At 42.1% G+C, this 459,535-nt stretch overlaps 7 protein-coding genes and 1 long non-coding RNA gene across 18 annotated transcripts; 2 read left to right on the forward strand and 6 right to left on the reverse strand.

The window, feature by feature from the left end:
* Positions 1–1,064: 1,064 nt before the first annotated feature.
* Positions 1,065–82,887, reverse strand: XYLB (xylulokinase). Its single transcript, XM_033082844.1, has 19 exons — positions 82,843–82,887; positions 80,239–80,321; positions 79,368–79,437; positions 77,880–77,960; positions 76,579–76,665; positions 75,311–75,439; positions 74,008–74,073; positions 70,120–70,192; positions 64,817–64,935; positions 63,612–63,693; positions 62,547–62,587; positions 62,021–62,136; positions 59,903–60,018; positions 57,580–57,653; positions 56,130–56,226; positions 16,204–16,262; positions 11,877–11,964; positions 9,611–9,705; positions 1,065–1,332 (listed from the first exon to the last, which is right to left on the reverse strand). The coding sequence occupies exons 1-19, from the start codon at positions 82,885–82,887 to the stop codon at positions 1,249–1,251; spliced, it is 1,605 nt and encodes a 534-aa protein (XP_032938735.1). The 3' UTR covers positions 1,065–1,248.
* Positions 82,888–97,651: 14,764 nt separating this feature from the next.
* Positions 97,652–103,034, forward strand: C1H9orf152 (chromosome 1 C9orf152 homolog). The gene is made up of 2 exons (XM_033086550.1): positions 97,652–97,880; positions 102,463–103,034. Exons 1-2 carry the CDS (start codon positions 97,652–97,654, stop codon positions 103,032–103,034), a joined length of 801 nt encoding a protein of 266 aa, XP_032942441.1.
* A 4,427-nt stretch (positions 103,035–107,461) lies between these two features.
* NUB1 (negative regulator of ubiquitin like proteins 1) lies at positions 107,462–121,267 on the forward strand. The gene is made up of 15 exons (XM_033080064.2): positions 107,462–107,638; positions 109,751–109,868; positions 109,953–110,114; positions 111,350–111,408; positions 111,926–111,996; positions 112,722–112,904; positions 114,347–114,435; positions 115,790–115,896; positions 116,739–116,925; positions 117,279–117,386; positions 117,534–117,686; positions 118,539–118,685; positions 118,962–119,057; positions 119,792–119,984; positions 120,596–121,267. The coding sequence occupies exons 2-15, from the start codon at positions 109,752–109,754 to the stop codon at positions 120,757–120,759; spliced, it is 1,836 nt and encodes a 611-aa protein (XP_032935955.1). The 5' UTR covers positions 107,462–107,638; position 109,751; the 3' UTR covers positions 120,760–121,267.
* A 2,078-nt stretch (positions 121,268–123,345) lies between these two features.
* Positions 123,346–144,507, reverse strand: WDR86 (WD repeat domain 86). 3 transcript variants are annotated; one of them, XM_033070915.1, is made up of 8 exons: positions 144,239–144,330; positions 143,566–143,840; positions 140,777–140,918; positions 139,098–139,337; positions 138,905–139,013; positions 130,485–130,620; positions 126,362–126,465; positions 123,346–124,475 (listed from the first exon to the last, which is right to left on the reverse strand). In XM_033070915.1, exons 2-8 carry the CDS (start codon positions 143,726–143,728, stop codon positions 124,257–124,259), a joined length of 1,113 nt encoding a protein of 370 aa, XP_032926806.1. In that variant the 5' UTR covers positions 143,729–143,840; positions 144,239–144,330; the 3' UTR covers positions 123,346–124,256. The 3 variants fall into 3 exon arrangements, with proteins under 3 accessions (XP_032926806.1, XP_032926795.1, XP_032926785.1); XM_033070904.1 differs by lacking the exon at positions 144,239–144,330 and adding an exon at positions 144,448–144,507 and having other exon boundaries at positions 138,905–139,337; XM_033070894.1 differs by having other exon boundaries at positions 138,905–139,337.
* Positions 144,508–160,292: 15,785 nt separating this feature from the next.
* CRYGN (crystallin gamma N) lies at positions 160,293–168,028 on the reverse strand. The gene is made up of 4 exons (XM_033070870.1): positions 168,008–168,028; positions 167,315–167,563; positions 165,443–165,588; positions 160,293–160,503 (listed from the first exon to the last, which is right to left on the reverse strand). Exons 1-4 carry the CDS (start codon positions 168,026–168,028, stop codon positions 160,368–160,370), a joined length of 552 nt encoding a protein of 183 aa, XP_032926761.1. The 3' UTR covers positions 160,293–160,367.
* Positions 168,029–175,128: 7,100 nt separating this feature from the next.
* Positions 175,129–213,637, reverse strand: RHEB (Ras homolog, mTORC1 binding). Of its 2 annotated transcripts, XM_033072896.1 has the most exons (8): positions 213,396–213,637; positions 195,585–195,656; positions 189,263–189,330; positions 186,165–186,247; positions 181,954–182,010; positions 181,806–181,853; positions 181,200–181,281; positions 175,129–176,131 (listed from the first exon to the last, which is right to left on the reverse strand). In XM_033072896.1, the coding sequence occupies exons 1-8, from the start codon at positions 213,445–213,447 to the stop codon at positions 176,039–176,041; spliced, it is 555 nt and encodes a 184-aa protein (XP_032928787.1). In that variant the 5' UTR covers positions 213,448–213,637; the 3' UTR covers positions 175,129–176,038. The 2 variants fall into 2 exon arrangements, with proteins under 2 accessions (XP_032928787.1, XP_032928796.1); XM_033072905.1 differs by lacking the exon at positions 181,954–182,010 and having other exon boundaries at positions 213,396–213,524.
* A 6,686-nt stretch (positions 213,638–220,323) lies between these two features.
* Positions 220,324–429,075, reverse strand: PRKAG2 (protein kinase AMP-activated non-catalytic subunit gamma 2). 8 transcript variants are annotated; one of them, XM_033057249.2, is made up of 17 exons: positions 428,836–429,075; positions 380,549–380,645; positions 362,089–362,160; positions 350,806–351,085; positions 284,847–285,061; positions 265,052–265,133; positions 247,573–247,682; positions 235,574–235,655; positions 234,010–234,068; positions 232,534–232,579; positions 231,808–231,862; positions 229,801–229,927; positions 228,951–229,116; positions 228,631–228,668; positions 226,026–226,172; positions 223,947–224,040; positions 220,324–221,439 (listed from the first exon to the last, which is right to left on the reverse strand). In XM_033057249.2, exons 1-17 carry the CDS (start codon positions 428,904–428,906, stop codon positions 221,408–221,410), a joined length of 1,773 nt encoding a protein of 590 aa, XP_032913140.1. In that variant the 5' UTR covers positions 428,907–429,075; the 3' UTR covers positions 220,324–221,407. The 8 variants fall into 8 exon arrangements, with proteins under 8 accessions (XP_032913140.1, XP_032913151.1, XP_032913160.1 ...); XM_033057260.2 differs by lacking the exon at positions 380,549–380,645 and having other exon boundaries at positions 428,836–429,074; XM_033057269.2 differs by lacking the exons at positions 380,549–380,645; positions 428,836–429,075 and adding an exon at positions 375,351–375,695.
* Positions 429,076–434,731: 5,656 nt separating this feature from the next.
* LOC117005050 lies at positions 434,732–437,578 on the reverse strand. The gene is made up of 2 exons (XR_004419755.1): positions 437,334–437,578; positions 434,732–435,301 (listed from the first exon to the last, which is right to left on the reverse strand). It is a non-coding gene; the product is annotated as an uncharacterized LOC117005050 (long non-coding RNA).
* Between the last annotated feature and the right edge of the window lie 21,957 nt (positions 437,579–459,535).

Below are 459,535 nucleotides of genomic sequence, written 5' to 3' on the forward strand. Positions count from 1 at the left end.
AGAGATCCTCTACTCTCTACAATTCCCTGCCTTATTCCCAAGATAGATTGCAGCTTCTACAGGAAGGGAAGAAAGGCTTCAGTCACTTTCATTAAACAATCGGCTTTATTCCCAGGAGAAATTTTATCCTAAGGAAAAAGATGCCAGCTCCACAGAATGCAGTAAAGTGTTCCCACTTGCACAGGGATGTTCATTCCAATTCTGCAACTTCCACACATCTTTGCAGAAGGATCTCCTGGCTCACATTTTCTAAGATTTTCTCAGCTAGAGGTTACTTGATCTGGACTAAAACACTTGAAATGAAATAATGGCAGCAGAGCAAGACAATCAAGCTGTTCTATTCAAGATCTTTAAGAAAGAAATTGGATATTGGGGGTGTACGAAAAAATTTACCTTCCTGCCCTATTGAGAGCAGAGCATGGCACAATTTCACAGCCATGACAAGGAGGAAGGAGAAAGAGTAACCCCAAGCTGGTGTGCAGATGAGCTAACTGCTTTTTGAGGCAGAAAGATGTTCCCATGTTTGGTGTCTTATTTTCTTTTTGATCATCTTGCTGATGTCAAGTAAAACTTTGTGCAGTGGTGTCTGTACCACGTAAGCTCTCTGTGCTTTCCACAATCTATAAATCCCTGCCATATCATGTTTTATCACACAACTGGCTTTCCATTGTGTCATGTGATAAGAATTTCCCTTCTCAGAGGATCCCAGGGAGTCTTTCAATCAGCCTTTTAATCAGCCTCCTCCACATATTAAAGAAAGATGGGACAAGTCAGTGTGCTTATGCGTTCTGTGTAGACAAAGATATAAACATCACCAAATTACAGATGAACAGAAAGTCTCAAAACATTTAAGCAAGAGAAATTGAGGAATGAAGACACTTTGCTAGACAGGTATGCAGAGGCTGGCATGCCAAACACATGGAATCAAAGCTGACAGAGATGGGTTGAGTGACTCACACAAGGAACTTGACTTTGTCACCCAGCTCTTCCAAAACAGCAAACAGTCTGAAAAGTACCTAAGAAAAATTGAGGCCACAAACACACAGAGCAATATGATGCTTTTTTAATCAGGTTTTCAATCACAATGTAATTTTTTCCCCACCAACACACTCAAACACAGACATTTAAAAATTATTTGTCTACGAAGAGAAACAAAATGATTTAAACAGCTCCAGTAAATTCTGAGCAAATCTCTTCTGATCTTCTCCTTGGGAGCCCACTCAGCCAACATATAAATTTTGTTTGCTTCTATTTCACAAGACAAGAAGAGGCTGGGTTGTAGATAATCTTCTGTTCAAGCTCAGCATATCTTTTCAGAAGTGGACGATAGAGCTAAAAAGAAAAAAGAAATAAATATGTCTCATTGAAAAATTAGATTTTTAAATTACTCTACAGTTAAAAAGCATCTTCAGACATGAAAAATGTGGCATCTTCGCAGGTACCTGAAGGTTTGGGCTGGTTTTTCCCCAATTTGCTCATGAAAGTGCTGCAGAGTTTTTCCTCTTTAAATGTCACAGTCCTTTTTACCATCGCCTTTACAGCTTAATTTTATGACACGCACAGGTTGTTCTTATTGTGACTGCGTTCTTGCTATGAGCAGAAGTCATTACTTCCAGCAGAAGCAGCTCAGCTAAAGTCACCTCTCCCAGTGTGACATGCCCCCTCAGTAATAGCTGTGCTAATCACCCAGGCAGAACTCCTGTCCTTGCCTCCCTCCACTGCCCCAGGATGGATCACTGCCTCTGTCCCCTCCTCCTCTGCCTCAGTGACCACCCCCTGCCCCTCCAGCACAGCCAGGTAGCTCCTCCTCGCCCAATGTGCTGACCAGGACCTTCTAAAATGCTTTTCACACTCCCTCTCAGACTCCTGTGCCTGTCTGAGCTGCTTCTCCAGCACACATCTTCCACAGCCACAGCTTCCCATCCATGCTCCATGGCCACGTTCCTCCCCAGCCCCACAGGGACAAATGCAGACCCACCCTCTACCCACAACTACACCCAGTATCTGAGTAGCTTTTTTGTGTTTTCCTAGCTAGAATTTTCCAGGAGTATTGCTGCAACATCAAAAGAAGAATCAACACTCAAATACATTCAAAGCCCCCCACTCAGACGTGTTGGGAAGGGTCAGGATTTGACAGGAAGGTCTCACAAATATGTATGTATAACACAAAGATTTTTGAATGTAGAATCTGAAGAAAGAATAAAAACAATAGTAAGTTTTAATAGAGAAGAAAAGAACTGCTGAGCCAGTCTTACTGGGTAACTAAGGCGGCAAAGGGCAAGTGAGTTGGAAGGAGCTTTTATAACTCTAAGCAAAGGATAAATCCACCTCAAACAAAAGATGTTTTCACCAAGCAAAAAAATTTTCACAGACAAACAAAAAAACCAATGTTACAAGTAAAGATCTCAGAATTTTCCACTGCAAGAAAACTGAAAAACAACTTCTAGCTTAAATTATAACATACTGACCTTTCGTGATTAGAACATGGTAACAGGAATATGGTAATGTTGGTAATTAAGATAGGCTATAGGTAATAGTAAAGGTATTGATTGGTTGTTATGTAATAAGATGCACAGCAAAAAAAAAAAAAATAATGCTTTGTAACATGAATGGAACAGAGCTTCAGGACGCACAGCTTGCCCACAGCCATCAGCTCTAGGCTCCCCCACGACCCACAACTATTGCAAACCTCATCTATGCAATAAACAGCATCTTGAGAGCCATCTGAAGTCTCCATCCAGCTCTTACACAGACACATCCTGCACTTTTGGATCCATGACATGAGAAACCCTGAATAAAACTCTGCTCTGACTCCAACCAAAAACTGTACTTCATCTAGATCTTGGAGATGCACCTTTCTCCTTATCCTCTCCCTCTGGAGTTAATTGTCCCTCTAATAAAATCAGGACTGTGACAAACCATACAGGACACTTTTGCACATTTGCTGGCTCAAGCACAAAGAAGGAACTGCCAGGAGCCAGTGCAGGGTCTGGAACAGGCTTGAGCAGTCCTTAGGAGGATGCCATAAAGTCATATCCCTGCCACAGTGAATCCTAGAGGCTGCCAGTCTGGTCTACAAGCCCTCTGCACTGACTCATAATCAGGGCAGCCTCGCTCCTGGCTCCAGGTTCAGAGAGGTTATAGAGCCATAATGAATCATCCCCAGCAAACTGAATTACTGCTCTCATCAGTAAGCAAGATCAAGCATTTCAATGCATTTTATCCTTTTCAGGACAGCCAACAACTGTGTGTACATAAATGAAAAATTCAGGAGGAAAATGTTTCAGGTGTAAGCTATGGAGATGTAGTAGGAGACTGGCTTGTTCTTGTGCAGGTCTCTGTACATTCCTGCAGCAGTCTCAGTGTCTGTAACAGCCACACTTTCCCAGATTAAAAAAAAAAAAACAAAGAGTTCTCATCTAGGAAATAAAAGATAGTGGGTTTTTGTTTTGTCTTTCAACTGATGGCAGAATACCCAGTTTTGATGTTTCCCTTCTCCTGAATGATAGTTTAAGCCTGACCAGTGAAAACTGCATTTCTCTCTTCATTTTCATTTCCACCTTCCACAACAGCAGGTAGAAGTGACTTCATGGGCACGTTGTGCAGATGGGTCTAATTTTGACCAACTCCTCCCTTTTTACAAACCAGATGTTATAGAAATTAAAGTTTCATTTCTACATTTCTGTGACAGATTAAGTATATGTAGGGGTAGAAGAGAAGGAGCATCCACAGCAAGTGGAAAAAGCCAGGACACCATAAAATTTTAAAGCCATCTCACAGTGACTGAGTCTTACAGTGTCTTCCATTGACTAAAGCAGAGAATTCTACTCACTCCTGCCTCTGAACAGACTCATTGAGTGACCCCAGGCCAGGCATTTAGCATGTGTGTGCCCCAGCTCCTCTTCTCCACAGGACAGTGATACTGAGATCCTGGAGGTTTATGCAGATTTATGGGATGAGAAAATAAAATGCACCACTATTATGAAATGTCACATTACTCAGCATGGTATTTTTAACTAACTGCATGAGGGCCTGGAGGGCTCAGAGAAGTATATATATATGTGTATGTATATATATCCTTTTCATGTTCCCAAAGAATATTATTGCTCCCATTTCTGGTAAATTTGCACATCAGAGTAAACAAAACATTGAGCAGGCAACTATGGCTATACTGGGAGTATCAGTATTTCAAGCAAAAGCAGCTCTTCTATTCACTGAAGCATCTGTAATGAAGACTGGCTATTTCTTACTTCACTATTCTGTAAATTTGATAAACCCTAAGTGCTTCTCAGCAAAGATTCAGCACAGCAAAGCTGTATTGGTAAGTGAGCTCAGGCACTGAGAAAGCAGGCTCCATATTACTTGCCCATCAGTATTTTTGCAAAACACAACACATTTACCAGAAGGCTGGGAAGTATTATTGTTCATACATCACTCTAAATTAAAATGTGTCAAAATAAATGAACAACCACATTTACTGACACAGTTTCTTTTCCTGTTTATTGGACTTAAGCACTTAGCTTGCTAATTGAGAAAATTCAGGCATTTGCAATAAGCTTCTCAGCCATTAGTGTAAATGAATCCTGCATTATGGACCATATGAAAAAAAAATTGCAAACAAATAATTAAGAATATTTCCTTACTCTATTCCTGTTCTTTGGGGTAGAAAGCAGCACAGCTCAGAGGGATAAGAAAAGCCTTAAATTCCTCCTCCTCAGGGAATTTGGCTGTAATACCACCAGTACATCATAGCTGATAAGTGCAGCAGCACCACAGGCTTTTCACAAGCAGTATTTCTCCTGCCAGCTGAGGTCTGGGGCTGGAGCAGTGCAGCTCCCACGAAACACAGAGAGGAAAAATCAAAGAGCACCAACTCAGAGCATGGCCTGAATGTGCACTCAGGTGTGTCTGGGCAAGGTGATTCTCCACATCTGAAGTGTCTCCACAGAACCTTGGGCAGCTCCTCCTGTGCAATTCCAGGAGTATCTTCCCTGAGGTAATTATATAGATGCATTTTTATAATTGAGGTCCAAAGGGAATAAAGGACTCTCAATAATGCATAAAAACCCAAGGACATAAAATCCCTCTCTGCCATAGCCTCGCACCTAATCTATCAAACCATGATACTTAACAAAAGTAATTACATGTATCACAACACAAACCTTGTTATTGTCCATAATTTAATTGTCCTTGCTTAATTATGGCCCTTTCTCCAGCTTATCTTTATGCCCTACTCCACAACACTGATAGTACTCTGACTGCTTCATTTACAAACCCTAAACTTCTCTCCTGGGACAATTTGGTCACATTCTGACAATCCCACAACTAAAGAAAATGCTAATGATAAATAATACATTATAACAGGGAATAATTTAACCTGCCCTCTCTGAAAAATGCATTCCTACAATGCTACCTTGGTCTCTAGAACAAATCAAATGTGTCATCCTGTTCCTACATCTCACCACATTACCAGCCCATGTACTCAATAGGGCTTTTACTGTTCACATTGTCCCTGCCACCTTCTAAGAGCAAAAGCAGCTACAAATTATTACCACAAGTGACAATCCACATGGATCCTCCTATCTCCTGCAATGCTCCATTAGCCAATCACTGGAGCAATTCAAAATCCACAAATTACAAAGATGATGCTGATGATCATCTAATTTTAATCTACCCGAGTACATTTAATCTACCCTGAATAGATTAAAATTAATCAGTCTCTCACAAAGACTTGCTGCTTCTGATAGGATCCTTTTTTTAAGCCAAAGGCAAATTACTCATAGAGATTTGCCTAAGAAATCAAGATTTGCTTTATTTTTCCAATCATAGCAGTTGTTCACCTTTCTTAACAGGGAAAGAATACTCATAAAGCAGAAACAATAAAATAGTGTTCTGAAACACTCTGAAGACTTCTCCAAGGAGCCACACCTGAAACAATCACATTCTTTACTTCAGATATCCATTCTGCAAGCCTATCTTAATCAGTTTAACAGGTTAAAAAATTATTGGCTACACAAATCACTTTAATCAAACTTCTATCAATACCTATTATAATTTTGTGGTTGTGTTATTATTACGTACTTTGCACTAAATTACCAACCTAAACTAATTCTAGAAAACAACCTCCCCCCTCCAAAAGCTAACTCAACAAAATATAATTATTTTAAATCAATAAACAGGTCATTATAACCTTCCTGGGTAATAGGGTCACTTCTATAAATCCACCCACTTTCAAGGCAATTCACCAAAGTCAAGAAAATCTGTTAGGTTTACATTTTCCCTTCCTGAACTTTTGCAAGATTAATACATCTCAGCAAAGTCAATAATGCAATCAAAAATCACACATCCAGAGGTACTGAGCTGCTCTATGCCTTCCCCCTACAAAACCCCACAGGACAATATCACAACCAATCTGGCACTCTGTCACAGGCTCAGGGCTTGTAGAAACACAAGTGACCAACTCCCAGACAATCATGTTCTCTCTCACGTTTTATTTTTGCTTAATTAACCAACTAGCCAACCATCCCTGTTTTAATAGATTACTAAAATAGATCTGAATTCTAATGCTGAAATAACAGATTATTTCTGTCTGTTAACATATATTTATTGCTCTAGAATCTCCTGGTTATTTTTGTCATGCTTAGTGGTTCTGATTAATCTTTTTCCTCAGGGAAGAGAGGAGGCCCCAAAGAGGTGAGATGACTCTAATTTTTGCTACTCTGAAAAAAAAAGGAAGAAGGATTTATTAGATTAACCCACAGATGACTGACTTGAGCTAGTCTGGTGGAGTGAGTGACCAAGGACTATCACCACAGTGGTTCCACCACAACACCTCATGACCCATTTGGGCATTGACAGAATTAGAAACAAGCTCAGATTTATACCCATATCCTACAAAAATACTGGGAAATCAGGTTCAGCTAAGAGACTTGGGGTCATACCCACAGGGAGGGATTCATCCTCTTTGAAATGCTCTCTGCAAGGCAGGATGGTCTGCTGCAGGATAAAGTCACATTGTTGTCAGGCAAGTTGGAACTTTTGAGACTTCAGTTTCCACTAAGGTCTGATTCATCGCCCACCACAAGCTCTATGTTCCCCTTCTTGTCACTTTATTCTGTTTTACCTGCCCATCAGTTTAATTGAACCAGAAGAGCTGCTTTGTGCGCCCTGCCCTTGCTTTTTTAAATCACATTCATTATTACAAATGATCCCTCAGAAATCAAAGAAACGCTTTTTGCATTTTTGGTTCCTGGAAACCCCTGCTGCGAGCATAGGCCTTGGCAATGGAGGAGAAGCTACATCAAACTGTCCCATTTGACCTCTGCCTATAGGAGGTTTTCCTCCCTCCAATGATCTAACACGTTGTCTCCAACCTATACCAGGAAGAAAGGATGAAGCCAGAGCAGATTGCTGTGTTATGACCTGTTTTCTCTCCACCCTGCCAAGATCTAGCTGCAGCCGTCCAAAAAATGTAAAGAAGTGGTTGGGGGAATTTCACATTGGTGAGCCAGACTCTTTCAGAAGAGCTCCTCAGCAAGACAGGACTTAACCTCAGGATGACTTTGAAGTTTATAAAAAGAACTATCATTTAAGTGAAAGGCTCTAACCTCAACAGAATGAAATTGGATGGACAGGGAGCTGCAGCTCTGTATAAAACAGAATCAAACTGACTCATTGCATTATGAATTTTTACTGCACTGCTCATGCTAACACACTGGATTACTGACAGGCCCTCTGGCTTTCTGCAGTTTCACAGCCATGAAACTAGCCAGGGAATCCACCATCAACTGCAAAATTATAAGGCAGGAAGAAAAAAGAAATGGTGTGGAATATGTAACTGTGAGAAGCTGATTTTAATGGAATTAAGCTGGAAAGCTGAGTTAGAGAGCAGGAATGGTTATTCCTTCCCATGCTGTTTGGCCACTGCCTCTCTGTCATTCATTCCTATCTGCTGGGGCAACAACTCACTGCTGTAGATCATTTAAAACCAATAACAAAGATGTGCAAGGAGAGCCAGGTCTAGCCATGTGGAAAAGGAAAGTATTGAGAAGGAGATAATTAACTCTTTTAGCTTCCAGGCCATTTTATGTAGACAACAAAACAGAAAGAGGTGGCTGAATTCTCCAGTGCTCTCCCCAGTCAGGTTTGCTCGGCCCCTGCAGGGGCACAAGGTGCTTGCGAGGCCCCTGTGAGTGACAGCTGTATTCTCTGCCCTTGAGTTTATAGCTGAAGCAGCACCAGGGGGTCAGGAGCAGGTCTCTGAGCACTCCCCACCTCCAGCCCAGCCAGGCTGGCAGCTTTTCAGCACACAGCATTTTGGGGGGGAGCAGGGCAGCGACGTGAGGTTGAATCGGGCACCAGGGAGCTGCTCCTGCACTGTGCTCCCTGCAGGGAGCTGCAGCTGCACCACACGTGGCACAGGCCACTGCTGTTAATTATTTTATCTTTTAAAATGAGGGGGGAAGGTTGAGTAAATGAGATCAGATCAATCAAGTTTAAATTATTCAATGTCTTAATATTTCTGAAGGGGACTTCTATTCGATTACTGAGATCCTCCACCTCAGTTAATAATTAAATAATACCCTGGCAGGCACAATGCAGCATGATCATTTCTATTATTACTCATGATGATATCTGGTGCTCCTCTACACATGTAGCTGGGAGTTAGTAGTTTTGGCAGATCATTAATTTCCCAGTTTAAATAAAAGCTTTAAAACCTTGTTGCCTGTAGTTAGGCCACTTCCAAATCTCATAAATGGTGGAGTGTGTAAGGCTGTGCTGATGTAAAAAGTTTTTGCACAGCTGAAGACCTTGGTGAGATTCACCTCTGTTATTTAAACATGTTCTCCAGGAATCTTGCTATATTGTATTGTTCATTTATTACTGGGCATTATATTTCAAAAGCTGTTGTAAACTAAAGCCTCTGGCTGAGAGTGAGACGTGCAGGGCTGCACTGGAGAGCCTGAGACAATGATTCCTTCCTTGGTTTTACAAGGGCTGGAATCACATAGTCACCAACAATGGTTATCTCTTCTGCTTTGTCTTTGTGGCCATAAAGCACAAGCCTCACCTTCAGACGTGCCGAAATTCACAGGATGGGCACAGAACCAAAGACCTGTGCCTGCTGAATCCTCCTGCTGCTTTCCAAATGGAGCTGCCAGTGATTATATACAATTGCTGACCACTGTTTACAGACAGGAAGGATTTTTGGAGATGTTTTCCAAGAAGCCAGAAAGCACAGTCACCACCCTTTTTTCCATGATGCTTGCTGCAAATAAGTCTAGATTATTTTGTCAAGATTATCAGCTGACTGAACTGCATCCAAATTCAACCTATTTTATAACTTTTTCTGTCCCTTAATGAAGAGATTTTGCTCTCTGATCATGCCTTGTTAAGAAAATTCATTCTCACAGATCTGGGTGGTGGGATCAGTTCATTACATCATTACAACACCAAATATCTCTCAGAATCAAATCTCTCTTTATAACAAGGAACAAGAACTGTGTAACCAAGTGTTTTCTAAATTAATCTGTTTTACCAGCAGAATTAGCAAACCCCTACGTTTTGAAGCAGACCTGAAAAGAAAAATGGTGTTCCCAAAGTTGCTCACCTCCTCAGCCCCTGGGGTGGGTGTAACAGCCAGGCTGGGCTCCGGTGCTAATTTCACAACATCAGCCAAGGACACATTCCTCTCAGCTACAAGTCCTGCAATGAGAATCACAATCCTGATCAATGCAAAAAAGCACCATGAGGGATGTGCCTTGACTCCCTGGCAAATTAATACATTATATTGATCTTCCCTGGTCAGGTCAGCATTCAGGATTGAAGGATAAATGGCAGAACATCTTACATTCCTATGAGCTAGCCTGGGAAGTGGGGACTCTGTGATTGAGTTTTTGCCAATCACTCAATTCTTACCCTGGGGAACAGGTAAGCAGCAGAAATGCTACTCAACAATATCAGTAAATATTTATGGTTACAACAATACAGTAAACAGCAGTGAAAATATGTGGAAGCAAGGGATTCAAGGACAAAATGTGACTAAACATAAAAATGAAGAGAAATGAAAAGAAAATGTGCTACAAATTATTAAATATATTTACATGTAAGAAAGGAGAATAACAGGGGAGTTCTGCTCTGACAGCATTTTGCTTTGTGAGCAAATCACAGCATTCAGGAGCTGCCTGCACACCTTCTAAGAACCCCAGGCTAACTGTGAAACACCCCAAATTCACCCTGTAATACTATTAAAGAGCCCTTGCCATCAGTATTTCATTTATATTAGCAAGTCCTCCCTTTTCCTCAATTCCTTTGGCCGAGAGAGGCAGCTGAAAGCATCAATCAAAAATGCCATTTAGGAACACACACAGCAAAGCCCCTGGGGCTTGGCTGGCAGAGGATGTGAGCCAAGGAGTCCCTCCATCAGCACAGCATCCGAAATCCTCGCTCAAACGCTCTGTCAGCCAAGCCTCCACATCTCATATGCCAAACTGGCAGAGGCAATACACATCTCACACACACACAGAATATCCACACAAACTTTCGTGATGGCTCCACATTTCACATGCACTCAAGGACAAGGAATTTGCCTGAAGAATTAGGTGCTGGGAGGTTTCTGAAGCAGAGGGAAAGTTTGAGCATAATGAAAAACAGTTTGGAACTCGACCCACAAGGGGCAAAATGATCCCATTGTGGCTTCAAATATACAGATAATCCAAGAGTTTCCATTGTCCTGCAAAAGCCTGCCTGGCCTGACAGAACCCTTGTGCCTTTTCTGGAGATAAAGATACCATGCTGTGCGCATTAAACACACCAATTCAGGTTTTGGTCGTGCAATTTTCTGTGCTGTTTTCAAATGCAAGAGATCATGCAGTCTTTAGATGCTATAATGTGACAGCAGAATTTGTTTCTAAAATTAAAACTTGGCTGATTTCTTCTGATGGCTGATGCTATCTTTTCCATGTTTGTTGCAATCCCATGGTCTTACATGAATTTGCAGAAAAGTTACCCATGTCTTAAGGCCCAAATCCTAAAGAGTCAAATCAAAAAAAACTGAGGCTTAGTGAAGTTGACCTAAACTTCCACAGTCCTTGAATTGTTTCGTTGTAAGATTTTAGAAACCATTTTAAAATACATGGATAAAATTCATGGTTGGGATTCAAGTCTTAAATAGCTGATGGCCCACCCTTAACACACACCCACATGCATTAATAGATATAAGTTAATTAACATGGAAATCCTGGCACTTGGACTGTTGTATTACAGGGAGTGATGCAGTACAGCAAGCAAGATGACTGGTCAGCCTAAGAGTATCCCAGGATTCATGTTTTTACAGGAGAAAGTGCATAGAGCCCAGGACACCTTGCACATCTTTCAATGTGATGCTTAAAAGCTGGAATTAAAATATAGGTTTTATACTGGCCAACAGTATTATAGGTTTTATTGTCCCTGCCCTCACTGATCTTCCTTTCTGGGATCAGCCTTTTATTTGGTTTGGCCATTTCAGCACCCCACTTTACAGCCCAGATCACAAACTGGGCCAGGAGGCTGCACCAGCACCTTGGCTCCATTCTTCCATGGATGCAGCAACTCAACATGTGAAGGTGCCCAACCTTCCCTGGACAGAACCAACACTTTGCACACCCCATCTCTTGGTTGAGAAGCAGCCACCAGGTTTGGAATTACAATGTAAATTATATTCTCTGGCCTAATCCAAGTGTACTGAGAGCAAAAATCCCTCTTTGACCTGTGTGACCCCCCAGTCAGACGTGCACAGCTTTACCCACCCCCCTCGTGCCCAGTAACGTTAATCCCAAGTATAAACCAAGTGAAATTAAATTCCCTGACTGCTCACAGGAGGCTCCTGGCAGCCTTACCATGGATTGCTCTGTAAGCACTTCCCAGACAAGCAGAGTTGGCCGTGTCGATGGTGAACACGGGCGCGTTGAACACGTCAGACAGGACCTGAGGAGCATCAAAACATCCATGAAACACAAAGAAAAAATAAATTAATCCTTCCTCACTGCTCAGCAAAGCAAGCAGCTGTCCCAAGTCTCAGCCAAGCACTCAGGAACCCATGGAAAGAAGCACTGCAGGCAAGAATGAGGCATGAACTTGTCACACAACAGGGTGTGGGTAATTCTGAGCTGCAGATGGAACTCTAGCCAGGAAATAAAGTCCCATTTCTCTCCAGATCTCTTGGTTACAGGTTCAGAGGAGCCCTGGTTCAAGAGCCATCCCTCAAAAACTCACACAATCAGCCCATACTAAAGGTTATGTCAGGGCAGGGAGACCTGCTCAGGAACTGGAGCCTGTTTTCTTCCATCGTGTTGAGGCTTCAAGTGGGAAGGAAAGAGAGAAGAACCAGTCACGGCTCCTCAGCTCTAAACTTGGGTAAAAACAAACCTCCAGCAATATGAAGGCCTGCTAAGCTTTCTTCTTCATCTCCATCATTCCCATCCTTTAGGATCAGCAGGTGGAATGACACAGGAGCTGATTACATAGTCTCTAAATTTACCAGTTTTCCTGTTTTTAAGGGAACCTTAGCTATGAAGATATATTGAGACACTTGGCTTGAGTAATGCAAAAAAAATTTTACAGGCAGAGGATTTATTATGGGATCCAACAGATACTAAAGTTATTGGACCACACATCATTCTGCATTGAAATCAACACCATCAGCACCTCACATCCACAGAGTAAATGTGTTCTTCCCCACAGTTTAGGTTTTAGGTTTAGAAAAACTATACAAAAGGGGAAAAATGAAGGGCTATTTGTATAGGGACATAGAAGGTTCAATAACTCCTTTCCAAAAACATTGTCAACAAATGCTTTCCATTTTGGTTTCATCAGTTCTAGGGCTGCAGGTGCCCCTCAGGCTGAGCAACCCAAGAAGCAGGAAACAATTCAGATATAACCTGTGCTGAGTTTATTACTTTTGCCAAAGGGAAAAGTGTCTCACCTGACTTAAATCCATGCAATTGAGTCTAAAATAAAGCCAGAATGTCCAGCATTCCAAACCATTTGAAATAGTGCAAGGCAACCCTGATCCTGGAATTTATAACCCTGCTGTGGATGGACCCCAGGGCTTCATAAAAAATGACTAAGAAATTCAATCCATATCACCTATAGAAATATATAGTACATGAAATTTCTCAAGGATTTTTCTTTCTCTGAAATTTTGTGGAGAATCTTCAAATCAAAACCTTTGAAAATCATTGATTTCCACAATTTAAATGGAAGTGGTTCTTTGCTAACTAGAACCCAATGGAAGCCTGAGCTTATACACTTAAAGCAAAGTCAGGAATGGCTAATTTCATTTGCAAGCAAGCACTGAGCAACATATGAGCTTTGATGCTAAAGAACAAATGAAAAATTAATCATGGTTATCTATTAAAAAGTCCTCTGGAAATTATAAATTCACAGAGCTCTAGTCCCACTGCCCATCCCAGCCAATGCTACCACTTTGTTTCAACACATTCCCCATCTGCATCTTCACCTGTAGTAAACATTTCTTGTCTTAAGTTTCAATTGTACAATCTTTTGGACAGCATTTTTTTTTTTTTTGCATCTCTGAAGAGCCTCATACAATGCAGCTGTAATCTGATTGCTGATAAGTGCTGTAGTACTACAAATAACATTTTAACAATGTCACAAATAACTTTTTGTACCACAATTATAAAATAAAAATTATTCAATGTTCATATATTTAGTAAGCCATTTGGAACAGCAGTATCTCTCACAAATAATTTTAAAATAAACTGTTAGAAGTCCTACTAGTTAAGATAATTCACTGTGTTCCATGTGGTCATTAATCAAGGTACATATGTTATAAAAAGCTTCCTGGAACTGTGGAGAAAGCTGCCCTACTAATTTTTTTTTAAAAAAGATTTTCCTAGGTTGTCTCCTTTGCAGTGTAAAATATAGGAGTTCCTGAATGTTGATTAATTAAATGATAGTCTTTTGTAGCCCTGGAACAAATTATCCAAAATTGACCATGATAAGGGTGGAAGCTGTTATTCTTTATGCAACTGATACGGTTTCTGAGGTTTTGATTAAATTAAAAAGCAAGATCCAATTAACCAGTGATTGAATTAAGTGAATGACACTGTATTGATCATATTATTTAAAGGCACTTCTAATGAGTTTTAAAACCAGCCCAACTGTTACACGTGAAGAGCAGGCACCCCAGCCACCACTCTCCCAATCTCATGATTTTTCAGCTGTGTATGTTACCAAATTACATATTTTAGGAACATTTGTTTCTGTGCCTTCATTCCACAGCAAGGAGATCCTCCTGGCAGCCAAACTGGAAATACAGCTTTAAAAACAAACTCATCTGTGAATCCAGCCTTTCCTGATGTACCCTTAGCAGAATTACTTCTGTAAGGACCAATGTTTTAAGCAATTAACCAATCAGTTAATTTTCCAATGTCACATTCTTAGGCAAAGTAACCAAAGCAGATGAGGAGAAGTGACATCTGCAGGCAAAACATGCCAAATTTGCTGCTCCCGCATCAGCTGTACAACCAGCAGTTACACACACACACGATTTAGATGCCTTAGGAGAAAACAGCTCTTTGTTTTTTTGCTCTTCAACCTCCATTTAATCCAGCTCAGGTTTTGTGGAGCAGAGAATTGACTGCAATTGTCAAAGAGAATGGTGTGCAGCTGAGGCTGGCCTGGAGCTGGCAGGAAGGGATTGGAATCCCCAAAAAACATTTCACCCAGTGTTCATTACCACCAGTGACAAGACCTGGCCCAAGATTAGGACTTGTGGTGTGGGAACCCAGGACATCCCTCTGGCTGCCCTGGATGGCTTGGCACCCTGGCAGGGGGCTCAGGAGCCTTGGCACAGAGCCCAAAACCCCTGTGCCTTGGATTTCTTTCCCTGGGAAAAACTATCACCCTTACATGAAGAAGTCACAAAAAATAAGTAGAGTATAAGTTAGATTATTATAAGGTGAAAAGGTAGATTTTTAAGATTGTTTATAATAAGGGTCTGGGGTCAAGATGGAAGAATCTGGGCGTGTTCTGTTCCTTCTTTCTCCTTCTTCCCAGCATCCATCTTTTGGGTGATGTTGGCACTTTTAGATTGGTTTAGAATAGAACCAGACTGTACAATATAAGTGATAGGTACTGGAAGATAATTGTAAATAATGTTTACGTAGTTTATAGTATAAAAAGATAATCCCACCCAGGTGTGGGCAGTGTGCCTGGGACTGAGCTGCTGAACAGACCTCAGCTGGTCAGGGAAAGAACTTTTAGATTAGATAAAATAAACACCTCTGGAAACCACAGCAGACGTCAGCTGACTCTCACTCTGGTGCTCAGGCTGGAACACAGAGACCCTAAAACAACACAGGGGGTTATCTCAGGCTCCAGAGACACCACTGACCATACATGTGTACCTCCAGGTTAAAGAGGGGCTGGTCAAGGCAGCCCTTGGAGCCCAGAAAACTCCTGGGATGACCCAGAAGGAGACATTTACCTTGGTTAAGTACAAACACCATCAGTTTTCCTCTGCACTGAACAGACAGGATCTCCCCCTCTCACCATTTGTGAGCCAGGCTTTGCCAAGCCTCAGTGGGCAGGAACAGAGAGCAGCACATCTCTGCTCTCCAGAGATGGATGCAGGATCTCAACCAGGATGGATGTGCAGCAGCAGCAAAAGAGGAGGTTGGGAAGAGAAAGGAGCAATCCCACAAAAGTGCAGCCTCCTCCCAGCAAATGATATAATGCTAATAAGTAACTCAAAGGCAGGGGTTTGAGTTTGTATTGAAGGTGTTTGTTCATTTGTTTGTTTATTGCTGGGTTTTCTCAATGTTTAACACCACTTTAAAGAAACCAGTGGTTCAACTTTGATCTGAATGAAAACCAAAAAAGTCTCAGGTATTATATAAGAAATTTCTTTGTGATTTCTTTGCTGATTGATTTAAGTAATGAGACCTGGAAATCACCAGTGCTCAGATACACATTCATAAAACCAGTCAAGTACGAAAAAACCTCTAAGTTCAATGTAAAATTAGCACTGGGCTAAAGGTTTTCACACTAAATCTAAAGAAAAACCCTGAAGACCTGAAGCAGATCCACAATTCCATATCCACACCTTCCTGTGGAGCTGCAGTGATTTGGATTCAGTACAGCAAAATAAAAATGGAGATGGAACAGCAAGTTTGGTTCAGGATTTCATTTTCTACTTACCTGTAAGATCTTTTTATTGTGGGATGCGCCACCAGTGGCCAAAATCCTTGTTCTGGGCACTGCAATGCAATAAAAAGTACAAATCAGACTGATAGTGCAAGATTTGTGCTGCTGAACCAAGTACAGTGAGAACAAGAAGGTGGGAGTCAGGGTTCTCCCTCTGTACCTCTAATTTACCTTCTGTAAAAAAGGAGATAATACTAATTACCCACTTTTCCAAGGCACAATAGAACACTTCCTTAGAAGAGGCAACATAAATATTGCAGATCTATTATTATTGTAGTGCTATCAATGTCAGGGAGATTTGCAAAGGAGATACAGAGTGAGAAAGGCAGTGTTATTATATTACAGCTCTGGTTTGAGGTCAGATTGGTTTGGCTCATAGCTGTATATATACAAACTGACAGATAACCTTTAAAATCAGCAGTATTTTCCAAACTTATCTCCTCATGACGTTCACAGTCAGAGTTCACTGAAACCTGGGCAATCCCCATGCGCTTGGATGACAAGGAAGTGTGTCAAAAGGCAATTAGAGATGGCCTAAATCACTTCACTAAAATAAAATTTAAAAATCTGGATCTTCATCCAGTGCAAACACACAGCTTTGGGGGAGTTTAAAAAAATATATGGTGTGTTCTTTAGGCTTAAAGAACAAATTTTTTCTTCTACATTCCTGAATGTCTGCCTCATCATTTATTTGTGTGCATGCTCCTCTGGAGCACAGCGTGCAACAAGGCACACATCTATCCATAATCACAATTCAGCAAGGCATTACCAACATAAATAGTCCAAATGGTCTCACTGTCGTTCTTCAAAGGCTTAAAACAAAATAAATGCATAAACACTTTGATATCATACATTTTAAAAAATATCTAAACACTTAATTACCCTGATTTATGACAATAATAAGTGATACCATCATGTATACCCTCCCAAAGGGAAATTTCACTGTGGCTATTGTTTTGTTATCTTAACTTCCTTTTTAATAAAAGCTAATTTATTTCTCACAAGGCAAAGTTGGGCAACTTACACTGATACCCTAAATAACTTATTGTCTTTTATCCTTTCAAGTATCTTAATGGCCTGAAGACAGAAATAATCAGAAGATGCAGCACCCCACACCATTTCCAGACCCCCATCTGGGTGCTCAGGTGGAGCCCAAGACCCAGACAAAGCATTGCATGGGAGACCCTATTTTACTGATAAATTTAATTTTATTTTCCTCTTTGGAGGATATTCAGTGATGCACAAATTGGGTTTTAAAAGCCATTAGGATCTCTGTCAATGTCAGTAAACAAATAAAACAAACAGCAGAGTGATTCCTCAGGGAAAACAAGTTTCAATTATACCAACACAGAGTGACAGATTCCTGCCAAGATTATCACAACAACATAATAGCACAGAAACCAGTGAAAAATAACTAGTAAGCCTCTGTTCCTAGAAACTAAACCAAACTCTAAATTATTTGCCTGGTAGTCACAATTCTGTCTTGCTAAACCTTGTTGTGAATATAAATTCTTGCAGAACTACCACATCCAACAGGAAAACACCACATTTCAGAGACAGAAATTTTCAGCAAGATAGGATGAGAAACAAACACACTGGCTGCATTTCCCAGCAGTTCAGACCAAAGAATAAGTCAGGCTTGCTCCCCAGTGCCTTTGGAAGGGGCTGCACCACTGCTGGGCTCAGGAAACAGCAGTGGGCAACATAAAAGTGCCAAAGCCAAGCAGCAACACCCCTGTGAGAACAGCAAACTCATCCTGGCTCAGCTCCTTCCTGCACTGCCAGCTCTGTCTCAGGGCTTCTGCTCCACAACTTCCCAGAGGTTTGTGTTTGGAATCCAGGAATGGGTGGGGGATTGACTCCTTGCTAGGTCAGAACTTTCAGGTTTTGGCTATGTTATAAATTCATGCTGTCACTGTAACTCAAGCTACTTCTATAGCAATAAGTTATCAGAAACATAAGGGCAAATTTAGAGTGCATTTGCTATTTAATACAGACCACACACAAATAAGCATTTACCCCACCATCTGCTGAGTTAGGCGTCTTCCAAGAGGCCAGACCAGATCTCCTGAAATTGTTTAACATGCTGCTATCTGCACACTCACCTTAATCCAGACTAATTCTTTTGTAGCAAAATACTAAGAATTATTTCAGAATATACCTAACCTACTTGACAAAAGAAACTAAGTTCATTCACACTGTGAAGTTTCTAACATTGGTTAGACAACTCATGTTCTAAATTAGATCCACTCATCAGTGCAAACACACACAGACACACAGTGAGAGCACCAAAAAACCTATGCTGAAGCTGCTGGAAGGGCAAAACCATTCATTCTCCTCCTCTTTGGGGAAATAAGATGGGTCACTCCACTGAAACACATCCCAGCAGGTTCCAGCCCAGTCAGCTTTAGCCATCCCTGTGGGAGGACAGACTCTGAGCTGCTCTACAGCTGGGTCTGATCCATCCAGGCCACATGGAAGCAAAATTCCAGGTGAATGTGGTGCTCTGCAGGTGGCCAGAGCATAGACAACATCATCCCTCGTTGAGTTCAGTCACTTCTTACAGGCAAGGGTTAGGTCCCTAAAGAACTACTTGAATTTGCTGAATTTTAGGTTTACTTCTTATTTCAGTCTCTCTCCAGCAAATGAGGAAAATACATTGATCACTGATTTCAGGGATTGTCTTTTTAATGCCAATATTGTGTGCTTTACTGAACAGTGGACATTTGCTCTGAGATGTGTAATTGGATACATCTTATAAATAAATAAAGCAAGCCCATCATTTATGTATAAAAGGCATTAACAGAGACATTGCTCATCCATCACCAGCAGTGTTCTCAGCCAGCTGTGTTTGAATCTGTCAGGAGCTACCATCCATCCCCTACAGCACTGCACAAAGAGAACTTCACAGTGTTATTAAAAAAACCCCAACAACAACAACTGCAGCAAACATAATTCATTAATTCAATTCTTTGACAGTTGAGAGAAACATATTTAAAAACATTTAAACATCTTTTAAATAAAAGCTCCCTGCATAGTACCTAACCAACCAGTTTATTTCTTTCTTATTGAAAAACTGATTATTTTCTAGAGAGCTGATGCTGGATTTTAACCCTACCCAGGAAGTGCAGCTGCACATGGCACAGTGTTGTTCTCTATTTGCACATCATCTGGAGATCTATTGGAACATGGTGATTCACCTAACAAAATAGAGTTAAAATAATGATTTCCACTGGACAGGAGGAGGGAGGAAGACCCAAGGAAAGAGGTTTGTTTATGTTTCCCACACCAGGCTGAGAAGGCAGCACACTCTGCACATTGCTATGCACACAAAATACTCATTGTGCCTTCCACAGGGATCCAACAAGAACTGAGTGATGTTAAAGTTCATCTCCTGTCTCTTACTTTCAGCCAACATACTGCTTTTATTGAAAGGTACATAGGGAAAAGAAAAAAGTCTGTCACTGAGAATTGAGGGAAATTACAATGGTAAATGTTCAGCATTGTCAGTGGTCCTAAAAAACTGCAGTCCTGCATCATTGTATGTTTACAAACACAGAGCAGGGGCAGGCAATGATCTCTGCCCTCTGGTGACAGTGACAGAACCTGAGGGAATGGCCTGAAGTAGTGTCAGGGGAGGTTTGGGTTGGATATCAGAGAAAGGTTTTTCACCCAGAGGGTGGTTGGGCACTGAAGAGGCTCCCCAGGGAAGAGGCCACAGCACCAAACCTGACAGAGTTCAAGAAGTGTTTGGACAAAGCTCTCAGGCACAGGGTGTGGCTCTTGGGGATGTCCTTTATAGGGCCAGGAGTTGGTCTCAATGATCTTGTGGGTCCCTTCCAGCTAAGAGCATTCTATGAGTCTGTGATGATAAATGTAGATATTAAAAAACAATGATGTCAGCAAACTGGCAGCAGTCAGAAGGGTAACACTAATAATAATTATCCCCCAAATATTCTGCATCATTCGTGCAAGGAGACTGGAGGCAGGAATTCCACCAGGAGGGGTCAGGTCAGGCTGGTGACAGATCCAGGTGCTGGAATGGGTGGGATGACTCCTGAGCTCAGGGCTTGTGGATCTTGCTGTGTTTCCACTGGACAGAAACAGTGTCTGTGTCACCATACCACTGCAGGATTCTGCAGGTTCATGCACCTCAAAGTCCAAAACCAGAATTTGACCTTCCATTTTGAGGCTGAAAACCCTTCAACTTTCTCATCTGAATTTTCAGTGCTGCCCACAGTCCTGGTTTGCACCCCAAACTCCAGACACTCACTGACTTTCAAAACTCCTAAAAGACAATTCCAAAAATTCATCCAAACAGCTTCACAGCATCTCTCTCATCACAACTGAATCCATAAATAAAACAGAACAATGGAACATGTATTCAAAAAGCAGCTGATTATGCACATGGACCCATGCCAGTTATAAGCATGATTGCAAATAACTGCAATTTACAATTTGCAAGCAACAAGGAAAGCCCCTCCTTTATTTCTCTGATTAACTCCAAACACTATAATTTTTTTAAAAAAAAGTATTTTCTAGTTTTCCATTCAACAAAACAAAACAAAAAATGTGGTTATTTTGTCCCATTTATCAAACAAATATTCCAAAATCATCCTCCTTGCTTATTAACTCTTTCAAAATTCATGCTAATTTTCTTTATTCATATAAAGACATTGAAATTTAATTCCTGCTATGGTAAAAGATTTCTCTTAGATACACCCTTTAAAATATGGCCTTTTATGTCCCTGAGACTTCTGGGACTGGGTCCTAAACATCTACATAAATGAGGCAAAAGTAATGCAAACTGGAATATACCCTTTTTGTCCTTTCCTCTTTTTTTTTTTTTTATTTAGACAAATTCAATTATTGAAGTAAAAGCCATTCAAAAATTATTTTTTAGAAGTGTTTCTGACTTTGGAGCATCAGCTAATTTATTACTGACAAAAACAAGCCAGGTTTGCCATAGAGGATGGCTGCTCTCTAACTGGCAAGTGAAGAAGTTTTGATATGTTTTGTAACATACTTGAATTTCACTGAGGGCTTCTCAAATGTTTGTCAGGAATTTTCCAGACACAAAATTTAGTCTTACTTTTTAAATGCAGTGCCTGGGGAAGAAAAACAACTTTTACAGATAGAATTGATCATCAGCCTCTAAGGCCACTGTAGTAGAGCCACCATTAAATCAGCTGTAATTCAACAGAGGGGGAAAAAAACCCTGGATTTTCTCAGCAGCAATGACAAATATGCCTAATATTCTCAACATTTATGCTACTTCCATAGATAAAGTCTCTACAATGATTAGATGTTAGGGGAGACCAGGCATGATTCTTCTTGCTCACAGTGCTCAAGGCAAGAAAACGAGCAGAGGAGGAACAGAGTTGAAACAGAGCAGGAACAGTTCAGTAACCAAGGCTCATGAACCACTGACAGTCACAGCCCACCTAATGTTCTCAAGAAATTGTTCTTCATGAAGATGTCAAAGTTGGCTTTCCTGAGACCTTCTTTCAATCCAGATAAAACTTAGGATTTTAGAACCTGAAGCTTGAAGACACCAAATCACCTTTTTGACCCTCCTAGTCTAGCTCAGCTCAGATATTAATTTAAAATTTGATGTTGACTCAAAGCCTTCTCCGTCTTGATGGATTTCAGGAAGAAATAAACAAAGAAAAACATGCACATAAAATATCTCTTAACAGCAATTTAATTCCTGCAGACCACCTCCCCTCCTCAAATAAAATAAAAAAAAAAACAACACACAGCCCAAGAGGTACTACAGAGGAAACAAAATCTACTCAAGATAAATTCAACTTCATTGACTGCAGCAGAATTGTACTGCAGGGAAAACTTTGGTACCTGAGTGGTAAAGACTTCTTTGGGAACGAGCAGATCAATAGTCATAACATTGTTATAACATATACATTGACATGCTCACAACAAGGCCTCTGAAATATTTGCAATTCTTGTAGAAATACTGTAGAGCTGCAATTGCTTATCAATTCTCAGTGATTTTTTAATTTATTTTTTTTAGACACAGATCTCTGCTTGACAGAATGTTATGATGAAGCCTGGGATAAATTGTAAAGGAAAGGTATTAAAAAAATATCCACAACTCGGCACTAGAGCTTGTAGCAGGGGGGAAAAAAGCAGCAGATTCAGACAATTTTTGTAGATAAAGGTTGAATATTGTGGGGGGAAAAAGCTCTGAAAAGCTCTTTCCTTAAAAGCTCTGAAGCAGAAGGGTTGGAACTAGATGATCTTTAAGGTCACTTCCAACTCAAACCTTTGTGATTCTATGAACATTTAAAATCTGTTTAGTCAACACTTAAAATTTACTGGGGGAAGTCCTGCCCTGAAGACATTATTACTAGAAACAATTTAATGAATGAACTTTGCTATCTCTTGCTCATCTAATTTCTTGGTTCTGAATCAATTCATTAAAGAAAAATAAGCAGCATTTCATGAAGTAGTAAGATAAAAAGGATTAATGTACCAATGTAACTGCTTACATCAAGTTTATTTTTTCTTATTTTTCAGCCACTCAGTTTTTCTCTTTTGCTACCCAAAGTTTGGATATTATAAGAATTTCCTGCGTGCTGGGGAAAAATCCTAATAACCTCAAAAACTATTCAGCAGTTGTTCAAACATCTATAAAGCAGCCAAGCCTCCAATTAAAGGCTTAACCTAACAAAGAAAAACCTGCTTTGATTTACCCTGTGTTGCCACAATTATTCCTAAGACTCTTGGCAACACCTCTACCTTCATCTTCCACTTCAGAATTCCTGTCATGCAGCAAATAAAGGAGAGATCTGGGACCAATGTGACAAATTAACTGATTCTAAAAACATGCTCTGAAGCAGGTGGTACTAGTCTGAAAACAAAACCTAGAGGAGATGCAAACCAGGCATTTCAAATCTGGCCATCACATCCATTTTTGTAATAACACACCTGCAGACAACCCCAAAACAGTAAAAGATCAGAGTGGACCATTTCCCTAGAGATCACCCAACTTCCACACAGAGTCCAGATCTGTAATCACTGAACTGCAGTGACCTTAGAAAGACATGGAACCTCAGCTAAAGTGACTGAGAATTTACTGTGTACTGACTGTTTTCATGTCTAATACCTTTAAATAGTGTCACTCTTCCCATAATTTATAGTTTTATTCTTTAAACTTTTAGTCACTTGATCTTTGTGGCTTTAGCCTTCCAGTTAAAATGTTATTATTAAAATTAGGTTTCCCCTTCACATGTTGGCACTTTACAGACCACAATTAAATTACATCTTGTATTTCTTTTTAGTAAGCTAAGGATTTTATGTTCTGCCACTCATTAAAAGGCATAATTTCAAGACCACAAACCACTGATGCTTAGTGCTGCTGGCCTAATACCATTGCCTTGCAGAAATGTCTTCACCTCAAACCACTACCAAAAAAAAGGGCAGAGTTGGTAAGAGCACTAAAAATGTCTGTTCTAGAAGTGTCTGTGTGTTGTCAGTTTGCCTATATAGGTATTTACCAACTTATAAAAACTCCTGATAAATCACAGAGGATCTTGCACTGGAAAACTGCATGGGAGAACTTTTTTGGAGAGGATGTTCTGGCTCTGAATTTGGCTCCAACAGGCACATGCCCTGCAGAGCCAGGTGAGAGGAGGTGAGGTGTCCTGAGGTCCCATCCCAGTGAGCCCAGAGTTTTGGGGAGCTCTGCACTGAGCTTCATTCCAGTGCCTCTGGCAGCCCTGACAATTCCTGCTGCTCAGGTCCCAGGCTAAGGGGAGACATCCACCCAGAGACAGGCACACATAGGATGTGCTCCAAAATTAGCTTTAACAAAAAGGTCACTGCTACCTTTGGCATTCTCCACTGGCTAAAACCAATTTTTTTCAATGTGCTCTGTAGGCAGCATTGCAGCACAGTTCAGTATCTCCTCAAAGTATTGACACATGATTAACTTGTGCTTAAACTCAGCAAAATCCACACCCTTCCATCTCTCCATACCTATCACTATTCTGATGTGTATAAGTACCACATGTTTGTTACTGAGTTGTTTAGGGAGACAAAAACCACAGTTTTTTACAAAGAATTGCCCTTGTACACCAATATTCAGCCTTGCAAATCTTCTAAGAAAACTACAGTGGCAAATCAACATAAGGCACCATCCATGGAAGGTTAAAATGAGAAAAGCAAGCCAGGAGATAAATGAGCCACCCAAGGTCACACAAAATCAGAAGAACAACCAAGAATAGAACAAAGGCCTCTTCATTACTTAGATCACAAATGCATTCGATTCTGCATTAGTTAATCTGCAGAGTACGAGCATCAGTAGCAAGACATGTCCACAGGAGAAAATATAATAATAATGAGCTGCAAGTTCAGCATTACCTAAAGCCACAGGATATAATTAAAAGGCACAGGGTGCAATGATCTGACCTTGAATGCCACTCAAATGATGAGAAAAAAGAACATGCTATCAAGTATTTTGATTCTAGAGAAACCCAAAGCACAGCAAACCTGGGGGGAAAATCAGTTTGGGATCTAGATTTACAAAGCAGATCTCTACCAGAGCTCAGGTCTGCTCTGCTGCCCTCCACACCAGCCTTTGTGTATTATCAACAACAGCAATAAAAGCCTCTGGAAATGCAACAGAAAAGAGTCAAGCCCAAGCAGTATTTCATTTTTCAAAGGATAAACCTGATAAAAAACAGAAAAGAACTCCCAAAACAAGGCAATTTGGGTGTGTTCTTTAAACATTTTTTTCAAAAGAATTATTACAAGTGTTTTGTCATCCACAAACACTGCCTGTAGCTTTTCATCTCCTAGTCCAGGAAGACTGGTTTGTGTTCATTCAGTGCCTCATGAAGAATTTTTCTTCTTGATTTTTGTCTTTCATACCTCCTACTCCTCTCAATAGAAATAACCCACAGGTTGAAAAGCACTTCACAAGAATAAAATTAATTGATAGGAGGATGAAACTGCTCACCAAACACTAGTGGAGGTAGCAGAAAATCTGTTTATTTTGTTTGTTCAGCAAGTTCCATATATCAAAGAAGAAAATAAATCGAGGCAGTAACATTTTTCTCCCTAAAAACTCTAGCAGACCTACTCAGAGAAAAAAATCACACTGACCTGCTCTGTGTGACTGTGCTGAGTTACTTCACTCCCCTGAACTCATTCTTTCTGTACCTAAAGAACACAGCACTGGGGACCACTTGTACCAGCTGGGTCTCTGAGCAGCACTAAAGCCTCCTGTTATTAATAAACCTCCTCCTTTCCAAGTGGATTATTTATAAATGAATTGTGTGACCTCTGGCAGGCTAGAACTAAACAGAGAATATAGTTTGTTCCCCTGTAACTGAAAAACAAAGGCTATGGAAAGATGAATAGAGAGAAGCAATTAATATTTCCTAATAATTGTCACAGTGAATGGGAGAACTGCTAGGTTTCTCAGGGTTTCTGCACAGAAAGGTTCCAGGTAACTATTCATTCATGGGGCTGGGTTCATGTAAATCAGATGTTGTTGCCAAGCAACTATAGGTGCTAAGGAATGAAATACAGTCTGCAGAAACCTAATAGCCTGGAGAGAAAAAGGACTACAATCAGAGATTTATGGCATATATAAAAGGAAAAGAGTCATTCTCCCACACACAAAGAACACAGACATTTTATTATAAATGTCCTTAGCATGTTTTTCTAAGGCATAATTAAGCAATAAAATTCCCACTACACCCCAAATCAAACAGGTAATTTTTTTTTTAATGTTTTGCTAATTAAGCTTTCTAGAAATAGATCTTGAGAAATCAGCTACCAAGACAAAAGGTAAAATTTAACCCAAAGATCTTTCTTTTGCCCAAGAAAAGTGTTAGGTATACAGACAGCACTGTGACTGCCAATCAGCTTTACACTTTACCTTCTCATGTTTTTATACCATGCTCATTAACATTGCATCTGATCATCAGAAATTCTCTTTAAGCTTATTAAGATTTTAAAATATTTTTAGCAAGTTAATTAGAATACATTAACAGAGCTCATCTGTGTTCACCCATCATGCATATTTTATTTCATTCAGGCAAATTGCTTTTAAATGAAATATTAGATCTAGGAAGGGTACAGTGCTGGGTACTGAACAATACAACCTCTCAGTACAAACACACTCTCTCACACACCCTAACAGCTTCATGCCACTGAAAAGTGGGGACTTCCTGATGACAAAGGCCTTTTAAAATTTCTATTCTCACCAGAATTCCTGCAGTTTTGTTGAGCATGCATGGACCTGGTGAATCATCCTGGTACTTGCACCATCCTCTCTTGCTCTCATGTTCCCATACAATCAATAGAAGTTAAGACTAAGAGCTCATTGCAATGAGAGCCAAAGGTGCAGCTGAGGAGAAGGAAAGAACATTTTCAGCCCCTCACACTGTAACCCAAAGGCTTTTACAAATTCCTGTTTGGTGGGTTTGTTGTTCTCCTGCTGATGGTGTCAGGATGCCACCTGACCTAAGGCAGGAGCCCAGTTAGCAGCTCTGGCACGGTGTGGGACAGGTTCTGACAGGAAGAGATGCACATGGCTTTGGCAGAACAGCAAGAACAGCTCACAAAGGATGAACCTGAAATACCCTCTGCTTTAGCAATCATTGTAAATGCCTCCCTCTAATGTGCACTCAATGTCAGCAAGTATAATTAAATAATCTTTCTGAGGAAAGAGGAGACAACAAAAATTACCTTGGCATGTTTTTGGCATGCCACTTGCAGAATTTTACTCAAGTCAGATGAAGTCCATCACTGGCCACAAAAACTTAACTACAATTCTACCAAAAATAATATGTTCCTCAAGCCCCTGATACACCTTCACTGAATCCAGCCAAATAAGACATCTTTGAAATTATTCTTTTACGACCCAAATATTTCCTATCCAAGGAAGGATGGAAAATCACACTAATTTCACCAATAGTTCTCAAGTTAAGTGGTTACTTTTAGAGATCTGCAAAAATAAAAGGATAAACAAAGTTTGCCAACCTCATGCTTGATTCAGATTTTGTGCTCTCACTGCATTTCAATTAACCTGCCACAGATTGCAGAGCTGACATATTTGATTCAGATAGTAAAGAAAACACTCTTAAAAAAACAACAGGTCTGAATCCTTTGATGAGTGATCATACAATCCACATCAAAATACACATTTAAGTCTCAGTCACCACACATTTCATGATCTGCATCATTAACACTGCCTGGTTTGAGGGATTTTGATAATCTCTTTGACAATCTATAGCAGTTCTTTATCTCCAAGGCACTGATGCCTTTTAACCAATGATCATTATTTAGGTATGCTTTGTGCCTGTAGCCTTCCCTGAGATGTTCACCTCCACAATTCAAGAGGGTGCTCTTTTATAAACTGCTGCCATATTCCCCATGTCCTCTCCCACTGGTGAACCCCAAAATCAGGCATGTTTCATTTAGCATTTGGTTGAACACACCAGCCACACTGACATGGGGATATTTTAAACACAGCTGAGCAATTCTATGGAAAGTTCTTCCAAAGGCCTAGAGAAGAGAATTGTACCAATGGATGGAATCCCTTTTCTCTGGATAAGTCACTGTTGATTGCACTGAACCCAAACCCACCCTGTCATAACCTTTTCCTCCTATTTCTACATTTATTAATCAACTCACACATCAAAAGCCTAAGCTGCAGTCTGCACTTTATTCTCAAGCTTGACCAGACAGAAGTGTTACATTTTAAGGGAATTCTCAGCCTTTGACAGCAGGAGAAAAGATTTTACCTTCCTGCCACAGAGCTGGAGTCCAGCAGCTGCCTTGGCTGCAGGGATCTGCTGGGATCTCTCCCCAGATCTCTCTGCATGCTGAGCAATAAGCCACACAATCCCAAAAACCTATTTGCTGGCATTAAAAAAAACAAAAACTGCCTTGGTTTATTTTGTAGCATTTGAGCAGAGACATGTCCTATCCTAAGGGAAAAAACACAAACAAACCCACATAGAAATCAATATAAATTTCTAGTAGCACCCTAATTGCAAAGAGTAGGGCTTGAATGAGCAATGAAGGCAAACCAACATTTAAATGTCATTTAGAGTGACCAAAGACACTGAAATATGTTTACAATTAAGAGTATTCTCTAGATAAAGGAGGGAGTAAAGTAAAGCATGACTACCAGACAATAGTAAAATAAAATGCAATTTAGCAAAGCACATTTTGTCACTGGACTGCCCTGGAGCACGCTCCTTGCTCCTACAACAGAAACAGTGACTCATTTATCCAAGCCAGCACAATTTTAACAAATCCCTATAATATCACTACTAGAGCTGCCTCTGCAGCACAGTTGTGCTCAAGCACACCTGGCTCAGGATTTTAATGACAACCTGGAGCTCTCCACTGCTTTCAGGAGCTTCCCTGCAAGCCCAGCCCTCCCCAGTACAGCTCAGAGTGTGTAATCCACCCCAATCCCCACCTGCCTCTGTCATCCCTCCTGAGAAGTCTCAGCTATCTCCATTAAAAAGCTGAAAAACTCCTCCTGCCCTTTCCCTCCCTCTCCCCTTCTCCCAAAAAACACAGCAAGGGCCAATTCTTTTTGAATTTTCTTCTGCAAAGACCAAAATCTTCCACTACCTAAAACCCAGCCCCAGCTAAGTATGGGACATCACTGAATAGCCACTGAATCCATCAATCAAATTTAAATTTTTAATTATTCTTTTTAAATTATCATTATTGTTGTTATTATTTTAAAGTAAGAGAGTGCTCACATTTTCCTTTCAAATGCAAAAGGATAAGGTTTTTCATTCTGGGTACATCCTCTGAGTACCTGAGATGTGGTTCACCAAAATCCAGCATGCTCTGAGTCCCTTTCACAACACCACACCCAATCCTCAAATAAAACAGCAGTCAACAAAAACATCTTTTCCCAATTCCTCACAGTTAACACATTAAGTGGCAATAAAGGGTGCAATGACTTTCCAAGGGCATGTACCTGTTTAATTATTCAAAAGAAAATTGACTCAGGCACCATGGTATGAAACACTAAAATATGCAAAAGAAGTAAATTATGGGAGAAAGCAACAAAAGGGGGGAAAAAAGGATCATGGTGAGAGGAAAATATGGGGGCAGATTCTGATCATCTTGTATTTCTGAGTTTCTATATATATGTGTGTATAAGAAGGAAAGCTTGTGAAGTGACAGAGAAATTATTATTTACTCATCTCAGTACTCTGACCAGGGTCTTGAAACAATCTAACCATGCCTAGAATTTCCTAAGAGAGTGTTATTTTCACCTATATATACGAAGCAATTTCAGAAAAAGGAATGTTTACACCTTTCTAGACAATCAAATCTTACTGCTGGGAAAATATTTGTTTCAACACAGGCTGTATAGAACAGAAGAAAAGATGCAGGACTTGATCCATGGGTAGATCTCATTTATTATAAATTAAGGGTCTGAAATAACTTGCTAAAGTTATAAGACCAGGCTAACAGAAAGGTATCATAACACCAATTTTAGCTATTTGTCCATAAAACATGAATATCCCATTAAAACAAAGAGCATTTGATTTTACCTTGGACCAGAGCAAATGTCTTTCCAATCAAGACATCCAGTGAATTGAATGTCTCTTGTAAGCAGGTGCTACTGTGTTATATTTTCATCCAAACTGCTGAGAATAAGCTAGAAGAAAATGACAAAGTAAATTGAACAAGAAAGTGTCTGATCCTGATGAATAATTCAATGATGCAATGCAACAAATACTGATTTTTTTTTCCCTGGTAAAGGCAGTTTACAACTGTCCTTTGCTTAGAAAAATGACCTTCTGATGGTGATTATACTTTTGTCTTTAGGCACTGGATGACAGTCTCAGTAATGCTCATGATTCCAGTTCACAGCTCTGCTGCTGATCTCAAAGCACTCCATTCCTGCTCCACCATCTAATCCCTTTTTAATAACATAATCTGACTGCTGAAGAACTTAATATCAGGCACACTGGTCACTGACTGTTCTTTAACTATTCTGGTCACTTTTCTGAAATCCTAAAGGACACCAGAGAGCCACAACCACCATTCCCACTGCCTGAGGAGCTGCTGGACTGCATGGATAACAACAGCCAGAGAAAACCATCACTGCCACAGCCAGCACAGACAAAAGGGAGCCTGGCAGGATCAACCTGTGACACACCAAAGTTGGACTTGTTGCAAGAAAAGGGTTTGATAAAGACATAGGAATAGGTTAAGCACCATCCCCATTCCCTGAGGAACTCGTTGACTGTGTGGATGACAATGGTGCAGACACAGAAAACCTTCACTGCCACAACAGAAAAATCACAGGTCCAGAACAACCATGACCATACAATCTAATGAAAACAGAATTCATCAGGAAAGGGCTGAGCTGGATGCCAATCTCTGCTCCCAGAAGTATGATTTTTATTACCAACAATTTTAAAAAGGCAAATAAGAATCCACCTGTGGCATCCAGAATAAAGACTATGTTGGAAGCTCATCTCACTGGGGAGATGAGCTCAGCCTGGTGATAACCAGAGAAATCTTCCCTGGAGCTGTGGTACAGCACAGTGTATCCAGGACTTTCTGTAAGCCATTCCTCACATATCAATACTAAAAAGGGATTTACTCACTAGAAGATGGTGCCTGACAAAGGCTCTTCTTGCCTTTTCTCATTTATTCTTCACTCATTGGGCTCTACATGTCTTCCTTGGTGCACAGTCTTATTATGACAGAAACATACAGCAAATAATACAGCCCACAGTAGGTTATCAATACAGCCAGAAAAACAACAACATTTTAAAAATTAACCCTACTAAAATCTGTCATGATCTTGACACAACCAGGACTGTCTTAAATACAAGTAAGGACACAGGCACTCAGGTGCCTCTTTTCTGTCCCCTGCAATATTTCAGCATTTCTTGCTCATGAATACTCAGATTACATTTGGCAAGTTGGCAGCACTTCTTAACACCTAACAATCTAATAAAAATATTTTTTTCTCTGTGCTAGACAAATCTGCCCACCTTCAACCTCTGCTACCCATAAAACAATTTATTCAAGTACCTTTACTCTGAGCACAGTTAACCTTTGCAATGCACAAAAGCTTCTGTGCCTCATAAATGAACAAAGAGCTCCTAATGAACAAAAATACATTCCTGACTAGAAGTTTAATACTAATTCTGGGAATACAAAGTGTAATATTACTACCTATATATGGTACATAGTACAGTATATGGCTCATACATCTTTTAAAAGGTTTCTGTTTTCAAATTACCATTGTGTAAGATTTCTATATACTACCAGGATACTTTAGGTTACTGCAGATTTACACTGGGAAACAGAAAAAAAAAAAAAAAAAAAAAAAGAAAAAGCCTGCTTGCACTAGTTAAAAAGCCAAGGGATGAATGTAAGAGGAAAACAAGATTTTGTTTTCTTCATTTCAAGGTTAAACCTCAAGGAACTTTAACATCTCACACATGAGTGTAAGTTTTCAGTGCATGGTCCATGAACTCCTGCAGCCCATCATGTAAGAGAAACACACTGGTTGCCAAGGAGACTTGAACTTACCATGCAAGAAGTCCAGTCCCATACTGAAAAATTTAGGGATCCTAGAAATGTTAAAGCTTGAAAATCAATGATCAAGAGGAAAGAAAGTGGCATGTGAGCAGTTTTCATCTTCCTTTCCCCAGTTTCTCACAGGGATGAGGAATCAGAACTGGACTGAAAGGTTTGAATTCACCAGTGCCACACTTCTCTGGGGAGACATTTTACATTAAAGCAAATACTGGCTTTAGTTCTGTATTTTTAGCTGTATTTTAAATGAAAAACTGCACTGAATTTTACAGTAACAACTGTTGATCACACTCTGTTTTGTAACAGAAGTCCTGTCAGATATTTAGCCTTAGTTACTAAAAACTATCTTCAGGGAGAACAAACATTTCCCCTCTGGCATCCTGTCAGTCACAGCAAATCTGTAAATAAACTGTCAAACTCCATTCCAATCATTCCTGAATCTGCAAGGGAAAAAAAGTAGTAAGATTGGTGCAGCTGGTTGTAGTCCCTGTAGAGCAGGGCTGATTTCACAGCTTTAATATGGTTCACTACTTCACAGCCAGTCCAATCTGATATACAGCATGCTGAAATGAGTGACACCTTTGCTAATCATTTTCTTAAACTTATCACATGTGGAGGTAATAACAGATGCAATGACTTTTCAAGGGCATGGACTGGTTAATTTTTCAACAGCAAATCGACTCAAGTTCTGCAAAATTAAAAATCCACTAAGACACACTGTCAAGCTATCTAAATTATGGAAAATTACACAAAAAGGGGAAAAGCAAAGGTCTGGTCATGAGAAAGACAGTGTTAGACCCTCTCTTTACACAGTCTTGTGCAAAGTAGGAATATAGAAGCAGCAAACAAGCCAAAAATCTAAAGAGAGTCTCTGACTTCAGCAAAGACTGACTAAACAAAATGGGAAACCCTATGTGCTATTATCTGGAACATATTAGCACCTTTGCTCTGTAATTCATAACTTAAGTAATCCTGAGGGAGCTGGTGAAGACAGATATGTTTTGTTGGACCAGAACAGCTAAATGAAGAGTTTTTGAAGGCCACATTGGAAAATGTGCAGCTGAAGAAAGATCAGAAAGACAGTAAATAAACATTATCACCTTGCTGCCTATGGAATCAATTAAGACATAAACCCCCTGATTTAGAGCAGGGCAGAACCTGAATTGGGATCTGCTTTATCCTGCACATTTTCCTTCACCATCAGGTTATACAAAGTCACACTGTCTCTCTGGATTGGTGAATATTTTATAAGAGGCAGAATAGCCCCAAGCAGAAGACAGACTGACTCAAAACCCAATAGCAAAGAGACTAGCTTTATTTATGTTAAATTTTGGTTCAAGACTCACTTCTGTTATCACTCAAAAAAGGGATCTCAGTCTCCATCCTTCATCTTTCCTCACAAAAGCCCCCTAAAATGTGACTTCACCTATGAGACAGTTTGAACAGAAATTTTGAAAGCACATCATTTCTGATGAAACAAAACCACAAGCATGTGATTGCAAATGCTCCCCCAGTGTCCCTGCTCAGGAAAGCAAACTTTTCATGCTGAAATGCACCACAGGAAAGCAAAGAGCACTGAGGTCACCATGAATGCACTAAGTTGGAAGGTGGAAAAAACTAACATCACCCCCTTAATTAGGGTTGCCATATGGTCAGATTTCTGCTTTCATGTTTCCTTTCTCAAGCTCAGATTTTGACTGGCTGGAAAGGGAGGAATACAAAATGCATCAAGGTTTACCATATGGGCCCTGGTCTCCTGTGCACTGCATGTGTCAGAGATCTGACATATCAAAGACATCATGCTCACCATGCAAAGGCCACATGGCCTATCAGCTACTATTTCCTTCCACAAATTCCCAGAAGAAACCATGGGAGCCCTACCAAACATCTTCCATTTTCCTACCACACAGAAATCCAAACCATATGCTTCAAAGTTTGCAGAAGCAACAACTGCTGCTCTGAGAACTGAGTGTCAACCTGGTTTATTCTCCTCTGCTTGTACACAAACACCCAACCAAGCTGCAAATAACCCTCTGTGAACCTGAAAACTCCAGTCACCCAAGTCTGGACCCTTGTTCATGTTGGTGTTCAGGGTCCTTAGCAGAGTTTTCATCTGAGAATTAAGCACCAAAAAAAGAAATTGCAGGGTCTGAATCTCATTTCCCATTTAACAACTGAGGGAGTTGATAATCTCAGTCTAAAAATAGCCAATTCGTGCTCAGAACACCCTTGACAGATAGGAATTATCAGCATCCTGATTTCAGATGTGAGAAAAATAGAAGATACTCATCTAGAACTAAGACTGCAGGCCAAGTCTCCTGAGGGTCAAACAGCACTGAAATCACCCCATGTTTTCACTGTGAGCTGCAGCCATGGCTCTGCTTGACAATCAATGAGACAAAAACCAGCCTATATGCTTCTTTCCATGAAAAAAAAAGCAACATTATTTCAATTTCCAATAAGAAAGAAAATGGTTTATTGGATTGTCCCTTCCAGTATTTTAAAAAAATAAATAAAAATTACTTTTCATGCTGAAGTTTCAGCCCTAGAAAAGTCCAGAGTGGAATACATCCCTCTCTGGCAGACAGCACAGCACAACACAGCAAGTGCTGACATTAAATGAACCCTGAGATAACACCTGACAAAAAGGGGACTTTAAGTGAAAAGAATGCAAATTATCCCGATGGGAGTTGCTCCAGGGCACCTGTGTTAACCCCCCTGCCAAAAGAATTTTGAACTCTTTAATGGCTACAGATGATAAGAAAAGTTATGATGAGAGAAAGTCTGTGAGGCAACACCTGCAAAGTGAATATTTTTAAGAAAAATGCTTCAGATACAGAGACGGAAGTAATTAAAAACCCAAAGAAAAACGTGTGCTGCTGTCTTTGTTTTCACCCAAGCTGAACTTCCCCTGGAATTGAATTGCTGGCTCACTGGGGCAGCTGGCTGACATCCTGAGCCACCAACAGGAAAAGCTTGTCTGGGAAATCAGCACAAAACTCAGCCTTGTTTGTTTGGACAGCAGCCCACGAGTAAACACACACAGACACAGACAGCCAGGGAACAGGACTGGGTGAGAAAGGACCAAAATCCTCTGACTCTGCCTCTGATTTGCTTTCAGGAATGGCAGGTCCATGATGCAAATCCAAAGCATGGAACAGAGCAGGTTAGGGAACATTTATATGAACTGAATGCACAGAAACCCATGGGACCTCGTGGGATGCACCCCTGAATGCTGAGGCTGTTGGCTGATATGATTGTGAGACCATTGAAAGGTCATGGCAATTCAGGGGGGCTCCTCTGGACTGGAGGAAAGCAAATGTCACTTCTGTCTTCAATAATGGCAAAGAGGAGGACAGAGGAATAACAGGTCAGTCAGGCTCACCTTGATCCTTGGGAAGATGGAGTAAAACCTCCTGGAAACCATTCCCAAACATATGAAGCATAGAAACATGACTGGCACTAGTCAGCACAGCCTTCTAAGATGAGATGGCTGGTTTGGTGGATGAGGAGAAAGCAGGGGATGTTGTTTATTTTAGCAAGCCTTTTGACACTGTCTCCCACAAGATCCTCACTGACAAGCTGATGAAGTAGAGACCAGATACATGGACAGTGAGGTGGACTGAAAATTGGCTGAACTGTTGGACTTGGGGGTTGGGAACAGTGGCACAAAGTCCAGCTGGAGGCAGCTCACGAGTTGTGTATCCCAAGGGTCAGCACTGGTCTGATGCTGTTCAATATTAACAACCCAGGTGATGGGACAAAGTGCATCCTCAGCAGTGTGCAGGTGCCACAGCTGAGGGGAGGGCTGATACACAGCAGGGTTGTGCTGCCATCAGCAGGACCCCAGCAGGCTGGAGGAACACACCAGGAACCTCAACAGCAATCTCATCCAGCTCAATAAATGGAAGTGAAAAGTCCTGCAGCCAGGAAGGGAACACCCCCTGCACCCACTGGCTGAGGTCAGCTGGGATGCAGCTCTGCAGAAAAAGATCTGGGGATCCTGCAGTACAAGGAAAACAAGATCCAGCCACGTGTCCTTGCAGCAAAGACAGCCAGCATGGGGGCACTGGAAGGAACAGCAGGAGGAGGAGCTGCCCAGCACATGGGACACACACCAGCAGTGCTGGGTCCAGCCTGGGCAAGAGAGCAAGGACAGGGGCACACCAGAGTGAGCCCAGGGGAGGAAGGTACAGGTGATTAAGGGACTTGGACATCTGGCATCCAAGGAAAGGCTGAGAGAGCTGGGACTGCTCAGCATGGAGAGAAGGGAATCTCACAGGGAATCTTATCAACAACTATAAATACTTGAATATACTTGAATATAAATACTGAAACCTCCACCCTTTGAGACAAGGTTTAGATTAGCTATGAAAAAAAGATTCTTTACTGTGAGGGTGTTGAGACACCCTTTGCCCAGAAAACTTGTGAGTGCTCCATCCCTGGAAGTGTTCAAGGCCAGGTTGTCTGGGGCTTGGAGCAACCTGGGACAGTGGAAAGTGGCCCTGGCCAGGGCAGGGGGGTGGGATGAGATGACCTTTAAGATCCCTTCCAACCCAAACCATTCTGTGATTCAAACCCAAACTGGACACAGTCCTGGGCCGTCTCCTCCAGCTGGCCCTGCCTTGCCTAGGTGAGCTCTAGAGATCATTTCCATCCTCTTCCACACTGTGATTTGAATTATTCTTAGTATAACACTACATGTAACTCCAAACAGTGCAAAATATCCTGAAAGACTACTTTGCAAAATCAGTCTGGGTGAGACATTAATGTACAAAGATCCATTTTTCATCTGTACAGACAAAAATACTAAACTGCATGTAAGGATCTACTTTGAAATATACAGAAACTAAATAGCTGTGGAGCAAGGAGTTAGAGCAAAACAGAAATGTGGTCATATGCCTCTAATTTAATGCATCTTCTGTAGACTTAATGAAATCAGGACAGAACATGCTCAAGATGACAAAATTACTTAAGAAAGCACCATTATGAAGGTAATTTTTTTTACTAGTAAGTAATGACACTCTTGAGGACATCACAGCTATTTTGGAGAGCAAAAGTTTGTGAAAGTAGCCATCTCTGCTTTGCAGAGAGCCTTTGACTCCAACCAAGCCAACTGATTTCAGTGGGAATTGGGTGGGACCACAGCAGCACAGTGCAACTCTGCAAGCTGTGATGATTGAGTCCTAAAGACTTCAACAAGAAAACCAAACATGTTTAGAACTGAAGACCTTGAAAACAGCTAATTTACATTTTGAGATAATACAGTGGAGATAATTTTCTGTTCCCTATTGTAAGCAGGGAACTCTTCATCGTTTTCAAGGTCCTCATACATTTCATCAGAAAAACAAGTGGTACATCCCAGCATGCATAATACTGAGGTTTTTAAGTGAGTAAAAAGGACAGAATTTGTATAAAGGACATGACTAAATTAATTTTCAGGACCTCCTGACTTCAAAGTGCCTGGTATTTAACACTGTGATAACTCCAGAGGGGAGAGTGGTCCATAACTTTGTAAGGAGGAAACAAAAGGAAGCCCTTGGGTGCTGCAGGGAAGCAGACAGACAGACACATTTACTTGACACACTCCCTAGAAGCCCTGCAGACTTCATCAGCTGTGCTTGTAAGGCCTTTGAAGTGTGGCTGTTGCACAGCTTGTAAGTCCCTTCCTCTGGAGCTTGTGGTGTTATAAGCTACTTAAGCTCCTTAGTCCAGATCTAAGCAAACAGCTTGATGCACTTACAAGCTTCACTCCCTCTTATTCTGAAGATGTTAAGCTGCTTAACTTACTGTCTTCAACTTTCAAATTCCTACAACCAAATCCTACCCATATACCATGAATCTGCCTTTATTAGCCTGATTCTCCCCTCTGCTGAGGGTTCTGAATGCCTTTTGCCATGTCACCAGTAGAACAAAATGTCCTTTTGTAGATTAGTTCTTCCAAAGTCATAGCCAACACCTGAATGCCCATTGCTTTGGTAACTACCACTCTGCATTTCCAGCATCCACAGATCACTGTCCACCAAACATATTCGCCTGTTCTAACAAATCTTTTTCCATTAATAAAATCTTCAAATATTTCAGTCAGTATTTTTTTAAAAACCAAACTCCATACTGGTATAATTCTCTTCTCACTTTTACTATTAAGTTTTGTTCCAGTAAGAACTGCGGAAACTTTTGAAAGAAATTCCACTTAGACTTAAAGATGGTTTTCATCCAAATCAAACTGGCACCAAACATTTACAATTAATAATCTTACAAGAGAATCCTTAAACTTAGAAGTACAGTAGGCTGGCACAAATGGATATGACACATTTTCTAGGGCTGAAATCATTAAAACTTTGTACCTATAAATAAAAGATAGGACAGACATTAATAAATCTTAACAAGTAACCACAAAAAAGACACAATTCCATTTTAATCATAGCACAAAAATAAGCCACTGAGCTAAGTGTGGAAGTGCTGTTATATTGACACTAGAAACGTAAAAAATAAGATAGAAAGGCTTAAAATGCCTGATTTTCACTGAGGATATTGATAGAAGCAGCACACTGGTGAAAGGCAGGCAATCATTACATGCTGTAAAATAAAAGAACAAATTATATTGCAAAGATATAGGAAAACCACAGCGGTGAGTGTTGCTATACACTAATGAAAACCTGAAGCCAGAGCAGACAAACCACTTATTTGTACCAACTTGTAACATAATCCATATGGTCTGAATATCACATCAATACCAGACCATACAACAGCCCCCTTGCCCAGGATAACAGCAATGATCAGAACACCCACAAAGAGATCTCACAGACTGCCTGGACAGGCAATACAGGAGCCATGACACACTGCAGTTATCCCAGTATTAGGATAAACAAATAAACCAATAAATGTTAGGCTAAACATCATGTTCACATCTGCTTTATGCTACAACTTCTCAAGAACCCCAGGAAAAAACCCCAAGCAACTTAAGCACAAAATCCATGGGTTCAGGATGTCAACAAGGGATGTTTAGAACAAAGTATATGCTACCCATGCAAAAGTTGTGTACAAATAGAGTGCCTAATTATTATAACCTAATTATTAACCTGTGGAAAATATAAATGCTTTACACAAGCATAAACATAGATTTCCAACAGGTATTTACATGAAGCCTTTCACCAAAGTTTCTTGTAGAAAGAAGGCTGCCACAGGACAAGAATGGAAGTGGTCTCACAAATTAATTATCATCTTTTAAAAAGACATGACACAAAGAATAGAAGTAAATTATTGGTTTTCACAGCTGCTAATGAAAGGTAATACAGGAAAATGCAGAGAATTAAACAGCAGACCCAACACTGAAGAGACCTAAATTTGCACACCCAACAGGCTCTTCAGTATTATCTTTGAGTAAAGCACAGTAAATTTTAAAATTTCGTGAAGATATCAGATCAATACTCAAAAAACGGAAAAGGCAAGTACATTGAAAACTTTTATAAAAGGAATAAACCCAGAAACAGCAGTATGCCACCAGTTAAATAAAAGTTGAGTCTCTGTTTGAATACTCAGTGCAGCACCACTCCTACATCTCAAAAAGAACAGAGAAGAAATGGAAACAATATAGAGAGACACAACAAGGCTGATCAAAGGTGGGACAGCTTCCAACAAGATGTGAGTAACTCCTGACTACAATTATTCAGCCAAGAAAAGAAATGGCTATGGGGATACCAGGAGGAGGCCAGCAGAGCACAGGAAGTCAGAGATGATAAATACAGAATAACTGTTCTCTGTTTCTCATAGTGCAAATCCTAACCAGGTGCAAATGAAGTTAGCAGGTGACATGCTTAATGGAAAAAAAAAAAGAAATAGGGACATCTCACACAATGCACAGCTCAGGTGAAGGTCTCAGGTGACAAAAATCTCCATGCTTTTAAAAAGCAATTAAAGAAATCATGGGGGAAAGTCCATCAACAAATGTTGCCAAAAAAACCTGAGGTTTGGGTAGTTGCTAATCTGCAGACCAGGAGAATATTCAAGACTTGATTGTTGTTAGAGACTGGCCACTGCCAGAGGAAGACTTTGTCTTTGCTGGGCCTTCAGCCTGACTCAGGATAACCATTTTTTCCTTCAGCCTTGAGCACTCTTAAAAGAACCTCCCCTTAATTCTCTCTTGAACAAAAGCCTGCAAATCAGGTCAAACCAGAGGTGATCCAAAAAACTTTTCAGCTGGGAAGACACACCTTGCACAATTTTTCTTTCCCTGTCACAAAATATATGAAAGTATTTTACATTGAGAGTTTTAAAAAAATCACTATCAAGCCAAAAAATATGCCACATTCAAATCTCGCAGAGATATTTTTGATTCTACCAGCCTCAAATGTTCAGGTGCAGCCATTCCCACCCCCCCACAATATGTTTGTTTCAAAAGTTATAAAAAAAGTCATAAAACCTCAATTACATTTACCATAATTCTGGAGACTGCAACAATCTTGACCTTTTTACCCACGTGCTAATGCAGCTTCACATTAATCTTCTCTGTTTAGCAGGAGTTATCAAATGCCATGTAGCATGTAAACTACACCTTGATTGCTGAGAAAACATCTCTTTGCCGAGCATTATTTTGGCAGGCACTGAAGTTTCATTGACTGGAGAGGTACCTAAGCACCTCCTTGCATCAGAAATATCTAATCCTGACAGCACTGAGCCAACTGGAGCCAAAAATCTGGACTTCAACCCCAAAACTTCAGTCCATAATATCCCAGCCAAAGGGTGGCTGTCAGGATGCTGCTTTGCCTTCTTCCACATGAAGGGTGTAACACAATGCAGATAGAAGAGAAAGCATTCTCTGTCAGAAATAATTAAACTTGTCACTGACTGTCTGTAAAACTCAAGAGCCATCTGGGAAAAGAGCAGTACATCTCCACATCCTTGTGAGTGACAAGGTCAGAGCACCCCTCACTTCCTTGGTTGCATCTCCATCACTGGCTCTGTTCATCATGCTGTAAATTAAACCATAAAAATTTGGATGGAGTACCTCCTGCAATTAGCTCTATCTGTCCAAGGAAGGCAAAAGAAGATGGGGTGGCAGCTGAGGGATCCAGTTGGCTCTTTGCTGCAGAGTGACAGAACTAGGTCAATGCACCAACTTTATTCAGAAGGTGGACGACATAAAATTAGCCTTGTCGTGTTACATTTCCCAGACAAGGTTGAGACCTTCAGTTAGCAAGAACTCACTAATAAAATGTTTTATATTTATACTCCTCCCTGTGATCCTTTTTTATATATCCCATTAGGAACTCTCCTCTATCAATTCATGGACACTGTCTCACCTTTTTCTGCTGTGTACCTCAGCCAAGAGCACCTCAACAAGCTGCCATTAGACCTCCCTGAAGCCTCCTGTTCTTCAGGCTGAGCAAGCCCAGCTCCTCCAGCCTCTCTGCCCAGAACAGATCCTCCAGCCCCAAGGCATTTTGGTGGCTCCCCACAGCACTTGGTCCAGTTTGTCAATAAATTTCTTACATTAAGGGGTCCCAAACCAGGCACAGCACTCCAGATATCATCTGCTGGGCTGCTCAATAAAGGACAATAATTCTCCTTCCTCTCAGCCTTCCTTGCTACAAGAACACACTGCTAGCACAATTTTTTGCCAGACCCACATCCTTTTCAGCTTTCCCCCAGATTCCTATCAAGGCAGGAACTCTTTGTGTCCCTGGTGCAAGACTTGACATTTTTCCTTGTTGAATTTGATGAGTCTCCCAACCAGACCATTCCTCTGTTTAACATGCAACTTCCATGATTTATTCAAGTCACAAGCATGAGCTTCTCATCATCACAGCAGAGGATAAGCCTGGAGACAGAGCTGAATGTGTAAGACAGGATTAGGTGTACGCTGGATGGAGAAGTGTGTTGCACAGCTCACCTCTTTGGCCTTTTCTCATTTTACCACAGGACCTCTCTCAATGTTTGTACTCACAGTGACTGACACACTGGGGGTCTCACTGCTGAAATTTCTCTGTTCTGAGAGACTCACATCCCTATTTGAGGGATTTCTGCCAGGAATTGTTAAGCACACACTGGTTCACAAATGACACAACTCAGTTTTCTCGGTGGCTTTCAGGAGGAAGTGAAAAATTAAAGTTTGTAACTTAGGAAACTGCTTCAGAACCTGCTTAAACACAAGTAGCATCATTAGTATCAACAAGTCAATGAGATGATAATGTTTGTATTTAAATCTAAGTTCACAACAAAAACAAAAATTGGCTACACTACAGGTAAAGTCCAATTTTATAAAAATATCTACATTTTCTTCTAAAGGTGCTTCCTTAAGTCACAGCTGCAATTGAAGGGTAGGGAAGCTTTCACTGCTGTTGGCTCCACAGAACCTATTCTGCAACTCAAGAAGCAGCTGAATTTCCACCAACAATCCTGCAGAAAGTGTGTTGACTCTTGGTTTTGCTTGCCTTCTACATTTTCTATGAATGTTTGAAAACATCCCAGCAGTGGCTGTCTGAACTTGTAATGGCAAGAGACCCACACAATTAAGTGTTAGGGAGAAGCTGCCACTACACTGACAAGTCAAGAAAGTCATGTATTTGTGTTTATGTAAGCCCATGGATAATTATGGGTATCAACCAAATGTGTCTCAAGGTAAAATAATTTCCTGCCACTAAGATCAGAATAGCAGGACACCTGTGTAATTTTAAAAACAGATTCAGAAGACTTAAATACTGCCTTTTCACCAAAATACACATCTCTAAATAGCTCCCAGGGACTGTTTACTAAAATTATTGGTAACATTCATACACCTGGGCATTTCCTTTGCATCATTGTCAAGACTAACACATCAGATAACTGCTGTGCTTGCAACCTGGAAGCACTTGGGCATTTCATGCATGAGCAGCACCAGGTCAGGAAGAGGTTAATGTGTGGAAACACAAAATGGATTTGGCAAGAAGGAAGAGGAGGAAACAGTGCACTTCAGCAGAAGAATATGACATTTCAGCACATGAGGATATTAAAACATCAGCTATTTTCTTTCAAGGCAACAAGGGAACGTGCACCACTATGTGTTCCATATCTGGGCAAACTGCGTGAGTATTGCAATTGTCAGAGAACATGGAAGGGAATAACAGAATAATTTCTCAATACAATGTGGGATTTGGATGAGCTGGTATCCACTAAAGATCTAGAAGTGTCCTTTTTATCTCAGTCAAAAAAGAATTCGAAGCATGGCAGGGAGGAAACAGTTATTCCCTTCCTGTTCTGTAGCTGAACCTAAATCAAGACCTGAAGTGTCAATTTACCCTCTAGAATCTTTTGTTGCAGTTTAATTTACTTTTCCTCCAATGTAATCCTGGTGTCACCTTACTGTTTAATATTGAAAGCTATTGACAAAGGAAATGCTGATTCATGAAAGTGAGATTTTGCTCTAACGTATTCATGTGAAAACAAATGAGCCTCTACTGCTACATGGTTCTTCCTCTTGCTCACATTTCATTTCAGCCCTGATAGAATTTCAGATGGGGTGAGTGAATCCTTCACAAATGCTGCAGCAAGTTTTTCTCAGCTGTGGGCCAACAAACAGAGCAGAGCACAGGAACAGCTGCCCATGGAGGTCGTGGAGTCTCCCTGGAGACATTCCAAACCCACCTGGACACATTCCTGTGTCACCTGCTCCAGGTGACCCTGCCTTGGCTGGGTGATCTCCAGAGGTCCCTTCCAGCCCAAACAGTTCTGTGATTCTGTGAAGAAATTTGATTTCAAAGAAAAGCCTCACATCCAGTGCAAAAAGAATTCTCCTTGGAGTGTAAAAGGGCATGACCACTTACAGACTGAAGCAGAGCTGTCTCTGAACTGACAGAATCTGTTCATCTAGCTTGTTCCTATTCATAGAGCACGTTCTGCTTCATAGATATATATTTTCTGAGGCTTAATCCTGATTAAGATTTATATTCTAATCCAGCACTACTTATCCTCACTATTCACAGCAGCTGCACTATTCATAACCCAGTGCTTTCATTGACACTGCTTTGCAGGAGGAAGCAGCACAAGCTCCTGTTGTGCAGCATGGTCAAACCTTAAAGGTCAACACCAACCACTCTTCCTCTCTGCCAGTGCTTCCAGGGCTTCTCCATAACTGATTCCCTTTTAACAGCATGCATTTAAAATAACCAGTTTGCTCTGCCTGGGGCTGAGATCCTCATTCTTTGCAGGTTGCTGGTGCCTCACTATTTCATTCAGTACAAGATGATGCCATTGCAGCATGGTCTTAGAAGGCCAGAGGATCATTCTGGAAGTCTGGTTATCCTAAGCCTGGAAGCAGTACCTGAAGACATCTGTATAAGGGTATATTCAAAAGATCTTCAAGAGGAATAGGCCAAGCAATGACAGCCTCAAAACCACAAGACATCTCCTGGAAGGTAAAGATCTCTATCTTCAGCCCAGAAACTCCTCTCCACACACCACCACTCTGAGGAGACCCTCACTAGGTGCCACCACCCTCAACAGCAAAGCCACATAACATCCTGAAGTTCTTCAGCCAGGATGTCTCATTTCTATTCAGGGATGACCATGGGAATGAAGTGTGATGAATAGACTACACTGACAGACAAAAACATTTCAAAGACTCATTCTGCAGCCACACTCCAAGGATTTGTACAATGAGGAGCATTGGAGGAAACCAAGAAAGGGAAGTATTTTGCTAATTGTATGGTAGCAGTTATTGAGCATTCAAATGGATGAAACAAAGCAATATGGAAAATATCCTTAGGGTCCTCATCATGATGCAGAAAACAGGGGATTTTTAATTCTTTCCAGTAATACAACATTATGGTGTCTTTCAGTGCCTTCACAGAACCATTTTGAATGGCTCTGGATGCAGGATGATTCAGAATTCTGAGAAACTGAAACAAGAGGAGGAAGGCAAACAGTATGGGAAAAGGATTGGGTTTCAATATTTGAAGTACAATGGGCAAACATTCTCTGGTAACTGGGAAGGTTTGAGCTCACAAAACAAGCTCAATGTCTTGTCCTACTCTGCCACATGCTCCTGGTGTAGACATGAATATTGCAAACAACTAAATTCCAGCATTGGAGCCCCACTTCCCAAAGCCAACAAGGTTGCACTAGCCATGCCCATCACATCAGGCTAAAATAGAGCAGCAACCACCTGACAAGCCTCTACCACATCAATTCCAACAGTTATTCTGCCAGGAAAAGGTTAACCACAGACTGAAGCTGAATCAGTTGTACTCTCATGATTATGGAGCTACTTGCACTGCTTACCTCATATCATACACTGGGAGAAAAAAAGAGATTTATGTGCAGTGAAACCAGAGCAACTGCTGCAAACATCAGCTGTCACCACTGCTCTGCCAGCATCCTGCCTGCATGGATTCCCAAATGCAACAGTGCTTTCCAGAAAGCTGGAAAACAGTGACAAGGTGTCATGGTTTTTGTCCCTATGCCCTGCTGTCAGTGCAGAGCAGCCAGAGCACAGGTAGCTCCTCCACTTGGGCTGGACACACCTTGATACCACCAGAATAAATTGAACTGAGGAGCACGCTGAGCTGGAAGTATTTTTTGTCACTATACTGACTAGCTAAGAACACTCCTGCATGGAGGCTGAACAAGACAGGCAAGCTCTTACACAGTGCATAGTAATGATTCCTCTAGCAGCTCAAAGAGGATCTCTGGAGAACACCTGAAGCCCCACCACCTGATCAGAGCCATGCAGCACCAGGATGGATGCAGAGAAACAGCCCAGGAGTGTTGGTCCCACCACGTGTGCCCAGCTTGCCCAGCCATGCAGCCAGACCCACCCCTGGTTATGGTGTCCCCTCTCTGCATGGGACTGTCACAGGGCAGCCACAGGGAGGTTTGGCAGCTGCTGTGCTCCATTTCACCTTCCTGAGCAGCTTCCAAGGAAAACAGCAGCTTAAAAATGAAAAATGAGCTTTTACACAGGCGAGTACCCTGCTGTGCACAGAGCAGGCAAGCCCAAAATGGCACACACATTTTCCTCTGTCCTCCCTGGATTTCTACTGATTCCAGTTTTACAAATACAAAAACTATAAAAAAATATAAACCAGAGGATAAAGAACAACTTGGATCAATCCAGTTCTGCTACGTGGAGGCACGCTTCATTTATTTTGGATGTTTTAATCACAGAGAGAGATATCATGTGAAACGAGCATTTTCCTCGCTAGCTACCAGTATTTAAAGTTAGCAAAACAGAAGGCACTGAGCATTTATTCAGGTGTACTCATGTATGTAATGGAGTTGCCTTCAGCAACTCTCCCTCGCTCCTGGGCCTCCTGTGACTGTGCCACCTACATTTATCTTCCTCTGATGATCACAGCTGGGCAGCAATCTCAAACTTTAAACCAGAAAGCCTTGAAGCCTGCATTATACACAGTGCTAACAGCCCAAACAAAGAGGCAAGAGCAGCAAGAGGTTTGTTGTAATACTGGTATTTTCCAAGCTCGTATCGAACAAAGCATTTAATCTAATGTATTACACTTAATGAAGAGTCAGGAACTTGTAGTGCAAATAACAGATCAGATAGAATTGGAATTTGCTCCGCACCACTAGCCTGCATATATCAATAAAAACAATAACCACATTGGATTTTGGGCTCACTTCATTTGCATTTCTTAATTTAGTGTTTAACTAATTAAACAATAGTAATGATTTAATTCAAATTACAATCTAAGGAAAATAATTTTAAAAAGCCATTAAAGATTTCATTAAGTTCCATCTAAATTAATATTAGCTTTCTTAATATTTTCAGTAAATTATTTTTTTCTCTCACCACTGAAACAAACATGAAGTTTCCTCTGTGCAGTGAAGCTTTAGACAAACCTTGTTAGATTTATTGGTATTATTTCAAGCAATTAATTAATATACATTAGAGTTATTTAGAGGAAAAGCACAAAAAAGGGCAGGAAAATGGATGAAGCTGTTTTTAAAACACTGCATTCAACTTAGGTAATTGTTCCTTGAGCCTTTTATGTGAAGCTCTTGGGTACACATCATCCATTAGATCACTTTTTTTCATATTTTTGTGGCATTGCTCCAAAGCACATGATTATTAAAGGAGCTATTACTTGCAGTTTACTTATAAAGAGAGTTCCACATTTTCAAATAGATGCACCAGCAATTTCTTATTCTAATGTGTCATACTTAAAAAACAATGGTTTCAGATGTTCACCTTCATTTCAGTGGGTACCAGGCCTTTGTGTTCACAAAATTAAGTACCCAATATGAGCTCTGTATCACTTTCTCTGCAGCACAACTGTTCATTCACAGGTAACCTTAAGTCATTTAACTAGAAGTGCACTTAATTTGAAGAGATTAGTCAAGCAGCTCTTCACTTGAACATTTGTATTGCCATTATAATTAGCCCTACTTCAAAATAACAAAAAGTTCATTTTTGACCAGAATAAACACAGGGGGAAAAAAAAGAAAGATAAGAGCACCTTAAGTGAAGGGAATGGATGTTTTTGAAAATATCCTTTAAAATTGCTCTGTGACCAGTGACCACCTTCACTCCAGTGCTACTCCCAGGGCTGCTGCCACACAGGATAAAATACACATTTCTGTGTGTTTCAAGCTGGCCACCAAGAAAGTGGCTGTGTGCAGGCAAATTCTGACATCTACCCTGCTCAGCAACAGATATTGGCAATGGAGAGGGAAGCTGAGCTGAGTGACTCAATCCTGGAAACACAAAGAAGGCAGCCAGGGATGAGCTGAACGGAGCCCCCAGGAGCCTTCCCTCAGCACGTGGATACCTCCAGGATACAAAGCCCATATTTGAAATGCAACAAAAGTGATACTAAACTGGTTGAAATAAAACATAAGAATGCCCTGAGGGAAGCTGCTAAATGATGGAGTGCCTTGGCAACATAGACAAGCACCCTGAAACTTTGGCTCCCAACTTTAGAAACTGAACGTGTTTACAAGTCAGCTCCTTTGTTAGTGCTACTGCAAAAGTGGAAATAGAAAAGATTTATATTTGAGAGAGATGCAGCCAATTCCTACAACCAAGAGGTAATTGAACTTTCATCCACCAGAACTTCTGAAAATGTCTAATAAATATGCATTGCAGAAGAATTCATGGAAATAGGCACAGCCAGAGGTGAAACATTAAGTGCTAAGCCACAGTTTAGGAACATTTTAGATAAAAATTGATAAGTGCAGTTACCTGCATTAGAGACATCCTCTAAAGAACTAATTCACTTTGAGACACTATGAAAAATAAAACCATCACAAACCCACCCCTTTGCTTGTATGTACATACATACTTCTATTTTTAATTTCAAATTTCCAGCTTTCAGAGATTTCTTGACATTTCTTATTAATCCTCAGATATTGTCAAATGGAACACAAATACTTTAAAACCAGCAGAAGTGGTAGAGAAGTGGCCATTTTTAAACTCACTTTCTACTTGAGTAGTAATTGATGTACAGTGCTCAGCAGGTACTCCTGAGTTTAGTTTTACTTTGTCTGATGCAGTACAATCACTCTAACTGCAGTCAGAAAAAGACAATTTCAGATTCAAGCAAACTTTCTTTGTGTCCTTTTATCCCTTTTTTGGATTTTCCAGCTAGGAAAATGATAGCACTGACAAGCTGGAGGTCACTGCAAGACACTGTCAAGTCCAGCCTTTTGAACATCAGAGACAAAAATTGTATCACTGTCCAGAAGCTGGGATCAGGAATTTCATGTCACCCACCATGTCATCAAGGGACTTAATTCTGTGCATGTTCTAATCTCACTCTTCCACACACCCAGTTTTCTTCCTTGGGTCGGTCCTGTCACTAATCCTGAATTCCAGCCCCCAAGTGCAAAGGTAACACATTTCTGCTCTTACCTCAGAGACACAACTGGAGAAGCACACACTGCAATTGAAGGTTGTTTTTCTCTAACTTTCCACTTTGTGCCACCTTTTAGACCTGGACTGAACTGAGGTTGTGAAAGCCTTGGGGCTGAGACCTGTCATTTTACATGCCCCATACATCCTGTGCTAGTGCATGAGTTAGACACATCACATACAGATTAAATAACATCACAGTCTAAAGAACACCCTTCATGTGTGTTCTTGAAAATCACAGGCCAGAAATAAGCAAAAAAAAATGTTTCCCAAATTAATTCCTCATGTCTGAAGAGAATTGAAGTTATGCAAGTAGAAAGCAAAATAACTCTTGTCCACAACTGTGTGAACTTTACTCAGGTCTTACTTAAACAAGAAATGTGGGAGGTGGTTGGATTTTTTTTTTCCTTGAAATTATCTGGGTAAGCACTGAGTAGCTGTTCTCTGGAAATCAATGTCTTGGATGGAAACAAAGCTTTAGATATCCAAAATTGTTTTTAACATTTAGGCGGTAATGTCTTTTTAAGTAAGGGAAAATTGCCTTGCCTAATTTCATGCAGCAAACAATCACAGCTAAAAATCACTGTATGTGCAGGCAAATAGAGGAAGCAGGGAAAGGATGACTTGTCTAGTAGAGACCCCTGTTAACACTGAAAAACTCAAGTGTGGGTTGATGCAGCTGAAAGCAGTGAGACACTCAGTGCTCAGGAGTGATGCATAACCTGAGATGTGTAAAAGAAACTGAATAACATTAAACGAGAAAAAAAAAAGGACAAACAGCTGAAAGGACTAAGGAAGTCTTGGGAGAGCTGATTAGAGTTCACTAACAGGACTGCCACATTTGAGCAACAAAAATGAAAATATAGGAACACGCCAGGAGAAGGATTTTAAAGTAATAAATATGCAGCATTTTACTAAGTGTAAACTAAAGTAAAACACAGTATTTTACAAACAGAATGATTGTGAAAACAGGGCTCCATTTGTAGTGATACCAGAAGCTGCTATGGGTATAAATGATTACTACACAGCAATGTTATATAGCTGTGAATCAGATAACTTCCTAGCAATGGCATTTCTTACAGATTCCCATGTGTCCAAGATGGAATGGACAACTCTCATCTTTTAAATTCACTCTTCTACAGCATAAATGATCTCTTTAGACCAGAGCACCTAGTTTTAGGGAGGAAAAAAAATCTTGTTCTTAAAGCTGCCAGTGCTAAAGAATTCACTACACTACTATCAATTGCTGCAGTTTGATTTCAGTTTCTGTTAAAAATCTGCACCTTCCTTGTCATTTGAGGTTTGCCTGCTTTCAGCTTCCAGTTATTGAACCATAATGTTTCTGTCTGTAAGGCTCAAGAGTCCTATACTATCAAGTTTCCTTTTCCCAAGAAGGTACTTATAGACTGCAGTCATGTCATTCCCTTGCTAATCTAATTGGATTTAAAACTGTAGATGAGTCGCAAAAAACAAGCAATAAAAGGAGATTTAGTAGATAACCCAAGTGATCTCCAGGTCCCCAGCTTCCAGAGATCCACAAAACTCTAACAAACCCAGCAAAATGACAGCTTGACTATTTTTCTGAGTACTGCCTGAACAGTACATCCACTGACAGAGCCATAAACAATCTCTCCTAACATCAGAGCACAGGAATTGAACCATTTACATACTTGGTCTTTTGCTGACCAAACATTAAAAGCAATTGTTCAAACAATGACAACATTTTATCATTGTGTCAGAAAAGAAAGACAGATAGTACCCTTTCCAATCTTTTTATTAACTCTTCAGGTTTTCTGTCTTCATTGTGTTTCCTGTATATGTATGACAACAATAAAGCAAAATAAAAGCAAGACAATAGCCACTGCATGAAAAATTCTAGAGCACGTAAGCAGCTTCCTTATAGCACATGAGGTCATTTCCTTCAGAGACATTTTATCTAACCCTTAAAAAAATTAGTTAAACTAATACTTTACTCTCCTGAGCCAAGTAATAATAAAAAGCCATTTTTTGTGAAATACTTGGTCAGGGAATTGGTAATGAGCTAACCAACCTTTCCAGATCACTGGCTTAAAACCAAGCCTTGCTTGATCGTGCCTTGAAGGCTCAGCTACGTGATAAAAGTCTGATGCTCTGTGGAAAATAAAAGGGGATAGAGTCAAGTTCCTGGCAAGCTATTGCCCATCTCACACTGGCACTCTTATCAGCCAGAAGTTTCATCAAAAAATACAAATCTCCTCTGCAGCAGAATGACTGGCTCATCTGGGAAGAAGATCCTGCCTGTGATGAATTTCAAAGTACTTCTTGTGCCAACACTCCTCTCTCAAAAATAAAGGTTTAAAATGCACTGGCAGGGCATTTCTGAGGTCTGTTTGTACTGCATGCCAAGCAGCACACTCTGCCCCACCTCTGTTCCACATGTTCCTATCTGGCTGTTACTGATATTCAGTATTGTTTCAAAAAGAAAACTTCAACCTGTCACCATCCTCTAATAATTTTTAAACTGTTTTCACAAGCTTGCTGAAGCAAAAGGCTCCTAACAAAGCCAGCACCCTCGTGCTGCTGAAACACCATCAGCACTCTCAGCAGCAAACAGCAAGAGACAAAGCACGAAGCCAACACAACATTTTAGTATTGATTTCTCTAAGAAATTTAAATCCCGCAGGGCATCAACATCAATTTAATCTGTATGCAACTACAAAATGGCCTCAGTCCCAGTGTTCCTTATTTCAGCCAAAACACTGCTACAACTGGAGTAAACACACACTCAGCAGTGCAGACAAAGGCTGACAGAACAAGTATCCCCACGATCCCAGTAATTCACAGGAGTTTTGGAGAGCACGGTTACAAATGCCAGACAGTCAAGGACAACCACCAGCAGCAAAATCTGTCTCACAGTCAGACACAAAGGCATCCCTGGAGCATCCTGAGGAGCTGTGGCATCCAGCCCTGCTCAGCAGGAAAGCCACTTCATCCTCCAATGAACCCAACACTGCTGTGGAGTAACACTCACATCTCACCTTTGGGTGTCTGAGCCTCCATGTGACAACAGGAACAATGAAACTGCTCCATCTTGTACTAACTGATAGTTTGGAACAAGCTCCCCAGGGAAATGGTGGAGTCACCATCCCTGGAAGTGTTCAAAAAACACGTGGGTGTGGCATTTCATGGCATGTCTTAGTGGGCACAGTGGTGTTAGGTCAAATGTCGGATGTGATGATCTCAGAGGTCTCTTTTCTGAGCATTCCTGACTCCATCACACTGCCTTCCCTGCAGACAAAGAGCCACAGGTTACTGCTACCTCTAGCCTGCATCAGAATAAAATACCATCTGAAGAAAAAGAAAATTTGTCACCTTGGAGTTTGCCCTCATGTAATCTTGAGCTGAGTTCTTCAGAAATGTAAGTCCTCCCTCAAATCACTGAGAAATCAGGCCCAGCATACTCTGACATTCCTCTTTTTCTTCTTAGCACTGCAAGACTGCTATTTTTTTCCAAGAATGCACCCCACTGAAAAAAATCAGCTCATTCTTAGAGCAGTGCAAAGCCCCAGGCACGTCAGTGTCACCCCAGCCAGCACCTAAGCACCAAGACAGTCACCAGAATTCAAGGCACCAACATTATTTGTGAGTGATGGATTTATGTATGTAAGAAACTATAAATTACACAATAATCACAGACACTGGGTTTTATGGACAAAGCCTGCACTTGTAAAATGTGGCACCTCCTATCCACCTATCCCTGCTGATGACAGTTAGGAGGCAGAATCAGATTCCTGAAGGTACAAAGGTGACAGAACAGCACACTGGGCAATTGGAGTAGGGTGAACTCACTGATAGGCACAAAAACATCAAGACAAAGCCCTGTCCAAGCACAGCTCAGCTTCAACACAGACTCCACCCCAGATAATCAGCCTTCCTACATGGTAGGATTTATTAATTGCTGCTGCAGTCCCACAAAATCTTACTTAACACACCTGACTCAACATGTATTGACTCAGGGCTCAAAACATGAAAGTTCCTACACTCTAGAGCAGAATTAATTTAAATATCTACTGGCTACATGTATGATCAATACAGAACCCCTACCTGTGTGCTGTTTCCCTTCAGCATATGTAACATACATCATATTTATTTTTACATTTTACATACAGCAGATTTACTTCACCTATCACTAAGGTGAGGGATAAATTTTGCTCCCCAAATTAACCAGTTTTGTGTGTCTTCACCAGGGCAGCTTCACTAGGTCGAAGAAAGGACCATGGCAACATTCTCCAGTCAGTGTCAAATTTAGGATGAACTTTGGGATTGCTTGGTCAGGAATAGAAGCAGCTCTGAAGTGATCATCAAGATTATTGAGGTATATACTGGCAGATCAGTCTGTAGCACTGACAGCTTTACAGCTGCTGTGATCAGCTGTGTCACTGAGCTGCAGACACTGCCATTTCTCCACAAAGTTACCATGGTTTTGACTTCAGAGAGTCCCCTAATCATGCAGCAAGGATGGCTCTAAGTCCAGCCTCTGAACGCCAGTTGTGAGTTTGGTTTTCCAAGGGGGATGGCTGCAAGCAGTAAAAGGAAGTGAAAAAATAGATGTTTATGATACAATCAAAATTCAGGAAAATAAAGGCAGAACAGCAAACCTTCACCTTATCTTCATGAATCTCTGAATGGGAGGATGTAAACAACAGGGACAGACCAAACTTCACTTGTTTGTTTCTAGATTCAACACTCAGTCCACCCCTTAAGCACATAAGCAAAACAGGATACAGGGTGTTACTGAATGATTTCCTCTGAAACCTGATTGAGAAAGATTAGAGCAATTAGAACAGAGTGACACACACTTTGAAAGCCCTTAAATCACAATTAATATAAGGTTTAACCTTTCTCCTAAGGATCATCTGGCCATTTTCAGAACAAGGCTGACACGTCCCAGCCTCGGAGACAAAATTCATGAGACAGAATCCCCTGCCCTCTACTGGCACCAAAGCTGCACTGAAATCTGAGCTCATCTCACAGGCAGCACAAACAGCACCTGAGGAGCTGTTTGAAGGGGCATTTTAAACTATTATTTGTAATTTATATCAGATCTATAATGGCTGGACACATCCAGCTGGGAACAACTAAAAAGCTCTTTCAGCATCATCGCACCCTTTCCCACAGCACCAGCTAAGACTGAGGATTCAAAATACTGCTCCTTGCAAGATAATATATTCATTAACTGGAAGCTAATTCTGAGGGATTATCTAATGTTTGTCATGTTCACAGTGCATAACCAAGAACTCTACACAGCAGGTTTTTATTTGTTTATTTTTACAAAATTCTTTCTCACGTACGCTGTTGCTTTTTCTGATTACAGCCATCCAAACTGCATTTGGCCCAAGAACAGAGAGGCAGGTTCAGAGCTGCCAAAATCATTTTCCAGCACCTTGGTGCCAGAGCTAGGGAAATACTTAGCCAGGTTTCTGACTCATGTGCACCCTGTGACAGCACCACACAAACCTCAGGGCACCCCAGCAAGGCATTTGTTGTGGCTGACCATGTCACATACATTTCTCTTACACATTGATTTAATAGGTGTCATCATAGAACCTTCCAGATCTTGTGAGCACTTCTTACTATATTCTTCCATTGGTGCAAACAACAGAAAAAAAAAAAAAAGCCAAGATTTACCCTGCTGTGATTATATTTCTGAATGTAAATCAGCTTGATTCCTGGAAATATCAAAGTAAATCCCCATGTAGGCAAGGCCTGAAAGGAATTGAATAAACACAAGGGTCCTGACTGCATATTTAATCCAAAAAATAAATAAGCTTTTAAATCACATTAAAAGGATGGGGGGGAAAGCAGCCTGAAAAACAGCAGCTATTAAACAAGAGAAAGTCTGGCAATGCTGGAGTAATTCCCACAATGCTCATTCGTACCCTGAAACACATTGAGAACACACCCTGTTTTCAGAGCTGTCACACAAAAAATGCAGATGTGAGCCTGCCATCACTACACAAACAACAGAGTATGACATTTAAATAATACCACTGAGGAGAAGTGGGAGATGCACACAGCCTACACTATGTACTGCAGTTCTTTTTTAAAGCAACTCATCTGTTAAGTTACCAAATAGCTAAAAGGCCCTAGGGATGCAACAAAACAAAAGTATGTAATATTCCAAGGAATCCATAAGAATATAATCCAATCTCACCTGTCTCCTTTTCATTGTAGGCATCTACAGCATTTAAAAAAACACTAATGAAGAATTCTTAATGCTTATTAAGCCACATCCTAAAACTATTTGGATTTTTGGCTGTCTTACTCAGCCTAAGTGTACTTATAGATAATTTATCCCCATTTGTTCCTGTGTCAGGATTGTCTGATATCTCAAACAGTTCTTCTCACACTCTGGTGCTTGTCTAACCCCTGACATTTACAGAGTGCAGAAGTGTCCTCAGCCATGAGCTTTCTAGGCTATATAAGCCAAGATTTTGGGGCAGCAGAATCTGAGAATGAAGGATAAACAGGTATTTTAAACAGTCTATTTGAAACTCTGCCTGTCTCCATAAATAACCCCCACAAATAAATACTGTTTCAACTATATAGGAAAATATATAACACAAAAACCTTTACAGCGTAAATTTATGAGGTGCTGCTGTCAAGCCTTGTGATTTGTTCCAGAATCTCTGCATTTTCTCAACTTTCAGTTCCTGGAGTTCTCTCTTAAAAATAAACAACACAAATATTCTGTTCTTCATGATTATTGATAAAAGCCTGGGGTAGGAGTCAAGCAATTACTTGTGAAGAAGGAGGTGAGGATGTAAATAAAAATAATATGACTTTTAAAAATAAAATATTTATTAAAAATCCTCCAGATGAGTTAATTCAGTATGTTTAAGATACCACTGGCTGATACACTGACAGCAAACATCAATAAAAATCTTACAGGCTTGCCTGTATTATTTTTGTAGAATTGTACACCTAGTAATGATCTGAACCCACTTCTCTAGGTAAAATATTGGCTGGCTTTGCTGTTCTAATGTGCAAAACCTACTCATATCATAAATTCTAGGAAGCCAGATCACAGGATGGAGAAAGAGCTTCTGCCTTATTAACAGAAAAATGAGATAAAGAGGTATGTGACCAGCTTATGGCAGATCCAAGAACTGAACATAGATTTCAGATTTTCTGAGTTACAGTCTTGTGCTTCAGGCAGAAAGTTGGTCTTCTTTTCACTTAACAAGATATCAAAGGCCAAAGTCTTATTTAAAAATGGACAATGCAGCTCAGAAACAATGAAACAGCAAGAATACTTGAAAAAGAAGTCTTCTTAAAGTTAAACCTACTTGGTCCTTCTGATGTTAACATCTGCAAAAACTTGCACCCAACACCATCAATAGTTTTTCCACGAGTCCAAATACAGAATTCATACCAGTTTGTGTATCCATCAGGCAGGACAGGAATCACAGCACTGACATTACTGCCTTTGGCCTCTGGTGCCATTGGTTCTCATCATACTTACAGACTTTGTAACCCAGCTTTTCAGCATGAATCCTCTTGGCCATGAACTGCCCTTCAATCAGTGCTCGTATTTCTACTTCCTTTGGGAATCTTGAAACCTGCACCAAAGAGGGAATGAGTTAGCACCACCTTACCCAGCACACAGTGCCGAGCTGCAGGGTGGTTAAAGGCACAAAACAGGATTATAGTTGATTATCTTTACCTTCACCCTGAAGTCTGCTCTCACCTAGGCCCAGCTTTTTACTCATACACACAAGATGGACCTAAAGACTCATGAGAGAGAGCACAGCCCATATCCTCAATGTTGTTGGCAAATACATCAAACTTGAAGTTGATGCATAATGTGAAGAAGTTTAGGGCAAGTTGCAAACTTCTCCCTAAGCATTTCCCATCACCAAGAGCTGCTTAGGAATCAATACCTCAAAAATATAAAATTAAAGCAACTATATGAAATTCAGATGAATTAAGCAATGTCACAGGAGTTTAAATCTGTCTGCCCAAAAGTGAAACCATGTAATCTTTTCATTAATTTATTTCATTTCTATAACATTTTTCTGTCCTTTCATCAATGAGACAGGCAACAGAAGCAGGAGAATATTGAACTGCAAACAAATAGAGGGAATCCTTCACATGAAGTTGAGTTTCTCCATGCACTGCAGTAAGTGCCTACATTTGTGTAACAGCTAGAAGTGATTAAGCATTCATTTAGCAGCCAACACTTAAGAGAGTAGAGCTGCACTGCAAACACCAGATAGCATCAATCTCTGTTCACCTACGTGAGGTCTAATCGACTGGGAGTCATGATTGATCAAAGACATCTCCTGAGTTTCAGTACCACCCAGAAAGCCAGGCATTTAAATAACACCTATTCCACACAAAAAAAAAAAAAAAGAAAAAAAAAAAAAAGATATAAAGAACTTCCCATAACTTAATTTCTATTTTATTCCATTTTATTCCACTCAGACTTGAGCCCACACCACTTTGTGGCTCGTAGGTTACTCCAAGTGATACAGGACAGCAAAATGAGGTCTTTAGTTCACACACATATGGACAAAATATTACAGCCCAAAGTTTCAACACACCCTCATCTATGTGTCTAAAACTTAAAAAACAGGGACTAAGTCACGTACACGTACTAAGTGCCCAGAAAGCTTAAAGTTAATCCTGTCTCAAAGATAGTGTTGGTTTCAGTAAATCCACATGTTCCAGTAAAGAAAGTATATCATTAAAAAATTACCATATAAGTTCTAGTTCAGACATTGCTCTGTAGATGCTTTCAAGCTACAGACCAAATACTTCCTCATGAAAATCATTCCAGGGACTTGCATCAATAAATGAAACTGGAAAGCAAATATTTCAGATAGAAAGAAAATATATATATATAATGGCAAAGATTTGAAGCCTTGACAGCACTCCTTCAAAGTCTGAGACATTACCCAGGTTATTACTACCTTTTGGTTGTCTCTGTTGAATCTGTGAATCCCAACTGCTTCAGGAGTAATTTCCATCACATCAAAATAGAAACCTGCACCAAGGAACAGTAAAGAGAATCATGTTTGCTCCCAGGCCCAAAGTTGGAATCTTATTTCTGCACACAGCTAAAATGATATTACATGTTTATCATGTATTTGGACATATGAGTAATCATAGAGCTGTTTCTTTACTAATTTCAGTCCACACATCAACTTCTTGATGTTCTGAGCCATGTGGTGGGATTCTTGGGGCTCTCCTGGGCAGAGCCAGGGGTTGGACATTAATGATCCTTTTAGTGGGTCCCTTCCAACTCAGGATATTCTATAATTCTAGAATTCTCTCATTTCACAAAATCTGGATCTTAAACATGCCAAACAAAGTAATAAACACCAAGCCTACAAAAGAGGATTCAGTCACCACAATAATACATTTTTGTGAGTAACACAGATAATACATAACATACTAGAAATAGTTTGAGTAGGCCATATGCAAGGGTGAAAGAAGAAAAACACACAAAAATGGCAAGTTGGAAAGAAGAGTGCAGGAATATTGGAACATTTCATACCCTGGATTAGATTTCATGAGCTTATTAGAGAACATCAGATATTTTAAGTCACGAAGCAGAGCTGGTCTCTGAATAGTTTTGATGAGATCTGAGGAAATGCTGTAATGCTTTGTAGGCAGCTAGACAAAGATTTCTTTGGGTTGGTCAGAAAAGATATTCAAGAGAGGAGACCAGAAAAAATGAGGACAGAAAAACTGAACAGAATAGCTAAGAAACTAAGGAGAGTTTCTGAGGTTCTAACTTAGAACAAAACTGTGCTGCCCTATCAGACCTGTGATTACTGGCAAAGTAAAACCCCAAATAACAGAGTGCTCTGGCACACATAACCTTGCTGGTTAAACATTCTGCAGAGCTGGCAGTCAGCAGCTCTGTGTGTCAGGTCTGCAGGCCCTGTCAGGGGAAGCACATCCCAACATTCCAATTCTGACCTCCAAACCTCCCCACACAACAGGGAGCACAGGGAACAAGGAATAAAAGAGGGGGTATTTAACCAGCTATGCCTGTGCTTTGCTTCTCCCAGGCACTCAAATTATGGAGATTACTGCATTTTTACAGATACACCCAGAGGTTTTTCGAGTATATAGGTTATTGAGGATGAATTCCATGAAACACCCATTTTATAGAGGAGATATTCAAGTGAATATACTACAATACAAACTTCAAGGCACTGTCCTGGTTCAGTAACAATATTTTCATCAACTTCCAATCTTTTTAGTATTGTCTAAACTGGCTGACTTTGGGGTTTTAGAATAATTTCTTCCCATTTTCTAAAACACTAGAATTGATTTGTCTTCTAGTGAAAAGAGATTCCCAGTCATTTTAATACCCCACAGAGACTGGATTTGACAGACAACATAACAGAGCTTCTAAAAATGAAAAATCTAATCTCAGAGTGTCAAGAGGCTCTACCTTAAATTCACTTTGCTAAGGAGTGAAGTCTTCTATAGCTTAAATATCTACATTTAAAAACTTTGTTGCCTATAATTTTTACATTCATTTTACCCGTATCAACTCACACCTGAGATGATGGTGATGATTTCAAACCCTGCTCTGCAACTGGTCCATTTTAATCTTGATTAGACATGTGCTCACTTTTCAACAGCTTATTTCAGAGCTACATATTAGACTTGTAAAATGTTAAACTGTGGGAAAGAAAATAATGTAACACGTCAAATCCATGGGTTTAATAGCACGTTTTAAATATTTTCATCATTTTAATTTTGTTACATTTCATTCACTAACCATAACATGGGGGAAAAACAGGGATAAAATGATTCTGTGACACGGATTGGGGGAAATCTGGGCATCCCTTGACATCATTGCTTTGTACAAATGCATGAGCAAGATTCTAGAGTGGTGACTGAGAAGGAAATGATATGGAGCTACTTAATTCACTTGGTTTGAGTCTTCAGGAAAAGAAATAAACTTTAATGATAGCTTCCTTCAGAAATTACTAGTTTTAAACATTCTACAGCTAAGATGCTACTAACACCCTTCCAACAACCAAAGGGGATCCATAAATACAATTTTCTTAGTCAGTGAATATTGAAGGAAAACACTGTGATGACACTTAGGCTGTCAACAGAGCATTTCCAAGCACACATCAGGAATTTCTCTTGCTCTAGTTAACTTAATTCTTGACCTTTATGATGACCCAAGTAAAAAGCAGGTACAACACCTACTGCAGTGTGTGTCTAAGCAAACCCTCAAAGTCCCAGCACTACTAAAATTCATACCCAAGTTTCCACTGTTCCCAGCAGCAGTTGATGATAAGGCTTTGGAGAATTCATCCCAGGAGCCTGAGGCACAGTCATCTCTGATCCTCTCCCTCATCAGAGAGCCATTCTTAAAACTGAAACACACAAACACAACCTTGTGAATTTTCCAAAACCTTTAGCTGTAGATTTTTTAAGCATTTTGTTCCTTTACTTGATATTGTTGTTAATTTATCAGCTGAATAAAGCTGGGCAAGTTAAAAGATATGATCACTTCATTATGGAAAGAGATAGAGAGGGAAGAACAAGATAAGAGAAAACAATTTTTACAGGAGGTGCTGGGAACACAGAGCAGAGATGGGGCTGTACATCTCTGCAGGGAGTGAGGTCAGATCCAGGCTGGCCATGCCAAACCCAGGCTAGCTCTGAACAGCTGAGACATCTCAGAGGAGTGCCCTGCCACCACTCACTGAGATCACTCTGCAAGGAGCAGCAGGAGTGTCTCCACATTGCATTTATGATTTCAGAACATGGTACCTGTATTGGAACCAGCTTGGGTACAGCAAGACTTACAATGAGGTCTAGCTCTGTGCCAGGATCTGGCAAAGGAAAGCACCACAGCCAGTAAACAAACCATGCAGTAAAATATGCATCTCTCTTTTTTTATTGTCTCTGCACACCTCATGTTGTCACCTTTGTGATATCACACTGCTGCAAAATCCTGCAGCATGGACTGGTATCCAGGGGAAAGAAGTTTGAGCACTCTCCAGCACAGAGTTATCAGCAGGAGAGGCACAGAAATATCAAAAATGAGGGCAAGGAAATCACTGAACTTGCTCAGTAGCATCAGCTGAAGTTATTTGAGTTTTCTATACAAATACTCTGTCTGGTAGCTCAGACATTCTTTTTCTGCTGAGAGTCCCCTATTAACTCTAATATTCTAGAAATAAAGAGGCCTTGATGCCAAAGTGGCAGTGTCAGCTCAGCAATGACTGCACAGGAGGAACAGGAAAGATTAACTCAGCACTGCCAAGGCCACCAGCAAATCACATGATAAGCTGCTGTGAAAGAAAAGCAGCGTAACATTTATTCAGAAAAATGCCTCAGTATCTGCTTTCCTATTATGAACAGGTTGTTGATACAGCTCTTTTACACAGCAAAAGTAAAGAAAACATTGGGTAGAAGAAAAAGTCAGATGTAAATTAAAAACAAAGCAAACAAACAAACAAGAAACCACACAAAACAAAACAAAACCTGCAGGGAAATCACAAAACAAAACTCACTAACTTGCAATTGGCATCATGTTTTTGAACTCAACTTCCTGAACACTGTTCGCACTGTCATCTCCTACTGTACAAGTGGGATTCAACCCTACAGCTCCAAGGCAGACTTGAACTTTGCTGGTTCTGAGTTCCAAGCATCTACAATCCAAGGGATTTTGACACAAAATTTATCTGCATATTGCTTGCAAATATTTGCCAAAACACTATGACCTAGATTGGAAATTTTAATCCAGAATACAATGGTTCAGTGAGAGCAAACAGCTCCAGACCACCTTTCCACCTGCTTGGCTGACAAGGGGCCAAACAGTTCCCAAATCACAGCAGCCCAAAGTTACCATGAGGATCATCTCAGCTGGGTTTCTTGAGATCTCAATATTTTCCTCAAGAACATACAATTCCTCAATACATCCCTGAACAGCACTGATTGTGCTCCTCTCTGCAAAGGGAATCTTCACCTGCTCCATCATGACCTTGCTGGACCACCAGATCAGCACAGAAGTTCCAGAGCCTGGCCATTTCAAATTTCACATTCTATCTCAGCAGATTTGTTATTCCTGTGCATTAAGTGTATTACCTGAGATACACAGGGAACTGGCTCTATCTGTACACTGAAATAATTTCAGCTTTTATTGCCATGAGAATTCATCCTGCACAACTCTGCAGTTTCAGTTCCTCAAATTAAACAATAGGAATGCTATAACGCTGATGGAAATGTTTCAGCAGTAGATTGCCACATACCGTAGAGAATGCTGAATGTTCTATTCATTATCATTTCACAAAAGAAATAAAAAGCGCTAACACAGAGAAAGAAATATATGTTATTGATCCTAGATGTAAAAAAAATAAATGATATTACCATAAAAGTGCCATGTATGTTTGAGAATCAACAGGATTGCAGAGGATATGACCTTCTAAGGCAGGAGTTGGCTCTTGGATCCACAAGAACAATGTGTCACTTGTGCCAAGGCTAATCTGGAGAGGGAAAAAAATAATTGAAGCCTTATCACAATGTGCATGGAAAGCAATACAGAAATTAAATTAAAACCATTTGTTATTACCACTAATTGTTTTTAAATTACGCATTAAGTCAATTGGATTCGTGTTGAAGCTAGCTCTGACTTAGGCTGTCATGCCAGTGCAATACTTACTAGATGGAGATTTAGGTTTTAATGTCTGGAGTATTAGTTAAAAATAGTCACAAGAGTTTACTTAAAATCTTTCAGGCAGCTTACAGATTGATAGAAATAGAACAAACATAAATCCAATAAGCAGCAAATCAACATCAGCAGGTATGTTTAACTGGCAACCTGCAGCTATTTACATTTCAAGTGTTTCAAGCACCCAAGGACGTGGGCAGTTTCCAGGAGAGTGTTTTGACTTACTGCAATGTCTCCTTCTTGGAGTCTCATCCCTGCCAGTGATGCTGAAAGCAAAAAGAATACCAGGTACAAAGGTAGTTCTTTGACTCAATTACAGCCTGCTGTCTGAGACATCACAGGACATTATAAACATCATCTCAAAGTACAACATAAATTACAAATGTTCTCCTGATGGCCTTGGGCTATCCACCATAAAAGTTGGGCAAACATTTTGGGTGTGGGAGTGACTTTTAATGAAATCAAAATGCTCAAGACAAAACACTATAGAACAGCATGATTTTTCTAATGGTTTATGTATCCAGGTTTTATGTACAGTGGACCCTTGATTAACAACACACTTTAAAGGAGGAACATTCCCACTTCCATCAGATTAATCACATTTATTGGACTACGTTGAATTTGCATCTCTAGAAGAAAAAATTTTCAGAAATGTAGAGTTTACCCAACTCCCAGAATAAGATTATAAAATATATCATGATGAAGCTTCTATCATGATTCAAACCTGCAAAAGCTGCTGTAATATAGCAAGTATTTCACTCTCACAGTCTTGAGAAACAGAAATATTTGCTTTACACTGGAACTCCAGGGTTCAAAAAACTGTCCCTAAATTAACACCTTCCCTTGTACTGAGATCTATCAATCTGACAAAAGGACAGCTCTAATTCTTTGAGAAAGTCAACAAGATCCATCTCCAACTTTTTGCTTGAAAAGATACAAGAGCATTTTTTAAATTCATATTTTTTTCTAAGCTAAAATGTTAGGAGTTCATAGTAGGGATAGTTTCTAAAAGGCAGGCAAACAAAAACTGAAGTTATCAAGAGGAAAATTAATTCACCTCTGATTACTTGGCAAAAGAAAATTAATTTGTCATACACAGCCTACTCAAGATATCTCTGTCTCAGAAGAACTGGTGATGGAAGGGTGTTGGAAAGAGGAATTATTGCTTGGTAATTGAAGAACAATATTCTTTCATTTTATAGGCAGCATGTGAGAACCAGTAAGATAGATTTAAAATTTCAGTACATACATAATCATATCCACTGAATCTTGCACAGTTAATCATCTCACCTGGATTGTCTCCTGTAAATGCTACTACCTTACAGTCTGGGCTAAACCCATAACGCTGACTATAATATGGAGAAATGGGCCCCTAAGGAAAGAAAGAAAAAGAAAAAAGCTCAAAAAAAAAATGGAATTAAATGCTTCAGTATATGACAATGTATTGTAACATAGAGCTGAAAAACCCTAGAGCAGCTACAAGAATAATTTCTGAACATTTAAGGTATAAATGAATATTTTAAAAATTTTTAATGCACTTTTTTCATTGTAGTTGCTGAGAACCTCACAGCAATACCCTCAGATTAGATTTGAAAACAGGCTAGTAAATAGCAGCATTTTAGCTTTGGGTCTTTTTTCAGTTATTCACATCAAGTAACATAAACACATCTATCTGCTTTGCACACATACATGAATATTAATAGCTAGAAATTAAAAATTCAATGCAAACATAAGAGGAAACACAGCATTAATATACATCACAGCATCAAATGCTGGAATATGACTCTCTATTATTTTAGAGGTCAAGAACTGCATTGTTTTAAGCCACATTTTATAGCCATAGAGAAAAAAAACCAGAAGAAAACTACCATTAAAAACACAAGGAGATCTATAAGGATTTTTTTCTATGTTCCTCTCCATTACAGAGGATTCAGAGGGCTCAGGTGATGGGTATCTCCACTGCCTCACACGTGCACAGTTAAAGAATAGCTGCTTTTGTGCTGGGTAGTAAGACTAAACTCATTTACTCAGGAGATGTGAGGCTTGATTTGATTTCACCATTATGCTACGTGAACTGAGGAGCTTTAAATATCCCAAATTATTCACAAAGATTACCTCATTAACTATACAAACAGCTTAAAACAAGATCTCTGTTGAGAAATGCAAATGTTGGGTTCTGTTTCTGCAGCAATAAATTCTGTGCACAGCTCTGCAGTGACCAGGTGTTCTGGGGCATGGGAGAGGCCCCCCAAAATTCTTATCATTGGGCTAAAAAGTCTCTCACACAACCCAGGGCATGCAAGAATCTAAGGAGAGCAAAGCTATGACAGGTGCCAGTTTCCAAATATGTATTTGCTTTTAGCAAAAACCTTCAGAACACAGCTGAAAATCCCAAACCAGCAGCATTGCACACACAAACACACTCCAGGTACCATCAGCAGAGCTCCCAGCAAAGCCCCAGGTGCTGCTCACAGCTCTTCTGGCCAGGCACATACCAGCACTGAGTGGGATGGGACAGGGCAGCCCAGTCTCTCCTCTAATCCAGGGGCACAAGCATCAAGGCAGGACTTTGACCATGTCTTTTCCCAAATCTGTAACAAGTTCATACCAGAACCTACAAGACAGATCAAAAAGGAAGTGCATAGGACTGAGCAAAGACCAGAAAATTTACAGATGTATGTTTTACATTTAGGGAGAATGGTTTCAGCTCTTATATGAGTAAAGGATACTGATTAGCCTCTGGAGAGCTTTCACCTGCAAAAGTAGCAGAAAATGTTTCTCTGATGTACAATGCACTAGGCAGTTCAGTCATTCACAAATTATGAGTAAAGACAAGAATATCAATGCCTCCCCATCAACTCTCCCACCTTAAACAAGGAATTCATGTAACTAACTAAAAGGGATGAAGTAATGTCCCTTGAAGATGTGTCATGCTCAGCAGAGACCTAAAAGTGAAGAAATTCCCCCCTTGGTGGGATGGTTTTACATTACTCCTACCTTTGAGCAGAGAATCCTGTAAGCATCTAAATCTACATTGACTAATCTTCTCCCTATCAATGTTTCCCTTTTCAATTTCTCAAATAAAGCCTCTAATTTTGAGGATAATTTGGTATCCAGTTTTGATTACCAAAGCCATGACTTTCAGGAATGGTGAGCAGCCCGACTGAAACCTGCAACACCTGCAAGGTGTGCAAACCTCCTAAGGCCAGATTCTGTGAAATGATTTCCAGCATGCAAAAACCTAAATAACTGATTTGGTCACCTCTTTTCTCACCAGAACTCTCACTAGATCTGAGAAGGGCCTTTGCAGTTTTGGTTTGGTTTCTCACTGCTCTTTTCTCACTGTTTTATTGCTGGTTTAAAAGTTAATTGAAGTTGGTTGGTGGCCAGCTCTTTATAACATACTGAGCACTCCACACCACTGGCCTATGATTCTAAGATGCCTTTAATTGCACATTTCATTAGCCTTGAAAATCTGTATGTATTTCTGCTTAGTGCTGCTCAGGGACATAGTAGTCTTATTCTAGATGAATATCAATTTAATGTCAAAGACTCTTTAGCCCACAGCTTATTTATCTCAGAAACACAGCCACATGCTCAGCTGAGCAGTGGAAAACCTGGTATTTCCATGCTTTCAGTATATTTTTAAGATTTTAGAACATAAAGATGGTGAGGTTGATGCCACATGCAGTGCCTGTGGAACAAGACTTTGCTTGCAGTGCTGAAATGCAGAGGAAGAAAAGGATTCAAGCCCCATCTCAGAACATCACAGGCTCCAGCAGTGCTTCTACTCTGAGAAAGAGCCTTCAACACACTCCACACCCACAGTGCTGCTGGTTACACGAGCACAGAGGAGCCCACCCTACCAACTCCCAGCAGGCTTTTTAATACAGTCTTAAAAATGGGTTTAATAGCATTTAAAAACAAACTTTCTATTTATCAGTACAATCCTGAGCACTACCAGCGTGGTCTGGACCTAGTGCTCCACACGGTGTCACAAACAGAAAATGCTGCACACTCGAGCTGCGACACTGGAATAACCCAAGCCAAACAGCAGGGCATTTGGATTATACTTAATTACAAAAATAGAATTAATTTTATCCAAAATCAATCAATCAATCAATCCCATTTTAGGTAAATTAAGCTGATTGGAAATATTTGGCCTGTGATGAAACAGCAGGAATTTGACAGAGCACAAAGTGCAACAACCCTCCCGCAGGTAAAGGATCCCTTTTCTGCCATCAAAATCACTACTACACACCCAGAAAAGGAAAGATGGCAAGATTTACTCCAGCCTATCTCAGTTCCCTGTGAGAGATCACTCCTAAATCCAGCCATCCCCTCCTTCCCAGGGTAAACTGTGTCCTGACAAGGTAAACTCAGCCCAGAGTCACCACCTGCACTTTTCAGAGGTAGAGGGTGTGAGCAGCCACATGTTCCATGCTCTCAGACATAACAGGGCTTTCCACAAGAAAATACAAAATCTATAAATTTTCCTGGAAAAGTCCATGATTTAAAAGGCCAAGAACCTCTTCACTAAACTAAACCAGTGAGGAACAGAATCTTTAAATAGATAGGAATTTTCCACAGAAAGGTTAAATTTTTTTCTGCTTATGTTTGGTTTTTTTTTATCCTTCTTGGTCCACACCCCACAATCCTAGAGAAACATTTCACCAGAGCCCTTCAATGCAATTTTACAAGAAACTAGGGCAGCCTTCAATCTTTCCTGCATAAAGCCTCTAATCTTTCCAACTGAATGTTTACATTATACAGAAACAACACTTCAGTTTATTGATTGGTAAATGCAGTAAATGGCACAAAGACTTTCACATGCCCTGAGAAAAGAGAGGTGAAGCAATTTGCCACAATCTCAGAAACTCATTTTAAAAATGTGGAACAACTCTTTTAGAGGAACTGTTGGACTGTTGGGCTGGATTCATCCTATCCAGCTGTGGGCATGGGAGTCTCTAATCAGTGGAAAATAAAAAACAGAGCTGGATGTTCCTCTGATTATATGAGGAGCTCCTAACTCTAGCATCTCTGCTCATGATCTACAGCACAAAGTTTAACATACAAAATCAGTAATAATCTGAGGAGTAAGAGGAGAAAACAAACAAAAATCAAAGGCAGCCCTTTGGATCTTCATCCCATCATCAATGAAGGTCAACAGCCAAGGCCAGGGCACAGTAAGAGCTCAGGAAAGGGTTTCCATATTTCACTCCAAACATCCCTGACTTTTATCACAGAATGACCAGGAGCACCACCAGGACTTGCTAATGTTTACTACAAATACAAAAGTGTAAGTGCTTGAACACTTGGGGGAAGGGGGAGAGTACAAACACTTTCATGGCAATGACCCAACAATGCAGACTAACTGGTTTTATCAATCAAGTAAGTAAAGATCAATATTTGCCTGTGTTCATAAGCAGTGAAGTGCATCTGTTTCTGCATTACAGCCCCTCTGGTTGCCTTTTCAGTGAGCCAAAGACATGAGAAGTGAAACTGCTGACACCACACAAGCTACAGGAGGAGTAAATTCAGCCCACCACACTCCTTTTGAAAAGGCTTCAGTCCAACACATCCTTTTTAGACAGAACAACAAAAAAAAAGTATGCTAAGCTACAATTTGCCTAAGGCTCTTAGAAAAGCATTTCAAAAGATAAAGCTCCTCTAGGTCAAGAACTGAAATGATGTTCTTTAAGGTGTCTTCTGAAAGAAACAATGCCCCAAGTGTTCAACTTCTTTTGGTCTCAGATGTATCTTACTTTTAACATCTGCACAATATAAATAAAAATCATTCTTCATTCCACTAGAAGGTAATTTCATTTTCTTAAAATCAATCACTCAGGGTGCTCAGCCATTCACAAGTGATTTGAACTTTAAAAGATTGGACCTTCAAGAAGAAAAGGAAAAAAATCCTGGAACTGAATAGCACATTTCCCACAATAACCTGCAAATTTAGAGAGCTAAGTTATTGTGTAGAGCTAAACAATTTGACAAGGTCTTTTAAAGACGATATGACCTGAAGTTAAACCTACAGAAATGAAGAATAGATCTATTATCTGAATACTATTTTGAGAGATGCATTTTAAACTACAATACACAGGTGCTAAGTAAAAAGATCAAGTGAATTGCAAGAAATTGTAAATGACAAGAAAACAAGTTTTTCAGCTGCATCCAAATAACTACTGCATCCACTATACTTATATTTTATTACTGGAATTAGAATTCTCTCGTTATATTAAGAAAGGAATGAATGAGGCAAAATACAGCTTACAATGCCAAAAAATCTTTTGTGTTGTAAAGAGAAGAGAACTAAGCAGGATGTTACAGTTATCTCTTTTCACACAAAGATTCAATAATCTTACATGCTCTGAACAGCACATAACATTTATTCAGGTTTTGTAAATATCCATAGCTATAACAGAACAGGCTCTCCTGGAGCTGTTTGAAAAATGGAACTCATTTTCTAAGAAAATTTTCCAATTAAGGAAAATTTAGTTTTCTTTACTTTAAAATATTTTGCTTTCCAACAATTTTTCATGTTCTGAAATTGGAGAAGTATGGCTTTCCTCCACTTGCTTCCAAGTAGAAAAGGTAAAGTAACAAAAAAAAAACAAACCCAAACTGGAGATATTTTTAGTGCTTACAATTTTAAGCATTTCAAATTCAAATTAACACTTCATTCTTGTTGAAAAATAAATCAATATGTTTATCAGAAAAAGCACCTAAAGATCTCCCTCTTTCTTTGAAATGCAGTAGGTGGCTGAGCAGCTCAAGTGCTCAGTATTTGGACCTGCTGAGGAGAAAAGTGCAAATCTCCAAAGAGTTATTGTTGCCAATAATACACAAAAAAATAAAATTCAGCTGTGAAATACTTGGCTAAAAGGACAGGACCAGAAAACAAATATCATAATCTCACAAGTGTTATGAAATAAGCCTGGATTGCCTTGCAATTTTTGAGGTCTCAAGTACAACTGGAAGCTCTGATAGCATGTAAGGTGTCCATTAGCTAAAATTGAGGTGTCTGGTCTTTTCCTGTAAGATTTGATGGAATAACAAAGGAGAAAATATGAATTGGTCTTAACACATGGGTGTCAACCACGTCTCTATAATGCAAAAATTCCATGGAGAGCCCAGTTATCTAACCTTTCAGCTCTGAAATATATCTTCTCTTAGTTTCAGAGCAGAAATCAGAAATGCTTTTTAGAAATAACAGCAGAGCTCCCAGGAAAATACTTTCCTTTGTAATTGCCATTTAAAATTGCCATTTAAAAGCTGGATAACTGAGATAATACACAACAGAAAAGAGACAGTAGTCCTGTCACTTTTTTGTATTTGTTATGATGAACAGAGAGATATGGAAGATTTCTTTTTTTAACTGGATTTAGTCCATTTTGTTTTATTTATGCTTTTTATCCTGGTTCATTTTGAAAATACACCAAAGAACAAATATCAGAATTCTGAAGTTTAGTTTAAGATTCCACAACTTTCTGATGCCTCCAAAAGATCTTCCACCACTCCTTTACACATCACAAAATAATGCAAAAAGCGATAATTGCATTTAAGAATTTTTTCTGTGGATCCATTTTATAGAAGTGGCAATTGGATGGGGATAGATAAGCATAGCAAACAACAAACTGAAAGGAGTAACTTAGCTTAAAATCTAATATACTTGTCATTAAAATGTAAAGATTGAAAACAAATACCAAAGACCCTGTCCCCATCTATGTAATGTGGGGATGGGAAGGAAAATTTCCTTTTTAAACTGTTACTATGAAAAAAAACCCACGCTTACCATCACTGTAATCGATGGGTGCATAAGTTCCTAGGAAAAGGGAAGCTGCAAAGCTACTGACCAAAGAGATTCTCTGAAAAAAAAAAATAGAGAGAGAAATAGTGAGTCCCATCAGTATTCACTTCAAAGAAAGTAAGTGGAAAGCAAATAAAGTAATTGGAAGCAGCAAATGTTAATGGATGCCTAAGGTTATGTCCAGAAAGCACACAAAAATACACCTAGAAGGATTACTCAGTTCTGACCATCTCAGTAATACAGCACATATCAATCTAAAAGTAATTCCATTATAAAAGCTGTTAAAAGCTGAAACATGCAAAAACACACCTGGTATGTTAGCATACTCTGTGTTAGCATGAATCCACAACTTCACCCTAACCCAGAACCTCATTTAAAAAAAAAAAAAAAAAAAACTTTCTAAGGTAAAAAAAAAACACCCACACAAAAGAAAAAAAAAAACGCCACAAAACCACCTGTGTCCTGATGACAGGGGAAATGCTCAGAACCATGCTCTGCCCCACCCACAGCTTTTAGAAGCTCTGGCAAAGCTCTGCAGGCACCTTTAGCACCTCTGCAGGACCCCTTGCCTTCCTTCCAGCTGAGCCCCCAGATCTGCCAGGAGTTACTCCCAGGAACTGGTGATAATCAGTCTGAACTGAGCCACTGTCTGCAGCTCTGCCTCTGCAGGGCATGCTCCAGCTGCATGAAACCCAGCTGAGGGTTGGCCAAATAATAAATAATGCCCCATATGACACAAGACACTGATCCACCATGAACCTGCTTCCTCTTCACATCTGCTGTATGAACTACCAAGTTAACCACCAGGCTCTCTGCATGATCCAGTATTGTCTGTTCCCAAGAAACTGCCACAAAAACAGACAAATTCCTCACTCTGTGCTGTGATTCACAGAAGAAATATGGTTGTCACCCAATAACTGAACAGAATCAAACCTCTACAGGTGGAGTGAGCCAGAAATGACAGGTTTTTTATTAATGTTCACAAAACCACTGCTTCACACAGCATTCAAGGGCAGCCTATAGCCAGAGCTCTAAGAGGTGGTTGTAATAGCCAGGAAATTTAATGATGCACTTGCTCTTCGTGCATCTCTCCCCAAGAATATATCACATTGTGCTCAGATAACAAAGGCCTACCTTCCACGGTGCCCCAGTGGGCACTAGCTGCCTGAAATGGAAGGAAAAAAGGATGAAGTTAAACTGTGAATCAGCCAGCCAGCCAGTTTAGCAAGCTGACCTACAGAAGCAAAAACATCCACCTTCCACGTGTCACTGAGACTGCCAAGCTGTCAAGTGCTCCTTGAGGGTCCCCAAGAGCAGCTCTAGCAGAGAGAGATTTTGTGTTTGAACACCTTTTGCATAAGCTTCATTGCTAAAAGTTGCCATCAGCCCTCAAAGTCTGAAATTGGTCAGACTAGTTCATGGTTCCACAGACCCACTTCTCCCCATTAACATATCTTGCTCTAAATTTATTCTTGAGCTTATGATCAGACTGCATTCATGTTCTGTTTCATCTCATACCTTACTTGTTGCAATGAGAATACAAAAGAAAAGAAGGGGAACAAATTTAAAATTAAGCATTCTCCAACAAAATACAGAATTAACTTTGCAACTCACTTTCTCATTAAATGAACTGCTTCATAGAGGAGTGAGATTTAAAAAAAAAAAAAAAAAAAAAAAAAAAAATTAGTGCTATCAAGAACTGAAGTAGTGGAAAACCAGGTCTTCCTGGCTTCCCTTTGTAAAAATGGGGTCTATGTTTCTCCTTTTCCAGTCACTGGGACCTTTACCAGACTGTCACAACTTCTCAAACGTGATGGATAGTGGCTTAGCCACTTCATCCACCAGTTCTCTCAGAACCCATGGAAGTATCACATCAGGTGCCAGCTTCAGGCTCCTTAAGATGGTCATGAACTTCATCTCCTACACTGGGGGTTCTTCATTGTCCCAGTCCCTGTCTCTGCCTGCTGTGACTCAGGTGATGTGGCTGCAACTCTCACCACTCAAGGCCAAGGCAAAAAAGTCCTTGAGTACCCGGTCTTCTTCACAACCTGGGTAACCAGGTCTCCTATTTTCTTTTGGAGAGGGCCTACCTACATTTTTCAAAGTCTTCCTTTTATCACCAAATTACCTATGAACACTTTTCTCATTGCCCTTGATATTCCTGGCCAGATTTAATTCTGTCAGGGTTTTAGTTTCCCCAGCCTGATTCCTGACTGCTCAGACAACCTCTCTGTATTCCTGCCAGGCTACTGCCTTTATTTCCGCCTTCTGTAGGCTTCCTTTTTATGTTTGAGTTTGTCCAGGAGCAATTTGTTCATTCACACAGGCCCCCTGATGTTTTTGCCTTGTTTAATCTTAGTTGGGATGCATCACTTCAGAGCTTGGAGGAGGTGATCCCTGAATATTAACCAGCTTAGGAGAGCCTGCATCCTTCCATCCCTGCACTCCAGGAGGGATCCCATGTCTCCATGGTGCCAAAAGGATCATGACCCCCTAACTCCTGTTTATTCCCTGTGCCATGTGTGTTAGCCCAGACATGTACAGTAATTTCATGGTTATAAGCCGCACTGAGTATAAGCTGCACTTCTGGGCGTCGGCAACTTTTCATTCTTTGTCCATACATAAGCCGCACCTGATGATAAGCCGCACGTTACAATACAGAGTGTGACAAAAGGTATCTGTTCTATCACCATCTGTTGAGGGTGGGGGCAGTGATCCTTATCTCAATGGCAGATATTCTGCTAATGGGCCATCCATTGAAACCAGGCAGGGCATTGTTCTTTATCTTTTCACAACCCATCCTTCCTCCAGCCAGTCATTTTCTGCTCATGGCCATTGAGTCCCACTGTGGGACCGATAAAATTACTGCATCCCATTGGGAGTTGCTCCAGACAGGGGGAAGAGCCCAACATTTCTTACCAAAATAAAAACAGAGGTTTTGGGACACTAAGGGAGCCCCTTTCTCTACTGGACTCCAGAGGAAAACCAGATTCCTCCACATCACCACTGGACCTTTAGAGGGAAACTGCACCTTGTACAGGAGCACTGCTCCAACTGAGCCACATCTGTCACTGCAGGAGGATGCAGCCACCATGGAATGGGACTGCTGCCAACACCCTGCCTGACGGGTGTCAGGTTGTACTCTGACTTTGTCAGGGTTTGCAGTTTGTTTCTTTGCAGTACTGTATTTCTAATTTAATTTCCCTAGTAAAGAACTGTTATTCCTAATTCCCATATCTTTGCCTGAAAGCCCCTTGACTTCAAAATTATAATAATTTGGAGGGAGGGGGTTTACATTCTCCATTTCAAAGAGAAGCTCCTGCCTTTCTCAGCAGACACCTCTCCTCCAAACTAAAACAGCAACTTTTCGTTCTTTGTCCATATATAAGCTGCACCTGATTATAAGCCGCACTTTGGGTTCGGACCAAAATTTTAGACAAAATGGTGCGGCTTATAATCATGAAATTACTGTAATCTGGTCCTCCAGTGAAGGTGACTGTGCTGGCTGCTGCTGTCCTTCAGGTGCTCTCCTGCTGTCCTGCCCCACCTCTCCAGGCTCTGGGTATGTCTCTGATTCTGGCACCAAACTGGCAGGAGTGGGATGAACTGAAGTTCTCCTCCCCCAACAACTTCAGCTTAAAGCTCTGTTCAGCAGCTTAACAAATGTAGCACTCAAAGGAGAAACCAATGTCTGATCTTTATGTGCCTAACTACTAATAATTTAATAAAATTTTAAAATAAAAAAATTCAACTTTCATTTTAAATTCAAACACAATAATCAGAATAATCTTTAGCAAAAAGGTCTGTAAAAACATCTGCACAAGATGAATTTTCAAAGATGTTTTCAAATAAGAGAATTGAAGTTAAGCCAACCTCAGTTTGCTGGTAGACTTCAGGATTCTGGCTGTAAATCTTTGCTATCTGGTTTCCTGTAAAACGCTGGAAAAGAAATGCAAATGCTTAGAAAGACAAACCCTAAATGGAGTCAATAATCATTAACTCTGTGTAATGAGTTCAGAACATTGCACTTTGGATATTTAATTTGCCTGATGCATGATGAAAGTCAGTGCACAGCAGGCAATCTGCACTAAACAGGGTATAACACATAGTCTCATTATGAGAATTTTGTTCACCTTTTGAAAAAAAGGCATGTGGAAAAGCACTACTATCCATAATTTACATTTCAGAAATGACAGTTCAATGGAATGAATCACACTTATTCTCTGCACAGGAACCAGCACAATTCAAATGCTGCCTTCAAATCCTTGAAAAGGTTTAAGCTACACAATCTATGTACCTGCCTGTGAGGCAGGTGAATTGAAATTAAAGCAGGAAGCCTCATACACAAGAGCAGAAACTCTAATATAGACTAAAAACCTCTGTAAGAATATTTACTTTTCATCCAGTATTATGTCAAATAATCAAAAAACCTTCTAGTACTGAAACCTTAACACTTAACAAGTGAAAAATAAACTGTTAGTGGTACATAAAGTCTGACTTCAACCTTGAATGATGATTCAAAACCAGAAACATCAGTTTGGGAGGTTAAAGCCTAATTTGACTGAACCAAGACATGAGCAGCCGGGTGCTGAGATGCCTGGAGGGCAGCCCTGCTCCCACCCCATAACTCATTGTACAGTTACAAGGAGGGAAGAGTCAGGAAAAGGAGACAACGCACCTCTGACAGTGTCCCAAACTTCTGAAACACTTTTCTGAGGCCAACAGATGCTTGTTAGCCCCCAGGGGATATTAAAAGGCCAATCTTTTATTTGCAGAAGTAACCTAGAGCACGATCCACAAATGGGTGGATGGATTTACCCAAAATAAACCTGCATCACAGAGTTTCCATCCCAATAGAAATGTGGTTGCACAAGATACTCCCAGGGAAAAAATGCCCTGAGACTTCAAGCATGGCCTCCAAACACTGTATTTAGGGACCACTGACCAAATGCTCACTCCAGTTGCCTCCTGCTGCAAAATTCCCAGTGTTTGGTTCATTCCACTGCAAAATTTCCATACCTTCCTTTGTGACACGAATGCACAGCACAGTATGGTTGGAGTTTCTCCAAAAGCTCTTTCCTTCATAGTCAATGGCTACCTGCTGCAGGTCCCTGTGATGACAGAATTGTTTCCATCACAGCATTCTGCTGGGAACTTCCTCCCCATCCATCCTTACCTCATAGGCTCGGGAGCCAGTGACACTGGCCAGGTGCTGGGCTCCCCCCACGGCTTTCTCCAGCTCTCTGCACTGGGAGGTTGTGCTGGAATCCATCCAGATGGGGCTGTCACTGACTGAGAAACAGCCCTGTCATGAGGAACACCCTTTATTAAGAAGTCTGATATGAGAAATCCCTGCTAGAGTGATAAAAATACAGTAGCCATTCGTATCAGCTCACAGCTCAGTTCTCTGATTTGCCTTCTGCCCTTCTCTCATCAATACAGAAAATAGATTTTGGGTAGAATGTTGGCCAGTGATGAAACCCAAATTTTGCATCAATATTCTTCTTCTGCTGTCACTTCACAGACCCCACAGCATGATGTCTCAGTACACCCTCTGATACCCAACACCCCAACTCCTTTCAGAACTCCTCTGCAAACCATCAGATTATCTTCCCACAGCTCTACTAACACATTTCTCCTCAATGCATGGCATAACCACCTGGAAATACAACTGAGGCTTAATACACCATTTATTCCAGCATTTTAATGCCATTTCCATGAGTTTTGCACAGATGAGAGTTACAAAAGTAATGATTTAACACATTAGTTACACAAAAATCTCAATTTCAACATGTATCTATCTGTTCTTTCTGACAGATACTAAAGAGAGAAGGGTCTTCCAGAGGAAAGTTGAGTTGTCTCAGTTTTTCTTTTTAAATAAAATCTTGTCAAGTCTGTGTTCAATGCTTGCCAATCACACACAAATAAAATACATACAAATCACACACAAAATGCAGAGGTTCAGCAAGGTCCTTGCTTTGGATTTTAAGTGCACACAACATTACATTTATATCCTTTCAGAGGTAAGTGAAAACTGGCCTTTTTTAAAAAGATATATTTTCTTATGAAATCACTTACACATCTAGCAAGGAGGCTTAGGTACAGCAATCTTTTTCACCACAATTTTTTGTTAATACAAATATGTTTAAAATGTAAAACACTTGCAGATTTTTTACAAAATCATTACATTTTCTAGAAGAACAAAGAGACTGTTACTCTGACACAGAAGGATTCTGGGGCACCCACTAGCACCTGTAAGCTTTTAAAGCAGAACACACTGTCATTCAGGAGAAAATGAAAAGCCCTCCAACTGAAGGAATAACTACAACATTTCATTTATGCTGGAGGGCTTGCAGCTCAGCCAAACAAGAGGAAGAAAAGCAAAGTGTAAGGATCAGAAAAAGGACAGTGTAGCCCTCCCTTCAGGGCTTTTGTGCACCTTACCTTTAGTGATTGATGTAAAGGCAGTTCAGATGATGCATTCTTTAAAATCTGGCTGCTTCCTTTTTTCCAGTACACACTCCCATGTTGCTGTAGGAAATACAGAAACAGGAGTTGGAGATGCCCTCCCAAGCTTCAAAGTTCCTGTCCTGATCTTATACTCTAAGGAACAAAAGAACTCTCTCCAAACTAGGACCAAACCATTACAAATCAAGGGCCTCATTAAAAACTCTTTTTTAAGACTGAGTAAAGCAGACACTAAACCAGAATGTTATTTTGAACTACAGAATTTTCTAGTGGGAACAATAACTGTACTGCTAATCGCATTAGATACTTATTTGAGGGCTCTTTGAGCTGTACCCAGAGCTCCACAGTCAAGTTTTAGTTCTGTGCTATTTCAGCACAGCCCCCTGATCCATCAGTTACAACCCTGACCACTTGCTGGAGGGGGAAAAATAAAGGGAATATGGGCAGTCTGGAAATGCATTCCCTTTTTCATTTGAGCAAGGTGGGGTTACTTGGCAGTGCCCAACCTGTGCTCCACTGGAGAATTCACAACAGAGCCTTGATACCAGCTCTGATTTTCAGACACTTTGCTCAGACTTTCAACTGCAATCAATGAAACATGGAGATAAAAGCAAGGGTTTTGATTAATTAATCCCAGATACATCAAGATGAATAACCTAAGCCTCACATGTCAGAATTAGCTACTGCTTTGGTGCTGTCCTCACCCTGAATATCATCTGTGAAAGTTATAAATTCATTGGAGTACTAGGAGGAGACTGGCTAACTGACTAAATGTCAGGGTGGGTTTTATAAATCTCAAAAAGAAGGCATTATGCACTACAGGCTAAATCACAGCAGCATTTTTGTCATTTCTGCATCATTTGGGTTTTGTTGTTTCTGTGCAGATCCCTGTCCTAGCCAACAAACACTGCTCAGGGGATGTCACTGTGCTTTCAGCAAACTGCTCCCGGCTCCTATCCCATTTTCCACAAGCACCTGGATCTACTGAAATTCAAAATGAACAAAGAATTAAAACAGTGTGAAGCCAATCAGTTCTGCACTATGTTGATCTAAACAATTGCACTGCAAACCTCAACCTCCCCTCCCAGTATCTTCTAGTGATTGTTGTGTCCTTCAAGTGCCCAGTTCCCCTGAGGAACATCTGTGGATGCTTATGCAGAATTTTAGATCTTATTTCATGCCATTACACTCTTCTGCCATGCAACTGTTAAAATGTATCACTACCTTATACTCTATCAAATAAATACAGTAAAATGAACTTTTCTGTACAAACTAACCTGGCCAGCACCAGACAAAGCTCTAATTTGAGAGAAGTTAAAGCCTGAAGACTTCATCTTTTCCAAGATCATATCCAGAGCCTACAACAACAAACAGAATCAAGAATGACAGTAACGAGCTATCAAATTATGCATACTCACAATCTGGAATTAAACAGTAAATTCATGTCATCACTGATAAGAATTCATTGGCAGAAAATGAAAAATTAGCTAATGACTATGGACGTCTCAAAAATCTGCATAAATTAATTTATTAAGTGAGAGTCCACGAAAGAAAAGTTGAGTCACACAGCAGAAAAATAGGATCTTTAAAGGAGCTGAATCACAAAGATCTGTTCTTTGAATCCTAAATAAGAGCCAAAAATTAAAGAATTCCAATTCATTAAAAAGCACTTGAAGAGTGCTAGAAACAAAGCAAGATTATCTTTCTGTTCTTACTCTTGAAAATCTATGAAATCTTAATAGGTACACCCAGCACCCCATCCTACAAAACATTAGGTAACCTCAATAGCAGTGGCCCCAGTGTCAACAAATTCACAGATTCTTCAACAGAAGGATAACTCAAGTGATTTTAGCACTTCAAGCACTGTAGTGGTTTTGGTAACCTAGATAAATTTTATTCTTGACACATTTTTCTGAAGTTTAAAACCAAAAATTAATCTATCTTTAAATAGTTTAATTTAGATCAGCATTTCCCAGGCTCTCTAGAAAAAAGGATCACTACAAGACTTCCTAAGAAACATCATATATATATATATCATATTATTATTTTAATAATTACAACAGTTCCTCTTCATTATGGTTCAAAAAACCAACTGCAAGCAAATTTAACAAGCCTTTGTCAGCTACTGTGGATCACCAACTGGAGGCTCTGTGACCTTTCAAATACTTTAACTATCCAAATCCCTCTAGTAGGACAAATTTACATAATACCATGTAAGTGCTGTAGAATATGCACAGAAGTAAGGGAGGCCTTCTTTTAAAATAGAAAAAAATGCCGTACTTCAAAATAATCAGTCAAAGTTACTGGGAACCAGCGAATAAATTGCCCTTTCACCACTTACCAGTTGCAACATCAGTTGGTAAGCAAAGCTTATTCTAAACAAAACTGTTTAATTAACCTGGATGCTACAAAAACAGATTCAAGCAAGGCAAAGTGACAGCTGCCCCATTTGTGTATGAGGGGGAAAAAAACAATCTTTTTTTCAAATGAAGGAGAGTCAGGAAAGAATTTCTCACACATAGAATGCTGTAATAGTGGAGAGTGAAGAAACAAACAAAAAACCCATCAAAATGTAGCATTTTCTACTATGTTTGTTGATAGCATTACTATTTGCATACCAAAGACACAGAATAACACTTCAAAGAAACAGAATGTAAGCAAAAGTACTGCGTTGATTTGAGTGATGAGTTTTGCTATTGCTCACAATAAACTTTCATTTCTGTAACAGCAAGAAAAAAGTTGTTCCATATAAAGTTTGTTCATACCTTGACCCACATAAGCACTGGTGAAGTGACTGTCAGTCTGTCACTGTGAATGTAGACTCCACCTTGAGTCCTACAGAAAAACAGGATTTTTATCTTGGTAAATTCAGCATTTTATTTCCATACCAAGCAGAGTTCTTCAAGTTTATTAATAACCAAGAAGAATTTGCAATGCTTTTATGTTAAGTGCAAGGATCAATGTTTGAAACACAAAAAAGTGAAAGCCAGCTCCTAGGAGGTGACACATTTGTCCCAAGTGCAAGGTAAGTGATTTTCAAGGAAAGGCCCTGATCCTGAAGATCCATGATAGAATCCTTGCTGATATTGGCTCCATGTAATTCATGGCTATTTCTGTCACAGGTAGTGACTTGAACCTCAAAGATGAGGTTCAGTTTTTGCTGTTAAACCATCAAGAAAAAAAATGTTTTGTTAAAACTTGTGGCTGAAGGATGACATTTGTCAATTCTATTGTTTAAGTAAGCAAATACTGTCATCCTACATCTTAATAACTGAATTTATCTCCAAATGCCTTTTAGATGTTCCCCTCATGCGTCTACATTCTGAGAGCATCCCATCCAGTCATGTCCACAAGTCTAAAGTTCCAAAAAAAACAGAATGGTGTATTTCTATGTCATATTTTGAGGTATATTTTCCAAATTTATTTCCTGTTGGGGGCTCTTGTTATAATTACATGCAAGGAAGGAAGAGCATTTAATACCCTTGCAGAGTGGGAAACATGAACATGGCATGGCATTTTCTATGCCTCCATAGATATCAGATTGAGACCAAATAGGGCAACAGTCCCCTCACCCCAATCTCCAAAGCTTTAAATTACATTATCCAAGTAAAATAAAAAAAAAATTAAAAGCCTTACTTAAATTCCGGAAGGTCCTTATCAAAATGAACATTATCCTCATAAATGACCCTCAGCTGTTCATCAATAGCAATGACTTTCAACTAGAAGATATAAAACAGGAAGTTAACAGAATCCAGCAATAATTGAATAGCACTGATGACTCATTTATAATAATTTAATTGCCACGGACAATTTTTTTTAAAAAAATCACCCCAATCCATACAACTTACTGAAAGTAGGGCATAATTTTACATCAAGCAAGTTATAATGTAAATTTCTAGCATGTTACCTATTCAGCAACATGTGGGTTTGTTTGTATTTTCTTTCTCCTGCAATGCACAAGATCGGGCTGCAGGGATGTGCTAAAGAACAGCAAATACATTATTACATTATTACCAGGTTCACAGCTTGCATCACAGTTGCCAGTTTTTGCAATTCCTCCAAAGAATACAGTATCTTAAAGATGTCATACACCTTCTCTTTTTGCCTCATCTTACCAAGGAACCTTACAGACCCTCTAGGGTACCTTGAACACCTTTCCTGCTCCCCAGATGGTGAGCAAATCAAAAGCACAACCCCAGCCCCATAAAGCTGAGCCTTCTTGTAAGCACGAATTAGAAGGGTACCACAACCTTTCCTCATCTATCTTCACTGAACTTCACCTAGTTCTGAAGAAAGAAAGCAAGAGCTGAGAAGAAAAGCAAGAAGGAAGCTCACATTCTGTGCCTATTTCAACCAGGGGGAGAGAGCAAACTGCTGCTAAAGGAACTGATAAAAAAGAAAAAAATAAACCCTACAAAGACTGTAATCTCAAGAAGCTGCACTCAAATAACAAGGCCATCCCCATTTTTACCATAGTAGCATAGAGCCATTATCTATGCCCTGGCACAACTCATTACCACCCTGCACTAGCTTAAAAATGGCTCTGACCCACTGCAGCCTAATTGGCTCTGTGCTTGCAGCATGTCCCTGTAAAAACACTTGATCAACCTAACCTGGATGTGTCTGTTCAAGCTCCCAAACTTCAGCACAACCATAATGGTGATTTATGCTCCAACACCTATTTTTAACATATTCAGGCCTCTGCACAATTTGGGCAGAGTTTCTAAGAGCAGTGCAGCAATACCTGGCTGTGCTGACAAATCAGAATTTCAAAACCTGAGCACCCAGGTTCACAGTCTTGATTCACACAAGGGAAGCTGGTTTTGGGTGCAAATCCAAGCTCCTAGAGCAGCAGGAAGAAGGGTCTTTATGCAGCCTGCATACAGAGAAGGGTCACAGCATTCCTCTGTTGTCAGAGCTTTCTCCTCACACGGGGCACCAACTGATGGTGAACTCACAACTGACACAAACATCAGTCCTTTTTTATCCTACAGCAAAACTTTCATTCCTTCTCTCTGTAAACTTCCTATTGGCAGCTCCACACAGCATTGACTCCTTGTCTCCCTCAACCAGCTCTCACATATCACCCAAACTCTTCCTCCTTACAGCAAACTCCAACTGACTAACTCACTCTTTTATCACACCCATCCTTCTTGGGCATAGCTGGACCTGTTAAGGGCAAGGCTGTTTCCAGTCTTTAGTAATTCATAGCTGTAACTCATCAGGGGTGGGATTGCCTACAGCACTATCTCTATTCTCTTGCAATCCATTCTTCCACTCTCTTCCCCAGGATTTAGTCCATCCCTAGCAGGATGTGGAAGCAGGACACATTCGGACATACAACCCTCTGCTTTAGAAGGGGCAAACAGAAAGGGATGAAGGCGAAGGGGATGTGAGAACAACCAGGTACATGCACTGTGTGCAGGCCGTGAACTTTTTAAAACACACAAATTGCTCAGAATTATGACAGCCATAAACTAAAACACAGGAAGTTCCACTATCAAATGAGGAAGAACTTTTGTTACATTGACTGCGGCAGAGCACTGGAACAGGATGCCCCGGGAGGACATGGAGTCTGCCTATCTGGAGACATTCCAAACCCTCCTGGACATACTCCTGTGTCACCTGCCCCCGGTTTGAACTGGATGATCTCCAGAGGTCCCTTCCACAGACTGACAGATCCGTCAGGTTGGAGGGACCATAGCAGATCATCCTCCCTGCTGTAGGAGGTTCCTGCACAGGGCACATGACTCTGTGCAGACATCTATCGATTATCTCCAGTGACGGAGACTCCACAACCTCTCTGGGCAGCCAAGGACTGTGTGATTCCGTGGATAATTTGGCATCAGCCAAAATCAGCGGGTGCGAGTCCGGGCAGCGAGCACCGCCCCGCTCCGAGCAGCCCCGCACGGCGAACGCGCGGCGGAGGGAGGAGAGGAGGGAGGAGAGCGGGGAGAAGAGGAGGGAGGAGAGCGGGGAGGAAGGCGCGGGGAGGGGACGGAAGCGGCCGGGAGAAGGAAGGCCTGGCCCCGATCTGGCCCGGCAGCCGCGGTGGCGGCGGGGAGCGCCGAGCTCATCCCCGCATCCCCCCGGGGCAGCTCCCGCTCCCCGCACGCCGGGCCCGGCTCGGAGCCCCCCGGGCAGCGCAGGGCCGGGAGCAGCGGGGCGGCCCCGACAGGGACAGGAGGGGAAGGAAAGGGAAGGGAAGGGAGGGGAGGGGCGGCGGAGGCGGTGCGGTACCTGCTGCGTGCTGAAATCCCAGCCCAGGTAGCAGGGAGCGGCCATGGCACGGCACGGCACGGCACGGCCCGGCACGGCACGGCACGGCCCGGCCCGGCACGGCACGGCCCGGCCCGGCACGGCACGGCCGGGGCAGGCACCGGGAAGGGGGTGGCTCTGCTGGCCCGGCCTCCCCGGGCAGGAGCCACCGGCCCGGCCCAGCGTTAATAAATGCTCAGGGAGCGCTCCATCCCTCGCACGGAGGGGCCGGGACAGCTCGGGGGTGATGTGCTGCTGGAGCCAGGGGTGTTTTCTGGGCTGATGTGCTGCTGGAGCCAGCGGTGTTTTCTGGGCTGATGCTGTGCTGGGATTGCCCCGTTCCCCATGCGCAGCCCCGATTCGCACACCGGCTCAGGTGTGATGCTGTCTGTGCCTTCATCCCGGTTTGTGCAAGGAAGGGAGCAGGGTAACCCACAAAAAGCAGCAACATTTTACACTGTGTATACATTTTAACAGAGGCGTCAGCTTTCATTGGTTTCAAATTACGAGACTTTTCCCTGCATTTGAGCCTGGGGTCCGTTTTGAGTAGGCGGTCCATGAGTTGATGGTCGCAATTACCCACTGCTATAATCACTTTTCCCCCAATTACTGCTCAGTTCTGCTGAATTCACTCTTGGTGGCTCTTGTCCAGCCCATTCATCTTGGGACTGTCTTCCCTTTTCCTTAAAACAACAAATTAGCCAAGCATACAGAATTCACAATGTAGCTGCTTAATCATAACCGTCCAGCCACAGCTACTGGTTAACAACTAAAAAAAAATCCAAAACCTAAACACCTGCAAAGTTTGATACAAACCCTTGTTCAAATCTTTAGGGCCTTGGGATCAGGATGGTGGGATTTTGGGATGGTGGGATGGGGATGGTGGGATGGTGGATGACGGGATGATGGGATGGTGTCTCACTCTGTGCCAGGGTGGTGCAGGGGCAGCTGAGCACGGACAACCAGCACCCACACACAGGGATCCCCAGCAGCAGCACCCAGACCAGAGAGACAACACCAGAGCTGTCATGCAGGAACCACCCAGGAACCAGAACCAAATAAAAACCAGCAGCCTCAAGCCAGAGTCCCAAGGAATTAATTAAATTTTAATATCCCATTACTACAATTAATATCCCACAGCCCTGTCGTGGTATCACACTCTTATCAGTACAAACACACACAGCATTCCATTAAAAAAAACCACAGTGTTGTTACTTTGGCTGAAGTATTGTTTTCTGGTTTGCCTTTTTTCATTTGGGAGGGTTGGGGAGGTGTTAGGTTTTTGCACTATCTGCCATGGCATGTGACAAGCAAAGTGGTATTCCTTAATCAAAAGAAGTCTCATATGAAATACACTTCCATCCTGCAATCAAGGCAGCATCTCAGCAGAGCCTTAATGAAGTCAAATAGGTTTTGCATGCCCAGGATCTTAAACTATTTTTACAGTATAAACACTTAATTTGAGATAGCTCAGTTGGTCAGAGCATGGTGCTAATAATGCCAGGGTTGTGACTTTGATCCCTGTATAGGCCATTCACTTAATGGTAGAACTTGATGATCCATGTGGGTCTCTTCCAACTCAGAACATTCTGTCAGTCTAATTATAAAATACTACAAAATTTTGTCATAGACTGAACATTTAAAAATATGGCCAGTGATTTCTCAAAGCCCTAACACTCATAGGTTTATACTTTCAAGACCTCTAGTTATTGTTGAGAACAACAACCTTTAGAACAATGGCCACCATGTAGTGGTGGAATTTGCCTGCTCCTGAAGAGCTCCTGCTGGATGAACTTGTCCTGAGCAAAGGTCTCACCTAACCAGAGGCTGTGAAGGAAATAATGTTTCTGAAATGTTACCAAGAACTGTTTCCTCGGTGTAATTGATACCAGAAAACAAAGGATCAAATGACACACAGACTCTGGGTTTTTTATTAATGCAGAATGTGGCTGGTGAGCCAGAGAGGAGAGGTTTGCTCAGCCCTTTCATTGGCTGCACAGTCCCTGTAAACAATAACATTCAAACGCTGAGGCTTGAAGTGCTGCAATTTTCAAAAGATTTGAAAAAACCAAAAGAAGCTGAAGTTTGCAAGTCTGAATGTAAGAACTGTGAATGACTTCTGAAAAAGAGAAAATAGTGGATTTTAATTTTTTTAAAGGAGATATTGACTAGTAGAAAGGGAACTAGAGTTTATAAACAAAAAAAAACAATCTTGTGAGGATGTAAGAATCAGTTATATTCTTCAACAATAGGGTCAGAATACTCTCAAAAAACAAGAAATTGCTTGACTTAAAGGCACAGAAAAGCTGGGGCTGGAATAACCCCCCCTTGTATTATCAATCTACTTAATTAGGAACAAGAGTCCAAGACAGGTCAGGAGGAGAATGCACTGAAGGACAAAGTGGGAATGTTATTGTTGCTGCTTTCACTGCTCATGTTTCCCAAAAGAAAGTAAGGAAGTTTAGAGAATCAGTGCTTTACCCAGTCATTCTGTTGCCCATCTTTTCATCAAGGCAGCACTGTCTCAAATTTATTGTTTGAGTATGGAAAATGTGCATTGCTGCTGTTCTTTCTGTACTCAAATTCATGCTTACAGGTACTGCCATAGCCTCCTGAATGTTTCCTGAAAGCAAAGAAGGTTTAGCTGTGCATTTATCAGTGAAGTTGCATTCATGTACTGGTGATGTTTTAGCACTGACAAATCCAGAATTTCCAGAGGGGATGGACAAAATGCCGTTTATAATTGAAATGTCACCACTGCAGATTAACAGCTTGAGGCAAAGCACAGATTAATCACTCAAGACACATGGAGCAGAGTAAAGGGAAAAGCAAGTTTATTCCCTTTTTCCTATTAACTAGTTTCTGACCTGATGGAGAAGCAACATTTCCATTCTTTCCTAGGCCCCTGGCTGTTTAGATAAGTTACAACTAGGATGCCAATTAAAGCTATTTTTCCTTACCCCACTGTCAAGTTAACTGCAGCTGCACATTTATATCAATTCACTGTAAAACATAAATTAACTGTATTCCACATTCCTACATACTGAGATTTTTCACTTTTTATTCTCACTTCCAGTATCAAAACCTGCCTCTGATCTCAGCTGCTCTCTGATATGAACTTAGATTTAACTGCACTCTTCAGCTTTGCACAGGGGAACTCCTTGGAAAACAGTGATAGCCTAAATTCAAGGCTTCATTATCATCACATCATCTGAGACATGCCAAGATGGAGAGCAGATAGACCAGACCTTTGCTATAAATTAGGGTGACTGTATTGACAGTAGTCCAGCTAACCTGATTTGTACCAGCTACATAATTTAATGGGATGTGGAAGGACTCACACCTTCACAGGAAGCCCATGGGCAACCACAAAGCTAACAATTCTCCTGCTTCCTGAAGCAGATTTTGGGCACCTAACTAGTTATTTTAAGTAGCAGGGCAGCCAAGTGGGTATTCCACACTGGTGGATCCATAGGACAGGCAAGAGTCACTGCAAATAGAATCTTAAATTATGAACATGCAATAAACTACAGCAGCCCGTGTTAGCACAAGCATTGTTCAGTCTGCTGGCATAATTACCCTCTTTCCAAAAAGAAATCTTGTGGCTCTTTAATTAGCCTCAGAAACATTAAACATAGCAAACTGGGTCAGAGGCAAGCCAACCTTTTTGCCAAGTAACCTGAGTCATGTGCACTGCTGCTAATGAGGTGGGAGATGTTTACAATGTTCAACTCCAAGTAACACAACGGTAACACATTAACACATCACGTTTAAAAAAGAAAAAAATCTCATCCTGAGCACTAGACCTACCTGCTAGAATTATGTCTGAACAATGGCAATGCTCTAAAGGTCATTCCCTTCCTACTTGGCATTGCAAGTACTCTTATCACAAAATCTCCGGCAATGTTTAACCAAGTACTGAGAATATAAAATACCACAGTACCATAAAATAAAAGATGAAGTTTCTGTTCTTTTTATTGAGATGGCATTATAACACCAAAAGTGTTTTTTTTCCCCTAAATATGTGCTTATCTGTTGAAATTATTTTTGCACATGATCTTGTGGTAACCAGTATGTTTGTCCCTACCTCCAAATGCAGTGGAAAGTCTCATTATTCACTCCGTAAGAATAACAGCTTGATGTTTAAAAGCAATGGATTGAGGAGGCTAGTTTTTTACTGACTGCACTGTGAACACCTGAGTGTGAGGAAGAACTTTGCTGCCATGAACACAATTCTGTGCAAAGTGCCCTAGGACAACCCTTGGCCAGGGATGCTGGCCCAGATGCCCCCTGTGGTCCCTTCCAACCTGACCCACTCTGGGATTCTCTGAAGACATGTACAAAGATTCAGCAAAATCCCTGTGAATGAGTTCCACAAGAGGAAGCCCCGAGCACAGCTGTTGCATAGAGACTAAAAATGTAGATAATTTAAGTGTAGTAATTACTCCACAAACTTACAGGCTGATTTAATTTTTTGACGTGCATATTCAATATGCCAGGTGTGATACTGCATTAACCAGTTAAGGCCCTTTACAGAGAACTCATCAGGAAATGGTGCAGAATTCCACATAAAAGCACACAAATAATGGGTACAAGAAAAGAACTTAAATGATGGTTCAACTACACAATCTCAACTACACCATCAGTTTCATGGGTACTGGTCAATTTGCAGCTTTTATTTGATCATGTACATAAAATCCTCCAAATTCACTTCTAGTGAATTCAGCAGAAGATGTTTTGATTTCAGTGGGTACTGCATCAGGCATTGAGGAATTGTATCTAGTTTTATGTACTCTAGTTTTATATACTCTAGTTTTACAGATGTAATTTCCTTAACTCAATTAGGCTACCAGTGATTATGAAGTGCAGTACAAAGTCCTCATGAGATTTCTGCATGGAAGTGAAGGATGCTTCTGAATAACAAATTATTTTTAGGATACCTTCCTCCTCTGCACAGACCTCAAGACCACGTTCATTCTCACAATAGTAACAATACTTTACCTTTGGAGGACTATCCTAACTACAGCCATTTGTAAGATTTATTAAAGTTAGCTTATGCACCCAGCAGAGCTTCTTGAAGATGAATACCAAAGCGATTTGTGTTCTAGTGCTCAAAAGCAAATATCTCAGAAGCAGGATGGTGTCATCCAGATAAAACTTTTCATTAACAACAGATCAACCAGTTCTTCCACGGTGTACTTGATTCTTATCAAACTTCACTTACAGATAAGTGCATCTTATTGATTAAAAGCAATCAAAGATAAACTCATTCCTACTCAAACAATGCCTGAATTCGAAATTAATAAGGGACAAACCTTGCTCTTTTCAGCACCATCCTGCAAGGACCAAAAGTCTTCTTGCAATCAAGAGTGAGTGAAAATCCTGTAGTTTTTAGGTGGAAAAATCAAGGCAGAAAAGTTATATAGCTTATACAATTTGTTTTGTACCCTGCATGAAATTCTCACATAATTCCTATATGCCTATTACGGATCTTGGGAGAATAAATAAGCACGGGGTGTTGTCACCTCCCAGAACTGTACCCTTCATAACTCCACAGAGAGGAAACAGTCAGAAAAGCAGTTTTTATAGAAGATAAGGAGGCCAGGGGAACTGTGAGGGAAGATGTCAAAAGCTGACTTGTTTAAAATCTCTAACTGGTAAACACGTTCAGTTTCTTCTTAGACTTGCCTCTGCACATTGTCACTTCTAAAAGGGAATTCCAGAAGTTCTTGATGGGCAAGGATAGCAGAATTGTAAAATGAACAATTCCTGACCCTCACTTTTGGAGGCTGGTTGTTTACTCAGGAGAGATTCCAGTCCTATCAACGAGACAACCAACAGAGGGAGCAGCCTTCTAACAAAGCAAATTTCAGCATTTTACTTTACTTTTTGTAGCAACTAGCACTCCAAAGGAATATGATTTAATCCTCAGCAAGTCAGGACAGAAGAACAGAGGTTTTTAAATGCTGTTTATGTCAGGCACAAAAAACACATACAGAACATCTGCAGCATTTAACTCCTCATGAGCAGCACAACTGAATTTGACATGCAGGAACAGTCACTTCTCTTTGACCACATTTACCATCCACAAAAAGAAAAAAAAAACACAAAAAAATGTGTAGACTGGATAGCACCAAGCTCCTGACACCTGCAAAGCCAGATGAGTACTAAACCATAAAATCACAGGTTGGAAGAGACCTTAAGGATCAGCTGCTCCAACCTTTCCTGGCAAAAGCATGTAAAGCACAAGATATTTGGTATGAAACCCTCAGTGCTAACTTGGTGTGCTTGATTTAGAACTTTAGAGACATCCAGGCAGAGAGCAGGATCAGAGATATTTGGTAGGCATATATATATGCCTACCTACACACACTAATTATATTTACCTTAAGACACAATGAATAAAATGGATATTTAGAATCCTATCAAGGAAATGTGAAGATGGATTACATGCAACCCAATCTCTCCAAACCCTCAGAGGGACCTGAAGGAGAGCTGGTCCCTTCCTTTGACATAGTTGAACCCTTTAGGTCTGAAAGCACAGGAAAGATAAGATCAGAGGAAACATCTCAAGATCATTTTGAAAACTTCCATCATAGGATCCTTCACCCCATTAGCAAGGACAGGCAGAGAGCACCAGAAATAATCTTGCACCATCAGAAAGTCCTGTGCTCTACTCACAACACACTGTAACAGGCATGCTTTAAGGTTGTGATTTCAAACAATAGAAATGTGTGTGCTCTTATCAAAAATCTCACTAAAAAGTAAACAGTTACTATTGATTCTACTAATACTGTCTGGAATCCAAATAATAGCAGCCACCTTGCTTCTATCTTTCTTTGTGTTATTACATTTTCTAACAATAAAAGTCACTTTCTTCCACTTGAAGACTGCACTTAAAATTTAAAAAGCACTATAGAAAGATAGAGAAAAGGGCATTATCACAGTAACTTTGATTTTCCTTCTCAGTGCCAGTTAAAATCTACAGACATTTGCATTCTGTCTTTTTAACCTCCATGAGCAGTGCTGAACAAGTCTATAATTCAGCACACGAATACCATGAATAATATACCTCTGGTCTCAGGTGTGCAGTAAAACCCAGTGTTACAGGAAGTGCATTCAGTCAGTTAACCATTATGAGCATTTTTAATTATCTTTAAATCAACAATTATTCCTAAAAGGTCCTCCAAACAATTTTTAATAAAAAAGTAATTTACTACACGCAAATTAATTACTATGAGATAAAATTAGTTGCATCTTTTTAAATGAGATTTTGCAATCAAGGTCAAGGGCAGTAAACATCTACTTCAGGTTTTAAAAGCCACAGCTTTTGGACAATGAAGTATTCTCAGGGTTTTTTGCCTCGAGGAAATGAAGAATTGGTTCCATTGTGATGGAAGAAAAGACTTAAGGGAAATAGGGCACTTCAGTGGATAATCAAGTGAAAACCACTCAGATGATGTTTTGATCAGGAATTTGTTCAATTAAAAAAGAACAATTTTTGACACAAAACTAATCATGGCAATAAATTTTCAGAACCTATAGTGCTGTTCAGAGATACATGTGCCAGTGCTAGAAAATGGCTTGGCTGCTTGTACTCCTCAGCAACTTAGAGCAACCCAAATGGAGATCGCTAATGTTTCAGTCTCAGGCAAGCACAGCCACTCCACTCCAATAGCGCCACCTGCTGCATACTGGGAAAGTGTACAGGGCTCTGGAGCTCCAGAAAACTCAATTTAAAGATTTATTGACTGATTTAAAAACAAATCCCATGGTGTGCATGTACGACAATAGGAATTTATTTTTATTTATTAGTAATACCTAAGCAGGTAATACCTAAAAGGAAGTTGTTCCACTGTAATGTAAGAACAGAACCTGTGGGCAATCTGTTTTCAAGTTTATCCCAGTGGCATAAAAAGGATTAGCTACATCATCTCACTACACATCAAAGTCAAAATTAACCTCATGTACTTTCTGATGTTGTGCAGATTAGAGCTGCAATTCATTTTATTAATCATACCCTGGTTGCAAATATATATATATGTATGTGTGTGTGTGTATGCAGACACAGAGAATTGCCTTGATGGCAAAGTGTACCTGCACAAACACACATACACACCCCCAGAGACTGATTCAATCACATCTCAAATCCTGTGTGCAGTTTTGGGCCTGTCATGACAAGAAAGACATTGCTGGAGTGTGTTCAGAGAGGAGCAACTGAGCTGGGAATGGGCCTGGAGCACAAGTCTGATGAGGAGCAGCTGATGGAGCTGTGGAGGATCAGTCTGGAGAAAAAGAGGCTCAGGGGGAACCTTCTAATTCTCTACAACTCCCTGACAGGAGGTCATGGTGAGGTAGGGGTCAGTCTCTTCTCCTGGGTGACAAGTGGCAGGATGAGAGGAAATAGCCTCACATTGCACCAGGAGAGGTTCAGATTGGATTTTAGGAATTTTTGTTCGTGGAAAGGGTTATAAAGCATGGAAATAGGCTGCTCAGGGAAGTGGTGGAGTCACCATCCCCAGAAGTATTCAAAAAACACTTGGGGAATGTCATCTGAGAGTGTGGTTTAATCTTGAACATGGTGGTGCTGGGTTCACTTGCTGATCATAAAGGTTTCTTCCTGCCTTAACAATTTTATGAAGACTCTGTTCACAAATTTTCCCTGAAGAGCAAACAGTGATGCATAGGGGGTTGGCTGAGCTAATCCTGTTTGCAGTTCCTCCACTCTGCTGTACCACCTGGACTCATTCCCTTTGTTTCACCAGCCATCTGGCACCTTTACCTGGTTTGTGGTTTTGTTACTTTTCTGTGCAACTGCTTGGGAGGGGACTGACTTGTGTAAACCATTCACATGACTTTGTGTGATGGCTTTTCCGTGATCCTGAGGGAATGGCACAGCACAAATAATTAATAATAATTTCTGATCAGATACAAACTCATTAATGTTGAATGCTCTTCTAATGAGAAGTGAATCTCACATCTCTGAAGACAGAGCCTGTGTTTCAGGTTTAAGGATGCTATCCCAGTAATTCCTCCTGCACACACAGACAGGCTGCACAAGTCACTTTTACAGGAGGTCAGAGAGCCAAATAGTGTGACTGGAATTTTAAAAAGGTTGGGTAACTTTTATGACCATTAATAATGTTTGTATTGAATGCCAGCTCAAACTGTAATGAGGTTAATTAAATATCCTGTCCCAATGTATAAGCCAGCTGCCTGAAGGTCCAGAGTGTCTCCATGTGACAACAGCTCAGAACAGCAGACAAACAAGGCAATTGAGGCACTGCTTGCTAGAGAGCACCAGGTGTTTGTCACTGCTGAAGGCTGAGAATCAAAGTGGATCTAACAAAGCCATGATACACCAGAACAATTCTAACATGATGTGCTTTTTCTGAGGTAGAGAGAAGCCAACTTCAAGAGTATCCACAGTGTCTGACAGTATTGTGTTTCCTGGCTAAAGCAGGAAAGGACTGCAGCTGAGGTGGGTAACACAGCTGTAAGACACAAGCATATTGGGAAGGCAGGAGTAATTATTAACAAGTCAGCTACAACAGATTTGCACATGTGAGCCTGCTGAGCCTTCCCAGAGCTCTGTGCACTGCATATCTAGAGTCTTGTCACCTGCACACACAGAACTTCAGAGGGGATTCCCAAGATGTGTAGGATTTCAGCCTGATTCAGTCAATCATTCATGATGCAACCCAAGGCACATGAAGGAACAACTGAACTGTCTGAGCTCAGGTAGCTGGGAAGCTCGAGCCTGTTGAACAGTCTCAGCAAAGAGAATGGCTGCAACATTTCAAGCTCCTGCCAAAAGCCTCCTCTGAAATCAGCCACTGCAGCACTTTGGGCACATCAGCAGATTTCTGCTACAAAATGCATGCCAGCCTGCAACGAACTGAACTTTTCCCTTTCCCCAATAGGAAGGGCCCCAGAATTTCTGAAGCAGCAAGGAGGCTTGGGTTATATGTGTCACAATGAAGATATTCATTTTAGTCAAAAACTTGACTAAAACCTAAAATGGCAAAGTAGTCTTTCATGTTTTATGGGTCAATGTGCTGAGGGTTACTACTTTTATTAGCTACAGAAGATCGTGACAACATAATCTTTAAAATCTTTATAACTTTCAAAATCAATGAACACAACCTCTGCTCATTTCTGTTGTTTTTCATGGGTCTTAGTAAACAGCATCTTTTTCTTATATATACATTTTATAACAACATATTGTTGTTTCCCAACTACCCCCAGTATTTTGTCAGAAAACAAAATTTGGAAGTTATTACTTGTTCCCTGATACCATCTAACAACATACCTTCCTTACCAGAGTGTAACACATCTTTCTGTCCTTACCATGTGTGCTCAAAGGGAATGTAACCACTTCAACTACACTGATGTAACTGTAGTAGCACAACTGATTTTTAGAGAGAGGATTTAAGATTTGCCTGGTGAAGAGAAGGTTGTGTGGAGACCTCATTGCAACCCTCCAGTATCTGAAGGCACCCTACAGGGAAGCTGGAGAGTGACTCCTCATTAGGATTTGTAGTGACAGGACAAGGAGTAATAGGTACAAATTGATAGAGGGGGAGTTTAGGCTGGATATTAGGAAGAAATTCTTTACTTTTAGGGTGGTGAGATATTGGAACAGGTTGCCCAGGGAAGCTGTGCATTCCCCAACCCTCGGAGTGTTAAAGGTCAGGTTGGACAATTCCTGGAGCAACCTGATCTAGTGGGAAGTGTCCCAACCCATGGCAGGGGGAGTTGGGACAAGATGGTCTTTTAGGACCCTTTCAACCCTTAACATTCCGCGATTCAATGAACTTCTCTTGTGGCACAACAGCACCACAAATCTGTGCAAGTTTCTTTAAGAGATTGGTTATTACCAGTCTAACAGCTGTGGTTTGTGTCCTTCTGGACACAAATTCTTCTCAACCAGAAAATTACAACATCCCCTCACAAGGTGTCTTGGAAAGAGTATAATGGATAAATAAAAGCCTATTGCCAAAGCAATAGGAGTGTTATCCATTTCTAAGAGAAATACCATTTTTTTTCACTCAAGGCAACTTCAAACCATTAATCTTCCCTACAATTCCACTGACTTCAACTCAGTGGGTCAGAGCATGGTGCTAATAACATCAAGGTTGTGGGTTTGGTCCCTGTATGGACATTCACTCCAGATTTTGAGGGTCCCTCACAACACAGGATATTCTGTGATTTCTGTTGTGCTTGCTGGAGGATTCTACACCTGGAGATGTTTGCACAGATCATCTGAACCAGCACAGGAGATTTACATTTCTAAGTGTATCACAGCACTTGAAGCCCACAAAACTGGAAAGAAACCATGGTGGAAGGCGCTGTATGGAATCCAGCCATACGTGACACTGTCCATTGTGACAGTGACAGTGACAGTGACAGTGACAATGACAGGGACAGTGACAGTGACAGTTCCATCGAACTCGCTGCTCTGCCGTGCCCCGGCTGCTCCAGACCCTTCGCCCCAAGGCCAGTGGTTCTCTCCTCGCTCCAGGGAAGGAGCTCAGGGATCTGGATCCCCGAGGCTGTGCCGATGCTGTGGGGTGCAGGTGGGTACCCGGGACAGCTGTGGGATGATCCCAGCTCAGGGGGATGCACAGGACACTGCCTTGGAGCCTCTGCTCACCCAGCCACGGGGATGTGTCAGAGCTGTGCTCAGTGCCTTTCCTCCTTGTCTTTAGAAAATAATTAATTCTGCTTTATAAACCTGCATTTGTTAGCCGACCATTCTGACAAAGCCTTATTTCTCTATTTGGTTTATGCCACACAAAAGGTAAATTGTCTGGAGAGGATGACATTTTAGTTACAAAAACCTCAGTCTTGCATTCCAAGTGGCTCTTAGGAAATACCCCTGACTGTTTACTCAAGTTAGTTTTGAGATAGTCCTTTTAAAGCCTTACCAAAAATGTGTCACTGCATGAAAAGGAGCAGATGCACAATTGTATTAAAACTACAGTTTAACAGCTTTTTTGTTTTTATATAGTACTATCTTGGGCCCTTCACGGACCTATTTCAGGGACAAAACGTTCAAGTACCTAGCCCAGGAAAAGCTTTACACTTTACCTGATATGATCAAAAGCCATATGTTTTTTAAATTTTTGCCTCATTATAAGATAATACTGTTAACATTAAGTTTTGAAACGTAGCTTATCAGGCATTTTAAGAGTTTGCTCAGCTCTTGTTAACAAAACTATTATTTCTGTAGTTTACAGTAGTTTCACGAATACAAGCCGCACGGATTATAAGCCGCACCCCCGGTGCCTCGACAATGTTGCTGTCTTTGTCAATAGATAAGCCGCACCCGGAATATTAGCCGCACTTTCGTTCGTCGCGAGAATCCGTGCGCAGCTTTCACAAATTGGCCAATTAGTAACAGGATCGCGGCATAGCGGGCTTTACTGGCTCGGGGTGGGGCCAGGCAGGCTCGGCCCGCTCATGGTTGCCGACGGGGCCGGGTGGCCCAGCTCAGTGCCACGGCTCGGCGGGGCTGGCCGGGTGGTGCTGCCGCCGCCGCCGGGCTCGCTGGCCCCCCTCTCCCGTCAGCACCGCCCCGCTGCCGCTTTCGCTCGCCCCGCGCCGCGCCTCGCGAGCGCCGCGCCCGCCCCGCGGCGCTTTCGCGGCTCGCGGTTCGCGGCTCGCGGTTCGCGGTTCGCGGCTCGCGGCTCGCGGTTCGCGGCTCGCGGTTCGCGGCTCGCGGCTCGCGGCTCGCGGCTCGCGGTTCGCGGCTCGCGGTGGCGCTTTCGCGGCTCGCGGTTCGCGGTTCGCGGTTCGCGGCTCGCGGTTCGCGGCGGCGCTTTCGCGGTTCGCGGCTCGCGGTTCGCGGCTCGCGGCTCGCGGCGGCGCTTTCGCGGCTCGCGGCTCGCGGTTCGCGGCTCGCGGCTCGCGGCTCGCGGCTCGCGGCGGCGCTTTCGCGGCTCGCGGTGGCGCTTTCGCGGCTCGCGGTTCGCGGTTCGCGGCTCGCGGCGGCGCTTTCGCGGCTCGCGGTTCGCGGTTCGCGGCTCGCGGTTCGCGGCTCGCAGCTCGCGGCTCGCGGTTCGCGGCGGCGCTTTCGCGGTTCGCGGCTCGCGGTTCGCGGCTCGCGGTTCGCGGCTCGCGGCTCGCGGCGGCGCTTTCGCGGCTCGCGGCTCGCGGCTCGCGGCTCGCGGCTCGCGGTTCGCGGCTCGCGGTTCGCGGCTCGCGGCTCGCGGCTGCGCTTTCGCGGCTCGCGGTGGCGCTTTCGCGGCTCGCGGTTCGCGGTTCGCGGTTCGCGGCTCGCGGCTCGCGGCGGCGCTTTCGCGGCTCGCGGTTCGCGGCTCGCGGCTCGCGGTTCGCGGCTCGCGGCTCGCGGCTCGCGGTTCGCGGCTCGCGGCTCGCGGCTCGCGGCTCGCGGCTCGCGGCTCGCGGCTCGCGGCTCGCGGCTCGCGGCTCGCGGCTCGCGGCGGCGCTTTCGCGGCTCGCGGTTCGCGGTTCGCGGCTCGCGGCTCGCGGCGGCGCTTTCGCGGCTCGCGGCGGCGCTTTCGCGGCTCGCGGCTCGCGGCTCGCGGCTCGCGGCGGCGCTTTCGCGAGCGCCGCTTTCGCTCGCCCCGCCGGCAGGGCTGTCGCCGCCGCCACCAGGCTCGCCGGCCGCCCCCTCCCGTCTGCACCGCCGCCGCGTTTCCTCGCCCTGGCCGGCACTGCAGGCCCCCGCACCGCCGGGCTCCCCCACGCTGCTGGCCCCGATTATGCTGGGCTTCCCCCGCTGCCAGGCAGCCCCACCCGCCCGGCTTCCTGCTTCTGCCATGCTCCCCTGCACTGCTAGCCCCAGTTCTCCCGGGCTCCCCCGCCCTGCTGGCTCAGGCTCTGCCGCCCTCCCTGCCCCGCCCTGCTGGCTCAGGCTCTGCCGCCCGCCCCCACACTGCTGGCCCCGCCTCTGCCAGGCTTTCCCACCTCTGCCGGGGCCGGCCGGGCTCCAGCTTGGCTTGGGGCTGCCACGGGCTCTCACTTCCGTGTTGGCAGCTTTTAGAATTTTGTTAATAGATTAGCCGCCCCGGAATATTAGCCGCACTTCCGGGTTTCCACCAAAATTTTGGTCAAATTGGTGCGGCTTGTATTCGTGAAATTACTGTATTTCATTTCATAGAACAGCAGAATCCTGAATGAGTCAGAGTAAGGCGTTCCTGTCTCCAGCCTCCCAATTCCAAGTGTTGTTTGCCCATATTTTTTTGACTCTGCACTCAGGCCTGAATACTTTTAACTATTATTTGAAAGGCAACAATAAGCACAAAAGTATGAAAGCTTAATAAATCCTTCTCTCCCCACTGTACTAAGAAGTATCAGTGAGAATGTAACTGAAAGTTAAGGAAGGGAGAGTTGGGGAGAGGAAGATACAAAATACTCTGGAAAAAATAAAAATAGATATCCCAAGTGGAACTTCTGGCCTGGGGATGCCTCCACAACAGCATGCCTTTAAAAACTAGCACTGCTACATAAACCAGTACTACCCAGCCTTTTCTGCACTTGGCTGTGCTCAACAAGGGTTTGTAGCTCGCTGTTTTTTTTGGCAAAGGTTCACATGCTCACAACCTTAAGTAAACATTAAATCCAGTTATGCAGTCCTGATCGTGAACTCTTGTATGCAGGAGCTCCAGGCACTGGGCATGAAAACAACCTGAGTGATATCCACAGCTTCAGGGCAGACCAGGCAGCTCCCAACGCAAGGCACTGGGCTTGGAAGAAAGTTACTCCTTCATTTAGGAAGAGTTCAGATGCTTCGTACTTGACTTGACTTTTTTTTGCCAGCACAATGAAGGAAATGTCCTGCTTCTGCTTGACTTTTTCTTCCTTGTTGGAACAGATGGTGAAGGCTTACAAATACGTGACTGGTATTTTTTCAGTGACTCATAGCTCAGAGCCACAGGTTTCAGAGGGTGATAAGAAGCTCACCAAGATGGATGTAAGCGTACTTGAGGAGCAGTATGACCATATAAAACAGAAGCAAAAACTGCAACCACACATTATTGTATATAAAACAGGTACGCTTATATTTGTAGGAAAAAAAATGCATATGTAATGTAAAGATTATTTCTTTAAATCTTTAATAACACCTAGTTCGTTCTTTTTGTGTTCAGCTTCAATAGAGGTAGAAGTAAATTCCTTTTCTGTCATTTTGGGGTTTTAGTCATTTTGCTGGAAGGTTGTTTTATATTTATATCAATAAGCTTCGTGTCAGTGAGATATTATTATGTATTTGAAACAGATGAACATATTTAAGGTAAGGTTTTACAGGGTTTATATCAGTAAAATAAAGTTCTAACATAAATAGTAACCGTTACAGTAACCATGTTCTTCATGTCTGTGATAAGTGTATTTGTGCAATGTATTCTGTAAAATTTCTGCTCTCTTGAATGCTTCCATCAGAACCAGCAACTCTGGGTCACCTTTCTCTCTTTCTCCTCTCTTCTCCATTTGCGGAAAGCAACGACGAGTATCAAGTAACAAGCACAAGCTGGGGGTTTTGTTAAAAAATAACTTTAATTAAAAGTCACAGTGGGTAACCAAGATACAAGCTTTGAACAAAAGTTCCTTTGAAAGTATTTTCAGTGCATATTGCTTGGAAAGTACATACTAGAGAAACAAGTTAGAATATGTGTCACTCATGTACTTGCCATGTCAAACAAATTTTATATAAAAAACTTGCAATTATTTTGAAGTTTTTACTTAGACTATTGCTGACAATACCATACTGATACATTAGCATTCCAAGTTAAAGTGATATTGAGAATACTAAAACAACTAATGAAGTTGTCTTCTGAATTTAATTTTAATATAAAACTCCTCCATCACTTACCTCTCACATTAGTATTTAGCTCAACAAGTGCAGAATTTAGGTTATTTCATTCTTTACACTTTCCTCTATGTTTTTCAGCAGTTCTAGCATTTATCTGTCAGACTTCATGATCAGAAACAAACATGTAATGATGAACCATGCAACAGATTTGCTTATTCAATATTCTTTCATCCAAATGTTTTGGAATTCTCATATTAAAATAATTTAAATTGCTGTAAGGAAGAAAAAATATATATACAAGCTTATTTTATCAGGTATCAGAAAGCAGCTAGCTTGAAGACAAAACAGCCCATCTAATCAGTTATAGTAAAAAAATGTTAGTTAAAGAAAGGGAGCAGAAGCCTTTATTCAGATTGATTCAAATGAAGTTTCAGATATAATAAATGCAATCAGAACAGATTTTTTGCAAGGTCATTTGAAGATTAAAATATGTAAGAAAGTAGAACTACACAGTTTCTGGCAAGTTTAAAATGTGCTATGGCTCAAAATCCACATACAAATATTTTTATACACATGCACATTCCCCAAAACATTCACAAAACCACATAACCTGCTGCTCTGAACTTCTGTCTCCAAACAACCTGTGTGGAAAGAATTCATGTCACTGTTAGCAGTCAGAATTTGGACATTTTTTGTTATGCTGAGTTGTCCAGGTCCTAAAAGTTTATCTTACACATTTCTGTGGAAGATGGGAAAACCCATTACATGGCTCAGTATTTTGCACCTGTTACATGCATCAGTTTTAGGAATATATGGAACAGAAAAGAACATTGTCATATCAGGACTGTTCTACACCATCCCAGTACCCCAGGTAGTTCCATGTATGTGTCGATGATTTGTGCTGACAGAAAATGATTTCCCTACCTAGAGGGTAAAATTTTGGCTGTGCTGGGAAAGGGGTGACAACAACAGCACCACCATAAACCCCACAAACCTCAAAGGCCAGACACACAAACCCTCATGGAAGGAGAACACCTTCAGTCCCTCGTGGTCCTAAAAATCCCTGCCAGAGGTCTTTGTTCTTACCAGTAAAACCCTGCTTTGCTCCTGCCTGGCAGAGAAGCTGTCCTTCCATGTAACCACAGGGATTTTGAGCACTGTAGGTTTGTTGCACCACAGCCGGAACAGTAATTCCAAGTTTTCCAGAGGACTTTTAGCTTTGTGTCTGCAGGAGTTGTATAATTGTGGACCTTTAAACAGAACTTATGACCCTCTAGCTTCTCTATTATTTTTGACAGACAGGTTAGTAACCAAGAAGTCACCTAAAAATGACTTTGTTCTGTTTCTTCCCCAATACACACAGCCACATTCTTTTGCCCACTCCTGATTATTTGAGAACAAAGACCATGAGAAGATTTGTAAGGCACCAGTTAGCAGTGTATTCATTATTTATTGGCTAAGAAGCTGAAAAACAGTATTTACTTTAGGAAATAAGTGGGAGTATTCAGCACATGCAGTCACAACAGAATAAATACTGGGACTCTGACTGCAGAAAACTCTTCCAAGTATTTCCCAAGCTAACTTGAGATAAGATTAACTTTTGCCACACCAGAAACTTAGAAGTATCTATTAATGATGACAGCATATGGCCAGATGGTAAGCAACTCCACAACAAGGCTATAATGTACAATTTACATAGAGAAAAAAAAAAAGGCAGAAAAACAGAAAGAAAGGTCTGTATAATTGCAGCTTTCTTTAAAATTTGGACCGTGCTGGAGGTGTGTTAATTCAACACCCAGTGGTTCAGGACTATCACATTTCTATCCAAGGTCATTGCTCAATTTTGTGTGCTGCACCTGCAGCCAAGCAAGGAATCAAATCAACCTTGAACTCAAAACCAGTGCACACTATTAAAATTGGACTAGATTTGTCACTCTGAACTTTCTGATCAGTTCAAGACAGATCATAATCATTCTGATGACCAGTTCATAAAGTTCTAGATGTTCTGATGTTGCCTATCAATGTCAGTACAGCAAAGGGCACAGTTAGCACCACAAGAACATGCAGAGGTGCTTCACATCAGTCTCTCAGTTCCCTTCTCTCCTGTTTTTTCTCTCACATACAGAGAACAAGCCCTGATTTTCACAGCTTGGTGCTACACTGTGCTGCTGTACAGAACACACAGGGCTCTGATTTGCACGTGGATCTTTTTTGTAGCCAGCCAAGCTCAGCTTTATTTCTTGGATGAGGTCCAGTCATAACTTTGATTCTCACTGTTGCATGGTAGAGAACTGTGTGCTCTTATCTCTCTGAGTGGTCACCTTAAGAAATTCTGTTAACACACCTCACTGGACAGATGGATGCACAAACACACCTGTATCTCAAAGCTCTGCACGTGCCTCAGTCTCCTTTCTCTCAGTAATGCAGCACAAGAACCAACGTGGCCTGACATGGTTCTCCCTCCCAGCCATGCTGCAAAACAGCTCTTATCAGATCAACCCCTCGTGGTCAAGGAGCAGAAAAAGTTCTGTGATATTATGCTGGGGTTGTTGTTTCAGCCATGGGAGCCCAAGGCAGTAGTGAAAGCCCTTGCTTAGCAAAATCCCTTTTGTACAGGTTCATTTACTGCCAGTAAATCAGCAGGGTCTGACATCTCCTGACATATTCATAAAGATGACACTAAAGGCAGCTATGAAGCAGAGGTGCTGTTGGGTTTTTGTGCAGGCAGCATCCTACTCAAACTAGCTTCTTTTCAAATTCAGGGTTACAATCCTTTCAAAACAGTTGTTCAGAGGCACTCAAAATATAATCAGCACTCTTCTGTGTCTACTTTTCTCCCTTTAATGTGCTTCAGAATTCATACTGCAAGAGACACAGACACTGTAAGTCAACCCTGTAAATAAGGCCAACATTCTGCACAACTCCTACTTTAAACTGTATTTATACCTACTGAAGTATATTTCATTAGTGTCAACAGATTATCTTTAGTTTCTGTTCATTTTCAAGACACAGAAAACCGTCATGTCCAGCAATATGATGACTGTTACATCTAATTAAAGTAGCATTATTATTTCTAATATCACAAACATTTTTAACAGTAACTTTCATACTGTTTTAACAATGAAGCTATGGGGTAGAAGAATTAAAAAAAAGGAGACCAGAATCTCTCCAACTGTTATAGCTACTCCATACCTTTCACAAAGGAAGCAAATTCCTCTAAGTTATCATTTAGGCAACACTAGTGTGATAAGCTATTTACACAATTTATACTGACAATAGTAAAATTGCAGTAAAATATTAAAATACAAGGTTATAATGTTAATGATCCCTCATTAAGGAAAAGAAGACATACACAACTTGTTTCTTCTGAAAATAGTCACAATATTATTAAGCTGTGAATACAAACTTCAAACAGCATCAAACAGAAAATTTCTGTCTCAAATTACAGCACTTGCCAACACACAGAGCAAGTCCCTACTCACCTTAAGAAGTTTGGCTTACAAGCAATTAATTACTGAAAGTCAATTCTCAATCTGTGCTGTTAATGAGTCTTAGAGTACCAGTTAGATCAATATTGCCTTGATAAATTTCCATTTTCATTTCACTAAAACTAGGATATCATTTATGCCCTCAGAACTGCAAAAGCAAGCATGAAGTAGTTCTACTCCTTAACCTGGCATCAAAAGAACTTGCACTACTCTCAGCCACTGAAAGAAAGAGCACAGTTAAAAGTCATGTTAAAGCTTTTCACACAAGTTTATGCTGCAGAAATCATACCCCTGATTTTTACCACCATAGTAACGTGCACAAATGCATTTCTCCTGCAGGTGGGCATGAATCTGTTCTGCCAGAATCAATGGTCAACCCTGTTCTAATTAATAAGAAAGTTAAAAGATCAAAGTCATGTAGAGGAGACGTCCCTGTCAGAAAGGTCACACTGGAGACAATCAACGGTGGCAACTCAGAAGACAACTTGCTCTGGCACATCCACCTGGGAACTCACCGCCTGGGGCAGGCCCCTGCACAAGGAGATTCCTGCGATCTTTCCCAGTGCAACAGCTCACCGTGGAGTTTTGACAACAAGAGACTGATTTCAAAGGGAAATGGCACACCACAGACCGAGGAATCAGCAGGAGCGGGTGAACTCTCTGAGCTCAGGCAGCTGGGAAGCTCGAGCCTGTTGAACAGTCTCAGCAAAGAGAACGGCTGCAACATTTCAAGCTCCTGCCAAAAGCCTCCTCTGAAATCAGCCACTGCAGCACTTTGGGCACATCAGCAGATTTCTGCTACAAAATGCATGCCAGCCTGCAACAAACTGAACTTTTACCCTTTTCCGAATAGGAAAGGGCCCAGAATTTCTGAAGCAGCAAGAAGGCTCGGGTTATATGTGTCACAATGAGGACATTCAGTAATACCTGAAACATTGTCAAAAACTTGACTAAAACTTAAAGTAGCAAAGTAGTCTTTCTAGTTACACAGATCAACTTGCTGAAGTCTACTACTTTTATTAGCCACAGAAGATTCTGATTATATAATGTTTAATATCTTTATAATTCTTAACATATTATTTCATCATTCACTTTCAAGATATCCAAGATAATTTCTGATGTATTTTTTAAATCAATTAATAAAACATCTGCTCATTTCTCTTGTTGTAATGAGACTTAGTAAATATAATTCTTTTCTCATACATAAACTTTATAATAATATATTTTTGGTCCATCCCTAGTGTTTCATTAGAAAACTAATGAGGTGTCCCCTTCTGCAAGATCTTTAGAGGGAGGAGACCCTCTCTTTCAGGGGCTTTTCAATGGCACAGCTAGGATCTATGTATCACCCACTTCTGGCTGCAAGTGTTCACACAGGTCTCTTTTTCAAAAGTAGGCTTTACAAAAATTGGAGATGGGGAATGTCTCCCCATTTCATAATGGTAGCCATGGGATGTCACAGTAACCATGTTTTTTTCTTCACAGTAGTTCAGTATTTAAAGAATGATTAAGAAGAAGAAGAAAAAAAAAAGAAAAAAAAGTGCACAGATATGCCTAATAGTTATAACAGGGAAAAACACTAGATAACAATTAGTCCACATGAAACAAGAAATTACCTAGAATGAAGTACCTCAAAAACTTCATTGTCCTTTGATTGATTTAGTTATCTTAATTAAACACGGACCTTGAAAACCTTGGTTTTAAACTCAGTGCAGGTTTATGCATGGACTAAGTAACTAACTCCTTTGTAAAGTCTTTCATGCAAACACTTTGTCCTTTCCTCAGGCTTCTCTGGCATATTACTGTGCCTTGTACTGACTGGAACTAATTTAGAAAAGGTATTTTTCCTTTGGAGAATCTTTCAGTTTAATTTCCAAGGACATTATGAAAGAGCATTTTCATTAGTTCATAAGTTTTCATTTGTTAGTGGAGTAGTTTCGGTTATGAGAAAAGTTGCTACACTAACATTTCAAGAGACTGCAATATTGCACACACACAATTGTCTAATGAGAAAATGATGGGTTTTTTCCTAAAGCACCTGTAGTGAAAATTAAACAGAAAAATAAGAAAAAAGCCTAAAACTTCAAATACTATAAAGTCCTGCTTCTGAAGGGCACCTGATCTGCCAAACCTTTCCTGTTAACCTCTTCATGTTTGGCCATCATGGGCAGCAGCTTCCATCACTATTACCACAGATGTAGCAAAGTTTCAAGCACTGAACTCAAGACTGTCATAAAGCAAGTTTACTCTGAGTTTATCAATAGGCAACTGACTGATTTATGCACATGGAGGAACGTGGAATCTTGAAATTCTAGTCCAGTGTCCTGTTCACAAGCCCATGATCCCTTTGAGTTCCCCTTTCCAAAGCTGGAAATGAGACCCTCATGGTAGTTTGCCTGACTTCCTAAGGAAAATGTTAGGACAGTCCTGCATTCTAGAATAAATCACACTGCTGAGCAATTATTTCAGTCACACATAAATGAAATAGAGTGAAATAAAATGAAATCCCTTTGCTGCTGGGCAGCATGCTGCTGGTCACATGAAAAAATTACTACTTGTTACCCATTAAAAGAAAAGTTAATGGCTTTTACAAGCACCAAAAACATTCCAGGAACAAGACTCAGCTCCTGAGGACCTCAAATACAAAACACAGTATTGAGCAGCCCATGTTGCACAGCCAAATCCCTGAAGCCTCACACCCTGCTCCCACTCCAGGACATTTTGGGGAGCACAAGTGACACTGGAGCACTGCCTCAACCTGAGCTGGTGTTTAGCACCAGCTTTACCACACCCCTCATGTATTTCTCCAGCCCAGTCTCTGAATCCAGGTTAATTTTTACAGCCCTACAAGCAGGCAAGACCCTGTTCACTCCCACTGATGGGGAGATACAAACTCCCACACTAAATCTCACCAGCAGCACTGCTGCGTTCAATAATTACACACTTGAGAGAGACACTGTTTATTTCAGAGTTGTACAAATGTGGGTGTTGGTGGTCTTCCACAAATCAAGTGCACCTACTGTCAAAACTTCTTACTATTTATGCATTTTAGCAAACAAAGCCATTATTGTTCATCTGCTGCAAGTTAGATAGTTCTTTTCTTCATTAATATTCTATCTTCTACTGGTTAATTATTCTCTCACTTCTTATGCTAATAAGCACTTTCTCATCTTTTGAGTCTTGGTTTCCTGGGTCAGGAGTTGTGATGTGTCCCTACCAGAATCACCTTTCACCCAGTTGGAGCTGATTTCAGCAGTTAAGAGTTTGTTTTATTTGTTTCTTCCTTATCTTGGGAGTTCTGTCAAATGTCCTTGTGGCCTGTAAATTCTGCATTCTTTGTGTCCACTATCAGTAGTACAGTAATTTCACGAATACAAGCCGCACCAATTTGACCAAAATTTTTGTGGAAACCCGCAAGTGCGGCCAATATTCCGGGGCGGCTAATACATTAACAAAATTCTAAAAGCTGCCAACACGGAAGTGAGAGCCCGCGGCAGCCCCAAGCCAAGCTGGAGCCCGGCCGGCCCCGGCAGAGGTGGGAAAGCCTGGCAGAGGCAGGGCCTGCAGTGCGGGGGGCGGGCGGCAGAGCCTGAGCCAGCAGGGCGGGGGAGCCCGGGAGAACTGGGGCTACCAGTGCAGGGGAGCATGGCAGAAGCAGGAAGGCCGGCGGGTGGGGCTGCCTGGCAGCGGGGGAAGCCCAGCAGAATCGGGGCCAGCAGCGTGGGGGAGCCCGGCGGTGCGGGGGCCTGCAGTGCCGGCCAGGGCGAGGAAACGCGGCGGCGGTGCAGACGGGAGGGGGCGGCCGGCGAGCCTGGCAGCGGCGGCAGCAGCCCTGCCGGCGGGGCGAGCGAAAGCGGCGCAGGGCGGGCACGGCGCGAGCGAAAGCGGCGCGAGCGAAAGCGGCGCGGGGCGGGCGCGGCGCGGGGCGAGCGGCGAGCCCGGCGGCGGCGGCGGTGGCAGCCCGCCGGCCGGGCGAGCGAACGCGGCGCGGGGCGGCCGGCGAGCCCGGCGGCGGCAGCCCTGCCAGCCGGGCGAGCGAACGCGGCAGCGGGGCGGTGCTGACGGGAGAGGGGGGCCAGCGAGCCCGGTGGCGGCGGCAACACCACCCGGCCAGCCCCGCCGAGCCGTGGCGCTGAGCTGGGCCACCCGGCCCCGTCGGCAACCATGAGCGGGCCGAGCCTGCCTGGCCCTGGCCCCGGCCCCAGCCAGTAAAGCCCGCTATGCCGCGATCCTGTTACTAATTGGCCAATTTGTGAAAGCTGCGCACGGATTCTCGCGACGAACGAAAGTGCGGCTAATATTCGGGGTGTGGCTTATCTATTGACAAAGACAGCAACATTGTCGAGGCACCAGGGGTGCGGCTTATAATCCGTGCGGCTTGTATTCGTGAAACTACTGTAACTCTTTATTCCCAAGCTTTGCTAACCTTCCCCAAGGTCTGAGATCACTGAAACATGTCAAGCCCTAAACCTTAACAACAGCAATTCTACCAACAATTAATTTATTTTTCTAACATCTGGACGTCGCTTGGTTGTTGTAAGTTGCTGTTTCATGGGTTATGTCTCACAGAACCGCAGAATGGGTCGGGTTGGAAGGGTCACAGTGGTCATCTGGACCCACCTCCCTGCTCCAGCAGGACCATCCTAGAGCACAGGATTGTGTGCAGATGGCTCTGGAATATCCCCAGCAAAAGAAACTCCTCAGCCCCTCTGGACAACCTGCTCCTGTGCTGGGTCACTGCTCAGGGAGGAAGTTTTTCCTCATGTTCAGATGGAATTTCCTGCACATCCGTTTCTTGTCCTGTTGCTGGGCACCACCAAGAGCCTGCTCCATGCTCTTGGCACCCCTCTTTGGGTACTGACACACATTGATGAGGTAAATAAACTTCCTCGGGGACAGGAGAGCACACGGCCTTAGGCTGTGCCAGGGGAGCTTTTGGTTGGATATTTGGAGAAATTTCTCCACGGAAAGGAAGATTAGACACCAGAATGGGCAGCACAGGGAGGTGATGGAGTCAGCATCCCTGGAGATGTTTAAGGAAAGACGGGACATGTGTGATTGACACTGGAGATGTTTAAGGAAAGACGGGACATGTGTGGTTGACACGGCGCTGTTCCGTCATGTCGCACTCGATGCCCTCAGAGCTGTTTTCCAGCCTAACCGACGCTGTGATTCTGCCATTTCTTTCCTTCTCACTCGGCTTGAAAGCACGCAGGGACCAAACCCCAGAGCACACCGGGCTGAGGGCAGCCCCGAGCGTCGGGCAGCGCACAGGGCCCGGCCCTCAGCGTGAGGGCAGGCGCGGCCATGGCGGGCGGGGCGCGGCTTCACCCACGTCACGCCCGTCTCCCCGGGCCTTCCGGGCCGCCGTAGGAGCCGCTCCCGAGCCTCGCCCTCAGGGACCGCGGCCTCGCCTCCCTCCCTCCCGGGAAGCAGCTCAGGCAGCAGCTCCGGCAGCAGCTGCGTCGGCCCCCGAGCTTCCCCCGGCTGCCTGTGCCGAGCCCGCGGGGCGCAGGTGGGTGCCGGGGCCGGGGCCGTGCTGGCAGCGATGACAGCGGGGTTTGGCGGTGCCCTGGCTCGGGAGGCGCTGGATGTGCTCCCGGGGAGGGGTGAGGATGCTCGGGCAGCCCGGGATGGGCTGCGGGGATGGGGCTGCTGTCCCTGTGGGTTTGCTCATGGCGCTGCATCCCCTCCGTCAGCTGCGCAGAGACGTGTCAGGGCTGTGCTTGCCTCCTTTTTAAGGAAAATTGCTGTGTCCGGCTTTATTATCCAACCATTCTGGCAGTCCCCTGTTCCTTCCGTCAACAAGTTGAACTTGGTTGCATCTTATGTCAAGCATCTTACTTCTCCGCTTGTTTTATTTCACGTATAAGCCAAACTGGCCTTAGAGGATGACATTTTATTTACAAAAGCTGAGTCTTGCATTCAGGGTATTTCTGGGGAAAATAACCCCGTTGTTTACTGAAATGAGTTTTGAGAAAGTCCCTCTAAACTCATATCGAAAGTGAAATTGCGTCAGGAGCACTGGTGGCGTTTGATGGCTGATGGAGAGTAAGTCACGAATGTTTTTGCTGAGGATTCCAATGCAATTTAGTAATGGCGTGATGGAATTTATTACAAGTGTTAGGAATGTTACATATAAAATCATAGGGTTTGTGAAAGCAGAAGTTTCTTTTTTAAATTTTGTAAGAGTGAGTTTAATTGGAGACTACAGTGGTGTTTTCTGTTTCGATAGCTTAATTAGAAAGCACAAACTTAGCAAGCTGTAGTATTGATAAACTGATGAATGACCAGTTTATAAATGTCACCTATACTTACAGTTCTTAGTCTTAAGAATAGATTGGAATTTAAAATTTTATCGAAGTGGCCCAAAACCATGAGTAACTTTTTTTTTGTAAATGTTAAGTAGAATTAAGGTTATAAAATGGGTCTTCAGCATAACTTAAAAGTGGGGAAATGGTGATTACAGGCTGCTCATGAGAATTTCCTGGTGTGTTTTGGGAGAGAGGGAAAGCTGCATTAATAGCTACAGTACAATGCTTTGAAAATTAAGTGTTTTTGTCACTTTTAGCATTGTAAATGCCATTGTTTGCCTTGGCTCTAAAATAATAGCAGTGGCATCCCAGCAGGAAAAAGAATGTGTGTTTGTCTCTGCTAGTTTTCACAGACACTGTGCAAATTATAACAATCCAGCTGGGAGGGTTGTTAAACCATCAGCTTGCCCAGTTCATCCCTGTGACTCCTGTTTAGAGGAGATTTGTCAGTGCAGGAAATTCTTTGTAGGTCGATAAAGCTGGGCTTAAATTAAGGCTGACCAGTTAACTTAGCACATATTAGATATCTGCCTACTTTCTTTTCCCCCTCAAACAGTGTTTTCCTGAGCCAGAAGCAGTTTTTGAAACTGAGGGAACTTTTCCTTTTCTCCTGAGAGCTGTGTGCCAATAAAGGGGAATGAAAGATGGAAACCACTCTGAAAGAAAAGTGAAACTGTTTAATCGAATTTTATGTCCACCTTTGTGTGTGTATGCCAACATTTTAAATGCTTTTCTGTACAATTTAAAGGACATTTTCCATATGATTCCCAGTGTCCAAGAGCCACAACTCTCCCATGCTTTATCATGCACCTGGAGTTTGTTTTTTTTTTCTATTGAGATTTCTACTCCCACCTTTCCTTGCCTTCTGTGGTGTTTGGAGTCTTTGTTTTTTTTTCCCCAGGGACATGCTGGTTAACTCAGAGTTTTCCTGGTGGATTGTGCAGCTGCATCCAGAGCAGGGCAGAAGAACTGAATTGTCAATTTTGATGTATTGGCACTTTTTGTAATCCCAGTTCATGTGAGGGGATAGGAAGAGGTTTAATTTGTCTTGAAATGGCAGGGCCCTTGTACTCCAATCCAGATTTCACCCTCTTTTCAATAATTTTTCCCCCCATTTTTTCTCATAGTTTGGCCTCAGTTTCCCCTCCCCACCTAAGTGCAGGGAATGCATTTAATACTCATCATTTTTTGCAAAATTCCAAAATGTCACTTAGACTTCTTGAAAAGCAGAATATCTTACTGCAGGAAAGCTATATTAAAGGATTGTTTATTTTTCTCTCTTTTCCCTTTCAACCATGCTTTTATTTTAAAAGAATGGCGCAAAAGAAGTATTTGATAGCAAAATTGACAAGCTGCTTAAGAGAGGACAAAATTCAGCTGTGGAAACCACCATATACAAATGAAAAAAAGGAAGCTGGTGAAGAGATGAAGGTAAATATTTCTCTGAGTTGATGTCCTGTATCTTCCATGTCATACTGCTGGTGCATTTTCCCAATTTTTCTCTCATTTTCTCAGGAGCTTGTACAGAAATACTCATCCAAGCTGAATATAAATGAGAATGATGCAGAGAATATGCTTGAAGAAATACGGTGTAAAGCAATTGAGCGTGGGACAGGAAATGAGAATTTCAAAGTGACTGGGATTGCAAGGCTTGATATCTACCTGCCTCGTAGAAAAGTGAGTGACACTGCAAGAAAGTCTGCATAATAGCTTTACTTTGAGGTTTGAGGTCTAGATCTGTGTCTATGCAGATATTTTCACTACAACTTTCTCAGGTGTTTTGTCGAGTGATGTGTGTCAGGTATATGAAAAATGGGGAGGGAGGAATTACATATTTTACTTTCCCAGGGATATGGGAATATCCTAGCAAAGAAATACAATATTGAGGAGTTGAGTAATTTTTCCCTTTAGGATTTAATGGTAAATAATCTTTCAATTAAGAAAGGTAAATTAGATTCAAGTGTCTATTTCAATTTGATTCCTTCTGATGTAACTGCTTACATTAGCAATAAAAAAACAGATGTATTTTTTCAACTGTAGAATACCTTAAGTTGATTCACCATAGTTATGACACTTGAACTTGGAAATGAGAAGCAGGATTTTTGTTGTGATGGCACTCACCTGTTCATAGAATCAGAGTCATAGAATCACAGAGCCAGAGTCATTAAAGTTGGAAAAGACCTCCAAGATCATCGAGTTCAGTCTTTACCAACAACCACTTTGTCACCTGAACCATGGCACTCAGTGCCTCTTCCAGTTGCTTCTTGAACACTGGATTGAGATTCCACCACCTCCCTGTGCAGCCCATTCCTCTGCTCAGCCTTCTAGAGCAGGCTCCTAAAAACTTCTCCAACAGAGAACTGGATTAAGTTTTGCCCTTTTAAAGTCAGGTTTCAACTTCTATTTTCACACATGAAATGCTACTGCAGAGAAAAATAATTACCTGGGCTAAAGGGTAGAGAGTTTTAAGTGATTGCCAGGCAGTTAAAACAACCAAATAGTTTCATAATTCTACTTTATAATGCTGCTGGGCAAATATGGGAATGAATTAATTTAAAATTCCAGTTTATCAAATCTAGGACCAGAGACACTAATAGGAATTAATCATAACTTAGCCAGTCACAGGTGAATGGCTTAATTGCAAAACACAGTTAAGATTGCAGGTGCATAATTAAATTAATTTAAATTGTTTGGTTCTGAATATTCTGCTGTTATAATGCTTATTTTTAGCACTATAGCAAGTACAGAACTGGAAATCACTACTGTGTATGTCCAGCCATAACCCTCTAAATGTGATTGTTATTTGGAAAAGAAATGTCATTGTAGAACAGGAAATTAAGAATGTCCAAAGTATCTTGGTATAATTCTTTTTCTTCCCTCTTTATTTTCCCCGTCCAATATAATTTCTACAGAGCAGGAAAATCCCACTGGAAACCAGTCTGTTCATCACAGGAAAAGAGCTCAGATCCCAGTAAGTGCAATCACCCTTTGTGCTTCTCTCATGAGACACCACCCTGCATTTTTAAAAAATGCAAACAAACCCATTTTTTGTTTGATTTAAACTTTTTCTTAGTATGTATTCTCTGAACAGGATGGCCTGTGTCCCTGTAGGGCAGTTCTTCATGGGAACAGCTGTGGTTCAACATATGGAAAACAGGAAAAAGACAGTTCTGTGTAAATCCCCAGCAAGTACCAGTGTTCCAAATCTGTAACTAGGCAGATCCTCTGAACAGTGAACATTACCTTCTCTTTCTTTTGTGTGTTTAAGCCTGAAAAAATCAGATTCTCTTCTGTTTTACTTTTTCTGTTTTTGTATCCCAGGTTTTCTCTGTAGAGCACATAAAGCTCTCTGATGATGTTATTTTACTTCTAGCAACCTTTTGTAGCAAAATTTATAAGCACTAGCTTTTAGGTTTTATTGCCATCTTAATAACAATATTGTGTAACCTTACAAATTTATGTTCATGATGAAATTCTTTATTTCACAGGATAGCACAGGAATATGCATTGCAAGAAAATGCCATCAAAATAATCATAAATAAGAAGCAACTCGATCTGGGTATGTATCTTTAGTTAAAGATACTTTTATGATAGTTTTCTAGTTTTTTGATTCTCAGAAAAAAAATTGCCTTGCAACTCTATTAATTTCAGAAATTTCCAAAAAGCAGCTGTTACATTTGTCATGTTCTGCTTTACAAGAAATACATTAAATTATAGTAACCCAAATTCTTAAACAGAATTAGGTCACTTGAAGGAATACTGTAATTAATACAGAAAATCCCCTTTTATAGTGTTGAAACATTGAAAATGCACATTTATGAGAAACTCAAAAACCTTACTGCATAGTAGCGGTTTCAAAGACTTTTTGTAATGCTTTGCCCATGCTCAACCTGTCAGATATGTGGGAAGTGATGATACAGATTTTTCTTTGCTGATGGCCCTGGAATGTATCAGAATTAGAACCATGGGACTGATAGAAGGAATTTGGATTCAGTTCCTCTGTGGTGTATGATCCTGGATGTTCTTATTGCAGTTTTTGCCTGAAGTTCAATAAACTGAGATAGAAATAATGGTATTTTTCTAATGTTAAAAAAAAAAAAAAAAAAAAAAAAAAACAAGGAAAAGAACATACCAGTCACTTCAAAAGCACTTTTAAGGTGCAAGTCTGATACTAAATTGTGCTGACTGTGTCAGTAGTTTTTAGGAGCTTTGGCTGAGTTCTCAAATCTTGCAATTTCAGTAGTTCCAGTAGTTGAGTTGTATTGATCACACTCTATTTTGCAGGTAAAACCCTTGAAGACCAGGGTGTCACACACAATGCAAAAGTGATGGTGCTTCAACTGGAACAGAGTGATGAGGAAACCAAAAGGAAAGTTCAGGAGGAAGAGCTTCAGTGCAAGAAAGAAAAAGAAATAAATGACAAGATGCAAAGAACTAAGAAGGGTTTGGAAATTCTAGCAGAGAGAGGTAAGTGGGCTTGTTGGGTTGGGGGGAGGTGGGTGTTCATTAATTTTTGTGCATCAAAAGTTACATTTTCAGAGGCCTTTTTGACATGGAAGATTGCCTATACCATGGCTGAATTTCAGTTTACACTTTTCTAGGTTTCTACCTACTTGAAAACTGGATTTTAAGTTGGGTGAAACTTTTTTTTCCCATCCTTTTTACACAACTAGTATGCTACAAAAAAACCTTTGGTACTTTGGGAAGGATATAATATGAATCATTTGTTTAACTGGCACTTGGCAGTTAAAGGACTGATGGCTTGTGAGAAGCTTTAGATTTATTGTGGACAAAAGCACAGTGGCATAATGTGTTTTAAGTCATTAAACATTTTTTTTTGTAGTTTAGCTATGGCTATGTGTAACCATGGTTTCATTGTGCAGAGCAGCTCATTTGTCACTGTCATCTGCAACAGGGCTGTGGTGTTCTCATTCCCTTGGATGTTGATTCCTGGCAACTGTGAATTAAGTTAATTTAAGGGATAAAGTTAATTTAACAGTAATAATTCTTCAAAATTAGGTTATGTTTGTGAACTGCAGTGCTTGATGGTAAGTTTAAATCATTTCTCCATTCCATTGTTTCACAAATCCACAAGTAAGGAACTCTGAAGTTTAGCAGGTAATGAATTCCTGCCAAATGCAGAAAAACTCAAACAAAGCTTCAAAACTGGTACCACAATATCAGATTTTGAACACATGACAGAAGTGTTTGCTTTTTTGGACTTAAAGGGTGGTTTAGACCCCAAGTTTTGAATCCTGAGTTGAGTCTCTTTATGGTTTTTGCCCCTCTCAGTTACAGGCAATGGCTGAGTAAAGAGCAGAGTCTGTAAGGGGCTCCCAGGCTGAAGGTTCTGTGAGAAGTGTAGTGAGGGTTTAACAATCCTTTTGTTTCACTTGGCAGAAACCACAGGGCAGAAGCTTTTAGTCTCAACTCTTCTTTAACTGTCTTTTGTCTACAAAAAATCATCTTTTCATTGTAAATCGAGTGGAAGTGAAAACACAATGGATAGTTTGATAGCAAGCATTAAATGTGTGAGGAAGGAAAATACTGAACTGTATTGTTTCCATCTTTATCAACTGTGCTCAGTTGTATTTTGTAAATACTCTGTGCTTTTGTTGATAAATCTTTTCAAATGCTATGTTGTGTAAAATGTAGGTGTTTTGTCTTCTGCAAAAAAAAAAAACCCTTATTTATAATTCATGGAACTTCTAATATTGTGTCTAAATTTCTGCATGCTCAAGGCCTTTTCCACAGTGGTCTTTCTAGAAGTTCCTCATGTTTAGCTGTTCTGACTTTTTCTGTTATTTACTGTTTTTGTTTAAAAACATACTTACTAAAATAATCTTATGGCAGTAGAGTTGCTCTGTTGAAGGTGGTGTTTAAATTTTAAACTTTTTTATATCTTTCAGAGGAGTACTTGGATCCAGACTCTGTCCCATACCTAGATATAGCTAATCAGACTGGAAGGTCAATTCAGATTCCTCCTCAAGCTAAAAAAGTAGGTGAAAGCATCTCACAGTGCCACTAAGATGACTCTTTAAAGCTTGATCTGTGAAATATGTAAAATACGGGTTTGAAATACAACCAGACTTTCTGGGGATGTAACCCTGGGCCCACCAGATGTTTGCTTAATACAAATAATTTTGAAATGCAATTGAAATTGAACTCTACAGTGGGGAATATTTCAGTCATCTGGAGACAACCTGTGATTCCTGATCTCATTGCAGATCAGATCTTGCACTGAGCCCTGTGTGGTCCATATCTTACTTTGGGATTTAAGACAAGCTTTAATTCTGTTGATCTTAGTGTCTATTATAAATTTTGAGTGTCCTAGAAAGGCATGAAAGTAATTTGTTCCTTATTTCCATTTGGAAATTTGATGAGTCTCTCTAAATTTGACTCTGTTAAAACAGTTTTTCGATCTTCTCCACTGTGTCCCCTTTCAAACTTAAATTTGTTGATAATTCAAGAAATTTCCACATTCTCAACTGAAAATACCTTTGGTTGGGTATTACAGCAGGAGTAACACATCTGATGTTGGCCACTGAAGCAGAATAATGATAGGTGCTGCCTTTCAGGATTACTAGATTTTCTGAAGATAAAAAAAAAATTTTTACAAATACTTGGAGTTATACTCAATAACAAAAATGTGAAGAAATGAGCCAGTGTGTTCCAACTGCTGCTCCAGCCTCTCCTGAGGCTTGCTGTGATTTCTGGAGTCTCTGGGAGGTGGGGATGACACTGTCCACTCTCACAGTACATGCTGTTCTGATGAAGTGCTGAACATAATAATTCACCTGAAGAGTTAAAGTATCCAGTGTTCAAGTGAATGAGATTTCATCAGTATTTATTGAGGATCAAAGGAAATATTGCAGGTTGTTTCTATCCAGAATTATTATTATATTTTCATTTGTTGTACTATAGGACTGCTTTCCTGACACATTCAAAATTTAATTTTCAGTTTGGAGGTTTTTCAGGAGGTGAATTTTTAGGTTTTGCAAGATAATTGTGATAGCAAAGCCAAACAAGTTTGGTGCTGTTAGGAAGTGAAGCACCGAGAATAATGCTGAGCTTTGTATCACTCACCATTGAAATTTTCTCTGGGGTTGCAGACTTAAAGTAAGCTGGGTGCAGCTGGGTGCCAGTAACATCCACTGCTTGTAACTAGGCAATATGTGACATTATCAGATGGGAGAAAAGTGTGAAGCAGTGTGAAATAGCACTGGTTTTACAGAACAGGTACAGTGGTATTTTTCTGGGAAGAACAAGGACTCTGCTGGGTTACCTGGATATTTCCTTTCAGCTGTTTGATTTGAGGAGGTGCATCTAAAAGCCTCAATCTGTTTTTCTAGGCACTTGTGCTGGCAATGGGTTACCATGAGAAGGGAAGAGCATTGATGAAGAAGAAAGAATATGAAATAGCACTGCCATATTTGTTGGATGCTGATAAGCACTTCTGGTAAGAACATTTTGAGTCCTTGTGCCTGTCTTCACTGTCAGCCCATAAAGGAACAGCACAGCCTCTACCTGTGCTTATAAATCAGGGCCAGTTTTGCCTGGGGTTGCTTCACACTCCCTCTTGCAGATGGGAAACAGCAGATAAAACTCTGACTTGCAGTGACAGGTGGCTTCATGTAGAACAGCTGAAACAGATACTGCCACTGGGCAAGTTAATCTTTCATAACAACATAAACAGAAACTGTCAATATTCGTGTACCAGGTTATAAATTGCATTAGCTTGAGAGACAGTTACGGATGTTCATTTGCAGTTGCTCCTGTAAAGTAATAATTTCTTGTAAAAGGTGGAGCAGATAGCTGAGGTCAGTAACCATACCTGGGCCTCTGCAAGTCAATTAGTTTCCTATCAGCTGTCAGAGCCCTAAATTGCTCTTTTGAAATCCCAAAAGTAATACTGTCCCTGTCTGTTTCTCATTTGTGTGGGTGTGCAAGGAGACTGGCACAGTACTCAGCACCTTCCTGTGCACTGAGGCAGTTTCTCAGTCCTCCCAATGATTACACAGGGTTTAATTCCATTATGCTTTTAGAGATGCCATATTAAACAGTAGCCACAGCTCATTTTGTCCCTGTAATGCTTTAAGATGTGGAGCTGGCATCAGTCCTGTATCAGTGAATGGATTGGGGGATCAGCATTTGATTTCCATTCCCCTGCCATCAGTTTGCTGCCTCAGATACGAAGGGTGTGTTTTCTCCAACATGAGTGTGCACACTTCTAATGTTGTTTTATCAATGTTAAAAAGTGGTGGGGGGGATGTGACAAAAAATAATTGGTTTTTTTTCCAGTGAGTGTAGCACAGAGCTGCTGAACACGGTTGATAATTACGCAGTGTTGCAGCTGGACATAGTGTGGTGCTACTTCCGTCTGGAGCAGCTGGACTGCCTGGATGATGCAGAGAAAAAGCTGTCCACAGCACAGAGATGCTTCCAGAGGTGCTATGGGGAGAACCACGAAAGGCTTATTGACATCAAAGTATGCTGGGTTTGACTTAAATAGGGTGGGATTTTTTTCTACATGTATTCAGTTACTGTTCAAGTATTGCAAGGCTGGCTTTTAGAAGCTTAAAGTTTTCCTGTGTATCATTAGCCTGTCATCTGGTTCTGTAATTGTCAGCACATGGAAAACGTTGGGCCTGGCAAAAAGGTCATGGCAAACCTGTGTTTATATACACAGACATCAGCAGGGGTTTGGGTGTGGTGCTTTATCTGCACACTGAGTGTCACAAAACCCTGACTGTGTCTCCTGTAAATGTGTAGGGTGTTCTGTTGATAATGAGCTGATGTTCTACTACATGGTTCCCCCTCCTTCTTTAAACAATTCCTTAGGGAAGCTATGGTCGTGAGAAGGTTTTGTTTCTACGGCTTTACCTCCTCCAAGGGATTGGGCACTACCACAGTGGCAGAGAAAAGGAGGCTGCAGAGTACATTCAGAAGGTAAGACACCTCTAGAGTCCTTCACTCCAGCCCCTCAGTTTGGGTTCTGTCTTGCACCTGTTCTTTGCTTACTTAGAGCAAGAGGGAGGCATTTTTTGTTTGTATTTTAACAGTGTGATGGTGTTATTTTGTTCTTCCCATACCCAGGCGTCGTCCTTGTACGGAGAGCTGTCCATAGATCCAGACAAAGTGGATCGCCTGTCACTGCTGGGGTTCTCGGAACAGGAAGCTCGCCTTGCCCTGCGAGCATGCCATGGGAATGTGGAGCATGCTGCCAATCTCATCACCAACAGGAGAGAGGTAAGGGCAGTGAAAGCATTAAATCACAGATCACCTGAGCTGGGGTGTCCATGAGATGTGTGTTGTGTGGTGCTGAGTTAAGGGCCTGGATTATCCCACTCCAGCACTGTTGGTCTAGCTGACAGTTGGACATGTTGGCACAAGTTTGAAACCAAAACTTAATGCACTAACAAGGGGAGCTCTGTCTCAAAACAGATGGGACAAGAGTGCCAAAGACTTGTGGTTGTACTGTAGAGGCACCAGTGTTTGCTGCTCAGCAGTGATATGGGAGTAAACCACCATGACCAAGCTGTCACTCGCAGGCTTGGCTGCCCCCTATTGTGGCTTTGTACTTGGAAGATTCAGGAGGGAATAAGGATTTTTTTTTTTTGTGCTAGAGTGAGTGAAGACAGTGCTGTCCAGATCTGAAGGGATGTCTGGTGAGCTGAGGAGGCACTTCTAGACTTGAGACAGTGAAGTGTGGACAGAAAAGCCAACTGGCTGAGGGAAGACTGAACAGAACTCCCTGGCTCCCTGCCCAGTTCTGACTGTCTGTCCTTGGCAAGTCTTGTCTGTGGGCCCATCTGCCAAACGGGTTTGTCACTTACCACACAGGGCCTGGAATAGCTGTGATGGCACCAGAGCCGATCTGCAGAGCGGAAGTGGGGCGACAGGGCTGCCTCATGGAAATGCAGCTTTATTTAGGAATGAGTGTCTGGCAGCACAGTCTGTATTTACAAAAAAAAAATAAAAAGCCTCTTCCTCAAGAGATTCAAACTTGAAGCAAAAAAAATCCAAGAAACCCTACATGCACAGGCTGTGTGTTAAAGCTTTCCCATGCACAGTGAGCTTTGCATGTCTGTGCTCTTGCAGGAAAAGGCGCAGATCAGGAGGGAGGAGAGAGCTAAAAGGAGGCGGCGGCTGGAAGACATCAATACCCTGAAAAGTATGGGCTACTCAGAGAGAGCTGCTCAGGTGGCTCTTCAAAAGACACGAGGAAACCTCGACCTAGCCTTTAAGGTGAGGGATTTTTCAGTAGAAATAGTATTGTACAGAAGAAATTTGGTTGAGGCTTTATTGTTTAGCAGATTCTTATTTTCTGTAATCTGTTTTTTAGTTCATAGCAACCTTTTCTGAACTGTAATGAGTGAACTTGCACTTCCTGACCCAGTAAATCAGTTATCACTTAAGCTGATTGAGGTTTGCTTGTATCTACACTTGGACTGCATACACAGCTGTGTTGAGGACTGTTGTAGCTCTGTTGCTCTATTCTCATCTCTCTCTGTTTTCTTGTAGTTTATTCTTGACAATCCTGAGTTACTCTTGGAAGATGATGATGATGATTCTGTGGCCATGGACCAGTTTCAGGTTTCCCAAGAAAGTATAGAGCAGGTAAGCTACAGCACTTGCTTTCTTGTGAGTTGTCTTGTTTGAGTTGTGCTTGCAAAGACAGCAGATTTTCCTTAAGTAAAACTGTACAAGTATTGTTTAACCCATGTCACTCAGACTGTCACATTCCAGGTTCTGGCGTCCACTCACTCTTCACGGTGAAGTCATTTAGGCAAACATGTAATTTGTGTGCACTTCCTGCCCATTGCACCAACCTGCCATGGAGGGGAAATGTGTGCACTGTAATGCTCTATCCCAAAAAAGCAAATGAGAAATTTATTCAAGTGTCTAAACTCTGCAGTGCACAAGGGAAAGACTTGGAATGTGTGTTTCTCATGACAGGCTGTCTGACAAGCTCATCAGTAGTTAGAGTGGCTGTGTAATTGATGTCAGGCAAGAAAACTGTATTGCCTAGGAAAAGTAAACAGCACATGCACCCCTCTGATACACTAGAGTGCTTTGAAGTTGCCTTTTGAAAACAGAAAAATAATTGGCCTGGTACTAGACAAGAGGCTCTTGATCCTGCTCAACATCCCCATGTCTTTAATAGGTCACTGCCCTGTTGTTAACTGTTCCAGTAAGCCAGAGTCAGAGTCCTGGAATTCCTGGCATGCAGTGCTTTTCTCTGTGTGAGAGGATGACTGTCAGATGCAGAGTCAGATTCCTGTCAGACTCTGGTGTCAGATGAGTTGGATTTCCCCAGATTTTCTGTATTATTCCTCTTTCCCCTCCTGCAGCTGACGTACATGGGTTTCAGCCGTGAGTCGGCAGAGCAAGCTTTAAAGGTCTTTAAAGGGAACATCCACGTGGCTTCCCAAACCCTTGCTCATTATGGGGGAGTTCTTCCCCCTTCACTGCTGCTGTCCTCAGAAGGGTCCAGTCCATCAGAGGAATCTGCTTCTTCCAAGGAGCTGCTCACAGAGTCTGCAGGTGAGAATGTTGCATCCAGCAGGGTGGGAAGGGAAGGCAAGGCTGTTCTGGTTTTATAGGAAATAGTTAAGCAATTTCTGGTGAAATAGTGGCACAGGGCTCCAGTAATGCCCCAGGCTGTTTTTATTGGGAACACAGTTACAGGAAGGCAGCTGTTGTTCCCTGCAGTGACAGCCACAAAGGGAGCAGAGGAGACAGGTACCAGCTGCAGGCAGGTGCAGCCCAGGAGAAAAGGTGACACTCAGAATGTCCTGGGCAGTTTGTTCAGATCTGTGCTCTGCAGGTGGCTGACCTGCCTCCATACTCCTTCATCATGTCCCTTAGGATAGAACCATAATCTATAACTTTCCACTTAACAAAGAAGAAACTTGCAGATATTTTTTTCTCTCATTATTTGTCAGAGCTGTAGTGATCCCTGCTGTATAATTAAAGGCTTTCCTACACCATGTTTAAATAATAAGGCAAAATGGCCATCCTGCCCTGTCCTTTGCAGAGTAATTGTAAGAGGTGGTTGTGCAGGAAGGGGCTGGCAGAGCAGCCATGCTGGTGAAACAGGGAGAGCACCAACTTCTTTCAGTGGGGAATTCACTGCTGCTGCTTTTTATTGGAAGGTTCCTCTAGTTCACCAACAGATGAAGACATGGATACTGATGTAGTCAATGAAATCCTAGAGGATATCCCTGAACATGAAGAGGATTATCTGGATTTAACACTCGAGGAAGAAGAACAGATAATTCATGAATACTTATCCTATATACAAGTACCACAGCACTAAATCCCATTAAATCTACTTCAGTTATATGTATTTACCTTGTCAAATTGAGTTTGGATTATAAATGCACCTTCAGCTTATCTCTTACTAAGGGCCTTGAATTTCGTTAAACTATAGTTGAAATTCTTAATTCCTGCTTATTTGTAACTCTGCTTAAAGCCTACATTTGTGATACATTGTAATTTATTGTCATAGAAAAATAGAAACATTTATTTTCAGAAGAAAATTTAATAGAACTAAACTATATTTTTATTGTGAAATGTTAGCTCACTCAGAAAAGAAGCATTTCTATACCATTTTAAAATACCAGCTTTAAAAGGAAAACATGAGTTTGTAAATGAGAAACCTTAGCTCATGAGGCTGTAGAGGTATATCAGCTTTCCAACTTTTCTTCTGAAAGATTTCTAACAGATGTCAATGTATCTGTTGTGCATGGGTTTATACCGTGTTCTGCTTGTCCCTTGCTGCAGATGTTACACAGGCAATAAAGGTAACTCTTTGCTGCTTCTGCCTTCGGTGAGAGACCTCTGTGCTTTGTTAAAAAAGTGGGAACTGCCTGGCAGGGCCCTGTCCTGGGCCTGGGGGAAGTGATGTACTGAAATTTGCTTTTGTAACTAAGTAGCCCCTTTGCCCGAGCAGCTCCGTTTAACCTCTGCAGGTGTGTGGTTTAAGCTTGATGGATTTCCAGGGGATTACAGGATTTTCTGCACTCAGCTGTTGAACAGAGCTTGGTTCAGGCGCTGTCTCAGTAGTTGTGTCCAGCTCCAGCATTCTGAAGAAGCGTTTGGGGATTTCTGTGGTTTTATAACATCCCATTTCCTGCCGTGTAAGCGCTGCTCTGCGCCGGGAGCAGACATTCCTCTCCTGGCAGCTTCCCTCGGACCTGCTTTATTCCTTTCCTATGACTGCACGCTCTCGGCAGAGGGAGCCCAGGCCCCGTCTGCAGCCGCTGGGAGAGGGAAACGAACATCAGAACATCAGAACATCCACCCTGCGTGTGGTGCCAGCGTCTGCTTAGCCGGCACTCACCGGCCGGGAAATGAGGGCGTGAACTGCGGAGCCTGCGGGGAGCGGGGCTGTGGCTGCGGGGTGACTGCTCAGCTCCAGCTCCAGCACAGCGCTGAGTTCTACACCCTTTCCCTCAGCCAAACACACAGCAAAAAGCAGGCACTGATTACACTGGTAAGGAATTATTTGTATTTCGTTCTTCCCTATCAAGGCAAGTGCTGTAAAAATTGAATGGCTTTGTATCTCTGCCCTGAAAGCTGAAGGATTTCCAAAGCCAGCAGTATGAATTTCTGAGGGAAAACCAGCCCCAGCACCCATTATATCCTGTTCCTTAACAGGCCAGCACTGAGGAACCCCTGGACAAAATGCAGAGCAAAAACAGAATAAAAAATAGAATTTAGAATTGAAAATATAGAAGTCACGGATGTAATTTTAACGAGAAGGAGGTAGAAACACAAATTTACTCCTCCCTTCCCAAACCTGGCATTGGCTGCCAGCCCCTGGGCATGCACTGAAGGCAGCACTGAGCTGCACATGCAGCAATTCTCTTTGAAGTGGCTTGCACAGCAAACTGGCAGCGACAACTTCAGAAGGGAAGGTTTGTCCTTGGGGAATTTAAAATTAGCATCATAACATGCAGTGCTTGTCAGAGCGGCCATTCATCAATGATGTAACTCTGCCAGCACAGTTGTAAGTGATCAGTGGAGCAGGAGCCATTGGCTGAAAGCTGTAAGTTAATTTTGTAAGTGCATTTGGAGGCACTGAGATATGTTTAGCAACAGGAGAAGTGGTAATGACTCATTAATTCCACTTTCTGAGATCTCTCTCTGCTGACTGTATGTGCAGCTGCTGTGTGCCCAGTTAGGCTCTTGTGTCTCATGTACTGTGTGTGAAGTTTTGAACACAAAATACAGCCCAGGTGGTCTGGGGAGCTCCATCCAGCTCCTAAAGGCCTCCTACCTAGTGTTGTCCTCAGAAGCAAAATACAAACAGCTGCATGGCAGCCAGCACCAGCTCAGTGCCATGTGCCACTGAGCCACAATGACCAGCCTGAGAGGTTTACAGTGGAATTAAGTGCACCATGCAGATGGCCTCCCAAATTAGTCTCTTAGTAGGCATTTCACATAATTTAAATGCTGTTTTCTACTAGATGTGGAAACCTGCCAGGTAAGAACTACCAAAGCTGCTCAGCAGGAGAGGAGAGCAGGGTCTGTGACGGGCCTGACCCACTGACACAGTGCTAAGGTGTCAGAACAGGAGGCTTTGGGGCCACCAGGGCAATGCTGAGTCAGGGCTGGTAGCTCTTTGTCATCCCTGCTTCCCCTTAAGTCTGTGCTTTTGTGTCTGGACCCTCCTTCTTCTAGGGGAATGGACTTTGGCACTTTGGTGCTAGGTGAGAGGCAGGACAGCTCCACACACCCCCGACTCTGACCCCAGCATTGAGGGAAAGGTAAAAAATGTTTCCAAAAGTGTATATGGGGCTTTTTCCCCCTATTCCATCCATTCTTCATTCCTGTGTTTCTGCAGCCAGGTCACACCCCCCCATATATGAGACAAAAATAAGAACTAGAACGTCAGTTGTCTGGAGATGCCACATGTTTATTAATCCATTCTAAAAAAGGATTACAGCATTTTTATCTTGCTGTAGTACAGAATAAATAAAGCCATAAAAATAAAAACATGTGCTTAGATAGTTTTGTACTGGTTCTACAAAGAGCTATATCTGCAAATAGAAAAATATAAGAACCCTTGTTAATTCATGGCTCAGTGGTTATCAGAGAAGGATGAACCTGGAAAAAGACTGGGAAAGCTCTTGAGTTTGACTGCTTATCCAATGCTACTGGCAACCTAGCACAACTTTGGGAGGGAAAAGACAACACAATGTCAGCAAATAGCTGACCCATGGCACAAAAGGCCTGAGGTTTAGCTTGCTCTGTGGCTTATGTTTTGTAAAAAACAAGTAAATTAATTTCTGTCCTATTACTCCCAGCATCCCAGAGAGATGTTCAGTCTGCTTTAAACTCCTGCTGCAGAGCTAAACCCTCCTGCATTGGCCTTGTCAGCCAGCGACTGACCCTAAGGTCAGCTGTGCAGATGGAATTCAAGGCCACCTTTCACTGCCACACTGGGCTGAACAGGGGTCATGGGAGTGGGCAACAGGAACAGGAAAACATCTCATTAGACACTGGGCAGCCAGAGGTGAAACACCTCTGGGCCCCAGGGCCCTGATGCCAGCAGTGGTAAGGAAAGTTCCTAACTGCAGCACACACAGTGCTCCCTCACCTGGACCACACTGCCTCCCTCCTGACTCCAGAGCTGCTCAGCTGAGTCATCACAGCCACAGGATCTGACCTGAGCCCCTCTGGCTCCTCACACAGAGCTACAGGCAAAGCCCCTTCCCATCTCTTTCCAAGTTCTGTTTACATGGACACAGTGGTGCAGAAAATAAAAGGTTCAGCTTTGGTCGCTGACATAAAGCCTGCTCTGGACAGTCACATCAGTTCAACAGCCTCGTGTTCCCCATTCTCCTGCTGCACCATGCAGCCAACTTTATTGTTGAAGAGACGAGACAGACTCCCCTTCTGGGAGCTCCTGCCCTGCACAGACCTCTCCTTCTTCAAGCGCCGCTTGTTCCTCTTGCATATCCCCCGGATGTCCCAGATGCGCAGCGTGCCGTCGTGGGAAGCTGTGTACAGCAGCTCGTTGTGGATCTGCAACAACAGGGTCACACTTAATACCAAGCCATGGGGCTCAGAATCAGCACAATCAAACTGTCAAAAATCAGAGCAAACACAGCTTGATCCTGACACTTAAGGCCTGAGCTCCTTGCAAGAGCCAGTGTAAATTATCACAAAAGCTGCTGAAGTGGGATGAGACATTACCAAGTCAGGACTAATTTCTCACCCACTTCACAGACATAAACAGCAAGAGTTATTAATAAAATAACAGACCCTCTAGAAAAGCAATGGAGAGCTAAACCCAGTCAGAGCAGGCTGTGGCTGGGAATTTCTGCACTGTTCTCAGACTGCTGGTTTTGATGTGGAGCTTAAGGAGGCACCAAACTCCTCATCAGTGGGCAGTGGAGCATTCAGGAATGCTTCCTTTCTCACTCCCCTTCTTCCTTTGCACTAAGCTATAGGTACAATTCCTCCTTCAAACTGCACTGTTCTTCAAAACCTGCAGTAATTTAACCTGGATTCACTGCTGTGGTTTCATTTCCTTTATGAACCATTTGCTGCTATTGGTAATGTTTCCAATTGTCCTTGTCGTGCCCTGGAAGCCAGACATCACTCTTGGTGACCTTCCTGTTCCTGTACCAGTCTGTCCACCCGTGGGTGCCCCGTGGCTGCTGCCCTGTGCTGTGACAGTGAGCATCTCCCTGGCTTACATCAAGCATTACACCCCTCATCCAGCCCCTGTTATTATACTTAAGATCATCTTAAGGTTGCCATTTCTCAGTCCTCTCTCTTCCCAGGTTTTTCTGCCCCTGTACAGCTGGAAATTAAGTTACAAAGAATAATACAAAGCCAAGCTTTGGACTTGTCAATACTCAGGGCTGCCCTGGGTGATTCTATCAGGTACTCCCCAAACAAATCCAGGTGCCCACCTGCTACATAGCAGCTGCCCAGTACCAGGGGTTTACAGTTTAAGATCATTCAGACTTGCTAATTCAGAAGAATATACAAGAGAAAACAGCATTTACAATTTCATATGCTTGGGATCAACTCCAAAAGGAATTTTATCTTCTCTCTTTCTTTGGACTGTCAGCCTGCCAGAATTACCAACAATGTCTCACATTGTGAATGAAAATCTTCATCCTGCATTGAGATCCCAGTGCAGGAAGATGCAGATTGTTAGAGTGGCTGCCCCATCCATGGAAGAGCTCGAGGCCAGGTTGGAAGGGGTATTGAGAAACCTGGTCTAGTGGAAGGTGTCACTTCCCATGGCAGGGGGGTTGGAATGAGGTCCCTTGCCATGCAAACCCCTCTATGATTCCATGGTCTTTTCATAGCCACCAAGGATTACTAATTCCTCCTGTTTTAACTATTAAATGCCAGTCTCACTGGAGCCTAAACAATACGCAAACAACATTAACTTCCAGTTTTAAGCCAGTGGCAGAAACTCCTCCACTTGCCTGGCAGGATGTGGGTCAGATATCACCACTGAGCTGCTTCAGACTGTTTAGGGAGGCCATGCCCCTGCAGGGTTTGGGGGACAATACTGTAATTATTCTGCCTGCATAAGGCAGGGACTTCTTTTCCCCTTAGAGCATTGCAAAGACTTATCATTGGCCTCATGAGACTGGAGTCCATTCTGTGCCCCACACAGCATCAGTTCATCTGTCTCAGTTCTCATGGCTGCTTATCCAACCTGACCTGAAAAAACCCCAATTCCAGACATGGGGCTGTCCCCAGGGACTCGTTCTGTGGTTTCACTTATCCTTATTATTATTAAAAAGCTTTCAGAAAACTACAGAATATTCAAGTCTTATGCTAGAACAACATCCAATCCAAGACACACAGAGCAGTCAGTTCCCACAAAACAAATGAGGGAGCAATCAAAAGGAAGAAACCCCACCAAGAAACCCCTTCCTGACCTGGATACAGTTGATGATGAACTTGTGTCCTCGGAAGATCTTCTGCAGGACTCCACTCCTGGAATTGAAAGCTCTTGCACAGGCATCACCACTTCCTGTGAACACTGACACACAACCACACAGCACAGCCAGATGTGAGCAGCCACATGAGGACAGTTCATGCAAGTTCAAAAATGTACCTAAAACCAGCTCCCAGGGGGGCATGACATATTTGATTCTCTCCTCACACAAACCAGATCATTTTCATTTTGCTGACCCCAGCATGCCTGTTTTCAGTTGTATTTTTTTAAGCACTGATTTAAACCTGCATTCCTACACACACCAGCATTTCACCCTACACATGCTTCAAGTATCTATTTCTGCTCTTCTCTTCCACAGCTATTTCCCTGCCTAACGTGCCTCAATAATTCTAAGCAGGCAATTTATCTCAAGGCTGGTTTTAAGGATTTCTACTCAACCTTTCATTTGTTTACCAGAGTTAATTACATCTTTCCATTCAATATTTCCATCAGTGCTGCTGCTGCAAGAGGAGCAGGGCTGGGGTAACTAAATTGAGCATGACCAGGAATTTTGATTATTTATCAGGTTTCTTTAGAGTACCTTCCTCACATGTTCAAAGAACAATTTCTCAACACTTCAGGATCTTCACATCAGATCCCCAGACTGCATACAGAAACTGTAAGGCACTGTTAATATTTAGATTTTGTACTTAGCAATATGCCCAAAAAAGAGCCCATTCGTGTGCTTTAAAGGCTACAAACTTTCTTGATAAACACTTTCCTTCAGTTAACCCAAACTCCTCAAATTTATCTAGAGATAAATATTTCAGAACTGCAAAAAGCAATGTATTCACTGCTCCCTGCATTTCATGTCTTTGTAAAAGCCACTAACATGGAAAGATTTTTACAAAACGGGAGTGCCTGAAGCCAACAGATTCCTTATCTTTTGGGAGAAGTCAGGAACTGAATCTCTAAAGAGAGGTGAAAAAACTATCATGGTTGTAAATTCAGAACCACAATAACAGATGAGAGAACAGACCATGTACTGCCATGAGCTTTTTAAATTCAAATGAAACAGCAGGGAACTGGGCACCTCCTGGGTGCATCTCCAAGAAACATCTGGATGTGGAAAATCAATGTCACTTTATATGGCCCACTGTAATTCAATTTCCAGCAGAGCCCTGAAAAAGCATCATGTCCCACTCTGCAAATGAGCAGCAGTAAAGTAAAGCAGGGAACAGGTACTGATTTTTTCCCCAGTGAATGGAAATCACTTAATTCTGTTACAGACATGCAGAGAGCAGGAACCAATTAAGAGCTGTTTTCACCATGCAGCTGCCAATTTACTTCAGCTGTTGCTATCAGAACTTTGCTTTTGACAGACATCCTTTATGTCTTTTGAACTGTCACTCTGGATTTAGGAAGTCTCTCTCCACCTCTGAATTTCAAAGAAGAGCTGTGATCAAACTCAGATTTAGCATTTAAATATATACTTATATATACCACCTGTGAAATAAACAACAACAAAATAAAATTAATTTTCTTTTTTTACTTAATTTTCATAGACCCTTGGGAGAACAGTTTTGAAACGTACCCCTGGAGCTTTTGCAACATGAAAAAATATAAACCACATTAAATTTTAAATGCCTGTGCACATGCTTTAAGAGAAAAATAATCAACATATCATTAAATAAATTAGATTGAGAACCAGCTGTAATACTCCCAATGCTATTAATTACACAAGCAGAGTGAGGAAAGCCACTGGAAACACATTCTGATGATTTAATGCTTAGTTTTCACATCTTTCTGGACTCCCTGTATACTATAAAGTGATTTTGGAAACAGCCATGTATTTTTCCTCTCTTTCTTCTACTTTATTTTCTTATTTAGACCACAAACTCTTTGAGGCAATGAGCCTTTGGGCACTGATCAGAGAGAAAGCAGCAGAATTAAGATCTTCTAAAAGAAAATTACCATTTCTTGGCTGAGATGTTTTTTTCATGTTGTTGTGCTGGTGCAAATGAGACATAAACCATAACAAACATAATTTAAATAATTTTCTCCACATTTTGGAGGGACAGTTCTGATCTGCCCCAGGTGAACAGATAGAATTTTAAGCTACACTACTTCCAACACTGGTATCCAGTTAACATGTCTTTGTAATTCTAACAAAACTATTAGATACTGTGGAAATTATTGATGAATGCACCAGAATAATGCAAGCAATCACAGTATACAAATTAATTCTTAAGGGGAAATTTCCTCTTTCATTAATTAAAGTGCATATAATGCATTCAAATTAGTTCCTAATATTTTTCCAGAACTTTTTTCTACCCTTCAAGTGGAACAATTCAATACACCCTATTTGACACTTTTAGTATTTTTGCATTTGATTTAAAACAAGATCTCAGCTCTGTGAACTCTTCTATCACACTATCAGGATGTTCTTCACAGGTCTGACTAAATGCAGCAATATTGTCTGCATTTTAATTCAAAAAAAGAATGCTGTGGAAAATTAATGTATGTGCATGGCAGGGCCAGGGTGGTAGAATGAGGGGGAAGAGAGAGAAAGTTGCAGAGCTGATGGGGGTGGCATCAGATAATGAAACTTTTGTTTGAGCTGAAACTTTGTTTTCTTTTCAGTTTAGTCAAGTCTCTACAGGCTGCTTGAAGAGCAGGACCAACACTGAAAAAATTCAGCTCTGGAGGTCTCATTAATGAAGGAGAAAATCTCTGTCTCCCACCCAGACCCCAACGTTCATCACAGGATCAGTTTAGCACAGATAGCTCACCTTTGGCTAGTCTTGACAATATCAATGTTTTGGTTTGTGTCTTTGTAATTAAAAAAGGAAAACACACACACAAAATCTTCAGTACTACCAGTGAACATCCTGGATTACAATTTCTGGTTCATTTCCCTTGCTCTCCCTGCCTGCATCTTGGAGCAATAATAACTTGAAGGTGCAGTGTAGTTTCAGACCCTTTCCCCTTCCATTTCAGCCTTCTAGCCAACTGTGGAAGCTGAAATCAGCAGAAATTTATATACTGCAGGTAGGGGAGAGTGGGGTAATTCTGCCATGTAGGTGAGGAGAGCTGAAATAACCATAAATTATAAATAAATATTTTACTGGAGAAAAGCAGTGATGTGGAAGGAAGGAAAAAACAAGATTTCCTGACTAAGATTCTACCTCTGGGCCTGGTTACACGCTAAGTTTCCAAACACAATCAAGAAATCAGTTCAGTTTGTAAATGTAGTCAGGCAAGCATGGTGCCAGACAACTGCCACTAAACTGTGCAGGTACAACTCTGCTAACGTGCACCATCTTGCATCTGTCAGCCATTTATCACCATCACACTGAGGAGCTGCCAAAAGAGAGATCGAGGCCCAGATAGCAACCACTAATCTAGTGTGATGTGTTCATTTTAAAGCTGAAGTGCAGAAATCAAAATCAGGAAAGCACTTTGAATGTCTAAAGCAGCTTAAGACAGCCATGGCCATCTTCAGGGTAGGAGAGGAGAGAAGGAGAGAAGAAGGAGAGAGAGAAGAAGGAGAGAGAGAAGAAGGAGAGAGAGAAGAAGGAGAGAAGAAGGAGAGAGAGAAGAAGGAGAGAAGAAGGAGAGAGAGAAGAAGGAGAGAAGTTCTTTATTGGGAAGCAAAAAACAGTTAGAAAGGAGCAGTGAGCATCTGAGGTGTGATTCTGGTTTAGGACAGGCTGTTACACAGAGCCTACAAGGCAGCAGAGAGAGGCACAGGGCTGTGTCCAGCAGCAGCACTTGCTGTCCCCAGCACGCAGCAGAAGCAGGTGACAGACACCAGACTAGTGAGGTTAAACCACAGCTACACAACCCCCAGACAGCTCAGGATTTAAGCCACTTCCCTTGGTAACAGAAACAAAACAACTGCCTCTTCATTTGTGAGAAGAGGAAGGTGGAAAATGGAGGGGAGGCCTAAGCTTCCCACATGGAGTGGTGCAGCAGTTTGGCACTGAACATAAACAGGCTGGAGATGGAAAAAAGTGACAACTTCACAAGTTGCAATTATTCTCCATTAACAACCTTCAGTCAAAGACTAACTTTGAAAAGGAGATTGGAGGGGGCTGGAGGACATAGGAAAGGCAACTTACAGATGCCAGCATGGTATTTCAAAGTGCTAACGCTGTGTTTGTGAGCCTTGTAGGTCTGGATCCGCTCCCCAGTGTCTACAAACCAGCACTTCACTGTCCTGTCCGCGCTCCCCGAGTACAGGTGACGATTCACCAGCTGAGGGGAGAGAAAAACACATCAGCAATGGCCTCAGCTGAGGGGAGAGGAAAACACATCAGCAATGGCCTCTCAGGCACCTTTGTGAAAGAACTGCACTGAAGGGACCCATCCCAAGTCACATTTTCCCACTCAGAGAGCAACAAGCTGTGCCTTGAAACAGAGGAGCAGTGAGCAAATCAGCCTTGAGTTCTTCATGGTTGCATCTCCCATTGACTTCTGGGTCTTAAAAACAGCCCCCAGCTTTCAGAACATAAAAGCTTAGCCCATCTGCTTGTGCCAGCAGGCAGGATTCCAGGGATCTTAACAATGCTAACCCTACATCCATAATCAGTTATATTACTAAAGGCTCAAAAAAAAAACCCCCACAGTGTTGTTTCTGCAAAGCATATTTGACAAAAACTCTTACCAGATTGTTGCATTTTAATTACAAAAAAAAAAAAAAACTTCAAAACAATTCTGAGTATCAAATTTTTTTTAAATGTGAATTAAAATTAAAATCCTACACACCATAAACCAGAGTTTATGTTTAGTATGATCACTCTGTACAAGGTCAGTATTCAGAAACACTGACTCTTCCTTGAAATAGTTCTGTATCTGCATTTTCACAAGTCTTTTTAGACTCTTATTGAATGATTAAGTAATTATCCTGACACAGGTTTTTAAACATCTTCAGGCAGATTGTCTTCTGCTGTGTGTTACCCCTCACTGCACCAGTGAGAAATCACCGGTGGGGAGGAAGGGGTTTGTTCCACATAGACAGGACAGAGAATGACGAAAGGAAGGATTGCAGCTGGGGAACAGAGACAGAGAGAAAATAACTGACCTATGCAAGACTAGAAAACCAACCAGTTCACAGTAAACAAACTACACAAAGACTATAAGCTCAGCAAGAAAAAATTCCATAGTGCATAGAAAAATCTGGCATTCTCTGTCTGTGTAAAGACATCAAACCGAAGGTTTTCACAGTCATTGTTATGCAGAGCCCAACTCCTGCTGAAAGCAGCCAGTCACTCCAGCTCCCAGCTGTGGCTGGAGGGTTTATGGACTTGCAGCAACCTCTGTATCAGAGGGATGGAGAGACAGGAGGGAAGACCCTGATCCCCCACCAAGAAGTGGAATTTGCCCAAGAAGTAGTGAATGGTACCTTGTTTGTCCACTAGACACACATTTCAGAAGGTTTGAGTGACCAGCAGTGCACAAACCCCTGCTGCTTCTTTGGTATCTCCAGGAAACCAGCAAATGACAAATCAACTTCTTGTGGAAGAAGAGCACTTTTAAAGGTTGGTTTTCCTGCCACCTTAGATTTGGTCCCCACTCTTTGCACACTCTGTTATCTGTAAGTTTGGAATGCTGTTTGTGCTCTTCCATCTCTGCTCTCAATCCATGAAGGAACGGCCCCATTCCCAAAAGGCATCAGAAGTGAGCTTTGTACAAAACAACATTGTTCTGTGTTACAGCATGAAACAAAAGGCATTTTAAGATACAAAGCACTGCAGTGATGGGATGTGATAACCCACACAAGAAATGTGTGCAGGCAGGGCAAGAGGCTCCCTGGCCACAGCTCCCAGCAGCTCAGCTGGAGCAGGACATGCCACACTTCCTCCCAGCAGAACCTGGCCCGTGGGAGAGATTTCATAGCTGAAAGCCAGGAGCTTGTAAAGCATAAACCACTGCAAAAAGCCAGCAGTACTTTGAAATGTCACTTCCTATTACTTTTAAGCTGTTTTAGCAACAGCATTAATGCTACATCTCCATGAGGAGAGAGAAGGAATGGCCGGCAGCACTAACAAATCCAGGAACCACAAGTTAGCCTGAGGAAGGATTTTTAAATTTCAGTCTCTCCCTAAATAGGCATGAAGAGCATTGTCATGTGCACCTGCTAAATGGAAGAGGATGCTTTGAGTTGTGATCCTGCTGCGTGGTTCATGGCTGAGTTGTTGCGTTTCTTTTTTAGATGTCTTGCTAGCAGCATCAACCCGCCCACTGAGCAAGGAAAAACACTAAATTATAACCTCCTGCAGGTAACTGCCACTCTGCATTAATGGTACATTAGGTTAAGCTGCTTCATTTCTACATTTAAGTGGGTGTATCAATGAGCAGGAGAGCTGCAGCTTGCCTAGATTTGTGAATTTGTTAGATACAAAAATGTTTCAAGTTGTGTAGAATTACTCAGGTAATTTATAGCATCAGGATTTTAAGAGCCTTAGAATCACAGAATGGTTTGGGTTGGAAGGGACCTTAAAGATCTCATTCAAAACCCCCCTGCCATGGGCAGGAACACCTTCCACCATCCCAGGCTGCTCCAAGCCCCATCCCACCTGGGTTTGGACACTGCCAGGGATGGGGTAGCCACAGCTTCTCTGGACAACCTGTGCCAGTGCCTCCCCACCCTCACAGGAAATAACTTCTTCCTAACCTAAATCTACCCTCTAAGTTTAAAGCCTTTTCCCTTGTCCCATCACTCCTCGCCCTTGTCCCAAGTCCCTCTCCAGCTCTCTTGGAGCCCCTTTAAGCACTGGAAGGGGCTCTGAGGTCTTCCTGGAGCCTTCTCTTCTCTGGGATGAACAACCCCAACTCTCTGTGCTCACTCCATAGCAGAGGTGCTCCATCCCTCTTCATCTTCACAACCTCCTCTGGACATGCTCCAACAAATCCACATCTTTCCTGTGTTGAAGACTCCAGAGCTGGATGCAGCACTGCAAGTGGGGTCTCACAAGAGAAGAACAGAGAAGAACAATCACCTCCCTTGATCTGCTGCCCACCCTGGTTTTCCTGCAGCCTTGGACAGGGTTGGCTTTCCAATGCCTGAGATCTGGTGAGGTGGTCAGCACACCAATCATCTCAATTAAATTCAAAGCTTCTGTGCTGCCCCATGAAACACTTCCATGCACCTTCCTTCCCCTCAAAAACCCAGGGCAGGCCCTGTCATACAGCCCCTCATTCCCATGGCACTTTTATAAAACAGCATGAAATGGCTGTTAGTGAAAAAAGCCTTCAAGAGCTCTGAGCTCAGGCTGAAGCTGCAAATCAGATCTGCCTTTAGTGATACGATTGCATTAATCTCATCTAAATTGGTTCACATCTCCATAGCTAAGGGCAGCCCCCTTACAGTCACTGTGTTTAGGGCACAATTCCTCTCATCCTGAGGCAATCTGAAACAGACCATGCCTTAAAACTCGCTATTTCTCCTACCCAACAAGGACAACCTTCTCAGATGTGGCCAAAACAATTTAGGTGAGATCACTCCTTCACTTGACTAAAGATATGTCTAGCTTACAACTCCAGCCTAAGCTGCAACACTTCAGATATCTGCATGTAATCTGTATTTAAAATAATCATCATCATCATCTCTTACTGTTCCCCTAGCAAAAGTAGGTTACAAGCTGACCCCACTCTGTGGCTGCAAAATGTTTAGCAGACACAGTTGCATATTCCAATCTGCATATGCCCAGAGAAGAGGTGACATTTCTAAAGCTCTATTTTCATTGGCTGGCTTTTGAGGTTCACTTTGGCCAGCTGCCCAACAAAGCTCCTGACCACAGAAAACCATGGCCAGGTAAGGACACCTGCAGCAGAGTGGATGACACAGAACAGGTTAGCAGCTCAGACACCAATGGGCTGAGTGGACATTTCAAACCCATGTAGCTTCAAAAACACCAAAAATCTGACAACAGCTCAAACCTGATGGCCAGTTCTAAAACCTCACCCAGACAGCAGAAGAAAAATCACCACATTTTGATATTTGCAATTCTGGATTGTTAATTTTTCTCATGGCTCTAAGAGATTTTACTTCACACTGACATGTGAGTGGAGCAAATTTGTCTTAATCCTCAAGCCAAAGTACTGGAGATGTAACTATTCCTTGAAAAAGTTCAGTCAAACTGCTTGTGAGTTGCAGAATAATGGCAGTAGCAAAAGACAAGTTGTAAATGCTTTAGTAGTTACAGGTCTCATTAATAAGAAAAAACCTTGGTTGTAGCCCCACAAAGACACCAGAATTTTAATAAAGAACAAATTATCACATCCAGGGTTGGTGTCTCAAGACAATCACAACCCTATTGCTTCACAAGCTTGGCTGAACTGCATAAATGCAGCTTAAGATAATTTCTACCTGTAAGAATGCCAAAAAATATCTGCAAAAGAGCTGTTTAGCAGATATTTCAACCTTATAGGAATGGACTCTGCCCTCCCAGAGAAACAATTTTTGGAGAGTCAATGAGGGGCAATTGATTCTCCAAAGAGATTTGGACACATCCTTTTGCTGAGGGTCACTGCACTGAGACTGGCCCTCATGAACTTCAGGATGAGTTCACATGAGCAACCACATACCCCATCACCAGTTTATTCTTCTCGTGGGGACCAGTGTTCTTACAATCTGGAATTTAGGTCTTCTGTTCACAGCCACTTCTAAGTCAAAAATCACCAAGCTGGACCAATCTCGAGTTACAACTATGTAAGCCTTGGGCCAGTTAAGAGTTTCAGGATCCCATTCAAACCACATCCATTTTAACGAGCTAACAAACTCCCTGTGGGCAAGAAATTGTTGGTTTGTTGGTCTTTATTTTTTCCTGAGAATCCATCTAGAATGAGCTCTCTGGGCTGGCTGTTAAGAGAATGTTTTTCAACTTTTTTACTGCAGTGCACAGTGATGGCCCCATGTTTCTTTCTTACAGGTGTTGTACACCTTCACATTCCTGTCATTCACATCTTCATCCTCTGATGCAACAAATACAAACATAAATTACAAAAAATACGTGCACTTAATTTAACTACATGGCAAGAAAACATTTCTTGATCACAACAGTTAAGCACATAAACAGAATTCAGGCAATGGCTTTGTTCAAAGCATTCTTTTCTTCTAGTCAGCTTTAAAAGGCAACTGAAGGGAATGTCCAAACAAAGGAACTTTTGCAGGAAAACCAGAAGCAAGTCCTTCCCTACTCATGTTCATGGTCTTCAAAAGGGAGTTTTCTTGCAAGAATGTTTGCTGTAGGATCCAAGCTAAATTCCAAGCTGGATCATTTCTCTCTGCCAGCTTTTGGCAGCACAGTTTTGATAAATACTCAGAGGCAGAACAATCAGCAAAGGACAAAGTGATCCTTGTGAACAGTTTGCAAAGCTACTTAGGAGAGACATTTAGAAAAACACACAGAAGTAAATATTTAAATCAGGGTTATTCAGCCTATTGCAGGCAGTCATATTAATGAAAATGCATATTTGATCATTAATTACAAATATTGGTCTCTAGCCAGGCCTGTAATTTTAAGTGGAAGAATGAGCATGAGCTATGTTATTACACTCAGCCCACCCCGGCTTTTTCCCATCACTTCCTATAAAATCTCATTATTGGCTCTTATATGAAGAGGGAGCTCCCAACACAGCTGCTGTACTTTGTCTGCCAAGCTATCAACACACTGCAGGAGGAGGAGAGTGAAGAATTCTGGCTGCTCCACTGTGAGTTACCTTGCCTGACTGGGAAAGTCAAGTAATCAATGCTGCCAAAGCACCTAACACAGACACAATTCCCACAGCACACAGAAAGTCTCTCAGCAAAACCTCTCTCAGCCCAGTTTAAATAGTGGAAGGAGGAAAGAGGCATTATCACAAAGCTGCAGAACTCTTAGAGCAACTGGGGAACATTCAAAATTTGAACGTGTCTGTGGCATCAACCCTCTGCTTTCCACACACCAGCACTGCAGGAAGCAGGGTGGAAAACATGGGTGTGCTTCATGGCTATCTACCCAGACAACTCCTTCAAGAAGCTCCAGGAATTTCCATTCACTGCTACAGTAACACTGTTGGTGTTTACTGGAAAGTAATGGGAGATGACTGGAACTGGCCAGACCTAATTAGCAGCAGTTCAGAATATCCCGGGGCATTCCCGTTAATAACAGCTTTTAAAGCTGGGGAAAATATGGTCTCAATATCCAAATTTTTCCTGATCTGTGTCCAGGATGAGAAATCACACTGAGCATTTCTTGAACTTTTTGAAAGGTCATCCTCCCTTAGGGATCTTTATTGGAATAAATAAAATGAAAAGCAGTCTTTTTCTTTCCCCTTTTTTCTCCCCACACAAGCATTGTACCACCCAGAGAACAGGTAACTTGCCTTCAGTTGCTGGTACCAGCTTAGCTCCTCCAGGACAGCAGAGTAAAAATCTGATGCAATTAGCAGCTCACTGCTGCACTGTGAATTACTGTCAACAATTAAAACTTCTGGCTACTGTGAGCAACTCACAATTACCTCCCAGTCCTTTCTGACCCAGGGTTTGAAAAATACCATCCTAACTCACAGATTCCAATACTGTCACTAGGAAGCCTGAAGCAAAAAAAGGTTTTTTGAGAACAAAACAAAAATAATAATAAAAAACCCACCTCTATTCAGGAAATTTCCTTTTTGTTGAAACATCTTTGTATGGATTCTGGTGATTGACCCCTTTCTAAAAGAATGAAAATACCATGTGGGCTGTGCTGAGTGGCAGCCAAGTGGAACAGAAGGGATAGTGTTGAACCCAGAAAGGCAGAGGGAGGAATTAGGAAAGATCGACAGCCTAAAGCTATTCAACAGCAGTGACTGCTTAAGCTGGGATAAGTTTGAGAGGCCTGGACACTAAATGCTCTCTGTGAGGGCTGTTTGTACCTCAGCTGGATCCTCCCAGCCCCAAACATTAACTGGTGATGAGAGAAGTGAGGGGCTACCAGTCACTCAAGATTTGGCCAGGACTGTTGCCAACACAGTCTTGGCAGCAGCAGTAGTCTTGTGTACTCTGAATTGTTCAAGTTTTCCAAATAGATGTATTGGTTTTGCTTTTCTTCTCCCCTACAAGAAGTTCTGTTTGTTTAAAGCCATTGCTTAACTCTGTGCTCACAGGCATTGCTCATTCCTGAGCATTCAAAGGGCATAATTGAATTTCCCAGGCTTCTGGGAGAGGGTCAAGCCAGCTTTGTGTAACAATTTTAGCAAGAACCCAATTAAATTAAGGCAAGCTCTGCTGTTGCTAATCTGTGCCTTGGAGAAGGGTTACAATTAAACAACAAAACCTAGCGTGACACTAAGGACAGCAACAGATTTACTTCAGCATCCTCAGAGTGCATTACCACAATATCATAAAAACAAGATTTAACACTGAGAATTTACCCAAGCAAGACAAACATTACTCCAGGGCAATATGATCTTGTGTGGGTTTTGTTATTTTTTTCTTCCTAAAAGTGAAGGAAAACAGAATTCCTTCAGTATTCCCAGGTTTTTAGTCTACTAGTGTCAACTGTGACCACCTTATCTAGAAACAAAGGCAACTTTTATTAAACATTTATTAAAGATATATCCTGTAGCATCTGCAAGGGAAAAACACGTATGAACAGCAAACACAAACAGGGAGAACAGGGAGAAAAACTACTGTCAATAACTCCAGTCAGACACATCCATGTATAAACATTTCTGCTGACCTGAAACTGAGTGACAGACCATCATGTACTCTCTTTAAATACACTATTAGCACTTTCTGGTGAATAATGAGAGTACAGGATAAGTGCTTGTGCTATAGTTCCCCTCTTGCTTCATCTGCCTGACCTCCTCCTCTCCCCTGCAACGTTAACAAAGCTGGCTGCATTCAACAGAAAAACACTGCAAACAGAAAAACAGAGTATAGTTTTTCAGATCATGTTACATGTTTTTTGTCTCTCCTCCATAATATCCTCATGCTCTGCTTCTCTTTTCCATTTTCCTTGCCTGTTTTCTTGTCTTGGCCATCTGTTTCTCCCTTTCTTTTCTCACATCTTGTCTGTGTGGTCTTTAACGTAGGATTTCTTTCAGCTTTATGCTTTCGTATAATCTTTTGCCCAGTTTTGGGTTGGGCTTTGGGTTGGGTTTTTTGAAGTTACATGATTTACTGAGTGTTTTTCCCCTCCCCTTTTTAAATTACCTGACCCAGTGTTATCTGCTCAGGTTATTTTCTTCAAAGTCTGGTGAGCCTGACTACACAATCCCACTTAGATGAACAGTGCTCTCAGCACACCTACTCATGAGTTCCATGACCAAGTGGAATTTCAATAGATACTGAGCTAGAAGTTAGACCACTAGAAGCTAAGAGGAGACCACAAAGTGTTTTAGAGAAAGAGGGTTTGTCTCAAGACCAGAGAGCACTATTGTTTTGTTATTACATTAATATTTAAGCTCACTATTTACAACCTGTCTCAGAGGAGCTTCTTTATGAAAAGACAACGGAGACCCACGAGTTAAGACACAGACATCCAAAGGCTCTCAAGGAAGTTTCTGCCCTTACCTCTAGGCAAATTACTGATCCTTGGTGCTCTTTGAAGACTTTCAGCTGCTCTCCAGTGACAATGTTCCAGGTCCTGATGGTGTAATCCGTGCTGCCAGAGAACAGCTCCCTGTTTGGTGCATCAAGTATAAGGCATAAGACGGCCCCAGTGTGTCCCAGCAGGGTCTGGTAGCAGCGCCCGCTGGACACCCACCAGACCTTCACAGAGCAGTCTGTGCTCCCTGTCACCAGCAGGTCCCTGCTCACTTTCTCCTCCTCCTCCTCTTCCTCCTCCTGTTCTTCCAGCACATCCCTGGAGGAATAGTGAGCTAGAGTCAGGACACAGTTGCGATGGCCCCGGAATTCCTGGATTTGTTTCTCCTTGTCCACGCTCCAGCAGCGGGCTGTCCTGTCATAGGAGCCACTGAAGAGATAGTCTTTAGCAACCAGGATTCTGCAAAAAATAAAGTTTGTGTATATGAACAGTATTGCTCTTTTTACATAACCATCTTTTGTCACAATTTCTGTGCCAAGTACCCCAAAGTATGAAACAGCAGAATGAACATAACATCTCTGGCATTTTTAAAAATCAAACATTTCCCTGTTTCTACTTTTAAAATTGAGATCACTCATTCAGGTACATTGATGCAGATATTTTTACACTATAGCATTGTAACTTTGTGCATTTTGTTTTGCTAAAATCCCTTCCAGCAACGAATATGAACTTTCATAAGTTATATATAATACCTAAAAGTTTGTTTTGTTGTTTGGTTGCATTTCTTGGGTTTTTTTTTAATTACTTAATTCTTGGTAACCATTAATATTTCTTTATTAAAAATAATTTAAAAACAGACCTGTGATAATTACATGGCATCAAAACAACAACAAAGCAACAAAAGAACATTCCAGGAATCTGAGCTGTAACTGACAGTGTACAAAACAACCCTCTTTCCATCAGCAAGTAAGGAGAGTGCAAGAAAAAAATACACTTAATTTCACTTAGCTCAGGATCTCAAAGAAGGTAAAGCAAGAGCATCCCACTTATCACATAAGCAAAGAGCAAACCAAAGATTACATCTCAGGAATTCAACTTCCTGGGCCTTCAAAATAATGAGTTGTAGCTGCACATACATACAAGAACAGAAAAAACTCTACAGTTCATATTTCCAAACCAGAGATAGGAAACATCCATAACCTGCCTTCTTTGTCAGCTGAGTTTGGTCCTCTGGAACCTTTCAAACAGGCAACAAAGCCATATGAATGGGGAACACATTTCCCATTTGCTGACTCAAGCAAAAATCAGGCCTGTGCCAAAACACAGAACCAGCCTTCCTAACTATTTACAGAATCTCACTACACATCATATGTGTTTTGAGTTTAGAAAGGAACTAAAAAGCCCACACGCCCACCAGAAAAGAAATGTTAAAAAAATACCAATCTTTGACTGCTCTCTTTGCCATTAATTAAATCCAGTCCAACTATTAATAGGCACTTTAAATGGAAAGGCCAATCAGCCACGCACAGTAAGTTTATTATTAAACTTCATTTGCTCAAACAGGGATAATAATTACAGAAAAATCCCTGACTTTATCCCTCTTGCTGACACAAAAGCTCGACAAGATGTTTTTAAACCTATTTATCAGAAGCATCTGTTATCAATTGGATAATTTCTTCTGGAATTTCATTCCTAGCCCTGGATTCCATTCCCCTGCTGTGTGCCTTTCATTTCTCTCCTATCTGTGTCAGCAGTGTTGCTAGAAAAACTAATCATTGCAGCACAGAACACGAACTCAGCTTTACACAGCTCCTTTTATGAGTGTAGTAATGGGGAGCTGCAGTGAAATGATGAAGTGTGTGATAGCAGATGACAGGAACACGAGGGGACAACCCCACCTGTTGACAATTGATGTGTGGCCTCTGTAAATGGCCAAGCACTGCCCGGTCACCACGTCCCACTTGCGAATGGTGTGGTCAGCACTGCACGTGAAGGCAGCCTCGTTCTCCAAGTGGCAAAAGGTGATGTAGCTTTCATGTCCTAGGAATGACAAAGGAAATCAGTCACTGTGCATGCAGAAGGGACACACTAGTCGACCTTTTCACTTTAAAAGAAAAATGCAAGCAGATGTAACAAAACTCCAGTTTTAAATGCACCACCGTGCTTTTCATGTTTAAAGATTTGTGTAAAACACAACCATTTCAAGTCACAGCTGAGAACTTCACTGATATCAGGATTAAGTGGAAGAGTAAAATAGTACAGTTCCACCAATCAGGTAAATCAAACAGTATTACAAAAATATAATGACATAGATTAATATCAATATAATAAAACTCAGACTAATGAAGTTTTAAACCATTAAAAACTAGCTTATTTTTTCAACTACAAAATGCTTTCATTTCCTTCTTCTGAAGCTCCATTTCAACCCAGCCCATTAATTGTCAGGACACAAGCAGTCATAAATCACAGCATGAAACTCTGAAAAAATGACCTAAGACTTACCAGCAAGTTTGATTTCATTGTCCAGGCAGAATGAAAAGCAAACAAAAAAACATACCAAGTAAATAGCCAGTCAGTACTTTCCCCCACATGACTAAACTCCACAATTTTCTAAGTATCACTATACCTTTAAGAAAAATAATGGGAGGGAGGGAGGATTGGAGCACAATTGTTTACACAATATTCAGAGTACACAGGGATTCTACAGTTACAATAAAAACAGACACAACCACTGCTCTAAAAACGTCACACTGACAAACAAGGCAATACCAAAAAAGAGGAATCAATATTACCACCTCAAGCTTTTGCCGCTGCTTAGCAAGATGTGTCATTTTTCTATTGCAACATTGAATGCACCACATGTAAAAATCATCTTAGGATTCAAGTCCCAGCTTTATCCACCATCTCTTGTATGAAATTGCTGTCATTTATCTAATCATTGGACTACTACTACCTTGCAATCTTCTCTTTTAACATTTAGACTGTGAGCTTTCAGAAGCAGAACTGTTTCCACTTAAATCACTATTACAAGAGTGACAGCTATGGTTGAAGTTGGTGGGCCCTAATGTGACTTAAATACTATTCTTTGAGGAAAAAAAAGAAAAAAAATAAATCAAAGAAGGACAATTGTTATTAAAGAGAGATAGATGGACAAATGTATTAGAAAAACAGAATGTTGTAAAACAAAGAGATGGTAAAAAAACTGAGGGAAAGCAGATAACCCAGTAAAACACTGTTTCACTGACTGCAAAAAACAGATTTCACTACAATTCCTGAAGTTCAAAAGCAAACCAGAATCCATGTTACAAACATATCGCTCATTTCCTCTAAAACAAATTCACCAGATGCCAAAATTTAAATAGATAAGCAGGGCTATAAGCAAAACTACACTCATTCTCCCATATTTGTGAAACTTTTTGCAAAGCAGCCTGAATGGATCAGGTTTCAATCACTGGGATCTTTCTCACAGCATCATGTAATCCAGCTCTGAGATCAAAACAGCATCTTGGTAACTGCACCAAAGTCTGCCAGGCAGATTTTAACCATCAGTAATACTTGACCCACACACAGGGTGCCAAAACCCCCTGTGGCAGACAAGGGCTGGTGCTGGGCTGGCCAAAAGCAGCCACCACACAAGTCTGCTGGTTGTGCTGTGGTGGAGCTTGAAACTGCATTAGAGATACAGGTTTATCAGTAATTACAGCTTGTAAAATTAAAATTGACATGACAGCTGTGTGTGTGCGTAAGTATAAAATACACACAATTATCTGATTCGACTGACAGTTCACAAACCACCCGAGTTTACCCCAAACACTGGCAGCACTGGCAGATTCCATAATGAATGCTATCCAATACATTTTTCTTTCTAGTTAAAAGTTAATTAGTGGTTTAAAGGGATTTCTAAGCCTAAAGCAAATGCAGTGAGTTTTCCAGAAGCTAGAACCGTGGCAGGATGTGGGGGAAAAAAGACAATACTCCATAGTGAAGAACAAGCAAGCAAGCAAACAAGGAAATCACAGCAATGTGATTTCTTCTTTGGAAGAAAAATAGCATTAGAAATTCCAAATTTAACAGTTTTATTTTTTTCTGTATGAAAAGAACATGAGTGGGAATACAAACATTTTTAGCCCATATCTAGACTCTTGCATGACTGCACTGTCTATAGGTTTTCTTTTTAATTACTGACATGCCAGTCTAAGGATACTTGTTTTTTAAGATATAAAACTGATTTAAATTGAAAAAGCCCAGCAATTAACATTCCTGTGCATCAAATGAGGAGGGAAAACAAAAGTAACCTATTTAGCAAGGTTCCTTTCCAGACTTCTGGGTCAAGAGGTTCTAAATAAAGACCACAAAGACCACCTGGAAAGGAGATGATTAAAAGGACTAAAAGAAAAAAAAAAGAAAAAAAAAAAAAAAAAGAAGGAATAACAAAATAACAAAAGGTCAGTATTTTTTTTAAGGTGTAAAACAGGGCTTCCAGAAAGTAACAAAAGTTAATTTCGCACACCCTGAGATAAAAGGATCCGTGCGTTCAGTAGTTTGGGTTGAAACAGCTCCTGCTTAGCGCTGCTGTAATACACATCAAAACAAAGTGAGCGTGACTTTGGCTCCGGCAGGGACTGAAGGAGACCCGAGCACGCTGTGTGGCCCCTGCCCCGCTCAGAGCCAAGAGCAGCGGCCGTACCTTGGAAGTGCCCGTGGCACTGGCTGTCGGCCGTGCTCCAGAGCCGCGCCGTGCCGTCCTCGCTGCCCGTCAGCAGCCGCTGCCCGTCGGGGCTCAGGCTCAGCCAGTTGATGCCTCCTTGGTGATCCGTGCAGACCTTCACGGCCGAGCCGCTGTTCCCCATCCCGGCGCAGATCACGGGCGCTTTGCAGCCCCCAGACCGCGCTCCGGACCTGCGGCCGTGCCCCGCGGACCGACTTCTGCCATTACCTCAGCTCCGAACCATCGGCAGGCTCCTGCACAGAGACACAAAGGGGAAACGGGAGAGCGCGTTAAATCATTTCATCTCCCCGCGGCTGCATCCCTTCCCCAGGCAGGGCGAGCTGAAGGCACTGAGCGCTCGCTGCCCGCAGGATCCGAAGCCCCACGGCGGTGGATGGGCGCACACGCTGCCCGCTCTGCCCTCTCCACGGGCACCGGGGCACATCCAGCCCCCTGTGGGGACAGAGCCCAGGCGGCAGCACCGCTACCTGGTGCCCTCGCTGAGGCTGCTGCTTTCTAAGCAGCCTTAGGGCTGACTTCGGGCACGCCGAAGAGGCGACGCCTCCGAGAGGGGAGTCCGGGCTCAGGCGGCCCCCACCGCCCCGGGCTGCCGCCATCCCTCCCTGCCGCCCCCCAGCATCTCGGCACTCACCGCCCCGGGCACGGCTCCGCCGGAGCCATCCCGCACTCAGGAGAAGTCTCCTCCCGCCGGGGCACCGGAGCCGCCGCCGGGCCGAGCGCGGGGTCCCCCCGGCCGCTGCCGCCTCCGCCCTGCGGGGAGGCGGGAAGGGCTCCCGCCGAGCCCCCTCAGCCCACCCCGGGGCGGGCCCTCACCCCCCGCCCCGGCCCTGCCTCCATTACCTCCCGCTCCACGTTCGAGCTGCTTCCCCCGCCGCAGCCGCCTCGCCCCGCCCGCGCAGCACCCCCGGTGTTGCCGCTCTTCGCCTCGTCCTGCGCTCCAGGGGTGCCCGGCTGCGCCGCTCCCCCGGGACGGCCTCCGGGGCCGGGCCTCCCCGGGGCTGCAGCAGCTCAGTCTCCCCGCAGGCCGGGAGGGTCTCTCCCGGCCGGGGTCCGGTTCAGAACCGCACCGCGGGCGCAGCAGCCCGACAGCAGCCCCGCATCCGCGGCGGAGCGCCCGGGCTCGTCCCGGGGGAGGCAGCGCTCCCCACGGCACCTTCGCCTCTCGGGACGCCCGGGGGGCACCGGCATTTCCTCCGCGGCTTCTCCGGTGTCTCCCGGCTTGTGCTGGGAGCTGGGTTGAGGGAAGCCATCGCCTTTTGTTCCTCTTCTCGCCCCTCTCCCTGGCCGAGCTCCTGCCACGTCTCGCCTCAGAAGCCCCCCTCAGGAGCCCCAGACTCGCTGTCCGGCTTTGCCCCGACACGAAGCTTTCGGGGCTCTTTACCGGTGCAGCCCCTTGGCCATCCACCCCCTGCAAGCCCACGGCTCTAACAGCGTGGGCTGAAGGGTTCTGTCCCACCGTGCTGTAATTAAATGTAGGAAAGGTAAATCCCCTGGGCAAAGCAATGTGGAGAGGCCGAGAGCTCCCAGCAAGGCAGCAGCAGGGATTCCTCCAACAAGAAAAGGCAGCCGCTGCTAATTTGCAGCTAAAAACATGTTGGCAGGGGTAGGATAAAACACAAAACTTATTCTCCTAACTTCTGCCCCATTTGATCAGAAAAGCACCTTTTTGTGCCAAATCCCCAGCCCCCAGCTCCATTTCACATTGCTGGTGCAGTATCGGGGTTCAGCAGGCGCTCGCTGACATTTAATGAGGCTCAGCCCCGCTCTGTGGAGAATTCCCGGGATGTGTTATTTTGCACAGCGCGTTCTGGCAGAGGCCAAACAGGACTAATATGTCACACCCAATGTAAACAACGAGGTGATCCCGATTCAGCTGCCAGTTGTAGCCATGCAGCCACGGAGAAACTTTGCCAGACGGAGCTGTCAAGCTGCAAATTTGGGTTTTGCGAGGGTCAGGTTGAGCCCTGTGGCTTGTGGTCCCCAGCCAGCTCTTTTCTGAAGACAAACGTTTCCACACAACCCTTGTGTGTTCATGAAATGACCGAGAAGTTCTGGTGTGAGATGGGAATTCTGTATTTCTTCCCTCTGAAAATCACATTATCCGTGAAAAGATATTTTTTTGGACGTGGAGGCCTGGGAATCGGCTGCTCTCAGGGAGTGTCCCTCACCATCTGCTCGTACATCTGTCAAATCCACTCACAAACCCCTGCCCAGAGTTCCTGCTTGGGAAACTGTAGGATAGATTAGCACTCCTTTTTATTTTCCTGTGTTTCTACGGTGTGAATAGAAGGCAAAACTCAGAGAGAAGGGATATTTTGTTAGGTTTGAAGCAGGTCTGCACGTTTGAAACCCACACAGTTTAAATCTCAAGGGGAGGCTGAGCTAGAGGGGAAACCCTTGGCCACAGCTCAGCCGTGCATCAGCTGTGGGAGCAAAGCGTGTGCTGTTCCTCCCCTTGCTCTTTTTAAAGCCTTTTCAAGGTTTCTTATTATTATTTCAAATTAATATTTCCCTCCTGTGGTGACTAATGAAAACATCTGAGCTTTTGAATATTTCCATGAATATTTATTCATTTTCTTGAGGGTTTTTTTGAATCTTTTTTCATTTGGTTTTATCTACCTGAATTTTAGGAAAGTTTTCTTTATTGTATCTGTACTCTTGTGGTGGGTTTTTAATTGTAGGACAATGAAGAAAGTTAAAGAAAATTACCTGCTCCTTGATTTTGCTCCTCAGGGCCCAAATTTTGCAGTAAATCATCCCTCATCCGGACAGATGTGTACATACACAGATGCATGAGCTGCTCCTATAACATCCAGATAGTGAAAAAACCTAAAGAAAGCTTCTAGATGTTTATGGCTGGATTCATAATACATGGTTTGCAGGATCCTGTGGCTATTGCTATGTTTGGAGCCAAGTTTAGAGTCTTCATCAGAAGTGAAGGAAGGGTGCAGGGCGTACATCAGAGTTTAGACAGCTACACTGTGTTTTGGAAGGGGGGATGGATGCCTCTGCCCTTCACCATGGACTATGACAGAGGTCCAACAACAGGAGGTTCCAAGTTATCTGCAATTAAGTAGAACAAATTGAGACTTTTATCTTTAAATCATACCTTCATTCTACCAAAGGTTCAAGCTGTTCTCACATCTCTGACCCAATAACAGCACAGTACAGGATGACACTTCAGTTCCCACACACAAGACAGCAATGATCAGGTGCAAAATCCTCTGTGAACAACTTCATCCCAAATTATCTGTGCTTAGACTCACTTGCCAGACCTTCAGAAACACAAGTAGGCTCCCAAGCCTTAGAAATTACTAAGTCAGTATTTACATCACTATCTGCACTGATATAAATGCTGAAGAACATTTCACTTGAAAATATTTCAGTAATGCTGCAAATGCTTCCAATAATGTTATTGCTGTTGTTTGTGGAGGAAGGAACACAGGCAGCTCCTCCACGTCCACCTCCCCCTCCTGGGGCCCTGGGTATCTGGATGGGTTGCAATGGTCTTTGATGGACAACAAAGGCTCTTTGTTCTGGCAAAGAAGCAGAGCCAATAACGCCCCGAAGAAGTCAGCACAGAGAGCTCACCAAAAACAAAAGAATAAAGTGTGCAGCAATGCAAATTATCTTTCTTAGAGAATTAACCCCTTCCACCATCCCAGCCTCTCCTCCTTCTCTAAAGAAAGGTCTTTCCAGCTGCCAGCTGTCTTTTCTCTTTCATCCATTGCTCTGCTTCAGCCTGTCAACCTCAATCACTTTCAAAATTGCTGATAATTAAGTATTACCTCTTCTTTCACTTCAGAAAATTGCAAAATCCAACTAACTCTTTAAAACTACTGTCAGGGGCCTGAAAGATTTATAGTGGTGCATCCTGCATGGACATCCTACCTTGGTTGGTTTTTTTTGATTCAACCACCTCATTGCAGTCAATGAGAACTACAAACAAAAGCTTGTTACATGGTGTCTCCAGAGGCAAGCTCCTTCACTGAGCAAACTACTCTAAGAAAATTTCCCTGGTAAAGTTAAATTTGATTTAAAAATCAATCCAGTTACACTGGTACAATGTAAATAAAATTTAACCTTAAATAGATTTAAATGTAGCTTCTACTGGTTTGATTTAATCCAAAATATTATCAACATCTAAGTGGCTTCACTTTGCAGTAGAAGTTGACATTGGTGAAGGCAAATTAAGTTTACATGGGTTAAATTATCACCATGGAGCAGATGTAGCCCTACTCTGAAGAGAGGATGGAGGAACAGTCTGCAGATTTTCAGACTGTAGACCAAAGATGCATGGCTGAACTCAGCTCCTTCTGACCCCTCTGCAACTGGCCTCTTTTACAGGCAATACAGTTCTTTCCCTCCCTCTCTGAGTGTGAATTCTTTGCAGCTTAAAATGCCCCAGGGTGCTCAGAAATCTAGTTCGAGTATAAACATTTAGCTAATTCCCTGTACAGGACAAAATGTTTGGAAACTGTCACTTAAACTAGATTTTCCTGCAATTATATGTAGCATTCTTTTGTTTTTTAACCAGATCTGAAACTGTATTTCCAAAACATTTATTTCTGAAAACACGTGGTTTTAAGAGTTTCCTAACAAGAGCACCCATCTGCAAAACTCATGTACATTCCTGCTCCCCTCTGCTGCTTCACCTGAGTGCCCCTAATCAATACCAGGAATCTGAAGGACTGGGATCTGGAGAATCAACTGGTACCCAATGACCTAATGGATGGTTGGGTGACAGTAATGTTGCACAAATGGGCTCTTAGTAGCTGACGCCAATGTCAGACCCTGGTAGCAATGGGAATTTAGCTGTGAACTTGGAGTATGTGGAGAGAGGATTGCATTAACTTTCTGCTGTGATGAAGCAATGGCTTAAAAGCACTGCTGCAAAGGCATCTTATCTCCCTGGCTAAGAAAGCAGCTGCAATTTCCTAGAAATTTTTAAGCTGTGGCATGCCAGGAAGTGTAAGATCTCATGGCAGCTGTTTCAAAGACCTCTGGAAATAGGTTTCTCCCCACAAAGTCTATAGAGGACAAGGCCCTTCCATCATATCACAGCGTAGTGGGAACTTTACTGACTAATTCAAAATCACAAATATTTACAAAATTACAAAATAATAGTCAAAAGCTCATTTTACTCTGTTCCCTACTTCGATGGGAGCCCTGCTGTTTCTTCCAGACGGTAACTTGGCCTCTTGCCCAGACCATATATCTCTTATGACAGGCTCCTTAAGGACCAAATCTAAATGGAAGCCAAAAGAAATATATCTTGCTAAGTGACACAAGGGTAACTTTCTGAGTCTGATTCTGAGCCCATTTTAACTGCTTTTGCACGGATACAACTCTACTGGCTTTAACTGCATTAATCCAGATTTGTACTGATGCAAGCAAAGAGCCCCAGTGCCTTTGACATTGGTACAAAAACAAATTTCCAAAAATGCTGAAGCTGCAGCCAGTGACCCAGGCAGTATTTTAACAATTGCATTCACATCTGGCCTCTGGAAGATTTCTCAGTTGTTTGTCTGCCTCGTTATTAGCAGAGCCAAACCTTGGGCAAGGGGGGAGCAGTCCCGATCTCTTACACCTCGTTGTTGCTGAGAAAGTTATAGGAACAACTGATACCAAACCCACTGACCACAGAATAATCTTCTGCAGCTTTGTCTGAGCTTTGTATGAGGCTTTCATGGCCAGGCTGCCCCTGCTTCTGACACAGCTGCCACAAGAAGTGCACAGCTCTTCCAGGAGCCTGGGAAAGGCAGGGAATGTTGTAGATGGTTGTAGTTGGTGGTGGGAGTAAATAGTACCATTCCAAGGGATGTCAAAGCTTCTGCCCCACTCTGTGCCTCTGCCAGAGCATGTTTGGAGCCAATGCTGTTCTTCATTTTCTCCACCAAATATGACAGTGGTCCTTGGTAAAGAGAGGGACACCAGGGTGAACGTTCAGCCCACCATGAGGTTTACAAGCACTTTCAAAGCTTGAACTGCTCAGCTTAATATCTCAAGTTGGATTCTTACAGAAAATATTCTCAGGATACACTATTCTTTTTTGGAACTTCATGTTCTTTTGTGCATTTTTCACCTCACAAGAGACATGGCCTTTCCTTCTCAAATACTCTCACCCTTAGGACTGGATTTTAATTCTGCCTGATCTAACATAGTTTTGCTCAGGGAAACTGTGCTGTAACAACCTCCACCTCTGTGTGAGTTTGGGCTCACCAGTGGGCTCAGTCTGTCTCTCATATTCCTCTTGGGCTGAACAGAACTAGGGCAGCAGCAGCAGCATTGGGCCCACAGTGCCAGTGCCCGGCAAAATCCTGTGGAAATCAACGGCACAATCCAAGTCCAAAACACAGATAGTGACTGATGTTGTATTGAGGGGGGACATAAAGGAAGCCTGATGCCATGCACTGATGCCCAGCACTATAAATCAGATGTGAGGATGTCACCTCACTCCTTGATAATAGCCCACATATCTCCTGGTGAATAAATCTTTCTTTGTGTCTGCTGACCTTTTTATGTCTCCCCTGAGTTCCCAGTAATGTTTATCCCATTCTTGTTTTGGAAGGCACCCTAACTGGACTCCTCTCGTGCTGGGAGGAGAGATTGCAATTTAGCTGGTCTGTAACCGTCTGTTTCCATTCATTCCTGAGGTTTTCCAGCTGCCCACGAAAACAATGCACTGATACACTCTGTGCAAACTTGAACCACGTCCAGAACAAAGGGTTAGGTGGGGCTGGGAGATTTGGGGAGTGTTCTTTGTCCTGCAAAATGGAGCAGATACTGGCATGACATGGTCAGAAAGATGATGGTGGAGGAGCAATCTGCTGATTCCCCAACCCACACATGGCCCAGCACCAGACTTTGGGCTCAAGCATCCAGCTCCTCGCTGAGCAATGTCAGGAGTACCAAACTAAGGCATCTAAGCACTGGGAGGAAAAACTGAATTCCAAGGGGGACTGATGTTGCACTTTCACAGATGTAGAGTAGACAGATTTCATCAGAAAGGTTGTTATAGTTGATTTTTTCAGTTAAACTCGCTCCCCCTCCTTTTATCTTCCATTCCTTTTCACAAAGAGGCATAAAGTGAGTAATAAAAATTGCTAACAGCAGAACTTCATGATTTATACCACCAGATCTCAGGCAGAACTCCCTGTTGAGTTTGAGGGAATGGTCTGATTAAACATTGATGCCACAATATGGTCTGTCTTAGCAACAACGCTCACAAGTGAAATTCATCGAGGATATAAACCGTGACATTTAAAATGCCTGTTGGGTTAAACTTGACCAAAAAAAAAAATACTGGTTGTGCGTGACTCTGGAAAATAAAGGCAATTACTGTGCCACTTTATGGAATACTGTGTGTGAATCACTGAAGCTATTAAGTCTTCTGCTGCCTTTTTCCTGGCCCCAAGAGGTTAACTTCTTCCCAAAGCCATTCTCTGGGGGGGAAATAAGAACCACGTGCGTGTGCCACAGAGCTGTGTCTGGTCTGGGGATGCGGGTGATCCGGATTTTGTGTTGTTTGCCTGAGAGACCCACTGGAGAGAATAATGAGGGGGTTCAAAAGAGAAATATTCTTCCTGCCAGAAGTGGTCGTTTAAGTAGGCCTTCACTTATTTGTTGGGGGAGATTACTCACAGGGTCACCTGGCAAAAATGACTGGAAGTTAGGAAAGAAAGGGCCTCCTGCCAACTATTTAAGAGAAAGAGAAATGGAGAAGAAACAGGAGAAAGAGTAGTGAGTTGGCTGCAGGGAAAGGGACATTTTGTGACTCAGAGAAGAAGCCAAGAACAAAGGCTGTAAAGGGAGAGAGAGAGAGGGCCCTGGGCTCCTTAGAGGGCTTGGTGCTGTATTCTGGTGGCATTCAAGAATAAATTGACACAGAGAAAAGTCACAGGCACTTACAGCTTGTGAAGTCCTTGCAGCAGAGGTGGAGATCTGGGAAAGGGTGAGCAAAAAGTACCAGGGTGCCCTGGGGCTCAGCCCTGGCTCTGGAGGTGTAGGGCAGCTGGGCTCCCCATTCCACCTCCAAAGAGGGACAAAGAGAGCCTGTGCAAGGAAACCAAGGCCAGGAGGCTCAGCCAAGTCACTCAGGGGTTGTTAGCTGTCCACTGCTCCCAAAGGGGTGCTTTGGGAAGCTGCTTCTGAGATACCCCCATAAATCTCAGCCTGGACTGTTGTCACACCAGCAGGGACCTTCTGGGGGTCTGAGGCAGGGTGGACACACAGAATTTGCCCTTGGTCATGCCAAACTAAAGAAGCTGCATCAAGGCAGCAGCAATGCACCCACTGAGATCCAGGGACAAAGGAAATACACAGACCCAGCACAGTTCCCTGCTGCTTACACCACTTCAACAAAACATCTGCTCACCCAGAATAAAACCCTTTCCGTGTTCTAAGTAGATCAGTTCCCCCTGAAATAGCAATAGGAGCTGCTGCATCTGCTCACACCATGGCCAGGCTTCAGCCCCAGGAGGATGAGGCCTTGGTTCAATCAGGCTGAGCTGCCTGCTTTATCTTACACTCTCCTGTGAGTAACTTTTCTTATTACACCTCTTTACACAAGCACCAAACCCCAAGCAGGCAGAAAAGCTGTCCAAAATGCAGAAGAATTATGAGAGAGGCTCCAGCATCACAGGGTTTTGGAAAGGTTATTCATTTAGCAAAGAAGTAACTGTGCAAATCGAACTCTCTGGCAGCATTTGTGTGATGATAATCATGCTGGTAAGTGTTCAAGCCTCGGGATAGGCTGGGAAAGGCACTAGGACCTAGGAAATAACCACCCCCTGCTTTTGGAAGGCAGCTGAGAGCTCTTCCTGTTCTGCTCTGAGTGATCCATCTCCTCTCACAGATATGTTCATTTTGGATGCAATTGCTCAAAATATGCATTACTTATGGTCATGCAGATATATACAAAGGGGACCAGCAGTTGTGCTGTTAACCCTTGGGTTCCCTGTCAGGCTGAGCCATGCAATGAGGAAAGGATTCAGAGCCCAGTTCTACAACTGACTTCAATTAAGCCAAATCAGTTGCATTAGCTAAGGTTATTAACTCAGGGAATATACTTTTCCTCTCTCCACTCTAAATTTGCTTTGGTGTCCATTGCTATTTGTTAATGAGGAAGGTGCTTTCTACTCTGATTTTTGTGTTGATGAAGGAAAAGAGAAGCTGATTAGACAAATGTCCTTGATTAACTTGAGCCTTAAATCTGACATATTATTTTCATCTAATCAGCACTCTACAAGGGTGTCAGCAAATATCTGATGTTTAAGGCATGGAGATGGATTCTCAGGGAGTTGCAAAGGCACAGAAGTGACAGAAGAAAAGAATTAGGAAGAGGAAATGCTATTTACCTCGGTTGGCTGTTCTGGGACTTTCCTCCACCCCTTCTCCAAGCATGAATTTCACAACTAAACCACTGAAAAGATAAAAACAATAGCTACTTTCCAGAGGCTCTACTGAAATATGCAGCCTTGGAGCGCTTGAACAGGAAGGGAAATGTGAAGAGTGACTTTTAACCATCTAGGAACATGTGCACACTGTGGGCCAGCTATTCAGCTGCAGTAAATTGGTGCAGTCATGCTAAATAAATGTGATTGAACTATCTGGCTTGCTTGATGAGCCAGTTCTGCAGCAGGCTCCTAAAGCAGCCAGTGTCCCTCTGGGACAGGCTGCAGGAGCCAAGGCACAGCTCTGGGCCTGCCCTAATTCGCACTAATTGCACCACTGCCTTCGGTGCTGGGTGATCTCCCTGTGCTGCCGGGAAATCAGAGCGTCCCCATCACTGCTGCACCCAGCAGAAGGCAAGAACAGCAAAGGACTGGGACTGACAACTCCTGACACAATTTGGGGTCTTTTCTATACAAGCTGAAATGATCTGCTGTGTTTTTCAAGAGGTGATTTGAACCTAAATGGAAAAATCATTTATTTGAGTGGTTTTATTATTGTTGGTGTAACTGTAACTCATACTGTTGTTATACTGCCTTGTTTGGGAGATGTTGGGGAAAGAACCACTCCTGAAATAAACTAGTGCAAGCTTTGAGAAGCTGGTAACCTCTGTCTTTCCCTGGAGCTTCCATCATCTTGACAGCAAGTTCGTGCTGAGGAGTCAAATACCAAATTAAAAGAAAAAGGAAAAAAAAAAAAGAAACAAAGAACTAGAACAAGGAAAACTCTGTCTGGTACTTTTTTACAGCCAAAGAACCCTTTAATAGCAAACTATTAGACAAATCCCAGGCCTGGGGGCTTGTTACAGAGATTTTGGATTCCTACCAGAATTTTTTTTGTGTTTTCCAAACCCGTATTTTCTGAATGCAGCTGAAAAGAAGAATCATTCAATATAAGCAGAAGTATTTCCAGTGTAATGGAAGCCCCTGGCTCTGAAGGGATGTGCAATGTTTAATTATCAAGGGAGCTGACTATTAAATACCCATTAAAAATTATTTATTAATAAATTTTAAGAAGAGAAGTCTGAAACCTTTGAAATGCTGATTGTCAACCCTACAGAGAGACCTGAACACAAATTATAAATTCCAGAAGTCAAAATGGTGTTTGCCTGGGTTTTTTTCCTCTCTTTTTAGAAGGGATATGACAAATGAATCTAGCCCCAACCCTCAGTGAAAAAAAAAAAAGAGGCTCTATTATTTTCAGAAGAATAATTTCGAAGGGCAAGTCAATAATAGCAGGACTCACACAAAATAAAACCTTTGAAATCCTATTATTATTAGTGTTATTATTATTACTATTATTACTACTATTATTATTGGTTCATATGACTCAAATGTTATTGTTTTCTTCTTGCACTACCAGCCAAGAAAACCAAAGACAACCATATAAAGTTTTGCAAATCTCAGCAGTTTGGATTCCCACTTGCATTGCTGGAGCAGCTGCTGCACTCACGGGGTTTAGCAGGTCAGCTCTGTGTGTGGAGTGGCCCACACTGTGCTTTGTCTTCCTGAAAACTTGATTTAAGAGCAGGATTTCTGCACAGCCTGCCCTGCAGAACTAAAGGAAGCTCATAGTGTTAGGCATTTTTCTGTGTTGGAGAGGGCTCAGTTGTGTGCTGGTTCCTTATGGCTCGTGCAGCACTGGTTTGTGTGGCTGTAAGGGACTCCTTTTTGTCCCTTTAGGTTTTTCCTTTCAGCAAAGCATGCAAGGAAGGGGTCTGTCCCATGAACAGTCTTAAGCTGTTGGTTTCCAACAGCACAAAAAACCCCAAGGGTAAGGTCAGCAGAAACCACAGAGTTTTGCCCATCTGTGAGTCAGGATCATTCACCCAGCTCCTCACCACCACGATCACAGGGCAGCAACGTCAAAGCTTAAAAGCACCTCCCCCAAAACATGAACAGACCTGTGCTGACCACGAGCCTTGCCTTGTGGTGTCCTGCAGGGAAGGAGTTGCACAGATGATGAGCAGCACTGCTAGCCACCAAGAAATACATGAGAAAAGAGCTTAGTTTATCTCAGGCTAAACAAACTCAATGGCAGCATACCAGAACTGCTGCAACAAGTTAACCAAATATTTTTTAAATTGCATTTTTTCCCATGGAATAGCAAGGACTGATCCTTCAGCATCCCAAACTCCCTAGCAGGAGCACATGAAGCCATTCTGGCTGGGAGGCAGCATTCAGTGCTTTTTGGACTGTGTGAGTGCAGGTGTGAATGGCAACAGGACACGTGGATTTACTGCAATCCACTAGAGACATCATATTTAAAGAAGGAATTTACATTAGCAATTTCTGTATGATTTCATGTTTACTTCACGGACAATTTGACTGAACACACTGGTACATTCCTCCATATGTTGGCATGCTTAAGCCAGGACAGCTTGACTGGATTACAAACTGTCTCATTCTGAATCATGTAAAAATGGTCAGCTGTCCATGGAAAATGTGGTACACCCACTTGCTCGTCCTTCAGTGCTCCCATTGCTCCATGGAAAATTAATAGTTGGGGTTTTTTGTGTCCTTTTCCACTCTTTTCCATGTGTGTTTGGTTTCTGTCAGAGCTACCAGTAAATATGGGAACATCTCAAATTGTGTGGGATGTTATTGCACCTCCTCTGTTGACTGAAGGGTGACTCTTGGAAGAAAAAAAAGGACACCAAGCTGCATGAGCCTCAATTGCTGAAGGTTGATTTATCTGAGTTCAACCTCTCCAATAAACCAGATTATTTAAAATTAAAACCCCAAACAAATCACCGTTTGCAGTGCTGATGGTGCTGATGATGCTGACCACATTACGCAGATATTATCTGGTTCAGGACTGGTTAACTATATCAGATTTAAGAATCTGATACCATGGATAGTAAAAATTTCAAGACCAAATGTGTTTTCACCCAAGTTAATTTTCTTTTACAGCATTGAAGAAAATATGTAAAGAAAAGAAAGTGAAAGCCAAACTGGATGAAGCATGGGAGCCAGAATATCTGTCAACAGTGCTGAGTATCACAGAATCACAGAATGAGTGAGGCTGGAAGGAATCACTGGAGGTCATCTGGTCCAACTTTCCTGCTTAAGCAGAGTCCCCTGGAGCACATTATTCAGGACTGTGTCCAAAGAGTTTTTTAACATCTCCAGGGAAGGAGGCTCCACAACCTCTCTGGGCAGCCTCTTCCAGAGCCCAGTCCCTGTGTTCTCTCTGTATTTTTAACCTGCCATTGCTTAGGCTTTAAAAATGACCAGGACTCTCCTCCTGGTGCCAGACTTCGGAGAGACCTTTCAAAGATCTTCATTTCCTTTCTGCACACAGTCAAAGAGGTCACTGCTGAGCCAGACTTTCTACTTAAAGAGGTAAGAAAACAGCTCTGGCAGACACCAAGGAGTGAATTCATTTCTACCAGGTCCAGAGAGGTGTCTCTGGAGGAGGAGAGAAAAAAAGCACAGGAAGGTGTGAGCGTGGGACAGCCCTGATAGCAGGATAACACCTCTTGGATTCCCCAGGGAAGAGGGGTTGCTGTGCAGACCTTTTTGCCTCTGTAAGCAGTGAGGAAAGATTCATTTGAACATGACAACGTCACACATGCCAGCAGTGGATCAGTAGGCAGTTCCCTCCTTACCTACACAATATGTACATGTACCAAGTAGTATAGCAAGTAAAAGCACTGCAGTTCCTCAGATATCTTCCAAGGATTCATTTGAAATAGATATTCCATCAAATTTGCACATTATCCAGCTACAAAGAAAGGACATTTGTGTGTGCAGGCATTCTGGCAGGAGCTATTTGCTTCGGGGCCAGATGTAATTCAAAGTTATTCTGAATATTACACTGCAGCAGCTTAGCCAAGCACAGTAATGCTGATTATTAGGGTTTTCCTGGTTTTCCAAATGGAGCTGCTTTCATTTAGTTCTCTCTCTTATAATTAATAACTTGTCCCTTTTGTTCATTTTGAATCTTTGTTTCATCTTTGGCATTTTGTGGAATAGTTTCCAATTTCCTTAATCCATTGCTTGCCTCCTCGGTTCACGTAGCAGAGCTCATTCAGCCATACAGTTTAACGATGTGCAGCTCAAACCTCTGCTGCACAATCTCACATCCACTTCACATCGAGCTGGCATTTTTGTCATTTATATTTTATATGCTATAAACTCACAAATCATACCATTTCATACTAGAGCAATGTCAATAATATTTTTTTTTTTTTTAGGGGAAAAAACCACCAACGAGCCACTAGCAAGCATATGGGATCTGTACGTTCTGTCCTTTAAACAAGTGCAGATTTAGCAAGGAGGGGGAGGGAAAAGGAAGAGAACGAGAGCCACGTCCCCCACTGCCAACGCAATGCATGTTCCTGCAGCATCACTGTTTGGATTGGGCCCATGGCCACCCTACTTAGGTTTCAAATAAGCAAAAAATAGATGGAATTCAATTCCCTGCTGCCAGTTTTTAGCGAGATTAGGCTTGTGCACACAGAGGGATTTTTGAAATAGCCTTCACATGGGACCAGCTCTTTGCATTGAGAATGTGCTCATAAATGGGATATCAGATGTCAATAAATGATGAGTGTTTACTCTGTAGGCATATTACAGACTTGTGTAAAATGTGCTATAGGTAGCTAAACACTCGCTGGTTACAAACAGGGTTCCACACAGCAGCACAGATTAACCAGGCTGTGTTTTCTGTACTTTTAACTCCTAGCACAAGGCATGGCTCAGTCCAGGACTGGGATCCTAAGTACACTTCCACAATTTAAGCAGAAAATATTAATCTACTAGAGCATATAAACAAATAATTAGTTTGAAGTGTGTAGATGAAGTGGGCCTGCACACAGTGGCTGGATGCTGGAGTCAGCCTGTACAGCTGTGTGTACGTGCACAGTCCCACGCTTCCACTGAGGACGGGCAGGGATGTCAGTGGGTCCCTCTAAAGCTGCTCTGCACAGAAGGGAGCTGCACTGACCACTGGGAGCCATACAGCAGAATATCTGTGCTGTTACAGATATTGTAATGTATCACAGATACCACAGCTCTGACCCCAGCATCGGTGGGACAGTCACCTCCCCTGGCTGTGTGCACCGAGAGTTGAGAAACCCAGATGTGGGGATGTCTGGGCTTATGCTGTTGGTCCCAGGGGAGTGTGGGTGGATGGTTGTTCTCTACGTTTTTTTTCTTTTGTCCTCCAAATACTTGGAGCATCTGGAACTGCAGTTATTGTATATTTTAAAGCCTTTGTTTCTTTATCCTTCATGCTGCACCGTGACATTGAATGCATTTCAAATGAATGAAAAGCTCATCACAATTCAATGCTTGTCTTTCTCTGGGACCACTTTGGGGTTTTCTTAACAGATTAATGTCCAGGAGGTCACAACAGAGAGCACTGCATGTGACTGAATATTAACTTTTAATAGAGTGCATTTTGCTCAGGAGCTGGTTACAGCCTTCATGAGACAAGAGCAACGTTAATCCTGGAAGGACTCCTAAAATCTTTCATAAGCTGCATCTAATTAAAAGAAAATGAAATACGCAAGAGTTGATGCACGAGTTGTACATTTGTGCATCCCACTCAATGAATGAATCATTTCCCTGCCTTCTCTGACATAGAAATACCTTGCAACCCATTAAAGATCTTAAAAATTCTTACAGCTCTAATGGACCACGTCACCACAAGCCACCCAGGACATGGCCACTGAAGTCCAGAGCTGAGCTGGTGTAAGTGCTTCTGTGATGATTTGCATGGAGGATACATCCAGACAACAGACAAGAGGACATGATTGTCTGCTAAGGCAGACATCACCCAAACTGCTGTTAAATTCACAAGGTGGAATTTTTTTGCATTTCCATATCCTCTCACGACACATACACAGCGTATGTCCAACTGGGGCAAATCTCAACTGATGCAACTCTACCAACAGTGTCACTTCATCACAGGAGCAGCACATGTCCTCACACAGGCCCAGCTGGTACCAGTAACTCCAGCCACAGGGAGCCAAGATCCAAGTGGAAGATGAATGACAAGGTGGATGAGTGTGAGTTGGAGGAATGGCAAGCAGATCCAGTGTCAGACTGGGATGCAGCACAGGACCAACCAGTCCCTGGCACAGAGCACAGTCCTGCTCCTCTCCATCACTCAAATTCCCATTGCAGGCCTGCAGAGCAGCCCCAAAGGCACACATGCCTCTGCTCCAGTGTGCTGGGGACCTGTCAGCCTCACTCATGTCCCTTCAGAGGGCTGGGGCTGGGGTTAGATCAGCAGCCTTCCCACTGGATTAACACAGAGCTTTGCAGCTCTGCCGGCACCATGCCTGCGCCTGTCAGGATCTATCAGACAGCCAAGGCTTAACAGCTAATACAGTACAGAGTGAAGAGAATAAAATCACCCCTTTCTTAAACAGCCAGAAACACCCTGGCTAATGCTGAACACAGGTTATGATTTTACAGAAGGGAGGCTACTGCAGTATTGGGGGCTGCATGCCAGGGGACGTGCCTAGGCTGCAGTGGATGGTCCACAGAGTGGTTCCCATCCCAACTGGCAGCCGTAGAATGGGGTTCAGGGGCACCAAAGCAACTGGGATGGACCAGGAACACTGGAAGGGGCAGAAAGATGGGAAGAGGGTTGTGAAATAAATTGCAGTGCAGTGGCAGTTTTCCTTTGCTGCTGATCCCTCAAAATGTCATTGTCACCTGAAGGGTTGAGGGAACACAGAGGAGCTTGCTCAGGTTTTGTGCCTTCAGGTTTGGAGGTTTTTTTAATATATATTTTTAATGTGTACTGATCTAAAGTTGAAGTTACTCAGGATGAATGGTTGCTTCGACCTTTTTATCAAGACCAGCATGTCATGCTCAGACCCCACAAACTGCTCAGCTCCTGCTGTGATCCTCACGTGTGTCCTCACATGGCCTCCAACAGCGCTGCGCCTGCGCTCCCCACCCATGTGTGCGTCAATGTGACCCCTCCAGGCATCAGGAGTCAGCTGGGGCCATCACATGCTGGCCCTGGTCGGGGCAGAGGGAACATGTGTCAGACCACAAGCACAATGGCAGGCACGTTCCTAGATCGGCTTGTCACCACCAGTTCTGGCCCATCTTCTTGTGTCCTCCTTATAAACCACTGCAGAATAAGAAAGCAAATTCACAGCATGTAAATCAAGCTCAGAGTGATTACGAGCCTCTTCTCTCTTGAACTCATTAGTTATGGAAAAAAAAAAAGGTGCTTAGAGCCAAGAGGAGGTGTTTAACAATTTATTCCAGGGGTCAGTGAGTGGGGAGGAGGGTGATGCTCAGTCTCAGCAGGCCATGGCTGGCAGGGTGGAAGCTCAGCTAGAAGTAGTTGACGACTCTCCGGATGGACTGGACGCTGGCGCTGCGCGCCTGCCACTCGTTGAAGTTGCTGAACTCTCCGCGCTCCACCACGTACATGCGGCCTCGGTAGTTGGGCTCCTCGTACAGCACCCACCTGGGCACAGAGGGAGGGTTTGGGTCCCAGCACTGCACAGGGGCTGTGTTTAGGCACTGCTGTGCTGCAAACCACCAGGGCCTGATTCCCAGTCCCATCCCCGCACAGAAATGCTCCTGGTGCATCTCACTGCGGGCGCTTCTCCCTGCTCCCCCCAGCATGGCCTGGCAAAAACCCACAGCCAGGTTGGACCTTGCCTTTGGAAGATGTTTTGGGTTTCACCAGCAATAAAGCCTGGGCCCAAGGGCACTCTGCTTCACATTACTGTAGGAATGGATCTCTCTGAGCTTCACCGTATACAACAGAAACAGTTTAATAGCGTTTGATAGTGCTAAAGAAGGACATGAGCCCCCTCAGCCTCTGCATAAACCCCTTTTTTAGGGACTGTAAAGAGAAACATGCAATGCTTGATGGATGTTCTGCCTCTTTGAACTGATTCATTAGCTGTGATGGGAACCATATTTAGTAATTTCTCTCCTTGTTAGTAATTCTTAATGGCCTCTTTGATATTTCCAACAGAAAGCAGGGCTTGGCTTGGTTATCTTTACTGTATCTCTGCATGCAGAGTTAATGACAACTTTCCCTTGGAATGCAGTCAAATGGACACAGCATTCAATAACCTTGGCCACTTTGGCATGCCTGACCTCTTCATCTGGCTTGGCTACATTTTTCTGCATCACCCTGGCTTGTTACAAGTCTTTCTCCATTTGAAGGTCAAGTCAGGAGCAATTCTGATGCTCAAGGAGGACAATTTTGATGCTTTTCTCTCCCTTCACTTCACATGACCTTACTGTGGCCACAAGTGTCACTCCTGTCCTCTATTTCAGTCCCCCATGCTTCTTAACCTAATTTTGCCATTGCTCTGACAGTTTTACAGCCAGGTCTCCACCCTGTCCTTGCTGAGCTGCCCATCTCTGCCTCTTTCCTCTCACCCCCATATTTTTAAAGGTTTTATTATGATCTCTGTTGCTTTTCCCATCTATTTGCCTAGCAATGACAGCAAAGCAGAAATGCAATCCTCCAAGTAATTCGGTTTCTGTGGTCTGTCTTCGCAGGAGTTCAGCTGGGACATTGGGGTTGGGACCTCCTGTGTGTGGGATTTCCAGGGAGAAACTTCTTCAAATACTGGAGGGGTCAGAGACTGCTGGGCCTTAAGGGTCAGACAACAGCTGGTGAACTCAGATCAGTCTAACCCAAAGCAAAAAGCTGGAGGTTTAGGAAAAAAAGTTGTTTATAAAATCAGCTACCCATGGGCATTATTTTAAAAACAAAACATGAAAAGTTTGGGGTATTTTTGCAAGGCACCTTACAGATTCCTTGACATATTTTGTGTTTCTGAGAGGACACGAGGTGAGTAGTGGTCCCTTCTCCCAGATCCCTGTGCAGGAGCAGGACCAGCACATGGATTCCAGCATGGAATTCTGTGCCTTGGTTTTGTGGAAGAGCATCCTGTGTTATCAGAGCCCTGTGCATGGCATCGCTGACATATGGTTCCTACAAACAACCAACCTCATTCTCTGACTTGCTGCAGCCAGTTTATATCCAAACTGGAATTTCATCCTCAGCCTTTTCCTTTGGTGTTCACTTTGCAGCACGTGGGGAAGGCTGCCCACTGCTCACCTGTGAGTGCAGTGTACCCCCACCACATATCCCAGTGTGCAGTGACAGAGTGTCCTCAGCTCAGTTTACAACCATTTATAAAATTCTCCTCCTCTTTCTTTTCAGCTCTTCTGCTCTAGGACATCTTTCAACAACAGGTGGACCCTGAGGAATAGAGCAGGGGGAAGGGCAGTCCCTCACAGTCACTGTCTTTCCCAAGATTTCTTTCTGGACACATGGCTGATGTGTCTGCACCATTGCATGGAGGGAATGGTACAGGCTTTGGTGTAGATGGAAACAGAGTGAGTGACCTGGTGTGGTAAGAACCCCCACTGGCTTGTCCCTCTGCTTAGAGAAAGGCTGGAGAAAAAACAACAACAAAGGAATAGCAGAAAGATGGGAGTGAAGTGTGTTGGCAGTGCAAGGTGATGAGTGAAGGACTGTATGGCTCACTTAGCTGTTCCTTTATTGCCTAAAATTTACGTTCTCTGAGACCATCAGTGAGAGGGGAAATCAAGTCAGTCAGGAGCCCAGAAAACAACAAAAAAAAAGATGATCCTATCCTCAAGCCCAGCATGGGAGAGCTGATCCAGGCACATAGCACACAGCCCTCAAACATCTCAGTGCTGTGTTTCATTAGCACATAATCCCAAAGGACATGGGAATAAAATGCTCATGGAACCAACTCAAACTCTATAAGCCAAAACCAGCTGCTCAAACTGAAAAATGAGGAGGGGAATGCTGTAGCATCAGCCTGAAGCAAGTAGGAGTCTTTCAGTGGAGCTCAAAGTCCCTTATTCTCCATGCAGGACTTGAGCAGTGTCATGGGCAGGTATCACCTTTGCTGAGAAATTTGTGATGTTCATTGGGCAGCAGCATTTGGGTACCTGTTCTGCTTTGTTTTCACAACCTGACTGCAGAACAGCTACCAAACACTCATGAATGCTTCAGCAGAATAAACGGTGGGTCTGGTTCCTTCAAGTTATTCCACTGTAGTGTAGAAAAGCTCTTTTTGGGATATTCTCTCCTGGACCGCAAAACAAAAGCAGCTTTTTAAAATTGTCATTCCTCTGTGGAGTGGCTGAGGCACAAAGGAGGACAAGAACCACACATCTTCATCTAAAATCAGATGATGCCATATGTGATACTGGAGCTGGCTCTGCCCGTGGGACGGGCGCAGCCACTCACCACAAACCTGCAACAGCTTCCGAGGAGGCGGTGACACCTCAGAACTGCTCTGAAATAGCAGCTCATTGCCAGCATGGTTTAAACAGCTTTACCATCACCCATTCTGGCTGTGTGGGATAGCCCACCCCAGAAGGGCAGCAGGGAAGGTGCTGGACCCTCTCAGGCTCACCGTGCACTGTGCCAAAGGCAGATGCTTGTGTCCATTCCCGTGTTTCCAGATGATCCATCATCACTTCCCGCGGGCACTGCCACCTCCACAAAGCTCAGGCAGCAACTTTTTATCAGCACATGACACCATCCATGGATTTTGAAATGGAAACAAATATTTCTGTATCCAACAGATGTCGTGTTGTGGGAATTGAGGGTGAAAATCACAGAGAGAGGCTGTGGCTGAAACTCCTTTGTCTCCACTGACCCCATCTCCTCTGCTTCCCAAAGAGCCAAGGATGAGTCCTGGGACAGCTTTGCCAGGTTATGCCCAGCACCACCCACACCTCTGGAGGCACCTGGGTTTAGGTGGTCCATCCAAAGCAGAAAAGTGGTTCTTTCTCTCTCTGCATTGGCATCTCATCTTTCCCTCCTTCCTCTTGCAGCCTGGGACAGCAGATCTCTCTGCATTGTCCTGCCTTTTAATTGCCTTTACAGACCTTCCCAAGCATGTCCAACACTGATCTTTCCAGGATCTGAATGTAATGCTACAAACCTCAGTGATTTTCCTCATCATATTCCTCTCTGTGCTTTATTTTTTTCCAATTTGTTCTCACTATTCATCGACCTTGAGAAGTCCTGTAATGTCAACACACAAAATCCAGACTCCCATCTGAGGCAGAGCGAGCTTTGTGCCCTTTATATATTTTGTAGGGGAGGGGGAAAATCAAACTGAAAAATTCAAGTGCTTGAAAGTTTCTGGGCAGCTTTCCAGTTTCACAAGCTCTGCTATAGGGACTCAAGCAGTAAATTTGCCCTAAAACTCTTGCCAGAGTACTCACAGGCTCCCTCTTAGCTTTGTAGTGTTGGTGCTCAAATGCTCAGCACTCACAGGGTCCCTGGTGGGGTCCAGCCATTTCTTCTCATCAGGAGTGGGTAGCTCTGCTCCTTAATGAACTGCCATTGCCTACTCATAAGCCTGGAATTTTGGAAGAGGATTTTTGGATCTGAAAGGGTCCTGCAAGGCACTTGCTGCTGTCAGGATGCTTTGAGCTTGGATGGCAACAACCTGTCCCTATTCTTAGAAAAAAATGGGCACAAAGGGTCCAGCATCTCACACCAGATGTCTGTGAGGTGCACAATATCCAGTCCAGGACAGATGAAGAACAAGGTCTCTGTGATTCTTCCTCTGCAGGGGCTTCTCTGCCCCAAGGGCTCTCCCCAGCCACCCTCTGCCTGGCTCTGGGAAAGTGTTGTGGCATTCCCCAGCTCCCAGCATGCTTGCAGTGAAAACAAAATTGTCAGACAGAGAAAAGGGGAGACAGACAGATAACAACCTGTCTGACAATAAGAGAAAAAAAAAACCAACACAAAAAGGACCAACACCATTGAGAAAATACAAACTGCCACCAAACATCAAGGAAAAGGTAAAACCGACATCCTGCCCAGGCCTCCAGGAGCATCTGCAGGAACAGGAGGTGGGGCTGAGCCTCAGCCTGAGTGTCACCACCGCTGTCAGCCCCATCTTTCAGAGGCAGGATTTAATGTAAAGGAGAGGTGCTGCTGCCTCAATTTTGCCATCATAGGAACAAATGTGGTGAAGTCAGTTGCAAAGCAGAAGCCCTGACCTGCATCACCTGGAGCCATCCCTCTGACCTCCCTGAGAGCTCCAGCATGGATTTGAAAGAGGTGTGGAAGGCAGGCAGGCAGGCAGACAGGCAGGAAGGAGATGGTTTTAGGCTTCTTGTTTCATGCACCTTAAAAAGGTGTCTCAGAATTCTTGTAGCTGCCACTCTCCAAAACTCACACCCCTTTGAAGCAGCTCTCAGTGGGCAGGCACCAACATTTAACAACAGGCATAACAAACACTTCTAGGATTTCTCCAAGTGCCCCCAACACTGTCAGGGTTTTCCATGAGGGAGGAGTGTCTGCAGCCCCCTGTCCCCTGCATTTCCCAGGCAGGGAGCAGGGAATGGCTGGTGCCAGGACACGTGGAATTACTTACGCGCCGTCGCCGTACACTTTGAGGGCATTGATGCAGGTCTTGTCCCAGCCTTGTCCCTGCAGGAAGGAGCAATCTTCTGTCAGCTCCAGGCTGGGACCCCTGAAATGGCTCCCCTCGAATATTTCAATCCTGTAATGCTCGCCGTGCTGGGGACAAAGGGATTGCAGTCAACAGCAACACCAAAAAAAGTGCAACAGAGTATTTCTCCAGCTTTTATAAGACAAAGAGGGAGACAGAAGGGTGCTTTGGAAGGGGAATGTGAGGAGCAGTCCAAGACCACCAGTGCCAGCACGAACAGAGCACGCACAAACTTGTGCTGCCTCCCAGAACACCAACCATGAAAGCAGCCAAAAGTCCCTCATCCCTGTGCTCAGCTGCACCTTCCTGCGCTGCTGTCCACATGCAAACACATTCTGGGGTACCAGTGCTCAGGCACACGCAGCCCCTCGTCCACCTGCACATCCCCCCCACAAGACCACAAGCCCTCTGTGACCCAAATGCAGCATCAGCTGCAGCCCACTCAAACAGGAAAAAAGAAACATATCCTGAGTGTAAAAAGATGTTGGACTATTCCCCTAAACTAATTTGTATTGCCTCCCGTTTCGTGCATAGCTGTTGCTCCTGGTGAGAGATGCTGTGCCTTTCTTTTAGGAAAATAAAAACAGCGGGGAGAAAAGGAAACTTTCCCAGCATCATCACTGCTGCATGAGCCCTTGACAGTCACACGACACAAATTACTCTGGGGAGATCTCTGCAGGCTGTGGCAGAGCTATGTGGGACAGAGTGAGCTCAAAGGATATTTTTAAGCCAAATTCAAAGAATACCTAAACGCATTTTTCAAATAAACAACGTCAGCACACAAGAAGGCTGGGCTGCAATGCCAAACCCCACAGCAGGCAGCCACCGGCAGCAGCCAAGCGGATACCGTGCCTGAGCAAACATTCCTCCGGGAATCTGCGCTGCACAAACGCCTCAAAGCCCTTGCTGGCATCTCACAGGGAAAATCTTGGGCCAGGAAAGGAGGAGCACATCCTTGTGCTGGCCAGAGTCCAGAGCCTGGGCCAGAGCATCCCTCCACGTACAGATCATGGAGGTGCTTTGGGAGTGACGTTACAGACCTGCTGCTGTGCCAAAAGCAGTTTCAGGGCCAGTGAGAAATGCCACCAGCTCCAGCTGGGCTCATCATTGCCCCGAGGCCTTCAGTGATAGGAGAGTTAATGGAAAGACCCAACCCATATTTGTTACTTTTTAACCTTCCCATTTAAACCTTCCTCTCGACAGTGCTTTTAAAAGTTTGATAAGGGAAAGGGAAAGTAATGGGTTTAGTTTAGGATTACTGGGGTCAGAGGGTGGTTTGCAACTGCAGAGAATTCAACTAAAATTTGCTAGGAGCAGCCCTATGGTCTGGTTGGAAAGCCCTCAGGCTGCTCTCTGAGCAGCATGGGGAGATGGAATTGCTGCAGCTCAAAATTGCCTTGGGCAATGAACCTCCTTCTGAATTCCCCTGTGAATATCTCACAGCAGCTTACATTAAGAGGAAAAGCACATGGTACCAGCAGTACCTTGCCATCTTATCTGGAAAAACATGGGAATATCTCATCCTGTTAAAGGCACTGTGTTTCATGGTGTGAGGAAGAAGATGTATCTTCCTCCTGTCTGGGGACACAGGAAAATGTCTCTTGTTTGTGGCCTGCACAGACCACTCTGAATGGGGACAAACCCACCCAGGAAACTCTTCCCTGCTCAATGGGACACCCTACTTCTAAAGAACACAAATTTTTATGGCACTTACTTGTGGGGCTCCTGTGACTAGACAAACTAAACCCAGCAGTGCTCTGGTGGGACAGCCAACACCAGCAGCATGGCACTCACCATCCCGATGGGCCGGCAGGAGCCCAGGTGGTCGCTGCGCCCATTCCAGCGGTAGAAATCGGGATACTCGCCGTGCTCCAGGATGTACTGCTGCCCTCGGAAGTCAGGGTGGTCGAAGCAGACCCAAGCTCCACTCTGGACGCAGATGGAGTTGACCCGGTTGAGGAAACCTTGGTCCTGGAAGCTGTTGCAGCTGCCACAGACATCCAGCTTCCTGCCTGTGAAGCATTTGCCTTCGTAGAAAGTGATCTGGGGGGAGGGAGGAGGAAGGGCCTGCGGTGAAGAGCAGGGACATGGCCGCACTCCCATTCCAAGCAGATGGGAATCTCTTGCAGATGCATCATTTCAGGGTGGTTTGGGTTATTTTAGCTGCTTTCCAGCAAAAGGAGCACGGCATCACTGGCATTTTTTCCTAAGAAGCGTATTTGTTTTTCTGGGAACACAGCGTGTCCCGCATTTATGACACTTCTCGCCGCCTCGTGCTCACTCACACATATTTCCAGTGGGAATGTTCAAACAGGAAATTCAGCTCCTTCTGCCGCACCCTCCCCATCCCTGCTACCAAATGCGCTGCCGGGATCACCACTCACGCCACATCTGCTGGCTCTATTATCCTCATCAACTCCTTCCACCCGAGGATGCTCGGGCTCTGCGGCCCCAGGCTGAAAGGGAAGCAGTTGGGTCGTTACTTACTTTTCCTGAGTATTGAGACATTTTCTGCTGGCTGTTATCCAAGACCTAGAGCGGGAGCCAGAGCAAAACGGCGATGGACAGATCATTGGACACCCCACTATATAGGGGCTGTCGGGGGGGGGCCGGGCCGGGGCTGGTGTCGCGAGGGCTTTTTAACAAAGCCGCGGGAACCGGGGGCTTTGCGCTTTCCTGCTTCGTAGGCAGAACCGCCGGTAACGGGGCCTGCTGAGTCCGGGCTTTTGATTTTGGGCAGATGATCTGACAAAAGATTTGCTTGGCAGGGCTTTGGTCGATTAGCAGTGCACATTTACTGCTCCTTTTTGGAGGACTTCTTTTTTTTTTTAACTTTTTCGACCTTTTTTTGGTCTTTATTTCTATTTCTTGTTTCTATCCTCCCCATCCCTCCCCCCTATTTTCCCCAATTTTTCTTTTTTCTCCATCCTTTTTCCTTTTCTTCAGAACAGATAACAAGTAAATGGGAAAACAGCAGCATCTCTAAGCATGGCACTTAATTTCTCTATGTCAGGCTTGCTTTTTCCCAGCTTCTTTCCACCTATTGCCGTGTGACAGCCAAGAGAGGATGTCCTTGAAGACTCCTCACCAATAAACCTTGCACTCCATCTGTCAAACCAATGGTTTCTCATTCAATCTAGTCTCTAAATGGCACCTCCAAAAGCCAAGGACCCTCCAAAACGCAAAGGTTGGGCTCACAAACCCACTGATGTTACTCATGAGCATTGTTCTCAGGAATGTTTTGATCTTCCAGCATTGAAGCCCTGAAAAGAGCAAGAAAACTTGAAGCCATGCTGGGGCTGGGCTAGGACTGTAAGGGCCCAGACAGAAAGCTGTGATGAGTTTTCTGGCTCTGTGGCTGTTTTCATCAAGTTCCAGCCATGGCCTGGTCTTCCCTTCCCCCTGCCTGGCAGGTGAAAAGTTCATGAAATCTTTACAAACCACTACATCATATTAAAGTAACTTACATTGCAGCTATATGGGACCATAAAGTCCTATCCTTATAACTAAGGATAGCCAGAGATTTTAACTGTCATATTTCCAGGGTAAATAGCAAAGGAAGCTCCCTGCCCATAAACTCCATCAGTTTATACCAAAGAGCCAGGCTAAGAAGAGGTAAAGGCAGATATATAGAGGTTGCCCATGGACCAGCATGCAGAGACATACCAAGGGGCCACATTAAAGGGAGATTTGTCTTTTATAATTTTTAATAGCTCTGGAAGGGACTTCACACACAGCTCCTGCTCATTGAATCCTCCTCCTCACTCTCTGGGCCCCCATCACCTTCCCTTGCTGCCGCCTCTCTCCCTGGACCGTCAGGCACACGCTTCAAATCCAAACCCTAAAACCTTTCTTGGCAGGGTGTTCCCATCCTCACTCGTGCCAGCAGCCTGGCTGGGCAGCCCTGCTCTGCTGCCTCAGCTCACTGCATCACCTCGAGATTAAAGACTGCTTCAGGAGAAAGGATGTCATCATTAGGGCTCAAACATGCGCCACCCTTTCAATTAAGATGTAAAAGTTAATAAGCGTGTGTGCAGACACACGTAGGCTGAGCTGGAGGATGTTTCTGACTGGGATGCACTGGAGGAGGAAGGAGGGAGGTGGCACTTTGTGCTGGGAGAGGAAACACATCCTCCAGCTGATGCAGGCAAACCTGCCCTGGCATCGCAGGAACACGGTTCACACGTATGTGTTGTGCTGTGAGGCAGGAAACAATGAAAAAACCCTCTGATTGAAAAAAAACCCACCCTGCCCAAAACCTGTTTGAAATGCTGGTGCTAATTTTAAGGTGTTAAATTAATCACCAGATGGTGCAGGGGATAGAAACAGCATGCAGAAAAGTCCCACTTGGAAGAGCTGCAGCCAAAATGAGGGGCATTAGCAGTGTTCCCCAGAACCAGCCATTCCCTCTGGCCCTGCAGTCAGTGCCCTGGGAGGGAAGGAGAAGTGTCCCTCTTCTGGGTCATGGCTGGGAGCATGAGGACAGTGGGGTGGCACTGTCACTGGTGTTGGACCCAACTATCCATCCACTGGGGTCATAGCTCCTGTTCTCTTTGCACTGGTTGAAGTTGGGTGCCTGGAGAGGAAGACCCGAAGAGATTTTTACAGAACCACAAAAACCTGATTTCCTCTGGTTCTGTCTCGTGAGGGAATATTCCTGTTTCTCTTAAGGTGTGACATTTCATCCAATGTGCAAGAGCTTGATGAATCCGAGACTTCTGCCCAGCTGTCAGATTTCTTAGAAATTGTCCAACAGGTTCAAAAGCTGTATCAGGAGAGATGGAAAGAGGTTGTGGCAATTTCATCCTCATTTCTTTGAGAAATCACATTAAAGTTATAAAATAAGAAAGGACTCATCTCTAGAAAAAAGGTAAATGATGGAGAAAAAAGAATATGGAAGAATGACAGATCATAATTCCTGGACAAACCCCCTATAACCCCTTGCCAAAGATGGAAAGGCTGCCAAAGGAAGAGAGAAAAGAGCAGCCTAAGGAGGCTGTGGCCACTAACAGCATCTCAGGCAAGTAATGTTGGAGCTGCTGGGGCTGACCTCTCCTCCTGCTCATGCCCAGGTGCATCTGTTCATGAGACCCACAGCAAAGGGTTGTAGGCAGCTTTCTTCCACTGTGGCTGCTTAAAGGATGAAACATTGGAAATAAACTTGTAAGTTTAAGTATTTGGCTTTAACAGTCAAAACCCAAAACTCTGAGATTCTTTTGTGGGTTTGGTTTAGAGAGAGTAACTGGGTTTGATGCCCAAAAAGGCAGCCCCAGGCTGTGCTATTCCTGCTGGCCTTTGCTGCCACAAGGCTGAGAAGTGGTGAGAGACAATTTGCTCTCCAAATTGTCCAGGCCAGAGCCAGGGGAGCTGAGCAGGGTGTGACTCCTATAGGTGAACCTTTAGGAGTGACCTCACTTAAATGAACAGGAGTATTCATGTCAGAGGCTTAGCAGGATTAGCATTCTGCTCAGGGGTACCTCCTAGAGCTGATACAGCCCCATAAAAATAACCATTAATGGAGCAGCAGCCAAGGAGTTGTTCCACATCCTCTGAGAGGGCCACACTTCAGCTTCTGGAGGAGCCTGTAATATTTGCAAAGCAGTGTCAGACCTGGCACGGAAAATCCCTAGCTCAGGGCTTTCAAAACACCACCTTGCTTTGAAAAGCTCATGGATTTTTCACATACCTCAGGATGAGATACTTTGAGCTCATTAAATATGAAACAACCATGGGTCTTGCTCCTTCCCACGGAAAAATTTTTGGCTTGCTGCTGGGAATGATGAGCACATCCTATGGGCCTCCCCACAGCAGCAACAGACCTGAGTGAGAAACCATCTCATGACTCAAGGGAGAGTTTCTGTGTGAAATACAGACCTGGCCCACCTCAGACCAGCTGCCAAAAGCACCAATTTCTGCTGGTCATTTACCCACTCTCTGTACCTGAGTGCACCATGTGCTGCCTCCCAGAGCTGCCAGGGGCACTGAGTGCAGAACATCTCTGCAAAAATTCAACCCACACCCTCATTGGCAGAACACATCACTTGTTGGTGGAAATGGCAATCAGCTGCCAGGCAATGTTTTTGGGTTTGATGTGTTGCCTTCAGAATGGATGCACCAGGACATAAAAATCTCTGGGATATCTTTACCAAGGGTGGCCATCCCACACCCTGACCCATCACTCATCCCATGTCAGCAACACCTCGTGTCGTTCATGTGAGTTAAGGACTCCAAAAAACTTCCTCACATTCAGCAAACCCTGCCACAAAATGATGGATCTGGCCAGGTTCCTGCTAGGAAAAACAGCTCCTCACCTTGGAGAGGGGACCTGCTGGTCAGGTTTAGCCAATTACAGTCTTGTTTTCAGTAATATTCTGTCCAGGGATCATCACACACCTCAGCATCTGACTGAGATGGGTCTTGGACTTCATTTTGGAAAGAGTCAGAAAGCCTGGGGGGTGAAATCCTTTCAGTTTTTATTGTATTTCAAAAAGTAAAAGTTACTGTAGGGAAACAGGATATCCAAGCAAAAGCTGGATGCTAAGGACACCCATCACCCAGAGCAGTTTAGCCACATTTCTAAATACTCATAATAGTTGAAGGGATCTGTGCAAAGGTTTTCACTCCCCCTCCCCAGTTATCAAAGGGGAGCAATTTTGACCTTATTAGATGAAGCTGTGAAGATGACTCAGTATTAGCAAAATGCTCCGAAGATGAGCAGTCCTGATTACATAAGGGCTAATTAGAAGCTGTTGATTTCTCCTTCTGGAGAGGCTCAGCAGTGTTAATTGGCAGGGCAAGCCCTGCAAGCCCGGGCACATCATCAACACCTGCCCTGTGCTCACACAGCACCTGGGACATCTGCACCTTGTGCAGATATGACAGCACAGCTACTGCAGACACACAGGGACAATGAAAACACTTTTCCAGCTTTTTCCTTCTCCAGCATGGACTCACCAACCACTTAAGGCCCCACAGCCCCAGAGCTGACTCTCCAAACTCCCTGTTACGGAGTTAACCAGGCAGGGACAAACTTTGTTAGGCACGGAAACAACAGGGAAAAAAGTATCCGTGTATCCATTTAGCACCTGCAGTCCATCCTCCCCTGCCGAGCTCACCTGCCCCACTGCGTTACTCATCCTCAGCAATTCCAGGCATGGCAGGCTGGGAGTTGGGCAGCCCCAGCCCTGGAGACCAGGATTATTCACACAGCAAAGCAAGGAGCAGGACAGGGGCACAAGCAAGGCAGGAGTCACTTCCAAACCAGGCATTGTAAACCCTCCAAGTCAATGAGAATAACATGATTTAGGAGTAGTTAACCTTCCCATAGCCACAGAATGGCTGGGATCAGCAGGGATCCCTAGAGGACACCTGGCCCAACCCCTGTTCAAGCAGGGTCACCCAGAGCTGGTAGCTTAGGACCACGTCCAAGTGGCTTTTGAGTGTGTCCAAGGTGGGAAACTGGTGGACTGTGCTCAACCTCACAGTGAAAAAATGTTGCTTATTTCCTCAACAGGAAAAGGCTCTTTGCACTTTCACCTTTGCAAATGATCATCCCTTAAGAATAAGGTTATTAAGTCTACATAATTCTTTCCTACCAGATTATACAATGCTGTATAAAGTCATCAACTCCAGGAAAACAGCAGTTTGCTACAAACCAGTATTTAGTTTCTGTACATAACAAGACTTCCAAAATTGCCCAACTCTCCCTTCAGGGCTCTCAGAGGGAAGAACTCAGCCTGTGCCAGCTCAGTACAAGGAAGCACAAAGCTGTCCCAGCCTCTGTCAGACTCCAGCTGCTGAAGGTGCCATCCTGAGAAGCCAAATGGAATCTCTGCACAGCCAAGGATGAGGAGGAATTCACCGAACACACTTGACTACACTTTTCAGCAGAACTGCAAGACTACTGCACGTGGCTGGTCCTGAGATCTTATTAGCAGAGAAAGGCTTGGATGAGTGCAGTAATTTCCATTTTTTACTGGATGAAGCAGAAAGAGAAAGAAGGGAACAACATATGTGGATGAGCTCAATTCTTCAGCTATTATGGAAAATGCAAGAGCAGTACACATCTCTCAGTGCTTGGAATTGTTTGGGCAGGAAGGGACCCAAAAGCCCATCCAGTTCCAACCCCCCTACCACAGGCAGATTTACCTTCTGCTAGACCAGGTTGCTCCATCCAGCCTGGATCTGTGGAGCATCCATAAACTCTGGGCAGCCTGTTCCAGTGTATCAGTGCCCTTAAGAATTTCTTCCTATTAATTATTCTAAATCTACTCTCTTGCAGTTTGAAGCCATTGTCCCTTGTCCTATCAATACATGTCCTTGTGAAATGTCCCTTTCAAGTCTCAGAAATTCCCACCACAAATCATTCAGAGGATCTGCACTTGCCTTTAAGTCCTCTGGAAAGCCTCACCCCTGGAAGGCAGGACCTCAGTTATCCCAGACTGTTAAATTGCACAGGCCCTCGTGTATCTTCTTTAAAACTCCTAGCACTAGCACACCTCAAGAAGCAATGTAGCAGCTATTATGGGGGTTAGACTGATGCCAGTACACCTGCAGCCAGAATTTGACATAAAAACAGGAGCAGATGTGGTCACTGAGGTTTGTGTTACTCCAGAATTTCCACCCCCGTGACGCAGAACATGACGTTGTGTCTGTGATGCAACGCCGCAGCCTTGGGTCGTGCAACAGCTCATCAACCGCAGGGCTGGGGCACTGAAGGATCACCCTGAAGTGACACACCCAGTGCTGTGCTGCTCAGGCCATGCTCTGCATCCTCAGCCATTCCACTGCCAGCCAAGTGACCCTGGCTCCAATGCTGCAGGTTCTTGGGCAGACAACAGGCCTGGCGCAGTCTGGTTCTTAAATCAAAGCATGGACTCATTTCCCTGAATGAGCTCTCCGCTGAACTCCAGCAATCCATCATGCAAAACAAGCACCCAGCTACCAAACCTGTGCTTGGCACAAGGTGTGAGAATTCATGGAAAACGAGTTTTCAGAAACATTAGGAAATATCCAAAGTGGAGAAAAAGGCAGTAAATTTTTTACCAGTTACTCTCATGATGACCAAAGAAAGTACCAAGCTTTCCTATGTGCACTGTTGAGAGGTTTAGAACATTTTGTACATCCTACGAGGTAAGAACTGCACAAAGAAAATAAAGGAACAAAAACACTTCATTTGTATCTTTTAGCACAGACAGAAGGTAAAAGCTAATTCTGGTTGCAAAAACACTTCAACTTTCCCTTCCTATGTACTCCTGTAAGAAATTAAGTTTCCAAATGAACACAAAAATGCAGGCAAAACACTTCATTCGCTTGTTCCCCAAGTCAGCTTTGCTTGTTTATACTGTTTTGGGTTTTGTTCTGCTTTTCAATAGAAAGTAGGTCAACTGCAAATTTTTAAAACACATAGTTGTAAGTAGTTTGATTCCAGACTTGAGAGATTATGACTTGCTAAGCCTTCAGTCCAAAAGCCAAGGAAAAGCTTGGAGCTGGTCAGGGAAAGCTCTGCAGGCACCCTGAACCGTGCATGGCCAGCGGGCAGGAGGCCACTCACCTCTACCAGCGCTACCCAGAATCACCAGAATTCAACAACAAACAGCCCACACTGATTTGTTCAGGACGTGCAATTTATTTTAAATGACATTTTTGTTCTCTTAACAAGTCTACGCTTGTGACCTGGATAAATCCACTCCATCCTGACAGCACTCCCAGTCACAAGTCCGCGTGAACAGTCCGTAGCGCAGGAACTCGGGGCGGCTCTGCGCACCCTTTACTCAACGGTTACAGAGGAAAAACACAGAGCAGGTTCTGACTGGAACCCAGGACTTCCCTTCCAAATAAAGCTGGCACTTGTCTCTCCTTCCCGTGACCGGGCACAAAGCAAAGCAGAGCTGCTTGGCCAGCCTGGAGTTCCAGTAGCAAAAAACGTTTGGGATCACTCGCAAACAACTTCCCGAGCAATAGTCAAACAATCCATTGGCTCCAAGGATCTCACGCCTCCTCTTAAGGTCAGCAGGTGAACATTTTTCACAAAAAAAAAAGAAAAAAAGTTGATATGGAGTAATCAACGAAAAATTATAAACAGAACATTTAAGGTTTGCAGCTATTTTATTTACAAGTATACATTTAACACAAAGAAACACTGATATCCAAGCCTAGTTAATAGTAGTGTAACAATATGCATCATTTTGATGATTATTCTAACCAACAAACTACACTGAAAAATTAATGCCAGTAAAATTCTTGGTCATAATATTAAGAAATACAATATATAAATTGAAAATATGATTGCTTAAAATTTGAAAATGGAAGTGAAGCCATTTGCACAGGAGTCAGAGTTTAACATAATCTGAAGGGAAAGGCTCCAAACCAACTGTTTATCTTTCAGGTTAACAGAAAAAAAAATTGAAAAAAAAAGGAAAAAAAAAAAAAGAAGCATAGTTTATCCTTAAAGATAATGGGCAGTTTTGCTTCTTCAGGTAGAATGTATTCCCAGTGTTTTCAGGTTCTGCAGTGGAATTACATTACTGAGCATGAAGACTTCCCTTGTGAAGCTGCCCCATCGATTTTTTCTGCCTCCAAAATTATCCTCTTAAAAACATCAACGGCAGTCTGCAAAGAGAGAGCACACCATTAGGAGGGAAGCCAGGACTGCCCACTTACTGAAAGAATAACTAAAAAAACGTTAGCAGTTTTACCAACCACATCAGCAGATAAAACACACATCCAGTGCTTATTCCGAAAGTGAGGAGGGCAAACACAGTAATTTTAGTTTCAAAGGGAAATGCAAACCTCCATCCACAGCAATCCTCAGCAGGGAGGGCAGGCACAAACTGAGCCAGATTCATAACAGAGCTAATAACTGTGATCACCTTACTGTGCATGGGGAGCCTGCCCTGGGGGACTGACTGAAGGTTTGGATGCTGTGCTGCTCTGGAGAATAAATCAATCTTTTTGCTCTCAGAAATCTTTAAGAAAATGAAGAATTACAGAAGACAGCATATTTTTCAGCTCTCAACACTGACTTTGCATTGCTCAGTATGAGGGGTGACTTTATTACTCTTGATTATCTCACTGTCCCTATCAGTAAGGCCAGTATCAGACACTGACCTGTCACTAACAATAAGGAAAATCCTTTGATAAAGCCCTCCTGAGAAAAAGGGGGTTACATTTTAAACAGCCTGAACTGCATGACTAGAGCTTCAGTGTGTGAATCTTCAGCTTGGAAATGGTCTCTTGACCATTTCACACTGCAATTTGATCCAACCTCTCTGGCCATCCACTTCAGGAATCCCAAGCACAGGGAAGTATATTCATTATATAAAAACAGTCATGCTAGAAAGAGGATATAAAGGGGGTTTTGTTGGTTTTAATCAGCAGGCTGAAGAGCACCCTGTGATTTATGACTACATATTCTGATTTAACAGATGTTTTTCCACCTCCACAAGATGTAATTCTTAACTGGATCACTTCCAAATTAATCTCATTGACTGAAGCCCCACAGCAATCTCAACAAGATTAGACTTAATGTTAAAGTTTCCCACATTTACAGTGTTTGTGCACAGTATGATCCCTGGAACTATTTAAAGTACTTCACCAGCTGGAAAACAGGGTATTCCTCCATATAATGGAGTTTTCTGCAATCCCAGCAGAACCTGACAGAAGTGGCTCATTAGTTCAGTAATGATACAACACATTTCCTGTGCAAATTAAGACTTTAGGAGAACCATGGCCAGGACTGCAGTTGCTATCAACTGCTTCCACTAATGAAGAGTTTCCCTTAATCAAAACCTGGTGATGCACTGATTTGCAAATATACTGCACCACCATTTCCTTAGAGTCAAAATTTTCAATGGTTTCATTTTAATACACAAATTCTATTTGCCCACGTTTCACAGCTCCCATTAAAAAAAACCTCCACAACTTACTCTGTCAACGAAAAAGCTGCACATTCCCTGTCACAGACATGCTGTTTGAAGCACTAAGATGTAGGAGTTCACAGAGTTTGTTAATTCATTTCACAGAAAACATGCATTCACTGTGAAGGTTTAGTTACTGTCCTACAGTGAATGCCTTGGAATTTGTAATTCAGCTCAAACATGCTGAAGAGTCTTAGACTGAGCCTTTAAACAGCACAGGAAGATGTTTTGTGACAAGGAATAAAGGATGCAGCCAGACTTTATATGCATCTGCCTCCATATGGTCCAATTATGGGATGTGGGTCACACCTAGCCCACAGGAAGCCATCTGGCTTTTCCCTCTGCCTTTCCCCCTGAGCAAATAAAAGAGAAGGCAGCCTGGGCAACACCTGCTGCCCAAGAGCCCAGCAGTGAGCAGGGGACACCAGAGGCTCAGCTGCTGCTGCAGATGTGTGAGCAGGACAGGCAGATCCCTGCAGGGGCAGGGAGTTGGGAATGTGCTGCCAGCAGGCAGCAGGAAGGTGCAACCACCCCCATCCAGCCCACAGTGCCAGAGTCACCCTTTGGCAATTGTTTTATTATTTCAAAGAGGAAACTCTCAGCTGCTCACACTGCTGGTTTATCCTAGCACAGAACTGGGCACAGGAATTTGAACAATAAAGAGGTAAGAGAGGGCTTTTTTCCCCCCCATCCTCTGCCAGTCCAAACATGTCAGATCCCTGGATTCCAAAATACTCTGATGCATTTTCTAAGCAATGCACCTTCTGAGCTCCAAGATGAAGCTCCCTTCAAAAAAGAAGCACAACCAAGCAACTGCTTTTTAAGAGAGTTCCATTTTGGTAAGAAACAAATTTTCTTTTTGCTAATTCCTTCCTCCTTTTGCAATTTATCAAATGCATAACTGGATGAACAATTTAGTTGCTTGTTACTTCCTAAATTCTTCCAGTAGAAGTTGGCTTCCAGCTTCACCTGTGTTTAAGACCATTTTGGATTCTTGCTGTATTTCCAAGAGTGACTTTATTGCATTGGGACTAAGATGAAGCACTCTACTGCTCTGCCTAGGTGACACTGCACAGGGAATTCCACAAGAAAGGACTTGAAGTTCCTGAAGGTAGCCAAAGCAGTTCAACATGTCTGGTAATAATTAAGCAGCTTGAGAAGACATGACAGTAACAGCCCAGCAGTCATCTCAGAGAGGTCTTTTCCAGTAAGTGTCAGGATTGCCTTCCCAAAGCCCAGGGATTTCCCTTGATGACTGATGTGCTGGTGATATGCAGGCTCCTCCCAAAGTCCTACCAGGTCACCCATGTCTGGAAGAGCTGGCACATACCTAAGTCTATCTGACCTTGGGAACTCCTGCCAGCCACTATCATTTATCACCACTGCAGCTTTAATCTTTGCCTCTCTCACTTTCCATCTACTCCAAGTCATGTTATCTTCTGATAACTCTTGGCAGAATAGGCATAGTTTGTTTAAGTTAATCTATAGAAGTATTTTAATTGCCCAGTATAACTGGGTTATGCACTCCTTGGACTCTCATAGTTGCTCCAAGAAGGATTTTTTGGGGGGCTGGGGCAGGTGAAGCAGGGAGGTGGAAAAGCAGGAGGAAAGAGCTTTTGCTATCAGGGACACCCCCTCCCCTCACCACTGGGAGGAACATCATGTACACAACCAATCTCAGACCACCACTCCAGAAATTGCCACAATTCTGCTCCAAATCCTCCAAATACAGATGGGCTTGGTTTCAGAGAGAATTAACAGATATACCCTCAGTCAAGAAGCTTTGAACTCTCTGCTCAAGTTCCAAATCCCTCATCCAGTTTAGCTCATGCCTTAAGCACAAACTAGCTTTCTGTTAACCAAACAGCTGAAACATTTTTGGAAGGAGTTTGTAATTAATCTGGATAGTCAAGTTACATTTGCAGTACCAAGCCAGTACAGGTGATTATTTGGATAAACTTCAATGTAAAAAAGTGCCAACAGACTTCTTTTCCCAATAACCTTGGCTTACATAAAGTAAACACTCAGTACCAGGAAAATGACAACACAGCTTGTTACAAAGTTCAAAACAAACCCTTTTTCCGCCCCCCAGACCAGATACAGTTTCAGAATAAGAGAAGATGCCCTGTCCTGACAGAAATCTATGTATCAGCTTTTTGATGCTGGCAGATTAGGATTTGGAGGAGAAAACCCAAATGAACTCAGAAGTGCTCCTGGTCCAATTCACAGGGAGGGATGTTACAATGCCTGGTGTCTCCTCTTCCCACAGCACCAGACTCCACACTTGGCTCTCAAAACTCAATCTTCCACCTCTTCAGAGCTGGAGATGTGTGAGAACACTGAGGCAGCTGTGCCAGTGTTGGGCTCCTCCACACTTTATTCCACACATCCCAAGCCTCCCAAGGAAACATGCCAGAGCCCCTGAAGGATGGTCACATGCTGCAGGCACCCATCTCAGATGGGACATTTGATCTGCCACACTTCTGAAGATGGACAAATTTACCAAGTGTGTTGTATAGCAGGTTGCATAATTGTGTCCCTCTGGATTTAGCAGCAGGAAGTGTGTTCAGGCTCCTGCCTCTAACAACCTGCTGCTAAAGCCAGAGGAACAGAATTTACAGTGACCTGTGATCACTATTCTGAAGGATCCTGCAGAAAGACAGCCAGAATGCACAAGATTTCTGAATTCTTTTGGCAGGATTTGTACAGGACTGTCCAGGATTTTGAATATCTGACATACAATTGCCATTTTGATCTCCCTGAAGGGTACATTTGATATATGAACTCCAGCTGGAAGCTTAACTTAATACAGGAGCACAAATACATGGCAGCACAGGGGACTTTGGCAGTGCAGCAAGTTAACACACAGGACATACCAAGCATCCTACAAAGCTTGTAGCTTCTTTACATAAATAAACACGACCTTTTTCTTCTTGGTTGAAGAACAATAAAAACTCCAGAAAAGTTATCAGTAACATGTTCTTCTGTTGGATATGAGTTGCTGTGGTGTTTCACATTGTGAACATATGGCACATGAAAAAGAGCACAGGCAACAGCTTTGCCTAATCCAGAAGTATTAAGTTATTTAAAATAAAGGGGTGGAGGGGAAAGATCAGACATTTTTAACGTGTTTATTTTTACACTGTCAATTTAATTTCCTTTGGTAGGCATTTGAAGCTTTCCAGCATACAGAGAAGATATTGAAAAATTTCATGCTTCCATCATGGCCCGTTTTGACAAGGTTAATGCAAGTCTTAGCTAGAAACAGAAATACTGATAAACTAACTCCAAGTGTTCCATATCTGGTGGCAAGAAAAAATGCAACTTTAATCAAGCAACTTGTAGAATTGTTGACCATAAACATCAGACAAAATTATTATTCCCCTATTAGAGAGACTGAGCCTGCCCAGCACCTTAAAATGGATGGTTTGTCCTCTTAGATCAACTCAGTGCTCTGCCAGCAGTGACTCCTGTTTAAGGTAACAGAGCCTGTTCCACTCACCCCATGGATGTGAGTTTTAATTTGTCACTAAGTGTTCTGATATGTTCAGTGAAGCTGAACTTTCAGTTCTTCACTTCTTCCTCCCATTGACAGTTGCAGGGAAAAACTTGTGTGCATAAACCTGAGTGCAGACAGCCATTCTGCTTCCATCTACACTAAATATCTCTACAGTGCAAGCAAATATTTCAGCTTCCTTTACTCTAACTCTGAGTCATCCATTACACTGCTATTTGAATAAAGTGACTCTTAAATCCATTACCTGATTTTCTTTAGCAGAAGATTCCAAGAAAGCTGCATTCCAGGATTCTGCTAAAGCTTTCCCTTCTTCATAGCTGATCACCCTGATCAGAGAAAGAAAAATATGTTTCTTATAACTTGCAGAAGAATTGGAATCTGATATGTCAAGAAATACCTCAGAGTACTGAAGCACTTAAGTGCATTGTAATAGGAATGTCTTGTGAAGTCTGATCCAAAGCATTTGCTTTTGGTTGCTGTCAAATGCTCTTCTGGGCCAGGTAAAATTGCTCTGTGACCCAGAAGAGCAGTTGTCCCAAAGTATTGCTTTGTTTTCATAATCTGTAATATCATCTGCTATTGCTGCTGTGACAAATACACTTCAGTTACTTACTTTGAAAAAAACCCAGAGTGTTAAATGACTGTCCCTGGAACCTCTCAGCAAAAATCAACATTACAACAGAAGTTCATAGTTCATAGTTCACGTTATGGACACAACTCCTTTGTCAGTAACTTATTTTAACCTACAATTTGGTTTTAGCTCTGAAAAGCCAAGAACAAACCCAGTGCATTGCAGCCACAGGAATGTGAGCTGCTGCCTTGCATTTCCCACATTCTGGAGTTCACATACCGTTCCATATGCAGGTCTTTTTTATTTCCAACCAGCATAATGGGTATTCTGTGAAAGAAAGTTCAGAACTTCAGAACAGTTACAGTATACTGAACAAAGCACTAGCAACATGCCTGCAATGAAATGAGATGAAAGTGTCACTACTTACTGGACTTTTCCCACCATATCCAATAACTTGCCATGGATAACTTTTATCACTTCAAAACTGCAAAATAAAGGGATGAAGTCACACATGCACTCTGATGTTTATCCTCAATACCCAATACACAAGCAATTAAATGCATATGTAGGTTGTGTTTAAAACTTACTCTATGTATGCACAACTACAGAGATGCTGGAAGCCTTACCCATTTGTGTAACAACAGCAAACTGGTCCCAGCAGCAGCAGAGACCAGCATGAGTCTACCCTCACAGCCTCCCCAGTTATGGTATTTGCAGAAATAAATTACATTACCCAGGACTGATGCATCTAACACAGAATCACCCCAAGTCCCTCCCACCTCTCATCTGGTTTGTATCTGCAGTGAGAAATTTAAGTGCTGCAGTCCAACAATTCTGGATGAGTATGTCAAATTAAAGCAAATTGGAAGAAAAAGTAATTAGTTAGGCAAGCTCCATCTTAAAAGAACACATTGTTTTTAACAAACATTTAGTTCATATATAATTATTAAGTTTCACTTATGTAAGCGCCAAAATGAGGCAAAATTCTAATTTTCTATGGAAAGGGAGCAAACTGACTTGCAAAATGGCACTGAAACAATGATTACTGAAATACTCTTTGTCTGTTCCCCTACCACATAGGTGAAGTTTGGATGACAGGAGGTAAGAAGCAGTACTGTAGAATATCAAGTCAAAAATCTTACTAACAAAATGCACTGTATTTGACATTCAGTACTTTTGAGAACAAGTTACAAAGGAGGTTGAAGAGCAGATGTTGCACTCCTCTGGTTACACTATGGAAAAAATGCTGGTACATGAAGTGAACAACTTGGATTTAAGAGAGGCATAGGCTCAGGGATGAGACATGCAACTAGACAACAGAAAAGGGACCAAAACTTTTCCAGTTTCCAAGGTTGTCAGCTACAGGCAGTGTCTTGACTTGCACTGCATTTCAATTAGAATTGAAACTCTTAAAAATAGCACAGCACTGAAACACACTTCCAGCCCAGAGCAATCAAAGACCTGGTGCCTAAAAACACCATTCAAAGCAGTAAAACCTCTCACTTCTAGAACAATAAACTCTACCACATTCAAGATGGATTTTCTGTCAAGTAGGTCAATTTGTCTGACTCCAGCAATAATATTTGAGACTGTGTAGAACACAATGCTTCTCCATGCTCAGCTAACAGTTTTAGTGTATCCTATCAAGAAAATGAGTTCTTTGTAAATAGAAGTGTGACTTAGTCTGGCACAAATTGCTACTGGTAACTCAGTAGGATACTACAGATTACACTGTGGATAATGTGGAATCAATGAAAAATGTGCAACCAGAAAAAGACTTTAGGGACAGGACACAAGGAGCTTATGCTGAAAGAGTATTAGTGAAATTCTACTCTTGAGAACTTGTCTTGGATGTTCATAATTATTAAGAAGAGTTGAATGGAGCTTGGCTGTGACAGTTGAGAGGCATCGCTACACACAGAACTACGTGACCCTGCAAACTGAAAGAATAAAAATGCTACCAAAAAAACCCATCTGCTACAGACCACAAAACTGTTTCTCAGTATGAAGCAAGGGGAAAGCTCTTAGCATCCTATCCACAGGCTGACTGAATTCTTAGGACAGTACAATCACTGTTTCTTTTCCCCTTAGGTGTGTTGTCTCCAGCAGAGGCAGGAAAACACCACACGGCAGCACAGCACCCTGGGGAGTCCTTGCCTGAGGCTCCTGTGTGCAACGCTGCCAGGGGATCTTCAACCTGGGCTCTCCACTGCCACACTTAGGGTACCTATCTGCTTGTCTAAGACTGCTCACAAGCTTCCTTTTTAGTGAAAATACTACATATAAAAAGCTGATCTTTGTTAACAGACCGAGCTGGAAACCACAGAAGTGCTATTTAAACTCCAACACAATTCTGACACAGAAACAAGTTGCTAAGAACTGCCAGGAATGAAACTGGCTTGACCAATTAATGTTCTAGAAAGCTTTCCAATTAATAATGTTGAAAGGAGCAAGGACAAAAAGGAGCAAGGACTGACCAATCCAAAAATAGTACCATCACATCAAGCTGTGAAACTGAGATTTGGAGACCGAAAGAAGTCCCTTCTAGTTCTGTCAAGCAAATGGGTTGCAGCAAACAGCTCAATGTATGAAACACAAAAAAAAAACCCATTACTAGCTGTCAGATAAATGTGTTACACAAAATCATGGAACCTAGCAAGATACAAAATTGGAATTTAATTAAGATGAACTAGAGCAAAAAGCCTTCCAGTAACCTTGCTGCTGAGAGCCTGGGAATATGAAAATACAGGGCATTAACTTTCATTCAAGTCCTATTTAAACTTCCCACTGGAGGCTAGCAGGGAAGCTGATAACTTTAAAAAGAACATTTCTATTAAGTCTGCTGTCAAAGCTCTTGCCCAGCTGGATCAATATTTGGATCAATATACACACTATGACTGACAGAAGTCAGGATGGAATGGATGATGACTGATCTCATTGTCTGGGCAGGTCACTGAAGCTACCAGAATACTGTGGAAGATCTGTCCTATCACCCATACACTGTCTTGATACAGAACATAAGGAATTGAACAAAATAGGATCATGGACAACACTGATATTTAAGGAAGAAACAAAAACAACAATAAAAACTTGGAATAAACTGATCAAGATTAAATAGTGATGAAAAGACTTTTGACCTGCAGCCTTAACCTAATCTGTCCAGTTTGTATTTTTACCATAACTTGGTTTAACTGACTGAATGCTACCACAGCAAACCATGTTCATTTCTTCACCTGGTGAGCTCAATACATCATGAGGTAACAAGTGGAATGGCTGATAAAGAACACTTCCTTTAGCTGCCAAACAGGGAACAGCACAGGTTGCAGAATCCTCTGAGTGATGTACATTGGTTTCAGCCAAAGGCACTTCTGTCCTCACAGCACCCATTTATCACTGAACATTTTTGTATTTGCTTTAGGAGTGGAGCATTGTCTACTTAAGGCAGAGAATACTGACTCCTACTTCATACAAGCTACTCAGACCCACAGAGTTTGGTAGTTTAGTATCTCTAGACACACATAAAAGCCTAACATGTGCTTGCCCTTCTCTACTTCAGAACTGAAGATGAAAGCCAAGAATGAAGAACCGTGAAATCTGTTCAACATTAAAGACCTTGCAAGCAGCAAAGTTTATAACCAGACTGTATCCTCCCTTTTAGAAGGAAAAGGAGCCAATGGGAAAGCAACAGGGAAGTTACTTTACCTGTATTTTATGCTAGTCTATCAAAGAGCTTGAAATGACCAGTTTTATTTGATTCAGAGGAAAGCACATGAAACACTTCAGCACTCGCAAAAAGCCCATCAGCTGTCTTGAAAGTAGAAGAGAAGCATCAACTTCTCCTGTACTTGATGAGACTGAAAGCTCTAAGGTCTTAACCACTTTCTTCAAACAAAAATTTCAGAAAATATTCAGCTGACCTAATAAAGATGCTGTATAAGATTAGAAAACCAACACCTGTTCAAGAATAAGCAATATTTAAACAAAGCAAGATGAGCAGAGCAAGGGAGGAAATAACAGAAGATGACAAAGCCACACAAAGGCTGATGCATCTTGCAAGACTCCAGGTATGATGGACTCTGCACAGGGAACACCAGGACAAGAGGGATACTCTGGGACAACCTTCAGGGAGATTATTTGCTGCAGCATGCCAAGAGAGGGTCTACAGTCCAAAAGTCACCTATTGCTGTTTATACGAATATTTCTATGGTTAATCAGGACAATTCAATACAAGAAGTCAAAGGAATCTCAGCACTGTAATAAGGTTAAAGGAATGATCTAGCCACTAACTGGGTACTTCACATAAATGTTCAGTTTCCTATTTACATCTGCCTTTGTATCTGATGCAAGAGCAATGAACTCTACTTATTTCTGAAATGATCCTTTGTACTTTTACATACACCTCAAAACAAGTTGGTTTAACACTGTCTCATTTCTTACGTGGTACCTGGCACATTAGTCTGCAAAGTCTCTGTGACATTTGGGTCTGAGGGGACATTTCTGAAAAAAACATTAATATTCACTCCTACTATGCTTCTAAGGGAGAGAGATTAACTGAAATAATCACACATAAAATATAGCAGAGGCAGGAGCTAAACCCAGAAAATATTTAAAGAGAAGAATACAAATACATTTTATTACCTTTTTATTGACGTGACTGAATAAACAAGAATGTAGCCATTGATGTCTATGGAGTACGTCTGAGGAAATATGGAGTATTCATCCTGTGGAAGGAATATTGCATTGAAAATTAAGGGTGCCACAGTTCAGACCTTGATGCCATCAGATCACCATCAGGTAAGTTGGTCACATCTCTAAGACATTTTGTATAGGTAGTACTTCCAGATTTTTTTCATCATAATATCACATGCAGCATCTTTACCAAACCAAGAGAAAGCTAAAAGTCCATCTGTATACTCCACAATTTAATCTACAGCTTTTATGGTACATTCCCTCTAAGACTATGGATGAGCTGAAGCTCTCCCAATCCTTTTATCCTGCTAATTATCTGTTTGTATTAGTATAAAACATCCACTCTGTCCCACCACTAATTAGCAATTATGCCTCTTATCTTGCTGGTGATACATTTCAAAATCTTGATTTCAACAGCTGACGACAGGATCTAGCAGTTTGTAATTTCAAGTGACACTGATCACATCTAAATTACCTAAGGAATCTGGTAGGAAGTGAATAATTGTGGCTTACTAACTAATGCTTATCAAATGGAAAAAATACAGTTATTAGCTGCTTTATGACAACTATAAGTTTACATTATAGGACAAGTGTTTACATAAATAAAAAGCCAGACAAAACCACCAGAAACATACTCAGTGAATTTATCACTCCTCTGGAAAAGGGACTGACCAAATAGGCAAACAAAACATACTGACCTATTGCAGGCAATGCAACACAAATACTATGAATCCAATGTTAAAAACCTTTTCAACAGATATTTCCAGGAAACATTTCCATTTTGACAAGAGCCATACTTCCTAATGTATGAGCTCTCAAATTGTTAAACCTATGCTTTTGAAGATGTTAATTTTAGCTGAAGATCAAATAACCTCTCTGTTATTGTCATGGCTGAACAGATGGAACAGTGCAATCACACAGCTTAAATCCAGACACCCAAAAGGAATCAAACTTCCCTCACTGACAGAAAAGGAAAAACTCTTTATAAATCAACTTCACAGGTCCAGCCAAAAAATGTTTGAAAGAATAACACTGGGCAAAAGCTGCCCTCATCTGCCTTTATTGCTACACACTGAGGGCAGCCCTCCTCATCCTCTCTGAAATGCCAAAGTGCCACTCCAGTTGGATATGAAATCCCAAAGTCAATACAGAGGGGATCTGAGCTAAGTCTGTGTAAAAAAGGTGAAAGTGCAGCTCTGTAGTGGCTTGACTTTAACTGGAATTTTCCAGGCCTGCCCCAGCTGGAATTTGGTGCAGGTAAGATTTCCTTTTACACCCCTCTTTGTGACCCTGTATCAAGACCCCTGTTGAACTGAACTGCACAAAGCTCAGTAAATAACCAGGAAAGTAAAGAGGCACAGGAGAGAGGAGGAATACCAAGAAAAATAAGTGCTATAATCTCCACTGTTCCTAATTCACTACTTTATTTTTAGCTTGTTAGGAGATGGAGGAAAGCTGCCATGCTCACTGCAATTTATAGGTCAAATTAAGAAATCTGTCAAGTGATAAAACAACATTGCTACAACTTTTCAAGCCATAGGCAGATTTTCAAAAGTAACAGATCTGCAATACAATTCTTGCTGTGCTGTATACACATGAGGACTCCCTATGGGCCATTAAGCAAGACAGACTTGAGAAAGAAATCTGTCCAAGCCACACCTTCCACCACCCAACATCATCTCTCCCCTCCAACCCTGTGCGTCAGAAATCAAAGTTCACATCGTTCCATGAAGAATTAAATCTGAAAATAACCACAGCCAGGGAAAGAAGCTATTTAGGCTCCACAATACTGTAAAACATTAAATCAATCCTCAGCAATAGAGGTATGTTGCTGGTGAGTCACACTGCCTTCCCAGAAGGCAATTTCCTCCTCAAAGAATTTTTCTTTAATCACTACACTACACAATCGGAGCTGTAACGCAAGTGCACTTACAATGGCACTGAGTGACACCCATGGAGCTCATTCTGCTGCTCACACTCCTCAGCCTCACCTCCCCATCCAGCAATCCTGCCCCAGGATGTGTGGTCAGTGTTGTGCTCAGACACCTCTGAGTGATTACACAAGTTCTGATGACACCATATAAATACAGGACAGCTATTCCCCAGTCACACCGTTCCCTTCCAAGAAAGCAATCAAACATACCTAGAAAGTTCCAACCCCTCTGAACACTCTCCCAGCTATGAACAGTCACCCTGCAGCTTTAAAGCTGTAAGTACTGGCAGTGATTTTACAACACTAACATTGTTTAACACTACTCATAGTTTGGAAAAACCCAAAGGCATAGTATAAAAAAAAATCAGGACAAAAATAAGGGGGGGTTTAGTGGTCCCTGATGAGTTTTTTTTTTCTAATACAGAATGTCTCAAAAGACACAGCTCTCTCGTGCATGGGTTCAGCCAAGCAGCACTGTGTAATGAACACCTGTACCTGGAAATAATGAACACCTGCACTTCCCAAAGCTCCCCAGCACGCTGCAGGACACGTGCTCCTCTCTCCTCACTCCCTGGCATTACGTGGCGCTCACGCACACACGTGAACCATCACGTTAAAATGCAGACAAACTGCAGCAGTTTATTGGTACCACCTACATGAATCTGTCTGCTTCCCATGACTGCTCCATGGATACAAGTCATGGTCATAGTGCTGTAGTTGGAGCAGACAAATACAAAAAAGCCATGAAAAATTTCCCCACGGTTTACTGAAGTGCCATTTTTCATCTAAAGCAAGACTGTTCATTTACTCTGTAAATATCACACAAGCTTATGACAAACTTTTGGGACATCAGAGTTAAGGCAGTTTCCTCTTCCTTTTTTTAGGCACTCATTCAACAACCAAAAAGTAACCCAGGGCAAAAAAAAACAACCCAATAACAAAACACAAACCAAAACCTTCAAATAAACACTAAAGAAAAATTTCTTTAGTGACTAAACAACAAGCCAGTATTTTTAAGTTAACTTTCACCTCAGAATGTACAGTCAGTACCAACTCAACAGGAATATGAATATCTGTTGTCATAACTTGAAAGAAAGATTCAAAGATAACTCACCTGGCCAGCAGTGTCAACCAACTGAAGATGATATTCTTGGCCATTTACTGTGATCAGTTTTGTAAAAGCTAGAACAAACAAATACATAAACAGGTGAGAATGGAAGAGATCAGAAGTCATTTATCTGTGCTATCACCAGCTAAGGCATGAAGAAAAATAACTCCAGATAAATAACTACAGATTTTTAAGCAGCAATAAAAGGCTAATCAGGTACTGTACTTTTAACTTGTCTATTGCAGCTAGCAAAACTCAGAAATTTAATTCATCAAATTTCAGATGATTCTCACACTGGATGAGTCAGCTGCTTCTTAACTTTCTTAAAAGGAAAGAGGGAATAAGAGGAATAAAAAGGGGGATTTACATGCATTTCTACAAGATCCAGACAACCATAATTTGTGGTAACACAAGACACTTAAATTCAACTGGGATCAAAGCTAAGTTTGAACTTATTATAGGATCTTTTCCTTGGTTTCCAAGCAGTTTAGCAAGATCAATTCCCTAAATGTAAATATCATGAAGTAAGTGATCTGGACTGAAAAAAGGAAAAAATATTTAGGGGCTAAAACACACAGAACTTACAATTATATTAAACCTAAATGATGACAATTAGCTAAGTTCACCATGTTGCTTTCACATTTGTTGTAGCTACCAGCCCATGCAGTCCCCAGCCACAAAGTACATTGAGTCCCTAGAAGTGATGAGAATTGCTGCTCTTCCTTGGATTCATGAAATGCCAATGCGCTGTGAGCCGAGAAATCTGTGTTCCAGTTATGCAACTGCAAAAGCAAACGGTGTCACAGCTCTTGCAGGAATGATGTCCCAGTCAGAGCACTCAAACCTGGCTCTGGAGATCTCATGGGGCCTTTGAGACACACTCCAGAGACCACTGTTGGACAGTACTGATACACTGAGTGAAGTCTGTGTTATCCTCTAGTTAGGGTGGTTTTCCCAACTAGTAACAGTCCTCAAAAACCTCCTCTGCACTGCAGTGATGGGCAAGGAATCAGAGTCAGATGAACAGGTCACTTAGGTGAGCTGAGCTGGTCAACAGCTTCCCAAAGCTGCACAGCTGAACGTTCCTGACCCTGCTGTGCAGTCCCTGCCCACGCCTGAACTAGATGGAGTTGGCCAACTTTCCTCCTCCCAGCCAAAGCTGTCCCTCTGTCAAATCCCCACAATATGAGCATTATCTTGAATAAGTGGGTTGAAATAGCTGAAACTGGAGGTTTCAACCCACCTCATGAATCCAGTCCTCGAAAAAACGAAGCAATTCAAACAGTAAAGCCAAGCTAACAGTGTCTAAATCAACAGTGTAAAATGCACCTATAGTTTCCACTACAAAAATCAGTAAATTACATTTCAAATGAAGCCCAAAGAGAGCTCCTGCATCACCCTAAGGAAGCTGCTTTAGCACATGTGCTGCCCTCAAATCAGTCTGGATGCTGTTGTTATTGCTGCACAAAAGTTTTAGGTTATGAAACACGGATCCATAACAGCTCTTTGCCTTGGATGAATGTTGTGACGGGGACAAACTGTTTGAACAGATGTTAGCAGGTAGTGTTGCTATATACAATATCACTGCTTGGAGTGAGGGAAAACAGACTCCACTGCATTTACAGGTATGTGCAAGATACAGCCTCTCCAGTCTCTTGACACTTCACATACACATCAAAGCACTCTGCAGTCACAGTAGCTTCAAGGGCATCATGAAGTTAATATTTAAAAAGGGACAGACAGCAGTTTTTTCAGACTATTCTAGAAGCCTAGAAGAGACACAGCAACAATGTTATCATCATTACTGAAAGCAGAGTATGACAGAGGCAGGAGAAGGGAAGCAGTGAAGGAGTCACCACAGCCTGGTGAGGAGAGCTGTTAGAGCAGTGCAGAGCCTTGCAGCACCAAGCACAGCCCACTGTGTGAAGACAATGAAGGCATAACTAATGACTTCCATTTCTTTGCTGAAGCTGTATAAAAACACTCCTGGTTTAGAATTTAAGTTTGTGAAAAGCCTGGTCCCCTTGATCCAGACAAAGTGTTCACTTCCAGTTCCATCACCCATCACCCTGGGACTTCTGCTGTGCTTGCACACATGACAAACAACAATACGACCTCTGCACAATTTGGCTCTTCCTGGCAGGCCAAGGACACTTTTCAGCAGACCTGGCCTGACATTAAATCATAATGTGAGTATCTACAAAACACTGTTCATCAACTGGAACACGGATTTTGGAACAGGACATTCTTACACCTTGCAACATGTAACTCCAGTGATCATTGCTACCTGAAGATTCAGTACACTGCAATTAGACCAGCATGAATGAAATCATTTGCATATGCAATTCAATGACAGCTGCTGTGGAAACAAGCCATTATGATAAAAAATCCCCCAAACAGTAACAGGCAAAGAGGGACAGGGCTTTAGAGCAATAGTGATACTGAAGAAAGGTACCAGAGTGCTATAACATCATTGCCATAATATGGCTGCTAGCTAAATACAACCACCTCACAAGGGCTCCTTGCTTACCACCTCCTGCATCCCCTTCCACCCACCTGCATTCCAAAGTCAATGCCTGCCACTAATCTAGCAGGACATCTTTCACAACACTGAGATGTGTAATGCAACAGAGCTATTTTTAGTTCTCCTCAGAAGCCTCACTTGCACCCCTTAGAAGGCTGCTCACCAGCAGCTCCTGAGAAGCACAGTTCACCCTTCCAGTGCAGCTGTCAAGGCACGTGTAAAAGTTTAGCCTTCAAGATTTTCTTCAAGATTCTCACCTAAACCTACAGGTGCCCCCTCCACGACTAGTAGGAGTCCTCCAGACCCTAATATGCTTCTACTCACATTTGTATTAAAAACCATGGGATGGAGGTGAAAGCACAGGGGAGGATGTTCCTTTCCTTAGGGAGCTAGTGAGGCCATTTTAGGGGAGAAAGGAAGACCAGAGAGCTGTGAAACAGTGATAGAAGGCCCTCTAAAACTGCAACAAAACTCAAAAAGCAGCCAGGCAGGCTTTGGAGGACACATTTGAGACCTGGGCAGTCAAATCATCTTACTTGCAACACAAGACATCCCTGCAAAGATGACGTGGGTGGAGTTCAGTGCACATCTTCATTACCTGTTCCTTCTGACCTATTTGAGTTTCAAATACAGGTTCCAGTTTTCATGACTGTAAAATTGTTTCATTTTAACTTGCACTGGTTTGCTGATTTTTCTGATCTGCCTGCAGAGCCCCATCCAGCCCAGTGTCCACACAGACTCCCTGCACACACTCCTGTTCTCCAAGGATCTTTCTTCTCTTTCCAACATTCCTGCTCCACTCGTTTCTCAACCTGGCTGTCTCAAGAATAGCCACCCATTGAGATGTCACTCCTGTTCGGACATTCAGACAGGGAAATCTCTTTCCCGAAGCAATTATCTGTCACCTCCACTACTGCCACAAAAGGATACAAGTTACTCTTCCTGATACACGAGTTTAGCAGAAGCAACTGAATTCAACATGCTCCTTAACTGAAATAAATTAACTTTTCTGCTGCTAATGTAATATAAGCCAAGGAAAATGTAGCAGTGAAGCTGTCCTAACGTCACAAACACTAAGAAAAGTCAGATGTGCCTTATTTTCCTTTCATCACTTCCAAAAAGGATATTTTCACACTTAAAACCTGAAATTTCTACAGTATTAGGTGTTACTCCTATTGCTCAAGGCTTATAAACTACACAAACCTGCTCCTGTAAGGGTTTGACTACAGCTTGCCTTATATACAATTTAGCTTTGCAGTCAACATTTTGTGCAAATTTTATTATTTGAAGACAAAAAATGATAAAGATTGCATGACCAGCAGTACTGCAGCTTTCTACCCTTTCTTAACTGAAAGAAGAATATTACTAAAACTGGTAGAATACTGCAACAGATTATCAACAACAATTTCCTGGAGAAAAAACAGAAATCACATAGGCTGGACTACCCTTTCCCATGTATTTATTTTATTTTATTTCCAAGTTTTGTTACATGTGTAGACCCAACTACCAGATGAAACTGAAAAGGTTTTACAACTTATTATAATGCCCTGGAAAAATTAAACGTTCTCCAACACTGCCCCTAGTATAAGAACCTGGACTTTTCAACCCTTTTTGCCAATATTGTACACAAAATGAGAAATCACAAGCTAGGAAAAGTCAGAGTTGATCACATACTTTTCATCTTATGACTCTATACAGAATCAAAAACACAGTTGGGAGTGTCCAAAGATTTCACTGAACATAGATTTATGTTTAGGAAAAAAGAAAACCTAATGTATTAGATTCTTAAGTCAAAAGAATTATTTTATACCTAATCCATCAAAACTGGTTTCACATATGTCTTAAAACAATTTTCACTAAGTTTTAAATTTTAGTGTTAAATTAGAATGTATTCTCTTGTCTGTTTTTCACAGAAACATCTCTAAAACATTATCAGCCCTTCTGGGCCTTAAAGATTTCCCACTGTTTTGAGCCCCAGGGCATAACTTTTATCTTTTCGATCTTTATTTCTCAGCAACATTTTCTGATGTAAGAAGGATCCTTCAATTCTCTACCTTCCAGAAAGCAAATTCTTCCAGCCATGCCACAGTTCACAAGACTTACACCAAATGAATAATGTTGTTTGTTTTGCAAACAAGAAAGAAACCAAGTGAAAAGTTAAGGCTTTTCAAGATGCCTTCTCCCAACAAGTCTTCATGGCCAGGACATGCTCAATGCTTAGAACTCAGATCAAGCAAACAGTGCAGACTAGGAAAGTCAGATAAGAGTAAAATTCATCTACAGTTTATTTTTGTATAGCTCAGAAATGCTGAAGTTGTGAGACATACAACTATAGTTATAAACACAGTTACAGACAAGAGGTAAAGGATGAAACGAGACAAATCTTGTACCAACGTGTCAAAATCCTAAAACAAGGCACAGACTTGGTATTTTGTAGACTTTGACTCAGTGTCTCTCAGTCTTTATTCATTCACATGTAGCTGCATAAAACTAAAAGATTAAATAATTTGCATTTATATGGCACAGACAGTGAGAAGTAACCTGCCTCAAGTGACATTAAGATTTAAAACACAGAAGCTTAAACCCCAGTATTTTGCTAGCAGCTTTAATTCAAGACATACCTGACTTATGATTCAAACCAAGTAAAAAAGGATGATGGAAAGTGTTAGTATTAATGACATCTGAATAACACTCAGACCAAGGGTCAAATTATCCACTCTGACTTGCTAAAGCAAATTCAGTTTCTCAAAAAGCAGCATTTGAACTTTAGTTATAAGCAATAAAATAATCCCAAGTAAAATATCCTCATAGCTACTGATTTGCAATTATATACCATATATATATATATATTTTCAAAAAAAACTCCTTGTTGTGCTGATTGCTTCATTCAAGCTTCCAGAGTATCACACAGGCTTAACATCCTAGTGCAGAAGTTCAAAACACTAAAAATGTGTGCTACAGGACTGCATTTCAGAAGTCATTAAAATACAAGAACCCCAGGGCTACGATCATGAAACCACTTTTATTTGCCACATGACTAAAGTAAGCCAACATGATCAAGTTACTCAGCCCAGCACTGCAGTTGTTCAAGTACTTTATGGCCACTGCTAGCACAGAAAGAGGTGGCTGGATTGTAATGAATGCCAGGTAACCTCTGAAATGACTTTTTGCTCTTGGCAGCATTTGTAGCATCAGTGTCTTTACTCACCTGCTATGCCAGCTACTCACAAAGGTACTAAAATTATTAAAAAAAAAAAAAAAAGCACTTGAAAACTCAAATACCCAGAATTTGCAGCAAGCTGATTGTGTTCCAGCCTTGTTATTCAGCTGCTGAAAAGGAGTAATTGAAAAGATTATCATGTTATCACAGCCACATAGTCTTCTAAAGCAGTGGTTTCATCCTGAAGGGTATTGCTGGTTTTCTGTTCATCTGGATATACTGATCCTATGTGAGACTCTGGAATACTTGTATACTTTGTATTTTCACAATGTGTGATGTAAGGAACTTGAAGTGCCCCAAGTAAATTAGGGGAAGCAGATGCTCAACACATATAAAACACAAGGAGATGCATTTTATCCAGATTCATTAGGTGTCCCTTCATTCAGTGTTAAAAGTTCAGTTTGGAGAAATATGCACACAGTGATTTCCATGTTGCAACACTGTAGATAATAAAAAACATCTGTGATAATTATTGGACTTGAATGTTAATATGTAAATACCCACACAAGTATATGTATAACCTCAATGGTTTCTGATACAAGTTAGTTTGGTAGGCAAGAGGAAGTTGGCAGTTTTTTACTTACTGTTCTCTATGGTTGGATCATATGAATCAACAAACTGTCCTTCCACAAACTGGATCGTCAGTGAAGATTTTCCTGTAAAGCAAAGGAAAGAAAAATCTGGAATGAAACAAAGTCTTCAGGTTGTTATCACTTCACTGCTTGCTAGCAGATACACCAATTTTCTGTCTATCCAATATGAGCTCCATGTGGCTCATTTAAGCTATCTATACCTGACAACTGACCTATTTTTAATTTAAGTGCCTATTTCTAGTAACTGGGTCTCCTGAACATATAAAAAGCCACGTAAAAACTACTCAGCATGTGTTCTGCTTTTGTTTTAGCAGGGCATAACTTAAATTACTCCTCCAGTTTAAAACAAATCTAAAAGTAGCAGTGCACAATCCTCATAGAACTAAATTTAACACTGATATACTTGGAACATTTTTCTGTCAAGAAGCAAGTAAAAGTCAAAATAATTTTCAGTAACCACAGAGAAAACTTGAATAGAATTAGCCAAATTTGGTTTTACTAGGAGACTGGACATGACAAAAAGTATGATCTCAAAATTCCTGAGACCAGTACACTCTCCTATTAATCCTTCTACTGCCACACCACAACAGGCTGGTGGATGCTGTATTTTAAGCAGTGACTGAGGCGGCATAATTGGATTTTTCTTTAAAGCAATTTAACTGCTACTTTAGCAGAAAACATTCCCCATTTCACCTAAAGAGTAATGCAAAGCACTAAACTTAGCAGCAGACTGAAAAAATGAGAATTTATTTATTCTTAAAAGATTTCACAAGATGGTCAACCACATACATTGACCATGAAAAGCACCTTTAAAACTCTGCAATTGAAGACTTCTCAAAGCATTATTGAAGCCTTAACACAATTTCCATTACAGCACATCATCCACATCTGGGAATCTCCTAGATGGTATTACATTATGTTTACTGGACAAATACCCTCTTACAAAGATTGCCAAGTGCATTAGCTGCTTTTGGACATGAGCATATTCTTCATGCTCCTTTATACTCTTTTCATTGTCAAGAAGTGCAGATAAAATACAACCTCAAGTTAAAATGTTGACTCAAAACCACCCAGCTCAGTGGAAACCTCTCAATGACCTCTTAAGTAACCAACATTGTGGTGGAAATATACAGTACCATTGTTGTCAAGAATAAATTGCTTTGGGTAAAAACTGCCCACTTCCAGTACTCAGAAAATGTCTTTCCTAAGCATTCCTTCAGGAGATATTAAAAAACTGTTTTCCATTTCATTCTGTCATGCTTACCCCTTTGTTACCTCCTATCAATCATAACAGTTTATTCAAAAAACAATGCTAAAAAAATTTTCCAGAGAAACTCCACAAAGACCAACCATAATCCAAATTTTATCGAGTTGCTTTTTCTAAAATCAAGTTCTTAAGACACCATTTTCTGGTCTTATCTGACCCCACAACTGAAAGAGTCATGCTCACAGTGCTAAAGTTGACAGAGGACATTTCACTTTAAACTGTTGCTCCAACAAGGCACACACACCCCACCACCAAATCATCCTAATAAAGTCAGATTAAGAATTGAAATGGTGCTTCCCAGGAACTTTCTGAAATTGTGTATTTTGGACACCATTTAGAGAGTGAGCAAACTTACAAGCTATTTCTCCTTTAGCTATAAACTCATGAAGTTGCTACCCAGAGTTCATGCTCCCAGATTCTTTGCCAATACCAGCACATTAAGCACTCCATTTAAAAAAAAAAAAAAAAAAAAAAAAATCAGGATAAGACAGCTAAGTTCAGTAAAGATCATCACTGAACTTTTTTGCTCCTGAGAAGGATTCTGAACTAACTGAAAGACTTGACTGCTGCCGTCTGTCTGCTAAGCCTGGAAACTGAATAGCAGAAAGTCAGAGCCAACAGAAAATGCTGCATTTCACACCCAGCTGTATTAATTACTGCTTTCCTCCTAACAGTGAAAGAGGAGGAAACACACAAAACCAGTGTTCCAACACTCTCCTCCTAAATTCTTCCAAGCTTTATAACAAGCCTTCCAGTGTGTTTGTGATCACAAGAGGAAGCCTGCTGTCTTCCACGAGGCACAGGGAAACTCTCCAGTCCGGGATTCAGCACCCACCCCTTCGGGGAAATGCAGGCAACTGTATCCCAGTAAAGCAAGGGAAGCTTGGACGGACATGAGAAATCCAAACCCTGAGTCATTAACACCCTGCCCTGTGGCTCAGCCCATGAGCAAGCAGCAGGCAGAACCCTGTGACCAACAGCTCAGCTTTGAACTTTGTCCCACAGGTTTTACTCCAGGTCTTTGACCTATGCTCATGGACAGAGCAGAAAATCAAGTTGACAATTTAGCTCCTATCTGCTCTTGCCCCAGAAAGATCAGGCGAGGCTTTCAGGGAGGATTGCAACACCAAGGGACCCCAGGCAGCCGCGCCTGCCCGTGTGCGAGCCCCAAATCGGAGCATGGCAGGGGTGACACGGCTGGCTGGGTGTGCAGGCACCACGGGCACCTTTCAGCCTCAACAGCATGAGACAGTCTGACAGCAGCAGCAAAGGCTTGGTTAGCTGATCACTCAAGGGTGCACACCTCAAAGAGGCTCAGCTCCAATGTGCCTGGTTTGGAACATAGACACACATTTCTGCAGTTTGCCAAGCTTCTCCTTGTAGCATCCTCCATGCTGGTAAATTCAACATATCCACTGTATTTGAGTTTTAGGAAAATAAACACCCACTGAGACCAAAAGGAGAAGTGATACGAGCTGAAACAAGGTTGGAAGCTGGGTGCAGAGTCTTACTATGGTAATTCAAAGCACCAGATACTCCTTGGCAGAGTTGTAAGCAAAATCCTCCAAGTTCACTGACTTTCCCTCTCCATGAAGGATGAGGCAGAAGGGAAGGGCTGCAAGAAATGAGTTTCATGAGTGTTTAGAATACAAGTCCCAGGTGGCTGAAAACTCAGTTCAAGTTGTCCAGAAGTACCCAAAGTGTATTTGCATACACAATTCATTATTTATGGTATTATGTGAGAGTGGTAAAGAAAAGAGTTTTCCACTGTCAAAACAGAAAAGGAGCAGATTTTCAGACAGAAAGCCAGTTTAAAAACTAAAGCTGTCGTGTTTCTGTTCATACACTAGACCACTTGCACCATAAAGCAGAACATCCATAAACACTCCGACTAGTGCAATCATAGCACATCAGTTTCAAAGGCCGTTGCAATTGTCAAGGCAAAACAATTGCCAAATTGTGTTTTACTCATCCTTTTACTACTTGGACGAGAACTGTGGTATTTATAATCTAGTCTTAAAATTCAAGCTTTACAACACTAGGCAGTTTACCAAGCAGATGAGTAATGGAGCCTGGGTGGGCTCAGGTTCAGCTGGCCTCCCCAAAGAGGTCGTGCCCCTCTTCTGTGCATCACCACCTGCCTGCTGTCCCCATCTCACACCCTGCTCCCCTTGGAACAGGCACGGGGAAAACCCAGATTAAACTCTCATCGGCAGCCAACTTCTCCCCAAAACCCAGGAGACAAAAATGATGCAACCAGGCAGCGAGCAAGTCAAACAACAGCTCCACAAGCAGGGCATTGTGCAAGCGGGGCTGCACAGCTGCCCTCGGACGTGGCACCGCCACGCTGACAGCCACGGGCAGCACAGGGCAGCTTATCTCAACAGGAAGGGTTTCTCAATCCCTCAAACTGCCCACACAAGCCATCAGTAAACAGTTTGTCCTGCTCAAGAACAACAGCTACTGAAGAGCAGTTCTGCTGGCAGTGTAGATGAAGTTTCTTTAACCCATCTTTTGCTATTAAAATGCACAATTATGTAGTTTGCATCATCATTAAACATTTAACAGCTGTCAGTATCTCATTTATTCCTACCACAAGTCCAGCACCTTACCTTAGTCTCTAGACTAACTTAGTAACTAGACTTACCTAGTTAGTATCCTTAGACTCTCCTTAGGTCTACCCAGTTTTGTCTACAGAACAAACTACTTTAGGCTTTGTAACAAAAAGCACAACAAATTTCATAATGAAGTGTTGTCAGTCACATCAAATTAGTAAGTCTGGCTGTACCCTCAACTTACTACATTACACGGAAATTATGTTTTCCTACCAAAAGATACAGTTAATTTAACTTGGATGTTGGGATCTTTAATTCACAATTCCAAGATGCACAAAATGGAGACACTGGCATTTCCAGAGTGCAGATTATCTATTCATCCTCAGAGCAGGACTGAACGACTTCCTGGAGTGACGGAGGTTGACTGGGCAGCAAAGAGGATTACAGCATCCCTCTCCAACAAAGATCTTCTCACAAGATCGAAGACTATCTCAGAACCCATCACTAGCTTATCATTCATCTCAGGCCACATGGTTAGCAACTTTCTATGGTTAATTAAGATACCCCCTCCAGGTACTAATTATGGCTGTGTAGTTGCTGTTTTGCTGATCATTGCTTTGTATTTGGTGAATTAGTCTAATGACTACAGAAATTATACATCTGGGTCAATAAAGAATTCTGTTTCCAAACCTCTGGAGACAGCAATACAATGAGTAGTTTATGTTTTACTCAGATGCAACTTAATTCTACTATTAGACTTCTAATTGAGAGGAATTACATAAACATCTACGTTGAGCTGTATTTTTATATGTTTTTGTAGTGATTGTGTTGTGATGTCAGCATTACAGTAACAGGATTAAAAAATTGTTTTCTGATGCTTAGAGACAAAACTCCTCAATTCCTGCAAAAAGCTCAATTCCTGCTCATGGTATTTGTGCTTGATTTGCAACACGGAGTGGTGGCACTCCTCTCCACATGCTCTCTGAGCTTTCTGCAGAACAGACTAAAGGTTGCAATTCCATAAGACTGAAGGTTGGAGAACCTCAATGACACATCCTTTGGTAACATGATAAAGAGCCTCAAACACTGCAGAACCCTTTATGACAAACCAAAGAACAAATCAGCTTTTCAGGACAACAAAAGTCCTTTAACTTCTTTGACACTGACTCTCATTGCTACAACTGTTCCCTGCCGTCTCCTGTTCTACTTTTTTTTTTCCAATTAGCATATAAGGAAATACGTTTGAAGTCCAAAGTTTTGTAGCAAGAACTATTTCTGCTGTAGAAGAGGAGTTTCACATGATGGTCTGTAACACCAAGAGCATGAGCCTGCTGGGAGATGCTTGTTTCCCTTCCTTCTGCATTGCACAATCTTCTTGAGGTTTATCAAAGGTATTCCTCTGCAAGTCAGAGGAAATCTGAGAGCAGTCGTTTAGAAACAAAGCCACATGGCTTCCTTTATTTTCTTCAGATTTCAAAGCAATCAGTCACACTCTCAGGAGTACTTGCAGATCCTTGCTAGGTCGGCAGCAATGAGCCACCTGAACACAAGCCAAGAGCCCTAATGCTATCTAGATCATATTTCCTGTAAAGAAAGCACCAAGAAAGCACGTGCTTTATTCCCTGATATTTAGCAGCAGGCTTGTTCCATCCTACAGCAGTGCTCATCCCTCAACGCTCACTTAAACTATGTTGCAATGTATTACATGTCCAAGCAAGTATGTAGAGAAAAATTCCACTGCATTCCTGCAACAACTTCCAGGCAGTCCATTTTGTCTCCAATAAAGTCAGTAACCACAGCAAAGGATTGCCAAAAGAAATCTTTTAGTTATTTTAGCACACAGTCCAGTTCCTCTGCTTGTTACCCTTCCTAGCAGAAATGCAGAGGGTTGCAGCTTTCCTCCTGTTTTCCTTTTAATAAATTAAATGAAATTTAATTCCATGTGTTTACTGTCAGTTGTCAAAGATGGGAAAAGTTGTTACAAAGCTTAAAAAAACCCAAAATAAAACCAAAAACAACCTCTGTGGCATATACCTCACCTGGTCATGGAATGCATGCATACCTGGCTGCATCCAAGATACTTTAAATAGGTCAGGGGAACTGCATCCTGGTGTTCCTGAACTGCAAAGGAAATTCAGACATTCATACCCCAGACAGTCAATTCTCAGATAAATGCCATCCTCTGTACTCCTTTCAGACTTCCTGCAGAAACTGTGCATCCCTGCAGCACCTTCCCACAGCACAAGGCCTAAAATATTTCAGGTGGCAGCAGAAATTCAATGGCATCAGTAGGTGGGTGGTGAGCAACTGAGTTGTGCATCACTTGTATATTCTTTTACCATTACTATCATTTACCTTTCTTTTCCTGTCCTATTTTTATCCCAATTCCATTTCATCTTTTTCCCCCATCTCACTCTGAGGAGTGAATGAATGGCTGTGTGGTGTTCAGCCATCCAGTGGGTTAAACCATAACAATTTCTAAAGGGAAATCTATTAAGCTTAAAGATCAGACCCTAACATTCCAGTTTATGACACACCTAAAGGTAAAGAGTCTGAAATTTGTACTGACTTCCTCTCCAAAGGGGCAAAATTCAACTTCTACTGCTGGGTAGAATCCAAGTCCTTTCTTCCTATACACACACTTCAAGCAGTTCATTAGGGGTTTGAGTAAACTTGACCTTTCCTTGGATCATTGGGTATGTACTACATGAAATGAAATTACTTTGAAAGATCCTTTTAGGAACTGCCATTGTTTCATCATTAAACCAGTTCTAAATTCTATGTCATTAGAAGTAACACATCCCTCTTGCTTTAATGCATTCTGTGCATTCCCCTTTTCTATCTTCAAGGTTTTAGTTTCCACACAAGGGATCAAACTCTCAAATTCCAGTCACTACTTTCTTGCAGCTAAAGATTTCTGGGATGTACAGACTAAATTGCCTTTCTTTCTTCAAGCTGATCCAGCTGCAGTCACAGCACCAGCTCTTACCCTCTGCACAGATGCTGCCTGTGAAACTTTCAAGTTCTACTAGGAAACAGTATAAACTTGCCTGTTCAGACCAGTAAGAGAGAAAGAGAAGCCTTACCAAGATGCAAGACCTCAGTTCCACTGACATGCAGGTCTTCCCTAAAAAGGACCTGAGGACTGGAGCCATAGTTGCCAACTATACACCATTTATCAATCACTGCTTACAGCCACCACCAAGCAGAGGGCCAAATCTCTGAAAATATCACTAAACCTTTCCTGGCATCATTTAAAAACAAAACCTAGGAACATGACCCTGCATATTGTAATAACCAAGTAATACCAAAAGCAGCTGAAATGGGTGAGGAATATAGACCATCTTGGCAGCACTACTGAAATGCATATAACTAGAGGGCCTGAAGATCTTCCTGGAATTGCAAGAACAATAGTGAGATGCATTTCTCTTTTCCTTGTTGTAGGATGGCAGAAGGCAAGTACCTGACAAAACCCTGACAGGACAGTAATGGTAATATTCCCTCTCTTGGTAATATCATCCAATCAAATCATGTGGTACAGAACATTCTGTAAGTACTGCTAAGAAGTTTCAGCCTTATTCTGAAGGGGAGTCCACTGAGCTCTCCACCAACCGTAGCAAGATACAACTGGAAGATACAACTGATTAGTGCCAACACTTGTACAACAAATTATAAAAATACAGAAATCAAACTGCATAGTAACCACTAGAAGATCCTGGCAACAAGAGACAGCTCCACTCTGCAGCAGTGTGTAACAGGGTGGTCAGTCAATGTTTCAGGCTCTTTGTGCCACCACTGATGGTCCAAGGTCTGATGAACCCAATGCATGAGGCCAATAAAGCCAGACACTCATGGACAGCTGCTACCAGCACCCAATATCAGCACACAGCACCATTCCCCTGCTATTCCTACACTGGGGGAAGTCCCCAAGGCTGCATGAAGCACCAGGAACTGCAGTCCCAACCCCAATAACACCAAAATCTCTTAGCACAGACCAGGGAAGGTGACCTTTGGGAATACTGACAAAGAGTTGTGTTAACTCCTCCTTCCTCCAGCACAGCAAGACATGGTCAAGTCCATCACGTCCACAACTGGTAGACACTGAGAGTTTTGAGTAATGTTTATATTGTTGAGCCTTGACCATTTCTCCTGTGCTAACCCAGCAGATCCACACATACCCACACCAACATAAAACCAGTGTGTGCCTCAACTGTTCATTCCTCTCCCCAACCCTCTCCCCACCACCAGGTTCTTAATGTTTCTTGTTGTTACTGTTGTCTCCTCTCCATTTTAGCTCTAGAACTGTGAAATAACTGCATGGGCACCTTCCATGTCACTTCTGCTGATCACGGGAAGCTCCTCCTCTCTATTTATCAGGGTTGAAGAAAGCCACAATCTGTTAAATGCCATCCTCAGAGCCTTGCACTTTACCCAGCTGGAGTTAGTCATCAACCCCTCCCCACCAATGCTGGCTGCAAGCCTCCTGCATTTACACACTTACCCATCTACCCAGGAGTAGCTGCTGAACACAGAGGACAATCTGTCAACAGTAAGGAAGGTTTAAAATAATTATATACCAAAATCTCTGTCTGACGCACACAGGTAAAACAGCAGGGCAAAAACAAGACTCTGGGGTAAGAATAACACCATGCAGAATACCAGAAAAATCTTTAGAGCCCCCAACCTTGGAAATGTTCAGGGAATTTCAGCCAAAGATCTGTCAGATATGACACGACATAATTGATTTTGCCACAGGGCAGAAAAGAATAGGTAACCCTTGTTTGCTGTGTTTTACTATCAAGTTCTTGCCTGCCATGACAGCCAGCAGGCTTTCTTACCTTCCTAACCAGCACATACCCATCTGTTGGCTCAAAAGGTACTTCAAATTAAGTGGTTTTGGATAAGAATCACACTTTCCATACTCAGTTTTCATATTATGTAGTACTAAAATGCCACAATACCAAACTCTGACCTTTGCAGGGAAGAAGAAAAACACGGAACAAATAAAGAAAACACCAGCGCTGCCATCTCATTCCCACCCTCCCTCAACCACCTGAAAGTAGCCCAAGAGGATAAATGAGGATGACACCTGCAACCTGAAAATAAATAAATTATCTTTCCATTTTTTCACAAGTCAAGCATCTTCCAGCAAGTCCAGCTCCAGCACCTGAGGAAGCCCTTGGTAATACAAACTGGATTCTTCAATTCCCAGTGCTCCACTAGCACAGCCACACAGCTTGGACAAGCAACTGAGCACTGAACTACAGCTTAAAACAACCTAAAGTCAGCTCAGGCTTCAGGAGACACAGCAGAACGTTCTATTTGTCTGCTGCACAGGTTTCTGCCTGCACATCAACCCATCAGTTCTGCAAGTTTCACATTAGAGCCTCCTCTGTCCTATCACCACACTGGGGATAAAAGTGTGATAAAAATGTGCAGTTGTAGAAGGACAAGCAGAAAAAAGATTTAGGTGTCCTAAGACTCCTCTACACTCTGTGTAAGGAACAAGATTTTGACACATTCAGACAACTTATTCTTCCTACATTCACTGCTCAGAAAAACTTGTACTACCTTCCAACTGAACCATTTTTATACTTAAGTTTAGCAACCTCAAAAAGTTTATGAAGAGTTTTGATGTTTTTTCTCAAAATATGAAGGTTGAAACAGCACAACCAATACCTTTCTTTAGAATTTATTCACCAGGGTCAAACCATACAAAAGAAGCAAACACCATTTCCAAAAAAGCAATGAGGAACAAGGTACTTCAGCACACTAAGAAACATGGTGCTTGTTTATATGCACATTTCAAAGCAGAAACTTCCAGTTCTAATTAAAAAATGTTAATTTTGAAACAGATTTCAGAAGACCAAAAATTTGTTATTGATGGAATAACAAGCCTCGAGGCAAAATACACTTTACTGCATTAATGTCAAGTGCTTGATTGTTTTGACAGTTTGTAGGACAGATTTAATAGAGTTTTCCTACATATTATGCATCCCAGCTCTTTTGCATACAGCAAGAGTACCTTTAAAGGAGGTCATACATATTGAATGAAGTTTTGGCAATACAATCTGACAAGTTGTTGAAGCTAGACAGATGTATCCCACTAACTCTGGAGACAATGTTGTCAAGAGACACTTTCACATCCTAATTTTGTGTTACACTTGCACATATTTACATCCACACACTGAGGACCACTTATATATTCCATCTTTTTCTAAATTAAAATTAATTTAACTCCATACCCTACAGAACACAAATAATAAGGTTTGGCACACATGATGTTCTGGGTCCTGTGATGTAAAACACCCAAGAACACTGACAACCATCCTAGAAACACTGACTCCTCAATCTTTGAGATTTTAGTGTCATATTAAAAAAGAGTGTTGAAAGAAAAATTGACTGTTTAAAGCATAATCTATCAGGGAATTGTGATTTCTGCAGCTGATACCTATTTAACATAGAAAAACCATAACTTTTCTGAATTAATCCTCCAAGTGTCACACAGGGTCTTTCATTCCTTAAAAGCCCTTCAGAAATCATGCACTTAAGCCTTATGCCTCATATCCTTTGGCCATTACCCACAAACTCCTGATGATTCCACCCAAATCAAACTGCTGTACATTTCCTCCTTGTGCCCTAGCCTCAAGTTCTCTAATTCCCATAAGAAGTCCCATAAGAAATTCTACTAGACTTCCCTTTTGCAGGAGCCCCTAAGGTTCAAGCTGGTCTTCTGCTTCTCCTAACCCATCTTGTGGAATATTTTGCTTGATAATCCAAAATTTGCATTTTCAGAACCTGTATCACCTTTTTGCACCAATGCCTCATTCACCACTGTCCCATTCAGCATCCTTCATACAGCTCTTCTTAAAATGTACATGCCCAGCAATCAACCTGTGAATGGTGAACTGAGGAAGAACCAAAACATTTCAAAAATTCAGTAGCTGTGATTCATCCCTATGCTCCAAGCGTTGATAAATGCAAACCAAAGGAGGAGTCAAAAGGCATTTGTAAGAAACAGATACTTTGTAGGGTACCATATCAAAGACAGAAGACCAAAAAGCAACACAGTTTAGATTTGTTTCCACTGGCTTTCCAGGCAGGAAGGAAATCAATGATCCCAAATCCTTTCACTTCCTTGGACAGGCTGCAGTGAAGTGGGAGTCAGCCTCATCTCCCAGATAACAATCAATAGGACAAGAGAAGACAGTTGTGCCAGAAGAGGTTTAGATTAGATTAGACAGCAGGAAAAAATTTCTTCACAGAAAGTGTTGTCAACCATTGGAACAGGCTGTCCAGGGAACCAGCTGAGTCACCAGCCCTGGAGGTATTTAAAAGATGTGTGGATATGGTTTAGTGGTGGACCTGGTAGTGTTGGCTTAAGGGTTGGATTCCATCTTCTTAGAGGTCTTTTCCTGAAGCTTTGGTTTTGATCCATTGCAACACCTTTATTAACAGTGTTTCCAGAAAATTCCAGATTGTATCACTTGAGGTATCTGAATTCATAGACTTTTGGAACAAGGTTCAGGTTTACCTCCGGTCAAACACCTTTTTCCTCAATTCCACATGAATTGATTAGATTTGACTACAGAAGGTTATTTAAACAAGAACTCGATTTCTCCATGGTTCCCTAGCACACATCTCACCACCTGCACAAGGCCACCTTTTTCCATCAAGAGAATGAGTCCAGCTCAGAAGTTCCACTGCTGAAAGTTGACCAAAAGGCACCCATGCCTATCTCAGGTGGTGGAGGAAAACCCTGAGGGATGTGGTTCCATAAGCCTGACTGGAGAAAAGCCTGCACAGTCAGAGAGCCTACACCACTGTGCTTCTGACCCCACTCCCCCTGTCAGGGCTGCACTCACTGAGCCCACCAGCTGAAGGATACAAAAAACTTTCCCTTCTGGTTGCTTTACTTTTCAAATAAATCAATTCCCTGAGCAGGTGAACAGCCTTCCATCACACCAGTGCCAGCAGCTGGGTGGGGGTAGCAAGGTCCAACTTCCAGCCACAGTGCAGGGTTAGCTCAACTTGGGCCAAGATGTGCCCCACCCCAAGAGTTCATTTGCATCTGCCTTCATTACATGGCAATTAAAAAAGAAAGTGGCTTGGATGTTTCTTGAGAAAAGCTGCACCTGAAAGCCTGTTTCAGCACTTTGTTCAAAAATTGCCTCAGTTTACTTCCTTGTGATAAGTTCAATACAAGCAACCACAAAAGATCCAGTTCAGTGTCCACTGTACTTTGTATTTCTCAAAAAGGAAATGCGACCCGTAATGGTGCATATTAATATGCTATCAGCAAACTTAATATATCTGAAATCTTGTTAAAAGGTCTGCTGGGCAACATGAAACATGGATTTTGTCCATACTTCCCATTTTCCCCATCCCATATATCCTCATTTACAGGAGAGCTGCCCTCAATGTGCAGGAACCACACTGGAATGCCAATGTCCTGATCAGGATTGGAAGAGAGAAATTTTAAGGAACAACCATCCCTCAAACTCAGCAAGCAGATTTTCCTTTCTCACATTATCAAATTCACAACAAATCTGCCATTCACTTCAAATACAGACCTTGGAAAACAAAACTGAACCTCTCAAATCCTTAAGGAGACCAATTCATGACTGACAAGGGCCGCTTCGTGTTTTTACGCACCGCGCTTCACGTCTGCAGCTTCTGATTTAGGAAAATTTGAGATGACACCAACCAATTGACTCATGCAGGATTCGCAGAGCCTGAGTGCATTATGAACATCCCACAGAGAAGCTGTTTCGATTTTGGATGGAATACACAATTAAGCTGAGCAGTTTTTAAAGCACGCCCTTGGATGTCACCTTCAGGAGAGCCACAGGAAGTTAATCATAATGGCATTTATCACTTTTTAGCCTGCTCTTCTAATCCCGGCTGCGTGGTCACGCCGAGTTTCCGCAGCAGCCTGTACTGCAGAGGTGGCTGCCTGAGCCAGAGCCTACACTTCAGGCATTGTAGTATATATAAATGAAGAGTTCCAACTTTATTTAGCTTATAAATTACAGGATCTACATTTCACTTGGCTTTTCCTGTCGATGTTAACTTCAAGTTGTGTAATCAAACACCAAAACACCCCCATATATACAAGCAAAACGTGCAAGTGTTACCATTGACAGATCAGAGTAGGCAATTTAAGAGTTAATCCTGGAGCAGTGTCCTCAAATAACCCTACAGTGGCTTGATATTACAGCTGAACATGCTGCCTCTAGTGCTTCCAGCTACTGCTATCAAATGCTCTGTAGCAACTTTCCCTGCTGTAGCCACTATCGCAGCCACCAACACCGAAATGCAATTAAAGCTGGCATTTCCAGCCTTATCCCGGTCCCCTGGGAGCTGCAACCTTTCCTCCCCGCAGCACTGCCGCACCCTGGCAGAGCCAACTGCGGCCCTGGCGAGGGAAGGGCTCTGGAAGTCATCTTGGCACTTTGCAGGGGACTCGGGAAAATGTTAACCTTCCGTATCAGCTGGCTCCCGAACCGCTCAATTTTCCTGTTAAATCTCAGGCTTCCCCATGTTGCGGACACAGCCGATTGTGTAAACCAAATTACAGCACACGACAGCGGTAATTTCTCCATTCCTCCTCTGTTGACATTTACACGGGCAATTTATCGCCTGCTAAAATTACCACTTCCCCCGTCCAATCCCCGGGGATCCCTGCTCGGGGCGGAACGCTGCTGTGCGAGCAGATGCCATCTTTCAGACACGAACAGCAAAGCCTCAGCTCCATTTTACACTGCAAACCTCCTAATACTCAACAACCCGCCTTTTCAAACTACGTTTTGCCATAATTATTTTCACTATTTACAGGTCCACACTGAAGCGACTGCATTTTCTGCTCTTCCTGCTTTTCAAGAAAGGTGGAGAGGGGAGAGGCAATTTTTTAGCTTAATACAATCATCTGGAAACCTCTCCATCCAAATCTAACCCTGACAGAGCATTTTGTTCCATCACAGGTTTTTTTGATACCTACATGCCACAGTCAGACCATGACTACTTCTGCCTGCAGCATGGTCTGCTCTACACCTACACACACAAAACAAATTGATTTATTTATCTGGGAAAGAAAATAAGTAAGTCGGCTATTATTGAGTGGATATTCTCCTCAGAGCCACAAACTGCCCAGGAGAGCATTTTCAGATGATCAGTCCAAACATGTAAAATTCAGAAAGAACTCCTGTTTCTGCAAGTACATCTGTAAAACCAGCAGCACAACTTAAACAGCAGAAAAGAAATAAAGACTACAACTGAAGCAGCTGATCCAAACAACACCTTCGCGCTTATCTTAAATTCATCTGTTCAATATAATACAGAGAATCCCAGTAATAAGGCACTTTACAAGATGATCTAAGAAATCTCTTCTTTCATACAGGCATTTGTGGTCTGAATTTGCATATCTGTTCTATAAACAGAAAGAGAATGAAACTGAGCACAAAGCGTTTTTGGTGACTCTGTGCTGCTTTTTAGAGTGGTTGTTACTGTGAAAAGATTCAGAAAATCTTAGTCCTGCTTGATTTATTTCCAAGCAAATCCATCATTTCTAATTATATTTGGGATATTAAATTATGACCAAAATACAAGTATGAAGATTCCTTTTAGTGAAGGCAGTAACGTTATAAACTTTTATGCCTCATCATGCATAAGACAGATTTCTTCCAGAATCAAGTCTCAAGTAGCTGGTTCACTCTGGTCACTTCCCAGCTAACAGTAATGGAAGTCAAGTTCCTCTGCTGTGAAACTTGGATCTTGGGATGAAATCCATCTGATTTCTACTCAGAACCTTGCTGAGACAAGCACACTTACATAATGGAATTTAACCTTCTTAGACCAATGTAAGCCTGAGCAAAAGCCAACAGAGACGTTCTTGCACGATTTTGTCTCACCTCATGCCACAACCTGCATGCTATATCCCCAGATAATCTGTCTTCCTCCCCAAAAAACAACTCCTGAAGCTCCTGGCATATGTCTGCATCTCAAAGTATGACTGCCTGGGAATTCACAAGGCTTCCACTGTGATATCTCCCATCAGAAAAGAATAAGAGTTTCACATATGAAAGGCTTGATGGTGGTGTTGAAAGATAGAGGGAGTGTATTCAAACAAGCAGGCTCCTGAATTTTCTATTTTGAGAACTATTACACCAGAATACCACTTCCAACCTCTAGTTTACCTGACAACAGCACTGGGAGAAGATTAAAATTTAATGTAAGTAAAATAAACAAGGCCTTAGCACGAATCCAGCACAATTTTCAGACCATTTCATAAATCCTCATGGACAGCGTGCCCACCCTTCACTGTACACATTTGTAACCTGAGAGACCCACAGTGGTGTTGAACCAACAGCTGTAGGGAAAAGCTCACTTGAAATACATCATCAAAACCTGGTTATTTCAGCACCTGAGAGAGCCATGGGAAAAAGAGCTCCTCATTTTATGACAGCTTCATCTCACACACTGTAGTTACAGGAGGACCACCCAACTTCTCAGAGCAGGTCACCTAAGCATTCAGGCCAACCTATAAAACTGCAAGCATTTTACAACTCACCAGAGTTAGCCTCCCTAATTCCAGGATCAAGATTAATGTTCATGGCAAAACAATGCCATTTCCTAATTACAAAAGGAAATGTAGAAAGCATTTCCTTCCAGTCCTTCAGATTCTGGAATTATCCCCCACTTTAATGAGCATTACCTCTATACAATGCAGCATTTCCTTCCAAAGAAACATACTTCCTTTTCTACCACCCAAACACTTGTCCTAAAACAAGATTATATCCTTTTTACCCAGGGCTTAAGTGATATTCTTGTCGCCATAACACAAAGCAAGACTTAACCAAAAGTTTCCCTGAAGCCAAACTCAGTTCCCATCCTCCTATACTTTAGGAGGCACATTTTGAGAAGTAGAGGACAGTCAAAATCTCACAGGTTAACACTCCTGCTTCTCTAACAGCTTTACAAGATGGAAGTAAGACCTCAATGGCTCATTTCTGCTGTTTGAATTTTTACCTAAGTATTTGCCTAGAAGTTTAATGACAATGAAAGGAAGATCCCAGTAAACCAGATTCCCACTCCCCTCAATTCTATGTTCATACAACTTGTAGCTCTCCTAATAAAAGGTCTTGTCCTATCAAGTCCAATTCCACACTAGAGTCTCAGAGAACTTTAATAGAAGAAGTTCAACAGTAAGTCTTAACAGTTAGGTAACATTTTGCACAAGTACTATCGCCCACATCACCAACCAAACAACATTATACTACTTCTCTATTTCTCCTCAACCGGTCCTACACCCTACCAGTATCTGACTTTTTTGCCTGCTGCTTGTCAGTGCCAACACACGAAGGAGCAAAGCTCAACAGTACACACAGTCCCCACCACAGACTTCCAAAGGACAGAATTTCAAACATTTCCCCCTTCCCACTTACACTGCCCATTGCTTTGCTCCCACCAGTGCTCAAAGAAGAAAGAGAACATAACACACAGGACAATGAACAAACTGCAACAAGTGTTGTCATACAGACTGTGCAAACTGATCAATCTACTACTCACTGTTCTGTTTAAGGACTGGACAAATTCATCATTCTTTCAACCCCAACCTGGCTGCAGCTATGCACAAAATGTAAGAAAAAGCTCCCCTTATTTAGCTTCTTTCTTTTTTTTTTCATATTTAAAAAAGCATTTTTTAAAGGGTTCTTTATGCTGTGTGCCATGTAAGACAAATTACTGACAGAGTCAATACTTTCAATATAAAAATCCCTTTTATATCAGAGTAGTACGTCTCCGTAGTATCTTTTTTTTTCCCCAACCACACATTATATTCCACACTGATCTGTGCTTTTAAGTTTGATCGATTAGCACCGGCTGCACTACAGCTCTTTCCCCTCAGCTTCAAGAACCCGAACGCTGAAACATCTGAAACCCTTCTCCATCAACGACAGGGAATGCAGGAGAAAGGATCACACCTTCTGTATGGAACAAAACCCTCTGTCAGCTGCTACAGACTCGTGCTGGACGCTTCCAGGAAGTTCGTCCCGGTGGATGAGCCCGTGCTGGATTGTGGCAGCAGCGCCGTGCTGGGGACAGCCCGGAGCCGAGGCGGCCCCTCGGGATCAGCGGCTGCTGCTGCCGCACGAACGGGGCACAGCCGGGCCAGGCACGGCGAACAGACCCGCCCGGCCCCACCAGCGCTTCACACGGGCTCTAAACCACGCCACCACCGAGGCTGCAGAAGCGCTCTGAGGTCGATCCAACATCACCGTGTCAACCAGGGCACTGAGTGCCACGTCCAGTCTTTGCTTAAACAGCTCCAGGGACAGTGACTCCGCCACCTTCCCGGGCTGCCCGTTCCAGTGTCTAATCACTCTTTCTGACAATAAATTCTTCCTGGTGTCCAACCCAAACCGCCCCTGGCGCAGTTTTAGACCACGTCCTCTTGTCCTATCGCTGGTTGCTGAGAGAGCTCGACCCACACCCGGCTGCACCCTCCTGTCAGGGACTTGCGGAGAGCGATGAGGCCTCTCCCGAGCCTCCCTTCCCCCGGGCTGAGCTCCCCCAGCCGCTCCTCACAGGACCCGCTCCAGACCCTTCCCCAGCTGCGCTCCCTTCTCCGCATACGGAGCGCTGGATGGAGCCGGACCCCAGCATCCCTGAGCCCTAAGGCGGGGCAGGACCCCTCTCCCCAGCTCCCCCGATCCCGCCTTTCCATGCTGCGCTCGGGGCGTGTGTGGGGGGGTGAAACTTCCTATTAAGGGCACGGCGGCCGCGGGCCCGCAGCTCTGCGGCGCCGCCATGGCGGGGCCCTCCCTCGCTCCCTCCCTCGGGCCGCGGCTGCGCGCTCGGGGCGGCGGGAAGCGCCGCTGCCTCCGCTGCACCTGCCGCCGCCGCCACCGCGGGGGAGGGCGATGCGGCGGCACGCGGGACACCCCGCCCGCACCCCCGCCGCGACACCCGCGCCGCGCTCACCCACGCTCCGGTAGCCCAGGATCGCGATCTTGCGGGACTTGGACGGCGGCATCTTCTCCCCCGCCCGGCCCCGAACCACATCAAGGGCGGCGACGGCGGCGGCTGCGGCGGAGGGCGGCGGCGGGCGGCTGTGGGGGCGCGGGGCGCGGCGCCAGCGACATGCGGGGAGCGCGGGGGGAGCGGCGGCGGCCGGAGCGCGCTCGGGACGCGCGGCGCTGGCAGCGGCGGGGCCGCACCACGTGACCGCCGCCGCCGCGCGCCGGCCCCGCGTACGCACCTGCGCGTCACAGGAAAAAACTCCCTGCGTCACCCCCGCCCGGCGCGCGCGCCCCCCCCGCCGCCCGCCCATTGGCCGGCGGGGCGGCGGCGGCGGGCGGGGATTGGCCGGGGAGCGGCAACGGCGGCGTTCGAAGGGGAGGGGGCGGGGCCGGGCGGGCAAGGGCGAGCGGGGACGCGGGGAGGGGAAGAGGTGGGGGGGGGAGAGGCGCGCGCCGGGGCCCCGCGCGCGTGCGCGCGCAGCGTGAGGCGGTTGGTGCGTCCCGCGCGCGCTGCCCCGGCCCGGCCCCGGCCCCAATCTCCGTCACCTTGGCCATCCCCATCCCTGTCCTGGTCCCTGTCCATGTCCTTATCCCGTCCCTATCCATATCCCGGTTCCCATCCCCTTTCCTATCCCAGTCCCTTCCCCAATCTCCGTCACCTTGGTCATCCCCGTCCCTGTCCCCGTCCCTCTCCTGGTCCCTGTCCCTGTCCCTATCCCCACCCCAGTCCCGTTCCCAGCCCCTTTCCCAGTCTCCGTCACCTTGGCCATCCCCGTCCCTGTCCCGGTCCCGGCCCCAGCCCAATCTCGTCCCTGTCTCCATCCCTTTTCCCGTCCCCTTCCTCATCTCCTTCCCTGTCCCCTCTCAGTCCGTATCCCCGTGCACATCCCTGTTCCTCTCCCTATTCCCGTCCCTATCTCCATCCCTGTCCCCATCTCCTTACTCATCCCTTGCCCATCCCTGTCCCGTCCCCACCCGCTGGGATCTGCGCTGCCCCTCCCGTGTCCCTCGGCCCTCAGGTTCAGGGTCCCGGCCCGGGAAGGGCCGCTCGTTCGGGTTTGTTTGAATTTGTTTGAATTTGTCTGAATTTGTTTCAATTTTGATCTCGGTGCCTCTTCAGAGCGTTGCCCGTGCGCGCAGATGAATTGTGGAGAAATGCCGGGTCCTAGCGTGGATAAAGTGCTGGGGATTGCACGGGAGGGAGGAGGCGAGGGAATGGTGACTGTGAGATCCAAGCAGGGGGAGTTTTCCGCTGTGAAAAGAGGGCAGCGTGTGCTGGTGGTGACTGCAACATTTAATGGATGCAGAATTTAAGGGAGAAACACAGGGAAATTACATTCCCCCCTCTACTACTGATTTTGATATTTTTGGGTTTAATATCTATCTTTACACATTTTCATGAAAAACGGATGTTTGTTAGAATTAATTTTTTTTAGAGCACATCTTGTCTTTTCAGGGAACGCTGATACCTAACATGCAATTATGCCACGGTATAACAAACCAGCCTAACAGCTGGGTGATGTTTAGGGACATCCATTTAGAGTTGGCTTCTCCCTGATCTCACCCATCCACTCCCACGTATTCACCTAGCCTGGTGAGAGGGTGGGGAACTAAAAGAAAAGAAAGCCATTTGTACACAAAAGTGATTCGCTTCTGGAGGAGAAGACAGGCTTTTAGGAGATACCTGCATTTTTTTGGGATAGTCTAATTATACCCTTCATCTTCTGGATTATGGGGTTTTACAGGACTAGTGCTGGTAGCCTGTTAAACAGCAGGAATAACAGCTTTCAGTGAATAGGTGCATGATGGAAGGATAGTTATTTTGAGAGGAAACACGGGGGTTTGTACTTTCTCAGTGATGGTTGTGGTGATATAACTCTGCATGCTCATTCTCTGTGTCCAGCCTGCCTTTTCCACTCACTACAGCACAGATTTCCACCTCATCACAGCCCTCGAGCATCATCCCATAGGCATTGGTGGGATTTGGGGGGCCTGAAAAAGGCAGCAGCCTGTGGAAATCCAGTGATTGTGAACAGGGATCCTGTTCAAAGCTCCCCAAGAGGTGCAGAGGGAAAGCACTGCCTGATGTACAGCACCATATCCCTCTTTGTCCTGTGTCTTGTAAAAGACACAATTGTTTATGAAGGACATGAGGATTGCAGTAGCCATGGTCCCTGCAGGACCAGCCCTTGGAGCTGTGCCTACATCTTGACATTCATTCCCTCTGGAACCATGCCATGGTCCAAAATTTGGACTTTTTACTGAGCCAGAAGACTGAGAGGACTGAGACAAGAATTACCTTCCAATGACATACGTGGATTTGGAAAAATAGCTGAAGTCTGTGGTAGTTATGCTTTCAGTTTCCATCTCCTTACTGTACTTATTACTTGCCTGTCATATTTTGGCACTGGGCATTTTACTGTGGTGAAACCTAATTTGTATTTTCAGGATATATATCCATTCTCCTTCAAATGCTCAGAGTGGTGAGCATCAGCATTTTTTTCATTTGTGGGAGTTTCTGGTTTTGTTCCTTCTACTTCTTTTGATTGGGTCTTTTCCCTTACTCTCTTTTTCTTATCCCACTCTCATTTTGGAGCTGTGTCTATTTATCTGTTTTTTGTTAACTTGCCCCTGGCTCACTTTGTGCTTGTTCAGGGGAGTTCACTACTGCACGTTTTCTGTTCCTCCCCTTTTATTTGCTTTATTGCCTCAAATTGCAATGGAGTTGTCTCACCTTAGGATTCCTGTCAGCAGCAACACAGAGCTCATCCTTCCATGGCAGGAATTTATTTAGAAGAAAAACCTTTAACTTCCTTTTCTTCCACTGTTCCTTTGGAGGGAATTGGCTGATAATCCTCCCTCCAGCAGGATCCTGTAAGTGCTTCATTTTGTCTTGGCTGGGACACTGGGAATACAAGGAAATACAGAGCTTTCAGGGAAGTTTGTTGTTTTTCCATGCTCTAGGGCTGGGTGATACTGCTGATGGCCTTTGGCAGCACTCTGGGACGTTGCTACTCAAGTGGCAGCAGCTTAAGCAGAGATGAGAGGATCTGGACTGTGGTAAGGCATTTCTTAGATGTGTTTTGAGCAGAGGGACAGCACATCTGTGGCTGTGAATGTCTAATCCAGGCATTGTACATTACCTGAACTCCTGTTGTTTATTTATTTAGGGCTGGACAGCCTCACATAACAAGCACCCTTTGCTGAAATCCTCTCCCCCCATAACAATCCAGGTGTGATGCTCAGGTTGTGTTTTCCCAGGGCAGCATTCCATAGCATTGTTGCATTAGGAATTAGGGCCCTGCCTGTCCATTCCCTGCTCCTGCTGCAGCCTCTCACATCCATGGTGTTTGCAAACTCTGAGCTCCAAAGGAGTTTGGAGAACTGGGGGACAAGTGATGTACCCCATGTGCCTCTGCACTGGCTGTGCTCCTGTTCCCTGCCTCCTTCTGCCAGGTACTCCCTCAAATCAAACACAAGCCTTGGGATCAGTTCAGATGATAAATGACATTAATGTTATTGTAAATGAGATAACATGCTCCAAGAATGCAACACATCAGATGTGGTTCTGAAAGACAAGACACCAAAGGGGAGAACAGCAAGCAGGGCTGGAGTGAGCGTCTGAGGGGAGATCAGGATGTCGAGGGAGGCTGGACAAAGAGAGCATGACTTTCTTTTGTTGCCTGTATCTACTTTTTCCTGATGGAGAAAGAACCACAACAGATTTCATGTAGTAAAGGTAATTTAACAGCCAAGTATTTTTATGCTAATCCAGTATGTGCAAACACACCTGGCTACTCAGCTCCCAAACGCAGAACAGCTCTGACTCGTACCTTCAATTCCTGCAGCACAATTACCAGAACAATTACCTGCTCTGTCCTTCAGCAAAGCAAGACCTTCCCAAAGGAGTGTTTTGAAGTGTGTCCAGTGTTTGCACTGGGCGTGCTTCCACAGGCACAGCACAGCCCTTGCTGCCCGCAGAGGTTACAGAGTACGTTCAGTTCAGCCTTGCACTTGTTTCTGCTCCCTCCTGCCTTTTCACAGTGATTGCATTTTGCAGTATTCAGATAAAAACGCTGGTAAAATGTTAGTAGAAATAAATTAAGGGACTAATTCAGTTCAGAGGGGCTGCTGACACCACGGGTCGATGCCCTACAGGTCCTGGTGTGCAGCTGGCAGGGACACACGTTCCATAGGAGTTTTTCCAAAGGAATGAGTTTGATGTGTGAGTACAGGTCACCTCCTGCCCGTTCACTTCAGCAGGAACAGGTCTGACTGCAACCACCAGAAAACAAATGAGTACCAAGAAAGTGACTTTCAAAACCACATTTAAATTAAGTCCTGAAGTGAAGAGTAAAGAGCAGTGTCTGCAGAACATTCTTTTTGCATAAATGCATTATGTGGGTACAAGGGTAGCATTAAATTATCCGGAACAGCATTTTCCTCTGGAAATTACCCTTAATAAGTGTTCAATATGGGTGAAAGTTCACAGAAACTTTAGAACTAAACTGGTTACTTCTAAAGCTGCCTGGAGAGCACAGTGGGAGCAGTTACAGGGCCTGCCATGAGACAGGATTAAGCACGTGTGGTTTCACTTCTAGTTGGACTAAAACTGAAAAACTCCAACTTACCCTATGCTCCCTCTAAAAATGCAAGAAGTGTTCTCCATGTGGAGTCTTGGAACTGCTTCAGTCAGATTTCTCCTGTCTGCCACGAGGACAAGAGCTCAGGCCTTGGAAATCAAGGCTCGTTCTTTCTACTTTATTCCAACATTCCCAGCACAACAGTATCCCTTAATAAAATACGAATGTGTCTCAGATACACAAAAATTGGAATTAACTTCCTAGCGAACAGCAAATACTGTCTGATCTCAGACCTTTTACCTAAAGGATTCCAGAAGTAAAACAGGAAAATATTTTTCATCAATGTCAGCAAAGGGTGATTTTTCCTCAGTTCAAGAGCATCTCTAGGTACTGAAAAATACTGAGGGCTGAGGTCTACTAAGAAACATTTTCTTACAGCTAAGCAGTTAAAAATATCCAGAGTAACTAAAAGCCCTTCCAAGACAAGCCCTTCAGAATAATTATCTTTCACAGACATCTCTTGCTAGGCAAGGAAATGCACAGGAAAGCAAAGGCATCAATCACAGTTATTACAGTCCTGCTGGTTAAAATAGAACCCATTTCTTCACCTGCACTACTGAACAGGCTTTCAGGAGTCACTGGGGACATTCACTGACACCTCCATCTGCAGCACGGTCCTGTCTGTGACAAGGAAAGGAGCTTCTGGAGCTGTTGCTGTGGTCTCAGATCTATAGGAACTGCTTGCTGCCTGTCCAGAGGGGAGAATGCACAAGAACTGGAGTCTAATGACAATTTATTAATTCTTTTCCATGGCTGAGACCCCTAATGAGCTACATGAAGAGCCCTAGACTGAAGCTTTAGTTACACTGTCCCTTTAATCTGGAACATGCAGCAGTGCTGCTGAGTCACCCCTCCTCTCTCTACCCTCATTTACTTACTCCTGTCCCTCCCTTATGCTGGAACAAGCATTTTTCTAGCTCTGTAGAAGGCTGATCTGTATTAAAAGTGACATGATTTCTTTAGCTTTGTTTACTGCATCAGCACTGGCACTTGTGCAGGCACAAGCAGAGTGTGTTTTGATGGCACTGCTGTTTATTCCTGCTCGTAGGGTCACATCGAGGTTCTGCCACTCACTAATGCAGACTTTAGAGCTGAATTCCAGAAAGAAAGGGTGGAAATTCTCTAAACACAGTTTTGTACCACTGAGGAGGCTGTTCTCCATGATTTTGCTAGTCCTGTGTCCACAACATGTCAACAGTAGTTGTAACAATGTGAAAATGGGAAGCTTGTACATGGTTGTCTGAAAACTGCAAATTCATTCTTGGCTTTCTGCACAGTGCATCATGCAGGCAGGCCCACAGCACCTGCAAGAACAGGGACAGAAGAATTTGTACTATAAAACATACATTAAAAAATTACCAGTGGTTCTTCCCTTATCTTTAAAAATACCTTGACCAGAGGGCTGAAGAATGTGCTCATGCAGACAAATGATAGAGAGAGCTCACGGTGCTTTTGGGCACCTCCCTGCCACCCCCTGTCTCAGAGGAGGCTGCAGTGCCTGTGCTGGTGCAGAACCCTGGCTTTCACAAAGCTGCATTACATGGTTTGTGTGGCATCTGCAGGTAAGACAAATTCTCCCCTCCACACACCTTATGAAGAATGAGAGCCACTATTTTTAGTTTGAATCACTCAATCTCCCACGAGGATAATCAGAGCTGGGTTGGTGTCAGCTCTGATGGCAGCAACCAGCACGAGACTGTTGCTCTTAGGACAAAGCAGCTGCTCCAGTTCCATACCACCAGGAATTGCAGGGAACAGAGTCAATATTTACCCAGTCAGAAAAGGTGCTGGAGAAGACTTGACAATGTTTTTCACAAGGTAAGAAAGTGGAAGAAAGCCTAAGTGAACAGTGTACTACAGGAATATTTTTAGTCATGAAAGATACCTGTAGGAAGGAAGTTATCACACATTTAGTTCAAAATTTAAATTCTTGTAGAAGGGGGAAAAGTTCTGAAGAAAGTTTTTCATTACTATTATTACTATTATACTTACATTTTATAAGCAAACTGAAAACTGTTCACCTTTTACCTCCATGTTTATAAATGAAAAAATAATGTATCCCATTCCTGCATATTCCAGTGCAGTATTCAGGCTGAAAACACAGTAAGAAGTCCTACTGCAATATTCCATCAGCATAAACCACCTTTAAATTCAAAGGAAAAGAAGAATGCTCCTGGTTTGCTCTAATCCCAATGCATGTACATCCATACATGCGAAAGAACTTGGCACAAACTGCTAAAACCAAACTGATGTTGTAGGGTTTAATTTCTTGCATCTACAAGAATCTACAATTATAAAAGTCTCATCTTCAAACTTTACAGTACATTTACATTAGCAAATACCCCACGGCTTTCCTCACTCCTCCACTTCTGTACAAATCATATACAATAAAAAGTTTTGGGTTTTCATTGTACAAACATCATTTTACACTTTAATACAGGTGAAAATATTGTCCTCTGGCACCTCATTTCCTCCATGGTGCCTGTGTATGACAGCACAGAGCACTTTCAATCCATGCTTCTGAAATCTTCAGCTCAAGTAACACAGACTGGTGAACAGGGCACAGCTTCTGCAACTCCAAAGTTTTAAATAATGAGAAAAATCTCCCACTTGTTTGTATAACAATCAACAGTTTATTAATGGATATGGTGAAATTTTAGCTATCCACCAAAGATGTGTAAAAAATTGTCATGAAAGTAAAAATAAATAAAGCTGTTTTTAAATCAGTCTTGTTTTACATTTCAGTTCAGAATGCAACATTGAACACAAAACTGTCATTGAAATTTTAAAGAAGTCTACTGATACCCAAATTACAGCTTTTATGACAAATCTAATGAGAACTGAAACTGATTTGGTTTTAGGTTTAAAGACTTTCACATTCAAATACAGTGTCTCGTTTAGCACAACACTTCCTTTGACAGTGATGGGCAACAGTGATGACATATTGCTGTATTTTGACATAAGGCACTATGATATGAATATGCCATACACTTGCCTTATGTCACATATATCCATTGCTGACCAGTGACTTCTGTCAAATACAAAATGAAAAAGTTTCAGAATACAGTGCATTTTAATGAAGGACATCATGTGAAGTCTTCCAGCAAATGTTTTGAAGACATTTTGAAATATGAGCCTACATTTTAACATAAGCTTTTGTCATGCTGCTTTTTTTGCGACATCACTGGGGGGAAGAGACTCATCATCCATCACTAAGTCCCAAAACACATTCTCAACCATCCTGCTCTGTTCCATTGCAGTCACTGCTCTTGAGACAAACGACCCAGAAACTCTGTTCAAGTTCTCCTACAAACGTGTACATTCACAGCAGTCATTCGCTCTCGTTCTCCTTTTGTTTGGCACCTGGGAACAGAAGAGGAAAGCAGCTGTCATTTCCTTGGGCACACAGAACTGGAGAAGCTCACTCCAGCTGCTGCAGCTTTCCCTGATCACACTACCACAATCAGAGCACTGAATACAACATTTATAAAGAATAAACTGCAAGATTGCTAAATGCCAAGGTGAGACAGAGCGAGGGAGGCTCGAGACCATCACTGCTTTAATTTCATTGCCAAGTCTAAGTAACCCTTCTGGGAAGTTACTCCAAGTGCCTTTGAAGATTCTCCCTAGCACAAAAAAAAAAAAAGTTTAAAAACTCCCAACTAAAAACCCACAGCCCAAACCTGTCCCTCAGCTTAGAGCCAAGCTTAATCATCATAACAGCCCCCCAAAAATGAGTCCTGCTTGAGCACAGACTATGTAAGAATTTACTTTAAACTACATTGTGTGGATGGACCATTTTTCCTGGCTCAGAGGCAGATTTTGCTTACAGCAGGGATCTGAGAGACCTGTCCAGCAGGACTGTGCAGCATCTCACCTCTCCCTCCTCCAGGTACTCAGACATGCTGGGCAATGACTGAACCCTATGGCGAGCTTGGACTCAGCAGAGTAAGAATCTCTTGCCAGAAACCTGGAGTTGCTACTTGTAATGTATAATCAAACACTGAAAGATTCATTAAACACATCCAGTTTTCACATCACAGCTTTTATTTTTTTCGCCAAACACAGGCTGATCTTAATTCCTGACAGTCAATAAATTTTCCTTCCCAGTCTGTGAAGAGAACTGGACACATGATTTATCTGGTGTTCCTAGAAGCCAAGTTACACTTCATACTCCACAAATCAGATTAACATCGCAGACATCCTCCCTGCATGAGACATTCTAGTCTAAAATTGGGCAGTTGCCTGTGGAAATGCAATCTGATGCTTGACTGCTCCCCAAAACCACCTTCCCTCACCTCCTCTCTTCCAGGGGCATAATCCTGCCCTCTCTGTTGCTCTAACCCCTGTCCTCAGTACCAGACTGTTCTGTGGGCAGGTTCAGTGTGCCAGGCTGACTGAACTGCAGCTTTTTTGCTGGCTCAGTTTCCTGTTAGCTCAATGAGTTACAGCAGCTCAGGGATCTCAGAACATGCTGCTGGCCCAGAGTGGGAGCAGGAACTGCTCTCTGCAATAATTCCAGAGCACTTTCAGCTCAGCTCAGAGTTCCAAAGTAGGTGTCCATGTAACTCCAGCAGAACAAAGCTTTTGGTTTGTTAGCATCCAAATGCATCTTTTCTGTCTGAACTTTGCACCATTAGCACTCAAATCTGCTCTCCTGGAATCCTTCTACCCTCCAGTCATGGATGAAACTCCCTCCTCTGCCTGGAGAGGCACTGGCTGCCTGTCTTTACACCTCCCTCTTCTTTCTGCAGGCAAGGATTCCATTTGACCCAGACCTCTGGGCTGATTTCTCTCCCAAGCTTTCACAGAGAGCTGGGTTCCTTGCTCTGCTCTTGCTCTTCCAGGTCATTAAAAGGAACCAGATGAACTGACACAACACCTCCAGCAGTATTGCTGATTACTCCCCTTCAGAACAGAAATATTTCTATTTAAACAGGGTACATTACCTTTTATTTTTTAAAGTCTACAGAGGAAAAAATACTTTTACATAATTATGTTATCTATCAGGGCAGATTTCAGTTAAGAGATTTCTGTTAAGCTCACACATAGACTTTTTTTTTTTAAGGATGTGTCTGGCTCTATTTGTCTGGGTTTTTTTTTTTTGGTCTAATTGTTTTTGAGACAAAATGGTAATAATCCTTAAGACATTATGCCTTCCTCACAGAGCCAAAACAGGGCTTTGCTTTAGCTCTTGTGACATTGAAATAATATACTGAGGTCAAAGTGAAGTTACAATTGAGAACATAAAGCAGGTTAAGAGCTTGGGCAAAAATTAAAACCATAACCAACCAAAACCCAGCCAAACCAACCCCCCACAACCAATATAAAAGTAGCAAAAATAAACCTTATTGCTGGATGCTCTTGTTAAAAAGAACCTGATCATGTTTAGATTGATCACTAGAGTTTTAATCTGATCAAAAGAGTTTTATACAGGAAGAATTCTGGTGGGCTGAGGTGCCATCTCTGATTTAAGTTGTGCCAGCCAAGTGTAGCTGGACAACAGGAAGGCTCCAAGAAGTGGTTTTTTTTTAGTGGAAAACACAGCTGTGACCACACTTGGCCAGAATACAGAAACTCAGAAGGTGGGGAAGGTGCCCATGTTGTCTATACATTCAGCTTCATCCACTTAAAACCTTAATCACGACCTTTTTTTCCCCTAGAAAAGATATATGAACAGCAGAGGCATTCATGGAGCTTCTGCTCAGTGAACAGGAGACTGCCAGTTCATATTCTGTCAGCTTTTTCCTGAAGTGACTTGTGTATTTAAGAACTATAATCAGTTACAAAGCTGCAAAGCAGACATTTATCACTGTGAAACAACTGAAAGGCAGCAGGGTGTGCACCCCAGCAGTGCCTCAGGTCCTTACCTGCAGGTGTGAGTACCAGAGCTTGTAGGATGTCAGACAGGGAGATGATACCCACAATGCTATCAGCTTCATTCACTACCACCAAACGATGAACCTGCCAGCAGGGAGAAGAGTCTGAGATATATTTACCTGATTTAAAGCAGACAAAGCAAAGAAAAACAAACAAACAAAGAAACAAACAAAACCCCTAAAGTAAGGCAGTATGAAGACAAGTAGGAAAAAACAACCCAAAATGGTTCAAAGTGTCAGGAATAACAATTCTCTCACAGCACACAAAAACGCTTGCCCTACATAAATGAAAATAGTGCATGTTTAAAAAGCACACAGCTATCTGAAAAGGCAACAGAATCTGATGTGAAATGACAGATAAGCTGAGATCTAGGCCTTGAAAATACTTCTGCTCTCAAAATGTGGCACTCACATCAAACACTTTTCCTCATGTTACAGCCTCTGCCCAGCTCAGCCTGTAGTCTCCAAAAAATTAGATACAGTAATAAAATGAGGATTCCTTCTGAAAAATACTTCCTAAATTCCTCAGCAGAGAGGCACAACACTAAAACCTACTGTATTTTGACATGTCTGAGTTGGTTTTAACTTTTCTCACAGGGCTACACAATGGAAAGTGAGTGCCAGATTTGTTTTAAACCAATTTGTTTCAAACAGACTGTTTAAGACAGAAAAAGGATTCAATTTATCTATGCAAATAAACACAAGGACATAACTTGGAAGAAAGATTTATCAACAGTAATACCATATGTTCAAATAATGATCTTATCCTTAAAAAATTCTTCTATGGAACATTTCAACACCACAAAACTTTTAACTGTAGGGAAATTAGGTGGGTACTCCAGTATCCTGAGGCTTACTGGCCAGAGCACTCTGTGAAAAGCCACTGCAGAACCAGGGAAGTGTCTGTCCAAATTTCAGAGCCTACTACATGTTTACTTTTACCCAGGTGAATTATCTCTCTTCACTATTAAGTTGAGAGAAAATATTTTATTTTTGATAAAACTAAGCTGGTGATATTTTAAACAGGTTTACTAGCTTCTGCATATGCACATATTTAATAATTTTATTCCTCTCTCATTATAATGAATTCAAGAAAAATGGACAATATTTCATTTGTTTAATTGCTTGTAAGATCAAGCAGTTGTCTGGCAGCTAAAAATAGCTTTGTAGTAGTTTTGACTGACTCATTTTTACATGTAATCTCACTGTGTTTTGACTGAACGAGAGGGTAGGAGTTGTTCTTAAAACCCAAATGCCTAAAGCTTCTTAAGATAGCAATAAAATAATCCAAGTTTGAAATCTGTGTACCAGGAATGCTAAAATTATTGAGTTCAGGAGGAAGCTCAAGCAAATGCAGGAAGTTATAAGTAGAAGTTGCCTAATGAGGCTCTAAGGGCTTGTTAACAAAGTAGAAGTTTTCCTCATATCAAGTATATGCATGGTTACAACCCTAAAACATAAATAAATCCTGTAATTGATGAAGTTAAAGCATCTAAATGGAGCTGATTACACTTCAGAGACAACTGAAACTGGGAATATTGATTTTCTTCTGCAGAGAAGCCTTACAGGGGAGGAAAACCTACAAACTCATTCACTTCTGGATGTAAGGAAGTTCCCAGTACTAACAAACAAAATAAACAGCAACAAAAGAATGGACAGCACAAAGATTAAAAATTTACAAGTGCAGTTAGTGAAGGCTTCTTCACAAGAATTTACTTCATGGCCCTGTTTCACTGCATTTCTATGAGAGCAGTGCAGGATTCCATCATCCATCAAAATGAGTCGCACCCAATAAATTTCCTGAGCCAAGTTATAAACTCGAGTTTAACAAAAGATTTGTATGCAAAACTTGTGACAGGCTTGGAAGAAACTTGGGAAAGCTTTGCATTCAGTTTAGTTAATGTCATAAACCAGAAATGCAAATAACTGAATATTATTACAGGTATTCTGTAAAATATTTTGCACAGAACTATTAAAAAATACTTTCACCAAGTAATCAAAACAACTTCAAGAGGATAAATTTGTACTGTTTATCAGTTTCATAACACAAATTATAATGCAAGGACTCACCTCAGCCTTCACTATTCTATCCACAATGGTCTCCAGTGTTTCCAGCATACTACACTTTACAACACCTTCAAAATACTGAGAGCGGTGCTGTAGGGCTTGTGTCACCGTGATATCTAAGTTATTATATGTTTTTTCAGCAGCAAGATTCTGCAAAAAAACAAACCCAGGCCACATCAGACAGCTCAGTACTTAGTAACAAAGTACTCAATAAAGTAAATATTTTGGCATGCAACAGATAGGCATTTCTGGTCTGAGTCCATTCCAAGTAACATATTAAACAAAGCAGATGCTCTTCAGCCTCAGATTCTGGGAACTGTCAAGCACAAAGATGCTAAACACCATCTGACACCCTGGGTTAATTGGTAACAGTGGTGATATTTCACTGGCCAGTGAAAATTTTACTTTGTGTCTTATCTTTGGCTTGGTGTCACTCACTCTGCTTTTGCCACCAGCAGCAAATGTGAAGATGAAACTTCAGACTGCACACCACACAGAATTTTTTTATTGTTTGTTTTTCATAGGGCTGGGGAAGACACCAACTGTTCTGAACACCACCCACAGAGTAGATGTCAGTGGCTGAGAGCTAAGTGGAGAGCAAATTCATTCTTCACCTTTCTAATTTGTGGGCTCAAACTCCCTCTCCTGGACTCAGCTGGTGCTGTCATTTGATGACAACTTGTGTGTCTGGGTGTATTTTAATAAGTACTGTAAGAATAATAACAATGAAATCCCATCCCCACCACTAAAAGGAAGAGATTAAAAGAATTTGAAAGCTGACATTTTAAACTTTCATTCTAAGAACAGGATCATGCCTGCAGTGAGAGGACTCTGTCCAGACCTGCAAAAGCTTTCTGTAGTGAGACCATAGCGGTATTTTAGTAGTTCTGGCACACCCTGGCCTGACTTTGCTGCTGAGGCACTGAAGGAAGAACAAAGACAGAGCTTTTAAATGAAAGCACTGGACCAAGCAATAAAATTAAATTAATTTTTGGCTGGAAGATAGTCAGGTCAAGTTTTCTGATTGAATTGCACCAAACGTGACAAGACAGGTTCGAGATCATGAAGATAAAAACAATTTTAGTTAATTAATTTAACCAGGTTCTAATGAAGCACATTGAGAGAACATAAAAAACCTCTGCAAGCTGAAGTCACCCTACACACAGTAACTGGTGCAATATAAAGCTATTACTATACATCACTCCATTCCCAGGTTTCCCCAACCAAGAACCTGAAAATTAATTCACAACTCTTAAAATGGAAGAAATCTATCAACTTAGCCAGCTGCATACACAGGTATAGCTTCAACCACCAAGCAAGGGTATTAGCCTCATGGTTAAAAGTTAAAAATCACCATCTTGGAAATTGTATGTTCATTGGAAGATTAGATCATACACTTCAGATTACATTTTTTTCTTCTTTTAAAGCTGGAGTCTGATGAAACCTGGAAGTTCAGAGGTAATTATCTTTTAAGAATAGGTTTTTTTCCCCCTCAACTTAACAAGCAAACTAGGACATGGGAGGAAAATCCCAAGTAATCAATAGATGCCCTAACTCTTTCCTATGTTACTAGCTGGGTGCAAACAATTATATCCTAAAAATTATATCTTTGTGGTGTGGTGTTTTTATGCAATTTCTAATACTTTTTTTTTCCCAGATAAATGGTCCAACATCTCTAAAAATCCTATTTGTTGCCTCATCACTTAAAATGAGAAAAGAAGTGGAGAACATAAGGAGCCCTCTTCCTTTTGGTGTCTTTCTGAAGAAGGATGGGGAATGAAGGAAACATGTCCTGCCTCAAAATCTAACAGTTACAAAACAAACTGAAACATGAATCCACCAACTGTGAAATTTCATTGTCTTTGATACATCAGGTCATTCTCTCTACAGCTACTGCCTATTCCCTGACAAACCTTTATGGCAGAAGGATCTTACACAGTAGAGAATCCCAAATAACGAAGACAAATGCCTAGAAACTACAGGAAAGGGCAGTGACATCACAGAATCTACAGCAATAAAAACAATGTTTGCAGCCAGAGATATTTAAAAGCCTAAAGTATTTCCATTTCTATTGATATAGATATACAGAGATATAGATATATAGATATATAGATATATTTCAAGTTTCTGAAAGCCATGAGAATAGAAGAGGCCTTGCTCTCAGAGGCTGGTAAATCATGGCAGAAATCTGAGTATGCAGCTGGAATCCTGAGGGAAATTCAGGAAAAGTGTCCTGGATTAGATCTAAACCAGAAGGAATACAGATGCAAGACTCTGGAGTCAGAGACACAAAAGAATGGGCCAAGTAGTTTCACGATTATGAGCTGCACAGGATATTCCTTCCAGCATTTTCACCAGCTTTGATCCCCTCCTCTGGATTATGCCCAGCCAGATTTTATTCTGAGCAACATCCAGAGCAGCAAAAGCCTGTGTGCAAATAGTACTGCTAAGGGTAACTTAAATAAAAGTAGCAATAAAAAAAATGTGCAGGGTGAATTGGATCTCTTTCATTTAGTTAATTAACAAATAAAACTGTCATATTAACAGATTAATTTGCAAATGTTTACTACATATAAAATATTCAATAGAATTTAAGAGACATACTTACTATTACATCAAATTTGGAATAAATATCTACAACTTTTCCTAAAAAGAAAAGAAAAACAAAAGTTAACAAAGTGCTTAAAATACAATATCAATTTTCTTGTTTCCTGCTCTCATCTGTTATAATTACACAGAAAGAAATGACAGGTCAGGAAGGAAAGACTGAAAAAAAAACCTTATCAAATAATGAAATTCTTCTTATTTTGCATAAGTGTTGCTTTAAATTCACTTTCTTCCCCTATACCTTTTTAGTGATTTTTTTTAAAACTCTTTCTTGTTTTCCCCTGTGCCCCAGCATTTCTCTTCCCACACTCCTGTACCCACCTGACTCATCCACAACAGGTAACGCCGATATCCTTCGCTCTACAAATATATTCAAGGCTTTAATGATAGGAGTGTCTGGATGTATGAAGGCAATGTTGTGATAAGTTCCTATTCCAAGTTCATCCAGATTCTTCTTCATAAAGGCAGGCTTTGGCATCTCTGACATCTAGGGGAGTCAGAGGGAAAAGGATTTACATTGACATTCATTCATCCATCTGCAGACTCCAAGTGATGATTACAGGTCACTGCAGCTTCCTGATACCTGATTAATACAAAACCCAAACAACCTAAGGGGTTTCTGTTCAAAGCAGCTCTAAATTAAGACAATGTAACTAGGATTTTTGCTCCTTTTTTTTGGGAGTAACACATCACTAAAAGCTGTACATCCTAAGCTATGTCATTCCCACTAAAACTGGAGGGAGAAGATAGAAAACATTAATCTGAATATTTATTCTGAACTCTCATTGCTTTGCTTGGCCTCCTGTTCATTTCTGTGACTAACACTACTACAGAGAGTAATGGCAATCTCATCTCTGGGAGACAATTCATTTTTCTTTTCATGTAAACAAACTCCTGTAGCTGAGGAGATGCTCCAGAAACAGCAGCAAATTACTCCAACAGCCAAGTCTTGGGAGTTTAGGTTGCTTTAAAACAGTAAAACAAAATAAAGGTAAAATATAGGCCTTATATCAAGCTTTAATTTCCCTGTTACAAATAAAAGATACACAAAGACACAATGAATATGGAAGTTCATTACGAAATTTCTGCACTAAGATTTTAATTATTTAATTATATCAGATATCTATGTGGAGAAAAATCAGTTAAGCACAGCATAGCTTTAAATACTTACAAAAAGCTGGAGGAACTTGAGGATTCTTTTATGGGTAAGTATATAAAGTGCATTTCCACTGACTGGATCTATAACCGGCAATCTGTGGATTTTGTTTTTGATCAACGAATATACAGCATCAAAAAGGCTGAGGAGAAAAAAATTTTATTTTTTAATGAATTATAGCTAACAACAAGTAATGCCAAGTGATATATATGCACACATTTATAAACCCACATGTGGTAATTATTTGCATTATCTTTATGCTATAAAAACAGAAATTGAGTTATTTCAAATTAACTTTTGCAGCTTTTTGCTTTGCAACACATCAACAACTGTATGTTCATGGAAATCTAAATCCATTAAGAAAATGTGATGGAAAGTTCTTTTTGTGGTATAAAGTATTGAAAGAATATATACATATATAATATATATAAATATATTATATATATATATATTATTTTTTCTAGCAAGTTCTGTGCTGTATCCCTGCACTCAGAATGGGTCTTTCTCTTAAGAGATAAACTGTGAAAAATGGAGTTCTTGCACTTAATGAATCTCAATCCCAAACTTCTGTAACATTTTCTACAAAGGACATTTTTATGGCTACGTGCTTATATGCACATAACCCCAAACAATTATCTAATAATTTAACTGAATTATCACTGGGGATTGGCAAAAAAATATCCTTAGGGGATCTGAAACATTCCCATACTCTGCAGACTAGGATTTAGCAACACTCCAAGCTGTGCAAATTTGTTCTTTTTGCAAGTGACACTTTATTTTTTCCCTTGGTGTAGTAAGACCATGATAAAGCAGCTGACTTTATAAAGTTGGTAAATAAAAAACTCTGATAAACACCTCCTTGCTGAAGCAAGTTTCTTCCCATACACAAGCTGAGTGTTCTGAGTCCATCACAGGAATGAAATATTCATGTACATTTAATGTACACAGAGCCAAGATTCCCCCACTGCTGCAGACTCCACTCCTGGAGTAAGTGTTTAACAATTTCTAAGGGCTGCAGTCTGATGGTCACAGACCCCAAGCCCATCTCTGGATTAGGTCTGAAGCTGGTTTGATGTAACCTTTTATAAAAGTTTTACTGCATCTTTTTTATGGCAAGGCTTCTTGTGCTGCACCTCTGACTGAAAACAATTAAGGCTATTTTGTTGTCTTAATAATACTATTTGCAACCTGCCACCATTCAAAATGCAACCCTCATGACTGAATTGACTGACTTATTCATGACTAAATGGCAATTCCACTGAGGATACAGCATATCATGACTTCAGTGTAATCACTGGAGCTCCCTTCACCAGCTTCCTTTGCCAGGGTACAAATAATCCCATTCCACAAACTGAAAGCAAGAACCAGAACTTCACCCTCCAGTTAAACAATTAAGTAATGCTACAGATTTAAGTGATCAACTAAATCTCCCTCTTAAGTTATTTAGTAAATAAGGCATAATGATAGTTTAAAAACAATTTCTTTCAACTTCCATCAAGAAGAAAAGGACAGTCATTTATATTTTATAAAACAGAGCCTTGCAGCAGAGCAGAACAAACCACAGAGATATTATCTTTCCTTTAGTTAAAGAAAGTTACTTGTCTTGAAAAGGACTTTAAGTTTCCAGTTACTGCGACTGCTGAGAACCAAGACAGCTGAAGGGCTCTAAATTCTTTTATTTTCATGAAATAAAGATGGCCTGCAGGCTAGCTTGAAAAGGCCATCTTATTGCCTGTTTTGCATTTTAATTTTGACCCATGTTTAGCTTATTTACCAGAACAGTTATGCTGATAAACGACAAAAGTTCAATTAAAAAACCCCTTCTTTGGATAATCAAGAATCTTCACTCACAATAAAAAAAAAGGCTCTCACCCCTTCTTGATTATATTAAAGACAGTCCTTCTTTATTGTACTGTAGTTTACAATACAAATAGTTCCTTCTTACATAAAGAGGCTTTAAATTCAGAGTTGAGAAGTCGTTAGTGTATTTCAAGTTAAGCAGAGTGAACAGTGAAATCCTACCTTGCATCTGGGGAGATGTTCACTAAAGGTTTAAAAGTCTCTTGTAAATAAAGCTCTGTGGTTAGAAAATTAATAGACTGTTACCACTTCACACAAAAACATCAGCTCTTTTATGAAAGCATTTCATGAATTCATTCATACAAAATTAAGTGGCAGACAGCAATTTACAGTTAGTTATTCTACCATTTATGCACAGTGCTCTATATTGACATTAAAAAGACATCAAATTTAAAAGCAGGACTAAGCTTGATACCAGCAGAGGTCACTGCAATTACAACAAATAATCCTTTACTCGTTCTGTGTCTGCTGCACACAGATACCTCCATGGATCATTCCATGGATTACACATTACTTTTTACATGGAGCTGCCTCCCTGCATTCAGCAGCTCTGTTCACACCCAGGGTGTTGCATGAATCACTGGCTGAACTGTGCAGCTCACTTGGGCACAGCTTTGTTCATTCCCACTCCACACATGCCTCACTCCTCTTGCTTTTTTCCTTCCTTAAAGAGCCACGAATGAGGGGCAAAGTGTTATACAGCCCAGATCACCAGTCCACAGCTATTTCAGACAGGAAAATAAGAAATGGGAACCAAAGAAAAGCTTTTACTATTTCTGTTTTCATTAATTAATATATGGAGAGAAGTCTATATGACGATTCAAAATCCTCTATACTAAAAAGCATCAAATTCTAGTAAATTATCAACCGAGTAGTAAATACTCTTACCCCTCCAGGTTTCTATCTTGTGCTCCTCCAATTCATAAATCTGAACCTACAATGAGCAAATGGGAGTTCAACTTGAAGCAATTTAATTTTAAACATATCATAAACATTGTAAATATCTGAATAATTTTCTTTCATTTCATTGCTGAAAATCTAACAGAGTAAGAAAGTCCAACACAACATTTCCTGTAACAAGGAGAAAGGGTGCAATCCTGTCCCTAATGCAGAGTACAATCCTGGATTTATCATTTCAGGGGACAGGAAAGCCTTTTACTGGGCTAGGTTTGCAGTCAAGGTCCTTCCTGGCCTCAAAGGCATCACCTCAGAAATTTATATCACTTTCAAACAATATCCAGGGTAAAGCCTTGGGTGATTTCTCACACCCACACCAGTAAAAAGCTTACCCTGACCACCTGAGTTCTCAATGCTAACAGAAAAAAGCTGCCTGATCACTAACAAGCAAGAGCACTTCTTTAGGGAGAAACTCCTGGATGTTCCTCATCACTCAGTGGTGGATATTATCTGGCACATGAGTAGCAATGTGCTTCATACTGAATTCAGAAAGAATGACTAAAATACTTTAAGAATGGGATTTTCTGCATAATTTCACCTATTAAAACTAGAGCATTCCCTGATGGAACATTCATTTATTTATTTTTCTTACACAAGACTGATCAGTCTCTTAAGCCAGACATTGTCCCTCCTCAGCTATTCCTCCTCACTGCTGCCAGTTTAAGCAGAACCTATAAATAGGACCTTGGACAATGTAAATGAGTGAGAACTCATTAGGTAAAGTCTCATGGAAAAATCAGTAACATTGATGTCAATGGTCATTACAACACAGAAACAATTTTTTAAAAGTTACCAGTGTGCAAGCACTTTTCATTTGTTCCTCCCCCCACTCCTTGTCAACCCCCAGGGAGAAAAAAAGAATTCTTTAACATGAAGAAAGGACAGTGCACCACACTATCAGCATCTGATGAGAATTTCACTATAAATTTTAAAATGTAACATGAGCTTTGAGAAGGCAAATATATCAGATGTCTGCTCCATCCAACTGTTCTTGATTTTTTTAGCTAGCAAAGCATAGTACATATGTTTTAATTGGTGGAGGGGGAATTCTGATTTGACAGGAACAAGAAAGGGATGTAAATGTTTCTATGAACATGCAAGCTAGAGAATTTAATCAACTGACTGCCAATGGGAATTTCAAATTACAGTTAATTGAAGTCAACACATCTCCAACTGATTGTGCAATTCAGCCATGTAACCAAAATTTTGCATATATTTAACTAGTTTGATTTGTTTATTCTATACCACCACTCCAAGAACAGTAATTTTTTACAGTATCTAAGACTTTGTAAGTTACCATCCAAAGACTTAAATAATAATGACAATCATCATAAACCTTTCAATTTGTTATTTCAGTCTCTGTACTGTATGGCAAATGATCAAATTATAGCTTAACATCATACTTACCATTGGAGATTTATAGTATCTATGCAGTATGTTAATGAAATCTGTAATTGTTAACATTCCTGTAACAAGTGATAGATAAAAAAAACATGTCTTCAGAACTTTCAGCTATTTTCTCAATCCATATTCACAATATATAATATGATAAATGTTAAATCCATGTAAAATACTACTGCTATTGGGCTATTTAACAGTAGGATTTCAAAACCATGTCTATTCACTTTCACATGGACACAGTGCTTCAGAATAAAAACACATCTGAAGTAATATTCAATGTTATAACCCATGTGCTTCTCCTCACTTTCAATCTGGCTCAAAAAACCCCTTGAATTCAGACCACATGCACCCCAAAAAATGGGAAGAAAAGAGAGGGTTTAGAACATCTTTCAAGGTTGGAGAACTAGTCTTGCCTTTCATTTTCTTTTTGAATAAGACACATTCTCATTATGTGCTTGCCAAGTCAGGCAGACTCCTAGACTCAAATGAAAGAACAGTATAATACATTTTTCTTGACTATGACTTATTACAGATCTTCATTCAACCATTCCCATGGTAATCCTCAATGTCTGTATGGAAATGTGACTTTTCAAAAGAAAAGAACAGCACATCCATTGTACATATATATATATATATATATATATCTATTTTAAGCACCAACACCAAGCTATGTAATATAATATTGATGATTAGTTTAGTTACCTGAAAATATTAATCTTTTTTGAGCTTTCAAGTTCTAGATTTGAGAAGATGCAATTGCTCCACTGTCTACTACTCTTACATCTAAACTGCAGAAACTAAGAAATGGGGAAGGGAAAAATTAATCTGGAGGTCAACTTTAAATCAGTAGAGCTTAGTTACAGACAGAACATGAAATCAAAAGAAAATAAAAAACACAGCACTCCTATGGTGTATTGCAAGACTGCTCCTCCCCTCTTGGGTATAAAGTATTTTAATAAATGCTTTATTAACTATCTACCATTCATTTCCAGGAATCCTCAACATTCCAGGTCACAAGAAATACATATAATTCTTTTTGCCACTGCGACCCCATTTTCTAACTGCAAGAGAGATCTAGTTTTGGAAAATTATTGTTGTGGTAATTAAAGACACAGTTTTTTAAAAAGCAGTACATAGATCTAATGTTTTTCACCCAACATGGGGCATCTCTGTAGCTTCAGTTCTGGTTTTAGAGATCCCCACTGCACCTTACTGAGCACAGGCAGAGGCAGGCTCCCACAGGATACCGGAATATTAAATTATTCTCTTTACAGTTCCTGTTTTCAAATTTTCTTTTCTGTGACCACTGCCTTTATGTTTAAATACCCAGCAAAATGCAAATATTTGAGACTGAATTTGAGAAGGTTGGGACCTAAAAGCAGCATCATGATTGTCAGACACAGCAATGCTGTGAAAGCTGGCAGCATCCCACTCCTCACAAGGAGGGAAAAGAAGCTCTTTGCCAGTATTTCTCAAGAATGTTCCATGATGGCCTGGCTCAGACCACCTTCTGAAACAATAAAACACCCTGGAAATTCAAGTAATCCTAAAAAATGTCAGAACTACTTACCTACAAAACTCTGTTTTTTACTCTCCCACAGTGGAGCTGCTCTCACGCCGTTTGCCACCAAGGCAAAAAAGGCTTTCTTTACCTGAAAAAAGAAAAAGAAAAACTAAACAAATTTCAATTTTTTGCCTTGATTTAGCATACCAGACACCAACACAAGGGTTTCCCCTTTCACCAGGAAAAAACCCAAAAGCAGTATAAACAGGTAGCTGGCATTCAAAAGGGAACAGAAAGCACAGTGCCAAACAAAACCTTAAGCCTTTTACTTTAAAAATGGTTAAAAAGCTAGAAAAAGTTTAGCAAAACCAGATCTGTTTTTCTTTGATTTTGTGAATATTCTGAAGATTTTGTGAAAATGAAAGCCTCTGATACATCCACAAATGAGAAAGGGTCTTAAATTTAACACATGAAGACTGCGCTATGTTCTAGTCAATGTTTACTATAGCAAGCTGTTAAAAAAATGAGATTGAAACAACAGCAGTTCCATGTCCCCCACAGCTTTTAGACACCTGATTTATACAAATTAAAAGAAAAAAATAAAATTTGATTATTCCAAATATGACTGAAAGTTAAAAGAATTACCTAGCCTGTTTTGCTGCTAAAGAAATGAACTAAGTACTTCAATTTTATAGTGACTTAATCCTCTCCAGAATCAGAGGTTACAAGGTCATGGTGTCATTCTGAACAGAAACACTTCCCTGGGAACTCTGGTTCTCTGAAAATGAATAACTCAGGCACTGTTGCACCTCAAAATCCTGATATGGTGATGTGCTGGAGCTTGACAGCCTTCCTGTCCTGCCCACACCCCCAAACACCCTTCCTATGGAAAACACAATACAGAAGTGATGGTTCTTTCCCAGGTATTCACCTGGCAAGAAACAACCAAACTTTATTTCTGTATCCTTGAAATTTGTCCTTGGTCCAAAAACACAGAACTGCAATTGCTTGATGACTGCAATCTCCACAGATCATGATTTCACATCAGTATCTTAAAGGTCTACTTTAAATTAGGTGTCAAGGGGATCCTCTCCACAACAGGTTAACAGGAACAAAAGGGCTTCACAGTCAAAGGACTCAGCATCCAATAAAGCAGTAAATAAAGTAAATAAAGAAAAATGTAGGCAGTGATCTGTATTTCTTGTACATCTACACAGCCTGACTGCTTCCTGAAGCAAATCCACCCTCCAAAGATCAGCAGCTGGCAGATCTCAAAGCTGCCTCCTGACTTCAGAGATCCCAAATCACCAATGAACAGGAATAACCATCAGCCATCATCCCTTAACTGCACTGAAACTGAAGAAGCCACATGGGGAAAAACAACAAAACCACAAGGCCACAGGTAAGACTAAATAAACAGGATTTATCTAGAAAATGGTTAAACAGAAAGATGCCAGAGGTGTTCAGCCACCCTGCTGACACAAGGAGGAGTCAGCCTAAACAAACATTACCAAATCCACCACAGGAGCATCCTAACTCATGAGGAAAACTGAAACCTCAAAGAAACCTTCTGGACAAGATATATGAAGTGTTCCCACATAACAGCATCACACTTTGAGTTAATGCAGCAAAAGCAGGGAGCTTTTTGGGAAGCAGATATGAGACAGATGTGAGTTCACACAGACCAATTCCAGCTTGGGGCAAAATAAATTCTAACCATTCTTCATCAAAAAAAGGGGAAAGAACATTCACACTGCCTGAAACCCTGAGCCTTCAGCTTTGGTATCTCTCCCCACACAGAGCCATCACACAGGGTCACAGTCACTGTCAGCTCATGTCCCCAGTGTTTCACAAGAGAAAAATGTTCAAGGCTGGATCAGAGCAAGAAGGGAACAGTCAAACTCTTGAGGCCAGAGGGAAATAGCTTTCTCCCAGATAGCAATCATGCAACACAACTCCTCCAGCAAGTTTACAAGCCCTGTAATTGATAACCTGGAAAAGAAGTATGCCCGTGGCAGAAAACGTGTGGAAAGCCAAGTACAGCACTTCAGGCAGTCTCAAATTCCTGCTACTACTTCTTTCCCAGACACAGTTGTAGCAAAGAACACCAGATAACACCATGCACAGATGGGAGAGACAGCAAGGCTGAGGTATTAGTCTAGATTCAGAAAATACACTTCAGGAGAGACAGTTCCAAAGATATGCTACTCAAGATGCTGAGCTTGTAGACAATCCAGAAGAAAAAGAAAGGATTCTTCAAAGGATAAGTTCCTGCCCTGATCCTGTTTGATTTACTTGCAAGTTATTTGCCTCCAAGAATCACAAGAAGCTTCAGTTAGGTGCCATCTTGTCTACCTTTAAAAGACATTTTGGAAAATCTGAGGGCTGCTGAACACACACAGTTCAGAATTAAATCCTTCATAAAAGACAAGGATTTTAGTTTAAGCACTAGGATATTAAACATTTGATGTAATAAATCACCAAAATTTAGTAAAGAAATACTTAAACTCAACCCCCCTGGACCGTCCTCCTGGGCCACAGTTCAAGTGACATTGCTATTGTTGCCTTCAGTTGTATTGTAGAAAGTGTTACACTTTACTTTTAAATAAAGTAATAATGCTACCAGTTCTTAATGTTAATACTTGTCTCTTATTTGAGTAAGGTAATCACAAAGCAAAAACCCATCTTAATTCTTATTTGCTAAAACTGCTTGCTAGTGCAAACATACCCTCATCACTCACACTTCCCTGCAGTTTCTGTGGTTGACCAATTTCAGTTGCCCAAAGTGCTCCTTGGTGGCCAGCCAAAGCACAGGGGTGTGGAGTTAGGCTTCTGTGCAGCACTTTGAGATGTTTCAGTGATCTTCATGCAGGAAATACCCACAAGGACCTTGCTTTCTGATGATATACAGTTAGCAGCCTTTGAAGATCTCCACATGTCCCATCTTTGGGCCTCCAACAGTGCTGTCAGTTCTGAACCCCACGGTGTTGGACTGGCCTGACCTTCACAAACCCATTGTTCAGCAGCCAGAGCCCACAGATTGTTGCTGTTACAAACACTCTTTAAACAAAGCACTTTTGTTCTTGTTAACCATGTCCTAACACACACAATGAACCAATAAAAATGGGATTTCTCTACCCAAATTTAGAGGTTGTTCTGACATTCACCCTGACCTTGCATATTCACCCTGACTTCACACTCAGCTGGGGCACAAGTCCCCAGCCTTCCACAGATTAAATTGTATTCCACAGATGCCATCTCCCCCCTCACTGAGATGTCTAGACATTTACAATTAGAAGAGCAATCCTACTTTGTGTGACTGTTTTCCCCAAGATTCTGCCCTTCAAGTAGAAGGGTCTCATTTCAGCAAAACAACGCAGCAATTAAATCCTGGGTGTATCACAGATCACCTCAACAATAGCTGCTATTCCACTACACTGAGCCCAACAGGAACAAGCTTCTCTTACTACAGGAACTCATTACACTGTGAATATGCTGAGCTAAAGAACAGACTAATTTAGGTTAGACACAACCTCTGGAGGTCACTGTTTCTGCACACTATTCAAACATTTCCACTGCAAGTCTGAAGGAGGACAAAGCCTCTTCCAATACAACAGTCATTACCAAGAAAGCAAGAGACCCAGACATACAAGTCCTGTTTTTCAGGTAGAATATTTGGAAAACCTCATGTCTTATGGTTAGTGAGCTCCTAAAATAGCTGCATTACTGGGCAGTGAAACCAGAACAGCAGTACAAGATTTCACCAGACTGCAGAATAAGTTTTTCCTCACTGCTGGGAAACTCTGAAAGGGACACTCCTTACAATATACCAGGGATTTTACAAGCCCTTGAAGAAATGCTCTCTCCAGTAAACATCTGTGAATGAGGGAACCACCTGAAAGGACAACTCAGGATGAGCTCATTTCCAAAAATTCAGTGTGTGTAACACACACAAGTTTGTTTTACCTAACACTGTGTTATGAAAACTGTAACTGTGTCCATAAGTAACCAGTGGTTTCAGACTTGTCTTCCAGGACTGTCCCAGAAGGCAAGGAGGGTGAGTGCTGCTGTTAAAATAATTGGCTCCATTTGCCTTGCAAAAAGATTCCTGTCCTTGACAAATTGTTACGAGAAAAGAGCTGTCACAGTTCCTGGTGCTAAAGGGTCAGAGCTGAGCAGAGAATCCCACTGAGCTGAAAACACAACTCAGCACCACTGCCTCGTGACAAAATTCACTGACAAGGCTCAAAGGTGGCAGAACTAAGAAACAAAGCTATGGAACACCTTCAGATATGCCAGTTCCAAGCAAGAGGATGATGCAAATCATTGTCCTGTAGCATAGACAGCGTTCAAAGACTTGCCAGAACTTCTGTGGTGTGGCTGCCATCAGAAGGCAGGATGATAAATGTGTGCATCTGTTTCTGGATAAACCAGCATCAGCCACTTGCCTGGAAAGCCCCTAATGTAACCCCAGGAAATGTTTATTTTATCAGATCAGAATAGAAAGGAAGAAACTCCTTACAGTTTTTGGCACAGAGCTCCCATAAAAGGAGTATCAGATCCAGCTGATTCCTGATGTTTTTATAATCTCTCATTCCTGATGGATGGATGATCTAAGGCAATCTAGAACATTCATCATCATTTTCACTGGGTAAGTTGACAAATTCCCAGCTTATTTTTACTCCCAGTTATTCTTAAGGAGTACAAAACTAGAGAGGACAAAAACCTCCAAAAATACACATGTGGACCACAGTATCAAACACAAATCTTTCAGGCAGTCCCTGAGAAACAACCACTCTTCCTAGCAAAACAAAGTTTGACGTGTAGTTGAAAGGAATTTACAAGAGGAAGGCATCCAGTCTTAGCAGACTTGGTAAGAAGAACTAAAGAAGGTTGGATTTCTACACCAACACACTCACAAGTTTTAAGTACCCAACACCAAGGCATGGAGGGGCTTCTCAATGGCCTCCCTTTGCAAAGGGGGAAAAGTTTTATATTTTCAAAGGAAAACTGTGTTATCTCTATCTTAACAACATGAGCAAATATGGTAGTCACCCCAGACACAGACTTTGTTCTCACCATGAAAAGCATGAAGGTGGAAGAAAAAAATCTGAGAATTCCTTCTTAAGAGGCCAAACTCTCAATTTCAGTAGCTCTTACCAAGTAGGAAGACACAAAGCAGTACAACTGGTCTTTGTTTTAACAGGAAAATCATCAGGGCTCTGCTGCAACCTTTGTACAGCATAAAACCTGGGCAACCCACACTTTACTCCCTTGGTTCAAGTGTGTTTATGAGCCAAGACTCCTGAATGAGGCAACAGTTTCTAGCCCAATATAAACAGGACTGTGTTTAAGTAGCATGGCAAGTTCTCTGGCTGCCCAAATCTTAGCAAGCCTCCAAGAGAGGAAAAAGCAAGAACTACTGCAGGTAAAGCTGATGGTCTTGCTCCATTAGAGGGGTGTGTGACAGATCCCCCTGCTACTCCCTCACACCACCACGATTTCAGGCAGTGCTTCCTCTGCACAAAGCCCATGAAATGTTATTTGGGAACATGTTATAAACACACTACTAAATTGAAAATACAACTTTGCCACAGAGCTATTTGGACAGCTCTCTTCTTCCTTGCTGTTGGCATCACCTTCAAAGATTTTTTTCCCATGAGCTAAGTTGGAATACTCCTGCATTCATCCCCAGATCCCACAATTACCATCCTGATAATGCAAAATAAGTTAAATACTCTCCAAGTCCATCATGCACTTTCACTGTGAAGCAATTCACATTAGGAAGCATATTAACTTCCAATTCCCTTTTATTTTTTCCTTCAAATAAAGTTGTGTCCAATTCAGACACCTTTTTAAGGTACACAGAACTACAGTCCTGCAAAGGAGCTATTTTGAAAAGTTTAAAATTTTTCTTCTGGTACATTTATATAATTCAGTGTTTTTACAGACTGATTTGTCTGGGGAGACTAAACCAGTGTGAAGAACACAACCAACCATCTCAGCATTTTATGACTGTTGCATTCTAATTAATTTTCCAATTATTTTCTTCTTTAGTCAATGAATTTGTTAGAAGCATTTCCTCCTCAAAGGACTATGCTGCTAAACAAAGAGGCTATTTAAAGACAATAAAGATTTTTGCCTAGGGTGAGGGACAAGCATGTCTTGGACCATATCAAGTACAATTTCCTCCTTTACCTTACCAAGTAGATTGGGGAAATAGAGGACAAACCTGTTATTAACTGGGGAGCTACATTTGCTTCAACATCTGAAAAACCCCAACCAACAAACATTCACAATCAGGTCCTCTAGCTCAGGTTGAGTTTTGGAAACTTGTATGAAACCAGATCAAAATTCATTTATCTTTTGCAGGTTTAAGTGGCACCTATCATTCCTCCAAGACCCACAAATGAGCACTTCCTGTTGATTTTGAGAGCTGCAGGAATGAAACTCCTATGCTTGTACACCAACAACAGGAGAAGCTCTGAAAAACACAACAGTCTCCCCATATTATGCTACTGATTCCAGGCTGGTCCCAATGAAGGGAGCTTTTATGTGGCTGTTCAACTGCCTCAGCCCACACACTGGTTAGAAGCTAAATTAGATGATTCTCTTACAGTTCTGTGGGCAGGGTAAGCAAGGAGGGGTATTCACACTCCTCAGAAATGCAGACAGCAGCAGCTTCAGCAGGGAGAAACCTCAAAGGCAGCTAAGGAACAGAGAGTCAATCCTTTTGTGAAGCTGTGTGACAGCAGACCCAGAGTCTGCTGTGTGGTTCTGGGAGCAAACCATTCTGGAGCATTATTCCTGGAAGCCTGATTTATCTCATTACTGTGGAGAGAGGCAACACCCCAGTCAAGAATGACCTGGAGAGAATAAAATACAATAAATCCATTTACTGAATAGAGTCAGCACAAGGAAGAGAACTATAAATCCTCTGCAATTCTTCTAATGTTGAATCCATTGCATGATCTGCAGAAGTTGCAAGATATATTTACTGCCAGCTTGTCAAATCACTAAAGAAGTTTCCAGAACATTGCTTAATTTTTTATTTTTTTTTTAGTTATGTGGTAGAAAATTATTTGAGCTCTTACTGGAGTGACAGGTTCTGACAAAAGCCTACACTGGTGATAACAAACATCTGGTCCATTAACAACTTAAGTAATTTCATTAAACAGACAGGTTAAATAATTTAACTGAGTCACACAAAGATTTCTTCAGCATACAGAAGGAAATAAAAGGAAAGAGTCTTTAGGATTCTGAAAGCTTATTCTGATGACTGTTTCCACATAAACATGATTTTTATTAGCTCATGAACAAGTACAGGACAAATGCTTTAAAAACATTTTCAAGGTCATGGTGAGCAAAAGCTACATATGTTTTATTATTAAAGCCCAAATTTACTTGTAACAGATAAAAATCTAATTTAGTCAAAGATAAGATAGAGCTTTTGACCCAAAGAGAGCTTATGCAAACTCTGCAAGGCACAGTCACTACATTTGCTATCAGATCATTCTTGGGACTGCAGATTGCTGCTTGATACAAAGCAGGAAGTCCTCACCTAATGCTCACCACCTACTCTGCTCCTCAAGGGTTAATTGCCCTGTGCTAGAAAACAAGCTAATCCTTCTCATCTTTGTGTAGTCTGGGCAAAGCCATAACAAATTAATACATTTCTTTCAAGGTCAGACAAAAATCTGGCCTTAAGAAAGCTTTTGGAGTTAAGCTTCAGAGATTGCTATAAGCTAGGTAAGAGGCATTTCCTTAAAAATGCTAATACAGTTCAGGATGGGGTGGGGGGGAATGCACTGGTCTCTCAAAAAATCAGATGAATGCAGCAACAAGGAAAAACTGAAATCACATTAGATGATGTAAGCTGAAGTAACCTGGCAGACAGAATGTGAACAAAGTGTTATATTTCATTAATCTCTGAATTTAATACAGGAATGGTTTTGTTTTCCATCAAAGGAAACGATCAAATTGCTGTGTCACTGTATGTACCTGATACGGATTAAAACCAACAAAAACCTCCTTCCCCCAGATTATCTGCACACCAAATGCACAAACACTTGTACAGTGTTCACATGCTGTGCTGAAGACACAAGTTGGTGACCATTAAATCTGCACTCAGCTCAGTGATTTCCTGATGTCTATCATAAAGACAATCCAGAACCATTTATTTTTAACATTATTAGAAAGAAGAACAACAGTAAGTTAATGCTTAAAGCAGCCCTTCAAGGGACAACCTCCCTAACCCCTCCTAGGGGCTGTGAAGGGTTTATTCTCCTGCTCACATCTCAGGAGATGTGTAAAAGATGAGAAAGCTCATCCACTGTGAGCTGCACACTGTTGTAACTTGCCCAATTTCCCCATCATCCACAAAGTCAAATTTCCAGACTTCACAGGAGAGCTCATAACATCTAATTGCCTCTTGACTCCCTTCCTGGTCAGATCAGACTTTATGAAGTTTCTTTAATGTGAGCCAAGAAAAGACAGTATCTTCCCCCGGGAAAAGCCAAAGGCAGCAGCTTGTCACAAACAAGGAGCACTCGTGGGTCACAGGCAGGGGAAAGCCACAGCCACGAAGTTCAATATGATTCTATAAATATTTATGAGGAGCAAATGAGTATTAATAAACTGAAGAGGTGAAAGAACAGTCCACTGTCAGTCTAAATCAAGAATTAACTGTGCCAGCAATTACTTTCCCAGGCAACATCTGCCACTTCCAGGGGTCAGCATGGGACAGGCACCACTGCAGGCAGGCAGAGCAGAGGCAGATCCTGTTTTGGGGAAGCTCTAAGTGAAACCTCACTGAGGCAAACTGAGCTGTGCTAGCTGGCCTCAGGCAGGTAGGCAGAGCAGGGCTCAGCACAGGGCATTGATTTAGTGTGGATGCTGGGTGCCAAGGGGCACATTGTCCTGCTGAGGCACAGCTCTGCACCACAGCAGCTGGTGCCCTGCAGAGAGCCACAGCACAGCTGTCACAGCCACAGGCAGGGGACACAGGGAACACAGCACAGGTGTGCTCTGGACACTCCAGCACAGAGCTGTGCCAGCACTGGGAGCTGCCACATGCTGGAATCAAGCTCCCCACGCCTTCTGACTGACACACAAGCAGGGCTGAAGAGACTCTCAGCCCTTCCCTGCTCTTTAGTAGCTGCTATTTCTATTTCAAGCCTTCCCTCTATTTCCAGTGTAAGGGCACCTCATCATCCCCTCTCTCAGGGCAAGAAGATTCCTTTTGAAACTTCACACTAATTCCCTCACAGACACTGAGACTAAACATTAACTTTGATGAATCAGTATTACCTCAGTGGTACAACTGCTGTCACACTACACAAGGGTAAGACCTCCAATTTTCCCACAACTAACAACAGATTTAGAACACTTTCCAAAGTATCTCACTAATAACTTTCCAAGGTAGCAACGTGATGTGTGCTCTGATCTCTGACCAGCAGAGGGAGATGGGATACTGCTGCCAAACAAAAATCCAAAATCCAGAATCTTTTAAACTATGCCATGAGAACACAACGCAGCTCCATTTTTTCTTCTTCCTCCACTGATGATTACTAACTTATATTAAGGGACACCAGAAGCGAGTTCCTAAATTTCCTGTTTTAGCTCTAATACAATTAAAAACCCAAATTCAAATCATTGGAAAACTTTTTCAAGGCACTGGGTCTTTTTTTTTGATGAGTGTTTTCTGTTTGTTTGTTTTTATATCAAGTGAAACACTGATGTGGGCAGGAATGAAACAGACCCAGGAAAGACAAAGATCCATTTGAGAGGATTCATGGACACTGGATGTTTCAGAGCTGTGTATTCAAAATACAAACTGATACCAAGTCCTGAGGTACTGGGCAATAAGTAATTTATACATTAAAAATTAAAATGCAAGGGACAGTTAAGAAGTTTTATTTGACCACCCTTATTGGGTTAATTCTCCACCATGCACTAATTTAGACAAACGAAAAAAGTTGTTCTCTTTTTATATTCCATACATGTTTGTGCACCAGCCCCACCAATCAAACTGAATGACCACAATTTATTTTGCAGACACTGATGGTGGCACACACAGGGTGCCAGGTAAAGAACTAAAAAGAAATACTAAACATAAGTATTTAAAAGACCTCCAAACAGTGTAGGTCTGGTAAGTATTCAGAACTATCTTTTTAGTGTTTTCTTAAATAGTTTTGCAAAATCTGCTAAGCTGGAAGATAGTGCCCATGCTGAAAGATGACTCCTGCTTTACAGAATTATGACTTCAGAAATTAAAAGTAATGCAAGTGGATTAAATGCAATAATGCAAAGTCAAAAAGATGCAATTTGGGAAGGAGGTGGGGAGGGAAAGCTCCCCACCAGCAATACAAACTCAAGATCTGGTCCATATTTACTGTATCCTAGAGTCTGAATGTGCCACTCCAGATTTCCCTTCTACCACCACTGCTTTCAAATATCTAGAGAAGCAGACTGAGAACATGACTCCATGATCACAGACCAAGGCATTCCTTGTTCTCCTTCAGCTGTAATCCATGACAATCATTAGGGATGTCAAATAAGACAGGGATTCTGGTGAAGTGCTGGTGGAAGTTTTTCCATCCCCATTAAGTTACCTGTTCTCCTTTATGGTGAAAACTCACAAAGCTCACTCACTCACAACTGTTTCCCCAGGTGTTACCTCACACAGGTTCACCACCTGGAGAGGAAACTCTCACTTCTTGACATTCATAACATTTTCTCAACACAGCTCCAGCAATGAAAACTGGCATGATGTCATTAACCAAGAGATCTGCAGACTCGAAAAGAAATCAGTGGCCTGCCCCAATGGCCTCCTGATTAACTGGTAAATGGAATAAAGAACAATTATCTCTCCAAATGCAACACTGACCAGGCTCAAGCCTTTGACCCAGGTGAGCACTGACAACTCAGGTTGTGGGTCATGCCCACTGCAGACACCAACTCCCAGCACATCATCTCAGTGTGGGAAAAAATACCTTCTGGAATGAAAAGGAGGCCAACAGTATTTGAGAGGAGCTGAAAGAGTGACAGTGAACCCCATCATCCTAAATCTGATTTTTCAGGCCAAAGAGTAAATGTTTTACTCAAGAGTTGACAGTCACCCTTCTTTTTGCAGCAGAAGAAAGGAAACACTGCAGAACTTTCCCCCCTTAAGATGGTGAAAAAGTCAACGTAGATTTTCCACTTTTCAGATCAGAGCACTCAATCCAGCGCTACATACAATTATCTGATACACAAGATGATTCTGTGAATGTTTTGGGACTGAGTATCAGTTACATGGCTGCCTCTGACTGTGAAAAGCTGAGGTCTGAGTAGTACATTCCAGACCAAAATTACTAAATGGGCTTAGTTAAGTCAGAATTGGAGCATCTTTACAAGGAAAAAACACACTGAAACAGCAAAAACCAAAGCAAGCAAAAACATACCAATTGCAAAATCCAGGAAACAAAGAAAGCCACAGCTTTCTACCACACTGCAGAACAGATTAGTCTGTTTCTATAGCAGGCAGCTAATGCCTTCTTTTGGCAAATAAACTCTTCAGACAGAGCCAAGAGTCTAGCAGATGATTTACTGATTAAATGCAAAATGAGAAGCTGAAAACAAAAATTTTCTGGAGAATGTAATAATTTGCATAATTAAGCCATCCATTTGAGTCCTAAACTGTCTTATCAGTATAGGAGGAACAGGCTCACAGCACCTGGGTACTCTTTAGCTGTTGCACAAGGATCTTATACCAAATGTCTTTAGGTAGCCACAAAGAAGCCAATACAAATTTGGGCACATCTGAAATTTTTATTTTTAGATAGAGATCTCAACTGCAAACCAAACTACATCCCCTCTTTCTGCTCTGCTAGGATGTCTTCCCCCAACTCCTCCTCTAACACATGAAAGACACAGTTGAAACAATACAGTTTTGTACAGTCAAAGCACAGCACGATGGCAGTACTTCTCTTCAAGAGACCAAATTTCATTTAACACTCAGGAAACAGTCATTAAATTACAAAAAAGAACTGCAAGCAAAGGCAGACTGAAAGGAGAATACTCACTTGTAGCGTAGTGTCGAAAACAACAAGCTTAGAGCTTGTTGGAACAATGTCATAACACTTGTGTGACCTCATGAATCGCACATAAATGTCACTTTCCGATTCTTCAAGTGCTGCAAGTAAAAACATTATGTTGTTTTATTTAAGCAACCTTGAAAAAAGAGTAGTAAAAAAACATGCCAAATCAACTGAACAGCACTGCAGAAGGACAACCCTAAAGCAAAACTCAAATTCACACTTCCAGATCTGGAGAGACAGTCACAGGTTTGCACTTTGCATTTCAGACTCGTCTTTCCTTTCAGATTAAATGTAACAAAGACAAAATACATTGTTCCTCTTTGATGAGAAAGGATTCCATGCTGAAGAGCAACATTCTTCAAAAATCTCTCTATTTTTTTTTTTCTAGCAGCAACCTGCTGGAATATGCATCTCAACACTTATATACAGAGGAAAACAGTTTGAAACTTAAGTAGTGTCAGGCTTCACTAACTCAAGCTCCTTAAATTAGTATTTCTTGAATCTTTACCACTTCACTTTTCACATAGTAATTTTCTATTTTCTAATGAGGCAGCACGCAAGTTCCATAATCAACTCCATCCTCTTCAGGCTGCACAAAGCATCACAACTCCAAAACTTGATTTATAAAAGCAGGATCCATGTGGCTGAAATGCTTTTAGTGTTGCACATCTGTAGCAAGGACATGCACTCCAGTCCATATTACCTTAAATTTCCTTTACATTTGCTCAGATGCATGTGCATACAACCCCCAGATCTGCTCAGATGCATTAACTTTTTGCTTTTTAAAGCAGTTTGGCTCTCCATTTTTTCCATCAGAACTTGGCCAAGGATAATCCCCCCATCAGAGATGTACCCTTTAGACCCTGTAATTATTCCACAGAAACTTGGACACAGATGAACGCTTTTAAAGAGCACAGTAAAAAAGACAACAAATGAAAAATCCCCTTGAGATACCTACTGACCATTAAAGAACTTCATAGCAGGGAGTTAAAAACTCAACATCCTTATCTGCTAGACTAGCTCTGAATAAATTATTTGTCATTTCCACCAAATGGATCAGCACAGTATTTTTAGTCCAAATTTACAGAAGCAAAGTTGGATCTCCCCTACAAATGGCTGCTCCATGATCCAGCATTGTCTACACACTAAGCAAGTCCTTAATTTCCTACTCCCATTACTCTTAAAATAAATAAATAAATGAATAAATAAATAATCAATCAATAAGCCTGGTCTTTAGAGAGTTATGGTTGCTTCTACAATTCCAAGTGCAGTCCCAAGTGTCCTTATTTACTTCAATCTCAAGTCTGTTTACAATTAGGATACGACAGGTAGAAACAAGCACAGGAACACCTCAAATTCCACCAGAACAGTGGAATCACCATTGCTGGACATGTTTAAAAAATGTCTGGGTGTGGCACTTGGGGACATGGATGGGGAACACAATGTTAACAGTTGGACTTGATGATCTTAAGAGGTTTTCTCCAACCTAAATGATTCAGTGATTCTATAAACCACAAAACAACCAGCTGAAAAGAAATGAACACTCTCAGAGCACATCATGGCTCCACAGAGTCTGTCCAACTCATTAACAATTTTTTAATGTATGAGGATAAGCACAATAACTGTGAGCCAGAACAATTCAATCAGGGGAGGCTGTTCATGGCAGCCACATCCAGAACTGCTACCAGCACAGTGAAGGTGTGCCCATAACCCCTCCTCTCACTTACCACACATTCCCACCCTTCAAACACAGCTCCAGCTGGATCTTAAAAATCCCCACCCAGATGCAAAGGAATGGTTAAATGTTATCTCACCCAGTGCTGTCCTCCAGTTCAGGGCAGACACCACAAAGCCACTGCTTCCCTTTAATTTTAACTGGAAAGTTACAATTAAAAATATTTAGAAGCATGAGATAGCCATCTGTGAGCACTGCTAACACCCTGGAAACAGCTAGGAAAACTAGCAGGATCTGGACAAGGATCCAATTGTCCAGCTGGAACGGAGGTTTATTTCTACAGAAGATCCTTATTCTATAAATAAGTACAATGCACCACTTCATTAGTTACTAACTAAACATGCAAAACATCAGCAGCACTGATTAAACTCTCCTGTCCTACACAGCTCCAGCAAGTGTCTGTTGGAAAGGATATTTAAGACCTCCTAACACCTTCAGCTACCTGAGAATACTCAACAGCTGCCACAGCCCAATTCTTTGTGCAGGTATTGTGTATTATGTGTATATATTATGTACACACACAGCTGTTCAATGGAGAAAAAGATCTCCCAAACCTAAGGCTCAGCACATCTCAGGGATGCACTCGCCCTCATCTTTCCTGAATAACACAACTACACAGGGCATAATCTTCTTTATAGTTTGTCTCCCCTTCCAGAGGACAAACTTCCTGCTTTGGGCTGTATCCAACCACCACTGTGCTGCAAATCCAAGTGATCAAGTAAGAACACCCTCATCTCCATGAGGATATTTCTATTTTATTACCTGCTTAGTTTCTTGTTCCAGTCTTATTTGTTTTCCCCATAACTGCCCATTTGTTCTGAAGCCTCTGCAGCACCTGCACAGCAGAACTTCCTTGGGATGGACATGAACAGATCCCTTCTGGCTTGATTTACAACCTCCCTTTGTCTCTCTCTGATCTGCACCCGAGATCATCTGCCCAGCATGCAGGAGATTTCACAGAACTGCCTCCAGCCAAACCTCAGCTCTCTGCAGCTCATGATCTGGAAATCAGCCTGGCTCACAGAGCAGATTCCCAGCAGGAGGCATCTGAATCTAGAGCAGGATCAGGGAGGAGAAGAATCCACTGATAAGTACTTGAATGTGTACTTCTGGGGGGTGGTGCTCACTCATGCAAGCCTATCTCCTGAAGATTCATCTGGAAGTTATTCTGCAAGTGGACACTGCCATGTGCACCCCCTCTCCCCAAACCATAGCTGAAAGCAAAACTATCCAAATTCCCAGTGCTGTTTTTGGTGATTTTTAATAGAGCAGAAAGAGAAGTCACCTGGAAGGTTACAAATAAACCCTGTCAGACAGTTAAACACCTTGTCACACAGGTTTTTACAGAGTAAATTCTCTGATTGGCATTTTATTTGCTCCTACTGTTAGAGATCTTTTAAAGAGTAAAAGATCCATCTATTTGTATTTCTGCCACTCTGCTCCCCAATCTTATTCACCAAAATGATTTTTACTTTCTTCCTTTCTCCCACTCTTCAATATAACATGAGACATGCTTTTGTTTTTTATTTTAGCCAGTAGATGTTATTTATAAGCGCATCATAGCTATTTTTTTTTTTGGACAGATTAATTATTCAACAATACTGACTCAGAGATTGCAGTGGAACTCACACTAAGCATAATTGTCTATTCAGAGAGCTCTGAGGTAGAACTACCATGATGAATGACACAGAAACTTCTGCAGCATTGCTGAAGCCATTTCCTCAGAGATCTACTGAACAGATGCCTTCAGTTCCACTCATACCTTTGCACCATGCAGGGTGCTTTCCTACTGTAGCTTTCCCCTCAGAATTTCAAGGCCTTCAAAAGCAGAAAAAAGAGGAGGAAAAAACAAAAACAACAAACAAACAAACCCCCCATGCCCTCCTCAGTAAAAAAAAAAAAAAAAAAACACCTGCAGATGGAGAATGGGACTATAATGCCAATACTTATGGAAAAGCTTCCCAATATTGTAACAAAAACCTGTAGAAAGCTCCCCAGAAGTGTCTATTGCAAGCCACAGGTTGCATTTCTGGGCTGTGTTCTTACAGGACTGGCCCAACAAGATCCTGGAGCACACGATTCCTGATCTCAACAATACAACATCACAACCTTTCCTATTATATTTTATGTTACAGCTGTATTATGCTCCTGGTATCCAGTCATATTTCAAGTTCAGTCACTGGTTCCAGGAGTATTTGAAAGAAAGACACAGGTTCCACAGAGGCTGGGTTCTCTCACCTTCTTTAAAGTGTTATTTCCACCACAACCACGCCACAGCAGCTCTCCATAGCACCCCTGTCCTCATGGTCAGATTGAGGGCTGGAACCTCTGGCAACTCCCAACCATTTGAAGAACTCAAACTTATGAACCTAAACCTTTTTATTAACCTAAACAACTGTTAGTACAACTGACTTCCCAAAGTTTCATATTAAACTAATGGCCAAATTTTAAAAAAAGTAGGGAAAAGCCAGCAGAGAGCTGTATGTAAAATATACACTCAGCTGACTGCTTAGCCTGGTGAACAGCTTGGAGGAAGACAGAAACCACAAATACACACAGTAATTGCACCATTCCCCCTGATTTTTTAATAAGAATCAGAATGGAAACTGTGCAACTTAAAAAGTTTAAAAGTCTTCTTAGAGCAGCAGGAGCTGAGCTAAGCACTCCCAGTTCCCAGCACTACTTTTCACCTTGACTACCATAGGCATAATCATCTCTCCTCAGCCAGATCCAATAGATAAAAGGAAATGGGGAAGTAGAAATGTAGTTTTGTGATGTTCTCACTAGTACTAAACAACCTAGTTAGGGGAAAACACATTTTATTTTCTGTTACATATGTGTGCAATATCTGCACTTCAGGGCATTCCAAGCCATACTTCTATTTTAACAGCCACATGATATGCAGAATATCACATTTCAGATGGCAGAGAATGAAAATATTAAAGACCAAAGATTTTTGTCATCACAATGTTTACTATGGAACTGATCCAACAGCAATACATTAAATAAAATTTATTAGTGTAATTATACTGATAAACTTTATTAAAAGGTGTTATGCCAAAGTACTCTATACTATTCTTATAGGTATATATAAATACATACACATATTTATATATCTCCTGCCACACTAGGAGCTACCCAGGACAATGACAGCATCCACAGCAAAGATCAGCTTAGCTGTGCCAAGTGCTGCCAGAAGACACCAGGGTGAGCAATCACCTCAATAAGCCAGGACAAGTCACCCTCTCTCCCTCCTGTTACAGATAACCCTTGGCAGAGAATGCAACAGGTAAAAGACATCATTAACCGTGTAAATTGTTCTTCTGACTGTGGTTTTATCTGAAAGCTGTCACCAAAACAGGTTTGAAAGTTTCTGATAACTCCTGGTCTGAATTTACTGAAGGAGTTCCTTAATATCCGTGAAAACCTCCCACACAGCTTTCACAGTGCTGGAGATTGTAGGAGTTCTAGTGTAAGTCACTGACATAACATAGACCTGGAAAAAAACATCCACAATGGATACAGTTCATCCACTCCTACAGCAACAGTGACACTACTCAGAAGGAACCACAAACCATTCCTCACCACCAGCCCTGGAACACAGTTTTTAAGGGAAATAGAGGCATCTGAATGAAGCAGGGTTTCAAGAATAATGTTCTGAGAATCTGGGATTTTATCAGCATTCCTCAGCAAAGGGACAGACAGGAACAGATTCTGCAGAGAATCTGCAGTCCTGTACTTGCTGTGTACAGGACGTTGCTGTGATCATGGGCAAGAGCTTTACTTCAGCCTACCTTCTATAAAACAATTATGGTTAATTTAGCAGATTTTTAACTAGGTTTGAACACTTCACAAATTAAAATGTACATGGTATATCCAGTGAAAAGCTTGGGAACTGAGGGGCTGGCAGAGAAGTGCAAGAAACTGCAATTTTGTCACAGAATAACGCAGTAAGGGGGCATGACAACTGTCTGCTAAAAAGCCAAGAACACTGGAAACAGTGGACAAGAAACCAGATACCAGAAGCTGAATCAATGTCAGACTTGGCAGGAAGGGAATACTGACATAGTTTAAGAAGGGCAAGCACGGGAGAAAAGCAGCAGAGTTGTGCTGTATCATTTGATTTCTGTTTATTCATGAGTAAACTTATCTCATAAAAAGAAAAAAAACACCACCAAAATAACCACCCATGTAATCAGCCACAGGGTAAGACTAAGTGGTAAAAAAAGACACAAAAAGTAGGAAGTGATAGTCAAAGAATACCTACTCTGTGTGGCAGGAAATAAATCCCAGAACCAGAGAATATCTTGAGTTGGAAGGGACCCACGAGGATCAGAGTCCAGCTCCTGGCTCTAACAGGACAACCCCCAAAGTTTCAGAACATGCTGGACAAAGCTTTGTTGCAGAGATGGCAGCCAAGACTAGCAATGTGCTACTTCCAATTATACAGGAGAAAAAAAAAACAGGTTTACAGTCCAATATATAGGAAATAATATGATGACAGTGATAGGAGTTGATAACTGAAAGGCTTTTGAATGCAAGGAACAGGAAGAAAGGATGTAAAGACAGAAACAAGACTTTATTTTTCTTTCTGAGAACTGCAAAGAGTTTTCAAATATCCTGGAAGACCACACATTGAAGTTACACAGTAGCATTATTCATGCAGCCACGGGCTATAGGATATGGATGTTGCAGATTGAACATTTCCCACCCTCATCCAAAGGAACGCCAGAGCTGGCAGATAAAGATTACAGCAAATTTACAGATGTAAGAAACTCTGATACAAAGAAGTGATAGGGAATGTATCAAGAGATCAGTATCAGGAGCTTCTTCAGTGTTCCAAGATTAATTCAATTGCATATTACAGCATGGATATATGCTGTGACAGAGGAAAAAAGAAGTATGAGTACACAGGAACAACAACAGAATAAGTGAGCTCTCCCTTGCTAATGGCACCTCATCCTGCAAATAGGAAGAGGGTGTAGAAAATAAGAGAGAAGAACAGGTATATGAAAAGATAAACAGTGAATAGAGAAGTAAATGCACTGGCTTGTTGCTCAGAACACATAACTGTATTCAGAATTGCTTAAGACACTTTCAAACACAGCCACCAGTACCACATGCATCTACCTTTTTTTTTTTTTCACACATTTTAGTGTGTTCTCTGAATGCCAGAGTCAGTGCAACTGTTGAGTTATTTTGGATCACCAAGGTAATTGAGATGTTTTCTCCCCTTGTCACAAGGAGTTGCTTCATGCAGAGACAGCAGGTTATTAAGTGTGTAAAAAGGAGTCACCCTAGCTAAAGCAACCATTCCTGAACTTACAGAGTTCATGAAGAAAAAGATAAACTACCAGACTATAGGAAAGCCAAACGAATTCAAACCCAGTCAGAATTCCTACAAGTGTATTGAAGCAAGTTATCAAAACCAGTGTAATTGTAAGCACCTACAAAGGCAGCTCATCAAAAGCAAAGAAAAAAGTCAACATTGCTGTGCAAGGAGCAGTTCAGACTAATCAGTTTTTACCCAGAATAAAATGATCAACTGATGAAAAAGAAGGCAGACACAAAATAAAAATAACATTTAAAAAATCACAGTATGCTTGAGACACTAATTTTGAAGCAAGTATGGATATCACTGCATGAGGAGAAAACAGAGTCACCTCATGGCAGCTGCCTCACAAGCAATCCCAGCTGCAGCAAAACCAGTAATAGGTTTTTTTTGTCATCCAAGACTGGATGACAACTGTGTGTTTTTAACATGACACAGACTCCAGTTCAAACTCTTCCCCAAGCTGGAACATTTGCAAGGCCCACCTTTTGCAAATCAGGTAGTGCAGAATGGCATGCAAGCTCACACTGCAGGACTTTACACTCCTACAACTCTGGAAATGTTTTTACCAGTAGTTTGATACTTCACCAGGGGACCAAGACTTCATTTTATTCAACATTCTCTTTAGTGATCTTCAGGAATAGACCATATCTCAAAGAGCTTGCAGTAAGAGTAGAAACTGTTGCAAGACTTAAAACGTCACAATATCTTCAAACTGAATTTACAAGTGGCTTGGAGATAATACAGTTTGTCAGGAAATACCAAAACCTGAAAGAAACACTCAACTGGAGGAGTGCAAATTACAGAGTGACTAAATACCACCACTACTGAGAGAGAAGTACCTTGCTATTAATGTAATTTGCTACAGCAGAAGTAAGAAGAAAAGGCAGTTTGCTTAAACAAAACAATAGCAAACAAAAAACCACCACAGGTGTTAAGAGAGCTATTAATGCATTCCACAAGCTGGTTAGGCAAAACAAAGCAACCTTAGGACACTGTACAACCTCCTTCCTTAAAGGTCCTAAACATGGAATGAGACAAGTGTCTTCAAAAGCACATCCTGCTTAGAACAAAATAGTTATTAGTTCTTGACAATACTTCAGAAGATCCACTTTTCTGGTTTTGAGGTTTATATACCTACATGTCTTCTCATTCCAGCAATATCTAAGACTTGTAAGAGAAACCTGATGCAAACAGGTGTTTGAAACAATGAAAGATTTAGATTGTGTTGCAGTCTTACATTCACAGCATGTTTCAAAATCCTGCAATGAATTTTGTTCCCCATTATTGGTGTTAGTAAGTCCTGGTAACTACGCTGAGAAGTGAACACTTCTCTTTTACTGTAGCTCTCCACTGGCAGTGTGGATAAGCAAATGATTATTGTGAGAATTGGGACAGACAAAAAAAAAAGTGATGAGCAGCTTAAAAAACTGCACATTCCAGAGCTAATCATAGTAACTCTGAAGTTCCTTGTCCAGGCAGGCAGAGAAACTTATTTGTGTACAAGCAAGAGCTGCCTTGCTTAGGAACTAACTGGCAAACAGTATCGTAAGTCCAACTGAATCCTTTTGAAAAATACTTTTAAAAGAGCTCTGTATCTCTTAAATCAACTGTTGGTCAAAGGTTTGTACTTTGAGAAAAGCATCACTGTGGTTTTGTGAACAAAGGTAGCAACTTCAGCCTACAACCTTAATGCTTCTAGGATTTTCACCACAACAAAGAATAAGCTGACCTGAAGAATTTTCTAAAACATGTTCAAGATTTTCCCTTGACAACAGGCACTACGATTTTTCCCTAAGCATCCCAAACAAAGATCTAAATTAAGATGTCGCCTGTCTGGAATGTGGGCCTGCTCTTCAAGATTGCGAGACACGAAATGCAAGACACTAAAAATGGTATTAAACTTCTGAATATTAATATCAGCAACCACTCTGTGCAGAGTTGGATTCAAGGGAAGCTTAAGGTATGTGATTAATGAGGGAATAAATCAGCCTGTATCTCTGCTGCAAGATCAGTAAACAATTTGAATTTTTCCTGCATCTTTAAAACAAGCCCAAGTCCTACTAGATACACAGTTTGCACAAACTTTTAGAAAAGAAATAGTCATTTAAGTCTTCTAGGAATTAGTTTAAGATCAAACCTAAACATGCAGCTTAACCAAAGCATTAATCACACAACAAGCATTTTCAAAATGAGTACACAGCATCTTCACAAGCTGCAGCCATATTCCCACTGAACAGGGCAAATATTTAATCTGGAGGCAATCTTCCACTGAAGACTAAACTCAAAGTATCATTGCTTTAAGGGAGATGCCCTTTTTTTAAGACTTCAGCCATAAAGGATTTTGGACTATGTTTGCTAGAGAAACAGTTTTGTGAGGTCTACTAAATTGCTGGATAATTACTTACAACATCTAAGCTGAAGTTTTTAATAATTCAGTATTTACATTTTCATTTCTCTCTAGCTTGCCCTTGCACATTCCTTCTCCTTCCCTTCCTATGCATGCCAACACCTTCTAAACAGCTATTATGGGCATTTCTTACAAAAATTCATTAATCTGTATGCACACTTTAATAGACTATGGAGTGTTCTGTTCCAATACACCACTTAGGAGATTTACCTACAGCAGGTGCAGCTTGAAGCTACACAGAAAAGAACCAACAAGTCCATAACTCAAGCAGGTGACATCCAATACATATTCAATGCATTTGGAAACAGTTTTCTGGAACCCATTTTACAGGTTTTATTGATTCCTCCCCTATACCACAGATAAACTGCAACTCTTCCCAAAGCTGACCTTCCTTTGAGCTGACTCAATATCTATACAGAGTAGCACTGCAGTTTTAGAGAGGTTCTTTTTGCCTTATTTTTTTTTCCATGAACTGACTCAAAATTATACCAGAGAAATTCAAGCAGGAGAGTTCCTGCAAATGCTTGTGTAGAGCAGAGCATTGCCCTTCTGCACTCTGGCATTCAGAGACTTCTATCAAAGGCAGCCACACAATCCCTTTCCCTGAGTGATCCTGCTCCATCCTGAACTGAGTCAAAGCATTAAAGTCTACCCTACAACCCATCCTACAGTAACTATGCTGGAAGATAGAATACTGTTTCAAAGCTCTTACAGGAAGAGTTTATATCAATTGATTCTTGTGCCAATGTTGTTGTTAATTTAATTTCCCTCCCTGGTGTTTACTCCCTTCCCATCCCTTATAGGATGTTTTCATACATACAGTGTTATCATATCCCTCCTCAGTTTTCCTTATACTGAGTTAAATGAGCAAAGCCTTATGGTTTACTCATAAATGGTCTTTTTCTATGCCCACCTCAGCTTGCTCCCTTCTCTAGCAGTTCAGTTTTTTCTCTCTGTCTTTACATCACTAGAAATTCAAAATGAGCAGCAGAAAAGAATGCCATGGTGTAAGGGACTGGTAGGGAAAAAAACCCTTTTTGATTCTGTTTGTTAAAATGCCCGATGTCAGAACGAAATACTCAGTCACAATGCAAATAGAAAAGCAAAATAATATAATAATCTTGTAAAAACCCCAAACAAATAAACAAAAAAACCCCTAACATAACTTTAAAAAAACCCAAAAAATACAAAAAGAAAATCACAAGTAAAACTAGTGGTGTATAGAACAGGAAAATTGCTTTTAGACAAAATGTAGGAGTGCCATTAGCTTCTGCCACAGTCAAAAATGGTAAAACCACCCAACTAGTTCATTGAAACAGTAAAATCCATTAAAAATTCAGCAGAAGAGGAAAGAACCAACAAACATCCAAGGCAAACAGTCTCAGTATGGAGAGGAACATTTTGTTTCAAGATACAAGAACTGTTCTGAAAAACAATGCCATCAGCTTCTTACTCTGGAAATGCTGCATTTCTTAACAGGTTTCAAACTTTACTTCCCCAAACCCATTACTAATGCAATGCTAACAGAGTTGTACCTTCTGGAAGCTAAAAATATTCAAATCAACAAAGTACCTGCAGACAGATCATTGCTACCCAAAGCATTGCTACTCCTAACAAATGCAGAACTGATGTCAGTGTCATGACTTCAGGCTCCAATGCTGTGATCGTGAACCCTCAAGCTATCAAAACCACAGTGTACATTACAAAAAACCCTATCTTACAGAACACCCACATGTTCTGCAGATGATTAATAAGCAGAAATATTTATGATTGTTAGCAACAGTTAGATTGAGCCAACTGATGCAAATATTCTGCTGTCATTCCTGTCACACTGGCATTACCTCAGTTCCAACCAAGTCACCTCCATGCAGAACTCAGCCATGCCCCAAGGTAGTAGATTTTCCAAGAGCACTGACTTGACCAGGACACCCAAATTTAACAGCAGAGGGTATCAAACCACCAAGACAGTTATTCTATCTCATCTGTGCTGTCCTGCCTATGTATGTGCATGGCATTAAAGAAGCCTATTGGACTGAACATTGGACATCATCCCTTAGGAAGGACTCTGCAGTCACCCTCCTCCATCCTGTAATGCTCAGCAAAGCAGTCACAGAAAGGTAACAGAACAGCATTTTGGAGTCACCTACAAGGCCACACTGATACTGTACAAGACACTGTGAACTCCATACCTATAAACCAGGAAACTGAGATCATACTGGTCAAAGTATTCAGCCTCCTATCATGCAGTTGTTTATCAGCTGTGACAGCCCTACTATTAAACCAAGCAGCCTCTGGACAAGGGAAGTTCTGCAGGGAAGTTCTTCAGAGTTGATGCTGTCCCTCATCTGGTGCACACAGAAATAGCAGCAGCAGGAGTGGCTGGTAAAGGTGACTGTAAATTAATCCTTTGTCCATTGGACACTAACACACGTGCACAACAGCAATGTCATTCAAGCGTAAGAGAACACCTCATTGTCCCAGTGTTTCTCAGGGAGAACTGCTGGCCAACAATGGCTTTCATCTGGAAGATAACGTCTGCAAATCATGCAGGTGCAACACTGGGCAGGACACAATGGGCCCCAACATTTCCTGTAAAACTGTTCTCAGCTCCCTGCAGCTTTCCCAAAGCAATTACATGGAATCACTGCCATGGTAAGCATTTTCTAGGAAGTCTCAGCCACTTGTTTCCATAAACAAGTTAGGGAAAATACATGTTTTGACCACATTAAAATTTTATGAAAGCTTTCTCATTAAGCTCTTGCATCCCTCAAGACCCAAACCAGAGTTTTGAAGCATGTCCTGTGGATCTTTTGCTGTACTAAAACATCGCTTCCCAGATGGGTAAGGCTTAAAAATTTTTGTTTCCTGAAAAACACAGCAAACTTTAGCTGCTAAATGGGTTATTTCACAGTCAAGACAGACAAGGGCTTTGCTCACTGTATGGCTAAATACCATGTTAAGAATAAAACAGTTGTATCTCCTATAGGAGTAGGAAAACAGGAGTGTTTGGACCCAGTGAGCACTGGGCTGACATGAACCCCATGCAATACTTGCACAAGATAAAAGACTTATGTGTGGATCACAGGAACAGCCTTCACTGAAGACAACAAAACCTCTGACAGCTTCTCTTGCACTTCTAAATGAAGTTTAATATTTTTAATTATGTATCACTTTATACATAATTTTCACCTTTAAAATATGAGGATGGAAGTTTCCAGGGAGGGAAAAAAATCATGTATGTTGTTCCTATACAGCTAACTGGAAGGCAAAGGACGAGTGTAGCACTCAATCATGATTTCTTGCACAAACTAATAAAGCTGCACATCTGAATACTCCAGATATGTTGTTCTTTAACAACTTTGGAAAGCACATCATAGGAAAGATTGTATGAAATCTATTAATGCCAATTATGATCTCTACTTAGCAACTTCTTAACTATGTTCACTCAGGATTCTAAACTACGGAAAATTTAATACAAAACATCCCCTTATCACTATCACCATGTCCCCTGGTATCTCAAAGCACATCTTGTGGTGGGCAAAATACTGTTTCTATGTGCCAGTGAGCATCAGCCTTAACAATCACATAATGAATGTTTATTAGAAATTAACTCCAGTTGCAAAACAATGGCTTAACTTTACCACCTCCTAACCCCAGCACTTGATCCTTCAGTCTTAAGAAGGAAACAAAACCCAACCTGCCCATTAACATGCATTTTATTACAAGCTTCTTTTAATTATTTTTGGCCCCAGAGTGACATCTGTTTTCATACCATGATTCAGATATTCACTTGACAGCAGGAGGCTGGCAGGAAGAAGAGCTCAAGAACCTACTTTTAATAAGACACAGTAAGAAAACCTGCTGAGCAGGGAAGGAATGACCCCAGACACAACAGCAATGGAGAGGAGATGCAATTACTGGTGAAAGTCTATTTCAGGAGACAGCCAGAAAGGAGCAGGTAACAGAAGAGATACATGATTCAGGGAGAGTGAGATGAAGGCCAGAGCACTACTAGGGGAGATCCCACTCTCATGCAAACTGTTCATCCAATGTCTAAATGCTGCTTTGTGCAACGACCCAGAGAAGTAGAGTATTCAAGAGGGAGCACATCAGTCTCATGACGCTGATGCTACAACTGCTGCACACACTCTGCAGAATTCCCTTTTTCCAGACTAGGAATTGAGCACAGACACAGCAGAACCCTGCAATTAAATAAACTCAGTCTGCAGAAAACACCTCCAAAAGGGGTTTGCAGATGCTACAGAAAAGTATTTAATTCTGCTTTCAGCAGCTACTACGTCATTACTCAAGGTGAGCAGAAGAAAGAGAGCAACATGGATGAGAGACAACATAGAAACAAATCTGTTTTCCAAACCAACATGCTAAAACTATACCCACAGAATCAATACACCTGACAGGCATCCATTTGCTACTCTAACCTAGTTTCTCTTCTCAGAGCACAGGTAGGTGTTGGAACACAACCATTTATGGAATTCCAGCTTAACAAAATAAAGCTTGTAAGTGTAAATCATTAACTAAAGTTCTTTTTCATCTTAGATCTTTGGAGTAATTTCTCCTTGTCCTTTTCCAAGCTCATCACATCATCATAAAAGAAAACCCAGAACCACTCTTGATACTTATCAGAAGTAGAAATAATCTTTCTACAGAAACATTGTACATAATACACTAAAGCTGAAGAAGAAAATCCATAATGTGTATGCAGATAACCAGTTTTTGATCATTTATTACATTCATGACAGGCCTCTCAGCACTCTCTGTGTTTCAGGCTACAATGAAAAACTCCACACCCACCAACAGGTAACTCTCTCCCTTTTTGAGGAAATGTAGGTAGGTCACTCCTAGCCAAGGGATACTGAGCAGGGTGAGTTCATTACTCAAAGTTTTCTGTTTATTTTTAAGCTGTACACTCTTCAGTTAAAAAGAGACTCTGGACTTCTTACATGGGAGTTTTTCCTTTCCTGCTCTGACTGTTGCTTGGGAAAGGTCCTTTAGGGATCCCTGAATAAAATAAATATCCCTGGCCTATCCAGTCCTTCTCCTGTGTGCACACACTGAGCCTGTTCCAGCCGTGGTGCACTGGTGCTGTTTAACATCATCTCACTCACATTTAGACTCACACATCACCACAGCAACATTATGAAGTCAGTCCTAGACAGAACCAGTGACTCACCAGAAAGAAGTTACACTGATCTTAGAGAGTTTAGCCAAATAAATGAGTATGCTTCAGGTTAAAAACATGACCAGCACTTCTCTCTGCAACAACAGCATCCTATCTAACACTGTCCATGCTAATTAGGTACAAAATAATTTATATACATTCCTTTTACATAATGAAAATTAAAACTGCTCTTCAGTTGACACCACTGTTTTATTTAGAAGTCACACCATCAGGCCAGACTCTGCATATTTCATTAAGTGCTACACAGATCATAAATCTTACTAGCATCATTTTTTTCAATTCACCCTCTTAATTAGAATCCAAATTAAATGAATGCCTTCTGTGCTTTCACATTCTCATTTGTGTAACCTTTGAGGAAAGGGACTAACAAATCCACTGCACATACTGGATGGCATTCAGCACACACATTGAGCCTCATTTTTCAGCTCTTTTTATTAAGCTCCCTGTTTCAACAGAACTGCAGCATAATTTGATACACAAGATAGTTAGCAACTGTTGATGGATACAGAACTGGAAAGCTCACAAGAGCAAGTACTCGAAAGTAGAGGCAGTCAGGAAAGCAGTTCCAAAACAAGTTTCAAATTTCTCATTCAACTCACAATTTTAAGTGTCAGCAGAGAAACAAAGTTTGACAAAAGATCATCAGTTACAGTTTGGCTACAGCCACTTAATGAAACCTTATCAAGATTTCAGAGGTGTTTCTCAACTTCTGAGCACTTACCACTTGCCATCCAACAACACAGTGAACATCTCAGGTGTCTTTTACTCTCCCACCCCCAATATCAGCACAAATACAGCGACAGCAACCAGTGCAAAAATTTAGGTCATAAAACAGGTACTGCAACTAAGCTGCCGCATTTCCAGCTGCATCTCAATTTTCTGTGATTCTCTTCCCCTGGGCTCTCTCACACAGAAGCACTCTGGGCAGCAGGTTTTAGTCTGACTCTCACACTAACTTTTACTTACACCCTAGGTTCTGACTACAGCACTCTACACCCTTTATGCTTGGCTTTAAAACGAGGCCTAAAGCCAGGTTCTCCTTTAGTCTGCAAGGCTAAGAAGGTGACTGCTTCCTTTCAAAACCCACACCCTACTTTAAACCAGCCAGAGGTTTGCTATTAGACATGATCTTCTGACAGGCCCCTGAACTGCTCTCACCCACCCAGTGTGAGCACCCACAAAGCCTGAAATTTAGAGCTAAAAGAGAGACAAAACAAAATAGAAGCTTGAAAATCAGAAAAAAACCTTAAACTGCTAAACTTTTTGAAGAATTTGGATTATTTTATTGCAGGGTTTTAGAAGACACACAGATCTTCACCCTGATCAAGTGTCTCTATATAACTCCACGTTACACTTTTAAAAGTGCAAAGGTGTTTCAAAACTGAAGGTTGGTTGTTTCAGATTTTTTTTAACCTAGAGATCCTTTTCATATTCCTACATTTTTAAAATATTTAGGACAGATTTTTAAATGGTTTAACTATTAATGATTCAGCAGGTTTTAGGAACCTGTATCTCATAGTAGTAAGCTTTATGTAAAAATAAATAGGTAAATCGGTAACTTTCTACCTCTCTATAAGCATAACATGAATGCATAACTGAAAAATAGTGAGGAAAAAAACCCCAAACCCTACAAACTAGCAACAGATCCCCTGTACCAAATACTCATACTTCAGCCTGTTCAAGATGCAAAAAGACACAAGCATTTCATTGCAATTCAAACTCTGGACTTCAAAAAAAAAAAAAAAAAAGACAGCTCAAAGAATGCAATTGTTAAGAGCTTCCTTTTCTCGCACACAGAAATTAAAAGAAAAGGTGTTACTTTTCCAGACCAGTCCCACAACTGCAGGCAGCATGCTAGTAACCAAGAAGCTGCCTTATTAGCATACCAGCTTAGATATATCTTCTCACAGAATGACTCAGCCGCTATTTTCAAAGTTTTCCTTAAATATTTGTCCTACATTTTACAACAGGAGTTACCAACTACAGAAAAACACATCCCATGAAGTCTTAGCCACTTCACAATGCTGAGCATAGAGATTAAGCCATGCGTCCACATTTGCATCCACTAAGCTAATCCTTTCTGAAAATGAAAACTCGAGATATTCAGCACGGATCTTTCAGAGGTGAAGTGGTTGCTTGGTGCAAGTTGGAGAAAAAGAGAAAAAAAAAATAAAACCCATGCTTTTCCATAGCACGGTTTAGTGCCTGCAAGAAGGAAAAACTTGCCAGGAGTTGCCCTGTGAAAGCACAGCACACTCTGTCAGAACTGCAGCTCTTCAGAGCGCAGCAAAGAACAACCACAGAGCGCAGCCACATAAGGAAAATTCAGCGTACAGCTGCTTTGAACAGATGTATGTGCTGCCATAAGGAGTGGAAGCTTTACTTGAAAGAGCTTTCCATCACCGCTCTCAAAGCCTATATTTGGTATCGCAGACGTATTCGAGGAGAACGGGTGTTTTACGGGCAGGAGGAGGAGGTGCCATGAAGGGAGCCGGGAGCGGGACCCGGCCGGCGGCAGCCGCGGATCGGGCACGGCCCGGCGGCGGCACCGGCACAAAAGCGCCGCAGCGGGATCGGCACCGGCACAAAAGCACCGCAGCGGGATCGGGCTGGCTCCGCGGCCGGCGAGGCTGCGACCCGCCCCGCAAGGACACGGCCCGGGCACGGCGCATCCCCCGCTGCCGGCCGGGGATCCCCGGCCCCCGCCCGGACCCCGCCCGGACCCCGCCGGCCGCGTGGGAGTCCCCGGCCCGCCCCCGGCCCCCCGCTGCCGCCGTGGGTTTTTACCTTCATCTTCGAGCTCTAGTTTCTCCAGCATCCCTTCGGAGGCGGCCGGGAGCTGCAAGGGAGCCGGAGCCGCTGCCGCCGCCTGCGGGAGGGAAGAGAGGAGAAGGAGATGAGCATCCAGGCGCGGACTCACCGGCCCCGCGGCGGCACCGGGCGGGGAGTGGCGGCGCGGAGCGGGCGGAGGGGAGGGAAGGCGGGACGGCGGCAGCTGCCCCTCGGCCTCCGCACACGCTGCCGCTCGCACACACCGCGGGGGGAGGAACCGGGGGGAGGAACCGAGGCTCGCCCTCCCCCAGCCCGTGAAGCCCCGGGCTCCCCGGCCGTGCCTCCTGCGGGCGCCGCCTCTTCCCCGCTCGGCGGGAGCGGCTCCCCGGGCGCCCGTTCACAGGACGGCGCTTCCCGCCACGCCTCGCCGCTCCCCCCTCCCCCCGGCGGAGCGGTTGGTACGTTCCGTTTTGCTGCAGTCGAGCCCGTTGGTCAGCGGCGGGAGGGGGAGGGAGCTACCACTTCCGCGCGGGAAAGGGAGGAGAAGGAGGGGGAGGTTTAGTGAGCTGAGAGCTCTGCCGGGGCAGCCGCTTCTCGCAGCCGGTTCTGCAGCCTCGGTTGTTTTCTGGGCTGCCCTGAGCTAGAGCGGTGCGACTGAAGGTGAAGCGGGGGAAACCCTTTGCTCCCCCCGCCAGCGGGGGTTGGTACGCTCCCGCGCGTTCACCTGCGAGGCAGCGGCGGGGAAGCGGACGGTTCCACTTTCCCCCGGGGGGTGCAAGGGTGTTGAGGGGGTTTCCCCTGTGTGTGACGGGAGCTCCCGCAGTGCGCCGAGCCGCTCTCCTGGCACTGGGGCTGCCCTTTTATCCCGGGATACCCGCTCTGTCCTGGGTACCGCCATGCCGCAGTGCCCTCTATCCCGGGATACCCCCTCTATTCCGGGGTGTCCTCTGTCGGGATACCCGCTCTGTCCCGAGGCGCCCTTATGCCGAGGTACCCGCTCCATGCCGGGGTATCCCTCTGGGCACGGGCGCTCGTTTCCATGTACAACAATTCCAGGTTAAGTCACAATTCACGATCAGCCCGAATGTCGGCGTGTCCCGGGCAGGCTCTGCCCTGCCCCGGTAGCCGTGATTGAAGGTTCACACCACGGCAGGCTTCAGTTTGTGAGGGATGGGATTTACTGCGCCCAAATCTGCATCAGAGCCCCCAAACCAGGCACAGCAGAAGCGAGGGAAATAAGGAAATATTGGAAACAGAGTCATCATTTACATTGATTTTGCCAGTGAGGCGTGGTACGCTTTAGCTGGGCTTCCTTAATGAAATGCGCACGTCCCCACTGGTGCTCGGGAAACTCAGTTCAGACGCGGATGCTGCAGAAGGGGATGGATAAACATTGTTTGTTCGGCAGTGGCAGCAGATCTTGTGGGCAGACACACATGGATGGTGCTCCAAAGGAGTCACAGGAGTCACCAAGGAACATTCTGAACCTACTGGTCCCAAGGGGAAGCTCAGGCTTCAAAAGTTCAGCAAAGCCCTTCAAGGAGGGAAGGTTGATTAGACCTAGCATAGCACAATAATGTGCATAAAAGATACGAAACATAATGAGAATAAAATTATGATGGGGGAGAGAGCCAAAATTTATGGGAAAACAGAAAGCTGTCTTGTAATTTCTCAAGTCCAGCGAAGCCTCAAGCAAGGAAACAAACTGCTGGTGATAGCTTTTTTCTTTTCCCAAGCTACCTCTTTCTAAGGACACTTTTAAGGATAGATGAGGAAGTAACAATAGCCACTTCTTCTTTCCTGTAAAGATCCTTTGAAAAGAAAACCCTAAAATTTCATTGATAGGTGTATTTTTAAGATGCTTCTAGGATTCCAGTAAATGTTCTAACTGACCAGTCACGCAAGATACCAAAGCAGTTCATATTAATTTATAATATTTTCAGCCTACTAATCAAAACTATTTGGAAGCTTTTAATTACTTCTGGGAGGTAGCTTTAAAAGCTCTAAATTATTTATCTTCCTTATCGTGTACCTTGATCCTGATAAGAGTTTTTAACATCTTTTCTTAATCAAAGGAAGAGAAGATGACATATCTGATTGGAAGTAACTGCCATGATTTTGTTTATATTTATTTTAATTTACTCCCCATAATTATCTAGTAAGCACCAGCCATGAGGAAATACAACTCTGAGGTTGTTTGTAGCTGGAAGTGACACTGAGACTTGAAAGGTGTGCATTGAATTTCACTGCTCCAGAACCTGATATGTTTGTAAGAACCAGTCACGCCTATTTCGTGCTACACCGTGCTGCAAACCTCAGAGCTCACTGCAAGATCAGGGTTTTACAGTGGCAGAACCTGCATCCAAACCAAGAGTACTATGTGAAACTTGGGATAATAAAAAGGCAGTAATTTAATATACAACAGAGATTTATAATGGAAATGTACCATCCACACTGCTCAAAAAAGAAACCCAAAGGAAATGGAGAGCTAAAGGCTGAAACCCCATCCTTCAATGTGCCTGCAGTCTCACGATTTGTTTAAACCTATTTTGGAACAAGCTGCTGATCGTGGTGTTCCTTTTGCTCCCCGCTTTGCATTCTGGCTCCTTTTGGCTTGTAGGCAACACAGTGAGTCAGAGCAGGAAACTGATGCAGCTGAAAACCAAAGGGACTAAAAGAAAAGACTGGGCTTTATCCAGATCAGCTCCTGATCCAACTCACTGTTGTATCAGCACTGGCACACAAATGGTTCAGGGCAGGAGTGACGGTGGGGCCACACCTTCTGGGAACAGCCCACTCTTAAGTCAGCCTAAATCACGGTCAAAACACTGTCAGGTTCATTGTGGACAGGATTAGACAAACTGAAGAACATTTATAACAGTATTGTCTCTCTACAAACCCCTTCTGTCATTTTACAGAGGGATTACTGGCTAAAGATAAATAAAAAATATTTATTGAAAATGAGCTGTAATTTCCAATAGGGTGGTATTAAATCTTGTACCATTTCCTACCTGGTTTTTTGTGACTCTTTGTTCTATTGCCACACAAGGTTTCCCTTCACAATAACCAAGGGATTTATCCAAGTTATGCTTCAAAAGTTTGCTATCAGAATGTGTCAGGTAACCCAGCTTAAATGTTTGGGACACCCACTGTGACAGAACAGTACACACTTGTATCCTAAATATTGCCAGGTGACATAAATGCTAGAGAGAAAAGTTCAGAAGAGAAATATGCACAAACCCAGAACTGCCTGAATACATTTCTTCTTTGCCACATTTTTACAGGAATGTTATTTATGCCAAAAAACATGAACCTACGACATGACCTTAATATAGCAGTGGAACCAATCTTTGGAGACACAAAGTAAAACAATTCATGGTTGATACAACAGCAAAAGTCACAAAAGGGAGATGTAAACAAAAGAGATTTTAGGATTTCTGGGAAGGTTAGAATGTAAATTTTAATAAATTTTAATGCTTACTTTGGCTGTTTTCTTTAACTTCCTAGGGTGAAGGGAGTGAGGAGTGACTAATACTCTGAGGAAGTAAAATCAGTCCTGTAAATTATAGATGCACTTACAATGAATACATTAAAGTTTATCTGATAATATGTTTATTTTTTTCCTGTTGATGTAGGAGTCCTTTCAGTCCTGTGTCCTACTGAAGGAATCCCATCTTCTTCATATGAACATACTAAGTATTTAAGTCATAGGGATGGTTCAGGGATGTGAACAACAGTTCAGCAGAATATAATTTTTTAATATAGTTTCCTGCCATCTTGCCTTAGACTCTTTGATGTAAGTTTGATTCCAAGATGTATAAGAGAACAACTACCCCCATTTTAAGCAGATATAGATAGGAAAGAAGGATCATCAGAAACAGTCAAGATTTCTTTATCTAACTGGAAGGGTTTAAGAGAGGGTTCCACAGAGGTCTGTGTTCTGGCTAACATCATTCAGTGTTTCCACTGATGACTTGATGAAGAAATAATGAATAACCTGACCACATTTTTGAATGACTCAAAGTGACTCAATGGTAAAAGAAGCTGCTCTTTTAGGGACAGCCCAGAACTTAAAGTAATCTTGAGAATTGCTGCAGTGCTTTGAAAAACAAGATGCACTTTGATATGGGTAAGTAGAGTGAGTTATACAATAATCAAATGCAAAAATAAATTGGGAAAGGACTGATTTCCAGCAGTCACTCAAGGAAAAGACCTGGGAGTGAATCTAAATGTGAGACTACAGTGTCAGTTTCTCGGAAATCAAAAAAAATAAAAAATCAAATCACACTATTTACAAATGTGTTATAGGTAAGACATGGAGCATCTGTTAGATGCCAGCTGGGATATTGCATTCAGTTTTAGGGATTAAATGCAAGAATGAACTAAAAGAGTCTTAAAAAAAGGAAGAGCAATGATCTACATGTTCAGAAAACATGACCTGTAAAGAAGAACTAGAAAACTTTCCAGTTTCTTTATCTACATATGGAAAAATAAACAAACAAAAAACCACACAAAAACAACAACCACCCCCCAAACCAAAAGAAAACAAAACAAACAAAAAAACCCCAAACAAACAAACCAACCCCCCCAAAAAACACAACACCAGAAAAAGAAGACCTGAAGTCTCTAAGCGTAATGTGTTTTTGCAAAAAGAAAAATTATTATCTTCTGGGTCCACTGGTTATGGGATGAGAAGTTACCTACTTAGCCTTTAATAAAGAATTCTTAGCTTGGACTTTGGGAGAACTTTCTGAGTGTAACAGAAGCGAAACACCAGCATGTTTTGCTGAAAAAAACTCTAAAATCTCCATCACAGGAGATTTTTAGCAAAGAATTAAACAAAACCCCATTTGTTCATTATTATTTGCATATAGTTGATTGTGCTGATGGAGGAAAATGGATTTTCAATGTCCTTCCAGACTTGGTTTTTTTTTTTTTTTTAGTTTCTATTTTTGTCCAGTGTTTAGAAAAATATATATAGTCTTAGTATGGTAATTCAGTGAGAGTTCTTTATATGTATGTTATGTACAACACCCAGTTTACTAACCATTTATACAAATGCAAATTTTCCCTCTCCCTTCAAAAAAGTAATTAATTAATTCTGAAATAGAAAATACTCTAAAACAAATATTGTCTGAGTAATAATAAAGATTACATATTAGTCTTTGGTGACTGGGTAGGAATAGAAAGAACAACCTAAAAAAAGAAATCCTGCTGCAAATTGTAAGTCTGTGAGGAGCAGACTTACTCAGACATTGCAACAAAAATGACACCTGTGCTTTATTTAGAAATAGGCATTTCTAGGTAAATTCAAGACTGCCTTTCTCTTTCCTGATGGCTTAATATGGATTTGCTGGGGTGCCACCTGCACAGCTCAGCAGTAAAACTGAATGCCCTTCCCAGAACTTCATTAAAAAAAAAAAAAAAAACTTCTTACCTTGTAAAACCTAATGGATTGAAGAGCAACAGAAGGAATTCCCATCTAAATGCAAATCAAGGCAAAGCTATTTTGAATGCAAGAGTAAACTAGGAATGGTAATTTTCCCACCATTTGCTACTGCTCTGTATTACAATTACAGTTCTCCACAACTGAAGTAGTTAACAACTCTTCTCCTGATGAGCTGTCAAAGAACAACTTACAGTTTGTCCCAAATGTATGTCATAAATATGTTTATTCTCTTGCAACCTGTGCAAAATTCATTTAAAACACTTCCTGCTTATTTTTGGTTTAATTTAGCCTGGTTTGTGAAGTAGAAAAGGACAAGTTATTAGGAAAAAAAAAGAAAAAAAAGGTTTCATCTGCTGGTTAAACTGTAAATTAAACTCCTACTTGGTTTTTTTCTAGAGTGTGGTAACTGATACCAGTGGGTTTAGGACAGCTGAGAGCACTTGAATCAGTGAGGCTGAGGTCAGGATCCCAGCTTGGATCCCTTCTGTATTTGAAAATGCCACCTGTGTGGGGCAGAGGCTGCCAGGGTGGCAGTCCCTGAGTCTCTCATGTTTGAGGACAAAGCTCTGGTCTGAGTCCTCACCTCAGAAACCTCAGGGTGAGCAGAGCAGCTGAGCAGGAACTGTAGTTTCTACCATTTATTCTATGGAAACTCTTCTCCAAGCATCAAACAAACCAGTAAGGAAGGGGATGCCTCATACAAAATCCTGGATTAGAGTTTTTATTTCCCATATCCAAAAGGAATGCAATAAAAATTGCTTTAGTCTTTAAAGGCTTTTGAAATATCAGATGCTATAACCCTGTCAGTGCATAACATGTGTAAATGAAGATGGTGGCAGCTCAGATTTTACAATTTGTTTAGACCAGAGTAACCAAGCCCCATAGAAAAGGAACTGACAGTGTTCCCCACTGGATCCTTGCTGGATACAGCCAGGTCCTCTGTCCCTGTTCTGAGAGACCCTTGATGAGTTAGGGACACAACTGTCCCACAGCAGGTATGAAAGAAAGGAAATATCTATTCTAAATGTATTTCTAGTATGTGCAGTGAGGCTGAAGAAACTCGAATAATTTCATTTCAAAACAGATCAGACAGAGTTTGCCACTGGATAAGAACTCTAACCTAACAGGATTTTTTTACTTCATCCCAATATCATCAGAATATGGCTCGCCAAGTGGTCCTAAGCAGGAGTCTTGTGGCATGAAATACAGAACAACTGTGTATCTGTATTGCTTTTACATTTTATAACTAGTAACCAGCCTCCTGCTACAGGTATCCTCCCACATAACAGCTATGATATTAATTACTTTACAGACTTAATTATTACTGATAGGCAGTTGGGGATCTTTAGTAGGTCAAATGGATAATAGAAATATAACAACAATAAATTTTAGCCAAATTCTAAATTAAAAACACAGAATTAAAAAAAAAAAAAAGAAAAATGGAGTGCATGCTACACTAGGAAAGATGATGAAATGGACAATCTTCATTTCTACTTAATCCTCACTGCAATACTGAGTACTGGAATCTGCTTACCCTGGAGATACACAAAATGAATGTGCAGAGAGATTTCACAGTTTTAGTGGTGAGCCCTTCCTAAATACTTCTGTATGGAAATGAACTTGAAGTTTAATCCCAGTGAGTTTTGTTCCTGACTTAATTGAGAAACACAATAGATTTTCAGAACTTCCTTTGATCTAACACCAGAAACAAAGAACCTGTTCTACACACAGTGTCCTCCAGCACCTCATTTAAGGCAAAGAAAAATGGTCCCAGTGAGAGAAGAGTTCAGCACTTCTGAAAAATAAACTTCAAAGCAAGTAAAATATGAAGGAATAGACTAGATCCCAAGCTAAACTCCTAGAGAGAAATCAAGGAGGCTCCTCTCCTCCTGAAAAGAGGCAGGATTTGTTTACATAACCCCTAATCTGCAGCTGTGTCTGATCCTGTATCACTCTGCTACTCAGATAAGGTGGAGTTTAGAGTCATGAATATCAGAGGCATTCTCTAGACAAGCCCTTGTGGCCAACATTCCTTCCTCAGATTACTCATATTGAGGATAGGTGGAGTCCAAATCAAAATTATCAGTGTGACACATTATTAATCAAACAGCCCAAAAATTTAAATTCTGTTCTTTTGAACACAACTTTCAAAGAAGTCAGGTACTTGTGAGGAACTAACTTGAGTTTGTTATGAATACAGATGTTACAAGTGTTCTACCTGACTGCAAACTCAAAGATGGCACTTAGGTTTTTTTAATCTCTTCCAGAGTTTTTAAGTGTTCTTGTCTTCAATATTTGTTATTGTATATGATCAAAAAGATGTACTTCAGCTGTTTTTACACATGTGCTTGAGTGCTCTTTAGGGTTTTTTAAATAGGACCAACCTCTCATTACACTCAGGGGCTCAGTTAAGAGCAAAAGAGAATTATTGCAAACAGAACAGATTAAGATACTATTAATGGAAAAACACAGGTAAGCATCCACTAATTTAAAGTGAATGGGAAAGAAGAAAGTGAGCCCACATTGATGTGTGTCTTCATTTGCTGGCATTGAACACAGAATTATTAGTGTTAGTTAAAGTTATGCACTTACTTAAGTACTTTAGCTGGATTGAGGCCAGAGTACTGATGAGTAATCTGCAGAACCCAGGCCACTGAGAATAGCAAATGAAAAAAAATACTCAGAGCCAAATCTGATTTAAATAAACACATTTACTATCTACCATTTTGCTTTCTTCATCTTGGTGTTATATTTCAAAGCTCAGTCATGAGTAGTGACTTCACTGTACAAACACATTATACCAGCTTTCAGTGATATTTTTTAAACTTAAAATGGAACACGTTGCCTTTTAAAAAGCCTGAAATTAGTGGATACTACACTTGAGGCTTGAGTAAACATCACAAAATTCTAGTAACCTAATTGTAGTCTATGATCAAAATGTAATTTTAGATTCACAGAATGGTTTGGGTTGAAAGGGACCTTAAAGATCATTTTGTTCCAACCCTCTGCCCTGGTCAGGGTCATTTTCCACTAGACCAGGTTGGCTCAGAGCTATATCCACCTTGGACTTGGGCCCTTTCAGAGATGGGGAGTCCACAGCTTCAAGTCCACAGCTTCACCACCCTTACAATAAAAAAAATTCTTCCTAAAATCTATTCTAAACCTTCCCTCCTTCAGCTCAAGACCATTTCCTCTGTCCATTCACTACATGCCATTGTGAAGAGTCTCTCTCCACCTTTCTTGTAGCCCCTTAAGGCACTTGAAGGTGCTCTGAGGTCTCCCTGAAGCTCTCTCCTCTCCACCTGAGCAGCCTCAACTCTCCCAGCCTTTATTTTCATCACCATCAGCAGTTCTGAAAGGCTGAAATCAGATCTGTCGAACCTGGACATTAGATGTAGGGCAGAGTTACAAAGGTGATTTTCTGAGAAATGCAGACAACCTTCAGCTCAGAGCTGAGTCACCCACAACCTCAATAAAACTTCAATAAATTTGCACAGACCTGGACTGAAGGAATAACTCCCTGTGTGCCACAAGGTGCAGGTAACTGCAGCTAGACAGAAAATGAGCAGCTCATACAGGTGGCCACTGTCTGCAGTGCCCATCACACTGAGGATCCCAGGAGGGATTTTAGAAGCTCTCTCAAAGAAGCAAGTAAAGACAATGATATATTTTTCAGTGCAGTTCTAGCAGGACTTTGAACACTGAGGAGAACTTCCTTGTAGCACTTGGGGCTTGTGTGTTTGCATTAGATTTCAAGCCCACCCCAGAGCTGACAAACTTGAGGCATGGGTGCTATCAGGGCCCCACTAAGCCTTGGGAGCTCTGTTATCTCACAGTAGCTGCTATTATGCACAAAACAAACCAATATATTTATAAACTTCCTTCAACACAGAGACTACAGTTGACCTGTAATCTCCAAGTAAATTAATTTTTGACTAAAAGCTGTTTTACAAATGGCACTGAATGTTCAGAGCTTGAGGAACCTAAACCTCTTCTTGAATTCATTCCAGATCTACTGCTGATCACTCCAGGCCTTGTTTTTGTGTGCTGCTGTTCTTTTTTTAAAGTAATCTGCAATGACAGCAACATGCAATGGATGTCTTCCTTGTGCCATGCATGCTTTCCCTTTTCACAGCCTCTTAACTACATCCTTCCCTCATTCCAGCTGCACTGCCAGTGGAACCAGGTTGTGCTCAGTGCTGGTTCTGTGGTTTGACACCCTCTGGAAGAACTGAAACAAGGGCTGTGCTGAGCAAGGAGCATATCAACCACATGAGCTCAATGTTTCATGGCTACAAACAAGATCATAAAGGGGCATGCAAATAGTGGTAAGGCTTTTCCCTGTATTCCAGGAAGTAGAATTGAAAAGAATTGAAATTAGTTCCACACTGGGGACTGGGGATACACCTTCAGCAGGCAGCCACCACTGATGTTCCTGCAGAGCTGGTGGAGATGTAGATACAAAGGTTCATTCATGGGCAGTGGGTGCTTTCAGTGTGGAAATTGCAAATGCTGGGTTCACAGCAGTGACCTTAGATGCAGATTGAGTCTGTAGTTAAATGTCTGTGAAGAGCTGAAATTATTTCCTGACATGCCTCCCTGGGGCTCAGAAGAGCAGTTGACTTCACAGTGATCTTTTTGTAAATCTTCATGTGCTCTGAAAACATGAGGGTTTCCTGGCCATAGTTACAGCCTGCAGTGGAAAAGCTTGTTTCTACAAACTTTAAACACAACAGATTCTATCTCTGGTTAGCTTATCCTAAGCTACTTGCTGCTCCTGTTCCAAAAATACCTGAGTTATCTAGAACTTTTTAATGTATTTATGACTGTAACATTTCTGACTTAGAGCAGTATAGCCCCATTTTTTAATAAATGGGAATCTGAGACACTGAGAAACCAAGTGACTTAGGGCTGCAGAAGTGATCTCTGATGGGGCAGATGGCTGCAGCCAGGTCTCTCTGATCAGCTACTGGCACTATTTTTCTCCTCTTCAAACTCTTGCTTTCCTTAATGACTCTGTAACCGAAACATTCATTGAATTCCAAGATTTTTTCCCTGAAATAGCAACAGCCAAATCTGTGAGGGCATGAGAAAAAGAAGGCTGAAGAACATACCCATATCTTCATAGTGTCACCTCTGTACCCATACAGTCTTTGATGATGGAAGAAACTACTGGTACCAGTTTGTATTGTACCATAGCCTTGCCCTCATGGCATACTCTAGGAAAGAAAGTTGTGCACTTTCTGTGGCAACTGCTTTGTACCAAGAATTGTGTGGCCAGCAGAAGCAGGGAAATGACTGTCCCTCTGTAGTGAGCTCAGGTGAGGTCACACTGCACGTGCTGTGTCCAGGTCTGAGCTCCTCACAACAAGGAAGACACTGAGGGGCTGGAGAGTGTCCAGAGAAGGGCAAGGGAGCTGGAGAAAGGTCTGGAGAGTTCTGTTGGCAGGAGCTGAGGGAGCTGGGGGTGTTTAGCCTGGAGATAAGGGGGCTCCAGGGGCTCTCTAAGCTCCCTGACAGGAGGGTGCAGCCAGGTGGGGTCAGGCTCTGCTCCCACGGAACCACAGGACAAGAGGCCACAGCCTCAAGGTGCATGAGGGGAGGTTCAGTTTAGACATCAGGAGGAATTTCTGCATGGTAAGATTGTTAAACATTGGAATGGAGGCCCAAGGAGGTGGCAGAGTCACCCTCCCTGGAGGTGTTTAAGAAATGAATGGATGTGGCACTCAGTGATCAGTGTAAGGTTGGACTCAATGATCTTAGAGGTCTTTGCCAGCCTGAATGATTCTGTGATTCTAAGAGATCAGTGCTAAGAGATCAGCTTTGGCTGTGTCCTGTGCAGGATGTCTGTTGGGATTTACTTTTGTGCAGTTGTTTCTGGCAGGCTCAAGGGAAAAGGGCAAGAAAGGGGTCAGGTGTCTTCTCTCATAAGCCATGTCTCCATCAGTAGCTGCTTCCATTTGCACAAGAGCTCAGTGCCAAGGTAGGACACACCATGAATGTTTCCAGGTAAATACAATCACAAAGAAATGCCAGACACACAACAGCACGCAGATAGCAATCTTCCAGCTGCTGCCCTCCCTGCCACTCACTCAGCAGCAGTTTTCCATTGTCACCAAGAGCTCCTCTCCTCTCCTCTCCTCTCCTCTCCTCTCCTCTCCTCTCCTCTCCTCTCCTCTCCTCTCCTCTCCTCTCCTCTCCTCTCCTCTCCTCTCCTCTCCTCTCCTCTCCTCTCCTCTCCTCTCCTCTCCTCTCCTCTCCTCTCCTCTCCTCTCCTCTCCTCTCCTCTCCTCTCCTCTCCTCTCCTCTCCTCTCCTCTCCTCTCCTCTCCTCTCCTCTCCTCTCCTCTCCTCTCCTCTTTCCCTCACTTAGACCACTTAGTTTTTATAAAACTTTAATATTTTCCTCAACTATTTTTTCATTCTCTGTCCTTTGGCTTACTGTCTTATACTCAGTATCTGCTGTTGTCATTTTAAAATATTTTAATAGACCATAAAAATTGCACAAAGACCCAGATCCAGCAAAGTGACTTGACACAAACACAGCTTTAAGTGCTCCAGTACTGTTGACTCCAACAGAGCTACCACTGTGCTTATATCCAACCACACATTTAAGTGTTTTCCTGGATCCAGGCCATTGCCACACTGACATCAGCCAGAACAAAACCTGAGATTCAGCAACATAAATTCATAGCAACCCCAACCAAACTCAGTGCTGTAACCTTCAGGTTACCTTTCCTCAGTGCCTTCTGTCATTGCTAACTCTGTTATGGCTACACTTAAAATCTCTTTTCCAAGCACACACTGGAAGTTGTGTTTAGGAACAACCCTGCTTAAGCCAAAGCTTTCTTACGGTTTTAGAATTTGCCTGGCTTGTTTTGCTAGATCAGGCTCTTGGACAATAAGGTCCCCAGGGCAAGAAGCATGTTTATTTTTCTGCTTGAATCATATGTGCTCATATACCACAAAAATAGCAATTAGTAACTTTCTGTTCAGAGGCACAAGGAAGAAGATTCTCCACATACCACAGATGCCCTGACTTGTGCAGCTGTAAGTGAAAAAGTAGGATCAAAATTTCAAAAGTCCAAGGTATTAACCTTAGCACTGGCACTTTACTGTAACCCTAAATATGCAAAACTACTAAAGTAATCCCTCCTGTCCTGAATTTTGTTCCCTCCCTTTCTTTTGCTAACCTTCTGCCTCCATTAATTTTTTATTCTGTTGATTACTTCACTGGTTTACACTTCAGCTTCTGAGCCCCATATGGTTGGAGCCTTGTCCTTTGTTAATCATAAAATAAGATTATGCACACCTTGGGCCCTGTACAAATCATTATTGTCTTCCTACAAATGTCTTCCACATGGCCCCACCCTCAGTTCCAGCTGAGAACTGAGCTGCTGTTGTGAACAAGCTCAAAGAATAAATATTTTGCATTCATTTCACCAGCACAATGGAAACATTTTTCCAGCCTGCTGCCAAGATGGTATCTAGTCCTCCTCTGACTCAGCAGCCCATGCAGCTGACTTTCAAATGGCCAAACTTGCTTGATTGTAATCTTAAAAGAAAAACAGAACAAAACCACAACAACCAGCTGCATTTTTAAAGAGCTGTATTGCTCTGCTCTTGCACAAGCAGGTAGTGACACGATAAAATGTGAAAGCTGGGAGAAAGAGGCCAGATAGGAGTGAGCCCTTTTTGGGATGTCCCCTTTATTTCTTCCAACTTCACCAGTTTATTTCACCCAGTCAGAGAAAGGGATTGGGGAATGTCGTGAGGAAGTGAAGAGGGGATATGATTGCTTTACACAGAAAATTTCCTCCTGGTGTTAACCAACCTTTTACATTATTTAAAGCTCAGTTGGCCATTAAACACAGTGTATCTAAAATAAAATATAGAAAAAAAAAATGGGTTAAGAGAGATGAAGATGGCTAGAAATCCTAAGAATTCCCTTCCATAAGCATTTTTTCCTTATTCTTAGGTCATTTTCCCTCTAGCCCAATCCAGAAGCAGGAAAGGTGCAACCAAAGAAGTTCAAAGCTGTTTATCTCTCCTCCATTTTCATGGGAAAACTTTGGTCTATAATCCCTACTACTTTGTGAATAAACAGCCCTAATGGTGAATAATTTTAGTGTTCCAAAATTGTCCAGATACAGCTGGTAAGAAACTGTCAGTCACCCTGCATGAAACTGCAGCTTTATATTAAATCACAGAGTAGGCATCTGGCTTCTAATCACTGATGGAGGTCACTCCTACCAGAAGTTCTGATCCTCTAAGCAGAATAACAGGATGCTTATTAAATTAACAAGTCTAAAATTCAAAATAAACCGTGCCATGAGAAATCAGTTCAATGGGTAAAATGAGGCTGTCCCTCCACCACCCTCTTACATCATGGTACTTAACCAAAAGATATCTATTTATATAGACACACGAGGCCAGATCCTTAGGTTTAGCCTTTTTATACCATGCATAGTGCAGGATTTAGGGTGATAAAAGTAATTTAGGTTTAAGCTACTAACTCTGTCTTCAGGGTGCTGGGGTCATGATTTCGGTACCAATGAGTATCTTTAGAAAGCCCCAGAGATGCTCTAGTTTTAATTGCCTTAGCTACTTATAGCCTTATGAGAGCTGTCAAAGCAGCTGGGAATTGATTGGACTCAGCATTCTGGCTAGTCCTTGCCTTCCTCCTTTTGATCTAAGGCTAGGAAGAACAGGAATTGTAGGACTTCATGTCATTAAAATAAATACTCCACTGAGTGAACCCATGGATAGTTGATTAAATTATTTCTGTAGCTGCAGAAAAAGCCACAAGTTGACACAGGCATACATTTCCTTAGGGCAGAAAAAATAATCTTTATGCAATAAAATTTCTCTGCATTGTAAGATTGATTGCACAAATCTGGAACTGCAACCAGAATACAAATATATGAGGGCACCAGTGTTTCAGGAGGTTGTGGTTGAACTTTTTTTTTAAAACAAATAAGTAGCTTTAAAAAAACCCCAACAAATTAGCCAATATAAAAGGGATAGCAAGATGCTTTTTGCATATTCTAAATACTAAAATGGGAGAAAAACACCAAATGGGATACAAAAGATACTACTAATAGGGAGAAAGTGAAGTGAGGAAACAGAATATTAATAAAATGGGAGCTGTGATTAACAAGTAGTGTGATACAGCAGAAGCTTTCTATTTTTGTAAAGTTCAGGTTAATTTATTCTTTATGTCCCACTAAACCTCACTATGCACTTTCCAACCATATTAAATAATTCTCCTATGAACTTATATTCAATTCTGTGGAGCCACCACCATGCTCTGTCAAAAGAGACTGAAATCAAATCAGGTGGCTCCAAACATTTTCCCAGCTGTATTTTCCTAATTGTTTTAGGGTTCAACACAGAGTGATTCCTCTACTAGGTTTGCAACTAATTAGTTGTGTGCCCACTATTGGAGAAATATTTTAAATTTAAACACATTTTCACATGGATAGCAACAGCTCCCACAGGGAAAAAGGATTAAACAAGGATAGCTTGTTACAGCCCCTGGGATCTCTTAGGGAGCACAATCACCTCCCAGGGGTGCTGCTCTTAAGGCACTTAAGAGGAGCCTGGACACCCCAGCACTGCCAGAGCTTTGTCACTGGTAAATGACAGCCTCTGGGGCTCTAATTTTGGTGATCAGTTTACTGTGGTGTGAATCACAGCTGAATCACAGTAATGTCTTGGCACTCTCATACACTGCCTTAAACCACAGGAATACTGAAATAAGGAGTTCTGGTACATTGGAAAACTGGATTCCTATTTTTTCCCCCAGTCTGTATTTTTTTTTTTTTTCTTTTTAAGACAACCTCAGAATCAAAGATTCTCTTAATCAGATTTCAATCTCTACACTCACCCAGCAGATTATGCAGCTCTGATAGGTGGTATGGCTTTTTGGAGAGAGCCAAACCAAAGGACCTGCTGCACATATCCTGGTTCCCAGGCTCCTTGCCAGCACAGGGTGTGATGTAACAGCCTCTCTCTCACGCTGAACAAGTTAACAGCCCTGTTTTGGAGTTTACTACATTTTGGCTAAGAAACAGCATGAATAGCTTTGCAGGGAAGCGCTACTGTTTAACAAGAGAGTAGCTGCAGGAACAATCTGGTTTCTCCCTTTTATCCAGGACTGAAGAGAGTCCCAGCTGTACATTACATCTCTCCTCTCCCATGTGCTGGAGCAGCAAGGACTGTGCAAAATGAATAGAGACCAGACTCCCTTCTGTGTGCTCTGCCTGCAGTTTTAACAGGGCTCACTCACACAAGAGTCAGTCTGTGATCACTTTCTAACTGACTTTTCCTTCTTGTTAAGAACTTTCTGGGAAATTACTTGGCTTGCAAGTTATTTGGAGGACAGTGGCTCACTACACAATCATATGGAAAGGGCCATTTGTAGGCATGTTCTGCCTTTGTCACTTCTTGTGAGCAGAGGAAGCCCCAGCCTTGTTTTCCACCAGAAGAGATCCCAAAGGCTGGAGCCAGCACCTTCTGGCCTGGGCTCCTCTCATGCTGGGAAAGGGGAAACCAGCAGATGAGGTACCACAGAAATGCTTGTGTTTGCAGGAAGTAGTGCTACTTTCACAGTGTCTTATGCATGAGGGGAAAAAGAAAGGATGAAAGAAAAGGATACAACCATATAGTGCCCAACATACCACATTCCACTTCGAAATACAGACAAGGTGGAAACAGGGCAAACAGGTTCCTTACTGAATTTGCAATCTCTCAGCATTCCTTTCATGGTTTGTAATGTCACACTAGAGAAGAGTTATCATTTACCACTGACTGCCTGAAGGCTACACCATCCAAACAACACAAGGCCAAAGTACAGAGTTATGAACTGCATTGTGAGAAATCAAATTGCTCCTTTGCCGTTTAATGCAGTGCACGGTAATCTTTGGGCACAGCTTTGATCTCTTATCAGCTGAATTTCTCATTATAACCTAACTCAGCCACCAGGAACACCCACACATGCAGGGGAGAGCCTGGCAGGGCTGCTGCAGTGGTGTGTGACAGCCCCAGCACCTCCAGCTTCGGGCATCTGAGGAGTGCCTGGATCAGAAATGCAGCACCCAGAGTCAATCCCTGCCTTCACAGCCAGCCCCAGGGGCTGCTCAGCCCCCTGGGGATCTGATCCATCCCCTGCAAATGCCTCTCTGGGGGATACAGAGACAACTGGAGCTGCTGCACTCCCAGCCTAAGCAGCTCAGAAAGGTTTCTAAAGTTAGGTGGGATAAATCCAGACCTTGGTGATTAGCACAGACATCCATTAAGCATGAGGTTAATTGCTTAGCTTTGTGTACTGTGTTGAGATGATACTTGCTGAAGGAGGATCTCCCTCTCTCAGGAGCTGTCTTCCACTATTTATTCCCCTGCCCAGAATCAAAGGCTTACAAATCACATGAAAATACCCACTGTTGGAAGTGCTGCTAAAGTATGAAAAGTTTTGGCTACATCTGCTGGGAAATAAGTATTTTTATTCTTCCCTCCATTTCTGCTCTCTTACAGATTTAATCATTCTGCACCTGAGTCTCAGACAGGTAAAAAACAATTTCAGAACCAGCTTCAAATGCCATTAATTATAAAAATGGGCTAAGATTAATTCCAAGTCCGGATACTATATGCCCTTTATCTTTCTATGGTTATCTTTTCTTCTGTTGTTTTGATCATTAATAATTTATAATAATTCTGGGGTCTCACACTTTACCAGTTAAGCAATGTAATAGGTAAATGACATTTAAGTTGACAGAGCCCTGCAGATAAGGTCAGCTTGTCATTTCAGATGTCAACATAGAAGCTTCCATATCATTGAACTGATCACCTAACAGTATGGCCACTATGAAACCGTTTATCATAACATTTATAGTGTGTTTTTAAAATAACTGAAATTGTTCTGCCAGCAAATAGTGATGTAAGCAAAGAAGAAATTGAGTTTGCCTCTCACAGATTTGTTCATGGCACATGATTGTGAAATAATATATTTATTAACACACAGCTCAGAATAAATGAAATGTTTGAAGCACAGTACTCAAGTCAAGAATGTTTGTCTACTGCTGTTGTATTTGCAAAGGAATGCTGGGTCAATAATTTGCAGGGATCAAAATACACCACAGTGAGAGAACACTCATCAGCTTCAGATTCATGTCCTTCTGCAGGAGCTCAGCCTTTCTCTCTAACAGTTCCTCCTAGAAGAGAATGGCAAATCTAATCTCTCTATCCAGTCTCTGTTGAAAATTAAACATCAGAGCTTTGTTCCTCACTGCTCTGTGGCTGCTGACATTTATTGCCAAGTAAAACAGAACCCTAATGATTCACTGGCAGCCCTGCACACTCACTGCTCTCAGACACAAATGAGTACAGAGGGTACCAGACAATCAGGTGCTACACATCCCACATATTTCTGTATCTTCTGAACAGGAGAGAATTGAGTCCAGCACTCTGAGTTACCCCTCCAGACTCTCTCTTGTACATATATACAACCACAACTATTCATAAAAACCTGCTGAGAATTCTGTTTCTTTATTCTGGCATCTTCTTCTCAACTTCATGTGGTCTGAATCAGCAAATAATCAAAAACAAAACAAACTTTTCAGTCTTTCAGTCAGTGGAATGTGCTAAGATTATGCTGTTTCCTCACTTCTATTCTAACAGGTACAAAAGACTCTTCTGTAGCTGCATAACACAGATGAACACATTCATATGCAAATAATATGACTGATTGACTAAAACCTACCCAAAATATTTTTGTATCCTACAAACCTTTGGGTTTAATAATTTTTGTATCCCAAGAATACACTGACATCAAAAGGCAGTGAGCTGGCTGCAGAAAAGTTACTACTGGAGTTCCCTAACTATAAATTTAGGATTTATTTTATTTAATATTTCAATGATTTACTTTTGCATAGCAGAAAAACAGAAAGTCTGTAATTTGTAGGGAGAGTTTGGCTTGCTTGATCTAAAAAAAACAAAGGTTGGCTACTGGTACAACAGGATGTAGCAAACAATGAATGAAAATGGCCATTAATTATAAGAGCAAATAGTTATAACCTGTCCATGAAAAAATTATTTTGAAAATCAGAGACTTCCTAACCTTTACAGAAGGGCTCCCCAAAATAGGGCAGGTGTTTTATGGGGTGTGTGTGAATGACTTGAAAGTAGCAGATGAATTCTGATCCAAAACCCAAATGCTTTCAGCACCACAACAGCTGCTGCTACTGGAGGTACCTCACACAAAAGCAAAAAGGCTTTGGGATTGCTGTGTTACTGTGTCCAGATCCTGGAACAGCTTTCCCATGGGTGAGTGGGAGGAAACTTCCTGCTTTTAAATAAATTACTGAGAACTGGAATGAAACAGAACTTGTAGCTGTTCAACAGAGCAACTGACCTCATGAACCTCTATGCCCTTTACAGTTGTAGATTTCTAGATTAAAAAAAAAAAAAAAAGTTGTATGTTTTATATTTTGGGGGGAAAAAAAAGAAGAAAAACTGGGCAAGACAGATGCAGGGTAGTGTGGTGATAGATCAAGGTCTGCTGGTTCCATGAGTCAGAGAAATGGAAAGATAACAGGTAATGTGAAGGAATTAGCACAAAAGGAAAAGGGGGCAAAAAGGCAGAGGAGAAAGAAAAGGAGAGTGATGCCTCTGAGACTCAGGCTGGTCAGGGGAGAGGGGAGGAGGCACAGAGCTGTGCAGTACTGGAGAATATCAGAGGCTGGAATTGATGTGTTCCCAGGAACTGCTGAGTTCATGCATTACCAGGAACTGAAGAAACCACTCTTATGAAGACACCTTTGCCATGTGGGAGGCTGGATAAATGCCCTGGTAGTGCTGCCCTTCCTTTTCTACTCTCTGAGCTGGGGCGGGAGGTGTGATAGCAACTTGTGCTATTAGTCACCAGCTGTCCCAGTCATCTCAGACTCCAGAGGCAGCAGGAACTCAGAACCCCTGCAGCTCAGACTGTGAATTTCTTTTTTATATGCTCTCTTTGGCTGCTAACTCTCTCATCAGCTCTTCTTAAGGGAGATAAAAGAAAATCCTAAATAAAATTTTATCCATCTCTGGGGTGGCATCTCAGCAGTGTACCCTGGCATCTGAAACCATTACAAAAGTCACTTTGAAAGTAGTGCAATGATTAGTTACTATTTGGGTAAATCAGAAGGGATTCTGAATTCCCAGTGCCCTCTCAGCCAAAACCTGAAGCAAACTGAAGTAAAAAGCTTTGTACTCATTCTGTCCCATGGACACACACACTGCAGCCCATCAATAGTAACACAGGACACTGTCCACACAGCCCTGTACAATTCCCAGTGGAAAACTGGACACAAGCTTCACTTACTGGTTTTGAGGTAGCACAGGGAGCTGGTGTCATGATGGGAGGCTTGGCTGCACTTTGTGATGGAGGCAGAGAAAATCTCTGCCCTGTGTCCGGAGGCGAGGAACAGTGAATCCGTGTCTCGAGTCTCTCAGGCTCATGCTTGTAGGATTCCAGAGGAAACGTGGGCTGCTTGGTCACTTGTGTTGGGGTAGATGGAGAAGAGGAGAGGCCAGAGGCTGTGAACAACAGGAATGATCAAAGATCAATTCAGGTAAAAAGCAGAGGGAGATCTCAGTTTTACAGAAATCCTGTATTTTTTCATCACATTTCCCCAAACTGAAAGTAGGGATCTCACCTCCTTGTTTATGGAAGGAAATCTGTGCCTTGCCATTAAAACTCCTTTAAGCTGGTTGAACTGTCTGATCCACTACAGGGAGGCACAGTGGCAGGATGGGAGTGCTGGAGGTTTGTGTTGTATTCACCTCCTGTCTGATTGCTTATTTCTAAAATGACACTCAGCACAGGTATTACTTTACTGTTGTCATTTTAATACTCCTGTGAGTCTCAGGATTACCTTTATCTCATGGCACATGGCTTTACCTTTAATGATTGCTTTTTCTTCTTTTTCATTATTTTAACAGTATCTCAGCCAGCAGTTAAAATACAATTAGGAGCAGAGACAAAAAGGAACAGGGCATATTTCTCCTAAGCCTCAATTTGCTTTCTGTAAAGCTCTTGTACAACCTTTGTACAAACTAAAATTGTTTTCAGCTGCCTTTGAGGAGAAAGATTGATCTTATGTATTGCCAAAGATCAGCGTCAGCAGCAGATAATTTCTCTTGTGAGCACCCTGTTTTTATTTGACATGTGTATGTACCCCAGCTGTGTTTTTGGTTACGTTCCTAGGGCAGCTCTGAATTGAGAACAAACAGATTTAAACTGTGTTTATTTCCCATTTAAGAACCAGCAGACATCCACCACCAGTCAGAAAATTCAGGTTCCAACATCTGTGTTTCTGGTTTCATGTACATCAGCAAACCAAGGGTGGTTCTCTGGTGCCAGCATAAATCAGGATTTAGATGCATAAAAACCATGAGGCTGAACTGGGATATGAATTGTCAAGTGGGCAGTAAGATCTCTGAATTTGGCTCATTTCTTGTGCTTCCACAGATTTGTGTAGATGATCAGTTAGTCCAGAGGGCACTCAAGCCCATCAACAGAGAGCAGGTTAATGAGCATAAAATCCCAGGCCACTCAAAGGAGTGTTTGAGAAGACATTTTCATGGCAAGTCTGGCTCCTTGGTGTGAGCTTGCAGGGCTCTACCAGAGATTATTGCACCAGAGGGTCTTTCCTAAATTCCTAGACTTGGAACACTGGACCACTCAGGGAGGGATCTATTACTTGAAGAAACTATTACTCTTGACATATCTGGAGAAGAGTTAGCATACCCTGTGTTTAAAGGAATTAACATGCAATATGTGTAATTGTTCTTTACCTATTATTCTTCTTTGAAAACAACCTTTCTTGATGGCTTTTACATAATAAGAGACTTAACTCTATAATAATAGAGTCACTCAACATGAAACCTGCAAAATAATTAGGCTCTAATATGTTTTATTAATAGTGGGTTTTGTGGTACAGAGTACTGTATTTATTTCTTCCAAATAAAATCTTAATTCTAGCTGATGAATTTTAGCATTGCTGGAATCAAAAAGGACCCCCTACTCAGTCCCTATCTTTGGTCCTTTTCCAAACCTGCAGCTGGACCTCCATTTAATTTGATTTTTAAGGAGCCCTGCAGCTCTGCCAGTCAAGCAGCAATCCCACAGGCCCAGAGGAGTTGGGGGCAGGTACAGATGTTGGTAGATGTGACATGCCATGGAGTGAGGCAAGAATAACCACCCTGGCATTTTGAATGTTCTCAACCCCTGCTCATTTCAGGGGGGGGCTGGATTGAGTTTCCACTTCCTTAAGGATTGAAAGGACACCTAACTTGCCTGTTCAGTTTTTGCTTGGAGAGAAATTTAAATAGGATGCTCCTCTGTGTTTTTATGGAACAAATGTTCCCTGAGTGCTCAGATTGGGGGTTGAGAGAGCTGTAATCGATGCAAATGGAAAACCACTAAAAGGGAGAAAAACACCATTAGATCTTCAAGTCTTGCTGCTGGGATGTGTTCATTGTGTGCTAATGTATTCAGCAAGTCCACAAGAACCATTTCCAGTGCTGAGAGGCTCTGCCAGAAGAGCTTTTACCAGACCTACAGAAACCACACACTCAGCAGCTGAGCCTGCCAAGGACATGGCAGAGGACATCTGTAGGACATGGACATATGGATCAAATGGGACCAGAGAAGTAACATCTCTTACATCCTGTGGAAACTACTGTCACCTCCTCACAGACATGGAACAGCCCAGGCAGGACAGACTGTGTGGTTTCCATCTTATAAGAACGTTCACTGGTGTGAATCTCCTTCTGGATGCCAGCCTTGGATGCTTGGCATGAGTTTTCATGGATGAAGAGCATCTGTGACCCCAGCACACTGAGCCTTAGAGCTGTTTGTTCCAACCAGGCACTTCAAACATAGAGTACTCACTGTGAGGCACACCCTAATACATCTGAGATCCAATTTAGTTGCTCAGAGTTGGAGGGAAAAATATAATTATTTTGCAGGGTACTAGATAAAATTAATGTAATTAAGCTTTTCAATCTTTTAGAAGCCTACCTCATAGCATTATTGGGGTATCTATGTTATTTACATTTGTACAACACTGAGATTGAAGTCATAATCACACAGGAAATGCTTAATTTTTTACAAATATTACAACAAAATACTTTTGGCTGCCGTGATATAGCCCAACACCCTAAATCCTATGAAGTCTTTTATAAAAGTTTCCCACATCAAAGAATGAAAATCTGTAATATATATCCAGGGAAAAATCAGTTGAGGAGTAACAGGACTTTGTATTAACCTTAGTTTAGTCCTATTGTACTGACAACTAAACAGCAGCACTGGTGTAAATATATTGTTATCTGTACATGCATTAGGTGCCCTGCTCTACTACAGCAGAAGGAATCCAGTGAAGAGACAAGATACAGCTCTTTCCCATGGCTAAAAGCAGATTATTTGGGAGAATGTACTTAGAACAATAAAGCAGGGAAAACCAGACAACAATTCAGAATTCTTCTATAATGAAGCTGAAACAATTCAGTATGTATGTAGGATTTGGGAAAAAAAACATCCCAAACTTTGACATTGACTACAAACCCTACTAGTTCTGTTACCAATATGAACAAAATGTGGTGCTTTCATGTTATGAAACTAAATAGCTGTCCCTTTTTTATAGTACAAAAAAATTTTAGAAAAAAATTGAAAAAAGAGAAAAAGGTCTAGCAGATTGCTTGCTGTGTCTCTGGCTAACAAAAGGTTTTGTCCTTTGGGTCTAGAACTGGATGATCTTTAATGTCTCTTCCAACCCAAAACATTCTGATGGCTCAATGATTTTATATTTCCTATTGATTAACTCTATCCAGTTCTGAACAATCCAAGAGTTTTGCTTTGCTCTGATTCATTCTCACATTACCTTTTTTGGGACAAAACAAGAGCAAAAAAAAGAGGATAGCTTTGTGGTCTCTGAATTGATGAATCATAAGTACTAATATTTGCATAACTGATCATGCATGTGAATAAGAATATTCATGAGATTCACATGAATATGGGGTTCAAAACAACTTTCATATTACAACTTTACATGGAATGTGTATGTGAGATCCTGACAGAACTAGATAGAGCTAGACTTTGAGCAGAATGGGGCTCTCTCCAGCTGCCTTTCCCCTGTGACAGGGACAGCTCACACTCAGTTCTGTGCCCCTATTTGAGCAACTTCAGCTGGGATTGAGCCACACATCATGGGTTGGATGCCCCAAAAAGCACTGCTGAAATGGCTGTGCCCACACCTTTGGCTCAAGTCACACTCAGCACCAGCTGGTACAGACAGACAAAACCAATGTTGCTCCCTTCACTTGTTTCTCTAGGCATTTACAACAATTTCTCTTAAATAAAGCTCTTATTTTGCACAGCCTTAAGTTTTTCACCCACGTGCTTGGGCATTCTGATCTGAACCAGCCCTCCACTGATACATAACAGGAAAGGATGAAGTGCTGTGCTCTCATCCGTGTACTCCCAAGGGAAGAAGGGTGGATGCCCTCCTACATTTCCTACATTCCCAGGGTGACACCCACAATGAGTTCTGTCACCTACATTTCATGCCTGACCTGGCAGGATGCATCTGGTGGTTTCTGGGAGGCAGGATGCTCACAGCCCAGTGATTCCTGCCAAAGCCTTCCTTTTCATCAATCCTTTTCCAGAAGGAAAAACAGCTGCTGCCCCCACGAACCTTTGGAGCCACCTGCCCCCATAGGATGTGCAAGGGATTCCAGGGATGTGCCAACACTCCTTTACAGAGGTTTGGCTTCAGGGGGACAGTAATAGTCACACTTGGGGCCCTAAGGATGGAGCCAGCAGCCTGCCCTCAAACTTTTACATTTGTGTGCTTAAGCTGCTGAAACTGGAGAGAGTTACTGGCCATGAAAATGAAATCACTCTTTGCGTTTTCCCTACAAATCACACTTCAGTATTCTCTCATCCTGTACCTGATCAAGCAAATAATAACAATGCTAATACATAAAGCTGTGGCTAAAACAGTTTTCTGAGTTTATATATAGAGACATACTAATTTACCATTTAGAGTGAAACTTCTCAGGAAAAAAACCCAAAAAACAAAACAAAACAAAAAATCCAAAAAGGAATTTCCATTTGCAGTGTCTCCATGTGACACTTTTTGTCTTGACTCTTTCCCAGGACAACGCTGTCCTTTCATTTGCATTCTCAGCTGGCAGTGAAACAGAGAAGGCGGCCGGCTGTGGCTGCTGAATTTTAAGTACCCTGCAGCACAAGTGAATCTGAGTTGAGCTGCTGGTTCATTAAGCTGATTCACTCTTCAGACACAATACTATGTTAATTCTGACACATAAGCAAATCAATGCAAATTACATGAAATGAGGTTTAATGCCACTTAATGGCAGTAAAGCTCTGAACCCATCAGCAGGTAAATGGCTACTGCCAATTTCCAAACAGTACTCCTGACACTGGCACTAAATATTGTAAAATAACCACTAGTTTAAAAAATAGTAAATTAAGTATGACAAATAAACCTGAAGAGTTATTGTACCAAAAAATAGCATGGACACTGCCCAGGAAATTTCCTGTGTTATCTAACATTTTGTCACTTGCACACCAATTCAGGTGCCTCCCACCATATAAGAATTCCAGCTCCTGTTCTTGAGCCCTATAGCCTTTATCTGTGACTGACACTGCCTCACATATACAATGGTCAGGGTTTCCAGCCCTTCCAAACTGCCTGGTTCCAGCTGAGCAGCATCTATCCCACCTGCACTAGCAAACATACTTGTTTCAATCTTACTTAAACAGCTCCGTGGCTTTCCATGTAGTGGGTACACCACTCAATGGGAAACTTATTTGTTACCAAAAACACATTTCTGCTGCTTTCATGAATCAGAGGAAGATAAAAATACATCTCTTAAGTAATTAAAATATTGTGTGCCTGAAAATTTCACAGGAAATGTATATTTTTTAAACTTAAAAAAAAAAAATCTAATTTATTTATAGTAGTTTAAAAAGTAGTAGTAGTAGTAGTAAAGGAAACCACTCCTTAAGTGGCCTCAGCCATAAAAATACCTGACCCTGAAAGCTCCAGTTTTTGCTTCAGATGCTACCTCACTTTGTAAAATCAAAGACAAAGCCCCACTTTTTTTGTATTCAAAATTCAGCCTGTTCTATTCCACTTGTGGTCTATTTATGTACCAAAACCACACTTGTATCTGTGGAATCTGCAATGTAACACCTTTTCCTCATAAAACTGAGAAAATCAGGAGCTGAAGAGTTTAATTAGCAAAGTTTTGAGAACTGTTCCTCTTTCTGAAGATCTCAAGGCACCTTTATGAGGAAAGGCTGATCAGGAAAAAACTCTTGGCTATATCCTTTAAAAAAAGATGATGCTGTATCCTTAAAGGGTTTTACTGAAGATCTCTCCTGCAATGATGATTAGACAGATGATCTTCCATCTTGCCCAGAACCACACATTGGTTATCTCACATTTCTTAAATGCACTTGTCAAATCTGGAGAGACTTGACAAATTATGTCAGCTCATAAAGCAATAAACACACGGGATCCAAGACAAGAAATCCTGGTGGAGAGCATCCCTCCCGATGGGCTTTTTCTAGTTCTTATTGGCAGCAAGGTTCCAGCCTGGCTTCTAACTACTAATTTTCTGCCAATGCTTCTCCTTTGTCTTGCAAATACTGGAGAAAAGACCACGGCCAAATAATTCAGAGCAAAGAAAGGGGGATCACTCACAAGCTTGATGGCAAAGAATAGTTTCTTTTTGAGACGGCCAAATGCACATTCCATTGCTGTTGGACAGCCTGACAGGTGATGAATGAAGAGGTCCTGGTAATGGTTGAGGTAGTCACTGAATAAGTGCCTGGGCTGGCACGAATAATTAACTCGGCGTGGTAATTATACTGAGAGACTCAGCACCAAGACTTCGTCAGACACCAGATGGCTGCGGCCAGGATTCAGAAACACAGACAGCGTGTACCTTGCCAGCACAAGTGCCAGAGAGAGGAACAAAGTATTAACAGAGATGGGGGAACATCCTGGAGAACCAGGAGAAGCAGGAGAAGGAGGTTTGGGCACGAGAAACACGAGCAAAGAGTGCTTCACCCTCCAGTGCATCCATCACCCACAGAGCACGGGCTCAGTGCAGTATCAGCTTTTCACTTCGGCCAGGCCACCGACAAGCAGAGCAGGAGGAGCCGAGCAGGGCAGCAGGGCCGTGTCCATCGGGCTCTGGGGCACACAAAGCAGAGCAGGAGGAGCTGAGCAGGGCCGTGTCCCTCAGGGCTCCTGGGGCACTGACAGCAGAGCAGGAGGAGCTGAGCAGGGCCGTGTCCTGCAGGGCTCTGGGGCACCGACAGCAGAGCAGGAGGAGCTGAGCAGGGCCGTGTCCCTCAGAGCTGTGGGGCACACAGAGCTGAGCAGGCCGTGTCCCTTAGAGCTCCTGGGGCACTGACAGCAGAGCAGGAGGAGCTGAGCAGGGCCGTGTCCTGCAGGGCTCCTGGGGCACACAGAGCTGAGCAGGGCCGTGTCCCGCAGGGCTCTGGGACACACAGAGCTGAGCAGAAGGGGCTGAGCAGGGCCGTGTCCCTCAGGGCTTTGGGGCACACGTAGCCGGGACAAGAGGTGACATCCCGCAGCCGCTGCATGGCACCACCAAGCCAACTGCGCAGCGCTGCGACACCCATCTGAAAAGTCACTAAAATGAAAATCGATCACCGCTCTCCATTCAAACTGCGCCACAGAGACGCACGACGTCTGTGCATCCCGCGTGTCTGAGCCCAGCCGGGTGAGCCATGAACCAGAGCCAGCTTTGCGAGCCGGGTGCCGCCGCTGGCCACCATCGATGTGCCAGCAGAACCCGCCTGCCCCCCCAGCCCCGGGCCAGCCCCGCACCGCAGGGATGGACTCACATGTACCCTGCTGGATAGAGCCGGCTGCTGGGAGGAACTGTGCCTGCAGCGGGACGCCTTTATTTACTTAATACACCACCTGGCATTTAAACTTTCACTGAGTACTTTGTGTTCGGAGCCCTTGGTGAAATAACTTTTGTTTTCTGTTTTAGCAAAGAGGCTGTCTGCTCAGGCGGGCATTTAACAGCGCTTTCCACATTAACCTCTATTGTCCTATCCAGGCTTTCTTCTGTTTTGAGCCAAGCTGAGCTAAATGCTCCCCTGGCATCACAGAAAACTGCAATTGCCCGTCTTTGGAGACACTTTGGTGGCCAGCACTGTCTGTCCCTCCGTCACCCTGCCCTCTGCCAGAGCACGCTAGAACTGCTTTGTGCTTCTCTCCCTGGCTTTGCACAGCAAAGCTCCCAAAGCACGGCCACCACCACCACTGCTCATTTCTGCTTCTGGGAGCACCCGCTGTGCACAAAGTTCTCCATGGACAGACAGACGCCACAGCCCTGAAGGGTTTGCATTTCGACAGGCAAAGGAAAAGAGAAGGAAAATGAGGGGGGAAAGGTGGGAGGAGGTATGCTGCATGCACAGTATATAAGGACAAGTTTGGAAGCAATTGCTTACTTGCTGTGATGCTTAATTTCACATTTAGGATTTCATATTTAATCACTGCACTATGTGATGTCAGCTTTTTGAAAGCAGCTCCTTGAGGGGTTGCAGAACAGGGTAGGTTGTTGCTTCACCTATGATTTATGATATGTTCAGTCAGTGTAAATTTTAAAAAATAAGGTAATTGAGGCAAATATTTGCTTGAAATAAACCAGCACCTTAACCACATACCTTATTTCTGTAACACACTAAAGCAGAGGAACACCCCGTGGAATCAGAAGAAAGTTCCAAACATTTTACAAATATGTCATTAGAGGTGCAAGCTGACGAGAAGAACAGTCTAAATAAGAGTCTGCAGAACCCCACTGAAATCCCTGTGGGTGATTTCATCAGCACAGTACATCCACTCGCTGTGCAGCCGAGACACAGAATATTAATGCACATAAAGACCAGTAGGGCATCTGTTTGCAGGGTAGGCATGACAGCTCCAGGGCTGGTGCCAGGGGAATGTGCACTGTACTGTGCATACAGCTAAAGGCAGTGATCACATTGTAATGCTTCCCAAGGTTGGGAATAGCAGGATATAAGGTTATCAGAGCAGACTTCAGGACTCAGGCCCCAGGACTTGTTCTCTATTTAATTTATCAGTTTATGTTAGCCTCAGGTTCCTACTCTTGCAATGAATAGGATAGCTCCAGAGGTGCCAGTAATAGCACCAGAGGTACAGCTGGAATGCCAGCTTCACAGCACAGTTTAATTTTGTTTATTTTCTGCAATGCTTACAAGGGCACTGGTGTGCGAGTAATTAAATATTTGCAAAGTACTCCAAATCCTCAGAAAAGCTGCAGCAAAAGAAAGAAGCCATAATTTGACAGTTCTTTGCTTCTGATATTAATTTTTTAAAACCCTCTTTTCTTCTTTTATTAGAAGGAAAGAAAAATCTCTCATTCTAGCTTGTTTCAAAATTCAGCAAGAGTCCAAGCACTGCTTCAGCCTGTGGCATTTGCCTCTTCCCACTGTGTCTGAGTCAGACCTGTGTCTCATCATAATTCCTCTCTTGCTAACCTGGGAATTAATCTTTTTGTGCACATATGGCATGGCAGAGACAACACAGGGCTCTCTAGCACACCTACCAAAGCCTTCTGAAGAAATAACTAATGACTTCATGGCTCTTGTTTGATGGAAAATAAATTGCTGTGGGACTGCTCCTGCTCTTATACCTCTTGGTAGAATAATTTCCATTGCCTTAGTTGGTACTGGATGGTGCTTTTAGCAGAACATTAGTGCAGTAAATGTCTGCTTTCTCTAGACACCAGACAGAACTTCCCCTCCCCTTCCCTTGAAATGATCCATACAGCACCAGCTTTCTTCTGCCTTTCACAATTAGAGCTCAAGGTGATGTGGATGACAAAGAACCTCAGGCCTCCCTCCTTCTGGTTAGTTCTGAATCGGACTGGTTTCCCAGTGCAGTACAAACACTCCTCTTGGCACAGGTAGGCAGCAGTGGGAAAGGGGCCAGAAGCAAAGCAGAATCACTTTGTGCAGTGGCATTGCTGCTTTTACCCCTGGAAGTGTACAGGAAACTATAGCCCAAGTTCTCCTGTGGGACAGAATTGTCCATGCAGGATCTGGTTGAGGGCACAAGGGATGAAAAAGGAGAGAAGATGGTTGCATAGCCATGCACCAAACCCACAACTGTATCAGTGCCCTGAAATGAGATGTATCTATCAACCACTGGCAAGTCCACACTGCCCATACATGAGGAATCAGTTACCATCTTATTTTCTTTTCCCAGCACAGAAACTGGGTAAGATTAAAATCAAATTAAGCCCTGTTCTCTTGCTGCAACTCTTCACACTCTTACCAATAAAGTACTGTTTTGATACCCAGCAATGAAATAAGGCTGAGGAGCAGCAATATATGTGTACATTTAAACTTCAGGATGGAGCCAGGAAGTACCCCAAGAAGCTATCCAAGGGTTTCCAGAAGATATGTCTGCAGAGTTTTAGAGTTTAGAGTTTTAGATGCTGGTGTTGGCACAGCTGTGAATGCTCAAACAGGCTTAGCAAGTGTGCTATCTGCCCAAGACAGCATGAACACTTGGGCCCATCCTACTTAAGGAGTTCAGCCAGAAATTAATCCCTACTTTTTTAACATAAAAGGAATTTCAAACTCATACCTGGATAAATATCAGCTACATGGAATGAAAAAAAACTCAAGTTGGGATGTTCAATGGTCCTATCAAGTTAAACTCCATCATCTTATTCTTCTTACCTGCCCATGAATAAAATTCAAACTCATGGGAGGGGACAACAAAGTGATGTCCATTGCATTGGATCCACCAACACCTGGTACGATTTCATATCTCTCTTGCCAAGTGCTTCTATTGTCTGCAACATTTCTGATATTTCTGCACCAGCTACATGGCAAAGGGTTGGCCTATGCCTCCCCAGACATGTAGGCTTTCTTCACCCCTGATCTGCCTCCTTCTTCTTCAGACCAACCATCTCCTCTCCCCTCCATGTTTCCTGCTAAAGTATTGTATCTGACTCCATTTCAGGACCAGCACAAACTGATGCTATCAAAATAAGTTAGAGGAATTCCTCACACATTTACTTTTTTCTTGTAATTTCATCTTGAACATGCAGGCTGATTTACATCTATCTCCTCCACTTGCCAAGTCAGCAAGACCAGCCCCCAAAAGCATGCACAGGTTGGGTTCCTTTTAGGTTACAGCTGATACCTCCTGTCAATACCCAGCCCTGTGGTGCTGCAAACCTTTGGCAGGAAAGAGCACAAGAGCCCTTTGGCAGAGCACATTTTTCCAAGGGCTAGTCAGGCACTTTGCATCTCCAGGAAATCCATCCCCTCCCCTGTCATCTAACCCCAGCTTCACCCCAGAGCCCATCCCAGGTCACTATTACAGTGTGCCTCCAGCACATGATGAAGTCAATTCCTGGCTTGTTCTACCCCCTAGAGCTGTCATCCTGCTATAAAGCAAATGAAAACATGGGAGCCAAAAGGACTCGGCATGTTGAGAATGAATACCTCACCAGCAGGCTTGTTGGAGCAGAGGACACCTCCATGCCAGAGATTCCCTGGCTCAGTGAGAAATGTGATGTATTTAAACAGATCTCCCCCTGCCCTTTCATTCTGCTCCTCTCCATCACCCCAGTTCTCATCTTCTGCAAGTGTCTCCCTAAGTCTCCAAAGACTTTGATGCCATTCCTGCACACCAGCATCAGCTGTGGTCAGGCAGCTCACTCTAACACACCAACCCAGCCTCATTTCCCACTCCAGTTAATACTCCAAAGTGGGGTAGGGATTTTATAGCATCACTTCAGCCCTTGGACTCAGGAAAGCTGAGCAATGCCTGCTCACAGACAGCCAGGTGCAGACCTGGAGGACTGGCTCACTGGAAGCTGCAGAAGCCAGGCAAAGCCAGCAGCCATAAAAATCACAAAAAATGAACTGACTGTTTGGTGTTTCCTTTGCATCAGGATAAAACTTGGCACATCTCCAGGCAGGTACATTTGCAGAGGCTCTTCCTTGAAGTCTGCTGCCTCCCTGACTAGGGACAGCACAGTATCCAAAATCTTGGGCATGAGAGATGCAAAGTCTACAATGTGAGTGTTAATATATGGAAAGATTGCAGGAGCAGTTCTGACCTGCTAACGTGCCAGAGAAAAGAAGCATGGACTGACAGCTCTCAAGTATCTGCTCCCAGTGTTTGCCACCCGAGATGGATCAGTAAGAAAGCCACACTGATTGCTCACAAAGCTCTGCTTTAGAGAGCAGCCTGTGGGCAGAGGTCTGGCTGCCTGCCCTGCTGTCTTCTGTAACTGCAGTGGGCAAGGAAAGGAAGTGCACAGAAAACTTTCAAGCTCTTCTAGTTAAGGTTTTAATTCTGTGAGAATCTGTGCACACAGGAGATGGGCATCAGAGGAGGCTGTGAGGAAGGGACCTGAGGGCAGGACCAGTTCTCTTGGGGAAGGGATGACTCCACCAGCCAGGACCAGATGGAGCAATTGGTGAGGCTGCTGCCCTGGCAGAGCCTCTCAAATGCTGCTCTTCAGTTTGGAGCAGATGATCACTACAGGCTCCATGCCACCACCCTGCCCACTGAGACAGCTGGAAACAGGCAGGGCTCAGGGCTTCAAACCTGGAAGAAAGTTCATTCAACCTGAACCCTTCTGAAGAACAGAAGGTCTCTTCACAGGACACGTGTGATCCCAGCAAGGCCAGCAGATGCTTCCCTGCCAACTCCCCAGCCCTGTGCAGCCCGAGCAGGGGGCTGCTTATGCAAGTACTGGCTCAGATGTCAGGGAGCAAAGCCAGCACTGCAAAGGCCACGGGGAACAACTGTCAAATGATAAAAGATTTCAGACACTGCTGACCAAAGCTGGATTTAACCTAGCAGGGAAAGGCTTTTTAGCTTTTCATCTCATCACCAACCTGCTGCACCCACCACTTCCCTCCCAAGCTGCACTGTTTTGACCTCATTCCTGAAAATAAATTATGAGTTGTTTTCTCTTTGTAGCAAGTAACTATTGCAGTGGAAAGCTGGTTATTTTCAGTTATAAAAGCACAGAAGTGCTGCAACCTATTCCTCAAAGTACTGGTAGCTCTGGGACAAGGGCATTGCTATTTCAGTGTCTGAATACCCCTGAGACACCCAGGGCTCCTGCTCAGGAAGCCATTTACATTGGACCTGCCTCCACAAGCTCTGTGACAAATTCTCAGGCACTTCTGCAAGTAGTAAACTTCTATATATTACCCCAGTTTATGGAACACTAGTGAAAATGTATTTGATGCTGGGAGTTTGCTGCTGCTGGACAAAATGAATCAGTCAGGTGGTAAAAGACCAGCTGGCTTTAAAGAGCTACCCAGACCAGGGCTGGTGGCTGACAGCACAAGACCTGAGTCAAGTCTTACAAAAACTAGTTAGAAAAGGGGACTGGTTTCTAGTCCTTCCAGTCCAGACTCAGAGGACATAAGATTAGGAGATTGAATTTGCCAATAAAACCACATCCTTTGCTTTCCTGAGCCTTTCCTGAGTTTTTTTCTGAGGTATGCTCTCCATACCTCCAGAAGAATAGATGATACTGCAGAGGCAGCATGAGCTCCTTAACTCCTATCAACCATGAGCTTCCAATTGACTGCAAAGAACATCAGGCATTTTTGCAATGTTCTCCTTGCAAGAGAGGACAGGATGGTACAGAATAATGGTCATTCATCTCCATAAGTTTCCCTGAGACTTATCCTTATGGGCTCTTGGAACAACAAGGGCTTCAGCAGTTAATTTGCACCACTTGTTCCATTACATTGTAAAGCTGTGGCCAAAAGAAGCCTTTTTTCCTCTTATAAAATAAAAAAAAAATCCCTACTATTGCATTGATTAAACAGATGTAGTTTCACAACTGTAGAAGCAATTCAGTCACCATCTTGGGGAAGGCAGCTGGTACTGGTGCTTTTTCTTGACATAGGATTGAATATGAAGCATCCCTGAAGTTCTGTAGAACTTGAACAGAATCCAGCTTGGAACAACTCAGCTGTATCAGAGGTTGGTACAAGCTGAACACCAGCCCAGGCCAGCTGAGATCTCTGGACTATCATGTGGCTGGCCAGTGGCCTTGCAGAGCTTATGTCCAAGGTATTCACACTATGTGGAGCCAAGTGTGGGATTTGTGATAGCATTTGCCTCAGCCTCATCCACCTCAGTGATGCCAGAAGAGTGCTCAGCCCTATTCCAAACATAGATTGTGCCAAGTTCTGCCACCCCACAAAGTCCTGGAGTTTGTATGAAAGCAACTTCCCAGCACAAACCTGGAACTTTGCAACCAGCAAACAGTTTTTGGAGAAGGCACTGACTTCCATTCAAGTGCAGTATTCAGCAGCAGCAAGAGTGGTTGTGGGTTTAAACCAAGACAAGATGGGAGCTGGGTGTGCTGGTACCAAGCAGGCAGAGCAGGAAGCTTGAGACCTCAGGGCTGGGGGACCAGTTTCCCCAAAATTCCAATTATTTGTATTACTCTGGGCTCTGAGTGCATTGCTTCATCTCGGTAAACAAAGGCATGGTGAAAATAAAGGGCTCTGACAGTGAATCAAAACTATTTAGTGTGAAGGAAAATAATCAGAGCAGGGCAGGGGGCACAGCTGGCCACAGGAGGAGGTGAGAGCTGCAGAAACAAACGGGTATCAACCAGAGCCTGCCCCACCACCAAAATGGCCAAGGTAAACAAGGTCAATCTGTGAGAGTCCCTTAGCAATATGCAAAAGGAAAAAGGATCCCTGATGGACATAATTATGTAACTCTGTCATTGCTGAGACACAATGGCATCAATCAGTGACCCTGCTCCCCACGCCCTGTGTCCCCCGGCAGTAACAGGGCTCCCAGCCACTGCACACCTTCAAACTATGGCAGAGTGCAAGAAACAGGTAGAAATAAATCCATGCAGGAACAACAGAACACATTGCTAACTGTATTTTGTTTCATTCATTTGGTTGTTACGTGAAATCAATCGAAATCCAAAAGAAAATATCCCAAACCCTTCACTTACAAACTTTTTCATTTTTCTCTTGTTGGTGTCCGGAGCTGGAGTTTTAATGACATTTAGCTCTGGCTCTGTTTTCAACACCCCTGATGATAAGTACGTGCCAGCAGCTGCTGAAGCAACAGTTGCTGCAGATCCAGTGTCAGAGTGTGACAGACATGTGGATGGCTGCTGCAGATGGGAGGACACGCAGCCGGGACCCTGTGATTCCCAGCCACGTGCCACAATGTGATCAAGGAAAGCTGGCTCAGTCCTTTCCCTCGACTGCCTTCCTCTCCTCCTCCCCTTCCCCAGGGAGCTGGGTTTCCTCTCTCACACTTGGAGCCCTTTGGTTTGGCTGACACAGGGGATTTATCTCAATTAAGTTAAGTAAGAAAGGAGAAATATGTGCTGAACAGGGAAACTGTCTGCCACCAATATATACGAAGTGAAGGGTGCCTCAGTATTCACAGTCATCCACAGATACTTCATCCTTCCTTTACTGAGCTTGGGGCTCTGCCAGCAGCCTTTCAGACAGGTAGAAAACCTTTATCCTTTCAGATAGGTAGAAAACCTTTATCACCTGGTGAACAGGATTCAGATTCAGGACTAAGGTTGGAATAATCATGCAATTGCACGGGCAGAACGTGTGTCTTTGATGACATCACTAGCAGAGATGGGGACCTTGCTGGGAGCCAGGTGCTGTCCTTGTGGGATTCCATTCCCTCATGGAGGTTACAGGGACAATTCCCAAAAGTGCTGACACTGCTATGTCCTTCTGTATTCCTGATCTGTATTTCAACCTCCTCCTTCCCTCCTGCATCCTGGCACTCTCAGTGCCCAAGGTTTGCTGAGGAAGGGGAAGCAGGAGCACAGTGTGCTCACACCATCTCTTTCCCTGGTGGCAGCACCCACTGCCGAGCTGGCCTTGGCAAAGGAGAGAAAGGTCAGATGGCTGAAAGCACAGAGCCAGATTTCTGCAAATCCCAGGAGAACTGGCATCAAAAATAAAACTCAGCTCTGGACACTGTCACAGACCAGCTATACCATCACAAATACTGAGCACTTTGCAGAGAAAAAATAACCAAATGGCCCTCACAATAAGGTCTTCTACAGCAGATTATTAATCACTGTATAGATCCCTTTCAGGCTGCAGTTCTCTCTGGAGAATTGTATTTCTCAATACTACTGCCTTAAACTTGTGGCAATGCATGTTTTGTATCTTAAAAGAGATTATACATTTAGAACAACAGACATTTTTAAAGACCAAAGCCAATATCTGATGGTGGAGACTTTGCTAGAACATGAATTCATGACTCAGCAGGGAGAATTCCTCCCTAGGAAATTTTTCTGGCTGCAGAGCTACTTAAAGTGTCGGTTTAATGCACTGAGGTTGTTTATACCTGTAGCACCACACATATCAATTGATCAAACTGCAACTTCAAAGGGGTCTCAGGTGCTTCGAAGCAGCAGTATGGTTAATTAATCATGTGAAATAAAACCCAACAAAGGCAAGACATCAGCAGTAGAATACACTGGGCTCTGCAGAAATTAGCTTGCATTAGACTTAACCAGAGCAGCATCTCTTACTCTCCTGAGAACAGAGATGCAATTTATCCCTTGAACTACACACTTCTTTTGGAGCCAGACCCATTGTACCATTTACATCAAATATGTAGAGCATTATCCACAACGAGATGTAGCCCAAAATAACAACCCACACATCTCGGTTTACAAACCCAGTATTTATATGCTCCCTAGGGTTAAAAGCTGTCTTTGAAGGGGAACAGAAGCACAAACCAGTGCATTCCCTTCCTTCCCAAGAGGCCCCAGCACATCCCTGTTCCTCGGCAGGGACATGCATTAATTCATGACTTTTCCTGGGCAGCCGGGCTGGCGGCGTTCCCACCGCGCCGAGCTGGAATGCGGAGCTGCCCGTTCCTGGTTCCTGGCAGGCTGCTGGGGTCAGCCTCTGCCATTGACTCAGCTGCGCCTGCTTGCTCCTGCCTTGCTAATCTGATCCTTCCAACACCATGGAGATGAATCCTGCTCAGATATTTGGCTTTGTGAGAGGCCAGCCTGCAGATAAGGCACAAAACGGAACGTGCCACAGGAATTCATGGGAAGAGCACATGCTTATCATGATGGTAACACATGGGATGGCTCTAGTCTGGAACGTGGCTAATCATGGCCAATCATGAATTTGTTTATTTGGCTTTTCCTGAAGACAAGCTGTCTTGCTTTAGGGAGCTCACAGATCTCATCTGCTTTCCATCTTCTATACATTTCATTCCACTTGGACAACAAAACTGATTCTCATTTGACCTTACTTCAAGTGGCCCCTGGGCTTCTCAGTTGTCCCCACCAAGGCTACAATGAACAGGTCTGTGCTGCAGACAGAAACAAGTGAATGTCATTGAAACACCATGAAACTTTCTTTGTTACATGACCACCTGTAATACCTATTTCAATAATAAAGTACATCTGCAATTTTCACTTCCTCCTGCTCCAATCCTACTCCAGGGGATCTTCATGCCTTGTCTCTAAAGTGGACTTTACTTTTTCTGACTGAGGATGCCAGGTCCACCCTCCCTCCTGTGAACAGGACTAGAATCCTCCCCAGCCATTCTGCTGAAGTTGAGGGTGGGTTTTTCTGCAATTTCCAAACTGAATTGCCGACCTTGTCAAACAGTTCATCAAAAAAATTCCCTCTGGGATTCACAGGGGGTCATTTATACATTCATAAGTGAATGTAACTAATCTAGGTTTGTATTCTTAGGCTGTTTATCTACTCCATGCATAAGGGAAGACTGTCACTCTGAGAGTTGTGGCTTCTGCTGGCTGTGACACCTGAGTGTGGCCAAGCTGAACGTGCTCCCTGACACCTTGTTTTGCTCAGGGTGTTTCAGATCCCCTGGCACAAATGCTGGATCTCACACTCTGAGTTAGGTACAGCAACACCAACAAACCACTCCCCTCACAAATGCAAATATAGCTCAACATTTCAATAGCTGTGTTGTTCTAAGTGGACTTGATATGGCCATGGCAGAACTACCAAAACACTGGGTTAGACACAGACACAAGCCAATCCAATTTTAACTCATTCATTGATTGGCATCACAGGCAGCTCAGCCACCTTTGCTTGAGTGTTGCACAACCCAGACCAAGAGCCAAAATTTTCAAAGAACTGTGCCTAAAGCTGTGCATGTGGAGACTGTGAAATGCAGCTCTGATGATGAAACCAACTTCTGGTTTAGCTGCCTGGTTTTCCATAGATATGCCCCAGGATAAAACAAACAAAAGTCCATTGGGTCTATAAAGCCATTTTAATGCATATGGTCCTACTGTGATGAACACAAAATGTGTGTGCACACACTGTATTCATTACTGAGGCTGGTTTGAAATGCCTTAAAAAATCACCAGCTCAACCCTTAAAGTGTCATGGTATTTAAACATACAAATGTTAGAATTCTTATGTTTTCTTCTTTTGAAACACTAAGTCTTTCCAATATTTCTCTATTTCTCTCCACTCTGAGGGGCTATAAATTCCAAGGAGACCAAAAAAAAAAAAAAAAAAAAAAAAAAAGAAAAAAAAAAAAAAAGAAAAAGAAAAAAAGCTTTTATATCTGTTTCATTTTTTCAAAGAAAGAAAATTAAAGCTTTTATAAAGTAATGTGATTCCAGAAGCCAGGGACATTAGAGACTACAGATTCAATAAGCTGCAATAAATTTAGACTGGTAATTCTGCTTCATAAATTACTTTTGATTTCTTTTCTCATTTATATACACATATGAAAAATGAATACTTCAACTAACTCCTGATTTGTACCTATTTATGAAGAAAGAATTAGACTTCCATTGTACATAATATGATCATAAACCCAGCAATTATTTATGAGTTATGATCACAAAAAATTGTAAATGTTCAACTGGAATGATGGTATAGGATATAAAAACAAGGGAAATTAAAGAGCATTCCAGCTCTACAATCTTACTTTCCTCTTCTGGAGGAAATTCTGCTTCCCATTCTGTGATCCTGGGGATATTTCCTACCTACCACACAGCGATGATTTATGATTTGCTATACCATGCTATGAATATCTAAGAAACCTCTTGAATTTTATACAAAAAAATTTACAACAAAATGTAAAATGTAAAATCTTAGCAACACTGAAATATGTGCTCCACATCAAGAAAACTCATGGAACAATAAGCTGATTTGTTTAATTGTTGTTATTTAGTGAAGCTGTATTTTGGAAGAGAGGAAAAGCTTTGTGATTGATTCCATCTCTCATTTCACTCCCAAGCAAAAGTCTTGATCTAAATCCCAATAAAAATCAATAGAGAGACTTCCAGTGAACATTACCTGGACTCCAAGTGAGTTAGTAACTCACTCTACATATCTGCTCATGCACTTCCTGCCTCAGAGTACGTAACTTCTAGAGCAAGTTGTTCACATCTGACTCACACAGTCTCTGCCACTTTTATTCCCCAATATTTTAAAATTCAAAATAACTTAAACTACTGTATTCTGGGTTGGGGTTTTTTGCCTCTACTTAAGTATATCTGGTGTTTGCCATGCAGGCATTAGTTTCTACAGAAATGTGTGTTATAACTTCAGTCATGGTCAGGGGCTGTGTTTTGATTTGGCTGTAGTATTTGATTTGCTACCAGATTTACAGGTTGCTAATTTCCAGCTGCATGTACATTTAACTGTACATACATAAATAAGTAAATAAAAAAAAATCATAACTCAGGTGTTTAGAACAAAATTCCATGTAAAAATCCAGGCTGGACATCTTTCAGATTTCCTGTGTAAAACTATACTAGAGAAGTCTGGGGACTTTAGTATAAAGCCATGTCTAAGAAGACAGAAGAAAAACAAGCCATTCTTTCTGATGTCCCATAAGGTGTGGTAAAGTGAAATAGAAAGATCTATGATATTAAAAAAAAATTGATTCCCTCACTAATAGAAATAGAAGCATTTATAGACCAATAATGTGGAGAAAAAAAAGACACAATCCCACCAGCCAGCAGGAAGGGTGTGTGTCCGTGGAAGGACTGTGGAACCCAGATCCATCAGAAATCCCCAAGAGGAATCCCACAAACAGTGGAATTACTTTTAAATCGATGCAATATTTGTCTAATTGATTGGCACTACATAAAATGGCACTTCTCTAAATCCTGAGCACCAAATGCACAACAGAGCAGGGCAGTGAAAGTGCCTCACTCATTTCACAGCCGTGCTGAGATGCCTTTCCATGACTCCTTTATATTTGATTTCACATTCTTACACAACTCCCAAACTTGTCTCGATGCCATTTAATTAATTAAAATCACTCCTGCAGCCTGAGACTGAACACTGAATGCTGTAATCCCTCTTGTTTAAATCAGGATTCTTTCAAATGTGGGCAAACATGCTGCCTGGTAGGTGTGCCTCTCTAAACATGTCAAAGAATAATCCGCCTGCATGTCCCATTGCCAAACCACGTGGCTTGGCAGCCTTGTTGCAGTGGGATAAATATTATACCACTCAAAAGAGAGACACCTGGGCTTGGGGCATGCCTGGGGGACACACCCCGAGGCTAAACCTCCACATTTTTACATTCCTTGCTCTGTGCTGAGAATTTAGCACATACTTGCTTGCCATGGCCAAACCTGCTGGACACAGATGTGAATGATCTCCATGAAACCAGGCAAAAGCAGTTTGGGAAGGGCAGGACACAGAGAGGCTCTACAAGAGATATCTCTGGCCTCTGCTGCAGCAAGGATGGGGCACAGATGGGCCAAACCAGCCAAAGCATGGCTGAGGACAGAGGGATGAGTTCAAACTATCCCCAGCAAGGTCTTTGTGTTCATATTCTCAGCACAGAGAGAGCTTTGCCTTGGCAAGTCATTTCTTGCCTTCCACCAACTTTATGGCTGTGCTGGATCCAAGCTGATGAAGGGCTGAGGATGATCCCAAAAAGGGGCAGAGGCAACCACAGCCACAAAAAAATTTGCCATAGCCCTGGATCATCTCCACAGCCCAGAGAGGAGATTCTCCCCTTTGCTGCCTCCAGATAGCCTGGGTGCAGCCTGGTTCACAAGTTATGGGGATCTGGATGGAGGCTGATAATGTATTCTTAGATCTAAGTGGCTGCCAAAAAAACCCTCGTGGAAATCAAGCAAAGCTGCCTGTGAGAACAGTTGAAGACAAGCAAGTGTTTGTCAGACAGCTACAGATAACTGCCAGGCTCCAATACTCAAAACAGTACCAGGAATTTAGTCACAGAAAATCCTGAAACCCAGCCTGCCTGACTGTGAAACCCTGTGTTTTTAACAAGGGTTGAAAAACAGACTGAAGTAACTGTGCTGGTTATGCAGAAGGAACAGGACAGTTGGATGCTTTTTAAACAGGAAGTAAAATTCATCTCTTATTACATCTTCTAAGAAGAAAAAAAATTGTAACAGAAATCCAGGCATATATGATCCTGGAGTAAGAAATAGCCAAAAATTTCTGCCCTGAAGCCCCTCTGCTGATTGCCACCTCTGACTCATCCACCCCCATGCCATGTCTCAATATTGTCTCCTATAAAAAGTTGAATTCCATAATGTTAGTGGGACAGATGCTCCCTGTCCTGTCTGTATGGCAAGGTTTATGCAAAATAAAATAGAAATGCTTAGGGCTGGGAGAAGCAGTTATTGCTATGAATAGTCCCTCCATGAGTTATTCACATAAGGAAGCTTTTACAGTGTTGAAAAGCCAAGCCCAGAAATTCTGCTGTAATTTTTAACACCATGAAAACCTGCATTTGCTTATGAAACAAGGGGGCATTAAGAAGTATATGGACACAGAATAAGTCACTGAAAAGCACAATGGGCTGTGTCATTAGATGGTCCTTCACCAGTTACTTGTGCACAGCCACACTGCTTTAGAATCTTGTGTTACCATTCCCTATACACAACTGAAATTCTGTGCCTAATGTGGCATAGTATTTGGGTTGAAACCATATGACAGCATGAAAGCCTAGTCACATATATTTTATATATAAAATAAAATCACAGGAGAGTAGAAGTTTGTGATCCACAGCTCATGTATTTCAGGTTCAAGCATCACATGAGCTTGATTCACACTCAGTCTGCTTTTGGAAGAGTCACGCTCAGCATGTGCCCAAGAAGGCAGGACAGGAAACCTACCCAGAGGCTCCACCTGCAAACCTCTTCTATCATGAGATGAAAGGCTGAAATGAAGGAAGCTCTGTCAGCTAATGAGCACTGACAGGACCAGTTGAGATTTTTATAGGTGGATTAGATTCCAAGAACTCACCCACGTACCTTCAACAGCCCATTAAATCATTAGAATGAAACACAGGAAGTTAGAAAGCAAAAAGCCAAACAACTTTCACAGTTTCTGCTCCTTTCTTTCCAGTTCTGGGAGTTTGACACTTCCACCTCCTTTTCAGAAATCTCTCAGAAACTTGTTTTCTGGGGAAGAAAACCTGTTCCTGGTTTTGTTTTTTTTTTTTTTTTTTCTGTATGGTGACACATGGCATTACTGCTTGTGCTACCAACACCTCCTTCCCAGAAGCATCAGCATGCTTTATACTTTTATACTCTTGACTTCATGTCCTGTTTCTCCCTCACTGACTGCACTGGTAAAATAAAGTCCATGAACTCCAGCACAGCTGCCTCTCCCTACAGAAATCCCCACAGCAGAGGACACTGCAATTGCAGACTCATTCCCAGAACTGCAGGATGATTCAAAGCCCACTGGGGATGCAGCAGAGGGACAGCAAATACCAGCTCCTTTTCCAAAAGCCTTACAATGCCTCAACTATCATTTTCTATTTGCCTCAGATCAATGACTCTTCAAATCTCCATCCTATATTAATGTGCATTAGATACTGATAGTTCAGCTAAATTAAATTAGGGAAGATTGGTGATGATGGTGAATTTAGGGAGATTGCTGCCAAATGAGGCTGTCCCTCCATACTCAGCACTCTGTGAAATGCAGCCTCACAATAGGGAGCTCACTCTTCCACGTTTTTTGCAGCTGGGTAAACAGAGAGCTTAAGGCAAGAACTGTAAACATGATCTGACACCTAAATCCATAGAAATCATTTAAATAATTGCCCATGTGCCTTGCTAAGGCAAAGGACTCTCACTGGATTCAGAGATTCCACTGTACTACTGAAGACTGTTCTGGCATCTTGCCACAGGGTTTTAGGAAATGAGCTCCAAGCACCTGAATAGGAATTTTTTATCTGATTTATCCAAAATCACTCAGCAAGCTCTGATCAACAAAATCTAAACCTTTCATTTACCCTCCCTCTTTTCCAAGCAGTACATGCATCAACAGCCCAAACTGAAATGGCAATCCCAGTCATCTGAAACTCAGCAGAATATTTTCTTGAGCATCCTTTTGAATTTCACAATACAAAAAAATCTGGGCAAACAACATGCTGACTGCAATAAAGAGCGTGTCTGCACCACAACCAAAAGATGTGAAAATTCAACCATGCACTCTCCAGGCCTGCCAGCACCTCAGGGTGCTTATGCAGAGAGTTCCCTGCCACAGGGCTACCTGATTTAACTAAATTAAAGCCTACTCAGCACACCTGCAAGGTGGCTGTATGTCATCACAGCATGTCAGAGGCAGACACACTCACACAGGCCTTCAGATTTCCTCCAAGATAACCAACACAGTGCATTACAATATGCTGGTTTCCTCTCTGTGTGCTCAGCAATATCTGTTATAGTTGCAAAATTAAGGATTATTCCATGTGTCCATATGGTTTTTCCCAAACATCAAAACATAGTCTCGCATTTAATGAGACACAGAACCCACAAAAATTCTCATTCTGCCTGAGTTTCTCTGCTTGCTCTTACTCAATAATAACTAAATCACCATTCAGCAGGAAGTCACTGTTTGTCCTTCTACCCTCCATGAAACCACTTCTGTTGGAAAAATTAACAAAGATCTCTGCAAATGCACCTGCCCATGGGAAACACATACTGGTGGGAGACCTAAGGGTAAGATACTTGGATAACTGAGCACAAAACATGTCTTTGGATATGAAGATGGAAAACAGGCACTGATACAACTGAAGGCATCCTGAGCAAACCAGGCCCTGAGTTGCCTGCTTTGTAACCAAAGGAGGAGATGTAGTTTGTCTGGTCTGCTCTCCAAAGTCCTCTCAAGCAATAAGCAGGAGTGAATGAGTGCTATGACACAAAAAAGCCCCCCAAAAATGGGAGTTCAGGAATGCTAATTTAAATAGAAGCATGTGTTACACACAAGCTAGGTGAGCCAGCCAGCAGAAAAGATCTCCTTTGTGTGAGCAGAGAGGTGCAATTTAAAATAGAAAAATTTAAAATGTTAGTTCTGGTTTTAATACTGAATCCCTCCTGACAGAATTCCTTCGTCTTTCCATGGCTGAGGCTTATCATAGTCTGTAAAAAACAGGGAATGAAGACTGAAACTGCTATTACTACCCCATGACACATTATGGCAGAGAGCAAATAGGTCATAAAGACACTGGAACTGCTACAATAAGACTCCTGAAAAGAAATATTTAGGCAAAATGTGTTTTGGGTAAGTAACACTACAAAAGCTGCATGTATAAACAATTAGTCTTTGTCAAATTTTCCAATTATTGACACCACCCTGCTACAGTCCCTCTCAACATCCCCTCTTACCCTGTTTGTGCTCCTTGCCCTCTCCTGTAGGAGCTGTCTGCCACTGTTAGCCAGGATTTACTATATTTGATTTCTTCCCTGTGAATGAGAGCAAAAACAAATAAAAGACCTACTGCATTGAGCAGTGTCAGCAGGGACTGCAGCCCCTCTGCATTCAGCTGCCCCCTCCCTGCTCCAGTCTGAGCGCCAGCAACACGGTTCCTCTGAGCAAAGCAGCTCTAGAGCATCCCTTAGTCCGAGTTAGAACCTCCTGGGTGGGAGTGGGAGTCAGCTGGGGTGAAACTCAAGCTCCCAGTGCAGTGAACACAACTCTGATTTCCATCTGCTGCATTAATCCCTCTTCTTATGACAACACATTTTCCTAAACGACCTCACCTAAGGGGCTTTAAAATTGTATGGGTCAGATTTCTTTTGTCAAGTCTTTTCTCAAGGCTGGGAAGAGCTGCAGGAGGCTGAGAGCAAGGAGGAAATCGATCTGCATCATCATATCACTTTCCTGCAAAATATTGCATTTGAATACAACTCAGCTATTTTGTTTTCACATCCTTCACAATTCCTGAGCAAGCAACACAGAGCTGAGATTTGCTACTTTTCAAGTGTATGACTGCATTTGTCAGCTCATATTTCTGTTTAATCAGAAAGACATGTCATTCTCTTTGAAGAATATTATTGCAAAGAATGTGATCAGCTTCCTCTGTCCTGAAATGCTCCTTTTGCCACTAGACAATGGAATAAATCCAAGAACTCCTGTGAGTTCCTGTTTCCAGTTATTGGTGCACAGTGTCTTAGCTATGAGCTCTTCAGACAATCTCCTACACTGCAGGCTTGCAGTTCCCTTTGTATTTCCTGTTCTTCCAGATTCCAGGGGAGCCAGGATGAGCTCTGGCACCTGCCACTGAACATCAGTGTGAGCAGTGAGTAGGTTCAGGCTGGGACAATGAGCCTGAATTTCAGAAAGCAAAAAAGGGGTACAGACCTGTTCCATTCTGCTCTTAGAACTGCACAAAGGGAGTTTGTTCTGTCCCCCTCTCTCAGGTTGTACCCTTGAGAACATAAATATCCATCTCTTCATGGCAGGAGGGTGATTGTGTTGGTTCATGTAACCCAACAAGGGCAGAAGTCTGCCCTGATGCAGAGTGACCAGACTAAAAGATAGAACTCATCTGTCTTTTAGTTATCCAAACTATTAAAATATGCAAAAACTTTCTAATTTCCATTTAGCTGATTAGCAGCTTTTGGGAGGAGAATGTTCATTATGTATAGAGCAATGTAAAATTCTGCATTTTATAAATATGGATAAATACTTTCCAGGAATGGTTTAAAAGTGAATACATTAAAGAATAATTTGATAAGCAATGTCTGCCCTGGGGTGTATGTCAGGACAGGTCTTGTCACAAAAAAAGACTTTAAAATAAAAAAGCTCTTAATTTCAAGTCTCACTTATTTCTGTCTCATTTTCTTACCATGACAAGCAGGGACACTGGGTATGGCAGGCTGGACACAGGGGCTGAAGAGAAACACACCAGTGGCTCACTCACAATTTTCCCCTCCTGCACCTAGGAGAGGTACTGAATTTAGGATCAGACTTTGCTGAACTTGTCCTACTCATCACTTCTAACCTTGCTTTTACCCGCTCAGCACTTAACACTTTCCCTTTGTGCTTAGCCTGTCCTTATACCTTGATAACCTTGTAACAGTGATGTGAATCCAAATATGAGAAGAAAGAAGCCAAGGAGGATATGGACAGAAAATCCTGAGGCTGAAGAATAACCAGGTAACTGGCAGATTGCTCCCATCAGGATCAATAACAATTTAGGATACTGAGGCACCACGAGCATCACAGAGTGAGGCTTCTTTTGTAATTCTTAGTTACTTTCAGTACATCTTGATGGGATCAATTAATATTATCAGAATTGTACAGATGGGAAAATAGATTTTCTGATCCTAATTGTGGTGTCTTTATGATGAAACCATGGGCCTACCTATACATCAGCAATTTTTTCTGTGGCATATATACATCTCTGTGCCTCTATCTGCCACATCACCTGGCATGAGTAATGGCACAGCTGTCATCACCAGCCTGGAACAGGTCTAACCAGGCACAGAAGCACTGCAGTGTGAGCTGGCCTGCTGTCAAAGAAGTGCTGCTTCAGGAGAAATTTGGTTATAACATATCAGGAAGGAAAAAAACCCCAACAACTCATTTGCACGTATAAGGTTTTTCTGCTCAGCTAAGGAATGCAAATACCAGGCAGCCTTTACATTGCCTCCAACGGTTTGGCTGATTATCACATTTCTAATTCCAGTTCACACAATCCACACAGCACTTTCTTATTATGGATGTGCTGCTGACATGTACAAAGACTGATTAGATAGTCAGACACAAGCCAAGGAAATAATAAATATACAACTCCACTTTTCAGAGAATTATTTTCCTATAGGCACAGTTGTGTGCAGAGTTGAATTTGTCTTCAAGGCAGGTTGATCTGCCTTTTCTTTGCAAAAAGCTTTCCAGCTATTGAGTTAAATCTTCCAGATAGATAAATCACATAATAACACTTTTTGGATTTATCATTTTTCCATCTTCTAGACAGGGAACTATTTTTGACTACCCTTATTACAGGTCTTACAAAGCTACTTTCCTAATCCTATCAGTGAGTCAAGAAATGCTTTTCCCCTTACATGTCCCACCTTGCAAATGTACCCATTCCTTGTTCATCAGTGCAGGAGAAAAATACACCCCAAAGGCCAAGCTTGCTTCTTTTCAGATAAGCAGTGCCTTGGGTGGCCAAGGGTTGCATACCAGAGTGGAAATTCTCAGAGGTAAATGGATGGGCTGAAAACAAAAATAACCTTGTTTTGTGTAAGCTCTATGGGTCAGGCCCAAGGGTGGCATCAGTGGTGGCCTTGTCCTGTCTAACTGGTCACTTTTGGGCTGTGCTCAAAAGCAGCTTCATGATACAGAGGTGCAGAATGAGCTGCAGTTATACCTTGCAATGGATGACCTTGGGTTTCCACTGAGCAAGCTCAAAGAGGACTCAAAAAGCCAGAGAAGATGCAGAAAAGGCTGTTAAGGTTGAACAAAGATCCAGAGTGACTCTTCAGTTTAGGAAAATACTGACTGCAAGCAAAGAATATGACAGAAGCCTGTAAAATCATACATGGGATGGAGATGGTAAACGGGGAAGGAGCATCAGATAAAATCAGCAGGTGGCTCAAAGAAAATACAAATAAATACTTCTGATAGATCACATTCCTAAACAGCAGAACAGGTGCTGCTGTAGTTGCTGGAAGTTTGGTTTTGAAATGAAATTGGACAAGATCCTGGGAAGAAACTATTTAAAGCCTACCAAACATCAGCTTTAGCTTGGGATGTGAGCCACAAAGTGCTGGAGGCTGGGACAGTACAAGGGGAATTGTGTCCTTTATCTTCCTGACCTGTTCTGACACTACCTATGTCAGTGGTAATTGGCACAAAAAGAGACTGAAATGGATGGTAATTGGCCTGGCACACTTGTTCTTGTGCTTTAACTGAAAGTGAGTTTCAAAGCAGTAAAAACAGCAATGTAACTTTATACCCAAGCAGGATGTGCCTTTATCCTAGTGCCATCCACATGATGGTTATGACAAAATACTTATTTTCTACAGCCTAAACTTTACCATTTGTGAAATGATACTGATGGTGCCCATCTTTCAGAGATACACTCCATTATCTACAACTGAGCAAATAACACAATGACAAGGAGTTGCTCATCTTATTAGCCAAAACCTTCCAGCCACCTAAATGTGTTGATATGTGCTGGTCCAATTAGTCAAGGGTCTGTGAAAAGGTCTTAAAAGAAGGGGTAAAAAGGCATCAGGCATTAAATTTGATATTCAGAAGCACCAACTGTTGCAGAATATTTAATGCCTATTGAAGTCAAATCCTCCTTTTTGTCTTTACTTTGGAATCCAGGATGAGGGGCTCAGGCTGCTGCTTTCAGAAGTGTGAAGAGTCAAGTCCAAGCTTACGTGGCCTGTTTATGGTTACAGGATATTGCAACAGCAGTGAGAGAATCTGACCTGGTGGATTCCTGACTCCTATTAGGAAAGAAGCTGGGGAGGAAAGAGCAATCTGGAATTGTCCTGCAATGCAGAAGGGATGGATCCAAGTCACCTTTAAACACAGCACCCGGATAACGCCGTGTCAGCACAGCTCGGGGCTTGCCTGGGAAGCAAGGTGAATTACCAGCTCCATTACAGGGCAATTGGGAAGCTGCTGCTCTCCTTTAAATTGGCAATCAGCTAATTCAAAGCTGGCTTCTGTGGAGTCACTTTGCACTGCAGGACTGCAGCACAGGCACACTCAGGTCTAAGTGGTCATTCAAGGATGAGGCAGGGACACAAACCCACCTTGGCAGTGAGTGAGACTGAGGCTATTCCCTATCCCCACGTGGAGGGAAAAACTTCCACTAGTATGATTTCTTCAGGATAATTCTTTTCTAGTTTAAGCTGATTTTTCCCTTCATGTATGAGGCTCCCAGATGTAATTTTTGGCTGAGAGCCAGCCCCAGGTGTATCATTCCAGGTCCTGACCACTCACCAGCTCCACCCAACAGAGAAGCAGCATCTCTTGATCTCCCAGAGAGTTTTGGAATTAAGTATTAAAGAGTGCTGCTCATTCATTGTTTTCCAGGCTTTCATTTCAGCTGGCCCTTCAAACTCACAATATCATCATTTCTCTATAAGTCTCTTCAGTTAGGGTTAGTTATGTCAGTCTGGATATTTTACAGGTTTTCTGTATTGGTCTCCTACATCTCAAGATTATTTTATGCTGCTGGGATTTCTTGTATGGGTATGTTGCTGCTTTGCTTTAAGCCCTGTATCAGAGTGGTGTTTATTTTGAGAAAAAATTGTAATGATCTACAGTAGGACCCTTGTTTACAACCTTTAAAGTTCAGACTCACAAAGTCTCCAGTTTTCCTATTACCGCTGCCCGGAAGGATCTCCAGGCAGTTTTAAACAAGGACCTGGCTGAGAGAAAGGAAAACTCTAGTATCCTATTTTAGGATAAGGGAAGAAAATAAACCCAAATCTGACAGCAGGAGAAAGTTATCACCTGCTCTGGGGTATGAAGGGAGTATTACTGCATCTCAGTGGAAGCAGCAGCTTCTTCAGAGACAGAAGAGACACTTCTAATAATCTAAAAGAACTGGTAAAATCTAGTTTATTGTCATGAAAATATCATGTAAGGAGAATGCTGGTACTGGGTACCTTGCTCTTTCCTACAGCAAGTTTTGTAACTGAGCCAAATCTGTTGCCAGGCTGGAGCTGGAAATAAAAGCACTAGACAGGACATTTATTGGCACTAACTCTGCAATTTGGGGGAACTTCTGCCTTTTGGCAAATATAGCACTGTCACCTTGAGTGATGGCAACCAGCACCTCCAGAAGACTTGTGACTACACCTGTGCAAGTCTTTGAGTGATATGCACAGTTCTTTTGCTCTCATCTCCTCCTCATTAACTTCTCTGTGTTAGAGATATTCATCCAAAGGTTGATAAAGCTTTTGCTCCCCAAAATGCAGTGGCAGAGGGCTGGAGTCATGGCTTGGGTGGGCTTAGCATCACAGGACCTTTTCAATAATAATTTTGTTCTGTTTACAAAACTTGTATTTCTATTCTCACACCTCCATGCCTACTGTTTGGGAATGCACTTAGGATAACTTTGCAGTGCATTTCCTTCACAGCTCCAAAGCTGATTATAAAGATCATCTGGTGAAGAGAGAGGTGAGGAATATGGGTCTGATCCCCAGATGGTGTACAAGCAGTGCATCTCAAGTGAGGTCAAAAAAATGTACTAAACACTAAATCTATATTTTGCAATAATATCCTTGAAAAGGATGGAGGGAATTGGGGATTGGTACCACCTCTCACCCTCCCCTGTGGCACAGGTGCATGTTAGTATTGAAAGCTGCTTATCTTAGTTCTTGAAGATTAACTCAGTATAAAAGATGCAATTTATAACACTAAATAAATCAAGAATCAGTTACACAGGGCAAGAGCAGTTAAGCACCTACACATTTTAATATCAGCTGTGTCTGCAGACTGTCAGCCCTAAAAGGCCATTAAAACAACCTGTCCCTTTATCAAGAGCAGACTCTTGCTGAATACCTGATGCTAATCCCAGTCATCTCTACAAGGTAAATTAACCCTTTTCTGAGCATCATGTATGCTGCCTGTAATACATGAGCAGTCTTTATGCAAATTCTGTTCTTTTCTCATCAAAGGCATTTTCAGTTAATTATGTAGTTCTTTAACAAACTTTTAATCTTTTTGCTATTTTACCTTCACACCTACTGTCCTATCTTTATGAGGATAAGCACTAGCTGGGTTTGGAGGAGAAATAGGATCAAGGATCATTTACAAGTCCCTTACAGAGGGCCCTGTCCCTATCAGGTGCCAAAACACTCAGCAACGTGAGATAGCAGCGACTTTACCAGCAGCATTTGGCTTTTTTCACCTTTGAGTCCCTCACAGACTCCTGCAGACATCAGCAACAATTTCATAAAGGAGCAGGGATTTTGATAACTTATACACAAAAGCAGAGGAGGCTATCAGCTCCAGTGACAGAGCTGCAGATCTGCTCATGGGGAAGATAAGATGCCTTAACCAGCTAAACAACGTCCCACAGGGTTTCACATCCCATGTGCTGGGTGATAGCTGCAAACACATCCCTCTGATAAAAAGTCATGTCCTTTGCTAAAGCTTCCAACCCAGCGACACAAGAGGTCTTCTGGATAAATAGATTCCCCTGAAATAATTGTTTTATGTGACAGATTATTCCCAAGAGGTTTCAAATGCTCGAGACTTCAGTCAATACCTGACTCTACAGCTCTTGCTATCACTGCCCCTTTTGATTTCCTTTGGTTTTCTTTCCTGGAGATCAAGGCGATCTATTTTTAGTGCAGGGGCTGGTTAAGTGAGGAGTTGCTATAGTGACAGATAGCTGATACAAACTGAGTCCCAGTGCAATTCCTGGGGCTGGGAAAGGAACATTCCCCGAAATGGGGCAGCAGCTGGGGGTGCCCAGACACTGCTCAGCTCAGGGGACATTAAAAACTGCCCAGGACTCCCAGGGTGATGCTCAATGCATATGAAACAGCCAGAAGGCAGCCTGGGTACCTGCTGTAGGAAACACACACATCTTGCTGCCTCTCTTGGCCCAGTAAAAGTGCTGGTGTTGGTGTTCAGCTTTGCAGTGGTCCCCTTCTCCAAATCAGCTGCACAAATACTACATCCACCAAGAAGTCACTCTGTTCTTGAATGGTCATCAGAACAAGAACAATTTTGTGCCTGCATTGAGAATTGGGTGGGAAAAGATGTACAGCCACAATATTTTGCAACTTCAGCTTTCCTTGCAGCTGAACAACTGAGCATCACAGAACTGCTGGTTGGGAAGGTCTGGAGGCCCCCTCTTCTGTGTCCCACTCAAAACAGGTCTGGTATCAGCCAAGACCAGGTCAACCGTGGCTTTGATTAGAAAACTCTAAAAAATCTCTTAGGATTGAGGCCACAGCCTCTCTAGGTTACCTGTGCCAGTACCACACCAACCTCTTGAAGGAGTTTTTGCTGAGCCTGATCCTCCTCAGACACAAATTCTTCCCTTGTCCTCCTTCTTTTACCATCTGTGGCTACTAAGAAGGGTTTGGCTCTACCACCTTTAGAACTGCCTTTCAGAGAGTTGCAAGCTGCTATTAAAATGTACCTTAGTCTTTTAAGACTTTTTTTTTTTCTTTTTTTTTTTTTTTTTCTTTTTTTTTTTTTGTTGGATAAAAACACGCTCCACCCAGCCAGTTTCCTCAGCCTCTCCTCACAGATCCCAAAACATCTGCTGTAGGTCAGAAAACGTTTTGAAAACCCTCCAGGAAAACCCTCTTCAGTTTCCCAGCCTCTTTCCGTCCTTCTATTGGTGGGGAAACAGAAACTGGACACCCTATTCCATGTGCAGCCTAGCAAGCCAAGCTGGAGGGACATAACAACTCCCCAGACTGGATTGCTCCATTCCTCCTGATGTAACCCACTATGTGGCTCACCTGCTGATAGTGACAGCACATTTCTGGATCATTTTCCTGATTATATCCACCACAACCCCAAGTCCTGGGGTGACTGACTCACTGGGAGTCAGGACCCAGCATGTCCTGCTGCAGGCTCACCTCACCACCCAGGTTCCTGGTGAACATTACCAGTCCCCATACCGACCCCTGGATACTAACTATCCCTACATTCAGTAATGTAATTAGGGAATTGTGAAATGCCAACAATATTCCAGCTTCTCATCCTTTCTACTCAGTCCTTTTCTCCAGGAGACTGGTGCAACCCTCACCTCTGAGCACCCACCCAACTTTTGTATTCCCCTTTGCAGCAAGAACCCTTCCATTGCAAGCTTTCCATCCCCTTCATGTCTCAGTTTGACTTGCCATCCCATTTCTGCCTCATCTGTATTTCTTAAATTGATTTATTGCCCTGTTCTTGTTTATCATCCCTAATTATACTCTATACAAGCAGTGAAAATTTCACAAATCATCTGTTCCTCACCAGGAGCACCACCCTCCAGGAAAGGCAGGATTGTCACAGGGATCCTGGGATCAATCTCATCATTCCTGCTCTGACTGAAATAAAACCATGGGGCCAGATGGGCAGGATCTGTTAAACAATCCGGTGACTGTAGCTCTGAGTGTGTCAAAAGGGTCCTTGTTGCCCCACAGGGAACAAAGCACTGGGAAGCAGCTGTTTTCCAATGACTGGAAAAAACTGAAGAAACAACAGGATGCTATTAATTAATGTCAGCTAATCCCATAACTCCTCCTCCAACTAAATTGCCCCGACTTCATCAAAGGAGGAGCAGAAAAAGCACAGAACAGGAACTCCCCGGTGCAGGCTCTGGGGTCTGTCCTTAAACCAAGCAAGGCTGTGTGACCTTTCCAGCAGGGAGAATTTGGGCCCCTGAGCCAAGCCTGCCAGCTGCACCACGATATCTCACAGAGCAGCCCTTCATCTCCCAAAAGTGAAACCTTCATGTGCCAGTGTGACTCTGGGATGACAATCAAATGGCTGAAACAATTTCAAGGCGTTCAATCTCAGCATTACGAGTACTTTTGAGTCCTTGAACTGCTTTTAGGTTGGACAAGAATAAAGGTGAAAGTAGAAAACAGCTGAATCTTGGTAATTCCTGGGATTTGCTGATCCACTAAACCTGACAAACAAACTGCCTTAACAACATCTTTGAAATTGCACTCTTGGGCAATTCACTGAAACTTTGAGCAAGGAGTCAATAGTCCAAAACATTGATTTCTAATTAAACAAAAGTACCCACTTAACTAAATGCTACTCTCAAGTGCAATTTTAGGCTGTAAAAAACCAGACCTAGGCTTGAAATTTGCTTTTAAAGTCTGACAACAAGATTTGTAATATAGTTGCATGGGAGTATAAATAAATTGTGGTCTGGCTTAGCACATTCAAATAAGTAGAAAGTCAGTCTAGGATAACAGCTTCTCATGCAGATATTCTTTTGAAGTGAGAACCATTGGAAAGTACAAGAAAAGCAGGAAAAAATTATCTCTATGCTACTCCCAATTGGTGTAATAAGAATGAGAGAAGATGTATGAAAATGAGTAACTCCAGTGATTTTTAGCATGTAGGCTGTGACCCTCCAGCATCCTTCATGAAGGCACTCCAGGCTGTGTTCATTAAACTGAGGTGCCACATATGAAAGTCTTATCTGCATTATTTTATTTCAGCCTCAAAAATAAATCAGATATTTATTTATATCAGAAGTAACAGAGATAGTGTTCGGGCCTTACGTACATATCAGAAATGACTTGTTACCTGAAGATAACAGAAGTGGAGGATGGAAAAATGAAATACTGATAAATACATAAATACTATTTGCTGTCAGAAAAAGGAAAGATCTACACTCTCTTTCACTCACAGTCAGTATCCAGCTTCCTTCTATCTCACTTTCTCCTTTTCCACTCCAATGAACTCCTCTCCATAATTGCATTTCACACCTTTGCTCAGATTCAATCCCAAGATTTGCTTTGAATTTCTTGAATATTTGCAGAATTACAGGAAAGTGTCCTTCAAACAGTTAAAAATGAAGCCTTTCTGCCACTGCTGTGTCTGGGGGGGACAAACACTTGCACCCACAAGTAACAACAAGGACCAGAACCACATGGACTCTTCCCAGATGGGAGATCTCCCTGCCCAAAAACCTGCACAGTTTGTAAAGCAGCCCATCAAAAGGGAGGCTTGGCCCTGCTGCTCTCACCACGTTGTTGACAGCAGCATGTCAGTGCTGAGTAATTCAGTCATTTATAGTAATACAGATATTTTTGGCCAAATTTTGTGATGAGACACACAGAGCTGCCTGGAGCAGGACTGGGAAGAAGAGTCAGTGGGCAGATTCATTTGCAGCACTGATCTGGAAATCTGTGCCTTGAGAACACACTGTATTTTTACATGTCTAACCTGCCCTTCAGGCAAAAATAACTTCTTTGAAAATAAATTACTCAGAGAGTTTGCATTCTTGGACAACTCATCATGAGGGCAGAGTCTACATCTCCTTTAAGCCTGCAAAGGGCTGCAGATGCAGGATGCTGCACTCCACTGAATCCACCTCCATTTCAGTTTCCACCAAATCAGTGGAAGTTTATGGGGTTTATTACTATCTGAATTTACAGATGCCAGCTTGAAAACCCCTTGCTGCTTCTCCTTCTTCATGGCCAGAGTCCTTTCCCTCCCATTTAGAATGCCAGGATGTGCCAGAAAGCACCAGGACAGAGACTATAAGGAAGCTGAAAATGGAAAATTAAAAACTCTCAAACATTTAATCAGGTTTGTCACTGCTTTTCTCCTTCCCAACACCCAGCTATAGAAATTTCACAGCTTCCAGGTCTTGGTGCTCTCTGTAGTACAAGATTAATCAGTACTGCTCAGCTGGGGCTGCACATCTTCTAAAATCACTGTCAGCTCAACAGAGCATGAAAACCAGTAGAGAAAATCATTAACAAACCAAAGCTGTTTCAGTTTCTCATGCCCAGTCTCTGATGATGGTGGTTTTAAGCTGCTTTACTGGAGCAACAGGATTTTGTTCTTTCAGTTCATTTATGGCAGCACTGGAACATGCAGCAATTCCTTCACTCTTATTTATTTCTCCTGATTTTCTTCATTATGATTTCTCCCCCACTGCCTCATAACAAAAACATCTCACCAGAATGAGAAAAATAAATATCTCTGATCCTCCCACAAGCAGCACCACCCACTTTGGGGTAAAGCACTGGGTGAGCTGCAGCTTTCCAGGCTGGAAGAGAAGGAGATAAAATTCTGTTCCCTTTTTGCAATTGCTTCTCCACTATGTTTTCTGTGCTACATGTTTTCACCTTGCACTTCTTCCATGTTTTCTGTTCCCATTCTCAGGCTTGTGCCAATGGATGGTGATGAGAAGCAGGGTGAATTATCCCCTGGGTTTTCATTTGCACTTGGAGAGGCTGTGAAGCAGCAGATCTTTGGTTTAGTGTAAGTCCCTGCCCATGGACAGCTGTGGACACTGGCCATGTCCCATGGCACATTACCTGCACATGGTGATCATGGATGCAGTCACCACATTCCCATTATTGGGAAGGAGGAACATAATTTCTCTGCTGAATCCTCACTCACACCCAGCCCCCAGGGTCTGGGAAGGACCATGGCAAGAGGTGGAAAGAAGCCCCTTGAGTTGTTGAGTGAGACATTTTCCTTTAGGCTGAGTATTTAAGGACAGCCCACAGCACCTCCCATGCAGTCCAGAGCCTCAGCAGCTCTCCATTCCATGGTGGTTACAGAGACATGAGATAAAATATGCACTGAGCAAGTTATGGAGTGACTCTGGGACTGCCTGATTCATGCAGGGCTGAAGCATCTTTACACTTGTGTTTATTGGGGTCTGAGACATCCAGCAGGCTCACTCCTAGTTTAGTCCAAATATGCACCTGATTATTACAACTGACAGTGAAATTATCCTCAAGAATGCCATTGAGGTGAGACAGGACAGAGGCAGCACCGAGGTTTGCTTGGAGCCCCTTGGACCTGGCTTGTTGGGACACAGCTTTGGCATCTGATTAAAGCAACAAATCCCAAGAGGAGCAGCATGGGCAAGGAGAAGCTCCTGGGCATTTCCATGCAGCTAGAAGTTTCCAAAACAAGTGTTTTGATCTAAATGCCTGGCACGAGGCAGCCCTGGTGCAGCCTCACAGCTGCAGAGAGGTTCCTCTGCTGGGCACTCATGACTTGGGTAGGAAAAAAACACTTTAAACTTTACTCCTTTTGCATATGTCACTCAGTCCTTTGTGGAATACATGGTGTTCTTTAAAGGGCAGAGCAATTAGCTTCTCTGAGGTCAAAAATTTTTCCCCCTCAGAAATGCCACAGAGCCTATCCATTTACAACACATCGGGCTGCAGTGAGAGCTGCCAGGAGGAGAAACTGCCAGAACCCTGCACAGCAACTGCAGGAGGAAGGATAAAACTATGCAGTGGTGATCTAGAGGCTGCAGAAATTTTGGGTAATCCCTGTTCTCAGCCCTGCCAAAATCCTATTGCATAAATCAGCTTCCCTGCTGTTTGGTGGACAGCTCAAGATTTGAGGTCTCACTGTTGGCTGCTCCTCTCCCAGAGCAAACTGTGGGATCTCTGCCTTCACTCCTGCTCTTGTTTGCTCCTGGTACTCATTCACATTTTTCTCCTTTCCCTCTCTGTGTGTTCTCTGCTTCTGCTTGCATTCAGGTCTCCCCTTGCTGTTCACTTGGAATAAAAGGGCTCCAAACCCAGGGAATTACAGAGAAGACCACCCTTGGCAATGCCACTCTTTATTTCTCCACCAGGATTTCTGCAATCTCTGCAGAGGAGGGAAGGGGTTTAGCTCAATTGATAAACAGAAGAATGTTACTACTTGATAATTTTAGTTGCAGTGGCCTGATGGCATCTAGCCCTGGGAAGCCAAGAAGACGCACTGGCCCAATCCTTTTTACAAGGACTGGAGGAGTCTTCCTTAAAACCTTTACAGAAGTGGTCTAAAAATTCCAAATTCAAACAGTCCAGGAGTCAGATTTCCCCTTTTGGGTAAATATCAGGGGATAATTTCCTCTTGTTTCCTTTTCCACCCCTTTTCTGAATACAATCCAAGCTCATTTAGCAACAGGGAGGCTGCTGTCATTCATTCCTCACCCCTGATGGTAGATGACAACCAAATGGGATGTGCTGGTGTGTGATCAACGCTGAGGAGTCACTGAGCCTGGCTGCTACCAGCACTCCTGCACACACTAATACTGATCATAAAACCTGCTGAGTGCCAGCAGTTCCCTTGAAAGCTGCTCAGAAAATGTTTATTGAGGCCTAATAGCCACAAGATACAGATGAAATGTAGCAAATAATGCAAAGCTTTTGTTTTGACACTTCCCTGCAATTAATTAAGGCCATTGGGGTGGGGGGGGGTATGAGGGGAAGGCATTTGCAAGTGTGTTAACCTGTTCCCTGAAAGGAGCCCAGACCCTGCTGGGATGGCAGAGGCAATCCCCAGAGCAGGCATCAAGGAAGGCAGTTAACACACACATTCCATTTGATTTTTCCCACCCCTGTGACTCAGCAGTTCTCTGTTGATGATGGAAGTGCAGGGAGCTGACCTGGTCACACTCCTACAAGAAAGGCACCTGCAAAACCTGAAGTGTAAAAACTGTGCAGAAAACTCTGCCTGGTACTCACTGTGTATCACTGGACAAAGCTGGAATAATAGGAATGAGGAAAAGAAGGAGCAAGTATTTTGGCACTGCTGGCATTATACCTCCAATTTTTTTATATAACTGTCACAAACAGTACTGTTCATATAGTCAGGTTTTTTGGTGCAGAACAAATTCTTTTCTCCATGGAGGGAGTTGAGGACAAGATTTAGAGTTAGACTCAGAGGAAGCAGACATGTAACACTATGTTTAGTGGTTCCAGAAGTGAGTCCTTTTGCAGATACTGGCTATTCCCCTCTGTTGATGAAATCACTGTGAATTAGTGGTCCAAAGTGCCATTCAACATTCAATCAACAAATTGCACCTAGGTTTCTATCTATTCTACACGAGAATTTAAGATGTTTAATTTGAAATATGGGAAGGAATGTTAAGTCTTTAAGATAAATATCCCCCTTCTTGTGCATGTTGCTGACGCTGTGAAACTCCAAAGACTTGGGTAATTTCTCATTCACATCTCCTTGACCTTCCTACCACTCTCAGGTGGGTTTAGGGAAATGCAGAACAAGACACAGTAAACAATAAAACAGTAAAGTTACAAATTTAAAGTCAGTTAACTGTACGTAACAGGAACAAAAGGAAAAGTGTTTGCAAGGATTACAACTTAAAAATTATACAATCAATCACTAAATAAATTGGAAAACATTAAATAGAAAACCAAGCCCCCTGGGTAGCCCCCCATCCAACAGCTGTAATTCCCCACCACTAAATGTACATTTGTGTCTCCACACTGTCCATTTGGTCCAACACTACTCCTAGTTTCATCATTCTGCTGGATTTGACACAGTGACTCCTGATCCATAAAAAGTAAAAGAGCCTTGCTGACCCTTTGTACATGTCAGCCTCTCTAAACTGAGCCTTATCCAGCTCATTCAGTGTAACATCAGTTTTAACCCTCTGAGTCAGAGAACAGAATTGCTCAGTAACACTCACAGTCTTCATGAACCAGCTACTGTAAGTCCATAGAAGAAATACATTAAAATTGGTATTTTTCCATTATTAAGAAAACAGCCAGATCCTGTTGAAAAACCCCATTTCTCCTGACCAGCTGATCCCTATGTGACACACAGATACTCTCTGGCACACACAACTCAGCACCTGTATTGGAGCTAATACTCAATGACCAGGAAAAGCTTTTCATTAAGAGAGAACTGTCCCTAGTTGCAACTCAAACACAGTTATACTGATAGCTGCAGTATGGGAAAGATGTTTGTTATGAGACTGATAAGAATTTATTCTCTACGTAAAATTCATGTTTCAATAGATATTATTAGGCCTAACTTAGAACTTAGATATTATTGTTCAGTTAAAGTGCCATCAGGCAACAGCCCCTTCTGAATGCCATAGGATTTACTGCAGAGCTTCCTGTACCATGCTTTTCCTAAAGGCTATGGCTGATGTGTGTTACAGGTGTCAGCTCAGATTTTCATCTCTGGTGCAAACCAACACCAAAACAACCTCCACACAACAAAGACATGATTCAGTCTTTGAAACTGGGGAGCACAACATTGCTGCTCAATTATTCACTATCACCCTGTCCCAAAGAGCAGTGTCCCTCCTTTCTGGATGCAGAGGCTCCTTACCAGGCAGGCCCTGGGGGTCGGAGTGGCGCCTTTCCAAGATTTTGCATCGTTCCTTTCTCTTCTTGCTCCCTCTGAAGCTGCCAAAACGCTTCATGAGCTGCAACATGCACTCGTGTGGCTGCAGCTGTCGCTCATGCCCAGGGTTGGAGAAAAAAAAATCAGCACAAGGGGCAAGGCGAGGTGTTGCTTACACCAAAAGCCCAGGTGTGAGAAAATAAATCTCCAGAAAGACAGTGTGGCTGCAAAAGAAGTCCAGCTGGCCAGCAGTTCAGCCCTGAGGTGCCTGGCTCTGGTCTTTGTGGAGAGCTGTCCTGCAGCAGGCTGCTGACCCTTGCTCGCCAGGCGCTTCCAGCCTTAATTCCGGCATGCAGGAACTGCCCTGCAGGTCTGTGTGGACATGGGGAGAAGTTCAAAGTCTGCCCAGCTTGCAGCCACAGAGCTCTTATACATCAGCTGTCAGAAGCCTTGGAGACCAAAACAGCATTTCCCAGTGGATCAGCTCATGTGGAAAAGGTCAGGAGCCGCCTGATAAGCTCCCTTGTTTAAAAAATACTGACTGTGCGAAGGAGCCACCAGCCCTCTTGAAGGGAACTGTCATGTGCAGCTTGGCATGATGACTCTTTCAACAGGCTGTAAAAAGAAACCACCCCTGGACAGACAATTCCTGGCAGCAGCGTCCCAGGCGCACTGGCACCACGACGTGACATCACCCAACTATTTTGATTCACGTGTGCTGGGTCTTGGGAGTGACAGGAGAGCCCAGCTGACTGTCCATGAGCTCCAGAACACCCAGCCCTCCCCAGCTGACTGATGGATTCATGGGATCCAGCTCCTGCCAATTCATAAAAAGAAGGCTGATGCTTTCTGGAAACTGTAGCTGGAGTGATGGGTTGGAGCTTCTCTGTGACGTGCCCTCCCCGTGCTGCACGTATCCCTGTGCTCAGTGCAGATTGCTCTGCTCAAATTCGCTTTCTGCAGAGCAAAAGGCACCAGCACAGCTGTTTGTAACACAGCTAAATCCACCTCGTGGTCTTTTCAATGAGACAAGCATGCACGAGGCTGTTGCTCATCCCAGTCAGTCAGGCTGTGTGATGATGCTCAGCTCTGAGTCTGTACATTTAGAGCTGTTTATTTTAGGAAAGGGTTGATCATCGTGGGCTGGATCTTGAGCAGCTGGAAAGGGATGAAAGTGTGATCCAAGGCATGGTCAAACTGGTGTAGCCAGGCTTCCTAAGATTATAGTAAATGCTCTGTTAAATCAAAAGCTTTTTTTAAAGTTGCAGAGCATCAACCTTTCCTCTGGACACCACTAGATTGTGAGGCTCAGCTCTTTCAAGAATCAAACCCTATATGAGTAATGAGAGTCTTATCTTTTTAATTCCTAGGAGGAATTGAAGGTTGCATCACCTTTGTCCTCTACAAAGAAACATTACTTCTTCCTTGTGCCCATGATTGCTTCTGGGACTTAATAGCATTAGGAAGGGAAACAGAGTCCAGCCTTGAATACTGCAGAAAAGGCCTTTATCAACACAGATTCCTTGCAAGCTCTGTTTTTTCAGAAAGATGTATTAATGCAAGGATGTCTTGGGTCTTTGGGGACCCCAAGAAAATGTGCAGAGGTGACAGCAGGTTCCTCTGTCATCACCAGCTACCAGAGACTTCCCCAAGTCCACCCTGTGGAGAACGTGGAAGAAGACAGTACAGAGGACACCATTGTTCTTTCACCTAGCAACTGAAATAATCAAATTATTACCAAGACACTTAATTACCTTCCACACAAGGCTCTGAACTGATAACCAAATGAGGTGTGACGATAATTAACATGAAGCTGTTCCCAGACTTACCCCTGACTAGTCCTCCCACTTCCTTTTCCCCTCATCTCTGTGGCCTTGTTTCAGCTCTGCAAGTGAACATCCTGCTGCATTTAACCAAACAACAATCCTTGCATAAAATCTCCTGTCAGCACAGTGTTTTTACCAAGCCCCTTCTCCAGCCTCTGCCTTGAGGCTCACTGTTCACCCAGAGCAGAGAGAAGCAAATGGAGCAATGAGTTGAGGAATTAGCAGGGGAGAGTGTGTGTGTTACTTAAATATTTGGTTTAATGTAGCTGTTAGAAGCCTTAAGCTCTACACACCCCATGTGGCTTTGTGTGACCACCACATTTACCTCTGCAACTTCTGCATTGTCCCCTCCTTTCACTCTGCCATGATCATGGCACCCTGGCAGACAGCAGCTGCAGTGGGACCAGCTCTGGCTCTCCCCTACAAGCACATTTCATGTGCTGATTCTCAATCTGCTTCCATAAGTACTTCCCATCTGAAAACCAGCTCCCCAAAAGCAAACCTGGATGTCCTTGCTGCTAACTGAGCCTAGTCATTCTTCTCTCACTCACCAGGCACATGGAGAATAGTGTTCATTTCTGATCCAGAGTCATCCCTAGCATATTTGACAACAGTTATTTAGTTCTCTTTCCAGTCTTTACTTGGCCAAAAACACAAGAAGTGTTGTCTTCACCCCCAATGAAGTCTGTACCTCAAGCTCCCTCTATGTCAGAAAATCATTCTTCATTCTTCAGTGGCCAAAGGATTGCTAAGATGACTTAATGTTATCAGAAGGCAAAAAATTAAAATCCCTTTTTAATGAGATAAGAATTGCTATTGCTTCAGCGTGGAAACAGCCCCCTTTTTGATAGAAACTAAGGATAAATAGTCGCTGATGACCTTTTCAAGCAGGGCCATTGCACCAGGAGGGCTCATTTCCCCTTATTAAGGGAAGCAGCAAGACTCTAATGTTTCTACACAGAGCTCCCAGAAAATGAAACAACACTGTTTAACAACTGACTTTCACAGTAATTTGTTAAAAAAGCACTAAGTGTTTTGAGTATAATCAGTCTGTCTCCCACAGCTAATGGTCTAGCTGATTCTTGCACATTTACACCAGGTACTACATCTTCTTAATGATTCCAGTGCAAGAATCTGTAAAACTAATAATAAAAAGCTGTGCTTCAAAGTGTTCCTTTGGGGCCATCTATGTTCTGGAGATTGAAAACACAAATCCCTTCCATCCCTTCCAAACAACCATGAAATGGACTCTTGTCAAGCTACATCAAAGTCTCCCAAATTAGTTATCCCATATTATGGTTTTTTAGCTGCATAAGCATAACACTGTGCCCCTCCAAAAATCCTACATTAACTCACTGAGAAATACCAAGCAATGGGCAGCTTAATAAAATTATTTTTGGGGAAGGAGCAAATAAACACTGGTGTATGTGTGTGAAACACTTCCCCAGCTCCACTGTATCTGCAAAACCCCCATCCCTGGCTGGGCTCCCTCTTTTTGATGCTTCTTGCTTTAAGTTCTCCATCTCTAAGGATAAAAATCACTGCCTCCGGTGATTTAACACGATTCTTCAGGCACAAGCATAACAAAAACCATTTTTTTTCCCTGGATGTGACATGAAGGTTTGTTCTATGAGCTAGAATTGAGGGTGAGTGTTCAGATTTGGTCACCAGACAGAAAATACAGAATATGCCCTCACAAACAAGTACAGCCACCAGACATCAGAGCTTTGAAACACAAACTGATTAATCCATTTCACAGCAGTGTAAATTCTGTGCCATGGCAAAAATACTCTAAATACTGATATTTCAAACCATTTCCTTGGTTGCTTTTTAACAGGAGCTTGAACCTGACATAAAAATGCAGCAGCAGAACTCGGGGCAGGCAATGGAGAGCAGTTAGACCTATCTCAGTTATTCTGATGTGAAAATGGAAAAAACAACGTTTTCCACCTTGAAATTTAGGAGCTCATTTAGCTCAAAACAGGAAGGCTAAGAGGAATATGTATCCCCTTAGTGACAATTACTGTTTGAACTGGCTGCTGACTGCAAATCAGCAAAACCAAGTATTTCCCTTTCCTCACTGCTGAGGATTTCCTCGTTCAAAATGCCCTCTGTTTTTGTCATTGCTAAGAGGAATAAAGTTCAGATCCATGCTCAGAAAGGTAAAGCATGAATCATGCTTGCATTTCTCTGCCATGTTGTCCTAAAAATTTTCCCTAAATTGGATTTTTTTCCCTAACTTTCCTTTTTAAAACTCTACATAATGATGTTGGCAAAACTGAACGTTTTCTAATGCTGTCAGTGGTGCTGGCACATGCTTGCACATCTTACAACACCAGACTGATCTTAACTGCAACCATATTTCATATAAATATAAAATGTGGAAAATATTTCAAAATAACATGCAAATAAATATGTAAAAGAGAGAAAAAAAAAAAGCCGCTCGAGTCCAGGTGATGCAATGCACAACAACAAAAAGCCTGTTTAGCCTAAACACCATTTGCAGGCTGGTTGAACAGAACATATAGCCCATGTTTTCAAAGAGAAACACAAACTACCACTTTCTCCATCTGGTCCAAGCCCTGCTCACACCCCATAAAAGAATTGCAAGTTTATGACTCCAAGCTGGGCTCAATTACTTCCCATAATCATAACCAAGTGTTTCCCTGTAACGAGTTTTCATCCCCCATTTTAGTATTACTTCATGCTGCTTTCACTATACATTAAGAAAGATTTCAATCTCTGAAAAATCTGTCAGAAAAATCCAGAAGTTTAATTTCACTTCTTTCTAGCAGTCCCTTAAGTTGCACACTATATTCCCCAGAACTCTTGGTAAATTACTTATAAATTACCTCCTGGCATCTTTGTGATGTTTTCCTATCCTACCTTTCCAGAGCTTGTAACACAAACCAGCAGGAATAGGAGTAACAGTAGTGTTGGCATATTGGTGATTTGTAGTAAGAAAAACACAATTTCAGACCCAGAGCATCTATCCCTGAAGAGCAATAAGCTGGGACTGATGACTATGATCCCATGCAAATGATAATTTTATCATTTTCCCACATCCTTCTAATAAACTTGGTGCATATGTTTCCAGCACTCACTTCTTCAGCAATTTCAGATCTTATTGTGAAAAACTGAGCTGTTTTTAAATGCATCACAATCTGGCTGTGCTCAAAACACAAAAACAGTATTCGATCCAGGAAGTACAAGATGTCTGGTGACAACACCACTTCTAAAATTCAGTAAGTTCTCAGCTAAAGAAAAACATCTCAGTAGTAACTTTTACCAAAAAAATAAAAAAAACCTCAAAACAGCAGAGATAATAAGTTCCTCAGAAGCATTTTCCACGTAGGCTTTTCACATCTCTTCTTGATTCTCTTTCTTCTTGCTTCTATCAAGTCTTTCAAATATATTGATCCACAAAACCTTGAGGAGATCGGATTTACTGGAACATCACAAATCTCCTTTTTGTTCTCTTTTTGTCCTCCTTTCTTTACTGCTTCTTCACTTCTCATGCAGAATTGGAACAGATTAAATTACACTGCAGTTAAAATGGGCATTGTAGGGCTGAACAAAATACCCCTTCAGTTTAAATTAAAGTCTTAAAACCAGCACTGAGTGGATCACAAAGGGAATGTCAGCAAATGAATTAAGACAGAGATTGCTCAAAAAAAGTGATGTGTTAAGGATGGCCAGTACCTGAAAAGTGAAATTCATACAACTATCCCAATACTCAAATCCCATGAAACATAAGAGACTGAAAAATGAGAGCATCACAACTGTACAGAAATACAGGCCTGCACTGTTCTGTTTTCAAAGATTTATTTTGGGAGAAGAGAAAAACTCACTGAATTAGCCACAGTTGGGACCAGTGCTCAGCTGCCGCTGCATGTTAACCAGTCACCTCAAAATAGCCCCAAAAACCCCATACACAGACCAGTCACCCCAAAAGGACCCATTGCTATGCCACAGTGGGTGAAATAAAGACATATATGAGATATATATATATATTACATACATAAAATCAGAGACAGTGGCCAGCAGCATTCTATCAGACAACACAGAAATGCTGACTGAAGAGAAAATTGAACCACTCCTTGAAAAGCTAAATGTTTAGATAATGTTTGAGAAGCTTTTCCCATTCTGGCTCCAGCAGTTTCACTGATAACTCTCCCATTCTTCACTGATTAAAAATGAACCTCAAAGTTCAGCTGCAAGGCAGCAGCAACTTCCAGAGGAATGAAACATTCCCTATGAGTCTCAAGGGCAAAGGAGCATTTGTGTGCTTCTCCTGCTCTTTGGTGCTGTGATGGTGCAGAAGAACCTAGAACCTGCATTGAGGTCACTCATAGGTGTTTGCATAAATGTTGTTTTGGCAGTGAAAGCAGGGTCTTGTAGCAGTGAGCTGAATTGCTCATTGAAATCATGATCAAAACTCACAAAATCCCAAGGACTAGGCAGGGTATCCATGGGAAGGACTTCTCTGATTATACAGGCACTGTCAGTCTGGTTACATCAATGGCCAAGGACACTGCACAGGACTCCATCCTGATGAACTAAACACAGGAGTGATGCCAAGGGGGAAAATTCCTTCAAGATCACCCAGCACTGCATTCTTAATGCAAAAGGGATTGCTCCAGCAAGGGGAGTGTAATAGAAAGGAGGAATCCTCTGTATGCAGACAGGGATTGCACTGAAATCCACCCCCCTGCACAATCTTTTTGAATTGCAGAAAATTCCTTTGCCTGTTTGTTCAAGCATCCTTAGCAAAATACAGTAGACCTTCAGGTCTTTAAGAAACAACACAAGGGATTAAAAAAAACCCCCCAAACCTGCAAAAAAATCCTCAAACAAAAAACTCCAAAGACCCAAACAAGCAAACAAAACCCCAGACAGAAAAAACCTGAAAAACAAAACAAAACAAAAAAACACACAGAAAACAAATCCACCAGAAACTCTTCAAGATCTGTCTTCATTTTCTATCTTTGCTTTTCCAAGAAACTAATGATTCAGAAGCATCATTAGTTGTAAGCAAAGGAATAAAGCCAAGTTCTTTGCATGCTTTAATGTCATGATAACTGAACAACTGGCAAACCAGCTCTGTTAACTTCCCAAGACAAACATCTCAGGAACCACCACCATCTTATATATAGATATATATATAGAGAGAGAGAGAGAGAGAGGAAGTTTACTAGGATTAGTTTTCCAAATATGCCAGAAGAGATGGGAATACAGAGGAGAAAATACACATTATCACACACGAGGTCTGGAAGAGAAAATATTTCTTGTTCCTTTTACCAGGTTTTATTTCTGTTGTTGTTTATTTTAACGGAGTTTGTTTTACATTTTTTGCACCCAGATCACACTGAGCAATTTTGATAGCAAAAGAAACTTTACTGACTTTTCAAAGAGACATGAAAGCACTGTGAGAAAGACAGACCCTGCAGTTTTTTGAGGTGGTACAGAGGCACCTTAACAATCTCCAAAGTACAGAAGGGACAAAGAAAGAGACAGTGGACAGGTATGGGAAAACTGGATTATTTTACTCTTGACCTAGAAACCACCCAAATATTTCCAATTTATTGATGATTCTACCAATTTGTGTAATTGGCAGACAGATGACTTGGAAAGAAGGATCCACAGGACCCAGCTAAAAAGCTGCTGTGACTGTGGGAGCCACAATGCTATGATTCAAAGGATGGTGTGGAACAGCTTGGGTGGTGAAAAGTTCCCTGTTCATTCATTGTACGAGTGAAAACATCAAGGCATTGTAAAGTTCAGAGTTGTTATTTTTAGGATTGTGTGAAAAATCTCAGTGGGTTGGCTGGGACCAATGCAAGACACAAACTAGAGAAAGCTTTGAGCCTTTATGCCTCGAGATGACAGAAGGGCTGGAAACCTGGGAGCTACAAGGCAGCAAGAGAGTATTCCTGGAAAAGCCAACCCTGCCAGTGTGCACACACAATACCTGCCAGGAGAAAAAATAGTCTGAGACTTTTCACAACAGCTAATGATAAAGGAAGAGACTGAAAAGGCTGTCAGCTGTGTCCTCGGGGATCTGCTTGAAAGCCAGAGACAGAGTGGGAAAGGGGCAACACCACTGTCACTCCTTACACATTTCCTTGGTCATTTGTGTTTTAGGATCCCCTTATGAATCAGAGGACCAGTGCTCAGGCACATCCCAGCTGACATTTAATTTGCAACCAGCATCTTTCACATCCTAAAAACACACTGAGCCTCAAATTGAGAGACTTCTGGAATCATGGAATCTCTTGTAGTGGTGACTTAGCTTAGCAATACATTGGCTCAATCACAATACTGTACCTTGCCAAGTAATTTGAAAGTGATCTAAAATAGTACCACAGATGACAGAATTTGTTGTAGAGAGCCATCAGGTCCCCAGATCTTTTCAAGGTTCATGCAGTGGCTTCAGTGCTTAAAGTAGAAAACACTCTACTTAGTAGCTCTCATGTCACTAATCCTTAAATTCCACATCAAGAAACGAAACAGAAACAGTGTTATGGTCACAGAGCTCTGGATTTATCCAGCAGCAGAGACTCTTGAATTTCTTGGTCTGCCCCAAAAGCCTCCTGCATCTGCAGTCCCTCACTCAGGTGCCTCTGTTCTCAGGGGCACATTTCTAACATGCCTAGGTGCAATTCTGGCTCTGAGTCAAGGTTGCCTAAAACAGCCTGTAAAAACCTACCCATGTTCCAGACTGAACACTTTTGTTATTATTACATATTTGTGGAAAAAACCCACTCCATCATTACCTGGCAGCTGGCAATAAAGCCTGGCAAATCTGACACTCAGCTTATTTGCAAGCACGTCACTGGAGCAAAAAATATTAAAACCTCTGTGCTAACAGACACAAACAGAAATTACTGCTCCAAGCCACATATTCCTTTAAACCAGGTAGGTTGTTTCCAGTCATAATAAAATACTTTCAGGTCAGAGGAGGGGAGGAAGAAACACTGAAATGGGACTGAGTATGGCATTAATAGACTTTGGTTTTATTCTAAACTCTGCTCTCAGGCAACTGCACAACCAGGGAAAACCCACATCATCTCTGTGAGAGCTTCAGATGAAAATCTGCATTCAGATGTTACTGCACTGCAACAGTCTCATGCATAGACTAAACCCTTTTCCACTCCTATTAACCAGAAAGTTAATTAAAAATCTTGAAGAAAATAAAGACCCACAGCAGATGAAGTACATTTTTAAGGTGACCACAGGTTTCTGGCTTTCCTCCCTGTTTATTTGCTGCTCATATCCATTACAAGCCTATGTGTTCAAAGGCAAACAGCAAAATTCCTGTGTCTTCAGGAATTACTCGGAGAGGGATAAGTGCAGGGTGGAAAGCACCAACCCTCAACCCAAGAAATCAAACTTCCACTGGCCTCAGTAGCAAAACCCAGGCTCATTGCCAGCAAAACTGAGCTTCTCAAGATGTCTTTCAATTAATTTCCGAGTGGACTTTTTCCTGCACGTGTTAAAGGATGTGACATGTGCTCCTGTGCCAAGCACAGCACTGACTAGGAAGGTCCTGCTGATCTTTGAATCAGAGCCCTCAACACCACCAGCCTAAATCAGTCCTTCAAATTCCCCCTGCACCCTTCAGTCCTCCCTATTTACAGTCACCTGCTACAAAATTCACACTCTTAAACTACATTAATTAATGAAACTTCACCAAAACGTGGAGAAGATCCACTCAGGGTCATCGACAAAGCTTTGAGGAAACTGGAAGCAGAGGGAGATGCTCCTGCCCCAGTCTTTACCCTCCCTGCCTGCACAAACCTGCCACATCACAGGCTGCACAAATCTGGTGTGGGGCACCAGCAGAGCCCAGAGGACTTTTTGCAGCTTAGCAGCTCCCTGTGCATCTCATCCTAACGTGCTTAGCTACTTAGCCAGAGTGAACTATGCATCTTCATGGCAGCAGCAAGCTTTTACTGGGTTTTTGTGACACCTCCCTTCATGATTGGAAGCTCCATGTGTCTTCACAACCTTTCCTTGGTTGCCACCACCAGGCACTCCCCGAGGTGACAGATGGTTTTGCTTTCTGCTGCAAAGGCACAAAACATGCAGCCACGCCTGGGGAGTGCTTGGTGCTCCCTGTACTGGTCCAAAGTGAAGAATGTAACTGGCTCTTCAACAGTTTTAACTGCTCAGCTCCAAGAAATGTGTTAACAAAACCACTTGCACTTCTCTAAGGACATGGCAAACCAGTGTCCTTTACATCACTGAGCCCACCAGGCTGCACTACTCTGTGTCCACCAGTCCCACCTTACCCCTTAAGGCTGCAAATCAAGGGCTTCTTCCCCTCCTACATTAGCATTGTTAGCATATTAATGAAGTTCTTAACCTCATTTACCTCCTTGGCATTTGCACCATGCAAAAAGAACAAGGAAAGAAGAGCTGGAGGCTTCCTTAGCACAGCAAAGGGCTCCTCTAACCCTGGAGCCAGTGAAGTGGCAGAAGTTATTTATAAATGGCTCAGCTGAACATGATTCCTTCTCCAATGAACAGCAAGTATCTGTGTCCAAGGCTAAGGATAAGAAACTGGGGAAACAAAGTGCCAGGTTGAGAGAGAAACACAAGTTCCTAGCCATGAACTCATCACAGGATTTTTCCCTTGGAATTTTGGCAAGATGTGCATGTGCTGTGTGCTGCTGAGCCTTGCATCTGCTGGATGCACAAGGAAGTAATTTCTAAGAATTTCAGTGATGTCAAGCATTTTCTTTTTTTTAATGTGACCATAAAGTGGCAAAAGCTGTCAGTGGCACTGGCAGTAGCTTAACAAAAAATGTTGATGTTGCCTGGATACTGAGTCCTGCTCCAGCCTCGGATTTGCCTGCATGTCGGCATTTGACAGAAGTAACTCCTTGGGATTTTAGGTTTTCTTTAATATTTTGAGATCCATGCAAATATCTCTCCTTAATCAGATCCCTCTGTCTCTCTCCTCCCCCACTTTTCAGTTTGTAAAATGCAAAATAATTCCTCAGCCATAGTAAAGCCATAAAGAAGAAGCTGTAAATTTTTTTTTTCTAGCCTTTTTCTTTTCTTCCAGGTCAATCTTTTCAGTTATATAAACACTTTATAAAATAGCATGGCAAAAGTACAGGAGAATCTGTTTATGTGATTAAGACTTGGCTCCTTCTTTCCCAGTGACAGTATTTCATGCCTTGCATTTGCCACTGCTGAGATTTGCTCAGTTGTCTCTCTGTGACCTCTGAAGCAGAAGGTGGCAGGATTTAACATTGCTTCTCATGGAGTGCTTACAGTAAATCACTACTGGTGGGTATCCATGGAGTCTTGGGAAAAAAGAGCATTATTAAGTACCTACTAATTTTTTGTTACAGTGGATGGATTCCAGGTTTTCACTGATGGCAAAAATCCAGCTACTCCAAAGAAAAGTGAATTTTTCCCAGTCTTTCCCTTTATTGCTGCTCTGCTCCCAATCTGATTTGTGCTTTAGTGTTTGAAGAAAAGAGTTCTGGATGCCATTTAATGAAGTACTGTAGTGTTTTATTATCCTTTATGCTGAAGAATTTGGAAGGACTTTAGAGAGCTTCATGCAGAAACAGAAACAGGACCAAAGTGCATATACAAAATACAGCACTAAACTCCTCTTCCTGGCAGCTAGATGACAGAGAAGTCAAAAACATCCACTGCAGACAATTTTTCCAGTCTGGTCCCTGACATGGAACGAAGCACAATTATCCCAGTGCAGCAGAGCAGATTTCAGCACCCTGCAGAGCTATTTTCCAAAGGAAAGGATGTGCTGTTGAGATAATTTATTTAGTGTCACTTGTTTTATTTATCTAATAATGTCAGGATTTGAATAAGCAAGCAGGTCTTTCAACAATGCCACCCCAACCATCAGGTCCCCATTCCTGCAGAGCCCTTCTGCACTGGGGAATGACTCAGTTTAGCCATGCTGAAGCAAAGGGCATACTCTCCTTCCTCTTCCAGCTCTTCATAAAATAATAATTTTAAAAAATCCATATATTTAAACACTGAACATCATGACTGCATCATCTCAAAAGGGTAAATAAAGCTTGAATGCAACAAGAAGAGGTACCACAATCTCATAACTCTTCCCAGGTGACGCCAAGCACAAAGCAGTGTGAACACATGAGGCTCATCCATTCAATGTAATCCTGTTTTCCCCCTCATTACAGTGGTAGCAGATGTGAGATTTTGGGCACTGTCAACTTCAACAGCTCTGTGGGGAGGAGAAGACACTTTCCTGTTGTAGCACTCCAAATCCTAAAATTTAAGCACTGGCAAAAAATTTACTCAGAAAAACTTGACGTTGATAAAAAACAGATGGAAACCTAGAAGTAGAAACAGACCCTGAAAAAGATGTCTCTTTTTCTCAGCTTTAAATCTGGAATGGACAAAATGATAGGCAGAGGAAAGAAAGATGGAGATGACTCAACAGGCTCATTTTGTGGTGATGCCTTTTGCTGTTGCCTTCCCCAAGTCTGATGCTGCTGGAACCATCAGAGCACTTGGATGTGTTTGAAGATGAGAAAGTCATGGAGGCAGTGCCAGGATGTTCCCACTGAACACATGCTTGGGCACAAGAAAAGCCTTCTCCCACAGCACACCTTCTTGAATAAAAAATGCAACAAAGGAGTGAAAATGATGGTGGGAGTCCTGATGATCATGCTCCCCAGGTCTCTTTTCCAAGCACAGGTGAGAGTCCCAGCCCAGGGCAGCTGGATCCTCTCTTGTCTCTCTCAGCTAAACCAGAGCCAAATATTGCTAAAGCCCCAGCACCACTGCTGTAGGTCCATGCTCTGTTGGCATACCCCTTCCTGAGCTTGTAGCTGGGCTCTCTAGGAAAGCAGCTGCATGCACTGGATATAAGTTTCCCATTCTGCAGCCCAGATTTTTTACACATTCTGGTTTGTAAGCTTCTCCACTGACAACATTCACTGTCTCCATATCCCGGCTTTCCAAACAGAGGGGCTGTAGGGGCTTCCTGTGATAGCCACTGTGGCTTCCAGCTGCTCCAAACAAAGCTCCAGACACTCTGCCTCAAAGTTCATCCCAAAATGATGGGTGACTTTAACAGCAGCATGATTTCTGGCCAGCCCTCAGCAGTGGCTGGGTTGACTTTAATGCCATTTAATTGCAATGACATGTCTTTAAGAACAAAACCCATGCCAAGAAACTGGGGTTGGAACAAGAGCTGACCTAAGGCCAGTTTCCACAGGATTTTCAAACCCCTCTTCTCTAACTTGTGGCTTCCTGGGTGCTGCACAACCTTTCCTGGGTCACTGCAGCCACCACAGCTTCTCCTTGCATAATGAGGAGCTTTACCCCAAATGTCACCCTCTGGAAAAGACATGTGCTCCTCCAGCACCATTCTCTGAGGCCAAGGATGATCCCAAGGTAGCCACCATCCTTGAGTGTGTGGTGGGGCTTTCTCCCTTAAAAAAATACCTGAGATTTCAACTATTTTCATCACCACTAAGCTCTGTGGTTAAATGAAAAACCAACACATCAGCATGGGGCAGGACTCCCCTGGTGACATCTCCCTTGCACAGAAGCTCCACACACCCCCCAGACCACCCAAAAATCAGGAGAGCCTTAATTTCCAGGATTTATCTGCCAGCACAGATATGTGTGACTATTGCTACATGGAGATGTTCCATATAACACGCAGAAATACGACATGCTAATCTTCTTATTTGCATTTTCATATTCTAGTGGTTTTTTTGCACTTTCTTCACTCCAATGGGCTGGATAATAGCAGAGCAGAAGTCCTCTTTGCTTAAATAAACTTCAAGGGAATGTGACCCATCTCAAAGAAATCCCAAAGGTATGAATATTTATTATATACTTCAATGAAATTGAGAAAAATGCTAAATCCCAGCTTCTTTTTTTTGTGTCTTTGTTTCTACAAAAGACAAGGAAAAAGAAAAATGTTCTTAACATCTACAACAAAGCCCAAATCTGTCACTCCACAGCCGTGGCTTTGACCATTTCTCTAAATTTACAACACATCTCCCTACCTGTCTTCCCTTGCCACTAGTAAGAATTTGCTGATAATCCACCTATTTTTCTGCAGACTGGGTTTCTGATCCAACAAAATCTAGACAGCTGTACAAATGGGTTTGCACTAATCCCCACCATTTGCTGGAAAGATTTCTGTGAACACCAGCAAACATAGAACATGTCAGATCAGCAATCCTCCTCATTACTTACTGTTTATCCCTTTGATTGCATTAGAAGTAAAGGGTTTCCTCTGGCTTTTAAGGACAAAACCCAACACTGAGATCCCCACATAGGAAACTATTGCTTATTGTTCACCACCTTCACAGGGGGAATGAGCAAATATTGCTGAAATTAGCCAAAATATTTCTGGTTTTTTGGTTTGGTTTTGATTGGTTTGGTTTATTGGTTTGGGGTTTGTTTGCTTGTTTGTTTGTTTATTTTGTTTTTTGTTTTGTTTTCTTTTTAAGGAGGTCTTTGCTTTTTTGCTTCAGACTAACTGACTTAGATGGCTCAGCAAGGATTTACAATTGTAAATTGTAATTTCAGGTACCCAAGTCTGGAAATTATTCCACTGGGTTCAGAGCCCAATGATCAAATCTTCCCCTCTATCACTGTGAAAAAGTCAGATGTAGTAAATCCAATGTATTTAAATGCACATAACAGAGCAAAATTTGATCCTCACGGGGGTAGAAACACATTTTAACCAGCTTTGCTGCAAGGGACAATACTTTCTTCTAGAAGATGAAAAAGCTCAGCTAACCACTCATTCATTTTTGAGGTTCACTCTCCTGAGCAAGTTTAGGCTGGTGCTGCCTTGCTGAGGACTCCTTTGCCAAAAGCCCATTTCTATAACTGGCTACTTGTTTCAGCTGCCACTTCTTGTCTTTCAGAAATCCTCCAAGGTGCACTGAACATGGCCAAACTCACCCCTTCTCCACCACACACAAAGGAGGCAGCATGAATATAGATGCTAAACACAGAATAATTTGCCACCTGTAGCTATTCTTGTTCCTGTATTAAACATCAACTCATGTGAAATTCTTTCACCTTCCCTCCAGAAAGTCTTGACTATTGTGGAGTTTAGGTGTGCACCTCTATTTAGCATGGATTAAAGGCAGTTTTGGCCTCTGGATGCTCAGTGCTCTGGGGCATGTCAGTGTGAAAGAGGAATTGAAGCAAATGCTTTCCTGCAAACAGCATCATCCTGTTGGAGCTACGGCTCAGGTTGCCAAGTGCAGTTCTCTCACCATTAAACAGCTTCATGGAAAGACTGTGAAAATGAAGAGCTGTGGAAACCTTATACTGAGGTTAAGCAAACAAATCTGACACCAGACCTTCTGCCCAGCTCAGGCAGGCAATGAAGCAGATACATTCACAGTGACCCTGAAATGAAATGCTCTGTACTCCCAAATAATGGTGTTTGTTGAAGAATATTTGATTAATGGCTTACCTCCACATATGTTCCCCAGCCAAAAATTAATTGTGTTATGGCTCATGCATTTATCAACGCAATTAAATGTCTACCTTGATATGGAGTGTCATATCCTGACCTGAGGGCAATGTCAAACTCTCCTGGGATGAGAGGAGGAGAAGCTGATTTCCTGAACAACTGCTGAAATTGCAGTTTGGGGGGAGGGATGCTTTTAGTCCCTGATGTTTTAATTGATTTAGAAGTGAAGAAAAACCAAAAACAAAAATTAAAAGAAACCAACAGCAAACAGAGTGAAAGGTTCTTGGCTCAAAACCTAAATCAAAGCATTTCCAGGCAGGCAGTGGGATGCCCACAGGAGGGCACCTACGTTTCACAGTGCTGCAGGAGCTGCCAGGGAGGTGCAGCCTGGGCTGGCACAGAGTGGCACTGCCTGGCACAGCTGCTGCCATGCTCTTGTCACCGCAGCCCTGGGTCACAGCCCACGCAGGGCTCCCACCCCTGCACTCACTCACATTTGAGGCTCAGAGAGAAAACAGCAGGAGATGCTGCAAGAAGCAAACTACAAAGAAACCCACCACAGCTGCCAACCAGTAAAGTGTGCTTACAGGAAACCCAAGGCAAGCTTCAAAATAATTTAACTAAAGAACTGAGGTGCTTTGATGGTTGATCATCAAAGGCTCTGAGTGCTTGTTTCACATATCAAGTACACACATTAATATTTTCACCATCTTAGGCAAGAATTTTTTTAAGATACAGAAGAATCTTCAAATACTGTGTGAACTGCAAAAGAGAAGGGCATAACAGAAAATTTATATAGAAAAAAATCCAAAACAACGACAAATAAAAAACAAAGAGTCCACAATCCTTTTGTTTTGTTTTGTTTTGTTTTAAAGCTAAAATAATAAAACTTGGATTTCATTAACACTTGGTGCTCTTTGTAGAGCTAGCTTTCCCTGGTGGGAGAGTGGTCAAGTCTGCTGATCCACCTTAGAGATCCCAGGCAGAGGGACCTTTGTAAGCTCTCTGCTGGCTTTAGGTATGTCATCTAGCAGCCACCACTGCTGGTATTAGCACTGTCACAAATCAGTTAATTTCTGAGATTTGGGTATTTCAGCAATGCTCTGTAGATGCACTGGTTTAGCTGTTCAGCTGGATAACAAATTCTAATACCCAAGCAGACAAAAGTGGAAGCACTGTGTGAGAACACCAATTACAGGTTATTGCCAGAGATGGATAATCAGAGATGACTCTACTGACTAAAATCTTCCCTTCAGAAAGTTTATAATTCAGGGCATTACTCTCAAAATCACATCCACTACAACATTTTTGCTTACTCCAGCTTCACACTGTACCCCCACAAATCCTCATCTCCCTGCCCCATCCTTTGCACATTTTTTGTGGAGCGTCCACACACACCCACTTAGCAGCACAAACCATTTCATACAACACTGGCACAGCACAGAGGGGGCAAATCACAAATTGGTGCAAAATTTGGGGAGCATAGAGCCCTGGCTAACATGGATGTGAGTGCCTGTGAGTAACAAAATGCTTTTATATACCTGAATTGGGTCCTTTGCACAGTGTTGTCCTTCATTCAGTATGTCCCACACTGTGCCAGGGAAGCTTGTCAGAAGGTTTGATAGATTATGAAACAAATTTATTGAAATGTTCAGATGGATGGGAACCATTCTGAGATCACTGTCCAAAAATTAGACCCAAGATCTGTTTTCTGACATGAGTAGAAGACTTCGCCTGTTATTTTAAACTAAGAACATGACTTCTAGCCTTCTCCAGCTGATGTGTTTATTATTCTACTCACAATAAACCTCAAATCAATTAACTCACTGGGCTAGAAAATCCTAAACTAATTAATTTCAAAAAGGGGCATCACTGTTCTCCTTGGCTTTGACAAAGGAAACATGAGCTCACTTTGGCCAAAGAGAAAGCAGCACGGAAAGATTCAGCTGCACTACACAGATTCAGGAGAACAGGAATTAGATCAGTGACATAGGTTGGAATTACACCATTTCCACAGCAGTTTCACCTCTGTCAAACTGCAAGGACAAAACTCTTCTTCCTAGACATCCTAATTCAGACTGATATTTATTTGACTTACTATGGCAATGGGGAAAAAAATCCTAAACCTGGCACCATGCAGAGCTTTATACTTTTTACTCTGCTCTTCCACATTTCCTTCTCCCAGTAACAACCAACCTGCTTCTAAATTTGCTATAGATATCAAATGGGCTAATGACAACTCCACTGTCAGATGATCACTACACAACTTGAAGGTGTTCCAGCCCCTGAGCAAATCCAAACAGATGATCCAGGTTCTCCTTGTCCAGTTTGTGACTCTGCCAGTGACTGCTGGAAGTGAGGAGTTGCTAAAGCAGCTGCTGGAATCTCATGTGATGGTTTATAGCAGCTCAGCTGTGACACTGCCCAGGGTTACTTCCCATAAAAAGGGGAATGTTACCTTCAGTTGGCTTTATGGTCAATGAGAAAATGTGAAAGCAGGAAACCAATCTAGAAAAACTTGCAGGCAAGTAGCAGAGTCTGTGTGAAGTCTGTAAAACCCTCTCAGTCAAATCACTGCTTATCAGCAGGGCTCCCCTTCAAGATGTTTTCACAGCCCCAAAGGCTGAAAAAAAGCAAAGGCTCATTTCCACAAAGTCCATAAATTGAGACATGACAGTGATCAGCTCCTCACCCTATTGACTCTGACAATGAACAGTGATTTACCATCATTTTTATGGGGCTTGTTTTATTTTTAAAATCAGACCAAGCTCAGCCATGACTCACACTGACCCAAGAAAGGCTCCATAAGAGCTGGGCTGAGCCTGGGATTTAACTGCATTTTACCCATTCTACTACACACACTGTATTCCTCAATCCATGCATTTTTCTGCCTTGTGATCAGGTTCTTTCATTACATATTTTTTCAGATCAGAAAACTGATTGAGTCCACATTTATTATGCAGCCCATTTCTGAGGCATTTTCCAAACACCTTATCTAAGGAGCTGGAAACCCATGATATCTGTAAAACTTGGATCTGATACCTTCAGTCATTATTACTCCTCCAGACTCCAACTACATAGCAAAATATCTTGGGTGCACAATGTTTTTTCAGTGGAATTAGGACAAACATTCACTTAGAATCAGAAAAAGCAATGTACTTTTAAATGTGTGAACCAACCTACTAAAACAAATAGGATTTCTCCAGCAATTATAAACAAACACTTGCTTAGAGACCAAATTCTGAGATTATTGATCAAAATGGAAAATGGACACATAAATATAATTGAAGGTGTGTTCCTACATATATTCTCAGATTTGTAAAATACAGGTAGTTAAATATAAACAGTCCTCAACCACAAAAATTTCCCCCACTATTTATTTCTAAATGATTTCCTGTAAATAGAGAGCTTAAGACAGCAAAAGCTTCTCTTTAGCTTTACTATTGCTTACATTGCTGCCTGTGTGGAAAATTCACCTGCACATCAGCAATGCCCTTCAGACAATTTTATCAAAAGAAGAAGAGCAGCAGTTCATCAGCCTTTAGAAATGTTCAAACTGCAGTTTCTATTTCCCCTTCATGCCAGCAGCAGTCTCTAAAAGAGCAAATATAAAACTAAGGTCTTGCCCATACATCACAAGAAATAAAATTTTTATTATTTGTATTATGTTCCACATCTGAAGCCACAGGAAAGAGAAAGAAAATGGGAATTAATCTGGTTGCAGATCTGTCCCATATTCTACAGATGAAAGTCAGAGACTGAAAAAATTCCTTTTTTAATTTTTTTTTTTTAAAGATTGCATATAAATAATTAGGAATTTGAAGACAGCCTGAAAAATCCTTCTTGTCTAGACAGAGAGGGGGAGGAATAGAAAAGCATACTGGACATACTCCCCCCACACAGACAACACTGACTATGGGAAATGAAGGTGAAAAGGGAAGCACATAGAAAAATATCTCCAAATAAACTAAGAACAGCCACCATAGGCATATTTTAACCAGACAAATCATCTGCTGCTGACAGCAGACATCAGTAATTGGCAGGAGAAATGGTGCTGAACGTGGCTGGTCTTTGGCCATGTGTGCAGCACCAGCTTAGCTGCAGCAGTGCTGACACATTTTGTCTGCAAAAAGTCATTTTTCTAATGTAGATGAGACCAAAATGAACAGTGTTGGTCCCCTTGTCTGCCTCTGAGGGCAAAGCAAGCTTGAAAAGGGATGATGAGATGTCCTTACACCCCAGTACTGGAGAATAAAGCAAGACAAGCAGCTTTTCTCCTTTTCCAGGCTTTATGGGATGATTGTGGAAGAGTTTGCATAATCCTCCCAAGGTGGACCTGGACTGAGCAGCCCTGTCCTTGCTCCCCTTGTCCTGCATGTTAATCACAGCCACAAATCAAAGCCTTTCCCTCTGCATCCCACCTGCCTGCCCATTCAACACAGGGAGAACTGGAAATGGAGTGGCCTCAGCTGTTCAGAGTCCTGGTGCAGGCTGGAACTGATGGGTCTCTGCAGTTGTGGTCCAAAGGTTGGGAGGAAGGTATTGATTTAGCAAAGAAAAATCCAAATGTAGATTGCAGCAGCTGGCAGGAGGAAGGACACCCCACTGCATGGTGCCATCCTGCAGGAAAACATTCCTGAAGAGCAATGGTGGGAAATAGCTTGAGGAAAGGGAAGGTGAAATGTCTGTGCCCAGCAGCCAGCCCTCCACAACAGCCTGTCCTGGGCTAAACTCACTTCTCTGCAAGCTGTCACCCAAACACCACAAACGAGGAGTAAAATCTTGGGAGAGAATGAGAGAACAAACTTCAGACTAATGCTTGAAGAAAAATTTTAGCAGAGAGCAGCCACAATCCAAAGGCCTTTAAGGCATCTGAGCACAATCTGGCAGCATCGAGGCAGGGTTCTCCCAGTTCCTTCCCTGGGTTACTGCAAATGAGAGCTGCTTGCTCCATCTATGGGCAAAAATCAGTACAGTCATAGGCTTTTCTCACAGAGGGCATCATCTAACCATGAGATGTTCTACAAGAAAATAAATTATTAGAATGAAGAGGGTAAATGACAAACATTCTGCCTTGCTTCTCATAGTCTTTTGAAAAAAATACCATCTGGACTATTATTATGGGAGCACCAGGAGCCCTCTTCATTATGGATTACTTTAGGCACCACCGTTAATAGTATTGAATTTCAGAAGGAGAAAAAGTATTAAGAAGAAGCAGAACATTAAAACTCTATATTGAAAAATATTTCCTTTCTCAAGTGCAGTGAAAATTCACCATGATTCAAATCTGACCACCAGCATCAAAGTGTTTCAAAGCTGTGTCATTTTCAATTCAATCTTCCATAAGCAACTTTTAATTCTGAGCTAAATTTAGCTTTTGATGCCATTCACCACAACCCAAAGCTTTAGGTCAATGGAAACCTTTTAATTGATTTCCTTTGCTGGTAAAACTGACAGCATCATTGATGTGTCATGAGTATTGCTGTTACTTGTTAATTGTTTCAGAAGGGGAAGCAGCACTGGAAAATGCTCTGATGTCCTTCAGATGAGGCACTCAGATCTATCACAAAAGGTACATTTTAATGACTGAAATTTCATACAACCATCTACTTCTAAAAAAATTCAGGATACTCGATTTTAGCCTATCTGCAGGGGTAGATCCCTGATTTCCACTCAGTGAAGTAAAGCAGCTCTCATTTATTTCCATGTTTTGGTTGTGCAGGCAGAGTTCATGCCTGAAACGTGTAATCTGCATTGTGTTTCTTCCCAGTGCAGGTCATCCCCCTGTGTTTACTTTGGATCACCTCAGATTGCCTTACTGAGATGTGTCACTGCTTTCTCTTGGCCTCACACCTCTCACAAAAGTGACACACATGGGAAGTGCATTCCCACTGCAGCCAGGAGTCAACGATGTCTTGGAGCAGCAGGTCCCAGCAGGTGCTTCATGAGAGCAGTTCATGAAGTTTTGAGCCAGCCTGAAACAAACTGGGAAGCAGCTCCACAATGCCAATTTTTCACAGCACTTCAAACTTCAACTTGTGCCTCTTCCCTCACCCTTTCCTCCTGCTGTCCCTGAAGAAAATCTGTGAAATCAGTAGAAGCCTACTGCAAGCTAGAGGTCATACTAATGCAATCATATCCAATTAAAATGTAATTATTTGAATGTTCCATGACTGCTCATGTGCCCACGCTGCTGCTGCTGGCACTGAGCTGTACATCCTCAATTGTGCAGGATATTTTCCAGTTCTTAAACATGTTATTCCAGAGGTGCTACCACCGCTGCTGATGGGTTCAGCCTTGTCCAGCAGTGGGGCTTTCTTGGAGCCATCTGCCATTGGCTCTGTTGGACATGGGGGAAGCTTCCAGCAGCTTCTCCCAGAAGCCACTCCTGTAGTCCCTCCACTACCAAAACCTGGCCACACACATCCAGTGCAGTCAGCAACCTTATTTTCATACTGAATCCAAAACACAACACTGTACAAGCCACTAGAAGGAAAATTAACTCTATCCCAGCCCAACCAGGATGGTCTCCATCCCTTATTCTCTGCTTTGACATCATGACCAGGTCCAACATTTTCCAGTGCATCCCCATAAATCACAATCACCCTTCCTGTCCTTTGATACACACACAGAGCGTTGGATTGTTGCAGGCTGAAGCCAGCTCTGGGTCCAGGTGCTGGAGCCAATCTCCACTTGCAGAAAGCAGCTGGCTCAGGGAGGTCCGAGGTGGGCAGCACTGGGGGGATGCATTTACCAAGCATCACAGTACAGGGAACAGCACTAGGAAATCCTCTGCTCCACCTCAAAGCCAGGCTGAATTCACCCCAAATCCGCATTCAGTTTTCTGCTGTCAGTCTAACAGTGCTGTTGCAAAGAAATTCTCAGACCAAAAAAAAAAAAAAAAAATTTTTGATAATTAAATTTCAGAACACTTGTACAGAAACCCAACACACAAAGAGCTGTTTGGGATTTTTCTGCAGTGAACTTCTCAAAGTGAAGGGGCTGCACCAATGGCCAAGCACACACCTCACCCAAAAAGGTCACAGCAGAGCCTCTCCCAGAGGGGCCTGAGGTGGATTTTTTGCAAAGGTGGGATGCTGAATGTGAAGCCCCAGCCAGCAGTTTACTGCTTCGAAGCAGTGCTTATCAATTACCTGAAGTGGCTGGCAGCCAAGTACATGTTGTGGGAAAGTATTTTTTCTTTCAAGACAAATCTTTTGTGAGATCAGAGCTATGGGGTTATGACCAGATACTGAACTGGGGCAACCAAAGGGAAGGGCACAAAGATGAATTCTTGGATATTGCCAAAACCAATGATAAAATATTGAAGATGAGTACAACCTTTAAACACCCAGCCTGAAGTGGAAAATATTTGAAGTTTCACATCTGAAAATCACTATCTGTTCTAACATTTCCTATCGTAGCCCTTCCTAAACTGTGTCTATTCAAAAGGCAAGATAACTTAGCTGGGAAAAGAGCAACTAGATGGGAAAGCAAGTGCTGCAAATACCACACATAGTCTTTAAAATGAAAACAAGCTAGGAAGAAGTTGCTTCCAAGAAAAACAAGGAATATGCAGAGTAACAGGTTAGTCTATGTTTTGAACAATGTGTGGGAGGAGGAAGTGGAGGGAAGACAGGGTATGTTATTAAAAACAAAGGCTGCACCTACTTTCCCCCACATACTGCTCATGATGACAGGAAAGGAGTGCAGCACAGACTCCTCTCAGACAAACTGGGGGACAAAAACAAACCCCAGGTCCGTGTGAACTTTTATCTGATGCTTTTTTAATTTTTTAATTTTTTTTTTTTAATTGCTGATTGCCTGGATAAAACACAGGTTTGCAATAAACCCAAAGAGAAGACAACAGCACAGAGTTTCCAAGAAGAGCCACAGCTGGGAGGGACATCTGCAGATCTCTGGTCTGATCTCTGCTCAAAGCAACTTTAAACTGGGCTGTTCAGAGCCTAGCCCAGTCGATTTATTTAAATCTGCCAGGCCACAATTTCACAGCCCCTCTGGACCCCTGCTGCCACACCAGCCCCTCCAAGAACATTTTTCCTACACATTCCTGGCATTTCCCTCACTGACTCCTGCACTTTTTCTGGGCATCCCTGAAGGGCCTGGCACTGTCTTGCCATAACCATTAGGAACCTAAAGACAGCACAAAGATCTTCTCCTCCTTTTTCTTCCTCCCCAACACCATGTGCTGCAGCCCCAGTGCAATGATCCTTTGCTGGACCACTATGTCCCCATCTTCTTGTACTGGGAGCCCACACTGGACCCAGCACTGCTGATGTGTCTCAGTGCTGCCAAGCAGAGGGGGAGGATGACTCCCCTGACCTGCTGGTGATCCTCAGAGTGCAGTCCAGCACAGTGTTAATTTTCATTTTAGTGCAATTAATCCAGCACCAGCAGGGATGTAAAGGCAGGCAAACACAGCAAGTTCAGCTGATCTCAATGCACTCACAGTTTGAGAACTGATAAAACAACCTGAGTCCCATTCACTTTTAACACAGGTATCCCAAGCTATTTGACAAAATGGGATTTTAATCACATAGGTTGTGACAATTTTGAGCAATGAAGCATTTAAGCACCTTTAGAAATGTAAAGCCACATGCTGGTTTAGCTTTTCTCAGAGCTCTTCAGCACAGCATCTCTGCAAAAGTCTGAGGTATCTGGCCAGAGGAATGTCTGAGAAGTCTTGTCTCTCAGGAAATGCTGCTCAAGCCACAGAGACCTTGTTTTGAGTAACACACAACCAATTAACTTACTGGTCTGTAGTAAATGGGGTTACTCAATTTGCAAAGTAGCAGAATGCAGAAGTATTGCTTGTAAAAATATAGCAATACAGCAGAAATGCTAACCCATACTTTTCTGGAAGTCCTGAAAGGGTTTTACAAAACAAAATCCTATCATAGTTAATTAAGTATAGTAAACTCTAAGAGTGTATTTCATTGCAGCCCCCATTCTGAATAAAATCTATTTTAACATGGCATTGAAGGGTGTCTGCATTAGTCACTGTAAGAGAGCTAAATGCTGTGAAAGCATGATAAGAAATGCTCTGTTTTGCAAAAAGCTGTGTAAAGAGAAGAGTTATCAATTTAAACACCAATTAAAGTCAGCACACCCTTTCCAAGGGGCTGTCTCTCTTACCTTAAGAACAAAAGACCACGAGCACCCAAGCCCGGTGCAATTCCTGCAAGGCTCCCAGAGCAGCAGGGTCATGGATATTTTCTGTTGGCTCAAATATAGCATGGCCCCATTCCAAGCCTGCTCCTGAGGCAGTGAAGTGACCTTACCAAAAGGATTTTGCTGACTCTTGGAAGATTCTTTTATTTAATATTCTGTTGTACCTAGCTAGGACTTAAATAGTTCTGGCTGCTTAGATAAGTTGATTACAAAATCCCAGGATGGCTTTTCTCTGCAGTCTAAATTGCTGCTATTCATGCAGCAGAGAGCCCTTCTCTGCCTGCTCCATCAGCAGAATACTGCCAATATTTAAAGGCCATATTTAAATCTATGTGGACTAGCAAGAAAAGCTTAAATGGATTTTAATTATTGTGAAGTTTTAACAAGAGGGGAGAGTAAAAAGCATACTTGAACTTCAAACAGGCATGAACAAATGTCCTTGAATAGATGTTTAGAGCCTTTACTGAATCCTTAAGAAACACTGATTCTCACTTTCAATCTCCTGATGGTGTTTTAGAGAGAAGCAAGGAGTGGAAAAGACACCATTTCAATTAACCTTCAGCAGCATATCTGATAAACAAAGAGAAAAATCCTGTATGGGTTTGTATTGCTGTGTTCATGTGCACAAGTCATTATGAAATTACTTGTTCTGATTAAAACCAATGATTTTAAGTTAAATTCTCATAAAGAAAAACATGAAGGTCCCTCTCTACTATTTAAAATCTCTGAAAACTATCAATACATTGCAGAAAACACATAGCCCAACACAGGTATATGTATTGCCAGGTACATGTACCTACATTGCCACAGATTTGCCAACAATTTTTCATTCTTTCTTCTGTTTACAGACTGAAAACTCACTGTGGTCTGACAATCCAGCAAGACATTATCCCTCTCTTTCCCTGCAACTCTGCTCCTTTCCCACAGCCACTAAACCTTCATGCAAACCAGGTTTGGTTTGTTGACCAGTACTGGGAAACTTTGTTCAGTAAGAAAGTTTTAAAATTGAAGCATATTCTCAATCCTGCTCATTTCTGAGTTCTAGCAGTGTGTTGATAGCACACAGGCTGCTGAAGAGCTAAAATCTTTGCCCAGTATAAAGTTGTATATAACAAGTGCTCTGAGCCAAGGAGATTTGCTATGCCTTTCATATTTTTGGGGAGGAGCTCAAATAGCCCCATAATAGTCGTTTGACTGGAAAAAAATAGAATTTATTTCCATCCAGCAAAGGTCACTTGCCCGTCCTACAATAGGGCAAATAAATATAAATTAAAAAAACACAGCTAAAATTCCCTTTGGGGTCTACAGAACCTGTAACTCCTGAGTGACATCGTGTCAGTGCCCACCTCCACCACACATCCTGTGAATGTGTCCAGATGTTCTCAACCAGCCTCGGTGAAACCACCCAGAAAACTCCCACTAACACGGACCAAGGATTTCTGAGCAAAGCACAGGAGTGTGATTTCCATCCTCAGCCCTTTGTTCAAGGTCCTGCAGAAGTCACAGCTAATGGCCAGCATGCCAGAATCCCACAAGACAGGGTCAGTGAAAGAGATAATGAACAATTAGCACATGCCTCATCTGCACTTACTTCACTACCGCAGGTAAAGAATGGGCCAAGCCCAGAGGTACCGTGTATCTTCCTGAAATAACATGAGCAATTTCTTACTTTTTCTTGATCTGGAGAAAAACTTGATGCCCCCAGGAGAGGTAGACGGGTTAGAATTGGGGGAAGACTCTTTGGAGGAGGACCTGAAGATCCCACTGAAGCTCATTCGGCGTGGGGAGCGGGGGGGAGACTCCTGGTAGGGGAAGGGGAACACAGTTTTGGGTGAGCCAGGACTGTGTTTGGATCTCACAGGGGCAGAAACGGGGCTGGAAGGTCGGTTCTGGAGCCCTTTTGAGAAAAGGCCTTTTGAAGGACTGCCGGCTGAGTAGCTTTCATCCACCTGAGGAGGAGAGAAGAAGGGGAAAAAAAAGAAAAATCTTAATTAATTCAGTTCAGTTCAGGCCTCCAGGATCTCTGAACTTGTCCCAACAGAGCCAACTCCTGTTTGTTGGGGTGGTGGATTAGCCAGAGCTCACCTTGCCCAGCACCTGTCTCCACTGACAGGGAGGTGTGTGTGTGCCACCCCTCTGGCCTCATGCTGCCCCTTGCTCCTAAAGACACCCCGAATTTCACAGAAACATTTCAAGGTGTGCATACATTTTATTGTCACACATATAGTTCAGGAGTTTGTCTACTGCTTTTATTTGTCACACATCCCTCCTCCTTCCTTGGACAAATGAAAGACGACTGGGAATTAATTTATTTAAGGCAGTGAACGATGGTGGTTGAGGAAACACGGTGCCCCAAAGTCTTCCCCACGAATTTAAGCACCCACCCACCCACAGTACCTAAATGTCCATCCCATGATGTGACTCAGCACAGCACACAAATCCCCAAGTGCCTGACAGGTCTCCATGACGCTGGCCACAGCCACAGCTGTGGGATTGCAACTCCTGTCCCAAAAATAGAGGATCCATTTTAGAGTGATGACACTCCTGCTAATTACCTGAGCTGGAATATGACCTTTCTAACAGCTGTATCCCTTTTGGGACCTGTGCTGCCTTTCCAGCAGTGTAAATATCTGTGCACAGCACAGCTCTGCACTGTGCAGGCTCACCCAGCGAGGGGGAGAAAAGAACCCAGAAAAACAAACAAAAAAAGGAACTAAGATTAAATTCTCCTCCCCATACAATCAACAGAAGCCGACCCAAAATCTCTGTGGGATTTGCACGTGCCTGGGCTATATAGAGAGTTTATTTCCTTCTGGAAGCACAAAGCAGTTCTGTGGGTATAAGGCTGCTGTTTTAGCTGGGGGCATTTCTCATGAATGAAGGGCTCTGTTCCTGGCAGAAGGCAGCAGTGGTCAGGTCACCAGGGAATGCTTAAGCCAAGGCCAAGGTGGATGTGCCCACAGCCCCCTGTTCCTGCTCCTCTCTGCCCAATTACTGAACACAAACCAGGAGGGATGGAGCAGGCAGCAATTCCTGCCTGTGAAGATGCCTCCTGATGTGTGCCAGTCCAGCTGGGAAAGGGCATTGCTGCCATGGGAGTAATTTGAGGGAAAAAGAGCATCTTTCTTTAGGATGATTTAGGTGAAAGGAAACCTCATATGCTCTGCATTGGGTCAGTGAAGGGCTTGTGTGTGAGCCCAACTAAAAATGGTCAGCAAAGTTCCAAACCCATGCAAACAACTCCTTTTTCAAAATAATCATTCATGACTCCCAAACACTCCTAGAAATATGGACAAGCAGCATAATGGCCAAACAGTTGCTCCCTCCCTAACCCAGGGTCCCCCTTCTTGTGTCCTGCACATCTCTTTGGACCAGCTGCTTCTTCAGCTTGGGATGGGACAGAGCTGGAGCAGGTCCTGATGTGTGGAACTGCAGAAAGGCTGCAGAGATTACAATCTCCCTTTTGGGAAGGTTTCTAACCTAAAGGGCAAGTGGCACCTGTCTGGGAGGTGGACACAAATAGCATGGGTCACTAAGAGGGGCACAGATATGTGCCAGCACAACCCTGGTTGAATGATGAATTCTGCTCTGTGCTCCTCTACACAGCACAGAGATGTCTGCAAGAGACAGAACAGCTTTTTTATAACTGCATTCCTGTTTTTGACAGTGTGGGCAAAAACGTCTCAAATATATACCTGTCCTTTCACAGATGAATTAAGGGAGCAGTTGCCCTCAGGGGGAAGTTTTTGGAAAAGATAAATCAATTCTAACAGAAGCAATAGTAACTACCAAAAACAACAACAGACTCTGGACAGTCTCCACAAGAGAAGAAAAAAGCAGTGTTTCATGCTTAATGCACTTGCCTGAGGCTCAGGTTTGCCTCCTAGCTCTGTCAGGGATTCTATGTGCAATCTTGAGAACTCATTCCAAATTACAAATCTATTCTGCCATGAGGACTGTATCTCCTTTATTCCCCCTCTAAGTCCTCCAGCACTCAGTCTGTCTCCCAGTGAGTATTTATCAAGAATAATAGGGCACAGTCCCTCAACTGAGACCTGGAATAATAACCACACTATAGGAAATTAATAAACAAATTGCAATTTTGTCATGGGTAAAACAGTCCCAAAGTGGTAGCTTTCTCATAAAAGCTCATTAACTTTACGAAAATATCATCTGTAAATCACCTGAGACTACTTATGCCTTGTTCTCTTCACAACTACACAGTTCAAGAAACAACCAAGTAGTACAATGGCACCTCCTTCTGCATTGCAATTTAAATAGGTCTGCTGCCAAATCTACTGCCTGAAAGTGAGAAGTAAGAACATTTTCGAGCTTATTTTAATCATGATACAAATCTGCCACTGTTACTGTAGTTTAGGTGTGTTTCCAGGATGGTAAGTTCATGATATTTTTTCCTAAAGTGACAAGTCATGACATTTGTAAAGCCAAGGACCTCATTCTGGCACTAACCTTAATGCTTCATGTTATCTTTTTTTGCATGTTTGTTTGGTTAAAATGACCCACTGACAGGAGACACTTCAAAACAAATGCAGTGTCCTTACACACTAAAGCAATTTTAGAGATGTAAAATGTCAAACAACAATTTGTCAAAAAGGTCAGTATTCCCTTGTACATGCAAGCCAGACACAAAAGCAAATTGTTCTCAAATTCTGAGCAGAAGCAGCAGGGTGTTTTTTATTTATTGCAATCACAACCAGTTGCCTTCTCTCCATCGTTCCAGGCAGATGAATTAATTAATTGTCAGAGCACCAGGGGCACACTGCTAAATACACATGTGCATGCAACCAAATTAAAGAAAATTACTACATTGAATTCTTCCCCAGCCTGTTAATCACACACAGGTTACACCCACCATCACGGTGGGTAAATAGTTGTGATTTTGCTTGGGGAATTACAACAGGATTGCTTGCTCAGAATATCATTTGTGCCTGAAGGATTGCAAATTTTAAAAGATGATTAGGTGCTTCTGCAAGTAAAATCAGCAGCAACAGTTATCACAGCATATCCAAAAGTCATAAGGCAATGTTCATTTTCACGCTTCAGCTGGGAATGCAGAAGAATCTCTGCTGTGGAATAAACCCCATCAGCCCATGCAGACTTGGTGTGACAACTCTGGCAGTGATGCTAGAGGCAGGTTACACAGCTAGATCATTCATCAGCCTGTTCTTCATGCTTTTTGGACTCATTCCCTGAAGTTATGATAGGCAGGTGGGCTGAAAACTCCCACGTGTGCTTTGGAAAGATAACTATTCCCCCAGCTGAGCTGTACTAGCAAAATAAAAGTATTATACCCTGGTTTCTCACATTGGTAAGCACTGTGAATCACTTTGTGTTGGTCCAGGAGAAGATGTAAAGAGAGAATGGGCAGAAATATGAAACACACCTAAAAAACCAATATAAATGCACATGGGGATATGACTTATTTTATCCCAAACAGACAATTGGCCTCTTGGAGATAAGGAATCCAAACACAAAATGCAAGTACAGTTCTAACCAATGCACAAATAAGATCTAATAAAAAAAAATGGAAAATGCTTCTAAGTGCTAAGACTGTTCACCTAATAAAAACAAAAACAAAACAAAACAACAACAAAAACCAAACCAAACAAATAAAAAAAAATAATGCAACCAACAACAAAATGTTTCCTGTGTTGGCTTTGTGCAAAGCATATATGGATCTCTGGGCTCTTTGCCCAACTCTGGACTCCTCAAACCTTAAAGTTGGTTATGCTGGAGAGAAATATCAGCCCCTGACCTTATGCCTGCAGAGAACAGTGGATCTAGAATAGGGCTAAATTAGCAGCTTGGTGATAGTGCCAGTGTAACCCTACCCTCAGCCTACAGCAATGTGCTCCCCAGGGAGGTGAAGCAGCAGAGCAGAGCCCTGTGCTGGTTCTAGTGACCAACTGCACTTGTTCAAGGCTAAACTGGTTATCTCACACAGCACTGAAAATAAATCTCCTAAAATGCTCCAAGCTGTTATCAGTTTTCATGCTTTGCAGCACAAAAGGATTCCCAGCTGGGGACCAGGGAGAGATTTTGCCCTGTTGTGCACACTAAGTGGTCATAGGCATGTTTCAAAAATATATCCAGAACTATTCCAAAATATATAATATAATACTAATATTCCACTGTTGAAAACAAAGCAAACAAAACAAGACATGTCTTGCAGTGTTTGGCATCTAGCAGACTTAGCACTCCTTTTTTTGAGTGAAACATACAGTGATAGTGGGGCACTTGGCCCAAGTCAAGCAGCTCTGGAAGATTTCACTACAAGGAATAAGATTATGAAAACTGCCCCTGTCATTTCACCTGGATCATGGAATCTTTCTCCCTTCCTAATCCCTTCTTCCTTTCCCCTAGTCTGGAGTTTGGCCCTGTAACAGGATTGTGCCCAAACCCTTCATCTTCAGGCCAAGAGAACACACCCTGACCTCTTTTACTTGTTCCTCTGGTTAACATACATCAAGTGAACAACCTTGTATCTTGTGCTGGTAAGAATTATCCACCCTGAGGGTCATCCAGGTCTTCCTGTATAAGATCCCTCCCTATGATTAAAAGAACACATTCCTTCCTATCTTCAACAAATTTGGTTATTGTGCTTCTGTTTTTTTGTCTCAACTTTACTGGCAAAGGTGCAGGAGTGACGCTGGGGAAACCCCACCAGCTCTGTCCCTCCATCCAGCACTCATCCCTTCAATATCAATCCTTTCCTTCATCTATTTTCTTACCTGATTTGCAATTCTTCATCTTATTTCACAAGAAATATTGAAGTGCACTACACTCAATCACTACCACATTACCATATGATAATCCCCAGTGCAATGGGCTAAGATAGCAAACTATTCATATTTCACCACAGACTGGTCTCTTGTCATCCTCACACCACCCATCTCAGCCTGCCACAGGGAGAAATTTTCCCAACACTGTTATTTTTGTTCCTTTGCTTTATATTGGAAATCTGATCCTTTTTTTCCCCCCTTTTTTTTTTTTTTTTTGCCAGATAAAGTCCCCTTTAAGAAGAAATCTCTGGTCCCAACCTAGAATTAAAGGAGAACTGCACTGCAGGGGAGAGAAGAGTCCTGCCAAAACTAAATGAATGAGTTCTGCTGAGAAGACCCTGACTATGGACAGGCAGAGGATGTGTTGGAAATCCAGGCACTGCCTGTGCCCAGCATCTCTTCACAGCCATCCCCTCTGCTCTCCTGCCAAGGGTGATCCAGGAATCCTTCACTGAGCACTCAGCCTTCACCAGAGGATGCTCTCCCTGAAAAATCTCCAGCTCTGGTTCAGTTTGTGGTGGATTTAGTTTCATTTCTCAGAACAGGCTGAAAAAATACTCTGTGTCAAATACAAATGGGCTCAATCTAAATAGCCTTCCAAAATGCTTCTGAATTTAAGTGAAAGTTATAAAATGCTCCTGAGCTCTGTTCCCTTTTTCTCCACCCCTAAACAGTGAGGACATTTATGGAGAACTATGGAATTCTGTTTGCTTTTACAACAGTGAGTTATTTGACCTTCATTTTGCCTTTTCACTGAAAAATTTTTGAAAGGCAAGTAACAGAAAAGGAATTACCTCCCACCATCCTTGACAGGACAGTAAACACAATTAGAGACAATACACCAGATAGATGTCTGCACTTGTTTCCTGCCCTTCCACTGAATCCCAACAAAAAAGCTCTTTGATAAAGTTAATTGGATGACTCTCTCATTCTGCTGGAATAAAAGAGCTCACAGAGACACAAGAGCTGACTTCTTTAGACTGAAAGGTAATGAAGGACTTGCTCTCCCAGTGTTCACATTCACCATCACTGGTCCCCTTCGTTCTGCATGAGCTGTACCAATTGAGATGGCATCGTGTTTTACAGGGTCAGAGATGTCACTTCCCAAAACTAAAGCACAATGACACTTTCCCAGATTAAAACACAATGGGATGAGCCTGACTGCTCTGGCAGGCTCTGAGAGCTCTGCACTGCTGCACACATGGTCAGGGGAAGGTTTCCAGCATGAGCAGGAAAAGACAGAAAGCAGGCATTAGGAATGGGAAGAGCAAGGCTGGCTCCCTATCCAATTCCTAATCCCTAAGTACATTTATTTTAAACAGTGGATGGGGAGGAGCAGTGGGTGTCATACATGCCCTTGTCCTGAGGCTCTCTGCATGCACTGCAGGTACTCTCTGTCAAAGCTGTGGCACTATCCAGGACTTGCTCCCCATCTTCTCTGCTCATAAAAAATGGAAAATTAAAAGACTGTGAAAAAAGTAAATCCAAAGGAGATTTATTTGCCAGTGAAAGAGGAAGGAGGGGCTGAAAAATCTTTTTTCTTCACCTCCCTTATCCAGGGGTTGCTCCTACCATTCCCATGAGTCACTGGACAAAACAAAAACAATTCTGGGACCAGTAGCAGGACAAAACACTTCTTAGAATCTTTCAATATTGCAGCCACTCCCCAATAGTCTGATTCTAGTTCACCAACACTTCCCTGCATTGCTGATAGCAGAACAGTGAGTTAGTGTCACAGCTGGAACAAAAGCTCTACTTTCATTCTACTCCTTCATTTGTACATTGTACACTTGTTCATTGAACCCAAACTAATCCTTTAACTACTGAGTCACTTCCAGAATCCATGAACAGCTGATTGCCCACAGCTATTCTCAAAATCTAACCCAGGCTTTGTGAAAGACTTCCCAAAAAGTCTGCATTAGATGCTCCTAGGTGTAAATGATCACAAGTTGGCCAAATAGAGATGGGCTATTTGTTTGCAAAATATGTTTTAAGTAGTCATGTCATTCTGCATCAGAGTCTCTTGTTCAGAATTCACCACTCTCTCTCCTCTCAGTTTTGTATGAACCACAAATTGTACCACTACTGAGTCTGTCTATCCTTCAAAGCACTGATAAGGTATGATATAGCACAGCAACAGAATGTTTTGTCTGCCTAGAAACAAAATTTTCCACTGGTGAGTCTCCATTTATTTTAGCAGCAGGGCTTTTATTCATTTACTAAGCTCCATGTTTATTCGGTCTCATTCCAGTTTCTTAAATCAAAATTACTTGTGCTACTCTTCTGTATACATGACACCAATGCTATGACATTTCTCAACCAAATTTATAATTCATTTAAACCCCCACATTTGTTCAATAAGAACCATTTACAATTAATCTCAATCCAAATGAGTCTATTATAACAGCATCATTAACTAGCCAACATTAGCTATTTCATTGTTTTGCTCAGGACTAATGTTTGACAAACCTGTACATTATCCTAATTGCAAACATCATAAATATTAACACAGTAATTGCCTTTTTTGCAGTCTTTTGAAACTTCACCTCTGCTCCATGATTTATTCACAATCAACACTTGGCAGAGAAAGCTCTGCCACTTCATTCAAGAGTGTTTCATCAGAGTTGTTTTGATTTAATTTTAAAATATCTTACTTTAACAGCTTGTGCTTTAAAGACACTTGAGCTATTAATAGGATAGAGCCACCTTTGTAATATAACATAAACATCTCACCAGCTTTCTCCCCACACAGAGAAAAGAATTTTTAATGCACACTTCTTTTGCAAGCTTTTGTCTATATTTTTGTGACAATTCCGTTATTTCCATAAAGAAATGGATCAATATTATTCTTCAGACGTCTTTTCTCCCACCTCCTCCCTCCTCCATCTATAATTTGTTAGCTAACTCCTCATAAAAAATTTCCTGTGCAACTTTTTTTCTTTTTCATCATTCACAACCCTGGGCTTTAAGCTGAAGGCAATAGCTGTCAGTTTTCTGTAATTTCCACACCTTATCCTATAGCCTACATTTGAGATGAAAGATCTATAAACATTCAAGGTGTTAAGACCTCTAAAATTGATAGAGCCATTTGGGTGCAGAGGGGCACTCATCCCTGACTGCTGCCCTGCCACACCAGAATTATTTTCTGAATGATGCTCCCAGTCACTCATGATTTTCCAGGTCTCTAAACTGCTCCTCTTCCACTGTCTTTTCCCAGGCTGAGGAAATGCAGGAAATCTGATTGCTTCTCAGCTCCTTGTCTGTATTTCTGTCTTTAATGACCCTCTAAGGTCTCTGTGCAGGATGGATTTAAGCCATTTCTGAGAGCCCCAATTTTGAGCACGGGGCAGTCAGCAGTACTTTGCTGATTGTTGCTTTAGACAAAGCCACTCACACAAGTGTTAAGGCATTTTGCCTGGCAACAAGAAGGGCAAAAATATCTGTCCCAGGCACCTCTCTCCATCACACCATGCCAAACATTTCTACACAAGATCCTTCACAGTATTGTATTCTCCATCTTCAAAAGAGGAGGGTGAAAGCCATCCCCATCCTCTTCCTGCCATTAGTCAAAAAGGAAAGAAGAATACATCATTTATAATAGTAGACATATTAATGAGAAGTGATTAAGGCTGAACTTCAGGAAATGTGTGTCACTTTACCACTGCTGCCAAAAAATTCCTACTTGAACCTGAACAAATAATTCTAGACATGAATTTCCTAGCTGTGTAATGAGGATTGTTGTCACAGGATAATGATTGAGAGACACTTGCATGGTAAACTGCTGAGAGTTTCTGTGAAAAATGTTAATTCAGTTTCTAAAAGCCTTTCAAAAAGAACAGAGAATTAAATTAATGGCACATTGGAAAGATGGGCTGTGAACTACTCTTGATCTATAGCCCAGTGACAGAGGAGTTAAATGCAGGAAGAGAGACACCCCTGATGAATTGCCTGTCTCCAGCATGAGGAGTGAATGGAAAAAGCCAAACTATTGATGAAATACTGACTTTTAATAGACAAAAGCTGCACACCATGCAGTGATTTCAAACTTGACCCAAGAAAAACCTTCCTCCTTGAAGAGTGACTTGGGGACTTTTTAATGTATCAGCAGTAGGGACTGGTAACATTTTAGTTAGAATTAAATAAATTCTGCTACTCATCATTCACTACCAGCAAAAATCCCATACTTCTCATTGAGGAAAATGACGTATTGGAGGATATGTGTGGCAATGGATTTTAAAAAGATGATCTGGGTTTTTTTTTTATCAGAAGTGGGGCACTGCCAGCTCACTTCTTACCATTTTGTTACACGTGTTCAACAGAGCTCCAAGTACAATAATAGAAACACTGGATCTTACACACTCAGTCATAAAGGTCAGTTAAAAATACAATTTCAGATATTAACCCCTAGCTCTGTGGTTATTCTAAGGTCAGTTGCACTTCCATGAGCAGAACTTGCCCCAGTATTTAGCAATACTACAAAAATAGAGGCAACTATTGAAATGTTCTTCCAGTTCTCCCAAGACATGAACTCATCAAGGTGGTGATCTAAGGTTGGACTCAATAATCCCAGAGGTCTTTTCCAACCTAAATGATTCTGTAATTTTGTGAAAAAAAGAGTCCTGAGACCAGTTAGAAGAAAATGACAGGATTCAGGAATGGTAGAGTGGAAGTCATTAAATTATATCATGTAACTCTGCACATCAGGACAATTAGCCTTGGCACATTATTTCCTCATGACCGAGATTCATGCATCTTTCTCACCTTTCTTTGTGGAAAGAAGGTGATAAATAGAAAAAGCAAGTTTTAACCAGAAATCCCTGCCTTCTTCCAGCATGACTATCCCTTCCAAAAACATCACATTGTTCATTTTATTCAAACCCTCCAAACAGGCACCTTTTGGTAGCAATGCACATTTTAGTTTCTCTGGAATCTGCAAGAGTTCCCCAGCATCAGCAACTCCTGCCTCAGTCTAAAAGGTCCAACACAGAAAGAATATTATAAAAATGTTATAAATGTATTCAATTGCTGATGGATAGCAGAAATTCTTAAAACATCTGCCCTTAGCTGTGAGGTGCAAAGGAATAGAAGCTCATGCTGTCAACAGAGCTAACTTATTATTGTTCTAGGTGCAGATAAGGAGTATGTCTTACTTTCCTGCCTTAAACTAAACCTGCAGACTCTCTGCCACAAGGCTTGTAGCAGGTTTAATGGTCATGGAGGTCCACAGCCTTGTAAATACTGTGACAAGTGAAATTGTTCTGCAGAGTAGCTGAAGGTCAGCTTTTGGGGTTGTCTATGGGTCAGAGGAGAATCCCTCTTTGCCAAGCCCAGAATGTGGCTGCTGGAGGCTTCCATTTAGCAGACCAGCTTGTACTTCAATGCTTTGTGAAAATGAGGAGGCCAGGACCTGAAGATGACAGATCCCACCCACGATTTTTATTGCTTTGAAGATTGTGTAGGCGCTGTATAACCATCCTCAATGTCATCCATTGAATGTGCTGCCCTGATCCTTTTTAAAGCAAGCCAGCTCTGTGACTACATTGGCTTAATTTAATAGCATCAGAAAAACAAATCAATGCCTCCAGAAGGATAACCTTGAGTTAATCCCACATTGAGGAAGAATCTTTCTACTCTGTTCACAGGAAGGCTCTACCACTAAGGTTTCAGCAAATGAAGGCAGCTCATTTTTCCAGTGCCAAGGAGAGAGAGATCAAGGACGCTGAACAGTTAAACCCTCCATACAGAGAGAACAGCCATCAGGAGGCAGCTCCAGGAAAACCTAGTAACAGCCACAGATTCCTCTTTGGGCAGTTTCTATTTCTGCAGCAACACCTCAGATCTTGTAAGGCAAAGATATTCCTTGGAATACAGCTGTGCAACATCACCTCTCTGATTTACAGCTGTGTTACACACAACACCTGCAGCATTTACAATACCAGCAGCTTGCATCCTTTGCAGGTTATACTGCACAGGTGCTGTCATGGGAAGGTCTGCAAAAGCCACTGGGTTTGCCTTAGTGCATCACTCTCAATAGGTTAATGGTATGGCAGGGAAGATGAAAACCTCAGGCTTTTTTAAGCCCAGCAAATTGTGTGCACCACAAGGGATTCAAGCACTGCAAAGAAGGGGAAGCTTTGGATATTTCCTACCTTGCGAGAAGCATTTTTGTCTGTGCTCTCCACATCACCGTCCAAGAATGGCATGGCAAATGAGCTGAGATCCTGCAAGGACAGAAGGAAAATTGATGTCTTTCATTAATGCCTTCTTCCTTCCATCAGAGCATCCCATGAGTGCAGCCCACAGGTCTATTTGCAGAGTGCCCACTGCTTCACCCATAGCAATTTCATATATTGCAATAACACAGACTCTGATGGTTCTCCTCAGCTCTGAGACAATGTCAGGTGTAAATTACAAGTGAACAGGGAGCCCTCAGCAGCACTTGCACCTCATCCCCATCAAAAACCACCTGCACAGCCAAAGTCAAAAGTCCTGTGTTAAAACTTTCAAGGGGAGGTATCGAAACCCCACAGAAAAATTGGTAGGAAATTACAGTTTAAACACATCCACTTGCTCAGCAAATGCCTCTCTTGCCTTTAGTGGGATGTATGATCTTAAAGTGCATTTATGGCAATAAACACAACCTGAATGATAGTATGTCAACATTCTGAGAAATATGTAACTACTAAAAAAAAGACAGAGAAAACTGACACGGTGCTCAGGGAGGTAATAACTGATTCACTTGCACAAATGGGAGAGGAGCACCCAATTCTGCAGGACTGAAGACAATAAAGCCATAAGAAAAGCACACATGCTCATTTTTAACTAACAAAAACAAACTGCAATTATATTCCACCTCCTGCCGTCTGTTCTGTTTATGATACTTTGTGTTCCAGCCACAGGGTTTTTAGAGTTCCTTTCTACATGCATAAGGAAATTATGTTAGTGTCAAGTTTAGCATCTGTTTGATCAGGAAAGTACATAATGAGCAATTCTGTCACCAGAAGCATGCTGTGTGCTGAAGAATTGAGTTTTGGGCCCTAAATGGTGTTCTAAATGTCAGGAATTACTCCCCAACACAGAACCTCCCAGATGCAAGGCATCACCCTTCCCATGCAATGATTCAGTGCTTCTCAACCACCACATCTGCATCTATTTAAAAGAGTTCAAAATATAAATAAATAGTAATTTCATGTAAACTTAATTTGTGATCAAACAGAGCTTAATTAAAAATTAGCACCATCCATGAAGTCTGCAGGGCTTGCTTGTCTTCAGAATTCCGAGCAGCCACAGGTCTAATCACATCACTTTGTGTAATCATACTAAGGTCAAAATATGCTCAAAAATTGTGTATAACTCAGGCATAATTCTTACAAGTGTTTGAAAATATTCTGGTTACATAACAAGCAACAAAAATAAGGAACAAAATATTGAATTACTGGAACTGAAACACATGGGAGTAATTCATGCCAAGTTGAAAAGGAAAAAAAAAAAAAAAAAGCAGCAGCCAGGCTTGGCCAAGCTGGCCCCAAATCATTAGGCCCCAAACAAACATGTTCCTGACAAATTCATCTGCTCCCAGCCCTACCTATGCACATTCAATGGAACTATCCACAAAGCTCAGCTGTGTAACATCTCCCTCATGCCTGGGCATCTTTGGTTGGAAATAAACATAAGGAAACATCTCAAAACCAAGGAAGAGATTAAAATTAAGATGATTTATTCCATATAAAAATTATTTACCCATAAATGGCATTTATAAACATCATCAATCTACAGATTATCATTATTATTATCACTTCATATGCTACTGCAGGACCTAATTGAAGAATCTCTGTGAAGATATGCAAGAACCTAATGAAAGTTATACAAAAACACGTCCCCTGTGTTTAATTTAGCCAAAGGATTTACCAACATTTTCCTCTGCCCATCTTCAGTAATGCAGAAGCTGGAATCTGATGTGTGCTAAGTAATTTTCCATGGAATAAATCAAGAAAATAATCTCTTCTGAGCTCCCCATATTGGTACCTCTATATTACTCCCTGGTGTAACTTCCAGGGAGGAAAGCAGCTGTTTAGGAAGGCTGGAGACTGGATGGCAGAAACTGGGTTGAAGGGGACACATATCTACTAATAAGGGTTGAAAAAACTGTTCAGAAAATCTAGAACTGCTAGGAATGAAACCAAAATATCATATTTGAGCAGAAACCTTCAAAACCAGGAAAGGGTAGGTAGATGCAACTATTTTTCTAGGAGCTAAATTTCAATTCTCATTTACAATTCCAAACTTAAAACCACATATATATTAAAGTCCGAAATCTAACAGCATCATGAAACCCAGATGATGACTCTATTCTGATATGTAACTCTCAGATACCATGCAGGTATTGTGACTTCATCTGTCTTTACATCCAAAACAAATCTCTACCTGTAAGCAAAAATAACTGGAGCTGGAGCTTTCTGGGCAGCATGAGACCTTTTTTTTGTTAATAGAGCACTGCTGAACACTTCAAAGTGGGTAGTAGTTGTACTTTTAGTCCTGTGAAAAAGTCTATAATTGTAACAGCCACCTAACAATTTTTTAGTCTTTCATGGGATTCTATATATGAAAGTATCCATTCACAGAAGGAAATAAATACATACATTAAACACCAGGCTACAAATGCTGCTCTCTCAATTACAATCTGTTGGTTAAGCAAGGAAATATTAGGTGGTTATTTCCCCTTCATGAACATTTCTGCAGAAAAAACAAAACAAAACAAAACACCAAACTGCTTCGAAAGTGTTGCAAAATACCACAGAACTCTTGACAGACCAGTGGTGCAGCCCTTGCCCTTGTCACAGATGTGACAGCTCTGATGTGATGCCAACAGATACACACAGAAGGCTTGCTCTGCCAGTGGCTGGGGACTGAAGCTGTTCTTAGACAGCTTTCCTGCTCTCCAGCTCTGCTTTACTCCACTTAGAAACAGCTCCCTGGACAACCACATGGTTCTGCAGAGACATTTAAAACTCCGTCAAAGGCACACAGTGATGTCCTCCTAGGAGGAAGAGTCCTTCAGACTGCAGAGCCCTGGCATCATGCCCTGTGTCCATCAGTCCTGCACTGCATCCTTGGACAGACAACTTCTGCAGAGACCACAGTCTGTCATCACCCCTGTATAGAGAAAAAGCAGGTCCTAGTGCTGCTAACCTGGCTTTCCTGTCATGCTTGTGCTCCTTAGTCAGTCCTTCCATCACTCTGCTCCATCTGACAGCCAGACATCACTCCTGCCATCCTGTTAGAAAAAATGACCTCTTGAGCACTTTAGATTTATTTTATAGCCATAGAGCCGCCTCAGATTTATTTTGTTTTCAATCCACTTTTATTTACAAGAAGTTGTCATGGCAGCTCCTGTTATATTCACTGAAGAACACAGCCCCAGGGACAGCAGAGTTTTTCCTGGAGGACAGCAGAGCCATGACACAGCAGAACTGTGGCTCAGTGCTCCTGTCAGCAGTCAGGGAAATCTCCCACAACACCAACTCAACAGGTGATTTTCCAGTGCAAGTCACGATTATTCTGTCTGCATTTGCACTTATCTTCTCTACCACTTCTTTTCCTATTTCCTCTGGGCAAACAACATCTATCTGGAAGGTTACAGATTCTTCATGTGAATGTCTCCTCCAAAGGTGAGACTAATTCTAGCAGGATTCTGCTCTGGGTTACCCCTGCATCTAGAGGATGATCCTTCTTAATTCCAGCCCCTTTTCCTCTGGCATCCCTCACATCAGAATATTTGGGATTGTGTGAAAAGAAGTAAGAATATAACTTTTGTTCTTTGATATCCTGGGAAAACACAGAAGCTTTTCTCAGAACTGTTTTGGAGAATAGGAAAGAAAACCACATTTGAGGATGCAGAAAGCAAATAGCACACATAATCAAATAGCAGGAGCAAGATCTGGTTAGCCAAACCATTTTTCACCTTTTCCAGCCAGTTTCACTGTTTCTTTCCTTACTGGGGAGAATTCCTGCCAGAAAGGCTTGCCCAGACACTCTGGTCTGGAGACTGCTGCAATTGGAGACCTTGGTGTAAGAAGAGGTCTTCCAGAAACTCTGTTGCAGAGGCTGCACACTTAAATAACAGACCACTAAAGCCTTGAATCCAGTAAACAACACAGAATAAACAGGATTCTTGTTGCATTATTGTTTAGTTTCAAGGCTACTTTGGCAGCCAGGCTGATAAAGCTTCTCTGCAAGGGCTGAAGCCAAAGAGCTGGGACATGCTGTGACTGACAGGCCAGAGAACAATTTCCAATATATTTTGGGTGGAAGCAGGATCTTTTTATGGCCCTGCTCAACAGTGGGCCAAAATTTCAGGGCTGGATATCAAAAGAGTATTTCACAAACAGCTCCCTGCTGGCATCTTTTGCAACTGTCTATTCAAACATGAAGAACGACTGAACAACACGGGGACGTGAAATCTGTGCCCACGGTGGTGGGTCCCCACGAGCATGGTCAACTCTTCAGCCACATTCCAGGGGTGACTCAGGTCAGAAGAACTTCATGGTAGCCTCATGACCAACCTCTGCTGTAAGTCTGGGTTCCTCAGCTATAAACAGCTTCAGACTCCTAGCGTGGGTAGCATCACGCAGTCCTGACTACGGGTGGTGTCACCTTTGAGGCAATATTTTTCTGCCTCACTAAGTTCTATATATGTGCTAGGATTGCACCAAATTTAAGGATGTGAAATGCCTGCCAGACATTACAGCTTCTTTTTACAACATTACTCAAGCAGAAGGTGACACTTTACTAAGGCAGTTTTCAATATGGGGAGACAGCTCCTTTAATAAAATAAACAAAGAAAACAACAGACAGAGGAATTAAGCTGAGTGCTGACAAGAGCTCTGATCTCACAAAAGATTGCTAAAAGCTGCACTCCTCAGCATCACACCTTAACAAAGTCTCCTCCTCTGCTGATATTACTGAGCTATGAGCACTTCAAGTATCCTAGCAAGGACAAAGAAGGTCAGGATTTTTATTAACATCAGCTGTGAACAGTTTCTTTCATTGCATTCTGCACACCAGCAGATTTCTTTAAGATCAACCTTGAATTTGTCCCTAATACAAGCCTGTGCAAAACTCTGAATAGCAAATATGCTACATATGCTAATAGCCTGTGAGCAGAATCCACAGTTTGATCTCTGTGGAACAGAGAGCATAGCTTGGTAGTTCTGCTTGAATAGAAAATTGTCTTTTTCTGAGAACAATCCTATCTAGAAGCCTTTGGGGATTTATAACAAATCACTCCATTATTGCACAAGGAAAGATTCAAAACTGACATACACAGGAATTTCTGTCCTTTTGTTATTGTTGTTTTGATATATCAGTTATAGTAAAGTATAATAAGACTTGCTACATTCCTTTATTCCTTTAGGAGTAGGTTGCTCACTGCCTTGCTTTTCTCACTCCCCCATGCCATCTAGACTGCAGCATGTGTTTTGGAGAGAAATATATGTTGCACTGTGAGACTGAGGATGCTGGTGACTAAGTCTCAGTATGACTCAATGGGAGTGGGCAGGAACAGATGTACAAAGCTGGTTGGATTTGTGCAAGCCAGCTTTGTACTGCACAAGACTATTCCAATTTATTTGTTTGCTATTACTTTTCAGGCTATTTGTATTTTTTTAAAAAGCAACAACCAAAAAACAAACAAACAAAAAAAAAAAAACACCAAAAAAAGAATATGTAGGTCTGGAGAGTTTGAGAGGCTAGAAATAAGATATAGATAAGATATTGATTGATGAGGCTGTATCTTGAGTCCTCAGTTCTTGTCCCCTCACTACAAGAAAGATATTGAGGGGCTGGGAGGTGTCCAGGAAAGGGCAAGGGGGATGGTGAGGGTCTGGAATACAAGTCCCACAAGGAGCAGCTGAGGGAGCTGGGGAAGTTTAGCCTGGAGAAAAAGAGGAGGAGACCTCATCACTCTCCACAGCTCCCTGAAAGGAGCTTGTAGCCAGGTTGGTCTCTTCTCCCAAAACAAGCAAGAGGACAATAGGAAATGATGGAGATTGCAGGTTTGCAGTGAACTCTTTGATTTTAGAAGCCTTTTCCCACATCAATGATTCTATGGTTTTGTCCACAGTATGAAGATTCCAGAGGCAGCACAGTCCAGGGGTTATTGGGTGACTGCAGGACCAACTTCAGGGTGGATACAGCATCAGATTTGAAATAACAGAAGCTAAGCCCCCTAAATGACATGTCTGGAACAAATGGGAAATACTCAGTCCCAAAGAGGCACTATCTAAAAGGTTAGAGGGTGTTGGCTGACTGAAATCTTACCCAGATCTCAGTATGTGAGTATCCCCATCAATCAGGTGATTATTCTATATTCTATGTAAAAAAACCATACATACAAAAAGTTGGCAGAAGAAAACCAGCCTATGTGCAATTCAAAGACATTTCTTTCAGCTGCAACAAGAAGTGGACATGGTTCTAGAGAGCTACTGAAGCCGCTGTTCTCACCACAGGTCCTCCAGCTTGGATTGCCACCACTTGGGCAGAAAAAGCTGCTAAAACTATGAATTTCAAAGGGAAGGGATTAAAGAGAGACATGAAACCAGTAAGTCCTTGATATTTCCCTGAAAACAGCTGTCTTCCAAGCTGTTCTTCCTGAGTTATCCTGATCATGGGATACTGGCAGCATCCAGCACACCCTTCCTAATTTCTGAAATTATTAACTGATCCTGACAGGCATTAATCTCCAGCAGTCTACAGCACATTCACTTTTTTTTTTTGTTTATTTCTGGGGCTGTAGACAAGATCCATCAAAAAAACTTTCAAGAGAGCATGAATTGTTTTTTGTGTTGTTCTCAATCTCAATCTTAAATCACTAGAACACATTCCTATGCTGTTTACAGAAAAAATGAAGTTTTCTTTCAAGCCTTGTGCTCTTTTGCCAGGAAACCCCACCAGTGATTCAGCCTTTGCAGAGCAGCTGAGCACAGACAGCCTGGGGTGGGATGGAATCCCTCCTGCCTGGAGCCCCAGTGTGTTTATAACGTGCAGAGAGCTCAGGGCAGTGTGGAAATGCTGTGGTGGAGGGTGCTGCTCCCCACCTCAGCAGTAGACCATCACAGAGGCACTCTGGCAAAGCCTGACTAGGATCCCCAAGCACAGGACAGCCTGATTTGTCAGCTCCCTCTCACCACGAACCACACAGCAGCGACTGGCAGCGTGTTTATTACAACAGCAGATGGACAACCTAGCAAACGTGCAAATAATGAAATGTCACTTAAAAAAAAAGGAGAGAGAGAGAGAGAAATTGAGAGAACAGCAGAGAAAGCATGCCAGGGAGGAAACCCAAACTCCCAACAGCCCCTGTGACACCACATACAAACCCATTATTAAGTGCTATTCCTGGGTGCTCAGCCAAAGACAACCTCTCTCTGCCGAGACATTTCATTCAAAAAGCACCCAAACATTAGAAACACAAGGTAAAAGCAGAAGATAACACACCTCAGTCCTGGAAAATGTGGTTGGGTGAGTGATGAGGGAATTAAGAAACCAAGACACATGACTCTAAGGAAGGACTGCAGGAGACTGGAAATGTTACGTCTTCAGATGGCACATACTCCGTGCCAATAAAAGTGCTTTCCAATACTTAGGAGTTTGTCTTACACAAATGAGACACAGGATCCCAATGTATTTGCAGAAAAAAGCCAGCATTAGCTACAAAACACAATTTCAGCCACAGTGAAATAGCAGAACTGCAGGAAACAAAAGATGATTTTACCATAATGTAATAAAAACACTTGAGCTGCTGCAGCACAGGAACAAACAATCTGAAGGGGATTCAATGCAGGGATCATATTGAGGCTTACTAAATCATCTCCACACTTCAGCTACTTTCAAAGTCACTGTGTTTTGCATTTTTTAAGTTTTCCCCCACTCTCTATTGGCCAAATTTCTTCAAAAACCATATCCTCAAGAAAAACAGAATCTGAACTGAAAACCCCCAACTGCTGGCCTTATCTGAGAAGGACTTGCAGGGTTCTCCCTTGCATATATGTGACTAAAAAAGGTGACATCTACACCAGGCAAAAGATCTCTGCCATAAATACTTGAACTGCAATTATTTTTTCCAGTTCACTGCATTTAGGAAGACAGCTGCCTGTTGCCTCCTCTTTCCATTCTTGTCAGTCAATAACCGTGAAAAATCTTGACAATTAGAAGAAAGCTTACATCTGGAAAGCCAGGCAAACAAGGGACCTGCTCTGATCTCATATTCCCTCAACTAAAAAAAAAAAATGAAGGGGAAAAAAGCAGAAGCAAAAAGGAAATTAGGGAAGGAAAGGAAAGGAAGAACAAGATGATTCTGGGCTTTGTGTGCTGAAGACCTGAATGGGAGGTCAAGGGGGACCAGCACATGGTGTCCATGATGAGGAAAGATTTCCCTCTTGGTGCCTTCCTGACACATTTTCCTACATCACTCTGCAGTTGCAGAGAACAATTTCACCTCTATGAAGTTCACAGTCACTTTGCTACAGCTTTCTTATACTTTTAGCCCCACATGTAAAGAGAGACCAATAAATACTATATGCTTTATTTTGTAAGCTAAACTAGCTTTTCCTTTCCCTAAAGAATGGATGTCTTCATTCATCACACTCTGAACTCTTTATTTAAAGCTCTATTTTGCTGAAGCAATATAAAATGCCCTCAAGGACAGAAGAAAGCTCAGATTCTCAAAGACAACCCAGAAGACTTAATCACACTCTTAGGACAGTATTCTGCCCAAACCCAGATCCATGTCCTTTAGATCCCACCCCTGACTTTGAGCTGAGACATAGTGAGATTTTGTGCCATTCCTAGATTTTCAGTTAGCAGTGACATCCAATGCTAATAAATTACAATACATCATTCATGCTGTGGGAATCCAAAGCGCTTTACAAACTGCATATCCATCCCAGAACAGCTTCATGAGTGCACTTCAGATGAGACTTTCATTGCCAGCTCTGGCTTTTTTGATTAGCTCTGGGAAGGCATTAAGGATATCTGTCCCTAGTCATCTACCCCATACTTTCTGTCCAGTCTAGAGAGAAGGGGAAAGCCAGCATCTTCGATGGGCAATGTGCTCCCGTTTCCCTGTATGGGACAGGGTGGACAATTTGCTTAAACTTTGGAGGATTCAACATAGGATAAATGAGCTCTGCATCTTACCTCTCCATCTTTACTGTCTGTAAAGTGGGAACAAAGTCGGGTTGGTTGGTTTGTTTGTTTTTTCGTTTTCCCCCTCTCTTTAGAAAGCTTTCCAAACCAGGGACTGCCTCTTACTACGGTGAGCACGGCGATGCGGAGCGTGCTTTACTCCGGCTGCATCCCCGGCTGCACGCAGCGGCACCAGCGTAGCCATGACAACGCTGGGGCTGGGGATGCTGGGGATGGGGCTGAGGATGGGGATGCTGGGGATGCTGGGGATGGGGATGTTGGGGCTGGGGATGCTGGGTCTGGGGATGCTGGGGATGGGGATGCTGGGGATGTTGGGGCTGGGGATGCTGGGGATGCTGGGGATGCTGGGGATGCTGGGGATGCTGGGGCTGGGGGTGCTGGGGCTGGGGATGTTGGGGCTGGGGACACCGGGGATGCTGGGAATACTGGAGATGCTGGGGCTGGGGATACTGGGGCTGGGGATACTGGGGTTGGGGACGCTGGGGATGCTGGGGCTGGGGATGCTGGGGCTGGGGACGCTGCTCCATCCCCGCAGGATGCTGTGCAAGCACTCTGGCAAGTGCTGTGAGCTCCCTCCTTGCTGGGCTGCAGGACCCAGCCGGGATAATTTCAGCCCAGTTTCAATCCCGGCTTTGCTCGCTGTCGAGACACACTCCCACACCGGGAGTGGCCCCACGCTCCGGGGGCACTTCCAGGTATTACTAATGTGACATTTTCTTTTCACAACTTTGGCTGCTGTGCAGAAAACAGGGTTAGCTCTCTGATGGGGTGAGCTCCAAGTGGAGTGAGATGAAGGAACCACCTTCATCTGAAGTGTCCAACTGAAAAATCCCAGAATTTAAATTTTAAGAAAAGAGGCCAGCTATGCAATTTCTGAGAAAAAACATGTTTCTTAAGAGAATTGGCAATGTCCAAGGGATAGTAAATCTCACACTTCCAGGCCCACACACACCAAGCCCTGGTCACTTGCTGAAGTCTGTCTCAAGGGATGTGCTTCAAAGAGCATCAGAATTCTGCTTGCATGAAGGTATTAGAAGACACTAGTGACCATCTCTGGAAGAAATATGGAAAAAATACTTGCCCATCTGGAAAATCTTGTGAACAATGAGACAAAAGAGAAGAACACAACAAAGAGATTACTCATTCACACTAGAAATAGCCACCACTGAAAATAAATTTTTGCAGTGGGTCCAGTTTGGAAATAATCCTCACATGGAGAGGGAAGGGAAGAAATGACACATACCCAAGGATTTTTTTTCTAATTCTTGTACATGCAGTACTAAAATTCTGAGGAAGATATTTCCCCAAGTAAACTTCAGGCTTCTTTCAAGGTCTATGACTTAGTTATTTTTTTCCAGACATAGTTCCTAGGTTAGATCTAGTGCAGAGAAGAAAACCTTAAAAACAAGCCATATCAGACTGTAGCTATCTTATTATTCTTTATGAATCCATTTAAGCACCACAATTACAACAGACCAATCTGAACAAGCTGAGGAGAAAGGACAAGCAAACACACACTCAGAGAAACCCAACTGAAAACTTAAGCTCGTTATCCACATATACCAAAAAAGCTCGTTATCCACATATACCAAAAGTCATTTCTGCCCTCTGCAATGGCTTTAAAACCCAGCAGGCACTGGTGAGCTGAAACAGGCAAATCTGCATTTGATTTGATTTGGCTGACAGTTTGTGCATCAAAATGTGTGGAGAAGCATTTGATCCTGCTTGGAGAGTGTGGGAAACATTTCCAACTTAGCAGGACACCCCGAACACGGTGACAGATGGGCAGAGTACGAGCCTGGCGCGGGAGAGGCCATTTTAGAACTGGCTGTTGCTCCAAGCCATGTGGCAGACAGTCCAAACCCATTTGTCACAAAAAAAAATGAAGCTCACACTGGAATTACCAAACCAAGGCTCAGGGAGAGCCCCTGCCTGCAGCTCAGCCTGGCACAGATACCCATCCTGCCAAGAAGCACCACTGAAAACCTCCCATGTAATTAATGAGCACCCAAGAAGGAAACAAAACAAAGCAAAACACAGCAGAATTTTTTTTTTCCCCCTCAAGATAAATTAAATCCACAAGCAGGAAATTTTGATTCAGAATAATGATTTTATTTTTTCATTACTACCAAAAATTAGGTTTATGCCAGTAATATGGTCCTAAAAATATTGGGGATTTTTTTCTCGTCAGAAACATTAATTTCTATCTATATGTACTGATCAGCTGTACAACTATTAGTATATATTTACATCCAAGTTTTCTTAACTCTTATTTTGAGGCCTATTAGAAATGGCAATTGGACTTAGAACCACAATCAGGCATTAGAAGTCATCGGATACCTATTCGGAAAGTGTCTCTTACATCACCACAGAAAGGGTAAATTTATCAAAATATACATCAGTTCTAAAAGCAAAGGCACTGGCACCTACACTGAGAAGCAGAAACAAACTGCCCTGGTGACTGTGTCCTCCCAGATGTAGATGTGACAGAGTTCAACTCACAGGGCATCACTATTTTCACACACATATAAAACATGGTGTCATATAGGGCAATGCATAAGGAAAACTTGTATAATCATATGTGCATACAGACATGGTAACCAGCTCTTACAGGTTTTTAATTGCCATTTATTTTAAACTTATTATGATTAAATATTTCTTGTCTTCAAAACAGCTTGTCACTGCCCCTACTTGGGTGGCCAAACAGGCTGAAATGACAGGAGGATTTTCTCCTCCTGATTGAAACCTGATGGCTCTTGGCTGCCTGAAGGAAACTCTGGTTACAGGTGATTTCCATCAACTCTGTGTTTTGCCTTTAAAGATTTGCAATAATATTGCATTTAATTTTCCTAGTTTCTTCTTGATGAATGTCAGACATCCCTGTACAGATTGATGGAGTGGATTTGGGAGGGGTGGGTGAGCTTTTCTGTTTATTTCAAACTCGGGCATTTTTTAAAAAGTAAATACATTTGTATTTCACTCCCAGTAATAAAAATGCACTAAATTGAAGCACAACCAAGTCTTCTTTTGCTGGGTTTCCCACTGCTTCCTTTTGAATTGAGGGCTGTCCCCTTGCCAGCAGGATCCATTTCATCCTGCTGCCCATCATTCCCTCCTCCATCAGATAATCCTGCCCCTCCAGGCTCCCAGCTGCAGCAACTCCAGTTTCCTCACACCTCCCAGGGCTGCTCAAAGTCAGCAGCGCCTCTGCTTTCCTGCCTGTCCTGCGTTCACCACAGAGGGGACAGAGCTGAGCGTGAATTCTCTTCCCCAAAGGCTGACAGCCTCATCTCTCCTGTGGCCCATAACGGTGAACAACAAGCAAAACACACAAGATGCTGGCAAAATAGCCTGCGTTTTACACTGGATTAAATTTCATTCGCTATTCACCATCACCCCACTAACAGAAGATCTTGAAACCCTTCAGGCTCTGATCCCAGGATGGAGCCGCCTCATCCGTTTTGGATGTTCATTATCTCACAGATCCACTAATTGCAGTGCAAACTGCGTGTGTTCAGCACTAATTCTGGTAGTAAAAAGGGAAAAATGCAAGGAGGAACACATGAAGCCAGTAATACAGCTCTTTATCCTGACAAACCTCATCAAATATCAAATTAAAATCATTAAGCAAAACAGCAGTTCCTGAAAACCTGTGATTTGGGGTTGCAGTGACTAGCCATGGCAATTAGTTGCTCAGCAGTTCAGGAGGCTGAGATGAGCAGTAGGAGAAACCAAGCATTGCAGGATGCAGAGACCAGATGGTTTTAGGCTGAAAATAAATGAACACCCCTCAAATGATAATTTCTCTTTCCAAAACATTAATGAAAAGTTATGCAAGGGAAAAAAAGAAAAAAAAAAAACAAAAACCCAAACCCAAGCTACATTCTTTAACTAGATAAAAGAACATGTTGTTCAGCCTTGGAGTATCTATTCTAATTAAATGCTCTAAAAACAGGACAACAGCCCCGTGCCAGTCATGCATACAAAAGAGACAAAACACGATAAAAAAACCAAAATACCCAAGAACCATGCATTTCTTACACAGCCTGAAGAATTCCTGCCTCTCGGCAGCCTCCTGCAGTGCACTCGAGCATCCACCTAAATGAATGCAAAGCCTATTTTCCCCTTCTAAGATAAATTAATTTAATAATAAAAATAATCAAATCCAGAGAAACCCAGGGACGATCGAGCCCCGGCTCTGACTTACAGCTCTGAAAAATCCTGCAGTCTGGCTGGAAACGTCCATCGAAGAACTGCATTGAAAGCTTTTCCCTAAAGGCAAGCGCATTTAAACATCTCGGGCTCTGCTACTGGAGCCGATGCTGCAACAGATGGGGAGCAGGGCTGGGTGTGTTCGTGCCTCCCATCGCGGGGATGGCAGAGCCCTGGGTACCGCAGGAGGAGGAAGGCGGGCGGGTTTGTCCCCGCTGCGGGATCCCTGCCAAGAGCATCGGGCATCGCGGCGGGTCCGGCTCTGCCGGCAGCGCGGGAGGGGCCGGGCAGCTTTGGGCGCGTTTGGAGATGCTCAGGGTTCAAAAACCTCGGGTGTTTTTAATGAGGTCTGAAAGGGGGGGGAAAAAAAGATCCCGTTTTCAATAGAGAAGTTTCAGATGATTGAGGTTGTGGCTGCATCGGTATCAAATACCTTGGGGAAGGTAGCACACAGCAGTAAATGCGTTTTCAAGGCTGCAGTCTCTGCTGCTCCATAATAGCTCTATTTCCCACTTAACCACAGCTCCACTTTGTAGCTGCACAAAAGTCACATTATTTCTCTGGGCTTAAGTTTTCCCATCTGCAGCATGAACAGGGGATGACTTGGCTGACTTTTTAATTTATTATAAAGACCTCGCTGGGAAAATAAAATGTCAGAGCACAAAGTATAACCATCAAAAGTATCACCATCCAAAAAAAGATAATAGTCATTCTGAAAGGGCACCACATGAGCAAATGCTTAGCAGAGCAATGCAAACTCTCCCAGTAGGAGCTGAGGGATGGTGGGGATTTGAGTTTTCTTCTTCATCAAGATAAATCCCTCTTTTATAACCCATTCAGCTTTGATTACTCCACCAACCAGTCTCACGCTGTCCTTTACTGGCAATGAAATTGTTCCCCAGACCATGGTGGCATATCCTTGGGCAAGATGCTATCAAAGGCTGGCTCAGATGAGGACACCTCTGCTAGAACAAAGCAAAAGAAAACAAAAGGCAGACAGGTCATCCCTGCAGAGGCATCAGAACACCATGCAATGAACTGGCACCTCTCTGGAGAAACACGTGGCCAGATCCTGAGCCACAGAACATTGCCAATCCTATCTTGGTCATCTCAAAACACATTTGTGAGGATCTGTTGAAAAACTCCCTAAGATGGAGGGTTTGCTTTAATTAATGACTCCAGGTCACTAAACCATTAAACCAGTGGAGTGGACTTGGCTTACACATCACTCTCAGTCTATTTTTCACATTCACTGGAGGATGCTGCATCCTTTTGCAAGAGGATGCAGCCAACACTGACCTTAATTCTGTCCACATCAAATAACAAATATCACTGAGGCTGAGCAGTACCTTTTCTCCAGCAGCAAAAGAGATGAGGGGCAGGTGACACTCCTCGTGTGCCAGGCAGAGAGCACATCCTAGGAACCATCCACTGCTCTCCCTTCCTTTGGTGTGCTAAGTGCCTCTGATAACACAAGCCCCTCGGGAGCAAAAAAGCTGAAAATGGTACATAGTGTTCACTCACAAATGGCAGCTTTTGCTTGAATATTTTCAAGACAAGATCACTGGCAGCCCTTTTTAACAGAAACATGCACAAATATTTGGTGCTTAGATTTTTTTTCCCCAGATAAATGAATATTTTATGCATGCAGAATGTACAAATAGTTTATGAAAATAAACAAGCTTCCTCTTAAATTCTGTTTAAGGGGTACAAGAGAAACCAGTCAACTAGCTGGAGCAAGCAAAACACATTTTGTCTCTCCTCCTTGAGCTATAGAAGAAAGGAAGGAATCTGTGGATGACCTAGAGAGGGTAAAAGGGAAGATTGAATTCATAGTGGAATAAAAAGGGTTCTCCTACAAAGCACAGTTCAGGTCAAATGCTTCTCTGTATAGGTAACTTCTAAGGATTACTCTGATTAGCAATCAGATCAAATAAAAAGGGGCATTAGCAGCCAGGAAAATGTCCCAAATCCCTAAGTCATCCCTTTCAAATCACTTACAGGGCTCAGGTCAATGTAGCCAATGCCAAAAATCATCCTGACTTATTAAAAAGCTTTTTTTTTAAAAAAAATATATATATTAAAATTGTTTCTGGTCTCAAAGTCTGATTGGCACAGAAACATGCCTTTTCCTCCCCCACCTTTGAATAAGGAGTGTGAAACAGATTGCACAACTACATCTCAGATATGCAGAACAGTTAATGGTTTAGATACCATTTCATAAATATTTGCTGAACTAGTTTTTGGATTCTGTCCAGTTTCTGACAGACATTAAAAACATTGAATAATTTGCCATTTTCTTTCACCCTTCTGGGATGAAAAATAGGCAGGGAGATTTTATTGCTATCATTTCTTACTATTATTTAATGACTACTCTCATTTATGTTGATGTGTCCTGCCAAAGAAGCCCAAGTGATTCTTGAATCTGCAGGCCTGAGGTGTCCAAATCACATTTATGTAAATATTTATATATTCTCTATTAAATATTCCCATACTGAATACCTGGGCTCATATGTGGTTGTGTAAGCAAGTGGTGAAGATCTGAGAGAAACCAACTAATAATTTCTGAATAAATGCCTTGTTTCATATTGGGATTTCGAGTGCCTGTGCTCTATCAGAGATGCTGAGGCTCACTGGCTAAAAGCAGCAGTGAGTTACTGATGGTGTAATATGGGAAATTACACAAATAAATTTATTTGATGATGTTTTCAACCATATTTTACTGGCAAGTTCTAGGAATCTCTATGAACAGGGATCCAAAAGTCCAGCCATCTCCTTGCTTCCTTACATATTAAGGACAATTCAAGAGGTTCCAGAAAATGTTTTATATAATTAACTTTCCATGACAATAGATTTTTCAGATATTTTCAATTTTTTCCCCTCAATTCTTAAGTCCTTGCATCTCAAGCTCAGCAGTCATTATTCATTTTATACATATATGTCTTTAAAAAAAAGTTCTTTTCAGAGCACTTTCAGATCACTCACATATTTAGACTGACTGTAGGATTATCACTCTTTACCAGGCAGTAATGCTGGAGGGAAAACAAATCACCAAAATCTGCTTGTGTCTTGGACTGTGAATCACACACTCACTTATGGCCCAAAGACCAAACTCTGAGCAAAGCAGATTTATGACTCTCACATTTTCACCAGCATAAAGCTACAGAATTCTTTGCCCAACTGAAACAGGCGTTCTTTACTGGTTTATTTTTCCATTCAAAGAGTTTGGTTTTCAAAAATTCAGAGCCAGACCTCTCAAACAGCTTCAGATTTGACTGCACATAATTCCTGCACAATTTCCTCGAACTCTTCCAAAACACCAAGCCTATTTCACCTTTTTGGTCCAAGTACAAGCCCAAAGTATCATAAATTTCTAACTGGCAATACAGCAACCTTCCACAACTTTTCCCAGAGGAGCCTGAAAATGTCTGGCTATTGGTTGTTGTTATTTATAGTCCATAATTTTCCATGAAGATATGGTGGGTTTGTAAGTACTCCATAAATTAGATGAGTTCATGGGGCCAGCTTCCATTATAGTTTCCTTTTTCTTACAAGGCTAACAGTGCCTTGAAATCAATGGAGCTTCTGTCTGTGAAGGTATCACTTCAGAACAAAGCAGATACAGCAATTATTGAAGTGCAAGGTGAGCCAGAGCTCTGCATGGCAGGACAGGGCTTTTGTTCAGTGTGTAATTAAGAAAGATTTTTCATAGTTTTTTACAGCCAACACAGCCATCATATTCATGGTTGCCCTGTCCCTACTCCTACTGAGCACGAGCAGCAACCAAAAGCAATGTGCAACACAGATGTACAGCCTCCAGCCAAGAAGCCAAAGCACCTGGGGGATGCTCAGATGAGAGAAGCAACTCCTTGAAGGGCAGGGAAAGCAACAGCAGCAGCTGGGAGACCAGCAGAGCCCAAGGGGAAGATGAAATGGGGAGAAAAATATTCTTAACTGCACCATAAAATACACCAGCTCTTAGCTGAACACCCAACATAGTCTCTCAAGAGTTGATGTCAGGCAAAGGATAGCTGTGGTCTGCAAGACCTGGAAAAGGGAGTACAAGAAAAACACCAAAAACATTCAGCCTCAAGAGGTAGGAGGGATGAACTGTGGAGTCCACCCCACCCAAACCAGGCAAAACTGCAATGCAGGGTGATGGGGATGGTACAAAATTGAAAAAGAGAGGAGTAGAGAAAAATATCCCATGACAAAAAAAAATCCACAGTTTACTCCTTCTCTTCATCTCAAACAGCCACAATTTTTTCCTTTCAATTTTTCAGCATGATCTACCAAGCAATGAACCAAGTAGCTGGGATTCCTGACTCACTGCTGACAAGCCAGAAGAAGAACATCCATGTGAGAAACATCAAACCCCAGTGAGCAATCATCCATCTCTCCTGGGGGAGGGAGCACCCTGCCAGCCTCTGCAGTGAAGATGGATCACACTGCACCAGGGATGCCTCAGCCAGCAGGCACACCTAAAGCAGGATGGCTGCATTCTCAAGTCTAGCTCTTCAGCAGGACTCACACAGAGGGGTTTTTCCCTCTGTATTTGTGTATATACCCAGATGCAGAGGACATTGAAATGATGGTGTTTGTACAAAGGCAGTACTGGAGGCTGCACAACAACAACAACCTTGTGCTTGCTCCACATGGACCCCACTGCCCTTCCCACCTGTCAGGATCTCACAGATGGAGGGATGGAGCCTCTTTCCTGTATCATGGTGGGAGAAAAAGGGTGGAGACACTTCTGGAGAGGTGCCAGTGCAGAGCTGTGCTGTGTCTGGAGTCAGTGGAGATCTCTGGGTGCCTGGGGAGAACGACCAAGTCTGAGCTAGGTTATAATGTTCTGTAACTCAGGGAGTGAAGGACCAACACTTTGGACTATAATCCTCTGTGGTGTGGGTGAAACTCCTCAGAGATGGCCTGGTCTCTGAGGATGAATAAGCCAGAGAGCAAAATTAATGTCAGGAACTTGGTGGTGACTCTGTGGTGCCTCATTCAGCTTTGCTCAGGGCCTTTGGAGGGGCTGCCACACTGGTATCACTGATGAGCTGGGAGGTTTTGAATCAATAGCAATCAGTAATTCAGGATGACCAGATTTAAACACTGTGGATGAGCTCAGAGTCCCCACTGTTTTTGTTCTATACTGAATTTAAAAAGTTTTGAAGGACACAGGATGGGTCTTACCTTGCTTCTACTGTACCCCTTAAGAGCTTGGATGAGAAACACCCTTTGTAGGCCAGAAACAGTCCCACAAGACAATAGAAGAATGATAGTGCAGCACCTGGAAAGGGGAGAAAACCACAGGGAAGTAGGATCTGGTGGGTTATGGGTAAGAACTCCAACAGGGGAGCTCCAACCAGCATAACATCCTTTTATATCTATGTGCAAAGGCTATTTGGATAGATATAAATGTGAATTCTGCAATATGGCTTTCAGCTTCTCTGATCCCAGAGTGGCATCTCTGAGGACCAGCACTTCCATGAGGACACAGCAGTGGCCACACAGATGAATGGAGATGCTTCAGCTCTGCTGCTGCCTCGATCTCTCTGCCTTTGGGCTGCTCTGTGCTCCCTGTCTTGGCAACATGCACTGCTCCTGGGGGCTGTGGCAGCAACAGGGATAAGGCAGTCAGTGCCAAAAAAAAAAAAACAGAACAGGGTGAAAAAATGAGGCAGAAAGGAGAAAAACGTGATGGTAATTAGCTGCACATAAACCCAGCCACACCTGAGCAGTCTGTAACATTTTAAGACTGGTTTAGAGATTATGGTGGAGAACACAGAATGCTACAGCACATCTGCAGCTCTCAGGAGAGCACTAATTATTTACTCAAAAGAAAACATCCCTCTACAATAACATCACAGCACACCCATCCAGGAATTAAGATGCTCTTGCACGCTCACAGCAAATTTTGTTTTCTTTGAACCTCATGATTTAGGTTCGACTGATGTGGTGGATGCTGAGTTATTTCATTGAAGTTGTCCCCATGCCTGCAGGGCCCAGCTGAATTACCCACGTCCTCACATCTTTGTACAGCCTGGCTAGGGACAATATGTTCTTCAGGTCAGGGATTTTGGGCCTTCTAAGGCACTCTGTGCACGTAGCAACTTTGCTCTATGTAGGTTTTACCTTTTGTGGGTGTGCAATAAATAGTAACCATTAACTTTGAATTGAAGCAAGGACCCACCTAGAAAAGGATAAAGTGGCTGCCTACATACCAGAAGGAACAGTTAAAATGTCATCAAAGGTTTAGAAGCTGAAGTACAAAGATCTCTGCTGGTATTAACTGGCTTTAGAAAAAAAAAAGAAAAAACAGAGGTAAGAGCACCTTGCAGCATTTAAAGTAGGTCAGCACTGCCAGAAAAGAAATACTTTTAAATACATCGTGATGCAGAAACCTGATACGGAGTTACAAATTCACCAGAAAGAATTTGCCAGCTTAACTAAAAGAGAAGTAAATGAGTTTATCCACTCAATTTAATTTAGAGACATGCAGCAGTTGGGGCTGAATGTAACAAGTACGAGCCACATCAACACTTTCAGACTGGCATGAACGCTCCAGGAATAGTAACATCCACAGTTTTATGCTGGCTCCTATTGGAATGAGCAGCCAGAGTGTAACTAGAGATGATCACAGGGGTTTCTGGAATACAGATGGACCATTTTCCTGAGAGTGGTTCATCCACTCCCACAGCACTGGTGGTTCCCCAGCTCGCAGGGAAGATGCTCCACAGGGCTGGTGTCAGAGCAGAGATGTCACACTGGGCTGGTGTGGCACACAGGGCTGGTGTGGCACACAGGGCTGGTGTCAGAGCAGAGATGTCACACTGGGCTGGAGTGGCACACAGGGCTGGTGTCAGAGCAGAGATGTCACACAGGGTGGTGTGGCACACAGGGCTGGTGTGCTCTCAAAGTCTCTCATTGCAAACAGCAGCACTTTAAATACATCATGGACACAAAATCTGCCTAAAGAAAAGTGAATGCAGTTTGATTTTAAAGAATCCAACTAATAAAGAACCAACAATTTTTTAAAAAATCGAATACAAGTACAAATGATCACATCAGAAGAAACATTTATGTCAGTTTCTGCAGTATTCTTGTTTTAATTTTTTTTTGCTTTCTTGGGTTGAGTTTTTTAAAAGTAAGACAAGTTGCACACAAAGCAATCACTAAGGCATATATATAAACCAGACTTTTTTCACTTAAGAGATTCATGAAATAATTTAAAAGGGGAAGTCTTTTAAAGGCTGTAACCTTTACACCTTACAAAAAGAAAGGGTGTAAATTGTCACTCATACTGTGACTCTGGTTAATAAAATAATAATAATGTGTCTGAATGTATGCACATCTATCTGAAAAAATACACACACGCATGTATATATAAATATGGGCACATGCATAAAAAACTACTGTTGCAGTTGAATATTTTTAGTTCTTCCCACTCTCCATGGCCTCCCTGTTACATCCATATTTTAAATGATGAAGGATGACTTTGTGGTTGAGGTTGGCAGGGTACCCACATTCTATTCCCAGTAGATAAATTCCAGCAAGCCCTGAAGGCTGATGGGTCTTTTTTCTCAATCATATCTTGACTATGTTTGTTTAGGAAGAGTTGGTTTGGTTTTTTTTAATACCTCTAGCATTTTGTAGAACTGGAAGAAAAAGCAATTATTATTATTTTTTTAAACTTTGTACATTTGACAAAATATTGACTTAAACACACAAATAAAATAGCAACAACAACTACAACCTACACATAAAGCATCACTTCTTTGATTCCTCTCACTAAAGTTGCTCTTCACAGACATCAGGGCTTCCAAACCTGCCCCAAACACCCCAGATTCCACTGGGGGCAGCACCACAAGCCCCAAATCTGTTTTGGGGAGATTTTATGAATCATACTAAAAAAATACTGAAGATTGCAATCTGAACATTAATTATGGCATACCAATTTTAAAAAATCAACCAATTTAACCCATCTTTCATCAAGGCATAGACAAGCCCAAGTTGGAAAAGACCTCAAAAGATCATCCAGACCAATCTTTCATGGAAAGGGAGCCTAGATGAGATATCCAGCACTCTGCCCAATCACATCCTGAAAACCTCCTGGAAACACCAATTCCATACCTCCAACACCACATTTATATAGTGTTTATTTTAATCACTAAGTTAGAGTGCTGCACTGGGTAACAAAAGTCTGAAGGCTTTTGGGCTGACAGAAATCCCCCTGTGAGTGCCCAACCACCTCCCTCCAGCTGTCAGCACCAGAGCAGCTTCTGAACAGCAACACATCCCATAAACAGCAGGAGCATCTGTTTTGAAGGTTGGAGACTGAAATCTTGTTTCTTGGTAACATTCAGTATTTCAAAGCATATTCTTATGTGTTTCATAAAATGTCTTTTTCTTCCTTTTCTAGTACTTTTGAGCCTATATACATTTTCCAATGAGAATAGGGGTGGTGGATATGGGTCCCAGTCCCAATCTCTGAGCTGATTCCCAACATGGACCTGGGCAAAATTGTGCTTTGCTATGGCAGGTCCAATGAGACCTGACAGACCTGATATAAGATCTAATAATATTTCCACTGATTTATCAGCAAGAATCACTCTTCCACACCAGGTTGTGCAGTCAGATTTGCAAAATCCAGGAGCATCAGTTTAGACCAAGCAGGTACTATGACAAGTCTTTTTTATTTACCATGAATAGGAAAAACCATTAATGGCTCTTCCAAAAACATTGCTGTTTTCATTTTTGCCCTCCTGGCTGTTCTTTGTTTTTTTAGGCCACACTCTATTCAGAGGTACCTTTTAACAGAACATACAGTAACAAGTATTGTTTAGTGAAATTCCGATATAAAGATAAAAATACGGAATCAAACAAGGAAGCACCAAGAAACCTGAGAAGTCATTTGGCCACAACACCAGCATTGAGTATGACAAACAGCAGCTTTGGATCTTGATCAACAAACAGCCAGTGGTTGAGGGCTTTGCAAACAACTCCAGAAAGTCTTTCAACCTAGCCCCTGATGACAGATACCTCTGTAGAGCTCCTGCCAAAAATAATTCTCCCCTACAGCCCAGTAATATATTCCAAAAAGAGAATTTTATTTACTTTAGGATATGTTAATTACTATTTGTGTGTGCTATTAGCAGCGATTTCTTAAGAATGCACAAGTTGTCAGCTATTTTGGAAGAAAAAAAGGAGGAATTGCAGCTACAAAATACTCCTGGGTTTACCCTCTCCCAGGACTTGAATTAAAACATTATGAGTGTGGCATAATATACCAGCTACAAAGTTCCAAAATAGAATAAACATTTCCATCCACGTACAGCTCAAGATATTTGTTTCTCCAGGACCACTGCCTCTCTTGATTGCAAAGCAGCTTTTGAAAACAGATTTCTCAGTCCCACAGCTTTCCACTCTAATGCTCCTGAAATATGCCCCTTTAACAAGTTGCAGGAAGACCTCGGGGACCTCCTGCTGAAACTCTGACAGCACAGAGACATTATGATAAACTGGCTTCCACCTCAGCTAAAGCTTTTTTATGAAAGATTTTTCCATACAGAATTCATTCCTTGCTGTTAAGAATCTGATTACTTCTCTTCAGAGCATCAGTACAAATTTCCACTGAAAGCTTATCAGCAGAGACTGTTTCTGGGAAAGGAATAAGAGAAATATATCTAACTTGAACTTTGCAGTACAGCCTTTCATTGCCTTTGGAAGCTATGCTGTGAAGTCAGATTTTTGTGTAATACACTGACATCTCGAGCATCAGTAGAAAGCTAATTTGGTTTATTTGCTCTAAGGCAGGAAGAAGGGAAGCAGAAAGCATCTGGAAGAAGAAAATTAAAACCTTAAAACTGCCTGGAAAACACCATTTCAAATGCTAGATTTCAAGGTCACGGAAGGAAGTGACCACTGACTGGACTATATTTAAATGTATTATGAAGCTCAATACTGTGCTTATTTTTAGGCAAGAATAATAACTATTCCCCTTTCTTCTGTACAAACTTATTCCTAACAGGCATCCTGTCCAAAGAGTCATCCAGGGCAACTCCAAACATTGACAGGAGTACAGTACAGGGCTACATGGTTGCCTACAGGAACACTTATTTTTTCTAAGAGCAAACACTTATTTTTACCAAAGAGATACTAGCAGTGCATTTCCAAGATGGAGTTTCCTTCCCCAGGTCCAAATCCAATGTCTAATCCAGTGAATGATGATCCAGATGCCCTGTCAGACTCTAGATTACATCCCAGCTGAAAGACAGTCTAGTCAGTATCCCTCAAAATGTCTCAGCCTTAACCTCGCTGTGATAATTTTTGCTGTGGTCTTCCAATCCAGAGCTTGCCCAGACAAGTGCTTCAGAACCATCCAGAGTAAAGTGAGTACCAGCAACATCCACTAGCTTATGACATGGTTAACCTTTCTGAATCCATTCCTCACTTCAGTTTTACAAAAATTAAGAGGTTTATCTAACTTAGTGCTAGACTTTGAGCTTCGTGTACTGAAAGGACAAGCATAATGTTCTTGCATTAACTGATTAGTGGATCACTGGGAGAAGAAAAGGTGATTCACATGCTCAAATGGAGGTGCTTGGGACAGAAAGGATTTCCTCTTCTTCCTTCCTTCCTTCCTGCCCCAATGTGAAAGTGCTTTGTGTGGTTGCTTTTCATCTTTTTATGTGCAGTCACATTTCCACAGCCACCTTGGAAAATTATCTAACAAATTCTTCCGGCTAGGAAAGAAAATTTCAGAATAAAAAGCTGGTAGCAGTCTTGATTACTCCAGCCCCTTTCCTGCAGAACATCATGGTGGTAGATTTTGGTTTCAGTGACACTGGACTGTAGTGGGTCCCTGTATATGAGGTATAATAAATGTTCTGTAGATCCTTGTAGCATGAAACGTTTGGAGATGGTAAATACCAACTCTGACAGAGGAGCACCTCTTGCAAAGAACTGGCATCAGTCATGGAACAAAAAGCAAACACAGCACTTCAGGGATGTATCTCCAAGTTTCTGTCTCTCACAAACGTCCCTGCACACACTCCACCAACACGCTCATGGCAACCAGTGCCACTGCACACAGAATTTTTGAGACATTAATTTTGTTGTCCTAAGCAACCACCAGATCAGTTTGTTCCTCCAGATGTAACCACAAACACTCAGCAGCTTAAGCTAAACTCTCTGACCAACTTCATGTCTTTTTTTTTTTTTTTTCCATTAAGGAAATGAGGTAACAGGACAATGCAGAACAGTCCATATTGATCTTACCCCACTACTAAATTTCTTCAGTTTATGAAAATCACTAAGAAGTAGTTTCTGTGTTAGCTACTCAGAAAGCTGTAGAGCAAGTCAGTACCTCTAACACATTACAAAACTAAAGTCATAAGCTTGATGTACGGCTTTAGTTACAGCCACATGCTCAAAACAAGGATTGCATCTGAATGTAGTATTTTGCAATTGCTATTTTAACAACCTGTTTTAAGTTGCCTTCAAGCCTTGCCAAACTGTAATGAGAAAGAGCAGAAATTTTCCAAAGCTGCGTCTGCCCAAAGACGCTGAGAAAACTTCAGCCAAAATATTTAAGCCATTCCTAAAAAATGGTGCAGAGAATATTTCTATATAAGAAAAAAATTTCTGGTGAATTTTAGGAGATTTCTAGCTTCTCCTTGGTTTGGGTCTAAGAGTTATGACTTGGCAGGACAGACTGCTTAAGGCAAACATCTCTGTTGTCTATACAGAAATGAACCTAAATTGAACTACTTTATACAGGACTTTAATGCTTGCATTGGGCAAGCACTGGCAGCAGTGGGACTGAAAAACTGAGCTTCTTCAAATAAGGGGAGTGAAAATGTGGGAGATAATGTGGCCAGACTAACAAGTAAGCAGCTGTGGTATCTGAGAATATCTCAAAAGGAGCAAGGGATTGAGAGGTAGAGGACAGAATCTAATACTTGCTGGACAAGGAGACTGAAACGAGTTAAGACATCCACAGAATGGAAGTTGGGATTAAGAACAGGCATGAGGCAGGGACAGTGCAAAGTGGCTGAAAGCAGAGGATGTGAGTGAGACAGCTTTATTGGGAATGGGCAAAAGAGACTTCACTTCCTGTCCACCTCCAAAAGATTAAACAGAATCAATTCCTCCTGAAGAAAACTGGACTGGGTAAACTGACACTATGAGCAGGAGCCAGCTAAGACTGAGACACCCAAATTCAGGTGTCTCACCACAAATGCCTACATACGACCTAGTGTGTGAATCCCAGGATAGAAAATAAATGTGAAAGGTGGCATTCAGAGGCTGAAATGGAGGTCCTTATTGCCATCTGAGGCAACACAGGTGAGGGCACAAGGCTGACATCTGCCACAGCATCTACATGGGGCCTGCATTCCATGGGAGAATGTCACCAGTTTGGCTGGAGTCCTTTGGCAGAACATATGTTACTGTTTGTGACTGACATGTCCTCTCCAGAGAGGGGACAGCACCAGTACCCCAGTGTCAATGGGGAAAGCTGAAGGCCCGGTAGGAAATCTTAGCACAGCTCCAGTGGTACCTTACAGGCTTATAAATGGGCATCCTAAAGGATCTGCAGAAAAGAAAGGAATCTAAGTTGGACAAGCTGCTTGTGTCCAAATGTTTCTCAGATTTTGAGGCACTGACTTTGTAACCTTACCAATATTCTTTCAACACTTCTTGCATTTTCTTATATAAAGGCCTCATATATATGAATTTGGACTGGGGTAGCCAGGAGCATCTGATGAAATTCAAACAAGTCTCCTTTGATTTGTGATAGCCCATAAAACAGCACTAGGCATACATAATGCACAGCATGCTCTCTACAGATAGGTCCCTTTGCCAACTAAAGCAACCCCAGAGATGGTTTTCCTAACCACTAAAGACAAATATGTTTAAACAAATGGTTTATGAAATCCAATAGCAAGGCACTGAGAGCAAGGCCAGTCTAGTTTGATTTCTCTGCCTCCTGTTTATCTCTCCTTGAGGAATTCAAACTGAGAAGTCCTTGTGTAACTCGTGAAGACCAAAGAGGAAGCTCAAAGCACTGTGAAAAGGTTCGTGAAGACAACAACTGGAAACAGATACACGCTTTGCACTATGTTAATCATGAACACTTTTTGTTTGAAATCTCAAACACAAGCTCAAGCAATTCAAGCCCCAAACCTGATGCGGATATTTGGCAATCACCAATCTGTGTGCAAAAGAATAAAGAAAACCCTGCTCTTTGTACTGCTGTTAGAGCTGTTTACTTTCTGGCGTGAGTTCGCAGTTCCTGAGATCTTAGAATAAGTTCTGTAACCGCAGAGCTGCAAAAGTTTGAGAACTGTACCAGACCTTGGGCCAGCAGTTCAACAAACAACTACAAAAGAAGAGTTCAGATCTTCAAAGAGAAAGAGGAAGGAAATCAGCTGTCAGCTAGTTTAAAAAAAAAATTTAAAAAGAAAAAAGATGCAGATGATTTATCGCTTACCAGTTTACCTAAGAAAAAATCCCAACAACCTGTGAGACTAACTGTGAAAGGGAATGGAAGCTGAAATTTTCCCCTTCAAGGGGTCACAGTATTTTTTTCAGCAGGGATGGGATGTGTGGACCTTTACAGAGACACCAAAGGGCAGCCAGTCCCAACCCCTGTCCCTCAGCCCATCACACTGAGCAGCACTAGCTGCTTCTTCAGGAGTCAGACACAGCCCAAGCTCTCACAGAGAGCACTGAAATGAATTCTCCACACCCAGGGGACTGTGATTTCTATCACACACACAGAAAAGTTAAATCAAAGCCATCTCAGCAACCTCAGCTTTTTAGGCCCAGTCTTGTAGCTGTACAGCATTTCAACAAGAGGTTCACAGCTCCACACCAGATCCTCCAAGTGGGAATGCACAGATGCCCTTGGGGAAAAAAAATCCACAATATCCCTAGGATAATGCCACTGTGACATCCCAAAACTACTAACATCTAATATATTTCAAATGACTTTGATGTTCTGTTGCTATTTCTTCCAACCAAAACTTTTGATGCTTTCACTGAAGGAATGAGATTAAAAAAACAGGCAACAGAAGAGAGAAGTATGGGATCCCAAGATAAAATAGGAAGAAATTTGCTTTGATTTTCTTCTATTCTCTCCATTCTTTCCCCCATCTCATATTTCAATTGTCTTACAAACCTATCATGGTTATTACAAACTCATAAAAGGAACAGTACAGATTTTGTTTTAATTTTTCAAATTAATTTTTCAAATATTATTTCCCAATTATTTAATAAGTTGTATCATTACTTTGGGAACATCTCTTCTTGGTTACTCCATTTGCAAGCACAGAGTTTTTCCCCCAGTGCAAAAGCAGATGTCTCCAAGCAGCACCATACAGGAATTTTTTCAGATATGAAACAAAGTTATCTCAGCAATGCCATTCTTGCCTTAACCAGCAGTGGGTATGTAAAAAATTACTTTATCTGGTTGTGATGCACTGCAGTTTATTAAACTGTGCAACTTTAGGGAGTACTTCATTTTATTTAGCTAAACTATTGACACACTGCAGTCAATTCAGCTGGCTGATTTTTTGGTAATAACACATTTACCTGCATTTCTAATTGCCACTTCTTTTGCTTCCTCTTATTTCTCCTTTCCATAATTTAGCTTGGCCAACTAACACACGTATAAAACACAGCCTTTAACCTTCATTCTCATCAGAAATCTGCTCCCCAAGAGCCATCATCCTCATCAGATGTCTGTTCCCCATCTCTTATGCTCAGACTTTAGTTTCACATACAGGATACAATTTACCCCAGAGATATCCTAAAATGCACATATTCCAGCATGATTACATCTCTTCTCAGTGTGAGTGTTGTTGCCATGTAGACCAAGCCTATGAGATAAAATTTGCTCTTCAGAGACTGAAGCAATCCAAATACCCCAGTAAAGTTGTATATGAGAAAAACAAGGCAAAATCCTGAAGTTACCATCCGTAGGCACCAAAACAAGATGAGAAAAACACGTCAGACACCCATGTAAAGCTTTATAGGCATCATTACTGGCCGGAGGTTGAGCAATTGAGATGTGCACATTTCTTGTAAGAGTTACTAAGGGAAGTGACAATCTATAATTTAGTTTATTGTTCCATGTAGGAAGGCAGCATGAGCAAAGGAAAACATGATTGACAGCCCATATATAACTCAATATGTTTCACTTAGGAAATCTTAGAGCATTGCAATTAGTGAAAAACAAAATACATGTTTTGCTGAAGAGCTGTCACCAGCTCAGCTCAGAGGAATTGCATTTTCAGTTTGAAAGAGTGCAGGGTTAGTTTAGAGAATTCAGTTTAATGTTATCCCAAATGACATTGAGCTTTGCTAGTGAAGGAGCCAAGAAAGTCCAAAATGACCCACAGCAGATCTCCCAATGACTGACAACCTTCAAATACTGTTTGCTGACAAATACCATACATTAATATCAACAGCAACCCAGAGTCTGTATTACATTGCCAACAACAGCAAGCTTCACAGGTCATGTTTCCCCACTGATATCCATGAATATTTTTGACCACAAATAGTATTACATAAAACTAAAGGAATATTTGTATCAACTATAGCAACTGAAAACAACTCCATGAAAAACATCCTATCTTCCTGTAGTACCTCAACATCTTAAAATGGTAATTTGGTTCTCTTTGTTTATCCTACATGGTTGGAAGGTTTTTGAGTAATTCCTAAATAATGACACCTACAAGCCAAAAAAGATCTGAATTCTGGAGCCAAGGCAGCCCAGCAGACGAACCCTCAGGGTGCTGGGAGCAGAAGGAAATTCTGAAGCCAAGATGCTATTCAGAAGTTTGAAAATAAGTTAGGAATTTCCCCCAGAAAAGCTCTGCAGCAAAGAGGCCTGGCTGAACTCTGGCTGCCGGGGAAACACGAATCTGGATGGTTCTTCAAGGGCCAGGGCATTCACCTGCTGCCAAGGAGCAGCAGGTCTGCTCCCCTTCCTCAGCTGCCAGCAGGCTGAAGTAGTCTTTGAAACACACAGGGTAAATTAGCATGAAAATGAAAAGCAACAAATTTTAAATGTTATGCAGATGGAGGCAGAAAGTGGCCCCAAAGTCGGATTTTCCAGGCTGTGACTGGTTTGTGGCTCATTGCTCAGTTACTCTGTGTTTACAAGATCATTACTATAAACATACATACAAAGTCACTGCAAAATGTGGTGAAGCTGCTCACCTGGTATTCATTTCTATGGAATCATATACAATATTTGTAGACCAGAGATTTTCATTAAAGTTCAGAGAAATACTGGTGGGGTTAAGAAGGAGTAACATTCAAATAAAACTTCTCATGCCCAGAATTCTCCTAACACATCCTAATTCATCCCCCCAGTAGCTCCATCAAGGAGATAGGGACAAATGCTTCTCCCTTTTAGAAACTCAGGAAAGAAAAGCAGATAAAGTCATTCCTCCAGAGTCACTGCAGGAGGTAACAAGCTTTAGATCTTTAGTCACATCCTCATTGGCACAAGTTGGATCTATCCCAGCCCTTGTCTCAGCAGAGCTCCCAGATCTGAGCAGAATTCCTCATGGCCAGCACCGTGTCTGTGTCGGTACTGCCGACTGAAACTGCAACAGGAAGACATGGAAATACTTCCTAATGAAACAGTTTGGCAGACAGGAGAATTAAGAACCAATTCTCCTTGCAGGCTTGGCACATAAGTCTCATTAAAGTTAACAACAGATATGAGACTCATGTGCAAAGGAAAGTGATTAGAGCCTTAAATCCAATCAACGTCAGGTTTGCCACATTGTTCCACTTTAACAACTTCTTTCTGCCAACGCTGATGCTGCTTTCCCAAGGAAGTTTATTTGTACTTATATTTTTATTTTTTTTCTTTCTGTAGCCTTTTTTTTTTGTTTGGTTTTTTTTGAGAAATTTAAACATTATGTGTTCAGTGTTGCTGCTAACAGGGCTGCCTCTAAAAGTGAAAATGATCACACCTTGATAATTGGAAAGGTGAGGATTAGGGACTGTTACAGAATTAAGGACTTCAAAAAAAAGCTAAAATAAAAGCTCATAATTCATTGAAGGCAGAGAAGCTGCCCAGAGGGATGAGTATGTACACATGCTCTGTAATTCTTTGTCAAGACAGAAAAAATGCACCAGCAGATTTTGGAAAATGGTTTTTTGGGAATTTTCTTGAATAGCAAGACACTGCCTTCAGAGCCAGGATAGCTCAGCAGTTTGTATCTCAAACACACAAGCAGTGTTCAAACTACTGTTCAAACTAACAGCCAAGCACTGTGCTTGTTTTAGGTTTTTTTTAAACAAAAAATAGCTCAAATCAACCCAGGGAAGGACTTCACAGTGACCTTTGGGCTCCACAAACCCCACATTTCCTACCTGCTTAGCACAGGACTGCACTCCTCTCCTTAGCTCACCAGAGCCCCTTCCCAGGTTTGTTTCCATCCCAGATGCTCCAGGTCACAAATCAGCAGGACCCTCACAAGACCCTCACTGTGTTTACCTGGATCCAGTGAAAACTTAAAAACAGCACATTTGTATGACTCAACCTTAAAAGATAAAGCTACTCAAGAAAACATTGTCTACACACAGATGCTGTAAGATGTCAGAGCAGATAATATTTCTAGAGATGCATGATGTGTTATGTGACAGAGCAATCTTAGATTGGCAACAATAACACAAAATAATAATAAATAATAGAAAGTTTGGTCATTTTCAAGCACAGAAAGAGAAAAAAAAGTGTGTAGAAGCTTCTCAAACACTCCTGTCTCCAAAGAAAACAATGCTCTGCTCTCCACCAACATGAGAAGCACTTTCTGCCCACTCAAATAACAGCCATACTGTCACTTACGTGGCCACAGAGGTTTGCAGAGAAAATCTTTAATTCTTTCTTCTCAATTTATATACAGGCAGTAAACAAAAGCTTCCAAAATATATATGGAAAAAAATACTGCACTGATGTTTTCTTCTCTTCAACTGGTACTTTTGGTTATCTAAATGATGGAATTACAGAGTAGGAGGCACAAAATTATTCTGTAATTTAGGATTATTTTGGGGGACCAATGAATTGTTGCCATATGACAGTAAGAGAAACATCTTACATAGGCAGGTTACAAATAAATCTACACATAAAAATTCCTACAAACTAATATAATCTGAAGCAGCTTTTAAAAGGCCTGTGAATCAAGAAGGAAGAGTAGATGTGATATGCCTTGAATGCTGCAAAACTTATGTTCTTACACAGGACACTCTCATAACCCTCAAAAGGGGAATTAGTAATTTGTCACTAAGGCTGGAATCTCCTGCATAGCATCACTGCTGGTCTGGTTATAGTCAGTGCCTTACTTATCAAAACTGATTTGAGAAGATACTTCAGAATAATGATGAAATATTTTTATTTAAACTGTATGAGGTTTCTGAGCTGTTTCAGGGACAGTAAAAGTAACCAGTGTGACCTTGCAAACCAAGGAAAGTTCCTCATCCATCAAATGAGACACTGTAAACTACACCAGCTTAGAGAAAGGAGGGAGACAACACCTAAATGTGAAGCAGCGAACAGCTGGCTACTAGCCAGGCTGCTAAAAGGGAAAACTACTTGAGGATGAGTCAGTAACACGAAACTGCAAAAAAACCCCAGATGTATCCAAATGGGTACATTAGGAGAGCTGTCAGACAGCATTACAGGCAATTTTCCCCACTCCATAAGACTTCTGTGAGTCTAATTTTAGATCTTGTTTGTCCAGAGCATCTTCAAAACACAGTGGTCCAAAATGGAGGAGTCCAGAGATGCAGAGGAGGATTATCACATACAGTTTATGTGTTGATAGAACTGGAGTTTCCAGACTAGGAAAGAGAAGGCAAGAAATAAACATGTCAGTGGTCAAATACTCTCCATGGTCACTAAGCCAAGAACAAAGATAAATTAACTTAATTTGCAGGAAGTAAGATTTAGGTTGGACAGCAGGGATAATTTCCTGCCAACATGACCACAAAGTTTAAGAGACAGCCAAGGGATGCTGAAGAACCAGCTGCTTTGGGAAGTGGTAGATCTGTCTAATAAGAGTTTCTCTCAAAAAGAGCTTAGCCAGAGATGGTCTGATAGCTTTGGAGGATGCATCTAAGTTTTGTAGCATCCCACACACTCCACTTTCATGGAAAGGGTTGTTTTGGATAAGGGAAATTGCAGCATTATCTCCTCTTCCCATCTGGATTCAGCAGAGGCAGAGCTTCACCTGAACACCTGTGGGTGCAGGGCCAGGATGGGAGAGTTGGCTGTCGAAGCACCATCTGCTGCTTTAGCAGACATTCTCTCTTTTTATTGATCCTGCGGGATTTTTGTGACCTATCCTCCATCCATGGCCTCAGTCCAGTTCAGCTACACCTATCCTGCTTTAATGCAAGAGCCTGGACTGAGTGATCTAAGATCCAGAATGGGAACCTTCCAGAGGATGTCACAACAACAGGGCTTAAGACCTTGGCTTTGATTTCACAATGGCTGAATCCATTCTAGTTTCAATTGTTTTCTCCCACAACAGACAATCATATGAATTGATGATTCACAGCAGGAATGAAATACAGTTTTTGTAACATCAGATCTGGTTTCCTTCACCCCATATAAAAAATGGAAAGAAAAATACGTATTTGAATAGTCCTGGTTTTAAGTGTCCCAAGAGCCCTCTCACATGCTGCAGTCTTCAATATACTCTTACAAGAACAAAATTTGGAATATTTTTTTTGCCTTTCATTCAGTGCTTAGGTATTCAATTTGTGGTACTAAACAACATTCCAGAAACATGACTCTATGCAAAATCTATAGTTTTCAATAAATAACATAATTAACAAAGAAAATAACCTCTGAAGCACATGGGCAAACATGTACACACTGGCAGCCATTCTTGTTCCTTCAGACACATCAAATCCACTTTCCCTGTGCACTCAGAATTTCAGGTGAGATTGGTAGACAGGCCATCTTCTGCATTTCCAGTGAACAGACAAGGTGCTGCGGGTGCCAACCTCTGTATCTCCAGTCCTCTTGTTTGGCACCAAAATCATGGCATTATTTTAGCAGAAACTGTACCTTCCCCCCAGCATGACCCAGGGATCACCTGAAGGAAAGAGAGCTCCAGAAAAAGTGCAAAGTTCAACTCCCAGACAGGTCAAGTTGATTTTCTGATCAGATCTCTTTTTTCAGGTATATTTACACTGCAAAATTCTCCAAGCAAGCTAAGATCCCTCCCAGGCTGTTCATCAAACACTTCAGCTACCTCTGAGCATTCTTGCAAAACCCAAAATCACTTTCCATTTTCGTTTCGTAAGAATGCAGCACAAAGAATGCCCATAAAGTCAATCACAGGCTCAAGAGCAAAAAGCTTCCTCCTGACTCATTGATGCTCCTCAGACAACACACCCTTCTTCATCTTCTCATGGGTTATGGAACTGGCTGAAGTTCCAGCTGGAGCTGGAAGAGTGAACAGGCTTTCACTGCACTGTAACACCAAGTTCCAGCACTGCCCTTGTCTGCTTTGCTGCTTATGAATTTTCCTTCACACACTCTCTGGGTAACACAGAGGAAAGCCCTGTTCCACCACAATGGGCTTGCTGTGAAAATATTTATATAATAAAGAGTTGCTGAGAGTACAAGGGCGAAATATGACCCTGGCATAGTATGACATTTAATAATTAAGCAAGATTTGGAGTTTCAAGATACAGAAACACTGCCCTGATTAGTATCAAAGTAGTAAACACTGTCTTCAAAAGGGTTTTGTTACAAATGTTGAAGTAAAGAAAGAGAATTCAAAGCAGCCAAAGAGTAAAGCTTTCATTTCAACACAACTCTTTACTCCTTTTGTTTTAGCTGGAGAAACACAGGCATTGTACAATGCCCAACCAGCCATGCAGTAACCTGTCCAATTTATAGCAGTGCTTGGCAATTTAAGATTTTCCTTCAGGTGCTGACAGTCATAATGCAAAAGAAAAGCCACAAGACTGATTACAGCCTGCACTCTCTGAAAAGACAAAATAAAAGAGAAATGGGGGGGAAAAAAAAATCCCTGAACCTTCCTGTTTGGCTGTCATTTGGGAGCTAGAAAGAGAGATTATATTGTTCTGTGTCCATCTTTCTGTCCCTGATGAAAGCATTCCTCAGGATGAAAATAAGGAAAGGCCACTGTGGTGACAGGTCATGACATGCAGGACATGCTTCCTTTGGCTCCCAACTCCCAAATATCAGATGCAGATTTTAACTCTCAGGTTATCAGTGATGGATGGATCCCAGAAGTGGTACTGAGCCCATGGTCATCTTCTCATTTAGAAATGCAGCCTTATTTCAGCAAAACAAATTTTGATTCACTGATTTCTAATTCTGGTCATCTCTTGATTAGCAATTATTTTCTTAAAGTAGTTCTTAGGTACATCACTAAGTCTAATGCATTCTTTTTCTCTCAACTTTGACTTCTACAGAAAACCACATTACTTCAGATGTTAGGAAACTGGGCAAAGCCTTCTGTCCATTTATGGGGGTAGGGGAACAAAAACCAGGTTTACAGCCTGAAATTTTCAAATTTGAAATTTTAAAATATGGGTCCAAATTGCAGTGTAAGAAGCTTAATTATTCTTTAAAAACACAATTTGTTTCCCCACAGTTATCCTATAACTGCATTATACAAGTAACCAGCCTGATTGTGCAAGGGATGCTGAGAAAAAGAGAACAAATTTTCACCATGGCCACAGAGACTGACAACTGCTGGAGGCAGGTTACCAGATGTTAACTGACAAATTATTTCACCTGCCATTGCAAATCCTGCATTCCTAAGTGCTTTAGACAAACCACTTAATCCACCACTTGAAACAATTCCCAGGCTGAAACATTCAAATCAAAGTAATGTAAAGTTAACCCTCAACAAAGAAAACTCATGGCTTTACAAAGATGTGCTCTACAGCAAATTTAGCTTGAGTCAGATACTTGCAAATTCATTCAAACCTGACTGATCTGCAAAGGCAGAGGTTTTTTTTAAAAAAAGAACTAAAAGGAAATGAACAGTTAAAAAAATTAAGATAAAAATCTCACAAATTAAGAAGTCACAAAGAAACAGGAACTGACAGCCGGTTATTTTTAACAAAACCCAAACCACCAAGGTATTTCAATAAGGTAAAAAAGGTAACTCATTAAACTGACAATAAAAATAGATTCATACAGCCAGAAAGTTTTCCTTAACTGCTTTAAAATTAAAATATGTGTATATAAACCAGGTCAACAGCAATTTTACTTGTGAATTAAGATGCTGTTGTTGAGAAGTATAAAATCTTCCCAGATGTAGGTTACAATTCCTCATTCCTGGAAGACTGTATTATCAGGCCATCAGGTCAGGAATTAAGAGTTGCCTCTGTCACTGATATACCTTCTGACTTTTATTAGAGCAAAGCAAAAATCCAGCTTTCAGTCCTGTGTAAACACAGAATTTAAAGCCAAAAGGCACTGGAAAGACAACCTGTATATTGTCACCTGATAATTTATAGTCTGTGGATTTACTAATGCTTATTTAAGGAGATCTGCACATGATTCAAGATCAAGATAAAACAATTCAAAGGGGAAGGAATTTCTAAGTCTTTAGACCCAGCTCCTACTGAAAGTAGGGTCAATAGGGAACTTCAACCAGGGTGCACAGGGCTTTGGCCAGTCTTGTTTTGAAAAACCCCAAATATTCATAATCTTTAAGATCTGAAAGAAACATCTCCTTTCAAAATTACATAGGAGTTCTTGTCTCAAAACAGTGGTTTTGTGTGATACTCCTCTAATTGTCTCTGACATGGAAGCATTCTATTACTGTATTGAAAATATTTTCATATCACCTTCTCTCTTTTAGTTCAGTAGGCTCAAGACACCTGCAGTCTTAAAAATGCCAGATATTGCATTGATGACAGAGTGAAATTCTGGGGCTATGTAAGCTGGAAATGGAATTTCCTCAGGTTTCAGTAGAGCTAATCACTGGCTAACAGATCCCAAATAGGCACAGGAAAAAAAATCCCAAACTTAAATTCTTACAAGGAATTATTAGGGTTGATAATTTTATTCATTTTAATGGGACAGACTGTGTTTTCAGCAGCCTATAAGTTTCTTAATCAGCAGATGAGCCTAAAAGGCAATTCTCTAAGATCTAAAGCAGGACTGTGAGATCAGAGAATAGTTCAGGTTGGAAGGAAAGGGACATAAATCTTTGTCCTAAACAAGGTTTAAACGTGGTTAGCTGTAAGTTCAGACAAGGGATTTAAAAGAAGACTACACCCATAGCTTCAAAGTGACTCTACAAACACCAAATATTTCAGAAGTATGGTGGGGGAAAGGTTTTTAATTCAATCTTATCTCAGGTTTTGGAAAACGTGGTTTGGAACATTTAGTTTTGGTTATACAGGAAAACAGACATTATTGGGTGGCTAGTGAACACTTTTGGTGTTATATAAGACGTTGGTTAAAAAATCCATGTGACTTCAAAGGGAGATTACACAAGATTATAGACCTAGGGTGAAATTCTGACTCTGATTAAAATCACTGGCAAAAATCCCACTGGCTTGACCACTGCCAGGATTCTGCCTCTAACATTCCCCTGTTTTACCAGGCAAAGCCACACAGGCAGACCCAGATGTGCTTTTCAAGTGCCTCTCTCTGCAATAATTAAAATTGGAAACATTTTTGTGATCTCCTCCAGAGCTATGTGGGTGTTTTTCTTAATTTTAAGATATTCTCTCTTCCACTGTAGATTTTTCTTTCTACACAAACTAGCGAGGTTGTGGATGTAAACAAAAACAATGGAATTGTTTGGGAGAAAAAAGCTGTGAAATCGATTTTTCAGTTGTTTTTGGAGCCATGGCTTTAGAAATAGCATGGAATACAGAAACCTTCCTCCCACTTCACTGCCTTTCCCACTATTGGTGAAGTTGGAGTGACCATGGTCCAACTTCAGGGTGCTATCCTGACACAGAGGAGCTTGCAGAACATCCTTCAGAAAAGCACCCTGAGACAGGGCAGACCTGATCCAGAGATCCAGATCCTGAGTGTTGAGTTGGAAATATTGCTCATACTAACATTTCATCTGCATATCACATTCTCACTTTTAATGTCCACCTGCCTTCACCACAGGGATGCTGCCAGGGGAACACCTCCACGACTAAAAAAGACCAAAACAGTCTAAAAGCAATCACTGGAGTGCTCCTTGTGCCACAGACAATGCTTCACATGGAGACTGGCAGCCCAAAGGCAGTCAGATTAAATTCTGATCCCGATTTTTACAGAGTTTCCTCATTCCCCCAGACAAATCCTGCCTGACTGTTCCAGTGTGCCTTGCACCAGCAAGTTAATGAGCACGAGGTCAACAGCTCTGCAAGGGATCAAACAGCAGCAGAGAGCCAGCCAGGCACCTTCCATGCTATCTGACAGGAAAGCACCTCCAGCTGTCAGAGCACAGCTGAAAACATGCACAGCACAGCCCCCTTGGATGCTGTGGGGAGATGCCTGCTCTTCCCAGCAGGTATGGAGGTTGTGCATTATCATACATTCTCCCTTGCCAAGTAAACCCAAGGCATCCTGCCTTACTCTGGCAAAAGGCTTCGTTGGAATCCATCCCAACAGCACCATTTGTTTTCCTCATGCTTTCAACACAGCCCTGCACTTCAGCAAAAGGTTCCCCCACATAAAAAATGAGCCTAACACTCATTTACAGCAGAAATGTTGTGACAGTTAACTAAGTAATGCTGGTAGAGCCTCTGAAAATATAAATCACGATGGTGTTGAATTATTAACCTTGATTATTATTGCTTATGCAGTGCTTTGGGTTAGGGCTCACAAAGGCAAGAGGAGATTAATTATAACTTGTCCCAAAAGCAAAATAGGAGGAAGTGGAACACCCTCAGTTTTGCTCTCATGCAAAAACACGGTCACTTAGGGCAGCTCAAAGATGCTGAGAACACTGAGCTCATCAGGCAGCAGCCAAGGGTGCTCCAGTGAGCACTGAGCACTCAGCCGACAAGAAAGGGATCAGTCAGCTCCTGCCTCTCAGCAGCACATGGACCAGCCTCACAAACCTATCAAATCTCCTTCTCAGATTGGCCCCGTGACAAACCTTAACATGTACACAACTGAAAAGCATCAACTCAGGAAAGAACCTCTTCCCAAAACCACAACCCTGCACTTTGTCATAAAGTTTGCTTTTTGTCATCTTCTTCTGTCAGAAACTAAACTCAGAATTTAAATTATTGCTGCTGTGTTAAGAGAAAATATCAGTCTTCAGAGCAAGTTTTAAGTGCAAGCAGTGTACCCTTCTGTGCCCAGTGTAAACACTGCACAAGTACTGCCCTGCTGGGCTGTGGAGGGAGCAGGAGAGGCAGCTGTGGCTGCAGGCCAGTGGGTGCTTTATTTGTGTGTTCTCTGAACTGATATGGAAAATCCAAGCTCTCTGTGAACCCACATCCCTTGTAATACTGGAAATGTATAGAGCACAGTGTGAAATACAGGCAGCACTGGTGTTGGCTTTACACAAGTTAACTGTCTGGTTTCTCTGAAAGGCCGGTAGGATCCACAGGTTGATTTTCTCCTTTCCAAAACAATCAAATCATTGACTTAAATCTGTCACAGGCATCTTGCACTATGAACACTACTCTCCAAAAGTACTGACATCCTTGCACATGTCATTGCCCAAACAGGTGAAAGAGCTAAACAACAAGAAAAATTAACCCACTTCTGGCAACAAAGTCAGAAATTTTTTACCTTGATCATATCTCCCTAAGGAAGGCAGCACTGCACTTCAGAGGACCTCAATACAAAGATTATCAGAGCAGTTTAGATACCTCTGCAAGTGAGACTGATTCCTGGAGGAGCAGAACAAGGTAATTTCTTCAGAGTATGTGGGTATTAGCTTAGATCTCTTTGGCTGAACACACTGTATGAGCTAGTCAGAATTAACGTTCTTAATTCAACCACTATCTCTTTATTTGGATCCAAATGTTCACAAAAACAGCAGGGATTTTTTTTTTTTTTTAAGTCTTGCTGCAGATGGAAATTTCCATACTACAGTTCTGCAATGATTGTAAACAAGAGGTTTCAACACCATCAGATCATAACCTTTTATAAGAAGAGTGGCTGAATAATCTGTAGGGAGGGAGATCAGAGCAATCTAACAAGGGCTTTGTGCAAAAAGGAGGAACTGAGACTGAAAGCTACAAATCTGCTGCTCCTCATTTTTAAATTCTAAAGACCAGGCAAAAGGTAGGGGGAAGGGATGGAAAGGAAAAAAAAAGATAAAAGGTCACTAACTTGGCAGAACTTAAAATTTTATTGTTAAAGTCTGCATCTGCTCCTTAATATAATATATAGTATATAATAATTATATAGCTTAGTTTTAATTTGAGAAAAGAAACAAATCATAGGAGAAAAGCCTCTACAAATGCCACAGGATTCTTCCCTCACCTTCTAGTTCAAGATATTTCATAGACTCTTTCCAGTTTTGGTTGACTTCGATTTTGAGCCATGACATCCAAAATACAACATATTTGAGTTCTTTTCATGAACCTGAGGAGTGAACAAGGACAGAGTTTGCTTCCTAAAATACAACCTTTCTCAACCACACTCCCAGGCTGCTGTGAGGGAGAAGCAGCAGATGATGCTGAGCTTCCACATCCATGCTCCATGTCCCTCCAGTTTGCTGCACATCCTGTAGATGCAGTGGTTCTGTTTCTGTCACACCTTTAACAGATTGTGTTCTCATATGTACCCAGGAAAGGACAGGGTTCCTGCATTTCCAACCCTTGTCCTCTGCACAACACTTGATTTTGAAGCTATTTCATGATTTGCCTCAATCTTTAGACATCAATAGAAGGATTGAATGTTTCAAGGGTGTATTTATATAAGCAGGCCTAAGTTATCTAAGGAACAAACTGTCCCTGCCACACCTCTCCATGGCAGCAGCCAGGCAGATTAGCTTCATTTTCCCTCCAAGGAAGAATAAAGTAAAATAATAATAAAATAACAGTTTTTAAACCTCCAATATCTAAACATCTAACAAGTTTCATGGTGATTTGGGGTTAAATCCCAAATTCCAGGTCTTCCTTAAGGCTTAAATTATAAATCAAGTGCAAAACTGCCAAAACCTTGCGTCATATCTAGCAAACACAGACACATATTTCAAGTGCAGAAAGAACATTGCAAAGCCTTGAAACACAACCAATCTGTTTAACAAACCCACATTCTCCAAGCAGAGATGTTCTGGTTCATGACTTCTGAACTTTGTATAGAGAAGTTACCCAGCCTTGTGCAAAGTTATCTCCATTGGAGAGGACTTGCCCCAAAGTCTCATTTGACCATTCCCACCTTTTGTAAGAATTACCAGACTCATTTATTGACTTGTTTATCTGACTATTTTCACAAAATACTCTTGCTTTGCTGTTACAGGACTCTCAACAGAACCAAATGTTTAAACTTCCTTCTATCCCATGTTGGCCACCAAAGGACTATCATTTACCTCCTATAGTTTCCTAAGCACTAATTAAAGAGTGTATCTCATCTACATTGCACCACTAACCATGCAAACCCAAGTACCTGTCACACTTGTGAACTGAACTCTATGAAGTATCACAGCAGCAATAAAACCAGATATTACACTGTCCTTTTAAAATTACATGAATCTTCTTCCTTAGTGTTGTTTTTGGGTTTTGGTGGTGATGTTTTTTTGGTTTTGTTTCTTTGTTTGCTTTTCTTAAACCTAAAAAGAGGGAGCTGAAAAGCCTGGTTCTTTATGAGTATCAGTCCCTTGAACTACTTGTTCAAGTTTACAGCCTATGTATAGTTTTTGATTAATATCTACTTGACCACTTTGATTTACAGTACAGTAATTTCACGAATACAAGCCGCACCAATTTGACTAAGATTTTGCTCCTAAACCGGAAATGCGGCTAATAATCAGGAGCGGCTAATACAACCTCAGAAGTGCCTGCCAGAGTGCTGAGCCGAGCAGCTGCAAAGTCGGCATTTTGCGATTGTTACAAATCGCTACTCTGTTGCACCGCGGGTGGAGCCTGGCTCCCTGTAGGCAGCACGGGGGGCGGGGAGAGAGGCGGGAGAGCTCTCTTTCCTCCTCTGCCACAGCCCAGGGGAGAGACGGGGGGGCGCGGCGTCGCCATTGCCGCGGCCCGGGGAGGAGAGGGGGGACCCGGGCCGCCCCTACCGCGGCCCGGGGAGGGGGGGGGAAGCCCGCGCCGCCATTGCCGTGGCCCGGGGAGGGGGGGGGAAGCCGGCGCCGCCATTGCTGCGGCTCGGGGAGCCGACAGGAGCCCCGCGCAAGCCATTGCTGTGGCCCGGGGAGCCGACGGGAGCCCCGCGCAGCCATTGCCGCGGCTCGGGGAGCCGATGGGGTGCTTTGTCCCCGCCCGCCGCCGCCGCGGCAGGAGCGGGGAAACTCCGTCCCTGCCCGCCGCCGGCGCCACGGGCGCGGGAAAGCTCCGTCCCCGCCCGCCGCCGCTGCCGTAGGAGCAGGGGAAGCTCCGTCCCTGCCTGCCACCGCGGGGCAGCGCCGACCCCGGGTGACCGAGCCCAGTGGCAGCGGCGGCCGGCCCCGAGCTGCAGCACCGTGCTGGCCCACCTGGCCCCGTCAGCGGCCCCTAGTGGGCCGAGCCTGCACAGCCTTAGCTCAGCCAGTAAACCCCACCCTCCCGCGGTTCTGTTACTAATTGCACGCGGGTCCTCGCTGCGAACGACAAAGCGGCTTATATTCGGGTGCGGCTTATCTATGGACAAAAACCGAAATATTTGCCAACACCCAGAGATGCGGCTTATAGTCAGTGCGGCTTGTATTCGTGAATTTACTGTAATTTCACGATTATAAGCCGCACCTGATTATAAGCCGCACGTTACAATACAGAGTGTGATGAAAGGTATCTGTTCTATCACCATCTGTTGAGGGTGGGGGCAGTGATCCTGATCTCCACGGGAGATATTCTGCTAATGGGCCATCCATTGAAACCAGGCAGGGCATTGTTCTTTATCTTTTCACAACCCATCCTTCCTCCAGAGAGTCATTTTCTGCTCATGGCCATTGAGTCCCACTGTGGGACTGATAAAATTACTGCATCCCATTGGGAGTTGCTCCAGCCAGGGGGAAGAGCCCAACATTTCTTACCAAGATAAAAACAGAGGTTTTGGGACACTAAGGGAGCCCCTTTCTCCACTGGACTCCAGAGGAAAACCGGATTTCTCCACATCCCCACTGGAGCTCCGGAGGGAAACTGCACCTTGTACAGGAGCACTGCTCCAACTGAGCCACATCTGTCACTGCAGGAGGATGCAGCCACCATGGAATGGGACTGCTGCCAACACCCTGCCTGACGGGTGTCAGGTTGTACTCTGACTTTGTCAGGGTTTGCAGTTTGTTTCTTTGCAGTACTGTATTTCTATTTTAATTTTCCTAGTAAAGAACTGTTATTCCTAATTCCCATATCTTTGCCTGAAAGCCCCTTGATTTCAAAATTATAATAATTTGGAGGGAGGGGGTTTACATTCTCCATTTCAAAGAGAAGCTCCTGCCTTTCTCAGCAGACACCTGTCCTCCAAACTGAAACAGCAACTTTTTGTTCTTTGTCCATAGATAAGCCGCACCTGATTATAAGCTGCACTTCGGGTTCAGACCAAAATTTTAGTCAAAATTGTGTGGCTTATAATCATGAAATTACTGTACTTTTGAGATCTGCATATTGTACCGGACCTGGAAGGACTACCAGGTTAGATCTTGTATTTTTTTAGCATTAACAGGGATACCTTTTGAGACTCTGTTTTTAAAAAACCAACAGAAACAGTGCCACACAGAAAAATGACTACTTTCATACACTTGTGAGCAGTGACTATGGTTTGCTGCTGAATTATTGCATAGATTGGAAAACACAGCTCCGAGAAAAGATCTGTAATTGTTTAGTGGTTGGGCTGCTGGCAGAATTCCCTGCCTGGGGCTGTTTTTATAAATAGGCCTGAGGACAAACAAACAAGCTACTAATAACAAGTCGACTATTATGTTTTGAAGCAACCCTGCTTTGTGTTGTCCAGCACATGAGAAGCTCAGATGGCAAATATAGCAAAATCCATGGCAAGAAGTAAGGATAGATCATGCCCATGTCAAAATTTCAGTCCTCTAAAATAAGCTTAATCCAGGGGAAATACCAAAATACACAAGGCTGTGTATGGCTGTTCTGTGTCAGATCTCCATCTCCAGTATTACTAGATATTGTTAGAAAATGAGGTAAAATGGCTCAGTAACAGACATCACCTACTCCAGAAATCCTGGTGAATTCCTCAAGTCAGCTGGTCTTGCTTTTTCCACAAGTTCTTCTCCCCATGTCCTACTCAGAACAACATCAATGATCTGGACATTATTCAGAACATCCTGTTTGACTCTGAAAAAGTTCTCAGGTTTATCAGAAACACAAAGGTATCTCATCACAGCCTTTACTGGAAGTTTCTCATTCCACAGGTAATTTGGTGGCTCCTTAACCAAGAGCAAAGGTCAGATTTTCTGCCACCTCTACTTCAGGCTGTTCATCTAATCTCATCACACTGCAAAATTTCTTTTCGTTCTTTTAATGTTTTCTGAAGGTAATTCAGGCTTCCCAGCTAAATACTCAAACTCATTTACTGGTTCTTCACTACCTTCCCTTGAGAAGGACATTCTGTCTTGGATATCATCCTCTGCTATTTCATATACTTCTTTCTGTTTCAGGAAACCATAACATCAGTAGAAGATATTTTTTTACCTTTGGTGTTGGAAGCTTATCTGTTACCAATCAATGGAAGCCAGGGGAGTTTATATGTGAACAACCTATCCTGATGCAATAACTCTTCCAAACAGTGCAGCTAAAATAAAATAGCTTGGAGGAAGGTGAGGAAAATTAGGGCCCTTACCTTTAACATTTCTCTCCTGCTGCTTATGGATCTTATCTGTTATGTAGCAGATGATCTTCACCAGCCTCTATTGGCCCTGGCTTCCTTGATGTAGACATCACAACTTTCCTGACTGCTGCCCATCTTCTCTGCTAAGCTTCCTCTTGGAGTGGCTTACTTTTTCTTTCTGTAACTGTTTCGGTTTTCCCTTCTTTTGTCTTTTGTATCCTCCTTGGAGAGCGCACTTTGTCCCCACGACCCTCCTCAAAGACTTAGCAGCTCTCTTATCTCTTTCTTTATGTCATTCAGCATTAGCAGCTTAGCCTTCGAAAACAAATCCTCTTTTTTTGCTGATAAGAAGAGCCACTTACCCTCTTCCTTCCCCCCCTGTTTTCTTCTCTCTTGGAGGGAAGATCTCTCCAGTTCTAACACCACTCCATGCGGTGACGCAGGCAAGAACATGAAGTCCAGTGGACCATGTGTAATTGCTACCGAGGTGAGCACTTTGCTGATAATACCCAGAAACGATGGAGTCAGCACGGATTAAGGGAACAACGAAGCGCTCAGCATTTATGGCAACACACTGACGCATTTCAGGGTGCGTGCTGCAGCCCCGGGGGAGGCAGCAGTAACATCACCAGTACGGATGAAAGGACTCTAGGTAGTGCTAAAAAACAAAACAAGCCAAACCAATGCATTTTCCCAGAAGAATTTTTTTTTTTTCCCAGAAGAAGAGTTCTAGCTCTCTGGTAAAACATTGGTTTTACCAATAGAATACCTATTTACCTAATAGAAGCAGAGCAGAAAGAGGAGCTGGTAGGAATAACAGGCAGGAGCACCAGCTGGTTTCTCTCCAGAATCACCAGCCACAGACACAGTTCCCTTGGCACAGCAAATGCCCTCCCTGACAGTGCCCTCGTAAATCAGGTTCACTGCTGCCAGATGAATTTATACTTGGTTGAATTTTGTATGGTCCAGAGTCTGCAACACAAAACTATCACAGTTTTCAGCAAAGTTTAACTTCTCCCACCTCCACAGGATGGTGGTGGGTTGCACAGACACCAGCATCCTCCCCAGGGAATCTAGGCAGGTGAGCCAAAGAAAATGCCAGGCCAGGGGCTGGGCAGGACCTGTTCCTTGGATAAAGGGACTGCTACAGGGCTGTTCATCCAGCAATTTCACCACAAGCACTAAATCCATAAGAAAAGAAAAAGCCTCAAACTTTACTAAAGCTTAAGCATTACCAAATTAATTATCTAAACATTTCACTATGTAAGTCTACATACATGCAAACAGCTTTGTTCTTGAAATCTTGTTGTTTCTCAGCAGGTATTTAACAGCACAACAAAACCTTCAGAGGTACACAAGAGGGGATGAAAACTACATTCTTTTTCAGCTTTAACAAAACTAGTTGTTTCTGCAAGTTTCTGCTGCCCTGCTGTACCACAGCTGTTCCAGTCCCACTGTCAGCTTTAGCCAATTGTAAGTCATCAGTTTTCAGCACACAATGCAGCTGAAAGCCAATTCTGCTGGTAGCACTGTTGGAAATGAATCATTATTTGCCCAGATCTTGTATTAACCTTTTATTTCCCTTGAATATCACCACTGAAAAAGGACAGCTCACACCCTTCAAAGAGACTTGAGAAAAGAGATAGCAAAAATTAAAAAAGAAAAAAATAGGAGATAGGTCAGGGAAACAGGGAATAAGAAATATAAAGTGTACTGTTAAAAAAAAAAAGGGAAATAAACTTTAAAAATTATTCCAAGAATTATCAGCCTCTCAAACCAGCTGAAGAAGACCATGACAAAGAATCCAAGCAACTTCTGCTTTACATGAGCTCAGTTTCTTTGAAGAAGTATGCACCTCATCAATAAAAAAAATGTGGAAAGCAGGTTACAGAGGGACACAAAGTCTAAGCAGGTTTAGCTCCAAAGCTCACATTGTTTTAGCCAAACCACCCAACATCTACTCCATCCACTTGCTCTAAACACTCTACTGTCAATTTAAAGCTCTAGACAGCTACCTCTGCTGCAAGGATGACAGATGTAGTCCTAACAAAACATGTAAATCTGTTAAATACTGTTTTAACCACTTGGTCAGATAATTATTTTGCCTTGCTGCACAAAACCGATTTATTTTCATTCACAGTTCTGCAACAAGAAATCTATAGGCTATAAAACCTGTAGCTGCATAAATACTTAGAAAACAACTCCTGTCTTAGTGGGCTGTAATTCAACAAAAAATTACAGATGTTCCTTCATGGTATAATCTTTTTCAAGCTTATTTTAAGGTAAAATTAAGATTAAAAAGGAAAGTTTAGAAAAATAAATTATTTGCCAGATAAAAAAATATAATTTGAATTACAAAGATGTGTCACTGTCACTATGACCATGAAATCTGATGGGGTCTCCTGGTCTGTCTTGTGCCATCTCTGTGAGACTCTGCCCAACTTTGGCCTAGCAATAAACCAGACAGCTGTGGGAGACATCTCAATTTCTTACTATACTCTGCCAAGATTTAGTTTGCACCCAGAAAACCCTTGTTACCCCTTTTCCATCCTCTTGCTAGTTTTCTCTGCCACTCAAGTGCCAGCTAACATTGCTGAGAAAAAGGGGAAGTCTCTTGTGCTCTCTCTTGCTGGCATCCTGGGCAGCTTGGAGGACAACAAGGAATTTCAAGTCCCCAGTGCAAAGAGAAGCAATAATCTTTCCATGAAACAACTTCCTGAAACCTGGGTGAACAACAAGAGTGTGTTAAGCTAAGCCAGGCACCTTGGTGATGATACCAAGAACTGGGCCCACCCTCTAAGAGAAACATGGAGATATCTCATGGGAAGGACTGGATAACATGAACAAGTGGAGGAACAGAAATCAGGTTAATTTAATCAATTTAATTATTTTAGTTTAGTCCTTAATGCCTCATTTATGTATTTAAGGACTAAATTTGTCTAAAACTTGAGCACTCAACAGCTGGATAGAGACAAACTGAAGTGTACCTGTCTCAAAAGGTCAACTGGGAGCTGTCATGGTAATGTTGCTATGGATAAAGCACAGATTAGAACAGGCATCAGGAGGGCTCCAGAACAGATAAAAAAGCTTTAATCCCATATTGATATATATATAAGCAGTGGAATAACGTGTACAGTACTGGTCATCTGCTCAGGGAAGGTTAATTCAGCTGGCAACAGGTGCAGCCCCAGGCTGTTTGGATGATGAGAGGAACAGAGTCTCTCTCCTGGGACATGACTAAAGGAGCTTGGCTCGCTGGGTTCTGCAGTTGACAGCTGACAGTGTGTGTGATCCTTCCCCACAGTTACATATGGTGCATAAACATCAACAAGGGAGAAGAGATAAAGGACACTTTGTGGGTGAATTAGAAAATGGAAATTTTTTTTGTGCATAAATTGAGGTTGGATATTAGGAAGGAAAAAAACAGTGACATTCTGGAGGAAAGCTCTAATGAGAGCAAGAAACATCACCACTGTGCAAACTGATGGAGTTTACTGCAGGGAAGATATGATGGCATTGCCTAAAGGCTTTCCTGCAGGAGGCAGGAAATAAATGGCAAGCTAAAGAAGGCTCCCTCTTGCTTTATGGAGCCCCTAGAGCAAGAAGGGAAATAAACAGTAATTATTTCTAGCATTTTTTCCTAGACTCAAGAAATTCTGATGCTCCTGTTGAAACCCAATCTCCAGACCGATCTCCAGAAGAAAAACAGCTCTGATGTTTAATGACTGAAAGATGAGGAAGAGCTACAGACATGGGAAAGGAGTCATTCTAGGTATAATCTGAGGATCAACATAAAAATATATGATGATTCAGAAAGGTTAATTCTGAACTCTTTCTCAAATCTAGAAAGAGTCTGATACACAACCTGTGGCTACACGTCAGAATGTGACCTTTTCCACGTTCAGAGTGTGATAACCATCTTCTTTGGATACACCTGCATCAAAACATACCAGACTTGTCATAAGAAGTCCTTTCGCCCTGATGCCATGGTTCCTGTCCTTCTCAAAGGCCTCAGATCAGATGTGCCCCAAGGATTATATGCAAAAAATACTCATGGAAATCTGGGTGTGTGCAGACACACCCACATACACTAATACATAACATGGGATACTGCTCATAAAAATGTACCATCAGCTCATTTAAGAGTTTCAAATGCACCAAGTTTTGATGAAGAGCTGTATAATGACTCCACAAGGGAAACAGGAGTATCCTACCCATGTAAACTAACCAACAGGCAGAAATTATCTTTGTAACCTACTGAACAGCCTGGGAAAACAAACAAACAAGCAAACGCTGTTTCTGTGAATCTGAAAGCAATTTCTTTTTAACAGATTTGAAAGAGAAGCCCAAAAAGAGGAAGGAAGAGCTTTAAAAGTGAAATTACAAGTAAACAAGGACAGAGAAAGAAAATTAAAAAAAAACAACTTCCTGAAAATGGATGGGAAAGGCCACCTAGAAATACACTGCACTGGTTTTTTCAGCATTTGACCAGCCACCACCACAGTCACAACTTCCACCTGTCTCAGCCACCTGGCCGATTTATTTTACCACAATTAGAAAAACAGACCCTCAGTGGGGGAGTTCTGAACTGATTTGTCACCGTCCTTGCAGGTTCCAACCACAGTTCCCACGGTGAGGAAGCAGCACAGGCTCTTCCTCAGCTCTCCCCAGGGCTTAGGAACAGAGGCTCTCCAGAGGCTTCAGCTGCTGGAACTTTGGGACTCTGGTGACCTGCCTTTTAAAATAGTGGGAGTAACTTCCGCTGCTGCCCCAGCAGTGCTTGTAGGAGCCCAGAGCATGCCAAAACACTGCTTGCCCTTGCATATAACTCGAGTAACAAAAGTGCAGCTGTACTCATTTTAAGGCAAGGCAATGCTTTCCCACCCCTTATTTAACACTGGCTTGTTTCCATCAGCCATAACAGCAGTGAATGGCAGGGATGTTTCATGGGGAGCTATAGGCTCACATTCCTCTTTGATTTTGCTTCAAGAGAGTCAAATTGGCTTTGTCCACAACTGAAGGCAGTAAATGTATTGACAAGGAGTCTGGGAACAGACCTCATCACAGGTAAACTCCTGAGGCCAAAGGGAGCCACGTTATAGATGATTTTATATAGGAAAAGCTCCCCACAGAGCAGTGCAGAATCAGGAGCAGAGTGGGCCAAGATATCTGCAGTGCTGAATTGCCTACAGTGGTCTGGCTTTAAGCATGGTGGGTTTAGCTTACATATAGGACATGGGAGCCATTGAGCTCTGCCTTCCAGCAAGCTATAGTTTTGGGCAAATTACTTCTTAAATCTTTACTTTCCAAGCTTCCCATCAGAAATATTGATACTTCCAGGGCAACATTAAATCAACCACTTCTCCTAAAAAGAGGGACATGGAGAGGGGAAGTGCATTAGGGTTATTATGTTGGCTCTTCCCCAGGCTTTCTTTTGAGGAGAGTTTTAAAAGAAATGCTTGGATTAAATACCAATTCAATAAAAAACCTGGATATCCTCCAAGAGTCCACTTCTTTGGTGACAGCAAATAAAGGAGGTTTCCTGGTGTTTAAGGTAAGTGAAACCTTGAGTGCACAGGAGGTTGATATGGCACACTAGTCAGATAAGAGCTGCAAAAGGATAAACTGAATACCATATGGATAACAAGATGAGACTGGGGGAAATCAGGATCTTGCACATATCCAAGAATTGACAGTTCAATGACAGGTGATACTTTATGTTCCTGATCCAGATTAGTTGGGGCACTGATCTTACTGGGCTCACCAGGAACCAAACCAGGGCCAGTATAGGCAGGCAAAGTGCTACAGAGGAAATTGTGCTGACATGGAATGAACAAAACTGAACAAATGAACAAGAAAAAATGTTTTTCTCCTGACACAGAGAAGTAAACTTCTTGTGTTCATTCAGGATCTCACAACAGTTTCCTTCAGAAAATGAATTTTTACTCTAAACTCTGTTCCACACTTGGCATTTTTTGGCAAAGTCCTCCCTATCATGAAGTCCAGATGAAGAAACTTCCTTGAATTCCAGTATAAATGTTCCTAGCTCTACTAAACACCAGCACTTAGTGATTGTTGCTCCAGATACCTATGATAGCTATCTATATGTCAGTCATGTATGACAAAACATAACTCCTAAAGCACTTCAGGGCTTTTCATATGCAAAAGTTTGTATCAGCTCCAGAGTTTACTCCATTCCCAGCCAAGTAATGAACCACCCAAAGGTCAGTGGAGTGAAACCTTGGTTTGGGCTACACACTCCCTTCAAGATGAAGAAAAAAGCATCAGGGTGTCAGAGTCAAGACTGCCATGTTTCACACTTCAGGGATATCCTCTTCCTCCTCAGTCCTGACACATGGAAGGAGAAGCACAGCTGGATCCAAGATAAAGCAAGCTTGTGGTTAGGAGGTTATACTGCTGCTCAGTCTGGCTAAACTTGCTTTTAACCACCAAATCCACTGTGTATTTTTGGACTGGTGAGGAAATGAGATGTTCATGACCCAATTCAGAAACTAAAGCTTTGGACAAAGTTTTAGATGAATCTGTTAATGAATTACCAGCAGTAGCTGAGCTTATGTTTGACTGAATTTCTATGGTCAGCTTAATGAATACATGTACTTGGAAAAGACTTAGCTGAGATAAACATTTGTGCTCACTCTGCTTTGAAGTTATACATAAAATACAGAAATATGTTGCACCAGTCACATTTGCTTTAAATGCAATTTTCCAACAATAAAAAGAGCAAGAAAATGTTAAGGCTATTGCCAGAACATATAATTAAATTTCCTTCTCAAAGCTATAAAGTTCCTGTGAAGCCCAACCAATGTGCCTGACCAAGAACTCCAGCTCTAGCCATGAGAGGAAAGTCCTGTCCCTCCACTGGTGTCACAGATGTTTTTCTGAGCAGTTCTGTAAAGTGACACACCATCAGACTCACAGACTGCCGTGCTGAAAGGCCTGAGAAACAGAATATCCTAGAAAGGAAAATAGGAAGTTTTAAAGCCTATTTTAAATTAATTACCAGATGGAAATAAACCTTTCTTGGAACTTCTGGAAGCTTCTCGGAAAAGTCAACCTTTCCCTCAAACTGGCCTCGTGTACAAATTAGGACAGATAAAAGAAGGGTTTTTTTCTATTAATGAAATCACGATAAATTCTGAGGCGATGCTTAGCAAAGAAAACAACATTAACTAAATCACCATGATAATTCCAACAACAAGAACATCTAGGCTAGTATATGTACTACACATAAAACCCCCTCATCTATTATGCAAACTTGCATAAAACAGTTTGAATTTACAAATCCTCAGCCTGAGCACAAAGGCATACTTTATTTAAATGGCTGTTATAAATCCATACAAAGTACAGGACTTAGGTTGGTAACTGTCTCGTCATCCCATATAGTTACCAAGCCTCTATATAAACAAAATATGGTCTGTCAGATTTCTGTTTGGCCTTTTTGTATTTTGTCTCTACAATGGAGATGTGAAAGAGAAAAGCTGAACGTATTTATTCTGGTCTGGGCATCTGGCCAAAAGTAAAAGAGATATTTTAGGTTTCCTGGCTCACAGTGAGTTCAAGCTCTTACCTGCCTCCCCATTTTAGACCACAGCTACAGAATTACAGCTGTAACACAACCAGAATGGCAGAGAGGGTCCATTGTAGCATTAGCCATAAATATAACCACTGTACCCCTGGTTTCACTCCCCCATTTCCATCACAGCTCTCTTATATCAGACACTTTGCACAATTCTCTCACACGTGGTAAGACTTGTGGTGAGCAGAGCTGTAAAATTTGTCTGCAAGGAGAGAAAGCTCTCAGCAGAACAGCTAGCAGAAACCTGGTTGTTTGTCAAATGGAATTATTGCAAAATCAAAACAAAAAATACCGATATTTTGATATCCGTTCATGAGATATTTCTGGTACACCACAGTTTGCTCATTTATATTTCATACACTCACAAGCTTTAGGTGGTTCTTTCTCTCATCCCTCTAAGGGTCATAATGAAATCCTAACACTTCCACCCCATGCAGAAAGTGTCTCCAGTTCCAACCCCACTGTCCATAGCAGCTCCAGTGACAGGGAAAATGTTCCTGCTAAGGCAGGTAGCACCAGAATGGCACTCAGCATGTCTAGTGGTGAGCAGCTCAGAAAGCTGGAAATCTTCCTCCAGCAGGTTCAGCTGCTCCAGGCTCTGCACTGAACAGATTACCTAAACCATAGAAAATAATTTTTAAATCCCCTAAAATGGTAATTGTGGGTGTCCTCCATGGAACAGCAGGAACCTTGTGGCACACATTAGCCTTAAGTACCCCACCTGTGAGCAAAGTCACCAAATTCTGAAAAACAAGGTATTCACCCCTAAAGTTTGGGCAAACGTCTCAAGAATGTAAACAAATCTAAAAATCCTTTCCATAAAGAATTACATAATTCTGTGAGCCTGATTTTTGTTCTTTATATTTTGTGGCAAGTTTTGGAAGCTCTAGAGATAGCAGCTCGTGCTTTTGGCTCGGGGAATACTGCTCAGGGAATATTCACAGGAACACAGAACAGGCCAGGTTGGAAGGTACCACAGATGGACATCTGGTCCAACCCCCCCTGCTCCAGCAGGGTCATCCCAGAGCACATGGCACAGGATTATGTCCAGACAGTTCTGGAGTATCTCCAGCAAGGGACACTCCACACCCTCTCTGGACAATCTGTCTCAATGTACTGTCACCTGCACAACAAAGAAGTTTAAATAAAGAATATTACTACTGTGGAGGTTACAGTGGCATTTGTAAATCCTAGGATTACAAAAATAGGAGCACATAATAAAGAGAAATCTGATGTGAAAACTGGAAGACTGGGAAGAAGGCAGAGAAACTGAGATCTTTTGGCAACATGCTCAAGAATCAGTCTTAGTCAGCAAAGATGTTCAGGAGATTACTGTGAAATGAAGTTCCCAGCCTCGTGCCAGGAAGTCAGATTTCCACACTACAATGATAAATATTTTCAATAGTAATTGCTGGGAGGCAATCCTGCCTGTCAAAATAGAAGTGCCACAATAGACTGTTGTGATGAATTTCATAGGATGAACTCAGTTTTCACTCTGACCCACTATCAGTCTTTACAGCTGTCCTTGTGATAACTTTCACAGCACTGAATTTACATATTTTTAACTAAAAAGATATAAATCTAACTGCTTGGATAAAAACATACTATCTTTCTGCATTGTCACTTTTCTGCAATGCTATCAGCAATCATATTTCTGCTGTTGAATCGTTTTCCATCTTCCTCTTTCCATTTAAAGCACACTTTGGCATAACCAGAGTGCTTTTCAATCAGTCCTGGTAAGAACTAGTATCTGTCTTGGAGAAAAAGCAATTGCATTGGCATGATCAAGTTACTAATGACAGATCCATTATATAATCAACAAATTGGTGTTTCTGCTGGCTATTCCCTTTCCTCTTGCCTCCATAATAGTTCTCAGCTCTGTCAGACATTTGCAATTCATTTAGTAAATGGACAAAGTAAGCATTTGGATTTTTACCAGTTGTGTTGCACTGTGCTGATTACTAATTGCAGCTGTTGCATCTCACTGCAGAAATATCTGCTTTTCAGCACAAGTAGGATAATCTTTCAGGGACAGGTGAACATGCAAGTGCCCTGTGCATCACTTGTGTTTCCTGCTTCCTTGATGTAAAAAACCTTTCCATCTCCAGGGAGTGGGCTGGTAGCGTAGCTTTGTACAAAAATTTTCACTGTGTAGTGAAACACAAATCTACTAATATTACTTTTTGAATCTCACTAAATTTATTAACTTCATTTTCAGTTGCTCATAATTCCATATAGCTCCCATCCTACAGGGTCAATGTGCCATTTTCAGGCTCATCCAACCAAATTATCATCTCTTCATCCCTGTCGTTATCTGTTGTGTTTCTGAGTTTAAGGAAATTACATTATAGATATTTCTGCATTACAGTTCTTGAGAGGAAATTCTATTTTGCCAATATGAAAAATCCAACTCCTGCCCCATCCAAAGATGTAATTTTATTTTACTTATTTTATACAGTTGATCTGGAAATCACTCTACCTTGCTTTGGATTAGAGCGCACAGTATGGAAGAGAGTTACTTAGATATTTAATTCCACTTCACCAGGATATATTCTGAAATGCCACTACCATGTTGCATTAATAATCAAGTAATTCAAGTTTTCAACTTCCAATATTTAGGCAATATCAACTAACCAGAACCAAAAAGTAAGAGATAATTTCAAGCTAGCTCAGCAGTAAAAAGCAACTACCTGTTAAAATTTAAGGTTGCTGAAGTCTACAGCCCCAAATAGCCAAAAAAGTCTCTAGAGGTAAAAAAAGAAACCTGCTAAAATTATCTGGCAGAGGCAGACTAAAGCAGAGGATTCCTGTTGTGGGAGTTCTCCTGTGCTACATTTACATTCCCAATAAGCAAGTCCAGGCATATTTGTTTTTACACAGTCATTTCCACACCAAGACACATTTCCATTCCCCCCTCCCTTCTTCTGCTTTTGTGTTCCATCGTCCACATCAACAATTAGTGGAAATGCCTGGCTGTGCCTGTTCACATTGTTCCCAGACTTTTCTCTCCCCCAGTGAGCTCTGAAGACCATGCATTATTTGACATGACATGACTTGGAGGCCTTCTACAGCAGTGGCTGTATGCAGGGAAGCAGATAGAGACAAGGAAGAAGTTAGTTCTGGTTACATCTGGGACAGCAGGATGCAAGCCACTATGTGTTAATCCCTTAGCACGATAGCCCAGGTGATTGAACTTTAAATTACTTCAGTCTCGTAAACCAAAAACCACCAGAAATCAAAACAGCCTTTGAGATCAAGCTCGTTGCTCTGTTTGTTTTGCAACATGAAAACACAGGATATTCATAACATGGGGGTTTCCTCTGAAATAATTAAACATCTATTCTATTTTCCATCACAGCTCATTTCTCTGCAACATGAGCAATTTGCCAGCTTGTCTATACACACTGAATGTATTCAATTTAAAGCAAACAGCTGCACACAGGGCAGCTTCCCTCCACGTACACAGGCTCTGCTCATCACAAAACACAAAATATGCTGAGTTGGAAGGCACCCACAAGGATCACTCCTGGCCCTGCACAGCACATCCCCATGAGCCACAGCAAGTTCTGAGATAATTGTCCAAACACTTCTTGAACTCTGTCAGGTTTGATGCTGTGACCACTGCCCTGGGGAACCTGTTCAGTGCCCAACCACCCTCAGGATGAAAAACCTTTCTCTGATATCCAACCTAAACCTCCCCTGACACAACTTCAGGCCATTTCCTCAGAGCTTGTCACTGCTCACCAGAGAGCAGAGATCAGAGCCTGCTGCTCCACAAAGGAAATTGTAACTGCAGTGAGCTCTCCCCTCAGTGTCCTCCAGGCTGAACAGACCAAGAGACTTCAGCCACTCCTCAAGGTCCTTCACCATCCTCATGGCTGTCCTTTGGAGATTCCCTAATAGCTTATCATCTTTTTTATATTGTGGTGCCCAAAAGTGTCCCCAGGACTCGAGGTGAGGCTGTCCAGCCCAGAGCAGAGCAGGACAATCCCCTCCTTGATGCCCCCATGACTCTGTTGGCCCTCCTGGCTGCCAGGGCACTGCTGACTCACATTCAGCTGGCCATTGGCCAGGACCCCCAGGTCCCTTTCTGTGGTACTGATTTCCAGCCTCTCATTCCGTACATCCAGGGCTGCACCATCCCAGGTGCAGAATCCAGCACCTTCTCTTCTTGAACTTCATATGACTGGTAAGGACTTGTGTCCTGATCTGCTTTTTAAATGAACCTAGTCAGGTGCACAAAACATTCAAGACCATAAAACACAAACAAAGGAACCTATTGCCCTCTGAAGATGGACTGGATCCCCAGACATGTCCCCAGATTTCAGCCTGTGTGTCCCAACTCTCATCCATTAAAGTGCATATACTGATCAATGCCATTGATCTTACTGCCTTTGCTTTTACATGTGTGCCTCTTCCTTGGCTTCTTCAACCCAAATCCTTCTGCTTCATAAACATGATGACAAAAAGGTTTATGCAGATGATGGCAGTGAAATATATTTTTTAATTTTTAAACATTTATACTTGAAAGTAAATTTGAAATAACTACCCACAGAGAGTCTGAACACATTAAATGCCTACAGTAACACAAAACTTGTGAAGTTTACCCAGGTAAAAATATATAAACAGAAAATCCTCTCACAATTTCAAATTATCTCAGCCTTTTCTCAAGTTACACTGAAAAGAAATTTCTTTCTGAAGTCCTTATCACATGCAATACTTGGTCCCTCTCAGTTAAACATAAGACAAACAGACACAGACTTTATTATGTGTCACAACAGATTGCAATGCACCAACTATCAGTATTAGTTTCAGTCTTTATCATCAAGAGAGCAGCTGCTATTTATCTCTTCCCAAATTACTTCCTAGTATTACTTTCAATCTCTGTTCCATTGAAATAAAAATCAATTTCTGGTTTTTTTTTGGGGTTGGTTTTTTCTGTGTGCGTGTGGTTTTTTTGTTTTTTGGGGTTTTTTTGTTTTTGTTTTTTTTTCTTTTGGTTGCTGATGTTGTAGTTGTATTTTTTGTTTGCTTGTTTTTTCTGTTTTAGCTATTAGGCATAAGGGAATGTTACTGGAAGTGGAAAAGTAGGAAAGCGGTTTGTTTGTAATACAGGTATAAAAAGCAAAGAGGGAAGAATGAAATGTTGAAAGTTTGAAATATGTAAAGCTTAATTTTCAAATGTAATTAAAGATATCCTGATGCAAATGGACTGGTAGGATCTTCAGATACTGTAAAAGAACTTAAGATGCCTAAATTCCTTTGAAAATCCCATCTCTTTGAACTACTACCCTTCTTAGCACCTATTTTCTTTTCTCAAGGCTTAATCTTGTGAATGGCATTTCAAGTAAACTTGAGTCATCTGTTTGCAGATTTTTGGATCTGAGACTACAGACAGATGGGCATCAAAAGCAAGTTACCAAGGCTTACCAAGTTACCACTCATTTTATCTGACAATGAAAATAAAACATATTGGCTGAGTAGGAAGGCATTGTCAGGGCAACATGCTTTGTTCAGCATTGCAGGAGGATGGGAGGATGCACACAGTCTGTTGGGAAATCCAGCTGGGGAACAGCAGCTCCCTTGCCTTGGTAAATGGTTGAGGTCCACCAGGACAACTGAGGAATACCAGGTGAAGAACAATTTTGTCTGAATAAGTAACAGAGATGAGCCCATTTCTGTGCGTGGTTAAGTAAGACACTTCCACTTTTACTGACTCCAGAGTTTTACAGCTGAAAATCAGAAGAGTTCCATGAACAGCAACTTTTACATGCTAATTGATGACATGTTCACAGATCTGCAGCAGTGAAAAGAGCCAGAACTCTTAGTACAACACAGAAAAAAAGGGAATTCAAGTAATTTCACTTTTTGAATTACTAGATTTACTTTATTAAGGAAAAATGCTGGCATGTCTCTTCCTCTCTCTCCTACCTCTACATAGCTTAAAGCATGTGCAGTCATTCTAAAACACATCAAAATATACGGAAAATGTATAATTAATCATCACCCAACTAAAAGAAGTCTTTTAAATTAGTATTTACCTTGAATATCAACTCACTAAATAAAGAGCAAAGGGAACAGCTGAATAACACATTCGACCTCCCATTCTTTTCAGGCTATACATTTTATGTTTATGAATAATGTTGGTTCAACTTTTCAAATGGCAGAATTTCCCCATTTTCCCATAAAAATGTAGAGTCGATCTAGGATTAGCAGAAGGAGTATCAAAGAATGGGTTTGCTGGTATTTTATTTCCTGCTCTAGCTGGCACCAGCACTAAAAATGTCCAGCTCCAACAACTGGAAGGATAAGTCAGTGGACTCCTTTGGAGACTACTGAACATGGCTAGTAAAGAGCTATTTCAGATGTATCCAAACTCCATTTTCTTGACAATGTAGATGACTACATGTGAAATAGCTGTAGATGCCTTGTTTCAAGAATTCTACAACTGATGTGCCACTAGCTACAGAGAAAATAGAAGAGTAACATTCTACAGTTCTCAACAACCACATGAACCACATGGAGGATGTGATAATTAGGCACACTCATTGGTATGACTTTTGATGCTGGAATTTAAAATAGTCTCTCATTTATCTAATATCCTCAATCCTTGTTCTTCCTGATCAGGCTGCCAGGAGTCCTAATAGTGTTATTTTAAGACATGGCATGACTGTTTGTAGACATCAGACTGGAATCCTTTCACTTCACACATATTTTCAAAAAGCAAAAGGAAAAAAACCTCCCATGACTGCTGCCTTAGGTTACCCCTCATTAGGGTAATGTTATACATGGATCTGGCTTAGGTTGAGCTTGTGCATGGATCCTTATGGAACAAACCACAGGAAGGTTTGGCTTATGGTTAAGGTGAGAGAACTGGGTCTAAAAACTTCAGAAGTCCAGATGTCACATTCCTATACAACATAGAAAATGTTGCTTAACCTCCAGCCATCTCCTTGAATATCAGAACTGCAGGGATGAAGTTTTCTTTGCACCTCCCCCAGCCAATACAATCTGTCAAGGCTTTAAACTCTTCAGAGAATTTGTCTTTACTAACTTTTGTACAAACATCTAACAGCATTCAGTTGTAGATAGAAAGAAGATCCCCCAGGCTGTTTTGGTGTTGCAGTGTGGCACACTGACACTTTAAAAGTTCATTCTTTGTGGACCTCAAGCCTCAGTCATTCATCAATGCACAGTTTACCCCTCCTCTGCCCTCAGGCCATACAGCAGATAGAGACTCAGATTGCTGAGGATTTAGTGCTCTTATCCCTGAACTGTCTTTCCTCACGCTTCTTGGTTTAGATCACACTTCCAACACATGATTAATACTCAGTAACAGCAAATCCTCCTCTAATGAATTTATGCAAAAGGAATGACAAGGCATGATGAAAACCACATTCCAGAAGATGCAATAATCTACTGAGAAGCTGGCAAACTCATACACAGCATGGTAACACTGACTAAGCGCCTTTTTTTACCTCTTCCTTACTCTTCCTCCTTTCTCAAGTCTTGTTGAGGCTATTGTGCCTCCAGTTTTGATACCCATCTCAGAGAATCCTTTTCCCAGAAGTCTCCACACTCCTTCCAGCCAAATTCAATTTCACTCCTCAGTGAACAGCTTTTGGAACAAGATCTAACTGTGGAGTTCAATTCCATGTGCCTGTGTAGTGGCTGAACAATAGTCTGAGTCCAGGAACTTTCACTTGCCCTAATGTGTTCTGTCAGAGCAGTGAAACTGGGGAGTTTCCATCCTTGGGGAAATACAAAATCTGATGGGGCACAGTCCTGAGCAACCTGCTCTAGTTGACCACTGGGTCAGCAATAACACCTGGACTAGACAATCTCCAGATCTCTCTCTTCCAACCTCAACAATTCCATGATTCTGTAAACACTTGTTTACACATACAATTTTTAAAGGCCACATGGCCAAAAGCAAGGCAACACAGGCCTAGCAAACACACTAAATGCACACCTATTTAAAGGCATAGAACAGTCCTAAGTCATTAGAAATTAGTCAGTTTGCTAGGTAACTTTAACAGAATCACTGTGACATGCTTAAGCAATCTCTACATAACTCTTCAGATTTCCTTGTAGAGGCCATTCAAAATCAGGGGCAAGCAGTAACAACCCATTTCTTCCACTAGACAGGCAACAGGCAATGCTTATGGGACCTGTTTAGTCCACCACATTCCTAAAACTATCCAATTTCTGTGGAGAGCTTGTCTTCACCGAAAAGTTGCTTCATGCTTGGACACAGATTTTACCCCTAATCTATCTCACCAACTACTGATTTCTCCTATTCCATGGAAAACACGTTTCCAATCTCTCCTAAGGAAATCAACAGGCATGTAGCTTCCACAAACCAGACCCAAACTTCAGTCATTCATATAAGACCCCTGGTAAATCCATAACTGAGCAGGCAAGTCCTGTGTTTTGTAATGTTGTCAGGCAGTACTCTGACCACTCTGAGAGTTTTGCTTTCTTCAGTTTGCAGAAGCAGAGTATATTCTTATTTTCATTGTTCAGCAGCACTACTGACATGAAAAGTTGACTGAAAATTGCACAATGGCTGCTGTAATAAATGATGATAAAAGCTTTATAATACAGCAATGCTTATAATGCACACACTTCCTCCTGATGATCCCCCAGATGTATTAATATGTTCTCCAGCAGCTTAAAAAAGGCACATAGCTCTCTCACCCTGGTCATAAAAATAGATTAAGTCTTCAGCTTATGACATAGGTTCTGTTTTTGGAGCAGAAGGTCACAGGCACCCTTTGCAATAATGACCATAAGGTCTGAAGAGTCACGGTGTGGGAAATAAATGACAACCATGAAACTCACACTGCAATGCATTCGCTCTGCATCCCACTGGGTCATGCTTACATAATGTAATTTACTGTCAAGCTAAATTTTATGAAAATTTGAAGGATGCTATAAACCATTCTATGAATCCTATGTCAAAACCTGAAGTACAGTGTTATGTTTTGGTTCTCTACTGTGTAAATAATGCTTTCATGCTTTAAAGGTTTCATATGTAAGCAACTTAAGAGAGACAGTATTACAGAAGCAAACACTAAACTGAAGCATTATACTCCAGTTTCTACAACTACATAAAGAATAAACACAAACTTCATTCTGCATATTGGACATACATTGGTGTTTTAGTTCACTGTTGGTTTGAGAAATAGTTCAGTAGCAGTATCACCACAGCAACAATAATATTTTATATTTATTGATGGCATTCGTGTGTGTACTTAAGTCTTCCTTTTTAGGAGAAAAACCACACTCCATCCAAGACTGAAATCTTTTTCTTTTAGCCTTTATATGAATATAAACACAGGTCTCCCTGTTTGTGAGACTGTAACACTTTCTGCAGTATCTACTGTGTAAACAACAGCAGAAAATTAAGACAGCAGCTCCCTGCAACCAGATCATGCCCTGGAGCCAATTCCCAAAGCCTGGTGATCAGCCTGGGGTAAAACAGCCTACATTGTGACATCTCTTGTCTGATGTTGATGTCTTCCTTGATGCTTCATTTCTCTTGTAACCAACTCTGCTCTTTCATTATTCCCTGTGCATGGGATGCCTTTTGACAGAAATTCAGCTTTCTTTCAAAGGGATGAGAATCACAGGTGTTACTTCACTCAACATGAATATCCATAATTTGGACAGCCAATGCTGACTCAGTTTTACCTCCTTTCTCCTCCCATTAGCCCCTGCCAAGCCAGCACCTGGGCAATCCAACCTACTTCCATGACTGTCCATATATCATCAACAAAATGAGGGTTGAATTCTGGTTTCAGTCACATCTGAGTAGCTCCCTTGAATGCAATGTGGTGAAGTCGAGCATAAGCTGAACCTTGTGGGTCTGTGAACCGGAGCTGGAACCTCCTAGGTGGAGATCACTACCTCCCACTTCACTCCTGATCCCTCTGGAGCATGACTTTCCTTCTGTTCCACTAATTCCCAACACAAGCACAGTGTAAACTTCCCTGAGCCCAAAAGTCTCGCCATCCACATTTTTGTGAGGTCCTTCCACATTCATAACTTATTTCTCCAAGGAAATTCACATTCTTCTGAGCCCACAGTCCTCATAGGCTCAGGTATAAATAAAGGAGGTTAGGTGAGACCCTTTAGCAGCAGAAGCTCAAACCAGGAAAAGTAGTATTTTGTAAGACACAACACGTTTCTGTATGCTGATGGTCTGTTTCTGTTATACTTCAGAACCAAAAAACTAATGCTTCCTTAATTGCAGTGGCAGCTATTATGATTGTAAACATGGATCCTTTCTTTTATCCTTCAGATAATTCAAAACACCATCTCAACACTCCTGAGTAAATACTTATTGCCCTTTCCTGTCTTAATATATCAGCTCTTGAGGGAGGAATCCAAATTTAAACTTCAAGGCCACAGAGGCTCAGGACAACTCAGAGCCTGCCTTGTGAGAGTGAGAGGGAGAGCAGCTGCAGATTTAATTTTAGGGAAACATTTCTCTCTCCTCTATCTCTCCCTCCCTTCACCCCTCTTCCCAAGAAAACAAACATTTCTTTCATTCCTAGATCACACTGAAAGCTGATTTCTTTTCACCTTTGAAAGAATTCACTAGTTTATTCCCCATCTGCAGCTTCCTAGAGAGAGTCCCATACTGAAGTGCTGTTCTTATCAGCCCACCCTGTAATTACCAGGAGACAAGAAGCACCCTGCAAAAACTGTGACAGAACAAAATCATTTCACAGTGATTTGTTAGGCATTCAGGCATTAATGACTTTGCAAGTGTGGAAAGCAAGATGGAGGGGCAGAGGCTGAGCCAAGAGTAGCTGTCAGAACATCATTGTCATCTATTGGGTTAGAAATATTTAAGCCATCTGATGTTCAGCCTGGCATCCCAGCACAACACCAAGTCTGGAAACAGCAATAAATTTTGACATTGAGGAGTCTCTTCAAAATCACAGAGGTTGACAAAGAAAAGGGAGAAACCGTGCAGAAATGTTTCCTTTGTGTGGCATAGAAAATAAAGAATCCTGATCTCCAAGCACATCCTTCTAGTGCATCAGCTCTGCTGTCAGGGCTGAAGTATCAGAGGCAAGAGCCACCTTACTGAACCGAAAGGTGTTTTGATTTTTGATATTCATTCACAGATGTTATTTTTGAGCTTACTGTGAAAAAACTTCTTTGTTCTTTTAAATAAAAAGTCACCTTGCGACGTATTTGGGAAAAATCCAAGGAAGTGCCAAACTCCTGCAATTCCCACCTGCTGGGAGCAGCAGGTGCTTGGCACCTGGCATAGTGAGGCTCTTGAGAGAGGTTCTGCCCTCAGTTGTGCTCATGTAAATACAACATAACTTTGCTAGCACTGACTGAACATCCCAGGTGAAATTCAAAGTAAACAAGAGCAGATTTTTTTTTTTTTGCAGCACCAGGGGCCTACAGAGTCAACGTTAACAGTAGAAGAGATTGATTTTGCAAGATGACAAAAGAACATTCTGATCTCACTGCTGTGAGCTCCTACTCAGCAGACAATTGTATCCCATCTCAGAATAGAGTTTTAAAAATGTTCAAAGCAATGTGCAAGCATTAACTTCTAATGGCTTAAAAAGGAATTTTATAATGCTAATGTCTTCATATTACAGATATGATGCATCTAGAGAGCAAAGGTTTCTATTTAAATCTGTAGCAGCTTTCAAAAATATTTGGACCAGAAATTTCCATTTAGGCATCTCTAATTTCAAGACTTCTGAATGTGCTGCTAGGACAGACAGAGGTTGATATGACCTTTACAAAGGCTCCTGCAATTATATTCTGGTCCATCTAAATTACTAGTTCAAGTCAGTTGTGTATTTACAAAGAAAATAAAAACCAAACAAGAAGATGTTCCATCATCCCAGCAATTCAGCAAACACTACACTGCCATGCTACAGAATACAGTGGCCCCTACTTTATTCCTGACTACTGAACACAAGCTGAGAGCAGTGAGGAAAGGCAGCCTGCAGGAATTTAGTGGTCCACCACCACTCCCAGAAACACAGGCAGGGCACCACCCACCTGTGCTGAAGGAGACTGAGCACAGAAAGAAGGTGAAAATAGAGTGTTTCCAGACTTTCTGTATCATGTCTTGTTCTTCCTTGAGAAAGGTGTACCTGAGAAATGCCCTGGAGTGTTGCAAGCCACAAACCTCCTTTCTTCAATTGATCTGCTTTTTCTCACTGTCACAGACAAACCCAAAACAACAAAACTGTGTGGGGGAGGGAAGAAATGCATACATCTTTCTTTTCAAAAATCCCTATTATTCCACAATCCTCTAACCTAATCATAGTGTATTTTGCATCCTTCACCTTTTTCCCCCCAATATATGTTATTTTTTCAATCAGCATTTCTGCATGACCAATAAGTATGTTTTAGGTCAGCCTGCATCACCTCTCTGTCCCATTGCTTTCTCTTTCAGAATGGACTCTTCTCTCCCCTCCTACTCAGACCTTGTTAATTCTTCTCTTGCTCCTAATCTGAAGATCCAAATGAGCATGAATTACATGTCTCAGCAATAAACATGATCTCACAGAAACACAAAGAAGAGGATGAAAAAATAAAAATTACTGTCTGGTGAAAGCTCCCTTGACAACTACAGCTACACTGACAGGCGCCACTGAAATAATAGGAATGATGCTTCAAAACAACAGCCAAGACAACGTTATGAAAGAGAAAAAAAAACAGTCTAAACAGATCTTTTCAAATGCAGATTCCTCTGTCAAGTAAGGAGAATGTGAAAAATGTTATTTCTTATAGCACAGCCATGTTCAAACTCTGCCAGATTACCAGAAAACCACTAAAAATATGAGTACAACCATGGGCTCAATAATCCAATTGAGGACCATTAAAATGATGCAGAATGGAAGAGAAGGATCATATTTTGGGGATGGAGAGGAAGGATGGAAGGTGTTATCTCATTACCAAATCTTGAAGCTCTTCCAACTGGGTGAACAACAAAACTTAGGTTGACTTCAGTGCAACATCAGGCATTTGCAAGCTTGTATCTGAGTCACTACCATTACCCCAGTGACAAACTGCAGAGCAAAAAGCCAAGAGATGATGAACATGAAAAATTATGACCCAGTACTAAAAATGTTCCATCCAAGACAGAAGTAAGGCAACACTCATGAAGACAGGTTGGCTATGGATTAGAGAGCAAATTAGGAAAAAGCATTAGCATTCCTCTGTCAATAATGATTTAGTGCTAATGAGTTCCTTAAGTACTTTTTTCATGTTAGCTTCACACCATAAAAGGAGGAAAATTGTTCTAAGTTCTGGTGTGGTCAGAGATATCTGGTGGTCAGCAGGTATTTCAGAAACACCAGGTGGATGTAAAAATCCTGCTACAACCACAGGAAACTCCAAAACTACCTATGGCTCCTCAGCAGGCAGAAAGTGCAGCTCCTGGGAGCATCAGTGGGGATCCAACTGCACAAGAGTTTCTGGCTAGACTGAATCAGAGGTGGGGGGGCAGTGGAAAGAGATGGCAGAGACAATATTGCAGGCAGGGTGGGAAGGAATAATGAGCACAGGGGGAGTGGTGCTTTGGTGTGGTACATTTTATTTGCTGGTATTTTACATCCCTATTGTGAAGTACTATTGGCAACATGGTAAAGTTTATTGCCTAAAAACCTCTGTCACAAATACATAGGCAACACCCACGTTAGCAGAAACAGACCCTTTTCTTCTAGCACTGAATGCACTCTGAGCTCCAGAAGTTTGGCTTGGGCTCTTGGGCTTGCATTCCTCCCCAGAGAAAAATAAAATCTGCAGAAGAGTCATGTACTTTTCCTCCATTTTATTCCACACACTCGAGACACCTAATAAATTTGCTTTGACTTCTTATTCTTTCCTAAAACAAAGGAAAATCTTAGAACCAGAAATATCTTTTTGCTCCTTGGTGGCCTGGCAGAGATACGGGTAGAAGTTTTATATAATGAGACTTAAGACAAACTAATAAACAAAAAAACCCCAACAAAACAACAAAAAACAAAAAACAACCAAACACAAATAATCAATAAAACAACAGAGTGCACAGAAAAGATACAAGGACTTTGTCATTTCTTGCCAGAAGCACTGAAACCAAAAGTACATCAGGACCAAGAATGGAAAACTAATAGCTATACGGATCACAAGAACATCCTAATAGTAAAGAAAATCAATAGTCTAAGTTTTGAAAGGCATGTAATTCTGAAGAAGGAGCCAGTCAGCCTTTCAGTACTCACTGGAAACAGAAACTTTTGATCCGTGGTTATTCTGTATCCCTATGTATAATTTCTTGCACGTTACTTTATTCTGCAATATACAGAGCAGAGCTGGCAAACAGGTTGCATGGCTCACTAGTTTGCTCCATTGTGAATACAACTGCCCGGCTCTTTCCATAATGACCAGACTGCTTGATCCAAATCTGAGCTCTGGGTTCCCCAGCCCTGGGAAACTCAGAAGTGGATTAGTCTTGAGAGAGAGGGAAAAATCAGATCAAACGCTGCTTCAGCCACAGGCAGGGACAGTTCCCAGAGCCAAACCTGGGAATGTTAAGAGTTTGGGGGTGAACAGACCTTTTGCTAGACCTTGCTGCGAGTCTGGGAGGGAACTGACTGAGACAAACAGAGCCAAACCCACAGCCCCGGGCTGTACAGGAGCACTTGTACAGCAGGGGAGTACAAGTGAAACTGGGATAGTGCGGATACTCCTCCGTGCCCCGGGCTGCATCCTGAGCTCCCAGCACTGCACCCCACTTCCAGCCCACCCCAGGTGTGGAGGACTCGCCTGTCCAGGGCTGCACCCCAGCCCAGCACGCCCCAAAGTGCAGAGCTCGGCGCAGGAAACACCTCTCCCTGCCTTTCGCTCCATGTCAGACACAAACATGCCTAAACCACGCCAGCTGCCGAAGGGGAGGAAGAGCGAGGAGCCACTTACGGGGATGTGCACTCGCAACATGAGTTTCTTGTGGCTGGAGCTCTTCCTGCTGCTGCTGCTGCTGGAGGCATCTTTCTTCTTGTCCATGGCAGTGCTTCCCATGCCTTCACCCAAGCGTGGTGCTGAGCGATGGATCTGGAGAGGGAGGCTCCTCTTCCACCTCTCCCACCCTCCCACGGGCCGCAGTTACTCCAGGCTCCTTATTTCTTTTTTCTATTCTCTCTCTCTTTTTTTTTTTTTTCCCCCTTCCTAATGGCCCTAGGAAATTTGGGGGGGTGGGGGGAAGCAAGAGGAGGGGGGGGAGAATGAGTAGCCGAGGGAAGGGGAGGAGTTTCTCCAGCTCCGGTCTTTAATCCCAGCAGCGAGGTGTCAGGGGGGACCTTCGCAAGAGCATGAGATGCCCTTACAGACGCTGCTCCCTTTCTCACTCTTCCGCCCTTTCAAAAATATCCGGAGCATCCTGGGGGAGGGGGGGAGAAAGTTTCCTTCCCCTCACCCAGCCCGAAAGAGAGAGAGAGAAAAAAAACAAATTTAAAAAAAACAACCCCCAAAACACCCAAAGGCCACAAAACCCAATAAGGGGAAAGCGCTCGGGCGACGCTCCTGGCAGGCTGGGGAGTCCCGCGGGGAGGGAGGGAGGGAAGGGGGCAGGAGGATGGGAGGAGGTGCCCGGGCGCTCCGAAAGCCCCGGCGGGCTCCCCAGGAGCTGCCGAGCGAGCACCACGCAACTTTCCCGCAGCCCGGCCGCTTCCCCCGCTGCCGCTCGCCCCGGGCCGCCCCGCCGGCCCCTTGGCGGGGGGAGAGCAGCTGGAGCCGCGCCTGCATTCCCCGGGCTGCCGGAGCACGGAGGTGGGCGAAAAGGCTGGGTTTCACCTTGCCAAAAACGCCCAAAGGCGGCGCGGTTCCTCTCCCTCCCGACCTCCCAGGCTGCTTCCTCGCCTCCCTCCCCGCGGGATTTTTCCTGGCCGTGCCCTGAGGGAGGGACATTTCTCTTTTCCGAGGCACCGCTTCCCACCCGCGCTCCCCCAGCCCGGCCCGGGATGGCGCTGGGCAAGGAGGGGGCCCCGCCGGGCAAAACCCCAGGCTGCCCTCCCTCCCTCCCTCCCTCCGCCGGGCTGACAGGGAACGTGTGCCAAGCCCAGGAGGGCCGCAGTCCACTCCTGAACGTAGATTTTTCCGCTCCCTCCCTCCAAAAATCCTTCAGCGCGCTTGCAGATTCGGCCGAGCGAAAGAGGCGGCTCAGCCCCCGCGGGCGAATGGATTTGGCGTCACCGGGTCTCAGAGAAGGAAAAGCTTCCAAATCCATCCCTCCACCTGTGGCTGTGCCACCCCTGCTGCCAGCTGCCGCCAGGCCTGAGAGTCTGGGACAGCAAGGACAGAGAGGTGTCTTTTCTTTAGGACAGCAGGTGGTTTAAACAAGCATACATTCTGCCTCAAAATATAAGGGTTTGTTTCAGAAGTGGCTCTTCTTGCCTTGACAATCTCTGCACCTTTTTGCACTGCCTGAATTTGAGGGTAAGACCGAGCCCATTACAGACCTTTGATAACAGCACTTAAACTCTGATTTTCCCTGCATTCAAAATGTGTGTGTATGCATTCACAAAGCCTGCCCTGTAACCACTCCCAACAAATCTTAGGGGATTCTATAAAACAATAATTGATGAGAGAAGGGAGAAGAGTTTTACTCAGAAATCTTGCCTTCTGAAAAAAAATAAAAAGGTTGCAGTGGTTATTATCAAGAAATACAAGAATTCAAATTTATTTCCCTCCTTATGGAAGCCTCAGTATTTAACAGGTGCAAAGCTTGGTTGGGTGTAAAGACTGTAGCCACTTCTCTAAAAACAAACAGAATTAAATAAAAATATGACCCCTTTAATGTAACAGACAACTGTCCTATAGGTTCCTACAGGATGTCATGGAAGGAAACAGAGCCAGAAATGAAACGGGGTTAACATCACTGACACCAGGTCAGGAAGGGATGTGGACAGGTCTGTAACACCTGCTTTCTCCCAGCATTTATAGAAACTCTGCCAGCAGTTGCCAAGGAATATGGGAATGACTGGAATAAAGAACTGAAAAAATTACTAATAAGAATGCCTACAAAAAAACTGTCACAACATTTTTCTAGCTACTGTGGTCTTGAAAGTTAAAAAATTAGGGAAGAAAAGGTAGAATTTCTTCAGAAGGATTTTAGCTGTGGGTATCATAAGCATGCAGATCTCCTGGCCATTCTCCATTAAATTAACAAACATTCAAGGTGGAATAAAATCTACCATATAAATAATCTTTTCCCTAGTTTATGCAAAATTGTTTCCCACAATAGGTTAATTTATTTTCTACATTTAGTATTTTAAATCTAAAATAATTTTTCTTCTCTTAGATTATTTGTATGAATAAGTGTGGTTGTTGTAAAAGAAGTTTCAGAAAGTGACATTAAGGCAGCATGACCAAACTCCCAAACCTAAAAAAAAATAAAAATCCACAAATCAACTTCCCCCCACCAGAATATTGCCTTAAGCATGTTTATAACTTTCAGAATACCACAATAAGAGATTATCCTTATTTTTTTTCCTTTGACCCTCTAAGATCTCAAATATTACCTTCGATCCTCCAGTCATATTTTTAAACATTTCATTGCAGCTCTGAGGATTAGAGACATGTTTAAAAAAACCAAAACAAAGCAAACCACAAAAATACAACAAACAACAAAACAAAGCTTAAATTCTCCTACAGCTGCTAGACTTCAGGAGTTTGACTCTTGTAAAATTAAGTGTTAATAAGACCTTGCTATAAAATAATCACCAATTGATTCAGACATTAGGACACCACATTTTTATCCTTTTTTGCCATTGTAAATACTTTTAATGAGATCCAAAGTTATTTTGATCAAATTGACTACCAATAACCATGTTTTCAGATGCCTGTAAGCATCTAAATTACAAATTTCATGGACAAATGGGTACTAAAACACTTTGGAGACTATCACAGAATCACAGACTGGTTTGGGTTGGAAGAGACCTTAAAGATTATCTGGTTCCAACCCCCTTTACATGGGTAAGGACACCTTCCACTGGACCAGGTTGCTCAGAGCTCCATCCAACCTGGCTGTGAACACTTCAAGGGATGGGGCATCACATTTATCACCCAAATACTTTGAGGTTTCATGACTCCTCAGGGGAACAAAGCATTTCAAACACACCAGCCACACTTTGCCTCTCCCCTACACCACCTGAATGCTCCCCGTTATAACTCAGCCTTACCTGTAATTGAGCAGAAGCAGCACATTTTGGGCTACACCCTGCCACAGGTCATTGTTAATCCTTAAATATAGGTTGAGTCAATTTTTCCATAATAAATTTCCATGAGTACATTTCTAAGTTTATAAAATAGCCCTAAAACTTTGCTTTGAGCCTTGGTTGTATCGATTATAGTTGCTGTAGGGAAAATAATATGCCACCACCAAGTTTTTTGTGCTGTTCTACATGCAATATGTAGAGATCTTCTAAAGACTTTAAATTTTACTAAAAGAGCATATCTTAAAAAAGGGTGGATGGAAAGAGCTATGTGAATTGTTGGTGGGCTTTAAATCTTTATTAAAACCAGTATTTTTTGGTAATGCTTTATAGTTTGTTGGTGGTAATATAATATATATTGTATTAGAGAAAAAAGCTATCTGTGAAAAAAACTGTTCTTTCTCAGCAGGTGATATATTAATCATACTGTAAGCATTCAATGTAGATTTTTCACACAAGCAATCTGCAGAAGTCTCATTGTGGGTGACCAAATTTCCTACCATAAATAATGTATGTATTTCATACCAGGGTAAATTTTGTAATTTCTCAGATCAACCACATAATTTCTTAAGTATACATATATTCTTATTTGGGACTTTTAAACCTTTTTACAATGTTTCCAGGATTTAGAGACAAGTTGTTAAAAATCAAGACATTTTGAAATTGGAAGCCTAAGACCTTGTCTGGCTGTTACTGGTATTCAGTATCCCAGCATTAACAATGGTTAATCATAGCTATTTTTTCTCTTTATTGTCTTCTTATGTTAATATTTGTCCATTTTGGTCTCTGCACTTTCTCCTCTGCCTGTCCCTTTTTTTTCACATTTCACCTCTCATTCTGATCCTTTTGATTTTGTTCTCCATCTTTCTCTCTTCTCCACTTTGCCACTCAGTTCTTTGAGCAAGTTTGAAGTCGATTGCTTGGTTTCTGTTCAACACATTTATTAGATTGAATTCGACCCTGCTGCATAGGGCTCCTTAACTTAATTACCAGTACAATCTAATTAACCTGATGCAGTATTGGGATGCAGTAGTCCCTGAACAAGTCTTCTGTAGAGGCCAGAGGGGAAACAGCCCTGACATCTGTCTGCCCACACCCCCACTCACCTGCTACCTGCTGACACTCAGCACAGCGCAGGGCACAGATTTCAAGTCAAGTAGAATATAGGCTCCATGTGAGGAAATTCCTGTAGACAGCTAAATTGCATTGTTTGCAGCAAAACTACAATTTAAATTGCCTTCCATGGGGAAATTTGTAGGAGAAATTGCAAATCTGCCAGGAAAACCTGAGTGGCTGAAGCAAGGTGAGGTAATGAGGTTAATGAGAGGAGCTTCTTGTCCCCAGAAGGTCTCCAGGAACATAACAGTAGCAAAGAGTGACAAATATTTATGCTGAAAGAGAGGTGGCTGTGCTTTCTCTCCAGGCTGTCAGACACCTTCTGGTACATAAGTGGTTACTGCAATGGATTCTCTTGTCACCTGAAGCCCAGCAGCACATTCTGCCCTGCAGCTCCCTCCCTACTGTCACACCATTTCTGCTGGGTGCAGGTCACTCCCAGAGCTGCTGCACTGCTTCATCCACTGAGTCACTGGGAAGTCTTCTCACCCTGACCACAGCACAGAGGAAGTGAGAGAGAAGCAGTTTCACAGAACCTTTCTAGACTGTTTATCTAATTTTATCTGACTGCTGATGTCTCTCAGACTCCCAAGGGAAGGGGCAGTTTTTTGAGTTTACTTCCTTTTTCACTTGCAGATCTTGTCCATCTTGACAAGTGATCCAGGGTATCAAAAAATTTCAGAATCCTTCATTCAAAATGAGCAGGCCCATGGAATGGGTTTATTTGGCACACAGAAGGCTGTGCCATGGGCACTGGTGCAAGGATTGGCAGGAGGCTCCCTGTTTTTGGCAGCTGCAGTGCTTGCCTCACTGTGTCCCATTTTCATGGCTCCAGAACCACAGTCCCCACAAAGGTTGCCCTCATGCTGCACAGCACTGACCCCACAGGAAATGCAGGCACAGGAAATCAGATGGGTGCATGGTTCTGTGACCTGAACCCTGTTGTGTGGTCACGTTAGTGCCAGCACTGTTCTACAGACTGTGCTGACAGGTAAGTTCTAGTTCTCACTTGTATCACTACACTGTAAGAGTAAAATAAGAATAATACTCTCTGTCATCTCTGCTAGAAAGCATCTGGGAGACCTGACTAGGTACAAAATGAAAAACACATTTTCTTGTTTGAACCACAACAGCTTGAAAAAAGACCTTGAGGCTGATTTTTCAAAGTTCACACAAGCTCTGTTGGTTCTGAGAGCCAGGAGAGCCTTCCAAAGATCGAAGTACCTTATGAGACATTCTTTTTTTAATATTGGTTTCTATATATTAAAAAAATTTCCATTAACTGGAATGATGCTGTTCAGCCTCAAGTTTTCTTAGTACTTAAGAGTTATAGAAGAAATGACAAAGACTTTTAAAAGTAGCTAATTTCCTCCTTACTGATACAGGAGAATTTCTTTTGTGTTTTCTACTGATTATGAGTCAGAATTTCTGGCTGTTAGCCAAACACAGTACTTGGAGCTTTTGATTTGCATATATAGGCCTACAAGTTAGACAGATAACCTCAATCAAAATTTAATATAACAGATTATATGCAAAACCAGTGAGAAAAGATTCATTTCCCATATTGAGTGCTTTTTGTCAGCAGTGCAAATTAAAACAGAGAATTACAGATAGAATTCAAGAGGAGTCTGCTTTTCATTTTCTTTTCCAACAATATGCATAATGCAGTACATTAGCTAAAAGAACATTCAAAGGAGGCAGAGACATGGTTCTACCAGATATGTGTGGGCATAAGAACAAAAAACATTTTCAGCAGCAGGAATGTGAAAGTACTTCCATGTCCTTCCCAGTGAACTGGGAAGAATTCAGAGAGCTAAAGGATTACAGACACACTTTCTGTGAGCCCTCTCTGTATGATAATATCAGAATTTACTCCTTGGCATGGAGTGTGCTTGACTTCTGGCAGGACAGTGGGCAGGAACAGATTTCTTTCTGGAGTGAAGGGGGTGAGACTTCCCCAAAACATCAGTCTGTTACTGCTTGGTGGTGCAGATGCAAAAAGAGGTGAGGTTTCCAAAGCAATCATAAGCAGTCAATTCCAGGATGATCTGTAAGATCTCAAAGTAAATAAATTTTGCATATTTAGCCTCAAATTTGTGGTGCAGTGTCCCAGAACACACCTGTAGCAGTGTTCTCCACTTGATCTCCCTCTAGGGAAGGTAAAATTCCAACAACTGTAAAACAATGCAAACATGTTCTCACATGGTATTAACTAATAACAGGAGAGCCCCAGAAATCCCATTATGTGTGAAGAAACAATGACAAGGTGATAGTTTATGGATGAGACAGAGGACTGAATAAATAAAAACAGGAAGGAAGAGTAGAATGGTAGGAATCCTCCTCTGCACAATGGCTTCCAAATGATCAGAATGCACCAAAACTTTGCTTGGCTACACAGCTTGGTATCAAGGAGCTGTGGATATCCCAACATCTGCAGCAAGAGCCAAACATCCAAAAAGCATGAGAGGTGAATGGCAACTCCTTGTTTTCATAAATAAATTGCATTTCTCTTGTACTGAGAGCAGTCTTTCTAAACTATGCTTGTTTGCAGCAATGCCAACATCTTTTTTTGATCCCAGGTATCTATTCTATATAATTGAGGTGCTGCAGGATTTGTTTTTGTGCTTCTCCACGTGTGATGGACACAGGCAAGCATGATGAGCAGGTGTTTAGTGTGAATTCATGCAGATCCAAGATGACATCTCCCCAGGACAAAAGGTGACATGTAGGAAAGGTGGCTCAGAACTGTCATCTCCCACCAGCAAACCAGAGCACCAGAGCACCAGAACACAGGCCTGAGCACTGTCCTGGAGCTGTCCTGATTGTTAAACTGTTCACAGTCCCTGCAGAGCTTTGGCTCAGTCTGCAGCTCTCCAAGACACTGCCAAGGCATGGTTCAGGAATTAACACCAGTCAGGGATCATTGCCAGCAGGAAGCCTGGTCATGGCTGCTCTGTCTGAGAGGTAAGAGTTTTCCTAAAAGCCTTGCTGTACCATCTGAGATCTGCAGCTCAGACCTGTGCCAAGAGGATGGAAATGTTAGATCCTGGTTTCCCTGCATGCCTGGGCTCTCTGGAAACTAAACTAAAGTTGTTCCTCAGTCTTTTCAATGCCTGTCATCAGACCACTTCCACAGGAGGAGGCCAGCACAGTTCCCACTATACTGCTCCTGCTTTGGCAGAAAATGAGCTGTGCAAGGAGCAATCCTCAGATGTACAATGATGAAGGTACCAAGGGTCATGATTACTGGCAAATCATTCTGACACATGAATGGTGATAGATATGTCCAGTTAAAGACTGCATATTGTACATTACCACAGCATTGATGTAATTACAAAATAAGCATATATTTATAACATAGCAAGTGCAGATTTAACAAATTTCATCCAGTCAGATTCTGAAAGCCAGGAGAATCTGACTAACAATGTTAGAAAATGGTGAAAACAACAGTAAGGAAAGGTTTATAATAACATAATTTCAAGTCAGGAAGAACTTTTGTTTCAAAGTACCTCAAAATAATCTTATTTTAATAGTTTTTCTTAAGAAGAGGGTCTGAAATCTTATCGGAAGAGCTTTAGAAGCAACAAACACCTAGACATGACCCTAGAACATAAAAGTCATCCCCACAATAAGTCAAAAAAGTTCCCCAAAATAGGAAATGTAATTCAGTGTAGCTTCATTAAGATTATTATTTTATTCTCAATTAAAATTTTTATTATGTGTTATTATGCAAAGTACCTTTAGACTTTAAATGACTTTGAGTCTTTAAATGCAAAATCACAAGATAACTAGAGAGACATGCAAGCTCAGTAGATAATTGAAGGTAAAAAGTGAGTTCAAAGAAAAGGAGTGGCTCAAGGAGAACTTCCAGGTGTTGATGACAGATGATCAAACAAACAAACAAAATTATTAATTGATTGTGTTCTGTTACTGATGCAGAGGTTATAGTTGTAATATTCCTAGATAGGTATCAATTAACATATGAAAGCACAAGGTAGTTAACATGAATCCTCAAAGTTATACTGGTCATGCAATCAAAGCATTTTCTACTGAATATCCTCGACAAAATAAAAAGAAAATAACTCTTACCTTTGTAATTGGTAACTGATAGGTCCCCATTTTGGGCCAAGTTAGTAACTTGCAGCAGAAAGCAGCCAGTCCTCTCAGCTCTCTGGGTACTCAACTCTGCAGGGAGAGCAATTTGAATTTAGGTTATTTGAAGTCATATTGACTTCCCTATACATGGTCTTTACTCCTTCAACAATGAGCTTAGAGAGCCAAACAAATACAAGCAACCAGCAGGAATATCTCTTGTTTTAGTGAATGAGGACAAAGTGCTGGAGAAGTGAGCATCCAATGCAGCAGTGAGAATCCAAGTACAGCAGAGCAATTGCCTGCTGTAATCATGAGACACGGGATACAAAGATCTGATTGGAAAGAACAGATGCCAGATGCCAAGGAAGTCTGCCACAAAGTGTGGAAAAGTGCTACTGCTGGATGAATAAAATCAGGAATCATGTAGGAAGGGCACAAAACTTATGTACTGGAGGAGAGTGAAAAGCAGGGGGATGATTGAAAAATCTGTAAAGTCCTGTATCAGGTGAGATGCAAATGATTTCTGTTTCTGCAAGCATCTCTGCAAGCTTCACAGATAACAGGAAGTGTATCACCTTCACTTCTTCTAACTAAATACAAATTTATTTTATTTTCTGCTATACATAAAAATGTGGGTGGGAAATGTGGGAGGCTCTCTTAAGCTGAGTGAAATATGTTCTTTATGCCCAGTACTGCTGTGGTCCACACAAGACCCATTTCCACTGGGAGCTGACCATGGGTGAGTGGTAAAAGTCTCAGTGCTGCACTCCAGTGGGTCTTGGTAAGATGCTTTGGGACCACAACAGCTTGGGGGAAAGGAGTGAGAGAGAGAGCAGTCATCCTCCTGTCAAATTTCCTCAGGCCCATCCACACTACTTCTGATGGAATGAGGCTGATCATATGGAAGATATTTTAATTGCACAGTAGTAAGCATTATTCTACTACCTGAACTAATAAAATTATCAGTAATTCAGAATTATCAGAAATATGACTATCTGAACTGATATTTAATATCTAGAAGATTATAATGACAAGCATTTTGTGTCTGGATACTTCAAATCAGGACTGTAACACATTTGTATTTTGACTACATACACTACTAGAGTAAATAATGTATAGCTAATTAAGAATATAGGAGGCCCACCCATATGTGAAACCCAACAGGTCTAATTTTATACCATATTAAAGATACAGAATTGCTGATATGCAGACATAAACATATGTGGATATATATATATCAAACCAGTCTCAAGCATTCCATATGAAATTTGCTGGAAGCAGGCCATTAATTATTAAAACTGAGGCTAATCCTGCAATCTTATTACAACAGAAGTTTTGTTTTTATCAGGACTTGAGGATCCATATTCAACAAATATTATTTCACTGCCAAAATAAAATACAAAATACTGGTACAATGTGGTTGATTTAATGGAACAGTCAAATGCCACTCCTAGGCTGTTAATACACAGAATTTACTTTCTGGTGTTTGAACAAATATCTGTGCTGTTCTTCAGATCTGTGAGGTTTGCTGTCATTCAACTCATCAGCAAGACTTCCACTCCTGGGAGTGGAAACTCAGTTTATTTTAAGGTTTTTGGTGATAAGGGAACAACTTTTGCCATTCATGTCTGCAGAATCTGACAGAAATACCTTAGCAAAAGGCTTAGTCCCACCAGAGCATTGATGTAGCATAAAATTAGGGCAAGTTCAGGAAAAATATTTTTAGTGCATTCTGCTCATTAACGCTAAAAAAGAAGCTGAGGGAACCTCAATACCCAAACAAGTACACATCAAATATTTATCACCAAATCACACAAAACATTACAGCTTCAATGGTAAAGTTGAGTGAATGATACAATTTTCTTATCCATAAAAAACTTATGTCCCTCATTAATTCTTTTCGCAGCAAACCTGCTTCACTATTTATCCTCTGGGTAAGCAGTTAGTAGCAACATTGCTCCTGGGTAGTATGTGCTGACTTTTTCTTTAATATCTGCTAGGAGAGACCACATATTTCAAGCTGCAAAAGCAAAACTAAAAGAAACTCCCAAAATGAAGAGTTACTCCAAGCATATAAATAGCTCTTGGTATGAAAGGAGTGCTGGGCAGGAGGAAACATGTACTTTCTCCTTGAAGAAAACTGGAGAGCACTGGAATTGCAGATTTATAAGCTCTTTCAAAAAACATCAGCCTGAGTCTGATGACTCTCTCAGTCAAATCAATTAAGATGAAATTTAAAGTTGCTATAAGAAAAAATATTTTAAAAATTTGTAAGGAAAACATTTAGAACTGGAAGAAGTTTCTTATATACAAGAGCAAGTAAGTTCTGGAATAGATTTTCAATGAGAAACAGAAGCAATAAAGATAATGGCACTATATTAATGAAAGGGATTGTATTCAATATGATAACAGGGCAATAACAGGTGATTGGAATATGTTCCCACCCAGAATGTAAATGTTAATCTGAATTAACAAATAATTAGGCCAAATGAGGTATGACTACCAAAAGATTAGTGTCCAATTCTCAGCTGGATACCAGGGCTGGGTCTACCCTGTCATTGTTTAAATACAGCCCCAGCTTAGTCAGAAAAAATAAAAGGAGCCCTTAAATCTTGGTGTTCTCAACCTACAAAGCTAGAACTGAAAGCACCACAGATTAGCTCATCTCTCACAGCCCTTGTGAGTTATAAACTGAATTAAAGAATGTATTCATTTGGGTGCAAGACCATTATTCCCTTACAACAATGTAATAGAAGTTAACTATTCAAATGCTCCAAGTCCTCTCATGTTTTCCAAGAATATATATCCTTGCCCAGAAGGAAAGGTGAGTTTTCCCAAAAATTACTGAGAAAGGTTAACAGTGACTCATTTTAACTTTAGTCCTACAGACTGTGAGACAGTTCTGAACATTATGAGATGTTTCCAGAGGTTCTGGCATCACGTGGAAGTACCATGAAGTCAAAGAAGGTGTGGCACCACCATAAGCACAGAAACTCAAAATGAGTCTCAAATCTAGATCAATTAGAGTGGAAAAGAGAAGACTTTGAGGCGACAAAATTGCAGCTTTCCAGTACCTGAAGGGAGCCCATAAAAACATGGAGAGAGACTATTTACAAGAGACTATTTGTGGGTAGGACAAGGGAGAATGGCCTCAAACTGAAAAAAACTTCTTTACTATGAGGGGGTGAGGCACTGGAAGTTTTGGATACTCCATTTCTGAAAGTTTAAGACCAGGTTGGATGGAGCTCTGAGCAGCCTGGTCTAGTGAAAGGAGTCCTGCATAATGCAGAGAGGTTTGAACTGGGTGTTTTTTAAGGTCCCTTCCAACTCAGGTTATTTAATTATTCTGTGCTGATGATTCTATGAAAGATTACTGTAGATGAAAGTAGCTTAGGGAAGAAATTGTCCTGTGGTATAAAGTCAGGGCAATTTTTGTTGGAGGAAGAATACAAAAGACTGCAGACAAGTTAAGGAAGGCAAACAAGGGTGGAGGCCAAATCAGTTCTCAGCTGCCACTGGACATGACAGTTCCAGGCCATGTCCCCTCTGCCACTCCAGCTGACACAGGAATGCATTGTCCTCTTTGTCCCGCCCAGGTGACCACAAGGACTTTCTCCTCTGAGTCAAATGTCACTGCTGAGCTTCAGAGTTCAAGTGGCTTGCAGACACATGGAGTAAATGCTGGATGCCTTGTGGAGCCCTCAGAAACTTTCTGAAGTCAAATGTTGAACTTGTCTCTTGTAACACAAAACCACAAACCTGTCATTTCATGTGCCTTTATCACATTAGATCTGGAGTTGTTTTTTTTTTCCTTTTCAGTCTTGAAATGAGCCAAAGTAAACCTATTTTTCATGCACTACTATTAACCTATAAAATCTAAATTTTCTCTTTTGTTAGAAGGGTTTTGCAGCCTTGGTGAATGTGCCTGTTTAAACTTGGTGTGGGTATTCTGCAGATTTTTTTTAGTGTCCCTGCGAAGGGTTTGCATGCTTTCTGCAAAGAAAGTAAATAGAACAAATGGCACCACAAGTTGGTCAATTATTAGCTGTTGCATACTCAGATCATGGCCTTTCTTTACAAGGACACGTGTTAATATATAATAGAAATGTATTTCAGTTCTTTTTAAATTGATTTTTCAGATGCACAGTGCAATCTTATAAGGTCAGCTGGAAAGTAAGTGGCCAAAGACAGGGCTTTCAGAATAAATGAGCCACTAGCCACACATCATGAGAAATAAAACTGCAACTAAACCTATGAAAATTATTTTTATTTTGTAGCAGTCCCAGGCTGGCACTCACCAGCCTCACTTAAGTCTGGACAAGCTGTCTGTAATGGTCTTAAACAGACACATTTCACAGATCAGAGAAAGATGTAATCAATGTCATGGGCCAAGTTTACAACCCACTGCTTCAGGCTACTGGTGCTCACCACAGCTCTGACTGTCCCTGTGAAGCTGCAATTGCTAATTAATATACAATTATCATTTTGAGGATGTAGAAGTTGTAAGTGGGTAACAGCAAACAAGTTTAATATTATTTTGTGCATAGAAAATGAAGTGGCAGGGAACTCTAAATGGCCAGGGTAAGTAGACACACAGCAATCAAAATTTTTCTGGCCACGTTCAGAGACAGAAGAAAATGTGTGAGAGAAATGTTTTATTCTGAGATAGATTAAGGCAAGTCAGAGTTTTGTGAAGCAAAATATTCCTAATATATAGATAAAAATGACCAGAGAAAAAATAGGCAGATAATTAGAAAACAGTAGCCGGAGAACTGCAAACTGATTCATGCAGCCTAAAGACAGAGCCTGAGCCAAGGAACCAGAGACCAAGAAGCAGTCTGGACTCACCAGCTCACTGGGGAATTTTGATAAGATAAAGAAAATCATATCAGAACAGTCCAGTTCAGCCTTCAACAAGCTGCCTGAACTTTGTCCTGTTATGTCTGGTACAGGCAATGTTAATGCAAGGAGGGTTGTGTTACAGGGCTTCACACCATGCTGGGGCTGTGTTTATTCAGTACCAAGTTCAAAGTCACACCAAAGTAAAAACACCTGAGAAAGGTTACAGCAGAGGTGGAAAGGTCTGAGGGCTCTACACTCTCATACACAACCCTGCACACAAAACCAAAGAACACTTGAATGTTGTGTTTAATTTATCTGGTGGCTAAATTCTCCCATCTCTCTGCTAAACATGGGCTAAGGAGGAAAAAGGCCCTTGAAATTAAGATTTTCTAGAAACTCCAAACTTCCAAACAATTCAATTCCCATTTTTGTCATCCATTTATCTTCATTAAATTGTTAAAAATGTAATTGCACTAAATTTCTAAAAGTGAGCAAATTTCAGCTGCATTTTCAAATGGAATTATAATAATTTATTATTTATGAATTGCACATTATATATTTATAAACTATGATTTACAAAAATTATCCTGTCTGAAGGGACTTGTAAGGGGAAAAAAAAACCCAACCAAAAGCAAAACGAAGTCAAAACTGAAACCAAGAATGTGTTCTAATCAAACTGTACAACAGGAAACTGAGACTTTTACAGAGCACAGTAATGACCTTATCTCCTTCATTAATTTGAGTGCCCTATTGTAAGAGATAAGAGAAACTGTTATCAGGGGTAGGTGACAAGATATTCTGCTTCAGGTTGGAACAGCTGTTCCAGACTCTGAGTAACCTCTTTATCACTAGGACATGAAAAATGCAGCTCTCAGGTTTCCTAGGTGAGCCAAGTCCGATGTGGACAGCAGAAACTAATCAGTCTGTCAGCCTCCTACTGTATGAGATGTTGGAACAGCTGTGAAAGGGCTTTGTTGACAAACATAATCCTAGTGACCCATCTTAGATATTTTGGTAATTTTTTCCATTATTGAAAAGTCTTGTGGGTTTAAGTATTGTTTTACGCCCAAATCTTCTTTGGTGGTAAAACAGATTCTACACAGGTGGCATATGAATTCAGCACTCCTTTCAGCATTGTGGATCTGTTCCTTGGGGGATAAATGGCAAACTCCTGGAATACTTCTTGCACAACAACTGTGAGACTTGCTCAAGTCACAAGGGAAATCTATCACTGACTTGCAAGACCCAAGCCCCTGGCAGACAGCAGAAATTCCTGGGGTGAAAAGCTACACTTGTTCAGCAAGTTTAAGTCCAAGCAGTGGCATGTAGTGAAGTAATGGAGGGGTTGGAGATTGAGAGTCACCACTACAATGCCAGTTTTCACACTGACAATATAAATGGCATCTCAACTTATACTGGTGAGATTATCTAGTACTGTATATTTTATTTAATATATTAGTGAGAGATATCAGTTATCTAAGTATATCCAGAAACTTGACAGGAAAAGCCAAACCAGTTTGGAACTAGCTGGATGAACATAGGACAGAAGCCTGAATGTAGCAAGCACTTTTCTGTTTACATTATCTTGGGGTTTAAAGTGTGTTCACCTGTAGTTTGGGATGGGTCCACATGCTTTATGGGTTTGTTTTTCATTTTGTTGCATCAGAAAAAAATCTATATATAAACCTGGAAACCTGAGACCTGAGTTTCTTCTAGCTGTATGGACTTTACCCTAGTCATATAACTTATGTACACATGCTATTAAAGTTTCTCTTAATAGCTGTGAGGAAAATCTTAAAGATTTGATCAGTACAGACAGGTGTGCAAGGAAGCTGGAATAAGAATTCTGAGACCTCTCTATTAGCTTATATCCTTCCTAATAGCAATCTGAAGGCAAACATTGTTAAGAAAGTTAATCATTAACTTATTAATATATTTATCAATTTTAATTTTTGTTTATTACTGCATAAGAAAACAAAAACTGGTGGAGACTTATACACAAATAGCAAAATCCCTGGCAGTTTTCTTACAAGCAGTTAGAGGGTGCCTACTACAAATCACTTCAGGTCCACCTTTCCAGAGTCCTGTGTGCTCACAATTTTTATTGAAATATGTGGGAGTAGTCTGCCTCCCACAACATCTCCTTGGCCCCTGTCTCCAGCAGGGGCACAATCCCATGTGGTTCATTCACATCATTCATGGTCTGAGGCAAGGACAAAGAAGGCATCAGGCTCTTCCTGTGTGGGAATTTTGTCCAAGAGAAATCTTACAGGGGTTAAGTGCTGTGCTACTGTTTTCTCACTTGTAAACCAGGACTTAAAAGCTTTCCCTATTTCAAAGGGCTGTGGAATGATACAGGGTTTAACACAGATAGACTGTAGTAATAATATAATATGCTACAGATCCATGGAACATTCTCTGGGAGCCTAACAGATTCAGACAAAAATGTTTTAAAAAGCCAGAGATGGAAAAGCAAAGCTGTCTTTTCCTTCTGTTCCAAGGCAGCCTTGGCAGGAAGAGCTATACTGCAGAGAGCACACAATAATTTTTCTGGTTTAAAATGTGGAAGAAAGTAAGGACTGTGTTACAAGAACATGGCACTATAAAATGATGATCTAAGAATCCCACTGCATGTGGTTTACACAAATATCTCTGAGCCCACAGCATCTCCTGGTTTTGTTCAGGCTGACAGGAGGACACCCATTATCTGCAAAGAGGTAAGCATTTAATTGTAGGTGAACACTTTTGTCCATGGAGAAAGCCACTGAAGTCAGCAGTGGTGCACATGTGAAGTACACATAAGGATGGTGATTTTAGTCCAGCTATAGCATTAGACTTTTGGAACCTGACTTTCAGAACTTTAATTATGTTCAGCATGTTACATGGCTCCAGCAGTGACCTGTAACAGCCAGGGACAGGCAGCAAGAGAATTTTATCATCAGCCCTTAGCAACATATTGGACTGACCCTTCTGGTTTAAGCTTTCCATGACAGGGGAGTGAGTGTGAATGAGCACTGCTCTGAGGGAATTCCTCTCTTCTGTCTGCCTTTGCCAATAATGTTGACTAGTGAAGACTGCTGTGTAAAGAAAAAAAAAAGCCCAGTTTACTCTCTCACTTCCAAGCCTTCATCCCTAGAACAAACAGATTTAAAGGAGCCTTTTGTGCAATACACAAAATAAAACAGCTGGCTGCCCACAAGGCTTCACCCAAGACAAAACAGTAACAGTCCTTCAGTTAATCTATCTTCCTGGCTCAGCCAGATGCCAAGGAATCCAGAGCCTCTCAGACTTCTGGGAAGTAAGCAAATATCATAAAATACCATAGGTCAAATCATCTAATGCTGCTTTGCTGCCCCTGATCTGTAGCTGCTGGGGAGCTGTTCATCCTCAGGATCATGGCCCCTGCTGATATTCTGGTGCAGCACTAGCTGGCAGGATGCTGCTGCTGCTAGGACTGTGCTGTTCCTCTTACCACAGCAAAAATGAAATTATGTCCCAAATTACATTCCAGAAATGGCCAGGTAGCTGCAATTGCCCCTTGTGAAAAAGGGTGGGAAAATAAAAAAAGGCAAATGTGAATGTGTGTGTGTCCTTGGTTGAGGTTCTTTTACTACTTCTTTAATTTTTTTTCCTCATTTAAGTAAATACTTCTGGTATGTTGGAAGCAAAAAAAACAGCCTTGGGCTAATACCTGCAGATTAAAAGGTGATCACTATCAAAAATACTTTGTGACCTAAAATGAAACTCTGAGTAATCATCACAATTAGCTAAAAGGAAATTGAAGAATTAAACTTATTTAAAGCACACAGTCATAGAATGGTTTGGGTTGGAGGGTAACTTGAAAGCTTATCTAGCCCCAGCAACAAGCAAGGACATCTTCAACCAGACCAGGTTGCTCAGAGCCCCATCCAAGCTGGCCTTGAATGTTTCCAGGGATGAGGCATCCACCACATCTCTGGGCAACCTGTGCCAGTGCCTCACCACCTGCATTGTAAAACATTTCTTCCTTGTAACTGTCACCATCACAGTGACTTTGTCAGACAAAGTAACCAAAACTAAAGTTCACTTGATCTCTGAAAGCTTCAATAGTTTTAACTTTGCATGGTCTGGCTTTCTCCCTTGGGGGTGGAACACATGATTTGATGGCAGGGTGCCAGCAATACTCTCCACAGTTCTTTGTTGTTAGTAGTCAAGACTCTTGGCATTTCAGCCTTGTGTTTCAGTTATGTATATGGATCTCTATTACTAGAAAATCAGAAAATCACACAAATTCCTTATCCTATCACTCTTAATCTCCATTTTTTATAAGTCAATGACATCGTTTTAGTCCCACTAAAGAGCTGAGGGATGGAGGTAGTGAAATGATTTCTATATGACAGTAGTCAGTGGTCTAAGAAGAAACTGAGCATAAATCTAGAGAAATCATGGCTGTGAGCCAAACCAGATGACCACATTTGAACCAAATCGAACTAAATTAAATAAAAGCCTTCTGTAGAACTTAGCATGATGTTATTTATGCCTTGAAACAGCATATCTCTTTTCCAGATCTTCCTGTCCAATTATTTAAAGGCTTGGTCCAAAAGAGATAACATAGACAATCTGCCTGTCAAAAGATCTGCTGCCAGCTGCAGTCACCTGCAGGGGCTGGGAAGAAAGACATGACTGATGATAGCATCAAGACTTTGGCTGAGATTGTTAAGCTTCATAAAGCTGTCATTGTTTGAAAAGTGATGTCTGTTTCGTCTGCATCATGATGGAACCAGCAATGATCCATCCCTTGGATTCTGCCCAAGGAAAGGCCAAAGAGAAACATTGAAAACAAAGGAAATGGGCAGCCCACTGTTGCCTGTCTCTGCCCCCAACCACAACCCACATGAGCTCAGTTTGTTGTTTTGGCAGGAGAGCAGGCACTGAATAAGCAAGGAGAGCTGAAACTGGCAGAACAGTCAGAAAACTATTTAGAGTTGTTTATGTATGAATGATTGCAGGGTGGGAAGGGCAGACTTATTTGGATAGATCAGGTAAAGCCCTGGGGGCAGCGCTGAAAACACAGCCCTTTGCAATCAGATGAGTAACATGATCCTGGACTGCTTTCTCTTTTCCCTCTGTGCATACTCCAAGTTGCAGTCGAGCTTTGCCTTGGAGTCATTTTGAACATTTCATTCACAGGTATTTGTTAAATCCTGGTATAGCCCAGAGGATGCCTTCCACTTTAATCCTCTATTAACAACTCAGATTTTTGGTGCTGTAGCCAAGGTTTGCTTGCTCTCAGCCTCAAGAGGCCTTGGAATATTTGGATGGTGTATTTACCTTCCCCTCATTTTATTACAAGAGTGATACTTGGCACTTCTCTACTCCCTAAAGGAGGGACAGATCCATCACTGGTAGCATAGGTGTGACAACACCAGCCATGCTTAATTGCATTCAAATTCAGAGTAGTAAACACAGAACCGTGCAAATGCAGTGTCCGTTTTGCAGAGTTATAACCTGAGAAAGAAACTGCTTCTATTTGAAGTGTTCACCATTGCTTTTGTTGTGGGGATTGTAAACCTTTGTAAACACAGCCACTGTGGGGCAGCAAGACATAAGCATTTAAAGTGTGCTTTGCCTCTCCCAGGATCCCGATGAGGCTGTAAGCACTGTTTACCCTCTGCCTGCAGACAAGAGGGACGATGCAAATGTTAACACCCTTTGCCTTAAGCACATTTCCCCGGTCAGGGTGACTTGGTGACTTGGGAATCATGATAGGTTTTGAAGGTAAGGTTGAGATAAGGCAGCACCAAAACTGCTTTAAGTAGTTTATATATCTGTTCTGAGAGATGTCAACAACTCATAGCTGGAGGACGTTTGAACTTCGCTCGCGCACGGTGCCAAATTCTGCATTCTCAGGAGGCTCACACCTACATGCAAACAGACAAGTTGCTATTTGCTTTTGCCTTTTTCCCAGAGGAAATGATGGTGCCAGACAAGTGTGAGCAGACCAACCTCATATAGTGTGTCTGGCTGTGTGGTTTGTAACCCTGCAAGTTGAAATGATGAGCACTCCCACCACACTCTGGGGACACAGAAGGGTGACTCTAATCCAGGAGAGCAGGAAATCCCCCCTATGTACATCAAGTCTCGACTCAGACACACAAGCTTTCTCCAAATCTGAATCAAGGTTTTATTGGAATTCTCACTGCTTTTCATTGCCCTGGATTCCTAGAGCATTTGCACTCAGTCTAAACAAAGATTTGGACCCCAGCTGAAGAAGGGGGATTGTAACTGGTGCTAGTTTGATAATGGAGAAATAACCACTGCAGCTCATAACTATCATTTAGAGACATAAGTCAACCAAAACAGTGCAGAAGCTATTTTTTTTCCCCAAGTTGTGTCTTGCCATCAAAATGAGGAGAAGCAGACTATTAAAACTACTTTGGGTAAAGCACAGAAGCTTCTGTCTACCTACTAAAACAGGAAATCAGATGTTATAGTTACTCCTGAGGATGAATTTTGAGCCAGATCTCTGACATAAAGTACTACCATGTTTATGTGTACTGTGTACTGTGTGTACTGTGACAGCCTTTCTCATCTTCCATTTGAAAAACCAAGACTTTCTGACTTTAAATATAATCAATTATGAGTTTTATTTAATGCAAGTTGGTTACTAAGCAATAAACAATCAACTTTAATTTTCAGCTCATTGCTGTAATACATTATGTAAGAATTTTCTAAACCTTTCTTTGCCCTTTAAACATAAATCACAAGGAATAAAATCTTTAGTTCTATCAAAATTTGTGCTTCTTGACAGTCTTCCACATGAATTGTCTAATCATGTCAAATAAGCAGATTAAATAGATTCACCTGGGGAGCCTGGAAAAGAGGCGGACAAAGGAGGAAGAAAAAACAATTCCAAGCCTCACAATAATGAAAATTGTCTGTTTTTATTTTTTTCTATGGGTGTCAAGATATGAGAAGTGGACACTGAAGTTATCCTTAGATAAGTCTCCCAGAGTAAGAGTTAACCATTCTAAGTTAAATCAGTGTTACAGACTACACAATAAAGAGCCATGGGTTTAAGTGCACAAGTTTGAATATCAGAAACAGCCTGGACATGACAGTACTGAGCTCTCTGCAGGTTAAAGGATCCTCTCTCTTTGAAAGGTGAAGACACAACCTGAGACAGCAAAGCAGCCACTTGTCTCCTCATTCAGAGCACCATGGACATTAAAAATATTGTTAATATATGACTTCTTTTTCCCTTTTCTTCTCTATGGGACATTATCAGATACAGAGATCTGAAGCTTTGTGTTGGGTTTTGTTTTCATCAGGTCTAGAGGTTAAATACTTTTCCATATTAAATATACACATATAAAACACTTGGAAAGAAAAGTTTTGAAGAGTGTAGCTAAAAAGTCTTTCTTATAACACTAGTCAATTGATGGCTGAATTGATTTTTGCCTTTTTTGCTTTTATATATTCTCTATATTCTTTACACATTTATTTGTAGCTCTGCAGTCTATTATTGTATTTGTAAGTAGCTCCAGTACTTTTTTCCCCTACCTCTTCCCTACCCTGACAGGCAGAAAGACAAAACACATTCCAGAGGCTCCAAACCCTGTGGGTCCAAGGCCCCTATCCTATCTTGGCTCTCTGGGAGCCAAGGTTGAAAACAGCTCTTTGAGACACATTTTCATAAAAAAGTTCAGTTCCTAACTAAAAGGGAGCCACAGAAGTTGTGAAACCAAAAAAGGGGGAATTACTTCATCACTTATGCTTCTGATTGATGATTATTGTCAATTACGCTAATTTGCTAAATTTATAGAATTTATATTCACCCTGTGTAGAGTGGGCACTTTTCCTTATCTGCTCCTTGGAGGCCTCCAGTAAAAACCAGCCTTTATATTACCTCCTATACTAATATTGTCTTCAAAGTGTGTGGCTTTATTTTTAGATCTTTAAGGCATCAAGTTAATACTTCACACACATGGAAATGATTTTTTTTGGCTTTGAATAGTATAAAAAGTATCAAAGCATTAAAAATGATGTGATTTTGGAAAGGAAGAATATATGCAATGCTGCTTATCACCAGCTTTTCATCAGCCTTTGAAAGGTAAAATAATTGCAAAAATTAATGGGACTGAACCTAACTGGCTATCAAGAAACCTACACTGGTTTTAAATTCAATTTGAAATAGGTAAGTTTGAAATGCAATAGTCCTAGGAAGAACCAGCCCCTTTATCACAACTTCTCAACACACTGATAACCAGACTGTAAATCAAACACGTGGTGTAGTGAACTTCTGCCAAAGGAAGTGAAAATAAAGCTGACTGGGAGATAAAGTTACCTGAGTGTGTTCAGGCTACTCAACAATTTGCTTCCCCAGAGCACTGTTGTGGGGACCCACCTAGTGAAACCATGAAGAATTGCACCAGTCCAGAACATGAAAAAAGGGAATATTGAGCCAGGGAGACAAATAACTGAACAATATAATTTAGTATATTGCAAGTGGTGAAACGTGTGGCAAGACGAGAGAGACCGCAAATTCCAGCCAACCTAGAGTCACCATCTGGTATTGCTTTGTAACTCTCAGATAACTCCTGGTTTCAAAATCTGGTACAACAGAAGCTTGCATTTAGGAGAATGGATAATATTTTTTGGTTTTACTCAAACTGGTGCACTGCCAGACAACATATTTGGGACTTATGCTCAGTATTACCAGCAGGAGCACTAACAAAACCTGGAGTTGGTCTTTGTAAAATTGGAAGAAGAAGCAATTTCCCTTTGTCTCTTCATTTATTTTTTATTTTTAATTTGACTCTGTAGGATGAGCCATCATTTCATGTATTTGTCAAATCTTTAAGGTTTTATTTCTATGATCACAAGAACTAGAGGCTTTCATTACAATGAAAGCTGAAATTTTTATCTTCTTTCCTTTGGCAACAAAGGCTGTAAGAACACCACCAGGATTGTTTGGTTTACAACAGATTTTTATGCAATGAAATGTTGAAATCAAATTTTGTTACAGCCAGTATCAATCTGTTCAAAGGGATTTTGCCCTCATTTCCTCACTTCCCTGTCCTCACTTATTTAATCCACAAGAGAATTAAAGCTTTTATTAGTAAAAAAAACCTCCAAAATATGTAGACATTAAAATCACATATCTGGCTCAACCACTGGTATTTTCTCTTAATGACACAAAGCTATATATTCTTTTTTTTTTTTCCATCACAAGGGGCATACAAAAAGGATTGAGATTTGGATTAATTTGCTTATGAAAATAGTTTATATTACTCTTTTTCTTCCTGAATGAAGCAACAAACACATTTTGTTTTGTCATCCTCCAAAAGGGAGTTGAAAATACTAAATATCCAGTATTTAGTAACAGGTAATTTATAGTGCAGGAACTCCCCACCCCAAACTCTTAGAATCACCTGCTTTTGATTCTGCTCTTGTCTACACATATTTAGGTCCTAATGGTTTATGGGACGTTATTTCTTGAAAACTTCTGGGTAATCAACACCACAGAACAACTTCCTGGCATTAGAACTGCCACTTAATTTTGGAGAAAAGACATTCATATCTATTTAGAGGCAACAGAATTCTAATTTATCTTACTCTAATCACAGTTTTATTCTCTCTTCCTTGACAAGAAAATCCTGACTTTTCTAAATCCTCCTCGTGCCAAACAGCCTGATCTCTGACCTTGAAATATTTCCACTTCTTTCTCTTCTTATCCTATTCAAGATACTACTGCTACTTACTAGCATTTCTCTAACAAATGATACTTTGCTTAAAATTCTACCTGAAATCCAGGGCTGCTGCAAGAGCATATCCCAGTAGTCACTGCACCACCACAGGGACTCTGCTCAGGGTTCTGGATTACACACAAACATCAAGGCACACAGGCCATACTTGATTTCTACCTGCCCAGCCACTGCTGTTCCTGAAAGCAGGCATTACTGGCAGAGCACTGTTCTTGGGAGCAGTGATTTTTGACCCCAGTATGAGGAACAGAAACCCTTGCTCTCTAAAGCCTCTTGGGCTCAGTACCTTCTATTTTTCCATTCCCCTCTGGTGAAATAGTTCCTTTTCTCATGTCCCCTCCCTGCTTCTTCCTCTTCTTAGCAGCTCCAAACAAGTAGAATTTGCTGTAGGAAGAAAGCAGAGTATATTGTGATTTGTGGTGAGAGGAATTCAAACACATAGCTGCTCAGGCAAGTCTGGGGATCCCATAACCCTCACAATGCTCTCTATCACAGACATCAGGGTGGAGAATGAATTCCTTCCTCTGGGGCTCTCCAAAGCCTCTCCAACCTCCCTTCCATCTACAGCATCCATAAAATGCTGCTGACTCCTTCCCCAGATGGATCCAAATCACCATATCCAGTATCCTCTGTCCCCTACTATTGAAAATGTTACCTAAATCTGAGCAGTTTACAGCTAATTCTTCTTACTGTAAATGGCAGTTAGATGCTAAATGACATGCTACCAATCCCTCTTTTGCACATTTGTGTCCTTACACAGCTTCCTGTACACCTTTTACCCTTTCTATTCCTCTGTCAGCACTTCAGGTGTTCTGTCCTGGTGTTTTCTCCTGCTCTGACCATGTACCATGTCTCAGCAGAAATACACCAGGGGGCATCTCACAGCTCACACAGAATTCCCTTGCTATTAACATGCTGTTCCCTAGAACAGCACAATGTCTATTGAGGATAGATTTCTGTGGTATTTATCTTCTAATTTTGCCATTTTCCTTAGGCATTTTACTTCTTTCAGAGCCTGACATTTTCAGATCATGAAATAACGGCTCCCTCCAGTCATTCATTTAATGTAATAGGGCTCAAAATTGCCTTGAGCATTTTAATCATACTGATCTTGTTCATGCTAAAATAAGGAGTAAATGTATATGTAACTGCACAGCTCTTGGGTACTCTATAGACCAATTAGAACACTTATTTTTGTTTTCATCATTTATTGAAATCAAGTTTATGACACTTCTAAAACTTGCATTTTAGAAATACTGGTTTTTACAGCCTACTCTTACATATTTTTCTGGTAAACCATAAGTCAGTGGTGCAACAAAGAGTACACTGCTGATGGGGATTTTTTTTGTGCTTTCCATTTGCCTGGGAATTCTGAGAGAGGTCAGGCATCCCTGCTTGTAGAGATATTTAATTACCCAACAAGAAACTGTGTTTGGCTGCAAGTGGTTCTAATCTAAACAGATAAAGTAGGGACAGGTTGTGGGAGTAAGAATTTTATCAACATACATATAACAAATGAAGACATCAAGCAATAAATCCAGATTTATGGAGAGAATGCCTCAAGGGATAGTCATGTCTCCTAATTCTTGCCCTCTTAGCTATAAGAATATAATTTCCTCTGCAGTTTCTCACATGTACATAAGGTAGGAAACACAACTACTCCTGAATTTCACATCTTCTTTGAAAAAACAATACAAATATGAGATTTACTGCAAACATATGTCAGGCCCCTGAAGAAGAAGAATGATTTAAAGTAAACATTTGTAAATCACTGTGTGACTGTTCATGAAAATTCCCAAGTTGTGAAATTTTTTTAGGATGTGTTATTGAAACAGACCAGAAAGAGAAATTGGAGGGGGGATATAGAAGAAAAAGAAGGGTACCACTCTGTGATTAAAATTGCTACAGAGAAGTTGGAATTACCTTCAGTTAGTACAAATCAGAATAATTTTATAAAATCAATGGGAAAAATAGATCTACAATGGAACTATGAATATTACTGGATAATTACCCTTTCCTTGTTACATACACATCCTTTTTACATGTTTCTTAGTTCTAGGAAATTGAAAGCCTATTCCTGGGAATGCAGAAAAAAAAACCTTGTAGCATGAAAAAGCAAAAAGGCTCAGCATCCTGTTGTACAACAGATTTGGGGCTAGAGGCTAAGATATCTTTTGATGAAAGATTATATCTGCTATGAGAAAAAAATACCAAAAACTCCCCCTATATAACAGAAATGCCACAACTCAGGCTTGGAGTCTTAGTCTCAGACTGAACTCTATCTAACCTCAGTTTATGTGACATAACTAAAGGTTTTGTCAGACTATTCAGGAAGTCTGAATATTTCTCACATACTTACCTATGAAAATGACATTTTAGAAGTTTTCATCAAAACAGGAAGACAGAGTGATGCAACAGAAAAAGTATTGAAGGGTTCACTTCTATTTTTTTTTGTCTGCCACTGCTTTGTTGGATGACCTGGAACAAACAACTTCATCTTTCTGTGCTTAACTTCCACATCTGTAAAAAGAAGATAATGAGACTGAACTCCTCTGAAAATAAACTTTTTTCCTTCTCTTATCAAAGAGTTGAAACAATGATGGAAGGAAACTCTCGGTAGAGTTGTAATACAGTTCACTGGTAAAAAGCCAATTAAATGATGAGATTTCTTGGGTTTATGGGATTGTTTTCATTCTCAAACTTTGGAAAACAGTCCAAAGTGGAAAATCAGCCCAGGCTGGCCCAGACTCCAAAGCCTGTGAAGTGATTTGAGCACAGTTGAGCAACACTGGACAGAATGTTTAGCCAATTACCTCCCTCCACAGATTCCAAGGAAAGTTTTATTTCAGTAAAAAGAAATTCTAGAAAATGCAGCATCTCACTCACAGATCTTAAGAGTGAGAACTTCTGAACATGAAAAACAGATGGAATTTAGTCAGCAACACCTCAAAGAAAAAGCACAACTTTTCCACAGTTCTGGAGAGACTCTACAGAAAAAGTGTTAAGAAGTGCAGAAAAATAACACAGCCTGGGCTGAAAAATGAAGGACAAAAATTTGAAGGGAATTGAAGAGAGTATGACAATACTACTCTGCATTGCTCAGTGCTTCAATTCCTTAAAACAACTTTTAGCAAAATTCTTAGATCTGGGAATCCTCCCAGGCACTGTATGTCACACAACTGGCTCCTTCCTCGTATTCCTGCAGATTTTAGGGTCACATCACACATGCTCATCATTCCAGCTTACTACTTCATTAGCATGGGTTAATATATTTATCTGGTTTGCAGATCTTATCTGTGTCTTGTGTATGGGAAAAGGGAGACAACCTGTTTATTGTAACATACTAGGTTTGCTCTTATCTCTGTCTGAGCAGGATAGTTGAGAGGTACCACACTCTCCTGACACCAGCAATACTAGAAGGAAGTACATATTATTTACTATTATATATTGCACTATCAAAGCATTCTGCCAATAAATAGCAATTGTGCAGGACCACAGCCCAATGAAGGCCAAAAAAAGCTTCATAGTTTGTTGTAGGACATCCAAAAAAGAAACTCTTCAGCTTGCTGACTTGTTTTGTTAGAAATTTCATCAGCCCAAGAGGACAGCATTAGTGCTAAAAGTTTTGTATTTCCAACAAGAAAATGTAAATAATTTGAAGCAGAAGAGACTGAGGGAAAAACTGATTCAGCATTCCAAAACTCATTTAATTATCATCTGGCTTTGCTAGTTATCCTTCTTTTTGATTTCTTTGCCCTGAATCTTAGCCTAAATTCTTCTTAGGCGAGTTGTGCTACTCTAACAAGACCTAACTGGTCTGATTCACAGATGACAGGGTGCAAAGCCTGTCATCAACTAAATTTGTTTTGATTTCCCTTTGTGGAAAAAAAAAATCCCTTTCAGCTACAGGATTTAATGGCTTAAGAGCTGGCCTTTTTGGGTGTGAGCAGCAGTATCTGTGGTTGCCCCAGAATTCTTGGCCACTGGGTATCTTCCAGGCTCAGGGAGGCATGTAACTGTGCTCCAAGTGTAACTCCATCTCCATGCATCATGATACAACACACTGTCACTAATCCTTCACACAAGCCTCATCACCAACAGATCTGAGTATTTTAGGATGGGTTTCATATATAATCTCTTGGATTCTTCCCCTAAATCAATACTTGCTGCATCAACTCAGTGGCCTGACTAGCTGAGGAAACTTCAGGAAACAGCATTAAAAGCTAAGCAATGCTCCCTCTGTACAGCCAGGCAAAGCCTGTAAGTTCTGACACCCAGACTGAAGTGTCACCACACCTATGTCTTCATCTGCATGCAAATTCCTCCTACAGTCAATACAGAACTACTCAATACAGTTGATGAAGCAAATAGCTATTCAGCTGTTCAGAATACACTGATCTCTCTGCCTTGATGTGGTCTGAACAGATTGCTGTGCAACCCTGAGCAGGGTTCAGCTTCCCAACCATCTGTGCTCAAGGACAACTGTGGTGGACCGAGCAACAACTTTCAGATTGAACAACAGATTTCAGACTGAACAGGCTTTTGAGGATACCTGCTGCTTCTTGGAGCAGGAGGCCAGGTAGAAAACTCCTCAGTGCCTAAACTGGCAGTCGATGCCTGCATTTATGTAACTAAATCCCACATTAATTCTCTGCTGAGTATAAGGAGAGCTTAGACATCTGGTTCACATGGAGACACCTACACACCGAAAACCAAATTTAGGTGCCTTAATCTGCTGGCTGAATCCATCCCTCTACTTGGAGATTTCCTCAGCTGGCAGCTGCATTAACATTATGCTTAGGAGGCTTCAGTGGACATTCTTCTCATTTCCATTTCTAATCCACTCATGAGAACATTTATACTTGTGGCCTCTCCAACAGACTTGCAGTAATTTACAACTGTAACTCTAGAGAAAACATACTTTCTCTTTTTTTATTTTAAATGTATTGCCTAGAAATTTCACTCAGGACATCTAAATCTTATGCTATAAGAAACACAGAATACACTTTCTCTATTACAATAGATTTTTTGACTGCTATCACATCCACATTCCTTTTCACTCCTTTTCCAAATTAAACCATCCAAGTGTATTCAAACGCTTTTTTTTTTTTAAGGAAGCAATTCTACATCTCCAGTTGGTTAATTGCTTTTCTCTGTACCTTTTTTGGTGCTTTAGGGAGAATTCCACACAACATTCAAGATGTGCAAGCACTTTTGATTTTACAAATCTTCTCATCTTGTTCTATATTCTGTTCTTAATGTACTGAACATCCTTTTTGCCTTTTCACCCTCTCCAAAGCACAGAATTGATGCCTTCAATAGATGAACCACAAGAACTCCATAGTTTCTATCCTGAGTGCTCCTAATAAATTTAAGGGTATGAGGGATGACCTTGTTCTGTGGGCTTTTCCTCGGTGGTGAATAAGTCTGTCCTATTCAGACATCTGTTTTTGAAAACTATTTAGAACAGAATGCCTTTGAGATCTCCACCCACTGTCAAATTTGATACACATGGCCCAAGATTTCAGAGTACTTGAGAAGAGACAGCAGAGCAGATAAACCCATATAAATATTCTGAATTGTCATTTGACCTTATTTCCTTGGGAAAGCAGGCAAAAAAAAAAAACCCAAAAAAACAAGTCAAGTGGTCTTCAGCAAAAGTAACAATAAGAAGGAAGAGGTTTGAGAGCAACCAGACAAATGTCCTGCTTCCTCAAACACCCCAAATAAACTCTCCAGCATTTACAAGGGCTTTTCTATGCCACTTAAAACCAGAATCACTTAGAAACTCTACTAGGGATGTGCAGACTGACTTCAGTCATAGGCAGCCTGTGGGCAAACAATTGTAACAGGAAACCACTGAAACAAATGCAAGTCCTCTCAGTTATTGAAAGAATACTTGGAGTTTCCTCCAGTCTTCTCTGTCACAACTGGTCAACAAGCACTCCACATCGGCTGGAGAAATTTGTTCTGAACAACACGGATTTGAAAAATAATACACATTAATTCTGTTTGGTTTTTGGGGACATTTGCCTCTTTTTTCACAAAGTAGATGGGTCAATCTAAGAAAAGAGACAGGATTTAAAGAATATATTTTGTTCCTGCGTGTCCTTTTCTTTTGTGCAATTTCAGTGTCCAAGACATGTCAACGACAGAAATGAAATTTCAGTGCTTGAGTACATATGGAACCCAAATTTTGACCCCAATCCACACTGACATAGGATTACTTTGGGTTACAGCTTCTTGCCAGGACTTTTATATGAATTCTTGCCTCTTGCTGTGAGCACATAGGAAGTGAGTCAATTAGTTAACACTAAGGAGTTATCACAGATCTTATTAAGCAGTTGGGCTGGACAGATTATCATTATCAAGAATTTTGAGAAGTGAAACACATCTCAAAGACCTCGCAGTGAATGACACTAAAGAGTATAGGTTTATTAATTCTGTTAATAAAACGATAATCCAAGCACCAGGGAAATTCTTATCTATAAGAATTAAGAGATATTAAATAGCTGGAATTACAAGGTGGGCAACAACTGGCCAAATTAGGACTTCCAGGATAATGGTTCTGCAGAAAACAGATAACATATATGCTGAGGTTGCTTTTACCTAAAAGAGCTTAACACACACTTGCAGTCCTTGGGTTAAATTATTACGAGAGAGAGATCAAAGCTGCATGCTAGCCATTATGAAGCAGGAATTCTGAAAAGCTGTCTGACGGGGGGTTGACTGTGTGGCTGTATCATTTAACTGCACCTTGCTTTCATCCTGATCCCTGCTCCCTACTTGGAATCCACCTACTAACCCCTCCACAGTCTGTAACTCCCTTTTCTCTCACTGTAGCTTCTGATTACGGATTGCCTTTTTGCCCTCTCTACTCTAATGCTGCAGCTACAGCTCTTTGACAGGTTCTGGGTTCTGCTCTATTTTTGTTATTATAAAGCACCTTGCCATAATCTCTGGATACTGGGGGCAATATCCACCAAAGAATGGGCTTGGATGTGTCAACCCAGTTTAATTTCCACTTCAATAAAATAAAATCTGCCATCTTCAAAGTTTCACTCAGGAGCTCAAGTTCTGTAATCGGGGTATTTATAAAATAAGCTCCCAGTCCTGAATATGCTGTGCAAATCTGACTGAGTTTGTTCTTAAACCTCGCCAGAGTTTACAAAACCAACATGCCTTCCAGTTTCACCCCTTTGCTTGCCAAGACTTGCCAAGTCAGTCCTGCACAAAGATGGATCTGTGGTAAGGTGGGTTTAGCATGCCAGTGGTTTGACCCTTTACTCTGGATATCAAAGATCTGAGGTTTCAGCATGACTCCCCACCTGTGAGGATGTAAATCTTGTCACTATGGAAGCACATTAACTGCCAATCTCAGGTTATTTCAGTGTTCTTGTGGTAATTTTCCTCTGCTATCTCCCTCTTCCAGCTGAAGAAACCACCCCCTCACATTCCACACAGAACTCAAATTATAGGGTGAGGGATCCACGGCTGGTCAGCCCACACATCCTCCATCAGCCTGACCTACCTGGTTTTTTGTCCCCTACAAAGCCCCTGGACGAGTACAGGGACTGGAGTATCTCTTTTATGAGGGGAGATTGCAGG

This window comes from Catharus ustulatus, chromosome 1, assembly GCF_009819885.2.
Source record: "Catharus ustulatus isolate bCatUst1 chromosome 1, bCatUst1.pri.v2, whole genome shotgun sequence".
NCBI lineage: Eukaryota > Metazoa > Chordata > Aves > Passeriformes > Turdidae > Catharus > Catharus ustulatus.

Excerpts from the sequence above, each read along its gene's own strand:
- C1H9orf152 (XM_033086550.1), top strand. The coding sequence starts at position 97,652 with ATGAAGGAAATGTCCTGCTTCTGCTTGACTTTTTCTTCCTTGTTGGAA. Across the intron at positions 97,881-102,462 it reads CATTATTGTATATAAAACAG|GTGGGCATGAATCTGTTCTG; the intron begins GTACGCTTATAT and ends TTTCTCCTGCAG.
- RHEB (XM_033072896.1), bottom strand. The coding sequence starts at position 213,447 with ATGCCGCCGTCCAAGTCCCGCAAGATCGCGATCCTGGGCTACCGGAGC. Across the intron at positions 189,331-195,584 it reads TGATCCAACCATAGAGAACA|CTTTTACAAAACTGATCACA; the intron begins GTAAGTAAAAAA and ends TGTTTGTTCTAG. Across the intron at positions 182,011-186,164 it reads TCAGTCACGTCAATAAAAAG|TTTTGAAGTGATAAAAGTTA; the intron begins GTAATAAAATGT and ends TTTATTTTGCAG.
- CRYGN (XM_033070870.1), bottom strand. The coding sequence starts at position 168,028 with ATGTCTCAATACTCAGGAAAA. Across the intron at positions 167,564-168,007 it reads TGTCTCAATACTCAGGAAAA|ATCACTTTCTACGAAGGCAA; the intron begins GTAAGTAACGAC and ends CCCTCCCCCCAG. Across the intron at positions 160,504-165,442 it reads AAAGTGTACGGCGACGGCGC|GTGGGTGCTGTACGAGGAGC; the intron begins GTAAGTAATTCC and ends CTCTGTGCCCAG.
- WDR86 (XM_033070904.1), bottom strand. The coding sequence starts at position 143,728 with ATGGGGAACAGCGGCTCGGCCGTGAAGGTCTGCACGGATCACCAAGGA. Across the intron at positions 140,919-143,565 it reads GTGCCACGGGCACTTCCAAG|GACATGAAAGCTACATCACC; the intron begins GTACGGCCGCTG and ends TGTCATTCCTAG. Across the intron at positions 126,466-130,484 it reads GAAATACCATGCTGGCATCT|TGTTCACAGGAAGTGGTGAT; the intron begins GTAAGTTGCCTT and ends GTTGTGTGTCAG.
- NUB1 (XM_033080064.2), top strand. The coding sequence starts at position 109,752 with ATGGCGCAAAAGAAGTATTTGATAGCAAAATTGACAAGCTGCTTAAGA. Across the intron at positions 114,436-115,789 it reads TTCCTCCTCAAGCTAAAAAA|GCACTTGTGCTGGCAATGGG; the intron begins GTAGGTGAAAGC and ends CTGTTTTTCTAG. Across the intron at positions 116,926-117,278 it reads AAAGGCTTATTGACATCAAA|GGAAGCTATGGTCGTGAGAA; the intron begins GTATGCTGGGTT and ends ACAATTCCTTAG.
- XYLB (XM_033082844.1), bottom strand. The coding sequence starts at position 82,887 with ATGGCCGCTCCCTGCTACCTGGGCTGGGATTTCAGCACGCAGCAG. Across the intron at positions 63,694-64,816 it reads TCCCATCCCACTCAGTGCTG|GGGCCCATTTCTCCATATTA; the intron begins GTATGTGCCTGG and ends TTCTTTCCTTAG. Across the intron at positions 9,706-11,876 it reads TGCTTACAGAGCAATCCATG|GACTTGTAGCTGAGAGGAAT; the intron begins GTAAGGCTGCCA and ends TTCTCATTGCAG.
- PRKAG2 (XM_033057249.2), bottom strand. The coding sequence starts at position 428,906 with ATGCCTCCAGCAGCAGCAGCAGCAGGAAGAGCTCCAGCCACAAGAAAC. Across the intron at positions 362,161-380,548 it reads AGGGGTACAGTAGAAGCAAG|GATCTCAGCTCATTTGCCAT; the intron begins GTAAGACCCATC and ends CTGTCCTTGCAG. Across the intron at positions 229,117-229,800 it reads TCAAGTTCCTCCAGCTTTTT|ATGTCAGAGATGCCAAAGCC; the intron begins GTAAGTATTTAA and ends TGACTCCCCTAG.